This window comes from Talpa europaea, assembly GCF_964194135.1.
Source record: "Talpa europaea genome assembly, chromosome: 13".
In the NCBI taxonomy this organism is placed as follows: Eukaryota; Metazoa; Chordata; class Mammalia; order Eulipotyphla; family Talpidae; genus Talpa; species Talpa europaea.
The window spans coordinates 44,305,127-44,833,345 of NC_140080.1; the positions used below are offsets into that span (position 1 = coordinate 44,305,127).

A 528,219-nucleotide genomic window follows, 5' to 3' on the forward strand; every position below is an offset into this window, starting at 1 on the left:
TATGTCTCCTTTAAGAAGTGGGTGAATTTATGCGAGATAGTCTTGAAGTGAAAACAAGATAACAAGAAAACCTTCCATATTAAGGATATGGAGAAAAAAGAAAGGTATATGCTGACTGAAAATTATTTGACATAATGGGGTATGTATGATCAATAATATGCTTTATGTTATATTAATCATCTTATGAATATTCTCATGGAAAAATATGTACAACCATGTATCAAATAATATTTCACTTTTTCACTTTATCACATGCCAATATTAGAAATATATTTTTTAAATTTCATAATAAAATCAAATTAATTTTGCATAAGCAAATGAATCTTGCTTTTGATAGTGAAAACTGTAACAATGGAAATCTACTAATTATGTAACTGTGTAGATTATATCTCACTTCCATGAAGAGATAGATTATTTATCTTGCTAATTAATGTGTTTTCCAGAATCTCACACAATGCCTGATGCATAGGCAAATAGATACAGATGTAGAAAGATATAAATCTGTTTTCTCTCTAGCTAGCTAGCTAGCTTTCATGTATTGATTGATATGGTTCTATTATCTATGTTGTTTACGTTTAGGAAAAAGGAAGGAATGGACTAATTACATCTTGAGCCCAAATTGAACCAGAGACATGTAATCACCCTTCTAATTAGCAACAAAGACTTTTTTGAAAAATGTAAGACTTAAAATTATTGTTGATGGACTGGCCTTTAACAAACAGGAAAACTTTGAATGATAAAATATATTGAAAGCATATCCATTTATGTATAATATATTATCACTTATTCATCAAGTTGAAATAAATATTCTTGAAATAATCTTGAAATAAATGTTATTGAAATAATCATGTTCTATCCACATACACACTAACAAACATGTTAGAAATATTATTAGATATCAAATTTCTTGAAATAACAAGAGTGTCGGTCTTCTTTGTTTCTCATATTAGAATCAAAAACAAGAGGTAATGACCATAACTGTCATTCTTCTTAGCTATAGCTCACCATCAAGTTGTAAATTTTTAAAATATAAGTTTAGCATCAGCTTCAATACAAAACTGTTTTCTGCTTTTGACGATAAATCATTTCAGTGTATGACCTCAGTCTAAAATGCTGAAATTTGAAGTTATTAAAACAGTTATGATAAAATGTTCCACAAACAGAATATTATATATATATATATATATATGCACTGTGATCTTGTCCCTAAGAGTAGAAGTTTAAATTTTAAGAATGCTGTCAAATATTATTTCAAATAAAAATTAAAATTGAATTTAAAATATCCTCTGTTGCTTGATTGACTAGAATATCTATTGACAAATAGAAAACATTTCTATTGTCTTTAAAAAATATCAAAGTAATTGATTTAGTATCATCTTTTTGCCAGCGATCTCCAGCAAATTCCATTAAAAAATAAAAAAGAAAAAAGTGAATCACTGATGTTAGTGACAATTTGAAGGTCACAAAATCCCTGAAGGTCAATTTGTTGAACCACAGCTCAGTGATTTTGCTTTGTGAAGGGTGAACTGGGTGCTTTGCTGCAGTGTATTTCAATCAGGAGTTAACTTCTGAATAATCAAAAAATACTTCACAAACTTCTGAGTTCCACTTTCCTAATCTGAAGGTGTGATAGGGTGCAGCCAACCATGGTGATTCTACTTGGAACAAGTTATTATCAGATAGAAAACATGATGGTTGGCTGAAAGGTGTTAGAACTTTAAAAGCATCAAATGTTCTTCCAAATACAATATGCACTTTTCCATTTCTCTCTTTTTTCAAAATGTTTCATTTGTCCTCTACAATTGAGCCTTTTATGTCAATGGCAACTGAACAAATTAAAAAAAGTACAAATCTTCCCCCAATTTTCTGTCTTTTCTATAACATTAGCCATGTACTAGATTTTTTATTTCTTTGTTTTCCCTTATGGGTACTGTCTACAGATCTCCCTGACAGAGAATAAGCCTGATTGTCTGGCCTTTCTGCCTCAGAGAATCCAGAACCAGTTTATAGACTATGAATCTAATGCAGTCTGGCAAAGAAACAGGGTCACAAAATTAAAGATTTGTGAAAAAGAATTTGAACTTAATTCAGTTTTGCTGTTGCTTTCCTAAATTTGCATATTAAAAGAAGATCTGTTCTTTTGTTTTTCCTTAGAGACATTGAACTTTTTATTATCACCAACATTTGCAAAAATGAATTCATTGGGCCCATAGGTACTCCCAAGTCTTTTTAGTTTAGTCATAGAGTCAGATGGCATTTCTGCCATAAAACAGACATCCTGAATAAAGTTGACGAATATTCTTGGTATTAACATGCAAATGAAAAAAATCAAATATAACTCTCTGCTATGGTAATTCTTCCTAGACTGCTTTTTCTAAAAAGTATCTATGAAAGACCAAAGCACCCATAACTTAATGTGATTGCCAAGACCGGGAGGTTATAATATTCTATGCAAATACGCACACAGTACTGAACTTTAAAAGTCTCTTGTTCTTTTTGTAGACTATTGGAAATATTTGACGCTCAGGGAGTATTAAATAGATCAAGACTATAGATCAAGCAGGGATACCCTGAAGCAAGAAGAAATTAGACCATTGCTACAAAAGAGGTTACAAATCACAGTTAGGTGATTGATTAAATACTTGACGGAAAAAACTGAGAGTTGACTATAAACAAGACTTAGAGACATATTTTAAAACAGAAAATATCTCATAGAAAGGACTATACTTTCCATTCACTAGTGAATTCAGCTTGTTTTTAGAATCTAGGACTTTATTTGCTTGAGTACATTAAAAGACCATTGCAGGGGCCTCCCCTGGTGGCGTAGGCAGTTGAGCACCGCGCTGTGAAGCTGTCCGCAGGCACTGCAATGCCAGTTCAATCCTGGCTAGTCAGCGAGTGTCCCAAATGGTGCAGCAGACCTCTCCTGTTTTGCCCGCTGCTCCCCTCAGCAGTGTATTTCGTCAGTCTGCCTGCTATGTTCCCCGCTCTGTCTCTGGTGAATCCTCTCACGCTCCCACACATCTGGCCTGTACCCCGGTTCTTTTATAAATAAATACATTAATCTTAAAAAAAAAAAACTTAAAAAAAAAGACCATGGGAAAAAATTAAAGATATGAGGATAAAATGAAATCCACTAACAAATCCTTTAAAATTAATTTAGTATCGATTTTAAGCCCCTTATGTGTTTTCTCCCTTCACCTCAATGCCTTGTAGTTTTACGTACCTATTTTGATTCTTAAAGTAATATGAAATCTCTATGACACCAACTAAATTAGCTTCAAGTTTAGAGCACATAAATAGATAATATACCCTCTTATCTGGAAAAAATGATTTGCATTCATTTCTAAATTAGATGTACCCATTAGTCTCCAACATTACCAGTAGCTAAAATAACACAGAATAGAATAAAAGGAAGAAAATTAGGACTAGGAAGAAAAATGGAGGAGAAAGATGAAAAAAATAGAATTAGGGTTAAAGGAGAAGTGGCAAAGATGGAAACAACAAAAAATAATATGTCGAGTCAATATCTCTTTTTACAGTGAGTTTTATAAATATAAATTTTACTAAGGAGATACCAGTTAACAAATCATATTTTTAGGTATACAACATTATAATTCAACATTTGTGTATACTATGTAAAATCGTGAACAAAAGTCTAATTTCCATCCACCACCATGCACACCATTGAACTTTTTATACATTTCACACACTCCCTATTCCCCTCCCTTTAAATATATATAATAATGGTATATATGCACATATATACACACACTCAAACTTATTCATTATTCTTTCATTTTTGATAGATAAGATTATTCCCATATCATAGTTATTATAAATAGCACTGAACTGAAAATAAATGCTTTCTTAATCTTCAGAAAAATACCCCGAAGTGGAAAGGCTGGATTTTAATGTATTTATATTCTTTTTTTTAATTTTTCATTTTCTTTAACTGTTTTATATAACCACCAAAAGTGTATGATACAAAAAAGATACTAAGATTTCGACTTTCTTTTATGCTGCAAACATAAAACAACATTGGCCCTCACATAACATCATGAGAAATCTGTCCTTTTTTTGTAACTTTGTTGGACTTATGTTTTGCTTTCATTCTCAGTTTGTTATCTATAATTGATGATCAAACTGAAGTGCTTTCTTGGCAATAGCAGTTGAAAAAGTTTTTTTTTTAATTATTTTTCAATTTGAAATATATAGTGAAACGTATAGTTCCAATGCTATTTGTATTTTGTACACTGAATTTAAATAACCTGTTAATCCTTGACACAATCTTTATGGTCAGAGGCATGTGACACTCATGCTTACTCAAAAAGTGACCAATGGGTCAGTTTGATATGGAAAGACTTGCTAATCAAGAGGAGGAGATAGTTCTACAAAGGGAAGCCTTAGTGATGGTAGCAGAAACTAATATCGCTGAACAGCATAAAATATGAAAGATATCCACTAACTTATTTCACAGCAATTAACTAGTTGTAACTATTTACTAATTTATGTTTTCTCTTCATTGGTTTATTGATTTTGATAACATTTGGAGAATTTTGTACAGATGTAGATCCATATTTTATAGGGGATATATCTTAATATCAGTTTAATATTTCCTTATAATTTGTAAGTAAGCACCTTTGGTTCTCAAAAATGGCACCAGCATGATCAATTACAATTGGTCAGAAATTGACATAAAATGATAAGATTGATCTCCTTAGTGCAGCCTTTTCTTCCACTTTGTAGGACAAGAATATTGACCGTATATCTTTGTAATGAAGTAATTCATAACATCTTTGTTACACTTAACTAAGGAAAATATTGCACCAATTTTCACTTTTTCAAGTAGTTAATTAAAAGCTCTTTTCCCCTTAGTCTCAAATGGATGCTGGTAAGTTTTGTACTTATGGGAATTTTTGATAAATTAAAGATGTGTAAGTCTTGACTAATTCCATAAGAAAGCCCCAAGTAAATAATTTTACCATTAAAACATTTACTGCATGTCTTTTGTGGTCTTCTAAGCAAGTATGAAACTATTCTTCAGTTATTCAGTTATTCACAGAGAGTGAATACAGGATTATCCTTGATTTTAGCTTAAAGATAAACATGTTTATGCCTACAATTCACTGTATTCTAAGTAAATAATATTTATGTGCCCTTAAGGAATTTTCAAGGTTCAATTTGTAAATTCATTATAATAGCAGAGTGTAAAGAAATATGTCTGAAGATTCACTAGACTTGGTAAAATCTGATTCATTTATTTAACCACAACTTGTAGCATGATTAAACAAATAAGAGTAGTGAAGAAATCTTCATAGAAGGACTGATTGAACAGAGTTTTGTGTTCAAGAGTCATTTCCAAAGCCAATCCCCATCTAAAGATATTTCCACTCTTTGAATTACAATTTCACAATAGCTTAAGCCCCAACATTTTGGCTGCTGTATTTTTAAGATTTTTTTTTTATTTATTTATGATACAAGAGCTGGGGGGTAGGCCAGAGATGGGGGTTGAGAATCACAAAAGTGGAGAGCAGAACAGGCTGATCTAATGAAGTACACTCCTGAGGGGAGCAGAGGGTGAAACAGGAGAGGTCTGCTGTGCCATGTGGGTAGCTCCCTGGCCGGGGATGGAACTCATACTGCAGTAGCTGCTGATAGCTTCATAGTGCTGAGACTTAACCGCTTGTGCCCCCAGGGGAGGCCCTGGTTGTTGTATTCTTGTGAAGCAAGTTTCATGACTTACAACACATTGTATTAACCAGAAAGCAATGATTTTTAGGAGTTGGTGCTAAGAAATCAAGCAAGTATTTGCATTTGAGACTAAGTTGAGTGCTTGTGTTTTGTATTTGTGAATACAATGTAATATTGTGAGATGACTGTCAATCATCACAGCTATTCAAAGATGTGTTTGTCCTGAAACCAGAGAACTCCCGCCTTGGAGCCCCAGAGCACTGCTTTCTGGCAGTGTAAACAGCGACAGCTGTTGGGCATTTCACTGCTCACTACCACAGGCCCCACTGGGACTCATGCTGCTGGTAGTAATGGCTGATTGCAGTGGTTCCCCTAGGGCATTGTGCCCCTAGGGCTCTGGGGCCTCATGCAGCTCCAACACTGTGGCTCCCTCTAGCTGGAGGAAGTAGAAAGACCAGTAGATTTGGTGCCTGGTGGACCAATCAGGTGCAAATTACGAGCTGAATGGTAAACAGTCCAATCAGCCATAGGATTGAAACTGGTGGAATCAGACTGATAGGTGGGGGGACCCGGAAAGGAGTGTAGAAAGCAGGGCAGGAGCATCTTGTGATGACAGCTTACGAGACTTGCACTCTGGCACTCAGAGGTAAACACTCAGACTCCTGGACTATGGCTGCACTCCTGTACTGAGACTTCCTCAGACGGGATTCACTTGAACACACTTGGACTCACTTAGGATGTTCCGGACTGGACACTTATTTGTTTGGACTGGATGCTCTCAGACACATCCAGGAGCTGACTGCCAAAGAAGAGCAGCTATAAATCTTCGCAGAAAAGCTGAAGAGCTTTGCAGAGGCCTGGGGCTGGTGCATGCCTCCAGCCTTCCTCTGTCATTGCTTGAAAGGAGCCCTGGCTTGGGCTGGTCTCTCAAGGAGTTGTTTGTTGTTGGTGTGTGTAAGGGCAGGAATGACATGGAGCAGGTTTTCTATGATCCCATGCAGACCAGATAAAGGAGGAGTCAGAGTCCTCAGTGGCTTTTGCAGGTCTTTCATTGGGATTTACCTGGCATATGGCAGGCAGGGGTGCTGGGGGGCTGGGAGGCTGGCAGTCCTCCCAGCCCTCAGCAAATCCTCACTCTATCTGGGCTCTCTGTCATTCTCTGTGCTTCTTTTTTCTTCTCTCTGCTTCCGTTCGTTCTTGGCTTCTCTGCTTCTGCTGGTGTCCCCGTGATGCCATCCTTAAAAGCCCAGTCTTAGCCCAGGTGAATCCCATCTACCTATGCCCACACCCTATTCCAGGTGCCCGCCATCAGGCATGTATTCAGGACCACAGGGTTCCATCATCTCTCCTAATGGTGGGAGGGCAGAAAAGCCTGATACTTTTTACCTTACCCTACAGGGTGGGCCAACGATTTACAAAAAGCTGTAATGCTAGTGACCATTTGACCAGCACTACTGAACAGTGCTGCCCAGCACTGTTGATGGGTGACTGGCACTCTGTGCCTGGGTCACCTTTAGAAAGCTGTTAATTATCTGGCAGCATTGCCTCCAGTGCTGTCCACTTCTTTCTGGTCCAGCATCCAGTGCTATACATCCTGACCTTTGGGTTATTGCTATGGGCTACTATATGATCTCATTGGCCACATCTGTGAGCTTCTCCAGATTTGGTGAGTTGGATCCTGTCCCATGCCTTGCCAGCCATCTTGGATGTGTGACTTTTGTGTGTGACTTTTGGACACGTGGACACTATCTGGGGTGAGAAAGCTGGCCCTCTGTGGGCTTGAGAGCTCTTTGTTTCTCCTGTTTGTTAAATCAACCATATTCTTGTTTCTTGAGTCTTATGTTCTCAGGTGAAAACCCACAGATGGTGACCCATCCTCTGCCTGACCACTGTCCTTTTGAGTAGCTAGAGCCTTGTTTCAGTCCTAGATATATTTTCTGCTTTTTGTGGTAAACCACTTATTACTTAAATTTTAGTCAAGATGGTGGTGGAGTAGAACTAGTGTTATTTCAAGGCGGCAAAAAAAAAAAGGAAAAAATCAAGATCAGGGTCACCCTAGTGAATGAGAACTTTGAAGTTCACATTGTTCTACCTTTTAGAGCATGCATGCTATCAAATGCCTACCATTCTGTCTTTACAGGAAGTTGGGAGAAGTATTATACTTTCACCAGCATTCCATCCCACACTAGTGTCCTTGCTTATTCTTCAAAGCTAATGGGCTGTGTTTTCTGACATTGAGGCATCACTTTGCTCCCACTATCTTACTATCTTCTGTAATCTTTTTCCTGAAAGCTCAAGGAAAATCAGCTGTCTTGAATTACATCTTCAAGCCTATTATTAATGACTGGATGCCATCTGTTCCAAGTTTAAGAACCAAAATTTCCAAACTGCTAAACTTGCTTTCATATCTAGGTCTAGAAATGTTCCACCATTTGCCATCAATTGGTTATCAAAAAATCATGAGCAACCAAAATGACTTCCTTTTCCCCACATCTCAAGTGCAGAATGACTTCCACAGTCACAATTGAAATTAGTTAGGAAATACATGTAAGGTTTCCACATCTTTGTTGCATAAATCAAGGAATTGACGGTCATAAGACAATTTCAGGCAAGACTAAAAGGAAGTTTTAAGACATGGTAGGATATTCATATCATATTTAGAATATAAATTACCCTAATTGTTAAATGTAAATCATTGGATGGATCTAATTATGTGAAAGTATGTGATTTAATATGTTTATTATGCATGGAACTTAGAAAAAATGCTCAGTAAATAATAAATTTTCATTCATATTCATTATTAAATTGCTATATTATAAAATGGACCTAACAATTATTGGATTTACAGTTCTTTGTTTCATCTACATCTATCTTACCAAATTAAATAAAATGTTGAGATTATCCACTTAAATTTCAGTAACCTTAAAAAAATTAGCCCAATCACAAATAAAGCTAAGATAACTATTGTATTTTTAAAAGGCATATGAATCTTTAAAATTTGAAAAGGAGGATGAAATAATTTTAAGTACCTGAAATACAATGAATGATTCACAAAGTAAATGATCTGCTCTAATTACCTAAGTACACAAACAATTTGGATACCTGTTTTGCAACCACCCAGGCCAGGTAGTTTCATCATTGGTTTAGGCAGCTAAAAGAGAACCTTGGAGCCCTCAGCATCATCCCCACAGGTTTTCTAATAGTATGCAGGGGAAAGAAGCCAGCAGGAAGACAGCAGCTTGGGCTCCCCGATAATCTCTAAATGTTCTTTCCTCTTGCAGCCATTCTCCACCACTCTCCCCCGCATCTCTCTGCGTAACAGAGGTCAGGTCTTGGCCCTTAGATCCCTGACCTCCTAGGCACAGGTGTGTCCACTTATGCACACCCACATCACACTCCAGGTGTTCTCCATCAGACATTCGCACCCCAAGCTGAAGCTCCCAAGCACCTCCTGCATTCAAGGCTGCAAGTGAGAACCACAGAGACCAACAGCATAAAAGCCTGATCATCTTAATTTACCCTACAGTACTTAACCCTGTGTTATATTATTAACAATTCCAAATAATTTTGCCCATTAATTAAATCATCTTTAAGTATAAAGCATCTTAACTATGTGGAAAAAATATATATACTTCAGGCAATTTCATTGTTTCCTTGATATGTTCCCCATGATGAGAAAACAAATTCCAATTTGATAATCAAAATGACCTAGATTGAAGAAACTCTCTGTCATCTATTCCATCTGAAAATTCTCGTCTCCTTTGATTTAGATTCCAAGAACCATTTTCCTCACTGTAAGGTCAGGAATGGACCAGTGCAGGTTTTCTGATCCCATGCAGACTGGGTAAAGGAGGAGTCAGAGTCCTTAGTGGCTTTTTGCATGTCTTTTTATTGGGATTTACCTGGTACACAGCAGGTAAGGCTGGCAGTCCTCTCAGACCCCAGCAAGTCTTCATTCTATCTGGGCTCTCCCGCCTTCTCTCAGCTTCTGCTTCTCTTGCTTCTCTCTCAGCTTCTCTTTTGGCTTCTGCTCAGCTTCTACTGGCGTCCCCGTGACGCCGCCCTTAAAAGCACAGTCTTAGCTCAGCTGAATCCCATCTACCTAGGCCCACACCCTATTCCAGGTGCCCGCCATCAGGCATGCATTCAGGACCACAAGGATCCATTATCTCTCCTGATAGCGGGAAGGCAGAAAAGCCTGACATTTTTCCTTACCCTACACTCACTTTGGGACTTTTAAATGTCTTATATTAACCTTGCCCTGCTTGAAATAACATATACCTCAGTAGTAAAGGCAGGGTTGTTAGACATCTACTAGAATGGCCAAACTCTGAAACACAGACAATATCAAATGTGGGGAACAATTTGAAGCTATAAAATTCTCATTTATTCCAAGTAGTAATGTAAAATGTTACTTTGGGAGAAAGTTTTGTAGTGTTTTATAAAAACTAAACAGTCTTACCATATACTCCAACAATCATTTTCATGGGTATTTAAACATAGGTTTTTAAAATCATTTTCAGACAGAAATCTTACATGAAAGATTATAGAATTTTCACTTATAATGGGTAGAGAAGATTCCTTTATAAGGGTCAAAACTTTGAATCAACCAAGACACCCTTCAGTAGATTAATGGATACGTTATGATATATCAACAAAATGGAATATTATTCTGCTTTAAACACAATATGAGCTTTTTTAATATTTTATTTTATATGATTCTTACATCATTTTTCATTTTTGCACAATGTATGCATTTTAATTTTGGTTATTTTCCCCATACAATGGCACCCCCCTTATTTTGACCCTAAACCTTCCTCTCCCACCCCCCCATTGTAGTGTGTCTCTAGTTTATAGTTGCTTGTTGATTTTGATTTTTACTTTGTATTTTTAAAAAATTTTTATTTTTATATTCCCCATACAATTGCAACCCCCTTATTTTGACCCCAATCCCTCCCATCCCCGTCCCTCAACCCCCATAGAGTGTCTCTGGTTCATAGTTGTTTGTTGATTTTGATTTTCACTTTCTTATAGTTATTCATTTTCCTAGTACCTTATTTAAGTTTTCTAGATTCCTGCTATGAATGAGACCATCCGGTATTTTTCTTTTTCTTTCTGACTTATTTCTCTGAGCATGTTCCCTTCAGCTCCACCCATGTTTCTGCAAACTTCATGTGTTTATCTTTTTTGATTGTAGAGTAATATTTTGTTGTGTTTATGTACCATATCTTCTTGATCCAGTCATCTATTTTTGGGCATTTGGGTTGTTTCCAAAGCTTAGCTATTGTAAATAGTGCTGCTATAAACATAGGGGTGCGGGTGCCCTTAGGAATTACTGTTTCTGTGTCATTTGGGTAAATACCTTGTAGTAGAATTGCTAGATCATATGGAAGCTCTATTTTAGTAGGTTGAGGAATTTCCACACAGCTCACCATAGTGGTTGGACCAGTTTGCACTCCCACCAGCAGTGCAGGAGAGTTTCTTTTTCTCCACAACCTCGACAACATTTGTTGTTGCTAGTTTTTTTAATATGTGCCATTCTCACTGGTGTGAGATGGTATCTCATGGTAGTTTTGATTTGCATTTCCCTCATTACAAGTGATGTTGAATATTTTTTCATATGCCTGTTGGCCATTTGCATTTCCTCTTCAGAGAAGTTTCTTTTTAGCTCTTCTGCCCATTTTTTGACTGGATAATTTTCTTTGTTGTTGTTGAGTCTCAGCAGCTCTTTGCAGATTTTTGTGATCAGTCCTTTATCATTGGTGTTGTGTGCAAAAATGTTCTCCCAAGTTGGTGGGGTTTCTCTTTGTTTGGGTTATTGTCTCTTTTGCTGTGCAGAAGCTCTTTAACTTGATGTAGTCCCAGTTGTTTATCTTTGCCTTCACTGTCACTGCTTTGGGTGATGTGTCTGTAAAGATATCTTTGAGGTGCACGTCATGCAGTGTTTCACCTATATTTCCTTCTATATATTTTGTGGTTTCACGTCTTACATCTAGCTCTTTTTTTCTCTCTTTTTTTTAAGATTGATTGATTGATTGATTGATTGATTGGTACAAGCACTAGGTACAGTCAGAACCATGGGAGGGTGAGAGAACTCACCCAAGCCAGAGTGGGGAACAGAACAGGTAGACTGGTGAAGTACACTGCTGAGGGAAGCAGCAGTTTGTCAGGAGAGGTCTGCGCACCATGTGGGACCCTCACTGGTGGCCAGGAATGGAACTGGTGCTGCAGCTTCACAGCCCAGTGCTCAACTGCTGTGCCACCAAGGAGGCCCCTTATATCTAGGTCTTTAATGCATTTTGAGTTGGTTTTTGTGCATGGTGTGAGGTAGTAGTCAATTTCATTCTTTTGCATGTAGCGACCCAGTTTTCCCAGCACCATTTATTGAACAAACTTTCTTTGCTCCAGTGCATATTCTTTGCTCCTTTGTTAAAGATTAGTTGACCATAAATCTGTGGGCCTATTTCTGGATTTTCTATTGGGTTCCATTGGCCCATGTGTCCGTTCTTGTTCTAATACCATGCAGTTTTGATGGTTATGGCTTTGTAGTATAGTTTGAAGTCTGGGCATGTGATGCCTCCATTCCATATTTTTTTTTCCCCAGGAGATCTTTGGCTATTCAGGGTTTTGATAGCTCCATATGAATTTCATCAATATTTGTTCTATTTCTTTGAAGAATGTCATTGAAATTTTTATTGGAATAGCATTGAATCTGTATATTGCTTTTGGTAGGATGGCCATTTTGATAATGTTAATTCTTCCAATCCATGAGCAGGGGATGTCTTTCCGTTTCTTTGTGTCTTCTTCTATTTCTTTTAACAGTGTTTTATAGTTTTCTTTGTATAGCTCCTTTACTTCTTTTGTTAGGTTTATTCCCAAGTATTTTTTTTTTGTTTCAATAATAAAAGGGATATTTTTTATTTCTTCTTCTTCTTCAGATTTATTGTTTGTGTATAGGAAGGCTACTGATTTTTGCATGTTGATTTTGTATCCTGCCACTTTACTAAACTTACAAAGTAAACTTGATTACTTTGATTAGTTTTTCTGTGGAGTTTTTGGGGTTCTCTATGTATAGTATCATATCATCTGCGAATAGCGATAGTTTAACTTCTTCCTTCCCTATTTGGATTCCTATTATGTCTTTCTCTTGTCTTATTGCTCTGGCTAGGACTTCCAGTATTACATTGAAAAGTGGTGGGGAGAGTGGACATCCTTGTCTTGTTTGAGATCTTAATAGACATGCTTTCAGCTTTTCACCATTGAGAATTATACTGGCTATGGTATGTCATATATGTCCTTTATGATGTTGAGGTGTGTTCCTTGTATCCCAAGAATTTCAAGAGCCTTTATCATAAATGGGTGTTGTACTTTGTTGAAAGCTTTCTCAGCATCTATTGATATGATCATATAGTTTTTATATTTCTTTTTTTTTGATGCATTGGATAACATTGATTGATTTTTAGATGTTGAACCATCCTTGTGTCCCTGGAATAAATCCTACTTGGTCATGGTGAATTATCTTATGGATACATTGTTGGATCTGATAGCTAAAATCTTATTGAGGATTTTTACATCAGTGTTCATTAGCAAGATTGGCCTGTAGTTTTCTTTTTGTGTGTTGTCCTTTTTCGGTTTTGGTATTAGTGCAATATTGGCTTCATAGAACATGTTTGGTATTATCCCTTCCTTCTCAATTTTTTTAAAGAGTTTGTGAAGGGTAGGCACTAATTCATTTCTGAATATTTGGCAGAATTCATTTGTAAATCCATCAGGTCCTGGGCTTTTGTTTTTGGGGTGGTTTTTGATTACCATTTCAATTTCACTGCTAATTGGTCTGTTTAGGTTTTTTATTCCTTCAAAAAAGATATGAGTTTTATGGCATTGCTGGTGACAACAGGGTTTAAAGTTTCAGCTATCAAGCTATCACCAGCCACTACATCATGATTTCAATCCCTAGCCAGGGTGTTGACACATGTGGAGCAGCAGACATCTCCTGTCTCTCCCTCTGCTCCTCTCAGCAGAGTATATCAATATATCTGCCTGTTCTGCTATCTACCCTGTCTTTGTTGAATCCTCTCAACTGCAACCCCTGCACATCTCACTTACACCCCAGTTCTTGTATGCATGAATAAATAAAAATAAATCTTAAAATATTAAAGACATGGAGAAAAAAACATTGAGAAATTTGAAATGCATATTACTAGTGAAAGAAGCCAATCTGTAAGGTTACATACCATATTATTCCAACTATAAATGATAAAAAAGTTAAAACTATAGATGAGGTAATTAGGGGAAGAAGGAGGGATAAATAGGGAGGCACAGGTATTAGGGATATTGAAAATACTCTGTATGATATTATGAAACATAGAGAGGGAAACAAATCATTATAGATGTGTACAAACACATAGAAATTACAGCACAAAATAATTCTATGGTAAAATATGGATTTGGGGTAATTGTGATTACAAATATACCACTCTAGTGAGAAATGTTGGTAATAAAGGGGAGACCATTCATAGGTGGGTATATGGAAATATCTGTGTTTTTTTTTTTTCTGTCAATTTTTCTGTTAACCTAAAACTTCTCTAAAAAAATAAAGCCTTTAAAGAAACACAAGTTACTACAGAAGCAAACTGGAACATCATATATTGTTACATGTTGGAAAAGAAAATACATGCAGCTCAACCATAAGTTGATGATGTAGCTTTTTAAAACACCCAGTGAAAATTAAAGTAGAAAATTAAGCATAAAGAGGGCCTCCCCTGGTGGTGCAGCGGTTGAGCACCAGGCTGTGAAGCTGCCCGCATCCTCTGTAGTGCAGATCCCCAGCTGCCGGCAAGGGTCCCACATGGCAGGACAGACCTCTCCTGCAGTGCCTGCTGCTCTCCTTAGCAGTGTACTTCATCAGTCTGCCTGTTCTGTTCTCCGCTCTGGCTCTGGTGAATTCTCTCACCCTCCCGTGTTTCTGGATATACCCAGTGCTCGTATAAATAAATAAATCTTCAAAAAAAAAAAGAAAGAAAATTAAGCATAAAGAAAAAATATGAGAGGAATAAATCAATGAATTAAAAAAAATATACTGTCATTTATAGTTGGAATACTATGGTTTATAACCTTACAGATTTTTTTTCACTAATAATATGCATTTCAGTTTTCTCAATGTTTTTTTTTTCATGTCTTTAAAAATCAAATAGAGATAAATAAGATATGAAGTAGCACTGAAGAGTTATTTGACTCCAGTAGTAAAGGCAACATAGGGATAATAGGAATGAATAAAGTTAATTGAGGAAGAAGGAAATATAAAGCTTACTCAAAGAAGTAGTATCTGAAAACTTCCAAACTTGGAAAAGGAATGGAATTTACAAGTTAATGAAGTTAATAAAAATTCTGGTTATCTATAGCAATAAGACTTACACAAAATGTATATTAGTAAACTTGAGTTCCAAACAAAGAAGATGATTTGCATCTTTGCAAGGTCCACCAGCCAGAAGAATACCACAGGAGCATTTGGGTGAGCACCCCAGAAAGAGAGGCTAAACCTGCCACCCAGCTACAGATGGCCAGAGAGCTGGAAGACCATCCCAAGGAACATGGGGGTGAGATACCCAGATACCTGTGCCCCTGGCCACACTACACACAGCCCTGAACTGCATGCTGGGCAGAAGATAACAACAAGGAGTTACCAAAGTGATCCCCCCAAAATTCCTTAACCTACATACCCCAAATGTTAGAAACACCAACCAGTAAATACTCAAAATAGTGGGACAGAAAGACACACGCAACACAATCTCCAAATACAGCAGAGCATAACCAAAGCAAACAACAGGGAGAAAGAAAAATACAAATGGCCAAGCAAGTACTCACAGGAACAATACACCATAGAAAGAAAGCAAAAACCCAGAATCAAATGAGAAATACATGAAGGAGCTTTTCTTTCCTAAAGACACAACATTCAAAATTGCATGATTAGGAAAAAAATAAGAAAATACAAAGGAAATTCAGGAAAAAAGAGTTCAGAGATATGCAAGTAACCTCAAAAAAGAAAGTTAATGCTATTACAAACACAATCAAGAAAAAAATGAAAATTAAAACTTTAAATAAGAAAATAACTGAATTGCATGGTTAATGGAGATTAATGGAGGAGAAGAAAAATTCTGCAGAAAACCAAAGTAGTTAAATCATTACTCAAATAAGCATATGGCAATATATGTCAAGATTAAGAAACTGGAAAAAAAAATCCTGTCTCTCATCTCAAGGGACTTGTTCAAGAAGAAGAAAAACAAATTCAATAGCCTAGAGAAGAACGGAAATAATAATTATTATAACAGAAATAAATAAAACAAAATTCAAAAAGACAGTCCAAAAGAATTACTTGACACCACAAATAAAGGCAATATAAGAATCATAAGTAACACAGGAAGAGAAGAGAGAGAAAAGGGAAACGAAAAACTACTTAAAGAAATAATGAAATGAGAGCCTCCCCGGTGGTGCAGCGGTTGAGCGCTGGGTTGTGAAGCTGCCCGCAGCCTCTGCAGCGCCGGTTCGATCCCCGGCTGCTCCCCGGTCACTGGAGGAGGGTCCCACATGGCGCGCAGACCTCTCCTGCCGCCCGCTGCTCCCCTCAGCAGTGTACTTCGGTCCGGTCCTTCTGCCTGCTCTGCTCCCTGCTCTGGCTCTGGTGAATTCTCTCACCCTTCCGCGCTTCTGACTGTACCCAGCGCTTGTATAAATAAATAAATAAATAAATAAACTTAAAAAAAAAAAAAAGAAATAATGAAATGAAACTTCACAAACTTGAAGAAAGAAATGGACATACAAAAAATGAAACTTAAGGGACACCAAGTTACCTAAAGAGGAGACCCACAGCTAGACAAATAGCTGTAAAATTTCCAAAATTGTAAGCCCAAGACAACAGATAATAATGTGTTGATGAGGAGGAAAAATGATAACCTATAAATTAACCTAAATTAGGCTAACAGATTTCTCTGAAGAAACGAATGGAGGTATATATTAAAATTTCCAAGATCAATATTTCCAGCCAAGAATAATCTAACCTGCAAACTTCTCCCTCAGATGTGATAAATAAATGAAGGTATTCTCAAACAGAATCTTAGAAAGTTTGCCACAACTACTAAACAGTCCTGCAAAAAATACTAAAAGGAGTTCTATTATTTAAACCACAGGGAGGAATGCACATAAAGGACTGATCAAGAAATTAGATAGAATCAAAAACAAAGGGGGGAAATGATAGTAGCAGACATACAAACATCAAAAACTTTAAATGGCAATGGATTGAACTCACCAATAAAGACACACAGAAATAAAATTGAAAAAGACTGTCCAACAGATTAGTGGAAACAAAAGCTGGTTCATTGAAAAATAAACAATATAGACAAACCTCTAGTTAACTTCACTAAAACAAGTGGAGAAAATGCAAATAAATTGGATAAAAATGAAAAAAAATAACAGACACTGCAGAAGTTGAGTGTATAATAAGAAATTACTATGAACACTTATATAAAAAGGAATTCAACAACCTAGACGAGCTGAACAGGTTCTTAGAATTATACTGTCATCCAAGAATGAATAGGGAAGAAAGAGAAACCCTGAATATACTAATCACAATCTAGAAATTAAACTGTGATCAAAACTTTCCCAAAAACAAAAGTCCAGAACCAAATGGTTTAACATGCAATTTCTAACAATCTTTCAGAGATAAAATATTACCTATCCTGCTCAAACACTTTCAAAAAAGCCTAGAAAGCGTAGAAAGAATGAATGTTTTTTGGACATTCAAAAACATTTTATGAGGCATACGTCATGCTAATATAAAAAAAAAGACAACAAAATAAAGAAATTAAAAGCACAAACCAATCTCCCTGGTGAATAGAGATGCAAAAATCCTTAATAAACCTTTGCAACTGAATGCAAAAATGTATAAAAAATATTATACACCATGACCAAGTGGGATTTGTACCAGGAACACAAGCATGGTTCCGCACCCAAGAAATCAACAATGTAATTCATCACATCAACAAAAAGAATGCTGAGTAAGAATTTTATAAGATCAAATGTCAGATAAGTTCTATTTTATTATAATTTATGATGAAAATACTTTAAAACTAGGGTTAAATGAAATGTATCTAAACATAACAAAAGCCATCTATGACAAACCCGGCACTATTATCACTCTCAATGGTAAAAAACTAAAAGCCTTTCCACTAATACCTTTTGAAAGACAAGGATGTCCACTCTAATGACTACTATTCAACATAGAACAATTAGACATGAGAAAGCAATAAATGAATCCAAATTAAGAAAGAAGGAAAGTTATGATTACTTACAGATGATATTACACAATTCATCAAGAACACTAAAGACTTCATGGTAAAAATAATTAAATCATCTACCCAGTTCAGTAAAGAGGCAGGATACAAAATCAACACAGAAAAATCAGTTGCTTTATTATATAAAAACAATGAACTAGAAGAAGAAATTAAGAAAGTTATCCCACTTAACAATTGTGACAATAACAACAAAATGTACTTGTGGATAAACTGAACTAATGAGGTAATGACCCATATAAGGAAGACTATAAAATAGTGGTAAAAGAATTAGAATGCACAAAGAAAGGAAAATATATTCCTTGCTCATGGATAGGAAGAATCAACATTGCCAAAATGGCTGCCCTAACCAAAGCAATTTAGATTCAATAACAACCCAATAAAAATCCCAATGGAAATAGAGCAAAGATGGGCCTCCCTGCTAGGACAGGGATTAAAGTCTCAGTGCTATCAAGCTATCACCAGCCAATGCAGCATGAGTTCAATCCCTGGCTAGGGAGCTAACCCATATGGCACAGCATACCATTCCTGTCTCGCCTGCTGCTCCCTTCAGCAGTGTGTTTCAGTAGACCTGCATGTTCTGCTCCCGCTCTGTCTCTGGTGAATCCTCTCACCCCCCACTCCTATGGTCTACATCCCAGTTCTTGTATGCATAAATAAATGAAAATAAATCTTAAAGAAAAAATAAATAGAAAAAAAAGCAATTAGAGCAAAGATTACTGGAATTCACATGGAAACAAACAAACAAACAAACAAACAAACAAAAAATATATATATATATATATCAAATATCAATAGTGCCCTGACTAAAAAGGGGCAAAAATGGAGCTATTTCATTTCCATATTTCAAACTATACCATAAAGCCATAATAATGACAATAGCATGGTAATGAAACAAACACACACAGACCAATGGAATAGAATTTAGATCCCCAAAATGAAATCATACCTTTATGGATAACTTTAATAGAGGCATGTTTTATTTATTTATTTATTTGTTTGTTTGTTTATACATGCACTGGGTACAGTCAGAAGCGCGGGAGGGTGAGAGAATTCACGAGAACCAGAGCGGGGAGCAGAGCAGGCAGAAGGACCAAAGTACACTGCTGAGAGGAGCAGCGGGCGGCAGGAGAGGTCTGCGTGCTATGTGGGACCCTCCTCCGGTGGCCGGGGAGCAGCCGGGGATCGAACCGGCACGGCAGAGGCCCCAGGCAGCTTCGCAACCCAGCGCTCAACCACTGCGCCACCGGGGAAGCCCGACAAAGGAATTTTAACATAAATGTACTGTAACATTTCAATTAATGTTGTTGGTAAAATTTTGCTAAAACTTCAAAATAATGAAAATACATAAATATATCACACTATAAAATGCACAGAATAGCATTTATGGCCACTTCATGGCAAAAAACAAAGCAAAACAAAACAAACAAAACAAAAAACAGAAACATCTTTGCAGATTAGATTGATGTAATTCCATTGGTTTGCTTTCACAATTATTTTCCTTTTTGTTGCAATTGACCTCCAAAGACATGCTTGAAGCCAAAGAATAGATATACCATATGATCCAGAGATGCTGCTCCTTGGCATTTATACAACAAAAGATAAAAACACTAACTCAAAATATATATATGCACCTATGTACATTGCAGCATTACTTAGGATAACCAGGTCATGGGAACAATCTAATTGCCCAATGAGAGAGAGTGGATTAAGAAGATGTGGTGTATATATACACAATGGAATACTATTCACTTATGTTATCCCTGCCATTTGTAACATCACAGGTGGATTTGGAGGAGATTATGCTAAGTGTAATAAACAAGAGGAAAAAAAGAGATATCAGATAATTTCACTCATAAATGGTAAACAGAGAAACAAAGCAAAGGAACTAACAAAATTAAATCCAAACAAAGCCTAGAATTGAGGTATAATTGAGGCTAATAGAGGGAGAGAATTTGAGAAGGAGTAAGGTGGGGGGACATTAAATATGATAAAGATATATGGGTGCTCTAGAGTGGGTGGGATGTGGTGATGTACACCTGAGGTGTGTACATATACAGTACATATACAGTAGTGTAAACCAATGTTACCTCTAAAATAAGTCAGTGAATCAAGGCACACATATATAAATACATTCACATATATCTTGTAATAAATTTCACTGAAGTGAAAGATCTATAAACTGAAAACTGGAAGTTATTATTGGAAGAAATAGAAAGCAGAAAAAAATGGAAAGGTATTCTATGCTAACGGATTAGAAGAATTAGCTTTAATATGTTATTATTATTAAAAACTGTATAAAAGACTCAATACAGTTCCTACAAAAATGTTAATGGCATTCTTCACAGAAATAGGACCAAAAATGATATAATTTATTTGAAACAACAAAATAATAGGAAAAAAAAACTTCAGAAAAAGAACAAAAATGGGATCATCATGCTTACTGACTTCACACTGTAGCACAAAGAGAGAATAATCAAAACAGCAATGTATTAGAATGAAAAAAAAAAAACCACACAGATGAAAAGAAAAAAAAAAAAAATGAGAGCCCAGAAATAAACTCATACAAATAAGGGCAACTGATTTAAAACAAAGGAGAAAGGAATCAAAATGCAACAAGAAACATTTCTTCAATATAAAAATAGTGTTGGGCCTCCCCTGTTGACGCAGCGGTTGAGCGCTGGGTTGCGAGGCTGCCCGCAGCCTCTGCAGCACCAGTTCGATCCCTGGCCACTGGCGAGGGTCCCACGAAAATAAATAAATGAATGAATGAATGAATAAAAAAATAGTGTTGGGGAAACTGGCCAATCAATTAAAAATATTTAAACTAGACCAAAATCTAAAATTATACAAAAATACAAAAGTAAAACTTGAAATCATGAAACACATAAAAGAAAACATAGGTGATAAACTCCTCAACATCTGCATTAGAGAGATCTTGGGAACAAATTTCCAACAGCAAGAAAACACAACCAAAACTAAGTAAGTGGAATTATATCAAGCTGAAAATCATCTGTAAGTGACAGAAAATATTATCAAAGTGAGACAATGTCCAAAAGGTTTTGAATAAAATATTTACAAATCATCTGTCAGAATGAGGTTAATGCCCAAAATATATAAATAACTCATAAAATTTAAACACATAAATCAAACAACATGAATAAAAAATGAGCAAATGAACTGTACAGATATTTCAAACCATGAAATATGAAATAATAACTATCTTTCTCAATCTTCAAAAAAATAAAAAGGGGAAGTGATGTCTGAGGCCAACCTCATTGTGATACCAAAACATGACACTGATATCATAAAACAAAAGGAGACACCATATTTTTTAAGACGATACAAAAATCCTTAACAACATCATAGCATATTGAAACAAACAATACATTTTACCATAAGTGGATGTTGAAACTTATCAACTGCTATTTCTGCATTTATTGATGTAGTCATATGATTTTAATCTTTCTTTTTATTGACGTGATAAGTTACAATGAACCAAAAATCATTGCCATACAAAGTTTTGGCATTGTTAGAACAAAAGTGTGGACTTTGTTTGACTGCTGGGCACCTGGGAAAATATCAAACTGCCCTAGTGGCAATCACAACGTTCAGTTGGGAGTGACCAGTTCTTTGAATCCATCCATTTTGCTCCCAGTTAATGCAAAAAGCCATGAGGAGGGAAGGTAACCCATGATTTTTCTGGAGACTATTGTAACTGGATTCTAGTAGATCAGCCCCTGTCAGATTTGGAGTGTGAGCTATTTACAACATTTTCTTTTATTTTTATGTTAGCAATGCCATATAACAATAATAAAAAGTTATGTTTAGCATGTTTTTACTAATTTGTATTTTCTTAAATATCCAATTCTTCAGTAGATTACCATTTTTGAATCCCATTGGTACTCTTCTTTTGTAACTGGTCAAAACACAGACACCCTATGTTACACCACTGGTGACAAGGCAGCTATCGAGGATCAGAACTTCCTGTTACTGCACACTTTGTCTTTTCTCTTTCCATCCCAAGTGTTTATTGAGCCAGAACCCAAATATTATTTCTGACACGTCTGAACCGAAAGCACATACAGCACTTCAAATACCAAATAAATATGAGTATTTCACAGCAAGAATTCACTAATTCTATATGGGGGTTCTAATTCAATTCAGTTAGATTTTATGTGAGTTTAATACTAATGGCAATTAACATCATATACTTTGGTTTAAGATTTTAGTTGCATCAGACTCTGCCTACTTTAGATGCCAGTCCATGTCTCAGGGTATCAACAGTCTTTCTAACTGATAAGCTACAGTAAGCATTTACCCAAACACCTTCAGGTTTAATAATTCACTAAAACTACTCGAAGATAAGGAACACAATTTATTTTTTAAAAATAAAATGCATACATTTTAAATATCTTTTTTTAAGATTTATTTATTCATGCATATAAGTGCTAGGGTGTAGGCCAGAGGTGCGGAGGATGGGGAGGTGAGAGGATCCACCAGAGACAGAGTGGAGAACAGAACAGGCAGATTGACTGAAATACACTGCTGAGGGGAGAAGCAGACAAGACAGGAGAGGTCTGCCACACCATGTGGGTAGCTCCCTGGCTGTGCATCCGGGGATTGAATTCATGCTGCAGTGGCTGTGAATAGCTTCAGAGGTTGCATCTTAAACTCTTGTGCCACCAGGAGGGCCCTCATATTTTTTTTTTAATACAATGATTGATGAATTTGGCAGCATCATCCAGTCTAGCAGATAGAAAGGAAGTACAAATAGTTATACAAGGCAAGAGATTTTGTAGACAGAAAGCAGAAACAGGTATTTATACTAGAAAAAGTTAGTTATTGCAAGGTTACTTTCCTTCAAAACAATGGTGGTGTTTATAAGACAAATTATTTAGTGGCTACTCAAGATCAACTTGTTCACTTGTTTAAAATTTCATTTTTGGGAGAGTACAACTGTAAATTAAGTTCTAGTTTGATGGCATGGCCTTATCATAATTTACTCCATTTGGGGCCAGCTTACTTGTTTTTAAATACTATATTGGCTAATTATAAAGTATAAAACTCAAGAAAGACATACCTAGGGGAAGGTATGCGGTAAGGGTTTCTCTACCTTCTCTGGGTGCATTTCCTTCACCAGATAAAATGCTTCCAGATGCTCTTCAAACACTTTCACTTAGGGGTTCTATGGAGGTTAAATTATGTAGGCTTAAAACATTAAATAATTGCTCACTGACCACTGACCCAGTTTTGAGTTATATTCTCCTCCCTGAAGTTTGAGGAATGGGACCGAAAATTTTAACACTATAATTATACCTAGGTCTTTCTGGTCACCAGCCTCCACCCTAAAGAAATCTAGGTGCCCCAGGTCACCAGTCATCTCATCATAACATAAAAGATAGTCTATGAATCCAGAGATTCAAAGGTTTTAAGAAGTGTGTGCCAGAAACAAGGACAAAGAAAAAATCTTTATTTCTATTCTAGCACACAGAGGAATGCTATGAAATGCTTTACAGAAACAAGTCTTCTTAACTAAGTGCCAATTCTCAAAAACCAACTTCCAAATCATACCATGGGAAAAATATTCTGATACTCCAAAATGATTTAAAATATTTAATATATTATGAAAACATTAACATTTAACATATTATGAAAATATGAATGTTGTCTTGTTGCATCAGCGACACAGCATGGATAAAGAAATGAAACAGAAGTCATGGAGCAGGCTGTACAATGCAAGATGTATTGATCCTGGCATTTTTAATGATAGGGGAACAAAGAGAAAAGTGTTGGTCAAATTGGAAATATGATTTTGTTATTTAGGGTATTAGGGAGGGTGATCAGGTAAATTATAATCCTGACACCCACACACATGGTTTCAATTTTATTAACAAGGCATTCACTTATTAATCTCTGCGATGCAAAGTACATAAGTCAACAACCTCCCCCGGCCCCCACTGGTTGTTCCTGGTCATACCTCCTGATGTATACCCATTTCCCCAGGATGATTAAGTGTCCTGCTTTTGTTTAACTTGAAAGGGACTTGCAAGGCTGGTATGCTACATTTAGCAGACACACACTGTCCCCCAAAGAATCATGATGACGATGTCTATGATTTCACTGAAGATTTCTAGCCAAAAGTTTAAGAAAACAAGCATAAGTTCTACAAATCACTTATACAAAATAGAAGAGGGTATATTTACCAATTTCCTTTATGTAGTTAGCATTATCCTGTTTCCCAAACCAGGCAATGACAGGACCAAAAAAGGGAATATCAGATAAATACGTCTTGTTTATATAAACACAAATCTATTTTAACCAATTTTTTAAAGATTTATTTATTTATGCATACAAGAACTGGGGTACAGGCCTGAAGTGTGGGGGAGGGTGAGAGGATACACCAGAGACAGAGTGGGGAGTAGAACAGGTGGATTGACTGAAATACACTGCTGAGGGGAGCAGCCTGCCTCCTTGCATGCCAGCCATCCCGTTTGGTGTCCCTTTGTACCTGGTTCCCTGAGAGAATATTAAAGATCTTTAAAATTCCACCAAGGGCTCCAGAACTCTATCCTTCCGCCAGAATCAACAGTGAGCCTGTCCTGTGCGTGCTCGTACAGAATATCATTAGAACTCCTCTTTGAGAAAATTGCAAACATCTCATTCCACAGCTGGTGCTCTCAAAAACCACTAAGGTCCCCTTCGAAGTCTGGCTAATGTTTTCGATAATTGCCTGGCCTTAGATTATCTCAATGCAGAACAGGTGGGATCTGTGCTGTTATTAAGAAAAACTATTGTATCTTCACCAATTTCAGCTCACAAGGGGAGGAGGACATCCATTCCCTGTATAACAAGGCTTCCTGGCTGCACAGCCTTAAGGAAACACATGCCACACAACTCTGCGACTAGGTCAAGGGGCAGATCTCCTCTGCTACTCAGTACCTCCTGCTCTTGGGAAACTTGCTAGCAATTCTGCTCATTTTTAGCCATATGTAAGGGCAGAAAGAACCCAGGGCAGGATCTCTATGGCCCGAGCGGACAGGGTAAAGAGGAGAGAATCCTAGAGCCCTCAGTGGCTTTTCAGGATTTTATTGGGATTTACCAGGTACACAGCAGGTAGGGGTGCTGGGGGGCCGGGAGGCTGGCAGGCCTCCCAGCCCCCAGCAAGTCTTCACTCTTTCTGGGCTTTCCGGCATTCTCTTGCATCCTCTGTGCTTCTCTCGCAGTTCTGCTCTCTGGTCTCCCGTCCCTTCTGCTTCTGCTTCTCTGCTTCTGCTGGTTTCCCTGTGATGTCTCCCTTAAAAGCCCAGTCTTAGCCCATGTGAATCCCATCTACATGTGCTCACATCCTACTCCAGGTGCCTGCCATCAGGCGTGCATTCAGGACCACAGGGTTCCGACATCTATCCTAATGGCAGGAGGGCAGAAAAGCCTGCTACTTTTTACCTAACCCTACACCATACCTCTTAAATTTCATTGTCAGATTTTTTTCTTTCAGGTTGCAATTTGCCAAGCTCCAAATGGTAGCCCAGAGAGACCCAGCACAACCTTCTTTGGGGGCCTGTAGAGGCAGGAACAGGCACAGTGCAGGTTTTCTGATCCCATGCAAACCGGGTAAAGGAGGAGTCAGAATCCTCAGGGGTTTTGCAGGTTTTTTATTGGGGTTCACCAGGCATATGGCAGGCAGGGGTGCTGGCTGGGGGGCTGGAAGGCTGGCAGGCCTCCCAGCCCCCAGCAAGTCTTCACTCTATCTGGGCTCACCGGCCTTCTCTGCTTCTGCTTGGGGCTTCTTCTCTTTTGGCTTCTACTGCTGCTTCTTTTGGCTTCTACTGCTGCTGCTGGCGTCCCTGTGACGCCGCCCTTAAAAAGCACAGTCTTAGTTCAGCTGAATCCCATCTACCTATGCCCACAACCTACTCCAGGTGCCCGCCATCAGGCATGCATTCAGGACAAGGATCCATCATCTATCCTGATGGCAGAAGGGCAGAAAAGCCTGATACCTTTAACCTTACCCTACAGGGTCCCTTACATAGACCCCATTCTGGGTGTGACCCCTGACTGTGGCATCCATCACCCTGACACAGAAAGACAGTCAGATTTGGTCATCACCCCTTGTAGTGGCAGGACTGGACACAGTGCAGGTTTTCTAGGATCCCATGCAGACTGCATAAAGGAGGAGTTCTGGAACCCTCAGGGGTTTTGCAGGTCTTTTATTGGGGTTCACCAGGTATATGGCAGGTAGGGGTGCTGGGGGGCCAGATGGCTGGCAGGCCTCCCAGCCCCCAGCAAGTCTTCACTCTATCTGGGCTCTCCAGCGTTCTCTGCTTCTCTCTCGGCTTCTTCTGCTCTCCTCGGCTTCTTGGATTTTACAGGCGTCCCCGAGACGCCGCCCTTAAAAGCATAGTCTAAGCCCAGGTGAATCTCATCTAACTATGCCCACACCCTATTCCAGGTGCCCGCCATCAAGCATGCATTCAGGACAAGGATCCATCATCTATCCTGATGGCGGAAGGGCAGAAAAGCCTGACATTTTTTCCTTACTGTAGGGTAAAGAAAATATCAGGCTTTTCTGCCCTTCCGCCATCAGGATAGATGATGGATCCTTGTCCTGAATGCATGCCTGATGGCGGGCACCTGGAATAGGGTGTGGGCATAGGTAGATGGGATTCAGCTGAGCTAAGACTGTGCTTTTAAGGGCAGCGTCTCAGGGACGACAGCAGCAGCAGCAGTCGCAGCAGCAGCAGTAGAAGCCAAAGCTGAAAGAGAAGCCGAGAAGCAGCAGAACGAATTCCAGAGAGCTCAGATAGAATGAAGACTTGCTGGGGGCTGGGAGGCCTGCCAGCCTCCCAGCCCCCTAGCCAGCACCCATGCCTGCCATATGCCTGGTGAACCCCAAATAAAAAACCTGCAAAACTACTGAGGACTCTGACTCCTCCTTTACCCGGTCTGGATGGGATCAGAAAACCTGCACTGTGCCCTGTCCTGTCTTTACACTTACCCTACACCCCTTTTCCCTAATGTAGTAGTTAGTCACTACTCTCAAGAGGGGGCAAAGGAAATGGGTATAGGTAGTCACTTAGGAATGGAGTGCCCCTAGTTCTCTAAGCCCATTTAGCACCATGATTGAGACGTATTCAGTTGGAACCATGAGGGCATCATCCCTCACAGCCCCAGACACCCAAGGTCCATTTACAAGTCTGATTAGTGAGTTCAGAACACCAACACGATAACACAATGATATAGGATGATTTTGGGAGGGTAGGCTAGGCAACACAGACAAATTCAGTGAACCTTGGTAGCCTAGAAGAAGCCTCCTAACTCAGCAGCCTAGGAGAACTCCTCAAACTTGAGGCACCTAGGTAGCTTAAGAGACCCCCACAGGCCCAGTCAATCAGCAAGAGAAATAACATGGAGATACCCAATGGCTAAGCCTTCACCCTTTGCCCAGTATGCTCACATAAGCACCTGTTTCTTGCCACCTGAAGTGGCTGCCCACTTGGGACACCACTCTACTTGGAAAGCTTTTATTTTCTTCTTCCTACTTTTCAATAAATCCCTTGATTTTCTGTGGCTTTTGTCTTGATATTTATAATTCTTCCCTCACCCAAGACAAAAAACAAAATAGACCTCAGATTCCAGGCCTTCTCCCAAAACTGCAATTCATCACCACTGCTATTCAACATAGTATTGTTAGAGTAATTAGAGCAATTAGACAAGAGAAAGATGCAAAAGGGATCTGAATTGGGAAAGAACTAAAATTATCATTATTTGCAGATGGCGTGATAACATAGAGTGCCCTAAAGGCTCAGTGGAACAATAGAAACAATCAGCTTAGCACAGTGGCAAGGTATATCACTATAGGGTAAATGACTGTCAGGCTTTTCTGCCCTCCCGCCATTAGGATTAATGATGGATCTCTTCGTTCTGAATGCATGTCTGATGGCAGGCAGCTAGAGTTGAGTGTGGGTATATGTAGATGGGTACACCTGAGCTGAGAGACTGGGTTCATAAGGGCGTCATCATGGGATGCCAGAGGAACGGAACCACCAGAAGAAAAAACAAAGCAGAATGAGAACAATGAAAAGGAAATAGAAAAGAGAAAATAAGACCATGTTAAGAATGCCGGAGCCTGGAAAGAGTGAAGATTACCATGGGCTAGGAGGTCTGCCAGCCCCTCGGCCCCCTGCCTGCCATGTACCTGGTAAAATCCCAATAAAAGACTGAAAAACCCACCGAGGTCTCCAGGAATCCTTTACCTGTCCACATAGGAACTTAGAGAAGCTGCTCCATGCCTTCCTGCCGCTACAAAATCAATACACAAAAATCAATTAACTTCTTATATACTACCAATGAGATAAAAAGGAAGAAATTAAGAAAGTGATCCCATTTGCAAGTAAACACACAGAAAAATTAAATACTTAGGAGAAAAACATAATATGAAAATTAACATGACTATATATAACAGATATGAAATATTAATATGCATATAATTAATATGAAAAGTAATATGACTATACAGAAAATTATAGCACATTATACAAATAATAGAATAAAACAAATTAATGGAAATCTATTAACTGCTCATGGATTGAAGAATCTACATTTTCATATGGCCATCCTTGACAAAGCAATATGCAAATTAAATGCATCCCAATACAAATACCTTGGTTCCTCCCTGGTGGTGAAGAGGTTAAGTCTTGTTCTAGAAAGCTATTGCCAGTCACTGTGGCATGAATTCAATTCCTCACCTGGTAGCTAACCCACATGGTGTAGCAGATTTCTCCTGTTTCGCTCACTGTGCCCCTTAGCAGTGTGTTGTAGTAGATTTGCCTGTTCTGCTCCCCAGACTGTCTCCAGTGAATCCTCTCAACCCCTGTGTCTCTGGTCTAACCCAAGTTCTTGCATTCTCAAATAAATAAAATAACTTTTTAAAAAAAATACCTTGCATTGTTCAAATTACAGGAACAAATACTACTGCAATTCATATGGAATCACAAAGAAACCTGAATTGCCAAAGCTCTCCTGATTAAAAAAGGGAAGAATGTGGTACATATATACAACAGAATATTACTCAGCAATCAAAAAAGATAAACACATGCAATTTGCAGCAACATGGATGAAGCTGGAAGGGATCATGCTCAGCAAAACAAGTCAGAAAGAAAAAGAAAAATACCAGATGGTCTCACTCATAGCAGGAATTTAGAAAACCTAAATAAGGGACCAGGAAAAAGACTAATTAATACAAAGTAAAAATGAAAATCAACAAGCAACTATAAACTAGAAACACACTACGACAGGGGTGGGGAGGGGCGGGAGAGGAAAGATTAGGGTCAAAATAAGGGGGGGTGCAATTGTATGGGTAATATAAATAAATTGAAAATACATACATTGTGCAAAAATGAAAAATGATGTAAGAATTATATAAAATGAAATATTAAGGGCCTCCCCCGTGGCGCAGCGGTTGAGTGCTGGGTTGCGAAGCTCTCCGCGACCTCCACGGCGCTGGTTCAATCCCCGGCTGCTCCCCGGCCACCGGAGGAGGGTCCCACATGGCGCGCAGACCTCTCCTGCCTCCCGCTGCTCCCCTCAGCAGTGTGCTTCGGTCCTTCTGCCTGCTCTGCTCCCCGCTCTGGCTCTGGTGAATTCTCTCACCCTCCCGCACTTCTGACTGTACCCAGTGCATGTATAAACAAACAAACAAACAAATAAATAAATAAAATACGTGCCTCTTTAAAAAAAATAAAAAAATTTAAAAAAATGAAATATTAAAAAATAAAATATAAGCAAAAAAAAAAAATAAAGAAGGGAAGAATGGGCCTCCCTGGTAAAGAAACAACTTTTGAAGCTGTCTGTAGCCTCTGCAGCTGCAGCCTGCCAGGGAGCAAACCACATGGCATAGCAGACCTCTCCTGTCTCACCCACTGCTCTCCTCAGCAGTGTACTTCAGTCAATCTGCCTGTTCTGTCCCCCACTCTGTCTCTGGTGAATCCTCTCAACCTCCACACCTCTGGCCTGTACCCCAGCTCTTGCATGGATAAACAAATAAATCTTTAAAAAAATCTACTCAAAAATGGATAGAAGACTTGGATGTAATACCTGAAATCATTAAACATATAGAAGAAAACATTGGTAAAACACTCCATGTCATAAACCTCATGACATAAACCACATTTTTGAAGACTTATCTCCAGAAGCAAAGAGAATATAAACATCTGGGACTACATCAAACTAAAAAGTTTCTATACAATAAAAGAGACAGCAACCAAAACTAAAAGAGATGCTACTGATTGGGAGAGAATATTTGTACACCATATATCTGATAAGGCACTGAATGTCAAATATCTACTTATCAATAATAAAACAAACAATCCAATCAAAAATTGACAGAAGAGCAAAAAAGACACTTCTTCAAAGAAAAAATGCAATTGGCCAATAGGTATATGAAAAAAAGTTCAACATCACTTATTATCAGAGAAATGCAAATCAAAGCCACAATGAGATATCATCTCACACCAGTGAGAATAGCCCACAACAAAACACAATCAAAATAACTAGAAACAACAAATGCTCGTGAGGATGTGAAAAAAGAACCCTCTTACATTGCTGGTGGGACTGTGAACTGGTTAAGCCACTACTGAAACCTATATGGGCATTTCTCAAAACACTTAAATTGTATCTGTCATTTGACTCAGTGATTCCATTCTTAGGAATCTACTCATAGGAAACAAAACCAATAACTTGAAAGAAAACCTACCTTCCTGTATTTATTGAAGAAGCACTATTTACAATAGCTAATATATGAAAACAACTTAAAAAAAATATGTGATCAGATGAAGACAATCCAATAGTACACACAGTGGAATACTACTTAGCAGTCAAAAATTAAGCTCAAAATGGATGGAGGTGAAAGGAATTATGCTAACCTAAATAAATCAGAAGGAAAAAGATAAATATAAGAATGGTCTCACTCGGGCCTCCCCGGTGGCGCAGTGGTTGAGCTTTGGGCTGCAAAGATGCCCGCAGCCTCTGCAGCACCAGTTCAATCCCCGGCCCCTGGCGAGGGTCCCACAAGGCACGCAGACCTCTCCTGCTGCCCCCTGCCCCCCTCAGCAGTGTGCTTCGTTCATCTGCCTGTTCTGTTCCCTGCTCTGGTTCTGGCTCTGGTGAATTCTCTCACCCTCCCACACTTCTTACTGTACCCAGTGCTTGTATAAATAAATAAATATTAAAAAAAAAAATGGTCTCACTTATATGTGGATTTTACAGAAACCAAAAAAAAAAAAAAAAAGGTCAGGAAAAAAAGACAAAACCTGCAAACTGACCATGGATCTTGGGGCAAAAAGCAAGGGTGGTGGAGGAGTGGGGTCAAAATGGGGAAAAAAAAAAAAAAGCACAACAGATTGTGATCATGGATCATATGGGCTATGTTGTCAAGTGAACTACAGGAAATACACCTGAGAGAATAAATCAAATACTATCCAAAAATTAACAAATAATTTTTTTAAAATGAAGATAAATCACATTTGATATTATCGTTGCTGCTGAAAAAGTATTCACCAAGATCAAGTCACATTTATCATAAAAAATAATAATAATACTAATGATAGGGGCCTCCCCGGTGGCGCAGCGGTTAAGCGCTGGGCTGAAAAGCTGTCTGCAGCCCGTTTGATTCCTGGCTGGCCAGGGAGGTTCCCACATGGCACAACATACCTCTCCTGTCTCGCCTGCTGCTCCCCTCACCAGTGTACTTCGGTCCTTCTGCCTGCTCTGCTCCCTGCTCTGGCTCTGATGAATTCTCTCACCCTCCTGCTCTTCTGACTATACCCAGTGCTTGTATAAATAAATAAATCTTTAAAAAAAAAGTTGAAGTGGGGATAAATGGAACCTATGTAAAATTTATAAAAGCCATAGATGGCAAACACATCCCCAACATTATACTCAATGTGAAAAGCTGAAAGCATTCACACTAAGTTCAAGAACAAAACAATAAATTTCTCTACCACCACCAACATTGTTCAATATAGTATTGGAAGTTCAAGCTCAATAAATTTGGCAAAATAACAAAAGAAAAAGAACAACAACAACAACAACAAAAACAAACATAAAAGCTATCCATCTGGAATGAAGAAATTAAACTGTCTCTATTTTCAGATGTCATGTTAATATACTTAGTAAAAACGTAAGATGGCCCAAAAAAAAAGAAAAAAAAAACTAATAGAAATAGTAAACAAATACAGTAAAAGTTGGCAGGATACAAAATCAATATAAAAAATCAGTTACTTTTCTATGTGAAGACAATGCAGTGAAAGAAAGGAATGTAGACTACAATCCCATTTATAATCATGCCAAATAAAAAAGAAAATATATACCTGGGAGTACACCTTACAAGAGAGGTAAAGGATCTGTGTATTTAAAACTATAAAACTCTGTTAAAAGAAATGAAGCAGGGCCTCCCCTGGTGGCACAGCGGTTGAGCGCTGGGCTGCAAAGCTGCCTGCAGCCTCTGCAGCACCAGTTCGATCCCCAGCCACCGGCGAGGGTCCCACATGGCGCGACAGACCTCTCCTGCTGCGCCTGCTGCTCCCCTCAGCAGTGTACTTCGGTCCTTCTGCCTGTTCTGTTCCCTGCTCTGGCTCTGGTGAATCCTCTCACCCTCCCGCGCTTCTGACTGTACCCAGTGCTTGTATGAATAAATAAATAAATCTTTAAAAAATAAATAAATAAATGAAACAGAAAAAAAGATGTGTAAAGACATCCCGTGCTCATCTATTGGAATAATTTACATAATTAAGATGGCCATATTACTAAAAGAAATTTACAGATGCAATGCAATACCTCTCAAAATACCATTAACCTTTATAATGAAATAGAACAATTATAAAATTTATGTGAAATCACAAAAGGCCCTATATAGCTAAAGCAATACTGAGAGGAAAAAAAGAAAAATGGGTTTGTCACACTTCCTGACTTAGAACTATATTACACAACAGCAGTAATCAAAATTGTGTGGTACAGGTAATAAAACAGAATTACAGAGCAATGGAATAGAACAGAAAGAACAGAGATAAGCCAACACAAATATAAACAGATGATATTCATAAAGGAGCTCAGGTCATACAATGGATAAAGATAGCTTCTTTTGGGCATCCCTGGTCGCACAAGGCATTAAGCACAGCACTTATGAAGCAATTTGCAGCTTCTGCAGCATGGGATTGATCCCCAGCCAGCCAGGGAGCAACCCACATGGCACAGCAAACCTCTCTTGTCTAGTCTGCTGCTCCCCTCAGCAGTGTATTTCAGTCAGTCTGCCTGTTCTGTACCCCACTCTCTCTCTGGCCTGTACCCCAGCTCTTGTATGCATAAATAAATAAATCTTTTTTAAAAAGGAGAATTTCTTTAATAAATGGAGCTGAGAAACATGGATAGTCTCTTATAAAAGAAGTGAAACATGATCTATAATTAACTCCATACATAAAAATTAATTCAAAATGGATTAAAAATCTGGATATAAGGACCCAAACCATAAAATACCTGAAAGAAAACAAGGACCATACTAAAAGACATCTACCAGAATGACGTATTTTAGAACCAACCATAATGGCAAGGGAACCAAAGTTAATATAAACAAGTAGTACTACATCAAACTAAAATATAAATAAATAAACAAACAAACAAATAAATAAATAAATAAACAAATAGAAGTTGTACCACAAAAGAAATTATCACAAAAACAAAAAGGAAGCATATAGAATGTAAAAAAAGAAAAAATTGCACATCTTACATTGGAAAAGGTGCTAATCTCCAAAATTTACGAAGTTCCTATACAATCCAACAACAATCAACCCAATCAAAAAGTGAGCAAAAAACCTACATAGACTCTTTTCTAAATAAGACTTTCATGTCCTACAGACAAATGAAATTTTATTCACTATTACTTATAAGGGAAAGGCAAATCAAAACCATGATGACATGTCACCTCACCCTGTGAAAATGACCCATATAAAATGGAATGGAATAAATAAATGTTGACAAGGAACTCTCATTCACTTTTAGTGAGAATGCAAGTTGGAGTAGTCCTGTGGATGACTGTATGGGAATTTCTTAAGAAAATTAAAATGGAAAATCCATATGATCCAACAATAACTCTATTAGGTATTTATTCAAATAACATGAAAACTCTAATACAAAAAAAATGTAACTGCTTATATAGCAGTACTTACCACAATTGGCTAATCATAGGACCAACTTACATAGCCTTCAACAGATGAAGGGTAAAACATTGTGGAAGATATACTCTATAGAATGCTATACATCTATGAAGAAAGATGAAATAGTGGTATTTGGGACATCATGGCTGGATTATGTTAAGAGAAATTCCCTTAAGAGCTGGACCGTGACAAAGATGTCCATTCTCACCACTGCTTTTCAATATAATACTGGAAATCCTAACCAGAGCAATAAGAAAAGAGAAAGATATGCAAGGAAAACAAATAGGGAAATGAGAAGTAAAACGATCACTATTCATAGATGATAATATACATAGAGAACCCCAAAAACTCCAAAGAAAAACTAATGAAAAAGTCAACCAGTTTAGTAAAGTAGCAGGATACAAAATCAACACACAAAAATCAGTAGCTTTCCATTATGCAAACAATAAATCTGAAAAAGAAGAAATAAAGAAAATCATCCCTTTTATAATTGAAACAAAAAAAATCAAATACTTGCGAATAAACCTAACAAAAGAGGTAAAGGACCTATACAAAGAAAACTATGAAACATTGTAAAAAGAAATAAAGGAAAATACAAAGAAATGGAAAGATATCTCCTGCTTATGGATTGGATGAATTAACATTATCAAAATAGCAATCCTACCAAAGGCAATTTACAGATTCAATGCTATTCCAATAAATGAACTTTTTCAAAGAAATAGAACAATTATTGATGAAATTCATACGGAACTGCAAAAATCCTTGAATAGCCAAATCTCCCCTAAGACAGAAGGGAATGGAAGTATCACACTCCCAGACTTCAAACTACAAAGCCATAATATTCAAATACTGCATGGTACTAGAACAAAAACAGACACACAGACCAATGGAATTGAATAGAAAACCCAGAAATAGCTCACAGATTTGCAATGGAACAAAGTTTGTTCAATAAATGGTACTGGGAAAACTGGGTTGCTACAAACAAAAAAAAAAAAAAAAAAAGGAGGCTAGACTACAACTTCTCACCATGCACAAAAATCAGCTCAAAATGGATTAAAGAATTAGACATAAGACCTGAAATCTTCCAATATATACAAGAACAAAATAGGTGAAACATACATGACATACACATCAGTAACATATTTAATTGCACATCACCAAAAGCAAAGATATTAAGGGAAAGGATAAACATCTGGGACTACATCAAATTAAAGAGATTCTGTGCAGAAAAAGAGACATTAACCAAAACAAATATGCACCCCAAGGACTGGGAGAAAATTTATTCATACAATACTAAAGATAAGGGACTGATAACAAAGATCTACAAAGAACTGACTAAACTCAACAAAAGCAAAGTAAACAACTCAGTCAAAAATTGGGCAGAAGAGCTAAAAAGACACTTCTCCAAAGAGGAAATGCAAATGGCCAACAGGCATATAAAAAAATGTTCAACATCCCTCACAATCAGAGAAATGAAAATCAAAACCAAAACCACAATGAGATACCATCTCACACCAGTGAGAATGGCTCATATCAAAAACCTAGCAACAACAAATGGTGAGGATATGGAGAAAATGGAACTCTCCTACACTACTGGTGAGAATGCAAACTGGTCCATCCACTACGGAAAGCTGTCCTGCTTCAGCTTTTAAATGTTGGGTAAAATAGGAGTTGGAAAAATGAAGTTTTCTGACAGATAAGAATTCCAACCATGTAATTGAAACATTAAGTTAAGACTGGTGGAGGAAACACGGTTACTTTTGGAATGAGATCATATAAGGTAATGGGAAGGGTCTCAATCTGTTAGTACTGTTGGGAGAGTCTAGGCAGAACTTTCATATCTTAAGTTGTCAAAGGTGAGTAATTTAATGGTGTTTTCTTCTATGATAAAACTTCCCAAAAATATAAATTGGGAAAAACTGATAGTTTTTTGTTTGATTTAGCAGATGAAATTTTATGGAATCTCAGTAGAATAGCTCAGACATCTCCATAAAATTTTGCTTTCATCATGGGAAAAGATACTAATGAATTAGACATATTCAGTACTTATCTGATAAATTAGAATTTAATGAAAATAATTTTCTCTTAAGGGCCTCCCCTGGTGGCGCAGCGTTTGAGCGATGGACTGCAAAGGTGAGCGCAGACTCTGCAGCGCCGGTTCAATTCCTGGCCACCAGCGAGGGCCCCACATGGTGCGCAGACCTCTCCTGCCATCCGCTGCTCCCCTCAGCAGCGTATTTCGTCAATCTGCCTGTTCTGTTCCCCGCTCTGGCTCTGGTGAACACTCTCACCCTCCCACGCTTCTGACTATACCCAGTGCTTGTATAAATAAATAAATAAATAAATAAATAAATAAATCTTAAAAAAAAAATTCTCTTAAGAAAAATGTTTAACTTTATCATATATATAAATATAAATGCTGATGTTCTAAAATTATTACTTATTACATCTTAAACATATGATATATTATTGTAGAATACTGTTGGTCAGTTCTAGTTGTTGTTCTGAAACATTTTAAGGTTTATTGTTGAACAAATTTCCTTGCCAACTATGTTATTATCAGATCTATAATTTTGGTTATTTCAAAGTTTTAACATATGCAAAAAAAATTTGGGAGAAATTAACAGGAGCAAACTCAAAATTGAGAGTTCCTCAACACTAATTTGTGTTTCCTTGAATATAATTCTACCATATGTATATGGGAATATATACCCATATACCACACAGCATCTGTATATCTGTGTTCATCACCATAGAAAGGGTAACACAATTGAAAGTGGAGAAATTGATAAAATTTATAATAGTGAATATTGAAGTTATAGAGGTGTGATTTCAAAGCCAAACTCTCCCCCATTCTTTCCCCTGCCTTTTGGCTATATCGCTAAACCTTGGTTCCTGAGTCCCAGAAAAAGGAGAATCAACAATAGATATTTTTTAGTATGCACTGGTATTAATGTGAAACATTGTGAAAATATTTCATGTAAACTTTTACTTTACAATGATAGCTTATTTATAGATTTTAACTCATTTATATTCCAAAAGATCCCAAAATAACACTAAAAAGTGAATGTTTATGTAGACTTAAAAAAGATAATTGATCAAGTCTGTTCAGTTGCTCTGGGAATTGAACCCTGGCAAAATGGTCCTGGGGAATTACACCATGTACCTGTATATTTTACAGGCCTCTAGCAGATGTGCTTTTCAGATGAGGTCATGTTACCCATCTCTAGGGTTTTCAAATCAATGTTTGTTAATCATTTTGGAATCTGGTTCCTGGTCAGACTCTTCTGTGTGGCCATTCAGGCTGGCAAAAGACCATTACACAGGAAGGCCTTATAAGGAAAAGAAGTCATCTTCATGCAAATTTTGTTCAAAACCACTGCACTGCATTTTCTGATTGGACTTAAATTCACTCAGGTATATGGAGTGATATATTGTGTGCATCTACATTTTGACCAAGTGCCCTCATTATGAGTTCTCTTTAAATAATGTATTTAGGGCCTCCTTGGTGGTGCAAGGGGTTGAGACGCAACCTATGAAGCTATACGCAGTCACTGCAGCACGAGTTCTATCCCAGGCCAGGGAGCAACCCACATGGCGCAGCAGACCTCTCCTGTCTCGCCCACTGTTGCCCCAGGCAGTATTTCCCTCGATCTGCCTGTTCTGTTCCCCACTCTGTCTCTGGTGAATCCTCTCACCCTCCATACCTCTGGCCTTACCCCAGTTCTTGTATGAAGAGGGAAGGAAGGAAGGAAGGAAGGAAGGAAGGAAGGAAGGAAGGAAGGAAGGAAGGAAGGAAGGAAGGAAGGAAGGAAGGAAGGAAGGAAGGAAGGAAGGAAGGATTCAGCAAAGATCTTCCTTAGCAACTTTTGAAAGGCCTCTTTATGAGAGGAGGAGGAAGAAACATGTTGGTATTTGTCTCTACTCTTAGTACTCTGTGCACTCTGAACCTAGCCCTCCATTCTCTTTTCCCCAGAACACCACTCATAAAACTGCAAGAGCAATTTGGAGGGACTCTGAGAAGAGTGGTCTGTGTTGAGTCACATACCCCTCATTTGTGGTATGTGTTGATTCTTATGGCATTTGAGCAATAGGTTGTTTGATGAAGGAAAATGATATGGGATGTTGTGCTTTTTTCAGGTTAGTCTCTTTCTTGTATCATCACAGAAAGTGACTAAAGACTTGCTTGATACTTTCATTATTGGATTGTTGCTTTAATTAACTAAACAACAACTGCCAAGGCTGCTATCTGCCCAATTCAGTTGAACCCTTGCCAAGTTCTCTAAATTTTTCTCAGTTTAGCATGACAAATATATACAACCACATTATTCTTAAATTATGGATGATAAAAGGAATGTGAGTTTTACAGAAATATTTCTGAAATATTGCTTGCGCCTTTTTTTAAAATATTAAGATATAGTGTATTATTTTCTTGTATATATAACAGATATATTCTGATATATTTTGATATAAAATTTTTTTACCTTTATATTAATATTATACAGGGCAATGACTGAGCCCATCTCTTCTGCCCAGACCAAAGCAGACACACCAGCTGGAATAAATACTATTATCTCTGAGGGTCATGTCCCCATTCTAATATTTTAATTGGGTCCTACTCACCTGTGCTTTGCAGATTATCACCTGCTTGAGATTACCCTTGAGAAACTGTCAATGAACCATAAGGTCTATGTTCCCAAAGGCAATGATGGTAATGGGACAAATAGGTCAACATTTTTAGATAAAGCTGAACACGATTGCCCTATTTCCACAAACTTAGAATTATGCTTTATTCATCTGAAGCTTTCAAGTTATGCCTGGGTAAGAAAAGTTGATTAAACCATTTTAAGATCTTCATTTATGGAGATTACCAAAAGAAATCTTAAATTATGAATATATAATAATCAAGAGTAAGTATTATTTGGTTGCTTTTTTTTTTTTTAAGATTAATCTGTTTATACAAGCACTGGGGTACAGTCAGAAGTGCGGGAGGGTGAGAGAATTCACCAGAGTCAGAACGGGGAACAAAACAGGCAGAGACGAAATACACTGCTAAGGGGAGCAGCGGGCGGCAGGAGAGGTCTGCAAGCCAGATGGGACCCTCGCCCGGCAGCCAGGGAATGAACCAGCGCTGCAGAGGCTGCGGGCAGCTTCCCAACCCAGCGCTCAGCCGCTGCGCCACTGGGGAGGCCCCGGTTGCTATTTTTCTTAGCATATTTCCTTCTTCCTTCTATCAGATCCACAATCTCAATTTTCTATAATCTTTTACTTCGCTAAGGGATTTATTTTGTCTTAAAAATGCACATGTGCAACTGATTACAACAATCCTATTTTTTTTCCTCTTTGAAATAATACTTTGAAAAAGGTATAGGGCATGTACCTCAGGAAAGGCTTGGCTAATTCTTTTGAGAAAATATCAAGCACAGAGAATTCTTATCAAAATTTCCATAGTCGTTGCTTTAATTTCCATTGTTTCAACAGTTATATCAGAAAATGTGATGGAGTCCTGCTCAATTGCTAAAAATAAACTATAAAAAATAAAAATAAACTATAGCTGATAATTATTTCTTTATACTGTTACTCTATTCAATTTCCTTATTTTTCAAACATTTATTTAACATGTGCTTAGAGAATCCTCAGTTGTTTCAACATAATTTCCAAGGACACTAAGAGGGACATCAATTATAAGGTAAAAAAAAAATCATATAAAAATATCAAAATATATCTGTTATATATACAAGAAAATAATACACTATCTTAATTTAAAAAAAAAAAATCTTGCAAGCAATATTTCAGAAATGGTTCTGTAAAACTCACTTCCCTTTTATCACCCCTAATTTAAGAATGTTTCCATCATCATAGTATGCAAGAATGTTGTCCAGTGACATTCCTTTGAATCATTCCTGTTATTGTTCAAATTGTATATTTTTAAATGTAAATTTGTTTAGAATTCATTTCAAATAAGGTTTAAATATTGTCAAATATGTCAAATAAATTGAAAGGGTAGTTATAAAGCAGTAATCAAATTTCAAATTTTCTTAAATTTTCCATTTTGAATTGTTTCCAGGAAACTCAATTAAAATTCAAAATTCTTAAAGTGAATTAGTTAGGACTCAAACTACAAGTATTTAAAGGGCCTGTGTTACTGACTTTACTGATTTCTGCTTAATTAGATTTTTTTATATTCATGCCTGATAGGTAATGAATGATACAAGATTTGGAATCTAGTTTACAAATTCCATGCTCTCATATTCATGAAACCACATGTATTAATTAAATATAAAATACTGGTTGATAGGTCTTAGTATGTTGACCATTTTAGCAAGGTTGCATATAAAGTGTTATTGATTATATTTTGAAAGTATAAATAGAAAATAGTAAGATAGCAGACATAGTTGTAGATATTACTTCTCTGTGAACAATTACTATTCTTTAATGTTGTCTCTGTGAACAGTTACTGTTATGTAATGTAAATTCACTAAAAATCTGAGAATATTAAATACTCTCTACTTATCCCCAATAAAAAAGTGGTCATCTATTTTAAGTAATTGACTATTATCATTTATCTGTTTTTTCTATATTTCCAAATTTTCTTTATCTAGTTTTTTTCAAATAAATCTTTTTTTTTTTTTAAGATTTATTTATTTATTTATACAAGCACTGGGTACAGTCAGAAGCACGGGAGGGTAAGAGAATTCACCAGAGCCAAAGCAGGGAACAGAACAGGCAGACTGATGAAATACACTGCTGAGGGGAGCAGCGGGCATGGCAGGAGAGGTCTGTGCGCCATGTGGGACCCTCGCCGGTAGCAGTGGCGGGGGATTGAACTGGCACTGCACAGGCTGCGGGCAGCTTCTCAGCCCAGCGCTCAACTGCTGCGCCACCGGAGTAGGCCCTATGTAGTTTTTTTTATATATGTTTCTTAAATCATGGGTTCATAAAAGATTAAGTTGTCCCCAATGTTTATTAAAAAAAAAAAAAAGACAATAAAAACTGAGTGCTATTCCTGGCAGGTAGTTTCTCCATATCATGAATGATCAGTTTGCATATTACTGGAATCAGGAAATTCCCTGAAATAAAATGAATCTCTCATGTTCACCTTTTAGCCTTGACCACAGTCACCCTTGAATCTTTTAAAATTTTTGATGCAAAGTATTATACAATTCCTTATTTTAAATGACATCATATGAAAATCAAAAGCTTTCTCCATTTACCACTTAATCATTCAAAGAAGATTTTCTTTTTATACAATCCCTTGCTGTTTCTGGAATTTGGGAATATTCTTATTTATACTTACAACTATGTCTGCATCTTTTACAGCTATTTAGTCTTTGTTTTATTTTTAACACTCACACATTTTTTTCACTTGCAAATTTTCCCCTTAGAATTTGAATTCCTTACATTGCAGATGGTTTTGGTTTAGACTGCGCCTAAAATTTTTCAAAAATGTAGTATATCATTATTCTGTCGAAATCTTTCAGGTTCATAGAGAAAACTCATTTTGCTTATTGGCGTGATCTCAGGGCAATGTAACAATAAAATCTTTCATGTTTTTTCTTATTTCATTCTTAAACATGAATTCTGCTTAAGACCCTTTAATCTAAAGTGTAGTCAAACTTAATTTTGCCACAAACAAAAGTATGCATTAATTAATTTCAATCAACTCAAGCCACTAGGAGCTGGTTATATAAATAAAATTAGAAAATACATTTAGATTCAGAAATGGACTAGAAAAACCAGTGAGCCAAGCGGATTCCCTGTGGGAGCTTGTAATTATGTGGCAAGATACTACAGAGGGCAAACATTTGCAAAGGCAAAAGAAAGAACCCATTAAGATGTGCACAAGCTGTTATTGGTAAAAGCCATTTCAGAAGTGGTATAATATATAGTGCTAAAATCTGTAATAGGAATTACAGATAGCATTTTAAAATAAATGATCATGATTAAAGTGGAAATAAAGAAAAAGTGAAGCAAAATACCAATAAGGCCAAGACAAATCATATTATAGGCTTAAGAATATAGGGAAATTAGTAGAATGCTATGATTTAAGACACCAGTGAGGAGGGGAATTGACACCAATTGAAATTGAATGGAAGTAAGAACAAAGATATCATTTAGTCAAATACACTTAAGAAATTTGAATTGGTTTTTGCCTATGGAATGATGGAATGTAGAAATGATAGAATAAAACATAAAAGGGCATATTTCAAAAACAATCAAATTCTTAATAAGAATTATTAAGATTTTGAGACTTTTTTTAAGATTTATTTATTTATGCATACAAGAGCTAGAGTACAGGCCAGAGATGCGGGAAGTGAAAAGATTCACCAGAGACAGAGTGGGGAACAGAACAGGCAGACTGACTGAAATACACTGCTGAGGGGAGCAGCAGGAGAGACAGGAGAGATCTGCTGCACCATGTGGGTTGCTCCCTTACAGGCCAGGGATTGAACTAGTGCTGCAGAGGCTTTGATTGTTTCATAGTGCAGTTCTTAACCCCTTGTGCCACCAGGGAGGCCCTAAAATTTTGAGACTGTTAAAGAAAGTTACTTAAATAATGATGTGTACATGCAGCAAAACAGATTTTTTTTTAAGTTCATTGAGAAAAATATTGAAATTACTTGAGATACTTATTGAGTAAAAAATTCATAGAAAAATTATGAATATGCAAGTTGAATGAAACCAGAAAAAGCAGAGATTGTCCATAAATAAGGATTTTTCTCATGGAATCTGTAAAATGAAAACAGTGGAAAGATGATTCAGTCAAGAGTGAGAAAAACATGAAATAGAATTGATCCATGAAAGAGGTTTTAAATTTCTTATATTCTAACAGAAGATAAAGGAAAATATAATATTACATGAGGATAATCCAGCATCCCTGAAAGACATTGTAAATATCATGAAGCATCTGTGCAGAGAAGAATTCTAGAGGAATCAAAGGAGACCAGTATGAAAATTTAAATAAAACACAGTTCTTCTAATAAGTTAGTGTTAGGTTGAGACACAGATTTTATACTTAAATGTCTTTAAAAAGTAACAATTTACTTGATGTTTTTAAGGTCAATCTTCAATAGTTAATTGTTCATGTTAATATAGATATTTAAATACTTAAAAGTTGTTGATAACATTTTCCATATAGCAAATATGTCTATATTTTGCGTAAGTAAAAACATGACATGGTCATTTGAAAATGGTGGCATCTGTGATAATCAGATACAGAAGAGGAAATTAAGTAAAAGGATATTTGAAGAAAGGAAAGTAAAATGATAATGTTAGAGAGAAATAAGGCAAAAAATAAAAGAATTATGATTAGAATCTGAAACTTCCATATAATTTTTATGGATAGCAATATGTATGTGTTATCAGTATCAAAATTAATAGTAACTTTATTTTTTATATTTTCATTTTTTGAAATAATTTTGCTTTGAAGAAAAATTTTATGTTTTTAAGACATGAAAATTTTTATGTACATAGGGAGGTGATACATGCAGTCAAACTAATTAACATATTTATTTCTAACCTTATTTGGTGTATTATGCAAGCACCCAAAATATATTCTCTTAACAAATTCCGTGTACTAACTATAACATTAGTTATAATAATAATTCTGTACATTATAGTTACAAATTTATACATCCTACATAGCTTCAATTTTTTTTTTCCTTTAGCAATATCTTTCCACTTTTCTAACTAACTGCCCTTAGTAATGCTCACTCTACTCTTTGCATCTTCTACTCAGTATTTTTAGATTACACATACACATGAGTTCATGCAGTTTCTATTTTCTTTCTATCTGATTTTTTTCATCTAACATAATATGCTCCTTTCATCTAACATAATATCCTATATATATGTGTGTGTGTGTGTGTGTGTGATATCAAATTTTTATATATTCATCTATTAATGGATAATTGAGTGTTATTTCCAAATTGTGACTTCAATGTACATGAGAATGCATATAGTTCTTCAAAATGCTGATTTCATTTTTTTTGTATATATAGAGAACATGGATTGTGTAATCCAATTTGTTTAGCTTGTGAGAAATCTCTCTGTATTGTTTTCCATGTGTCTATAGCAATTTACATCCCTAACAATGCACCAAGTTTCCCTTTTCACTACATCATCAGCAGTAGTTGTTACCTTTAAGAAAAAAAAAAAAAGTAGTTGTCGCGAATTCTGAGATATGATATCTCATTGGGTGTTTATTTATATATCATTTTTGTCTATGTTGAAGACATTTTCATATGGCATTGGACCATTTGTAAATATTCTTTGTAATATTATCTATTCAGAGTCTTACTTGTTAATCAAATTGCTTCTTTTAAGATTTGTTTATTTATGCATAGAAGAACTGGAGTACAGGCCAGAGGTGTGGGGGATGAAAGGATTCACCAGAGACAGAGTGGGAAACAGAACAGGCAGACTGACTGAAACACACTCCAGAGGGGAGCAGCAGTAGAGTCAGGAGAGGTCTGCTGCAACATGTGGGTGGATCCCTGGCTGGGGATCTAACTGGTTGCAGAAAGCTTCATAGCTTGTCTTTTGGATATCTTCATGGCTTGGCTTTTAAACCCTTGCACCACCAGGGAGGAGCCTCAAATTGTTTATTTGTTACTTTGTTACTTCTTTGGAGTTATATGAATTCCTTATGTAATTTATTATTTCTTTGGTTTTCTATTTCTCTTTTTTTAAAAGATTTATTTATGTATACAAGAGCTGGGGCACAGGTCAGAGATGCAGAGGGTCAGAGGATCCACCAGAGACAGAGTGGGGAATAGAACAGGCAGACTGACTGAAATACACTGCTGAGGGGAGCAGCGGGCGAGACAGGTGAGGTCTGCCTCGCCATGTGGGTTTTTTCCTGGCCAGCTGGGATCTAACTCATGCTGCAGAGGCTGTGGATTGCTTCATAATGCAGTGCTTAACCCCTTGCGCCACCAGGGAGGCCCTCAAATATATTTCAATATGCATGAAAACATGTCATACAACTCCTGAGAAAACTGAACAACACTACATTTAGATGTCATTCTAATTAAGAAATATTAAGTATAGTATGTATATCCACTCTAAATTATATTATATGTAATTCTTACATATTACACACTGATATTTTTTAAAAAAATATAACTATATGTGTGTTTGTGTGTATATATATATATATATATATATATATATAGAGAGAGAGAGAGAGAGAGAGAGAGAGAATAGTAAGGATAGCATTAAATATGGGACTCCCTGGTGGTGCAAGGGGTTAAAACACAACCTATGAAGCTGTCTGCAGCCTCTGAAGCATGAATTCCATCCCAGACCAGGGAGCTACCCACATGGCACAGACCTCTACTACCTTGCCCACTGCTCCCCTCAGCAGTGAATTTAAGTCAGTCTGCCTGTTCTTTTTTTTTTTTTTTTTAATTTTTTTTAATTTTTTTTTATAGAGGCATGTTTTTATTTATTTATTTGTTTGTTTGTTTGTTTGTTTATACATGCACTGGGTACAGTCAGAAGCGCAGGAGGGTGAGAGAATTCACAAGAGCCAGAGCGGGGAGCAGAGCAGGCAGAAGGACCGAAGTACACTGCTGAGGGGAGCAGCGGGCGGCAGGAGAGGTCTGCGCGCCATGTGGGACCCTCCTCCAGTGGCCTGCGCGCCATGTGGGACCCTCCTCCAGTGGCCGGGGAGCAGCCGGGGATCGAACTGGTGCCGCAGAGGCCGCGGGCAGCTTCCCAACCCAGCACTCAACCGCTGTGCCACTGGGGAGGCCCCAGTCTGCCTGTTCTTATCATCATTCTGTCTCTGATGAACGCTCTCACCCCCTGCACCTCTGGCCTGTACCCCAGTTCTTGTATGCATAAATAAATAAATCTTTAAAAAAAGAATAGTAATAAATATCATAATAAATCCTGTGGACTTATTATGATATCATAATATATTGTATTATGATATCATAAATTTATGATGATAATTATCATAATAAATCCCATGGGCTTATGATATTGAGAAAAGTAAAAGCTTTGTGTATCCTAACCAGATAATGGAATAGGAGAACCACACCCTTAGCACATTACTATGTAACTACACAATAAAGGTAATAAGTTGAGAAGATGAAAATGGTTAAACTAATGGGAGTACACTTCATATTCAAAAAGACTAATACTATAAAATTTGAGGAAATATTTTCAAATAATATATTTAAGGTACTTTCATTAATTACTTTCATGAATCATGTCTTTCGTGGTTTATCCTTTTTGTTTTCCAGGTCAAACTCTATTTCCAGAAAATGATAAATTCCACCATGGTGACTGAATTTCTTCTTGTGGGCTTTACTGATAAATGGGAACTAAAGTGCCTGAACTCCATGTTATTCCTGCTGATGTACTTGGCCACCCTGATGGGGAATCTTCTCATCATAACTGCTACCACACTCGACCAGAATCTTCACACACCCATGTACTTCTTCCTCAGAAATATGTCCATCTTGGACATGTGTTACATTTCTGTCACTGTCCCGAATGCTTGTGTCAACTCTCTCACTGACAACAGAGTCATTTCTGTGGCTGGCTGTGCTACTCAGATCTTCATGGTCATTTATTGTGCATATGTGGAGCTTCTGTTCTTCACCATCATGGCCCATGACCGTTATGTGGCCATTTGCCAACCTCTCCACTACCCAGTCATAATGAGCCACCGATTCTGTGTCTGGACAACACTGGCCTCCCTGTTCAGTGGTCTCCTCTATGCAGGCGCACACACTGGCAACACATTTCGCCTCTCTTTTTGTCAGTCCAACGTGGTCCATCAGTTCTTCTGTGATGTTCCCCCAGTGCTTCAGCTCTCTTGCTCTGACACATCTAGCAATGAGCTCTTAATAATTGTCTCTGCTATGGGTGTTTGTGGTGGCTGTTTTATCTATATCACCATGTCATACGTTCGCATACTTTCCACTGTGAATAAGTTTTCAAGTAGAGAGCGAGGGAAGGCCTTTTCCACATGTGTCCCTCACATCCTTGTGGTGACTGTCTTCCTCACTTCTATCACTTATGTGTATCTAAGACCCTCGGAAAACACTGAGACAGTCCAGGACATGATTCTTTCTGTATTTTATACCATAGTTCCTCCATTCTTGAATCCTATCATTTACAGTCTTAGAAACAAACAGGTAAAGGAAGCTGTAAGGAAAACACTATTAAGAAAGTTCTACTCATGAAAATAATAAATATCTATTTCATGTTTTCCTAATTTTTCAAGATTTACCCCGAATGAGCCTATGTAAATTTTTATTGTTTGGGATTGAAACTTGTATGAAATTCTTTTAGATTTTAGAGATCAGACTGAACATTGACAATTATGATATTGCCTGAAATTTGTCTCAATGTATAAACACTTTGTTCTTTATTCTTTTCATTTATTGTGTACTAAATAAAATTAGCAACTTCTATTATAAATAGATACAATTCAAGAAATGTGGTATCAGTTTTCTTCATGATTCATAAAGAATTAACAATGCCACTAATGTTGCAAATAAATCCTTATAACTTAAAATAACAAGATAAATACCAGGCTGTATTTTTTAAATTAATGAAATACAAAATTTATCTATAAAGAATTATTTTAATTATATAAATTTATTTGTAGAAATTTAAAATAATTTCACTCAGATGATAGCTCATGACATATATTAAATTATATCTAACGCATATTTACAAAGAGAAAAAAATTGACAAAATGAGTCTAAAATTCTTTAATTTTATTCCCTTTATTTGCATGACTTAATTTTTTCATGCAATATGGGATTGAAAATGGCCAAAACCGGGGCCTTCCTGGTGGCGCAAGGGGTTAAGACACAACCTATGAAGCTATGCAGCCAGTGCAGCACGAGTTCAATCCCCAGCCCGCCAGGAAACAACCCACATGGCGCAGCAGACCTCTACTGACTCGCCCCCTGCTCTCCTCAGCAGTGTATTTCAGTCTGGCTGTTCTGCTGCCCACTCTGTCTCTGGTGAATCCTCTCACCCCCACACCTCTGGCCTGTACCCCAGTTCTTGTATGCATAAATAAATAAATCTTTAAAAAAAGAAAAAAAGAAAATGGCCAAAACTACCTTTATTTATTTTTTTTCTATTTTAGCAATAGGAAGAAATGATTTATTTTTAAGCAATAAGCCCTCTGAATTTTCAAAGTTCAATGTCCTTTTCTTTCCCCTCAGATAAGATGCTATTTATTTGTTTTTATGAATATAGAATTATGTATAACAGGGCCTCCCCTGGTGGCGTAGGCTGTTGAGCGCCACACTGTGAAGCTGTCCTCAGCCTCTGCAGCGCCGGTTTGATCCTGGCCTGCCGGCGAGGGTCCCACAAGGCAACGCAGACCTCTCCTGTTGTGCCCGCCGCTCTTCTCAGCTGTGTATTTCATCAGTCTGCCTGGTCTGTTCCACACTCTGTCTCTGGTGAATCTTCTCACCCTCCTGCACATCTAGTCTGTACCCTGGTTATTGTATAAATAAATAAAATCTGTAAAAAAAAAAAAAAGAATTATGTATAACAATTTTAAAATGATGGCTCCTAATTTTGGGCCTTATTATTAATTATTATTAACTCAAATTTATTTTGGTTCATTTTGCAACATGACATGAAGCTCTATCTGGTGGTGTTTCTAGTGTTTTCGTAAATATTTTTTTATGTTGGAAGGGCACTAACGTTTTGTGAAAACCTAATACATTTTGTTTTCCAAAGTATATAATCAGTCAACAGTATTTTTTAAGCAAATAATAAAAAAAAGAAACAGAATATTAGGTTTTCTGTTTTTGATTTTGCTTCTTAAATGTGGTAAATATTTTTAATCTAAATTTGCTATGTTAGACCTCCCGGGTGGTGCAGTGGGTTGTGTACAGCTCTGTAAATCTGTCAGCAGCCTCGGCAGTGCGAGTTCAAGTCCCTGCCAGCCAAGAGATACTCACATGGTGTGGCAGACTTCTCCTGTTTCCCCCGCTGATCACCTCAGCAGTGTTTTCATTTGTAGGCCTGTTCTGCTCCCCGCTTTGTCTCTGGTGAATTTTCTCACCCTCCTGTGTCTCTGGCTTATACCCAAGTTCTTGCATAAATAAATAAATCTTGGGCCTCCCTGGTGGCAAAGGGTAAAGCACTACACTATGAAGCAATCCATAGCCTTTGCAGCATGAGTTCGATCCCCAGTTGGCCAGAGAGAAACCTACATGACGAAGCAGACCTCTCCTGTCTCGCTTGCTTCTCCCCTCAGCAGTGTATTACAGTCAGTCTGCCTGTTCTGTTCCCCACTCTGTCTCTGGTAGATTATCTCACCCCCAAATCTCTGGCCTGTACCCCAGCTCTTGTATGCATAAATAAATAATTCTTAAATAAATAAATAAATCTTAAAAAAATAAATAAATTTGCCATCTTAACCTTTTTAATTATAAACTCAATAATCAAAATCAATTCCACACTGTTGCAAATTTCCAGAATTATATTCAGCTAATAAAACTGAAACTATCCCAAATTACCCTTACCCCCAATCACTGGCAACTGCTGGTATAGACTGTCACTCAATTTTTGTAAGACTCTTTAAAATAGTTTTAGGTATATAGAAAAACTGAGAGGAATATACATAGAGTACCCACATAAATCAAGCCTGATATAGGCTTAATTCCTATTATCAACACTCTTATCACAGTGGTACCATTGCTACAATTGATGTCATAAAATAATCACTCAAAGTGCACAGTTTATGCTATGTTTCACTCTCCTTGTTGCATACACAATTGGTCCAGACTAGTTACATGTATCAACCAGATCTGTTTGTAATGATATCTGGAGAAAGTTCAATGCCAAAAATCTACCTTGTGCGCCTATTCATCCCTGTCTCCACATTTCCCCTCAACTTCTGAAAATGCATTGCTGGCAGTGTCATTTTCAATTTAAAGTCATCAGTTAGGTCCATTATGAATGAAAAGATATAAAAACAGTTGCAACTACACCAAACTAAAAAGCTTATGTACATCTAAAGAGGCAGCAGTCAAAATGAACAGACACCCTTCTGAATGGGAGAAAGTATTTGCACACCATGCATCAGATAAGGGACTGATACAGAATATTTTCAAAGAGCTTACAGAATTTAAGAATAACAATGAAAAGACAAAGCTAACAGGTTATGTTCTTGGGGTACTCTTTCTTGCAGCCTCTGTTCTTTGGTTGAGGATAAACTCTGTGCCTTAAGTTTACATAAGAGGTCACAGACAAGGTTGAATATTGGCCATACTAACATGTATAGAAAGCTGTGTTGGAGGTTTACATCACAATTTAGATTCCAGAATTGTAGGAGTCTTTCTGTCATGGTTCTTCCCATACCCTGGTAACTGGTACAGACTTGTTACTGGCCCAAACTAATTTAGAATTAAAATTCAATAGGTTGCTCCAGTGTCCGTAACATTGATGAAACTGCCTCCCATGGTGAGAGTTATCTGGAGATCCATGGGGTTTTGTAAGCCTTTCAGATTGAGCATAGTTTCTGGTTGAAGGGAGGCTCTCTCTGCTTCATTTGAGGCCCCATTCTGGACTACCACGTGTCTCCCACCAGCTTCTTGACTAGACTCCTTGTACTTTGCTTGACTCCTTGCTTGACTTCTTGACTCCTTGTTTTTTGACTCCTTGTACTTTGCCTAAGTTTTATCTTGTGACTCTTGTATGAATATTTATTCTTATTTATTCTCATTTTTTCTCACTCCCTTTTCTCCTTTCTTGCTTCTGACCTGGTATATCTGTAATTACAATATTTCACTTGCTGCAATGAGCACACTTACTCCTCCTTAAATATTCGCATTTCCTACTCCCGCTCCATGTACCTTCTCTTTTCCTTCTAAATCTTATCCTTTCTTTTCTCTCCATAAATACTGTTGGTGGTATATGCATCCTTTATTTTCTTGCGATGTTAAATATAAAGTCAATAATTACCAATTGTGAAGGTCTCATGTCTGTGGTATCTTCTACCTTGGTTAATTTTTTCCTTATATCTAAGTGCTTTGCCCAATTAATATTATGTTAATTGTTCAAGCACTCTGGAATGTCTGGATTCATGTCTGTGTAAATTATGATAAGTTTGAATAAGCCTTTCAAGACTCAGACAGATCATCATAGTCTTTTGTTGAAACTCTAGCATCTTATCAGAACTATTTCGCTTAAGCGTTCCCTTTCTTAGTCCTGTTAAAAGTCCTTGTTTTACTGTTCTAGTCTTTTTGTCCCAACAGAGTTGGGGTGTCAATTTGGATCTACCATTGGGACAGCCCCTTCCAGTTCTCGGTTTCTGGATCCTCCTGGTAGATATGATAAGCCTCCACATTAATTTTTCCTAAAACATACTCTGCCTATCCAATATTAACATTGTATATACTATAGTATATAAATCCGCATATAGGTTGAAGGGAGGCAAAATTAGAAGTAATGAAATCATCTATCTTTTGAGAATATGCCATTATGGAGGGATTAAATTTTTCTATTTCCGAAGGTGAGCTGTGGATTATTGGGTATATGCCCATGAATGTTTTCCCTGTTCTTTCAATCAAATCTTTGGGGATTGACAGAGGGATATATCTTTTCCCTATCTTTCATATCTCCTTTTGCCAATTTGGGTGTCTTGTGTATTATTAGAAGGGGAAGTTATTCATTCCGATCCTGCAGTGAGAAATTTGGAGCATCTACAGACTCCCCAGCAGGGTCAGTGCACATTTGAATGATGTTACACACTGTGGTCATAAGTGTAAGAGGAAGGTTGTTGCCCAATTTTTGCCATCAAATGGGAATCTGACTCTTCCAAATCTAATTTTTTGAGGACCTACCTGATCTTAAAAGGAAAAAAAAAAAAAAACTGCTATTGCACAATTTCATGGTAGTTCAATGATACATCAACAGATCATTTTCCATCTGACTCATTTTGCAATCCTCATGAAGACCAAAAAAAAAAAAAAAGACACAATAGTGGCAACAGCAATAAAAAGAAGAAAGGTTGATAATAAAAAGGACAAAAAAAAAAGACTAAATCAAAGTTTGAACTGAGCTGATTAAAATGCACATTAAGAAAAATCTCATTGCAATTCACGTATGAGCATGTAGATATAAATAGCTATTGCATATTTCAAAGAACAATTTCCTAATGTTTGATGAGGGTCACTGCAGAGATACATGAACTGGTGATATGAATGCAGGATATGGCTACAGATATTATCATTAAATAATGTAACCCTCATAGAGTGTTGGTGGAATGTAGAAGGGTTCAATCCTATGGCAGTATGGTCGTTTTCCAAAATATTAACTATTCAATGCTTTGTATATGTAATTTTCTATTTTGATTCTTTATGGTCAGAAAATTTAGTTTGTATGACTTTGATCTTCATTAATTTATTGATATATGTGTCATGAAACAATATGTAGTCAATTCTGGAGTATGTCTCATATGACTTGAGAAAACATTCTCATTTTAGGGGGTTCAAGCCTTTTCTAGGTTTAGTAAAATGTCCTCTATTATTTCTCTAAATATGTTTTATGTTCATTTCTCTCCCTTCTCCCTCTGGTATTTTTTTTTAATTAAGTCAATGCATTTATTTTCCTATATCATTGTTTATTTTTGTACAGTATTTGATTTCTCCTCTCAGTTGTAGTCCCCATAGTTTTCCCAACACATCACACATGATCCATCATCATAGTCCCTTGTGCTCTTCCCTACCCCATTTTGCCCCATTTCCTTCCCTCTCTCCTGCTGTGTGACTCACATCTATGGTCAGCTTGCAAGTTTTGTCTTTTACTTGAACTTTTTGTTCAATTTCTCTATATTACACATGTATGTGAAACCATCTGATATGTATCTTTTTCCTTCTGAATTATTTCACTTAGCATGATACCTTCCAGCTGCATCCATGCACACACCACAACTTTTTGATCCATTTGCCTGTTTGGGGCATTTGGATTGTTTCCATATCTTGGTTTTTGCAAATAGAGATGTGATAAACACAAGAGTGCAATTTTCCTTTCAAATTAGTGTTTTTGTGTTCTTTGGGTAGATTACTAGGAGTAGAACCATTGAGTCATATGATAGATCCAATTTCACTATTCTGAGGAAACTCCCTACAACTTACCATAGTTTTACATTTACAGTTTACATTTCCACCAGCAGTGTGAGCTCATTTTTGTACACATCCTCTCCAGCATTTATTTCCTATTATTATTATTATTATTATTATTATATTATTATTTTAATGTGGCCCATCTTACTGGTGTCAGATGGTATCTCATTGTGGTTTTGATTTGCATTTCCCTGATAACTACTGATATTGAAGATTTTTTCATATGCTTATTGGCCATTGGAGAAGTTTGCATTTCTTCTTTTTACCTCTTGTGTTCATATTTTGACTGGGTTGTTTATTTTTTTGCAGTTGTGTAAGTCTTCATAGGTCTTTGAAATCTGTCCTTAATTAGTTGTACAGTATGCAAATATTTTCTCCCATTCAGTAGGATGTCTCTCCATTTTGGTTATTGTCACTTTTTTTGTATAGATGTTTTTTTTTTTTTTATTTTGATGTGTTCCAGCTACCTGTCATCTATTCTGTTCTCTTTACTTTTTGAGCTGATTCCTCAAAGTTGTTTCTAAGATTTATGTCATGGAGTGTTTTGATTATGTTCGGTTTTATATGTTTTCTGGTGTCAGGTCTTACATTCAAGTTTTTTATCCATTTTGAGTTGATTTTTGTGTACAGTGTGAGGCAGTAATCTAGTTTCCCATTATTCTTTTTAATATTTTTTATGATTTATTTTTGCATGTAAGAACTGGGGTGTAGGCCGGAGGTGTGGGAAGTGAGTGGATTCAGCAGAGACAATGTGGGGAGCAGGACAGGTGAATCTACTTAAATCCACTTAAAGGGAACAGTCAGTGAGACAGCTATGTGGGTCAGCTCCTTGGCCAGGAGTCGATCTTAGTTTGCAGTAGTGATAGCACTGAGACTTGACCCCTATGCCCCCTAGTGTCCCACTACTCTTATGTTTCCTTTCTGGAGTCATATAATTCTTAGTGTTTCTTGATTTTTTTCCCCTCCATCTCTCTCTTTCCTGTTCTATCCAGCCCTTGTTTATTCACTCATTCAAATTCAATTATCTGTTCTTTTTTCGGTTTATGTTATTTCCATAATTTTCATCTGAATTTTGCATGTCTCTCTTTCCCTTTGAATATCCCAAATTTCCATTGTTTTATTTTGAGCATCAATTTCATTGTTCTGTTTTTTAAATTTTATTTCTAAGAACATTCACTCATTTTTATTAGCAGTGTTCTTCAATTTCTTTGAATTTATTTATTATGACAATATTAATCTCTGCATTTGATGGGAAAAACAGATCTTCCATGGTTTTGTAGTGGAGTTTTAGAAAACTGTTCTCTCTGTGTGTTGTATGATTCTCCTGAGGGCTCATGTATCCAATGTCTAAGGGTTTTCTTTCTCCTCATCATTTTCTTTAGGACCCTGCTGCTGTAGATGGGGCTTTGCTGAGGGTGGCTCCTCTCCCCTAACATAGGAGAGCTTACCTATTGTGGAAGTGGCTTTGGGTAGTCACATAGCCTACAGTGTCACTCCCTCCTACCTCAGTGGTGATCAGGGTCTCACTAATCCAGATGGGTTGTGATGGGGTCTGGGTGGAAGGTAGCAAAGCTTTGGTAAGCTCTGAAGTCACATTTTATATCTCTACATCATAGGCAAAAGTATAAATCAAGGTTGCCCTGATTTAATAAAACCAGAGATCGATTATGTTCCTTAATTACATTAGTTCCTTCATTTAACAATTTATTTATTTATTTATTTATACAAGCACAGAGTACAGTCAGAAGCGCGGGAGGGTGAAAGAATTCACCAGAGGCAGAGCGGAGAGTAGAACAGGCAGACTGACGAAGTACAGTGCTGAGGGGAACAGGAGAGTTCTGCGCGCCATGTGGGACCCTCACCCAGTGGCCCGGGATCGAACCGGTGTTGAAGAATCTGCGGGCAGCTTCGCAATCCAGCGCTCAACCGTTGCGCCACCAGGGAGGCCCTAACAATATATTTTTTAAATATTTATTTATTTATTTATACAAGCACTGGGTACAGTCAGAAGCGTGGGAGGGTGAGAGAATAAACCAGAGCCAGAGCCAGGAACAGAACAGGCAGAGTGACAAAATACACTGTTGAGGGGAGCAGCAGGCGCGGCAGGAGAGGTTTGTGTGCCATGCAGGACCCTTGCTGGAGGCCGGGAATCAAACCAGCGCTGCAGAGGGTGCTGCAGGCAGCTTCATAGCCCAGCGCTCAGCTGTTGCACCACCAGGGGAGGCCCCATTTAACAATAATTTACAAACATGTGCAGGTAAAAATATTTCCATCTGTCAAACTTTTGTCAACACTTTTTTTTTTTTTTAAATAGGGCCCTATTCACTTATGGTCTGAAATTCATTAATTTCATGAAATTAACCTTAGAGAAGCAGCTCTCACTGGATAGTGAGGACTGAGTTCCCAGGGGCTTTGTGGTGATATCATGGGTGCTCATATTTTTAGATAAAATAGAACATGATTGACTTGTTTATATAATATAAAAATGATTCCTTGTTCTTCTGAAGATATTCTCAAAAACTTGTCTGAAGAGAAATTCTGTTCAAACCATTTTCAAAATTTGCTGTGCAGATACTAAAAAGAGAATCGTCATTCTGTCCAAGGTAAGAACATATTATACACTATGTGTACTTTGTGGTTAGAACATAACTGCAATGACCTGACATCTTTTTTCTGTGGGACAATTAATCATTTCGTTAAAAGAAATATTCAGCAAGCAAAGGAGTATTGGAAGAAAATAGTGAGCACAAAGAAACTTATCAAGTATTTTATAATTATAATTGCAAATGACACAGCAATGATATAATTGAGGATTGTATAGTCCTATCATTATAAAAAATTAAAAATGGTTGTTAATTGTTTCTATATTCTGTAACAAATTTTTCGATTTTTTTTCCTACTCAAATGACTTTTACTTACCTAAACTTGGAAAATGCATGCAATTGTATATAGAATAGCCAGATGACAAATGATATTAATAGTGGGCTATAAAATATAATATTAAAAATGAAATTAGATACATGCATATATACACACATATCTATTTAATACAGATGCATGTTAAATAAAATAATTTATATATTTTATGTATTCATTGCGCTATAATGAATTATCCAATATCAGCTAGTTGTCCTAATCATTAGTCTTTTGTCTTTTTCAATCATTTCTATATTTTTATGCTGACGGTGAATATGTGTGTGTACACTTGGTTCATGTATGTGAATATACACAAAATAGTTGGAACTATTTTTAATAACATTTTGAATTATGGGAAGTAATAAAATTTATTTCTCAAAATTCATTTCTCAAAAACCTATAAATAACTCTTTTAAAAAAAAAAAGACCAGGTGTAAGTTAGACTGTACTTATTTGTAATATATAAATAAAGGTGCTCTTTTACAAATTTACTATAAACCACTATTGCACATTTTCTTATTTAAAAAATTTCAAAAGTGCATTAAAAGTGTTACCATGCTACATTAACTAATTTTATTGTAGTTCACTAGCAGTCATTTTTCATATTTCTGACAGGAGAAATATACTAATTTCTTCTTATAAGTATCACTCTTAGCTTTCATGTATACTTAATCTTTGTTTTGTTTTCATGTCCTTCATATTGTCTTGAATAGAAGCATTTCAATAAGCATGTACTATAAATTACAACAAAGTTGGTTCTGGATATGAGCCACAATAAAATATTAATATCAAAATTTCCAAAATATGTAAATAATGTTTTTTTATTTTAATACTTTTATGCACTAAAACATTTTTTTTTTTTATTGATGGTCATGTCTGGAGTTCTAACTTTGAATTATATTGTCTACAGTATTTTTCATTATGTTTTACATTTGTCTTTGACTTGAAACTCCATAATCCAAAATTTCCCTTTAAGACTACTAACTGAAATGAAAAAAAAAAAAAAAACCTAAATATAATTTGTTAGAAACATAAAGACAAAAGCAAATAGTCATTAAATGTAATAATACAATTACAACATTAATTAATTCAAACTAATTAGAGAATAATGTACTTAATTATGTTGGAGAGAAATTTATAGATGACTTAGTGTAAAGTGCAATTGTCTGCATTGGTACTATGTTAGTTTCAAAGTTTTAAACACATGTCATATATTGCATTTAAGATTTTGGGGAAGGTTTAAAGTGTTGCAGATATTCCAACAGGGATTTTTTTGTATGATCTGTTTCTCCCTTAATTTATCATATTTAGTTGTTCTTATTTTTATGTTTTCTCTTCATTGGAATTAAGCCCCTAAAATAACCATAACATGATTTCCTACTCCCACAAATATCTCAATTTAATTTTGACTGGTTGTGAGTAATCAATATATTTTTGAAAGATTAAGATGTTACCCTATCATAGGGTTAGCATGAGTTTTTTTTTTTAATTTTAGACATACATATGACTATATATATATTTATGATTATGTGTGTGATTCTATAATACATATGATTATATAATGTATATAATGTAATGATGGTGTCATGTATGATACAATTATTTCTATGTAGGAGAATAAAGAATATGAATTCTGAATCTCTCTGGTAGCCTAGAGGTTAAGTCTCAGGTCTACCATAGCAATGGCTCACCATGATAGCCTGAGTTCCATCCCAAGAGAGAGCTAATACACATGGCACAGCAGACCTCTCCGGTGTTGTTTTCTGCTCCTCTTAGCAGTGTATTTCAGTAGATATGCCTACTCTGCTCCACCTGTGTCTCTGGTAAATCCTTTCACACTCCCACATCTCTGGCTTATACCCCAGTTTTTCTATGCAAAAACAGATAAATAAAATCTTTAAAAAATAGAATATGCGTTGTGAGCCAGCTTTATTAACAGATGTTTTATTAACTAACATGCACATAGTAATTTAACTGTAGGTAAAAGAAAAATAAATTATATGTGGTCTAAAATTAAATCCAAGGAGTTTACACTTATATGAGGGCAATAAACGCACAATTCATTTTAATGAAATGTAATATTTTGTATTTTATTTATTTTTTTAAAGATTTATTTATTTATTTGTTTGTTTGTTTGTTTGTTTATTTATACAAGCATTGGGTACAGTCAGAAGCACGGGAAGGTAAGAGAATTTACCAGAGCTAGAGCGGGGAGCAGAACAGGAAGACCGCTGAAGGGAGCAGCAGGCGGCACGAGAGGTCTGTGCACCATGTGGGCCCCTACCCCGAAGCCCGGGGATCGAACCGGCGCTGCAGAGGCTGTGGGCAGCTTCTCAGCCCAGCCTCCGGGGAGACGCAATATTTTGTATTTTAAACAAAAATACAATCAGAATGATATATTTGAAATTATCAAGAAGATTTCATAGCAAAACGTTTATAGTAACTGGTAAATCATAATGGAAGATGATATTATGCATAAAGATGAAAAAGGAAGCCCATTATCAAAAAAATACAATTTTTAGATTCAGTCTGAGAATGAGGAGTTTACTCAGTAAGAACCTCTAATTTGTATAGGGAAAGGGTGCAGAAAAAATAACACAGACTTTTCAAAAATCAATTGAATTTTGTATATTCATTGTGAAAAGTAAGGTACAAAAATTCCATTAATAGGTTGGGCTACTCACTAATGAAAAATTTGAAAAAACGTGAAATTCCAGGGCCTCCCCTGGTGGCACAGCGGTTGAGCGCTGGGCTGTGAAGTTGCCCACCGCAGCCTCTGCAGTGCCGGTTCCATCCCCAGCCACCAGCTAGGGTCCCACATGGCGCGCAGACCTTTCCTGCCATGCCTGTTGCTCCCTTCAGCAGTGTACTTCGGTCCTTCTGCCTGTTCTGCTCCCCGTTCTGGCTCTGGTGAATTCTCTTACCCTCCTGTGCTTCTGACTGTACCCAGTGCTTGTATAAATAAATAAATAAATCTTTAAAAAAAATGAAATTCCATAAACATTCTAAAAAATATGATTGGAAAGTAGCATTCTTGCAGAGATTTTGATAAAGGTGAGATGTAGAAGGCAAAAATGTTGGCAAGGAAATTATGTTGAAGAGGAAATATTTCAGACTTTTAAGTATTTAATTGACAAAATCTTTTTCAGATGTGTTACAATCAATAAGACCAAAATTTGTTATTAGGATTTACAGATAATACTTTTTAAATGAACGGGAATGAACATAGGGAAATAGTAAATAAGGAGAGATGTCAAAGGAATAAGAACATTTTAAAGACAGATGAATATTGAACATTATGCAAATAAAATCAATGAGTAAAAAACTATGGAAAAGTAGAAGATTAGAGAAAAATAAACAGTCTCATTAAAAAGCAGGAAGAGGCCTAGCAGGCTCCACAGACAGGACATCCCTGCCACTCACTGAAGACCCATCCATATTAGTCTTCCTGATAAAAGCACCATCTATTTGAAAAATAGAAGTGCTTCACTCTTAGTTTTAGAAAGCAAATAATAATGAGATGGAAAAAAAAAAAAGAAAACACAACAAAACAACACAACAAATGGCAACCTGAGTTTTCGGGGGGATAATACACCACAGTGAGAGAACAAATCTCCAGGACCAAATCACAACGACATAGAAGATCTGTTCTTCGTATCAAATACAGAGTAAAAATTTCCATCATAAGGACATACAAAGAAATTGGAGAAAATACAAAAAGCTAATCAAAGATATGTAAGAAATCTCAGAAAAACATTTAGGAAGATTCTTTTCCCTCCAAATTTATTGATATCTATAAAACAAACGTGTATGTATCTAAATACACATATGACACTTTGATGTTTAAAAACATTGTAAGGGCCTCCCCTGTGGCCTAGTTGGTTGAGCAAAGCACTGTGAATCTGTCTGCAGCCTCTGAAGCACTGGTTCGATTCCCAGCTGGCCAATAAGAAACCCACATGGTGTGGCAGACCTCTTCTGTCTCACGCACTGCTTACCTCAGCAGTATCTTCAGTCTATCTGCCTGTTCTGTTCCCCACTCTGTCTCTGGTGAATTCTCTCACTCTCCTGTGTCACTGACATGTACCCCAATTCTTGTATAAATAAACCTTTAAAAAATAAAAACAATGTCAAACCACACTACAATCAGTTTAATTAGTAGAAACATTGGCATGGAGGGAATTTTTGCAAAAATTGTAATAAATTGCTGGAAAATATAGCGGAAAAATTAAATAGAGCTGCCCCAGGGTCAGTGATTTCACACATAAGAATCATTAAATATGAGATTTGAGAAGATATTAGTCTTAGGTTGCCAAAAGCTTTTAATAAACATGTTTGAAATATGTTTAATTAATTTTGATACATTTTTACAGTAAACTGTTCATGGAAATAGTGGCTGAATATTATTATGGTATGGGTGTTTCTGTACATTAAAACATATCAAATACATTAGAATTTGCATTGCTATCATTAGATATGGTGATGTAATAAATGTGGCAACCATAATAGTCAACTACAGTGAATTTAAAAAACAGTTCCTGAGAAAGTAATTTGTTAGGAGGAAGAGGAGGGGGATTAACAAGTGGGTTATACATTTTGTAGAAAACATGCTTGTTGTTATTACTGGTGGCAAATTATGAGATATTGTAAAAATTAAACTGAGTTTAGATGGTAAGATAATTATTAAGAAAATGAATGCAAGCATAGAAACCAATACTTAGAAAATCATCCCCAGTCATTTTAGTACAATGATATAAGTATAACTCTATCACTCTAGGTTTTTCAGGAGTGTGTGGAAAATATGTATAAAATGTATCATAATGAAAATTAATTAAATTTCCTCATAAAATAACAAAAACATCTTCTCCATTAAACATTAAATCATCAGCACATTCACTTTTCAACTAACTGTAGGGAAAGTCAATTTTATTTCCCGAAATTATTGTTAGAATTATTATCTTAAAGCAAAATAAATAGCTTTGTATAAAAATATTATTTTAAGTAAGTATACACAATATATATCTACTGATACTATGCTTGGAGTGTATGGCAATGTTGTATGTTACAAATATGTGAGAGATCTTAATCACGGTTTCTTAACTTATTTTCAAAAAAGTATAACTAAGCAAGGTATAACCATTCATATTACCCACCGTATTTTGAAGATCACTGAGTTACACCTCTGTTGTATATCACATTTAGAACCAATAAGTTGTTCAATGCCTTTAAAAATTGAATTATATTTGAAATTTTATTTTATTGCAGAATTTTTTAATTTATTAACTAATTCAAAACAGTGCTTATGAAACTTTAATTTTCTTAGGTTGGATATTTTGAAATTCAGTAACATTTCTACACATATGCATTAAAAATGGTTTGAAGAACCTGTACTTTAGCACTGTTCCATATTATCAGGAGTAGTCAAGTAAGTCAAAAGACTAGTGAAAGTTTTGTAATCATAAAAAGCAATCCAGTCAAGTTGAAATGTGTAATTGAGTAATCATTTTCATGTTTTCTTTTTTATCCCTTTTGCTTTAACAGCCAAGCAGTATTTTAAGAAAATGACCAATTACACCATGGTGACTGAATTTCTCCTGGAAACCTTTGGTAATGAATGGGAGCTAAGGTTGCTGAACTCTGTGCTATTTCTACTGATGTACTTAATCACACTTTTAGGGAATATTCTCATCATTGCTGCCACCACACTGGACAAGAAACTTCACACACCCATGTACTTCTTCCTTAGAAATTTGTCCATGTTAGACATTTGCTATATATCTGTCACTGTCCCCAATGCCTGTGTCACCTCTCTCACTAACAACAGGGCCATTTCTGTGGCTGGGTGTGCAACTCAAATATTCTTGGTCATTTACTTTGCGATTATAGAGATTATGTTTCTCACCATCATGGCCCATGACCGCTATGTGGCCATCTGCCAGCCCCTTCACTATCCAGTTATCATGAACCACCAATTCTGTGTCCGGATGACACTTCTCTCCCTCTTCAGTGGGCTGGTGTATTCAGGTGTGCACACTGGCAACACGTTCCGACTCAACTTCTGCCAGTCCAATGTGGTCCATCAGTTCTTCTGCGATGTTCCCTCTCTACTACTGCTGTCATGCTCTGACACTTTCAGCAATGAGATTTTGATTCTTGTCTCTGCAATTGTGGTTTGTGGGGGCTGTTTTATCTTCATTGCTATATCATATAGTCACATATTTTCTACTGTGCTCAAGTTTTCAAGCAAAGAAAGAGGAAAAGCCTTTTCTACCTGTATTCCTCACATCCTTGTGGTTTCTGTTTTCCTCAGTTCAATATCTTATGTATACTTAAAGCCTTCTGTAACCTCTGAAGCAATTCAGGACATTATTCCTTCTGTACTTTATACCATAGTTCCTCCACTCTTGAATCCTATCATCTACAGTCTTAGAAACAAACAAGTAAAGGATGCTGTAAAGAAAGTGTTATTAAGAAAGATTTATTCAGGGAAATGGTAAAGATCCGTTTCAGGTTTATGCCAATTTCACTAAATGAAATTTAATTATATATATTAAACTCTGAATTTTGAATGTTAGCATACCTACGCTATTGTCACTTTATTAAGACCTGGGCAATGAATGTTGTAAAATAATTATTTTGTGTCTTATATTTTAGCTTTCAACTTATCCTCTATAAAGTGTTCATAGGAATAATTGTAACAGGTAACAATTGCATATTTTAATGAATATATATTTAGTCTTCACTTAACATTTTGGTAAGTTCCTGGAAGCTGTGACTTTAAGGAAAAGATAGTAATGAACCAATTTTAACATGCATGTATATTTATTTAAACTAAAGTTAAGTTTTTATGCCATATTCGTGGTCACAAAACCATCATCAAACTTGAAAATAAAGATACAAAATGTTTCTAATATCAAAAAACAGTTTGCATTCGTTCATTTATTCATTCATTTATGTTTTCATACATTTATTTTCCAGCCCACATAGAGCAGATGAAGGTCAGGCATTTCCAGAATCTCTCCAGACAGTTCAATGTATGGGGTGAGTGTATCTTGTTCAGAATCCCCTTCCATCACAGGGCTCAATCTTGCATGTGCACTCACCAGACTGGACCAACTTAGAAATGATAATTAACATGCACATCTTTGGTTTGGGAAGGAAACCAGGAGTACATAGAAAACCACACACAAACCTGGGGGCATTGTATAAACTCCACACAATGACCCGATGAGAAATGGGTTTTTGCGTCACTAGCATTTCACAAAATTACATTCAATAGAGGAACATTATTTGAAAATTGGCTATATATATGATTTAACATATTTTTGCTAATTTTTCATTAGATAGGTTTATAATTCGTGAAATATTTAGGATTACCAATATGAATACCTCATTTATCAAATCAGATATAAAGATAGTTTATAGGCTTTATTATCTTATCTTTGCTTATGAAATGTGAGGTAAATATGTTAATAATATGGCACCTAAATGAAATACATTATATTGAAATTAATTAAAATTATATTTATAAAAATGTAAAAAATAAGATATATACAAAATAAAATTAATTGTGTAATACATCTGTACAGTTAAAATTTGTATGTAAAATGATAAGTGAGCAAGTAGGGCTTATAGTCAACTTTTCCATAATAGAGCAATTTCCTCCTCTAATTTTTTTGGTATCCATACTATCATATATTTCTCTCATTTTTCATATGAATTTTGAAATATGCTCAATATCAAATTATTGTAGTAGAATTTGTATACAATAAAGTATACCAAAAAAAGTCATATTTCGGGAAACATTTTTTTTTTTAAATGCATCGTTAATAAAAATGTGGAGATGGCCTCCCCAGTGGCGCAGCCATTGAGCGCTGGGTTGCGAAGCTGCCCCCGGCCTCTGTGGTACCGGTTCAATCCCCGGCTGCTCCCCGGCCACCAGAGGAGGGTCCCACATGGCGCGCAGACCTCTCCTGCCGCCCGCTGCTCCCCTCAGCAGTGTACTTCGGTCCTTCTGCCTGCTCTGCTCCCCGCTCTGGCTCTGGTGAATTCTCTCACCCTCCCGTGCTTCTGACTATACCCAGTGCTTGTATAAATAAATAAATAAATAAATCTTAAAAAAATAATGTGGAGAAAGGTAAGCCTCACTATTTAGGAAAATGTAAAATGTTTATATTTGTGGCATCAATTAATTTATTTTCAAAATCTGCCAAAAAAGAAACAATTGTAAATAAATAAATAAGCAAATAAATAGGTAGAAAAAGAAAGAAAGAGAAGGAAGGAAGGAAGGAAGGAGGGAAGGAAGGCAGGAAGGAACGAAGGAAGGAAGGAAGGAAGGAAGGAAGGAAGGAACGAAGGAAGGAAGGAAGGAAGAAAGGAGAAAAGAAAGAAAGAAAAAATCTAGCTGATAGGGGAAATTCAGGGATGTTTGAATATTAAAATAGAGTTGTTATTGTTGTTTAGTTAATTTACCATCAGATCGGATGGAATGAGTCCAGAAGTTCAGTCAATGTATTTAAAACAATCCTCATTAGTTTATAGTCTTAGAACTTGCAAGACTTTTGTTCTGAAGTCATGGAAAATCCTTTGTTCTTTCTTTCAATTGTTAGAATATGTTGAAATGAGATATAATTTTCAGACTTAATGTTATTGAGGAAAATGCTATATTATGCAGTATTTTCCTTTGTAACTATTTCTTAAATTTCACTTTTCTGTAATTGATGCAGTGGGAATCAGGTTTCCATGTATATACCTTCACCTTAGTTTCTAGTAACACTCTCATGGAATTCAATTGTTTTGTTTTAAATTGTTCAATCATTTAAAAAATAAAGTTGGGCCTCCTCTGGTGACGCAGGCAGTTGAGCACAGCGCTGTGAAGCTGTCCGCAGCTTCTGCAGCACAGGTTCAATTGCGGCTGGCCAGGCAAGAATCCCACATGGGGCAGCAGACCTCTCCTGTCGCTCCCACTGCTACCCTCAGCAGTGTATTTCAGTCAGTCTAACTGTTCTGTTCCCCACTCTGTCTATGGTGAATCCTCTCAATGCTTCTGACCTGTATCCCAATTCTTGTATGTATGAATAAATAAATATTCAAAAAAATAAATAAAAATAAAGTTCTCTGTATTTTTTTTTTTAATTTTCAGTCCTTTACATAGCTGCGTAATGTTGGGGTTACATTTTTACTCCTCCATATGTGCAGATGCTTCACTCATCTTTCACCAAATTTCTCAGGTCGATTTCCCCAATCATCACAATGCCTTCTCCCCTTTCTTCCCCAATCCTCTTTTATTTCTCCCATTTCCTCTGGTACCCTATTTGTTTTTCACAATTATTTTTATTGTGTTTTGCCAGTTTTGTTTTGTTTTGTTTGTTTGCTATAGATATTCCACAGAAAAGTGAAAACATCCAATATCTATCTTTCAGTTTCTGACTTATTTCAGTTAGCATAAACACTTAAGGTTCATTAATTTGACACAAATGGCACTACTTCATCTTTTAAAAGAACTGAGTAGTATTCCATTGAAGATATATTCCACTTTTTTTTTTTTTTTTTTGTCCAGTTGTCTTTCATGGAGCATATAAATTGGTTCCATGACTTGGAATTTGTGGAAATGTTGCAATGAACATAGAAACACCTCAAATTTGTGCATAATTGTTCTCATATTCCTTATACAAATCCCTAGCAGAGATATCTCTGAGTAAAATGGGATTTCCATTTTAATTATTTTAAAAGCCTTTTCATACTGTTTTCCCTTGAGACTACTTCAGATTGTTTTATCACCAACAGTGGATGCCTGTCCTTTTTTACCCTACACTCTTGCCAATGTTTGATGTGAACATTCTTTTTGATATGGAATATCCTCAAGAGGGAGAAATGATATTTCATTGTGATTTTGATTTGCATGTTCCTTATAATGAGAGATGTTGACAATTACTCATGCACCTGCATAACATTTTTATGTCTTCCTTGTAGAAGAGTCTGTTCAGAACTTTTGCCTGTTGCAGTGTGGACAGCCAATGACATTCTTTACCATTAATGAAGACTCATAGTCTAAATGCATCTGCAGCAGGGGGAGGCTGGAGGGAGTGCCATGAGAGCAGGTCTTTCACTCTCCCAGCCCAAGCTTTTATTAAAGGTATGAACAAAGGAACAAGAAAATAGCACACAATTGTGTTTATGCTTTACAGATTAATAAGTTACTGCTGAAAACTAGTTTTTCTGGCTAGTAGGGAGAATGTACACAAACCAGTAAGACCTCAGAAAACAGGAACAATTCTGGGAAGAAGTTATGTTTGCAGAACTTCTAATGGCTAGGATCTCCATATGCAGAGTAAACAGGTACTCTCAGAAAATTTCAGATCCCACCACTTCCCCATTTTTTACTGGATTATCTGCTTTTTGTGTAATGTATTTTGGAAATTAGTGTCTTGTTAGATGTGTGATACACAAATATATTTTCCCAATCTGTAAGTGGTGTTTCTATTTTTATGATGGTTTCTTTTGAGGAACAAATATCATTAGTTTTATGCAGTTCCACTTGTTAGTGTTTGCATTTGTTTATGTTTTCCTTGGAGTTGTGTCACCAGATACATTTTTGTAGCTGATTCAGTAGTGTATCCCCTATACATTCCTTTATTATGTTTCAAGTCTTGTATCCATGTTTTTAATGTATTTTGAATTAATTTCTGTATATGATGATATATAAACATCTAGTTTAATTTTTTGCTTCTACTTTTTGGCATTGACTCTCCATATCTCCAAACACTACTTATTAAAGAGGCAATCTTTTTGTCATTGCAAGGTCATGACTACTTTTGAAAAGTTAACTATTCATATGATTATTTTGAACATTCTATTCTATTCTATTCTATTCTATTCTATTCTATTCTATTCTATTCTATTGATTAGTATTTCTGTTTTTGTTCCAATATCATATTGTTTTGATTACTGTTTCTAAGTATAGTTTGAAGGAAGGGAGTCTGAAACTTCCATTTTAATTCATTCCTCTGAGGATTTCTATGGCTATTCAGGATTTTTTGAAATTCCATACAGATTTTATAATTGTTTGTTTTATTTCTTTTTCTTCACTTAAAGTTAGTTTATGTTAAAATGAAGTACCTTTTTTCTTATATCACTGTTAATTTGGGGACAATATATTACTTATTTCTTCAGATGTTAGCACTGCAGTTGCCCCACCACCACAGCACCCATATTTCCTTGAAAAAAGTTATTGGGATTTTGATAGCTACTTCACTGAATATGTACTTTGATTTAGGTAGCAGGACCATTTTAGTGATATATATGCTACCAGTCTATGAGCATGGGATATCTTGCCATTTATTTGTGCCTGCTGTTCCTTTTAACAGAATCTCATAGTTTTCGATACATAGACCTTCTAATGTCATCATTAAGTTTATTCTCAGGCATCTCAGCCCTTTCAGTGTGATTGTAAATGAGATTTAAAAGACAAAGTCTTTCTAATTAATTGCTTGCATACAGAAATGGAACTGACTTCTCTTTATTGATTTTGTGCCTTTCAGTTTCTCTAACCTATTTACCAACTGACACAAAAAGAAATGTCCATTCTTTCTCAGGCACAGTAAGGGGATGTTTCTTAGGGAGTACAAAGGGCAGTCTGAATTCCACATTGGGATAGCCAGCACAAAGGGAGTTGGGTATAATTACATCTAGTGGGTTGTGCATTGAGGCCAGGCAGGCTGGGAACAGAGTGTCAGTCTTTCATTACTGCCGCCTGGCATGTTTGGGCTGGGTGAAGTACCTGGAGACTTCTCTAGTATTGGTTCCTGACTATCTTACTGGTATAAAGAAGATCAACACAACTGGCACTGTTACACCCTCACCTTCATCAACTGTGTTCTGACCCTGGGAGCTTGGGCACAACTAAATAAGAATGAGTTCATGGAAAGAGTTGTGGTCTTGAGGAGAAGGAAAGCATCCAAGTACATCACTCTGTACCTAGTGATGGACGAGTGATGCTTTTATGTCATTCATGGTCCTGACACATTGGCATCCTTCCTTAGGGGAGCACTCTGAGCTGAGTGTGCTGGGAGAGTGTGACAGACCAAGGCTTGGGTGTCACTCCCTTTCATCTGTGGAGGATTTTTACTATAGTTTTGCTATAAACTTATTTCAGCTTGCTACAGAATAAGGGTTTAAAAATTTAATGAAGGGAAAAATAAAGTTAAAGATAGGGCCTCCCTGGCGGCACAGGCAGTTGAGCACAGCGCTGAGAAGATGTCCGCAGCCTCTGTAGTGCCAGTTCAATCCCCGCTGGCCTCAGAGCAACCCACATGTTGAGGCATACCTCTCCTGTCTCACCCGCTGCTCCCCTCAGCAGTGTATTTCATCAGTCTGCCTGTTCTGTTCCCTGCTTTGTCTCTGGTGAATCCTCTCACCCTCCTGCACATCTGGCCTATACCCCAGTTTTAAAAAAATAATAATAAATTAATAAATGATTAAGGAGTTAAGGAAGATCATAAAAAAAAATGAGTTTGCTTACATTTAAAAATAGACTTCTTGGAGCCCAGGTGAGCACCCAATGATACAAAGCACTGATTAGCCTCAGTGGATCATATAAGAAGAGAATAAGGAGTGTCACCTACAGCAGCATTCTGACTAATCGTAACTTGAGGATTGTATCTAGAACTCTGGAAATATGTGCTCAGACAGGATTTCCTCCATTTACTAAAGCAAAAACCTTCAAACATTCCATTTTTTAACTCATTAATGTTCACTTGGTGGTTATTATAATTAACTAAATCAGCCTCAATCCTTTGCTCTCATTTTATTTTATTTTTTAAAGATTTATTTTATTTATCTATGTATACAAGAACTGAGATGTAGCCCAGAGGTGCCAGGAGGGGGAGGATTCACCGGAGATAGAGTGAAGAGCAGAACAGGTGGATCTAATGAAATACACTGCTGAGGGGAGCAGCAGATGAGACAGGAGGGGTTTGCTGCACCTTGTGAGTTAGCTCCCTGGTGGGGGATTGAACTGTGGCTGCAGTGGCTGCAGATAGATTAGTAATGCTGAACCTCAATTCCTTACACCACCAGGGAGGACTCTGTTCTCATCCCTGTCCTCATTTTAGTATAAATTATCAAGAAAGAAATGGTTATAAAAACACAGAAATAAAATGAGTACACATAATAAAACAAACTATGGCCTACAATAACTAACAAAAAAATTAAGAGAGCACCATAATTAAAAAATGCACATATACTTTATATCAGTAAAGATTTATTGACTGTATTTACCTGGAAAAGTCAATTTGTGAAAAATCAAAACTTGTCTATGTTCTGCATACACTAGATACCCCTGAGTCAAAATGATTCAGAAATTTATAAATAAATGATGGTGAAACAGCATTGATGGATCTACAATTATGTAGTCAGTGATATTTATCTGTATGTATCTACATGCTTACATATCTGTCTTTCCATTTGCCTTTAAATCTATGTATGTAAGTATATATGCATGCATGTATGTATTATTTATCTATCTTTCAATTCATTTGTTAATGTTAAAATATACATATTGGTATGAGATGAAACGTGATGTTCTGCTGATTTCTATTGAAACCAACAGGGGCTTTACTTTATTAAGACCTGTCTGTTTATTTGTACCGATGGAATCCAGAGCATATTGAATTATCTGTCACATGATTCTTTTTTATTTTTAAAGATTTATTTATTTATTTACACAAGCACTGGGTACAATCAGAAGCATGGGAGGGTGAGAGAATTCACCAGAGTGGGGAACAGAACAGGCAGACTGACGAAATACACTGCTGAGGGGAGCAGCGGGCATGGCAGGAGAGGTCTGCACGCCATGTGGGACCCTCGCCCAGCGGCTGGGGATCAAATCTGCACTGCAGAGGCTGTGGGCAGCTTCACAACCCAGAGCTCAACTGCTGTACCACCGGGGAGGCCCTGTCACATGATTCTTATCAAATGGAATTATAGTGTCATAGTAGACAGCATGAAGCATGAGGATGGATAACATTTTAGGAAGTGCTCTTGAGTTTAGGTGTCCTAAGATCAAAGTTACTTTAGGTCTGATGTGAGGTGATGTGCTACCATAGAGAGAAATATTTCACCTCAGAACTTCAGAACATACAGTATAAAGAGGACATGCCAGTGCATACTCTGGATTGTGAAGTTAAAATATTCACTGAACAACTAAGATTATCACAGTCACACCCCATATTCACAAAAAACCCTGAGTTGTTGTGGGTTTTTTTGTTGCTGTTTTGTGTTGTTTTGTTTTTAAAAACCAGAGGAGTGATGTGTTCAAGATATGGTTTCAATAATGCTAACTGGCTTTTAATATTGCCATAATCAAGTCTGCTGAGACATATGAGATATTGTCCCAGTTTCATATCTAGCAGTTTCAACAGTTTCAGCTTTAATATATAGTTTTTATTATTCTAATATTCAGCAGAATATAATAATGTTGTTATTTTCCCCATAATCTATATACATATGAATTATGTAAAGGAAATAAGGAGCTTGCACAAAAAATCTAAAATTATCCATTATATATCTAAATGTTTGATCATATTTTGTGCAGATCATAAATATATTGTTACTTTCTCTCAGTACACAATTAAAATGTTTCACTTACAATCTTATGGTATAATCAATGTTAGTTATAAAGCTGCCTTTTTTAACTGGAGTCCTCCTTCTGCCCAGTTTGTTTACATGTCTATTACATTCACTAGTAGGAGTTCACCTCAATTATTGCTATGTTTTGAATGTCACATGATAAAATTAATGTTTTATCTGACACAATTGTGTGGACTGCATATACCAGTTGAGTTTTTTTTAAATATAAAATCCATATCATGCTGATTACAGAGAAAAGTTATGCATCATTCAACTGAAAAGATGCACAATTTTATTTTTTGACATACTCTATGGAAAACATTACCAGAGTAGTGAGTATGATTTATAAGTTATTCTTGTCATCCAGACCAGCAATGTAATTACACTTCATGAGAAGGTAAGATTCCACGATGCAGGGTAGTATTAGCTTTGTATCATCAACTAGTAAAAACCTTCTAATTATAGACTCTCCATGCACACGTCATTTCCCCTGACACTATCTCCCCCTAGTCAAGATATCCTATTCACACTTTTGTGAACATTCCAGAAAAAAGACACTGTGCTTGTATTATCATACACTTTCTCATGAGATAAAGTTTATCCAAGCATCATGATTCTACCAAAAACACAAGAATCATAGAGTGTCTCAAACATTTTTTTTAGGAGATTCTTTTTTTTTTTTAAAGATTTATTTATTTATATAAGAACCGGTGTACAGGCCAGATGCACGGGAGGGTGAGAGGATTCACCAGAGACAGATTGGGGAACAGAACAGGCAGACTGACAAAATACACTGCTGAGGGGAGCAGTGGGCAAGACGGGAGAGGTCTGCTTCACCATGTTGGATTCTGGCTGGCTGGCCGGGATTGAACTCACACTACAGAGGTTGCAGACAGCTTCACAGCACTGTGCTCAACTGCTGTGCCACCAGGAAGGCCCGTCTCATAAACATTTAAGAAAAAAATAACTGCAGACCAGACCTGGATCCAGATGCTGCCAGATGATGGATACCCCACCCATCACCTGTCCTTGAGTGTGATTCTGTGAGTCCACACCCTGCCCTGACTCTGCCCCCTGCCCAGTTCCTGACACCACCAAATGCCCAGATCTGGGCCTTGACCTGCCTCAGGGTGAATTCTCAGCACTAAACTAAACCTCATGATTCCCCAGCTGCTGTGCCCACCACCGGTGAAGACCCAGAATGTAGCAGAGAAGGACCCTTTCTCACATAACAAAACCCCAACTACAGGGGAACAATTAAAAGCAAACCATGGGGAGAAATAAAAATACAAATGGCCAATCAAGTCTCCAGGGGATTCATTACTACAAATATCCAGAACCAAGTGAGAAAGACATGGAAGAGTTTTTCTTTTTTCTTTTCCTTCCTTCCCTCCTTCCTTCCTTCTTTCCTTCCTTCCTTCCTTCCTTCCTTCCTTCCTTCCTTCCTTCCTTCCTTCCTTCCTTCCTTCCTTCCTTCCTTCCTTCCTTCCTTCCTTCCTTCTTTCTTACCTTTCTCTCTCTCTCTCTCTCTTTCTCTCTTTCTTTCCTTATTTTTTAAATCATTGCTTATTTTTAAACAATATTTACTTCCCCCCACCAGGTATTGTCCCCATAGAATTCCCTTCCCCAAGGCACCCATGCCCCATCACCACAATCCCCTGTGTTCCTGCTTCCCTCCCTCCCTCTGATCCCTCTCCCTCCTCCTCCCCTGCAGGATGTCTCTGATGTATAATTGTCTGTTTTTGTTTTGTATTGTTATTTTTCAGAGTGATATCTTATTTGGTTCCCCTATATCCCTCCTATAGTGAAATCATCTGATATTTTTCTTTTTCTTTCTGACTTCTTTCACTGATCATATTTCCCTCTAGCTCCATCTATGTTGCTGCAAATGACATGAGTTTATCTTTTTTGATTGCTGAGTAATATTCAATTGTTTAAATATACCACATCTTCTTGATTCAGTCATCTATTCATGGGCATTTAAGTTATTTCCAGGTTTTATCTATTATAAATAGTGCTGCAATAAACATAGGGTTACAGGTGTTCTTTCTAATCAAAGTTTTTGTGTCCTTTGGGTATATTCCTAGGAGTGGTAGCTCCATATTTAGTAGGCTGAGGAACCTCCAGACACATTTCCAAAGTGGTCAGACCAGTTTGTACTCACAGCAGCAATGCAGAAGAGTTCCTTTTTCCCCACGTCTTCACCAACATTTGTTGTTGTTAATTTTTTTTGCTATGCACCATTCTTACTGGTGTAAAGTGGTATCTCAATTTTTTCATATGCCTGTTCGCCATTTGTATTTCCTCTTTGGATAAGTGACTTTTAAGTTCTTCTGCCCATTTCTTTACTGGATTGTTTACTTTGTTTTTGTTGAGTCATGTGAGTTCTTTCTATATTTTTGTGATCAGTCCCTTATCAGTTGTATGGAATGCAATATTTTGTTTCCCAATCAGTGGGGAGTCTCCTTGTTTTGTTTAATGTCTCTTGCTGTACAGAAACTTTTCAGTTTCATGTAATCCCAGCTTTTTTATTTTCCTTGACTTTCTTTGCTTTGGGTGATGAGTCATTAAAGATGTTACTGAGATGTACATCTTGTAGTGTTTTACCTATATTTTCTTCTATATATTTTAAGGTTTCATGTCTTAAGTCTAATTCCTTTATCCACTTTTAGTTGATTATTTTGCGTGTTGAGATGTAGTGGTCTAGTTTCATTTTTTGGATGTGATGGACCAGTTTTCCCAGCACCATTTATTGAACAAACTGTCCAATGCATACGACAAATTAGAAAACAGACAGTAGGGAGTAGAAGAACCACACGCAACCTAACAACGCCTAAGGAAAGAAGCACACCACAAAAAGAAAACCACCCTCCAGATTGCAACGACAGTAACTTGGAAGAACTTCTGAGCCTTCCAGAAAGAGAATTTAAAATTGCCCTGATTAAAAAAGTGACAGAAGTCATAAAGGAAAACAATGATCAGAAGAATGAAATTGAGTCCCTAAGGGGAAAACAATGGTCAGAAGAATGAAATTGAGTCCCTAAAGAGGGAAAACAATGGTCAGAAGAATGAAATTGAGTCCCTAAAGAGGGAAGTAAAAGAAATGCAAGAGATCAAAGAATTAATGGAGGAACTAAAGAACTCTGGGAAAAGCAATGAAAGCAGAATAGATGAAATGGAAGAACGAATAAGTACACTTGAAGACACAGAAATAAAAAGAACCAAAACAGAAAAGGAAAGAGAAGTACGAAGGAAAAAGAACGAAGAAAGACTTCGGGAACTATCTGACTCCATGAGGAAAGGAAATATAAGAGTTATAGGAATTCCAGAAGGAGAGGAGAGAGATGTAGGAACAGAGAAAATATTCCAGGAGATAATTGAAGAGAACTTCCCAAATGCGAAGAAGGAGCTGAAAATTGATACACAAGAAGCAAGAAAAACAACAAACTTCCACGACGAAAGGAAAAACACAGCAAGACACATAATAGTAAAGCTCCCAAGAATCCAGGACAAGGAAAAAATAATGAAGCTGACAAGAGGGAAGAAACAGATAACATTCAAAGGAAAACCAATCAGGCTGATATCAGACTTCTCTGAAGAAACACTACGGGCAAGGAGAGAGTGGAGGGACATAGTCAACAGACTCCAAGAAAACAGATGCCAACCAAGAATACTCTATCCCGCAAAGCTCTCCTTCCTCTATGAAGAAAGAATATGGACCTTCCCAGACAAAGAGAAACTCCGGAATTTCATTACGACTAAACCCCCACTCCAAAAAATACTACAAGGAATCCTAAAGCCAGAACTTCAGAGGGATGAATAACAACGAAAGAAGACCAAAAAAAAAAAAAAAGTTATTAAAAGAATAAATAAATAAAATCAAAGGAAAGACAAACACAATGGCAAATACAGATGCTAACATATCAATATTAACTCTAAATGTAAATGGACTAAACTCTTCAATAAAAAGACACAGAGTTGCAGCCTGGATTAAGAAACAAAACCCAACCTTTTGCTGTCTCCAGGAAACACATTTATCTACAAAAGATAAAATTAGGCTCAAAGTTAAAGGATGGAAAACAGTCCTACAAGCAAATGGACCAAAAAAAGAAAGCAGGAACAGCTATACTTATATCAGATAAAACAGACTTCAAACTCAAAAAAATAAAAAGAGACCCCAATGGTCACTACATTATGATCAAGGGGACAATACTTCAAGAAGAAATAACACTCATTAACATATACTCACCAAACGAAGGAGCACCAAAATATATCACACAACTGTTGTCCTCTCTGAAAACAGACATCAGAGAAAACACATACATAGTGGGAGACTTCAACACACCACTATCAACAATGGATAGATCAACAAGACAAAAAATAAGTAAAGAAACTAAAGCTCTAAATAAGGACCTAGAGCATTTGGGCTTAACAGACATCTATAGAACACTAAACCCAAAAAAAACGGAGTACACATTTTTCTCAAGCGCGCATGGATCATACCCCAGGATCGATCACATACTGGGGCACAAGACAAACATCAACAGATACACCAAGATTGAAATCATATCAACCATCTTTTCTGACCATGAAGGCATCAAACTAGAAATAAACCATAAAAAGATAGGCAAGGAACTATCCTACCTCATGGAGATTAAAAACCACACTACTGGAAGACCACTGGACTAACGAGGAGATCAAAGAAGAAATTAAAAAATTCTTTGAATTGAATGACAAGGAGGACACTAATATCCTAAATGTATGGGATATAGCAAAAGCAGTAATAAGAGGAAAATATATAGCAATAGAAGCTCACATCAAAAAACAAGAAAGAACTCAAAGAAACAACCTAATCTCGAAGCTCAGAGATCTAGAAAAAGAACAACAAAAAAACCCCAAAACCAGTAGAAGAAAAGAAATAATAAAAACCAAAGCAGAAACTGTCCATGTTTCATTGCATAGTCTGTGCTCCTCTGTCAAAGATTAGCTGTCCGTAAGGGTGGCTTTATTTCTGTGTTCTCTATTTGGTTTCATTTGGTTTCATTGTGTCTGTTTTTGTACAAATACCATACTGTTTTAATTATTGTGGCTTTGTGTATAGTATGAAGTTTGGGAGTGTGATACCTCCATTCTCCTTTGTTTTCATCAGAAGGGCTGTAGCTATTCACAGTTTTCTCTGGTTCCATATGAATTTCATCAGTATTTTTTTTTTTATTTCTTTGAAGAATGTCATTGAGATTTTTATTGGAATAGCATTGAATCTATAAATTGCTTTTGGTAGGATGGATGTTTTAATATTTTTAATACTACCATTCCATTGGCAGGGGATGTATTTCCATTTCTTTGTGTCTTCTTCTATTTCTTTTAACAGTGTTTTATAATTTTATTTGCATAATTCCTACACCTCTTTTGTTAGATTTATTTCCAAGTATTTAATTTTTTTTTTCAATTATAAAAGGGGTGGTTTTATTGATTTCTTCTTCTACAGATACATTGTTTGTGTATGGGAAGGCTACTGATTTTTGTTTGTTGATTTTGTATCCTGCTACTTCACTAAACTGGTTGATTATTTTGAGTAGATTCCCTGTGGAGTTTTTCAGGTTCTCTATATAATTGTATTGTCTGCAAATAGTGATAGTTTTACTTCTTCTTTGCCTATTTGGGTTCCTTGTATGTCTTCTTCTTGTCTTATTGCTCTGACTAGGACTTCCCGTACTTCATTGAAGAGCAGAGGTGAGAGAGGACATCCTTGTAATGTTCCTGATTTTAGGATTATAAATGAAGGAGAAGAAATCAAAAAAGACCCAGTAGTGATCAAAATTATATTCAGATATTACTATGAACACTTATATGCAAACAAATTTATCAATCTGGAAGAGATGATCAGATTTGTAGAACAATATAATGATTTAAAGCTAGATAAAGAAGAAACAGAACACCTAAATGAAACAATACAAGGAGGGAAACTGAAGTAATAATCAAAACACTCCCCAAAAACAAAAGCCCAGGCCCAGACAGCTTAATAAATGAATTTTACCAAATGTTAAGCAACAAGTAAGTGTCTATCCTACTCAAACTCTTTCAACAAATTGAAAAAAGAAGGAATACTACCAAATATGTTCTACAAAACCAACATTACACTAATACCAAAACCAAAGACAACACACAAAAAAAGAAAATTACAGGACAATCTCCCCAATGAACACACGATGCAAAAATCCTCAACAAAATCCTTGCCAACAGAATCCAATAATGCATCAAAGGACTAATACACCATGATTAATTGGGATTTATCCCAGGGGCACCGGGATGTTTCAACATATGAAAATTGATCATGCAATCCAACACATCAACAAAAAGAAAAGTAAAAATCATATGATCATATAAATAGATGCTGAGAAAGCATTTGACAAAGTTCAACATCCATTTATGATGAAGGCCCTTGAAATTGTCAGGATAGAAACAACATACCTCAACATGATAAAAGCCACATATGCCAAACCCACAGCCAATATTATTTTCAATCGCTAAAAGCTGAAGGCCTTTTCTTTAAGAGTTTTTCTTCTTATCAGATACAGGGTTCAAAATTAATGAGTAAGAAAATAGAAATGGAACTATATGAAAAAAACTCAGAAAAAAGTCTAGAGATATGCAAGAAAACATATAGCATATGAATGCTATAAGAAACATAATCAATGAACAGAAAACCAAAATCGGGGTCTCCCCTGGTGGCACAGCAGTTGAGCACTGGGCTGTGAGGCTGTCTGTGGCCTCTGCAGTGCCAGTTCCATCCCTGGCTGCCAGCGAGGGTCCCACATGGTGTGACAGACCTCTCTTGCCGTGCTCCCTTCTCCCCTCAGCAGTGCATTTCATCAGTCTGCCTGTTCTGTTCCCCACTCTGGCTATGGTGAATTCTCTTGCACACTTCTGACTGTATCCAGTGCTTGTATAAATAAATAAATAAACAAATAAATAAATAAATAAATAAATAAATAAATAAATCATTAAAAGAAAGAAAACCAAATTGAGCTCTAAATAAGAAATTAATAGAATGCAAAAATCAGAAATTTTATTGTAAGCAAGTGATGAAAAATTCTGGATAAAGACCAGGGGTAGAATTAATCAAATGGAAGAATTAAATGGTGAGCTCAATAAAGCAAATGGTGTTAGATATAAAATAGAAAAAAGAAAGAAATATACAAAGGGAAAAAATGAAGAAACACATTAAAATTATCTAATAACATAAGGAAAGAAAACAAACAAAAAAATCATAGATTTACAAGTAGGAAAAAAAAAAGAGAGAAAAGGGAACTGAAAACTATTTAAATAAATAATGGAAAGAGACTTCCCAAACTTGAATAGAGAAATGAACCAATATAGAACCTCCAAGACACCAAGTTCCCTCAACAAAAAGACATCTACAGCAAAATGTGGTAGTAAAGCTTCCAACCATCCAAAAAACAGATCAACAGGCATCCCTAGTGACCAAGGGATTAGGTCTCAGTGTTATCACTGTCACAGCCTGAGTTCCATCTGGCCAGGGAGGTAACTGACATGGTGCAGCAAACTTCTGTCTTTCCCAGTGCTCCCCACAGCAGTGTATTTCAGTAAATCCACCTGTTATATTCCCCACTCTGTATCTAATGAATCCTCTCACCCCCACCACCTCTGGCCTACACCCAGTTCTTCTACACAAAAAGAAACGAAAAGATTTTTTTTTTTTAAAGATTTATTTATTTATTTATACAAGCATTGGGTACAGTCAGAAGCGCGGGAGGGAGAGAGAATTCACCAGAGCCAGAGCAGGGAGCAGAACAGGCAGACTGACGAAGTACACTGCTGAGGGGAGCAGCAGATGGAAGGAGAGGTCTGCACGCCATGTGGGACCCTCCTCCGGTGGTCGGGGAGCAGCCAGGGAGCAGCCAGGGAGCAGCCAGGGATCGAACTGGCGCTGCAGAGGCCGCGGGCTGCTTCACAACCCAGCGCTCAACTGCTGCGCCACCGGGGAGGCCCACGAAAAGATTTTTTTAAAGGCACATATCACCAATAAAGGAATCCCATTTACACTAGAATCAAGTGTCTCTGAAGAAGCACTATAGTGAAGAAGAAAATGGGGTAATATATTCAAAAAACTTAAAGATTAAAAATTGCCAATCAAGAATAGGTATCCTGCTAAAAATGTATGCTTCAAATATAAGTAGGAATAAAGAACTTTTCAGATAAAAAGTATCTTAGGAGATTTTTCAACCACTAAACCTTCCAGTCCAAGAAATATTAAAAAGAGACTCAGTAATTAGAGTAAATGGGGAATAAATAATAAACAAGGAATTAAACAGAATCCCAATACTAAGAAAAACAAATCAGTGGTAAACTTTAATATATCAGTAATCACCCCAGAGCTGCCATACCTGACCATTCTGAATAGGTTTTGCTATCCAGCACATGAAGACAAAATACACTATAGTGTGTAACACCTTTAATGAGAAGGAAATTTAATGCAATTAGTGTGCAAGGAAGAAAGGGAGGAAGAATAAAATTTCCAAATCAAACACCCAAAGATACCCATCCCCTCGTGGGTAAATGTCCATCCAAACAGGATTGGCCCAAAGCAGGGTCACTGAGGCCTGAAAGCCTGCTGCAAGACTAAGGCACTTTCTGGTGGGGACACACAGGACAAAGGGCAGAAGGAGCCCAGCACATCTGGGGAAAAAGAAGCAAAATCAAGATAAATGCTGCCATTGTTTACCTCTCCACATTTCTGGTTCTCCTAACCACATCTGTGTCAACCAGTCCAGGACTAAGAAGCAAGCACAGTTCCTTCACAGATCTCTCTGCTCCAAGTGCCTCCTCCAGTCTCCTTCTGGCTCTGGAAGCTAGACTGCCTCTAGCTTCCCCAGTCTCCTCTCCAGCTTCCTCTATACCCTGCTCGCCTCCACTCTCCAGTGGGTGGGGCATGAAAACTGGAACTCCCCCTCCCCCTGGAGACCACCCTGTTACAAACTCAACCATGAAAACACACAGAGTTTTGAGTTATATGAGGAAATAGAATCCAACCTTTTTTTGTCAACAGGAACCACACCTAAGCTCAAAGGATAAACAAAATGAAAGTTAAGGGATAGAAACACTTCAACAGCTATGTGGTAACCAAAGGAATGCAGAGATAGCCATACTTTCCTTAGATAAAATAAATCTCTAAATTAAAAAGGTAACAATAAACAGAAATTATATAATTGTGGGATTCCCCAGTTCCTGTTGTTCTTGTGGATATTGTCTTGGTGCCCAGAATTCCTGCTTGTCAGCTAGATGTAGGGTGAGGCCAAGGGGCCCCTCACCAAGGGCAAAAATCCTGGTATGAGGATCATCCTGGAAAACCAGCATCTGCTGAAAACAGCAGGCAGATATTAGCTAGAGATAATATGTTGACCTGCAGGAACAATGGAGCCCCCCAAGCAATGCACTCTGGTCACTCTACCCTAGCTTGCATCCCCAATAAATCCTTTCCCCACCTATGTATACTCCCTACACATGTGTCCCACCTATGTACTTGTTGATAATAAATCTGAGACTTCCTTTGGGTTGGGGATGAACATTACTTCTGGTGTAGCCCCTGTAGGCTTCCCATTGCTTCACAGGGACTTTGAGTAATCTTTCCCTCATCTTGTGTTGTTTCCAATGCTGCTGCCCCATGAGATACCGTATAATGATTAAGGGAACAATACAATGGGAAGACATAGCACTCATAAACTTATACTCTTAGTAATAAATTTGGGTCTGTATAACAATTATCTTTTCCCTTAAGACTGCTTTTAAAATTTTCTCAAGTTGTTTTAAAATTTCTGCCTGATTTCCTCTTTTTTATCTAATTTCTATTAAGCAGAATGTTGTTTCCTTTTCATTTATTCATAGTTTCCCTGTGCTTTTACTCAAAGTTGTTTTATCATTTTTTTGGCATTATGGTCAGATAAAGTATTATGGATAATTTTACCTTAGTTTTTATTGACAATTGACTTATGCATCAAGATATGGGCTATTTTTTTAAAATGTCCCATGAGCTTTTTAAAAAAATGTTCATGTAGTGGATTTTTTGTTCGTTTGTTTGAGGGTTTTCTGTAGGTACCTATTAGGCCAATTTAGTCAAGCTCTTATTTAATGTAATTGTTTACTTATTTATGCTTTCTTTCTTGCTGATCTGTCCATAGTTGTAAATGGGGTTTAAAGTCCTCTAGTATTATTGCAATATTTTATATTCCTTATGTATCTGGTTGCTCTATCATTCAATGCATATTTGTATATGTGTTATTTCTTCTTGTATTAGACCCTTAAAATTATATATTTTAATATATAGTATAAGAATGATCCATCTCTGGGCTACTCTGGTAGCACAGGGTGTTAAGCACTGCACTATGAAGCAATCTGCAGCCTCTGTAGCACGAGTTCGTCCCCAGCTAGCCAGGGAGCAGTCCACATGGTGAAGCAGATCTCTCCATCTCATCACTGCTCCCCTCAGCAGCGTGTTTCAGTCAGTCTGCCTGTTCTGTCTCTGGTGAATCCTCTCACCCCCTGTGTCTCTGGCCTGTGTCCCAGCTCTTGTGTGCATAAGTGAGTGAATCTTTAAAAAAAAAATAAAAGAAAAAAGAATGATCTATCTCTTATCACTCTTATTACTTTGTAGTCTTTTTTATTACATATAGGCATAGATGATTCTTATTTTCTTTTGTTTGTTTGCCATTTACTTGTATAGCTATCTTCTAGCCTTTACTTCTAAGTTTATGTTTGTCTTGGTTGGTAAAGTGAGTTACTTCTAAAAAGCAGAAGATTGGAAATAAAAAAAAACTATCTCTATATCTTTATTTTTGGTTTTCACTTTATATAGATGCTTTAATTATTACATCTCAGTATTCATTATTCAAATATATTTTTATAAAGGAACACATTTTTCCCTTATGATTCAAGTCAAGCACTATATACCTTGGTCATTGAACTCTGATATCATTTTTTTAATATTTTATTTATATTTGTATAGAATAACTGTGGTATAGGCCAGAGGTAGAAGTGTGATACGATTCTTTGAAAACAGAGTGGGGAGCTGAGCAGGTGGAGTTACTGAAATACACTGCTAAGGAGAGTAGATGGCAAGACTGGAGAGGTCTTCTCCACCATGTGGGTTAGCTCTCTGGCTGGGGATGGAATTCAGCCATTGTGGTGGTAGCACTGAGACTTAAGCCCTAGACCACCATGGAGGCCCTGATATCATTTTCATTAAAACTGTTTATTGCTCTTTATATTTATATCTTTTGGCTCATTAGTTCAAACCATTTCATTGAAGGTGATTATTTGAGAAATAGGATCCTGTTACCTTTTTATTTTGGATTTTTTTTTTTATTTTTTTATTTTTCATGGATTTTTTTTGATGACTTCCTATTTTGTTTTGTTCTGTTTAAGTTCCTTTCACCCTGCTTTAAATTATTTCTACTGCCCTTCCTGGTGGTGAAAGGGGTTAAGCACCGCGCTATTAAATATTCTGCAGCTTTTGCAGCACAAGTTCCATCCCCGGCCAGCCAGGGAGAGAACACATGGTGTAGCAGACCTCTCCTGTCTCGCCCGCTGCTCCCCTCAGCAGTGTATTTCAGTTCATCTGCCTGTTCTTTCCCCATTCTGTCTCTGGTGGATCCTCTCACACCACCGCCACATCTCTGACCTGTACTCCAGTTCTTGTATGCATAAATAAATGAATCTTTAAAAAATAAAAATAGGGCCTCCCCTGGTGGCGCAGCGGTTGAGTGCTGGGCTGCAAAGCTGCCCTCAGCTTCTGCAGTGCTGGTTCAATCCCCAGCTGCCAGTGAGGGTCCCACATAGAGCGCGGACCTCTCCTGCCATGCCCGCTGCTCCCCTCACCAGTGTATTTCATCGGTCTGCCTGTTCTGTTCCCCGCTCTTGCTCTGGTGAGTTTTCTCACCCTCCCGCACTTCTGACTTTACCCAGTGCTTGTATAAATAAAATAAACAAATCTTTAAAAAATAAAAAAGTATTTTAAATTTTTAATTATTTTTAATTATTTTTATTATTTTTAATTTGATATTGTAACTGAGCTTATTAAGTTACTGTTGTGATCTACTGGTCATCATTTCTCTTTCTGGGCCACAGTGTTGGTTTTGCTCCTCCACATCCACATTAAGTCATGAAGGTGCTCGTTGCTCTATATCCATAGTTGTTTTGCTTATAATAATCCATTAGGATTTATTTCATGTGGTTTAGTGTTGATAGGTCTGTTACCTTTTGCTTTTCATCAGAGTTCCTCATTCCTTCTATCTTGAATACTAGGTCTGATGCATAAAGGATTCTTGGCTAGAAATCATATTTCTTTGAGTAAATTAAATATCTCATTCTGTTCTCTCCTTAATGTAATGCCTTTTTTAGATGAGAAAGGAAACATTTTGTTTTATTATGGAATAAACACTAAGATCAAATATGATGCACATTGTAGGCAATTTGCAAAGAAATCTCACCCATTTCATAGCATGTTTGTGGTGTCTCTACTGAAGAAGGTGCTGATAGTCTGATTTGTGTTTCCTTATAGGTTACCCTTTTCACTCTTGATATTTGTCTGACATTGATATTGCATTCAGCAACTTTGTTTTAAAGATTTATTTATTGGGCCCCCCTGGTAGCACAAGGGGTTAAGCACCGCACTATAAAGCAATCTGCAGCCTCTGCAGCACTAGTTCAATCCCTGGCCAGCCAGGGAGCAATCCACATGGCAAAGCAGACCTCTCCTATCTCACCCGCTGCTCCCCTCAGCAGTATGTTTCAGTCAGTCTGCCTGTTCTGTTCCCCACTCTACCTCTGGTGAATCCTTTCACCCCCTGCCCCTCACCCCCACCCCGCGTCTCTGGCCTGTACCCAGCACTTGTATGGATAAATAAGTAAATTTTTTAAAAAAATAAATATTTAGTTATTTATGCATACAAAAGCTGAGGAACAGGCCAGAGGTGTGGGAGGTGTGAGAGGATTCACCACAGACAGAGTGGGGAACAGAACAGGCAGATTGACTGAAGTACACTGCTGAGGAGAGCAGTGGGTGAGACAGGAGAGGTCTGCTGCACCATTTGGGTTCTCCCTGGCCAGCGGGGGATCAAACTCCTTCTGGGGAGACTGTGGACAACTTCATAGGTTGTGTGTTAACCTCTTGTGCCACCAGGGAGGCCAGCATTAGCAACTTTATTGTAATATGCTTGGTGTGAGTGTGTGCCTGTTGTTATTTTTATTTGGAAATCTTTGACCTTTTTGGGTTGAAATATCCAGTTTATTTCCAATATTGAGATGGTTTTCAGTGCTTATTTATTTAAATAAATTTACTATGCCCTTCTCTTCTCCTTCTGGAACCCCCATGATATAGGTATTATCCCTCTTTAAGTTGTCTCAGTGGACTCTTTCATTAATCAGGAGAGTAAACAAAATTAATGAGTTACCTAGTAGTCTCACTTCCCCCAGTAAATTGCCTTCCTCATTATCCTCTAGTTACCTTCTTATAAAAATTTTTCTCTTCACCATTGACTTCCTATTCTCTTGCAACTTCTTTATGCACTTATGTAGACTTTTTTTTTTTTGAGTTAAAACCATAAATCTCAAGTTGATTATGAAGATATATTGGTACTAGTTTTCAGGTGTTAGACAATTATACAAAACAAACATTGAATTAATAACTTACTAGGGGTCTCTGTGGTGGTACAAGTGGTTAAGCACAGCACGGTGAATCTATGCACCACCTCTGCATCAAGAGTTTGTCCACTGCTGGTCAGGGAGCTGACCCACATGGAATAGCAGACCTCTTCTATGTTGCCCGTTTTCCCCCTCAGCAGTATATTTCATTCTGCCTGTTTTGTCCCCCACTCCGTCTCTGGTGAATTCTCTCACCTCCTGCACCTCTGGTCTGTACCCCAGTTCTTGTATGTGTAAAAAAATAAATCTTTAGGGCCTCCCCTGTTGGTGCATGTGGTTGAGTGCAGGGCTGTGGAGTTGTCCGCAGGCTCTGCAGCGCAGGTTCAATCCTGGCCAGACAGCGAGAATCCCACAAGACAGGGCAGACCTCTCCCGTCTCGACCGCTGCTCCCCTCAGCAGTGCATTTCAGTCAGTCTGCCTGTTCTTTTCCCTGCTCTGTCTCTGGTGAATCCTCTCACCCTCCATGCATCTGGCCTATACCCCGGTTCTTGCATGCTTGAACAAATAAATCTATAAATAAATAAATAAACAAACAAACAAATAAATAAATAAATAAATCCTTAAAAATAAATAAATAAATAACTTACTAAGCATGTCACTTAACCCAAACAAGATTAAAACAATTCATAGACAAATTAGATAATTTTGAATACATATAATACATATGATCCAGGTTTACCTTAATTATATAAAGTTGTTTTTATGTTGGTAATATATTTAGATGTTAAATACTAGATAATAAAATCTGATCAGACAGACACCACCAGATTCCAAACAGAAGGGTCTCTGACACTGTCTTTAGATAAGCAATAGATTCTGTGTTAAGGAAAATAGTAACAAACACAAGATGGGGAATACAAGTTGAGAAGGTCTTTGAGCTTCCTTCCACTGAGGGGATCTTCAGAAACATGGAGAAGATGTTGATACATTAAAAAAAAAAAATGGAAATTAAACACACAATACTCAAAGATGCCGTGACAATTATGGCTCCAATCTCAGCAAGGAATTTCTTTGTAAAAGAGAGCTTGAGTGGGTCTCCCCGGTGGCTCAGAGGTTGAGCGCTGGGTTGCAAGGCTTCCTGCAGCCTCTGCAGCGCCGGTTCAATCCCCGGTCTCTGGCGAGGGTCCCACATGGCACGCAGACCTCTCCTGCCACCCGCTGCTCCCCTCAGCAGTGTACTTCGTCAGTCTGCCTGTTCTGCTCCCCGTCCTAGCTCTGGTGAATTCTCTCACCCTCCCGCACTTCTGACTGTTTCCAGTGCTTGTATAAATAAATAAATAAATAAATCTTTAAAGAAAAAAAAAAAGAAAAAGTGCTTGAGTAACGAGGGGGATCTATAGAACTAATGGACAAAATTTGACTTACAGAATGGTAATGAGAATGTCACAGATGTACTTGAGAACCAACCCCACTTGAGCCAAGTAGCAGCCATGTCTGCTCAGGTACCTTTTCATATAATGAGCTGATAATGTAGGGGGCAGCAAATAGTCACATATTAGTTACAGGACATCACTGGGAGCACAGCCAGTTTTGTACAAGCAAATAAAACCACAAAAAAGACTTGCACCACGCACCCACGAATGATATAGAACTATTTTTGGTTAAAGACTGTGTGATGGGCCTAGGCACTATGACAGAGATAAAGCAGATCTCTATTATTATACATATATTTTATATTAATTTATTTAAGATTTATTTATTTATGTATACTAGAATTGGGGTACGGCCAAAGGTGTGGGAGGTAAGAGAATTCACCAGAGACAGAGTGGGGAACAGAACAGGCAGATCAACTGAAACACTCTTCTGAGGGGAGCGGTGGGCAAGTCAGGGGAGGTCAGCTACACCATATGGGTAGCTCCCTGGCAGGGGATCGAACTCATGCTGCAGTGGCTGTGGGTGGCTTTGTAGGTTGTGTCTTAACCCATTGCACCACCAGAGAGGCCCTATTATACATGTCTTTTAAAGGCCAATCATTGGGCCAATATAATCAAAATACCATTTTTTACAAAACAATGAGCTAAATCTCAAATATATATCAATACGTAGGACAAATACATTCATCCATCTTGAGAAAACTGAACAACACTACATTTAGATGTTATTCAATTGAGGAAATATTAAATATAATATGTATATATATTTAAAGTGTATTATATATGATTAATACATATTACACACTAATTGATTATTAAAAAAAAAACTGTAACTACAGAAATGGACATGACATTTTTTGGTATACATTATTGTATAAGAATTCTACTACAATAATTTGATATTGAGCATGTTTCAAAATTCATATGGAAAATGAATCAATGTATACCAAAAATTTTAGAGGAGGAAATTGCTCTATTATGGAAAAGTTGACTGTAACCCCCATTTCCTTACTTATCATTTAATGCACAAATTTTAACCTTCCAGATGTATTGCACAAGTTTACTTTGTATATATCTTAGTTTATAAATTTTATAAATATAATTTTAATTAATTTCAATATAATGTATTTCATTTAGGTGCCATATTATTAACATATGTGCCTCACATTTCAGAAGCAAAGATCAAATAATAAAGCCTATAAACTATCTTTATATCTGATTTGTTAAATGAGGTATTCATATTGATAATTCTAAATATTTTTCAAATTATAAACCTCCTCTCAGAAATATGTCCATCTTGGACATGCTCTACATTTCTGTCACTGTCCTGAATGCTTGTGTCAACTCTCTCACTGACAACAATGCCATTTCTGTGGCTGGGAGCGCTACTCAGATCTTCATGGTCATTTATTGTGCATATGTGGAGCTTCTGTTCTTCACCATCATGGCCCATGACCATTATGTGGCCACTTGCCAACCTCTCCACTACCCAGTCATAATGAGCCACAGATTCTGTGTCTGGACAACACTGGCCTCCCTGTTCAGTGGTCTCCTCTATGCAGGCGCACACACTGGCAACACATTTCGCCTCTTTTTTTTTTTTATTTATTTATGATTTATTTGTTTGTTTTGTATTTTACAAGCACTGGGTACAGTCAGAAGCGTGGGAGGGTGAGAGAATTCACCAGAGCCAGAGCGGGGAGCAGAGCAGGCAGAAGGACCGAAGCACACTGCTGAGGGGAGCAGCGGGCGGCAGGAGATGTCTGCGCGCCATGTGGGACCCTCCTCTGGTGGCCGGGGAGCAGCCGGGGATCGAACCGGCACCGCAGAGGCCGCGGGCAGCTTCGCAACCCAGCGCTCAACCGCTGTGCCACCGGGGAGGCCCTATATAAATTTTATATGCAGAAATTTAAAATACGTTCAATCAGATGATAGTTTATGGTACATGATAAATTATAACTATCAAATATTTACATGAACTTCTGCCTGTTGTAGCTAGTATTTTCATAAATATTTTATTATGTTGGAAGGATAAGAACTTTTTGTAAGAACACAAAACATTTTGTTTTACAAGCTATATAATCATTCAGCTGTATTTTTAGCAAATATTAAAAAAGATACAATATTAATTTTTCTGTTTTTGTTTTTGCTTCTTAATTGCAAAATATTTGTCATCCTAATTTGCCATTTTAACCATTTTAATTATAAATTCACTAATTGAAATTAGATTCACACTGTTGCCCAATCAATTTCCAGAATTATATTCAGCTGTCAAAACTGGAGTTATCAACCATATACAAAATTTTGAAATTACCCCTGCTACCAACTATTAACTGCTAGTATAGATTTTTTTAAGACTTTTTAAAACAGTTTTAGGTGTATATCAAAACTGAGAGGAATATACCATAGAGTACCCACATAAATCAAGCCATTATAGGCTTAATATCTATTGTCAGCATCTCCATCACAATGGTACCACTGCTACAATGGATGAATCTCAGCAGTCATAACAACATCACTCAAAGTGCACAGTTTATGTCATGTACCACTCTCATTGTTACACATTCAATTGGTCTGGACTAATTTCATGTATCAATCATATCCTTTTGTACTGATATCTTGAGAATGTTCAACACCCAAAATCCACCTTGTGTGCTTATTCATCCCTATTCCCACATTTCCCCTCAACTCCTGAAAATACATTTCTTGCAATGTTATTTTCAATTAATTGTCATCAGTTAGGTCCATTATGAATGCAAGGAGAATAAAAACAGCTGGAAGTACACCAAACTTAAAAACTTATGTATAACAAAAGAGAAAGCAAGCAAATGAAAAGATACCCTACTGAATGGGAGAAAATATTTGCACACCATACATCAGATAAGGGACTGATACGAAATATCTGCAAGGAGCTTACAGAAATTAACAACAAATAGACAAAACAAACAGCTCATGTTCTTGGGTTATTCTTACATGCAGCTTCTGATTTTCGGGTGAGAATAAAATCTGTGTGTTATGGCACAAGCCATAACATGCCACTCATGCTGTCTGACAAGGTCCGGGCATGAGGAAAGTTTCTGGCAAGTCAGAAAACTCCACAGCTTGCTCCTGCTACTTTCTTTCATTTATTTGTGGCAATTATTGAAACCATGGAAATTTTCTATAAGCTTTAGAATAACACAATGAGTGTTGGCATTAATGCCAGTTTTAGTAACGCACACTTCAGTGGTTTGAGAAAAGTACCTTCCAACATGATTGATAGTGAAACGGTTTCCAATATTCCTCCACTTCCTCCAATTTGTAATTCAGTTACCGTGAGTAACACTGAGGTCTTTAATGAGCCACGCTTGATAGAACTGATGGAACTGAGCCTAGTAAAAGTTCCCACTAGAGAAGGTCCTAAGGTGTCCTGGGAGGCAAATTGGTCCGAGAGAAACACACCACATACTGTTCCCATGGCACTGGGACACTTTGGTTCTATATAAAAAATAGGAAGCTGCCCTCAATCTTATAATGCCCTTAATCTTTTAGCTTGCCAGCATAAATCACACTGTGCATAGCATCTGTTTCTATTTTCTGAATAACGTACATCACCTAGGAAAATATGCAACCAAGTTAATGTAACCAAGCAACCAAATTAATCTTAAACTTGGAAAATTAAGAAAGGGCTGGGAACTGATTGATGATCAAAAAATAAGTTCTGAAACAATGTAAAAGTGAAATCACATGATTGCATGCTGTAATCATCAAATAAAAAATTACTGATGTATAAATAAAGACCCGCTGAGACCCTCAGCAGGATATACTTGCACCCCTATCAAGTGTCTGTGTCTCTTCATTCCCTCATCCTCTCATCTCTCCACTTAGCTGACACCGTCTCGTCCTGCGGGAACACTGACACGACATTTTGCTAGAGCTGGCCTCCAGCAGTATTAAGTTAAATTAAGAGGTCACAGACAAGATGAATAATGGCTATCCTTCCATGTATAGGAAGCTATATTGGAGGTTTACATTAAAATTTGGATTCCAGAATTGTAGGAGTCTTTCTGTTATGGTTCTTCCCATAAACCTGGTGACTGGTACAGACCTCTTACTGGCCCAAATTAATTTAGAATTAAAACTCAGTAGGTTGTTCCAGTGTCCATAACAATGAAACTGCCTCCCATGGTGAGAGTTACCTGGAGATCAGAGGGTTTTTTTAAGCTTTGCAGATTAAGTAGAGATTCTGGGCTCTCTCTTTTTCGTTTGAGACCCTATTCTGGACTAGCAAGTGTCTCAGTATGTGTTTCTTCACTCCTTGTACTTTTCCTAAATCTCATCTTGTGACATTTGACTGAATCTTCATTCTTTTTTCTTTCCTCTCTTCTCAATTTTTTACTCCCTTTTCTCCTTTCTTGCTTCCAATCTCCTATAATTATGATATTTCACTCCCTTGCAATAAGCACAATAATCACTCTTACTCATCCTTAAATACTTGCATTTCCTCCTCCCCATCCATGTCCCTTCTTCTCTTTTCCTTCTAAATCTCACCCTTTCTTCTGTCTCATGAAAACTGTCGGTGGCATATATCTCCTTTATTCTCTTTCAATGTTAACTCTAAATCTATAATTACCAATTGGAAAGGACCTCATGTCTGTAGTACCTTCTACCTTGGTTAAATCTGTCCTTATATCCAAGTGCTTTGCCCAATTAATATAATGTTAATTGTTCAAGCACTTTCTGGAATGCCTGGATTAATGTCTGTGCAAGTGCGATAAGTTTGAATAATCTTTTCCAGAATTTCAGAAGGATCACTATCTCCTTTTGTTGAAACTCTAGCATCTTACCTTAACTATTTTGCTTAAGCATTCCCTTTTTTAGTCCTGTTAAAAAGTCCATATTTTAGTGTTATAGTCTTTTAATTCCAACAGAGTTGCGGTCTCAATTAGGATTTACCATTGGAACAGACCTTTCCAATTCTGGGTTTTCTGGATCCCCTGGTAGATTTGATGAACCTCCATATTACCTTTCCCTAAAGTCATACTCTGCCTATCCAATATTAACATTGTATATAACATAGTTTATTTATAAGTCCACACATAGGTCGAAGGGAGGCAAAATTAAAAGTAATGAAATAATCTATTCTCTGAGAATATGCCAGTATAGAGGGATGATTTTTTTTTTCTATTTCAGGAGGTCAGTGTTGGAAAATTGGGTATATGACCCTACATGTAGTTCCTGTTCATCAGTCCAACCATTGTGGATTGGCAGAGGGATATGTCTTACCACTATCTTTCACATCTATTTTCACCAATTTGGGTGTTCTGTGTGGTATTTGAAGGGGAAGTTGTCCATTCCTATCAGGCTGTGAGAACTGTGGAGCATGTGCAGACTCCCCAGCACCATCAGTACACATTTGAATGATGCTACCACTGTGGTCATCAGTGTAGCGGGAAGGTTATTAACCATCTTAGCACCATCAAATGAGAATCTGAGTCTTCTAAATCTAATTTGTTGAGGATCTGCCAGGTCAAAAAAAAAAAAAAAAAACCTTCCAATTGTATAATAGCGAGATAGTTCAATGATTCATCAATTGACCATTTTCCTTCTCACTCCTGTGCAGTCCATATGAATACCACAGCAATGTTACAATAAAAGAAACAAACATGCTTCCTAGAACTTGTTCTGGTCACTTAGAATTTGTCCAAGAGGACCCTTGGCCAGAATAGAATGTTCACTTCCTATGGAACCAAAAAATAAACAAAAAAAAAGCTTACATTAAATGCACACACGCACACATACAAACGCACACACGCACCAGAATCTCTCCATACACAAAAGTCCTAAGCCAAAAATTGAAAACTAGGCCTATGTGCATGGCCCCAGGACATTTCATAAGAACAAGGTTAGCTTCCATACACCAGACTTGATCTCATTTCAAAACAAAACTTTTTTTTTTTAAAGTCTTTTTTTTTTTAATATTTATCTATTTATTTATACAAGCACTGGGTACAGTCAGAAGCGCAGGAGAGTGAGAGAATTCACCAGAGCCAGAGAGGGGAATGGAACAAGCAGACTGACAAAATACACTGCTGAGGGGTGCAGCAGGCGCTGCAAGAGAGGTCTGCCAGTGACATGTGGAACCCTTGATGGTGGCCAGGGATCAAACCAGTGCTGCGGAGGCTGTGGGTAGCTTTGCAGCCCTGTGCTCAACAGCTGAGCCACTAGGGGAGGCCCAAAACATTTTGTAATAAAGCAGTAACCACAGCAGCAGTTCACTTATCTGTTCTTCTATTTGGTTTATGTTACTTCCATAGCTTTCATCTTAATTTTGCATGTCCTCTCTTTCCCTTTGAATATCCCAAATTTCCATTGTTTTATTTTGAGCTTCAATTTCAATGTTCTGTTGTTTTTAATTTATTTCTAAGAACATTCACTTGTTTTTATTAATTTTCTCAGTGTTCTTTGATTTCTTTGAATTCATTTATCATGGCAATATTAAACTATATTTGATAGGAAAACCAGGTTTTTCATGATTTTGTAGTGGAGTTTTAGAAAATTGTTCTCTCAGTGTGTTGTATGATTCTCCTGAGGACTCATGTACCCAATGTTTAAGGGTTTTCCTTCTCATTATTTGCTTTAGGACCCTGCTGCTGTAGATGGGGCTTTGCTGAGGGTGGCTCCTCTCCCCTAACATAGGAGAGCTTACCTATTGTGGAAGTGGCTTTGGGTAGTCACATGGCCTACAGTGTCACTCCCTCCTACCTCAGTGGTGATCAGGGTCTCACTAATCCAGATGGGTTGTGATGGGGTCTGGGTGGAAGGTAGCAAGGCTTTTACAGCTCTAGATTTCATTCTATGTCTCTACATCATATGCAAAAGTGTAAATCAAGATTACCCTGATTTAAAAAAAATGAAAGATCAATTATGTCCCTTAATTACATTAGTTCCTTAATTTAACAATACTTTACAAACATGCACAGGTAAAAATATTTCCGTCTGTCAAACTTTTGTCAACACACTTGTATTTTAATAGGGTCCTATTCACCTATGGTGTGAAAATCATTAATTTCCTGAAATTAACCTTGGGGAACCTGCTCTCAGTGGATAGTAAGGACTAGGTCCCCAGAGGCTTTGTGGTAATATCATGGGTGTTCACATTTTTAGTAAAAGATAACATGACTGACCTGTTTATATAACATAAAAATGATTCCTTGGTCTTCTGAAGATATTCTCAAAAATTTGCCTGCATAGAAATTCTGTTTAAACATTTTTTAAAACTTGCTTTGCAGATACTAACAAGAGAATCTGTGTTCTTCTCTCCAAGGTAAGAACCTATTATAAACTAATGTGTACTTTGTGGTTAGAACATAACTGCAATGACCAGACATCTTTTTCTGTGGGACAATTAATCATTTCATTAAAAGAAATGTTCAGTCAGGAAATGAGTATCTGAAAAAAAAGTCAACACAGAGAAATCTCATTGAATAGTTTATAATTGTAGCTATAATTTCAAATGCCACAACAGTGATATATTTGAGGATTGTGTAGTCCTGTCAATATACAAAAATTAAAATTGGTTTGTAATTGTTTCTTTATACTGTCACAAATTGTTCAATTTTTTTTTCTGTTCAAATGACTTTTACTTTCCTAAACTTGGAAAATGTACAAAATTACATACAGAACATCCAGAGAATACAAAGGGCATTAATATTGGGTTATAAAACATAATGTTAAAAAACAAAATTAGATACATGCATATATACATGTATCAATTTAATACAGATACATATTAAATAAAAATAATTTAATTTATTTTAGGTACTCATTGAACTATAATAAATTAACCAGTCTCAACTAGTTGTCCTAATAATTAGTCTTTTGTCTTTTTCAGTCATTTCTATAATTTTATGATAAAGGTAAATTTGTGTGTATGTACACTTGGGTCATATATGTAAGTATACACCAAACAGTTGTGAAGTATTTTTAATAACATTTTCAATTATGAGAGGTAATAAAATTTATTTCACCATTTCTCAAAAACCCATGAACAACCTTTTTTTTTTTTAAATAAGACCAGGTGTTAGTTAAAAAGCACTTATTTGTAATATATAAATAAAGGTGATCTTTTAAAAAGTTACTATAAAGCCCTATTTCACATTTTCTTATTTAAAAATATCCAAAAGAGCATTAAAAGTGTAACCATGCTACTTTAACACATTTTTTTGTATTTCACTAACAGAAAAATACACTTTAGGCAGTCCTATTTCATATTTATGACATGGAGAAATATACTAATTTCTTTCTATAACTATAACTCTTAACTTTCATTTATACTTAATCTTTGTTTTGTTTGTATGTCCTTTATATTGTTTTGAATAGAAGCATTTCAATAAACAATTATTGTAAATTATATCAAAGTTGGTTTTGGTTATGAGTCACAAAACAGTTATTAACATCATAGTCTTCAAAATATGTAAATAATATTGTTATTTTAATACATATATGCACAATCATTTTTTTTTTTTGCTGTTAATATCTGGAGTTCTAACTTTGAATTATATTGTCAATAGTAGTTTTCATTATGTTTTACATTTGACCTTGACTTTGAAGCTACGCTGTAAAGCTAACTAAAATATAAAAAAATCTATGTATAGTTTTGTAATAAACACAAAAATACAGAAACACAAACACCAACAAAAGTAAATAATCATTAAATGAAATAATGCAATAACCACATTTTCTTAATTCAAATTAATTAGAGGACAATGTACTTAATTATGTTGGAAAGAAATTTACAGAAGATGACTTAAAGTGCAATAGTCTGTATTGGTACTATATTAGTTTCAAAGTTTTCTTTTTTTTAACTTTTTCAGTTTTTTTTTAGATGTATTTATTTATATAAGAACTGGGGTAAAGGTCAGAGGTGTGGGAGGGTGAGAAAATTCACAAGAGGAGCAGGGAGCAGAACAGGCAGATGGACAGAAGACACTGTTGAGGGGAGCAGTGGGGGAAGCAGGAGAGGTCTGCAGTGCTGCACCACCGGGGAGGCCAGTTTCAAAGTTTTAAACACACATTATATATTACATTTAAGATTTTGTGGAAGGTTAAAAGTATTGCAGATTTCCGACAGTTATTTTTGTGTATGATCCATTTTTTTTCTCTGAATTTATCATACTTAATTGTTCTTAAATTTATATTTTTTCTTCACTGGAATCAAGCACTTACAATAACCATAACATGATTTCCTAGACTACTAAAATCTCAATTCAATCAAAATTTATTTTTTTGAAGGATTAAGACCTTACCCTATCAAGGTTTTAGCATGAGTTTTGTTATTTCAGACATACTTATGACTATGTATATACAATTATATGTGTGATTCTATAAAATACACATATGTGATTATGTAATGTACATAATGTAATGATAATGATGTCATTTATGATACAGTTATTTCTACATAAGAGAATAAAGAATATGCATTGTAGGCCTCCCTGCTGGCATAGGGGTTAAGTCTCAGGACTAACATAGTGATGGCCCACCTTGACAGCCTGAGTTTGATTCTGGAAGGGAGCTGACCCACATGGCGCAGCAGACCTCCCCTGTCTGGCTTGCTGCACCCCTTAACAGTATATTTCAGAAGATCTGCCTGTTCTTCTCCCCAATCTATCTCTGGTGAATCTTCTCATCCCCCCTAAACCTCTGACCTATACCCCAGTTCTTTTATAGAAAAATAAAAAAGATAACCTTTAAAAAAAGCAACTATAAACCAGAGACACACTGAGGTGGGGAATGAAGAGGGGAAAAAGGAATATGGTCAAAATAACGGGGGGGGGGGGTGCAATTGTATGGGGAATATAACCTAAATGAAAATGCATACATTGTGTAAAAGTGAAAAGTGATGTAAGAATTATATTAAATAAAATATTAATTTTAAAAAATAAAATAAAAGGAAAAAAAGAATATACATTGTGAACAAGCTTTATTAACATGATTTTATATTAACTAATATGCACATAGTAATTTACCAAAACTAAAAGAAAAAGTAAATAATATGTGGTCTAAAATCTAAGAAGTTTAAACATATATGAGATCTCTAAACACACAACAAATTAATTAAAAGCAATATTTTGTGTTTTAAAGAAAAATAAAATCAGAATGATATATTGGACATTATCAAGAAGATTTCAGAGTAAAACTTGTGCATTAATTGGTAGATCATAATGAAAAATGATATTATGCATAATGATGAAAAAGGAATCATATCATCAAAAAACAATTCTAGATTCATTGAGAATGAGGGGTGTATTCAGTGAAAACCTCTGGTTTGTATAGGAAAGGAATAGGAAAAGGGTGCAGAAAAAATAACACACAGACATTTTGAAAATAACTTGAATTTTGTACATTCATTGTGAAGAGTAAGATATAAATATCCCATTAATAGCATGGACTGCTTGGGCCTCCCTGGTGGCACAGGGGTTAAAGAAACAGTGCAGTACAGCTGTCCCCAGCCCCTGACTCATGAGTTAGATCTCAGGCCAGTGAGGTAACCTACATGGTGCAGGAGACTTCTAGTGTCTTGCCTGATGCTCCCCTCATCAGTGTATTTCAGTAGATCTACCTGTTTTGCTCCCCTTCTGTCTCTGGTAAATATTCTCACCTCCTCCAACTCTAGCCTACACCCTGGTTCTTGTATGCATAAATAAATAAATCATTTTTTTTGTGTTAGATAACTTTTTTAAAGATTTATTTATTTATACAAACACTATATACAATTATTTATTTTTTATATATATATTTTTTTCTTTTTAAGATTTAGTTATTTATTTATACAAGCACTGGGTACAGTCAGAAGCGTGGGAGGATGAGAGAATTCACCAGAGCCAGAGCGGGGAACAGAACAGGCAGAATGACTAAATACACTGCTTAGGAGAGCAGCGGGCAGCAGGAGAGGTCTGCGCAACATGTGTGACCCTCACCAGTGGCCATGGATTAAACCGGCGCTTCAGAGGCTGCGGGCAGCTTCGCAGCTCAGCCCTCAACCGCTGCGCCACCAGGGGAGGCCCAAGTACTGTATAAATTTAGATAGATTTATTTATTTATAAATAAATATTTATTTATAAATAAATAGATTTATTTATTTATACAAGTACAGTCAGAGGCACGCGAGGGTGAGAGAATTCACCAGAGCCAGAGCGGAGCGTAGAATAGGCAGAGTGATGAATTACACTGCTGAGAGGAGCAGTGGGCAGCAGGAGAGGTCTGCGCACCATGTGGGACCCTTGCCGGTGGCCGGGGATCAAACCGGTGCTGCAGAGGCTGCGGGCAGCTTCGCAACCCAGCACTCAACCGCTGCGCCACCAGGGAGGCCCTTGTGTTAGATAACTTTTATTTTATTATTTTTTAATTATTTATTTTTCAGCATTGTTCATTTTTTTAATATTTTATTTTATATAATTCTTACATCATTTTTCATTTTTGCACAATGTATGCATTTTCATTTTGGTTATATTCCCCATACAATTGCACCCCCTCTTATTTAGACCCTAATCCTTCCTCTCCGTCCCCCCACCGTAGTGTGTCTCTGGTTTATAGTTGCTTGTTGATTTTGATTTTTTCTGTATTATAGTTATTCTTTTTCCTGGTCCCTTATTTAGGTTTTCTAAATTTCTGCTATAAGTGAGACCATCTGGTATTTTTCCTTTTCTTTCTGGCTTATTTTGCTGAGCATGATCCCTTCTAACTCCATCCAAAATGAACAATGATCTTTTTTGGATTGCTGAGTAATATGCCATTGTGTATATGTACCACATATTCTTGATCCAGTCATCTATTTTTGGGCATTTGGGTTGTTTCGATAGCTTAGCTATTGTAAATAGTGCTGCTATAAACATAACAATCAAAAAAGATTATTCATTTTTAAACAATATTTGCTCCCCCACCCAGGTGTAGTCCACAATGTACTTGTGCACCATCACCACAGTCCCATGTGTTACTCCCTTCCTCCGTCTGATCCCTCTCCCTCCTCCTCCCCTGTAGGATGTCTCTTGTTTATAATTGTCTTTTTTTGTTTTGTTGTGTTTTGTGTTTCTATTATTTTTTTTTTACGCTGATGTCTTAGTTGGTTCCCCTGTATTCCTGTTATAAGTGAAACCATCCAATATTTTTCTTTTTCCTTCTGATTTATTTCACCAAAATAGTTGGTGATACTCACTGTAAGATCTCTGAGAACACATGAAATTCCATAAATATTCTAGAAAATATAAATAGAAAGTGCATTTTCCTGCAGAGGTTGCAGTAAAGGTGAGATACAGAATGCAAAAATGTTAACAAAGAAATTATGTTGAAGAGGAAATATTATTTCAGACTTTTAAGTATTTAATTGGCAAAATCTCTTTCAGGTATATTACAATCAATAATGGCAAAATTGTTATTAGGATTTATGGATAATACAGTTTTTAGATTTATTTATTTATGTATACAAGAACTAGGGTACAGGCCAGAAGTGTGGGGGGTGAGAGGATTCACCAGAAACAGAGTGGGGAACAAAACAGGCAGAGTGATTGAAATACACTGCTGAGGGGAGCATCGGGTGAGGCAGGAGAGGTCTGCTGCGCCATGTGGGTAGCTCCCTGGCCAGCCAGGGGATCAAACTCATGCTGCAGACACTGCAGAGAGCTTCATAGTGCTGCGCTCAACCCCTTGCACCTCCAAGGAGGTGGGATAATACATTTTTAAAATGAATGGGAATGAAAATAAAAATAATAAATAAGGAGAGGTGTCAATGGAATAAGAACATTTTAAAGACAGATGAATATTGAACATTATGCAAATAAAATCAATGAGTAAAACATTATGGAAAATGGTAGAATATTAGAGAAAAGTAAATACAGTGAATCCATTTAAGAAGACTGTTTTCCCTAGGAATTCATTAGTTTATATATGACAATGTGTATACATCTAAGTACACACATGATGCTTTGATATTTAAAAAACATTGTAAAATCACACTACAATCAGGTTAATAAATATAAACATAGTTACTGAGGGAATTTTTACAGAAATTGTAATAAATTTCCAGAAATGCAGTGAGATCATTAAATAAAGTTGCCACAGAGTCACTGATTTCAGAATCATTAAATATGAGGTTTGAGAAGATCTTAGGTTGAAAAAAGCTTTTAATAAACATGTTTGGAATACAAAAGCTCAATTACATTTTGATACATTTTTATAGTAAATAGTTCTGGAAAGAGTGCCTGAGTATTATTATGGTATTGATATTTCTATACATTAAAACTTATCAATAAATTATAATTGGCATTTCTACCATTAGATATAGTGATGCAATAAATGTAGCAACCATAATGGTCAAGAACTAATGGAGATAATTAAACTGCAGGGAATTAAAAAAAATAGTTCCTGAGAAGATTATTTGTTAGGAGGAAATGGAGGAGGACAACAAGTGCGTTTCGGTTTATATGCAAATCTTATAGGTTATTATTTCGGTGGTAGATTGTGAGATATTGTAAAAATTATGTTTAGATAGCATTTTAATTATTGAGAAAATTAATGCAAACATGGGAACCAATACTTAAAGATAAAAATAGAAAATGTTATCCTCTCTAATGAAATAAGTACAACTCTTTCACTCTAAGTTGTTCAGGAGTGTATAGAAAATATTTATAAAATGTGTCATACTGGAGATTCCCTGGTGGGGAAGGGGTTAAGCTCCACACTGTGAAGCTATCCGCAGCCACTGCAGCCCAAGTTTGAACCCTGGCTGGCCAGGAAGCTACTGGCATGGCACAGCAGAACTCTTCTCTCTTGCCCGCCGCTCCCCTTAGCTATGTATTTTAGTCAGTCACCCACTGCACTTCTAGCTTGTACCCCAGTTTATTATGTATAAATTAAAAAAAAACCTTCTTTAAAAAAATGTGTCATAAAAATTCATTAAATTTCCTCATAAAATAACATAAATATCTTTCCCAATAAACTTTAAATAAGGGTCTCCCTGATGGTGCAGGCAACATGAGCACAGCACTGTGAAGCTGTCCATAGCCTCTGCAGAGCTTCAATCCCTTCTGGCTGGGGAGATTCCCAGATGGCATAGCAGACCTCTCCTGCCTTGCCTGCTGCTCCCCTCAGCAGTGTACTTCGGTCAATCTGCCTGTTCTGTTCCCCATTCTGTCTCTGGTGAATCCTCTCACCCTCCCACACATATGGGCCTGTACCCCAGTTCTTGTATAAATAAATAAATTTTAAAAAATAAGCTTTAAATAATTAGAGCATTTACTTTTCAACTAGCTGCGGGGAAAGTCTATTTAAATTTCCTCCAACTCATTGCTTTAAGAAATTATTTTCTTAAAGTGAAATAAATAGCTTTGTATAAAAGATATGTTAAGTAAGTATGCACAATATAAATCTACTGATACTACACTTGGAATTCATCACAATGTTGAATGTTACAAATGTGTGGGAAATCTTAATCACTGTTTCTTCACTTATTTTCAAAAAAGTATACCTAAGCAAGTTATGATCCTTTATGATACCCACCATATGAAGATCACTGAGTAACACCTCTATTGTATATCACATCTAGCACAAATATGTTGTTCAATTCCTTTAAAAATTTGTCTTTGAGATTCTGTCCTCTTGCAGAAATTTAACATTTATTAACTAATTCAAAACAGTGTTTGTGAAAGTTTAAATTTCTTAGGCTGGATATTTTGAATTTCAGTAACATTTCTACACATATGCATGAAAAACGGTTTGAAAAACCTGGTCTTTAGCACTGTGCCATATTATCAGGAGTAGTCAAGTAAGTCAAAAGATTAGAGAAAGTTTTGTAGTCATCAAAACCAACAGTGTCAGGTTGAAGTGTGTAATTGTTTAATCATTTTTTGTTTTCTTTTTCATCCCTTTTGCTTTAACAGCCAAGCAGTATTTTAGGAAAATGACCAATTACACCATGGTGACTGAATTTCTCCTGGAAGGCTTTGGTAATGAATGGGAGCTAAGGTTGCTGAACTCTGTACTATTTCTACTGATGTACTTAATCACACTTTTAGGGAATCTTCTCATTATCACTGCCACCACACTGGACAAGAACCTTCACACACCCATGTACTTCTTCCTCAGAAATTTGTCCATGTTAGACATTTGCTATATATCTGTCACTGTCCCCAATGCCTGTGTCACCTCTCTCACTAACAACAGGGCCATTTCTGTGGCTGGGTGTGCAACTCAAATATTCTTGGTCATTTACTTTGCAATAGTAGAGATGATGTTTCTCACCATCATGGCCCATGACCGCTATGTGGCCATCTGCCAGCCCCTTCACTATCCAGTTATCATGAACCACCAATTCTGTGTCCGGATGACACTTCTCTCCCTCTTCAGTGGGCTGGTGTATTCAGGTGTGCACACTGGCAACACGTTCCGACTCAACTTCTGCCAGTCCAATGTGGTCCATCAGTTCTTTTGTGATGTTCCCTCTCTACTACTGCTGTCATGCTCTGACACCTTCAGCAATGAGATTTTGATTCTTGTCTCTGCAATTGTGGTTTGTGGGGGCTGTTTTATCTTCATTGCTATATCATATAGTCGCATATTTTCTACTGTGCTCAAGTTTTCAAGCAAAGAGAGAGGAAAGGCCTTTTCTACCTGTATTCCTCACATCCTTGTGGTTTCTGTTTTCCTCAGTTCAATATCTTATGTATGCTTAAAGCCTTCTGTAACCTCTGAAGCAATTCAGGACATTATTCCTTCTGTACTTTATACCATAGTTCCTCCACTCTTGAATCCTATCATCTACAGTCTTAGAAACAAACAAGTAAAGGATGCTGTAAAGAAAGTGTTATTAAGAAAGATTTATTCAGGGAAATGGTAAAGGTCCATTTCAGGTTTATCCCAATTTCACTGAATGAAATTTAATCTTATATAATAAACACTGAGTTTTCAATGTTAGCATGCCTATGCTATTGCCACTTTATTAAGACCTGGGTAATGAATGTTGTAAAATAATTATTTTGTGTTTTATATACTACCTTTCAATTTATCCTCTGTAAAGTATTCATGGGAATAAATGTAACAATTTAATATTTTAACAAATGTATATTTAGTCTTCACTTAACATTTTTGATAAGTTCTTGGAAGCTGTGACTTTAAGGAAAAAAATTGTACTGAACCAATTTTAACATACAGGCTAATTGATTTAAATTAGTTAAGTTCTTATGACATATTTGTGGTCATAAAACTATAATTAAACTTATAAATAAAGAAACAAAATGCTTCTAGCAGCAAAAACAATTTTCATTCATTCATTTATCCATTCATTTATGTTTTCATATATTTATTTTCCAGCCCATTAGGGCAGATGTGGGTCAGATGTTTCCAGAGTCTCCTGACATTTCAGTGTACATGGTGAGTGTGTCTTGGGCAAAATGCCTTTCCATCACAGGGCTCACTCTTCATGCACACTCACCATACTGAACTCATTTAGAAATGATAATTAACATACACAATTTTGGGATGTGGGAGGAAATCAGTAAATAGAATACCACACACTAACCGTTTGTGGGCATTGTACAAACTCTACAGAATGACAGAACCAGAAATGGGTTTTTGCCTCACTAGCGTTTTCACAAAATAACATTGAATAGAGAAACATTATTTGAAGATCTGCTATATATGATTTAACATATTTGCTGCTAATTTTTCATTAGATAGGTTTATAGTTCATTAACTATTTAGGATTATCAATATATATACTTCATTTAACAAATTAAATATCAATGTAACTTTTTATCTGATCTTTGCTTTTGAAATGTGAGGCAAATATGTTAATAATATGACACCTAAATTAATATGAAATTAAGTAAAACTTATATTTATGAAATATTATAAACTAAGTTATATACAAAATAAAACTGATTGTGCAATCCATCTGGCAAGGTTAAAAAAATGTGCATTAAATGACAAGTAAGGAAATGGTGGTTATAGCCAACTTTTCCATAATAGAGCAATTTCCTCCTTTAAAATGTTTGGTATAGGGCCTCCCCGGTGGCGCAGCGGTTGAGAGCTAGGTTGCGAAGCTGCCTGCGACACCGGTTCGATCCCCGGCTGCTCCCCGGCCACCAGAGGAGGGTCCCACATGGCATGCAGACCTCTCCTGCCGCCCGCTGCTCCCCTCAGCAGTGTACTTCGGTCCTTCTGCATGCTCTGCTCCCGGCTCTGGCTCTGGTGAATTCTCTCACCCTCCTGCACTTCTGACTGTACCCAGTGAATGCATAAACAAACAAACAAACAAACAAATAAATAAATAAATAAATAAATAAATAAATAAATAAGTAAACATGCCTCTATTAAAAAAAAAAAAGAAAAAAAAGAAAATGTTTGGTATACATACTGTCATTATTTGGTTCATTTTTTTCAGATCAATTTTGAAACAAGCTCAACATAAAATTATCTTGGAATTCTGATACAATAATGTGTACCAAAAAAGTGTCATGTTTCAGAAAACAATTTTGTTTTAAAATGCAGAGGTACTAAAAATGTGGAGAAAATTAAGCCTCATTATTTAGGAAAATAAAAAAGTTTATATTCATGGCATCAATTAATAAATTGTCAAAGTTTGCCAAAAGAGAAACAATTTTAAATAAATTAATTTTAAAAATATCTAGCTGATAGGGGAAATTCTGGGATGTTAGAATGCTAAAATAGAGTTTTTATTGTGATTGAGTTAATTTACTATCAGTTTGGAAGGAATGAGTCCAGAAGTTCATTCAATGTATTTAAAACAAGTCTTAATAATTTTAATCATTTAGAACTTACAAGGATTTTGTCCTGAAGTCATGCAAATCCATTGTCCTTTCTTTCAATTGTTACAATATATTGAATGAAATACAATTATCAACCTTAATATTATCTAGGTAAGTTCTACAAGATATTGTAGTTTCCTTTTCAACTATTTCTTAACTTTCACTTTTCTGAAATTGATGTGGTAGGAATCAGGTTTCTATGTCTATACCTCCACCATAATTTCCAGTAAAATTATCATGTAATTCAACTGTTTTATTTTTAAATCATTCAATCATTTTAAAAAATATTAAAGGTCTTTGTAGTACATTTTTTTAGACATTTCAGTCCTTTACATATTTATATATCTTTGGGGTTATATTTTTACTCCTCCATATGTGCAGATGCTTCACTCACCTTTCACCAAATTTCTCATGTCGATTTCCCCAATCCTCTTTTATTGGCCCTATTTCCCCAGGTAACAAGTGTGTTTTTCACAGATTAAGTTTTACAGTGCGTTGCCAGTTTTGTTTGTTTTGTTTGCTATAGATATTCCACAGAAAAGAGAAAACGGCCAATATCTATCTTTCACCTTTTGAATTATTTCGCTTAGCATAAACACCAAAGGTCCATTTGTTTTGTCCCAATGGCACTATCCCACCTTGTAAAATAACTGAGTGGTGTACCATGAGAATATTTTCCACATTTTTTTGTCCAGTTGTCTGTCATGGGGCATATAAATTGGTTCCATGATTTGGAATTTGTGGAAATGTTGCAATGAATATAGAAACACATCACTTTTGTCCATAATTGTTTTCATATTCTTTATATAAATACCTAGCAGAGATATCACTGATAAAATGGGATTTCCTTTTCAATTTTTTTTAGATTTATTTATACATACAAGAACTGGGGCATAGGCCAGAGGTGAAGGAGGGTGAGAGGATTCACCAGAGACAGACCGGGGAGCAGAACAGACAGACTGACTCAATTATACTGCTGAAGGGAGCAGCGGGTGAGACAGGAGAGGTATGCCATGCCATGTGGGTTTCTCCCTGGCTGGCAGGGTATCAAACTCGTGCTGCAGAGGCTTTGGATAGCTTCATAGGGCTGTGCTAACCCCTTGTGCCACCAGGGAGGCCCTCCATTTTATTTTTAAAAGCATTTTCATACTGTTTTCCATAGAGGCTACTCCAGAGTGTTTTACCAACAACAATGGATGCCTGTCCTTTTTTATACCACACTCTTGCCAAAGTTTGATTGCACATTCTTTTTGTTATAGAGCATCCTCAAAAGGGAGAAGTAATACTGATTATAATTTCTATTTCCACATTCCTTATAATGAGTGATGTTGACAATGTCTCATGTGCTGTCCCACCACCAAAGCACCTATATTTCCTTGAAAAAAGTTATTGGATTTTGACAGCTACTTCACTGTATCTATAATTTGATTTAGGTAATATGACCATTTTAGTGATATTTATTCTACCAATACATGAACATGGAATATATTTCCATTTTTGTGTGTCTTCTATTTCTTTTAACAGAATCTCATTGTTTTATATTTATAGACCTTCCAACTTCATTATTAAGTTCATTCTCAGTCATCTCAGCTCTTTCAGTGTTATTGTAAATGAAATTTAAACCACAAAGTCTTGGGCCTCCCTGGTGGTTCAAGAGATAAGCACAGCACTGTGAAGCTATCTGCAGCCTCTGCAGCATGAGTTTGATCCCCAGGCCTGCCAGGGAGCTACCCACATGGTGCAGCAGACTCTCCTGTCTTGCCCGCTGCTCTCCTCAGCAGTGTATTTCAGTCATCTGCCTATGCTGTTCCCCACTCTGTTTCTGGTGAATCCTCTCACCATGCTCCTCCACCCCGCAACTCTGGCCTATACCACAGTTCTTGTATGCATGAATAAATAAATCTTTAAAAATAAAATAAAACACAAAGTCTTTCTAATTAATTTCCTGCATATAGAAATGCAAATGATTTTTCTTTATTGATTTTGTGCCTAATCTATTTCTCTAACCTATTTACCAATTGGCATGAAGAGAAATGTTCATTCTTCCTTGGACACACTAAGGGGATGTTTCTTAGGGTGGACAAAGGGAGGTCTGAACTCCACATTAGGATAGCCAGCACAAAGGGAGTTGTTTATAATTACACTTTGCAGGGTGTTCATTGAGGCCAGGCAGGCTGGGAGCAGAGTGTCAGTCTTCCATTACTTCCACCTGGCATGTTTGGGCTGATGAACCTGTTGGGCAAGTAGTACCTGGAAGACTTCTCTAGCATTGGTTCCTGACAATCTCACAGGTATGAAAAAGACCAACACAACAGACCCTCACCTTCACCAATTGTGTTCTGACAATGGGAACTTGGGCACAACTAGACAAGAATGAGTTCATGGAAAGATTTGTGGTCTTGAGGAAAAGGAAGGCATCCAACCACATCACTCTGTACCTCGTGATGGAAGAGTGAGGCTTCTATGTCATCTATGGCCTTGACCCAGAAGCTTCCCTCCTTAGGGGAATACTCTGTGTTGAGTGTGTAGGTTAAGGGTGACAGGGACAGAGCTGGGGTGTGACTCACTTTCATTATGGAGGGGTTGGACTATGGTTTTCCTATAAACATATTTCAGTGCTACAGCATATGATTTAAAAGTTAATGAAAGTTGCCAAGTTTTCAAGACGTAATAGTAAATAAAATTAAAAAAAAATTGCACAGTTAAGGAAGATTATAAGAAAAAGAGTTCTGTTAACATTTAAAAATAGACTTCTTGGAGCCCAGGAGAGCTCCCAGTGGGACACAGCACTGATAAGCCTCAATGGGTAATAGAAGAAGAGAATAAGGTGCATCATTTATAGCAGCATTCTCACTAATCATAACTTGAGGATTGTAGCTAAAAATCTGGAAATGTTAATCAGGCAGGATTTCCTCCATTTGTTAAAACAAAAACCTTCAAACTTTCTATTCTATTTGTTTTTTTTTAAGTTTTATTTATTTATGTATACAAGAACTAGGGTGTCGGCCAGAGGTTTGAGGGGGTGAGAGGATTCACCAGAGACAGAGTGGGGAGCAGAACAGAGAGACTGACTGAAATACACTGCTGAGGGGAGCAGCGGGTGAGCCAGGAGAGGTCTAATGCGCCATGTGGGAAGCTCTCGGGCCAGGGTTCAAACTCAGGCCAGTGGTGGCAGAAGATAGTTTCATAGTGCTGAGACTTAACTGACTGCTCCTCCAGGGAGGCCCTATTCTCATTTTCATGCAATTATCAAGCAAGAGAATGTTATAAAAACACATACATAAAATAAGCACACATAATAAAAATAATGGCGTACATTAACAAAACAAAAAAAAAACAATTTAAGAGAGCACCATAGTTAAAAATAAAATACACATGTATTTTGTATCAGTAAAGATTCAAGGTCTGTATTTACCTAGAAAAGTCAATTTGTGAAAAATCAAAACTTGTCTAAATTTTGCATACAGTAGATACCCCTAAGTCAGAATGATTCAGAAATATATAAATAAATGAGGGGAAAACAACATTGATGAGTCCATGGTTATATAGTCAGTATGATTTATCTGTATGTATTTGCATGCTTGCATATCTGACTGTCCATTTCCCTATATGTACATGTATGCAAGTATGCATGCATACATGAATTATCTATCATCTAATCCATTTGTGTTTTTTTAAGATTTATTTATTTATGCATACAAGAACTGGGGTGTAAGCCAGACGTGTGGGGGTGAGAGGATTCACAAGAGAGAGTGGGGAACAGAACAGGCAGATCTAGAGATCTACTGAAATGCACTACTGAGGGGAGCAATGGGTGACACAAGAGAGGTCTGCTGCACCATGTGGGTTGTTTCCTGGCCAGCCCAGTATTAAACTCGTGCTGCAGTGCCTGGCGATTGCTTGATAGTGCTGTCTTTAACCCCTGTGCCACCAGGGAGGCCCCAATCCATTTGTTTGTGGTAAAATCTTCATATTTGTATAAGATGAAACTTCATGATTTGTTGGCTGATTGCTATGAAAACCAACAGGGACTCTCCTTTGTTAAGTTCTATTTATTTACTTGCTCTAATTATATTGATGGAGTCCAGAGCAAATTAATTATTTGTCATATGATTCTCATCAAAGTGCATTATAGTAAACATTATAGCAGGCATTATAGTAGACAGCATGAAGCATGAGGGATGGAAATCTAAACTTTTCAGGAAGCACCCTTGAGTTTATGTGTCCTGTAATCAAGATTCTTTTAGGTGATATGTTAGTGGGGAAAGGATGTCCTGAGCTAATTCCATACAGGCTTTGTGGATACCATCTCCAATCCATCAAGACACTGGGAACTACAAATCCCATGATCCCCAAAGGGAAGTTGCAAGGACTAAGAGCGGATTTAAGCAGCCATTTTCTCAGTTTGTAAATAAAAACCGGCCATGTTAGTGGGGTCTGGCACACTTGGCTCATGCTCTTGGCCAGGCAGCAGGTTTGGCCTTGGTTGTTGGTTGGTCACTTGGGATTCCTGGTCAGCAGAATGGGTAGGACACATGTAAGAATTTATCTCCCAATTTTCTCCCTGAATTGTATATTTCCACATTTCCCTTTACCTTGTAAAAAAAAAAAAAAAAAAAAAAAAAAACCTTTGTTAACCTTTTGTATGTGCCTGCAGTGCAAGTCCCCTTTAAGTGTGCAGGTGAGGACCCACAGTCACGCAATCTGGTATAAAGTGGGGTTGTCCTGTATCTATATGATAGCATGGAGAGAGATATTTTACCTCATAGTTTCAGGAAATACAGTGTAAGCAGGATATGCCATTGTGTGCTCTGGATTGTGAAGTTAAAATGCTGACTGGGGCTGGAGGCGGATCAACATGGCGGCGAGGAGACGCAGCGAGTAAGATCTCCCATTAAAAAAAAGTTAATAGGGACAAGAACAGACATACAGACCAATGGAATCGAATAGAAAATCCATAAATAAACCCACAGATTTATGGTCAACTAATCTTTGACAAAGGAGCAAAGACTATGCATTGGAGCAAAGAAAGTTTGTTCAATAAATGGTGCTGGGAAAACTGGGTCGCTACATGCAAAAGAATGAAGCTTGACCACTACCTCACACCATACACAAAAATCAACTCAAAATAGATTAAAGAACTAGACATAAGACCTGAAACCATAAAATATACAGAAGAAAATATAGGCGAAACACTACGTGATTTGCACATCAAAGACATCTTTACAGACACATCACCCAAAGCAGTGATAGTGAAGACAAAGATAAACAGCTGGGACTACATCAAATTAAAGAGCTTCTGCACAGCAAAAGAGACAATAACAAAAACAAAGAGAAACCCCACCAACTGGGAGAACATTTTTGCACCCAACACTAATGATAAAGGACTGATCACAAAAATCTGCAAAGAGCTGATGAGACTCAACAACAACAAAGAAAATAATCCAATCAAAAAATGGGCAGAAGAGCTAAAAAGAAACTTCTCTGAAGAGGAAATGCAAATGGCCAACAGGCATATGAAAAAATGTTCAACATCACTTGTCATCAGGGAAATGCAAATCAAAACTACCATGAGATACCATCTTACACCAGTGAGAATGGCACATATTAAAAAAACTAGCAACAACAAATGTTGGCGAGGGTGTGGAGAAAAAGGAACTCTTCTGCACTGTTGGTGGGAGTGTAAACTGGTCCAACCACTGTGGAAAGCTGTGTGGAGATTTCTGGACCTACTAAACATAGAGCTTCCATATGATCCAGCAATTCCACTCCTAGGTATTTACCCAAAGGACACAGAAACATCAATTCCAAAGAACACCTGCACCCCTATGTTTATAGCAGCACTGTTTACAATAGCTAAGCTTTGGAAACAACCCAAATGCCCAAAAATAGATGACTGGATCAAGAAGATATGGTACATATATACCATGGAATATTACTCAGCATTCAAAAAAGATAAACACATGCAATTTGCAGCAACATGGATGGCGCTGGAAGGGATCATGCTCAGCGAAATAAGCCAAAAAGAAAAAGAAAAATACCGGATGGTCTCACTCATAGCAGGAATCTAGAAAACTTAAATAAGGGACCAGGATAATGAATAACTATAAGAAAGTGAAAATCAAAATCAACAAAAAACTATGAACCAGAGACACTTTTAGGGGGGCGGGGGCGGGAGGGGAGGGATTGGGGTCAGAATGGGGGGGCTGCAATTGTATGGGGAATATAACAATAAAATTTATTATCTAAAAAAAAAAAAAGTTAATAGGGAGGAATAACGGCAGGTCCCAGTGAGAACTGGGATATGGAAGATAAACGGAAGACTCCAGCAAACTACCCAAAGAAGAAAGTTGCCATAAAAGAGGATAAGAAGGGAGGAATACTCAGAACCTTGCTACCCTCCCCCACCCACAAAGTCGGCACTCTCCGACCAACAGAAAGGAGGAAAAAAACAAACTAAAACGACCAACAAGAACAAACTACGCATCAAGCGGGACTGTGAGTGGAAAGGAACTGTTTCAGCCACCACATCCCGTGAACTGGAGCTGTGGAGAACGCTGCAGGATTTGCCGCAGAGGTGAGCGAATGGCTCCAGGCGCCATTAGAGAACAACAGAGACCCCCGGAGGAGACCTGCACACAGCCCCAGGCCGGCCGGTAAGCTTGCGCAGAAAAGTGGCGCGCTTGAAAAGCAAACGCAGATCGGGATCACGGCTGCCCAAGTCCCCGCACCTGCGACCTAGGCTTGCGGGGAGACGCGCAGGGACCCTCACAGAGGTGAAAGTCCCTCATAGGAACCAGGCACCCAGGCCCTGGAGCGGGGTGCAAATGATGCCATTTTTGCGGACACTGAACTGGGCTACAGCCCGCGTCCTGGACATGAGGGCTTTGGAACTGAGACCTGGGGCACGAAATTTGGGGCGTGGGTTCTCCACGACAGTGGGGCACAAGGCAGACACAGCACCGCAAAGCCGTTGAGGTTTACCCTACCATTCCCGCTCTGTTCCATGTCCCATGGGGTGAAAAAAACAGCTCCCCAAGGGCTCTAGGAGAGATCTCTGGCGCCACCTAGAGACTTGAAACCAGCAGAGGCCTGCTGGAGGAGCCAGTGGCAAGCTGGGAAGTTAGCCCACGCCAGGCTCCTTCCGACCAGTAGTCTGAGCCCACAGTGGGAGCGGGCACCCAAGGCCGGGGCAGACCGGGGCACAGAAGAGTGTGCCTAGGACCGGACACACAGGGATTGCGTCCCGCATCACCATTTTAGAACAGGGACATTTCTTCAGTAAAGACTGCCTGGTACTAGCAGAAAGCTCCCTCAGGAGCCAGAGGTGAGCGGCGGAAGTTCGCCCACACCAGGCCCCCTCTGGCCTGCAGTCCAAGCCCAGAGGGGTAGCGGGAACCCACCGCCTGGGCAGACCAAGCACACAGGGGAGTGTGTCCCCACATCGGCATTTTAGAACAGGGACCTTTCTTCAGTAAATACTTCTTGAAACTGACAGATGGCTCCCGGAGGAGCCAGAGGGGAGCAGAGAAGTTCACCCAAGATGCCGGCCAGTCCCAGCAACACAGTGTCCCAATGCATACAACAAATAAGAAAACAGACAGTAGGGAGTAGAAGAACCACACGCAACCTAACAACTCCTCAGGAAAAAAGCACACCACAAAAAGAAAACCACCCCCCAGATTGCAATGACAGTAACTTGGAAGAACTTCTGAGCCTTCCAGAAAGAGAATTTAAAATTACCATGATTAAAAAAAGAGTGACAGAACTCATAAAGGAAAACAATGATATGAGAAAAATAATCAACGATCAGAAGAATGAAATTGAGTCCTTAAAGGGGGAAGCAAAAGAAATGCAGGAGATCAAAGAATTAATGGAGGAACTAAAGAACTCTGGGAAAAGCAATGAAAGCAGAATAGATGAAATGGAAGAATGAATAAGTACTCTTGAAGACACAGAAATAAAAAGAACCAAAACAGGAAAGGAAAGAGAAGTACGAAGGAAAAAGACCAAAGAAAGACTTCAGGAACTGTCTGACTCCATGAGGAAAGGAAATAAAAGATTTATAAGGAATACCAGAAGGAGAGGAGAGAGATGTAGGAACAGAGAAAATATTCAAAGAGATAATTGAAGAGAACTTCCCAAATGTGAAGAAGGAGCTGAAAATTGATATACAAGAGCAAGAAGAACACCAAACTTCCACGACGAAAGGAAAAATACAGCAAGACATATAACAGTAAAGCTCCCAAGAATCCAGAACAAGGAAAAATAATGAAGCTGATAAGTGGGAAGAAACAGATAACATTCAAAGGAAAGACAATCAGGCTGACATCAGACTTCTCTGAAGAAACACTACAGGCAAGGAGAGAGTGGAGGGACATAGTCAACAGACTCTTAGACAACAAATCAACAACTCATCAACAAAAAGAAATATAAAAACCATATGATAATATCAACAGATGCTGAGAAAGCTTTCGACAAAGTGCAACACCCATTCATGATAAAAGCCCTTGAAATTCTTGGGATACAAGGAACATACCTCAACATCATAAAGGCCATATATGACAAACCAACAGCCAATATCATTCTCAATGGTGAAAAGCTGAAAGCAATTCCTTTAAAATCTGGAACAAGACATGGATGTCCACTCTCACCACTGCTTTTGAATATAATATTGGAAGTTCTAGCCAGAGCAATAAGACAAGAGAAAGACATACAACGAATCCAAATAGGAAAAGAAGAAGTCAAACTATCACTATTTGCAGATGATATGATAATATACATAGAGAACCCCAAAAACTCCACAGAAAAACTAATTCAACTCATCAATCAGTTCAGTAAAGTGGCAGGATACAAAATCAACACGCAAAAGTCAGTAGCCTTCCTATACACAAACAATAAATCTGAAGAAGAAGAAATCAAAAAAAAATCCCTTTTATTATCTAAACAAAAAAAATCAAATATTTGGGAATAAATCTAACAAAAGAGGTAAAGGACCTATACAAAGAAAACTATAAAACATTGTTAAAAGAAATAGAAGAAGACACAAAGAAATGGAAAGACATCCCCTGCTCATGGATTGGAAGAATAAACATTATTAAAATGGCCATCCTACCAAAAGCAATATACAGATTCAGTGCTATTCCAATCAAAATCTCAATGGCATTCTTCAAAGAAATAGAACAATTATTGATGAAATTCATATGGAATCACCAAAAACCCCGAATAGCCAAAGCTCTACTGAAAAAAAAAAGAAGGGAATGGAGGCATCAGACTCCCAGACTTCAAACTATACTACAAAGCCATAATCATCAAAACTGCATGGTATTGGAACAAGAACAGACATACAGACCAATGGAATCAAACTGAAAATCCAGAAATAAACCCACAGATTTATCGTCAACTAATCTTTGACAAAGGAGCAAAGACTATGCATTGGAGCAAAGAAAGTTTGTTCAATAAATGGTGCTGGGAAAACTGGGTCGCTACATGCAAAAGAATGAAGCTTGACCACTACCTCACACCATACACAAAAATCAACTTAAAATGGATTAAAGAACTAGACATAAGACCTGAAACCATAAAATACATAGAAGGAAATATAGGCGAATCACTACGTGATTTGCACATCAAAGACATCTTTACAGACACATCACCCAAAGCAGTGATAGTGAAGACAAAGATAAACAGCTGGGACTACATCAAATTAAAGAGCTTCTGCACAGCAAAAGAGACAATAACAAAAACAAAGAGAAACCCCACCAACTGGGAGAACATTTTTGCACCCAACACTAATGATAAAGGACTGATCACAAAAATCTGCAAAGAGCTGATGAGACTCAGCAACAACAAAGAAAATAATCCAGTCAAAAAATGGGCAGAAGAGCTAAAAAGAAACTTCTCTGAAGAGGAAATGCAAATGGCCAACAGACATATGAAAAAAATGTTCAACATCACTTGTAATCAGGGAAATGCAAATCAAAACTACCATGAGATACCATCTCACACCAGTGAGAATGGCACATATTAAAAAAACTAGCAACAACAAATGTTGGCGAGGGTGTGGAGAAAAAGGAACTCTTCTGCACTGTTGGTGGGAGTGCAAACTGGTCCAACCACTATGGAGAGCTGTGTGGAGATTTCTGGACCTACTAAACATAGAGCTTCCATATGATCCAGCAATTCCACTCCTAGGTATTTACCCAAAGGTCACAGAAACATCAATTCCAAAGAGCACCTGCACCCCTATGTTTATAGCAGCACTGTTTACAATAGCTAAGCTTTGGAAACAACCCAAATGCCCAAAAATAGATGACTGGATCAAGAAGATGCGGTACATATATACAATGGAATATTACTCAGCATTCAAAAAAGATAAACACATGCAATTTGCAGCAACATGGATGGCGCTGGAAGGGATCATGCTCAGCGAAATAAGCCAGAAAGAAAAAGAAAAATACCGGATGGTCTCACTCATAGCAGGAATCTAGAAAACTTAAATAAGGGACCAGTAAAATGAATATAAGAAAGTGAAAATCAAAATCAACAAAAAACTATGAACCAGAGACACTTTTTGGGGGGTGGGGGGCAGGAGCGGAAGGATTGGGGTCAGAATGGGGCGTTTGCAATTGTATGGGGGAATATAAAAATAAAATTTATTATTTAAAAAAAAAAAGATTGAGCACTCTTTACACAGACTCCCTTAAAAAAAATAAATAAATAAATAAAATAAATAAATGGTGTTGGGAAAACTGGGTCGCTACATGCAAAAGAATGAAGCTTGACTACTAACTCACACCATACACAAAAACCAACTCAAAATGGATGAAAGAACTAGACATAAGACCTGAAACCATAAAATACATAGAAGGAAATATAGGCAAAGCACTACATGATATGCACATCAAAGACGTTTTTACAGACACATCACCCAAAGCAGTGATAGTGAAGGCAAAGATAAACAGCTGGGACTACATCAAAATAAAGAGCTTCCGCACAGCAAAAGAGACAATAACCAAAACAAAGAGAAACCCCACCAGCTGGGAGAACATTTTTGCTCACAACACTAATGATAAAGGACTGATCACAAAAATCTACAAAGAGCTCATGAGACTCCACAAAAACAAAGAAAACAATCCAGTCAAAAAATGGCCACAAGAGCTAAAAAGAAACTTCTCCAAAGAGGAATTGCAAATTGCCAAAAGGCATATGAAAAAACATTCAACATCACTTGTTATCAGGGAAATGCAAATCAAAACTACCATGAGATACCATCTCACACCAGTGAGAATGGCATATGTTAAAAAAACTAGCAACAACAAATGTTGGCGAGGTTGTGGAGAAAAAGGAACTTTCCTGCACTGTTGGTGGGAGTGCAAACTGGTCCAACCACTATGGAGAGCTCTGTGTAGGTTTGTTGACCTACTAAACATGGAGCTTCCATGTGATCCAGCAATTCCACTCCTAGGTATTTACCCAAAGGACACAGAAACATCAATTCCAAAGAGCACCTGCACTCCTGTGTTTACAGTAGCACTATTTACAATAGCTAAGCTTTGGAAACAACCCAAATGCCCAAAAATAGAGACAGGATCAAGAAGATATGGTACATGTACACCATGTAATATTACTCAGCCTTCAAAAAATATAAACACATGCAATTTGCAGCAACATGGATGGAGCTGGAAGGGATCATGCTCAGCGAAATTAGCCAGAAAGAAAAATAAAAATACTGGATGGTCTCACTCATAGCAGGAATCTAGAAAACTTAAATAAGAGGCCAGGAAAAAGAATAACTATAAGAAAGAAAATATCAAAATCAACAAACAACTATGAACCAGAGACACTCTATGGGGTTTGGAGGGGAGGGAAAGGAGGGATTGTGGTCAAAATAAGGGGGTTGTAATTTTATGGGGGATATAAAAATAAAATTTTAATAAGAAAATGAAACAAAAAAAGAAGAAATAGTTACTGAATCTGCTGGATATCACTTCTACCTCACACTTTATGCAAAATTATTTTAAAATGTATTATCAAAGCAACAACAAAACAGTTAAATTTACATTATAATTATTAATTTTGGCATTGTTATTTTATAGTTTTTATAGGTATTTTACCTGGGAGTTCATTTTATATATAATTTGCCAATATTTTTTCCTCAAACCAAAAGAATTCTATCTATGTAATTTCTGGACAAAATAAATTATTTTTCCAATTAAAAAGAAGAAAATTGAGAAAGCAGAGAACAAAGGGTGATAAATCAACACTTGATTTCATGGTCTTTGGGTAACATGAGTTCTACCTGCCAAGTTTATCTTTTCATCCCAGTTTTAGTGTACAGGGGTGGATTACAATAATCACTGTTTCATGTTTACCAAATGTTCTGAGTATGTTCTTGGCCCATTCAATTATCCCCTCATCAGTTGGCATGCCCTTTTCGGAAGATCAAATTTATTTTACATTTGTTCAAAATATCTATAATGGGGGCCTCCCCTGGTGGTGCAGTGGTTGAGCACTGGGCTGCGAAGCTGCCTGCAGCCTCTGCAGCACCTGTTCGATCCCCGGCCACAGGTGAGGGTTCCACATGGCACGACAGACCTCTCCTGCCGCTCCTGCTGCTCCAGTCAGCAGTGTGTTTTATCAGTCTGCCTGTTCTGTTCCCCGTTCTGGCTCTGGTGAATTTTCTCACCCTCCCGCGCTTCTGACTGTACCCAGTGCTTATATAAATAAATAAATAAATCTTTAAAAAAATATATCTACAAGGTCAGTTTTCAAAGAAAACATTTGTTTTCTGATCCTTATATTACTTAACCTTATTTTACTCTATGGGTTGAACATATGGTATACTGGAGCATTTTCCGAGAGGAGGGGGAGTGAATTTGTGTCAACCTAGGCAAAGACCCACTTAAGCACCTATCACCATTTTCTCACAGTGGCAAAAGGTGTATCCAGGAAGTGGCCCTGATTAATGTATTAAATAATCTAATAGATAGGTAAATAAAAGGCAGGAAAGAAGAGCAATGAAAGTAGAAAAATAAAAATCTGAAAAAAAAAAAAACCTCCGAGAGATGAGAAACTGTGTAGCAGAGAGGCAGAAAATGGTTTTCATAGACTTATCAGTAGACTGTATCCGAATGAGAAAATAAGCTCTGTACTAGAGGATGTCTCAAGAAAATGCCCAAAATATGAAAAAACAAAGTGAGAAGACTGAGGGGAAGGAAGGGTCGCATATCCAAGCACTGTGAACAACTATATAAGATATAAAAAAGGCATAGCAGGAATATCAGAAGAAAAGAAGAATGAGACCAAAGAAATATTTGAAAAATATGGAATGAGAATTTGCATGTTTTTAAGTTAGACACCAAACTACAGATCCAGGAAGTTAAGGAAACACCAAGCAGTACAAATACCCCCAAACTATACCTAAGCCTATCATTTTCAATTTATACAAAAAGAAGTGCTGTATTTTGGAAGGCATTGGTTTCTAGAAGAATGTTTATTTTTAGTTCAAAGACAAAATATTAAACTCCAAGGGAAATGTTCACAGACATTTTTTTTAAGATATATTTTTATTTATTTGTGCACTGAAGAACTGGGGTTGAGACCAAAGGTGTTGGGGGTGAGGGGATTCACCAGAGACAGAATGGGGAAGAGAACAGGTGGATTTACTGAAATACACAGCTAAGGACAGCAATAGGAAAGACAGGAGTGGTCTGCTGTGCCATGTGTGTTAAGCTGCTTTGCCAAGGATCAAACTCAGGTCTCAACAGTCATAGCAAGAAAGAACTTTGACATCATAGATAATCAGAAATTTTCCTGTTGGGGTTTTTTAATCAGTAAGAATAAAAGGAACCCCTTGTCTAGATACCTTGATACTTTGAAACAGAGAAACACCTACGATTTCCAACCCTGAGGTTTCTAAACATAATAATCATTTCTAAAATGTTTGCTTTCAAAAAATGGATCTGCAACTGACTTTGAAGTTAAACCTGATGTTAACTCCTTTATAGGTTTGCTTGGTTTTGAGCATATTAAAAAATCATTTCATTTGCATTTCACCTAAATGCCACCATTCCCCATAGTCTTACAATAATTCTGTTTTCTTATTCTTTGGTGATATGGACACAGTCCCTTGTGTTGGTTACTCTCGTTTCAATGACTATCAAACATTCTGACTTTCTCAGAGTTCAAGGGTGTTTATGATTATTTGAGCTTAAATAGGATAGAAAATACATCTAAAAAGAATGTAATATTTACAGAATAATTTCATATTTTTGGAACAAGTAAGTTGTAAAAAATACAAAGTATACACTATATAGGAAAATAAATCAATCATTATACATGCATAAAACTCTTTTTTTAAAAAGATTTATTTATTTTTATACAAGAGCTGGGGTACAGGCCAGAGGCGCGGGAGAGTGAGAGGATTCACCAGAGACCGAGCAGGGAGCAGAACAGGCAGATGACAGAAATACACTGCTGAGGGGAGCAGCGAGCGGGACAGGAGAGGTCTGCGGCACCATGTGGGATTCCGCTGGCCGGCGGGAACGAATCTGCACTGCAGAGACTGCGGACAGCTTCACAGCAAGGCGCTCAACCCACTGGGCCACCAGGGAGGCCCACATGCATAAAACTCTTAAATTAGTAATTTATACTATAAAATTATGAAAACAAGTGATGTTTTTGAGAATTATTTGCACGGCATAATATCAAGAGAAGTTGAATATTAAGAAGCAAAAATATAAATATTAAATAAATAAAGCAACCAACCAAAAAGATGAGCAAATATCACAGAGCGAATTTATAGAAGAAATGAACTAAATGGTATAAATCAATAGATGATGATAGATAAGGAAGTTATTAAATTTCTAGGTACTATAACAATAACTTGTTTTACCTAAAAAGCAGACATATTTTCAAAATATCTTGAGTATATCAAATATTTATATAGAGATAAAAATGTACATTTTAGGGCCTCCCTGGTGGTACAGGGGTTAAAATCTCAGCTATCAAGCATAAATAAATAAATAAATAACTGAAAAAATGCACTTTTAGTCATTATTCTTCAGACTCAAAATCAATCTATCAAATATGAAGTACACATGAAACATCATATAAATTAAAAATGTTAAATGTTATCAACCAACTTCCTTTCTTTGTCCATAGGTGATACGAAGACTATTTATTAATATGATTTGCAATTTAAAAAGAATAAAGCCCTAGAGTATTAAAATGTTCACCCTATAACATGGCTAGTTCACACATAAATTATACATATAACATGACTAGATCACACATTAATTATGAGTGAAAGACTGAACTGGAGAAATGCATCTATAAAATAATTCTGCTTATGCAAGAATGAAAAACATAAGTAAAAGGAAATATATTGCTTCCACTTATACTTTTGTTTACCTAAGCCTCTGGCTTTGAGGAAATCTTATTTTACATACTTTCAAGTTTATTTTAAAGTAATATAGAACAAGTATGAATTACTTGCTTTCATAAAATTATAAATGTTTACCTTATTTAAATAGTAGAAAATTTATTGCTATTAAGTGAAGTAACTTCGAGTATATCTTAAGTGAACGATGTAGTTGTTATGTCAATTTTGTTGTTGTTGTTGTTGTTGTTGTTATATATGAAGACAGTCTTTCCCAGCATTTTCCAGAAGGCAGCTTTCATGTCCTTGTTCTTCAGACTATAAATGATAGGATTCAGTGTTGGTGGCACCACTGTATAAAAGACAGACACCATCAGATTCCAAATAGAAGGGGACTCTGACACTGGCTTTAGGTAAGCAATAGAGCCTGTATTAAGGAAAATTGTAACAACCACAAGATGAGGAATACAAGTTGAGAAGGCTTTTGACCTTCCTTCCACTGAGGGGATTCTCAGAACCGTAGAGAAGATGTGGATATAAGAAATCAGTATAGAAAAGAAACACACAATACCCAAAGATGTTGTGACAATTATGGCTCCAATCTCAGCAAGGTACTTCTCTGAGCAAGAGAGCTTGAGTAATGAGGGGATCTCACAGAAGAACTGATGGACAAAATTTGACTTACAAAATGGTAATGAGAATGTCACAGATGTATTTAAAAACCCAGAGGCAACCCCACTAAGCCATGAAGCAGCCACCATCTGCTCACAGGCACCTTTCCTCATGATGAGCTGATAATGTAGAGGGCGACAAATGGCCACATATCGGTCATAGGACATCACTGTGAGCAAGGCTAGTTCTGTACAAGCAAATAAAACCACAAAAAAGACTTGTGCCACACACCCCATGAATGATATAGAACTATTTTGGGTCAAAGACTGTATGATGGACTTGGGGACTGTGACAGATATAAAGCAGACATCCAACAATGACAGTGACCTCAGAAAGAAATGCATAGGACTGTGAAGGTGCTCATCCAAGGTGGTAAGAAGAACAATAAGAAGGTTGCCAACCAAAGCTGTCAGGTAGATGAGTAAAAACAGCACTGCATGAAGGACTTGCTGCTCCCAGATGTCTGTAAATCCCATGAGGATGAATTCAGTTATCGACAGGGTGAGATTGGCCATGATAACTCTTTCCCTGGGGGACTTGGCAAAAGAAACAATGTAAGATTCTTTATGTACAATGGCTGTTGCGTAACTCCATACTTGAAAAATTATGTTCAATGTCATGGAACAAAATTATTGCTTACATGCAAATTAATCACTATCCCTCTTAGTTTTCTGATATTTTGTTGGTTTTATGTCATAAAGGTTGTGAAACAAAATAGATGTATAATCTCTTTTTGTTTATTTTTCTTTATTGAGGCAACATTGTTTTGTGGTATAGTCTTTTGATTATATACAATATTTACAAAATGTAAGAGAGCCAATAGATTAATATTATCTGAACCACACATATAGAAAACAATGTTACTATTATTTTTATTGGGGCAGCATTGAATTAAAAATTTGTATATGATTTAAAGATACAGGTTCTCACCTCTTCAGTATATATTATCACAGCATATCTGTCACTAAAGCATAGACAATCCATTGGGCACTTTCATACATTGCTTTTCACCCATCTGCCCGCTCTGGAAGTGTTCACATCCTGCCTACTTCATCACTTATTCACTGCAGTAGTCTAATTAATAACCTATTATGACCATTTTCTTTCTCTGTAAAAAAGATGTAATTCTTATTTTTTCAGGAGAGTTTTGACTATTAAACATGTTATTACAATAAGATGCTTAAAAAGTAAAAATTATAAGTGGTTAAGTAGCATTTTAATAGACTTATGAAACATTAACATTTTGATTCTAAAATATTATGTAGCATTTTAATACAATTGTGAAAATAATAACATTTCACTGTTGATTAATATGAATAGATGTGCATAATTCATATAGTGAATTTAAAGGACTTATAATTTTTACAGTGATACCAAGAACTAGTCATTTCTACCCATGAAATAAAAATAGGGGGTTGAATTTTCCAGCATACAAAATTCTCTCTTGCATACATCTGGCTCTCCCATTCTAATATTTACAAGAATGATTAAGAAGAATCATAATGTAGTACCAATAAAAAAAAAAACAGTGTCTAAAGAGTCACATTATATCCAGAAGAGATACAAATTGTATATTGCCTATACCCATAGCTATTCAAAATTATGGTTGAATTAAATTATTTCTTCTCTACAGTAGCTCATGGGGTCTCATATTAGAAAATAACAAAATATGATTGAGATTACACATTTTTTTCATCATGCATAAACAAGATAAACATATAGAGATAGCAATTTAATTGTCATGTTCAATATTAGCAATGAATATAAAGGAAGTGATTCCTATTCTCACCATCATAATTCGTTATTGTGAAAATTAAAGAACTATGTATTAGTGAATTGAAACTGCAACAGCACAACTACAACAAAACCCCAATACAGAAGAAAAATTGAAAAGTACCATGTGCTGAGAAATTTTCCAAATTAGAAAAACTCATGGGAAAAATAAAGTCTTACCTCTTAAATACGATCCTCTCATTTAGCTCTGATTTTTTTTGTATTATGATTTTGACTTCTGGGTTGAACTTATTCTAACTGTTGTTGTTGTTAAGAAAGATTCATAAATATCAAGTCAAGGAAAGCCTGGAGCTATATGCAGAGTCATTGAGGCTTATAAATAGAGCTAAAGTTCTTCCTGAAAAGGAGATTGCAGTCCCTTCCTGAAGGTGTCCAAAGCATTGCTAGCATCAAGAAAGAATATCCACAATATCCATATATAATTTACAGTCTGAGAGTGAAGTATGTGATTTTTTATTATGGAATAACATCCAAGGTAGAATTTTAAGAATTAAAATTCTTCTCAAGAGACATGAAACCCAGTAGGCTGTCCTAACCCTAGGGGCTCATTTCAACTTTATCCCCTAGACACCAAGTCAACTTGAGCAGAATTTGAGGAGGCAAGGCCAAGATTATCTTAAATATATTGGTCCCTTTTGTAAAAATAGCTCATCAGCGATCACCTCCATTCTGGAATTATTCAGATAATGGAAGCAAGACAGAGGATTTATTTTTGCTTATTGAAATTAACATTTATTTTAGGTAATATTTGATTTTTTTGGTATTATTTTAATTACTGAAATTATTTCTCATATTTTGAAGACAGAATAAATCAAGTCCATGGAGTTGAAGAAGGCAATGATCAATTAGTCTATAATCATTCATAGCGTGGGACCTCCCTGATGCCATACAGGTTAAGTCTCAGTGTTCTCAGGCTATCACGATCGCAGCCTGACTTTCATCCTGGTCAGGGAGTTGAGCAACAAATGGCACAGCAGACCTCTCTCGTCTTGCCTGCTGCTCCCCTCAGCAGTGTATTTAAGTGTCTGCCTGTTCTTGTCCCCACTCTGTCTCTGATGAATCCTCTCACCTCCTTCCCCACACCTCTGGCCTATATTCCAGTTATTCTATGCAGAAATTTAAAAAAATAAAACTTAAAAAAAAATTAGTAGTCTGGAGTTTTCATCAATCACATATTGACAAAATATATTACCTAAATACTCTTCATTCATTTCTTTATTTGTATGGAAGTTACCTAAATATTAAATATATAATTTGGCATTATATACCAAAATATTTATTTATAAATATATAATGCGGGCCTCCCCGGTGACGCAGCGGTTGAGCGCTGGGTTGCGAAGCTGCCCACAGCCTCTGCGGCGCCGGTTCGATCCCTGGCTGCTCCCCGGCCACCCGAGGAGGGTCCCGCATGGTGCACAGACCTATCCTGCCACCCGCTGCTCCCCTCAGCAGTGTACTTCGGTCCTTCTGCCTGTTCTGCTACCCGCTCTGGCTCTGGTGAATTCTCTCACCCTCCCGCGCTTCTGACTGTACCCAGTGCATGTATAAACAAACAAACAAATAAATAAACAAATAAATAAAAATACATGCCTCTTTAAAAAGAAAAAAAAACTAAAAAAAAACAGTTATAAATATATAATGCCAAATTATAAAACAAACTACTAAGGGTTTAAACATAAAGATATTTCTATGAAGTAATAATTTTAGAAGTATTGCAAAAATAAAATCAACAGTTGGAGTAAAAAACAAAACCATTTACTCTATCCTTATATTTAGTCTTGGCACATGGAACAAGAACTACCCCTACTTCTTACATTGGAATAAATGTGTTCTGTGCATTTAATTTCATTTCCATGGGCATAATTCTCTAGGATTCTTGGTGGGGACCACTAAGTCATGAAGTGCTAGGACAAGAAGAATGTCGTGGTCATGACTGGAAGACAAGTCAACTTGGGCTGGAAGACTGGCCCATGTCCAGGCAACAATGCCCTTTGTGTCAGCAAAGCTAAGCTCAAGAAACAGGCAAGATTAGAAAGGGAGTAGAATATACCTGATAACGCAGAACATTGGTGGTGGATGTTTGCCTGGATAAGGCTAAATACTAATGGAATGATTCATTGCCAGTAACTAACAAGGAGGGAAGAGAAGCGGTTTGTGTCAATAAAAATGAGTTGCACCGGGCACTCAGGATACTTGAACTTGGACAACGAAGCCTTGCATCTCCTGGGTCCCGCTTTTCTTAAACTCTATTTTGTGTCTGTCAGTTCTTTATTTCTAAGTTCTTTCGGATCCATTTCCTCAACCCTGTTCGCAGGAGCTGATTTCCAGCAGATTCTCTTAATTATGAAAATGTTTTGTTTGATTGTTTACAACAATGACATTTCTGAGATTCATCAATTCTTTATTTTTAAGTTTTATTTTTATTTATTTATGCATGTAAGAACTGGGGTCTAAACCAGAGGTAGAGTTGGGGTGAGATGACTCACCAGTGACAGAATGGGAATAGAACAGGCAGATTTGCTGAAATTCACTGCTAAGGGGAGCAGCGGGTGAGACAGGAGAGGTCTGCTGTGCCATTTGTGGGTTTACTCCCTGTTTGGGGATTAAATTCATGCTGCAGAGGTAATAGTGCTGAGCCTTAACCTTTAGGCCACTAGGCAGACTCTAGAATTATCAATTCTTCAATATGTTTAAAAATAAACATATATTTTAATTTTATATTTTTTAAAGATATATTTATTTATGCATGAAAGAACTGGGGTACAGGCCAGAGGTGTGGGGGGTGAGAAGATTCACCAGAGACAGAGTGGGCAACAGAGCAGGCAGATTGACTGAAATACACTGCTGAGGGGAGCAGCTGGCAAGACAGGAGAGGTCTTCTGTGCCATATGGGTAGCTCCCTGACCATGGATCAAGCTTGTGCTGCAGTGGCTGTGGATTGCCCTGATAGTTTGCATCTTAACCTCTTGTGCCACCAGGGAGGCCTGATATTTTAATATGTAAGATTATTTTGATCAAGAGGAGTTTGAAATTTAAGTATTGTATATCACTTTCTTGAATTCCTTATCCCATCCCTTGATTAGACTGTAAGTCATGAATTGTGATCTGTTATCAGTGAATTTCTTTTTTATGTACACATATAAAATGTTTATGGCATTTTTCTTTGGAATTTATAGTTCTTCTCAAAATCATTTCTATCATAGCGCAATCTATAATTGTTGTCATTGGAATTTTTATTATTTGGTATTATGTGATTTGAATTATGTTTTCATCATAGGCACTGGTATTTATTATTATTATTATTATTAATCTCCCTCTTGAGAGTTATGGCAAGTTGGTGGCAGAGTGAAGACACTAGGCATGCTTCCACTAGGTACTCACAACTAACTGCTATAAAAAAGGGGGTCTCAATAACCAAAACAAAGGGAAACCCCACTGACTGGGAGAAAATTTTTGCACACAACACTAATGATAAAGGACTGATGACAAAAATCTACAAAGAGCTGATGAGACTCAACAAAAACAAAGAAAATTATCTAGTCGAAAAATGGGCTAAAAAGAAACTAAAAAGAGCTAAAAAGAAACTTCTCCAAAGAGGAAATGCAAATGGCCAACAAGCATATGAAAAAATATTCAACATCACTTGCAATCAGGGAAATGCAAATCAAAACTACAACGAAATACCATCTCACACCAGTGAGAATGGCACATCTTAAAAAAACTAGCAACAACAAATGTTGGTGAGGGTGTGGAGAAAAAGGAACTCTGCTGCACTGTTGGTGGGAGTGCAAACTGGTCCAACCACTATGGAGAGCTGTGTGGAGATTTCTGGACCTACTGAACATAGAGCTTCCTTATGATCCAGCAATTCCACTCCTAGGTATTTACCCAAAGGACACAAAAACAGTAATTCCAGAGAGCACCTGCACCCTTATGTTTATAGTAGCACTATTTACAATAGCTAAGCTTTGGAAACAACACAAATGCCCAAAAATGGATGACTGGATCAAGAAGATGTGGTACATATACACCATGGAATATCACTCAGCATTCAAAAAAGATAAACACATGCAATTTGCAGCAACATGAATGGAGCTGGAAGGGATTATACTCAGCGAAATAAGCCAGACAGAAAAAGAAAAAAAAAAAATGGATGGACTCACTCATAGCAGGAATCTTGAAAACCTAAATAAGAGACCAGGAAAAAGAATAGCTATAAGAAAGAAAAAATCAAAATCAACAAACAACTATGAACCAGAGACACACTATGGGGGGGGGGGCGGGGAAAGGAGGTATTGGGGTCAAAATAAGGGGGTTGAAATTGTATGGGGAATATAAAAATAAAATTTAAAAAAGGCAGTCTCTCTGATAGCACAAGGGGTTAAGACGAAACCCATGAAGCAATCCACAGCCTCTGCAGCATGTGTTCCATCCCCAGCCAGGGAGGTACCAACATGGTGCAGCAGACCTCTCCTGACATGCCCACTGTTCCCCTCAGCAGTGTATTTCAGTCAATCTGCCTGTTCTGTTCCCCATTCTGTCTCTGGTGAATCCTCTCACCCCCACAACTCTGACCTGTACCCCAATTCTTGAATGCATAAATAAATAAATCTTTAAAAATCAAAAAATTCTGTGACAACCACAACACACACTAGGATCATCAGTTCAGTAAAGAGAAAACTCTCAGTAAAAAGTTAACTTTAAGTTAACTTTATTTAGAGTGATAATGTGATAGCACAACCCACAGAAGAGAATAAAAATGGAGAGTGGCTTCTATATAGAGCCTCTTACAGACTCATGCACATGTTAGCATCAGGGCACCTGAGATCTGCAATGATTACATAAGGGGGTGAATGAACAAGCATGCAGGATGGAGGGTGTATTTTTGAAAGATTCAGAGTTTGGAGGCAGAACAAGGATTTGAGCTGAGGCTTTTAATATAGAAGAGTAGTAGACTGAATTGGGTAAGAGTACTTGGATTTCCTTATAGAAGAGTCTGCTACTACGCATAGGTTATTACACAAAATACCAGCCACCCCTCACTTAAGAAGTAAAACTAAAACAAAGAAACACTTATTATTTTTTTAATTTCTATATATACAAATTTTACACCATTATTCACTTTTGCATAATGTGCTTTCTCCTGTTAAATGTAGTCCCCATAAAATTCCTACCACCAAGTCAACCATGAACCATCACCATAGTCTCTTGTGCTCTTCCCAACCTTGCTTTAATCTGTATCCCCGTTCCCTGCTGAATGTCTTTAGATTTAGTTTTATAGTTGCCTGCTACTGTTACTTTTTTTTTCCCCAATCCCTTATTTGGTTCCCCACTATTCTTCCTCAAATGAGACCATCCTATATTTTCCATTTTCCTTCTGAATTATTTTCTTTTAAGATTCATTTGATTAATTTATGCATTCAAGAACTGGGGTCTAGGCCAGAGATTCAGGTGATGAGTACATTCACCAGAGACAGGGTAGGGAGCAGAACAGAAGGATCTACAGAAACACACTGCTGATGGGAGCACCAGGTGAGACAGTAGAGATCTGCAGTGCCATGTGGATTAGCCCCCAGGATGGGAATCTAACTTAAGCAGTAATAGCCAGTGAGAGCTTGATAGCACTGAGACTTTAACCCCTGTTACACCAGGGAGGCCCACCTTTTGACTTCTTTCACTGAGCATAATCCTTTCCAGCTTCATCCATGTTGATACAAATTACATGAGTTTATCATTTTTGATCAGCAAATAGTATTCCATTGTGCATATATATCACATCTTCTTGATATAGTCATCTGTTTTTGGGCACATATGTTGTTTCTCTATCTTAGTTATTGTAAATAGTGCTGCAATAAAGATGGGAGTGCAGATTTCCTTTTGAACTTTCTTTTTGTGTCATTTGGGTAGATCCCTAGGTGTGCAGTTGCTGGGTCATATAGTAGCTCCACTTTTAGTAATTTGAGGTACTGCCACATAATTTCCTTAGTGGTTTGAACAATTTGCATTTCTATCAGCAGTTTAAAAGAGTTCATTTTTCTCCACATCCTCACCAGCATTTTTTTGTAATATGTGGCATTCTCCCTGGTGTGAGGCGTTATTTCATTGTGGCTTTGATTTGCATTTCCCTGATTATAAGTGATGTTGAACATATTTTCATGCACCTGTTGACCATTTGCATTTCCTATTTGTAGAAATGTCTTTTTAGCTCTTCTGTCCAGGTTTTGACTGGATTGTTTGCTTTGTTTTTGGTGAGTCATGTGAGCTCATTACAGATCTTTGAAATCAGTCCTTTATCTGTTGAATGGAGTACAGATTTTCTCCCTCTCAGCAGAGTGTCTCTTTGTTTTGGTTATTGTCTTGTTTGCTTTTGGAACATTTTAGTTTCATGTAAACCCAACTGTTTATCTTTTCTCTCACTTTCTTTTCTTCAGGGGATGAATCTTTAAAGATGTTTCTGAGATGTATGTCCTGGAATGTTTTGCCTATGTTTTCCTGTATATATGTTATGGTTTTAGGTCTTATGCTCACATTTTGTTTGTTTGTTTGTTTGTTTGTTTGTTTTTTGCATGGTGTGAGGTAATAGTCTAGTTTCATTCTTTTGCTTGTGGTGGTCCAGTCTTCCTAGCACCACTTATTGAACAGACTAGCCTTGTTCCATTACATATTTTGTGTTCCTTTGTAATAAATTGGTTGTCCATATACGTGTAGTTTTGTTTCTGGGTTTTCCATTTGATTCCATTGGTCTCTGTCTCTGTTTTTGTTCCAATGCCATATTTTTAAAAAAATACTTATTATGGCTTTGTAGTATAACTTCAAGTCTGCAAGTGTGATACCTCCATTTTCCTTTTTAGTCAGGATATCTTTGACTATTCAAGGTAATTGTGTATGTGTGTGTGTGTAATTCTATATGAATTTCATCAATATTTTCTCTATTTCTTTGAAGAATGCCATTGGGATTTTTATTGGAATTGTGTTGAATTTGTAATTTTTTTTTTTTTTTAGTAGGATGGCCATTTTGATAATGTTAATTCTTCCAATCTATGAGCAGAGGATGCCTTTCCATTTCTTTGTGTTTTCTTTTATTTCTTTTAACAATGTTCAATAGTTTTATTTCCACAGGTCTTCACTTCCTTCATTAAGTTTATTACCAGGTGTTTTTTTTTGGGGGGAGGCAATTATAAATGGGATTTTTTTTTTTAATTTCTTTTTCAGACTGATTCTTTGCATGTAGGAAAGCTAGTGAATTTTGTGTGCTGATTTTTTTATTCTGCTACTTTACTAAACTGACTTATTACTCAAGCACTACCAATAACAGGAGCAAACATACCAAGATAATTCTGTGCTGGAAAAGAAGAGAGACAATCTCCTGTGCTCTGACCCCATAGCAACTACAATCCATTTCCAGTGCTCAATCTAGTACTAAAAAAATAGCATAGGATGGCAGTGGACACAAAGTATAAAGATTCTGAGACCAAGAAGCTGCAAAGAACAGGAGATGACTGTGGATCACCACCCTTAAATATGGGCGCCCACAGCACAGTAGGAATCACAAATCCCTAAGTTTATTGTAGCATTCTGTTGGTTCCCTGCTGCCCCAGTCCACTTTCATAAATATTACCCATCACCAGTACTATCCCTCAGATAATTTCAATAGTTGAAAAGACAACAGTCTGAAGACTTATCCCTATTAAAATGCATACAATATTAAAAATGTGTACACAGAAAGAACACATTACAAATGCTAAAGCATAAAATCCTTAAAGAAGTCCCAAATCAGTAGAATTGTGGTGTACAACAGAAGGGCAATTTAGGGCATCGTCTCTGGTAATTCTTATGGGAATATATAAAACAAAAACAGAATAAGTATAGGGGAACTATGAGACAGCTACAACTATAAGTAACAGAAATAAAACAATATAGCTCATAAAATATATAAATGAGGAGCTCAATGTCAGACAAAAAGAAACAATGTAGAGAAATAAAGAATAAAGAAACAATGAAAAGTAGTATAATAACCCTTCTGGATAATTTAAAGAGAGATACCACACATATCATAGGTGTCCCAGAGGAGAAGAGAACAAGAAAACCATCTCAATCTGGGGAATGAACAGGTACTGTGATTGAACAAGACTAAAGAGTTTCAAATTAAATAATATCAGACAGAAACAAATCAACATATATTATAACAAACTTGTTGAGAACAAATGGCAATCGCAGAACATTAAAAGTGTCAAGGATAGAGGATGATTTAATATATGATTTAATATATGTAAATCAATCAAGATAATACATTTTATCGGCAAAAGTTAAGGTAAAATCATATGATCAAAGCAATAGATGTAGAGAAAAAGTTGTTAAAATTCAGCAATCATTTATGATTAAAACCTATAAGGAAGATGGGAATAGTAGGAACCTAAATCAATATAATAAAGAACATATATCACAAGCCAACAGTCAATACTACATTCAGTGATGAAAAACTTAAAACTTTTCCCTAGGGGCCTCCCCTGGTGGCTCAGCGGTTCAGCATGGGCTGAGAAGCTGCCTGCAGCCTCTGCAGTGCCAGTTCCATCCCCGGCCACCGGCGAGGGTCCCCCAAGGCGCAACAGACCTTTCCTGTCTCTCACACTGCTCCCCTCAGCAGTGTATTTCATGGGTCTGACTGTTCTGCACCCCGCTCTGGATCTGACGAACTCACTCACTCTCCCGTGCTTCTGACTGTACCCAGTGCTTGTATAAATAAAGAAATAAATCTTAAAAAAAAAATTTCCCTTAGGATCTAGAATAAGACAAGGATGCCAATTGTCCCCACTTCTATTTAACTTAGTACTAGAACTTTTGGTCACAGCTATCAGAGAACACAGGTATTAAAGGGAATCTAAGTAAGTAAAGAAGATGTGAAATTATCATTATTCACAGATGATGTAATATTTACAGGAAATCCTGAAGACTTCACCTACAAGTTATTAGAAACAATAAATGGATATAGTAAAGTGGCAGCTTTCAACTTCATACAAAATCTCAAAACCTTTTTATATATAATCAGCAAGCAAGTATCCAAAAAAAGACATAATTACATATAAAAATGCTTCAAAAAATGTAGTACCTTAGAATCAATCTAGCAAAGGAGGCAAAATGCCTATATAATGAATATTAAAAGATGTTACCAAAAGATACAGATAGCAACATAAGGAGATGGAACATAAGGAGAAAGAAGGAAGTGGACAGGGTGAATCAAAATAGTCAAAATGACTATCCTGTCTAAAATGATAAACACATTTAATTTCCATCAAAATACCAACAATATTTTTCAAAGAAACTGCACAAAAATATTATTTTTTTGTGTAACCACAAGAAGTCTCAAACTAAAGAAACATTCTTGAGAAAAAAGGGACAAAAATGGAGGTATCTTATTACCTGATTTTAAACTTTACTCTAAAAGAGCAGTATTAAAATAATATGGCATTAACACAATATAGATGCATGGATCAATGGAACTGAATCAAAATCCTAGAAATAAATACACACATATACCAGAACCTAATCTATTGTAAAGCTATGACACAAAATGGGGGAAAAAAAAAAAAAAACATCTCTTTAACAAATGGAACTGGGAAAATTGGAAAGCCACCCATAAGACCTCCCTCTTTGGAAGCTGTTGCCACACCATACCTACCACCAAGACACCCACAGTCCACCACCATAGTCTATTGTGCTTCTTACCCATCTTGTTCTTGGTTGCCCCCCTACCCTCCAATACTATGGTAGCCTAAATTGCATAGTCAACTTTCCAATGCTAGTGTTTAGTTTGGTTTTATTTTACCCTTTGTTTGGTTTCTTTGTTTTTTCAATCCACGAAGGCCTCTTTATTTTGCTTTATTTCTTTTCATTGACATAACATAACATTATAACATTATATAACTTTTAATGTTCATCACTGAGAATCAACATGTGGTATACTATATGACATTCACTGCTAGAAAGTCCAAACCTCCTTTCAAATTGCCATTGTTCCCCAAAAACTCCACAGAAAAACTAATCAAAATAATTAACCAGTTTGGTAAACTAACAGAATGAAAAATCAACACACATAAACCAGAAGCTTTCCTATATGCAAACAATCAAGCTGAAGAAAAAGAAGTAAAAAAAAAAATACCCCTTTGGGGGCCTCCCTGGTAGCCCAAGGGGTTAAGACACAACCTATGAAGCTCACCGCAGCCACTAAAGCGCAAGTTCAATCCCTGGCCAAGGAGGTGACCCACATGGTGCAGCAGACCTCTCCTGACTCACTTGCTGCTCCCCTCAGCAGTGTATTTCAGTTGTTATGCCTGTTCTGTTCCCCACTCTGTCTCTGGTGAATCCTCTCACCCCCACAACTCTGGCCTGTACCCCAGTTCTTGTATGCATAAATAAATGAATATTAAAAAAAATATTCCTTTTATAATTGAACAGAAAAATAAATGAAATACTAGGAAATAAACCTAACGAAAGAGGTGAAGGACCTATACAAGGAAATTTTTTTTTAAATATTTATTTATTTATTTATAAAGGCACTGGTTATAGTCAGAAGCATGGGAGGGTGAATGAATTCACCAGAGCCAGAGCAGGGAACAGAACAGGGAGACTGACGAAATACACTGCTGAGGGGAGCAGCGGGCGAGACAGGAGAGGTCTGTCGCACCATGTGGGACCTTCACCAGTGGTTGGGGATCGAACTGGTGCTGCGGAGGATGTGGACAACTTCGCCGCCCAGCGCTCAACCACTGCACCATCAGGGGAGGCCCCACAAAGAAAATTTTAAAACACTGTTAAAAGAAATAGTAGAAGACACAAAGAAATGGAAAGACACTCCCTGCTCATGAATCGGAAGAATGAGCATTATCAAAATGGCCATCCTACCAAAAGCAATTTACAGATTCAATGTTATTCCAATAAAAATTTCAATGACATTCTTCAAAGAAATAGAACAAATATTGATGAAATTCATATGGAGACAAAAAAATCTCAAATAGCCAAAGCTCTCCTTATTGAAAAGAGGGTTTGGAGGTATTACAATCCTGGACTTCAAACTATACTTCAAAGATATAATAATTAAAACTGCATGGTACTATAACACAGACCACTGGAATCAAATAGAAAACCCAGAAATAAAACCACAGATTTATGGTCTGCTAATCTTTGACAAAAGAGCCAAAAATATGCAATGGAACAAAGACAGTTTGTTCAATAAATGGTGCTAGGAAAATTGGATGGCTACATGCAGAAGAATGAAACTATAGTACTACTTCACACCATGCACAAAAACCAACTCAAAATGGGTCAAAGAACTAGGCATAAGAACTACCTAAAAGAAAATATAGAAAAAAAAAAAAACACTATAGGATAAAATTCTCAGTAACATCTTTAAGGACACATCACCTAAACCAAAGAAAATGAGGAAAAGATAAACAGCTTGGGCTACATCAAATTAAAGAGCTTCTGTACAACAAAAGAGACATTAACCAAAACAAAGAGACACCCCACTGATTGGAAAAAAAATTTTGGTCCATTCAAATGATAAGGGACTAATCACAAAAATCTACAAAAAACTCACAAGACTCAACAAAAACAAACTAAACAATCCAGTCAAGAAATGGGCAAAAGAAGTTAAAACACATTTTTCCAAAGAGGAAATGCAAATGACCAACAGGCATATGAAAAAATGTTCAACATCCCTTATAATCAGGGAAATGTAAATCAAAACCACAATGAGATACGGCCTTACATCAGTAAGAATGGCACATATCAAAAAAACCACAACAACAAATGTTGACAAGGATGTGGTGGGAATGAAAACAATGTATTTTAATTAGGCCAATTTGTTAACAAAGTAATAATAGCAATTAATTTCCTAAATAATAGTTGATCTATTTTGAACACATTTAAATTAAAAGAAAATTGGAATTATCATATTCATTTTTTATGATCTTATAAGAACTTATGTGATCTTATATGATCTTATGCTCAGGAGCAAATTACTAAGCTGTGGGAGGGATCTAAATGCTTCATACAATTTAAGATTCTCTGGGTCATGTCATAGGCCCATGTAAATGTTATTGATATTACCTTTGGAGAACCAATACATAAAATAGAGGTATAGTTATATATATTAATGTTGTTATTTATAGAGATATGAATAATTTATACTAGGGGCAAACAGAAACACACTCAGCTACTTATATCTTGTGAGCAGACTAACATCCTGGTCTGGGCCATGCAGGACATAGCCCTTTACACCAGGCCTCCAACCACACATGGGAAATGCATCTCACTCTTTTCAGCCACAAGAATCTTTGGAGCAGACCTACGCACCATCTGGGGATGTACAGGGTCTTGTTGTACATCAGCAATCTTTCCCAGCGATACAGCCTCTCAAACCAGTACCCCTCACTAGCCTTTTAAGTCACAAGATCGAGGCCAAGAAATGCTTCAGAGGAGACCATAGCACCACCCCACATTCTACTATACCAGTAGGGGTACCCAATAAAGTAAATGTCCAGACAGTGGAAAAGAAGTACTGACACACAAAAGAAAAGCCCCAACTACAGCAGAACAAACCCAACACAAACAATGGAGAGAAAAATACAAATGTCCAAGCAGGTCTTCAGGGGAACAATATGCCACAGAGAAAATCAAAACCCTAGAGCCAAACAACAAAGACTTGGAAGAGCTTTTTAACCAATCAGTCATATAATTCTCCTGATTGAGATAGTTAAATATATGAAAAAAAACACAAAGAAAATTAAGAAAAAAAATGAATTCAAGAAACACAATAAAGATATTGAAGATCAAAGTTGAGGATTTTTTTTAAATATTTATTTATTTATACAAGCACTGGGAATAGTCAGAAGCACAGGAGGGTGAGAGAGGATTCACCAGAGCCAGAGCGGGGAGCAGAACAGACATACCTATGAAACACACTGCTGAGGGGAGCAGCGGGGGCAGCAGGAGAGGTCTGTGCACAATGTGGGACCCTTGCCGCTAGCCCAGTATCGAACAGGCGCTGCAGAGGCTGCGGGCATCCACTCAACCTCAACCGCTGCACCACCGGGGAGGCCCCAAAGTTGAAACTTTAAACAACAAAAAACAGAATAGCAGGAATAAGCAAATCATTCAGGAGAAAGCATGGCAGTAGAAAAAATAAAGTGGTAGAATGAATCAATGATTTCAAAGATGAAAAAGGGAAATAATTAAAATAGAAAAAAGAGAGGAAACCAGGGGAAAAGAATAAAGACTGAAAATTATCTGACACCACGAGGAAAGGAAATATAAGAATTATGGTAAACCCAAATGGACAAACAGAGAAAAGGGAACTGAGAATGTGTTTACAGAAACAGTGGAGGAGTCCTTCCCAAACTTGAAGAAGGAAATGAACAAAGAAATACAAAGGCCAAGAAGATCACCAAACTACCTAGATAAAAGGAAAACTACAGCAAGATACATAATAGTAAAATTTCGAAGTGTCCAAGGCAAAGGAAAAAAAAAAAAAACACTACAGTGAAGCTCATGAAGTGGAAGAAATAGATAATCTATGAAGGAAAACTTATTAGTCTTGCAGCAGATTTTTTTCAAGAAACATACAGACAAGAAGAGGAAGAAATGGCATATTTAAAACATTACAGGGAAAAAAAAATTGTCTGCCTAGAATACTCTGTCCTACAAGGTACTCCTTTATGTATGCAAGAATGATAGGGACCTTCTTAGACAATGAAAATCTTTGCATTTCCTTTGTATCCACTAAATTCCCATTGTAAGAAGTATTACAAGATATTTTAGAATCTAAACAAAGAGAGGAATGAGTACAGGACCTGTATAAATAATTAAATAGAATAACATAGCTGGGAAAAAAATGACATTGACAGATCTTTGCATGTTAATAATCAGTCCAAATTTCAAGGGGCCGAAGTTACCAAAAAGAAGACACCAAGCATCTGGTTGCATTAGGAAACAAAATCCAACAATCTGCTGCCTCAAGGAAACACATCTAAGTACCAAGGGAAGACATAGACTAAAGAATGGAAAACGATTCTTTTTTAAAAAATAATATTCATTTATTTATGCACACAAGAGCTGGGGTGTAGGCCAGAGGTGCAAGGTGGGGTGACAGGATTCACCAGAGACCAAATGTAGAGCAGAACAAGCAGATCTAATGAAATACACTGCTAAGGGGATCAGTGGGCCAGAAAGGAGATGTCTGCTGCACCATGTGTAGGTTAGCTTCCTGGTTGGAGATCAAATTCATGCTGCAAGTGCCTCCCCAGTGGCGCAGCTGTTGAGCATTGGCTGCAAAGTTGCCTGCAACCTCTGCAGCGCCTCTTTGATCCCCTGCCTCTGGGTGAGGGACCCAAATGGCGCAGACCTCTCCTGCCGCCCGCTGCTCCCCTCAGCAGTGTACTTTGTCAGTCTGCTTACTCTGCTCTCCCCTCTGGCTCTGGTGAATTCTATCACCCTCCCGTGCTTCTGACTGTACCCAGTGCTTGTATAAATAAATTAATTAATTAAAAACAAAACAAAACAAATTCATGCTGCAATGGCTGTGGATAGATTCATAGAGCTGAAACTTAACCCCTTGTGCCACCAGGGACGCCCAAGAATGGAAAATAATACTACAGTCAAGTGTCACCTAAAAGGAAGGCAAGGAAAGCCATGCTTATATCATACAAAATAGATTTCTACCTTATAAAGTTAAACAGAGACAGGGATGGACACCATAAAGTGATAAAGGCAACAATACAACAGGAAAACATAACACATATCAATATACACTCAAAAAACAAACAAGCTCCAAAATATATCAGACAACTATGATCAAATCTGAAAACAGACATAAGAAAAATATATATATGATTTCAACACTATACTCTCACCAATGGACAGATCAACAAGAGAGAAAAATAAATAAAAACATAATCATCATAAGTAAGGAGCTAGACTCCTTGGGTCTAATAGACATTTATAGAACACTATACTGTCAAAAAACTAAATACACATTTTTCTAAAGTGCAGATGGCTCATTCTCATGTGGTCCATTATGAACACATATTGAGTCACAAGGTAAATATTAACAAATTTATAAAATTGAAATCATACCAAATATCTTCACAAAAAGAAAGTAAGGAAAAGCTTTACTTTGTGGTAACTGAACAATATGCTATTGAACTACCACTAGGTTAATGAGGAAATTAAGAAGAAATAAAAAAAAAACAAACTAAGGACAAATGAGTATGAGGACACAACTTTTCAGAATGTATGGGACACAGCAAAAGCAGTTCAAAGAAGGAAGTATATAGCAATACTGGACCACATCAAGAAAGCAGAGAGTGCAAGCAAACTCTTATCTCAAGGAACTAGAAAAAAGGTGAACAAAAAACCCAAAAGCCAGCAAAAGGAAGGAAGTAATACAATTTAGAGAAATAATAAATGAAGCAGAAACCAAATACGCAGTTGGTAAAGCATTGAAACCAAAATATGGTTCTTTGAAAACCCAAACAAAATAGTCAAATGTTTAGCTAGACTAAGAAAACAGGGCAAAACTTGAAATAAATATCAAAAATGAAAGCGGATTTGCATTTCCCTGATTACAAGTGATGTTGAACATTTTTTCATATGCCTGTTGGCCATTTGCATTTCTTCTTCAGAGAAGTATCTTTTTAGCTCTTCTGCCCATTTTTTGACTGGATTACTTTCTTTGTTGTTGCTGAGTCTCATCAGCTCTTTGCAGATTTTTGTGATCAGTCCTTTATCATTAGTGTTGTGTGAAAAAATGTTCTCCCAGTTGGTACCATCTTACACGAGTGAGAATGGCACATATTAAAGAAACTAGCAACAACAAATGTTGGCGAGGGTGTGGAGAAAAAGGAACTCTTCTGCACTTTTGGTGGGAGTGCAAACTGGTCCAACCACTATGGAGAGCTTGTGTGGAGATTTCTGGACCTACTAAACATAGAGCTTCCATATGATCCAGCAATTCCACTCCTAGGTATTTACCCAAAGGACACAGAAACATCAATTCCAAAGAACACCTGCACCCCTATGTTTATAGCAGCACTGTTTACAATAGCTAAGCTTTGGAAACAACCCAAATGCCCAAAAATAGATGACTGGATCAAGAAGATGTGGTACATATACACCATGGAATATTACTCAGCATTCAAAAAAGATAAACACATGCAATTTGCAGCAACATGGATGGTGCTGGAAGGGATCATGCTCAGCGAAATAAGCCAAAAAGAAAAAGAAAAATACCGGATGATCTCACTCATAGCAGGAATCTAGAAAACTTAAACAAGGGACCAGGAAAATGAATAACTATAAGAAAGTGAAAATCAGAATCAACAAAAAACTATGAAACAGAGACACTTTTCGGGGGGGTGGGGGGCGAGAGGGGAGGGATTGGGATCAGAATGGGGGGGTTGCAATTGTATGGGGAATATAAAAATAAAATTTATTATTTAAAAAATAATAAAAAATAAAAAAAATCACAATGATGAAAGTTTAATGCATTCTTAATAAAGTGAAAACACACACATACAAAAAAAATGAAAGCGGAGGGCCTCCCTGTTGGCGCAAGGGGTTAAGATGCAACCTATGAAGCTGTCTGCAGACTGCAGCATGAATTTGATCCCCTGGCTGGAGGGAGAGCAGCCTACATGGTACAGTAGACCTCTCCTGACTCGCCCACTACTCCCCTCAGCAAGGTCTTAGGTCAATCTGCCTGTTCTGTTCCCCACTCTGTCTCTGGTGAATCCTCTCACCCTCATACCTCTGGCCTGTACCCCAGTTCTTGTATGCATAAAGAAATAAATCTTTAAAAAACTGAAAACAGAGAAGTAACAACAGTGCAGATATCTATAGGATAATAACACATTACTATAATCATTTATATGCAAACTAATTCAACAACCTAGGCAAAATGAACATTTGTTTTGGCTCATGCAATCATCTGAGACTGAATACAGAAGAAATAGAAAACCTGAACAAACTAAACACATGCAAGAATATTGAAACAGTAATCAAAACTTTCCAAAAAAATAAAATATCAGCATCAGATGACTTCATGATGAGTACTGCCAAACCTTGAAAGACAAGCTAATACCTTTCCTTCTCAGACCGTCAAAAAGTTGAGAAGGATGGAATTCTTCCAAAAACATTGTATGAGGACAGCTTTACACTAATACCAAAACCAAACAAAGACGACACAAAGAAACAGCAGATTAATATAATGAATACAGCTGTAAAAATCCCCAATAAAATATTAGCAAATCAAATCCAAAAATAGATTATAAAGATTACATACCATGACTAAGTGGGAATTTTACTAGGTATAAAGGATGGTTCAATGTCTAAAAATAAATCAATGCAATATACCATATCAACAACAACAACAAAAAAGCAAAACCATGTGACCATATCAGCAGATGCTGAGAAAGGATTTGATGAGATTCAGCATAAATTTTAATGAAACCCTTGAAATTGGGGATAAATGGAACTTTAAGAAAAGTAATATATGACAAACCCACAACCATAGTCTTTCTGGTTTGTGAAAAACTGAAAGTCTTTACAATCGGATTAGGTAAAAGACAAGGATGTACACACTTACTACTACTTAATGTAATATTAAAAAACCTAGATAGAGCAATAAGGCAAGAGAAGCAATTACAGGAATCCAAAGTGGGGAAGAAGATGTAAAACTATCATTATTTTCATATGATAAAATAGTATGCATAGAGAACTTCAATGCTCAATGGAAAAACTAACTGAAATAATAAATCAGTTCAGCAAAGTAAGAGGATACAAAATCAGCACACACAAAAATCAATTGTCTTCTTATGTACAAATAATAAACTAGAAGTAGAAAAAAATAATAAAACCATTCTATTTATAATCTCACCATAAAAAATTGAAGGACCTCCCTGGTGGCCTTGGGGTCACTGTCCCCGCTATGTCCTGAGCTCCATCCCCAACCAGGGAGCTGACCCACATGGCACAGCAGTCCTCTCCTGTCTCTCCTTGTGTTCCCTGAGCAGTGGATTTCTGTCAGTCTACCTGTTCTGCTCGAAACTCTGTCTCTGGTGAATCCTTTCACCCATCTCCTGCAACTCTGACCTACACCCCAGCTTTGTAAGCATAAATAAATAAAATAAATCTTTAAAAAATAAAATATAATAATGAAGGAGAAAAAAAAATCTCAGATGATTTCACTTATATGTGGAATGTAAAGAAATGAAGCTAAGGAACATTCTACAACAAACCAAAACACAACCTTGAAATCTGACTGCAGAACTGAGGTAGTCTGAGGGAAAGGCAAGAGTGGGAGCAAAGAGGGTCCCAATGGATTCTCCTGTAGAATAACTGAGGCATCGATTATGGGTGTGGTGTGATAAACATTTGAAGATGTGGGAACCTGCACATCTAAATATATGCAGTTTTATAAAACAGTGTTATCTTAAATTGTAATTTTAAAATAAATATTGGAATGATGTAGCAAAATGGCTACATAAAATCTAGTGAAAAAAACTCTCTGTTGGCTTATCAATTAAAAATTATTCAATTGAAGATTAAAGATCATATACATATACATTTTGATCAATTAATAATACTCACTAGAATTCTTGAAAAGTTATTGGAATAAATTTATTTTATGGAGAAATGTTGGGGAAAAACGGGAGAATTAGCTAACCATTGTTATGATTAATACATGGTAACTAACAAATATTATGCACGTAAGTTTCTGGGTAGGATGTGATAGCCTTTGACAGACAAATGAACCCATAGCAAAATAATAGGGAGACAGTAAATGTTTGTTAAATTTCATTCCATTTTAATTTTTAATTAAGGTAGTATCTGCCTATAACATGGTTAAATTTTGAGGTTACATTATTATAATTGAATATCTGAATATTGTATTTGTGTTCACCACCAAATCTAGTCTATATTAATATACATTGATACCATTTATTACCACCAAACATATTTTAAAGAAGTCAGAAAAACCCGGAAACAACCAAAACTAGATGCATTCAAAATATGATGAAGCGGGCTTCCCCAGTGGCGCAGCGGTTGAGCGCTGGGCTGCAAAGCTGCCCACAGCCTAGGCAGCGCCAGTTAGATCCCGGCTGCTCCCAGGCTACCGGAGGAGGGTCCCACATGGCGCACAGACCTCTCCTGCCACCCGCTGCTCCCCTCAGCAGTGTACTTTGGTCCTTCTGCCTGCTCTGCTCCCCTCTCTGGCTCTGGTGAATTCTCTCACCCTCCCGCACTTCTCACTGTACCCAGTGCATGTGCAAACAAACAAACAAACAAGCAAATAAATAAATGAAAATACATGCCTCTTAAAAAAAAAAAAAGAAAATTGATAATAAACATTTAAAATGTTCTCTAAATTACTAGCCATGTAGGAGATACAAATAAAATGTATCACCACAAACATTTGAATAGCTGTTAACAAAGATACAGACAATATCGAGTTTGATGAAAGTATGGAGAAGTTGGAACTTGTGCACTTTTGGTGGGTACGTAAAATAAATGGCACAGCTATTATCAAAGAGAGTAAAAAGGATTTCAAATAAAAAAAAAAAAGAAAAAAAGTAAAGAAATTGCAACTACGTAATTACAATCCTGCATTCTGCCACCAAATATATACCCTAAAGAATTTAAAACTTGGGCCTCCCTGGTGTCCTATTGGTAAAGTCTCAGTGCTGTCACTGATATGGCCTGAATTCCATACCTGGTCAGGGAGCTAACCCAGATATGGTACAACAGAACTCTCCTGTCTTGCCTACTGCTCCCCTCAGCAGTGTATTTCAGTAAATCTACCTTTCTGCTCCCCACTCTGTCTCTGATGAATCATCTCACCCCCTGTACCTCTGGCCTACACATCAGTTCTACACAAAATAAAATAAAATAAAAATAAATAAATGGAACTGTTAAACAAATTGTAAACTATTTGGACACTCATGTTAATAGCAGTATTTTTCACAGTAATTAAACCATGAGCATAACACATGTTCATGTATACATGAAGGAGAAACAGAACACTGTGTTACATACAGAGCAGTATTAGCCTCAAAATGAAGGGATATCTATAATATTCTATAACATGAATGAACTCTGATGACATTATACTATGTAGAATAAGCCAGTCAAAAAAATTGAAATCATATATGATTTCAAGGTCATAACTTATCAGAGTATTGAAAATCATAAGTCTAGAAAGCATAATGGTGATTGCCAGTGGGAGATGGAAAGGAATAATGATTGGTTATATTTTATTTTAATAAAAATGGGAAAATTTAAATGTAATATTGAAGTAGCATAGGCTATAATTGAATGCTGAAGGAAAAATAGAGACAGATATAAAATGAATAACACAAATTTAGTCTTGAACCACATTATTGATTAGTGGTATTGTCTTTGATATATTAATGGATCTCAGAGAATTGATGTTGATTTACTTGAAGATTGAATGCATGTACCTATATATTTATATCTATAACATAAATAACCACACATGCATAAATATGTATATCATGCATAAAATGTTTTGTAGTATGAGAAAACTATATGTAAACTAACATTTATTTCACATGAAATTTGAGATTATTTTAAACATTGGTTAAGATTTTGGAAAACACAAAGACATGATGAGAAAACCAGAATAGAAAAAATGATATATTTAGTAGTATTTTCATTACTTTTTTTTTCCCAACTTTAACTAATAGGGTTTATTTATTTATTTATTTTTTTAAATAATAAATTTTATTTTTATATTCCCCATACAATTGCAGCCCCCCTCATTCTGACCCCAATCCCTCCCCTCCCGCCCCCGCCCCCCTAAAAGTGTCTCTGGTTCATAGTTTTTTGTTGATTTTGATTTTCACTTTCTTATAGTTATTCATTTTCCTGGTCCCTTATTTAAGTTTTCTAGATTCCTGCTATGAGTGAGATCATCCGGTATTTTTCTTTTTCTTTCTGGCTTATTTAGCTGAGCATGATCCCTTCCAGCGCCATCCATGTTGCTGCAAATTGCATGTGTTTACCTTTTTGGAATGCTGAGTAATATTCCATGGTATATATGTACCACATCTTCTTGATCCAGTCATCTATTTTTGGGCATTTGGGTTGTTTCCAAAGCTTAGCTATTGTAAACAGTGCTGCTATAAACATAGGGGTGCAGGTGTTCTTTGGAATTGATGTTTCTGTGTCCTTTGGGTAAATACCTAGGAGTGGAATTGCTGGATCATATGGAAGCTCTATGTTTAGTAGGTCCAGAAATCTCCACACAGCTCTCCACAGTGGTTGGACCAGTTTGCACTGCCACCAACAGTGCAGGAGAGTTCCTTTTTCTCCACACCCTCGCCAACATTTGTTGTTGCTAGTTTTTTTAATATGTGCCATTCTCACTGGTGTAAGATGGTATCTCATGGTAGTTTTGATTTGCATTTCCCTGATGACAAGTGATGTTGAACATTTTTTCATATGCCTGTTGGCCATTTGCATTTTCTCTTCAGAGAAGTTTCTTTTTAGCTCTTCTGCCCATTTTTTCACTGGATTCTTTTCTTTGTTGTTGTTGAGTCTCATCAGCTCTTTGCAGATTTTTGTGATCAGTCCTTTATCATTAGTGTTGGGTGCAAAAATGTTCTCCCAGTTGGTGGGGTTTCTCTTTGTTTTTGTTATTGTCTCTTTTGCTGTGCAGAAGCTCTTTAATTTGATGTAGTCCCAGCTGTTTATCTTTGCCTTCACTATCACTGCTTTGGGTGATGTGTCTGTAAAGATGTCTTTGATGTGCAAATCACGTAGTGTTTCGCCTATATTTCCTTCTATATATTTTATGGTTTCAGGTCTTATGTCTAGTTCTTTAATCCATTTTGAGTTGATTTTTGTGTATGGTGTGAGGTAGTGGTCAAGCTTCATTCTTTTCCATGTAGCGACCCAGTTTTCCCAGCACCATTTATTGAACAAACTTTCTTTGCTCCAATGCATAGTCTTTACTCCTTTGTCAAAGATTAGTTGACCATAAATCTGTGGGTTTATTTCTGGATATTCTATTCCATCCCATTGGTCTGTATGTCTGTTCTTGTTCCAATACCATGCAGTTTTGATGATTATGGCTTTGTAGTATAGTTTGAAGTCTGTGAGTGTGATGCCTCCATTCCCTTCTTTTTTTTTCAGGAGAGCTTTGGCTATTCGGGGTTTTTTGTGATTCCATACAAAATCAACAAGCAAAAGTCAGTAGCCTTCCTATACACAAACAATAAATCTGAAGAAGAAGAAATCAAAAAAACCATCCCTTTTTTTATTGAAACAAAAAAAAATCAAATATTTGGGAATAAATCTAACAAAAGAGGTAAAGGACCTATACAAAGAAAACTATAAAACACTGTTAAAAGAAATAGAAGAAGACACAAAGAAATGGAAAGACATCCCCTGCTCATGGATTGGAAGAATAAACATTATTAAAATGGCCATCCTTCCAAAAGCAATATACAGATTCAATGCTATTCCAATCAAAATTTCAATGTCATTCTTCAAAGAAATAGAACAATTATTTTCATTACTTTTAACCTCACGATTCTGCAAAACCCAAGAGGATTTGTCAAAAGAAAACAAATCATTCCTCTAATGGTCATGGAAAATGGAGGGATGATGTCACTTTACCACTTTTTTTTTATACATTTAGCCTGGTCACATACCATTTGCCCAACTGAACGAAGCCTGCAGTATCATCTGATGGTAGCTTCACCAAATACGTAACAAGTGAACGAGAAATTATATCCTTGACATGTTCTCTTGCTGATCATTTCGCTATTTCTTGAAATTATTTCCTCAATTATTTGTTTATCATATGCTTTTGTGATAAAAGCTAAACACAGTTTTCTTTTTGAAATTCTTTTTTAAAAGTATTTATTTATTTATACAAAAACTGGGTTATAGGCCAGATATGTGGGAGGGGGCGAGGATTCACCAGAGACAGAGCAGAGAACAGGACAGGCAGACTGACTGAAATACACTGGTGAGGGGAGCAGGAGGAGAGACAGGAGAGGTCTGTCGCACCATGTGAGTATCTTGCCAGCCACGATTGAACCCACACTGCAGAGGCTGCTGACAGCTTCACAGAGCTGCACTCAACTGCCTGAGCCACCAGGGAGGCCCCTCTTTTTGAAATTCTTAATATGAAGCTTATTTAATCTAGTACATTAGAAAATATATTTGAAAAATTTATAGTTTTGATAGAGAAAATATGTAGTATAAATTATTGGAGGTTGTACTTGCTTTCTTTTTTTAATATTTTTTTTTAAGATTTATTTATTTATACAATCACTGGGTTCAGTCAGAAGTGCGGGAGGGTAAGAGGATTCACCAGAGCCAGAGCGGGGAGCAGAACAGGCAGAAGGACCGAAGTAAACTGCTGAGAGGAGCAGCACGCATGGCAGGAGAGGTCTGTGCGCCTTGTGGGACCTTCGGGCCAGGGATCGAACCTGCACTGCAGAAGCTGCGGGCAGCTTCGCAGCCCAGCACTCAACCGCTGTGCCACTATGGGAGGCCCTAATAAATTTTATTTTATATAATTCTTACATCATTTTTCATTTTTGCACAATTGACGCATTTTCATTTTGGTTATATTTCCATACAATTTCCATCCTCTCCTACCCCACCCAGCAGTGTGCCTCTGGTTTATAGTTGCTTGTTGATTTTGATTTTTTCTTTATGTGAAGCTGTCTGCAGCCTCTGCAGTGCTGTTTTGATCCCCTCTGGCCATGGAGATACCCGCATGGAGAGCAGACCTCTCCTGTCTCATCCTGCTGCTCCCCTCAGCAGTGTATTTCAGTCAGTCTGCTTGTTCTGTTTCCCTCTCTGTCTTTGGTGAATCCTCTCACCCTCCCACACATCTGGCCTGTACCTCCGTTCTTATGTAAATAAATAAATGTTGTGTAAATAAATAAATTTAAAAAAAATTAAAAATAAATAAATAAAGCACATGACAATAGTATGTATCATTTGTTAATTTGCTGGACCATAATAAAACACAAATTTTATGGTTACATTTATAACATCAAAGATATAGGAAAGAAAATAAAAATAAAATAAAACACAAACAACAAAAATATGGTGTGGAACCATATTCTCCCAAAGTATATTTAATTACATCTTACACCAACAAATGCATTTAAACAAACCTTTTTTTAATGATTTATTGATTTATCTTATAAGTTCTGGGGTGTGGGGGTTTGAGAAGATTCACAAGAGACAGAGTTGGGACCCTGACTGGTAGGTTGACTGAAATGCACTGCTGATGGGGTCAGTGGGTGAGACTAGAAAGGTCTGCTACACCGTGTGGGTTATCTCCCTGGCCAGGGATCAACTCATGCCTCAGTGGCTGTGAATAGCTTCATAGTGCCTAGAATCAATATCTTGTTCCACCAGGGAGGACCCCTATTAAAAAAAAAAAGGGGGAAGAAAAAACAACTCTTAAGGAAATTAATTTATGTTTACATAATGTTTTCAAATTACAATTTTCCATAATCTCCACTAACAAGAATAACAGCAATGATGCAGTTATGAAGATTCTTTGACAAATTTTATATATTATCTAATATTGAATTCCTAAACATAAGATCTGAGACATCAAGGAGGTAAGGGGGAAGAGGAAGCATTGGGGAAGCAGGTGAAGAACACAATGGTCTATGGTGGAGGATTATAGATGCTTTGTTGATGGGAGAGCTAGTGACCACACCTGAAGAGAGAAATCCTATGCCATCAAAATATTAACTAGGATGTAAAACAATGGTATTTAATTAAATAAACAAATAAACAGAAGAACAGACAAACAAATTCCTATACATAGAGAAAGTTACTGCTTGAAATTTCTTGTATCTAAAGTGAAGAAAAATGAAATAGAATAGGCACAGAGATTTAGGAGCACTTGCTTAAAGAACCCGATAAACAATCCACTTTCTGGTATATCTGTTTATTGGAGAGAGTGGGTGTTGATGTATCATACTACATATGTATTTTCTTTAATGTCTGTTTGCAGAATGTTAGGAATTGTCTAATGTATTTTTTTGCTTCCTCATTTGGTGAATTTATATTGATGATTGTTATGTCTGGTATATTGTTCCCTTGATCTTTATTAAGTGTCTATCATGTCTATTGTCAACTTTTTTAATTGGAAGTCTATTTCATCTGATGTATGTATGGCTGTCCCTGACTTCTTTTGCCGGTCATTTCCTTGTAGAATTGTTTTCCAATCCTTTATGTTAAATATGTTTAACTTTGGAAGTTAGGTGTGCTCCCTGGAAGCAGCAGAAGGTTGGATTCTATTTCCTAATCCACATGCTACTCTATGTCTTTTCATTGGTGAGTTTAATTCATTATTTAGGGTGATTATTGATAAATGGAAGTATTTTATTGCCACCATGTTCATCATTTTGTTATTCTATTTTATTCCTTATTCAATCTTTGTGTTCATTCCGCTCTACAATTAGATCCTGAGGCTCCTTGTAATATTTCTTGGCATGTGTGTTTAGTAGTGGCAAATTTCTGAATATTTTGTTTTTTTAGAAGGTCTTCATTTATCTCTCAGATAGGAAGAAGAACTTTACAGGATAAAGTACTCCTAGCTTGTAGTTTTTGTCTTGGAGATTTTTTAATGTCACTCCATTCTCTTCTTGCCCATAGTATTTTTTTTTTTAATTTTAACCATGTTTAGTTTGTGAGTGGCTCATTTACAATGAAAATTGAATTTTTGATTTCTCAAGATCACTTTGTTAAAGATGGGGAACATTCCAGTTAAGCTAGGTACATTGAAATTCCTACATTTCACAGAGCCTTATTTGCCAACAGAAGCAGCTCTTCTATTCCTACCTCAGAGTGTTGCCTTGTAGACCTGCTGATCCTTCTCAGGATCTACCCAGTCCCAAAATCTATTTGTTTCAATATCTATAACTAGACCCAGGTTCCAGCAGAACCCCCCAAAATGAGGTACAAAATATGGCTTGATGAGGTGTGATATTTGAGAGAAGTCTGATGTTAGCCTAACTGGTTTTCTTTATAGGTTATTTGTTTCTTCCCCTTGTCAGCTTCATCATATTTTTTTTTTCTTATTTGGACTCTTGGAAACTTTCTGTTTTATTGTACATTTCCTTTTATTAATGTAGTTTTCTGTCTGCTTAGCTTCCTGGTTGTGTATTTTAATGTGTTACTTCTAGTTTGGGAAATTTTCTATAATTATTTTCTGGGATCTCTTTCTCTTACTGGAATCCCTTGCTTCTTATATTTCTTTCTTTATGGTATCAGACAATTATTTTTGTTATATTTTAATTTTTCTTCATTTATTTATTTTTACAACAATGTTTATTTTTGTACAATATTTGCTTTCCCCACCCCCCTCAGGTGTAGTCCCCATAGAATTTCCTTCACCAATGAACCTGTGCACCATCACCTCAGTCCCATGTGCTCCTCCCTCCCTCCCTCTGATCTCTCTCTCTCCTCCTCCCGTGAAGGATGTCTCTGATTTATAATTATCTGTTTATGTGTTTCTTCATACTTTATCCTTTTTATCTCTGTCTTTTGTGCTTTCTTTTCATATCTTCATCTTTTAGATTACTGATTCATTTTATCATATTCTATTTTCATGGCTTTTACCAGAAAAGTTTACCAACTCCATGGAGCATTTTACATCCTGCAGTTACTTTATTTTCTTAAATTTTCATTCTCTATCTTCTGTTTATTATGTTTATCATAGTATCCTTTCCCTTTCCTACATTTTTTCAGATATCTCTGATCTGTTTTTTTTTCTTTTTTCTTTTTATTTTCACTTGTCTTTAAAATGGCAATTTTTAATTCTTCATCTGACAAGAAGAAAAATTCTTCTGTTTCAGTATTGTTGAATTCTGAAGATTGACTTGGTTTCTTTTGTTTATTGTTTTTCCTGAGGTCTTGTTTGACCATATGTTTTTTTTCTTTCTCTCCATTATTTGCTTTCAGGTTCTCTCTGCAATACATGGGGCTTTCTTTTGTGTATGGGTCTCCTTTTTCCTCTATTCTGGTGTTTACCTGGTTACTGTACTGAGTACAACAGCTGGGGCCTTTCCCAGTGCAGGTCTGGGTGAGCAGGCTGGATATCTGGTCTGTGGTGGCAACTGGGGCACATGGGTGGAAACTCCAAGGGTTTTCCCTTGATGAGCGTAATCCATGTGGCTTACGTTTAGATTTGTTTTGAAAGAAATAAATTATGACTTCAACCTTAAGTTATATTGAAACAAAACAAACCTAAATAAATAAATAAATAGACAGATAGATAGATAGACAGACAGATAGATAGATGAAGAGATTTACATTTTCTGATATTGGGAACACTGAACAGCACACTTTGAAGGAAGGAAATTGAGTGTTCAGTTTAATATACATCCATCTTAGATGTCAGCTTGTCAAGAGGCAATATTGGGAAAATTGAAGTCCAGGTAAGGGCAATGGAGAGAGATGAAACATCTATTTGGTGGTTTCAGTATGCACTTGGTTTTCACAGCCATGATACAGAATGAAGTCCCCATGGAATGAGAGTTTGAAGAGGAAAGATCTAAGCAAAGACATGTAGGCAAAGGGTAGAGGTCAAGGGGATGGAAGACTTTCCAGAAAGGGTACCAAAAGAACAACCTCTGGTGAAGAAGTAGTAGAAATTTAGTAGCATTCTAGAAATTGAATGACGTAGGGTGAAGTAATCCATGATGCACACTTCTGATTATTGATCAAGAAAGATAAAGACTGAAATGAATCAGTGGATTTGAAAATGTTAATGTTATGTTGGCTTACAGGGCATGTTTGCAGAGGAGCAGGGGGGCCATAATCTGATGGGAATAAATTCAAGATAAAACTGGGAGAGGAAATGGTCTCATTAAAAGTGTTTTTTTGGGATCAAGGACTATCAGTGATATTTCATGTCATCCCATGAACCCAGATACAGGTTCCAGAGAGAAATATGTTTCTGTTTTCACAAATTTACTTAAGGTCAATTCAGAGGAAATATTCTTGTGCTACAACAAATTGGATCCTAATTTTACTAACTAGTAGATTTCCTTATCCTGGAAACTTCTCCTCTGTTCCTTTTCATTACCACTCTCTCCCCCTCCTCTAATGACACTGTATTTGTTATGTGGCAAATAACCATTATGTCAGAAGACATAGTGAGAGGCAAGTAAGTACAAAGTGCTCAATTAACTCAAAAATTCAGTAATCAATTTTCAGCTTCTTCTCCCATTCATTACAATAATTGGATTTATGGGCTCCTTCTCTAGATGTTGTTGGTGTTATGGTTATTTTTATCAATGTTTTTCCTTCAAGGAAATAGTGATCAAGATATTTTTCCTTCTTTGCAGCATGGGGTTTTTCACTGGGTACCATTACAAAATGGGAAACAAAATATTAGCCTTTCATTTGAGACTTAGAGATAGAATATTCTTTCAAATTGACTAGAATATTGTTTTTTTTTAATATCTGGGGATCAGAACATATAAGCATTTAGTCTAAAGCAAAAGTCAAATTGTAAAAACTTGAACCACATGTCTTACCCCTTGGGCCACCTGTGATTGGTGCTATGCCAGGCTTTGTGCTGCCACCAGTGACAACATTCTGACTAGGTCTTGTTATGCTTTCTTGATGACAGACACTGGAAGAGCTGAGTGAAGTAAATACAGTGATGCCTTCCATCACACTGAAAAAGTTGCTGGTTAGAAGAAAATCATTTAAATAATTGGAATAATCACATTGAAACCATGTGGGTTGGAATGGCTAGATTATTGGGAAAGTATACCAGCTCCCTTGTAATTCAGTAGAACTATCAGTTTCAAAACAGGGGCATACTTTCTGAGACTCTCTGTTGGGATGGTTTAAGATCCTTTAATCTTGCTAGACTGGAAATGACCACATACTGGTTGATAGGAGGACTATTTGCACCACAGAATGAAGACATGTACAAAAAAACAATAAATCAGAAAAGGAGGAGTTGAATGACCTTGAAATTGGAAACATCAATTTCAACTCCAATTTTAAAGACAATGTCCATCATGCATGTGTTTGTAAGGCCCAATTTCCTCTTGTGTGAAATTTGAGTTAATGTAATTTTGTTCTCATAAGATTATATTTTATTTTTTTAAGTTTTTTTTTTTATTTATTCATGCATACAGGAACCAGGTACAGGCAGATGTGCAGGAGGGTGAGAGGATTCACCAGACAGAGTGGGGAACGGAACAGGCAGACTGACTGAAATACACTGCTGAGGGAAGCAGCGAGTGAGACAGGAGAGGCCTTCTGCACCACATGGTTATCTCCCCAGCTGGCGGGGATCGAACCCGTGCAGCAGAGGCTGCGGACAGCTTCACAGCACTGTGCTCAACCGCCTGCGCCACCAGGGAGGCCCTCCATAAGATTTTAAAGACTAACTATAATAAATGTAATATATGCTTGTCATGATTTTAGTTTAATTAAGTAAATGTAACTTTCATCTTAATATTTATACTGGTTCTCTTTACTTTTCTCCCAATTCTCTTTTCCTCTCTATTATTGATACACACATTAATTATTTCTTGTTAACTATTCTAAGGAATGAGGACTGATAATGAGTAAAATTAATAATCCAAATGCAGAAATTAAATATAAATTTTATTAAGATGATTAGAAAATAATGTATACTTTTAAAATGTAACAATCAAAATGACAATGATGTTTCATTGTTGTAATATTCCAAATTCAGAAATTAAATATAAATTTGGTTCTCGCCTCTTCAGATGTTTGTTCCCACACTATGCCAACCAACAAAGCAACCATAATCCTTGACCACAGTGCATTGTGACCCCTTCCACCCTTGCTATCCACCTCCTCATCAGTAGAGTAATTTCTGTGGTCATACAGTAAAATTAATTTTTATTTGTTTAGTTTTCTGTTTTTTTGTGTGTGTTTTCTTCCTCTATATTCCACATATGAGTGAAATTGTCTTGCATTTGTCTATCTTCTTTTTTTTTTTAAGATTTATTTATTTATTTATACAAGCACTGGGTACAGTCAGAAGTGTGGGAGGGTGAGAGAATTCACCAGAGCCAGAGCGGGGACCAGAACAGGCAGACTGATGAAATCCACTGCTGAGGGGAGCAGCAGGCACGGCAGGAGAGGTCCATAGCGCCATGAGGGACCCTCACCATGGATCAAACCGGTGCTGCAGTGGCTGTGGGCAGCTTCGCAACCCAGCGCTCAACCACTGAGCCATCAAGGGAGGCCCAGTCTATCTTCTTAATTACTTGGCTCTGCGTAATCTCCTTCAGTTACATCCATTTGTGTTGAATAGAAAAGGGTAATGTTTTATTATTGTTGGACAGTGTTCCATTGTGTACACATGGTTCTTAGTCCATTCATTGGACACTTGGGTGTTACATAGCTTGGCTATTACAAATAGTGCTTTCTTGAACATATACTCAATGAATATATCCACACAAATGAATGTTTTCTTTTTTTAAGATTTGTTTTATTTATTTATGCAAGACCTGGGGTATGGGCCAGAGGTGCAGGAGGTGAGAGGATTCACTAGAGAGAGAGTGAGGAGCTGAACAGGTGGATCTACTGAAATACACTGCTTAGGGGAGCAGTGGTCAAGAAAGGAGAGGTATGCTGTGCCATGTGGGTTAGCTCCCTGGCCAGGGATAGAACTTGTGCTGCAGTAGCTGCCAATATCTTCATAGTGCTGAGACTCGACACCGTGTGCCACAGGGAGGTCCTCAAATGAATGTTTCTGCATTCGTTGGATGGATTCTAAGGAGCCCTATTGCTGTATATGTGTTGGATTTTTTTTTTTAAGATTTATTTTTTTATTTATACAATAGCTGGGGTACAGTTCAGAGGTTCAGGAGGGTGAGAGGTTTCACCAGAGACAGAGTGGGGAGCAGAACAGGCATACAGACCGAAAACACTGCTGAGGGGAGCAGTGGGCACGACAGGAGAGGTCCTGTCGACATGAGGGAATCTCCCTAGCAGGCCAGGAATCGAACCTGTGCTGCAGAGAATGTGTACAGTTTAACAGCACAGTGCTCAGCCTGCTGCGCCACCAGGGAGGTCCTTGTGGTCCATCTATTTTTAACATGCTAAATAAACTCATCTATTTTCCATAGAGAATGCATCAGTCTGTGTTCCCAACAACAGTATATGAGAGACCCATTTTATCCACACCTTCATCAATATTTGTTGTTTCTGTTATTTTTTTGTTTGTTTGTTGTTGTTGTTGTTAATGTTCCATTGTCACAGAAATGTGGTGATACCATTGTGGTTTTGATTTGTGATTCCCTGCTGATAAGTGATGTTGGATATTTTCATTTGTGTCTGTTGGTCATCTGTGCACTTTCTTCTGAGAAATGTCAATTTAATTTGCTTTCTTTTATTAGATTTTTTGGTTTCTTATTGAGTTGCATAACTTCTTTGTAGACATAAATATCAGGCCCTTGTCAGGTGTATGATGTGCAAAAATATGAAAAATTTTCTCCCTCTCTGTACAGTGTCATTTAATTTTTTTTTCTGATAATATGTGTTTATATTTACATGGTATGTTTTATAGCAATGATGACATTGGTCATACACTTTAGAAACTGAGACGGACAAATAAAAATATATAGCACAATAGGAGGAAAAACAGTTGCAAAGACAACTGGACTGAATAAAACACCAGCTTGCACAGATATATAGGAAAAGAGGGAGAGTGAAGGGGTTGTGAGTAGAAATAACCTCACAAAAACAATGGCTATGCCCAAAACCCAGCATGCATGCAAAAACAAGGTCAAAACAGATTTTCACATCTTCACAAGGCTTTATATATATGTATCCTCTACTTAAGCTTTTTTTTGAACCCCTCCCTGTCACTGCAGGGAGCTATCTTATCTCTTGTATAAGCTTTCTAAACTCACTCCCCAGGGTCCATGTCCTTAATCTTCTTGGGCAGAAGATAAGAACCTGTCCTAGCTTCTGTGACTACACATTGGTGTGACATTATGGGGGCATCCTCTAGGATTGAACTCTCAAAAAGGTGAGTAAAACACTGACTGTGGCCTCTCTCTCCCAATGAGGTTGGCTAGTTCCTCCCAGCTGAGGAACTGCCAGTCCTTCTCTATTTCAAGTTCTTCTTTTGTGCTCTGTCTGGCTCTGGATGGTCTGCTTGATGACAGCCATGGGACACACTCTGCCGTGCTCATTTCTTTCTCTTCCCTCTCACCTGCCTTCCTGTTCTTTCCACTTTTTTTTCTTTGGTGGGGGGGCAGGCACTGGTGGGTCACTTAAAGGTGTTTAGTGTGACTCTGCTCTTAAATCTCGGATGACAGGCTTGGTATGCTGGCCTTGATTCACCACCCAATCTCCAGATTGGGAATGTGGGTCGAGGAAGGGTCACTTTCCTTTCAGCTCTTACTCTTTGTGAATCTCGCCATGTCTTCCATCTCCCCACTCATTACTTCTGACTTGGTGGAACGTTTCCCTTCTATGACTCTTTTATCTCCTCCCTCTTCTTCTCTGCCCCAGATCTAGTGTCTCCCTTGCAGACCTAATCTCTTCCCTCTTATCTCCCTTTGAAAAAGAAATTCCTCCTCCATTGCCTCCTTCTCCTCCCTTAGCAATTTCCATTTCTCTGTCCTACCTGCTTCTGGCTCTCATCAGCACTCCAGATAGACAAACTCACAATCTGTGACTGGTTACCCTGGGTAACCATTTATGTTTGTTCCCTTTATTTTGATTCTACCACCATCTGGGCCCACCTTCTGCATTGCCCTCCTCCATCAGGAACTATCAAACACCATAGTCTATTCATGGCCCAGGGTCTCCTTATGACTTTCATTAGGCACTTTTTTCTTTTGGACTTGCCTGGGGCAGGTCTGTCATCACTTTCACCTGCCTCCTAAGCTGTCATTTCCCTGGGTCTCATGCTGGCCCCAGAGTTGCATTAAGATCTCCTACACAACAACCAGTTTGGCTGTGAGCACGTAGGCTGCACTAGGGTGCAGCTTCCCCACTCTTGTTGAGGTAATTTTTCAGAGTCTCCAGTCCCAAATGTTTTTATTCGCTCAGTTTCAGATTCAGGCCCATCTTAACTGGGCTCAACACAAGGCCATTAAAACTCCTGAGACACCCAAGACACTACAGAAAAGAGGATGCAAGAATTTGCATAGATAAGGGTGATAATCCTAAGGATATCACTTTCCCAGAGTCAAGAGACTGGCTCACTGGTGATGCAAGACTGTAGGAATAAGAGGATGACTTGGGCCCAGCAACTAGAGTACAGAAAGTGACAGGCACAGCTTCTCTCTATGCTTTCATTTTGACTTAGATGGGAAACAAGCCATCTTCTGCCTACACTCCCTTGGAGTGTGTCTGAGGACAGTGGGGCTCATTTGATCTTCAGATGTTGTGCAAATAATGGCTTATTTTCTTTTGCACTAGTGCCTGTCCCCAGCACAAACTCAGTGATGGGGACACTTGGACCCCTGAGGGAAGAATTAATTGCAATAGCATTCTCCAGCTAGACCTATTTTGTAAGCAACAGGGAAAGTAGTCATAAATACAAGCCTTCTTGGGTCTGAGAGACAACCCAGAACTCTGTAAGAACTGCCAGCAGGGGTCTGTCTCCCTGGTGGCACAAGGGGTTAAGTGCAGTTCTGTGAAGCTGTCCTCAGCCTCTGCTGCAGGAGTTCAATCCCCTGGTCACCCAGGGAGCTACCCACATGGTGTTGCAGATCTCACCTGTCTTGCCCACTGTTCCCATCAGCAGTGTATTTCAGCTGATCCACCTGTTCTGCTCCTCACTCTGTCTCTGGTGAATCCTCTCACCGTCGCACTTCTGGCCTGTATACCAGTTCTTGTATGCATAAATAAATAAATCTTAAAAAAAAGAAAAGAGCTGCCAGTGGATTTGGCCCTTCGCAAAGTGGTCACTATTGAGGGGAGCCACCCCAATGTACCTTTAAATTCTCCCCAAGAGAGTGCTCCAAGCCCACCCTCAGCTTCAGTCCTACCCACAGGACCCCCTCTGTGCCTTCTTGCTGCTTTATGCTGGGCCCCCATGCAGTCTCACCCACCAGCCTTTTCTGCAGGAGCCAGTTTCACTTCATCCATTAAAATCTATTCCCCGAGAGTTCAAACCTATTAAAATTCAGGTTCCCTGTAAACTCCAAGGTGCACTTTTCAGCCCATGGAATGACTGCAGACTAATGATAAAATATGATTTTCCCCTGCTTCTTGCCAGTGGAAGGTCCTTAAGATCCTGCACCAAACCTTTCAGCTGGGCCAAGACAAAACCTTGCTTATGACCCACAAGTTATTTATGGCCAAAAATCTTCCAAAAATTGTAAGACAGGGACCTCCCCTTGTGGCACAGGTGGTTGAGTGCAGCACTGTGAAGCTGTCTGCAGCCTCCGCAGCACCGGTTAGATACCAACCAGACTGCAAGGGTCCCACATGGCACAGCAGACCTCTCCTGCCTTACCAGCTGCTCCCCTCAGCAGTGTATTTTGTCAGCCTGCCTTTTCTGTTTCCTACTCTGGCTCTGGTGAATCCTCTCACCCTCCCTCGCATCTGGCCTGTATCCTGATTCTTGTATAAATAAATAAATCTTTAAAAAAATTTGTAAGACAGATCTGTGACATCTGTGAGGTTTGTGCCTGGACTAATCCCAAATGACAGGAAGGCTCCCAGGGAAATGCAGGACAAGGAGAGGCCCTGGAGAGGACCGACACACTCATCTCCCTGAGACTCAGGGGACTCAATTCTTATTCTCTGGGTTGACACTTTTATACCATGGGTGAAGGCCTTGTCCTGTAGGACTCAAAAGGCTATGGAGATAGTTAAGACACTCCGTTGGGAAATCATACCTTGTTTTGGACTCCCCCTGAGTTTCCAACATGATAATGGGCCCTCATCCATAGCCAATATTGCCCAAGTGGTGTCAAAAACTCTGAACATAGACTTCCACCTTCATTGCGCCTGGAGACCCCAATCCTTCGTAATATGAAAAAGATTCATGGCCTTATCACGTGCCAACTACAGAAATTAGACACACCTCCTTTGGCCTGAGTTTCCTAGTGCACTGAACACCTTGAATTTAGCCCCATTGAACTGGGACTAAGCCCTTCTGACATCTTGTACTATTGGACAATTCGTTTCTCACCAATGACTTCCTCCTGAATGAGGAAATGGCTGCCCTGGCAAAGGGTGTGAATTCCCTGGTGTAGGGTAAATGATTTTCAGGCTTTTCTTCCCTCCTTCTATTAGCATTCCATGCCTGATGGCAGACACCTGCATTTTGTTACACTGTTATTTTTAGTTGTATTGGATACTTCTGATTTGGCCCATGGCTGCAGTATCGATATATGCCAAGATAAGCAGAGGCAGGAGAGAGAAAGGGAGAAAGAACACCAGAGATCCCAGAGCAAAGCCTGATGCCCCTACCTGTTGCTGCACTACATTTAACAGCTCAATAAAAGCCTGAGAAAGGCACCGAGGGCTCCAGGACACTCTTTTACCCATCTTGTCTGTTCGGATCCTAGAAAACCTGCTCTGTGCTCTTCATGCCAATAAAATTGGTGTAAGTCGACGGGATAATTCCATGTAGGTGGGTGTAGAGCCCTCTGAAGACCTCAGGAGGGACTGAGGAGTAGCAGACTGTGTTTGCCTGTGACAACGCTGGAGGCATCATGGCAGCACAGGTGGTGAGCAGAGTCCAGGAGCTGCAGGAAGGGCTAAAGACGCTGCAGGAGCACAGGAGGTGGACAAAGTCCAGGAGCTATGGAATAAGACCTCGAATGGAGGAGGAGACGGCGCACGAGAACCAGCCCATAAGCCCTGAGGCAGCAGAACCGTCAGGAAAGAAAGGACCATGATTCAGAGCTCACCAGTGTTGACACAAGGAACAATGTATGAACTTGGACTGACAATCCTGCCAGAAGGCGCGGGAACTTTGTCAGGTTAATGTTATGTTTTGGGGACCTGGGGGAGGATAGTATTGTTTGTACATTCCAGGAGATGGGAATCTGGTGGTGGCCAGTGGGTTTCAGTGGCCCAAAGCAGATTGTGTACTGCCCAACAATCCTAGGGCCACAGCCCAGAGAAGCAATGGCTAGAGTAAAGGAAAGGGCAGGCATGAGAAGAGCCCAAGAGGCTGAGGGAAGAGGAGATGTATCAAAAAGCCAACTTAGTAAGGCAAATGCTGGTGCGGAAATTGGGAAGCCCTAAGTGGCTGTTAAGTAGCCTAAGTATGTTGAAGATGGCCAGTTGAGTGTCTTAAAATCACCTGTGGGTGATGCACTGCTCATTGTTGAGTGAGGGTGAGGAGCTGAGGACCCCATCCTTGGGGGGCAGGGGCTTGTGGGGCACCCACAGCCGAAAAGAGACCCAAGAGAGGCCGCATGTGGAGCTTGTATCCACGGATCCCCAACCCACGTGCATGTGCAATGGGTTGGCCTGAGTGCAGGGGTCTGTGTGTCGCACTGGTGGCTATGAAAGCCAAGTGTTGGAGTGACCACAGACAGAAACCCTGAGGATTGGGCGATTACCCCCAAAGAGTACAGAATCGCCAATCCAAGAGTGAGTGCATGTGGTGTGTGGTTTGTGGCAGAGACACCACAGCTGGATGCCAGGAAGCCTCATGGCTCCTGAAGTGTAAAGGCAGATGCCTGAGTGGTGGATCATCTGCTGGTGCCAATAATCATCTCTTGCCACTAGGTTGGTGCCCTGCCTGAATTTACTTGTGTTCTTGTTGTACTTTGTTGTTATATTCAGCTGTATTCTACTTTCTTTTGTGGGTCAGGCCTGCAATGTTTGTATTTGCTAAGCGAAAATTATATGTAATTTCTATGTAGACTGCATAGCACAAAAACCAGAGGAGGTAGATTTGTAGGATAAATGATTTTCAGGCTATTCTGCCCTGGGCACCTGCATTTTGTTACATTGTTATTTTCAGTTGTGCTGTTTACTTCTGTGGCTATGGCTGCAGTATTGATGTATTCACTAAGAGAAGCAGAGGCAGGAGAGAGAAGGGGAGTGTAGGATAAGGAAGAAATATCGGGCTTTTCTGCCCTCCCACCATCAGGATAGATGATGGATCCTTGTCCTGAATGCATGCCTGATTGCAGGCACCTGGAATAGGGTGTGGGCAGATGTAGATGTGATTCACCTGGGCTAAGACTGGGCTTTTAAGGGCGGCGTCAAGAGGACGCCAGTAGAAGCCAAAAGAGAAGCTAAGAACAAAGAGAAGCCGAGAGCAGTGAAGCAGAGAGAATGCCAGAGAGTGAGGATTTGCTGGGGGCTGGGAGGACTGCCAGCCTCCTGGCCCCCCAGCACCCCCTGCCTGCCATATGCCTGGTAAATTTAAAAAAAAAAGACCTGCAAAAGCCATTGAACACTCTCACTCCTCCTTTACCCAGTCTGCTGGATCATAGAAAACCTGCACTGTGTCCATTCCTGACCCTACAGGGAGAAAGAATACCAGAGAGCTCAGAGCAAAGACTTGCCAGAGGCTTGGAGGCCTGCCGACCTCCTGGACCTCCAGCATCCCTCCCTGCCATGTACCTGGTTGCTGCACTACATGTAAAAGCTCAATAAAAGCCTGGAAAAGCCACCAAGGGCTCCAGAATCCTCCTTTACCCATCTGCTCAGGTCATAGGGAACCAGCTCTGTGCCTTCCTGGCACTATAGGGACCAAATTTTCAGGAAGGCAAGAGATTTATTGACAGGACAGGAAAGTTCTATGAGCAGAGAGGGGTCCCAAGCAGGTAGTCACTGCAGGGATGAGAAGCAGGTGTATATGGGTATAGTGGGCAGGGATTTGGGACTTAGTTGTTGGGTGTCTCTGAATCATGTCTCTCGCTGATTTGCTTGGCCCCGGGGTCTTCCACGCTACTGACGACCATTGAGTTGGGTCTCATACGCTTCCTAGATTCTCTGAGTTTACTGATGTTATCTGGCTTACCTTACCAAAACTAGCTTTGGCCCATTGTTTTAACATTGTATTATTATTTTGGTGACCTGGATCTTTACTGGGTTGGTGGGAGTGGGGGAGGGGGCCCTTCTGGTCTAGATTGTTCTCCACTCAGACTGATAAATTAACTTAGGGCACCTGGGCTTAGGGGTTGGCAGAAGGTGCCTCCCTGGTTCTAAATGAGTGTTTCTCAATCAGGCTGATAAGTGGACTTAGGAACTTGGGCAACTCTACTCCTAATTGACTGCTTAAATCCATTTTCCAACTTTCTATTTCAATTAAAGAATGTTAATAATGCAGGAGAGTCTAAGCAAAGGCCAGTCATCCATCAGAGGCAAAACTTCTTGCTGCTAGAATCTCAGGAACCTGGGATCTGACATGCAATGATAGAGCACACTCTCCACTCACCACATACAGCTTACACAGGGGTTGCAAGTTCATACAGATTCAGGTGTCCTGACAGTGATCCCTCCAATTTTCCTTGTGGTTAAACATAACCCTGCAGTATTCAAACTGAGAATACTACTTTCCTTACACCTCTGGGATTTTCCCCAGTGTGGCTGTGTCTGGGTCAAGCCACTCCCACGACCTCTACGGACCAGTAGAGGAGTAGTTGTAGTCCTACTAGGGACTTTGCCTATGGAAAAGTTTATGTAGGAATCTGCATCCACTGACATATCCAGGTATTTGCCCTTTTCCTACACACACTGGTAACCCTCATGGCCAGTGGGGCTGATGCATCTCCTCAGTGTTGTTGGGGAAGCTGCTGGCAGAGCCTTGTCATTGACTTTACAATAGTATAGTGACTGTAGAGGTGGACCAGTATATAAATCCTTCAATGTATGCAGGATATGAGAGAAAAGATTGCCTGTTGCTCATGCCTCTGAGAAGACTTAGAAGAACTGGCTAGCTGTTGTAAAACATCATCATTACCAAACTTTTATATGGATGATGGAAGGGGATATTGTGGAGACTTCTATAAGGTCTTCTATGCCACCCACAATCTCTTTCAAAGGCTCCAGCAGCAGCAGCAGCAGATTAGTCCTATTATCGACCTTTTGATGATGGAATGTTGGGTTGTCTTTGGTGTAGACTGTCTTTTATTTTTCCTTTCCCCTAACAGTTTTAGATTTATTTATTTGTTTGTTTGTTTGTTTGTTTATTTATTTATTGGCTCATGAGTCTGTTGGTGGTGGCAATTTTATGGGGACAACACCTGAGAGGAGAAACCAAGCATTGTATAAAAAATAACAACAATGTACTATTAATATTAATAATAATAATAATACCATTTTTCTTATATAGCATTCCAATACCATCAGTTTGTCTTTCCATCATTTGGTATTGATGAGAAAGTCACATTTCCTATTGCATGTGGGGTGCATGAACTTACAGATCTCCATGCAGCTGAACCCACCCCTATCTTGTAGGAACCATCTTCCACTGGGGTTACCTCTGATCATAACCACAGATTCAACATGTACAATATAGCTGGCATTATCAGGGTATCTTTATTCAGTCATTTTCTTGTTAGCTTATAGACTGGGCCCAAGGCTGGCAGCTTTGCTCCCTTCATCTTCCTGTCACTAACCCCACTCCTTCACAGATCAGGAGAGTGCCTGATTTTCTGGGGTTGGGGGAGGGCCTAGAGGGAAAGGTGAGTGCCATAGAGGGCAAAGGGGAAGCAGGGCAACTGGAATGATATTTGGGGCAAATACAAGCTGCTAGAGTATTGTACACCATAGTGCTTAAGGGCTAGGAGGGCAGGGGACTCCAGAGATTTCTGGCAGGCAGTCGGTCATTTGGGCAGGGGATCACTTCATGTCATTTTAATGATATATATATTTCTGTGCAAAAACTTCTTAGTTTGATGTTGAACACATTTCTTTGCTTTGATTTATTCTTGCCCTTGTAGTTGCACCCCTGAAAACATCACTGAATCCAATGTCATGGAATGTTTTGCCTGTGTATTCTTCTATGGATTTTATGGCTTCAGGTCTTACATCCAAATTTTTATTCAATTTAAAATCAATATTTGTATCTGTAGCTAAATAATGATCATGTTTTATGCTCCCTCCCCTTGTAGTTGTCCGGTTTTCCCAATATCATTTATTGAAGAGGATTTCATTCCTTTCTGGTGTGGTCTTGGCTTCTTTGTTTTTTGTTTTTTTTTTTTTTTTTTTTTAAAGGTAGTAGCTTGACTACATACTATTAGTTTATTTTTTTAAGATTTATTTTATTTATACAATAGCTGGGTACAGGCCAGAGGCACAGGAGGGTGAGAGGATTCACCAGAGACAGAGTGGGGAGCAGAACAGGCATACAGACTGAAAGAACTGCTGAGGGGAAGTAGGGGGCGAGACAGGAGAGGTCTGCTGCGCCACGTGATTATCTCCCTGGTTGGCCAGGAATCGAACCCATGCTGTAGAGGCTTTGGACAGCTTTACAGTGCTGTGCTCAACCTGCTTTGCCACTGGGGAGGTCCAGTCTTGGCTTCTTTGTCATAGATGAACTGTCCAAATATATGAGTGTGTGGGGTATGTTGAAATTTTTCATTTTAGTTCATTATTCTGTATTTCTTTTATTTCTAATGACAATTAAATATGCGGGTTTAGCACCGTGCTGTGAAGCTGTCCATAGCCTCTGCAGCACGGGTTTGATTTCTGACCGGCCGGGGAGAAACCCAAATGGCGTGGCAGACCTCTCCTGTCTCGCCTGTTGCTCCCCTCAGTGGTATCTTCGGTCAGTCTGCCTTTTCTGCTCCCCACTCTATCTCTGGTGGGTTCTCTCACTCTCCCACGCCTCTGGTCTGTACCCCAGTTCTTGTATAAATAAATAAATCTTTTAAAAATATATGAAAATAATTGAATTGCAATTTGTAAAATATCAATAAAAGACTAAAAATTCTAAAACTATGGAAGCAGACCCAATCATCTGGAATATTGACTCAATGATTTTTTAAAAACGTATGCATACAAGAGCTGGGGCATAGGACAGAGGTATGGAGGGGAGAGGATTCACCAGAGGCAGATTGGGGAGCAGAACAGGCAGATCTACTAAAATACACTGCTGAGGGGAGTAGTGGGTAAGACAGGAGAGGTCTGCTGCACCATGTGGGTGGGTCCTCTGACTGGCCAGAGAATAAAACTCATGCTGCATTGGTTGGCAATATCATGATAGTGCTGTCTTACCCCCTGCGCCACCAGGGAGGCCCCTGAATCAGTGATTTTGATTTTTTTTTTTTTTGGTTGGACCCTCACCAGTGGCCAGGGATCAAACTGGCGCTGCAGAGGCTGCCGGCAGCTTCACAACCTAGCGCTCAACTGCTGCGCCACCAGGGGAGGCCCTTTTCTTTTTTTTTTTTATTTTTTTTTTATTTTTTTGAATGAATCAGTGATTTTGAAGGTGATAATGCACAAACAATTTAGGGGGAGAAGAAAGAAATACAAAGGGAAAAATGAGCACTTCAAGAATTATCCAAATTTTTAAGGAAAGACATTATAATAATAATGGGTATAACAGAAAAGGAAGAGAGAGAAAGGATCTGAGAATGTATGTAAAGAAAAAACAGAGTATAATGTCCCAAATCTGGGATAGGAACTAAATATACAAGTGCATAAAGCTAGGAGACACACTGTATTTAAATTTCTAAGAATTGACTTTTTCCTCCTGGCTGCCTGAAGATCCACCGCCATCATGAATGACAGTGACTATCCGGACTAGGAAATACATGACCAACCGACTGCTTCAGTGAAAACAAATGGTCATTGATGCCCTTCACCCCGGAAAGGCAACAGTACCTAAGACAGAAATTCAGGAAAAACTAGCGAAAATGTACAAGACCACCCCTGATGTCATCTTTGTATTTGGATTCAGAACCCATTTTGGAGGTGGCAAAACAACTGGCTTTGGCATGATTTATGCAAAGAAAGATGAACCCAAACACAGACTTGCAAGACATGGCCTTTATGAGAAGAAAAAGACCTCAAGAAAACAGCGAAAGGAACGCAAGAACAGAATGAAGAAAGTCAGGGGGACTGCAAAGGCCAATGTTGGCGCTGGCAAAAAGTGAGCTGGAGATTGGACAACAGAAGGAGTAAAGATTCTGCAGTGACATTATCTGTATCTGTGGTGATTGTGCAGATTTTTCATGAGAGGATTAATAAAACCTTTTATGTGTCTGGCTGTTTGGAAAAAAAAATTCTAAGAATTGAAATTCTTAGACAAAGGAAGAATATTGAAGCTGATGAGGGAGAACTAGCAACAACCTATAAAGGAAATCCAATCAAACTTATATTTGAGTTCTCTGAAGAAACACTAATGGCAGGGGCAAAAAATGGATTGACAAGATCAAAATACTTAAAGATAAAAAATGCCAGTCAAAATTATTCTATCCTAAAACAGTGTCTTTCAGATATGAGGTAGAAATAAAGACCTTCTCATCAAACAGGAGTTTTCAATCACCAAAGCCCTCCTCCCATAAATGCTGAAAGAAGCTCTATCAAAACTGCAGTGCAGATGATCCAAAAAAAAAATTAAAAAGAAGGAAATATGCTCAGTAAAATAAGCCAGAAGGAAAAAGAAAAATAGTGATGGTTTAGGGGTACCAAATAAGACATCAGTGTAAAAAAGATAACACAACAAAGCAAAAACAGACAATTATAAATCAAAGACATACTGCAGGGAAGGAGGAAGGAAGGGATCTGAAGACAGGAGGGAGGAGCACAGGGGACTGAGGTGATGGTGCATGGGCACATTGGTGAAGGAAACTCTATGGGGACTACACCTGATGGGATGGAGAGAAGCAAATATTGTTTAGAAATGAACAATGATGTAAAAAATTTAAAAAATAATAAGAAAGAAAAAAAAGAATTGAAAAGAAACACAAAATTAAGGACAAATGTCAGTAGCTAACCTTCATAAATCAACACTCACTGTAAATATAGACTGAATTCATCAATTGAAAGTTCCAGCATAGGGCCTCCCTTCTGGCACAGGGGTTAAAGTCAGTGCTATCAAACTATCCCCTGCCACTAAGACATGTGTTCGATCCCTGGTGGGCCATGGAGCTGACACACATGGCCCAGCAGACCTCTCCTGTCTCATCTGCTGCTCCTCTCAGCAATGTATTTCTGTAGAACTGCCTGTTCTGCTCCCACTCTGTCTCTGGTGAATCCTCTCACCCCTTCTTTACACCTCTGACCTTGTATGCACCCCAGTTCTTGTATGCATAAATAAATAAAAGTAAATCTTAAAATAATAAAAGTTCCACTGTATTTGGTTGGATGATAAAACAATCTAAGTTTCTTCTGTCTCCATGAAATGCCCCAGAGCTATAGACATATACATAGTCTCACAATAAAGCATTGGAAAATTATCCTAAAAGCAAATGAAATCCAAAGGAAAGAAAATACACTCATATGTATATCAGATAAAATGGATTTCTAGCTAATAAAGATAACAAGAGACAGGGATGGACACTATGTAATAATTAAGGGAGCAATGCATCAAGAAGACATAACATCAATATGTATGCACCAAGTGAAGATCAAAACTTATAGGGGATTACTAGCAAATCTGAAAATAGACACTGGGAAAAACATAGATGACAGGGGACTTTAATACCCTGCTTTAAACAATGGTTCAACCAGACAGAAAATAATTAAGTACAATAAACTTGTATAATACACTTAAACAATTAATTAGATCCCACAGTCTTAACAGATATTTATAGGACACAGTATCTCAAAAAGCTGAATACACATTCTTCTAAGTGCACATGGGGCATTCTCAGGATGGAACACATATTGAATCAAAGGAAAAGTATCAACAAATTCATGAAGTTTGAATTCATACCAAATATTTTCTCTGACTATAAAATAATTAAACTAGAAATCAGCCACAGAAAGAAAGCAGGGGAAACATCTTATATGTGGCTACTGAACAAAATATTACTGTATGACTATCGGGTCACATATAGACAGCTACTCATACCTTATAATAAAGCAACAGACTGTTAAATGAACAAATAAAAAGCAACATAAAATTCCCAATCAATAAGGCAATTGAAATGGACGATTCGGAAAAGAGAAAAATACCAATACAACAAGATGCTAAACATCAGTACAAAAAGCAGTGTATTAAATTTAGTGATCTTAAGTACAATTTATAAGAGGTTTAAATGTGTATATTCATGTTTATGTTTAATTTTATTTTTTAAAAATATGTATTTATTTATTTATGCATATAAGAGCTGGGGTACAGGCCAGAGATGTGGGGGGGGGGTGGTGAGAGGATTCACCAGAGACACAATGGGGAACAGAATAGGCAGATTGACTGAAATACACTGCTGAGGGGAGCAGCGGGGGAGTCAGGAGAGGTCTGCTGCTTCCATGTGGGTTTCTCCCTGGCTGGAGATTGAACTCGTGGCACAGTGGCTGCTGATAGCTTCATAGGTTGAATCTTAACACCTTGCACCATCAGGGAGGCCACTTATCTTGTTATTTTAATTTGATAAGTATTTATTTGCAGCATTCATGACATTGTAAATATTTTGTGAATCATGAACAAAACTGACACATTTCTTGAATTATATGTAGTTATAATAGAAATTGCTAATTTCATTTTGCACACAATAAATGAAAAAAAAAAATCTAAAGAACAAAGTGTTTATTAATGAAACTGATTATATAGGAAAATCATAATTTTCAGTGTTAAGTCTGATCTCTAAAACCTAAATAGATTTCATTCAAGTGTCAATACCAATCCATAAAAATTTGCATAGACTCATTGAGGGTAAATCCGAACAAATCAGGATAAACATGAAATTGATATTTATTATTTTCATGAGTAAAACTTTCTTTTTTTTCTTTTTCTTTTTTTAAAGTTTTCTTTTTTTATTTTTTTTAATTTATACAAGCACTGGGGTACAGGCCAGAGGTGCAGGAGGGTGAGAGAATTCACCAGAGACAGAGAGCAGGGAGCAGAACAGGCAGAAGGACCAAAGTTCACGAGGCAGGAGATGTCTGCCCGTCATGTGGGAATCTCCCTGGCTGACCGTGAATCGAACCGGTGCTGCAGAGGCTGCGGACAGCTTCACAGCACTGTGCTCAACTGGCTGCGCCACCGGAAAGGCCCAGTAAAACTTTCTTAATAGCTTTCTCCCCAACCCAACAACATAATATGTTCTTGGTGACTCTTTTGGGTATTATGGTCACTTGTCAACTTTTGAACATTTTAATATTTACCCCAGTATACTTATCTTTGTGATACAATTATTATTGCTGGACTACCAATAAAATGTTATAATGTATTATAGATATTGGGTTGTTTTTATGTCTTTGCATGACATTTCACATTAGTTTCCACATTTCTCTCAGAGGACTAGCTGCTGGAGAAAATTTATGATGAAATCCTCAGGAAATCGGTGGCTGGTATTTTGGAGACCAGTGCTGAAAACACTTTTCTCAAAGCCCATGTGATTTTAGGGATGGATCTCTTCCACCCCATGAATACACTACTCATTAGTTGTGACAAATCTGTATCATTAAGATCTGATGAGATCTGCAGGGACGAGGCTTGTTCTTTCAAAAAGCAAGTCACTTGATACCTTTTTCAGGAAACTGTTTAAACTCTGTCTCTTCTCAGTCTGGTGTCACCTGTCACATTGGGGAACCCAAACTCAGAACATACAGAGGAAATTCAGCAAGTTTTAATGGTTTAGATTTTTCCCCTAACCTTTTTAGTTTTCCATATTTAAAGTTGTATATACTTCTGCAGATTTATATTGCAAAACAGCTCTTAATGACTTACTGCATGTCTCTTTTCATGCTAATTCCATCATGAGTTGCTAAGACTCTATCTTTAAGTTCAAGTCCAAATTAAAAATATCTGTGTGCTGGTTCTTCTGGCTGTGAAGTGACCTGGGTATATGGATGGTCAGATCTTGAAAGCTTTTCAATTGTGGATAGACTTCATTGTGAATCACTTTGTAAGTTTTTCTCTCTCAACATAAACTGGTGGAGAAATTAAATGCACTAAATGTAATCATATTCTCTTTAGTAATAGAGCACCTTTTACTTCCTGAAAATTCTCTGTTCATTCTCCATTTTTTTAAGTTTCATTAAGTTCCTGTAGTTTATTGATGAGTTTAGTTTTACTAAATATTGTATGACCATCTCCACATTTGAACAAGACACTTTAAGTGACTATCTGGAGAGGATTCAACTCTAAGTAAGTGACAAATTAGCTCTTATTTAATTGGAACAGAGTTTTGGATAGAATTATACATTCAGATGACTACTGTATCAATGATGTGCCTTCCATTCCTTTATGCATACTGAGATTAGTGTACACTGCTGCTCTCAATATGTAACGTTCAGATTGTTGCATGAGGAAATATATGAGGAATATGAGATACTGATGTTAACAAGGTAAGCTATTGGGAAAACAAATCAGTCATTTTAAGATTTTTAGAAAAGTAAACGTCTGGAGTTCATAGTTTGAGGTTTTGTCTAAAAAGTATAAAACCCTTGATTAAACTATTCAGTGAATCATCTTAGAACTCCATGATACTTCAATCAGCTCTGCATGTTTCTTTCTAAATACTCATAATGAAAATCCAGTACTTTTGAAATTATGCAGGGAACACACAGGAAAAATAAATTTCTGATATCTCATCAGACATCAGAATGGTTCATCCTAATGACACTTAAGATAGTTGGTAGATAAGACAATGGCTGTGTTCCCATAGCATTTCCCAGTAGTGTCTAGAAAATAATACACTCTCTATATGATTCTCCATAAATTATCTAAACAAGAGTTACACAGGTTAAATATAAAGAAATAGAGGCAGGGTTGTCTGCAACTCCTGGGCTGAAAATTCAGGGTGCGATATCAAATGGAGAAATAACTTCCCCGTGGTGCCTCTTCATTTACATTAAAGAGCCACTTCCCTACTTCACTATTTCTTCAAATCACCTAGAATATTTATTGCAAATCTCAAGTAAGCTTGCTACTGAATAAAACAGTACAGATAGTCTTCTACAAAATATTTGCTTATATCCTGTTATATAATTTTAGCAAAACACTACTGTTCTTTTGTTATCCTGTTTTTAAATAATCTCAACATACAGACACTATATGAAAAACTTGTAGTTAGTCTTAGCTTATAGAGTGAGAACATGAATCAGGCTTCCTCATTTCTAGACTGTGTCCCTACTCCCTCACACTGGTGTGATTTTCTTTATATTCTTGCCTTCTTTTACACATAAGAACACTGAGGTTTGGTGACGTAGAGATGCCTCCTTGGGGATACATATATTTACTCCTCGAGGTCCTCTGTCTTGAAGCCCAGGACAGTCACTACTGCAAATAATTTGCATATCATTTTTTCATAATGACTTTGAAAGACATGCAGCCCTCTAGATTCTTCAGATATGTTCACCCAGTGGTTCACAAAGAACATTTTAATGCCCACCATACCATATATACAATGAAATCCCTTAACAATCAGCCACCTCTCTGGTGTTGCAAGGAGTTAAGACACAGTGCTATGAAGCTTTCCACAGCCACTGCAGCATGAGTTGGATCCCTGGCCCGGGAGGTGACTCACATGGCACGGCAGACCTCTCCTGTCTTGCAAGCTGCTCCCCTGAAATATTTTACTGTATTTCAGTAAACCTGCCTTTTCTATTCCCCACTCCATCTCTGGTGATCCTCTGAAGCCCCCACCCCACATCTCTGACCTGCACCCCAGCTCTTCTATGCATAAATAAATAAATATTAAAAAAAAGAAATCCCATCAGAATCAGTGGGTTTCTCCAGGTGTGGAACTTATCTATGCGTGTGATCTCTTCAGGAGTTTTGGTGGAAGTTTATGCAGTTGACAAAGAAATAAAGCACTGAGTCACTGCCCAGAGTGATGTCCCAAACTGTGTGGACAATTGATGAAGTTGTGTGACTACATTAACATTTTCTTATGAGTCATGATTCTTATTTCAATTTAATTTTATTCTTGATGATCCAAATTTTTGAAATGCTCAGCAGAATTTAAGTGAACAGAAATGATTTAGGCATATGTGTGAACTTTTGTACCCATATTCAAAATTAAACAATTATGGATTTACCTAGCTTGAGAACATTTTATGGAAGTTATAATGTGTATGTAATGAGCTAATGCTGTGTTGTGTCTGAGATATATATATATATATATATATATATATAAAAAATATATATAAGCAAATTAAATTTCTGGAAATTTCTTCCTATAGTAATCTGTTGAAATTGAGATACTGCATTTTAAAATAAACATAGACAAAGTGTTATCTGGGACTTGAGCATGTGCTGGCAAGCAATTTATGAATGAATATTAAAATTTGGAAGCATAGCCTGACACAGAAAAAAGTAAAAAAAAAAATAGTAATATTCACAGTAATAAAAGTTGAATTTTTATAAAGAAAGAAACTACTATGGGCATTTTGGTGGTAGGAAACTATGGTGACCACACCTGAGGTGAGAAAATTCATATCGTGAAAAATAAAACAAAGATGTAAATTAATGGTATATAATTAATAACAGTAAAGAAAGAGAGAGAGCAAGAGAATGAAAGAAAGAAAAAAAAATAAAGAAGCATGAAAGAAAGAAACATAGAAGAAACTACCTTTGAGGGGATCTTTAGGGAAAATATCAATAGGAAGTTTAAGTGGAGGCTTTAAATCCAAATAGGCACAGAGCTTACTAGCAGTGGGAATATTATATTAAAAGAACATGGAACATGCACTTTCATTTGGCAGAAAGTTCACCAGTGAATGGTCACATACAAGTAAGTAGATGAGAGTTTTAATTTACTACTTCGGGGTTTCATTGTTAATTGATTTACAGGACAGGCTTTTGATCATCACGGTCGTGATTTGAGGGATAGACTGTCGATCATTACAGTTCTGGACAGAAACCATATGTTAAATTCAAATTAGGTGGGAAAAGATAATTTGTGATCATCTGTACTAAGCCAAATGTGTACCCAAGAAAATTAGGAAAGTATATTTATTCATAAATGCCAGGATGGAATAAACATGAGACTTTTTCTTAGTGCATGTTATAGTATTATAAAAACAATTTAAGTAAAGCCTTAAATAAAATTTCACCCAATAAATCCATGCCATTTTTACCCAGTATTTTGTTGTTGTTGTTTTGATAGGTCAAGCACGTATATGCTTCTCAATCCATTGTTATTAAGCTTAAATATGATGCAAATTTTTTTCTGAGAATTTATATTAAAGACCATTTCTTTCAAGTCAAGAGATCTAAGAAAGGTTAGAGATACAGGCTATAACTGTTGAATTACCACCACCAGGAGTGTCAGAGTCTACAACCCTGAAGATCAAGAAGTATGTACAATTCAAATTCATAGATTGGATATGTCGATTGCTTAATGAGAGATTGTCCATTTTTGCACATTTACAAATAATTTTGAAATAAAGAGCTAACATACATGTAAATAACATTGGTATTTTTCTTTGTCTCTTCACCTTTAACCATGAACTTCTTTTTTTAATCTATTGATGTATGTTAACTTATATTGGTGTTTTCATTTTGGAAGTATAGAATTTCCCCCTTCAGTTATTTTACTATAGCACTCCCACTACCCACAGTCTGCCACTAACTTGTGTTAAAGAGAAATCTTGAAGGTCATATTGTCTGAATTTCATGTAAATGGAAACTTTGGGGAGAGAATCCTGGGTCCCAGAATCAATTTATGCCATGGCCAAAAGAACTCAGTTTATTGGATTCTCAATTTAACTACATCGTTTCAGGAGCAAATTCCTGTATAAAGATACAGTATTATTCCAGGCATTTTCTGATTATTGCCATTTGTACCAAAGCACAAGAAAAACAATATAATCTGTGTCAGGCAAATTTTCAGCAAGTATAACCTCATTGTGTTCTCCAATAATGAAATAATAGATGATTAATTTGACCAGATGAAGTGTGCTTGCTAAAATAGTTGATCTTTTATATGCAAAAAGGAGGCTAAGCTGATTTAACTGTTGAAATGGAGATACCTTTAGATTTTGCCTGTTATTGCTAGGAGCATAGGGTCTGGTAAAAAATTAAAAAAAAATTAAAATTAAAATAAAATAAAATAAAATAAAAAGATAGCAGAATATGCCTGACTTAGCAATGAACGTGAATGGAGAGCAAAGAAAGATATCTGCCTTTGTAAAGCAATGCACAATGTTCCCTCTGTTACTGTAGATTTAGGGTTTGCTAAAAGACCCAGTCTATGGGAGGTGTGAAAGCAATATGAAATGCTTAGTATTTAGGCTATTCCATAAGCTAAACAGTATTCTGCCTTCATTTATGCAGTTTAATGAGCTCCATTATTGTAAATAAAATAGAGAAAGAAAAGTGAGGCAAATTACAAATTATGATGAAAAAGGATGTTGATGTCAAGCAAATTTATAAAACCTGTCATCAAAGGTACTGAAATTTGCTCAAAAAAGATAAACATGAAATGCAGTTCACCTTCTCAAACATCATCAATCCAGATTATCATGATTTATGCGATGTCCTCTCAATTAAGAGTATTTTTTAACTTTCATTAGTGCCTATATATCATTATAATTTTAAGATTCACATTGCTAACACATTGTATTTCATAACTATGACAGTTATAGTATTGACTGTAGGTGTGAACACAGAATTAGTGAGAATGCCTGGCCCAAATATCTCTGCCATTAACAGTTCATGTGACCATGGGGGCATTATTTTCACTGCTGATTGCTGAAAGTGGGTTTTATTGTGCTTCCCTTCTTAGGTCTATTGCAAAACCCAATGAGTCAATATAAATGTAAACACAAAGCGCTTGGTACAAGTACACTTTTCAAAATGTCATTGTCATTCTTAATAGTATTGTTTCCTATGGAATTGATTCAAATTCTCATGATTTTAGAATGTTTCTAGGAACATAGACTGGTTTAATCAATTCAAATTCCAAGCACATAGGTAAAAATATATCTCACTTTGTCATGTTTAATTTTTAAAAACATTAAAAACCATCCATAATTGTCAAAATGTTTGCTAGATATATATTTGAAATAAACACCTAAATTTACATGAAACATGGTCAATTTGTTTTTTTCTTAATTACTAATCACTATGAAAAATTTTCAGTTTCCCAAAGTAATAGGTGAATTATATATCCTTGGGCTATTTCCTCTGATTTATAATTGCTCATGCTACGTGGTAATGTTTAATCAGAATTCTAATGTGAATTTGTTATCATCATAAAATTGAAATATAGCCCTTAAAATAAACAAAAATTATTATAGGATACTGTATGTCTTTTATATTGGATGACATTTTATGTCTGAATTTGCAAAAGTAGTTCCCATTGCCCACTCTATTTTCTCCCATGAAAGAACTGACAGCAAGAAAACAATCATAATATAGATAATGACTCACTGCATACATAGTAGATAATCCATATTTGCATCTAAAAGGCATATATATACTAGCTACAACCACTATAACATGTTTTGAAAATTGTGATTATGCCAATTACAATAAAGTTAAATTTAATAATGATACTAATTTAAACACATCTAAGGTAGTTTGTTCAAACACATACACGCACATACACACACACAAGACAAGGGTATGTCTGACTGCTACATAGCATCCTTAGATGTTATGGACATCACTAGATTATAATAGCATGAGCTGAATGTCACCTTATCTAATGTATTTAAAGAAAATTTGATGTAAAATGATCTGTTTTAATTCGAAACATTTTAGAACAGATTGGTTGTTTAGATATCAGTGCCGATGAACCTAAAAAATAATTTTTAAAGTTTTCTTCCAACCTTTAGAAGTTCACTGCTTAATGATTAACCCATTATGTTAAGTTAAATTTCACGCAAATTCCATCATTTAATTTGGATGATTCTAGGTCACACCACCACCACCTGGAACCAATGGAAAGCTACAATACCTCCTCCACAGACTTCACCTTCAGAGGGCTATTCATCAACAAGGACATCTCAGGTTTTCTTTTTGCCATCATTTCTATCATCTTTTTCACATCAGTAATGGCCAACAGGATCATGATTTTCCTAATCTGCACTGACTCACGCCTCCACACCCCCATGTACTTCCTCATCAGTCACCTCTCCTTCATTGACATGACGTACATCTCCACTATTGTGCCCAAGATACTGATCAATTACCTGCTGGATCAAAGAATCATCTCATTTGTGGGGTGCACAGTTCAGCATTTCCTCTACCTCACCCTAGTGGGAGCTGAGTTTTTCCTGCTGGGGCTCATGGCCTATGACCCCTATGTGGCCATCTGTAACCCTCTTAGATACCCTGTCCTCATGAGCCATCGGGTCTGTTGGATGATCATAGTAGGTTCCTGGTTTGGGGGCTCTTCAGATGGCTTCCTCCTAAGCCCCATTACCATGAGCTTCCCCTTTTGAAAGTTCGGGGAGATTAACCATCCTCTTGCAAGTTCAGGGATATTAACCATTTCTTCTGTGAGGCACCAGCTCTCCTGAAATTGTTATGTGCTGACAGCACTCTATGAAACAGTGATGTATGGGAGCTGTGTTTTGATGCTGTTGATACCTTTCTCTGTGGTGATTGTCTCCTATGCCCGAATTCTGACCACAGTCCATCATATGAGCTCAGTGGAGGGGAGGAAGAAGGCATTTGTCACCTGCTCATCTCACATGATGGTGGTGACCCTCTTCTACGGGGTTGCTATATATACCTACATGCTGCCACATTCTTATCACAGTCCAGGGAAAGACAAAGTATTTTCTGTATTCTATACCTTCCTCACTCCCATGTTGAACTCACTAATCTACAGCTTAAGGAACAAGGATGTGACTGGAGCTCTGAAGAGAGCAATGAGCAAGTTCAAAAGTAGACATAGAGTTAGAGGGGATATCTTTTGACAATTTTTTATATGTTTTTTTTTTGTTTGCTATACATGATTGGTGAGTGGGAGCCTCAATGGTCAGTGTGGCTATATTCTCAATGAAGAATGAAACTGGGGCATGGGTTCAACTGTGGAAAAAATCAAGTTAAAAGGAAAAAAAAAGTTTTACCTATATATCACATATGCATTTTATGGTTTCAGGTCTTTTGTCTAGTTATTTAATCCATTTTGAGTTGATTTTTGTGCATGGTGTGAGGTAGTAGTCAAGCTTCATTCTTTTGCATGTAGCAGCCCAGTTTTCCCAGCACCATTTATTGAACAAACTTTCTTTGCTCCAGTGCATATTCTTGGCTCCTTTGTCAAAGATGAATGACTAAACCTGTGGGTTTATTTCTGGATTTTCTAGTTGGTTCCATTGGTCCCTGCGTCTGTTCTTGTTTCGATACCATGAAGTTTTGATTATTATGGCTTTGTAGTATAGTTTGAAGTCTGGGCATGTGATACCTCCATTCTTTTCTTTTTTTTCAGGAGTTTTGCTTAATCAGGCTTTTTGGTAGCTCCATATGAATTTCATCAATATTTGTTCTTTTTCTTTGAAGAACGTCATTGAAATTTTTATTGGAATAGCAGTGAATCTGTATATTGCTTTTGGTAGGATGGCCATTTTAATAATGTTTATTCTTCCAATCCATGAGCAGGGGATGTCTTTCCATTTCTTTGTGTCTTCTTCTATTTCTTGTAACAGGGTTTTATAGTTTTCTTTATATAGGACCATTACCTCTTTTGTTAGTTATTCCCAAGTATTTGATTTTTTTTTTGTTTCAGTGATAAAGGGGATGGTTTCCTTGATTCCTTCTTCTTCAGATTTATTTATTTGTTTATTTATAGAAAGGCTACTGATTTTTGTGTGCTGACTGTATCCTGCTACTTTACTAAACTGATTAGTTTGATTAGATTTTCTGTGGAGTTTCAGGAATTCTCTATGTATATTATATCATCTGTGAATAGTGATAGTTTAACTTCTTCCTTCCTATTTGGATCCTTGTATGTCTTTCTCTTGTCTTACTCTTCTGGCCAGGACTTCCAGTGTTATATTGAAAAGTAGTGGTGAGGACCTCCCCTGGTGGTGCAGTGGTTGAGCGCTGGGTTGCGAAGCTGCCCACAGCCGGTGCAGCGGTGGTTCCACCCCGGCCACTGGCGAGGGTCCCACATGGTGCGAAGACCTCTCCTGCCATGCCCTTTGCTCCCCTCAGCAGTGTTTCCTCGGTCTGCCTGCTCTCTTTCCCACTCTGTCTCTCTTCCCCACTCTGTCTCTGGCGAATTCTCTCACCCTCCTGCAGTTCTGACTGTACCCAGTGCTTGTATAAATAAATAAATAAATCTTTAAAAAAAAAAAAAAGAAAGAAAAGCAGTGGTGAGAGTGGACATCCTTGTCTTGTTCCAGATCTTAATGGAAATGGAAATGATTTTGACTTTTCACCATTGAGAATGATACTGGCTATAGGCTTGCCACATAGGGCCTTTATGATACTACATGATGTACACCTCAGTAACATCTTAAAAGACTCTTCACCCAAAGCAGTGATAGTGAAGGCAAAGATGAACAGCTGGGACTACATCAAATTTAAAGAGCTTCTTTACAGCAAAAGAGACAATAACAAAAACAAAAAGACAGCCCATTGTTTGGGAGGAAATTTCGGCACATGACACTGATGATAAAGGACTGATGACAAAAAATCTACAAAAAGCTGTTGAGACTCATCAAAATCAAAGTAAATATTCCACTCAAAAATGGGCAGAAGAGCTAAAAAGAAACTTCTCCAAAGAGGAAAGGCTAATGACCAACAGGTATATGATAAAATGTTCAACATCATATGTAATCAGGGAAATGCAAATCAAAACTATAATTAGATACCATCTTACACCAGTGAGAATGGCACATATTAAAAAAAAAAATAGCAACAACAAATTTTGGTGAGAATGTTGAGAAAAAAGAACTCTCCTGCACTGCTGGTGGGAGTGCAAACTGGTACAACTACTATGAAAAGCTGTGTGGAGATTGCACAACCTGCTATATGGAGCTTCCATATAATCCAGAAATTCCACTCCTAGGTATTTACCCAAAGGACACAGAAAAATTAATTCAAAAGAACACCTGCAGCCCTATGTTTATAGTCCACTATTTACAATTGCTCAGCTATGGAAACAACCCAGATGCCCAAAAATAGATGACTGGATCAAAAGATGTGGTACATGGCCTCCCTGGTGGCACAGTAGTAGAGCGCTGGGCTGCAAAGCTGCACACAGCCTCTGCAGCGCTGGTTCAATCCCCAGCCGCTGGCAAGGGTGACACATGGCGTGCAGACCTCTCCTGCCATGCCTGCTGCTCCCCTCAGCAGTGTACTTCATCAGTCTGCCTGTTCTGCTCCCCGCTCTGGCTCTGGTGAATTTTCTCACCCTCCTGTGCTTCTGAGCTTAACCAGTGCTTGTATAAATAAATAAATATTAAAAAAGATGTGGTATATATACACATTGGAATATTACTCAGCAATCAAAAAAGGATAAACTCATGCTATTTGCAGCAACAAGAATGGAACTGGAAGGGATCATACTCAGCAAAATAATCCACACAGAAAAAGAAAAATACTGGATGGTCTCATAGCATGAATTTAGAAAACCTAAATAGGAGACCAAGGAAAAGACTAATTATACAAAAGTAAAAATAAAAATCAACAAGCAACTGTAAACCAGACATACACCACTATGCGGGGGGGGGGGAATGGGAGAAGGGATTAGGATCAAAATAAGGGGGCAGGAATTGTATGGGGAATATAACCAATATGAATATGCATACAGTGTGCAAAAATGAAAAATGATATAAAATATGTAAAAATTAAAAAATAAATGCTATAAAAAGTAAAAAATATATATATATAAAACAAAAATAAATAAAAGCCAGTTATCGTGTTTGTAACCATAGCTTAAACACATCATTCTTCTGGTTCTTAAAATGTAAAACAAAATGAAACAAGAAAGAATAAAAAACACAACAACTCGGGAATTTGTGTGGATGTGTTGATGTGACTATGGTAATCTTAATTTGAACTTCACAATCCAGAGTACACATAGGCAAGTCCTCATATAGTATATTCTGAAAGACTGTCATTAAAATGGCAAGAAATAATACAGTCATGATGAAAGAATGAATTAATGAATGAGGAAATTTTATAAAAGTTACAGTATTCTAGAAATCATATTTCTTGAATTCCTACAATCTGAAACACCAATTCAAACTGATACTCCACAGTTAGAAATAATGAGAAATCCCACTAAATGGGAGAAAATTTTGCATACAACATTAACGATAAAGGACTGATCTCAAAAATCTACAAAGAGCTGATGAGACTCAACAAAAAACAAAGAAAATAATCCAGTCAAAAAATGGGCAGAAGAGTTAAAAAGAAACTTCTCTGATGAAGAAATGCAAATGGCCAACATGCATATGAAAAAATGTTCAATATCACTTGTAATCAGGGAAATACAAATCAAAACTACAATGAGATACCATTTCACACTAGTGAGAATGGCACATATTATAAAAACTAGCAACAACAAATGTTGGCCAGGTTGTGGAGAAAAAGGAACTCTCCTGCACTACTGGTGGGAGTGCAAGCAGTTCCAACCAGTTTGGAGAGCTGTGTGGAGATTTCTTGAACTATTAAACATAGAGCTTCCATATGATCCAGCAATTCCACTCCTAGGTATTTACCCAAATGACTCAGAAACAGTAATTCCAAAGGGCACCTGCACTCCTATGTTTATAGCAGCACTATTTACAATAGCTAAGCTATGGAAGCAACCCAAATGCCCAAAAATGGATGACTGGATCAAGAAGATGTGGTACATATACACAATGGAATATTACTCAGCAATCAAAAAAGATAAACACATGCGGTTTGCAGCAACATGGATGGAGCTAGAAGGGATCATGCTCAGCGAAATAAGTCAGACAGAAAAAGAAAACTACCGGATGGTCTCACTCATAGCAGGAATTTAGAAAACCTAAATAAGAGACCAGGAAAAAGACTAATCAATACAAAGTAAAAATTAAAATCAACAAGCAACTATAAACCAGAGACAGTCTATGGGGGGGGGGAGGTGGGGGCCGGGAAAGGAAGGACTAGAGTCAAAATAAGGGGGGAAGTGCAATTGTATGGGGAATAAACCAAAATGAAAATGCATACATTGTGCAAAGATGAAAAAAGATGTAAGAATTATATAAAATGAAATATTTAAATTAAAAAAAGAAATAATGATACATACTTTATTATTTGTTATGAAGATATGAGGATGCTGAACCTTGAGAAGACATAACTTTTCAAGTTTTAGACTTGTTGACCAATATTTTTTTTATGATCATGACTAACTTAATGAAAGCAATGCTTTTGATACTTCAGTAATCTCTTTATACAATCAAAAGGGATATAAATGGATCAGTAATCATGGATCAGTAGGATTCATGGATATGAATTATGAGCTAACCCCTATTTTATAACTGTTGTGTGCTTAAGCTATATTACTTTAAGCTATATTACTTGGTGATATCTTTGAAATATTATTTTGGAATCCTCAAAATTCATAGTACTGTATGTTTTTCCAACATCTTAGTAACCCTTTCAGGTAAACAGAGTTACCTTGTTGTCTTCCTGGACAATGAACTTTGATTTCATACATCCATTTTAAATGATTTGCCATTTGACTTAAATCTTGCATGTCTACATAAAATTGAAAGTACCTAGTGGTTGTAATGACTTGCAATGACTTTTAGAGTAGACTATGTCCAGTGACTCTTCCTAATTCCTGAAAACTGGAATACATATACTCATATTATAATATTCCTAAAAGGCTGGATCAAAGTATTATACCAAAAACCAAAAAATATATTTTTCTTATTCTTAGGTGGTGCACTAGAGTTATACAATGGTATTGTGAATCTCAAAAGTATTCATAGGATTCAGGACAGGCCACTCTATATATGCCACTTTTGCATATTGATTATTTTGAATGAATGCTGCTTAAATATATTAAAGATATTTAAGCCAACACAAAATATTGCTTTGACAATCACTCTTTGTCCCCCAGAAAGTAGGCAATGAATCTCCCATATTTACTGTGGCTGAGGCCAGAGAAACATCACCAAAGAGTGCATTTTGGACTTAAAAATCTATATAAACAAGCCGTGGTTCTTCCTAATAATTTTTTACATAGCTCCAAGTTCTCTGTTTTGTAAGTTCTTCACTAATTTATTGTTTATTTGTCTAAAATGTTTAAAACTTCCTTCAGTCACTTCTTCAGGGTCTCATATATTTGAAACAAACTGTAAGTAAAAAATTAAATTTGTTTTTCTCCCTTAATATGTCTCCTGTCAATTTAATTATTAGGCCAGTCAAAATAACCTAGAAACATTGAGGACTTTTTCCCATCCCCTACAGTACTATCTTCTCTCTTCCACTCACCAGCATAATTCATGGCATTTAAAATTACATGAAATTTGTTTTGCCTCCAAAATGTAAAACTGTAGTGCAAGAACATTTGATTCATGTTTCTGGAGACCATTGAGCATTTATTTTGAACACATATAAGCAGGATGAGAAAGAGAAATGTAAGAAAGGAAATAAGAGATTAAAGAAGTGTGACCCAAATGAAATATTTTATTTCCTTTTTTAATCTTTTTTCATTTTATATATTTTTACATGATTTTTCATTTTTGCACAATGCATCTTGGTTATATTCCCCATACAATTCCCAAACACAATGCTTTGATCCTACTCCCTCCATCCCACACCCCGCCCCCATTAGTGTGTCTCTGATTTATAGTTGCTTGTTGATTTTGACTGTTACTTTATTATAATTAGTCTTTTTCCTGGTCCCTTATTTAGGTTTTCTAAATTCCTGCTATGAGTGAGACTATCTGGTATTTTTCTTTTTCTGTCTGGTTTATTTCACTGAACATGATCCCTTCAAGCTCCATTCATATTGCTGCAAATTGCATGAGTTTATCTTTTTGTATTGCTAAGTATTATTCCATTGTGTATATGTACCACATCTTCTTGATCCAGTCATCTATTTTTTGGGCAGCTGGGTTGTTTCCATAGCTTAGCTATTGTAAATAGTGGGCTATAAACATAGGCGTGAAGGTGCCCTTTTGAAATGATATTTCTGTGTCCTTTGGGTAAATATCTAGGAGTGGAATTGCTGGATCATATGGAAGCTCCATCTATAGTAGGTTGAGCAATCTCCACACAGCTTTCCACAGTGGTTGGACCAGTTTGCACTCCAACCAGCAGTGCAGTAGAGTTCCTTTTTCTAAACATCCTTGCCAACATTTCTTGTGGCTAGTTTAATATGTGTCATTCTTACTGGTGTAAGATGGTATCTCATTGCAGTTTTGATTTGCATTTTCCTGATTACAAGTGATGCTGAACTTTTTTTTTTTTCATATGCCTGTTGGCCATTCGAATTTCTTCTTTGGAGAAGTTTCTATTTAGCTCTTCTGCCCATTTTTTGGGTGGATTATTTACTTTGTTTTTTGTTGAATCTCAGCAGCTCTTTGTAGATTTTTGTCATCAGTCATTTATCATTAGGGTTATGTGCAATAATTTTCTCCCAAATGGTGGGGTGTCTCTTTGTTTTTGCTATTATCTCTTTTGCTGTACAGAAGTTCTTTAATTTGATGTAGTCCCAGCTGTTTATCTTTGCCTTCATTATCACTGCTTTGAGTGATGAATCTTTAAAGATGTTGCTGAAGTGGCTACATTCTTTTGCATGTAGCAACCCAGTTTTCTCAGCACCATTTATTGAACAAACTTTCTTTGCTCCATTGCATATCCTTTGCTCCTTTGTCAAATGATAGTGACTGTAAATCTGTGGGTTTATTTCTGGATTTTCTCTTCAGTTCCATTGGTCTGCGTGTCTGTTCTTGTTCCAATGCCACACAGTTTTGATTGTTATGGTTTTGCAGTATAGTTTGAAATCTGGGAGAGTGATGCTTCCATTCCCTTTTTTTTTTTTTTTTCAGGAGCACTTTGGCTATTGGGGGTTTTCGGTGGCTCCATATGAATTTCATCAATATTTGTTCTATTTCTTTGAAGTATGTCATTGAAATTTTTATTTCAATAGCATTGAATCTGTAAATTGCTTTTGGTAGGATGGCAATTTTGATAATGTTAATTCTTCCATTCCATGAGCAGGGGATGTCTTTCCATTTCTTTGTGTCTTCTTCTATGTGTGTGTGTGTGTGTGTATCTGTGTGTGGGGGGTGGGGAGACCCTCGCTGGTGGCCAGGGAACAAACCGGTGCTGCAAAGGCTGCAGGCAACCTCTCAGCCCAGTGCTCAACCTCTCTGCCACCAGGGGAGGTCCCTTCTTCTGTTTCTTTTAACAGTATTTTATAGTTTTCTTTGTATAGGTCCTTTACCTCTTTTTTTGGGTTTATTCCCAAGTATTTGATTTTTTTTTGTTTCAATAATAAAAGGGATGGTTTTCTTGATTTCTTCTTCTTCAGATTTTATTGTTTGTGTATAGGAAGGCTACTGATTTTTGTCTGTTGAGTTTGTACCCTGCTACTTTACTAAACTGATTGATTAGTTTAATTAGTTTTTCTGTGGAGTTTTGGGGGTTCTCTATGTATATTATCATATCATCTGCGAATAGTGATAGTTTAAATTCTCCTTTCCCTATTTGGATTCCTTGTGTGTCTTTCTCTTGGCTTATTGCTCTGGCTAGGACTTCCAGTATTATATTGAAAAGCAGTGGTGAGAGTGGACATCCTTGTCTTGTTCCAGATCTTAATGGGAACGCTTTCAGATTTTCACCATTGAGAATAATATTGGCTATGGGCTTGTCACATATGGCCTTTATGATGTTGAGGTATGTTCCTTGTGTCCCAAGGATTTCAAGGGCCTTTAACATAAGTGGGTGTTTTACTTTGTCAAAAGCTTTCTCAGCATCTATTGATATTATCATATAGCTTTTATATTTCTTTTTGTTGATGTGTTGGATTACATTGATTGGTTTTCAGGTTGAACCATCCTTGTGTCCCTGGAATAAATCCTACTTGGTTGTGGTGAATTACCTTATGGATACATTGTTGGATTCTGTTAGCTAAAATTTTCTTGAGTATATTTTGTATCAATGTTAATTAGAGAGATTGGCCGGTAGTTTTCTTTTTTGTGTGTTGTCCTTTTTTGGATTTGGTTTTAGGGTAATGTTGGCCTCATAGAATGTGTTTGGTATTATCCCTTCCTTCTCACGTTTTTTTTTTTTTTTTAAGATTTATTTATGTATTTATTTATTTATACAAGCATTGGGTACAGTCAGAAGCATGGGAGGATGAGAGAATTCATCAGAGCCAGAGCGGAGAGCAGAACAGACAGACCAAGGAAGTACACTGCTGAGGGGAGCAGCGGGCAGCAGGAGAGGCTTATGCGCCATGTGGGACCCTCACCTGGTGGCCAGGGATTGAACTGGCATTGCAGAGGCTGCAGGCGTCTTCGCAACCCAGCGCTCAACCACTGTGCCACTGGGGAGGCCCTCCTTCTCAATTTTTTGAAAGAGTTTATAAAGGATAAGCACTAATTTGTTTCTGAATGTTTGGTGGAATCCATTTTTAAATTCATCTGGTCCTGGGCTTTTGTTTTTGGGGAGGATTTTGATTACCATTTCAATTTCACTGCTTATAATTAGTCTGATAATGTGTTCTATGTCTTCTTTATCTAGATTTGTGTGATTGTAGAGTTGTAGGAATTTGTCCATCTCTTCTAGATTGTTGAGCTTGTTTGCATATAAATGTTCATAGTACTTTCTGATTATTCTTTTGATTTCTGCTGTGTCTGTTGTGATCTCTCCTCTTTCATCTGTGATCCTGTTTATTTGTGCTTTCTCCCATTTTTCCTTTGTGAGCCTGTCTAGGGGTTTGTCTGTTTTATTTATTTTTTTTAAGAACTAACTTTTGGTTTCATTGATATTTTGGATTTTTTTTTTTTAGTTTCTATTTCATTTATTTCTGCTTTGATTTATATTATTTCTTTTCTTCTACTGGTTTTAGGTTTTTTGTTGTTCTTTTTCTAGTTCTTTGAGATGTGTGATTAGGTTATTTCTTTGGGTTATTTCTTGTTTCTTGATGTGAGCCTGTATTGCTATATATTTTCCTCTTATGACTGCTTTCTGTGTCCTATATGTTTAGGAAATTGGTGTCCTCCTTGTCATTCAACTCAAAGTATTTTTTAATTTCTTCTTTGATCTCCTCATTTGTCCAGTGGTCTTCCAGTAGTGTGGATTTCAATGTCCATGAGGTAGGAGGGTTCCTGGCCTTCTTTTTATGGTTTATTTCTAGTTTGATACCTTCATGATCAGAGAAGATGGTTCATATGATTTGTATTGGTGTATCTGTTGATTTGTCTTGTGTCCCAGTATGTAATGGATCCTGGAGAATGATCCATGTGTGATTGAGAAAATGTGCACTCAGATTTTTATGGGTTTAGTGTTCTATAGATGTCTCTTAAGCCCATGAGCTTTAGTGTTCTTACTTATTTTTTGTCTCGTTGATCTATCCATTGTTGATAGTGGTGTGTGGAAGTCTCCTACTACATATGTGTTTTCTCTGATGTCTGTTTTCAGAGATGATAATAGTTGTTGACATATTTTGGTGCTCCTTCATTTGGTGAGTATATGTTAATGAGTGTTATTTCTTCTTGAAGTATTGTCCCCTTGATCATAATATAGTGACTGTCTGGGTCTCTTTTTTACCTTTTTGAGTTTGAAATCTGTTTTATCTGATATAAGTATAGCTGTTCTTGCCTTCTTTTTTGGTCCATTTGTTTGAAGGATTGTTTTCCATCCTTTCACTTTCAGTGTATTTTTATCATTTGTAGTTAAATGTGTTTTGTTTCTTCATCCAGCCTGTGGCTCTGTGTCTTTTTGTTGAGGAGTTTAGTCTATTTACATTTAGAGTTAATACTGATATTAACTAATACCTGTATTTGCCATTTTGTCTTTTATCTGGTTTTATTTATTTATTTATTATGTGTTTTTTTTTTTTTTTTGTCTTGTTTCATTCTTATTCATCCCTCTGTTGGCTCTGGCTTTAGGACTCTTTGTAGTATTTTTTGGAGTGGGGGTTTAGTTGTGATGAAATTCTGGAGTTTCTCTTTGTCTGGGAAGGTCCTTATTCTTTCTTCATAGAGGAAGGGAAGCTTTGTGGGATAGAGTATTCTAGGTTGGGATTTGTTATCTTGGAGTTTGTTGACTATGTCCCTCCACTCTCTCCTTGTCCTTAGTGTTTCTTCACAGAAGTCTGATGTCAGCCTGATTGGTTTTCCTTTGTATCTTATCTGTTTCTTCTCTCTTGTCAGCTTCATTGGGTTTTCCTTGTCTTGGATTCTTGCGAACTTTACTATTATGTGTCTTGCTGTATTTTTCCTTTCATCATGGAAGTTTGGTGTTCTTGGTTCTTGTATGTCTATTTTCAGCTACTTCTTCATGTTTGGGAAATTCTCTTCAATTATTTCCTTGAATATGTTCTCTGTTCCTATGTTTCTCTCCTCTCCTTCTGGGATTCCTATAACTCTTGTATTTCCTTTCCTCATGGAGTCAGATAGTTCCCAAAGTCTTTCTTCATTCTTTTTCCTTTGTGCTTCTCTTTCCTTTTCTGTTTTGGTTCTTTGTATTTCTGTGTCTTCAAGAGTACTTATTCCTTATTCTATTTCATCTATTCTGCTTTCATTGCTTTTCCCAGAGTTCTTTAGCTCCTCCATTAAGCTTTTGATCTCCTGCATTTCTTTCACTTCCCTCTTTAGGGACTCAATTTCATTCTTCTGATTGTTGATTATTTTTCCATTATCATTGTTTTCCTTTATGAATTCTTTCAGTTTTTTAATCATGGAAATTTAAATTATCTATCTGGAAGGCTCAGAAGTTCTTCCAAGTCACTGTGGTTGCATTCTGGTGGGTGATTTTCTTTTTGTGGTGTCTCTTTTCCTTGAGGACTTGCTTGGTTGGTTGTAGTTTTTCTTCTCCCTGTTGCTTGTTTTCTAATTTGTCCTATCATTGTGACACTGTCACTAGTACTGGCTGGAAATTTTTTGGTGTGTTCTTTCTGGGATGTCAGAAACTGGTGGTCCAATTGAGTCAAAAACTGTTATGCCAGAAGTCCAATAGGGTAGTGGTACTATGAATATGTTAGTGGTCGCTGTCACAAATATCCAGAACCAAGTGAGATATACATGGAACACTTTTTTTTTTTATAGAGGCATGTTTTATTTATTTATTTATTTGTTTGTTTGTTTGTTTATACATGCACTGGGTACAGTCAGAAGCACAGGAGGGTGAGAGAGTTCACCAGAGCCAGAGTGGGGAGCAGAGCAGGCAGAAGGACCGAAGTACACTGCTGAGGGGAGCAGCGGGCGCACCATGTGGGACCCTCCTCGGGTGGCCGGGGAGCAGCCGGGGATGGAACCGGCACCGCAAAGGCCACGGGCAGCTTCGCAACCCAGCGCTCAACTGCTGCGCCACCGGGGAGGCCCATGGAATACTTTTTTTCTACCTATCAGATACAGGGTTCAAAATTCAGAGTAAGAAAATAAAAGAAATGGAACTATATAAATAAATCTCAGAAAGAAGTTTAGGGATATGCAGGAAAAAACATAGCAAAAGAATGCTGTAAGAAACACAATCAATGAACAGAAAACCAAAACTGAAGTTCTAAATAAGAAATTAATAAAATGCAAAAATCAGAAATTTCATTGGAAGAGATGAAAAATTCTGGAAAAAGACAAGGAGATAGAATTAATCAAATGGAAGAATTAAATGTTGAGCTCAAACAGGCAAATTGGTAAGAGATAACATAGAATAAGAAAGAAATATATAAAGGGAAAAAATGAAGAAACACATTAAAATTATCTGATAACACAAGGTAAGGAAACAAAAGAATCATAGACTTCCAAGTAGGAGAAAAGAGAGAAGAAAGGAACTGAAAAACTATTTAAATAAATAACGGAAGAAAACTTCCCAAATTTGAAAAGAGAAAAGTACATACAAATACAGAACCCCCAAACCACCCAAATCCCTCAACAAAAAGCTACAGCAAAACATAGTATTAAAGCATCTAAGTATCCAAAAAACATCACCAAGCATACCTAGTAGCCAAAGGGTTACATCTCAGTGCTATCATGCCATGGCCTGAGTTCCACCAGCCAGGGAAGTAACAAACATGGTGCAGCAAACCTCTCTTCTATCTCCTGATGCTCCCGATAGCAGTGTATTTCAGTCAAGCTACCTATTCTGTTTCCCACTCTGTCTCTGGTGAATCCTCTTACTCCCCCCTACTTCTGTCCTATAGTTCAGTTCTTCTACACAAAAAGAAAAGAAAAAAAGAAAAATATAAAAGGACATAGATCACCAGTAAAGGAATCCCAATTACACTAGCATCAAACTTCTCTGAAGAAATACTATAGTGAAGAAGATAATGGAGTAACATAATTTAAAAAATAGAAGATTAAAAATTACCAACCAAGAATAGGCATCCTTCAAATTTATCCTTCAAGTATGAGTGGAAATAAAGACCTTTTCAGACAAATAGGATTTTAGGGGATTTTTCAAACACTAAAACTTCCCTTCAAAAAATATTAAAAAGAACCTTAGTAATTAAAGCAAAAAGGGAATGAAGAAAAAAAAAAAAAGCTAAACAAGGTGATTATTGAATAGAATCCCAGTACTAAGAACAACATATCAGTAGTGAAATTTAGTATATCAATAACCACCCCAGAGCCGCCAAACATGACCATACGGAATAAGTTTTACTATCAGGCATGTGAAGACAAAACACACTTTAGTGTGTAATACCTTTAATGGGAAGGAAATTTAATACAATTAGTATGCAACAAAGAAAAGGAGAATAATGAAATTTCCAAATCAAACACCCAAAGTTAACCATGCCCTCATGGGTAAATGTCCAGCCAAACAGGGTTGGCCCAAAGCAGGGCCACTGAGGTCTGAAAGCCTGCCTCAAGTCTAAGGCACCATCTGGTGGGGATACATTGGAAAGCTGCAGAAGAGGCCCAGCACATCTGGGACAAAAGGAGCAAAATCAAGACAAATGCTGTCATTGTTAACTTCCCACAGTCCTCTAACCCACATTTGTTTCAACCAGTTCAGGATTAAAAAGGAAGCACTGTCTCTTCCCATGTCTCTCTGCTCCATGTTCCACCTCCAGTATCCTTCTGGCTCTCCACCCTTCTCTCTTCCTTCCCCAGTCTCCTCTCCAGCTTCCTCTCAGCCTTACTCACCTCCACCCTCCAGTGGGTGGGGCATGAAAACTGGAACCTCCCCTTTCCTTGGGGACCACCCTGTTACAAACGCAACATTGAAAACACACAGAGTTTTGAGTTGTATCAGGAAAACAGAATCCAAACTTTGTTGTTACCAGGAAACACACCTAAGCTCCAAAGATAAACACAAACTGAAAGTAAAGGAATGGAAACTCTTCAACAGCTATGTGGTAACCAAAGGCATGCAGGGATAGATAAAATAAATGTCCGACTTAAGAAGGTAACAAGAAACTGAAATGATAACAAGAAACTGAATTTATATAATTGTGGGATCCCTAGCCCCTATTGTTGTTGTGGATATTGTCTTGGTGCCCAGAGTTCCAGCTTGTCAGGTAGATAGATGTAGGGTGAGGCCAGGGGACCCCTCACCAAGGGAAAAAGCCCTGGTTTGAGGATCATCCTGGAAAACCAGTATCTGCTGAAAATAGCAGGCAGATATTAGATAGAGATAATATGTTTTGACCTGCAGGAACAATAGAGCCCTCCAGGTAATAGTCTCTGGTCACTCTACCCAAGCTTACATCCCCAGTAAATCCTTTCCATTCTCTGTGTATTTGTCCCACCTTTGTACTTGATGCTAATAAATATGAGACTACCTTTGGGTTGGGGATGCACATTACTTCTGATGTAGCCCCTGTAGGCTTCTCATTGCTTTACAAGAACTTTGAGTAACCTTTGCCTCATCTTGTGTTGCTTCCAATGCTGCTGCCCCATGAGACAGCATATAATGATTAAGGGAACGATACAATGGGAAGACATAGCACTCATAAACTTATACTCTTATTACTTTGGGTTTGTATAACAATTATCTTTTCCCTTAAGACTGCTTTTAAATTTTTCTCAAGTTGTTTTAAAATTTCTGCCTGATTTCCTTTTTTATCTAATTGCTATTTAGCAGAATGTTGTTTTCTTCTCATGTACACATAGTTTCCCTGTGTTTTCACTCAAAGTTGATTTATCATTTTTTGGCATGATGGTCAGATAAAGTACTAAGTATAATTTTTTTTTAAATTTTTTTAATAGAGACATGTTTTTATTTATTTATTTGTCTGTTTGTTTGTTTGTTTTGTTTATACAAGCACTGGGTACAGTCAGAAGCGCGGGAGGGTGAGAGAATTCACCAGAGCCAGAGCAGGGAGCAGAGCAGGTAGAAGGACCGAAGTACACTGCTGAGGGGAGCAGCGGGCGGCAAGAGAGGTCTGCGCGCCATGTGGGACCCTCCTCCGGTGGCCGGGGAGCAGCCGGGAATCAAACCGGCACCACAGAGGCCGCGGGCAGCTTTGCAACCCAGTGCTCAACCGCTGCGCCACCGGGGAGGCCCCACTAAGTATAATTTTAACATTAGTTTTCATTCACAATTGACTTGTGTAACAAGTTATGGGCTATACTTGAAAATGTCCCATGAACATTTTAAAAATGTTTATGTAGTGCAGTTTGTTTGTTTGTTTTAGGGGTGAAGTTTTCTGCATATGTCTATTATGCCAATTTGATCAAGCTCTTATTTAATGTTATTGTTTAGTTATTTATGCTTTGTCATGCTGATCTTTCCATAGTTGCAAATGGGGTTTAAAGTGCCCTAGTATTATTGCAATATTACATATTTTCTATGTATCTGGGTGCTCTATCATTCAATGCATATTTATTTATAAGTATTGTTTATTATTGTATTAGAGTCTTAAAGATTATATAATATAATATATAGTATAAGAATTATCTATCTCTTAGTATTCTGTTTTATTAGATATAAGGATATATAATTATGATTTTCTTTGTCATTTATTTGTATAGCTGTCTTCTGGTCTTTAATTGTAAGTCTGTGCTTATCTTGATTGGTAGGGTGAGTTTCTTCTAAAAAGCAGAAGGTTGTAAATCAAAAAGAAATCTCTACATCTTTTTTTTTATTTTATTATTTTTAAAGATTTATTTATTTATGCATACAAGAGCTGGGGTACAGGCCAGAGGTGTTGTGGGTGAGAGGATTCACCAGAGATAGAGTTGGAAACAGAACAGGCAGATCAATGGAAATACCTTACTGAGGGGAGCAGCCTGAGAGCCAGGAGAGATCTGCCGCACCATATGGGTTGCTCCCTTCCCGGCTGGGGGATCGAACTCGCACTGCAGTGGCTGCAGATAGCATCATAGGTTGCATCTTAACCCCTTGTGCCATAGGGAGGCCCCTGATTTTCATTTTAAATAGATGTTTTAATTATTATATCTCAGTATTCATTATTCAAAAATATTTTCATAATGTAACACATTTTTCCTTTATGATTCAAGTCAAGGAATATATATCTTGGTCGTTGAACTTTGATATCATTTTTTTTAAATATTTTATTTATATTTGTGTAGAAGAACTGGGATGTAGGCCAGAGGTGGGAGGGTGAGTGGATTCCCCCAAGACTGAGAGGAGAGCTGAACAGGCAGATTGACTGAAATACACTGCTAAGGGGAGCAGTGGGCGAGACAGGAAAGTTCTGCTGCGCCATATGGGTTTGCTCCCCAGCCAGGGATGGAACTCAGGCCATTGCGGTGATAGCACTGAGACTTAACTCCACCACCACCAGGGAGGCCTTGTTATCATTTTCATTAAATTTTTGTATTTCTCTTTATTTTGACATCTTTTAACTCATTAGTTCAGACCATTTCGTTGAAGGTGATTATTATTATTATTTTTTTAAAGATTTATTTATTTATTTATTTATTCATACAAGCACTGGGTACAGTCAGAAGCGCTGGAGGGTGAGAGAATTCACCAGAGCCAGAGCGGGGAGCAGAGCAGGCAGAAGGACCGAAGTACACTGCTGAGGGGAGGAGTGGGCGGCAGGAGAGGTCTGCACGTCATGTGGGACCCTCCTCCGGTGGCCGGGTAACAGCCGGGGATCGAACCGGCGCTGCAGAGGCTGCGGGCAGCTTCGCAACCCAGCACTCAACCGCTGCGCCACTGGGGAGGCCCTGAAGGTGATTATTGAGAAATAGGTGCTTGTTATCTTTTTGTTTTTGATTATTTTATTTTATTTTTCATGTTTGTGTGATGACTTCCTATATTAGTAGATATAATAAATCCCATGGGCTGGATATTATTGACAAAAGTAAAAGCATTGTGTGTAATAATCAGATAAAAGAATTGGAGAACTGCACCCGTAGCACTTTAGTATGTACTCAGTTAAGGAACTAAGTTGAGAAGATGAAAATGGTCAAAATAATGGGAGTACCCTTCATATTCAAAAAAGATTAATACTACACAATTTGAGGAAATATTTTCAATAATATATTTAAGGTCCTTTCCTTAATTACTTTCATGAATCATGTCTTTTATGGTTTGTCCTTTTTATTTTCCAGGTCAAACTCTATTTCCAGAAAATGACAAATTCCACCATGGTGACTGAATTTATTCCTGTGTGCTTTACTGATAAATAGGAGGTGAGGTGCCTGAACTCCATGTTATTCCTTCTAATGTACTTGGCCACCCTCATGGGGAATCTTCTCATGATAACTGCTACCACACTCGACCAGAATCTCCATACAACCATGTATTTCTTCCTAAATATGTTCATCTTGGACATGTGCTACATTTCTGTCACTGTACAGAATGCTTGTCTCAACTCTCTCACTGACAACAGAGTCATTTCTGTGGCTGGCTGTGCTGTGGACTTCTAGTGAGTCCGAACCTGGGACACGACGGGGAGGGAAATCAGACATGGGGGACTGTCATGTCCAGCATGCAGTAAATCTTTATTGTCTTAGTGCTCATTATATACTATTTTAATTGCAGCAGGTGTAACATCAAAGCATACCATATAATGATAACACGTATGAATGATTAGTCTACTTTCTTACTATTATCTATTTACTTCAGACAGTAGGGTACCAGGTGGTTAGTTCTCACACACATAATCTTATCGCCCCCTAGCCAGAGCCTGGGAAATTCGCTCATTATTTTTGTTATTCTCAAACTGTGGAGATGTACACCGGTCACTTACAGGCTCTCAACACCATGTCCTGTCACCCAGAGGTTTTCCTCCGAGATGCATGTGTTTTCACATGCCTTAAAGACTTGGGTCAAGGCCCTTTTGCTCACTACGTGGGGTGGCCACCTCCAACACTATGTAACTCAGATCTTCATGGTCATTTATTGTGCATATGTGGAACTTCTGTTTCTCACCATCATGGCCCATGACCGTTATGTGGCCATTTGCTAACCTCTTCACTGCCCAGTCATCTGCAAACTCCCCAGCAGGATAATGCACTTTTGAATGATGCTACCACTGTGGTCATCAGTTTAACAGGAAGGTTGTTACCCATCTTTGCACCATCAAATGGGAATCTGAGTCTTCCAAATCTAATTTGTTGAGAATCTACCGGGTTAAAAAAAGTCTTCCAATTATATAATAGCATGATAGTTCAATGATTCACCAATTGACCATTTTCCCTTTGACTCCTGTGCAGTCCATATGAAGACTACAGCAGTGTTACAATAAAAGAAACAAACATATGTTTCCTAGAACTTGTTCTAATCAGTTAGCATTTGTACAAGAGGGCTCTTGGCCAGAATAGTGTTCGCTTCCTATGGAACCAAAAAACAAACATTGTATAAAATGCACACACACACAAACACACACACATGCACACTCCAGAATCTCCCCATTTACAAGAGTCCTAAGCCAAATATTGGAAGCTAGCTTTATGTGCATAGACTCAGGACATCCCATAAGAACAAGGTTAGCTTCCATACAACAGACTTGATCTCATTACCCAAAGCAAAAGTTATTTAAAAAGCAGCAACAGCAGCAGCAAAAAAAGAAGAGAGGAGGAGGTGGAGGAGGGGCAGAGGCAGGGGGAGAGGAAGGGACAACAGCAGCAGCAACAACAATAAAAACAAGAAAGGATAGCAATAAAAAGGACAAATATCAAGAAATGACTGATGCTGAAATCAAAATGCATGTTGAGAAAAGTCTCATTGTTTTCAAATATGAATATGACAGATATAAATAGCTATTGCATATTCCAAAGAGCAAATTTCCTAATCTTTGATGAGGGTCACTGCAGAGATACATAATCTGGGTGATATGAATGCAGGATATGGCTACAGATATTATCATAAAATAATGTAACCCTCATAAAGTGTTGGTGGAATGTAGGAGGAATCCTTATGAAAGATAGTTTGGTTGTTTTCCAAAATATTAAATATTCACTGCTTTATATGTCTAGTTTTCTATTTTGAAATTTTACAGTCAGAAAATTTACTTGATATGACTTTGATCTTCATTAATTTGTTGATATATGTGTCATGAAACAATATGTAGTCAATTCTGGAGTATGTCTCATGTGCACTTGAGAAAACATATATTCTCATTTTAGGGGATTCAAGCCCTTTCTAGGTTTGATAAATTGTCTTCTATTATTTATTTATATCACACATGATCCATCATCATAGTCCCTTGTGCTCTTCCCTACCCCATTTTGACCCATTTCCTCCCCTCTCCTGCTGTGTGACTTGGATATATGAGCTTGCAAGTTTTGTCTTTTACTTGATCTTTTGTTCAGTTTCTCTATATTACACATATAGGTGAAAACATCCCATATTTATCTCTTTCCTTCTGAATTATTTCACTTAGCATGATCCCTTCCAGCTCCATCCATCTTGCCACAAAAGGCATGAGTTTAACTTTTTTGATCACCGAATAATATTCCATTATACATACACATAACAACTTTTTGATCCATTTGCCTGTTTGGGAGCATCTGGGTTTTTTCCATATCTTGGTTATTGTAAATAGTGCTGCCATAAACACAGAAGAGCAGGTTTCCTTTCAAATTAGTATTTTTTGGGTAGATTCCTAGGAATATAATTGTTTAGTCATATGTTAGATCCATTTTCACTATTCTGCAGAAATCCACACAACTTTCCATAGTATTACATTTAAATTTTACATTCCCTAGGCCTCCCTGGAGGTGCAAGGATCTAAGATGCAACCCATGGGGCTATCCACAGCCACTGCAGTATGGGTTCCCTGGCCAGGGACATACACACATGGCACAGCAGACCTCTGCTGACTCACCCGCTGCTCCCCTCAGCAGTACATTTCAGTCAATCTGCCTATTCTGTTCCCCACTCATTCAAGTTCACTTATTTGTTCTTCCTGTTCTGGTGAGTCCTCCACACACCTCCCCCATCCAGGCCTCTGGCCTATACCCCAGTTCTTGTATGCATAAATAACTCTTTAAAAAATAAATTTTACGTTCCCACCAGCAGTGTAAGTGAGCTAATTTTTGTCTACATACCCTCCAGCATTTGTTTCTTTACAATTATTTTTATTTTAATGTGGGTCATTCTTACTGGTGTCAGATGGTATCTCATTGTGGTTTTGATTTGTATTTCCCTTATAACTACTGATGTTGAACTTTTTTTTTTTTTCTTATGTCTGTTGACCATTTGCATTTCTTCTTTGGAGAAGTTTGCATTTCTTGTTAGCTCTTCTGTTCATGTTTTGACTTTGATAGTTCACAGGTAAACATGTGGTTGTTTGCTCACTTTTGTTCAGTTGTGTAGTTTTTTGTATGTCTTTGATGTCAGTCCCTAATTAGTTGTACTGTATGCAAATATTTTATTCCATTCAGTAGGATGTCTCTTCATTTTGGTTACTGTCTCCTGTAGGGACCCCGACTTGAATATCCGGGTTCTTGCCTGAAGCAGATACTGAATGCTAGCCCGAGGTAAGTTTCAAGTTTCCTATTATGACGATTAAACCCTGCCCCCTGCTTGCTTGTTGTGGCTCATTTGTATTGGTGGTCTCTCCTTGTTCGAGATAACGAGAGACCTCCTCTTCTGAACCTATATAACACTGTACACATCCTGAATAAAGGAGACTAGCAACAATCCTGGCTTTGTCTCCACTCCTTGCGTTCCCCTGTCCTACCTAGCCCCTGCTTCCTCCCCCGGGTACTGTGTTGATTTGCCCAGAAGGTCCCAAAAGTCTCCTTTTCTGTATAGAAGCTTTTTATTTTGATGTGTTCCAGCTGTCTATCATCTATTCTGTTTTGTTTACTTTTCAAGCTGATTTCTCAAAGTTGTTCTTAAGGTTTATGTCATGAAGTGTTTTGACTATGTTCTGTTTTATGTTTTATGTTGTCAACGCATACATTCAATTTTTTTTAATCCATTTTGGGTTGATTTTTGTGTATAGTGTGAGGTAGTCTAGTCCCAATACTCTTTTTTAAAATTTTTTTAAAGATTTATTTTTATACAAAAACTGGGCTGAAGGCCAGAAGTTTGGGGGGTGAAAGGATTCACCAGAGAGAGGGTGGGGTGCAGGACAGGTGGATCTACTGAAATCCACTGCTAAGGGGAGCAGTGGGTGAGAAAGGAGAGGTCTGCTGTGTCTTGTGTGTTAGCTTCCTGGCCAGGAAATAAACTCATGTTGCAGTAGTGATAGCACTGAGACTCAATGCCTATGCCAGCAGTGAGCCCCCTAGTTTCCCATAACTCTTATGTTCCCATTACTGTTATGGAGTCATATAATTTTCTGTGTTTCTTCATTTTTTCCCTTCATTCTCTCTTTCCTGTTCTATCCAGACCTTGTTTATTCACTCATTCGAGTTTACTTATTTTTTCTTCCATTTGATTTATTTTACTTCCATAGCTTTCATCTGAATTTTGCATGTCCTCTCTATACTTTTAAATAAACCAAATTTCCATGTTTTATTTTGAGGTTCAAATTCAATGTTCTGTTTTTTTTTAATTTTATTTCTAAGAACATTCACTTGTTTTTATGAGTTTTCTCATTGTTCCTAAACTTTTTTGAATTTATTTATCGTGGTGATTTTTTTTAAAGATTTATTTATTTATTTATTTATTTATTTATTTATTTATTTATTTATTTATATAAGAACCAGGGTATAGGTCAGATGTGCAGGAGGGTGAGATGTTTCACCAGAGACAGAGCGGGTGGCAGAACAGGCAGACAGACAAAATACACCACTGAGGGGAGCAGCAGGCGAGACAGGAGAGGTCTGCCGCACCATGTGGGATTCTCACTGACCGCTGGGATCGAACCAACACTGCAGAGGCCATGGACAGCTTCACAGCGCTGCACTCAATCGCCTGCGCCACCAGGGGTGGCCCATATGGTGGTGATTTTAAACACTGTGTTTGATAGGAAAAACATATCTTCCACGGTTTTGTAATAGAGTTTTAGAAAAATCTCTCTATGTGTTGTATGATTCTCCTAAAGACTCATATATACAATATTTAAGGGTTTTTCCTTCTCCTCATTATTTGCTTTAGGACCCTGCTGCTGTGGATGGGGATTTGCTGAGTGTAGCTCCTCTCCCTTAACATAGGAAGGCTTACCTATTGGGGAAGTGGCTTTACATAGTCACATGGCCTGCAGGGACTCGCCCTACTCCCTCAGTGGTGCTCATGGTCTCACTAGTCCTGCTGAGTTGCTGATGAGGTCTGGGGGGAGATAGCAAAGCTTTGATCAGCTCTGGTGTCTCATTTTATATTTCTACATCATATGCAAACGTGTTATTCAAGGTTACCCTGATTTAAAACAATGAGAGATCAATTATGTTCCTTAATTACATTAATTACTTAATTTACCAATAATTTACAAACATGCACAGGTAAAAATATTTCCATTTGTCAAACTTTGGCCGACACTCTTGTATTTTAATAGGGTCCTATGGTCTGAAAATCATTAATTTCCTGAAATTAACCTTGGGGTATCTGCTCTCACTGGATAGTAAGGATTGGGTCCCCAGGGGCTTTGTGGTGATATCACAGGTGCTTGCATTTTTAGAACATGACTGACCTGTTTATATAACATAAAAATGATTCCTTGTTCTTCTGAAGATATTCTCAAAAAGTTGTTGGTATAGTAATTCTGTTTAAACCATTTTCACACAAGGGACCATGGTGATAATTCACAGATAAATGTGTGGTGGGAATATTATAGGGATTATAACAAAGATGAAATCCATACATTGTATGAAAATGAAAAATGATGTAAAAATATATAAAATAATTAAAAATAAATAAATATAATAAAATATTACTAAATAAAAAAATTAAACCATTTTCAAATCTTGCTTTGGAGATAATAACAAGAGAATCTTTGTTCTTCTCTCCAAAATAAAAACAAGTAATACACTAATGTATACTTTGTGGTTAGAACATAACTGCAATGACCAGACATCTTTTTTTGTGGGACAATTAATCATTTCATTAAAACAAATGTTCAGGGCCTCCCCTGTGGTGCAGCGGTTGAGCGCTGGGTTGCGAAGCTGCCCGCAGCCTCTGCAGCACCGGTTTGATCCCTGGCTGCTCCCAGGCCACCAGAGGAGGGTCCCACATGGTGCGCAGACCTCTCCTGCCACCCGCTGTGCCCTTCAGCAGTGTACTTCATCAGTCTGCCTTTTCTGCTCCCCACTCTGGCTCTGGTGAATTCTCTCACCCTCCCCCACTTCTGACTTATCTCACCCTCCCTCACTTCCCCCAGTGCTTGTATGAATAAATAATCTTTAAAAAAAAAAAGTTCAGCCAGCAGATGAGTATCTGAAGAAAATAGTGAGCACAGAGAAATCTTATCAATTATTTTATAATTGTAGCTATAATTTCTAGTGCCACAACAGTGATATTATTGAGGATTGTGTAGTTTTGTCAATACACAAAAATTTAAAATTGTTGATAATTGTTTCTATATTCTGTCACACATTTTTCAATTTTTTTTTCTATTCAAATGACTCTTACTTACCTAAACATGGAAAATGCTTGCAATTTCATACAGAACATCCAGAGAAGACAAAGGACATTAATACCAGACAATAAAACATAATATTAAAAAAATTAGATACATACATATACATACTATTTAATATGTAACTATTTAATACAAATGCATAGTAAATAAAATAATTTAATATTTTTAGGTATTCATTGAACTGCAATGAATTAACAAATCTCAATTAGTTGTCCTACTTATTAGTCTTTTGTCTTTTTCAATCATTTCTATAATTTATGCTAAAGGTGAATTTGTGTGTATACTCTTGTGACCATATATGTAAATATACACAAAAGAGTTGTGAACTATACTTTTAAGATTTATTTATTTTATACAAACAACAACTGGGGTACAGGACAGAGTGTGGGAGGTAAGAGGATTCACCAGAGACAGAGTAGGGAGCAGAGCACGTGAACTGACTGAAATATACTGCTGAGGGGAGAGGTGGGTGAGTCAGGAGATGTCTGCTGCACCATGTGGGTCACCTGCATGTCGGGGACGAAGTCATGCTGCGGTGGCTGCAGGCAGCTTCATAGTGCTGCATCTTAACCCTTTGTGCCACCAGAGAGACCCCAGTTGTGAAATATTTTTAATAACACTTTGAATTGTATTAGGTAATAAAATTCATTTCATCATTTCTCAAAAACCTATAAACAATTTTTTTTTTTTAAATAAGACCAGGGGTCTCTCTGGTGGTGCAAGGGGTTAAGTCTCAGTGCTATGAAGCACAATTAATCTGCCCACAGCCACTGCAGCATGACTTAGATCCCTGGCCAGGGAGTTGACCAAAATGGTGCAGCAGCCCTCTCCTGTCTCTCCTGCTGCTCCCCTCAGCAGTGCATTTCAGTCAATTCACCTGTTCTGTTCCTCACTCTGTCTCTGGCGAATCCTCTCAACTCCCCACCCCTGCACCTCTGGCCTGTACCCCAGTTCTTGCATACATAAATAAATGAATCTATAAAAATAAAATAAAACAAAATAAGACTGGGGTAAGTTAGAAAGTGCTTATTTGTAATATATAAATAAAGATGATCTTTTAAAAAGTTACTATAAACCACTATTGTACATTTTCTTATTTAAAAAATCCAAAAGAGCATTGAAAGTGTAACCATGCTATGTTAACCAACTTATTTGATTTCACTAGCAGAAAATTACACTTTGAGCAGTCCTTTTTCATATTTCTGACATGAAGAAATATACTTATTTATTCTTAATAAGTATCACTCTTAGCTTTCATGAATACTTAATCTTTGTTTTGTTTGTAAGTCCTTTATATAATCTTGAATAGAAACATTTCAATAAGCATTGACTATAAATTCAAACAAAGATGATTTTTATTATGAATTACAAGAAATTATTAACATCAAAATCTACAAACTATGTTAATATTTTTGTATTTTAATATATTTATGCACTAAAGCAATTATTTTTTTATTTCTAGTAATGACTGGAGTTCTAACTTTGTATCATATTGTCAATAGTACTTTTTATTATGTTTTGCAGTTGACTTTGGCTTGAAGCTGCATAATACAAAATTTCCCTTTAAGACCATTAACTGAGGACCTCCCCAGTGGCACAGCAGTTTGAGCGCTGGGCTGCGAAGCTGCCTGCAGCCTCTGCAGCACCAGTTCGATCCCAGACTGCCAGCAAGGGTCCCACATGGCACAACAGACCTCTCCTGCTGTGCCCATTACTCCCCTCAGCAGTGTATTTCATCAGTCTGCCTGTTCTGTTTCTCGCTCTGTCTCTGGTGAATTCTCTCACCCTCCTGTGCTTCTGACTACCCAGTGCTTGTATAAACAAATAAATAAATCTTAAAAAAAAAAAAGACCATTAACTGAAATGAAAAAAAAAAACTAAATAATATTTTGTAATAAACAGAAACATAAAAACAAAAATAAACAGTCATTAAATGTGATAATACAATTATCACATTTAATTAATTCAAACTAATTAGAGATAATGTACTTAATTATGTTGGAGAGAAATTGATAGATGACTTGGTGTAAAGTGCAATTGTCTGCATTAGTACTATGTTAGTTTCAAAGTTCTAAACACATATCATATATTATATTCAACATTTTGGGGAAGGTTAAAAGTATTGCAGATTTTCCAACAGTGATTGTTTTATATGATCCATTTTTTTCCTTAATTTATCATATATACTTGTTCTTATTTTTATATTTATTCTTCACTGGAATCAAGCTCCTAAAATAACCATAACATGATTTCCTACTTCTATAAATATCCCATTAAATTTTGACTGGCTGTGTGTAATCAATATTTTTTGAAGGATTAAGACCTTACCCTATCATAATGTTACTATATATGTGATTCTATAATATACACACATGTGATTATATATTGTTCATAATGTAATGATAATGATGTCATTTATGATACAATTATTTCTTTTATTTTCCTTTTTTTGTAAAGATTTATTTATTTTTATTTATATAAGCACTGGGTACAGTCAGAAGCGTGGGAGGGTGAGAGAATTCACCAGAGCCAGAGCAGGGAGCAGAGCAGGCAGAAGGACCGAAGGACACTGCTGAGGGGAGCAGCGGGCGGCAGCAGGAGAGGTCTGCGTACCATGTGGTACCCTCCTCGGTGGCCGGGGAGCAGACAGGGATGGAAAACGGTGCCGCAGAGGCTGCGGGCAGCTTCGCAACCCAGCGCTCAACCGCTGGGCCACCGGGGAGGTCCTATGATACAATCATTTCTATGTAAGAGAATAAAGAATATGCATTGTGGACCTCTCTTGTGCCTTAGGGGTTAAGTGCTGGGCTACCATAGCAATGATCCACCATGATAGCCTGAGTTCCATCAAAGAAGAGAGCTAAACCACATGGCACAGCGGCTAACACACATGTCTCATTTTATCCTCCCTTTAGTAGTGTATTTCAGTAGATCTGCCTAATTTGCTTCCCACTCTGTCTCTGGTGAATCTTCTCACCCCCATACCTCTGGTCTACATACCAGTTCTTTTATGCAAAAATAAATACATAAAATCTTTACAAAAATAGAATATGCATTGTGAACCAGCTTTATTAACATGATTTTTTATTAACTAACATGCATATAGTAATTTACCTGTAGCTAAAAGAAAAATATATGTTTTCTAAAATTAAACCCAAGGAATTTACACTTATATGAGAGCAATAAAACACACAACAAATTATTTTAATTAAATGTAATATTTTGTATTTTAAACAAAAATAAAATCAGAATGATATATTTGACATTATCAAGAAGATTTCAGGACCTCGCTGGTGGTGCAGGCAGTTGAGTGCAGCACTGCAAAGCTATCCACAATCTGCAGTGCCCGTTCCATCCCCACCCACTACAGAACAACCCACATGGTGCAGCAGACCTCTTCTGTCTCACCCACTGCTCCCCTCAGCAGTGTATTTCAGTCAGTCTGACTGTTCTGTTCCCTGCTCTGTCTCTGGTGAATCCTCTCATCCTCCCGTACATCTGGCCTGTACCCTGATTCTTGTATAAAAATAAATAAATCTTTATTAAAAAAAAGATTTCAGGGCAAAACATGTATATTAACTGGTAGATTATAACAGAAGATGATATTATGCATAAAGATGAAAAAGGAACCCCGTTATCAAAAAAAGTAAAATTTCCAGATTCATTCTGATAATGAGGAATTCACCCACTAAGCACTTCTGGTTTCTATATGGATGGAATAGGAAAAGGGTGCAGAAAAAATAACACATAGACATTTCAAAAAATCACATAGATATTTTAAAAAATCACTTGAATATTGTACATTCATTGTGAAAAATACGATATAAAAATTCCATTAATCGATTGGAATACTCACTAATAAATCTTTGAAAACACATGCAACTCCATACATAGTATAGAAAATATAATTAGAAGGTGGCTTTCATGCAGAGATTGTGGTAAAGGTGAGATACAGAAGGCAAAAATGTTGATGAGGAAATTATGTTGAGAGGAAATACCATTTCGGACTTTAAGAATTTCATTGGCAAAATCTTTTTCAGATGTGTTACAATAAATAATGCCAAAATTTGTTTTTAGGATTTATAGATAATACATTTTTAAATGAACGGGAATGAAAAATATGAGAAATAGTAAATAAGGAAAGCTGTCAAAGGAATAAGAACATTTGAAAGACAGATGAATATTGAACATTATGCAACTAAAATCAATGACTAAAACATTATGGAAAACGGTAGAATATTAGAGAAAAATAAATACACTGACTCAATTGAGGAAGATTTCTTCCCTCCAAATTTATTGATTTATATATAACAAATGTGTATACATCTAAGCGCACATATGACCTTTGATGTTTCAAAACATTGGAAAATCTGGACTCCCTGGTGGTGAAGGCAGTTGAGCACAGGGCTGTGGAGCTGTCCCCAGCCTCTGCAGTGTGGGTTTGATTCCAGCTGGCCAGGGAGCTATCCACATGGTGCTGCAGACCTCTCCTGTCTCTCCTGCTGCTCCCTCAGCTATGTATTTGTCATTCTGCCTGTTCTGTTCCCCACTCTGTCTCTGGTGAATCCTCTCACCCTCCTGAACATCTAGCTTGTACCCCTGTTCTTGTATGCATGAATGGATAAATCTTTAAAAAATATTGTAAAATAATATTACAATCAGATTAATAAATACAAACATAGTCATTGAGGGATTTTTTACAGAAATTGTAATCAATTGCTGGAAATGTAGTGAAATCGCTAAATAGGGGTGCCCCAGAGTCAGTGATTTCAAACATAAGAATCATTAAATATGAGGTGTGAGAATACATTAGTCTTAGGTTGCAAAAAGCTTTTAATAAACATGTTTCAAATACAAAAGTTTAATAAATTTTTGAAACTTTTTATAGGAAATTGTTAATGGAACAATGTTCATGGAATATTATTATGGTATGGGTAATTCTATACATTAAAACATATCAATACATTAGAGTTGGCATTGCTTCCTTTAGGTATGGTGATGCAATAAATGTGGCAACCACAGTAGTCAAGAACTAAGGGAGGTAAGGGGCCTCCCTGGTGGCACAGCGGTTGAGCGCTGGGTTGTGAAGCTGCCCGCGGCCTCTGAGGAGCTGGTTCGATCCCCAGCTGCTCCCCGGCCACCGGAGGAAGGTCCCATATGGCGCACAGACCTCTCCTGCCGCCCGCTGCTCCCCTCAGCAGTGTACTTCGGTCCTTCTGCCTGCTCTGCTCCCCGCTCTGGTTCTGGTGAATTCTCTCACCCTCCGGTGCTTCTGACTGTACCCAGCACATGTATAAACAAAACAAACAAACAAATAAATAAATAAATAAAACATGTGTCTATAAAAAAAATTAAAAAAAAAAGAACTAAGGGAGGTAATTGCACTACAGAGAATTTAAAAAAAAAAAGCAGTATCTGAGAAGATAATTTGTTAGGAAGAAGTAGAGGGTGGCAACAAATTGGTTATGTTTTATATGCAAAACTTGTAGTTACTATTATCAGTGGCAAACTGTGAAATATTTAAAAATGAAACTAAGTTTAGATAGTCAAGTAATGTTTAGGAAAATGAATACAAACGTGGGAAGCAATACTCACAGAAAAAATAGAAAATGGTCTCCACTCCAATGAAATAAGGGCAACTCTATCATTTTAGTTGTTCAGAAATGTATAGAAAATATAAAATGTATCATAATGAAAATTCATTAAATTTCCTCATAAAATAATATAAATATCCATTAAACTTTAAATAACTAGAGCATTTATTTTTAAACTATCAGTAGGGAAAGTCAATTTAAATTTCCACCAACTCATTGCTTCAAGAAATTATTTTCTTAAAGTGAAATAAATAGCTTTATATAAAATTTTATTTTAAGAAAGTATGTGCAATATAAATCTACTGATATTACACTTAGAATTCATCACAATGTTGAATGTTACAAATGTGGGGGGAAACTTAATCACTGTTTCTTCACTTATTTTTAAAAAAGTATAGCTAAGCAAGTTATGACCCTTTATGTTACCCACCATATTTAAAAGATCACTGAGTTACACCTCAATTGTATACCACATCTAGCACAAATATGTTGTTCAATTCCTTTAAAAACTTCATTGTCTTTGAAATTTTGTTCTTTTGTAGAAATTTTACATTTATTAACTAATTCCAAGCAGTATTTGTGAAACTTTAAATTTCTTAGGCTGGATAATTTGAATTTCAGTAACATTTCTACACATATGCATGAAAATGGTTTGGAGAACCTGGTCCTTAGCACTGTGCATTATTATCAGGAGTAGTCAAGTAAGTCAAAAGATTAATGAAAGTTTTGTAATTATCAAAAGCAACGGTGTCAAGTTCAAGTGTGTAATTGTTTAATCGTTTTTTATCTTTTCTTTTTCATCCCTTTTGTTTTAACAGCCAAGCAGTATTTTAGGAAAATGACCAATTACACCATGGTGACTGAATTTCTCCTGGAAGGCTTTGGTAATGAATGGGAGCTAAGGTTGCTGAACTCTGTGTTATTTCTACTGATGTACTTGATCACATTTTTAGGGAATCTTCTCATCATTGCTGCCACCACAATGGACAAGAACCTTCACACACCCATGTACTTCTTCCTCAGAAATTTGTGCATGTTAGACATTTGCTATATATCTGTCACTGTCCCCAGTGTCACCTCTCTCATCAACAATGGCAATTTCTGTGGCTGGGTGTGCAACTCAAATATTCTTGGTCATTTACTTTTCTGCCCTCCTCTGCCATAAAGCTGGCATACTCTGACCAACAAAAAAGGAGAAAAAATCAAGTGTGACAGTGAGGGAAAGGAACTATTGCAGGCACTGCGCACCCCATGAACAGGAACTGTGGAGAACCATGCAGGAATTGCCACGGAGGTGAGCAAAAGGCTCCGGACACCATTAGAGGAAGATAAGGACTCACAGAGAGACCTACAAATAGGCAAAGGCCTGCTGATAAGTTTGTGCAGAAAAGTGTGCATGCACGCATGTGCGCACACACACTCAAAAATCATAGGAGGATTGTGGCTGCCCAGGTCCCCGTGCCCTAGACCTAGGTTTGTGGGGAGAAGCACAGGAATCGATACTGAGGTGAATGACCCTCACAGAGTAATCAAAAACCAGGTACCAGGGCAAGGGAGCAGGGTGCAAAAGGCGCCATTTCTGTGAATACTGATCTGGGCTACCGCTAGCATCCTAGATCTAAGGGTTTCAGAACTGAGAACCAGGGAACAAAATTCAGGGCCTGGAATCCCCACGACAGCCGGGCAGAGGGCAGAAACAGCACCCAGAGGCCGTTGAGTCACTCCATGCCACCCCCACTCTGTTCCCCAGCGACCCATGGGAAAAAAACACAGTACAGGAAGGATACTAGGAAAGATCTCTGGTGCCACCTAGTGACCAGAACAAAAATCACCAACTTCCTGGTAGTTAGAAGCCAGGGATCCCAAAACCACCCTCAGACACTGAGAAAGTGTGAGCCCCGCAAATGGGGGGAAGAAGAGAAACAAGCCATGGAGCAAAACCACATTCTGGAACTGAGATCCAGGCACAAGATCTGGGGTGTGGAACTCGCCCATAACAGTGGGCATTGCACAGGGTGACAGCCAGCATTTTGGATCTGATAGCCTTGGAAATGAGACCTAGAGAAAATAATTCAGGGTGTGGGATCCATACAACTGTGGGCACAGCACCAGATGAACCAGATATTAGAAAGTATATTAAGAAAGTATGTGCAATATAAATCTACTGATATTACACTTAGAATTCATCACAATGTTGAGTGTTACAAATGTGTGGGGAATCTTAATCACTGTTTGATTGAACATGGGGCAGACACAGCACCCACCTTAAACAATAGCCCTGTGTGGAGGTGCTCTTCTTTCCCTCTCCATTTCTCAGAAAACCACTGGGAAAAAGCACAGGTCAGCATGTACAGGTCTCTGGCACCACCTAGTGAACAGAAAAAAAAAAATCACAGACTAGCTGATTCCCTGCTGAAACTGAGTAAATACAGAGGGAGGGAACTGTAAGAGAGAGTGCCAAGCAACACAGCAACAACACCCTGGTGGAGTTTTGGCATAGAGTGATGGACACCATCTGGTAAACAGTTTCCGACACAACTGAAGGATCACCTCACAGTGATGTCTGCACAACGTCCCAACACATAGGACTAATTAGAAAGCAAACATCAGGGAGAAGGAAAAATATAAATAACCAAGCAATCTTGAAGGAGGAGGACAAACCACAAAAAGAAACACAGTCACTGAAGCTCAACAATGACATGGAAGAACTTCTAGGCCTGTCAAATAGAGAATTAATGATCATGATTAAAAAGCAGAAAGAAAATGAAAAGGAAAAAAAAAACATTTGAGATAAATAATCACTCAACTGAAAAAAGAAATTGAGACCTCAAGAAAGAAAATAAAAAAAAATGCAGGAGATAAAATGATTACTAGAGGAGATAAAGAACTCTGGGAAAAGCAATGAAATAGAATTGGTGAAATGGAAGAATGGATCAGTACTCTAGAAGATACAGAAATAAAAAAAAAAAAAACAAGAGAGAAGTACAAAGGAAGAGGGATGAAGACATTCTTCAACAAGTATCAGACTCCATAAAGAGAAGTGTTATAGGCATTCCAGAAGGTGCAGAGAAATACACAGGAACTGAGAAATTATTCAAGGAGATAATTGAAGAATATTTCCCAAGCATGAAAAAGGAGACACATACAAACATACAAGAAGTGAGAAATACACCCAATTATCACAGTGAAAAGAAAACTACTGCAAGACACCTAATAGTAAAGCTTACAAGAGGAAAAAAGACAAGGAAAAAATAATGAAACTGGCAAAGGGGAAGAAACAGATAACTTATAAGGGAAAACCAACCAGGTTAACTTCAGACTTTTCCAAAGAAAAACTATGGGCAAGAAGAGAATGGAGTAACATATTCAACAAACTTCAAGATAGCAAATACCAACCAAGAATACTTTACCCTGCAAAGCTCTCCTTCCTCTATGAAGAAAAAATATGGACCTTCTCAGTAAAACAGAAATTCCAGAAATTCATTACAACTAAACCCTCACTCCAAAAAATTCTACAAGAAGTTCTAAAGCCAAAACCAACAGAGGAGAGAAAAAGAACAGAATAAAGCAAGGAATAAAATAGCAAGGAAGACAAACAACATGGCAAATACAGATGCCAACATGTCAATATTGACTCTATATGTGAATATATTAAACTCATCAATAAAAAGACACAGAGTAGAAGGCTGGATCAAAAGACAATCTCTGACCTTCTGATGTCTCCAGGAAATACATTTAACCACAAAAGAGAAACATAGACTGAAAGTAAAAAGTTGGAAAACAATACTACAAGCACATGGACCAAAAAAGAAGGCAGGAACAGCCATACTTATATCAGATGAAATAGACTTCAAATTAAAAAAGGTAAAAAGGGACAAAGACAGATACTGCATTATGATTAAGGGGACAATACACCAGTAAGAAATAACACTCACCAATATATACTATATACTCACCAAATGAAGGATCACCAAAATAGAATATATATATATATTGGTGAGAGCGGGGTGTTGAAGTCTCCCACTATATATATATAGTGCCTATCCTACACAAACTCAAAAAACGAAAAAAGAAGGAATACTACCATACATGTTCTATGAAGCCAACAAAACACTAATACCAAAACCAAACAGACAGCACAAAAAAAGATAATTACAGGTCAATCTCCCTAATGAACACTGATGCAAAAATACTCAACAAAATCCTTGCCAACAGAATCGAAAAATGCATCACAGGGATAATACACCACGATCAAGTGGGATTCATGCCAGGGGCACAAGGATGGTTCAACATAAGAAAATCCATCAGGGTAATCCAACACATCAACAAAAAGAAAAATAAAAAAACATGATCATATCACTAGATGCTGAAAAAGCTTTCAACAAAGGCCAACATCCATTTATGATGAAGGCCCTTGAAATTCTCAGGATAAAAGGAACATAACATGATAAAAGCCAATTATGACAAACCCACTGCCAATATTATTTTCAATGGCGAAAAGCTGAAGGCCTTTCCTTTAAGATCAGAAACAAGACAAGGATGTCCTCTCTCACCATTGCACTTCAGTATAATACTGGAGTATTATAAGACAAGAGAAAGACATACAAGGAATCCAATTAGGGAAAGAAGAATTAAAACTATCACTGTTTGCAGATGATATGATAATATACATAGAGGACCCTAAAAGCTCCACGGAAAAACCACTCAAAATAATCAGTTTAGTAAAGTAGCAGGATACAAAATCAACACACGAAAGTCAGTAGCCTTCCTATACACGAACAATCAATCTGAAGAAGGAGAAATCAAGAAAACCATCCATTTTATGATTGAAACAAAAAAAATATCAAATACTTGGGAATAAACCTAACAAAAGAGGTGAAAGACATATACAAAGAAAATTATAAAAGACTGTTTAAAGAAATAGAAGGGCCCCCCTAGTGGCACTAGGTGTTAAGTATTGCACTATGAAGCAATCCACAGCCTCTGCAGCATGCGTTCAGTCCCAGGCCAGCCTGGGAGCAACCCACATGGCGCAGCAGATCTCTCCTGACTTGCCCACTGCTCCCCTCAGCAGTGTATTTCAGTCAATCTGTATGTTCTGTTTCCCAATCTGTCTCTGGTGAATCCTCTCAACCTCTCATCTCTGGTCTGTACCCCACCTCTTATATGCATAAATAAATAAATCTTAAAAAAAAAGAAATAGAAGAACAAAGAAATGGAAAGACATTCCCTGCTCATGAATTGGAAGAATTGACATTATTAAAATGGTTATCCTACCAAAAGCAATATACAGATTCAACACTATTCCAATAAAAATCTCAATGACATTCTTCAAAGAAATAGAACAAAGACTGGGCCTCTCCAGTGGTGCATCGGTTGAGCACTGGGTTGCGAAGCTGCCCGCAGCGTCTGCAGTGCTGGTTCGATCCTCGGCTGCTGGGTGAGGGTCCCACATGGCGCTCACAACTCTGCTGCTGCCCGCTGCTCCCCTCATCAGTACACTTCATCGGTCTGCCTGCTCTGCTCTCCACTCTGACTCCGGTGAATTCTCTCACCCTCCTGCACTTCTGACTGTACCCAGTGTTTGTATAAATAAATAAATAAATAAATAAATAAATAAATAAATCTTTACAAAAAAAGAAATAGAACAAAGACTAATGGAATTCATAAAGACCCACAAAAAATCACAAATAGACAAAGCCTTACTGATGAAAACAAAAGAGAAAGGCAGTATCACACTTCCAACCTTCAAGCTATACTACAATGTCATAATAATTAAAACAGTTTGGTATTGAACAAAAAACAGACACACAGACCAATGGAATCGAATAGAGAGCCCAGAAATAAAGCCACACTTATATGAACAACTGATCTTTGACAAAGGAGCAAAGAATATGCAATGGAACACGGACAGTTTATTCAATAAATGGTGCTAGGGAAACTGGACCACCATATTCAAAAAAAATGAAATACATCTCAAAAACATATTTAAAGACTCATCATCCAAAGCAAATTAATCAAGGAAAAGATAAACACTTGGGATTACATTAAACTGAAAAGCTCTGTACAACACAGAGACATTAACCAAAACAAAGAGACACCCCACTGATTGGGAAAAAATCTCTGTCCCCCATTCAACTGATGAGGGGCTGATCACAAAGATATACGAAAAACTCACATGACTTGACAAAAACAAAGTAAACAATCCACTCAACAGATGGGCAGAAGAACTTAAAAGACATTTCTCCAAAGTGGAAATGCAAATGGACAACAGGCATATGAAAAAATATTCAACCAGTCCCTTGTCATCAGGAATCACAAAACCACATTGAGATACTGCCTTACACCAGTAAGAATGACACATATCAAAAAAAAACAAAAAACAAAAAACAAAAAAACCTAGCAACAACAAATGTTGGCAAGGATATGGTGAAAAAGAAACTCTCTGGCATTGCTGATGAGAGTGCAAACTGGTCCAACCACTATGGAAAGCTGTCTGGAGTTTCCTCAGTCTACTGAAAATGGAGCTACCATATGACCTGGCAATTCCACTCCCACGGATTTTCCTAAAGGACACAAACACATTGATTCAAAGGAACACCTGGGCCTCCCAGGTGGTGCAGCAGGTTGAGCACAGCCGTGTGAAGCTGCCCACAGCCTCTGCAGCATGGATTCAATTCCTGGCCAGCCAGCGAGATACCCACATGGCACGGCAGACCTCTCCTGTCTTACCCACTGCTCCCCTAAGCAGTGCATTTCAGTCAGTCTGCCTGTTCTGTTCCCCACTCTGTCTCTGGTGAATCCTCTCACCCTCCTGCACCTCTGGCCTATAACCCAGCTCTTGTATAAATAAAATAAAATCTTAAAAAAAAAATGACTACCTGTACCCCTATGTTTATTGCAGCACTATTTACAATAGGTAAAACCTGGAAACAACCCAAATGCCCAAAAATAGATGACTGGATCAAGAAGATATGATATACATACATGATGGAATATTATACAGCAATAAAAAGATAAACTCATGCCATTCAAAGCAACATGGATGGAGCTAGAAGGAATTATGCTCAGAAGGAAAAAGAAAAATATTGCACGGTTTCACTTATAGCAGGAATACAGGGGAAACAAATAAGACATCAGTGTAAAAAAGTAATAACAGTACAAAGCACAACAAAGCAAAACAGACAATAATAAATCAGAGACATCCTGCAGGGGAGGAGGAGGGAGAGCGATCAGAGGGAGGAAATGAGGAGCACAGAGGACTGAGGTGATGGTACACGGGTGCATTGGTGAAGGAAACTCTATGGGGAATACAGCTGAAGGGGTGGGTTGAAGCAAATATTGTTTAAAAATTAACAATGATGTAAAAAATAAAAAAAAAAAATTATAAAAAGATTTAAAAAAATGGCCTCCCCGGTGGCCAGGGAGCAACCCAAACAGAGAAGCAGACCTCTCCTGCTGGCCTGCTGCTCCCCTCAGCAGTGTATCTCAATCAGTCTGCCTGTTCTGTTCCTTGCTCTATCTCTGGTGAATCCTCTCACACGCACACCCCACCCCATGCATCTCTGGCCTGTACACCAGCTCTTGTATGCGTAGATTAATAAATCTTTTGAAAAAAGAAAAAATAGAAAATCCACACAACAAAGAAATTAAAAAAATAATAAAAAAATGTGGACACAGAGATTAAAAAAAATGCCATTGTTCCCCAGTTTACACCCACACTTTTTCCTCCATTTCCTGGGAATGCATTTTATTAATAAAAGAAAAATCATGAAATCACAAAATTAACAGTAAATTAATATCAAATTTTACATACAGAGAGATTATCTAAGTTTTGCATGCATCTTACAAACATTTGCAATCATTTATCTCTTTATTAGCAATGATGTATTTTTATTAGGCCAATTTGTTAACAAAATATTAACAATGATTAATTTCCTAAATAATAAAGTTGATCTATTTAAAACACATTAAAACAATTAAAAGAAAACTAGAATGATCATATTCATTTTTTTACAGTCTTATAAAAATCATGCTCAAGAGCAAGGTACCAGGCTGTGGGATCTAAATGATTCAAACAATTTAAGATTCTCTGGGTCATGTCATAGACCCATGTAAATGTTACTGATATTACTTTTGGAGAACCAATATAAAACAGAAGTATAGTTATATCTATTAATGCTGTTGTTTATAGATATATCAATGATTTAAACTAGCGGCAAACAGAAATAGACTCAGCCAAGTATTATTCCATTGTGTTTATGTACCACATCTTCTTGATCCATTCATCTACTTTTGGGCTTTTGGGTTGTTTCCAAAGCTTAGCTATTGTAAATAGTGCTGCTATAAACATAGGGGTGCAGGTGCCCTTTTGAATTAATGATTCTGTGCAATTTGCAGTAACATGGATGGAGCTGGAAGGGATCATGCTCAGCAAAATAAACCAGAAAGAAAAAGAAAAATACTGGATGATCTCACTCATACCAGAAATTTAGAAAACCTAAATAAGGGACCAAGAGAGAGACTAATTATAATAAAGTAAATATCAAAATCAACAGGAAGCTATAAACCAGAGACTCATTTATGGGGGTGGGGGGGATGGGAGGAGGGGAGGAGGGATTAAGGTCAAAACAAGGAGGGTGGGAATTGTATAGGGAATATAACCAAGATGAATATGCATAAATTGTGCAAAAATGAAAAAGGATATAAAAAGTATATTAAAAAAATATACCTACATCTTGTGAGCAAACACACACCCTGGTCTGGGCCATGGAGGACCCTTACTCCAGGCCTCCAACCACACATGCAAAATGCATCCACTCTGTTCAGCCACAAGAATCTTTGGAGCATACCTGTGCAGCATCTTGGGATGTGCACTACACCAGCTCTATATCAGCAATCTTTAACAATCACTCAGTAAGCACCATAAGCACCTGTGACCATACGTTTAGCCACCCAAACTTTGTCTTCTTATGTACAAATAATAAACTAGAAGTAGAAGAAATTAATAAAGCCACTCTATTTACAATCTCATCATAAAAAATTAAAGGAACTCCCTGGTGGCCTTGGGGTCACTGTCACCACTATGTCCTGAGCTCCATCCTCAGCCAAGTTGCTGACCCACATGACACAGCAGTCTTCTCCTGTCTCACCCAGAGTTCCCTCAGCAGTGTATTTTGGTTGATCCTCCTGTTCTGCTCCCACTCTGTCTTTGGTGAATCCTCTCACCCCCATCCCACACAACTCTAAAGGAGAAAAATAAATCTCAGATAATTTCACTTATATGTGGAATGTAGAGAAATGAAGCTAAGGAACATTCAACAATAAGCCAAAACACAAACTTGAAATTTGACTACAGAACTGAGGTAGTCTGAGGGAAAGGCGAGAGCGGGAGCAAAGAGCGGAGGGTCCCAATGGATTCTCATGGAGAATAACCAAGGTGTAGATGATGGGTGTGGTGTGATAAACATTTAAAGATGTGGGAACCAGTACATCTAAATCACATGCAGTTTTTTTAAAACAGTGTTATCTTAAATTGCAATTTTAAAATAAATAAAAGTATGATGTAACCAAAAATAAATAAATAAAAACTAGTAACTAAAACTTTCTATTGGCTTATTGAAGATTAAAGACCCTGTATATGGTGGCACAAGCTGTTGAGTGCTGTGCTGTGAAGCTGTCCGCAGCCTCTGCAGCACCTGTTCGATCCCGGCCGGCCAGCAAGGATCCCACATGGCATGCAGATGAGAAATTATGTTCTTGACATGGTCTCTTACTGACCATTTCATTAATTCTTGAAATTATTTCCTCAATTATTTATCATCTACTTTTGTGATAAAAGCTAAATGCAGTTTTCTTTTTGAAATTCTTACTATAACCCTTATTTAATCTAGTACATAAGAAAATACATTTTCAATTTATAATTTTGTTAGAAAAAATATGTAATATACATTATTGGAGGATGTGCTTGCTTTCTTAAGACTGAAATGTTACAGAAGAAGAGTGATTTTAACATGAAGGGGATTATTTCTGTGACTTAGAACACTGAAATAAATGTCTTAACCATATGCATGTTCATATGTTGAAACCAGTAGGTGACCAAACATCCAAATTGCAAACTTTGGGTGGCACACTTTGCCCAAATGATCTGTGGCAAAGTTACAGGTTGCGTGTCTCACACCTGATTGATAAAATCCTCTCTCAATGTAATTTATTATATTAGGTATTCTCCACAAAAAACTTGATTTTTAAAATCTGTAAATGGATAAAATAAATACCTCATAGACTCCTGGGGATGATTATTTGTGGTGCAGCATTAAACACTTGTTGGAAAACTTCAATTACAGATTCATTGTTATTCTGCCACCAACTCTACCAGTGTTTTCCCAAGGTAAGCATGCACTTAGCTGTTCACATTAATCTCAAACAGTTAAATAAGGAACATATAGAATAAACAGTTGCCTGACAGAACCTATACCATCCCTTGTCTGTGTGATGTTAAGTGTGGCTTCATCATAGTCATCTCTATTTATCAAAGTATATTATGGTTTCTCAGATCCAGTGAGAAACCCCTCCTCTCCCTCCATTCACCCAGCAAACAGCTACATGGTTTTCAATAATACTGATTCCTGCACTCCCTGTTCTTTGTTTCACTTTGAACCCAAACATAGTCTAGGCTAGCAGATGTGTTGAATATATAAATAAAGACACCAAAATCATTCATTGTGTTCTCTACTGTTTCAGAAAACCAGAACATGAGTCAATCACAAGTTGAATATCATAATTAGGCGTCTGAATTATTACATTGTAGAATCCATTTCAAATGTGGAAATTCTTCCTAAACTATCTATGAATCACAACCACTTCTAAAATGTTCCCATAAAGAGGAGCCAATATTTCTCCTTTTGGTGAGAACTGTGAAATTTAGCATTTAACTCATCAAAAATTGAAAAACTTCATTCTTTTGCACTTAGCAACTCAGTTTTCCCAGCACCATTTATAGAACAAACTTTCTTTGCTCCATTGCATATTCTTTTCTCCTTTGTCAAATATTAGTCGACTGTAAATCTGTGGGTTTATTATGGATTTTCTGTTTGGTTCCATTGGTCTGTATGTCTGTTTTTGTTCCAATACCATGCAGTTTTGATTATTATGGTTTTGCAGTATAGATTGAAATCTGGGAGTGTGATGCCTCCATTCCCTTCTCTTTTATGTCAGTAGAGCTTTGGCAATTCAGGGGCACAAAAACCAACTCAAAATGTATTAAAGAACTAAACATAAGAACTGAAACCACAAAATATATAGAAGGTAACATAGGTGAAATACTACATGACAGGCACGTCAAAAACCTCTTTACAGACACATCAACCAAAGCAGTGATAATGAAGGCAAAGATAAACAGCTGGGACTACATCAAATTAAAGAGCTTCTGCACAGCAAAAGAAACAATAATCTGAAAACAAAGAGAAACCCCACCGACTGGGAGAAAATTTTTGCACAAAAAAAAAAAGGGCAGAAGAGCTAAAAAGAAACTTCTCCAAAGAGGAAATGCAAATGGCCAACAGTCATATGAAAATATGTTTAACATCACTTGTAATCAGGGAAATGCAAATCAAAACTACAATGAGATACCATCTTACACCAGTGAGAATGGCACATATTAAAAAAACTAGCAACAACAAATGTTGGCGAGGATGTTGAGAAAAACAAACTCTCCTACATTGCTGGTGAGAGTGAAAATTGGTCCAACCACTATGGAAAGTTGTGTGGAGATTGCTCAACCTGCTATAGATGGAGCTTACATATGATCCAGCGATTCTACTCCTAGGCATTTACCCAAAGGACACAGAAACATTAATTCAAAAGGGCACCTGCACCCCTGTGTTTATAGCAGCAGTATTTACAAGAGCTAAGTTATGGAAACAACCCAAATGCCCAAAAAAAGATGACTGGATCAAGAAGATGTGGTATATATACACAATGGACTATTACTCATCAATCAAAAAAGACAAACTCATGCAAATTTGCAGCAAATGTGGATGGAGCCGGAAAGGATCATGCTCAGTGAAATAAGCCAGAAAGAAAAAGAAAAATACCAGATGATCTCACTCATAGCAGGAACTTAGAAAACCTAATTAAGGGACCAGGAAAAAGACTAATTATAACCAAGAAGAAATCAAAATCAACATGCAACTATAAACCAGAGACACACTATGGTGGGAGGGAGTGGAGAGGGTCAGAAAGGTGGGATTCAGGTCAAAATAAGGGGGGTGTAATTTTATGGGGATTATAACCAAAAATGAAAATGCATACATTGTGCAAAAATGAAAAATGATGTAAGGATTATATAAAATAAAATATATTAAATACAAAATTGAAAAACTGCAATGATTTAATCTTTGTAAGAGAAAATGTAGAGAAAGTTATTTTCATTTCTTAAGAAATGTCAGATGTAAGTTATTTCTACTGATCTTTTTTTTAAGATTTATTTATTTATTTATTTATTTATACAAGCACTGGGTATAGTCAGAAGTGCGGGAGGGTGAGAGAATTCACCAGAGTCAGAGTGGGTTGCAGAACAGGCAGACTGATGAAGCACACTGCTGAGGGGAGCAGCGGGCATGGCAGGAGAGGTCTGCATGACATGTGGGACCCTCCCTGGTGGCTGGGGATCGAAATAATGCTGCAGAGGCTGCGGGCAGCTTCACAGCCCAGTGCTCAACTGCTGTGCCACCGGGGAGGCCCTCTACTGATCTTTCTTATTTCTATTGGAATTGTATTAAATTTCTACCTTTAACATATTTATGTGATACATGTATATATGATATATGCACACATATATATTTGTATGCATATAGATATATATCATATATACATGTATCACATAAATATGTTTATATATATGTATGTATGTATGTGTGTGTATATATATGTAGATATATAAAGTTTCTCCCTGAGTAGATGACTGTAACTCCTTAAGTATAATCAAGTCTACTATGACTTTGATTTTTTTCAGTGTCTAACACAGATGCAGGCTACAACCACCATAGAGGAGTCAGGAGAGAATTGGAGTGAGAGATATCTCAGTGCGGTTTCGTTGTGTTTTCTGCACCTGATTTTCATGAAAGATTAATTGCTATGTGCATTTAAACTGATAGCATTCGGAGAAATAATTAGTATTGCCTGAAAACTATCAGTGACCATATAAATCCAAGTTTCACCCTGATATTTAGATTGATAAGATAATTCATATGAACAAGATGAACAAGATGAGATCGTCTGCCTGAAACATGGTTAAATGTTAAATAAGAAATATGTATATTGTTATTTATATATCCATGTATATATTTACTTAAACTATATATTTATATAAAATAAGTAAGTATACACCTATATATACATATGTAAATGCAGCAAACTATTGGGGAAATTAGAAATGATCATGTTCAAATACCAATATGTTTAAGTATTCAAATAAATACCAAAACTGGAAAATTAAAGTAATATATCTCATATCATAAGACAATTATAGTACATGCCATATCTTACATACATTCTGCACAAAAATTCAGGTAGATATTAACTCTTTAATTTAATGGGATATGTATTTATTTTCTGTAACTGAGAAGGTTCTAAGCATTTTCAACATTTTTCCCTAAATAAACTTCACTATACCTGACAGAAAGAATTATTTTTATCCTCTTTTTAAGAAGACCAGATAATAAATCTTGGACAGTGAGTTTTTTCCACGTCTGCAGTCAGTTGAGATTTGGGCTCCTTACCATATGCCCCTCAGGTCTCAACAGGAATAATCACAATGTGAGGAACCTGGCAAACTATTGGGAGTGTGTGACTTAAGCACACCACAATAGAGCCTCACATACCAGTTATGAAAGCTATGATTTAAATATTCGTGTAGATTTTTTCCCAATTGTATATCAGTTGCTTTCTAAATCCTTCTTACATTGATACACACTCAAGATTTTTATAAGATTCCAGTTGGGGGAGAACATTTTTGCACCCAACACTAATGATAAAGGACTGATCACAAAAATCTGCAAAGAGCTGATGAGACTAAACAACAACAAAGAAAAGAATCCAGTCAAAAAATGGGCAGAAGAGCTAAAAAGAAACTTCTCTGAAGAGAAAATGCAAATGGCCAACAGGCATATGAAAAAATGTTCAACATCACTTGTCATCAGGGAAATGCAAATCAAAACTACCATGAGATACCATCTTACACCAGTGAGAATGGCACATATTAAAAAAACTAGCAACAACAAATGTTGGCGAGGGTGTGGAGAAAAAGGAACTCTCCTGCACTGTTGGTGGCAGTGCAAACTGGTCCAACCACTGTGGAGAGCTGTGTGGAGATTTCTGGACCTACTAAACATAGAGCTTCCATATGATCCAGCAATTCCACTCCTAGGTATTTACCCAAAGGACACAGAAACATCAATTCCAAAGAACACCTGCACCCCTATGTTTATAGCAGCACTGTTTACAATAGCTAAGCTTTGGAAACAACCCAAATGCCCAAAAATAGATGACTGGATCAAGAAGATGTGGTACATATATACCATGGAATATTACTCAGCATTCCAAAAAGATAAACACATGCAATTTGCAGCAACATGGATGGCGCTGGAAGGGATCATGCTCAGCGAAATAAGCCAGAAAGAAAAAGAAAAATACCAGATGGTCTCACTCATAGCAGGAATCTAGAAAACGTAAATAAGGGACCAGGAAAATGAATAACTATAAGAAAGTGAAAATCAAAATCAACAAAAAACTATGAACCAGAGACACTTTTAGGGGGGCGGGGGCGGGAGGGGAGGGATTGGGGTCAGAATGGGGGGGCTGCAATTGTATGGGGAATATAAAAATAAAATTTATTATTTAAAAAAAAAAAACAAATAGAATGGAGGAGTAACTGATTGGGGGGTAGGGGAGTTAATTGACAGCACAGAGTTCGAATTCCTGACTTCCCTTAACCTAAGATGTGACTTGGGTGAGTTTGTTGACCACAGAGTTTCAATTTTTTCCTCTCTAAATTGATCATCTTTACAGTGAGACTTCAGTGAGACTTAGCTCTAATGTGAAATAATGCCTAGCACAAATTAAGTGTCTTCAATTTAAAAATAAATGACTGGTTTCATTGTTTGATAACATTGTATGGATTTTACAAATCCATTATAATAAATTCATTATTTAATAATAATGGTAATATTACAATAATAATAATAATGCAATATTATAGTGTGACAGTGTTTGTGGTGGGGGTGAGGGGAAGGACAGTATTCTCATCTTTAGATTCTTTAGCTTTTAAAATCGCACAGGAAATTTTGGAAATCTATTAGCAAGTACGGAAAAGGAAAGAAATTAGGTCCATTCTCATAATATCCTTGAGAAATGTGCATCACCATAAGACATGTACTGATTATAAAGCATGTGTGATGAGATGAGATTGCATTTTGATTTAAAATTCTATTTATTCTCGACCCCAGGTGACCTTGGCACAATCATTTAACCTCAGCTTTCTCATCTAGAAGGTGGGAACAATAACAACTGTCATATTCAAAGTTTATGAGACTCAAATGTCATAATGGATCTTTTGTGTCCACAGAGTTGGCTTGGAATCTTGGCTTCGTCACTTATTAACTTGTGTGGCCTTGAGGTTTATTCTCAACTTCTACTTCAATGAAAAAGTATATAAAACATGCAGCCATGTGTTAGGCACACAAGTGCTCAGTAAATGATAGCTGTTGTATGATGTGACATGGCTCTGAAAAATATAAGGTAGATGACTTCATGAAGATTATTATTATAAGTCATGATAAACGTGCTGTTTTTTATATACATTGAAGTGTTGCTTCACAGTTGCTGGCAGCAAGGCATAAACTTTGATTTTCCATCCCCTTCTCTTGCACGTACTACTGCAAGTAACAATTGGAAAGGGGGCAGAAAGAGATTGAGGGGTACAATGTCTGGCGATGATATAATTAGCCCATCCCTTCATCATTGGGGCAAGGAGGCTATACCTCTTACACTGACCATCACTTCTGATTTTCAATTTTTTTTAATTTTTAAAGATTTATTGTATTTATGCATACAAGAACTGGGGTACAGGCCAGAGGTGCAGAGGGTGATAAAAGGATTCACAAGAAACGGAGTGGGAAACACAACAGGTGGATCTACTGAAATACACTGCTGAGGCAGGAGAGTTCTCCTGAGCAAAAAAAAAAAAAAAAAAAAAAAAAGATTCCAGTTGAGTTCTCAAAATAAGAGGTTAGTTAAATTTGTATTTGTAGAACAAAAACTTTGGAAATTAAATTTTCATTTCTTTTTTCATTATTTTTTGTGTTTCTTAAGTAAGCACTCTGCAAATACATATTTTCAATATATATGTTGATGGATGATATATTTTATTAAGTTTTCTCATGACCTTAGCTTGGCAATATCAGTATGTTACACACTATTTTGACACAGTTGTGGTATATTCAACCTGGTAAATTTTAAATTAGAAGTGGTTGATACTCTCAGTGTCCCCATGGATATGGAATGTCTCCTGATTAGTACAATCAGTTTGGTAAATTCAAAAACTACGTACATACATATTCACATGCAGCTCAGTGAACATTCATTCATTCATTTCAGGGGGAAGCATGCCCTGAATGACAATTATCCCCAAAGTTCTCCTTGTAAATCTAGATGAAACATCATGGAAAACATGAATTCGGGGGCCAACAACACTGGACAGTCTGATTTCATCCTGGCGGGACTCTTCAGTCAATTCAAACACCCAGCTCTCCTTTGTTTGATCATTTTTGTGATTTTCCTGGTGGCTTTGTGTGGAAACACCATCCTGATCCTACTGATATACCCTGATGTCCGCTCCACACCGCCATGTACATTTTCATCAGCCAGTTATCTCTCATGGACATGACATACATTTCTATCACTGTGTCCAAGATGCTCATTGACCAGATCATGGGTGTGAATAAGATCTCTGTCCCTGAATGTGGGATACAGATGTTCCTCTATGTGACATTAGCAGGTTCAGAATTCTTCCTTCTAGCCACCATGGCTTATGACCTCTATGTAGCCATCTGTCACCCCCTTCGCTACCCTGTCCTCATGAACCATAGGGTGTGTCTCCTCCTAGCATCTGGCTGCTGGATTCTGGGCTCAAGGGATGACTTTTTGTTCACACCCATCACCATCACCTTCCCCTTCTGTCTATTCCATTAAATTCATCATTTATTTTGTGAAGTCCCTGCTGTACTGAAGCTCTCCTGCTCAGAACCTCCCTCTATGAAATTTCATGTACCTGTGCTGTGTCCTCATACGCCTCATACCTGTGATGGTCATTTAAAGCTCCTATTACAGCCCAGCGCTCAACCACTGAACCACCGGGGAGGCAACAATATCATATTAGAATTTCAATTCCTGAAGTTGATAGCTGCACCCAGACTCTGTAGAAGAAGATCCATTAGGAAATTCATAATGAGAACACTTAGGGGAAAAGGTCATGAGATGCTATGAAACTGATTTAAGAGAGAGAGAGAATGACTCCAGGAACATGATTCAATAGTTGGTGTGTGCTGTCTTACTCTTGCTAATGTTATGTAAGTGTAAATTATTTCACATATACAGAAAAAGCATCAGCTTTCCCCCATGTTTGAATTAGAGATTTTATTGTATTTTATAGCACTGTAAGCGACATCTTAAAAAAAAAAAATGCTGATTTCAATGTGGTTGTGAATACTGAAATGATCCCATTATCTGCCTACATTTACTTGGGGCTACATTGCTCTACATAACCAACACTGAAGATCAGTGGAGGATAATATTCTGCGCTGTGATATTAATAGGGTACAGAATTTTATAAGGAATTTTAGAAAATATAAACTCAGAATGGACGGTAGATTTAGAGAAGACACCTTGCATATTGACATCTGACTTGAGTTTTGAAGAATGTAATTAGACAAAAGAGGCAGTAAATCAATTATTAAATATTTAATAGATTACATAAACTTATGTTATATTCTAGCCAAAAAATTATAGCTAAATAAAATTAAACTATGGATGATATACAGTTGTCATTCCCAAGGAATTCGAGTTTGTGTTTTACTTGTATATACAATTAGATGCTACAAAAGATACAGAATGGATATAGCTTGATACTCATGTACAAAGATAAGGTACAGAGATAAGGGCATGACAATTCATCAGATGTATTTATCTCATGTGTGTTTTATCAAAAATAAGGTCTAAGAGGAGACTTAGAGCTCTGTGTTAAAAGGTGACTAGGAGTTATTTTCAAATGAGTATAAGAGGTTGGGGCTAAAGTGACAAGATGCCATGGAAAGTGCATAGTATAATCAAAAGCCAGGTGATTGATCAAGTAGGACAGTTGTATTTTCCAATCACTCTTCTTTCCTGCCATGTCTTGTCTTATTGTGACCCAGAGTTTTATAAACTGACTGAAATGATAAGATATTTCAGAATTGTTATATTGGTAATAACCATGGGGGAAGTACACAACTGGAGACAGTGAGATCAGGTGGGCAAGGATGCTGAGCTGAACAATATTAAATTAAATGGAATGGACCATGTTTTAACACCAGAGGGGACTGAGGTGGAGTAAGAGGTAGGTATTTTGAATAAGTGAGGGCTTGTTAAGCCTGTTTCCTAAAATCACAGAAACAGTTGCAGATCTAACATTTTCTAATAGACTGTGACCAACTTGGAAAGACTCATTTTCCTTCTTGACATTATGAGCTCATGGTTGTAAAACAAGGCTCATGTAGTATTTTGGTAAACTATGTTTGCATTACATAAAACATAATGAATAATATATGTTCTGTATACATTTAAAGCAAATGACAGTAGTGCATATCATTTGTTAATTTGCTGGACCATAATACAACATGAATTTTAAGGTTATGTTGTAACACCCAAAATATAGGAAAAAAATATAAAAATAAAATAAAACAGGAAAAATGAAAATATGGTGTAGGACTATATTCTCCCAAAGTATTTTTTAAAGCATTTTTTTTCTTTTATTTATTTATTTATTTATTTATTTATTTATTTATTTGTTTGTTTATTTATTTATTTATTTATTTATTTATTTATTTATTTATTTATTTATTTATACAAGCACTGAGTACAGTCAGAAGCACAGAAGGGTGAGAGAATTCATGAGAGCCAGAGCGGGGAACAGAACAGGCAGACCGATTAAGTATACTGCTGAGGGGAGCAGCGGGCGGCAGGAGAGGTCTGTGCACCATGTGGGACCCTTGCCTTGCAGCCCGGGATCGAAATGGCACTGCAGAGGCTGCGGGCAGCTTTGCAACCCAGTGCTCAACAGCTGCACCACCAGTGAGGCCCTTCCCAAAGTATTTTTAATCAATGTATTTAAACAAACTTTTTTTAACATTTATTTATTTATACATGTAAGAGATGGGGTATAGGCCAGAGGTGTGGAGCAGTCGAGTGGATTCACCAGACAGAGTAAGGAACAGATCAGGTGGACTGGCTGAAATACACTGCTGAGGGTGTCAGTGGGTGAGACAGGAGAGGTCTGCTGAACCATGTGGGTTAGCTCCTTGGCCAGGGATCAAAGTCGTGATGCAGTGGCTGCGAATAACTTCACAGTGCCAAGACTCAAACACTTCTTCTACCAGGGAGGTTCCATATTTAAACAAACTTTTAAGAAAATTAATTTATTTTTACATAATGTGTTGAAATTATAATTTTCTATTACCTCCACTAATAAGAATTAACAGTGATGATGCAGTTGTGAAGATTACTTGCCAATTCCATATATTATCTAATATTGAATTCCTAAACAGGGCCTCCCTGGTGACATAGCGGGTTGAGCACTGCAATATGAAGCTGTCCGCAGCCTCTGCAGGGCAAGTTCAATTCCCTGCAAGCCAGGGAGAAACACACACTGTGTGGCAGACCTCTCCTGTCTCTCCTGTTTCTCCCCTCAGCAGTGTCTTCGGTCCATCTGCCTGTTCTGCTCCCCGCTCTCTCTGGTGAAATTCTCTCACCCTCCCATGCCTCTGACTTGTACCCCAGTTCTTGCAAAAAATAATAAAATCTTTAAAAAAATTCCTAAACATAAGGTCTGAGACATCAAGGAAGTAAGGGGGAAGGGGAGGAATGCTAGGGAAGGAGTAGGAATGAGGTGAAGAAAATAATGGTCTATGGTGGATTATGGATCTTTGGTGATGGGAAAGTTACAGTGACCACACCTGAAGAGGAAAATCCTATACCATCAAAATATTAACTAGGATGTAAAACAATGGTATTTAATTAAATAAACAAAGAAATAGAACAGACAAACAAAAAATACCTATACATAGAGAAACAGTTACTGCTTGAAATTTCTTGTATCTAAAGTGGAAAAAAAAGAAACGGAATAGCTGCCGACAATTAGGAGCACTTGCTTAAAGTATCAGACAAACAATACTCTTTCAGGTATATCTGTTCATTGGAGAGAGTAGGTGTTGATGTCTCATACCACATATGTATTTTCTCTAATGTCTGTTTACAGAGAGGATAGGAATTGTCTTATGTATTTTGTTGCTTCCTCATTTGATGAATGCATTTTGATGAGTGTTATGTCTGGTGTATTGTTCCCTTGATCTTTATAAAGTGTCTATCCATGTCTTCTGTCACCTTTTTTAACTGGAAGTCTGACTTCTTTTGGCAGTCATTTCCTTGTAGAATTGTTTTTCAATCCTTTATGTTAAATATGTTTATATTTGGAAGTTAGATGTGTTCCCCAGAAGCAGCAGAAATTGGATTCTATTTCCTAATCCACATGCTACTCTATGTATTTTCATTGGTAAGTTTAGTTCATTAATTACTTAGGGTGATTATTGATAAGTGGAAGTATTTTATTGCCATCATGTTCATCTTTTTGTAGTTCCATTTAATTCCTAATTCAGTCTTTGAATTCCCCTCTTGGTTTAGAGCCTGAGGCTCCTTGTGATATTTCTTGGAGTGTGTGTTTAGTAGTGGCAAATTTCTGAATATTTTTTTTTGAGGAGGTCCTCATTTTTCTGTCAGATAGGAAGGAAAACCTTGCAGGATAAACTAATCTTGGTGCACAGTTTTTGTCTTAGGTCTTAGAGTTTTTTTTTCTTTTTTTTTTTTTTTTTTAAATTGTCATGCCATTCTCTTCTCGCCCATAGTATTTCTTCAGAGAAGTCTGATGTTATCCTGCATTTCCTTATAGGTTATCTGTTTTTTTTTTCGTTGTCAGCTTCATCATTGTATTTTCTTTTTTGGACTCTTGGAAACTTTCCATTTTACTGTAGAGTTCCTTTAATTAAGGCAGATTTCTGTCTGTTTAGTTTCCTGATTGTGTATTTTAATGTGTTTCTTCTAGTGTCAGAAATTTTCTTCAATTATTTTCTTGAATAGCTTTTCAGCTCCCTTCTCTCTCTCTTCTCCTTCTGGGATCCCTTGATTCTTATATTTCCTTTCTCCATTGTATCAGATAGTTCCTAACATGTTTCTTCATTCTTTTTCCTTTTTATCTCTGTCTTTCATGCTTTTTTTTTCATATCTTCATCTTTGATATTACTGATTCATTTTATCATATTCTATTCCTGTGGCTTTTACCAAAAAAGTTTACCAACACCATGGAGCTTTTTGCATCCTGCAGTTCCTTTATTTTCTTATTTAAAGTTTCATCTCTATCTTCTGTTTGTTGGTTATGTTTATCAGCATTCTTTCCCTTTCCTATATTTTTTCAGATATCTCTGATCTGTTTTTCTTTCTTTCTTTTTTTTCTTTTTTTTTTTTTGATTTTCCTTATTATGGCAATTCTGGGTTCTTCATCTGACATTAAAAAAAAATTCTTCTGTTTCAGTGTTGTTGGTTCTGAAGATTGACTTTCTTCTTTGGTGTACTGTTTTTCTTGGTGTACTGTTTTTCCTTATTTGACCATTTGTATTTTTCTCTCTCCACTGTTTGCTTTCAGGTTTTATCTGCAATATATGAGGCTATGGACTACAGTAGCTTCGGCCTTTCCCAGTGCAGGTCTGGGTGAGCATTCTGGATATCTGGTCTGTGGGGGCAATTGGGGCCAGAGGGTGGAAGCTTCGGGGGGCTTTTATACAGATGAGGGTAATACATGTGGCTTACCCTATATTTGTTTTGAGATTAAAAAAAAAAAGTATGACTTCAACCTTGAGTTATCTCAAACAAAACAAACAAAAAGAAAAAAAAAAGATAGAAGGAAAGAAAGAAAGAAAGGAAAGAAGGAAGAAAGAAAGGAAAGAAAGAAGGAAGGAAGGAAAGAAGGAAGGAAGGAAGGAAGGAAGGAAGGAAGGAAGGAAGGAAGGAAGGAAGGAAGGAAGGAAGGAAGGAAGAAAGGAAGGAAGAGAGAGAGAGAGGAAGAGAAAGAGAGAGAGAAAGCAAGCAATTTACATTTTCTGAAATTGAAAAGCCTGGGAAATTGAGTCCACAGTTTAAAATATATAAATCTGAGGTGTCAATTTGTCATGAGGCAATATTGGGAAAATTCAAGTCCAGAGTAAGGGCAATGGAGAGAGATGAAGCATCTGTTTGGTTGTTTCAGTATGCACTTGGCATTCACAGCCATGATACAGAATGAAGTCCCCATGGAATGAGAGTTTGAAGAGGAAAGATCTAAGCAAAGACATGTAGGCAAAGGGTAGAGGTCAAGGGGATGGAAGACTTTCCAGAAAGTTTACCAAAAGAATAACCTCTGGTGAAGAAGTAGTAGAAATATAGTAGTATTCTGGAAATTGAATGATGTAGGGTGAAGTAATCCATGATACACACTTCTGATTATTGATCAAGAAAGAGAAAGACTGAACGTTAATCATTGGATTTGAAAATGCTAATGTCATGTTGGCTTACAGGGTATGTTTGCGGAGGAGCAAGGGGGGCATAGTCTGATGGGAATATATTCAAGATAAAACTGGGAGAGGAAATGGTCTCATTAAAAGTGTTTTTTCGGGATCAAGGACTATCAGTGATATTTCATGTCATCCCATAAACCCAGAGAGAAATGTGTTTCTGTTTTCACAAATTTACTTAAGGCCTGTGGAAGGTCAATTCAGAGGAAAGATTCTGATGGTTCAACAAATTAGATCCTAATTTTACTAATGAGTTGATTTCCTTATCCTGGAAATTTCTCCTCTGTTCCTTTCCATTGCCACTCTCTCCCCTCTCCTCTAGTGACAAACTCATTGCCTCCCCCAAATTTCTGGAATACATCCACATCTTACTTTCTGGACCTCTATTGCACCCTGTCATGACCATCACTCTTCATCCATTCACACATATACTTGTCACAGATGCTAACTATTCCGCATTGTCAGCTTTGCATCCCTCCCTAGAGAGCTCTTTATTCTCAGTGTTTTCTTAGCCAAATCCTCTTCTAAAGTCTCCCTTTCCAGGCTGCTCAACCAATTTGTTGTACATCTTCTGACTTGCTAGCAAGACATTGGAAGGCAGAGATGGTGTGGGTCATTTTCCTTCACTTTGACTCCAGCTTTTGCTGGTTTGTCAACTTCAGTGTTTATTTAATGAATGAAGGAACTGCTTTCTGGAGCAAATTGTTTCTCTTAAACAGTACAACTCACTGCTACTATGAGTGTTGTTATGTTAAATTTGTGTCAGTCTTGCTACCCTGAGAATAGTCAGAGAGATGAGAGCATTGAAGAATAGCTCTTTAACATCATTTTGTTGATGATGGAGACCTTGAAGCCAAGATTCCAGGCTCTGTATCCACTCACTGGCTTAGGTCAAGACATACCTTCTGTTTCCATGTATATTTCCAGTGGCCATTTGTGATTCTGAACTGTGGAAACACCCTCAGTTGCTTCATAGATGACTCTCTCCTGTCCAGATTTTATCCTATGCAGCCAAGTCCCCTGTTAACATAAGTTGGTTTTCTGTAGAACAACAACTCTCAGCTAAGTAGCCTGGACAGGGTACTTGCTATTCTGGGGTTTCATTATTTTCCCAGTCATCATTGTTCCTGCTGAGAAGTTCCCTCCAGATTTTTTCTGACTGATGCACCTGGAAAGAACCCTGAGATCTGTGATCAGTGCAAGGCACTGAGTATCCAAAGCTTTCATACAGGGCAAATTCATGTGTTGGTCTCCTATGTTCCTCCTGCAGCACTAGATGAGAAGAGGTCTCACTCCTGCCTAGACTGGAAAAGGTATTTTTAAATGCCTTAATTGTTCTCCTCATTAACCCAATAGTTATTCAGCAGCATGCTGCTCAATCTCCACATGAGGTTTATTTTTTTCCTGTTGTTGTTGATTTCTAGTTTAATGCCAGTAGGCTCAAAGATCCTTGATATTATTTCAGTCTTCATTATTTTACTCACACTTATTTTGTGATCCAACTTGTGTCTATCCTGGAAAATTTACCATGTCTATTCAGTTATTTGGAGGGTGCATCTTTCCAGTAATGCCATGTGATCTTATTTCTTACTTAGATTATTGTTTCATTGTTGATTTTATGACCACTTGATCTTTCCATTGATGTGAGTTATTGAAGTGTTCTACTTCTATTTTGTTGCTGTAAATATCTGCTTCATTTTTGTTAATAGTTTTATTTTAGTGCTCCACTTTTATCTATAGATTATATACAAAAGAGATTATTCCAGGATATAATGTTATTTGCTGGCAGCAGTAACATAGTCAAAATATTCCATTATAAAAACTGCCAGCAAATAACATTATATCCTGCTGCCTGGTGGGAATACCTTTATAAGTTACCAGATTTTTCCTCTTAGCCCTATTCAGTTTACTTTCTTTATCTAGAACTATTTCTTTTTCCACTACTATTTGTCATGGTGAAGGTTTCCTTACATTTAGGTATCCAGGTGTTCTTTTAACTCCATGGACTGGTATATTTGCTGTTCACACCCCTCCCCTTCTGGGATAACCTTTTTTCTTATGTGGCTTTCTTTTTTTACAAAAAATATTTATTTTATTTATTTATGCATTCAATTACTGGGGTGTAAGCCAGTGGTACAGGGGTGAGAGGATTCACCAGAGGCAGAGTGAAGAACAGAACAGGAAGATTTACTGAAATACACTGTTGAGGAGAACATCAGGAGAGCACTGTTGGGCCATATGTGGGTTAGTTCCCTGGCTAGGGATGGAACTCAGGTCTCTGCTGTGATTGCATTGAGGCTTAACCTCTACACCACCAGGGAGACCCTTTGTGGCTTTCTTAATTTTGTTGGATTGTTCTCAAATTGTTTCTTCTTTTTTTTTTTTAAATTTCAGTTCTTTTTTTTCTTTCCTTTGGGTCTTTAGTATATTACCACCTTCCAGGTCACTTATTTTATCACCCAATCAATCTCTCAGAGTTTTCTTTCAAGTTTTTTATCTCATTCATTGAACATTCATTGAACTCTATATCAATTGAATTTACTTTTTATTGAAAGTTTAAATATCTACCAGCATTTTTATTTCTGGTTTCACTAATTTACTTTTCTGAATTCTGTTGTATCTCTTTGATTATCTTTCTCAGTTCTCTTGTATTTATTTGACTTGCCTTCTGAATTTTCTTGTGTTATACTTTGATTTACCATTAAGAGTTTTCTTCTATCTCTTTGAATATTTTTCTGACAACAGTTTTGTATTTTTATATGGGAAAGTGTTTGGAAGGGTCCAGGTGTGGTGTGGATGAGTTGAGGTAGAGCTAGATTGTATCTGTGGCACTTGCAATATCCCTCCTCTTTGGGGTTTGGGATGCAAGACTTGCAAAGAAACAGTGAAAGTTAGAATGCCTCCTCTGCTATAATCTTTATAAGGGACTCAGCCTGTGTGGAATATCCCACGTCCTCCACAATACTTACCCCTCTTTCAAGGATTTGTGCTTCCATACAAACTCCACTCCCCTGTTTCCAGAATCCCTGACTGAGCCACCAGTGTCACCCTACTCCAGATCACAGCTTCCTCTCCCCACCCACCTCCCATTCAAAGAAGTGTGAATGTCCTCAGTGTCAACCATGTTTAGGTCTGCAGTGGTTTCTACTGTCCAAGAGATAATCAATCCCATTCCTATTTGCAGGACTTTATCTTCAGTGTCTGCTTTGCTTTGCTTCTCTAATACCTCACTAATGGGTCCAGACCCTGCAGTTGCCTCTGCCGGAAACTGTCATATCTATGCCTTTTGATGAGGCCTGATCCACTGCTTGCCAGGGCTTCCCACACCTTTGCTGTTTTATAGGTCCTGTGCTCACTGGGGTCTGTCATACCCTACCACAGCAGGGCAATTTACACTTATATATTGTTTTTTGGGTAGACTGCTATGCCACCTGTGGATCATTTCACCTACATAGATATTGGCTTGGTCTATTCCACAGCTCACTGTGCCCACCCCTCTGGATATTGCTTCTAGCATGTGTTATAATTGTTTTTACTTCAGAATGTATTGGCTTTGTTCTGGTGCAATCTAGCTGTGACTATGTGCAAAGATGAGCCTGACTTCTTCATGCTGCCACCAACTTGCCATTTTCTGTCTTGTAATTTTGAAGACTGTCCCTCAGCAGTAGTTTCTCTAATTGTTCCCTCATGACTTAAAATAAGACTATATTTTTTTAAAGATTTATTTATTTATTTATACAGAACTGGGGTACAGGCTAGATATGCGGGAGGGTGAGAGGATTCACCAGAGACAGAGCAGGGAACAGAACAGGCAGACTGACGAAATACACTGCTGAGGGGAGCAGCGGGTATGACAGGAGAGATCTGCAATGCCATGTGGGACCCTCGCCAGTGGTCCAGGATTGAACCGGTACTGCAGAGGTCGGGGAAAGCTTCACAGCACCCCACCCCAAGACTATAAATTTTTACAAGGAAAATAAAACATCTAACTGATGGTGTTTTTGTTCTTTTGTTTGTTTGTTTTGGAACAGGAAGAACAAGATGTTAAAGATGTTAAATTGTTCCATTTTGTTGATCCAAGTCTTGATCACTTGCTTAGGTGTGATCTTTCCAGTTTCTTGCTCTACAGGTGGTATAGCTGTATTTGTATGTATGTATGTATGTATGTATGTATGTATGTATCTATGTATCTACGCATCTATGTATCTATCTATCTATCTATCTATCTATCTGAAAGGAACATTCCTCTGCTTGCTTTTATGAACTAGGTCTAGTTTGCTTCCAATGTTTCAGATCAGTAACCTCAATTTTCCAAATCAAATTATGATGTTTATTATATGATATTTAGATGACACGTACCATTTTCTAAGGTCAAAGGAAATTTATCTCAGAACTCATAGCTTGATGTCTGCAGAGAAAAATTGAACATACTAGAAAATGCCAATTGTCTGGTTATATACATGGAGTATAGCATCATGAAGGAAACTTATTGCACTTCTTATCAATATCTACCTTGACTATAGTTCTGTATTCTAAGTACTCAAATATACACACACAACAAAACAAATGAGTGAAAATTTAGATTGTAGTGAGGAAATGATGATAGTGGTGGAGATGATATAAGTCATTTTTTACATATATATGACATATACACACATTTATATCTATAAAACAATATACACATGCATCATACATATCAAAAGAGATAATTTACATAAAGGTATGAAATAGACACATTTCCATAAGTGATATGAAACTTGTCTTTGATGTTATTTGGCAACATAGATTTTTGTGTTTTGATATAGAAATCCCATCTGTTTGAAAACTCTCCCTAATAAGTAGAGTTGCATGCACATTTATCTGTATATATCTACTACATTGCTACTCCTAATAGCAAAATATGGATTCAACTAGGGAATTAGTTGCACTTGTTTCTGCTTGTAATTATTTACCATGTGATTATTAAAATCACATTGCGGGACTGTGAAGTTTGTTTTGATATATAATGAAGTAAATATACTAAATAGTATAATCTAACTCCCTTTAACTCATAAGCATATTGTCTAAATGTAACATGGTTATTTAATGGGTGAAATGACATGTGGAATTGATATTTTAATTTCCTTTTACTGATCGTTACTTTTTTTTTTTTAAAGATTTTATTTATTTATTTATACAAACATTGGGCACAGTCATAAGTGAGGGAGGGTGAGAGAACTCACCAGAAACAGAGCAGGGAACAGAAAAGGCAGACCAATGAAATACACTGCTGTGGGGAGCAGCGGGTGCAGCAGGAGAGGTCTGCGCACCATGTAGGACCCTTGCCAGGGGCCAGGGGTCAAACCAGAGCTTCAGACGCTGTGGGCAGCCCAACCTCTGTGCCACCAGGGGAGGCCCTGATCACTACTTTTACTCTTTCAGGTAGTCACAAGAAATTTTCATTACAGATTTCAAAGTCTGATGTCTCCACCCACCCAAAAATTTTAAGTGTATGAAGCTTTTTTATTAACTGACACATGTTTTGCTTTCTGTATTAATGAAATATTTTCATTAGTTTTAAAGATTTATTTTTATTTATTTATGCATACAAGAACTGGGGTGTAGGCCAGAGTTATGGGGGTGAGAGAATTCACCAGAGAAAGAGTGGGGAACAAAACAAGAGAATCTACACTGCTGAAGGGAGCATCAGGTGAGAAAGAAGAGGTCTGCTGCACCATGTGTGTTAGCTCCTGGGGATCAAACTCTTGCTGCAGTGGATGTTTGATAAAGCCGAGAGGCCCTGAAGTATTTTTCAAATGAATTGATCCCTTAAAAAATAAGACAAAACTTGTTTTTCCAATCAAAACTGTTCTGCTCTTTGTGAATCATTAACTTCCAAGCTCAAGCTAGGATAAAACACTTTCATCAGAGTAATTTCTGGCCATGCATTCAAAGAAGGTTTGATAATCATTTCATAAACTGGATCTTTACACTAATTATAGTGTGAGCAATTTCATCAAAAACTTTCCTGATATATATTTTAATAATTTGTTTACAAAATATGAATGATTTCATTCATATAAGAAATAAAACAAAGGGCCAGACAAAACCAAACCAAAAAAAAAAAAAAAAAAAACAAACCTCAGAATGTGAAATCAAAAATGTCAGAGACTGGGCCTCTCTGGTGGCCTAGAGGTTAAGTCACAGCACCTCAATGGCCCTCCGGAGTTGTCTGAGTTGGCTCCCCAGCCAGGGTTTTCAGCCATATGGTGAAGCAGATCACTCCTATTTTGCCCGCTGCTTCCCCTAGCAGTGTATTTCAGGAAATTTGCCTATTCTGCTCCCCACTCTCTCTGGAAAATCCTCTCATCACCTGCACCTGGTCTATACCCCTGTTCTTTTTTGTAAAAATAAAAAAATCTTAAAAAAAAAATGAAATGGAAGGGGAAGATGGAGACCAAACTGGGGTGTCCAGGGAAATGTGATGGAAGATAATGGATGCCTTGGCAGTGGGTGTAGTGTAGTGAAGAGTTGTAAATCTATGTACCAATGTTGACTCAATAAAAAAAAAATCACCATGGGCAGACCAGGCACACAGGGAGTGCGTCCCACATCACTACTTTAGAACAGGGACATTTCTTCAGTAAAGACTGCTTGAAACCGGCAGAAGGCTCCTGGAGGAGCCAGAGTTGAGCTGGGAAGTTTGCCCATGCCAGGCCCTTCTGGCCTGCAGTCCAAGCCCAGAGGGGGAGCGGGAACCCACCGCTGGGGCAGACCAACACGCAGAGGAGTGAGAAATCTCATCGCCTTTTTAGAACAGGGACCTTTCTTCAGTAAAGCCTGCTTGAAACTGGCAGATGGTTCCTGGAAGAGCCAGAGGTGAGCTGGGAAGTTGGCCCAAGATGCCTGCCAGTACCAGCAACACAGTATCCCAACGTATATGGCAAATTAGATAACAGACTGTAGGGAGTAGAAAAACCACACGCAACACAGCAACTCCTCAGGAATAAAGCACTCCAAAAAAAGAAAATACCCCCCAGACTACAACAACAGTAACTTGAAAGACCTTCTGAGCCTTCCAGAAAGAGAATTTAAAATTGCCATGATTAAAAACTAACAGAAGTCATAAAGGAAAACAATGATAAGGGAAAAATAATCAACGACCAGAATAATGAAATTGAGACCCTAAAGAGGGAAGTAAAAGAAATGCAGGAGATCAAAGAATTAATGGAGGCACTAAAGAACTCTGGGAAAAGCAATGAAAGCAGAATGATGAAATGGAAGAACGAATAAGTACTCTTGAAGACACAGAAAAAAAGAACTAAAACAGAAAAGGAAAGAGAAGTACGAAGGAAAAAGACTGAAGAAAGACTTCGGGTACTATCTGACTCCATGAGGAAAGGAAATATAAGAGTTATAGGAATCCCAGATGGAGAGAAGAGAGATGTAGGAACAGAGAAAATATTCCAGGAGATAATTGAAGAGAACTTCCCAAATGTGAAGAAGGAGCTGAAAATTGATATACAAGAAGCAAGAAGAACACCAAACTTCCACGACAAAAGGAAAAATACAGCAAGACACATAATAGTAAAGCCCCCAAGAATGCAGGACAAGGAAGAAATAATGAAGCTGACAAGAGAGGAGAAACAGATAACATTCAAAGGAAAACCAATCAGACTGACATCAGACTTCTCCGAAGAAACACTACAGGAAGGAGAGAGTGGAAGGACATAGTCAACAGACTTCAAGAAAAGAGATGCCAACCAAGAGTACTCTATCCTTCAAAGTTCTCCTTCCTCTATGAAGAAAGAATAAGGACCTTTCCAGAGAAATAGAAATTCTGAAATTTCATTATGACTAAACCCACTCTAAAAAATACTACAAAGAGTCCCAAAGCCAGAATTCAGAGGGACGGATAACAATGAAAGAAGTAAAAAAAAAAAAAGTTATTAAAAGAATAAATAAAATCAAAGGAAAGACAAACACAATGGTAAATACAGATGTTAACATATCAATATTAACTCAAAATGTAAATGGAATAAACTCTTCAATAAAAAGACACAGAGTTGCAGGCTGGATTAAGAAACAAAATCCAACCTTTTGCGGTCTCCAGGAAACACATTTAGCTACAAAAGATAAATATAGACTCAAAGTTAAAGGATGGAAAACAATCCTACAAGCAAATGGACCAAAAAAGAAAGCAGGAACAGCTAAACTTATTTCATATAAAACAGATTTCACACTCAAAAATATAAAAAGAGACCGCAACGGTCACTACATTATGATCAAGGAGACAATACTTCAAGAAAAAATTACACTCATTAACATATATTCACCAAACGCAGGAGCACAAAATATATCAGACAACTATTGTCAACTCTGAAAACAGACATCAGAGAAAACACATACAGAGTGGGAGACTTCAACACACCACTATCAACAATGGAGAGATCAATGAGACAAAAAATAAGTAAAGACACTAAAGCTCTAAATAAGGATCTAGAGCGCTTGGGCTTAACAGACATCTAAAGAACACTAAACCCAAAAAAATCTGACTACACATTTTTCTCAAGCACACACAGATCATTCTCCAGCATCAATCACATACTGAGACACAAGAAAAACATCAACAGATACACCAAGATTGAAATCATACCAACCATCTTTTCTGACCATGAAGGCATCAAACTAGAAATTAACCATGAAAAGAAGGCAAGCAACTCTCCTACCTTATGAAGATTGAAAACCACACTTCTGGAAGACCACTGGACTAACGAGGAGATCAAAGAAGAAATTAAAAAAAAATCTTTGAATTGAATTACAAGAGGACACAAATTTCCTAAATGTATGGGATGCAGCAAAAGCAGTAATAAGAGGAAAATATATAGCAATAGAGGCTCACATCAAGAAATAAGAAAGAACTCAAAGAAACAACCTAATTTCAAAGCTCAAAGATCTAGAAAAAGAACAACAAAAAAAACCCAATACCAGTAGAAAAAAAGAAAAAAAAAACAAAGCAGAAATAAATGAAATAGAAACTAATAAAGCAATCCAAAAGATCAATGAAACCAAGAGTTGGTTCTTCGAAAAAATAAATAAAATAGACAAACCCCTAGCCAGGCTCACAAAGGAAAAAAGGGAGAAAGCACAAATAAACAGGGTCATAAATGAAAGAGGAGAAATCACAATGGACACAGCAGAAATCAAAGAATAATCAGTAACTACTATGAACAGTTATATGGAAACCAGTTCAACAATCTAGAGGAGATGGATAAAATCCTACAACTCTACAATCACCCAAAGCTAGATAAAGAAGAAATAGAACACCTAAACATACCAATTACAAGCAGCGAAATTGAAATGGTAATCAAAAACCTCCCCAAAAACAAAAGCCCAGGACCTGATGGATTTACAAATGAATTCTACCAAACATTCAGAGATGAATTAGTGCCTATCCTTCACAAATTCTCTCAAAAAATTGAGAAGGAAGGGATAATACCAAACACATTCTATGAAGCCAACATTACACTAATACCAAAACTGAACAAGGACAACACGCAAAAAAACAAAACTAAAGGCCAATCTCCCTAATGAACACAGATGCAAAAATCCTCAATAAAATTTTAGCTATCAGAATCCAACAATGTATCCATAAGATAATTCACCACGACCAAGTAGGATTCATTCCAGGGACACAAGGATAGTTCAATATCCGAAAAGCAATCAACGTTATCCAGCACATCAATAAAAAGAAATATAAAAACCATATGATCATATCAATAGATGCTGAGAAAGCTTTCGACAAAGTGCAACACCCATTCATGATAAAAGCCCTTGAAATTCTTGGGATACAAGGAACATACCTCAACATCATAAAGGCCATCTATGACAAGCTAACAGCCAGTATCATTCTCAATGGTGAAAAGCTGAAAGCAATTCCATTAAGATCTGGAACAAGACAAGGATGTCCACTCTCACCACTGCTTTTCAATATAATACTGGAAGTCCTAGCCAGAGCAATAAGACAAGAGAAAGACATCCAAGGAATCCAAATAGGAAAAGAAGAAGTCAAACTATCACTATTTGCAGATGATATCATAATATACATAGAGAACCCCAAAAACTCCACAGAAAAACTAATTCAACTCATCAATCAGTTCAGTAAAGTGGCAGGATACAAAATCAACACACAAAAGTCAGTAGCCTTCCTATACACAAACAATAAATCTGAAGAAGAAGAAATAAAAAAAAAATCCCTTTTATTATCAAAACAAAAAAAAATCTAATAATTGGGAATAAATATAACAAAAGAGGTAAATGACCTATACAAACAAAAATATAAAACACTGTTAAAAGAAATAGAAGAAGACATAAAGAAATGTAAAAACATCCCCTGCTCATGGATTGGAAAAATAAACATTATTAAAATGGCCTTCCTTCCAAAAGCAATACACAGATTCAATGCTGTTCCAATAAAAATTTCAATGTCATTCTTCAAAGAAATACAACAATTATTGATGAAATTCATATGGAATCACCCAAAACCCTGAATAGCCAAAGCTCTCCTGAAAAAAAGGAAGGGAATGGAGGCATCACACACCCAGACTTCAAACTATACTACAAAGCCATAATAATCAAAACTGTATGGTAATGGAACAAGAACAGACACACAGACCAATGGAATCGAATAGAAAATCCAGAAATAAACCCACAGATTTATGGTCAACTAATCTTTGACAAAGGAGCAAAGAATAAGCATTGGAGCAAAGAAAGTTTGTTCAATAAATGGTGCTGGGAAAACTGGGTCACTACATGCAAAAGAATGAAGCTTGACCACTAGCTCACACCATACACAAAAATCAAATCAAAATGGATTAAAGAACTAGACATAAGACCTGAAACCATAAAATACAAAGAAGGAAATATAGGTTAAACACTATGTGATATGAATATCAAAGACATTTTACAGACACATCACCCAAAGCAGTGATAGTGAAGGCAGAGATAAACAGCTGGGACTACATCAAATTAAAGAGCTTCTGCACAGCAAAAGAGACAATAACAAAAACAAAGAGAAACCCCACCTACTGGGAGAACATTTTTGCACACAACACTAATGATAAAGGACTGATCACAAAAATCTACAAAGAGCTGATGAGACTCAACAAAAATAAAGAAAATAATCCAGTCAAAAAATGGGCAGAAGAGCTAAAAAGAAACTTTTCCAAAGAGGAAATCCAAATGGCCAACAAGTATATGAAAAAATGCTCAACATCACTTGTAATCAGGGAAATGCAAATCAAAACTACCCTGAGACACCATCTTACACCAGTGAGAATGGCACATATTAAAAAAACTAGCAACAACAAATGTTGGCCAGGTTGTAGAGAAAAAGGATCTCTCCTGCACTGTTGGTGGGAGTGTCAACTGGTCCAACCACTATGGAGACCTGTGTGGAGATTTCTGGACCTACTAAACATAGAGCTTCCATATGATCCAGCAATTCCACTCCTAGGTATTTACCCAAAGGACACAGAAACATCAACTCCAAAGTGCACCCGCACCCCTGTGTTTATAGCAGCACTATTTACAATAGCTAATTTTGGAAACAGCCCAAATGCCCAAAAATAGATGACTGGATCAAGAAGATGTGGTACATATACACCATGGAATATTACTCAGCATTCAAAAAAGATAAACACATGCAATTTGCAGCAACATGGATGGCACTGGAAGGGATCATGCTCAGCGAAATAAGCCAGAAAGAAAAAGAAAAATACCAGATGGTCTCACTCATAGCAGGAATCTAGAAAACTTAAATAAGGGACCAGGAAAAAGAATAACTATAAGAAAGTAAAAATCAAAATCAACAAAATCAACAAACAACTATGAACCAGAGACATTTTTTGGGGAGTGGACGGCGGGGAGGGGAGGGATTGGGGTCAAAATAAGGGGGTCGCAATTGTATGGGGAATATAAAAATAAAAAAAAATCACCATGTAGTCTCTATAACTGTGTGTTATCAATTTTATACCATTTTTGGTGGAAAAACTATCAAATTTAATTTATTTTACAAGTTAATGATAATATAATGTCAAATATTTTTCAAATGTTTCTTAGCCATTTAGATTTCTTGTTTATGAAAGTATTATTTATCCTTTCTATTTATAACCTAATTCAAAATTGCATATATCCATCTTTTCTTAGTGATTTATAGTAACTATATATGGATAACCTGTCTAGAATAAATGGCCTATGTTAGCCTAATGAGTTCGCTTTTTTATTTTTAAAAATCAATTGAATGTTAGTTTCTGGAAATGGAATTAAATTCCTCAAAACACACCCAAAAAGTTATTTCACACTCTGAGTGAAGAAGAGCACACCTGCAAATGTTTGATTTCATTAACTTGAGTAGTTAACTGAGTTGAAACCAGGGATATTGTCGGGTTAGTATCTGAGACATATTTAAAATAGAACTACACCTCGTGACTCAGCTCCTATGACCTCATTGTGGTGTGCTATTTTTACCATACTGACAGAAAAAAAGTTTTGTATGTATTAGGTGCAAGATTTTTTGCTATGACTATAAGAACATTAAAGACCTTATTGGAAATTTCTCCACACGGTAACATATCAAAATATGTAAAGAGTCACTAGATAGACCGGGAGAAATAGATAAAGATGAAATGAGTCTAACAAACTCATTTTGCATTTGGGAAATGCAAAATGGGAGGAAAAGTATGCAAAGTGAGCTGAAAGAACTGACAGATTGGGGCCTCCCTGGTGGTGCAGCGGTTGAGCGCTGGGTTGCGAAGCTACCCGCAGCCTCTGCAGCGCCAGTTAAATCCCCGGCCAAGGGTCCCACATGGTGTGCAGACCTCTCTTGCCACGCCTGCTGTTCCCCTCAGCAGTGTACTTCGTCAGTCTGTTCTGCTCCCTGCTCTGGCTCTGGTGAATTCTCTCATCCTCCAGCGCTTCTGACTGTACCCCAGTGCTTGTATAAACAAATAAATAAATCTTAAAAAAAATCTATTAAAGCACTCTGATGTATTTATTCACTGGCATTTTGTATGTGATATACATTAATATTGGATTTAATAAACGATCAAAAGTGACCAAGCCAACCCTATCATGATATGGATGTGACTTCTTTAAAATAAACAACAAAAATATACATTACACAAGACTATAATAAAGTATTGTGAAGTTTACTGCTTTTATTGATGATTGCACAAGTTGTTTTGTGTAATTTAGTGAATGCTGCCTATTGAGAAGTTTCTTCGTGAAAGAGAAAACCGAAAATATTAGAACTCATGATTGTTGTTGGAGAAATTAAATGTACACATGAAAAATCGCTCTTTCTTTTCCTTGGTGTTATTACTAATTTGCTCTCTAGGGTAATGCAAGACATAAGGTGTCTGATGATGAAACATTCAGAACACAGATGTTCTCAAGCTGTTAATTAAAAATAACTGAAGAGAAATCAGTCTAATCACTTCAGTTTTAGAGTATATTCTTAGCTTGTCATTAGGCAGTTTGTGTAAAGATTTCAGTATCAACCCAAACAAGTTTAATCAATATCTTCCATGAATTCTTACACTATCCATAAAGTCTCAGGATGGTTATGATGTAATTCTCTAGGTTATTTAAACTCTCCCCACTCTGGTCCCCCTGTGCTGTGTGCCCCCAAGTGTTTGTGGCACAGAGTGTGAAATCCATGACTCTAGTTAAGTGGTCATCTTGAAATACTCCTAAATAATATTCTTTTTTTTTTTATTGTGTGCCTTTCAATCCAGATCTTCTTTCATCAATTCAAGGAAGGAAAGAAGCCAAATACATTACATTTGATTAAGAAAGACAGGAAAATCAAGGAGGGTCTATCTTATCTCTTTACTTGCTAATGTTTTATCTCCTACAAAGTTCTTCATAACCAATTTTGATATAACTGATATTCCTCATTCTAAATGTATTATACCTATAAGTGAACACCTGTCATCAGTTTCTTCTGCCTCCACTTTCAGGGTAAGAAAGCCATTTAAATTTATTGGATGATGTATATGGTCTTGGGAAGAAGGGATAAGAAAGATTATTAATTTGAGATAATTCATATATTTTGTGCAAATCTATCTGCCACAAATTTGCTATCTTAAAAGTTTAAAGTGCAGGAACATAGTGATGAGAAAATAATTGAGTTGAATAGGAAAGGAAAATAGAAGTATTGGTGGAAATGTGAGAAATTAGGATGCATTAACTTAGAGAAGATCAGAAATGTATGAAGAAAAACCCAGGAGTTCAGAGGCAAATCATTTTGACTGAATTGAATAAAGTCAAAACAATGAACAAAAACTTAATTGTCGAACCTAAATATACAGGCTACTATTTGAGATATTACTAGTATCGTTGTATTTTCTTATTACACTGAAAGATTAAATTTTCAGGTAAAAATATAATATTTCCAGTTAAGTGGGGTTAGTAGCTGGGCATAAATAATTATAAAAATTCTTGAGGAAGACCTCAAATTTTCTGTTGCTTCAATTCTAAAATATCTGCTCACTTACTTAAACATCAATTTCTTGCACAAGTGCTTATATGGAGGCTAACAGGTAAATGATCCTGCCAGCATTGTGATGCAGCTGGTCATTTTTCCATGAATGATTTTATTTCTTATATTTTATGAACAATTTTGGACACATAAGAAACATCATCTGGAAGATGAGCACACTCTTCATGGGTGGTTGTGGATGTTGGTTGGTCAGATATTCAGTGGTTACAGTGTAAGCATAATGACCATGTTTGAAGTAGGAAAATATTCAGTTTAGGAATCATTAAATTCTAGGAGTAAGCTATTGATATGTAGATCACCTAGTATATGCACACCTGTATTAAAGGTTGTGAAAATAAAGATTATTTAGAGATACCCTCAAATAGCTCACATTGTAGTTGGGAAATCAGAAATAAACATAAATGAAAAGAGCAGGCAGACTTCCATGAGTGTGGAAACGTGCTGAAGATGTGTCACAGAGGCAAAGGGAACAGTGTCTCCTCTGATCAGAATATCACAGAGAGATTGACAGTATCTTTATGGAACTCTGGCCATCAAAGTCTAGTCTCTTTATTTGGAAAAGCAAATAAACCAGTTAGTAGAATGCTCATTCAATTCAGTACAGATTTTCCTTTAGCCTAACAGTGATCTCAGTGTCATTTGTTTCTATCTCATTGTAAAACTTGCTAAACCTACTCCAGATGATTAGAATTTTCTAATACACAATATATTTCTGTAGAAGAGGAGTAATTTGTATTTTACTCAAAAATACATTACATAATTATGATCAATGGATTGAAGGTAAGTTGCATAATGTTTAATTTAGTTAATGTGATACTATTGATTATTTAGTTTATTTCCAATTTGTTTTCACTATAAAATGCAATGGTTATGGTTCATTTATTGTACTTGCATATACTCACATCTGCATATTATTTATTTGCTTAGAATAAATTCAAATAACTAGCTAAATTGTAGGTGTTTATAAAATATGTTTCATCAATATTGTCAAACTCTTCCAGTAATTTGCACTCACACTAGCAATGCATGACAGTGCATAATGAGCTCATGTCCTCACATTGAATAATCTTTTATTATCATCCTTTAAATTTCTCCTTTCTGTTTACAAAAAACTCTATTAAATTAAATTCAAACACTTAGAAGTGCAATAATTTATTTAAGATTTTTAGTCACTTGGGCTAAAGATTGTGAGTTTAAAAGGAAAATTTATTTTTTTTATTTTATGTAATTTTTTTTAAGATTTATTTATTTATACAAGACTGGGAGTACAGACCAGATGTGCGGGAGGTGAGAGGATTCACCAGAGACAGAGCAGGGAACAGAACAGGCAGAGCAACGAAACACACTCCTGAGGGGAGCAGCGGGAGAGACAGGAGAGTGCTGCCTCGCCATATGGGATTCTAGCCAGCCGGTCGGGATAGAACCCACGCTGTAGAGGCTTCAGAGAGCTTCACAGTTCGGCGCTCAACCACCTGCACCACCAGGGAAGCCCGGGAAAACTCTCATTCTTTATCTCTAAATTGCAATTGTTTTCTTTGTAGGGGTTGAAAAGTTTCACTGCTATTCATGTTAGGTTGTCACCTGGGGCTCTAACAAAAGGAAAACATTTTATTAACATATGCAATGTACATACAACATACAACATAAGGAGACACTGCAACGTAAAAGTGACTCGAAATAGCATCTTAGAACTACAGCTTGCTTAGCATCTTCAGTGCAGAATGATAGGTTTGTAAAGAAATGACAAGAAAAAGGAAAATGCTCTTAGACTCCAAGAGCAACAAGTTGGAAAATTAAATATATGAGGGAATGAACTGATGGTGTATATTCTCTGATCTTGTTTCTGGCCTGATAAGAATCTATCTCCAGGTAAAACAGAATTTATTTTATGCCGTGGGCAATAAAGGGAGGTCTTTTTCTGAGTTTGCTGTTCTTTAATTGCCTCAGTTCAAAAATAACTTATGTCAAAGAAGACAGCTTAGGATGACATATTCTTTGTTCTTCACCTCCATATACATATGTGAAATTTGTCTTTCTGTTTATTTGAACTCTTATCTTATTGCTGCCTACACTTATGTGCTATGATTTTTATGGGTATTCTTGGGAGAAGAATGAGAGGGAGACTGTTTATTATTAAACAACTTTTACTACCCAGTTCCTTAGCCTCTGTAATTTACATTAGTTCCACAGGAAGTACTATCAAATGTTAAAATTTTCCCACTCTGAAAAATTAATACATACTCATTCTTTCAGATCAAATTAAAAAAAAAAAAACAGGTTTCTCTAGAAAACTTCCTATTGGAATTTCATTCAGAATTCCATTTTAACAGTTTTGTGCTTTTCTCCAAATTTGGTACATTACCCCCTATTTGATCATGTGCATTGATGTTATATACATATTTGATACATTGGTTGATATTATTTGGGCATCATGAACAAATAAGTCTGATGACCACCAGAGGGGGTTCCTGTAGGAAATATATGTAGCTGAGAATGGAGAAGAGACTAAGCTTATGCTTCAGGAAAGGGGCACTCCTGAGTCAAGTTATTTTCTGGGAGAGAAGTGACAGGAATTTACTAAAAAGCAGAAGCCTGAATGTCCAGGCCACCTGAAAACCAATTTAGAACTTTTATCTTTAACTAACAAACAATACAGAGCCTCAAAAAGTTTGTGAAGAAGGAAAGCTGGTTTATATGAACAGGTTTGCAGGTGTGTTGTTTAATGAGCTGTTGGATTTAATCACAATCTCAAATACTAATAGTAATATAAAAGTTTTAATCTACAATTATGAGTTAGATTGGTTGATAATTATGAAGGTTGTGTTTTGGAAGTTATACAGGATTATAAAATAAATTAGGATTAATTTTATATCTTTCTCCACATTACAAACACTTTGAAATTATCTGTTCTTACATTTTCCTATAATGCTTTCTTTACTAGGAATTTTGGAGGAACATAGATCTATTAAAATCTTTTAATTTTTCAAATTCTGGGTTATGGTTAAGTGTAATTTTAGTGGTTTAATTATGTATTTTATAACAGATAAAGCTGTAAATGTACACATAGTTATCTCTACTGAAGTTTCCAACTATATTAATGTAATAGTCAATACCAAAAATATTTTGCTACTCTTCTCATACATGTATTTAGATAAATTTTCTTATTCTTAATGATGTTTTATCCTCCCCCACCCTCAGCTGTCATTGCAAGAATCAGAAGTTGGTCTATTTTTTTTTTTGTTTCAATTTCAAAGACTCAACTTTTTATATATCCAGTATACTTATTTTAGAATCCATAAACACTAGCTTAATTTTGTATAATCTCTTGCATTTATTTATAATTACTATTGTTCTAAGTTTAAGTAGTCACAACACATTTTTCATTTAAAATACATTATTGAGTATTGAGTACTAACAAATTTTGTCTGTGTACCTCTTTGGCTATATCCAATAGATTTCATTTCCACTCGATTTAATTAGAAATATGAGTTTCTCAGTCTTCAAAAACCAAAACAAAATACTAATAATAGCAATTGTCTTCTGAGAAAAAAGTAGAAGTTACAATTTCCATAAATGAACCTTGATTGAGTCCTAGATCCAAAAAAAACCAAAACCAAATTTTGGAAAAAAAAAAAAAAAGAAAGAAATGTGAGTTTCCTATTGGCCTGAATAATGTTTAGGCATATGTTTATGTATTTCAATTTTTTTGAATTAGAATAAAACTGTTATTATTTTAGAATTTTAGTATATAAATTCCATTTGCCCATATTTCATTTATGAATCTTCTTTTTTAATATATTTTAAAAGATTTATTTTTTTTTTATACAGGAACTGGGGTATAGGCCAGATATGTGGGAGGGTGAGAGGATTCACCAGAGACAGAGCGAGGAACAGAACAGGCAGACTGAAGAAATGCATTGCTGAGGGGAGCAGCAGGCGAGACAGGAGAGGTCTGCTGCACCATGTGGGATTCTCGCCAGCCAGCCAGGATCAAACCTGCACTACAGATGCTGCGAACAGCTTCACAGTGCGGCGTTCAACTGCCTACACCACCAGGGAGGCCCAGATTTATTTATTTTTATACAAGAGCTGGGGTACAGGCCAGAGGCACTGGAGGGTGAGAGGACACACCATGGAAAGATTGGAGAGCAGAGTAGGCAGACGACCGAAATACACAGCTGCAGGTAGCAGCGGGCGCTAGAGGAAGGTCTGCCACACCATGTGGGCCTCTTCCTGGCTGGCCGGAATCCAACCCACACTGCAAAGCCTGCAGACAGCTTCACAATGCTGTGCTCAACCTGCTACACCACAGGGAAGGCCCTCATTTCTGAATTTTCTTTAATGGCGTTTTATGTTTTAAGTCCCTCACTCTATTTTTTTTATTTTGCATCTTTGCATTTTTTAAGCATTTCTTTCCCTTTTCCACTGCTTTCTCAGAGAATAAATGTATACGTTAAAAGAGGTGTTATACCCCCATGATGTTGTAATAACATAACTGTTTTCTATATAAATGTATTATATTTTGTAAGATCCTACCTGTTATATTTGTAGGTTTTTTTTTTATTATTTTTCATTGTCTCCCAACACACAGATGTGTCTCATTTTAATACTGTTATTGATTTTGCTAGTGCTTTTCAGGATTGCTCTTATCTTTATCATTCTCTTTTCATTTTAGTCATGAGAGAAAAACTTATCTAGAGCAAGCATTGAGAAAAAAAAAATCAAACTTTGTTTTTAAAGATTTCTTTCTTTCTTTTGAAAGATTTATTTATTTATGCATACAGGAGCTGGGATACAGGCCTTAGGTGTGGGGTTGAGAGGATTCACCAGAGACAGTGGGGAACAGAACAGGCAAATCGAACAAGGTACACTGCTGAGGGGAGCAGCAGGTGAGACAGGAGAGGTCTGCTGCGCCATGTGGGTAGCTCCCTGACCAGCTGGGAATTGAATTCATCGAACTCATGCTTCAGAGGCTGCAGACAGCTTTACAGGCTGTGTCTTAACCCCTTGTGTCACCAGGGAGGCTCCCAAAGATTTTTTTATTCTGGCATACAAAAACTGGGGGTAAGCCAGAGGGGTGGGGGTGGATGATTCAGAGACAGATTGGAGAGCAGAATAAGCAGATGTACTGAAATATACTACTGAGGGGAGCAGTGGGCTAGACAGGAGAGGTCTGCTGAACCATGTGGATTAGCTCCGTGAGAGGTTGAGGACTGAATTCATGATGTAGCAGCTGGCAAGAACTTGATAGTGCTGTCTTTAAACCCTGCACCACCAGGGAGATCCCTGTCAAACTTTTGATAATTGTTTTCTTTTGATAATTGAATCATTGTATCAATGATTCTTTTCATTAGACTATATACTCCCAGAGAGGGAACATCTTGATCAATCTTCAGCTATTAGACTAATGTATCACAATATATAATTGAATAAATGAGTAAAGGATTTAATGTAAGTTATGTTCTGGTACTTTCTAACTTTCCATTGTATGCAAATGGAATCTGTTTATTATGTAAATTTCATTTTCATATCTTATATATCTTTGTTATTAAGAATTATCTTGAATTATATATAGTTTTTCGATCATATTTATATGATATTATTTATTTATTTATTTATTTATTTTAAATAATAAATTTTATTTTTATATTCCCCATACAATAGCAACCCCCCCATTCTGACCCCAATCCCTCCCTTCCCGCCCCTCACCCCCCAAAAAGTGTCTCTGGTTCATAGTTTTTTGTTGATTTTGATTTTCACTTTCTTATAGTTATTCATTTTCCTGATCCCTTATTTAAGTTTTCTAGATTCCTGCTATGAGTGAGACCATCCGGTATTTTTCTTTTTCTTTTTGGCTTATTTCGCTGAGCATGATCCCTTCCAGTGCCATCCATGTTGCTGAAAACTGCATGTGTTTATCTTTTTTGAATGCTGAGTAATATTCCATGGTGTATATGTACCACATGTTCTTTATCCAGTCATCTATCTTTGAGCATTTGGGCTGTTTCCAAAGCTTAGCTATTGTAAATAGTGCTGCTATAAACATAGGGGTGCAGGTGTTCTTTGGAATGGATGTTTCTGTGTCCTTTGGGTAAAGACTTAGGAGTGGAATTGCTGGATCATATGGAAGCTCTATGTTTAGAAGGTCCAGAAATCTCCACACAGGTCTCCAAGGTGGCTGGACCAGTTTGCACTCCCACCAACAGTGCAGAAGTGTTCCTTTTTCTCTACAACCTCGCCAACATTTGTTGTTGCTCGTTTTTTTAGTATGTGCCATTCTCACTGGTGTAAGATGGTGTCTCAGGGTAGTTTTGATTTGCATTTCCCTGATTACAAGTATTACAAGAAGTATTCTGAACATACTTCTACTTTTTTCTCAGAAGACAATTTATATAGGAAATACTTTTTGCTTATTTATGTTCATGTTCTTAAATTTAAAATTATAAACTAAAAATTAAATGCTTTTTTTACTTTCCACAAAAAGTATGTTCAGAATATAATTTAAGGAAGTATTATAAATGGGGCAAAAAGAATAGATTTATCATGGAAATTTTAAATAAAAATCTTTATGTTCTCAATATATGCAGGTAGTTTTGAAAGGATGTTTTTTAGCAAAATATACTAAAATTCTAAAATAATAACAGTTTTATTCTCATTCAAAAAAATTGAAATACATAAACATATGCCTAAACATTATTCAGGCCAATAGGAAACTCACATTTCTTTCTTTTTTTTTTTTTTTCCAAAATTTGGTTTTGGTTTTTTTTGGATCAAGGACTCAATCAAAGTGCCATTCTCACTGGTGTAAGATGGTATCTCATGGTAGTTTTGATTTGCATTTCCCTGATTACAAGTGATGATGAACATTTTTTCATATGCCTGATGGCCATTTGCATTTCCTCTTCAGAGAAGTTTCTTTTTAGATCTTCTGCCCATTTTTGATGGGATTATTTTCTTTGTTGTTGTTGAGTCTCATCAGCTCTTTGCAGATTTTTGTGATCAGTCCTTTATCACTAGTGTTGTGTGCAAAAATGTTCTCCCAGTTGGTGGGGTTTCTCTTTGTTTTTGTTATTGTCTCTTTTGCTGTACAGAAGCTCTTTAATTTGATGTAGTCCCAACTGTTTATCTTTGCCTTCACTATCACTGCTTTGGGTGATGTGTCTGTAAAGATGTCTTTGATGTGCAAATCACGTAGTGTTTTGCCTATATTTCCTTCTATATATTTTATGGCTTCAGGTCTTATGTCTAGTTTTTTAATCCATTTTGAGTTGATTTTTGTGTATGGCGTGAGGTAGTAGTCAAGCTTCATTCTTTTGCATGTAGCGACCCAGTTTTCCCAGCACCATTTATTGAACAAACTTTCTTTGCTCCAATACATAGTCTTTGCTCCTTTGTCAAAGATTAGTTGACCATAAATCTGTGGGTTTATTTCTGGATTTTCAGTTCAATTCCATTGGTCTGTATGTCTGTTCTTGTTCCAATACCATGCAGTTTTGTTGATTATGGCTTTGTAGTAGAGTTTGAAGTCTGGGTGTGTGATGCCTCCATTCCCTTCTTTTTTTTTCAGGAGAGCTTTGGCTATTCAGGGTTTTGGGTGATTCCATATGAATTTCATCAATAATTGTTGTATTTATTGAAGAATGACATTGAAATTTTGATTGGAATAGCATTGAATCTGTATATTGCTTTTGGCAGGATGGCCATGTTAATAATGTTTATTCTTCCAATCCATGAGCAGGGGATAACTTTCCATTTCTTTGTGTCTTCTTCTATTTCTTTTAACAGTGTTTTATAGTTTTCTTTGTATTGGTCCTTTACCTCTTTTGTTAGATTTATTACCAATTATTAGATTTTTTTTGTTTCAATAATAAAAGGGATGTTTTTTTTGATTTCTTCTTCTTCAGATTTATTGTTTGTGTATAGGAAGGCTACTGACTTTTGCGTGTTGATTTTGTATCCTGCCACTTTACTGAACTGATTGATGAGTTGAATTAGTTTTTCTGTGGAGTTTTTGGGGTTCTCTATGTATATTATCATATCATCTGCAAATAGTGGTAGTTTGACTTCTTCTTTTCCTATTTGGATTCCTTGTATGTCTTTCTCTTGTCTTATTGCTCTGGCTAGGACTTCCAATATTATATTGAAAAGCAGTGGTGAGAGTGGACATCCTTCTCTTGTTCCAGATCTTAATGGAATTGCTTTCATCTTTTCACCATTGAGAATGATACTGGCTGTTGGCTTGTCATAGATGGCCTTTATGATGTTGAGGTATGTTCCTTGTATCCCAAGAATTTCAAGGGCTTTTATCATGAATGGGTGTTGCACTTTGTCGAAACCTTTCTCAGCATCTATTGATATTATCATATGGTTTTTATATTTCTTTTTGTTGATGCGTTGGATAACGTTGATTGATTTTCGGATGTTAAACCATCCTTGTGCCCCTGGAATGAATCCAACTTGGTCGTGGTGAATTATCTTATGGATACATTGTTGGATTCTGATAGCTAAAATTTTATTGAGGATTTTTGCATCAGTGTTCATTAGGGAGATTGGCCTGTAGTTTTCCTTTTTTGTGTTGTCCTTGTTTGGTTTTGGTATTAGTGTAATGTTGGCTTCATAGAACGTGTTTGGTATTGTCCCTTCCTTCTCAATTTTTTGAAAGAGTTTGTGAAGGATAGGCACTTATTCATCTCTGAATGTTTGGTAGAATTCATTTGTAAATCCATCAGGTCCTGGGCTTTTGTTTCTGGGGAGGTTTTTGATTACTATTTCAATTTCGCTATTTGTAATTGGTCTGTTTAGGTGTTCTATTTCTTCTTTATCTAGCTTTGGGTGATTGTAGAGTTGTAGAAATTTGTCCATCTCCTCTAGATTGTTGAACTAGTTTCCATACAACTGTTCATAGTAGTTACTGATTGTTCTTTTGATTTCTGCTGTGTCTGTTGTGATTTCTCCTCTTTCATTTGTGATCCTGTTTATTTGTGCTTTCTCCCTTTTTTCCTTTGTGAGCCTGGCTAGGGGTTTGTCTATTTTATTTATTTTTTCAAAGAACCAGCTCTTGGTTTCATTGATCTTTTGGATTGTTTTTTTAGTTTCAATTTCATTTATTTCTGCTTTGGTTTTTATTATTTCTTTTCTTCTACTGGTTTTGGGGTTTTTTTGTTGTTCTTTTTCTAGATCTCTGAGCTTCGAGATTAGGTTGTTTCTTTGAGTTCTTTCTTGTTTTTTGATGTGAGCTTCTATTGCTATATATTTTCCTCTTATTACTGCTTTTGCTGCATCCCATACATTTAGGATATTGGTGTCCTTCTTGTCATTCAGTTCAAAGAATTTTTTTAATTTCTTCTTTGATCTCCTCATTAGTCCAGTGGTCTTCCAGTAGTGTGGTTTTTAATCTTCATGAGGTAGGAAAGTTCCTTGCCTTCTTTTTATGGTTTATTTCTAGTTTGATGCCTTCATGGTCAGAAAAGATGGTTGATATGATTTCAATCTTGGTGTATCTGTTAATGTTTGTCTTGTGCCCCCGTATGTGATCGATCCTGGAGAATGATCCGTGTAAGATTGAGAAAAATGTGTACTGCGTTTTCTTGGGGTTTAGTGTTCTATAGATGTCTGTTAAGCCCAAATGCTCTAGGTCCTTATTTAGAGCTTTAGTTTCTTTGCTTATTTTTTGTCATGTTGATCTATCCATTGTTGATAGTGGTGTGTTGAAGTCTCCCACTACGTATGTGTTTTCTCTGATGTCTGTTTTCAGAGAGGACAACAGTTCTCTGATATATTTTGGTGCTCCTTCGTTTGGTCAGTATATGTTAATGAGTGTTATTTCTTCTTGAAGTATTGTCCCATTGATCATAATGTAGTGACCATTGGGGTCTCTTTTTATTTTTTTGAGTTTGAAGTCTGTATTATCTGATATAAGTATAGCTGTTCCTGCTCTCTTTTTTGGTCCATTTGCTTGTAGGATTGTTTTCCACCCTTTAACTTTGAGCCTATTTTTATCTTTTGTAGCTAAATGTGTTTCCTGGAGAGAGCAAAAGGTTGGGTTTTGTTTCTTAATCCAGGCTGCAACTCTGTGTCTTTTTATTGAAGAGTTTAGTCCATTTACATTTAGAGTTAATATTGATATGTTAGCATTTGTATTTGCCATTGTGTTTGTCTTTCCTTTGATTTTATTTATTTATTCTTTTAATAACTTTTTTTTTGGCCTTCTTTCGTTGTTATTCGTCCTTCTGAGGTTCTGGCTTTAGGATTCCTTGTAGTATTTTTTGGAGTGGGGGTTTAGTCATAATGGAATTCCAGAGTTTCTCTTTGTCTGGGAAGGTCCTTATTCTTTCTTCATAGAGGAAGGAGAGCTTTGCGGGATAGAGTATTCTTGGTTGGCATCTGTTTTCTTGGAGTCTGTTGACTATGTCCCTCCACTCTCTCCTTGTCCGTAGTATTTCTTCAGAGAAGTCTGATGTCAGCCTGATTGGTTTTCCTTTGAATGTTATCTGTTTCTTCCCTCTTGTCAGCTTCATTATTTTTTCCTTGTCCTGGATTCTTGCGAGCTTTACTATTATGTGTCTTGCTGTATTTTTCCTTTCGTCGTGGAAGTTTGGTGTTTCTTGCTTCTTGTATATCAATTTTCAGCTCCTTCTTCGCGTTTGGGAAGTTCTCTTCAATTATCTCCTGGAATATTTTCTCTGTTCCTACATCTCTCTCCTCTCCTTCTGGAATTCCTATATCTCTTATATTTCCTTTCCTCATAGAGTCTGATAGTTCCCAAAGTCTTTCTTCGTTCTTTTTCCTTCGTACTTCTCTTTCCTTTTCTGTTTTGGTTCTTTTTATTTCTGTGTCTTCAAGAGTACTTACTCGTTCTTCCATTTCATCTATTCTGCTTTCATTGCTTTTCCCAGAGTTCTTTAGTTCCTCCATTAATTCTTTGATCTCCTGCGTTTATTTTGCTTCCCTCTTTAGGGACTCAATTTCCTTCTCCTGATCATTGTTTTCCTTTATGAGTTCTGTCATTTTTTTTAATGACGGCAATTTTAAATTCTCTTTCTGGAAGGCTCAGAAGTTCTTCCAAGTTACTGTCGTTGCAATCTGGGGGGTGGTTTTCTTTTTGTGGTGTGCTTTTTTCCTGAGGAGTTGTTAGGTTGCGTGTGGTTCTTCTACTCCCTACTGTCTATTTTCTAGTTTGTCGTATGCATTGGGTCACTGTGTTTCTCAGACTGGCCAGCATCTTGGGTGAACTTCTCCGCTCCCCTCTGGCTCCTCCAGGAGCCATCTCTGGTTTCTGAGTGAGCTTTCTGCTGTTTTTAGGAAGTCTTTACTGAAGAAATGTCCCTGTTCTAAAATGGCAACGTGGGACTCAGTCCCTGAGCATCCGGTCTCAGGCACACTCTTCTGCGCGCCCAGTCTGCCCCGGCCGTGGGTGCCTGTTCCCTCTGTGGGCTCAGACTGCTGGTCAGAAGGGGCCTGGCGTGGGCTTACTTCCCAGTTGGCCACTGTCTCCTCCAGGAGACTTCTGCCCTTTTCAAGCAGTCTTAAGAAATTTCCTGTTCTATGGGGTGTTAGTAACTTTTTTTTTCTGGTCACTAGGTGGCGCCAGAGATCTCTCCTATTGTCCTTGGGGGGCTGTTTTTCACCCCCCCCACCCTGTGGGACAGGGGACAGATCGGGAATGGTAGGGTAAACCTCAATGGCTTTGGGGTGCTGTGTCTGCCTTGTGCCCCACCGTCGTGGAGAACCCACGCCCCGAACTTCGTGCCCCGGGTCTCAGTTCCAAAGCCCTCAGTTCCAGGACGCAGGCTGTAGCCCAGTTCAGTGGCGTGGGAATGGCGCCTTTTGCACCCGCTCCCGTGCCTGGGCGCCTGGTTCCTGCTTACTCAGTGAGGGACTTTTCACCTCAGTGAGGACCTCCGCGCGTCTCCCCGCAAGCCTAGGTCGCAGGCGCGGGGACCTGGGCAGCCGCGATCCCGATCCGCGTTTGCTTTTCAAGCCTGCCAAGTGCTGCTTTTCCGCACAAGCTTACCGGCCTGTCTGGGGCTGTGTGCAGGTCTTGAGTCTGTTGTTCTCTAATGGCGCCGGAGCCATTCGCTCACCGCAGCGGCGAATCCTGCAGGGTTCTCCACAGCTCCCGTTCATGGGGTTTGGTGGCTGCAATAGTTCCTTTCCACTCACCGTCCTGCTTGCTGCGTAGTTTGTTCTTGTTGGTCGTTTTAGTTTGTTGTTTTCCTCCTCTCTGCTGGTCAGAGAGTCCATATTTATATGATTTTAAAAGTATGTCCATTTAAACTTAATTCAGTGTTCATTATCCCTTATAGTATATAATTTTTCTGTATATTTAGTCTCAAATTTCTTTCAGCTACACAAATCTTGGAACACATCTTAGTGTTTATTACTCATAATGTATCTCAGAATGACTTCCTTTTTGACTGACATGTTACTAACAATTCAAATGAAAATAATAACATTGGCAATTATTTTTACTAAACAGTACATTCTAGGTATTGATCTAAAAACCAACGTGTTCTAACTGGTGTTGTCCTTGCAACTTATATAATTTTGGTTGTTAGAGAACAGATGGGAAATCTGAGCAAAAGGAAGGAAAGTAGATTGGATATATTCATACATTTGGGTGGCATAGAAAAGATATTCTGGTTCTTTAATCCTTGCTTTTATTTACAACATTATGCCTCCTGTTTAGACATTTCTTCACTTTTATTGGATTTCATCTATATCAAAAAGATCTCTGTGACCAGTCTGAATTTTATTCCATTGTAGATGACTTTTCTTTTTTCTTTTATATTTTTGATTGCTTCTAGATTATTTTTTCCTTCACATTTTCCTTCCACTTTCTCTTTCTGTTTTCCACATCATATTGATTTTTCTTCAAATAATTTGCCAGGGTATTATTAGAGTATGTATCATTTTAATTAAAAAATCTAATTATAGTTCTTTTTTGTTTCTTTCTCAAATGTGTTCTTCTCTTTGATTTATTTTTAATAATTATCTTCCATTTGTGGGATCACCATTTCAAAAGCCACTGCTTACTTATAGTTTTCTTTGAGGATGTTATAACTTCATATTTATCACTTTCTTTGTTATCTCTGTCCTTCTACAGACCTTGAGAGTTGCTCAAGATCTACTCACCACATTTGCATTACCGTCTCATATGATCAGCACAGTTCTTGATTCAGCTTTTCCTGAATTGGCAAATAAGATCATACAGTTTCTTCAATTTTTGTTTAAAGATTAGAAAATGTTAAAAAGTGAAAATTTGAATGTGTCCATTTCTAACTTAGTCCTATCTCAGGTCTCCAATTCATTGTGCTCACATCTTTAATTATAGATCACAGAACTGACAAGATAATTCTTCCTAATCCAAAAATGTTGTTTTTAGACTAGGAAGCTGTCAATTTCTATGCTTAAAGTCACATTGGTTATTTTTCTACTATATAGTAGCTCAGGGCATGCAAGGTTAATATTATGTCCCAACAATTCAAAAACATATAATTAGACTTTGAATAATGGTAAAATTACTGGGGAATTTTGTGAAGCATCTTCTTATTTTCATTTGCATACTTCCTATGCTTTCATTTGCATACTCCCTCTTTCTGAGACTTTGCAGAATTTTCTCTTTTCCTCTAACCTACATTTTTCTCAGTCACTTAAGTCAGGACTTAAGACTGACAAAGTCAGAATGCTCTTGAGAATGTAATTGGGTAGGACACATATTAAATCAGATGGGATCCTAGGACAAGAGATGCAGCCCATACCGCTCCATGCTAACCTGGATGGTGGTTGGCCAAACTTCCATGTATATATAATGAACATGTTTAAATGTGAAACTGTTACAACTGTATCTCAATTCTACTGATAATATTTAGAAAATAATGACTTCTTTACCTTGATTCACATGCCTTAAAATCTGACCTCTGACACTTCAGAGCCCTCACCAATCTCTATGCTTTGTCTGAATGTTCTGAGCATAGACTGCATTTTGCTTTAGAGATCTTAAAATTGCTATTCATTCTGCGAAATCTTCACATGGATGCTTTTTTCCATAGATCATCATTACTTTTATCCTCATAGCTCTTACTATCATCCAGAACCACCAACATCATTTATTTACCCCTTTCCTGTCCATAACTAGACCCATAGGTCACATGAGCCATTTCCTCATTTGTTTACAACCACATCCCCAGAGCTTAGAACACCGGTTGTTTTCCATTTAAAAAAGGGTGGCGCATGAATGACTGAGCTATCAGCAAATGAAGAAGGAATTAATAAGGATAATCAATGATGACATGAATAATGATTTGGTGATCCATTTCATTTCATTCTATTGTCGTTTTCAATTGTATCTACAGTTTAATGGTTATTTCTAGATGAATTTTAAAATTGTTGCAAAAATTTCCAATTCAATAAATATCTTATACATTTCAAATAAGCAGTCCAATCTCCAAATTAAGAATTCTTTTAGAGGCTCAGATGTTCTACAATAATAAGTAATCTCCTAATCTCCTTTAAAGCATGCATTGATTGCCAAAGTTCATGCATCTTCACGCCATGAAACTAAACTTTGGAACCACTCCTTAATGAGAATGTATAGCCAAGAAAAAAGTGGCAAAATCTCCCACCCTTACATATACATCTCTTGCATATGCATATGCATCTCTTGTCCTTACCCTTACAAATTTTTGTTATTAGTTATAAATATAATTTCAATTTAACAATACTTCTGCATATATTTTAAATGAATATATTATATTATTATTGTTATTATAATTATTATTATTATATTACAGTTTTCATTAACCCCTACCTCTTTTTATATACTTCCAGGTCCAACTCAACACCATGGATGTAGATAATAAGACCATTTCCAGTGATTTCACCCTCACAGGGCTCTTCACTCACAATAAAGTCTCAAGCTTTCTTTTCTCCATCATTTGTGCCATATTTTTCATGGCCATGATAGTTAATGGAGTCATGATCTTCCTGATCCACATAGACCCTCACCTCCACACCCCCATGTATTTCCTTCTCAGTCACCTTTCCTTCATCGACATGATGTACATCTCCACCATTGTGCCTAAGATGCTGATCGATTATCTTGTCGGCAAGGGAACCATTTCATTTGCTGCTTGTACAACCCAGTACTTTCTTTATATGGGCTTTGTGGGGGCTGAGTTTTTCCTCTTAGGACTCATGGCCTATGATCGCTATGTGGCCGTCTGCAATCCTCTCCGCTATCCAATCCTCATGAACCAACGGGTCTGTTGGATGATCTTGGCCAGCTCTTGGTTTGGAGGTGCTTTAGATAGCTTTCTACTTACCCCAATTACCATGAGTCTCCCATTCTGTGCTTCCCACAAGATTAATCACTTCTTCTGTGAGGCACCCACTATGTTGAGGCTGGCCTGTGGAGACAAAGCTGCCTATGAAATGGTGATGTATGTGTGCTGTGTCATGATGCTGTTGATCCCCTTCTCTGTAGTGATCGCTTCCTACACCCGGATTCTTGTCACAGTACACCAGATGAAGTCAGCAGAAGGGAAGAAAAAAGCCTTTACTACCTGCTCATCACACATGATGGTTGTGACATTGTTCTATGGGGCTGCCCTGTATACATATATGCTTCCTCAATCCTACCACACGCCAATAAAGGACAAGGTCTTTTCTGCCTTTTATACCATCCTCACCCCCTTGTTAAACCCTCTTATCTACAGCCTGAGAAACAGAGATGTGGCAGGGGCCTTAAAGAAGGTTTTGACACGATGTCCAGGGCCCTCTTGTGTGACACGGGATGAATTCTGACTGTCAAAATCTCTACAGATGTTTAGAGGTATATAAATGTTGATACTTGGGTTTATTCCTTGGATAAAATGGATAATGCTTGGAACAACTTCCAACACCAATTATGCTGAAAGGTGCATCAGCAGTACTTTTGTCAAAAATGTGAGACCCTTGTAATATAATAATCATTCATGAATGATGCCAGAATACCATAACTACCACTGGTGTTTATTCCTTCTTTGTGTCCACGCACTCCAATTCTTCTCTTATGAGGACTTCTCTGTTATGCAATTCATGTATGTATATGTTCACAAGTGTCTGATTTTATTACATACACTACTCAAACTCTCATAAATGAGTTAGAGATGTTGAGTGCATTATATAAAGGAGCCATCAGTGGCATTTACATGAAGAGTAAGTGTGTGGTCGCTTGAAGATTTGAACAATACCATAGTGTCTTGAAAAAGACCAACATTTAGATTATCTCTATTTTGAGTAGCAACTGAAAACACCCCACCTTTATCTGAATTTGGAGCTGAGAAAAATTGTTAGGGGGAAAAGGACGTCCTAAAGCTAATTCCTTACAGGCTTTGTGGACTCCACCCCCCACTCCAGACCAAAGCCAAAAGACACTGGGAACTCCAAATCCCATCACCACCAAAGGGAAGGTGGCTAGGACCTGAGGGTGGGGTTAAGTAGCCAGGTTTGGTAAAACCGGACACATGGGCTTTGGAGAAGATCCCCCATTTTGGCTCTCCGCCAGCTCTCAGTTCCGCCAGCTCTGAGAGTTCCTTTGGGTTTCCAGGTCGGCGGATCGGGTAGGACGCATTAAAGACTTTATTTCCCTATTTTCTCCCTGAGTTGTACATTTCCTTAATTCCCTTTCCCTTTTAAGTACACCTTTTATTAACCTTTTGCGTGTGCCTGTAGTGGAGTATTAATAAGTCCCTTTCAAGTGCGCGGGTGAGGACCCACAGCCAGGCAACCCGTTTTATATCGGGGTTGCTCCGTAACAATGTGAGTTATATATTTTGCAAAATTGGAAAAACTAATCCTGTATTAGACAAGTATTTTATGACTCTGTATTTGTTATGTGGCAAATAATATTAGAAGACATAGTGAGAGGCAGGTAAATAAAAAGTGGTTGATTAACTCACAAATTCAGTAATCACTTTTCAGTTTCTTCTCCAATTCATTACAATTATTGGACTTCTGGAATACTTCTTTAGATGTTATTGGTGGTATGGTTATTTCTATCAATGTTTTTCTTTCAAAGAAATAATGATCAAGACATTTTTCCTTCTCTGCAACACTGGGTTTTTCATTGGATACCATTACAAAATGGGAATATTAGCTTTTTTTTCAGACTTAGAGACAGAAAATATAATTTTTTTTTTAAATCTGGGGATAGGAAGATATAAATGTTTAACCTAAAGCAAAAGCATAATTGTAAAATCTTGGACCATATGCCAGACTCTTTGGGCCACCAATGATTGGTGCTATGCCAAGCTTTGTGTTGCCACCAGTGACACCATTCTGACTAGGTCTTGTTATGCTTTCTTGATGACAAACAATGGAAGAGCTGAGTGAAGTAAACACAGCCATGCCTTTCATCACACTGAAAAAGTTGGTGGTTGATGAAAATTATTTAAGTAATTGGAATAATCGCATTGCAACCTTGTGGGTTGGAATGGCTAGATTAATGGAAAAGTGAACCTACTTCCTTCGGTAGAGCTATAGGTTTCAAACAGGGGCATACTTTCTGAGACTCTCTATTGGGAGGGCTTAATCTATTTTAATATTGCTAGACTGGGAATCACCACATGCTGGTTGATAGGAGGGACTGTTTCAACCACACAAGGCAGACATGTACCAAAAAAAACTTAATAAATCAGAAGAGGAGGAGATGAATAACATTGAAACTGGGAACATCAATTTCAACTCCAATTTTAAAGACAATGTCCCTCATGCATGTGTTTGTGAGGCTTCATTTCCTCTAGTGTGAAATTTGAGTTAATGTAATTTTTTCATAAGATTTTAAAAACTATAAAGGTAATATATGCTAGTCATGATGTTATTATAATTAAATATATGTAACCCTCCTCTTAATAATATGCTGTTTTTCTTTAAATTTTCTACCAATTCTCTTTTCTTCTCTATTACTCATACACACATTAATAGTTTTTTGTTAACTCTGCTAAGGAATGAGGACTGATAATGAGTAAAATTAACAGTCCAAATACCAGAAATTAAATATGAATTTTATTAGGATGATTAGAAAATAATGTATACTTACTAAAACAACTATGATATATCATTGTTGTAATATTCCAAATACAGAAATTAAATATAAATTTGGTTCTCACCTCTTCAGAGGTATGTTACCACACAATGCCCACCACCAAAGCAACCACAATCCTTGACCATAATATATTATGACCTCTTCCACCTTTGCTAAACACATCCATATCAGATTGATTTCTGTGGTCATACAGTAAATTTAATTTTTGATTGTTTAGTTATGTCTGTTTAGTTATGCTGAGATGAGCAGCAGGTGAGACAGGTGAGGTTTCGCTTGTGCCTGTTGGTCATCTGTGCACTTTCTTCAGAGATATGTCAATTTAATTTACCTTTTTTTATTAGATTATTTGGTTTCTTATTGAGTTGTATGAGTTCTTTGTAGATCATGAATAGCAGCCCCTTGTCAGGTGCATGACGTGCAAATACGTGAAAAATTTTGTCTCCCTCTTTTTCATTTCTGATAAGACATTTATATTTACACGTTACATTTATAACAATGACAACATTGGTCAGACACATTAGAAACTGAGAGGGACAAATAAAAATATATAGCACAATAGGAGGAAAAATTACAAAGATAACTGGACAGAAAACACCAGCTTGCACAGATATATATGAAAAGAGGGAGAGTGAGGGGGTTGTGAGCAGAAATAACCTCACAAAAACAATTGCTAAGCCCAAAAAACAACATACATGCAAAAACAATGTCAAAGCAGATTTTCACATCTTCACAAGACTTTATATATATAAATACTCCTAGAATCAAAACTTTTACTGGCTCCCTCCCTGTTGCTGCAGGGAGCTAGCTTATCTCTTGCATATCTTGCATAAACTTTCTAAACTCAGTCCCCAGGGTCCATCACCTTTTTTTTTTTTTTTTTGTAATTTAGTTTGTATAATTTATGTAATTTGTAAATTTGATCTACCATTTATGTAAATAAATGTAAATACATAACTATAAAATTTCAGGAATTCAGCTTTATACCTAGACATATGCACATTTGCACATGAACAGCCCCAGCTCCAGCCCGAGCGCCACAACCACATCAGTTCATGCCTTCTACCCTTCTCCCCTCTCCTAGCCCCCCCCTCTGGCAACCACCATAGTTTTCACAGTCTACGTTAATTTTTGTTTCTTTTGCTCATTTATTTTCTTGGTTTCTTTACATTCCGAAAATGAGTGAAACTATTCAGTAGTTGTCTTTTTTGACTTGTTTCCCTTAGCATAGTCACTTCAAGTTCCATTCACATGTCTCAAAAGGCAATGATTCATAATTTATAATAGCTGATTAGTTTTCGTTTTTTTTTGTTGTTGATATATATATATTTTTAAATATTATATTTTATTTTTATATTCCCCATACAATTGCAATCCCCCCAATCTGACACCAATCCCTCCCCTCCCACCCCCCACCCCCCAAAAAGTGTCTCTATTTCATAGTTTTTTGTTGATTTTGATTTTCACATTCTTATAGTTATTCATTTTCCTGGTCCCTTATTTAAGTTTTCTAGATTCTTGCTATGAGTGAGAACATCCGGTATTTTTCTTTTTCTTTTTGGCTTATTTCGCTGAGCATGATCCCTTCCACCGCCATCCATGTTGCTGCAAACTGCATGTGTTTATCTTTTTTGAATGCTGAGTAATATTCCATAGTGTATATGTACCACATCTTCTTGATCCAGTCATCTATTTTTGGGCATTTGGGCTGTTTCCAAAGCTTAGCTATTGTAAATAGTGCTGCTGTAAACATAGGGGTGCAGGTGTTCTTTGGAATGGATGTTTCTGTGTCCTTTGGGTAAATACCTAGGAGTGGAATTGCTGGATCATATGGAAGCTCTATGTTTAGGAGGTCCAGAAATCTCCACACAGGTCTCCAAGGTTGCTGGACCAGTTTGCACTCCCACCAACAGTGCAGAAGAGTTCCTTTTTCTCCACAACCTCGCCAACATTTGTTGTTGCTAGTTTTTTTAATATGTGCCATTCTCACTGGTGTAAGATGGTATCTCATGGTAGTTTTGATTTGCATTTCCCTGATTACAAGTGATGTTGAACATTTTTTCATATGCCTGTTGGCCATTTGCATTTTCTCTTCAGAGAAGTTTCTTTTTAGCTCTTCTGCCCATTTATTGACTGGATTATTTTCTTTGTTGTTGTTGAGTCTCATCAGCTCTTTGCAGATTTTTGTGATCAGTCCTTTATCATTAGTGTTGTGTGCAAAAATGTTCTCCCAGTTGGTGGGGTTTCTCTTTGTTTTGGTTATTGTCTCTTTTGCTGTGCAGAAGCTCTTTAATTTGATGTAGTCCCAGCTGTTTATCTTTACCTTCACTATCACTGCTTTGGGTGATGTGTCTGTAAAGATGTCTTTGATGTGCAAATCACGTAGCATTTCGCCTATATTTCCTTCTATGTATTTTATGGTTTCAGGTCTTATGTCTAGTTCTTTAATCCATTTTGAGTTGATTTTTGTGTATGGTGTGAGGTAGTGGTCAAGCTTCATTCTTTTGCATGTAGCGACCCAGTTTTCCCAGCACCATTTATTGAACAGACTTTCTTTGCTCCATGCATAGTCTTTGCTCCTTTGTCAAAGATTAGTTGACCATAAATATGTGGTTTTATTTCTGGATTTTCTATTCGATTCCATCTCCTTAATCTTCTTGGACAGAGGATAAGAACTTGGCCCTGAGAATCTGTGACTCCACATTACCATGACATTTTGGGAGGCTCCTCTCAGATTGACTCTTGAAAAGGTGAGTGTAGGGTAAATAATTGATGGCATTTCTTCCCTCCTGCCATTAGATTTGATGATGGATCCCTGTAGTCCTGAATGCATGACTGATGGCGGGCACCTAGAGTAGGGTGGGATTCACCTGGGCTGAGACAGGGCTTATAAGGGCAGTGTCACGGAGCAGAACCAGAAGGAGAATAAGCAAGAGAGATTAATGGAACCAGCAGAGAAACAGAGAACACGAGAGAATGTCAGAGAGCACAGGAAGAGTGAATACTCGCTGGGGTCTGGGAGGCCTGCCAGCCTCCCGACCCCCGGCACCCCTGTCTGCTCTATACCCAGTGAAATCCCAATAAAAGCCTGAAAAAGCCACCGAGGGCTCTAGGACTCTCCTTTACCTGTCTGCTCTAGTCATAGAAAACTTGCTCTGGGCCATCCAGCCACTACAGTGAGTAAAACACTGACTGTCGCCTCTCTCTCCCAGTGAGGTTGGCTAGTTTCTCCCAGCTGAGGAAGTGCCAGCCCTTCTCTGTTTCAAGTTCCTCTTCTGTGCTCTGTCTGGCTCTGGATGGTCTGCATGATGACAGCCATGGGACACACTCTGCCATGCTCATTTCTTTCTCTCTCCCTCTCACCTGCCCTCCTGTCCTTTTCACATTTTTTTCAGGCACTTGTGGGTCTTTTAAAGGTGTTTAGTGTGACTCTGCTCTTAAATCTCGGGTGACAGACTTGGTGTGCTGGCCTTGATTCACCACCCAATCTCCAGATTGGGAATGTGGGTCAAGGAAGGGTCACTTTCCTTTCAGCTCTTACGCTTTGTGAATCTCGCCATGTCTTCCATCTCCCCACTCATTACTTCTGACCTGGTGGAACGTTTCCCTTCTATGACTCTTTTATCTCCTCCTCCTCCTGCTTCTCTGCCCTAGATCTAGTGCCTCCCTTGCAGACTTAATCTCTTCCCTCTTATCTCCCTTTGAAAAAGAATTCCTGGGCCTTCCTGGTGTTGCAAGGGTTGAGATGCAACCTATGAAGCTATCTGCAACCACTGCAGCACAAGTTTGATCCCTGGCCAGGGAGCTACCCACAGGGTGCAGCAGACCTCTCCTGGCTTACCCATTGCTCCCCTCAGTAGTGTAATTCAGTCAGTCTGCCTGTTCTGTTCCCTGCTCTGTATATGGTGAATCCTCTCACCCCCACACCTCTGGCCTGTACCCCAGTTCTTGTATACATAAATAAATAAATCTGAAAAAAGAAAAAAAGAAAAAGAATTCCTCCTACTCCTTGCAACTTCCATTTCTCTGTCCTACCTACTTCTGGCTCTCATCAGCACTCCAGATAGACAAACCCATACTCTGTGCCTGGATACCCCAATCCTCTGTAATGTGACAAAGATTAATGTTCTTTTCTAGTGTCGACTACTGAAATTAGACACACCTCCTTTGTCATGACCTTCCTATTGTACTGTACACCTTAGAATTAGTTGTAGTGAACTGGGACTAAGCCCTTCTGAAATCTTGCTCTGTTGGACTTTACTCACCAATGACTTCCTTCTAATGAGGAAATGGCTTCCCTGGTAAAGGGTGTCATTTCCCTGGCAAAATTCCAGGAAGCTTTACTGACATTAGACATGGTCCCCCATGAATCAGGGGAGTCCCTTTTCCAGCCAGGGGATCTGGTGCTGGTGAAGACCTCCCCCTCTTTAACCGCTTCCTTAGTGTGTGTGTTTGTGTGTGTATATTTGTGTCATGCATGTGTAAAGTTCTTGCAATTTGATTTCCCAAAATGTTAATGTTTTACAATAGGATCTTCTGGGAGAACACTAATTTGTTTTTTGAAAAGATTTGTTGGTTTGAAAAATTATGAGTAAAATTTCTTACTTCAGTAGTATTTTCTTCTAATATTGTTAAATTCTTAGATATGCCTCTTAAAACCTTTTAAGAAGTTGTACTTTAGGAGTAACTGGAGAAACTTTAAATCCCTTTTCTAGTCCTGGTTCAAGAAGATACAATGCAGTTTAAGGAATTTTCCTGATTCTCCCAAGTTAATCTGAAGCCTAGAGGCTAAATTCTCATTTTCTGGTGAATATTCTGGATCAGTGAATAACTGACAAGTAGGGGGGCAGAAAATTATGATGGGTTCAAAATAGAAACTGCAGCTTACATGAGAAATTTGGTTTTATAAAATTTAAAGTGATCCTGTTTTGTGATAGAAGTGAAACAGCTCACCTTTTAGACATAATAATTAGCAGCAGGTTAAAATACTTCTGATAGGGTTTCATCATTCTGATATCACATGTCTGCAGGAACTCATTTTTCATTAGCAACAGGCAACCTGAACCCAAGGGAAAGAAAGTCTTCCACATACTTGGCAAAACCAACTGTAAAACCCATTAACAATCAGAAGTTCCAATGCTGGCACCTTAGAACTGGAGAGGTGGGGAGGAAAGACTGGAAATCAACTACATGTGTAAGAAAGTGAACTTGAGTATGAATCAGGGTTTTTGGGAGCAGGCTCAGAGTCCCAGGACCCCAGGTAAACTCTTTCTCAGTTCTTGCCTTCAGTGAGGAAAGAATTCAACTTTGAGACCAAAGTTTCAGAAAAGCAAGAGATTTATTGACAGGGCAGGAGAGTTCTCTGATCAGAGAGGAGTTCCAAGTGGGTAGCCACTGCAGGGATGAGAAGCAGGTGTATATAGGTATAGTGGGCAAGGAGTAGGGGCTTGATTGTTGGGTGTCTCTGAGTCATGCCTCTTGCTGATTTGCTGGGCCCACAGGGTCTTCCGGGCTACTGAGGTCCATTGAGCTTGTGGGGTTTCATAGGCTACCTAGGTTCTCTGAGTTTGCCCATGTTACCTGGCTTACCTTACCAAAACTAGCTTTGACTCATTGTTTTAACATTGTGTTATTGTTTTGGTGATCTGGATATTCCACCCTTTACTGGGTTGGTGGGGGTTGGGGGGTACCCTCCTGGTCTGGGATTGTTCTCCTCTCAGATTGATAAATTAACCTAGGGTACCTGGGCTTAGGGTTTGGTGGAAGTTTCCATCCTGGTTCTAAAGGTGTGCTTCTCAATCATCTTGATAAGTGGATTTGGGAATGTGGGCTACTCTACTCCTGACTGACTGCCTATACCCATTTTCTAGCATCCTCCTTCAATTACAGAATGTTAATAATGCAGGTGAGTTTAAGAAAAAGAAAATTTTCTTGTTGCTAGAATCTCAGGTGCATGGGTCTGTATAGTGTCCCTGGGATCTGATATACAATTATAGAGCACACTCTCCACTCACCACATACAGCTCACTCAGGGGTTGCAAGTTCACATGGGGTCCGGTGTGTCCTGATGGTGGTCCCTCTGATTTTCCTTGTACTTGAACATGACTCTGCAGTTTTCTCACTGGGAGCACTGCTGTACCTCCACCTCTGGGGCTTGCCCCAGTGTGACTCTGTATGGATCAGGCCATTCCCACAAATTCCCTTGCCCAAACCAAAGTCTGAGGAGTCCGGACAGGAGTATGGATAACTCCATCAGACAGGAGTAGTTGTATTCCTGCTGGGGACCATACTTATGGAAAAGTATATGTTGGAATCTGCATCCACTGACATGTCCAGGTATCTGCCTTTCTACACATGCTGGTAACCCTTATAGCCAGTTGTCTAAATCTCTGTGGGGCTGATGCATACAATCTCCTCAGTGTCATTGGGGAAGCTGCTGGTAGAGCATTGTCATTGTTATTTCAATGGTATACTGATTGTAGAGGTAGCCCAGGGTATATATAAATCCTCCAGAGCTTGCAGGATATGAGAGAAAAGATTGCCTGAGTAGGTTGTTCATGCCTCTGAGAAGATTTAGAAGAAGTGGCTAGCTGTTGTAAAACATCATCATAACCAAGCTTCATTACAGATGATGGAAGGGGATATTGTAGAGCCTTCTATATGGTCTTCCATGCCACCCTCAATTCCCTTTCAAATGCTCCAGCAACAGCAGGGCTTTGGAAAATCAGTCCAAACTTACTATTATCAACCTTTCAATGATGAAATGTTGGGTTGTCTTTGGTGTAGACTGTCTTTGCCCCCCACCAACAGTTATTTATTTATTTATTTATTTGTTTATTTATTTTTTTTATAGAATATGCTCTTTTTTTTTTATAGAGGCATGCTTTATTTATTTGTTTTGCTGGTTTTGTTTGTTTATACATGCACTGGGTACAGTCAGAAGTGCGGGAGGGTGAGAGAATTCACCAGAGCCAGAGCGGGGTGCAGAGCAGGCAGAAGGACCGAGGTACACTGCTGAGGGGAGCAGCGGGCGGCAGGAGAGGTCTGCACGCCATGTGGGACCCACCTCCGGTGGCCGGGGAGCAGCCGGGGATCGAACCGGCGCCGCAGAGGCCGCGCGCAGTTTCGCAACCCAGCGCTCAACCGCTGCGCCACCGGGGAGGCCCCTATTTGTTTATTTATTCAATTATTTTTTGGCTTATGAGTGTTGGTGGTGGTAATTTTATGGGGACAGTACCTGAGAAGACAAATCAAACATTGTATAAAAATGAACAAGATGTAAAATTAGTAATAACAATAGTAACAGCATTTTTTTCTTATATAGCACTCCAATACCACCAGTATATCTTTCTGTCATTTGGCATCAATGAAAAAGTCACTTTACCGATTGCCTGTGGGGTGCATGACCTTACAGATCTCCATGCAGCTGAGCACATGACTATCCTGTGGGAACCATCTTCCAATGGAGTTACTTCTGATCATAACCACAGATTCGACATGTACAGTATAACTGGCATTATCAGGGTATGTTTATTCAGTTATTGTCTTGTTCACTTATGCATCGGTCTCAAAATTGGCAGCATTGCTCCCTTCATCTTCCTGTCTTCTAACCTCGCTGCTTCACAACTCAGGAGAGTGCTTGATTTTCTGGGGGTAGAGGAGTGACTAGAGGTAAAGGTGAGTGCCATAGAGGGCAAAGGGGAAGCAGGGCAAATGGAATCATATTTGGGGCAAATGCAAGCTGCTGGAGGATTGGACTCCACAGTGCTTAAGGGCATGGAGAGTAGGGGGCTCCAGAGAGTTCTAGTGGGCAGGAGATCATTTGGGCAGGGGATCATTTCATTTCATTTTAATTATGTGTATATATATATATATATAATTAAATATATATATATTATATATATATATATTTCTTGTGCATAAACTTAGTTTAATGTTGAACACATTTCTTTACTTTGATTTATTCCTGTTCTTGTAGTTGCACCCCTGAAGACATCACTGAATCCAGCGTCATGGAATGTTTTGCCTGTGTTTTCTTCTATGGAATTTATGGCTTCAGGTCTTATATCCAAATTTTTATTCAATTTAGAATTGTTTTTGTGTCTGTAGTTAAATAATGATCTTGTTTTATGTTATTTTTGTTTTATTTGTAGTTGTTCAGTTTTCCCAAAATCATTTATTGAAGAGGCTTGCTTTCCTTTCTTGTGTGGTCTTGGCCTCTTTGTAATAGATGAACTGTCCAAATGTGTGTGTGTTGTGGGGTGGGGTGGTGGGTGTAGCAATTTTTCATTTTAGTTCATTGCTCTGTATTTCTGTTTTTGTCTTAATGAAAATTTAATATTAAAATAATGAAGTTACAATATGTAAAACATCAATAAAAAAGACAAAATTCTGGCAAAAACTATGGAAATAGAATTGGTCATCTGGAATATTGAATCAGTGATTTTGAAGGTGAAAATGTGCGAAGAATTCAGGAGAAGAAGAAAAAGAACTACAAAGTGAAAAAAATGATCACTTCAAGAATTATCCAAATTTGTAAGGAAAGGCATTATAAGAATAATTGGTATCCTGGGCCTCCCCTTGTGGTGTAGCAGTTGAGCACTAGGCTGCGAAGCTGCCTGCAGCCTCTGCAGCGCCACTTCGATCCCCGGTCGCCGGTGAGGGTCCCACATGGCACAGCAGACCTCTCCTGTCTCGCCTGCTGCTCCCCTCAGCAGTGTATTTCGTCAGTCTGCCTGTTCTTTTCCCCGTTCTGGCTCTGGTGAATTCTCTCACCCTCCCACGCTTCTGACAGTACCCACTGCTTGTATAAATAAATAAATAAATCTTAAAAAAATATATTCTCTTTCAGATATGAGATAGAAATAAAGAAATTCTCAACAAACAGGAGTTTCAAACACCAGAACCCTCCTCCAAAAATGCTGACAGGTGGACCTCCCTGGTGGCACAGGAGTTAAAGACACTGCTATCAAGCAATTGGCAGCCACTGCAGCACATGTTCAATCTCAGGCCAGCCAGGAATCTACACACATGGCACAACAGACCTCTCCTGTCTTGCCCGCTACTCCTCTCAGCAGTGGATTTCAGTAGATCTGCCTGTTCTTTATCCCACTCTATCTGGTGAACTTTCTCACACCCACACTTCTGGCCGTACCCCAGTTCTTGAGTGCATAAATAAAATGAGTCTTAAAAAAAAATGCTGAAAGGAGCTCTATCCAAACTGTGGTGCAGGGCCTCCCCAGAGGCGCAGAGGTTGAGCACTGGGCTGCGAAGCTGCCCACAGTGTCTGCAGCACTGTTTCAAACCCCAGCCACCGGTGAGGGTCCCACATGGCCTGCAGACCTCTCCTGCTGCGCCCACTACTCCCCTCAGCAATGTATTTCCTCAGTCTGCCTGGTCTGCTCTGGTGAATTCTCTCACCCTCCCACAATTCTGACTGTACCCAGTGCTGAAAGAAAGAAAAGAAAGAAAGAAAGAAAGAAAGAAAGAAAGAAAGAAAGAAAGAAAGAAAGAAAGAAAGAAAGAAAGAAAGAAAGAAAGAAAGAAAGAAAGAAAGAAAGAAAGAAAGAAAGAAAGAGAGAGAGAGAGAGAGAGAGAGAGAGAGAGAGAGAGAGAGAGAGAGAGAGAGAGAGAGAGAGAGAGAGAGAAAGAAAGAAAGAAAGAAAGAAAGAGAGAAAGAAAGAAAGAAAGAAATCTTCAAACTGTGGTGCAGATGATCCAAAAAGAATTGAAAAGAAATAGAAACTAAAATTAAGGATAAATGTCAGTAACAAAACTTCATATATCAATACTCACTGTAAATGTAAATAGACTGAATCCATCATTAAAAGTTCCAGCACAGGCCCTCCGTGCTGGCACAGGGGTTAAAGACTCAGCGCTATCAAACTATCCCCAGCCACTGAGGCATGAGTTCAATCCCAGGCCAGGAAGCTGAGCTACTTGGTCCAGCAGACCTATTCTGTCTCACCTACTGTTCCCCTCAGCAGTGTATTTCAGTAGATCCGCCTGTTCTGCTCCCCACTCTGTCTCTGGTGAATCCTCTCACCCCTCACCCTGTACCTCTGGCCTATACCCCGTTTTTGTACACATAAAATAAATAAAAATAAATCTTAAACAATTAAAACTTCTAGTGTATCTGGTTGGATGATAAACAATCTCAGTTTCTTCTGTCTCAATGAAATACACCAGTGCTAAAGACATATACATAGTCTCACAGTAAAATATTGGAAAATTATCCTAAAAGCAAATGAGACCCAAAGGAAAGCAGAGATAGTCATATGGATATCAGATAAAAAAGATTTCCAGCTAATAAAGATAACAAGAGATAGGGATTGATACTATATAATAATTAAAGTATCAAAACATCAAGAAGATATAACGTCAATATGTATGCACCAAGTGAAGATCAAAACATATAGGTGATTATTAAGAAATCTGAAACAGACACTTGGGAAAACACATAGATGACAGAGAACTTTAATACTCTGCTTCAAGTCAGAAGCGCAGGAGGGTGAGAGAATTCACCAGAGCCAGAGCAGGGAGCAGAACAGGCAGAGTGACGAAGTACACTGCTGAGGGGAGCAACAGGCGAGGCAGGAGAGGTCTGCGCGCCATGTGGGACCCTCGCCAGGCAGCAGGGAATCGAACCAGCGCTGCAGAGCTTCACAACCCAGCACTCAACCGCTGCACCACAGGGGAGGCCCTGAATACACATTCTTCTAGGGACACGTGGGGCATATGGAACACATTGAGTCACAGGACAAGTATCAACAAATTCATGAAGATTGAACTCATACCAAGTATCTTCTCTGACCATAAAATAATTAAACTAGCAATCAGCCACAAAAATAAAGGAGGGGAAACATCTAATATGTGGCTACTGAACAACATACTACTGTATGACTCTTGGGTCACACATAAACAGATACTCATAACTAATAATTCTAACAGTGTGTTAAATTGCAACAAACAAGCAAAATAAGCAACATAAAATTCCAAATCAATAAGGCAATTGAAATGCACAAGTTGGAAAAGAGAAAAATACCAGAGAAAAATACCAACACAGCAAGATACTAAACTTCAGTAGAAGAAAACAATGTTTTAAATTTAGTGATTTTTTAAAGATTTATTTTATTTTTGTATAAAAGAACTGTGGTGTAGGCCAGAGGTATAGGGGGTCAGAGGATTCAGAGACAGAGTGGGGAGCAGAACATGCAGACTGACTGAAATACACTGCTGAGGGGAGCAGTGTGTGGCAAGACAGGCAAGCTTTGCTGGGCCATGTGGGTTTCTCCCTGGCCAACCAGGGATTGATTTCACGCTGCAGAGGCAATGTCGTGCTTAACCCCTTGCACCACCAGGGAGGCCCTAAATTTAGTGATCCTAAGTACAATTCATGAGGTTTAAATGTATGTATTCATGTTTATCTATTTATATTTTAAACAGAACAATTAGATCAATGAAGTGGGAAATATCATAGAGTAAGAAAATACACTGATAATACAACTTAAACATGAAATCAACATTGTAGAAATATTTACAGTAATTCACTAATTAGTTCTGATTGAAGAGAAAATTATTAAAGAATGCTCCAAGAGTTACACTCAACATTAAGTATACCAATATCTTTGTATAGATGGTCATTATCACATGATGACTTAAAGCCATATTTAAAATATCATGTACCGATGATCCACTTTATAAAGTTGAGCATATACATATAGTAGAATACTCTGAACAGTGACTATTACCTTACATTTGGACAGTTAGTTCACATCACGGACACCTCTTATCATGACATAACTTGTGAGCAATAAAAATTGTCAAATTGTTTGTAAATACACACACACAGTGCACTTGTAATATTGTAAAGATAATGGGGTAATGTAGGGAGAGAGGAAATTTCCCCCTGCCCTCTATGTCATGGTGTCATGCTGATTAAGACATTAACTTATTATCAGATTGCTTTGCAGGAGAGAGTAAAAAAAAAAAAAATCATTATATATTTAAAGAGACTCCACATGGATGTAAATTCCAAAGTAAATGGGATAAAATGAGGGTGTATATCCCAAGTTAAGGAGTGGGGTAAGGACTTGGGGCTTTAAGAAGGGGGGCTGACATGAGCTAAGTGTGACTCACTTGACCAAACAACAACAAAACAACAACAAAAAAAAAACAAAACACATGCTCTATAATAACAAGTTTGTCTTGCCATGTAGATAGGTTTCTCTAAGAGAAAGTTTATGACAAATAAAATTCCTAATTCTGGGTATTACCCCCAACTTTCATTCCTCTAGGTAGCTAAGGAAATGATAAATTTTTCTGATGAGGAGGCTGGTGTGTCTTTGTTGCCTTCAAGTTGAAATAATCCAAGTGACAAGTCTTGGGAAGATCTTTCCTTTAATTATCATCTATTTTGTTGGTTTCAACCAGGTTTCCCCAAATGACATGTTGATTATTTGGAATTAAAAGAAATTGATTGACCTCCCTGGTGGCGCAGCGGTTGAGCGCTGAGCTGCAAAGCTGCCCGCAGCCTCTGCAGCGCCAGTTCGATCCCCGGCCACCGGCGAGGGTCCCACATGGCACACAGACCTCTCCTGGTGTGCCTGCTGCTCCCCTCAGCAGTGTACTTCATCAGTCTGCCTGTTCTGTTCCCTGCTGTAGCTCTGGTGAATTCTCTCACCCTCCTGTGATTCTGACTGTACCCAGAGCTTGTATAAATAAATAAATAAATCTTAAAAAATAAATAAATGAAAGTCAATGGTTTAAGGTTTAAAAAAAAAAAAGAAATTGATAAAGAAGACCTAAAAATATGTGAGGATTTTTTGCCGTCATTATCTATCTTTCTAAAAACAGGAAATAAATAGACTGTGTTGGTCGTGGAGGTTGATCACCCAAGACTAAGGCAAAGGAAGTTTCTTTTCTATGCCTATGTCAGTAAACCCTGAAAAATTCCTTTTTCTTAAAATTTCAAAAGTCTTCCCCCTCTAAATGTATTGCACACTTTCTACAACTATCTTGAGTGACCCAAAGAAAGTTTCCATTATTCTGTGTAGTGGGCCTGGTCTCTTTGGCAATAATTAGTTTTCCATTCCTCTTGCTAATCTTGTATCAATTTGTTTTCCAGCCATACAGATCTAGAAAGCTAGAAGAAGATTAGCTTTCTCCCCAACCCAACAACATACTCTGCTTTTGGTGACTCTTTTTGGGTTTTATGGTCACTTGTCACATTTTGAACTTTTTAATATTTACCCCATGATGCTTATCTTTTTGATGCAATAATTATTTCTAGACTACCAATAAAATGTTAAAATATATTACAGAAATTTTGGTATTTTTATGTCTTTACATGACTTTACATATTAGTTTACATATTTTTCTCAGAGGAATAGCTGCTGGAGAAAATTTATGATGAAATCCTCAGGAAATAAGAGGCTAGTGTTTTGGAGTCCGGTGCTGAAATACTTTTCTCAAAGCCCATGTGATTTTAGGGATGGATCTCTTCCACCCTATGAATACACTACTCATTAGCTGTGACAAATCTATATCATTAAAATCTGATGAGATCCGCAGGGAAGAGGCTTGTTCTTTCACAAAGCAAATCACTTCATATCTTTCTCAGGAAACTATTTAAACTTCTGTCTCTTCTCAATCTGGTGCTACCTGTCACATCGGGGAACCCAATTCAGAACATACCGAGGAAATTCAGAAAGTTTTAATGGTTTGGATTTTTCTCCTCACCTTTTTACTTTTCCATACTTAAAGTTGTATATCCTTCTGTAGATTTATATTGCAAAACATGCAGCTTAATGACTTGTGGCATGCATCTTTTTGTGCTAATTCCATCATGAGTTCCTAAGCCTCTATCAGTAAGTTCAAGTTTATAAGTCTAAATTAAAAATATACGTGTGCTGTGTTTCAGGCTATGAAGTGACCTGGACACATGGACGGTCAGAACTTGAAAGCTTTTCAATTGTGGATAGACTTGACTGTCAATCACTGTACAAGTTTTTCTCTCTCAACATAAACTGGAAGAGAAATTAAATCCACTAAATTTAATCATATTCTCTTTTAATAACAGAGAACCATTTACTTCCTGAAAATTCTCTGTTCATCCTCCATTTTTAAGTTTCATTAAGCTCCTGTAGTTTACTGATGAGTTTTGTTTTACTAAATATTATATGACCATCTCCACCTTTGAACAAGACACTTTAAGTGACTATCTGGAGAGGATTCAACACTAAGTAAGTGACAAAATAGATCTTATTCAATTGGAAGAGTTTAGGATAGAATTGTACGTTTAGATGAGTTTCTATATCAATCATGTGCCTTCCATTCCTTTATGAATACTGAGATTAGTGTAAAATGTTATTAATATGTGATGTTTAGATAGCTTCCATGAGGAAATATATGAGGAATGTGAGATAATGAAGTTAATAAGGTAAGCTATAGGAAAAATAAATCAGTCATTTTAAGACTTTTAGAAAAGTAAATGTCTGGAGTTCATAGTTTGAGGTTTTGTCTAAAAAGTGTAAACTGCTTGATTAAACTATTCAGTGAATTATCTTAGAACTCCTTGATACTTGCATCAGCTCTGCATGTTCCTCTCTAACTAGTCATAATGAAAATCCAGTTCTTTTGAAATTGTTCAGGGCGCTCAAAGGAGAAATAAATTTTTGATATTTCATCAGACCTAAGAATGCCTCATCCTAATGACACTTAAAATATTTGGTGAATAAGAAAATGACTGAGTTTCCATAGCATTTCCCAGTAGTGTCTAGAAAAGAATAAACTCTCTTTATAAGATTCTCCATAAATGATCTAAACAAGAGTTATACAGGTGGAATATAAAGAAAGAGAGGCAGAGCTGTATGAAACTCCTGGGCTGAAAATTCCTGGTGCAATTTCAAACAGAGAAATAACTTCCCCATCACATCTCTTCAATTACATTAAGGAGCCACTTCCCTAATTCACTATTTCTTCAAATTACCTAGAATATTTATTACAAATCTCAAATAATCTTGCTACTGAATAAAACAGTTCAGACAGTCTTCTACAAAATATTTGTTTATATTCTGCTTTTTTGTTATCCTGCTTTTACTGCTCTTTTGTTCCCCATGTTTTTAAATAATCTGAATATACAGAGGGGCTAAATGAAAAACTTGCACTTAGTTCTAGCTTAAAAGGAAGAGAACATGACCCAAGCTTCCTAAATGTGTCCCTTATCTCTCATACCGGTGTGATTGTCTTTATATTCTTGCCTTCTTTCACACATAAGAACACTGAGATTTGGTGAAGTAGAGGTGCTGCCTTGGGGATACATAGATATACTCCTCAAGACCCTCTATCTTGAAGCCCAGGACAGGCACTACTGCAAATAATTTGCATATCAGTTTTTCATAATGACTTTAAAAGACATGCAGCCCTCTAGATTCTTCAGATCTGCTCTCCCAGTGGTTCACAAGGAACTTTTTAATGCCCACCATACCACACATAGAATGAAAACCCACCAGAATCTTGGGTTTCTCCAGTTATGAAATGTATCCAGGTGTGTGATCTCTTCAGGAGTTCTAGTGGAAGGTAATACAGTTGACAAAGAAATGTAGCACTGAGTGACTGCCCAGAGTGATGCCTCAAACTGTATGGACAATTGATGAAATTGTGTGAATATATTAGCATTTTATTATGATTGCATGATTCTTATTTCAATTTAATTTTAATCTTGATGATCCATATTTTTTAAATGCTCTGTAGAATTTAGGAAAACAGAAAGGATCTAGACCTATATGTGAACATTTGTATCCATATTCAAAATTAAACACTTATGGATTTACCTAGCTTGAGAACCTTTCACAGAAGTTATAATGCATATGTAATGAGCTAATGTTGTGTTGGGGTTGATATATTAAAAATAATGTAAATTATATTTCCAGTTTATTCCAATCTGGAAAATTCTTCCTAATCTGTTGAAATTTAGATACTGCATTTAAAAATAATAATAGGTAAAGTAATATCTGGAACTTGAGCATGTGATGGCAAGAAATTTATAGATGAGTGCATATTATAATTTGAAAGCATAGCCTGACACAGAAAAGGTAAAAAAAATAGCATATTCACATTAATAAAAGTTGAATTTTTATAAAGAAAGAAACTACTGTGGGCACTTTGGTGGTGGGAAAACTACGGTGATCACACCTGAAGTTAGAAATCTCATATTGTGAAAAATCAAACAAGTATGTAAATTAATTGTATATAATTAATAAAAGGAAAGAAAGGGAAAAAGAAAGGGGAGAGAGAGAGAAGGAAGGAAGGAAGGAAGGAAGGAAGGAAGGAAGGAAGGAAGGAAGGAAGGAAGGAAGGAAGGAAGGAAGGAAGGAGGAAGGAAGGAAGGAAGGAAGGAAGGAACTGCCTTTGAGTGAGTGGATCTTTAGGGAAAATATCAACGGGAAGTTTAAGAGAGGCTTTACGTCCAAATGGGCACAGAGCTTCCTAGCAGGTGGGAATATTATATTAAAAGAACATGGAACATGCACTTCCATTTGGCAGAAAGTTCACCAGTGAATAGTCATATACAAGTAGGTGAGGGTTGCAATTTACTACTTAAAGGTTCATATCAATTGATTTAAAGGATAGGCTTTTGATCACCACAGCCTTAGTTACTAATCACTGAAGGATAGGCTGTTGATCATTATAGTTTTGGGTAGATCATATGTTAAATTCAAATTAGATGGGAAAAGGTAATTTGTAATAATCTCTACTAAGCCAAGTATGTGCCCCCCAAAATAGGAAAGTACAATTATTTATAAATGCCAGGGTGGAATAAACATAAGACCTTCTTTTAGTGCATGCTATAATATAATAAAAACAATTAAGTAAAGCCTTAATGACAATTTTACCCAATAAATCCATGCCATTTTTTTCCCAGAAATTTTTTTGTTTTGATAGGTCAAGCAATCCATTTTTATCAGGCTTAAATGTGATGCACATATGTTTCTGAGAATTTATACTAAAGACCATTTCTTCTAAGTCAAGAGATCCATGAAGGGTTGGAGATACAGGTTATAACTGTTGGATTACTGCCACCAGGAGTGCCAGAGTCTATAGCCCTGAAGTGCAAGAGGTATGTACAATTCACATCCAAATATTGGATATGTAGATTGCTTAATGAGAGATTGTGTGTTCTTGCATATTTACCAACAATTTTGAAAGCTAACTTATGTGTAAATAACATTGGTATTTATCTTTACTTCTTCACCTTTAACCATGGACTGCTTTTTTTAATCTAATGATGTAATGTTGACTTACATTGTGTTTGTATTTTAGAAGTGTAGGGTTCCCCACTTCAGGTGTTTTACCATAAAATGCCCACCACCCACAGTCCACCACTTATTTGTTTCATAGAGCAACCTTGAAGGTCATATTGTCTGAATTTCATGTAAATGGAAACTAAGACTCAAAGTTTGGGGAGAGAATCCTGGGTCACACAATCAATTTATGCCATGGCCAGAAGAACTCAATTTATTGGATTTTCAATTTAACTACTCCACTTCCAGAGAAAATTCCTATATAAAGTTCAAGTATTATTCCAGGCATTTTCTGATTATTGTCATTTGTACCAAAGCACAATGAAAACAATGTAATCTGTGTCAGGCAAAATTTCAACAAGTATAACCTCATTGTGTTCTCCTATAGTGAAATAATAGATAATTAATTTAACCAAATGAAGTGTGCTCTTTGATCTTGTATATGCAAAAAAGAGGCTAAGTTCAGCTAATTGTGAAATAGAGATACCTTTAGATTTTGTCTATTTTTTCTAGGTGTATAGAGTCTTGCAGAAAAAGTAAAGTAAACTAAGATAGCAGAATATGCCTGACTTAGGAATGAATGTGAATGGAGAGTAAAGAAAGCTATCTGCCTTTGTAAAGCAGTGAACAATGTTCCCTCTGTTACTATAGACTTAGGTCTTGCTTAATGTTAGACCCAATATATGGGAGATGTGAAAGCAGTTGAAATGCTTAATATTTAGGTTACTCCATAAGCTGGACAGTATTCTTTCATTTATGTAATTTAATGTGCTCCATTACTGTAAATAAAATAGAGAAAGAAAAATTAGGCAAATTACAAATTATGATGAAAAAGGATGTGATGTCAGGCAAACTTATAAATCTGTCATCAAAGGTACTGAAATTTGCTTGAATGAGATAAACAGCCTAAGAAGCTATCCAGAGCCACTGCAGCACAAGTTCTATCCCCCACCAGGGAGCTACCCACATGGCACAGAAGACCTCCCCTGACTTGCCTGTTGCTCCCCTCAGCAGTGTATTTCAGTCAGTTTTCCTGTTCTGTTCCCCTCTCTGTCTCTGGTGAATCCTCTCACCCCCCGCACCTCTGGACTGTACCTCAGTTCTTGTATGAATAAATATTTTTTAAAAATTTTAATTTATTTATACAAGAACCGGGGTACAGGCCAGATCTGCGGGATGGTGAGAGGATTCACCAGAGACAGAGTGGGGAATAGAACAGGAAGACTGACAAAATACACTGCTGAGGGGAGCAGCAGGTGAGACAGGAGAGGTCTGCCGCACCATGTGGGCATCTATCTCCCAGCAGGTGGGGATAGAACCAGCGCTGCAGAGGCTGCAGATAGCTTCACAGTGCGGTGCTCAACTGCCTGCACCACCAGGGAGGCCCTGAATAAGTAAATCTTAAAAAAAAAAAAAAAAAGATAAACATGAAAAGCAGTTCACCTTCTCAAAAATCATCAATCTAAATTATGATTTATGTTGTGTCTTCTCAAGACTATTTTTTACACTTTCATTAGTGTTTATATATCATGAAAAGTTTCAGATTCATATTGCTAACACATTTTATTTAGTGACTATGACAAAGTTATATTATTGACTATAGGTGTGAACACAGTATTCTGAGATTGTCTGGTCCAAATACCTCTGCCATTAACAGTTCATGTGACCATGGGGGCATTATTTTCACTGCTGATTGCTGAAAGGGGTTTTTATTGTGCCTCCCTTCTTAGGTGTATCACAAAACCCAATGAGTCAATAAAAATGTAAATACAAAGCATTTGGTACAAGTTACTTTTCAAAATGTCATTATCATTTTTTATAGTATTTTTTTCCTTTGAAATTGATTCAATTTCTCTTAATTTTAGGATGCTTTTAGGAATATGGACTGGTTATTCAATTTAATTCCCAAACACATGGCTAATAATATCTCACTTTTTCATGTTTTATTTTTAACTACATTAAAAACCATCATAATTGCCAAAATGTATTCTATAAAATCACCTAAAATTACATGAAAAATGGTCATTTTCGTTTTTCCTTAATTACTAATCACTATGAAAAATTTTCAGTTTCACAAAATAATAGGTGACTTATAGGCCCAATGCATGTCCTTGTGCTATTTCTTCTGATTTCTTATTGCTAATGCTAAGTGTTGATGTTTAGTTATATTTCTAATGTGAATTTATTATCATCATAAACTGAAATATATCCCTTAAAATAAACAAAAATAATTACATGACACTGAATGTCTTCCATAGTTGATGGCATTCTATGTCTGAATTTGCAAAAGTAATTTCCATTGCCCACTCTATTTTCTCCCATACAGTTTTGCCTGCAACATGAAAGAGATGACACCAAAAAAGCAATCATAATGTAGATAGTGACCCACTACATAAATAGTAGATCATCAATATTTGCAACTACAGGGCATATATAGACTAGCTATAGCCATATGACATATTTTGAAAATTGTTGTGATGCCAATTATAATAAAGTTAAAGTTAATGATACTAATTTAAACACATCTAAGGTAGTTTGTTCAAACATGCACACACACACACACACACACAAGACCAGGGTATTTTTGACTGCTACATAGCATCCTTAGGTATTATGGGCATCACTAGAGTATAATAGCATGAGCAGAATGTCACCTTATCTAATATATTTAAAGAAAATTTGATTTAAAATGATCTGTTTTTTTTTTTTTAAGATTTATTTATTTATTTATACATTTATACAAGCACTGGGTACAGTCAGAAGCGCGGGAGGGTGAGAGAATTCACCAGAGCCGGAGAGGGGAACAGAACAGGCAGAGTGACGAAGTACACTGCTGAGGGGAGCAGCGGGCGGCAGGAGAGGTCTGCGCGCCATGTGGGACCCTCGCCCGGTGGCCGGGAATGGAACCGGTGCTGCAGAGCCTTGCAGGCAGCCTCGCAACCCAGCGCTCAACCACTGCGCCACGGGGGAGGCCCTAAAATGATCTGTTTTACTTTAAAACATTCTAGAATGCATTAGAATGGATGTTTTCTTTAACCTTTTAGAAGTTCACTGCTTAGTGATTAACCCATATGTTATGTCAAATTTCATGCAAATTCTATCATTTAATTTGGATGATTTTAGGTCACAACAGCACCACCCTCGAACCAATGGAAAGCAACAATACATCCTCCACAGACTTCACCTTCAGAGGGCTATTCATCAACAAGGACATCTCAGGTCTTCTTTTTGCCCTCATTTCTATCATCTTTTTTACAGCACTAATGGCTAACGGTATCATGATTTTCCTAATCCGCACTGACTCACGCCTCCACACCCCAATGTACTTCCTCCTCAGTCACCTCTCTTTCATTGACATGATGTACATCTCCACTATTGTGCCCAAGATGCTGATTGATTATCTGCTGGATCAAAGAACCATCTCATTTGTGGGATGCACAGCTCAGCATTTCCTCTACCTCACCCTAGTGGGAGCTGAGTTTTTCCTGCTGGGGCTCATGGCCTATGACCGCTATGTGGCCATCTGTAATCCTCTTAGATACCCTGTCCTCATGAGCCGTCGGGTCTGTTGGATGATCATAGTAGGCTCCTGGTTTGGGGGCTCTTTGGATGGCTTCCTCCTAACCCCCATCACCATGAGCTTCCCCTTTTGCAAGTCCAGGGAGATTAACCATTTCTTCTGCGAGGCACCAGCTGTCCTGAAGTTGGCATGTGCTGACATAGCACTCTATGAAACAGTGATGTATGTGTGCTGTGTTTTGATGCTCTTGATACCTTTCTCTGTGGTGATTGCCTCCTATGCCCGAATTCTGACCACAGTCCATCGTATGAGCTCAGTGGAGGGGAGGAAGAAGGCATTTGCCACCTGCTCATCTCACATGACGGTGGTGACCCTGTTCTACGGGGCTGCCATGTATACCTACATGCTGCCACATTCTTATCACAATCCAGAGCAAGACAAAGTCTTTTCTGTATTCTACACCATCCTCACTCCCATGCTGAACCCACTAATCTACAGCATGAGGAACAAGGATGTGACTGGAGCTCTGAAGAGAGCACTGGGCAGGTTAAAAAGTACATAGAGAGTGAGAGGCGATGACTTTTGATAATTATTTTTTGTTTATGTTTATTGTTTGCCCTACATGATTGTTGAGTGGATGCCTCAGTGGTCAGTGTGGCTATATTCTCAATGAAGAATGAAACTGGGCAGTGGAGTTCAACTTGGAGAAAAAATCAAGTTAAAAGAAAAAAACGTGTCCTTTTGTTCAACCTTCTTTTATCTCTTATTTCCCCTCTTATATTTCTTTGTCATCCTGTTTATATGTGTTCAAAATCAGTGCTCAGTGGTGTCCAGAAACACAAACTAAATGTTCTTGCTCTACAGGTTTACTTATTGGAAGCAAAACAAATTTAATATAATTTTAAGTGGCATGAAGTATGTTTAATGAGTGGAGGCGGGAAGATAGTACTGTAGAGGAAGGTAAAAAGTCCCCAACCTTTCTAGGTTATTTTGACTGGCCAAATAATTAAATTGGCAGAAGACATATAGGAGAAAAACAATTTTTTTAACATACAGTTGGTCTCAAATATGTGATACCCTAAAGAAGTGACTAAAAGAAGTTTTAAACATTTTAGACAAAGAAGCAATAAATGAGTGAAGAATTTATAAAACAGAGAAACTTGGAGCAAATCATTAATTATTAAGAAGAACCAAGGCTTGTTTATACAGATTTCTAAGTCCTAAATCCCCACTTTGGTGATAAGTATGTTTCTCTGTCCTCTGGCACAGTATATTTGGGAGATTCATTGCCTACTTTCTGGGGGGACAAAAGGTGATAGTCACAGCAACATTTTTGTGTTGTATCAAATATCTTTAATATACTTAAGTGTCTTAATTCAAAGTAATCAATATGTAAAAGTGGCATATTTTAATGTAGCCTGTCCTGGATCCTATCAGTGTTTTTGAGATTTACAATACCATGGTAAAACTCTAGCTCACCATCGAAGAATAAGAGAAATATCATATTTTCTGCTTTTTAATATAATACTTTGATCCAGCTTTTTAAGAATATGATAATGTGAATATATGTATTCTAGTTTTTCAGCAGTTAGGTAGAGTCACTGAACATAGTCTACTCCAAAAGTCATTGTAAGTCACTACAAGCACTAGGTACTTTCAATTTTATGTAGCAATACAAGATTTAAGTCAAACAGCAAATCAATTGAAATAGATGTATGAAAACAAAGTTCATTGTCCAGGAAGACAACATAGTAGCACTGTATACCTGAAAGAGTTACTAAGATGTTGGAGAAACTTACACAATTATGAATTTTGAGGATTCTAAAATAATGCTTCAAAGATGTCACCAAGTCCTGCATATTAAGCACACAACAGCTGTAAAATAGGGCTTAGCTCATAATACATATCCATGATTCCTACTGGTCCAGGAATCATGATTTATATCCCATTTGATTATATAAAGAGTTACTGATGGTTCAAAGGGATGACTTTCATTAAGTTAGTCATGATCATAATCGTAAATATATTGGTCAACCTGTCTAAAACTTAGTAATTTATGTCTTTTCAATGTTCAGCATTCTCATATCCTCATAACAAATAAAATATTTCTATCATTATTTCTAACTGTAGAGTAGCAGCTTGAATTAATGTTTTAGATTGCAGGATTTCCAAAGATGTGATTTCTAGAATACTGTATCTTTAGAAAAGTTTCCTCATTCATTGATTCATTGTTTCATCATGACTGTACTATTTCTTGCCATTTTAACGACAATCTTTCTAGCAGGTATTTCACTATGTTGTACACCTTAAATTAAGGCAATGCTATATGTCAATTGTATTTCAGCAAAACTGGGAATACATAATACAAAATATGGCACAATAGGCTAGATCAATGAAGGGACACTCAAGTTATGGTATTCAAGGGAGAATTTCTTGGGAGGCTATCTTTAAGCGGGAAAGGAGACATGTGTATGAAAATCCAGGTATCCCGCCTTCCAGATTAGAAGAATATCAGGAATATATATACTTAAAAATAGAAATTATGTTCAGAAGACTGAAGAGTGAGTTGAAATCAGCGATGGGAGACATGGTCAAGTACCAGATCAAGAGAGCAAGTGGACTCCATGTGCCTTAGGATAGAATAGGAAATTTATTTACATTGCAATGAAAAGTCATTGATGTATTTGAAACAAAGAAAAGCCAGATAATGACCAACATGCTGAGATTATTATTCTGGCTGCCTTAGAAAGAATGGTTTGTTAGGAAAATCATTAAGCTAGGGAGACCCTTTTGGAGACTTCATGTGTTTGGAGAAGATTTCTTGCTAGTGTGGGTTAGAGTTTTAGTAATGAAGATAAGAAGTACTATAATAGAGTATATATTTTGAAGGAAGGCATGGGTAGTGAACATTAGGTAATGAGTAGACTATGGTGTGTGAGACAAACATGAAAATCAAGACGATTCCCCAGGTGTTGAGTCTGAACAATTTAGTAGATGGTGGATTTTTTTATTGAAATAGAATGAAGCAGTATTTGTTTATAGAATTAAGAGGTTTTTTTTTTTGAGCAAGTTAAATTTGAAGTGTCTGCTGAATATCTAAGAGAAAAACTTCAGATTAGAAGGTGGCTATTTTAGTCTGGATATAATTTGAGCTGTTAGATGTGAAGACAGACCTTAGTAGTCATTGATAGGCAATTACATGTAAAGATGTGGTGAAGCTCTGCAAGCTAGGTGGAAGAGAGCAATACAGAATGCCACTGGAAGGTCTAATTTTCTCGTGAACATCTTTTCAAATATCGCATTTTCATTATTTTTGCTGCCTAGTGTCTTACTTTTTTACTACAGATACCTGATTATTTCTTGATTATTTTCACATAATCCTAACAGATGGATTTCTCTAGCTGTCCAGACAATTTTCACTTCTATCTCATTCACTGGAAACACAGAACAAAGGTCATGTAGTGTGCAGTCTATTCAGAATGCTATTTTCTTAGAGACTCTCACTTTTGGCTTTTTGAGGTCAGCAGCATTCCAGAGGACTGTGATATCCAGCTAAACTGTGAACACACACAGATTGTTTGCATGTTTTGGCCAGAGTAGACCAGATACTCCTGGCTACCAATTTGCCAATGAGTTTTTCTTTTTTAAATATTCATCATTTTATTACTTATGCATACACCCATAAACAACATAGGTCATTTTTGCAGATTTTGAACTTCAAAAATGCTGTTACACTGAATTTATTGTTTTGATATTTGCTTCTTTGGCCAATTATTTTACTTGTGATATTCATAATTGTTTTTCTTTTTGGTACAGAAGTAGTTTTCTCATTTTTGATTAGCAGGGGGTATTTTACCAAAAGAATATATCCTAGATGTTACATATATCCATTCTAAAGTTTATAGGTATAGGTTTTGTTTCTAGATTTGGGTAATTGGAAACATTTATATCTCTATCTATCTATCTATCTATCTATCTATCTATCTATCTATCTATCTATCTATCTATCTGTCTATCTATCTATCTATCTTCCTATCTGTATTTGGGGTATACCTAAAGTTGGAATTTATGGGAATTAAAGTACATACTTAAAATCTGCTAGAATCTAGGTTTTTAAATGATTATAGAGATTTATAGTCTTTCCAGAAGTGCAGTTCTTCATTTGGTCAAAATTTGGCATAGAATGATTTATTAGCAAATCTGTTGAGTATGTAAGTCTTCCCAATATAGTTTTATACATCTTTATATCTTATTTCTAGTGGTTTAAACATTTAAATATTTAAACATTTAAATACTTATATATTTCTAGTTGTAAACATCCCTATTTTTTGTTGTCTTCTCATACTTCTCAGCCCCCGATTCAATTTGTTCCAGGTACCCAAAATTAAGAGTATGCCACTAGAAATATACCCAAACCTACTTTTTATTGGTTGGGTCTATTAAAATTATTATTTTTAAATGCCTATTCAAGTATTTTTTATATTTCCTATTAAATTTCTGGCTTTACCGAGATGAATGGTTTTAATAAATGTGCTGAATTTTTTTTTATTATGTGATATATATCAAAATAAGCATGTGACTTATCCTTATACTTATTTGATTGTATTTCAATTGTCAACAGTTTCGTTATGTCACTGCTTTTTTTGCATCTTGCTTAAGTAATTCTTCAATGTCCTAAAGTCATGAAGATACTCCGCTATCTTACCTTATAAAAGTGTCAAAGCTTCTGGGCCTCCCCGGTGGCGCAGCAGTTGATCAATGGGCTGCGAAGCTGCCCACAGCCTCTGCAGCACCGGTTCAATCCCCGGCCACCAGCGAGGGTCCCACATGGTGCACAGACCTCTCCTGCCGCCCGCTGCTCCCCTCAGCAGTGTACTTTCGTCCTTCTGCCTGTTACGCTCCCCGCTCTGGCTCTGGTGAATTCTCTCACCCTCCCGCGCTTCTGACTGTACCCAGTGCTTGCATAAATAAATAAATCTTTAAAAAAAAAATAGTGCCAAAGCTTCTGTGTTTACATATTCTTATCATTAGATGTATGGTATACAGAAGGCAAATTTTCAATGTTGTTTATGAAAAAGAAAATTTCCCATTAAAAAAATTATTGGTAAGTTTCCCCTTTGCTTTGTGGTGACTTGGCTGTCCCTTTACAATCACAATGTTCAAAATATTTTTTCTAGTCTTGATGTCCCTGATTCCTAACCTCACATTCTCTCTCATGAACTCTCTATTCAATATTGAACATATTATTTCAGTGATGTCCACATGCATAAATCCAATAATTCTCAGTCTTCATTATATTTGATCATCAACTGAGAATGTTGTGTTTACTTGTCTTTGTTTGAAGTGTGCTATATTATGGCATTTTTTTTCCCTATCACACTATTTGGTTTTCCTTCTAAAATTTCTACTTTTTTTTTTGCTTGTTTCATTTCTCCAGGCTCATTTATTAATATGGGAGTTCCCCTGACTTACTTACCAGCCACCTCCTAGCTTTTTCCATACCTCAGTCCTCAGTAAGCTGATCTAATGCTAAATGTTTTATCTCTACAGTATCAGTATAGTGATGACACCAGTTGAGACCTCTTTTCTGAACTCCCATACAACTGATATCTATTCTTCCCACTTGGATGTCTAATTGACTTTTCAAATATGACTCTCACCAATTGAATAGATGTAGATATTCCTAGGCCTGCTTCCCTCTTCTTCTCCAATTGCCCTGTTATTTTTCTTTAACACCTATACCCAGTCAGTGAGCAAATACTGTTGACTCTATCTCCAGTCTCAAGTCTCTGCTATAGTTGTCATTTCATTAGAAGTGGCTTCTAAAATACTTATGGTAAGTTGTAAACATCCCTACTTTTTGATGTCTTCTCATAGTTCTCAACCCCTGATTCAATTTGCTCCAGGTACCCAGAATATTCTGTCCTTCCATAAACAAGACTGTTCCACTGGATTTTTTCTTTGTTAGAAATCTCTTCTCTTGGGTATCTTCATATCTAAATTATTTATCTTATTAAGATTTTCCTGGATGTTATCTACTTAAAGTGATCTACAAGGTCAATGATAATTTGAAAAGCAACAAGAAATACCTCACCTCAGGAATATCTTTTCTTTTTATTCTATTTTTTTTTCTTTTTTTTGTGACAACTTATTATATCATGTAATTATTTTGCATATTCTTAATTTTAATGTCTGTCTTCTTGTCAAAATGGGAATTTCAAAAGAAAGTAGACTTTATGTATTTTGAATACTAATATTTCAGTGATATCCAGAACTAACTACTCACAGTGGCAACTCAGTAAATATTTATCAGATGTACTGATGTACTCATTAGGATGGGTAACATAAAAAAATACAGAATTAAAAAAAAAAGGAATGTGAAGGGTTTGTAGAAGTTGGAACCATTGTGCATTACTAGTAAAAATATAAAGTGTTATAATGGAAAATGGTTTGGTAATTCTTCAAAATGTTGAACATAGAAGTCTACTTCTGAATATTATACAGGAAAAACAAAATTTAAGACAGAGATAAAACCAATTATTTTACACCAGTAGTCCTAGCAGCAATAGCTAAAAGGTGAACAATCCCAAAATCTATAAGCAGCTTAATAGATATAAGCTATTTAAACATGGTATAAACAATGTGATATTCAACCTTAAAAAGGAATGTAATCCTGATTGATGTAATACCATGGTTGAACAATGATTGATGTAATACCATGGTTGAGCATTATGTTAAGTGAAATTAATATAAGAACGAATGTCACTAATTCCACCCATGTGAGTTACCTAAAATAAGCAAATTTATAAAGACAGAAACATAGAACAGAAGTTACTGGGAACTGAATCAGGGGAATGATGAGATATGTATGTGTATGTGTGTGTGTGTGTGCATGCATGCACATAATACTCATTTGAGATGATGAAAAAGTTCTGTAACTAGACTGTTATGATGAATGCATGACATTGTGAAATTACGTTAACACTTCTTAATTGTACATAACATAAAAAGGTTAATTATTCCTATATATAACCAATGAGCCAGAAGAGGAAGAAATTAGGAAAATTATCCTATTTACCATCAGCCCAACAGAATAAATACCTAGGAGTAAACTTAACAAAGGAGGTGAAAGACCAACACATAGAAAACTAGAAGACATTACTAAAAATATAGAAAAACAAAAAGAAATGGAAATATAGTTTCTGCTCATGGATTGGGAAAATCAACATTGTCAAACTAGCCATTCCACCCAAAGCATGTACAGATTCAATGCAATCCTAATAAAAATTGCAATGACATTCTTCGAAGAGTTGGAATATGGAACCATGGAAGACCCTGAATAGTCACAACTGTCCTGACAAAAAGGAAGAAGAAGAATGACAGGATCATATTTTCAGACTTCAAACTACACTAGAAAGCCATAAAAATTTAAACAACATGGTATTAGAACATAAACAGATAAATAGACAAATGAAATAGAATTGGGAGCTCAGAAATAAATCAACAAATCTATGGATGGTTAATTTATGATAAGGGAGATAAGACTATACACTGGAACAAGAAAAACTTCTTCAATGAAAGATGTTGGGACAACTGTACTGCTGCATGCAAATGAATGAAATTAGACCACTATTTCACATCATATTCAAAAATTAACTCAAAAAGGCTTTCCCTGGTGGTCTAGTGGTTAGGATTCGGCGCTCTCAAAATGGATAAAAGACTTGGATATAACACCTGATAATCCTAAAATACATAAAAGAAAACATAGGCAAAACACTTAATGACATGGGCTTCAGAAATGTCTTGTAGATTCATTTCTAGTAGAGGAGAAACAAAGACAGACTATAAATTGTCGGGGACCAGTCTCTGGCAAAATGTCGTGTCAGGGATTCCTGAAAGGATGAGATGGTGTCGGCGAAAACGAAAGGACTGAGGGGAAGGGGATGAGGTAGAATGAGGAGACACTGACACTTGGTGAGTTGCTAGTATCTTCTGCTGAGAGGCTCAGCAGAAACAATCAGTGCATCTCTATTTCCATGGGCTTTTGGCCACTACGTGCTCTCAGTAAGAAGGCAACCTTCAAGGTTAATAAAAAAACTAAGCCTTACGCTAGAACTCATTGTTTCAGCTAAACAATAACCTAAGACAGTAGATAGCCGCCAGTCTGTCCCTATCAACAAAAGCCCAAGCAAGAAAAGACTCCTCTTATTCGCATGGCCTTCAGCTGGGGACCAGCTGCTACTCAGCTATCAGAACTTTTTCTACCTAGAAACTCCTTAACTCAAATAGCTTCATTTAAAATTTTCCCAAGAAACTTCAAAAGAAGGCAAAAGAAGGACCTACTATAATTATTGTATTGTAATGCTTGTCAGGCATGTTCAACAAACCATCTCCCATTGTCAAGTGGGCCAAACAGCACAACAACTAATTTCTAAACAGATAATTTTCTGTGCCATTTACTTACAGTATGCTGATACATATAATTTATTGCCTAATATACTTTCTGATAAAATTTTCTCTCTCTATGACCAAGAACAAAAAGCAAAGGGATGCCAGATCTTTAGCCCCACGGTGTGAGGCCTTTTCTCTTAGCTGCTTGTCAGTATCCTATCTGGCTGGGGCAAGAATGCCCCCCTGCAGCAATAAATTATTGGTAGTATATCAAAGAAAATAGTTTCTACACAGTGAAAGAATTAATAATTAAAACAAAGAGATCCTACTGAATGTGACACATTTTTCCCTCCATATTCACACCAAATATCTATAAACAACTCATACAGGTCAACAAAAATAAAACAAATAACCCCATTAAAAAATGGGCAGAAGAGCTAAATAGACACTTAGAAAGCCTATTCTATCAAAACACTAACAAGTTTATAAACCACAAGTAGTTCAAATTAAAATATCTATTAATTTAAAATGGTTAAATGATAAATTGTATATTCTGTATGTTGTAGAATTAATAACAGAAAAATAAGATGCTAATCAAGTGGGTTTTTTTAATAAAATAACACACAAAAATTTTTAAATATGCATTTTATTTATTTATGCATACAAGAACTGGGGTGTAGGTCAGAATTGAGGGAGAGGGTGGATGAGAGGATTCACTAGAGACAGGATGGGGAGCAGAACATTCAGCTGAAATACACTGCTGAGGGGAGGAGTAGGAGAGACAGGAGAGGTCTTCTATGCCATGTGGGTCAGCTCCCTGGAGGGGATAGATGTCGTGCTGCAGTGGCTGCCAACAGCTAGATAGCATTGATACTTAACCCCTGAGCAACCAGTGAGGCCCCAATATAAAAATTATTAAAAATCCATATAAGGTATTCTGCAATTGAGAAAAGAATAATACAATAATTTTACATCATTTTGTAAGTGGAATAGTAGTGTTTTAGTAAAAAAAAAATGAATTGCTTCTTGGAACTTTTCAAATCTAATTAAAGTAGAGAAGTAATTAATTGATTCATATGACTGAGCAATTCATATCTTATATGCTAATACAAATTTATATATAGGTGTATATAGACCTTTTTCTTAAAATATTGTGCATATATATTATTTAATACTAATTATTGATATTTTAGTAGATAGTATAAAAATCATTAGGTTTTCAAATCCAAAATAATTTAAGAAAAGTTATTGCCCAAGAGAACTTGAAATGTCCCAATGTTTTATAATATATATTCATATGTATGGACTACAACATAGATATCACTGCAAATTCTCATGGTCTCACCTATTTCTCCTGCTTCAATCTTCAATAGCTTTATTCTAAAATATCAGCTTCATGCTAGTAAGTCAGATGAGGCCTCATCTTCATCAGGTCTCTCTTCATTCCCTTTTGCATCAAAGGACCAAGAGGGAAGGTTTTCTGATTTTTGTGTGGTCTCAATCTGAGACAGAATCATTAAAAAATATGGAAAGGAAGTGAGTGAATGGATGCAATTCCCTTTCTTCCTACTGAAAGATGGTGCTTACATTTTATCTGATCTGACTTCTCCATTATTCCTTGGAGGAAGCTTCCAGATACCTTGGTAGTAGCCATCACAGCACATCACAGGGGCACAGGCTGTCTTCTTCCATGGCTGCTCTCCTCTGTCCTTGGAAAACACTTGGCTCCTTGGAAAACACTTCTCGAGAAAATACATGGAAATTGGTATTTTTTGCTAATATCCATATTCTGGGAATTCATGGTAAGGTAGTACCTATATAAAATCAAATTGATAGCTTTATTTTAAATTGTATCCCAAGCCAAAGAAAGTAGAAGACATAGACACTTCACTAAAGTATCAATTAAAATTACTTGGTATCCCCGGTGGCGCAGCGGTTGAGCGCTGGGTTGCGAGGCTGCCCGCGGCCTCTGCGGTGCCAGTTCGATCCCGGCTGCTCCCCGGCCACCGGAGGAGGGTCCCACATGGCGTGCAGACCTCTCCTGCCGCCCGCTGCTCCCCTCAGCAGTGTAGTTCGGTCCTTCTGCCTGCTCTGCTCCCCGCTCTGGCTCTGGTGAATTCTCTCACCCTCCCGCGCTTCTGACTGTACCCAGTGCATGTATAAACAAAACAAACAAACAAACAAACCAGCAAACAAATAAATAAAGCATGCCTCTAAAAAAAAAAAAAAAAAAAAAAAATTACTTGGTGGCCTCCCCTGCTGGTGCAGGTGATTGAGCACAGCGCTGTGAAGCTGTCAGCAGTCTCTGCAGCGCCGGATCGATCCTGGCCAGAGGGCGAGGGTCCCACATGGCGAGGCAGATCTCTCCTCTCTCGCCTGCTGCTCCCCTCAGCAGTGTGTTTCCATCAGTCTGCATGTTCTGTTCCCCGCTCTGTCTCTGGTGAATCCTCTCATCCTCCCACGTGTCTGGCCTGTACCCGGGTTCTTGCATAATAAATAAAAATCTTTAAAAAAATAAAAAATAAAATTACTTGGACAACTATTAAAGAAAAATTGAATTAGCTTATCATTTCTTTATAGAAAATGATATTGTAAAAAGTGCAAATATAGTCCAAGGTCATTGGAAAAATTGTTAAAGTGGCATGGCAAGCAGTTAAGTGATAATAAAATTATGGTAGTGTCTTCCTGGATTTCACTAAGGCATTTGTTTTGTGAACACATCATAAATGTTATGGAAAATCGGGCCTCCCTGGTGGCGCAGCGGTTGAGCGCTGGGTTGCGAAGCTGCCCGCGGCCTCTGCAGCGCCGGTTCGATCCCCGGCTGCTCCCCGGTCACCGGAGGAGGGTCCCACATGGCGCGCAGACCTCTCCTGCCGCCCGCTGCTCCCCTCAGCAGTGTACTTCGGTCCTTCTGCCTGCTCTGCTCCCCGCTCTGGCTCTGGTGAATTCTCTCACCCTCCCGCGCTTCTGACTGTACCCAGTGCATGTATAAACAAAACAAACAAACAACCCAGCAAACAAATAAATAAAGCATGCCTCTATAAAAAAAAAAAAAAAAATGTTATGGAAAATCATCTCTTCAGTAAAGTAGTAATTGTGACAAGTTTTCAGGTCTCAGCAAACCCACTTTGGACCACTCCTGTTTCCATGAGGGGATGGGTAACTTTCAGTGTTTCTTTGGGAAGCTATATCCTTTCATATCTCTCTGTGCATACTAATTTTATTAAAGATTTTACACACAAAAAAGTATGCTTTGTCCCTGGGTCAGATGGTAGAATCTCTTTAAAAGATGCAAGTTTGGGGACCCAGGGTACTCCCTCAGTTTTTATACTAACAGTGCCTCTCAGTTTTTACACTAATAGTATCACTGCATAATTCAAATTAATTTCCAGGACCTATACATCCTGCTTCTCAAAATATTCCCCATACAATTGTATCCCCCTTATTTTGACTCCAATCCCTCCCCTCCCCACCCCCCACCCTCCATATAGTGTCTCTGGTTCAAAGTTGTTTGTTGATTTTGATTTTCACTTTCTTATAGTTATTCATTTTCCTTGTCCCTTATTTAAGTTTTCTAGATTCCTGCTATGAACGAGACCATCCGGTATTTTTCTTTTCCTTTCTGGCTTATTTCGCTGAGCATGATCCCTTCCAGCGCCATCCATGTTGCTGCAAATTGCATGTTTATCTTTTTTGAATGCTGAGTAATAGTCAATGGTGTATATGCACCACATCTTCTTGATCCAGTCATCTATTTTTGGGCATTTGGGATGTTTTGTTTGTGTTGCATTTCATGTGCTATTTTTGATATATTGTTAAGATTGACAACTTGAGGTTGGCTAAACATTCTTGCACTTTGAGATACTGTTACTGTTCTGTTTCAGGGGTAGGGAATTCGATTTCCAGGTTCTTGTCACTTTCCCCTTCATGTTTTCCCAGTCTTGAAACCTGGGTTTAGGTGCTGCTGCTTCCAGATTTTGTGTTCTGTGTTGTTATAAGAAGGGGAAGCTTTAATGTGCACTGAGGTAAAAGCAATTGTTAAGTAAATCTTGGAGGCCAATAGCTAGAAATTTGGTGGTTATAGGTTGTAATTCTTCCTCTAAGACTAAGTTGATACTTTTTAATGCACATTGGATCTTTTTCTTTTGTTGAATTTTATGCTTGGAGTGAACTTTTGTATCTTTGGGTAAGTTATAAAGAATGCTTTTTGGTTGGTTAATATTGTTTTGGACAATTTCTAACTTGCTTTTTTGTACCTATGAAAAATTCCAGAAAGCTCTCATTGTTATATGGAACAAAGGAAACATGGACACCAGGGCTAACAAGAAGCAGGTTTAATGCACCAGTGCTGACTCAGCCAATTTATATCCCAAGGCTGAGCCCCATCTGTAGGAAGTCAGGAGCTTATATACACCTTCAGTTTCTACAAGTTCCGGGTGGGTTTCTATTGGATGCTATACATGGTCAGATAGGATGTGGCTACATACCAAGAGGTGAGTCGTATAGTTGCATACCAAGGATGAATAAAGGGTCAGTAAAGGGTCAGTGGTCAAGGACCCCCACAGATCCATCCTGCCTCATGGCGGTATATGGTCTAAGATTCATATCAGGGACTAAGTTGCATGCCAGGAACTGAGCAAAATGTTGTTACTAAGGTCCGCAGTTCACCGTGCTTCATCACATCTAAATTTAAAATTTTCAGAGAAGATTTAATTAAGGGGAAAAAAATAAGATGGCAAAGGAATATAATGCATTTCCTTTTGAGACAGCCTAGTGAAATAAATTTCAAGGTAGGAAGATGAGTTGCCCCAAGTCCTTTCTGAACAGGTGAACTAAATCATGGAATATAGCACCTTGTCCAAACAATTTTGTCCATCACATAGATCACAAGGTACCATGCTAGACAAAAAGTGTCAGCCCCTGAGTAATCTTTCTCACAATTTCCTGGAGGGAGAAGGTCAAGATTCTGCTTGTGCAGTTGAAATGTAACCTGTCTGCACAAGACTGGGCATAACCCAACCCAAATCAAACTATGCTGCTGCTTTTCTACTCCTGCTTAGTGGATCTACCCCTTATTTTTTTTTAAAGATTGTTTTTTATACAATAGCTGGGGTACAGTGAGAGGTGTGGGAGGGTGAGAGGATCACCAGAGACAGTGTGGGGAACAGAACAGGCAGACAGACCAAAAACACTGCTGAGGGGAGCAGTAGGCATGATGGGAGTGGTCTGTCTTGTCATGTGGGAATCTCCCTGGCCGGGGCCGGGAATCAAACCTGTGCTGCAGAGGCTGCAGACAGCTTCACAGTGCTGTGCCCAACCTGCTGCACTACCGGGAGACAACAGATCTAGCCTTTATTTATTTATTTATTTGTTTGTTTGTTTGTTTGTTTGTTTAATTTTATATATTTCTTACATAATTTCATTTTTGCACAATGTATGCATTTTCATCTTGGTTATATTCCCCATACAATTCCCACTCCCTTTATTTTGAACCTACTCCATCCCCCTCCCCACTGTAGTGTGTCTTTAGTTTATAGTTGCTTGTTGACTTTGATTTTTACTTTATTATAATTAGTCTTTTTCCTGGCCCCTTATTTAGGTTTTCTGAATTCCTGCTATGAGGAGCTGGAAGGGATCATGCTCAGCGAAACAAGCCAGAAAGAAAAAGAAAAATACCAGATGGTCTCACACCTAGTGGATCTGGCCTTTAAATATCTCATCCTGGTCCTCCCTGGTGGTGCAAGGAGTTAAGTCTCAGCACTATGTAGCTATCAGCAGCCACAGCAGCAGGATTTGGATCCCTAGCCAGGGAGTGATGCACATGGCCCAGCAGACCTCTCCTGACTCACCCACTGCTCCACTCAGCAGCGTATTTCAGTCAATCTACCTGTCCTGTTCCCCACTCTGTCTCTGGTGAATTCCCCCGCACCCACACTTCTGGACTACACCCCAGCTCTTGTATGAATAAATAAAGAAAATAAATCTTTAAAAATAAATAAATATCTCATCCTACTGTGCCTAGCACTCTGGTGAATTCTTTCCCCTGGAGAACAAAGGCATATTCTTCCGTGTCAGTGTCTATAATATCTTGGCTAGTATAGGGTAAATGATTGTCAGGCTTTTCTGCCATCCTGCCATTAGGATTGATGATGGATCTCTGGGGTTCTGAATGCATGCCTGATGACAGACACCTGGATTTTGTTACATTGTTATATTCAGTTGTATTGTTTACTTTTGTGGGCCACAGCTGGAGTATTTATATTCACCAAGAAAAGCACAGGTTAGGAGATAATGTGAGAGAGCCAGATAAAGAGTGAAGATCTGGAGGGGGCTGGGAGGCCTGCCTCCTCCTGTCTGCCCACCCACCCTCACCTTCACACCTCCACCCCACCCCACCCCCTCCCCCTGCCTGCCATGTGCCTGGTTGCTGCACTAGAGGTAAAAGCTCAATAAAAGCCTGAAAAAGCCACCTAGGGCTCCAGGACTCTCCTTTACCCATCTGCTCAGATCATAGAAAACCAGCTCTGTTCCTTCCTGGCACTAGCTAGTTTTTTGTTTGTTTGATTGTTTGTTTTTTTGTTTAAGAATAAAGTACATAAATCACTTAAAATCATGTCTCAGCTAAGCTAATGGCCCTGCTTTTGCAAATTCTCATCAGTTAATTGGTTCATTAATATTAAAGATGCCTTTAAACACATAGTGGCCAAGTGGGAACTCTAAAGCTTCCAAACTTTAGGTACCAAGTTCAAAACCTCAGGCCTAAAGAAAAAATAAATAGCCTAAGAAAGTTAGCGTCTATCTCTGTTATGCAATTTTCTGTTCCCACCTTCTTTACAATCAAAGTGCTATTCTTTAAACTGCAAGCTTAGGAGTCACTTCTCATCTGAATAAAAGAAAAGAGAAGGAATAAGTAAAGTTAAATCAATGCAAATTCTGTGCCATAGGGTTAAGGAAAAATGTCAGGCTTTTCTGCCCTCCCGCCATCAGCATAGATGATGGATCCTTGTGGTCCTGAATGCATGCCTGATGGCAGGCACTTGGACTAGGGTGTGGGCATAGGTAGATGGGATTCACCTGGGCTAAGACTGGGCTTTTTCAGGGCAGCGTCACAGGGACGCCAGTAGAAACCAAAAGAGAAACCAAGAAAGAAGTAGCAGAAGCCGAGAGAGAAGCAGAGAACGCCGGAGAGCCCAGATAGAGTGAAGACTTGCTGGGGGCTGAGAGGCCTGCCAGCCTCCCGGCCCCCAGTACCCCTGCCTGTTGTGTTCCTGGTAAACCCCAATAAAAGCCTGCAAAAAGCCACTGAGGACTCTGACTCCTCCTTTACCCGGTCTGCTGGATCATAGAAAACCTGCTCATTGGTCATTCCTGCCCCTACATGTGCCTTCAAAAATATTGAAGTAGTCCAAATGATATTTCTTTAAAATAAGAGACTATGGTTGAAATTTCAGATAAAAAGTAAGAGATCTTTATATGTATAGGAATGTTTATGTGTGTCCCTGGGTAAATGGTAAATGTTTTTTCAGGCTTTCCTGCCCTCCCACCATTAGGATTGCCCTGCCTGATGGGATAACAACCTGCATTGTTGTTACATTGTTGCAAGCTGTCTTGTTTACTTCTGTGGGCCCTGGGAGGAGTATTGAGATAGTCACCAAGAGAAGGAGAAGGAGAGAAAGAGGCAGGAGAAGCCCAGAGTGAAGACTTGCCTGGGGCCAACAAGGACTCCGGCCTCCTGGCCCCCTGGCACCCCTGCCTGCTGTGTACCTGGTTGCTGCAATTCATGTAAAGCTCAATAAAAGCCTGAGAAAGACACCGAGGGTTCCAGGACTCCTCTTTTACCAGGTCTGCTCAGATCCTAAAACCTGCCCTGTGACCATCCTGCCCGACAGTCCCCTCCATGCTTTATTTTACCTCTGGATGGAAATATTAGGATTAATTCATATATAATTGACTACAGAAGGTATTTATATGAATTACCCCTAAACTCAGAAAAATATTAGAAGCCATCTTAAAATTTAAATGTTTAATTTGAAATACATATGTCTTTAAAATTATAGTGGGCATAATACTTTTCTTCTACCTGTGTTTGTTAATAAGAATCAGCTCATTTTATCTAACAAGAAAAACACATCTGTGGTCTCATGAGGACTTGCCACTAGTTTCAAGAAATAACAGACCCAAGATTGAAATAATATGTGTTAAGTCCAATTCACTCAGGAATGTTAGCATGTTGATTACTGATTAGATAATTTTGCTTAAGGAAATAAATTATTATAAATGGTATAAAACTTTCTGCAGAGCAGCTTTTAGTGAGTGGGACAATGCTGCCAAAGAAAGGATTGTTTAAAAGCAAAATGATCTTACTGGTTTAATTCCAGATTTATTGGATTGGGGATTCTACCCCTGGGATGCATTATAACTACCATGTCAGGGATTTGAAATCCTGATGGAAGTTAGATATAGGTAGTTTTGTTTTTGAATCTGAATATTTTAACACTACTCAAGTAATTTTACGAATCTCTACTGTAAAATTTAGATTTTTTTCTAAATTCTTAACCCTGTGATAGCCATAGAAAAGGGAGGTTCCATGTTCCCTGCCTACCGAGGGAAGGGTACAGCTGAACAGGAAGGAATAGCTAGAAACAACTGGGGAAGGACTTGGGGAAAAAGAAATAAAAAGACTAAGAGAAGGCCTGGAGGAGATATGTGAAGCAGAGAGATATGTAAAGAAGAAGGCACACTTGCATCTTGGGCTTGGGCTTGTACTTGTACATGGGATAGTCTCCATGGGGAGGCTGACAATGGCAGCCTTTATCTTTATTGTGGTTTTGCTCTTTTCCTTCAGACCTGTCTCCCACCTTCTGCTCCTTTCTTATGGGTCCCCACAAGAAAGTGCCTTAGACTCGTGAGCAGGCTTTGGGCCTCAATGGGCCTGCTTTGGGCCAACATCATTTGGCTGAGCATTTACCCATAAAGGGATGGGTAATTTTGGGTGTTTAATAGGGAAGCTATTTAACTATATCCTTTCTCTTCTCTCTATTGAGCAATAATTATAATAAAGTTCTTTTCTATTGACGGTCTTACATACTGAGAGCATGTTTTATCTTTATGTTGTACCTGGAAGAACCCATTAAGAGTAGGCAGTTTTGAGGGTACCATAGTACTCCTCATTCCAATCACTTTCAAGATTAATAATAGAAATTCCTTGAATATCAAGGCCATTCTCTGAAATATTATTTATTGAACTTTTAGGTTTACTTTTGACTTTTTATCACAGACTAAAATGATGTTGTGTCTACAAATAATGTGTCTATGTTACCTTGAAAATTAGCACATAGAAATGCTGATGTGATATATTTCACAAAGGCTTAGAATTCATAAGTTAAGTTTTAAGGGTGACTACTTCTGATTAACATATGAAATTAAAGTTAATGAACACAGGTAAACTACTTTTGCAAGAAATACATTGTTGAAAGAAATATGTCAAGTTAAAATAGATTGATTTATCAGGATAAAATGTAAAAGAATATTATATGTTTTCAAACTGGATAAATAAAATTAATTGCTATAATTATTTAAGTTTTAACATCACTAGTATACTAAACCAAACCTTAATTTATTTAATATACTAAAAGGGCAGAAAGTATTCTTAAATTGTGGTTAGCTCTAATAACAGATTATAAAGTGTTTATATAAACTATAATTCTAGTGCCCTTTCACCCTCAGGTTTCATTAACTGAGAAAATATCTAGTTCTTTCAGCATTGCATTGAGCTGTTCTTAAAATTATTTGTCACTCTAGATCATTAAGTATTACTTTATAGAAATCTATGTAAGTGTCCTATGTCTTTTAATACCTATGATAAAATTTCCGTGAAAATCAAAATTCTAAAGTAATAAAGTTTTTAGCTAAATAGAAAAGAAAAATAAAGATAGGGTTATTGACAGGACTCCTAAGTCACTACATAAGAATTAATCTTTCCTTATTGGAAAGAGAAATGTGAATTTAGACCAATTCAGCTATATTGAAACTTCATGGGAAGCATTGTCACTTAAGGGAAAATATTTAAACTTCTTAGCATGTACATGGATATTAATATGTATTCTAATAATTAAATGAAAATTCTTAAAAGTTTGATATGTCCTGGTATAATGTTATTACTGGTCAATTCTGGTTATTATTTTAATATACTGCAAGTTACAAAATTGACCACATTTCCTTGTTGGCAGTGTTAGGAAATTTTTAACTATGGCCATTTAAAAATATTGTTCTATTTGTAAACGTCACTTATAATAATGTTTTATATTCCTAGAAATTTCCAGGAAAAGGATTTTGATGAATACATGAAACTGATGAATACATGAAACAGGATAAAAAAGAATTATGGAATAAAACCAGACCCACAATAGTTGCTAAGAAGAAAATTAGCTTATTATATGGGACTGAATAAACTACATTGGACTAATAAATTTTAATGATTTTTGTTTGAAATTTGATAAACACTTTTATGTTTTGCTTTTTCCAAATTTAATAAAATAATTTTACCTTTTTAAATCTGTGGTCTGCTCTGGATCTTGAATTTTTCTACTATCTATGACTTTTCAAACAAACAATTTGGGCCTCCCTGGAGGCACAAGGGGTAAGACAGTGCTATCAAGCTATTGCCAGCCACTGCAGCACCAGTTTAATCCCCATCAGGCCAGGGAGCAACCCATATGGCACAGCAGTCCTCTCTTGTCTTGCCTGCCACCCCCCTCAGCAGTGTATTTAACTAGATCTGCCTGTTCTGCTCTGCACTCTCTCTGGTGAATCCTCTTACCCTCCACACCTCTGACCTGTACCCCAGTTCTTGTATGCATAAAAAAATCAGTCATTAAAAAAAAAAAAAAAGAAAACTCTGCAATTTTCTGAACCAAGTTAGCTGGAAATAAGAGAACTTGATGCCAACTTCAGCAAGATCAATACAATGGCTCTGCATTTGCATGACTGCAAGCTTTTTTGTAAATAGCTTCTAAATACAGAAGAAACCTGCAAGAATACCTGGCTGCCCTCAGGAGTCCTAACTGGACATGCTACAAGCTTCAACCTTTTTTATTTGTTTTGTTTCTATAGAAATGTCTCTTATAATTGTTATATTCAAATGCAAGACTGCTGCCAGGAAAGAGCACAAAGGTTTAATTGGACTCTGAATAATCAAACACAGTTATAATGGGTGAAATAGCTATGACATACTGAGAAATTGGATTAAAACCTCCCAATAAAATTGTTTCCATGTTTACCAAAGGGTCCAAGGAGAAACTACATCGTTTTTGAACTATGAACTCATTGAAATCCTCCATGGCATACAGAAACTTTCCAAAACTTTCAATCTCACTTAACAAAGGAAGAGATTAAATAATCCAACTAGTCAAGGAATACTGTATACTTAGTGCTGGACTTTTTGTTCAATTAGTTGTCTTTTTATCTGCCTGTTTTCCTCTCAAACTATAGGAAAAGTGATAACTTAATTTATTATCGTGCTATTGTCAATGCATGACTGTGTGGCACTACCATGAGTTTCGGATCCCCAAACTTGCACTTTCTAAAGGGATCCATCCATCCACATGCACAAAGGCAAAGGAGACTCAGCATGAAAGATCTTTAATACAGCTAGTGTACATACAGAGAGAATAGGAAAGTTTATTCTGAATAAAACATGCAAAATTGGCCTCCCAATTGGCACAGCGTTTTGAGCACAGTGCTGTGAAGTTGTCCACAGCCTCTGCAGCGCGGGTTCGATTCCCAGCCTGTCAGGGAGATTCCCACATGGCACGGCAGACCTCTCCTGTCTCGCCCGCTGCTTCCCTTCAGCAGTGTTTTCGGTCATTCTGCCTCTTCTGCTCTCCACTCTGTCTCTGGTGAATTTTCTCACCCTCCTGTTCCTCTGGCCTGTACCCCAGTTCTTGTATAAATAAATAAATAAATAAATAAATAACTCATCCCCTTGTGGTTAAATGCCTAGCCAGAGATGGTTGGCCCAAAGCAGGGCAGCTGAGGCCCGAAGCTTTCCTTAAGTCTAAGGCACCTTCTGTTGGTGATCCATTAGAAAGGGGAAAAAAAGGGGCCAGGAAAGTCTATAGGCAAAAGAGCAAAATAATACTCAAGTCAAGATAAAAGTTGCCATTATCAGCCTCCCCACAGGTCTTTCATCTATGTCTCTGTCTCTTTCAAGTGTCTCCTTCCATGTCCCCCAAGTCCCTGATACAAGTCCAAGGCTGAGAAGCAAGTCCAGCTTCTTCATGTTTCTCTGCTCCACATGCTTCCTCTAAATCTCCTTCTTGATCTCTTTCTTCCTTTTCTCAGTCTTTTCTAGCTGCCACTCACTACTCAGGTGCATCCTTCCTAGGATGGGGCAGGGAAACTGAAACCTCCCCCTTCCCTGGGGATTACCTGTTATACTATTGATGTCTATTTTCCCAATACATAAATGGTACAAGTGATGCCATGCTGGCCTTAAAATAACATACCTGCTGTATAATAATCCAACACAAGGGATTACTACCATATAGAATGACAGACACAATGTCAGTTAAACCTTGCATTTTCCATATTCAGTGCTAGGTTCTTAGGGGGACACCAAAGGGCTGAAGGTTTGGATCATAAAGTTTAAGAAGGTATATGTGCCACTCTAGGTGAAAGATGGGAGAGGTAAGTTACCCTGACTTCACATGAGAGGTATAAGATTGGTCACAAATGCAATGAACAAAGGTTGATTTTATGACCTAGAGGAAGTAGACTGTGAACATACTATATATGTTCTGGGAATCTCTTCTTTTGAGCAGCAGACAAGAAAGCAAAACCATCTGCATAGACTTGAAGTCTATGATGCAGCTATCAAAAAACTTGGTACCTGCAATAAACCAACCTTTCAAGCTTTTCAATACTCACTAATGAGAGAGAAGCTGGGTATAGAAGATTTAAAAAATTAATATCCAAACTTTGGATCTCCATGGTGCATTCATTAGAATCAAGGAGGTGGTTAAACCCTAATGTTTGCATTTTACTGCTCATAGATTGACTCAACATACATTTTGGTCAGAATAACAGAAACACAAGACTCTCAATCCTTAACCCACCTCCCTCCACCTCAAGAATTATTATATTAAATGTCAATGAATCATTGTTATTATCTATATAAACTAAGCTCAATGATTATCAGAATACCTCTCCCAGAGTAAAATCCATTTGACTCCCTCCCAGGCCCAAGTACTTATGATGGGGCTTAGACATTGGGGTTTATTGCGTATGGTTCTTGGATCCCTTTGAGAAAGATTTCAACAGAGTTTCCCTTTCAGTGACACATGAAAAGTTTGTTAAGGAAAAGGCATTTGCATAAACACAAACAAAGGCTGCATTTTAAAAGCTTATTACAAAAAAGAGACAACTGCATAGATATAATCATGGGTCTTGGGGGTGATAACTGCATTTTCCAGAGCAAGAGACATGCTTATATAGTGTCCTCTTGGGGGCAGATTCATTCTTTTGCGGAATTATATCTCAAGTTAGCTTGATTTTCTGTAAACAGATAATCCTTTTAAAAAAAAAGAGTTATTTATTTATGCATACACTAATGGGGGTGTATGCCAGAGGTGTGGGGAGTGAGAGGATTCACCAGAGAGAGTGGGGAGCAGTACAGACTGATTGACTGAAATACACTGCTGAGGGGAGCAGCAGGGGAGGTAGAAGAAGTCTGCAGCTCCATGTAGGTTGCTACCTGGTTGACTGGGGATCTGCTGGGGATCAAACTCATGCTGCAGTGGATGTGGATAGCTTGATAGTGCTGTTTTTAACCCCTGTGCTACCAGGGAGCCCAAACAGATAATCTGTTTAAACCCTACTTCATATCCCTGAACAATTCCATAGCAGGTTTAACAACTGGTTAATCATCCCCCGCATCCCCATAGCTGGTTTTCATCCTGTGAAACCTTCCATCTAAAATTTCTACCCAAAGCTTTCATCATTTTGATTACCAATTAAATACTTTGTATAACTACCATTCAATTTTTAATCCCAGTTAATAGTGTTTCTATTTTCATTTAAAGTGAATATATTTGTATCTAGCTTTGTAATTATAAATTTGTAACTGTATTCCTAAGGAAGTTCTCTACAAATTACACAAACTTTAAGGTCAGAAAAGCTGAAATGGAATTTTTATTTATGCATGCAAAAGGAAAGATAAATGTGAATTTCATTATAAATATACAAATGATGATGCTGAGGTTGATATCAGCACAATAGAGCCCCAGGATCTAGGATTTTATTTTCTAATTGCAAAGTGTGGTCACTTGGAAAAAAAGAGGGAAAGAGAGGAAAGGGCAGCTAATTATTTAACTCAAAGTTCTCATTTTCTTACTGCTTTTAGTTGTTTAATGTTATATATTGAATACTGAAGTGAATACATCAGTGCACCTAAAATACAGTATTTTATCAAGACAATACTTTATTATGCTGGCTAGGTTTTTCTTTAAACCTTGAAGAGGGGGATGCATAGGATTGGACATATTATAAGGAAAAGAAAATTCTATAATGAAGTCTTACAAAAAGTAAAACACAATAAAAGCAATTTATGTGTTGGTGTCTCCAAACTTGATTTATCTGAGGGCAGCTTAATTATTCAATTCTTGGTAAATTGAAAGGTTTCCTTTTTGTGAATTTAAAAAAAGAAGGTGAAAATGTTTATCACATTCACATAAATAGTCTAGTTGTAGGTTAGGGACAGAGTTCTCCAGGGACTGATATTCTGGCATCAATTATTTTTCTGAATGGGAGTCTGGATTACCCTGATGATGTAAGATCTCTTATTTAAGTTGCTTGGTCTCTGTGTATTTAGGAGCCTACATAATGTAACAGGTACCAGCTTCCTTGCACCATCTTTATTGGGCACTTAGCACCCAGGCTTGTCCATTTTAGGCCCCAATTTATTTGTCTGCTTTAAAACATTGAACACAGTTTAGGGGCTATCAAGATGTAGTCCCATGATCCAGCCACTGCACTATTCGTTCTTTGAATCCATAAATACTCCCTACATTCACCTTCTGCCTTGTCTTCCTTTCTCTTCTTTCTCTGCTTGCTTTCCCATAGAAATTAAGGTCTCAGTTTGAAAGGTTCGATTCAAACCTCCTAGTTACCTACCTAGGGAACAAGAGATGTTGAGCAATTCAATTCACTAGCACTAGAAGATTTTCCTCTGGACAATAGAAACGTGACCATCAGCTCAGACTAACAGTTTTGGGTGTGATTTCCATGAGGTAAGTAACTTTGAGGATTATTTGCCAGTAAACCATGGGATATTTGAAAATCTGATTCTCGTCTTATTTATTGGGTAGTTAATTCAAACTAGGGGCATATTAGTGAGTATAGAGGTAAATATAATTCAGTATCATAATTTCAGTTATAAATCAGCATTACTTATGTGAATTTTGTAAGCTTCAATATCATTTCTCCTCTCTATTGACTATCAGAATGCAGGTGATTTTTCTGCTCAGGAAAAGTATGTACAGGTTCATTTCAATATAAATGTTCAACAAAATTCTCATTGTTGAAAAATGTCTTCACTTGTTTAATTTTGAAATAATTATCAACATAGTTTGTAGTATTCCAAGTCCTCAGGTAATTCATGAATTTCTTTAAAGATAGTTTAGTTGGAAAATCCTATCCTAGTCTAAGAAATGGTTAAACTGCACTTTTTAAGATATTACTGGAGGCAGAAAGGACAGGAATTATGTGTGGCCTTGCAGACATTTACGAGTTCAAAAATAATGAAAATTGCATACAGAAACAGATTTCTGATTTCAAATAGTATTTGCTGTCAAACTATTATATACCTAATGCTAAGAGGTATAGGTTTTAAGGGTAGGGATGGGCTAGAGAATATCTAAGTCTAGCTTTGCCGTGAAGGTGATCACACTATAGTCTGATTTCAGAATAAAGGATAGTCTTTGATTTCCTACCTGTCTAAAAATTCCCCAAAATATATTACTTTAGAGAAAGATTATTAGAGTTGAGGCTTTAATTGAAAAAAAAAAAAAAAACCGTGGAATAGGAAACACTTATACATGCAACATGGGTGAAAATTGATTCCAGCTATGATGATTTGCACCCCATATCAGCAGAGAAATTAGGGAGGGCCTCAGAGAGGTTATTTCTATATGTCATTCATATTTGACCACCTTAGTTTATTTGAATAATTAGAAATTAATGTGATCTGGAAGGACAAATTTATTTTATGCTTCAAAAGGTCAAAAAAAAACAATGTAAAATGAACTCCAGAGTATTGCATACTGTAAACAAACAGTATGAGTGTCAATTAATTGAGAAATTTTACTTCATTCAACCAGGTTGCGATTTAGTGTAGATACTGCACATGGAAAAGAATTTAATACCAGTATATATAATTTATGTACATAGTCATACATACAATTTCTGTGTATATGTATATAATTTGCACGTATATGTGTACACCACCTTGAAAATTACTAAAATAAAAAATTATGCATACACATAAATAGTTATTATGTGAGGACTTGGAGTAATTCAGTTGATTCCTTTCTATATTTTTATTTTTCAGATATTCTTTAATGTTGCTTTGCAGCTTTGTTATTTTATCAATGCAGAGCCTAAGTCAACACTAACAGTGGAAAGATATTCTTAAAATTTGAGGAATTATGGCTCTTCTAAATTCCCCTCTCCCTTTGTTCAATGCTAGGGAGATCTCTAGGGCCTCATTAGTGTGTTTCAGTATCAGAAACACTCATGGTCAGGACTGCGGTTATCTATGTTCCAAAAGGGAGATTTTTAGGTCCACTTGTCTCTCTTGGGCCTTACCATTCCTCCAGGACCAATAGCAATCAATGTGCTTGGTCTCTATTAACTATATACATCCTCTGAATTTATAGTAAATTAGTGAGTCAAGTCCTCCAAGGAGCTTATTCTTATTAAACTTCTGATGGACAGGGTTTGATGGGCATTTTTCTCTCTCTTGATCATGTGGATTTCTTGCTGAATGCTGGCTTCTAATTTCCCCAGTGGTTTAATACAATGGGACAGAAAAAGGCAAAAAGGGAACCAGGAAACACATCCAGAAAACACCTGGTAAAAACTGTGATGTGAAGCTAGTAATAATTCAAGAATGTAAAGCAAAAAGTCTGTTAAGATACACTGTGGGTATCATGAGAAAAACCATGACTGAGAACTTATAACTGGCATGCCATAATGTTGGCAAAGATGAAAGTGTCCCTGGTATGAATTTCTCAAGAACCAGCCAATGGCTTTCAGCTTTCATCACTTCCACTGTCCTTTCCTCACAATGTATTTTTACTTTCATGTTCTGGGACTAGGGGAGAAGTCGAAATCCAGAGTTCTTAACCAAAAACAACTCTTCCCTTTTCTCCCTTACTTTTTAAAGAAAAGAATATTTATTCTTATATCATTGTTCATTTTTGTACAATATTTCATTTCTTCCTTCAGGTGTAGTCGCCATAGTTCTTCCATCACCATAGCACCCTTGAGCCATAGTACAAAGATTATTCTTAAAGTGCATCTCTGACCACACATATTATAAAGGTTCTCAATTTACTTCAGTTCTAGATTGCTTGAAGGTAAACAAAATGCATTATACATTCTTTGATGTCTTTTAAAGACTTAAACTGGATTCACACAGTGTACCTGAGGAAAAAAAAATAAGATATTTATTTATTTATTTATTTATACAAGCACTGGGTACAGTCAGAAGCGCAGGAGGGTGAGAGAATTCACCAGAGCCAGAGCGGGGAACAGAACAGGCAGACCGACGAAGTACACTGCTGAGGGGAACAGCAGGCGGCAGGAGAGGTCTGTGTGCTATGTGGGACCCTCGCCCGATGGCCGGGGATCCAACCCACGCTGCAGAGGCTGCAGGCAGCTTCACAGCCCAGCGCTCAACCGCTGTGCCACAGGGGAGGTCCCTGAGAAAATATTTATTGAATAAAGAGATTAATGCCTTCTTCAGCTATTGGAAAGCACCATAGAGCAATTACATTATCACTTTTCTGAGTCATGAGACCATGAGGAACTTTCTTAACCTCTTTAAATCTTTTTTTTTTTATTTTTTTTCAATATTGGAGGCTTTCTATAGTATTTTACTGTATTATTGAGGAATACAAATTAAACAACATTTATGAATCACTAAGCACCAAGGACATTATTAATGAGTTTTACTATTACTTGCAGGTGAGTATATATAAAGACAACATCTGTACCTTTACTTATTTGCTATTGCACTTGAATATTTTCTCAGTTATTTCTAGTTTTTCCTCCAGATAATGTTTATTGAGATAAATTAGGTTTAATCTCTCAAATATTTCTAACTTGGATTATATACAAATCTGGGGAGCTTGGTTGCATGGGGCTATATCAGGCCATTGTTTTCTGGGAAAGGGGAGCTCCTAGACAATGCACTCCAGTAGCAATCTGATCAGAGTCACAGAGGTAATTTTAAATTTTCTAGTAGCCACAGACATTAAAATAATGTAAAAGAAGTCCAGGTAAAACTAATTTGAATCCATTTTAACCAAATATATCCAAAATATCAATAGCAATATAAAAATGTCAATGATATATATTGAATATCTTTTTCATATTAAATATTTGGTTCTTAATGCACTTTGTGCTTTCAGCCCATATCCTGTTCAGAAAATCATGTTTCAGGTCCTCAACAGCCTCATGTGACTTGTGGCTACCATACTGGACAGTGGAAGTCTATATAATGCTGATAGAAACTGTCCAACTAACCCACCAGTTCATAAATATGGTAAAACACAATTTAACTGATAGGTGCACATGAATACTTAAGCTTCAGGTTTAAGCAGAAGGGGATATTTTCTAGTATCATTTAAGTAGTTGTTTTTCTTTCCTTTCCTAATAATAATTCATTGGCTAGTTTTTGCTCCAATTTCACTAATCAGATTACTGAGTTACATATTATTAATCAGTGGTTTTCTTCTGAAAGGAGGGATTTAAACACCACTTAACCCTTAAACATTTTTTTTTCCTGTGACTGTATCATTCTATCAATTCTTTGATTGGTTTTTAGATCTCAGAGCTCTTTTTCTTTCAACATAGAATCATTATTTTAAAATGTCCAACACCCAAAACATTAAAATTGTATAATGCACAAATGTATCAAGAATAGTATAATTAACTAAAGTCAATCAAACTTACTATTTTTTCATAGGTAAAATATTTGTTCTTGATTAGTGATTTTTAAATTGAATTCTAATTGTGAGACTTAGAATCTCACAAGGAGTTAAATATGTGGAAAGGATTTCCTCTCTTCCTTACCCATTACTCTATCCCTATTCATTCAATCAGATAATTCAATTTTTATCTATTTAATTGTATTATTCTCAATATAAGATTGTGACTGACAGATATATATTTCTCTCTATATACATTATATGTAGTGTATGTGTAAATATGTATATACATACATGGGTGTATGCATGTATACATATGGTTATATATACATGCATATACACATACATGTATGCATACATATACATATATATACATATATACATACATATACATATGTACACTTACATATATACACAAATACATACAGACACATGCTGGAATTCTTCCTCTAATACAGGATTCTTAGCACTGTCTGCAGAATAAGAAAGGAATATACATGGAGCAGAGAAAGAGAAAAAACATAAAATTGTTACATTGTGATATCTGAGAGCAAAGGTAATTGTCAGGAAATTAAGCATATCCTCTTGAATGTTTGATGATATGGTTTGATATAGGATAATCTTGCAAAGGTGGTCTTCCAAAAAATTACAAGTTCCAAACTTCATGAAGGGAGTCATACTTAGGACCCAAGATTAAAGCCTAATTTCTCAAAGCAGCCTTGTTAGTTGGAATTAATTCCAGGAAGTATTAGAAAAATGGGGAAATTATAAAATGAGATGATTAATTTGTTTTCATCTACCCATGTCTATATCATAGAGATTTAAGCAAGCCAACTATTTATCTTTTGTTTAAAGTATTATATCCTTTTTTTTTTTTTTGTAACCTACAGAACTATGGAGTGGGGCAATTATTCCATGTATGACGACTTTGTCCTCTTGGGCTTATTCAGCAACAGCCATTTCCCCTGGCTTCTCTTTGTCCTTATTCTCTTTGTCTTTGTCATCTCCATAGCCAGCAACACCATAATGATCATTCTCATCCATATAGACTCCCGCCTCCACACCCCCATGTACTTTCTGCTTAGCCAGCTCTCCCTCATGGACATACTCTACATTTCTACCATTGTACCTAAGATGTTGGTTGACCAGATGGTTGGGCAGAGATATATTTCTTTTGCAGGCTGCACAACCCAGCACTTCCTCTACTTGACCTTGGCAGGGGCTGAGTTTTTCCTGCTGGGACTCATGTCCTATGACCGTTATGTTGCCATCTGCAATCCTCTACACTACCCTATCCTCATGAGCCGTAAGGTCTGCTTGTTCATTGTGGGAGCAGCCTGGGTGGGAGGGTCTATAGATGGCTTCCTGCTCACCCCAGTCACCATGCAGTTTCCGTTCTGTGCCTCTCGGGAAATAAACCACTTCTTCTGTGAAGTTCCTGCCCTGCTGAAGCTCTCCTGTACTGACACATCAGTCTATGAGACGGCCATGTATGTATGCTGCATCATGATGCTCCTCATACCTTTTTCTGTTATCTCAGCCTCTTACACAAAGATTCTTATCACTGTCTATAGAATGAGTGAGGCAGAGGGGAGGCGCAAGGCGGTGGCCACCTGCTCCTCACATATGGTGGTTGTCAGTCTTTTCTATGGGGCTGCCATGTACACTTACGTGCTGCCTCATTCTTACCATACCCCTGAGAAAGATAAGGCTGTGTCTGCCTTCTACACTATCCTCACTCCCTTGCTCAACCCACTCATCTACAGCCTCAGGAACAAGGATGTCTCAGGGGCCCTGCAAAAGGCTCTGGGAAGATGCTTGTCTTCAGGAAGAGTAACCAGCTTCTAAAGAAACTGTTTGCTGATAGAGGTTTGAAGAAAAGGGTATTGAACATTTTCATCACCTTTGGATTTAAATATTTTCTTCATGGAATCTTAACAAGTCACAAAATATACGACATTCATGAAATATCATGAAATTTGAAAATCTCACTATAGGATTTTGAAATCTGATCATATTTGGAAAGGTATGAGCGTTCTGAACAATGGGTTGCTTGGGATAGCATGGGGATAAAGTTGAGGTTTCAGTAGTCACCTCACTGCTTTCTACAAAGTACACATTCAACGGGACACCATGCTGTTGTCTGTTTCCTGAGAGGTTATTCATGACAAAGGAAATGCTCACTTACTCCACCTCTGACTTCTCATCATCTGTCTTTATATATTCTACAAATTGACCTCTTCAATGAAATCAACCTATCAAATACTATTTCAATTTTATTTCAAATGATTTTTAAATATCTAATTTGTTTTTCTACAAATGATGATTTTTTTCTCTCATTCCATTCTTTAAATTCAATCAAAACAGTATGATTAATCTTCTTACTTGAATATTATTATGACTTGGAAACACAATATTGCACATCAACTTGGCAACCAGCTTCTTTACAATTTCCCTTACTGTTTAGAAAAATCCATCCCAGTACAATGAACTCAGTGCTTGAAAAATAATATTATTCTTTTAGAAATTAATATGCATTACTCACTTCTACTTTTATAAAATTTTAACTTATTTATTAATTTCAATAATTGCGTATTAACCAATATTCTTCTGAATTAGAATATTTTGTTTTTACTTTTTTTATGCTTTTCCCCATTTTATTAAAACATTGTATTGTAAGTCTGCAGAATTTCCATCTTTCTACTTTTGTATCTTGGAATTCACTTGCATTATATTTCATCATTTCAGAAATAAATACACTGCATTACAAATAGCAAATGTAATTATATATAAGCTCATTTTTTTTAATCTTTATGTATTGGAGTGATTTAAATGTACATAGACAAGTAAGTTTGGAGTTGACATATGTTTTTAGAAAATCCACTGTTTCTATGGAAAAGAAAAGGAGAAATATCTTATTATAGAGCTTCAAAGGCACCTTATTTTTCTATCTTGTATTTCCAAAGAGGACAGATTTATAAAAGATAACATGTTTCATATCCCTAAAAATAGGGAATTGTTCTAGTTTTTCTCAATAACATCCAGATTGGAACCAGAAATTGGTGTAAACTTTTAGACTCCACTACCATCTCCTAATATATTCAAATTCTTCAACCAAGTCCTCCATTATTTTTTTACTTTATTTTATAAATCTGTGTTATGGAGGGAATGACTGAGATTAGGATTTTAAGTTCTGGCCATTTTTTGTGATTTAGGAATAGTGAATAAACCTTACAAATGCATTCTGAATAGGAAAGACATAATGGGGTGAAGGAAAATTCAATTCTCATGGAGAATCTGACATTATAATTGTCATTAATTTCAAATTATAGATAAGCTTACTATGTCAGGTTGAACAAAATAATTTGATTTCATGAACTCTCATTTCTTAATGTATTAAAATAGGATAGTCTACCCTATGTGTTACCTCAGAAGGATAATTTTGAGAGATTACTGATGCAAAACAATTAAGCTTTAGAAGGTGCTATACGCCATGAGGTATTATTTGAACTAACTTATCACTGTAGATAAGGTCAGTGAAACCTGTGTCTTTCGCCCACTTCCATTCTAGGAGAGAGATTAATGTCTTGACACTGTACAAAGTGGATTTTTTTCTTTCTTAGATAATGCTACAAAGGTCATCAATGCCTTCTAGCTCCAAGATAAGATATTTAATAAAACACACAGAACATAATTCAATGAGTGGATTACCCTGATAGACCATCACACATCCTTGTAATACCATAATAATCATTGGCCCTAGCATATCATGGAGAACTGGATATCATAATTTCACTTCATAAAACTTCCACCTAACTTTAGAATTAAAAGAAAAGAGGCAAAAACACCTTAATGCAAATAAAGATTCTTTGGAAAGAAACTACTCAACCAAATGTGAAGGGCTTCTGCCTCTCCACCAGTGAGTCAAAGGGGCCACATGACTTCATGCATATTTCTTAAGCATTTTCTTCTTAGCTTCATCAGAAAAAAAATAACATCGACTGAATAAATAAAGTAAATGTGGTATGTTCTGTAACGCATTTCTTTTCATCATCAACCACTTTTCTCACCTCTAGTGTAGTATTAACAACCTAGGGTACATTTGTCATTCGTGGACTCTCTTTTCCCAATTCAAGCCCTTTTTTCCCTTGCTCTTATATTATTTCCCTTATGTTTCTCTTCCCCGGTTTACCTCTTCTTCCCAAGATCACAATTTGCAAGAAGAATAGCTCCTCTCTCCCAATTTTCTTCTCTTGCTACAACATTATAAATAAACCCTATTGTTGTTGCACTCTGAGTTGAGTCATTTAAGTTTTAATCACATGGGTGAGGACATAGAAATTGTGACATTTGCTAGGTTTGCCCAGGTTCAATAGAGTTTTGGTTAATGTAGATAGAGTTATAATCAAAATGATTCAACACAAATCTGTTTGTCTTTGTCAGATTAAATTAATGGTAGCCAGAAGATTTACATATGAAAAACATAGGCAAATGTTGATATTTTCCTTTAATAATGTACTCAATGGGTCTCCTTGGTTCTGATGTATCAGAATAAATATTTTAGTCCAAAAATGGAAATCCCACAGTATTAAAAACATATACTTCTTAATGAGTCAGAATAGTGTAGTGAACTTTATTCCCAATTCAAACCGATGTTTGCATGCTCTATGTCTTGGATGACTGATCCTTCATGTGTGCTCTGAGTAAGTTCTGTCATCTGGTTAGAACTGATCTTGGGCTTTTTACATCAACACTTTTTGGCATAGAAGTTAGATGTCATCTTTAGTGATTCAAAGTCTTTGTTTAGGGATATTGCAGTATATATCTCCAATAATATTATAAAGGGCCTGAACATATCTTTTTTTACTTATTTTTTAGTAATAAACATATTCTAAAAGTCCACATTGGTAATAGTTACAGGATTGTTGCAAATGATGTAAATGTAGTAAAGCAAAAACAATTCAAACCATTTATTGAACAAACTGTCCCTGTTCCATTGCATATCAGTTGCACCCTTGTTAAAGATCAGTTGTGCATAAATGTGTGGGTTTATTTCTGGGTTTTCTATTGGATTCAATTTGGTCTGTGTGTGTGTGTGTGTGTGTGTTTTGTTCCAGTACCATACAGATTTAATTATTATGATTTTGTAGTATAGTTTGAAGTCTGGGGGTGTGGTACCTCCATTCTCCTTCTTTTTGGTCAGGAGAAATTTGGCTATTCGAGGTTCATTGTGGTTCCATATGAATTGCATCAATATTTGTTCTTTTGAAGGATGTAATTAATTTTTTTATTGGATAAAGGACTTGGACATCAGACCTGAAACCATAAAATATATAGAAGAAAATATAGGCAAAAACACTACAGGACACACATCTTAGTAACCCTTTTTTTTTAAAGATTTATTTATTTATTTGTTTGTTTGTTTGTTTGTTTGTTTGTTTGTTTATACAAGCACTGGGTATAGTCAGAAGCGCAGAGGGTGAGAGAATTCATCAGAGCCAGAGCGGGGAGAAAAGCAGGCAGAAGGACCGAAGTACACTGCTGAGGGTAGCAGCGGGCGGCAGGAGAGGTCTGCGCGCCATGTGGGACCCTCCTTCAGTGGCTGGGGAGCAGTCAGGGATTGAACTGGTGCTGCAGAGGCTGTGGGCAGCTTCGCAACCACTGCTCAACTGCTGGGCCACAGGGGAGACCCCATCTTAGTAACATCTTTAAAGACACATTCCCCAAAGCAAAGAAAGTGAAGGAGAAGACTAATGGCTGGAATTACATAAAATTAAAAAAAAAAAACAAAAACACTTCTGTACACCAAAAAAGACATTAACCAAAACAAAGAGACCCCTTACTGATTGTGAAAAAAAATTTCATGCAATATTACTGATAAGGGACTAATCACAAAGATCTACAAAGAACTAATGAGACTCAACAAAAGCAAATTAAATAATCCAGTCAAAAAGTGGGCAGAAGAGCTAAAAAGTCAATTCTCCAAAGAGGAAATGCAAATGGTCAACAGTTATATAAAAAAATGTTCAACATCACTTGTAAGCAGGGAAATGCAAATCAAAACCACAATGAGATACCACCAACAGCAAATGTTGGTGAGGATGTGGAGAAAAAGGAACTCTTCTACACTGCTAGTGGGAACGCAAACTGGTCCAACCACTATGGAAAATTGTGCAGAAGTTCCTCAAACTACTAAAAATAGATCTTCTATATGACCCAGGAATTCCACTCTTACGTATCTACCCAAAGGACACCAAAATATCAATTCAAAAGGATAACTGCGCCCCTATGTTTATTACAGCACTATTTATGATAGCTAAGATATGGAAACAATAAAATGTCTAAAAAATAGATGACTGGATCAAGACGATGTGATATATATATACACAACAGAATACTATTCAGCAATCAAAAAAGAAAAACTAATGCCATCTGCAGCAATATAGATGGAGCTAGAAGGGATTATGCTCAGTGAAATAAGCGAAAAGGAAGAAGAAAAATATCAGATGGTTTCACATATAGGAGGAACATAGGGGAAACAAACAAGGGACATGAGAAATATATAGTAAATTAAAAAAAATTAACAGGCAATTTAATCAGAGGCACTCTGCAGGGAAAAGAGAGAAAGAGGGATCAAAACAGGGGAGGGAATGTGTTCTTACACAAGGGACTATGGTGATGGTGCACAGGTGAATTGATGATGAGAGTTTTGCAGATACTATACCTAAAAGCATGCATTGCACAAAAAGTAAGAATGATGGAAAATGTATATAAAATTAAATTATAAAAAATTCAAATCAAAAACAAGGAAAAATATTTAAATTCCACATCATAGAACAATGAAGTTTGAAGTAACTTTAAAATTTATTGTGCCAAAATTTATATTTTTAAAGATTTATTTATTTTTGCATACAGGCCAGAGGGGCGGGGGGTGAAAGGATCCACCAGAGACAGCATGGGTAGCTGAAAAGGCAGATTGACTGAAATACACTGCTGAGGGGAACAGCAGGCAAGATGGGAGAGGTCTGCTGCACCATGTGGGTTGCTCCCTGGTCAGCCTGGGAATTGAACTAGTGTTGCAGTGACTGGCAATAGCTTGATAGTCTGTATTTAACCCCTGTGCCACCAGGGAGGCCTGCTGTGCCAAAATTTATTATTGAATAGATGGAAAACAACCTCTGATAATGAAATCCCCTGCCTCAGGATGTACAGGAAGTATCAGAAATTTAGCTGCAGCTCTTGTATTTTTAGCTCAAGCTCAGGAATCTATTTCCTGCAAGCATCTAAATTTAATGATTCTTCAAAGGAAATGGTTGAATTTTATGATTTCTAAATTATTGTTTAGACTGTTCTATCATCTGTGAGTTTTTATCCTTAATTCTCTGAGTAGTACCATGTTTTATTTTTCAATGTCATATATCCTCCCAGTGAAATTATGATATCTGGCTTCCAACAACATGAGTAGAAAGTTAAAAACTTGGGCCTCCCTCGTGGCACAAGGGATTAAGACACAACCTCTGAAGCTGTCCACAGCCGTTGCAGCACCAGTTCTATCCCCAGCTGGCCAGGGAGAAACCCACAGGGCGCAGCAGATCTCTCCTGTCTCGCCTGGTGCTCCCCTCAGCAGTGTATTTCAGTCAATCTGCCTGTTCTTTTCCCCACTCTGTCTCTGGTGGATCCGTTCACCACCTGCATCTCTAGCCTGTCCCCCAGCTCTTGTATGCACAAGTAAATAAATCTTAAAAAAAAAGTTAGTTAAAAACTTCAGAAATTTGTACAGAACATCCTAAAATATGTTATTTTAGGTCTTCATATGATTAATCACAGAGTTTTCTCCTGGTGAGGAGATAAAGGTCTGGTCCACAGGGCTGATACTCTGAAACTCATTGGTGCCTGACAGGCTGGGTTCCCCCCAGTGGGGTGTGGTACCTGTTGTTGCCCAGCTAGGGCCAAGGCAATGACTGCCACCCCAGCCACTACTTTTGCAGCCCCTCCAAGGTACCTGGGCTGGGGTGCTGTCTGCCCATTAGAAACACTCCAAGGGAATGGCAGACTTCTCCCTGGGCAATCCATCTCTATGCTGTGGGACAAAAGTTGACACTTACCTGATTCCCCCTAAAGACTTTGATCAATTACTTCTAGGAGGACTTGAGGTGAGATTTCCAATCCTCAGTGTCCAGTACTGATTTTTGCCCTACTTGACAATACTCCATTAAAGAAAATTCACTTTGAGGAAATTGAGCATGACTTGGAGTGGCTTACATAGGGTTGTGTATGCCTGACCCCAGGTCTGCAGACTGGGAATTCTACTTCCCGGGCCTCACTTGCCTTCACCTCCCCCTCCCCTTCCCTGCAGCAAATCACCAACCTTATAGAAAGCCCTCCATGAGAATGTCCTGGGAATTTGTCTGTGAAGGTCTGTATCTTTCTCTGAACATATATCACTTTTGTATAGTTATTTTTAGGGAAAGAGGTAATCCAAACCTTTCTAATCCACCATAGTATGGTGAGTCTTCAGAGATTATGTATTTGATTATCATGGAACAAAAAATCCAGGAGTATTTATAGTGTTGCAAGCTGACAATTTTACAGATATGTACCTCTACAGTAATTCTGAAATTGGAAGAGATTTCAAAATACTCTACAAAATAATAATAATATTTTATTATACAAAATATAAAGTATATTATAATTATAATTGAAAATAAAAATAGAAAACATACCTCTTACTATTCCTAGTCATATCCAAAGGATGCACATTTATATTCCTCAAGGAATTGTTCATTCTACTGTGCTTTTCTTTCTCAAAAATTGAAAATGTATTTCACATCTAGAATTAATTTAGAGACATTGTAAAAATGAAATATTAAAGAATGAAAAAATTGCAATGAATTTCTAATATAACATTTTGATAGGTTGTGAATACCACCATGCCAGATAAACTATGTTAATATTTTGACTGAATAATAATTTGAGAAACTCAATCACCATGGAATGATATGAGGCATATAAAGTCATAGAATTTCATCCTACTTTCTGGTATATTCTGAAAGACTGCCAGGATGGTGAACCCAAGTTCTGCTTATGAAACCAAGCTCATATTCACAATGGTCCACTTTGGAGATTTATCATTTCACACTATTCTGTGAGAAAAAAATAGACCCTAATGTGACCCATGGTTAAAATATGAACTTAATCAGCATATCTGACAATAGTCCAGGGGACACTAAAATTGAAATAAGTAGCACTACTATTTGATACTACCTTGTGAATCTTTGATGTTCCAACCATTCACAAAGCTATTCAACAATAACAGCAGCCAAAATGCATGTGTACCCTTTCATTTGATTTTGACAATGACATCAATACAATGGCAGAGAACAGTTTAAATTTAATCAGCCCCTGGGCCTCCCTGGTGGCACAGGAGTTTGAGGTCAGAGCTGTGAGGCCTTTGTGGCATGAGTTCGATCCTGGCAGGCCAGGCAGATACCCACATGGCATGGCAGACCTCTCCTGTCTCACCTGCTGCTCCCTTCAGCATTGTATTTTTGTATATCTGCCTGCTCTGCTCCCTACTCTCTCTGGTCAATCTCTTCACCCCACCACCCACTGTGACTCCGGCCTGTCTTAAAAAAAAATAATGGCTCCATGAATATTGTTTGCACTATGGAGGGTAAGGCACAATTACTAATCTCAAGAAGTATTCAGTCTAAAATAGTAATATAGGACCTCCCTGGTGCACAAGAGGTTAAGTCTCAATAGTATGAAGCTATCAGCAGCCATTGCAACAGGAGTTGAATCATTGGCCAGGGAGCTAACCCACATGGCAAGAAGACCTCTCCTGTCTCGCCTTCTGCTCCCCTCAGTGTAGTTCAGTCAATCTGCCTGATTTGCTCTCTACTGTGTCTGGTGAGTCTCTCATTCCTCCACCATACCTCTGGCCTACACCCCATCTTTAAAATAAAATAAAATGGTAATATAAAAAGTATGTAGAGGATGTTTCAGAATAAAAATAAAGAAAACTGTGTCAATTATTAATTTATACCTCACATCCATCCTATATATATATATAATATATATAATATATATTAATCTGTCATCTTTCAGTATAGTAGGATTTAGTTTATAGATTGATGTATTTCTCCATTTCACATAGAACATAATATCAAAACCAGGGTAAAAGTTGAATGTCATGAATCCATGACTTGAAAATTGGAACTGAGCTGCTATTGACACAGGGTTACAGATGTCTTTTTATATGAGAGTTTTCATATTATTTGGTTAATAACAGAGGTTATTATTTAGTTAATATCAGAGGTATTGCTAGATCATATGGGATTTCCATTTTATTTTCTTTAGAAATATTCATATTATTTTCCATTAAGACTGCACCAACTTGTATCTTCACCAACAGTGGGTGAGCATTCCATTTTTCTCTAGGTCCTCACAAACATTAGTTTTTTTTTTTTTCCATTTTTGGGGGGGGGTTTCCTCATATTATTTGGTAAACCTGGAACCGTTTCTTTTTTTTTTTCTAATAATGTATTATTATTTTACATTTTATTTGTTTTTTCACAACATAGGATTATTCCTCTCAATCATTTCCATTCTTTTTGATATGGGCCATTCTCAAAGAGTGAAATGTTTTATCATTGAAGTTTAGATTGACATTTCACTTATAAATAATGTTCAACAATTTTTCATGTATATGTAGGGCATCTGCATGTCTTCTTAACAAAATGTATATTTAGATATTTTAGATATTTTTCCCAGTGTTTTATGTGGTTGTCATTGTTGTTGAATTGTACAAGTACTTTATATTTAATTTAACACCTTTTCTGGTGTGTGCATTCAAATATATTCTCCTGTCTGTAGGTTGCCTTTTTGTTCTTGTGATGTTTTCTTTTCTGGTACAAAATCTTTTTAGATGTACATAGCCCTACTTGTTTATTTTGCCTTTGTTTTCTTGCTTATTTGGTTTAAAATTAAAGGAACTCGGGGTGATTATGCTAAGTGAAATAAGTCAGAAAGTGAAAAACATATATTGGATGATGTCACTTGTCTCTGGAATATAAATAACAAAACATATGATAACAAAATACAGCAAAAAACATGGCGGCGAGGAGACGCTGCGAGTAAGATCTCTCATTAAAAAAAGTTAATAGGGAGGAAAAGTGGCAGGTCCCAGTGAGAACTGGGACACGGAAGATAAACGGGTGACTCCAGCAAACTTCCCGAAGAAGAAAGTGGCCATAAAAGAGGACTAGAAGGGAGGGAAGCACAGAACTCTGCTCCCCTCCCCCGCCCACAGAGGCGGCACTCTCCGACCAGCAGAGAGGAGGAAAACAACAAACCAAAACGGCCAACAAGAACAAACGACGCAGCAAGAGGGACTGTGAGTGGAAAGGAACTATTGCAGCCACCACACCCCGTGAGCGGGAGCTGAGGCGAACCCTGCAGGATTCGCCGCGGCGGTGAGCGAACGGCTCCGGGCGCCATTAGAGAAGAACAACGACCCCTGGAGACACGCACACAGCCCTGGATGCCGTTAAGCTTGCGCGGAAAAGCGGCGCGCTGGGCGCGCTTGAAAAGCAAATGCAGACCTGGATCGCGGCTGCCCATGTACCCGCGCCTGTGACCTAGGCTTGCGGGGAGATGCGCGGAGGTCCTCACTGAGGTGAAGGTCCCTCCCTGAGTGAGCAGGAACCAGGCGCCCAGGCACGGGAGCGGTGCAAAAGGCGCCATTCCCGCGCCACTGAACTGGGCTACAGCCCGCGTCCTGGAACTGAGGGCTTTGAACTGAGACCCGGGGCACGAAAATTCGGGGTGTGGGTTCTCCACGACGGTGGGGCACAAGGCAGACACAGCACCCCAAAGCTGTTGAGGTGTACCCTACCATTCCCGCTCTGTTCCCTGTCCCACGGGGTGGGGGGAGGCGAAAAACAGCCCCCCAAGGACAATAGGAGAGATCTCTGGCGCCACCTAGCGACCAGGGAAAAAAAAGTCACTAACACCCCATAGAACAGGAAATTTCTTAAGACTGCTTGAAAAGGACAGAAGGCTTCTGGAGGACCCAGTGGCCAGCCAGGAAGTTAGCCCACGCCAGGCCCCTTCCGACCAGCAGTCTGAGCCCACAGAGGGAGCAGGCACCCACGTCCGGGGCAGACCAGGTGCTCAGAAGAGTGTGCCTGAAACCGGAGGCGCAGGGACTGCATCCCGCTTCGCAATTTTAGAACAGGGACATTTCTTCAGTAAAAACTGCCTAAAACCAGCAGAAAACTCCCCCAGAAGACAGAGATGGCTCCTGGAAGAGCCAGAGGGGAGCGGAGAAGTTCACCCAAGATGCCAGTCAGTCCGAGCAACACAGTGTGCCAACGCATACGACAAATTAGAAAACAGACAGTAGGGAGTAGAAGAACCACACACAACCTAACAACTCCTCAGGAAAGAAGCACACCACAAAAAGAAAACCACTCCCCAGATTGCAACGACAGCAACTTGGAAGAACTTCTGAGCCTTCCAGAAAGAGAATTTAAAATTGCCATGATTAAAAAAGTGATAGATCAGAAGAAGGAAATTGAGTCCCTAAAGAGGGAAGTAAAAGAAATGCAGGAGATCAAAGAATTAATGGAGGAACTAAAGAACTCTGGGAAAAGCAATGAAAGCAGAATAGGTGAAATGGAAGAGCAAATAAGTACTCTTGAAGACACAGAAATAAAAAAGAACCAAAACAGAAAAGGAAAGAGAAGTATGAAGGAAAAAGAATGAAGAAAGACTTCGGGAACAATCTGACTCCATGAGGAAAGGAAATATAAGAGTTATAGGAATTCCAGAAGGAGAGGAGAGAGATGTAGGAACAGAGAAAATATTCATGGATATAATTGAAGAGAACTTCCCAAATGCGAAGAAGGAGCTGAAAATTGATATACAAGAAGCAAGAAGAACACCAAACTTCCACGACGAAAGGAAAAACACAGCAAGACACATAATAGTAAAGCTCCCAAGAATCCAGGACAAGGAAAAAATAATGAAGCTGACAAGAGGGAAGAAACAGATAACATTCAAAGGAAAACCAATCAGGATGACATCAGACTTCTCTGAAGAAACACTACGGGCAAGGAGAGAGTGGAGGGACATAGTCAACAGACTCCAAGAAAACAGATGCCAACCAAGAATACTCTATCCCGCAAAGCTCTCTTTCCTCCATGAAGAAAGAATATGGACCTTCCCAGACAAAGAGAAATTCCGGAATTTCATTACGACTAAACCCCCACTCCAAAAAATACTACAAGGAATCCTAAAGCCAGAACCTCAGAGGGACGAATAACAACGGAAGAAGACCAAAAAAAAAAAAGTTATTAAAAGAATAAATAAATAAAATCAAAGGAAAGACAAACATAACGGCAAATACAGATGCTAACATATCAATATTAACTCTAAATGTAAATGGACTAAACTCTTCAATAAAAAGACACAGAGTTGCAGCCTGGATTAAGAAACAAAACCCAACCTTTTGCTGTCTCCAGGAAACACATTTAGCTACAAAAGATAAAAATAGGCTCAAAGTCAAAGGATGGAAAACTATCCTACAAGCAAATGGGCCAAAAAAGAAAGCAGGAACAGCGATACTTATATCAGATAAAACAGACTTCAAACTCAAAAAAATAAAAAGAGACCCCAATGGTCACTACATTATGATCAAGGGGACAATACTTCAAGAAGAAATAACACTCATTAACATATACTCACCAAACGAGAGAGCACCAAAATATATCAGACAACTGTTGTCCTCTCTGAAAACAGACATCAGAGAAAACACATACGTAGTGGGAGACTTCAACACACCACTATCAACAATGGATATATCAACAAGACAAAAAATAAGTAAAGAAACTAAAGCTCTAAATAAGGACCTAGAGCATTTGGGCTTAACAGACATCTATAGAACACTAAACCCAAAAAAAACGGAGTACACATTTTTCTCAAGCGCACACGGTTCATTCTCCAGGATCGATCACATACTGGGGCACAAGACAAACATCAACAGATACACCAAGATTGAAATCATACCAACCATCTTTTCTGACCACGAAGGCATCAAACTAGAAATAAATCATAAAAAGAAGGCAAGGAACTATCCTACCTCATGGAGATTAAAAGCCACACTACTGGAAGACCACTGGACTAATGAGGAGATCAAAGAAGAAATTAAAAAATTCTTTGAATTGAATGACAAGGAGGACACCAATATCCTAAATGTATGGGATGCAGCAAAAGCAGTAATAAGAGGAAAATATATAGCAATAGAAGCTCACATCAAAAAACAAGAAAGAACTCAAAGAAACAACCTAATCTCGAAGCTCAAAGATCTAGAAAAAGAACAACAAAAAAACCCCAAAACCAGTAGAATAAAAGAAATAATAAAAACCAAAGCAGAAATAAATGAAATTGAAACTAAAAAAACAATCCAAAAGATCAATGAAACCAAGAACTGGTTCTTTGAAAAAATAAATAAAATAGACAAACCCCTAGCTAGGCTCACAAATGAAAAATGGGAGAAAGCACAAATACACAGGATCATAAACAAAAGAGGAGAAATCACAACGGACACAGCAGAAATCAAAAGAATAATCAGTAAGTACTATGAACAGTTATATGGAAACAAGTTCAACAATCTAGAGGAGATGGACAAATTCCTACAACTCTACAATCACCCAAAGCTAGATAAAGAAGAAATAGAACACCTAAACAGACCAATTACAAGCAGCGAAATTGAAATGGTAATCAAAAACCTCCCCAAAAACAAAAGCCCAGGACCTGATGGATTTACAAAAGAATTCTACCAAACATTCAGAGACGAATTAGTGCCTATCCTTCACAAACTCTTCCAAAAAATTGACAAGGAAGGGACAATACCAAACATGTTCTATGAAGCCAATATTACACTAATACCAAAACCGAATAAGGACAACACAAAAAAGGAAAACTATAGGCCGTCTTCCTAATGAACACTGATGCAAAAATCCTCAATAAAATTTTAGCTATCAGAATCCAACAATGTATCCGTAAGATAATTCACCACGACCAAGTTGGATTCATTCCAGGGGCACAAGGATGGTTTAACATCCGAAAATCAATCAACGTTATCCAACACATCAACAAAAAGAAATATAAAAACCATATGATAATATCAATAGATGCTAAGAAAGCTTTCGACAAAGTGCAACACCCATTCATGATGAAAGCCCTTGAAATTCTTGGGATACAAGGAACATACCTCAACATCATAAAGGCCATCTATGACAAGCCAACAGCCAGTATCATTCTCAATGGTGAAAAGCTGAAAGCCATTCCATTAAGATCTGGAACAAGACAAGGATGTCCACTCTCACCACTGCTTTTCAATATAACACTGGAAGTCCTAGCCAGAGCAATAAGACAAGAGAAAGACATACAAGGAATCCAAATAGGAAAAGAAGAAGTCAAACTATCACTATTTGCAGATGATATGATAATATACATAGAGAACCCCAAAATCTCCACAGAAAAACTAATTCAACTCATCAATCAATTCAGTAAAGTGGCAGGATACAAAATCAACACGCAAAAGTCAGTAGCCTTCCTATACACAAACAATAAATCTGAAGAAGAAGAAATCAAAAAAACCATCCCTTTTATTATCGAAACAAAAAAAATCAAATATTTGGGAATAAATCTTACAAAAGAGGTAAAGGACCTATACAAAGAAAACTATAAAACATTGTTAAAAGAAATAGAAGAAGACACAAAGAAATGGAAAGACATCCCCTGCTCATGGATTGGAAGAATAAACATTATTAAAATGGCCATCCTACCAAAAGCAATATACAGATTCAATGCTATTCCAATCAAAATCTCAATGGCATTCTTCAAAGAAATAGAACAATTATTGATGAAATTCATATGGAATCACCAAAAACCCCGAATAGCCAAAGCTCTACTGAAAAAAAAAGAAGGAAATGGAGGCATCACACTCCCAGACTTCAAACTATACTACAAAGCCATAATCATCAAAACTGCATGGTATTGGAACAAGAACAGACATACAGACCAATTTAATCGAACTGAAAATCCAGAAATAAACCCACAGATTTATGGTCAACTAATCTTTGACAAAGGAGCAAAGACTATGCATTGGAGCAAAGAAAGTTTGTTCAATAAATGGTGCTGGGAAAACTGGGTCGCTACATGCAAAATAATGAAGCTTGACCACTACCTCACACCATACACAAAAATCAACTCAAAATGGATTAAAGAACTAGACATAAGACCTGAAACCATAAAATACATAGAAGGAAATATAGGCGAAACACTACGTGATTTGCACATCAAAGACATCTTTACAGACACATCACCCAAAGCAGTGATAGTGAAGACAAAGATAAACAGCTGGGACTACATCAAATTAAAGAGCTTCTGCACAGCAAAAGAGACTATAACAAAAACAAAGAGAAACCCCACCAACTGGGAGAACATTTTTGCACCCAACACTAATGATAAAGGACTGATCACAAAAATCTGCAAAGAGCTGATGAGACTCAACAACAACAAAGAAAATAATCCAGTCAAAAAATGGGCAGAAGAGCTAAAAAGAAACTTCTCTGAAGAGGAAATGAAAATGGCCAACAGACATATGAAAAAATGTTCAACATCACTTGTAATCAGGGAAATGCAAATCAAAACTACCATGAGATACCATCTCACACCAGTGAGAATGGCACATATTAAAAAAACTAGCAACAACAAATGTTGGCGAGGGTGTGGAGAAAAAGGAACTCTTCTGCACTGTTGGTGGGAGTGCAAACTGGTCCAACCACTATGGAGAGCTGTGTGGAGATTTCTGGACCTACTAAACATAGAGCTTCCATATGATCCAGCAATTCCACTCCTAGGTATTTACCCAAAGGACACAGAAACATCAATTCCAAAGAGCACCTGCACCCCTATGTTTATAGCAGCACTGTTTACAATAGCTAAGCTTTGGAAACAACCCAAATGCCCAAAAATAGATGACTGGATCAAGAAGATGTGGTACATATATACCATGGAATATTACTCAGCATTCAAAAAAGATAAACACATGCAATTTGCAGCAACATGGATGGCTCTGGAAGGGATCATGCTCAGCGAAATAAGCCAAAAAGAAAAAGAAAAATACCGGGTGGTCTCACTCATAGCAGGAATCTAGAAAACTTAAATAAGGGACCAGGAAAATGAATATAAGAAAGTGAAAATCAAAATCAACAAAAACTATGAACCAGAGACACTTTTTTGGGGGGTGGGGGGCGGGAGGGGAAGGATTGGGGTCAGAATGGGGCGTTTGCAATTGTATGGGGGAATATAAAAATAAAATTTATTATTAAAAAAAAAAAACAGCAAAAACAATTCTTCGACTTAATGAAAATTTTACTGATTACCAGAGGGAATAGGGAGAGGGAGGAAGGCTTTGGGAAAGTCGGGGAACAGGGCACTGACATGGAAGATTTGGTGGTGGGTCAGTGAAGAAATGTAAATAATCATAAATTTATATAGACATGTGAATAGCTGTCAAATTTAATCTAAAACTATGAAATTAAAAGTACACATTCCTTAATCCCCTGGAGTGTTTGACATACTATTCATGGTGGAACCTCTAAATATTTGATTATTAATTAACCTACCAAAGTTTGCTTTTGAAACCCTAGGACCTACCATATAACATGGGCATGGAAATCAATCTCCAGAACACCCCTGACTTTACCCTCTTTCATCATATCTTCCACCACCCTCTCCCTGGGTTTATCTTTGCTGTGGTCTACTCCTTTTTTTTTTTTTTTTTGGTGGGACCCTCGCTGGTGGCGGGGAATCGATTGAATTGGCGCTGCAGAGGCTACAGGCAGCCTTGCAACCCAGCGCTCAATCGTTGCACCACCAGGGGAGGCCCTGGTCTACTCCATTTTTTTGGTGACTGTACTTGCCAACATTGTCATGATTCTGCTCATCTGCATGGACTTTCTCCTTTATAAACCCATGTATTTCAATCATAACAGTATATCTATCTGTGTCACCATCCCAAAGATGCTGAAATATATTCTTCTGTCTAAGGAAAATACATTTTCCCAGACTATCACTGAAGATCGTCTTCTACCTGACTCTGGTTGTAGGAGAATTTTTCCTGCTGGGCTCATGGCCTGTTACTGGTATGTGGGTACAGGACTGAAGGTATACAAACCTTCAGTATTATGTTCTCATAAACCACAAGACTTGCTTGTTCCTTTGGGTGGGCTCCTGATTTGGTGCCTGTGTGGATGTGTTCATGTTTACCCCTTCACTATGAGATCCCCTCACTGTAAGTTCCAAGACAACAGTCACATTTTCTGTGAGATTCTAGTGGTGCTAAAATTGTCCTGTGTTGATATGGTGCTCCATGAGACCCTGTTTTATGGCTGTTGTTTGTTGACTCTTCTCATTCCCATTTGTGTCATCGGTCTCCTACACATGTATCCTGCTCACTGTCCATCAATTGAACTCTACCAAGGACTGACACAAAAATTGTGCTCCTTGTTGCTCCTTTTGGTGAGCATTTTCTATAGGACAGCCTTCTATATGGATGTGCTACCCCTTTTATACCATACACCAGTGGAAAACAATGTTGTATCTACTTTCTTTTTTTTTTTTTAAGATTTATTTATTTATTTATACAAGCACTGGGTATAGTCAGAAGCACGGTGAGAGAATTCACCAGAGCCAGAGTGGGGAACAGAACAGGCAGAAGGACCAAAGTACACTGCTGAGGGGAGCAGCTGGCTGCAGGAGAGGTCTGCGCACCATGTGGGACCTTCACCCAGTGGCAGGGGATCCAACCGGTGCTGCATAGGCTGCGGGCAGCTTCACAGACCAGAGCTCAACTGCTGCACCACTGGGGAGGCCCTGTTGTATCTACTTTCAACAACATTGTTACACCCATGCACAACCCACTTATCTACAGCTTGAGGAATGAAGATGTGGTAGAAATTGGGCCACGCTTGTGGTGTAATGAGTTAAGTCTCAGCACTGTAAAGCTATTGGCAGCCACTGCAATATGAGTTCGATCCTGCATCAGGGAGCTAACCCACATGGCGTAGCAGACCTCTCCTGTCTTGCCTGCTGCTCCCCTCAGCAGTGTATTTAGGTCAATCTGCCTGTTCTGCTCCCCAGTCTGTCCCTGGTGAATCCTGTGGTGAATCCTCTCACAACCCCACCCCCTGTAACTCTGGCCTGCACCCCAGCTCTTGTATGCATAAATAAATAAAATAAATCTTTAAATAAAATAAATTAAAGATGTGGCAGTAGCTCCAAGGAAAGAGACACAACTCCTTCCAGGTTACCGGAGCAGGGATGTGTCCAGCCTTTCTTCTAGAGGGGCTAGATACAAACATTGCTGGCACTGTGTCCAATGACTCACAGTAATTTTAGAACATATGTTATTTGTTCTGAAAAATATTCAGTCATTTTAATAGTCCTGAATTAAAAACAAGCAGAATCATTTCTTTTAAGCTTCATTTAAGAAATATAGCTGCAGGTGATTGGCATCTGGACATTAGCAAAGAATTTTGTCAGTATCAAACAAAACTTTTTATAGAATGTGCTCTCTTCGAGTAGCACTACAAATCACCCTAGGCAGACCATGTATCCCTTTGTAGAGTGCTGACTTCACATTTTTACATGCTATATGTATTTGTGTGTCTTTTGTGTCTGCATTGCTGACCAACTTTTGAACAAAAACTGGAATGTACAACCACCATATCCTTGATTATATAATGTATGTATTCTTGGATGAAAGCTCTGTTTTCTAACCACTGAAATTAAACTGTGGATAGTCATCATGCCTGGATATACAAAGAGTCTAATAAATGCCTCAAAATCAATAAATATTTAATAACTGATAAAAAATTGATTTGTAGTATTAATCTAGTAACATTGCCATAAACCTAAGAAATTTCCACCCATGCTTTCATATTTTTATAAACACAGATAGAATTATTTGTTTGATTTCTCTCTCTTCTAGTGCATTTTGCTTATAGAAAGAAAAGAGATTTTTTTTAATATTGCTTTCTATCATGACATTTCATTTCATTGATTTTTTTTTGTTTCCAGTAAATTTTTAATGGCGTCTTCAGTGTTTTTCTATGTGTATTATCTTGCCATCTACAAATAATGAGGGTTGTAGTTCTTCTTTATAATTTGGATTAATTTATAATATTCTTTTATCTAATTGTTCTAATTAGGATTTCCAATATTATGTTGAACAATGATGGTGAGAGTAGAGATTTTTGTCTTGTAACTGACCATAGTAAAAAATACTTAATTTTTTTTCATCTTTGAATATGATATTAGCTGTGTTTGTCAAATGTGGCCTTTATTATGTCAGCCTACCAAATGGGAGAATATACATTTGACAAAGGGCTGTAATTCAAGATATACAAAACACTCAATAACTCAACAATGACAGCAAAACCCAACAAATAACCCAATAGAAAATGAACATAAAAGCTAAAAAGACACTTCTCAAAGAAGACATATAGATGGCCAAATAGCACATGAAAACATGCTCATTTATCACTAAGCATCAGGGAAATGTAAACTGCAATGACAATCAGATACCATCTTGCACCTGTTAAAATGGTCCACATCAAAACTTCCAGTATCAACAAGTGTTGGTGAGGAAGTAGACAAAAAGGAACCCAAGAAACCCTTCCACTCTGTGGAAATGAAGACCAACCCAATCCCTAAGGGAAAAAAAGTATGGAGGTTTCTCAAAATGTTAAAAATAGGTCAATCATATGATTTAAAAACCCACTCCTAGGTTTCTACCAGAAGAATTAAAACAAACCAAAATTAAATAAAATGAACAAACATGAATTTGAAGGGAGACATGATTTCACTCATGTATAATAAATGTAAAGAAAGAAAGCAAAGGAACAGATTAAACCAAAGCAAACCTTATAAATCTGACTACAGACTGAAATTACCAGAGATTATGTGAGTAGCAAATTACAGAAACAACACATTGGACTCTGGTGAAGAACTGTGGGTGCCCTGGTGGTGGATATATTGTTGCAACATGCATATGGAGAGGTTTGAATCTATACTTCTGAATCATATATGGTGCTATATAGCAACATTACCAAATAATACAATTTATAAAAATAAAGAGTATTAAAGGAATTATACAAATTTAAATAAATACAAAAATAAAATTAAAATGTCCAATATCGGACCTCCCTGGCTGCACAAGGTGTTGAGACACAACCTATGAAGCTATCCGCAGTCTCTGCAGTGCAGGTTTGATCCCCTAGCCAGCCAGGGAGCAACCCACATGGCACAGCAGACCTCTCCTGACTCACCCGCTGCTCCCCTCAGCAGTGTACTTTGGTCAATCTGCCTTTTCTGTTCCCCATTCCGTCTCTGGTGAATTCTCTCACTCCCCACACCTCTGGCCTGTACCCCAGCTCTTGTATGCATAAATAAATAAATCTTTAAAAAAATGTCCAATTTCAAAAAGGGACATAGCATCCTGCTACTGTAAAAAAAAATATAACATCTGGGACTTCACTCCAGTTATCATACCATATTCCTATAAATCATAAATTGTGCTAAGCATATTTTCCACTTTATTAAAAACATGACCTATTAAATAGGGAATTAAAATTATAAATTATGAAAATTTAAAATTGCATAAAATACCAAAAAATATGCTTATAAATGTCAGGTACTATTTTACATTGTTGGGCAAAGGTGAAGGGAAAATGATTCCCATTTTTCAAGGCATAATCAACTGCATCTCTTGTTTTGCTTCTGATCTTTATAAAGTCCTATCTAGTATATGGAGAAAGAATAAACCTTACAGGTGATGGAAAAGGTGATGTTGAGAGCATATTATGCTTCTTCTGAGCCTCTGAGAATCAAGCTTTCCTGATTTTCAAAATTTTATTGTGCATGTTTGACAAACTTTGTTATTAACTGATTGTAGTGTAAATGATTGTCAGGCTTTTCTGCCCTCCAGCCACTAGGATTGATGATGGATCCTTGCAGTCCTGAATGCATGCCAGATGACAGGCACCTGGATTTTGTTACATTGTCATATTCAGTTGTATCTTTTACTTTTGTGGGCCATGGCTGCAGTATTTTATATTTTCCAAGGGAAACTTGAAGAGAGACCTGAGAACCCAGTGAAGAGTGAAGATTCACCAGAGGCTGGGTGGCCTACAGCCACCTGGCCTGCCGGCACCCCTGCCTGTCATGTACCTGGTTACCACATTACCTGTAAAAGCTCAATAAAAGTCTGAAAAAGTCACCGAGGGCTCCAGGACTCTCCTTTACTCATCTGCTCAGACCATAGAGAACCAGTTCTGTGCCTTCCTGGCAATACACTGATAAAAAAAGACGAAAACTTTATGGGTTGCATGGGTGTGTTCACATTGTGATGTGGCACAAATTGCATTGCCATTTTTTTAATCCTGATAGTGACCTGGGAGGAAAAATCCTCTGGGAAGAACAAGTTCATAAATCCATGCTTTTTTTCTGTTGAACACCAGCTTGGCTGGACTAACAAGACCTGATGACCTTTGAGGAGTAATAGGAGTGATCTTTGAGGAGTAATAGGAGTCCTGTGGTGTCTTTCTAGAGGTGAGGAATATGGATATGAAATTTACAGAATTCTTGCTTCTATATATTTATTTTATTTATACAATAAATAAAATTGTGTACTTCCATGTATTTGTATGTAAATACTGTGATAATAGAGAATATAGTCTACATATGAAATGCTTTCTTAAATATTTTATTGAATACTAAGGAGGCTTACAGACATGAATGAGTGATTGAAAAACTGAAAATATTTAGATGATTATTTAATGTGAGAAGAGAATGAAGAGCTCCCATTCTTACAAAACAATAGTGCATTCTTTCAAGTTAGACAACTCTCATTGGACAAATTGATCTCCTGCTAACAGATGTGATAACATCGTGTGTCAAATGGAGAAACTTATTTTAAGAAAGAAAGAGCGATATAATTTTGACTCTAATGAGGTCTGCTTGCAAATTGACAACAGGTATATTAATTGCATGTTTTAAAATGGAAATACATATGTAGGTAGTATCTGGTAATATAGAGAATTAAGAATTGGGAAAAATCAGGTGAATTCTATTCCAAGATACAGAAACAGATGTGGGCCTGATTCTGGTATAAAATTATGTCAGTTCAGACCTCCTTCAAGAGTTAAACACTAAGATGGGGAGAATTATAATGCGCATTGTTGAATTTTGAATAAGAGGCTTATTTTTTTACTTAAAAATAAATTTTTATACCATAATCTATAATTGCTGGAGGACAGAAAATATAGTCAAATAACTTGAAATTCTACCATCAGTTAAAAACATCAGTTAAGGGGCCTCCCCGGTGGCGCAGCGGTTGAGCACTGGGTTGCGAAACTGCGCGCGGCCTCTGCGGCGCCGGTTCGATCCCCGGCTACTCCCGGGCCACTGGAGGAGGGTCCCACATGGTGCGCAGACCTCTCCTGCCGCCCGCTGCTCCCCTCAGCAGTGTACTTCGGTCCTTCTGCCTGCTCTGCTCCTCGCTCTGGCTCTGGTGAATTCTCTCACCCTCCCGCGCTTCTGACTGTACCCAGTGCTTGTATAAACAAAACAAACAAACAAACCAGCAAACAAATAAATAAAGCATGCCTCTAAAAAAAAAAAAAAAAAAAACTTAAAAAAAAAAACATCAGTTAAAACTTTGATTTACTTTATAATTATACACACATACATGCATATGCATATATATGCATATAACATTTATGTGACTGCACACATGAAAATCTATATACACATATATTGAAAATATATATATATATATATATATTCAGGAGTTTACAATCTTGATTGACTAGGATATTGTAAACAAAGCCCATGTTTTTTACTTAGGAACATAATAAGTTTGAATGCCAGGATAATTACTGTAGAATCACCTTATATCCCAATGACCATTTGGAATTCTGTAACTATAACTCATAACAAAACCAATATTACTTTATATATGTCCAATACCAGATATAAAAGTTACCTCTACTTTCTTACTATTATAAACACTATTAAAATAAACATTTTGTAAAACAATGTCTACTTGTCTTCTGATTTACATATGTATTTACCCAGTAGATAGAGAACATTTGAGTTTCTAGAATTAATTCATTTCATTTTGTTATAATATAACTTTTTTGACAACATTTGATCAGAAATCAAATTTGTCATGAGAGTGATTTTGACCTTGAAGCCATTTGACATTTCTTAGCTGGTTGTAAATTCAATGATACATGAAATGCTATTGCAGATATATGGGTTAGTTGACCTAGATGGAGACTATGGGACGAAAGTCTAAGTCCTGTGCCTGGACCCAGCTCTGTCAGTTGCCTTCCGGGTGCCTGTTTTTTCCAATTGCAAAATGGCCATAGGTATAATAATTGACCCCATAAGTGTACATGTGGATTGATACCTGGTACACACTCAACACTGAGGGTCTGAGAGGGCAATCTCATTTTAGTAGCTTGTCTCAACTTTGTTTATGTTTAAAATTTAAAAAGGTTATTCATTAATCTTGGTGTGCTGATTTCCTGTAACTATTCTATCAAATTATCACAAATTCAGTGGCTTAAAATGAAAATGTACTGCCTTACAGTTCTTATGGTCAGAAGTCTGAAATTGGTCCTGCTGTTCTAAATAGATGTTTAGAGAATCAGTTTCTGAGCATTTTTAAATTTCTAGTGATCACTCACACTCATGGCCTCATGGCCCCCTCCATCTTCAATACTTCATTTGAATCACTGTGACCCTTGTTTCAGATGTTGCTTCTCCACAGCCTACTGCCTCCTGTCTGTGTCTTCTAAAGGCTCTTATAATTACGTTGTCACCAATAGGAATTTCCAGGAAAATCTCTTCCTCTCACCATTCCTAACTTAACAACAAAGCATCTTTCACCTAGCAAGGATAATATTCATATGTTCTGAAGATTAGCAAAAATCTTAAGGATCTTTGTGAAGTTAAGGGATATTTTCCACTTACCACAAGTGGTTTTATATAACACGGAATAAAATCTATGATAACTTAATTAGATTTAATATTATACCAAATTAATTATAGCATTTTTAAGACACATTTTTTCTAATAAGACATAGACTACTAAGAAAAATAATACATAATAAATTTCTGTTCTTTAACACCCACAGTCTAATCTCATGAGGCATTTAACACCTGAAGCTATAGTTATCTTTCACACAGCAGTTGATACTAACTGAATGAAAATCTATTACAGCAAGGGCAGATACAGAAGAGAAAGTGGTAAGTCTCCCTTTTTTGCTTAAATTATGATGGCATGTAACTTTGTCCAAAATAGTTTATTGATTTTAAATCAGAATGATTTTCTCAAATTCACATATATGAACTCTCAGTGTTTTAATGTAAATTTGCATTGCTGCTTGACATTTGAAGTTCATGATGTGTTTCATCCCTAGAATCAAGATTGTTATGTGTTCACTCCATTTTATAGAGAATTTAATCTGTATTGACGATAAATACAAGTAAAAGTGATTTTTTTAATTCCCCTTGAACACATTTTATAGAACATGCATAGATGTATTTTAAAGCAATTTTATGAGAAGTATATCATCATATAAAGTTAAAAGCAAATGGAGTAAAACTGATTAGTGTTTCTATATTTTGTATTGTTTACTATTAATTCATTTAAAATTCTAACTATGTTTACTGTTGCCAGACATTCTTTCATACATTCCTTTACAAATGAAACAAATATCCTTGCCCTTATTGAGTTAAACATTTTTTTTTATTTTCTGTTTTTTTTTAATTTTACTTTTGCATAGAAGAACTGGGGGTTAGGTCAGAGGTACAGGGGACAAGAATATTCACAAGTGGGGAGCATAATAGGTGAGTTTACTGAAATACACTGCTAAGGGGAGCAGTGACTGAGACAGAAGAGGTCTGCTGCACTATATGTGGGTTAGCTCCCTGGCCGAGGGTCGAACTCAGGCCATAAATGTGATAGTGCTGAGACTTATCCCCTAGGACACCAGAGAGGCCCCAATAACAGAACTTAGTATATCAATTTCATAGCCTGCAACTTTACTATATTCATTTATACTTTTTTTTTTGTAAGTGCTCCAAGACATTTATTGAAAACAATGTGTTATAAATCAAGTTGTCTATATATGCATTTCTTAACCCCATTATATTTGTTGCCTTGTTAGCTGTCTGATACCATATAGGATATTTACACTTGAAGGGAGGAGAGAAAGTTTTCTGGCTGTTCTCAATGTTCTATAATTTACTTAGCCCTTTTAAACTTTGATACATAAAAAATGTTTTTTCATTCTCTGATGAAATTCTCAACATTATATTTTGCCTCTCTGAAAATAACAAGTAAAATTGTGAATCTATTTCTTGTTCTTTTTTTTTTTTGCTTATAATTTTATTTTTATTTTTTTAATTAATAAATTTTATTTTTATTTTCCCCATACAATTGCAATCCCCCCATTCTGACACCAATTCCTCCCCTCCCGCCCCCCACCCCCCACCCCCCAAAAAGTGTCTCTGGTTCATAGTTTTTGTTGATTTTGATTTTCACTTTCTTATAGTTATTCATTTTCCTGGTCCCTTATTTAAGTTTTCTAGATTCCTGCTATGAGTGAGACCATCTGGTATTTTTCTTTTTCTTTTTGGCTTATTTCACTGAGCATGATCCCTTCCAGCGCCATCCATGTTGCTGCAAATTGCATGTGTTTATCTTTTTAGAATGCTGAGTAATATTCCATGGTATATATGTACCACATGTTCTTGATTCAGTCATCTATTTTTGGGCATTTGGGCTGTTTCCAAAGCTTAGCTATTGTAAATAGTGCTGCTATAAACATAGGGGTGCAGGTGTTCTTTGGAATTGATGTTTCTGTGTTCTTTGGGTAAATACCTAGGAGTGGAATTGCTGGATCATATGGAAGCTCTATGTTTAGTAGGTCCAGAAATCTCCACACAGCTCTCCATAGTGGTTGGACCAGTTTGCACTCCCACCAACAGTGCAGAAGAGTTCCTTTTTCTCCACACCCTCGCCAACATTTGTTGTTGCTAGTTTTTTTAATATGTGCCATTCTCACTGGTGTAAGATGGTATCTCATGGTAGTTTTGATTTGCATTTCCCTGATTGCAAGTGATGTTGAACATTTTTTCATATACCTGTTGACCATTCACATTTCCTCTTCAGAGAAGTTTCTTTTTAGCTCCTCTGTCCATTTTTTGACTGGATTATTTTCTTTGTTGTTGTTGAGTCTCATCAGCTCTTTGCAGATTTTTGTGATCAGTCCTTTATCATTAGTGTTGTGTGCAAAAATGTTCTCCCAGTTGGTGGGGTTTCTCTTTGTTTTTGTTATTGTCTCTTTTGCTGTGCAGAAGCTCTTTAATTTGATGTAGTCCCAGCTGTTGATCTTTGCCTTCACTATCACTGCTTTGGGTGATGTGTCTGTAAAGATGTCTTTGATGTGCAAATCACGTAGTGTTTCGCCTATATTTCCTTCTATGTATTTTATGGTTTCAGGTCTTATGTCTAGTTCTTTAATCCATTTTGAGTTGATTTTTGTATATGGTGTGAGGTAGTGGTCAAGCTTCATTCTTTTGCATGTAGCGACCCAGTTTTCCCAGCACCATTTATTGAACAAACTTTCTTTGCTCCAATGCATAGTCTTTGCTCCTTTGTCAAATATTAGTTGACCATAAATCTGTGGGTTTATTTCTGGATTTTCTATTTGATTCCATTGGTCTGTATGTCTGTTCTTGTTCCAATACCATGCAGTTTTGATGATTATGGCTTTGTAGTAGAGTTTGAAGTCTGGGAGTGTGATGCCTCCATTCCCTTCTTTTTTTTTTTTCAGGAGAGCTTTGTCTATTCGGGGTTTTTTGTGATTCCATATGAATTTCATCAATAATTGTTCTATTTCTTTGAAGAATGACATTGAAATTTTGATTGGAATAGCATTGAATCTGTATATTGCTTTTGGTAGGATGGCCATTTTAATAATGCTTATTCTCCCAATCCATGAGCAGGGGATGTTTTTCCATTTCTTTGTGTCTTCTTCTATTTCTTTTAACAGTGTTTGATAGTTTTCTTTGTATAGGTCCTTTACCTCTTTTTTTATTTTTGTCATTTATACTTTCTAACAGTATTTTGATGGAGTCTCTAGGGCTTCTATACATTTCTACATGTAGAAACTGTTTTACTTCTTTCTTTTATTTCTTTTTCTTGCCTAGTAACTCTTTTAAGGGCTTCCAATATAATGTTAAATAATAGCGATGAGAATGGGCATCCTTGTTCTGGCCCTGATCATCGTGGAAAAAACCTTCATTTTTTTCACACTGAGAATGAGAGTAGTTATGGGCTTGGGCTTTGAGTTAAACATTTTAACAGCAAAGGTGAAAAAGAAAATATAATGAACATTTGTCAAATATTGTTAAGAAAAATAAAAAAATAAATCCAAATAAAAAAATAAAAAAATAAATCCATATGAAGCACAATAGCAGTGTTATGAGCAGAGAGTGACCTCACACAATGCAGGTTTTTCAAGATCACATTTACTTCTGCTGGGACCAGACTAAATATATACAAGAAAGAGAACTGGGAGATGCTGAAAAAGCTACAAGAATAAACTAGGTGAAATCAGACAAACATGGAATTCATGAAAAAAAATGAAGATTTCTTAAACTTTTGTGATATTAAATATATTGCATTATATTATATTGTATTCATTATATTATATTATATTTTATATTGTTCTTTGTTCCTAGTCTTGCCACAGAGCTTCTATAGCCTTGGAATTTTGTAAATAATTGTAACTATGCAGTGGTTTTGTTATTCATAGTAAACTCCTCCAAGGATAACTGAGTTTAGGAAAAGCCTTTATGCATGGGTGCCTTGGGTTGCAGGGAACTAATCATAAAATTATAAGTTTGGATTTCATAACTCCCACAGTTCTAAGGAGAGGAGGCATGTGATTTAATTAATGATTAATTAATTAATGGCATGTGATTTAATTAATGATTCCCAAATCATGAAACCTCCATAAAAATCCAAAAGGATTTGGTTCAGAGTGTTTCTGGTTTAGTTAATACTGAACCTATATGGAAGGTTGTCATCCAGAGAGGGCAAGGAAGTCCCAGACTCCTTCCTCACCCCATGCACTTCTTCCAGGCAGTTTTCCCTGAGTTGTATCCTTTTGCAGTACATTGTCAATCTAGTAAGTGTTTGTTTTTTTTGTTTGTTTTGTTTTGTTTTGTTTTTCCTGAGCACTATGAAACACTGTAGAAATTTAATTGAACCTAGGGAGGCAGTCATGGGAAATAATGATTTATAATCAGTGGTTAAGAAGTATAAGTAATGACTATACTTGCAAGTGGCATCTGAAAGAGGTGCCTGTCTTATAGAACTGAGTCCATAATTTAGGGACTATGAAGATTTCCAGGTAGATATAATGCAAATTTAATTAAAGTGTAGGATGCCCATATGGTATCTGTAGAGTTGAAGTACTGCTTTATGTATAGGAGAAACTCCTACACATTTGGTGATCAACAAAGTCAAAATTAAAGTATTGAGAGCAGAGAAAACATACAAAGACATTTTTTTTTCTAGATCTATAGTTGTTGATGTATGACATGCCTCAGTCTTTTTGTTTTTTTTCCCTATCATTTTAGCATGGAAATAGTCATCCTGACCTCTGAGGTGTCATCTACATAGTGAGATTCCCACATATTAAAGTTCCCGTCATTTTACTTTTTGGTTCTGTGGTGTCCTGCTCTCCAGTTCCTGTCATAGGCAATGACAATGAAAAATAAGACTTTATCTTCTGACTTTATCCTCCTGGGCCTTCTGGTGAACAATCAGGCCGCAGGGATTGTCTTCACAGTTATCCTTGCTATTTTTGTAGTGGCTGTAACTGCAAATGTGGTCATGATAGTCTTGATCCACGTGGATTCCCGCCTCCACACACCCATGTACTTTCTGCTCAGTCAGCTGTCTATCATGGACACTATTTTCATTTGTACCACTGTCCCAAAGCTGCTGGCTGACATGTTTTATAAAGAGAAGACCATTTCTTTTGTGGCCTGTGGAATCCAGATCTTCCTCTACTTGATCATGATGGGCTCAGAACTCTTGCTCTTGGGCCTGATGGCCTATGACCGCTACGTGGCTGTTTGTAACCCTCTTAGGTATGCAGTTCTGATGAACCGAAAGATGTGTGTTCTGCTGGCTGCTGGTGCCTGGGTTGTTGGGTTCATAGATGGTTTTCTTCTCACTCCCATCACCATGAATTTCCCCTTCTGTGGCTCCCGCAGTATCAACCATTTCTTCTGTGAGATTCCTGCTGTTCTCAGATTGGCCTGTTCTGACACATCCTTGTATGAAACGCTGATGTATATCTGCTGTGTACTCATGCTGCTTATCCCTATCTCTATCATCTCAACCTCCTACACCCTCATCTTGTTAACAGTCCACCACATGCGCTCGGCTGAAGGCCGCAAAAAGGCATTTACCACTTGTTCTTCCCACTTAACTGTAGTTAGCATTTTCTTCGGGGCTTCCTTCTATAATTATGTGCTGCCCCAGTCATTCCACACTGCAGAGAAGGACAAGATAGTATCTGCCTTCTATACCATTGTCACACCCATGCTCAATCCTCTCATTTACAGTCTCAGAAACAAGGATGTCTTGGGTGCATTTAAAAAGTTATTTGCAAGATGCTCATCTGCTCAGAAAGTAGCAACTAGTGATGCTTAGACATTCAATAGTCTGAGAATGGGTTTTCTTCTGTGTTTACTGTTTTACAAGAAACTATTTTTCAGCTATTGAAGATTACATACAATTCAAAATTAAGAGGATTTGCTTTTGTGGTTTCTTGTTCCTAGGGAGAGGAAACCAAATATGTTTTATTATTTTTATGGTAACTTTCAGACAAACTATCAAAAATAATATATTACTAAGTAGGCTAAACTATTAATTAAATTCCCTGTTTTTGTTTTAGTTTTTATTTTTTTGTTTTTAATCTCTTGGTGGCAGAATAGCAGATATTAGATTTTATAGCAACATTTACCAAGTCCCCATCACACTTTTACTAGAACAATAAAACACACAACCACCTTCTGAAGCTACCAAATTTGGGTGCCAAATGTCCTGTCATGATTTTTGTATATATGAATGAAAATAACACTAATTGAAAAGTGACAAAGGAATCACACAATTTAAATCATGTATTTTATTGAATTCATATCAATGAACTAGGAACACTATAATCCTCCTCATATCACTTGAGTAAATAGTCGCTTACCTTAACTAAAGTGGCCACAAGTTATGCATTTTCAACCACAAACACTTACTCAAAGGAAGTAGACTCTAGGATTTAACATCAGCAAGCTCTATTGTGCCTCTTTCCATGTTATTTTAACAGAACCATTTTAAGCAGGGTAATGTTTATGGGAAGAAAAGTTACATTGTTTCAATCTGTGATTCAAGAATATAACATGGACAGATTTGTAGTTTGCTCTAGTTTTGTTTTTTTGTTTTTTTTTTTTTAGTGAGATGGAAATTTCCTAGAAAATTATCTATAGAGGTATAACTTGATGAGATGTACATATCTAAAAGTATTAATTTATCAATATGTGCACAGTAGAATGGGGGAACTATGTGCTGGATGCAGAAAGATAATTTAGGAGACACCAAATTAGAGAAAAAGGTAAATTGAGTAGGGTAATTGCAAAACAGGACTTAGCACATAGAAATGATGTCTATTGGAAAAGAATGAACAAAGAAAGATAATTTAATAATCTGGGCTTAAGCAAAAGGAAAATGGGATTTTTATTACTGAGATTTTGAAAATCTCAAGAGTAGCAGGATGAATCCAGTATCCAGTTGTCAAACAAATTTGAAATTCCTATTAGATATCTGAAGCCTGTTAGATATTAGCTTAGGGTTCTAAATGAACGCTGAAATTTGGTACTGTTTATAGTAGAATGGTTATTTAGAGACATTCTAAATAGTTATTTAGAATGGTTATTTAGAGTATTAGTTGGCATTACACTTAGGTAAGAAAGAAGTTTAAGACAGAAACTGAGAAAACTGAGTTCAGCTGGGAAGCAAGTGGACAAGAGATGATTTATGGGTTAAAGTGCAACGTCTTAGACACAGGTAAAAAATCTATTCAGGACCTCTCCCTGGTGGCCCAGACAGCTGAGCACAGCGCTATGAAGCTGTCTGCAGCCTCTGCAGCATGGGTTTGATCCAGGCTGGCCAGAGAGATACCCATATGGCACGGCAGACCTCTCCTTTCTTGCCCGCTGCTCCCCTCAGCAGTGTGTTTCAGTCAGTCTGCCTGCTCCATTCCCTGCTCTGTCTCTGGTGAATCCTCTCACTCTCCCGCACATCCGGCCTGTACACAGGTTCTTGCATGCATGAATAAATAATTCTTAAAAAAAAAATTCTGGTTAAAGATGTATAATGTAATCAGTTGCTACAGGTACACATTCTGCTTGGATTACAATGAAAGTTAGAGTTTACCATTGTATTTGACAACATGGTGATCACTTAATTTCAAAGCAGTTGTAGGCTGAGAGGATTAAGGGCAAAATGGTGAGATAGTAAGTGGACAATTGAATAGAGTATAAACATAGTTTATTTTTATCTGTCTATCTACTAATTATCCATCCATCTAGCTTAAAAAATAAATGGAACAACTAGAATGCATGTGATATCTATTTGTTTTGTCATTGTGAGAAATTATATGTAGTTTAAGAAAATTATTCTATTCAAAGATTAAATTGATAATGTATTAAAAGTGTCAGCAACTTCTTCAAAAGGATGACCTTTGAAAGTGTCAAAGAACAGTTTAAAGGTGGAGAAGGTGATCTTTTTTATGAGCATGGCCATTCCACTGATGTTGTAAGAGGTAAGGCAGCTATGTGATACAAATAAATTCTCTTCTGATAACTTCTATTTCTCCATGCAATTAGAATGAAAGGGGGTTGTTTGAAAAATTGGAGATGTGAATAGAAGCATATTGGAGAGCAGACAAGAAATTTAACAAGATGTATATATTAGCATTATAGAGTACTCTTAGCAACCCTATGGGGATAATTTATGATTTTAACAGAGCATACTTGTCAAATCATCCAATTAATTCACTGTTATTATGTCTGGCAAATAGTAAGTACTCAAAGTGTTATGGATAAATAATTAACATAACAATGATAAGAATAATTGCAACAGCAGCTGCTATCAATATTTCTGCAGATTTATGTGACTAAAAATATGGTATTAATGTATACTTTTCCAATACCTAGAATTTACAGCAAATAACAACTATTAATAGTTTTTGTTTCAATGAAGTGGTCCTTTTTGCAATTAAAGGCTGTCTAACAATCTTCTTAAGGCAAGATTATCATATAACATGGCGTGATTTTTAGTATAAGGTATACTACAACCCTTTTAAAATAACAAAAACAAAAATCAAAACAAAACAAAAAAAACAGCCCAAGATTATCAAAAATAATTTCCCTTACAGGGCCTCCCCAGTAGCGCAGTGGTTGAACGCTGGGTTGCGAAGCTGCCCACAGCCTCTGCAGCACCGGTTCGATCCCTGGCCACTGGGCGAGGGTCCCATATGGCACGCAGACCTCTCCTGCCATGCCCGCTGCTCCCCTAAGCAGTGTATTTTGTCAGTCTGCCTGTTCTGTTCCCCACTCTGGCTCTGGTGAATTCTCTCACGCTCCCACGCTTCTAACTGTACCCAGTGCTTGTATAAATAAACAAATAAACAAATAAATAAATAAATAAATAAATCTTTAAAAAAATAATAATAATTTCCCTTAAAATATCAAATCTTTAACCTGTTGCTTGTGATGAAATTTCTGGCTAAAAGTTGGATTCATACTAGTTTGAAATAACTCTATACCAATCCCTAGATTGAGTTCAGTGAATATCCTTTATATTCTGATAGATTTTAATAAAATATTGAAATTTCTATCTTGGTGTCTGCCCAATAAGTGATTAATTTACTGCCTAACTTAATTGTGGTTTATGTTCTTTGCCTTATTTACACATAAATATTTTTGACAACTTTAATCTTCATCTACTAATATCAGATGAAAATCAGACTGACCATAAGAATGTAGTATTATAGTCAAACGCAGCATTTTTCTGCATTAAAAGAAAGATTCTTGGACCTCCCTGGTGGTGCAAGGGGTTAAGCACAGGACTATGAAGCTATCCACAGTCTCTGCAGCACAAGTTGGATCCCTGGCTGGCCAGAGAGCTATCCACATGGCTCTGTAGACCTTTCCTGTCCACTGCTCTCCTCAGCAGTGTATTTCGTCAGTCCGCCTGTTCTGTTCCCACTCTGTCTCTGGTGAATCCTCTCACTTCCTGCACCTCTGGCCTATATAACAGTTCCTGTATGCATAAATAAATAAATCTTTTAAAAAAATTCTGAACTGTGTGTCTTTGAGCATGGTAGTTAGTTCTCTGCCTCACAGTTTCTGTTTTGTTAAAACAATCAAAAATCAATAAAAGAGAAAGACTTCTTAAAATAGATTTTCTGAGCCTGTGATTAGCCCTCCCTGGTGGCCTAGAGGTTAAGCCTAAGTGCTATCAAAGCTACAGCCTGAGTTTGATCCCCAACCAGGGAGCTAACCTACATATGGCTCAGCAGACCTCTCCTGTTTTGCTTGTTGCTCGCCTTAGCAGCTTATTTCAGTAAATTCACCTGTTCTATGCTCTTAACTTTGGTCTTCACCCCAGTTCTTTTCTTCTACACACAAAATTAATAAAGTAGGGCCTCCGGGCCTCCCTGGTGGCGCAGCAGTTGAGCCCTGGGTTGCGAAGCTGCCTGCAGCCTCTGCAGCGCTGGTTCCATCCCCGGCCACCAAGGGAGGGTCCCACAAGATGCTCAGACCTCTCCTGCCACCCGCTGCTCCCCTCAGCAGTGTACTTCATCCATCTACCTATTCTGCTTCCTGCTCTGGCTCTGGTGAATTCTCTCACCCGCCTGCACTTCTGACTGTACCCAGTGCTTGTATAAATAAATAAATAAATCTTTAAAAGTAAATAAATAAAGTTGGGCCTCCTTGTTAGCGCAAGGGGTTAAAATGCAACTTATGAAGCTATCTGTAGCCACTGCAGCATGAGTTTTATCCCTGGACAGGAAGGTACCCTGGCTCAGCGGACCTCTCCTGACTCATCAGCTGCTCCTCTCAGCAGTGAATTTCAGTCAATCTGCCTGTTTTGTTCCCCATTCTGTCTTTGGTGAATCCTCTCACCCCCCCTCCCACCTCTGGCCTATACCCTGGTTCTTGTATGCATAAATAAATAAATCTTTAAAAAATAATAATAAAGTGAATAAAAAGGAAAAGAGATAGTTCTGTCTTTAGTATCTGATCACATAACATTCTTCTACGCATTGCAAGGCACAGATTTCACCAAGTATCAATTAAGTAGAGTATACATCTGGTACTGTATGCATAACCATTTGTGATTGCATAGAGTCTTTTATATTCCTCTCCTTTATATTATGGCTTGCTAATATAACTCCACAAACAGGATAAGATCTGAGTATTTTTTTTTTATTTAAATGGTGAAAATTTGCAACTCTATCTAGAACTTCAGTAGGAGAAAAGGCCAACATTTAATAGTATATGTAAGGAGAAATTACATGACTATAAATTCTATACAACAATGTACTAGACCAGTATATTTATCTTATGTTCAGAGATAAGGCACAACAAGAAGAAATAGATGAAGACTTCACATAATGGACAAGAAGGGGGTCAACCCCATGAGCAATTCTGACAAAAGGGGCAACTATGGGGTTGGCCTGCAAAATATTCACTGGTGCTGGCAAGTTTCTGTGTTAGAGTAACTTCTAAAGTCTTCATAAAGAATGAGGATATTACTTCTAGGGGAAAAAAATTACATTACTTGGAGATTTTCTGCAGTATAGCCTTGTATATAACCCAGGAAAATGCAGTGTTCTGCCTATTTTTAACACACAGGACAACATTTTCACCTATTGCTTATACTTGGCTAAGACACAGTCTGCAGTCTTTGAGTCTCCATAGGGATCTTCCAGGGCCCCAGTAACTTACCAGAAGAGGCAGAGTGATATTTTCCTACATATGGATGCCATACCTTCTCCAGACATTTCCAGTGTTAGTCCTCCTGGTACTTATATCACAGAAAGGATGATAGTTCAAGTTCATGTGGACACTGACACAGCAACAATTAGATTTAAAAGTTAACATGGTCAGGGCTGAGTACACTGGCTTTGTGGAAATTTAGTGTGAACCTGATTTGTTGAAAAACAGAGTTTTAATAAGGATAAAATATACATTGAAAATTGTTTCATGTTGAAACCTAGAAAGAGGCAAAACAAAGACCTATTGCATTCCAGATAACTTTTTTTTTCCGCCAAGCAATTCTATAATACTTTAATATACTGAAATAATTTAGAAAATAATCTCCAATGACCACAGTGGAATTAACAATCACAAAGTTCCCATCTAATTAGAAATTAGGAAACACATCTTCATATAGCCAATAGAACAAAGAAGCAAATATAACATGAATGATAAAATATTTTTCACAAAAATGAAAAACTACATAAAAATCTGGTAAAAGTATCTATTTTCAGAAAAATTTTAGAAAAGACCATCAAATTAAAATCTAAAAAAGAAGAAATAAAACTGACAAAATATAAACCACACGCTAGAGGTTCAACAAAACCACAATTATTAAATCTTAGAAATATGAATAAATAATAAGAGAAAATACAAATTACCAATATCAGATATTAAAAAAAGTCATTGGAGATACAGAACTAACTTTTTAATATAATGGGAAAATTTTACTTAGTGGAAAGGAACATGCCCTCTTTTTATTTTATTTTTTTTCATTTCTCTGGAAATATTGGATTTATCCTTGCAAATGTCTCAAGAAACTTTTTGCCCTATATGATTTTATGATATAGCTATAATCTAGAGTATTTTTCAAAGTCATTTCCAGTGAATTTCTCTGTATAAAAAATATTACAGTAAATAATTTCTGAAAGTGGCAACAAAGTTTAAAATACACCATCATTAAAGATTTATTGTAATGCAATTAACAAGGAAATTTGTTCAATTGTGTGCCATGTAACATTTTAGAATAACCAGAACTGACCAATAATATTATTTCCTCCATGGGACAGGAAAAAAGACAACTCAAAGCCCAAGTAAAGAGAGAGAAAAAGAGGGAGAGACCTAGAGAGGCTTACACTTCAGGGAGTGCAACCTCATTCCAAGGGCAGTCTTACATTCATTGAGAATCAAGTTCAGGGAAGGTGGGCAAGTGAGTGGAGGAATGTACATGGTGGGGATGTGTATTGGGAGGGAGCATAATAAGGTCTGTATGTGGTGGGATGTGTATTGGGGATGCATGACAAAAACTAGGAGGGAGTAAATAGGGGCTGTTACCTTAAGGGCTCCATGGTTCCTGCTGATCAAAATATCCTATCTCTAGTTCCTGTTTATACTTAACTTTCTGTCAAGGTGGTCTAGTTGATTATGCTAATCTGGCCATAATGTCTGCCTGCTGTTTTCAGCAGATAATGGTTTTCCAGTATGTTACTCATACCAAGAATTTTATTCTGGTGAGAGGCCCCCTGCCTGACTCTACCTTTTAGCAGGAATTCTGGGCACCAAGACAATATCCTCAAGAATATCCCCAAGAATAAGTGGCACTGGAAAATACACAGTTGTATCAGAAAACATCAGTCTTTTTCTTTTATTTTTTTAAATGTTTTTAAAGATTTATTTATTTATTTATGCAAGCACTGGGTACAGTCAGAAGTGTGGGAGGGTGAGAGAATTCACCAGAGCCAGAGAGGGGAGCAGAGCAGGCAAAAGGACCAAAGTACACTGCTGAGGGGAGCAGCGGGCGGCAGGAGAGGTCTGCACACCATGTGGGACCCTCCTCTGGTGGCCGGGGAGCAGCAGGGGATCAAACTGGCGCTGCAGAGGCTGTGGTCAGCTTCGCAACCCAGCGTTCAACCGCTGCGCCACCAGGGAGGCCCTAAATTAATAAATCTTTAAAAAAAAAAAAAGACTGCACCTCCCCGGTGGCTTGTATGAATAAATAAATAAATAGTTAGATAAATAAGTGAATAAATAAATCTTTAAAAAAATTATTTATTTATGCATACTAGAACTGGGGTACAGGCCAGAGGTACAGGGGGTGAGAGGATTCACCAGAGACAGAGCGGGGAACAAATCACACCGAATGACTGAAATGCACCCGAGGGGAGCAATAGGTGAGTAAGGAGAGGTCTGCTGCACCATGTGGGTAGCTCCCTGGCCGGGGATCAATCTTGTGCTGCAATGGCTGTGGATAGCTTCATCGGTTGCATCTTAACCCCTTGCACCACCAGGGAGACCCAGAAAACATCAGTCTTTTAAGGTGCTTTATATAAGCTTCATAGTCTCATATATGTTAAACAGTTTAAACATTATTCCTTATGTGACAGTGTTTCCCATAAAGTTTTAATTTACCTAAATACATCTAATTTAATTACCATTTTTATTTCCACAAGGAAAGAGAATTAGGAACTCTTTAATATGTCCTATATTTATTTTACTTTGAATAAAGTAAAGATTACTTTAGAATTTTTAACATGGAGAAATTCTGTCACAGGTATTAAAAGATGCAAAATTCTTTCATAAAAGTACACTATTGATTGTAAAACTTATATTTTGAAAAAATTCTTTAAAAATCCATTTGATTGGCAGAAGAACTAAAAAGAAACTTCTCCAAAGAGGAAATGCAAATGGCCAACAGACAGATGAAAAAGTGTTCAAAATCACTTGTAATCAGGGAAATGAAAACTATAATGAGATACCATCTTACACCAGTGAGAATAGCACATATTAAAAATACTAGCAACAACAAATGTTGGCAAGGTTGTGAAGAAAAAGGAACTCTCCTGCATTGTTGGTGGGAGTGCAAACTGGTCCAACCACTATGGAGAGCTGGTTGGAGATTTCTTGACCTACTAAAGATAGAGATTCCATAAGATCCAGCAATTCCAGTCCTAGGTATTTACCCAAATGACACAGAAACATTAATTCCAAAGGGCACTTGCATCCCTATGTTTATAGCAGCACTATTTACAACAGCTAAGATTTAGAAACAACCCAAATGCCCAAAAATAGATGACTGGATCAAGAAGATATGGTACATATACACAATGGAATATTAGTCAGCAATCAAAAAAGATAAACACATGCAGTTTGCGGCAACATGGATGGAGCTAGAAGGGATTATGCTCAGCAAAACAAGTCAGAAAGAAAAAGAAAAATACCGGATGGTCTCACTCATAGCAGGAATTTAGAAAACCTAAATAAGGGACCAGGAAAAAAGACTAATTAATACAAAGTAAAAATCAAAATCAACAAACAACTATAAACCAGAGACACACCACAGAGTGGGGAAAAGGGAGAGGAAGGACTAGGGTCAAAATAAGGGACGGTTCAATTGTATGGGGAATATAACCAAAAAGATAATGCATACATTGTGCAAAAATGAAAAATGATGTAAGAACTATATAAAGTAAAATATTAATTAAAATTAAAAATAAAAATTAATTTGAAATTAAGCTTATTGGGATGCAGACACACACATGAATTAAAAGCACAAATACATACACATACATATGCACATACACAGACAATAATGACTGAATGCTCATTTTTGCCCAATAATATTCCTCAAAAAATAAAGAGGTAATAAAATGAGTCATCCTATTGAAATAAATAAATTTGAGAATATATCAGTCATGAGATTTGGCAATTATCTTTATAAAATTTTGTGAATAAAATTCTGTGATTGCTTGCTATTCAAAGTATAAACATATCTATATTAGCATATATTACATAAAATAGAAAGACATTTCATATGTTTGTAAAATGTTACATAAAATCCATCTATTTAATAGCAATGATTGATATATAGATTAAATTAGATGATATGAAACCACTTTTAGAGGTTATGTATGTTATGGTCATCTCTACTCATATTTATGTTAGCTGATAAATATATACCCTTTTAAATATATATTTCTATTCTATCCCAGGACTAAATAAAACACATCTTAATTGAAATCCATAAAATGAAGAGAAATGCAGTGCTAAATGGCAGTGAAATAAATTCTAAGTGGGTTCTATGACAATAAAACATGCCAAATTTGGACAAAATTTAAACATCATTCACACTTTAAAGGCTAGTACCTCAGAATCATAAAGTTAGTAACAATGATAACCACAAAGGAAACATCTGCATATATTGCAACACAATATCACAAAGTAATAATGGGGAAATTTGAATGACAAATGGAGAAGGAAAACAGCAGTCAGAAAGACTAGAAGAAACAAAATCACACAATATTTTAAGTTCATATTCTAATTAAACCATTGATGTACCATCGTGACTTGTAGAAATAACAACGGAAGCCATGATATGAACATAGGGAAATATTTTATTGGGTGTTGTGTTTGTCTTCCTCATTTTATTGACAAATTAAAACAAAGAATTGAGTCATTAAAAAAAAAAAATACTGGTGAGCCTCCCGGTTGGCACAGTGGGTAGAGCACAGCAATGTGGAGCTGTCCGCAGCCTCTGTATTGTCGGTTTGATTCCCGGCCCGCCAGGAAGAATCCCACACTGCAGGGCAGACCTGTCTCGCCTGCTGCTTCCTTTAGCAGTGCTTTCAGTCCATCTGCTTGTTCTGCTCCCCGCGAATCTGGCCTATACCCCAGCTCTTGTATAAATAATAAATAAATAAATCTTTAAAAAAAAAATCCTTGCCAAAAGAAACCAACAATGCATCAAAAAGATAACACATCACAACCATTTGGGATTTATTCCAGGGGCATAAAGATGGTTCAACATCCTCAAAATTCTCTGGATAGAAGGAACATAACTTCACATGATAAAAGCATACATGACAACCCACAGACAATATTATTCTCAATGGTTAAAAACTGAATGTCTTTCCATTAAGATCACAAACACAAGGATGACCACTGTTACCACTGCTTTTCAATATAATACTGGAAGTCCTGACTCGATCAATAAAACAAGAGAGAAACATATTATGAATTCAAATAGGGAAAGAAGATGTACAACTATCACTGTTGGCAGGCAATAAAATAATATACAAAATCAAAACACAAAAATCAGTAGCCTTCCTATATACAAACAATAAATCTGAAGGAGAAATCAAGAAAATGACCCCTTTCATAACTGAAACAAAAATATCAAATACTTGGGAATAAACCTATCAAAAGAGGTGAAGGACCTATACAAAGAAAATTATAAAACATAGTTAAAAGAAATAGAAGATAGGGGCCTCCCCGGTGGCGCAGCAGTTGAGCGCTGGGTTGCGAAACTGCGCGCGGCCTCTGCGGCGCCGGTTCGATCCCCGGCTGCTCCCCGGCCACCAGAGGAGGGTCCCACATGGCGTGCAGACCTCTCCTGCCGCCCGCTGCTCCCCTCAGCAGTGTACTTCGGTCCTTCTGCCTGCTCTGCTCCCCGCTCTGGCTCTGGTGAATTCTCTCACCCTCCCGCGCTTCTGACTGTACCCAGTGCATGTATAAACAAAACAAACAAACAAACCAGCAAACAAATTAATAAAGCATGCCTCTATAAAAAAAAAAAAATTTAAAAAAAAATTAAAAAAGAAATAGAAGATAAAAAGAAATGGAAAGACATCCCCTGCTCATCGATTGGAAGAATTAACATTATCAAAATGGCCATCCTACCTAAAGCAAGTTACAGATTCAATGCTATTCCAGTAAGAACTTCTGTGACATTCTTCAAAGAAATAGAACAAATATTGATGAAATTCATATGGAACCACAAAAATCACGAATATCCAAAGCTCTTCTGACCAAAAAGGAGAATGGAGGTATCACACATCCCAGACTTAAAACTATACTACAGTCATAATAATGAAAACTAGATGTACTGGAACAAAAAACAGACACCCAGACCAATGGAATTGAATAGAAAACCCAGAAATAAACCCATATAGTTATAGACAAATAATCTTTGACAAAGTGCAAGGAATATGCAATGGTACAAGGACAGTTTGTTCAGCAAATGGTGCTGGGAAAACTAGATGACTACATGCAAAAAAAAAAAAAAATGAAGCTAGACTACTACTTCACACAGTGCACAAAAACCAACTCAAACTGGATAAAAGACTTGGACATAAAACCTGAAAAATATATAGAAGAAAATACAAGCAAAACACTACATGGATTACATCTCAGTAACAAATTTAAAGACACTTCCCCCAAAGGAAAAAAGTGAAGGAAAAGATGAATTGGGACTACATCAAATTAAAAATCTTCTGAACAGCAAAAGAGGCATTAACCAAAACAAAGAGACAACCCAGTGATTGGGAAAAATGTTTTGCATACAATGCTACTGATAAGGGACTGATCACAAAGATCTACATAGAGCTAATGAGATTCAACAAAAAATAAGTAAACAATCCAGTCGAAAAAAATGGGCAGAGGACCTTCACTGGTGTGGCAGGCTGTTGAGTGCAAACCGCTATGAAGTTGTCTGCAGCCTCTGTAGCACAGGTTTGATCCAGGCAAGGGAGATACCCAATGGAGCAACAGAACTCTCTTGCCTTGCCCACTGCTCCCCTCAGCAGTGTATTTCAGTCAGTCTGCCTGTTCTGTTTCCTACTCTGTCTCTGGTGAATCCTCTCACCCTCCCACACATCTGATCTATACCCCGATTCTTGTATGCATGAAAAAATAAATCTTAAAAAAAAAATTCTATCTTTAAAAAAATGGGCAGAATTGCAAAAAAGACACATCTCCAAGAGGAAATGCAAATGGCCAACAGGTATAAGGAAAAATGTTCAACATCACTTATAATCAAGGAAATGCAAATCAAAACCACAATGCGATACCACATTAAACCAGCAAGGATGGCACATATTAAAGAAACAGGTAACAACAAATGTTGGCAAGGATGTGGAGAAAAAGGAACCCTTCTACACTGCTGGTGGGAATGCAAACTGGTCCAACCACTATGGAAAGCTGTGTGGCAGTTCCTCAAACTACTAATACAGAGCTTCCATGTGACTGGAAAGCACACAAATACATTAATTCAAAAGAATACCTGCACCTCTATGTTTATTGTAGCACTATTTATAATAGAAAGATATGAAAACAACACAAATGCCCAAAAATAGGTGACTGGATCAAGAATTTGAAGTATATATACTCAATGTAATCCTATTCAGCAATCAAAAATGTTAAACCCATGCATTCAGAACCAGGAAAAAAAAATTATAATAAATTTGAAAAACAAAACTAATAGACAACTAGGGGGAGGGAGAGGGATCAAAACATAGGAGGGAAGAACACTAGGGACTAAGGCGACTGTGCATGGGTGAATTGTTGTGGTAATTTTATGGGGCTACACCTGAGAGAAGAAAGTATGCATTGTACAAAAAGGAAGAATGATGTAAAATATATATATGAATATATATACACATATATTTAAAAAATGAAAAATACATTTCCAATCTTGAAGCATCTTAGAAGCATGATAGTAAATAAATAAATAAACAAATATTAAGGAAGAAGACAATAACAATGATTTTCTAAAGTAATAAAGCATTTTTTATATTATTCAGATGCCACCATGTCAGAGAAACTGTTAATATTTTTACTGAATGATAATTTAGGAGAAGCTCAGGTCACCGTGGCATGATATGAGCCATATAAACTCATAGAATTTCATACCACTTCCTGGTGTTAGTCTGAAAGACTGGCAGGATGGCAAGCCCAAGTTCATTTTATCATAAAAATTTCATGTTCATCGTGGTCCTTATTGGAGACTGATCACTTCAAATTATCCTGTGAGAACAAATAGACCCTAATGTGAGCCATTCTCAAATAGGACGTTTTCAGCACATTTGACAATAGTTGAGTGGACACTGAAATTCAAATTAGTAGCATATACTTGTCAATTTTTTTTAATATTTATTTATTTATACAAGCACTGGGGTACAGACCAGAGGCATGGAGGGTGAGAGAATTCACCAGAGACAGAGCAGGGAGCAGAAAAGGCAGAAGGACCGAAGTACACTTCTGAGGGGAGCAGCGAGCGAGACAGGAGAGTTCCGCTGTGCCATGTGCGAATCTCCCTGGCCGGCCAGGAATAGAACCAGCACTACAGAGGCTGAGGACAGCTTCACAGCGCTGTGCTAAACCCGCTCTGCACCAGGGAGGCCCAACCTTGTCAATTGTTGATGTTCCTACCATTCACAAGGCTATTCAACAATAACAGCAGCCAAAGTGTATGTCTACCATTTTACATGATCTTCACAATGACATAAATCTAATGGCAGAGAACAATTTAAATCCAAGCAACCCATACTCATTGATTGCCCAACAATATGGAGGGAAAGACACAATTACTAATCTCAGGAAATATTTAATCAAAAATGGCACTATAAAAACATATGTAGGAAATGGTTCTGAATAGAAATAAGGCAAACTCAGTAAGTGGAGCTGATGAACTCTTGCATTTACAGCTCACATCCATCCTGCAGATATATAAACCTGTGATAATCTTTCAATACTATAAGTTTAATTTATAGGTTAATGTATCTGTCCAATATCACATAGACCATATATCACATCCAGAATTAAAAATTATTTTGAATCCATGACTTTAAAATTGTGGACTATGCTGCTATGAATATAGAGGTGCATGCCTTTTGATATGAGAGTTTACATATTATTTAGATTAATAACAGAGGTATTGGTAGATCACATGGGATTCCATTTTTATTTTCTTAAGAAATACATTGTTTTCCATTGAGAGCATCAATTTGTATTCTCACGGCAGTATATGATATAAAACATGATGTTCAGAGCATATTATTGCTTATTCCAAGACACAGATGGGAGTCTCAGATTCAAGCTTTCTGATTTTTGTCTTTGATTGTGTATGTGTGCCAAACTTTGCTGTTAATTGATAGAAAAGACAAAAATACTTTATTGGTTACATGGATGTGTTCACATTATGATAATTGTGATGTGGCACAAATTGCACTGCCAATTTGTTAATCCTGAGAGTGACCTGGGAGGAAAAACCCTCTGGGAATAACAAGCTCATAAAATCCATGCTTTTTTTCTGTTGGACACCAGCTGGGCTGGTCTAAGAAGACCTGATGATCTGTGTTGAGGAGCAATAGGACCCCTGTGGTGTCTTTCTGCAGGTGAGGAATATGGGCATGAAATTAACAGAATCCTTCCTTCCCCATATTTGTTTTATTTATAAAACAAATACAAATGTGTTCTTTTGAATTGTAAAGATTGTGATATGACATACTGTCTAAAATATTTTATTAAATACTCAGGAAGTTTACAGCCATGAATTAGTGATGGAAAACTGAAAATATTTAAATGATTAGTGTGAGAAGAGAATGAAGCGCTCTCATGCTTAGAAAACAATAGTGCATCCTTTCAAGTTAGACAACACACACTGGACAAAGTGGTCTCCTGCTAACTGATCCAATAACATTGTGAAAGAAAAGTTTTGATACTTCAGCTACTGAGTCTATAAGGAGGGTATTTACGTGATGCAAAACAGTTATAATCATGGAGTTGCATTACATGAATGGCTATTTTGCTAAAATAAATTGTTGATTCATAATATATAATTAGTTCAAATCAGAATCAATTTTGAATTTATTTTTCAGTTAGAATTTTTTTGCAGGTAGATCTTGTTACCGGTAGACTTACCATGCCCTTGCCAACTATATAGCACAAATCCCAGTGAGAGTTTCTTTCAAAATCTTAGAGACTCAAGTTTTAGCATTTCTGTTTTCTACTGCATCACCATGGTTTGCACAATTAGATAGTAATATAAAGAGGATAAATACATGTAACATGAACTCTAAGTTCTCCCACATCACTTCCTTTAATTTTCTCTGATTTTACTTTAAGCGTCTGTTATGTAGTCTCTTATTACAAAGACAAGGACAGAAAATTCATTTTTAGTGCCCTGAAACATTCCAGAACCAAGAAATTTTTCCTGATATAAAATATGTGCTCAAAACATATTAGTCAATGAATGAACAAATGTCATTTCTTTTTAGTAGGATTACTACTCAAAAATAAAATTTTAATGTTTTTGTAATTTTCCCCTGTTCCTTTTAATTCCAAATTTGTGAGTGAGTTATAGGGAAAACTCAGGTGAAAAAAAAAATAGGGGTGACTTTATACACTAACAGTTTACATGTCAAGAATACCTTACTCAAATTCTTTCCAACTTGACCAATTCTGGTGTTATTTCCATTTTAATGTTTTAAACTAGTGGTTCCTCCAAGGCAACATCATTGAGTTTGGCTAGATTTAACAGAAATATTCATTCTTCTTGGTGCTAACAACAGGTAAGTCACAGGCAAGCATTTGCTCATATGTGGAGATGGAAAGATACATTAAATACTTAGATGAGATAAAATTAGATTTAGAGTTACCTATATCAGTTGACATTATCAAATTTATTCTCTCCATCAATTTCCACTAAACCCAAAATATTTAGAAAGATGAAATCAGGACACTTGTTTGAATGTAGTTAAATCCATGTTCCTGGAAGTGCAGAGTAGATGAGGCTGCTTTAGAGGCAGTAGTTTACATGTCTTTTTGGGTGATCTATGGAAATTTTTTTTTCCTTTTCTTTTTGATTGATCAGATTTATTTAAGTGACTACACAATTACTCAGGCATATATATATATATATATATATATATATATACACATATATATATAGTATTTAGAAATATTGTCATGGTAAAATGACAGATTTGTTTCACTTTTAAGAAACAACATAACAGGGCCTCCCCTGGTGGCACAGCACATCAGTTGATTGGTTGGCTGAGAGGCTGTTTGCATCTTCTATAGCACCGGTTCGTTCCCTGGCCACCAGCGAGGGTCCCACATAAAATTAAAGAAAGAAAAAAAAAAAGAAAAAGAATAAAAAGAAACAACATAAAAAAGAAAAATCCCAACATGTAAATTAACAAAGGCTCAAACCCATTCTACTAAATTCTAAGTCCCCAGTCCCTAGTTATTCAAGTATACAAGGTATATATTTTTTTTTTAAGTTTTTAGATTTAAGTGTTAAATGTGGATTCTTCTTTCATGAACGTGGCATAATTTTGATTCAAATCAGGGCTTGTTGCAAATGATTACCCTTTCTAACTTGAGTCCTTATATGAATAAAATTAAAATATATGCTGAGTTTGAATTATGTGTTTTCAATCTTAAGAGAGAACTAGCCCAATGCTATTTTAAAATGGCAATTTAGGGCCTCCCCAGTGGCAGAGCTGTTGAGCACTGGGTTGTGAAACTGCCTGCATCCTCTGCAGTGCCTGTTCCATCCCCTGACTCTGCCAGGTGAGGTTCCCACATGGTGCACAGACGTCTTCTTCCGCCCACTGCTCCCCTCAGCAGTGTACTTCATCAGTCTGCCTGCTCTGCTCTCCCCTCTTGCTCTGATGAATTTTCTCACCCTCCCGCGCTTCTGACTGTACTCACTGCTTGTATAATTAATAAATAAATCTTTAAAAAAATAAAATGACAATTTATATTTTTAGTAATCTCAGAGTTGTCCTTTATAACAAATCTTATGATAATTTGATTTTATTATTTAGCCATTAAATATTGGGGAAATTAAACTAAAGGGACTAAAACAAGTTTATGTGTGCTGGAAATTGTCAAAGTCAGATATTAAAACTATTTTCTTACACTCTAGCCTGTTCTCTTTCTACAAATCCCAAAAGCAAAAAGTGATTTATATTGAGAGAGAGGAGAACCTAAAAATGATAGCCAAGATTTCAGTAACATTATTGGATGCCAGGTACTAATATCTATATAAACAGGATTCTCCCAATGACACTCTGAAGTGAAGGACAGCTCTGATGCCCCTTTGGCTTGCAGTGAACTTGACCATTGATTTGCAAAGTGTCATGTGGTTAATGAGTGTCAGACACCAGACTTCACTTGTGTGATTCTGTGGAAAGGTCCAGATTCTGTGTAAAGATAAGTGCCAAGTGAGGAAGAGTAAAGTGACATTGGAGCTGAAATAAATAGAGACTGGGAATTCACATAATCAAACTGCAGTGGTTTATGCCAGTGTGTCTGTCTTATCACTTCTGGGCATATTTCTGTATGTATTGTTCCTTTCTTTGTCAAAGAATGATTTTCATAACTTATTTACGATGTTAAAAATTAATTTATTTGAATTGTGTGATATAGGTATGTTAGTGAGTCCCTTAGAATCTAACTTACAGTGACTAAATTGCATGTTTTAGATCAAGAGCACTTGTTTTAGTGACATCAGGTCATAGAGAGACTTAAGAGTTGGGGAGAATTAGCAAAATTCTATTCTAGGATGCAGAAACAGACGTGTATCTGATTCTGGTATAAAATTATTCCAGCTCAGACCTTCTTCAAGATTTAAAGACTAAAATGTTGAAAATTATAATATATATATATATATATATTGCTCAGTTTTGAACAAAAATTTTGTATTGAACTTCACAGTATTATTATACTACAATCTGTAATTGTTGGAAGACAGAAAAATATAGTGAAGTAGCTTGAAACACCACCATCACTGAAAAAAATCACAAGTTAAATTTGATTTACTTTGTAATCACATTCACATACATACATATGCATATAAATATGTACACCATTTAGATGAATGCAGACATGTGAAATTTATATATTTATGAAAAGTATACACAATCAGGAGTTTATAATCTCCCACAATTAGGAGAGTGTAAACAAAACCCAATATTTTACTTAAGAATGTAATGAGGTTGTCGCATTGTGATAGATATTTGATTCAACTTGTATTTCAATGACTACTTGGAATTCTATAAATAATTCCAATTGTAAAACCTACATCACTTTCTACATATCCGGTAGCAGATGTTAAAGTTGCCTCTGCTTCCTTACCTTACTATGGTAAACAATATCAAAATTAATATTTTGTGCAAAGTAGTCTACTTCTTTTGATTTACAAATAAGATTGCCCAGGAGTTAAACGACAATTGAGTTTCTGGAATTAATTCACTTCCTTTTGTTGTAACTTTGTTGACAACTTTAGATCAAAAACTAAAATTTTTATTGAATGTGATTGTGACCTTTCAGCGATTTGGTATTTCTTAGCTAGTTTGTAAAGTCAATAAGGCTTGAAATGTTATTACAGAAATAGGGGTTAGTTGACTGTAGTAGAGACTATGGAACAAGAATCCAAGTCTCGAGTCTGGACCCACCTCTGCCAGTTACCCTTGCAGTGCCTCTTTTTCCAATTGTAAAATGGCCATAAGTATTATTGACCATATAATGTACTTGTCGATTGATCCCTGGTACACATTCAACAATGCATGGGCAGGGGATAATCTCCTATTAGTAGCATGTCTCAACTTTATTTATGTTTTAAAGTTAATAAGATTATTTGTTAATCTTGTGTGCTGATTTCCTGTAACTATTCTATCAAATTATCACAAATTCAGTGGCTTAAACTGTTACAGTTTAAGCCTTACAGTTCTTATCATCGGAAATCTGAAATTGGTACTGCTGCTCTAAATGGATGTTTACAGAATCAGTTTCTTAGCATTTTGAATTTCTAGGGATCACTCACACTCATGGCCTCATGGCCCCCTCCATCTTCAATACTTCATTTGAATCACTGTGACCTTTGTTTCTGATGTTGCTTCTCCACTGCCTACAGCCTCCCTCTCTCCTGTCTCTATCTTCTACGCTTGATCTTAGCCAAAAGGCGGAGAAGTGATCTCCTGTCTCTATTTTCTAATGACTCTTGTAATTATGTTGTTAGCAACAGGAATTTCTTCTCTTCTCACCATTCCTAACTTAATAACAAAGCATCTTTCATCCAGTAAGGACTATGTTCATATGTTCTGAAGATTAGCAAAAATCTTAAGGGATTTTTCTAGAAGTTGAGGGACATTATTCCAGTTTTCACAAGTAGTTTTATTCAATACATAAATAAATCTACCATAATTTTACTACATTTAATATTATACCAAATTAATAGTAACATTTTAAGATACATTTTTTCTTATTTTAAGGTTTATTTTTATTTATTTGTGCATATGAGAACTGGAGTGTATGCCAGAGTTGGGGGGGCAGAGGGAGGTGATAAGAGCTTTCACCAGAGACAGAGTGGGGAGCAGAACAGGCAGATCTACTTAAATACACTGCTAAGAGGAGCAGTGGGCAAGACAGGAGAGGTCTTTTGCACCATGTGTGTTAGCTCCCTGGCCAGGGATAGAACTCATGTTTCAGTACTTGCAATAGCTTGATAGTGCTGAGACTTTACCCCTTGCACCAGTGGGAAGGTTCCAAGACACATTTTTTTTTTTTTAATGAGAGATTGACTACTAAGAAAAACAATGCATAATGATTTTCTGTCATTTTGTATTTTTAATGAAAGTTGGGCTCAAAACTCCACAGTCCAATCTCTATATACATTTAATATCTGAAGCTACAGTTATCTTCAAACTGTAATTGGGACTAACTGAGTGAAGACCTTTTGCAGTAAGGAGCAGATTCAGAAGAGAGAAAGTGGTGAGTCCTTTTTTTTATTCATTTATTTTTTTTTAATTTAAATTGTGCTGACATCTATCTTTGCCCAAATAGTTTACTGATTTTAAGTCACAGTAAACGACTGTCTCAAATTCATAAATAAGAAATCCCAATGCTGTAACGTAAATTTGTACTATTATTTCATATTGGAAATGTATGATACATTTTGTTGCTAAAATCAGCTTTCTATTAGAAAATATGTTTGTGTTTTGATTTGAGAAAATATAATTTGTATTGAAGATAAACAGAAGAAGTAATTTAGTTTTTATTTCCCTTTAGCAAATGTTATGAAAAATGTGTGGATGTGTTTTAAAGCAATTCTGCTAGAAGTCTATCATCTGAAAAATGAAAACAAGCAAACAAAAACCCAAGAGCATTTTTTATATTTTGAATTGCTTAATATTGATTCCCTTAAAAGTCCAAATGCTCACCATTGCCAGACTTTCTTTCATATCCTTATATACATTTTTTTATAAACAGTCAAAAATCCTTGCTCATATTTACCGCACTTTCTAAAACGGGTAGAGTACAAAATGTAAAGAATATTTGTGAAATGTCGAGAAATACGAAAAAAATAAAACCTTCAAGTGTTATCATAGTAGTACCCTCTGAGAATGTGGGTTTTGAGCAAAGTCTGGAAGAGCACAGAGAATGATGTGGCTCAGCTGTGGAGCCCAGGTCTGGGTTGCAGTAGAGGCAAAGTACTTGGGCTGGAGGCTCACTCAGTATAATGGTGCAAGATCTGTAGGAATGCCCAGGCAGCTGCAGCATCAGGGCAAACATTCAGGAGCAGGTAGTCATCTTCTGATGACTTCAGAAGATAAAAACATTAAATATGATGAGTCTTGAAGTTGAATATGAAGTGTCATAGTGTTTTAAACACACAGTGAGAGTAGGTTTCCCAAGATCACATTTACTTCTTTCTGCTGAGGTCAGGCTAAATGTATGTATACAAGAAAGAGAACGGGAGATGCTTATAAATATACTGAAATAAACAATGTGAAATCAGACAACTTAAACAAGTAATTCATGAAATAATATCTAAACCTTTTGTGATATCACAAAGATACATACATACACACAAACACACTCATAACATAGTTGAATATTGTCCTCATTTCTGACACAAAGCTACTCAACCCTTGATTTCCTAAAGAAAAGAACACTGTGGATGTCTTGTTAGTCATAATAAGCTTGTCAAAGGATACCTGAATTTACATTAATGAGAAGTCTTAGGGAAAGTCGTTTTACATAGAGGTTCAGGTGCCAGTGACTAGTCATACAATTAGAAATTTGGCATTTTTGCACTCACACTGCCCACAATTCTATATCGAGGAAGTGTGCAAGAGATTTAATTAATCATCAATATCATATGGTTTAATCAATTATTCCCAAATTATGAAGCTTCCGTAAATACAAAAGGATTTGGTTTAGACAGTTTCTAGGTTGGTTAATACGTGAAAGTACTTGAAGGGTGACTTATCCAGAGAGGGCAAAATGCCCCTGGAGTTCCCCATGTACTGTGCCCTAGGCACCCTAGGCACAACTTTCAATGGGTTGATCCTGCTTTAAATCCTTTTATAATACATTATCAGTCTAGTAAGTAAAATATTTTTCTGAGTATTATGTAATACTTTAGAAAATAAATTGAACCCAGGAAAGTGGTCATGAGAACAACTGACTTATAATCTGTGCTTAAGGAGCACAAGTAACACCTGTACTTGCAAGTAGCATCTGAAGGAAGGTCTAGTCTTATAGAAGCGAGCCCTTTACCTATTGTATATGAAGCTATATCCAGGTAGATATAATGAGAAATGAAGTATAAGATGCCCATTTGGTTTCTGGAGAGTTGAAGAATTTCCTTATGTGTAGGAGAAACTTCGATACTTTGGATACCAAATATGGGACCAAGAGTGTCAAAAGTATTGAGCGGAGAGGAGACATACAGTGACATTTTGTTTTTTTTTTTCTGTACACACTTCCTTTCCTGTCATTCACTTTGTCTTTTAATAATAAAGATTATCAATGAATCAAGCACCACTTTCCACAACCACAGTATTTATTGGGCAATATTGTAAGTGACATAAACACAGAGTGAAAATGATATATATTTAACACTCTAATCAATGTTTATCTTAACAAATAACAAATTTATGATGCAATTAGCATAACATATTTCAGCATCAACACAGACACTATATAAAAATAAGTTTGAGTTGTTGTGTTTTATTTATTACATTTTGTATGTGTGGGACCCTCGCTGGAGGCCGGGGAATGAACCGGTGCTGCTGCAGGCAACCTCGCAGCCCAGCGCTCAACCTCTGCGCCACCAGAGGCGGCCCTGAGTTGTTGTGTTTTAACAAGGAGAAGTATATCTAGACTGTTTGATATCTCCTAGTCTATTTTTTTCTAGCATTTTACCTTGCAAAAAGTCATCCTGACCTCTGAGGTGACTTCTCTATTGTGAGATTCTCACAAATTAAAGTTTTCCTCCTTTTACTTCCTTGTCTTTGTGGCTTCCTGCTCCCCAGGTCCTGACATAAGCAATGTCAATGAGGAGTAAGAATTCATCTTCTGACTTTATCCTCCTGGGGCTTCTGGTGAGCAATGAAGCCACAGGGATTGTCTTCACAGTCATCTTGGCTATTTTTGTAGTGGCTGTAACTGCAAATGTGGTCATGATATTTTTGATCCAGGTGGATTCCCGCCTTCACACACCCATGTACTTTCTGCTCAGTCAGCTGTCTATCATGGACACCCTTTTCATTTGTACCACTGTCCCAAAGCTGCTGATTGACATGGTTTCTAAAGAGAAGACCATTTCTTTTGTGGCTTGTGGCATCCAGATCTTCCTCTACTTGACCATGATTGGCTCAGAGTTCTTCCTCCTGGGCCTAATGGCCTATGACCGCTACGTGGCTGTTTGTAACCCTCTTAGGTACCCAGTCCTGATGAACCGAAAGATGTGTGCTCTGCTGGCTGCTGGTGCCTGGTTTGGTGGTTCCCTGGATGGTTTTCTCCTCACTCCCATCACCATGAATTTCCCCTTCTGTGGCTCCCGCAGTATCAACCATTTCTTCTGTGAGATTCCTGCTGTTCTCAGATTGGCCTGTTCTGACACATCCTTGTATGAAACGCTGATGTATATCTGCTGTGTACTCATGCTGCTTATCCCTATCTCTATCATCTCAACCTCCTACACCCTCATCTTGTTAACAGTCCACCGCATGCGTTCTGCTGAAGGCCGCAAAAAGGCATTTACCACTTGTTCTTCCCACTTAACTGTAGTTAGCATTTTCTTCGGGGCTTCCTTCTACAATTACGCACTGCCCCAGTCATTCCACACTGCAGAGAAGGACAAGGTAGTATCTGCCTTCTATACCATTGTCACACCCATGCTTAATCCTCTCATCTATAGTCTGAGAAACAAGGATGTCTTGGGTGCATTTATAAAGGTATTTGCAAGATGCTCATCTGCTCAGAAAGTTGCAACTAGTGGTGCTTAGACATTCAATAGTCTGAGAATGGGTTTTCTTCTGTGTTTACTGTTTTACAAGAAACTATTTTTCAGCTATTGAAGATTACATACAATACAAAATTAAGAGGATTTGCTTTTGTGGTTTCTTGTTCCTAGGGAGAGGAACCCAAATATGTTTTATTATTTTTATGGTAACTTTCAGGCAAACTATCAAAAATAATATATTTATAAGTAGGCTAAACTATTAATTAAATTCCCTGTTTTTGTTTCTGTTTTTATTTTTTTGTTTTTATTTTGTTTTTATTTTTTTTAACTTTTTTTTTTTAATATAGGCATGTTTATTTATTTATTTATTTGTTTGTTTATACATGCACTGGGTACAGTCAGAAGCGCGGGAGGGTGAGAGAACTCACCAGAGCCAGAGCGGGGAGCAGAGCAGGCAGAAGGACTGAGGTACACTGCTGAGGGGAGCAGCGGGCGGCAGGAGAGGTCTGCGCGCCATGTGGGATCCTCCTCCGGTGGCCGGGGAGCAGCTGCGGATCGAAGCAGCGCCGCAGAGGCCGCGGGCAGCTTCGCAACCCAGCGCTCAACCGCTGCGCCACCGGGGAGGCCCTAATTTTTTGTTTTTAATCTCTTGGTGGCAGAATAGCAGATATTAGATTTTATAGCAACATTTACCAGGTTCCCATCACACTTTTACTAGAACAATAAAACACACAACCACCCTCTGAAGTTACCAAATTTGGGTGCCAAATATCCTGTCATGATTTTTGTGTATATGAATGAAAATAACACTAATTGAAAAGTGACAAAGAAATCACATAATTTAAATCATCTATTTTATTTAATTCATGTCAGTGAACTAGGAACACTATAATCCTCCATATATCACTTGAGTAAATAGTCGCTTACCTTAACTAAATTGACCACAAGTTACACATTTTCAAGCACAAATACTTAACTCAAAAGAAGTAGACTCTAGGATTTAACATCAGCAAAAAGTATACATGCTCAGGAGTTTGTAGTCTTGCATGTTTCAGAAATTATAAACAAGACCCATTCTTTCTTCTTAGGCATATAATGAGGGTGACATGCCATGATAATAATATTTCTTTTTTTAAAGATTTATATATTTATGCATACAAGAATTGGGGTACAGGCCAGAGGTGTGGGGGTGACAATATTCACCAGAAAGAGAGTGGGGAACAGAACAGGCAGACTGACTGAAATACACTGCTGAAGAGAGCAGCAGGTGAGTCAGGAGAGGTCTGCTGTGCCATGTGGGTAGCTCCCTGAATGGGGGATCAAACTCATGCTGCAGTGGCTGCAAATAGCTTCATAGGTTGCCTCTTAACCCCTTGTGCCACCAGGGAGGCCCTGATGTATATATGGTTACCCAGTACACAAAAAAAAAAATACAGTTTCTACAATTAATTCAATTCATTTTATTACAATATAATTTATTGACAACTTTTCATCAGAAATTCAAATTTTTCTTGGGTGTGATTTTGACCTTGCAGCCATTTCACATTTCTTAGCTGGTTGTAAATTTAATTGAGGCCTGAAAACTCATTGAACAATTAAGGGTTAGTTGAAAGTGGTAGAGATTATGGCAAATAAAGTCTAAGTCCTTGCCTGGAGCTAGCTTTTCCAATTGCCCTATCTGTGCCTGCATACAAGAATTGGGGTACAGGCCAGAGGTGTGGGGGGCGAGAGGATTCACCAGAGACAGGTTGGGAAACAGGACAGGCAGATTGACTGAAATACACTACTGAGGGGAGCAGCGGTGTAAAATTATCATAAATATAATGATTCACCCTATAAGTGTACATGTGTATTGATCCCTGGTACACTCTCAGTTCTGATGGGCAGAGGGTAATTTCACATTGGTGGTATGCCTCAACTTTGTTTATGTTTCAAAGTTAATAAGATTATTTATTAATGTGGTGAGTTGATTTCCTGTGTCTGTTTTATCAATTTTCCACAAATTCAGTGGCTTAAAATGATATAAATATACTGTCTTACAGTACTGTCTTATAGCCAGAAGACCAAAATTGGTCCTCTGTTCTAAAATTGGTGTTGAAGAATCAGTTTCTTAGCATTTTTAAGGTTCTAGGGATCACTCACAATCCTTGCTTCATGGCCCCCTCCATCTTCAATGTTGCAGTTGAACCACTGTGACCTGTTTCTAATGTTGCTTCTCCACTGACTACTGCCTCCCTCTTTCCTGTCTACATCTTCTAAAGGTTCTTATAATTATGTTGGTACCAACAGGAATTTCCAGGATAATCTCTTCATCTCAACGTTCCTGCAAAGCAGCTTCAAGTGGTGAGAACTATATTCATAAGTTCTGAAGATTGGCAAAAATCCTAAGGGATCTTTGTCCCTCAAAAATCCTAATGAGGGGCATCATTCCACTTACCACAAATAGTCTTATTCAACACTGAAATAACCTATTATAATTTTATTAAATTTTATACTATATCAAATATCAGTAGCATTTTAAGATACATTTTTTTTTTCCTGAGAGACACTACTAAGAAAAATAATATAAAATGATTTTCTGTCATTTTGTATATTTAACACAAGGTGGGTTCAAACTATATTGTTAACATCCACAGTCCAATATATGATTCATTTAACATCTGAAGCTACAGTTTAATCTTTCAAATAGTAATTGGAACTAACTGAATGAAGACCTATTATATACAGCACAGGTAGATTCAGAAGAGGGAAAATGGTGAGTTCCCCCCCACACCTTTTTTTTTTTCTTTAAATTGCACTGACATCTAACTTTGTGCAACATATTTTGTTGATTCTAAGTTTTAGTGAGTGATTGTGTCAAATGCATAAATATGAAATCTCAATGCTTTCATGTAAATTTGTATTACTGTTTGATATTAGAAACTTATAATGCATATGCTTCCTTGAATCAAGTTTCTTAGTAGAAAACATGTATTCATTTTATTGATGATATACACAAAAGATAGTGATTTGTTTTTTTTTTTTAATTTCCCATTAGTAAATTGTATAGAACATGCATAGATGTGTTTTAAAGCAATTCTACTAGAACTGTACCATCTTAAAAAGTGAAAATAAAGAAACAAACTAAAACCAATTAGCATTTTTATATTCTGAATTGTTTACTATTCATTCATTTATAAATACAACAGATGCTCAACATTTCCAGACATTCTGTTATATACTTATATACATTTTCTTATAAACAAAATCAAAAGAAAAAATTGTTGCTCCTATTGAATTTACTTTCTCACACTAGGGGTAACATGCTAAATATAATGAATATTTTAAAAATCATATTAAGGAATACAAAAATAAAGCCATCAAGTGCTACCGATATAGTTCCTTCTGAGATTGTGGGTTTTGGGCAAAGTCTGGAAGTGCACAAAGGGATGATGAGGCTCAGTTGTGGAGCCCAGGACTGGATTGCAGTAGAGGCAAAGTGCCTGGGCTGGAGGCTAACTCCATGTGAGAATGTGGGAATGCCTGGGGAGATGCAGCATCAGGACATACTGGAGCCAGCAGCAGGTGCCATCAAAGATGAAAGCATTGCACAGCATGAGGAATGATGAATTGGAATACTAAGTGCCATAGCAGTGTTATGAACAGAAAATGACCTCATTCAATGTAAGTTTTTCAAAATCATACTTACTTGTGCTGAGACCAGACTAAATATACAGAAGAAAGAGAACAGGAAGATGGCAAGAAAGCTACTGAAATAAATTATGTGAAATAAGAGAAATTAAGCATGTAATTCATGAAACAATGGCAATTTCTTAATCTTTTGTTAAATTATATATGGGTGTATATACACACACGCATATATATATATATATATATATATGGAAGAAATGGAGAGAAATTTTCATATCAACATAGACGCTATATAAAAAGGCATTTTTGTTGCTGTTTTTTAACAAAAAAGAGGAGATCTAGAGGGTTTGGTATATGATGTGTCTCTTAGTCTCTGTCTTTTTCTAGCATTTACCTTGGAAAAGTTCATCCTGACCTCTAAGTTGTCATCTCCACTGTGAGAGACTGCCTTCACACACCCATGTACTTTCTGCTCAGTCAGCTGTCTATCATGGACAACCTTTTCATTTGTACCACTGTCCCAAAGTTGCTGGTTGACATGATTTCTAAAGAGAAGACCATTTCTTTTGTGGCCTATGGAGTCCAGATCTTCTTCTACTTAAACATGATTGGCTCAGAACTCTTCCTCTTGGGCTTGATGGCCTATGACCATTACATGGCTGTGTGTAACCCTCTTAGGTACCCAGTCCTGATGAAATGAAAGGTGTGTGTTCTGCTGGCTGCTGGTGTCTGGTTGGTGGTTCCCTGGATGGTTTTCTGCTCACTCCCATCACCATGAATTTCCCTTCTGTGGCTCCCGCAGTATCAACCATTTCTTCTGTGAGATTCCTGCTGTTCTCAGATTGGCCTGTTCTGACACATCCTTGTATGAAACGCTGATGTATATCTGCTGTGTACTCATGCTGCTTATCCCTATCTCTATCATCTCAACCTTCTACACCCTCATCTTGTTAACAGTCCACCGCATGCGTTCTGCTGAAGGTCGCAAAAAGGCATTTACTACGTGTTCTTTCCCTTGACTGTAGTTAGTATTTCTTTGGGGCTTCCTTCTACAATTACGCACTGCCCCAGTCATTCCACACTGCAGAGAAGGAAAAGGTAGTATCTTCCTTCTATACCATTGTCACACCCATGCTCAATCCTCTCACCTACAGTCTCAGAAATAAGGATGTCTTGGGGGCATTTAAAAAGATATAACAAGGTGTTCATCTACTCAGAAAGGAATAATAATTAGTGGTGCTTAAATAGTCAATAGTCTATGAATAGGTCTTCCTAAAAATATTCTCTGTGGTTCCTGTTTTACAAAAGACTGATCTGTTATCAAAGATTACTTATAATTTACAATTAAGAGAAATTTTCTTTTTTTAAACATTATTCTTTTTTTTAAGATTTATATATTTATACAAGAACCAGTTACAGGCCAGATGTGCAGGAGGGTGAGAGGATTCACCAGAGACAGAGCAGGGAACAGAACAGGCAGATGGATGAAATACACTGCTGGGGGGAGCAGCGGGCAAGAAATGAGAGGTCTGCTGCACAATGTGGGCATCTCCGCAGCTGGCAGGGATCAAAACAGCACTGCAGAGGCTGTAGACAGCTTCGCAGTGCTGTGCTCAACCACCTGTGCCACCAGGGAGGCCCTAAGGGAAATTTTCTTGTCTGTTTTTTTATTCCCAGTCAGAGTATATCAAATGTGTTTTATTATTTTTATTGGGACTTTTAGGCAAATTCTCAAAAGCAATATATTATTAAGTACACTAAAATTTTTCATCAAATACTGTTTCTTCTCTGGGGGTGAGGCAAAGCAGATTTTATAATAGCACTTACCTGATTTTCTTCCAGATTCCCTACATACTTAACTAATTGTTAAATAAATCACACAACAACCTTCAAAAGCTACCAGATTGGGATGCCAATAATCCTGTGATAATTTTCGTATCAGTACAGAAGAATAATACCAATTCACAAGTGACAAAGAAGTAAATCACACAATTTAAATCATGTCTTTTATTATTGGTTTTATCTCAGTGAACTAAAAACACTATAATCACTTTCATACCACTTATGTTGAAAATAATAGTGATCAAACATGAAGCTACGGTAAATACTGGCTCATCATAACTAAATACCTACTCAAAGGAAATAGGCTCTAGTATTTGACATCAACCTCTTTCCATGTTACTTAGACAGCAGAATTATAAGCAGCAGAAAGTCTATGGGAAGAAAATTTATATCGTCCCACTTTGTGATTCTGAAATATTGTCCAACTTTGTGATTACTGAAATACATTGAGAAAAGGAGCAGTGATAAAGGGAAATAAATTACTGAAATACATTGATAAAGGGAAACAGAAGAGGACTGTTGTGGGTTAATTCTCTGGCAAGAGATCAAACTCTGGCAGTAGTAGAGAAAGTTCTGAGACCTAATCCCAGTCCATCACTGAGGCCAGAACTTTTTGTTTTATTTCTTTTTGTTCAACCTATATTGAAGCAATGTTGGTTTACATCATTGCATGTATTTTGGAAGTTGAGGATCTTTGGTTTTGTGATTTGGGTATCTTGACATGGCAAGACATTACCCTCAAACATCACTATGTGTTCTTGGTGCATCCCTTCAAACAGCATGGATGCTTGAGGGAAGAAAACCAACAACAAAATTATGAACAGAAGAATGACATTACAGTTTCCTTTGATAGCTACTGATTTAATTTTTCTTTGTGTCATCAGATATGCTGCTATTCATTTAGCAAATATTGGGTTGATATCGACATCATCTTTATCAGAGGTGGTATTTTTTGTTAAAGTGTAGACATGACCTCAATCACAACTCTATCAATTATATCCACCACTTACAGTTATTATCCTGTTTGTATCTCTGTGTCTTCATTTCCATATTCATTTTAACTGAATATGAATAGATTATTTTCTAGCACATATTTCTTGTTTTAGTTATTTGGCACTTAGTTATTTAGTAGTTCATCATGAAGAGAGGGGGCTTATTATACATGCTTGTTCCTTTCTTCTTGAAGGTAGTCTTAGAGACAGGAACTCTAAAAATAGTTCATATAAATCATAGTTTAATGATAAATTAGTAAATTACAAGGTAAATCATTATTTAACTTCTGTTCCCAGTAACTTCTTTGCTTTAGCCAATTGCCCTAAGAGTCCAGTGACTACCAAGTGGAACTACTGCTAGCTCAAAGTGAGGCTATTCAGACCCAGTTGGTGGCACATGCCTTTGAGAAGAACCCTAAACTTACTCTGACTTAGTCCTTATTATAATACTAAGATCTCCACCTCTAGATGGAATTCATCCTCCATTTCCTGAATATGTGACATATGAATAGGCATATTTTCCTACAGCAACTGTGCAAGGCAACTGTTCAAAACCACTTCCCTCCCCCACCATGTCAATAATATCATCCATTATGTTAGGATTCTGTGGCCTGTATAAGGGAGAGGGGGTTGCTCCTCAGGGAAACACTGGCCATTGAGGCATTCTGTCACTATCACTTCAAAAAATCTCAACTTCAAAATCAACTTCCTTGATAGAGTCCTCATTTGTTTTTAAAAAAGTTATTTAGTTATTTATGCATTGAAGAACTGGGGTACAGTACAGAGGTGTAAGTACAGGGTGTCTCTATCACCAGAGACAGACTGGGGAACAGAACAGGCAGGTAGACTGAAATACACTGCTGAGGGGAGCAGTGGGCAAGTCAGGAGGGTGTGCTGCTCCATGTGGGTAGCTCCCTGGCTAGGGATCGAACTGGCGCTTCAGTGGTTGTGGATTGCTTCATAGGCTGTGTCCTAATCACTTGAGCCACCAGGGAGGCCTGGGTAGAGTCCTCATTTAATGCTTAAGTGACAGGACCCAAACTCACTATCATTGATTGATGATAACATCAATTATCAATACTATTGACCCCAGAGCCCAGGGTATATTTTGGATCTAGCGGTTAGTCTTAAAATTCTGATAGCCGACAACCTAAGATTCAGATAATTATGGGATATGGAAAGTATATCATTCTGGGGGCTGGACTCTTCATAAAGACATCTGACTTTATATGATTTAATGTCTTTAGATTGGAGAAGGATTAGTTTAGAATACTGATAGTCTTAGTGGTTTTCATTTATTCTCTATTTTTTCATTATCTATAGATTTATTTATTTTATTTTTATTTATTTTTTTCAGACACCTTTATAGTTCCCATGGCTCCCCCATCACCATATCTACCATAACACTGTGAAACATCACCATATCCCCTTGTCTTCTTCTCTTCCCTGTTTTGACACCCTCCCTACCCTTTCCTTGCTGTGTGTCTCAGCCTTATGTTCAGCTTCTTAGCTTTGTCTTTTTCTTGATCTTTTCTTGGTTTATCTATCTTCCTCCTATAAGGATACCATCCAGTTTTTATCTTTCTACTTCTGACTCATTTCAGCTAACACAGTACTTTCTAACCCATCTGTGTTCCCACAAATGGCATGGATTTGTCTTTTTGATTTCTTAGTAAATCAAAAAGATTTACTAAGATTTATGTAAATATGCACATGCACAAGCTATTCCATAACTCTGCATGTTTGTTTTTGTTCTAGCATCCTGCTGTTTTAATTATTACAGCTTTATAATATAGATAAAACATTTCTGGAACTGAGTAAAGAAAGGGAGACAGATCTGCAAACAAAGGTGAGCAAACAAAGGGTCTGTGCAAGGCTGTTGGAGGCCAGTGACCCCATAACTCCATTTTGGAACTGAGTAGAAGAGATGGAGGGCCCACCATCAAGGTGAATTGTAGATCCCAAGAAACTGCAGGCCCACTCATTGGTCTGTTGGAAGCCAGCAGCCCCATAATCCCCTTTTGGAACTTAGTAAAGACAGAGGGTGGACCCTGTAAGTAAAGGTTAAGATGAGCAAGTAAGGGGAGTAACCAGCAGTATAAAGAGACTCGATCTTCAGGGATAGTGTCCATCAACCCATTCACAGCATCACAACACCTGTAGTCTCTAGCATAACAGTGTCAGACATGGTGTGGCCACCAGTTCTGGATGTCCTAGTAGGAGCACCCAAAATAGATGCCTGCCAGTACCAGTGGCACAGTGGTCCAATGCATAGAATAAATTAGAAAACAAGCAACAGGGAAAGGAAAATTACAAATAACCAAGCCAGCACTCCGGGGTGAGACACACTACAAAAAGAAAAGCAGACCCCAGAACTCAAAAATAATGACAAGGAAGAACTTTTCTGTCTGCCAGATAGAGATTTAGAAATGCCATGATTATATAACATAAAGAAGAAAAGGAAAAGAATCATATGAGAAATATAATTAATAAATTGAAGAATGAAATTCAGTCTTTAAAGAAGAAAATGATGGAAACACAGGATATTAAGAGTAATGGAGAAAATAAAGAACTCTGGAAAAGTAACAAAAACAGAATGATGAAATGGAAGAACAAATCAGTAACCCTCAAAGATAAAAATATAAAAAGAATCCAAAAAAAAAAAAAAAGAGTTGTACAATGAAAAAAGAAAAAAATGAAGGAGGGCCTCCCATTTGAAACCCACATGGTGAGGCAGACCCCTTCTGTCTTGCCTGCTGCTCCCCTCAGCAGTGTATTTCAGTCAGTCTTCCTGTTCTTTTCCCCACTCTGTCTCTGGTGATTCCTCTCAACCCCTGCATCTCTGGCCTGTACCCCAGCTCTTGTATGCATAAATAAATAAATTTTTAAAAAAATGAAGGGACACTTTGAGAAATTTCTGACATCTTGAGCAAAGGAAATAAAAGAGTTATAGGAATCCTAGAAGGTGAGGAGAGAGACAAAGGAATTGATAAACTAGTCAACGAGATAATCAAAGAGAACTTCCCAAGCATGAAAGAGATGAAAATAGACATATAGGAAGTCAGAATAATACCAATTTACCAAAATTAAAGGAAAACTACAGCAAGACACATAGTAGTGGAGCTTCCAATAGTCCAAGACACGGAAAAAATAATGGAGATAATGAGGGGAAAGAAACCGATAACTTATAAAGGAAAATCAATCAGTCTGACATCAGACTGATCCAAAGAAACACTACAGGGAAAAAGAGAATGGATTGACATGTTCAACAAACTCCGAGTCAACATATGCCAACCAAGATTACTTTAGCACACAAAACTTAATTTCCTTTATGAGGGAAAATCGAGGACCTTCTTAGATAAAGAGAATCTCCAGAAATTCATAACTACTAAACTCCCACTTCAACAAATATTGCATGAAGACCAAAAGCCAAGATCAACAGAGGAATGAATAAGGAAAAAATAATATGTTATGGAAGAAAACCACAAAAAGACAAACAGAATGGCAAATAAAGACACCGACATACCAATATTAACCCTAAATATAAATGGACTAAACTCACCAATAAAATGACAGAGAGTAGGAGACTGGGTCAATAAAAATAATCCAATCTTTTGCTGTTTCCAGGAAAATATAATTTTCCTGGAAAATTATAAAATTACAAAATATAAACAAACACTGAAAGTAAAATGTTGGAAAGCAATCCATAAACAAATGGACCATCAAACAAGGGAGGAACAGCTATACTTATATCAGATGAAATAGACTTCAAACCAAAAATGGTAAAAAAAAAAAAAAGACATAGATGGACACTACATTATGATTAAGGGGACAATACATCAGGAAGGTATCACATTCATCAACACATACTCACCAAATGAAGGTGCACCAAAATATGTCAGATAATTATTATCAGCTCTGAAAATGGACATTAGAGAAACAAATATAGTGGGAGACTTCAACATCAATGGACACACCTATAGGACACTACATCCAAAAAGGGGGTAGAAACAGACAACCAATAAGGGAAAACCAATCAGGCTGACATCAGACTTCTCAACAGAAACAGTACAAGCAAGAGGAGAATGGAGTGACATATTTAACAAACTCCAGGACAACAAATGCCAACCAAGAATACTTTAACCTACAAAGATCTCCTTTCTCTATGAAGAAAAAAATAAAGACCTTCTCAGACAAACAGAAACTCCAGAAATCCATCACTACTAAACCCCCACTTTAAAAATTACTGCAAGAGGGACTCCCCAGGTGGTGCAGTGGTTGAGCGATGGGCTGCGAGGCTGCCCACAGCCTCTGCAGCACTGGTTCGATCCCCATCCACCAGCGAGGGTCCCACATGGTGCGACAGACCTCTCTTGCCACGCCGGCTGCTTCCCTCAGCAGTGTACTTCGGTCCTTCTACCTGTTCCGCTCCCCACTCTGGCTCTGGTGAATTCCCTTGCCCTCCTGCACTTCTGACTGTACCCAGTGCTTGTATAAATAAATAAATAAATCTTTAAAAAAAATTGTTAAAAAAAAAATACTGCAAGAAGTCCTAAACCCCAAACCAACAGAGGAATTAATAAGAAGAACAGAATAAGGCAAGGAATAACAGCACAAAAACACAAATAAAATGACAAATAAGGACATCAGTGTATCAATATTAAATCTAAATATAAATGGACTAAACTCTTCAATAAAAAGACACAGAATAGCTGGCTGGATTAAAAAACAAAATCCAACCTTCTGTTGTCTCCAAGAAACACATGTAACTACAAAAGATAAACATAGACTGGAAGTAAAAGGTTGGAAAACAATCCTACAAGCAAATGGACTAAAATAGAAGGCAGGAACAGCTGTATTTATATCAGATGACTTCAAATTTAAAAAGGTAAAAAGAGACACAGACAGACACTGCATTGTGATAAGGGGACAAGGTATCAGGAAGATATAACATTCATTAACATATACTCACCAAATGAAAGAGCAGCAAGATATTTAAGACAATTATTATCAGATCTGAAAACAGACATTAGAGAAAACACACATATAGTAGGAGACTTCAACACCCCACTTTACCACTGGACAGATCAATGACACAAAAATAAACAAAGAAACTAGAGCACTATATAAGGGCTTAGATCTTGTGGGCTTAACAGTCATCTATAGGACTGCACCCAAAAAAATCAAAGTACACATTTTTCTCAAGTGCACATGGATCATTCTCCAGAATCTGCCACACACTGGGGTATAAGACAAACATCCACAGATATGTTAAGATCAAAATCATTCTATTTTCTCTGATCATAAAGGTATCAAACTAGAAATAAATCATGACAAGAGAGCAAGGAACACTACCAATTCATGGAGATTGAAATCCACACTATTGGAAGACCATCAGATTAATGAGATCAAAGAAGAAATTGAAAAAAAATGCTTGAGTTGAACAAGGAGGAAACCACTTTCTAGGAAAATAGTAGTAAGAGGAAAGTATATAGCAATACAGGTTCACATAAAGCAATAAGGAAGAACTCAAAGAAACAACCTAATCTCCCATCTCAAAGAAATAGAAAAAGAACAACAACAAAAAAAACCAAAAACCAGTAGTAGAAAGGAAATAATAAAATCAAGGCAGAAATAAACAAAAGAGAAATTTAAAAAAATCTAATAGAACAATGAGAACAAAAATTGGTTCTTCAGGGCCTACCTGGTGGTGCAGCGGTTGAGGGCTGGGTTGCAAAGCTGCCCAAAGCCTCTGCAGTGCTGGTTAGATCCCCGGCTGTTCCCCGGCCACCGGAGGAGGGTCCCACATGGCGCACAGACCTCTCCTGCCACTCGATGCTCCCCTCAGCAGTGTACTTCGGTCCTTCTGCATGCTCTGCTCCCCGCTCTGACTCTGGTGAATGCTCTCACCCTCCCTTGCTTCTGACTGTACCCAGTGCTTGTATAAATAAATAAATAAATCTTAAAAAAAAATTAGTTCTTCAAAAAATATAAACAAAACAGACAAACCTCTAGCCAGGAACATGAAGAAAAAATGGGAGAAAACACAAATAAATAGCATCATAAACAAAACAGGAGAAATTACAACAGACACAATAGAAATCAAAGGAATAATCAGAGATTATTATGAATATTTATATTCAAACAAATTCAACAATCTAGAAGAGAAGGATAAATTTCTAGAATGATATACTTATCCAAAGCTAGATAAGAAGAAATAGAGCACCTAAACAGACCAATTACAAGCAGTGAAATTGAATCAGTAATCAAAACTGTGCCCCCCCAAAATACCCAGGACCAGATAGCTTCACAAATGAATTCTATTAATTGTCCAGAAAATGAACTATTGCCTATCCTACACAAAAATTTGAGAAAGAAGGAATATTACCAAATATATTTTATGAAATTATTTATGAACCAAAAATTACACTAGTACCAAAACCAAACAAAGAAAACACAATAAAAGAAAACTACAAGCCAATGTCCCTATTGAACACTAATGCAAAATCCTCAAAAAAATCCTTGCCAAAAGAAACCAATAATGCATCAAAAAGATAATACATCACATCCACGTGGGCTTTATTCCAGGGGCACAAAGATGGTTCAACATCTGAAAATCAATTAATGTAATCCAGCACATCAACAAAAAGAAAAATAAAAACCATATGACCATAATAATAGATGCTGAGAAAACACTTGGGAAAGTTCAACATCTGTTTATTATGAAGGCCTCAAAATTCTCTGGATAAAAGGAACATACCTTCATGATAAAAGCATATATGACAAACCCACAGACAATATTATTCTCAATGGTGAAAAACTGAAAGTCATTCTGTTAGGATCAAAAAAACAAGGATGTCCTCTCTTACCACTGCTTTTCAATATAATATTGTAAGTACTGATTAGATCAATAAAACAAGAGAGAAGCATATTAGGATTCAAATAGGGAAAGAAGATGTACAACTATCACTGTTGGCAGGCAATATCATAATATGCAAAATCAAAACACAAAAATCAGTAGCCTTCCTATATACAATCAATCTGAAGAAGAAATCAAGAAAATGATCCCTTTTATAACTGAAACAAAAATATCAAATACTTGGGAATAAACCTATCAAAAGAGGTGAAGGACCTATACAAAGAAAATTATAAAACATAGTTAAAAGAAATAGAAGATACAAAGAAATGGAAAGACAACCCCTGCTCATCGATTGGAAGAATTAACATTAACAAAACAGCCATCCTACCTAAAGCAAGTTACAGATTCAGTGCTATTCCAGTAAGAATTTCTGTGACATTCTTCAAAGAAATAGAACAAATATTGATGAAACTCATATGAAACCACAAAAATCTCGAATACCTAAAGCTCTAAAAAGGAGAATGGAGGTATCACACATCCCAGACTTCAAACTATACTACAGTCATAATAATGAAAACTGGATGGTACTGGAACAAAAAAGAGACACCCAGACCAATGGAATTGAATAGAAAACCCAGAAATAAACCCATATAGTTATGGACAAATAATATTTGACAAAGGTACAAGGAATATGCAATGGTACAAGGACAGTTTGTTCAGCAAATGGTGCTGGGAAAACAGGATGACTACATGCAGAAAAAAAAAATGAAGCTAGACTGCTACTTCACACAGTGCACAAACCAACTCAAACTGGATAAAAGACTTGGACATAAAACCTGAAAAATATATAGAAGAAAATACAAGCAACACACTACATGGATTACATCTCAGTAACAAATTTAAAGACACTTCCCCCAATGGAAAAAAAGTGAAGGAAAAGATGAATTGGGACTACATCAAATTAAAAATCTTCTGAACAGCAAAAGAGGCATTAACCAAAACAAAGAGACACCCCAGTGATTGAGAAAAATGTTTTGCATACAATGCTACTGATAAGGGACAGATCACAAAGATCTACACAGAGCTGATGAGATTCAACAAAAAATAAGTAAACAATCCAGTCAAAGAAAAAAAAATGGGCAGAGGACCTCCACTGGTGTGGCAGGCTGTTGAGTACAAACCGTTGTGAAGCTGTCTGCCGCCACTGTACCACAGGTTTGATCCTGGCCAGCCAGGGAGATGCCCAATGGAGCAGCATAACTCTCCTGTCTCGCCCACTGCTCCTCTCAGCAGTGTATTTCAGTCAGTCTGCCAGTTCTGTTCCCTGCGCTGTCTCTGGTGAATCCTCTCACCTTCCCGAACATCTGATCTATACACCAGTTCTTGTATGCATGAAAAAATAAATCTTAAAAAAAATAATTCTATCTTAAAAAAAATGGGCAGAATTGCAAAAAAGACACCTCTCCAAGAGGAAATGCAAATGGCCAACAGGTATATGGAAAAATGTTCAACATCACTTATAATCAAGGAAACGCAATCAAAACCACAATGTGATACCATATTAAACCAGCAAGGATGACACATATTAAAGAAACAGGTAACAACAAGTGTTGGCAAGGATGTGGAGATAAAGGAACCCTTCTACACTGCTGGTGGGAATGCAAACTGGTCCAACTGCTTTGGAAAGCAGTGTGGCAGTTCCTCAAACTACTAATACAGAGCTTCCATGTGACTCGAAAGCACACAAATACATTAATTCCAAAGAATACCTGCACCTCTACGTTTATTGTAGCACTATTTATAATAGGAAAGATATGAAAACAACACAAATGCCCAAAAATAGGAGACTGGATCAAGAATTTGAGGTATATATACCCAATGAAATCCTATTCAACAATCAAAAATGTTAAACCCATGCCAATCTCAGAAACATGGATGGAGCTAAAAGGAATTAGGCTGAGTGAAATAAGCCAGAAAGATCATCATCAGAAAAACATCATCATCAAAAAAGATCATCAAAAGAAAAACATCAGATGGTTTAACTTATAGGTGGAGTGTAACCAAATAAAGAACCAGGAAAAAAAATTACAATAAATTTGAAAAACAAAATTAATAGACAACTAGGGGGAGGGAGAGGGATCAAAACAGAGGAGGGAAGAACACTAGGGACTAAGGTGACTGTGCATGGGTGAATTGTTGTAGTAATTTTATGGGGCTACACCTGAGAGAAGAAAGTATGCATTGTACAAAAAGGAAGAATGATGTAAAATATATATATGAATATATATACACATATTTCACATATATTTAAAAAATGAAAAATACATTTCCCATCTTGAAGCATCTTAGAAGCATGATAATAAATAAATAAATAAACAAATATTAAGGAAGAAGACAATAACAATGATTTTCTAAAGTAATAAAGCATTTTTATATTATTCAAATGCCACCATGTCAGAGAAACTGTTAATATTTTTACTGAATGATAATTTAAGAGAAGCTCAGGTCACCATGGCATGATATGAGCCATATAAACTCATAGAATTTCATACCACTTCCTGGTGTTAGTCTGAAAGACTGGCAGGATGGTAAGCCCAAGTTCATTTTATCATAAAAATTTCATGTTCATCGTGGTCCTTATTGGAGACTGATCACTTCAAATTATCCTGTGAGAACAAATAGACCCTAATGTGAGCCATTCTCAAATAGGACGTTTTCAGCACATTTGACAATAGTTGAGTGGACACTGAAATTCAAATTAGTAGCATATACTTGTCAATTTTTTTTAATATTTATTTATTTATACAAGCACTGGGGTACAGACCAGAGGCATGGAGGGTGAGAGAATTCACCAGAGACAGAGCAGGGAGCAGAAAAGGCAGAAGGACCGAAGTACACTTCTGAGGGGAGCAGCGAGCGAGACAGGAGAGTTCCGCTGTGCCATGTGCGAATCTCCCTGGCCGGCCAGGAATAGAACCAGCACTACAGAGGCTGAGGACAGCTTCACAGCGCTGTGCTAAACCCGCTCTGCACCAGGGAGGCCCAACCTTGTCAATTGTTGATGTTCCTACCATTCACAAGGCTATTCAACAATAACAGCAGCCAAAGTGTATGTCTACCATTTTACATGATCTTCACAATGACATAAATCTAATGGCAGAGAACAATTTAAATCCAAGCAACCCATACTCATTGATTGCCCAACAATATGGAGGGAAAGACACAATTACTAATCTCAGGAAATATTTAATCAAAAATGGCACTATAAAAACATATGTAGGAAATGGTTCTGAATAGAAATAAGGCAAACTCAGTAAGTGGAGCTGATGAACTCTTGCATTTACAGCTCACATCCATCCTGCAGATATATAAACCTGTGATAATCTTTCAATACTATAAGTTTAATTTATAGGTTAATGTATCTGTCCAATATCACATAGACCATATATCACATCCAGAATTAAAAATTATTTTGAATCCATGACTTTAAAATTGTGGACTATGCTGCTATGAATATAGAGGTGCATGCCTTTTGATATGAGAGTTTACATATTATTTAGATTAATAACAGAGGTATTGGTAGATCACATGGGATTCCATTTTTATTTTCTTAAGAAATACATTGTTTTCCATTGAGAGCATCAATTTGTATTCTCACGGCAGTATATGATATAAAACATGATGTTCAGAGCATATTATTGCTTATTCCAAGACACAGATGGGAGTCTCAGATTCAAGCTTTCTGATTTTTGTCTTTGATTGTGTATGTGTGCCAAACTTTGCTGTTAATTGATAGAAAAGACAAAAATACTTTATTGGTTACATGGATGTGTTCACATTATGATAATTGTGATGTGGCACAAATTGCACTGCCAATTTGTTAATCCTGAGAGTGACCTGGGAGGAAAAACCCTCTGGGAATAACAAGCTCATAAAATCCATGCTTTTTTTCTGTTGGACACCAGCTGGGCTGGTCTAAGAAGACCTGATGATCTGTGTTGAGGAGCAATAGGACCCCTGTGGTGTCTTTCTGCAGGTGAGGAATATGGGCATGAAATTAACAGAATCCTTCCTTCCCCATATTTGTTTTATTTATAAAACAAATACAAATGTGTTCTTTTGAATTGTAAAGATTGTGATATGACATACTGTCTAAAATATTTTATTAAATACTCAGGAAGTTTACACCCATGAATTAGTGATGGAAAACTGAAAATATTTAAATGATTAGTGTGAGAAGAGAATGAAGCGCTCTCATGCTTAGAAAACAATAGTGCATCCTTTCAAGTTAGACAACACACACTGGACAAAGTGGTCTCCTGCTAACTGATCCAATAACATTGTGAAAGAAAAGTTTTGATACTTCAGCTACTGAGTCTATAAGGAGGGTATTTACGTGATGCAAAACAGTTATAATCATGGAGTTGCATTACATGAATGGCTATTTTGCTAAAATAAATTGTTGATTCATAATATATAATTAGTTCAAATCAGAATCAATTTTGAATTTATTTTTCAGTTAGAATTTTTTTGCAGGTAGATCTTGTTACCGGTAGACTTACCATGCCCTTGCCAACTATATAGCACAAATCCCAGTGAGAGTTTCTTTCAAAATCTTAGAGACTCAAGTTTTAGCATTTCTGTTTTCTACTGCATCACCATGGTTTGCACAATTAGATAGTAATATAAAGAGGATAAATACATGTAACATGAACTCTAAGTTCTCCCACATCACTTCCTTTAATTTTCTCTGATTTTACTTTAAGCGTCTGTTATGTAGTCTCTTATTACAAAGACAAGGACAGAAAATTCATTTTTAGTGCCCTGAAACATTCCAGAACCAAGAAATTTTTCCTGATATAAAATATGTGCTCAAAACATATTAGTCAATGAATGAACAAATGTCATTTCTTTTTAGTAGGATTACTACTCAAAAATAAAATTTTAATGTTTTTGTAATTTTCCCCTGTTCCTTTTAATTCCAAATTTGTGAGTGAGTTATAGGGAAAACTCAGGTGAAAAAAAAAATAGGGGTGACTTTATACACTAACAGTTTACATGTCAAGAATACCTTACTCAAATTCTTTCCAACTTGACCAATTCTGGTGTTATTTCCATTTTAATGTTTTAAACTAGTGGTTCCTCCAAGGCAACATCATTGAGTTTGGCTAGATTTAACAGAAATATTCATTCTTCTTGGTGCTAACAACAGGTAAGTCACAGGCAAGCATTTGCTCATATGTGGAGATGGAAAGATACATTAAATACTTAGATGAGATAAAATTAGATTTAGAGTTACCTATATCAGTTGACATTATCAAATTTATTCTCTCCATCAATTTCCACTAAACCCAAAATATTTAGAAAGATGAAATCAGGACACTTGTTTGAATGTAGTTAAATCCATGTTCCTGGAAGTGCAGAGTAGATGAGGCTGCTTTAGAGGCAGTAGTTTACATGTCTTTTTGGGTGATCTATGGAAATTTTTTTTTCCTTTTCTTTTTGATTGATCAGATTTATTTAAGTGACTACACAATTACTCAGGCATATATATATATATATATATATATATATATATATACACATATATATATAGTATTTAGAAATATTGTCATGGTAAAATGACAGATTTGTTTCACTTTTAAGAAACAACATAACAGGGCCTCCCCTGGTGGCACAGCACATCAGTTGATTGGTTGGCTGAGAGGCTGTTTGCATCCTCTATAGCACCGGTTCGTTCCCTGGCCACCAGCTAGGGTCCCACATAAAATTAAAGAAAGAAAAAAAAAAAGAAAAAGAATAAAAAGAAACAACATAAAAAAGAAAAATCCCAACATGTAAATTAACAAAGGCTCAAACCCATTCTACTAAATTCTAAGTCCCCAGTCCCTAGTTATTCAAGTATACAAGGTATATATTTTTTTTTTAAGTTTTTAGATTTAAGTGTTAAATGTGGATTCTTCTTTCATGAACGTGGCATAATTTTGATTCAAATCAGGGCTTGTTGCAAATGATTACCCTTTCTAACTTGAGTCCTTATATGAATAAAATTAAAATATATGCTGAGTTTGAATTATGTGTTTTCAATCTTAAGAGAGAACTAGCCCAATGCTATTTTAAAATGGCAATTTAGGGCCTCCCCAGTGGCAGAGCTGTTGAGCACTGGGTTGTGAAACTGCCTGCATCCTCTGCAGTGCCTGTTCCATCCCCTGACTCTGCCAGGTGAGGTTCCCACATGGTGCACAGACGTCTTCTTCCGCCCACTGCTCCCCTCAGCAGTGTACTTCATCAGTCTGCCTGCTCTGCTCTCCCCTCTTGCTCTGATGAATTTTCTCACCCTCCCGCGCTTCTGACTGTACTCACTGCTTGTATAATTAATAAATAAATCTTTAAAAAAATAAAATGACAATTTATATTTTTAGTAATCTCAGAGTTGTCCTTTATAACAAATCTTATGATAATTTGATTTTATTATTTAGCCATTAAATATTGGGGAAATTAAACTAAAGGGACTAAAACAAGTTTATGTGTGCTGGAAATTGTCAAAGTCAGATATTAAAACTATTTTCTTACACTCTAGCCTGTTCTCTTTCTACAAATCCCAAAAGCAAAAAGTGATTTATATTGAGAGAGAGGAGAACCTAAAAATGATAGCCAAGATTTCAGTAACATTATTGGATGCCAGGTACTAATATCTATATAAACAGGATTCTCCCAATGACACTCTGAAGTGAAGGACAGCTCTGATGCCCCTTTGGCTTGCAGTGAACTTGACCATTGATTTGCAAAGTGTCATGTGGTTAATGAGTGTCAGACACCAGACTTCACTTGTGTGATTCTGTGGAAAGGTCCAGATTCTGTGTAAAGATAAGTGCCAAGTGAGGAAGAGTAAAGTGACATTGGAGCTGAAATAAATAGAGACTGGGAATTCACATAATCAAACTGCAGTGGTTTATGCCAGTGTGTCTGTCTTATCACTTCTGGGCATATTTCTGTATGTATTGTTCCTTTCTTTGTCAAAGAATGATTTTCATAACTTATTTACGATGTTAAAAATTAATTTATTTGAATTGTGTGATATAGGTATGTTAGTGAGTCCCTTAGAATCTAACTTACAGTGACTAAATTGCATGTTTTAGATCAAGAGCACTTGTTTTAGTGACATCAGGTCATAGAGAGACTTAAGAGTTGGGGAGAATTAGCAAAATTCTATTCTAGGATGCAGAAACAGACGTGTATCTGATTCTGGTATAAAATTATTCCAGCTCAGACCTTCTTCAAGATTTAAAGACTAAAATGTTGAAAATTATAATATATATATATATATATATTGCTCAGTTTTGAACAAAAATTTTGTATTGAACTTCACAGTATTATTATACTACAATCTGTAATTGTTGGAAGACAGAAAAATATAGTGAAGTAGCTTGAAACACCACCATCACTGAAAAAATCACAAGTTAAATTTGATTTACTTTGTAATCACATTCACATACATACATATGCATATAAATATGTACACCATTTAGATGAATGCAGACATGTGAAATTTATATATTTATGAAAAGTATACACAGTCAGGAGTTTATAATCTCCCACAATTAGGAGAGTGTAAACAAAACCCAATATTTTACTTAAGAATGTAATGAGGTTGTCGCATTGTGATAGATATTAAATTCAACTTGTATTTCAATGACTACTTGGAATTCTATAAATAATTCCAATAGTAAAACCTAAATCACTTTCTACATATCCAGTAGCAGATGTTAAAGTTGCCTCTGCTTCCTTACCTTACTATGGTAAACAATATCAAAATTAATATTTTGTGCAAAGTAGTCTACTTCTTTTGTTTTACAAATAAGATTGCCCAGGAGTTAAACGACAATTGAGTTTCTGGAATTAATTCACTTCCTTTTGTTGTAACTTTGTTGACAACTTTAGATCAAAAACTAAAATTTTTATTGAATGTGATTGTGACCTTTCAGCGATTTGGTATTTCTTAGCTAGTTTGTAAAGTCAATAAGGCTTGAAATGTTATTACAGAAATAGGGGTTAGTTGACTGTAGTAGAGACTATGGAACAAGAATCCAAGTCTCGAGTCTGGACCCACCTCTGCCAGTTTCCCTTGCAGTGTCTCATTTTCCAATTGTAAAATGGCCATAAGTATAATTGACCATATAATGTACTTGTCGATTGATCCCTGGTACACACTCAACAATGTATGGGCAGAGGATAATCTCCTATTAGTAGCATGTCTCAACTTTGTTTATGTTTTAAAGTTAATAAGATTATTTGTTAATCTTGGTGTGCTGATTTCCTGTAACTATTCTATCAAATTATCACAAATTCAGTGGCTTAAACTGTAAATGTACTGCCTTACAGTTCTTATCATCAGAAATCTGAAATTGGTACTGCTGCTCTAAATGGATGTTTACAGAATCAGTTTCTTAGCATTTTGAATTTCTAGGGATCACTCACACTCATGGCCTCATGGCCCCCTCCATCTTCAATACTTCATTTGAATCACTGTGACCTTTGTTTCTGATGTTGCTTCTCCACTGCCTACAGCCTCCCTCTCTCCTGTCTCTATCTTCTACGCTTGATCTTAGCCAAAAGGCCGAGAAGTGATCTCCTGTCTCTACTTTCTAAAGACTCTTGTAATTATGTTGTTAACAATAGGAATTTATCCTCTTCTCACCATTCCTAACTTAATAACAAAGCATCTTTCATCCAGTAAGGACTATGTTTATATGTTCTGAAGATTAGCAAAAATCTTAAGGGATTTTTGTAGAAGTAGAGGGACATTATTCCAGTTTTCACAAGTAGTTTTATTCAATACATAAATAAATCTACCATAATTTTACTAGATTTAATATTATACCAAATTAATAGTAACATTTTTAAGATACATTTTTTCTTATTTTAAGGTTTATTTTTATTTATTTGTGCATATGAGCACTGGAGTGTATGCCAGATTTGGGGGGGGCAGAGGGAGGTGATAAGAGCTTTCACCGGAGACAGAGTAGGGGGCAGAACAGGCAGATCTACTTAAATACACTGCTAAGGGGAGCAGCGGGCAAGACAGGAGAGGTCTGCTGCACCATGTGTGTTAGCTCCCTGGCCAGAGATAGAACTCATGTTGCAGTACTTGCAATAGCTTGATAGTGCTGAGACTTTACCCCTTGCACCAGTGGGAAGGTTCCAAGACACATTTTTTTTTTTTTTAATGAGAGATTGACTACTAAGAAAAACAATGCTTAATGATTTTCTGTCATTTTGTATTTTTAATGAAAGTTGGGCTCAAACCTCCACAGTCCAATCTCTATATACATTTAATATCTGAAGCTACAGTTATCTTCCAACTGTGATTGGGACTAACTGAGTGAAGACCTATTTGCAGTAAGGAGCAGATTCAGAAGAGGGAAAGTGGTGAGTCCCTTTTTTTTATTCATTTTTTTTTCTTTAAATTGTGCTGACATCTATCTTTGCCCAAATAGTTTACTGATTTTAAGTCACAGTAAATGATTGTCTCAACTTCATAGATATGAAATCCCAATGCTTTAATGTAAATTTGTACTGTTATTTCATATTGGAAATGTATGATACATTTTGTTGCTAAAATCAGCTTTCTATTACAAAATATGTTTGTATTTTGATTTGAGAAAATATAATTTGTATTGAAGATAAACAGAAGAAGTAATTTAGTTTTTATTTCCCTTTAGCAAATGTTTTGAAAAATGTGTGGATGTGTTTTAAAGCAATTCTGCTAGAAGTCTATCATCTGAAAAATGAAAACAAGCAAACAAAAACCCAAGAGCATTTTTTATATTTTGAATTGTTTAATATTGATTCCCTTAAAAGTCCAAATGCTCACCATTGCCAGCATTCTTTCATATCCTTATATACATTTTTTTTTATAAACAGTCAAAAATCCTTGCTCATATTTACCGCACTTTCTAAAACGGGTAGAGTACAAAATGTAAAGAATATTTGTGAAATGTTGAGAAATACGAAAAAAATAAAACCTTCAAGTGTTATCATAGTAGTACCCTCTGAGAATGTGGGTTTTGAGCAAAGTCTGGAAGAGCACAGAGAATGATGTGGCTCAGCTGTGGAGCCCAGGTCTGGGTTGCAGTAGAGGCAAAGTACTTGGGCTGGAGGCTCACTCAGTATAATGGTGCAAGATCTGTAGGAATGCCCAGGCAGCTGCAGCATCAGGGCAAACATTCAGGAGCAGGTAGTCATCTTCTGATGACTTCAGAAGATAAAAACATTAAATATGATGAGTCTTGAAGTTGAATATGAAGTGTCATAGTGTTTTAAACACACAGTGAGAGTAGGTTTCCCAAGACCACATTTACTTCTTTCTGCTGAGGTCAGGCTAAATGTATATATATGAGAAAGAGAACGGGAGATGCTTATAAATATACTGAAATAAACAATGTGAAATCAGACAACTTAAACAAGTAATTCATGAAATAATATCTAAACATTTGTGATATCACAAAGATACATACATACACACAAACATACTCATAACATAGTTGAACATTGTTCTCATTTCTGACACAAAGCTACTCAACCCTTGATTTCCTAAAGAAAAGAACACTGTGGATGTCTTGTTAGTCATAATAAGCTTGTCAAAGGATACCTGAATTTACATTAATGAGAAGACTTAGGGAAAGTCGTTTTACATAGAGGTTCAGGTGCCAGTGACTAGTCATACAATTAGAAATTTGGCATTTTTGCACTCACACTGCCCACAATTCTATATTGAGGAAGTGTGCAAGAGATTTAATTAATCATCAATGGCATATGGTTTAATCAATTATTCCTAAATTATGAAGCTTCCGTAAATACAAAAGGATTTGGTTTAAACAGTTTCTAGGTTGGTTAATACGTGAAAGTACTTGAAGGGTGACTTAACCAGAGAGGGCAAAATGCCCCTGGAGTTCCCCATGTACTGTGCCCTAGGCACCCTAGGCACAACTTTCAACGGGTTGATCCTGCTTTAAATCCTTTTATAATACATTATCAGTCTAGTAAGTAAAATATTTTTCTGAGTATTATGTAACACTTTAGAAAATAAATTGAACCCAGGAAAGTGGTCATGAGAACAACTGACTTATAATCTGTGCTTAAGGAGCACAAGTAACAACTGTACTTGCAAGTAGCATCTGAAGGAAAGTCCAGTCTTATAGAAGCGAGCCCTTTACCTATTGTATATGAAGCTATATACAGGTAGATATAATGAGAAATGAAGTATAAGATGCCCATTTGGTGTCTGGAGAGTTGAAGAATTTCCTTATGTGTAGGAGAAACTTCGATACTTTGGATACCAAATATGGGACCAAGAGTGTCAAAAGTATTGAGCGGAGAGGAGACATACAGTGACATATTGTTGTTTTTTTTTCTGTACACACTTCCTTTCCTATCATTCACTTTGTCTTTTAATAATAAAGATTATCAATGAATCAAGCACCACTTTCCACAACCACAGTATTTATTGGGCAATATTGTAAGTGACATAAACACAGAGTGAAAATGATATATATTTAACACTCTAATCAATGTTTATCTTAACAAATACCAAATATGATGCAATTAGCATAACATATTTCAGCATCAACACAGATACTATATAAAAATAGGTTTGAGTTGTTGTGTTTTATTTATTATATTTTGTGTGTGTGGGACCCTCGCTTACGGCCGGGGAATGAACTGGAGCTGCTGCAGGCAACCTTGCAGCCCAGCGCTCAACTTCTGCCCCACCAGAGGAGGCCCTGAGTTGTGTTTTAACAAGGAGAAGTCTATCTAGACTGTTTGATATCTCCTAGTCTATTTTTTTTGTAGCATTTTACCTTGCAAAACGTCATCCTGACCTCTGAGGTGACATCTCTATTGTGAGATTCTCACAAATTAAAGTTTTCCTCCTTTTACTTCTTTGTCTTTGTGGCTTCCTGCTCCCCAGGTCCTGACATAAGCAATGTCAATGAGGAATAAGAATTCATCTTCTGACTTTATCCTCCTGGGGCTTCTGGTGAGCAATGAAGCCACAGGGATTGTCTTCACAGTCATCTTGGCTATTTTTGTAGTGGCTGTAACTGCAAATGTGGTCATGATATTTTTGATCCAGGTGGATTCCCGCCTTCACACACCCATGTACTTTCTGCTCAGTCAGCTGTCTATCATGGACACCCTTTTCATTTGTACCACTGTCCCAAAGCTGCTGATTGACATGGTTTCTAAAGAGAAGACCATTTCTTTTGTGGCTTGTGGCATCCAGATCTTCCTCTACTTGACCATGATTGGCTCAGAGTTCTTCCTCCTGGGCCTAATGGCCTATGACCGCTACGTGGCTGTTTGTAACCCTCTTAGGTACCCAGTCCTGATGAACCGAAAGATGTGTGCTCTGCTGGCTGCTGGTGCCTGGTTTGGTGGTTCCCTGGATGGTTTTCTCCTCACTCCCATCACCATGAATTTCCCCTTCTGTGGCTCCCACAGTATCAACCATTTCTTCTGTGAGATTCCTGCTGTTCTCAGATTGTCCTGTTCTGACACATCCTTGTATGAAACGCTGATGTATATCTGCTGTGTATTCATGCTACTTATCCCTATCTCTATCATCTCAACCTCCTACACCCTCATCTTGTTAACAGTCCACCGCATGCGTTCTGCTGAAGGCCGCAAAAAGGCATTTACCACTTGTTCTTCCCACTTGACTGTAGTTAGCATTTTCTATGGGGCTGCCTTCTACACGTATGTGCTGCCTCAGTCATTCCACACCCCAGAGAAAGACAAGGTAGTATCTGCCTTTTATACCATTGTCACACCCATGCTTAATCCTCTCATCTACAGTCTCAGAAACAAGGATGTCTTGGGGGCTTTTAAAAAGATATTTTCACGTTGTTCATCTGCTCAGAAAGTAGCAACAAGTGTTGATTAGATATTCAATATTCTGATAATAGGTCTTCCTAAAGATATCATCTGTTTCCTGTTTCAGAAGAGTCCATTTGTTCAGTTGTCAAAGATTATTTACAATTCACAATTAAGAAGGTTTATCTTGTCTGGTTTATTGATCTCAGTGGGATGAAACCAAATTGTTTTGTTGTTTTTATGGAGACTTTCAGGCAAATTATTAAAAATAATATACTACTCAGTAAGTTAAAGAATTCATAAAATCCTAGTTATTGCATCTAGGGGGAAAAGAACAGGTATCAGATTTTATAGCAACACTTTCCAGATCCCCTTAACTCTTAACTAAGTTAAATAAATCACACAACAATATTGTAATGCTACCAAATTTGGGTGCCAAAAGTTATGTTATTATTTTTGTATCGATAAATAAAATCAATACCCATTCACAAATGACAAAGAGAAATCACAGATTTTAAATCATGTCTTTTATTATTGGACTTATCTCAGTGAACTAGAAATTCTAAAATCATCTCATATCATGTTGCTGAAATTAATAATGGTCAAACATGAGACAACAGTAAATAGTGGCTGAAATTATAAAGTGACAATGAGTTATGCATTTTCAAGCACTAAACATCAATTCAAAGTAAAAATACTCTATTATTTAACATCAATGCACTTCACTGTAACTTTTTCCACATTATTCTAACAGCAGAATTGTAACCAGGGTAAAGTCTATGGGAAGAAAATTTACATTTTCTCATTCTATGATTGAACAATAGGACTTCAATATGTTTTTTTTTTTTCCCCTGAGTGAGATGCAAATTTCCTAGAGACTTTTCCATAGAACTATAAATTGATGATATGTACATTTTTAAAAGGAGAAATTTATGGAGATAGAATGTGGGAACTATGTTGAATGCGGAAAGACAATTTAGGAGACAGCAAATGATAGAAAAGGTAAAGTGAGTAGGTTAGTTACAAAACAAGATTTAGCACATATATATGATATATACTAGGAAACAAACTCTCTAAGGAAATATACTTCAATAATGTTTGAACTCAAGCAAAAATAAATGGGATTTTGATTACTGAGATTTTTGTAAATCACAAGAGAGGTAGGATTAATGCAGGATGAATCAAGTGTACATTTGTCAAACAATTTTGAAATGTTTATTTGATATTGAAGCGTCTTAGATATCAGATTAGAGTTCTAAATGAAGAAGAGTGTTATTTGGGGCCTCCTTGGTGGCACATGCAGTTAAGTCTCAGCACTATGAAGCTATCCACAGCCACTGCAGCACAAGTTCAATCCCAGTCAAGGGAGCTGACCCACATGGCGCAGCAGACATCTCCTGTCTTGCCCTCTGCTCCCTTCAGCAATGTATTTCAGTAGATCTACCTGTTCTACTCCCCACTCTGCTCCGCAATCTCTGGTGAATCCTCTCTCCCTGCCCCCTACACCTCTGGGCTACACACTGACTCTTGTATACATAAATAAATAAAATAAATTTTTAAAAAGAATGTTATTTGGTAATCTTTAGAGTAAAATGATTATTTAAAGACAGAGTATTAGTAGGCATCACACTTACATAAGACTGAAGTTTGAAACTAGATGGAGAAAATGATTTCAGTTGGGAAGCAAGTTAACAAGAGATTGGAGATTGATGGTATGAAATGTTCAAAGATGAATAATCAACTGCAGCAGGTATAGTGTCTCATGGATTCAACTAAACTAAGAGTTTACCATTGCACTTAACAACATGGAAATCACTTGTGAACTTATTTTCAAAGGAGTTGTGTTTTGAGAGGATTAAGGGCAAAATAGAGTTAAGGGAGTGGATAATTGAGTAGAGTATAAATACAGTTTGTTTTTATCAATTATCTATCTGTCATCCTCTATTTAAATAAGAAATGGAATGGTAGCTAGAAGGGAAGGTGATATCTATTTATTATGTTATTGTGAGACATCATACATAATTTAAGGAAATTATTCTTTTCAAATAGTAAATTGATGATGGGTAAAAAACATCAGAACCTTCCATAAAAGGATGATCTTTGAAAGAGTCAGAGAGCATAGACAGCGGTTTAGAAATGGAAATATTGACCTTTCCTATGAGCATGACCGTTCCATTGACTATAGTAAGAGGCAAGACAGAGCTATGTGATACAAATAAATTATCTTCCAATAATTTCTGTTTTCACAGTGCACTTAGAATAAAAGGGGATTGTTTAAAAAAAATGAGAAGAGACGAGAAGTATCTTATAAAGTAGGCAGGGAATGAACAAGGTGTAGATATTAGCATTGTAGAGTATTCTAACTAACTGCATATGGATTAATTTATAACTTTCTCGTAAACATATTTGTCAGATCACCAATAAGTTTATTTAGCATTTCATCTAGCAAATAGGTAGCACTAAAGTGTTACATATAATTAATTAATATAACAATGATAATAATGACAATAGTAACTGCTATTACTATTTCTGCAAACTTATGTGAGTGAACATGGGGTAGTCATGTATGCTTTTCCTATACCTAGAATTGACAGCGTAGAAATGCTGCTCATTGTTTTGGTTTCAATGAATTTGTCCCTTTTTGCAATTAAATCCTGTCTAACCAACATTCTTCCCCAAGTGAGGCTTATCATATAACATGGTGTGACTTGTATCACAAGGTAACATCCAATCCGTTAACATACTGTAGGGTAAATGATTTTCAGGCTTTTCTGCCCTCACACCATTAGGATTGCATGCCTGATGATGGGCACCTGTTATATTCAGTTGTATTGTTTACTTCTGTGGACCATGGGTGCAGTATATATTTTTTATTTTTAAATATTTACTTATTTATGCATACAAGAACTGGGGTGCAGGCCAGTGGTGTTAGGGGTGAGAGGATTCACCAGAGACAGGGTAGGGAACAGAACAGGCAGATGGATGGAAATACATTGCTGACGGGAGCAGTGGGCGAGTCAGGAGAGATGTGCTGTGCCATGTGGGTTGCTCCCTGGACAAGGATTGAACTTGTGTTGCAATGGCTGAGGATACCTTCATAGATTGTGTCTTAATGCCTTGCACCTGGCTTCAGTATTTATATTCACCAAGAGAAGCAGAAGAAGAGAAAGAGAGCACCAAGGTAGAGAGAATGCCAGAGAGCCCGGTAAAGAGTGAAGATTCGCCGGGGCTAGGGTCCTACCGGCTTCCTGCACCCCCCCACCCCAGGCACCCCTGCCTAGTATGTACCTGTTGGCTGCAATATATGTAAAAGCTCTATAAATGCCTGAAAAAGCCACTAAGGGTTTCAGGACTCTCCTTTACCCATTTTCTCCAATCATAGAAAACCTGCTTTGTGCCTTCTGGCACTGCACATACTTAGCCCACCCTAAGATTCTCAAAAACAATTTCCCTTAACACAATGAACCTTTATAGTGGTGCTTGTGATGGCATCTCTGTTTAAAATTTGGATTCAGTATCTGCCATTCTCACTGGTGTAAGATGGTATCTCATTGTAGTTTTGATTTGCATTTCCCTGATGACAAGTGATGTTGATCATTTTTTCATATGCTTGTCGGTCATCTGCATTTCTTCTTTGGAAAAGTTTATTTTTAGCTCTTCTACCCATTTTTTGACTGGGTTGTCTACTTTGTTTTGGTTGAGTCTCATCAGCTCTCTGTAGATTTTTGTGATCAGTCCTTTATCATTAGTGTTGTGTGCAATTTTTTCTCCCAAACCGTGGGGTGTCTCTTTGTTTTGGTTACTGTCTCTTTTTCTGTACAGAAGCTCTTTAATTTGATGTAATCCTAGCTGTTTATCTTTGCCTTCACTGTCACTGCTTTGGGTGATGTGTCTTTAAAGATGTTACTGAGGTGCATGTCATGGTATGTTTCGCCTATATTTCCTTCTATATATTTTATGGCTAGCAACAACAAATGTTGGTGAGGATGTTGAGAAAAAGGAACTCTCCTGCACTGCTGGTGGGGGTACTAACTGGTCCAACCACTATGGAGAGCTGTGTGGAGATTCCTCAGTCTGCTAAAGATGGAGCTTCCATATGATCCAGCAATTCCACTCCTAGGTGTTTACCCAAAGGACACAGAAACATTAATTCAGAAGGACACCTGCACCCCTATGTTTATAGCAGCTCTATTTACAATAGCTAAGCTATGGAAACAACCCAAATGCCCAAAAATAGATGACTGGATCAAGAAGATGTGGCACATATACACATTGGAATATTACTCAGCAATTAAAAAAGATAAATCCATGCAATTTGCAGCAACATGGATGGAGCTGGAAGGGATCATGCTCAGCAAAATAAGCCAGAAAGAAAAAGAAAAATACCAGATGGTCTCATTCATAGCAGGGATTTAGAAACCTAAATAAAGGACCAGGAAAAAGAGTTATTATAATAAAGTAAAAATCAAAATCAACAAGCAACTATAAAACAGAGACACACTATGGGGGTGGGGAGAGGGGAGAATGGAGTAGCATCAAAACAAGGGTGGTGGGAATTGTATGGGGAATATAACCAAGATGAAAATGCATACATTGTGCAAAAATGAAAAATGATATAAAAATATATGTAAAATAGAATAAAAAAATGATAAGTTCTTAAACTTCAAAAAAAAGTTTGGATTCATACTTACTGTGAAATATTATCTCTATTAACAATCCCTAAATTGAATTCAGTGCACATCCTTTGTATTCTGATAAATTTTACAAAAATGTTCAGACTTGTGTCTTGGTGTCTGCTCAATAAGTGATAATTAATCACTTGATCTAATTGCTTTTTACGTTCTTTTTCTTAATGTTTAAATTTTTTAACTATTTCAATATTTTTAAATTTTTTTATTTTTATTTTTAAACAATATTTGCTTCCCCCCACCAGCTCAGATTGAGTCCCCATAGAATTTCCTTCCCCAAGGCACCCATGCACCATCACCACAGTCCCCTATTCTTCTCCCTCCCTCCTTCTGATCCCTCTCCCTCCTCCTTCCCTGCAGATGTCTCTGATTTATAATTGTCTGTTTTTGCTTTGTTCTGTTTTGTACTGTTATTATTTTTTTTGCACTGTTTTCTTATTTGGTTCCCCTATATTCCTGTTATAAGTGAAGCCATCTGATATTTTACTTTTTCCTTCTGGCTTATTTCACTGAACATAATTCCTTCTAGCTCCATTCACATTGCTGCGAATGGCATGAGTTTATCTTTTTTTTGCTGCATAATATTCCATTGTGTATATACACCACATCTTCTTGATCCACTCATCTATTTTTGGGCATTTGGGCTGTTTCCAGGTTTTACCTATTTAAATAGTGCTGCAATAAACATAGGTGTACAGGTGCTCTTTTGATTCACTGTTTTGGTGTCCTTTGGGTAGATCCCTAGGAGTGGAATTACTGGGTCATAAGGTAGTTCCCTTTTTAGTAGACTGAGGAACCTACAAAAAGCTTTCCATAGTGGTTGTACCAGTTTGTACTCCCACCAGCAATGTAGGAGAATTCCTTTTTCACCACAGCCTCACCAACATTTGTGGTTGCCTTTTTTTTTTTTTTTTTTGATATGTGCTATTCTTACTGGTGTAAGGTGGTCTCTCAGTGTGGTTTTGATTTGCATTTCCCTGATTATAAAGGCCGTTGAACATTTTTTCATATGTCTGTTGGCCATTTGCATTTCCTCTTTGGAGAAATGTCTTTTGAGTTCTTCTGCCCATTTCTTGACTGGATTGTTTATTTTGTTTTAGTTGAGCTGTGTGAGTTCTTTGTATATCTTTGTGATCAGTCCCTTATCAGTTGAATGGAGTGCAAAGATTTTTTCCCAATCAGTGGGGTGTCTCTCTGTTTTGATTAATGTCTCTTTTACTGTGTAGAAGCTTTTCAGTTTGATGTAATCCCAGGTGTTTATCTTTGTCTTCACTATCACTGCTTTGGGTGATGAATCTTTAAAGATGTTTCTGAGATGTATGACTTTTAGTATTTTACCTATATTTTCTTCTATATATTTTATGGTTTTAGGTCTTATGTCCAGGTCTTTCATCCATTTTGAGTTGATTTTTGTGGACGGTGAGAAGTAGTGGTCTAGTTTCATTTTCTTGCATGTGGAGGTCCAGTTTTCCCAGCACCATTTATTGAACAAACTGCCCGTGTTCCATTACATATTCTTTGCCTCTTTGTCAAAGATTAGTTGTTTATATAAGAGTGGCTTTATTTCTGGGCTCTCTATTCGGTTCCATTGGTCTGTGTGTCAATTTTTGTTCCAATACCAAATTGTTTTAATTATTATGGTTTTGTAGTATAGCTTGAAGTTTGGAAGTGTGATACCTCCTTTCTCCTTTGTATTCATCAGTAGGGCTTTGGCTATTTGTGGGTTATTTTGGGGTTCCATATGAATTTCATCCGTATTTGTTCTATTTCTTTGAAGAATGTCATTGAGATTTTTTTAAAGATTTATTTTTATTTTTACACGAACTGGGGTACAGGCCAGATGCATGGGAGGGTGAGAGGATTTACCAGAGACAGAGTAGGGAACAGAACAGACAGACTGATGAAATACACTGATGAGGGGAGCAGTGGGCGAGACAGGAGAGGTCTGCTCACCGTGTGGGTTGCTCTGAGGCCAGCAGGGATCGAACCAGCACTGCAGAGGCTGCAGACAGCTTCACAGTTCTGCGCTTAATCACCTGCACCAGGGAGGCCCCTGTCATTGAGATTTTTATTGGAATAGCATTGAATCTGTATTGCTTTAGGGAGAATGGCCATCTTAATAAAGTTAATTCTTTCAATCCATGAGCAGGGGATGTCTTTCCATTTCTTTGTGTCTTCTTCTATTTATTTTAACAGTGTTTTATAATTTTATTTGTATAGGTCTTTCACCTCTTTTGTTAAGTTTATTCCCAAGTATTTGATTTTTTTCTATTATAAAAGGGATGGTTTTCTTGATTACTTCTTCAGATTGATTTTTTTTGTGCATAGGAAGGCTACTGATTTTTAAGTGTTGATTTTGTATCCTGTTATTTTACTAAACTGGTTGATTATTTTGAGTAGTTTCCCTGTGGAGTTTTTAGGGTTCTCTATATATATTATCATATTGTCTGCAAATAATGATAGTTTTACTTCTTCTTTCCCTATTTGGATTCCTTGTATGTCTTTCTCTTGTCTTTTTGCCCTGGCTAGGACCTCCAGTATTATATTGAAGAGCAGTAGTGAAAGAGGACATCCTTATCTTGTTTCTGATCTTCAAGGAAATGCCTTCAGCTTTTCACCATCGAGAATAATATTGGCAGTGGGTTTGTCATATATGGCCTTTATCATGTTAAGTTATATTCCTTCTATCCCGAGAATTTCAAGGGCCTTCATCATAAATGGATGTTGGACTTTGTCGAATGTTTTCTCAGCATCTATTGATATTATCATATGGTTTTTATTTTTCTTTTTGTTGATGTGTTGGATTACACTGATCGATTTCCATATGATGAACCATCCTTGTGCCCCTGGGATGAATCCCACTTGATCATGGTGTCCTATCCCTTTGGTGGATTGTTGGATTCTTTTGGCAAGGATTTTGTTGAGGATTTTTCATCAGTGTTAATTAGGGAGTTTGGCCTGGAATTTTCTTTTTTCATGCTGTCTTTGTTTGGTTTTGGTGTTAGTGTAATGTTGGCTTCGTAGAACGTATATGGCAGTATTCCTTCTTTTTCAATGTTTTGAAAGAGTTTGTTTAGCATAGGCACTAATTCACTGCTGAACATTTGGTAGAATTCATTTGTGAAGCCACCTGGACCTAGGCTTTTGTTTTTGGGGAGTGCTTTTATTACTGCCTCAATTTTGCTGCTTGTAATTGGTCTGTTTAGTTGTTCTATTTCTTCTTTGTCCAGCTTTGGATGATTACATCATTCTAGGAATTTGTCCATCTCTTCTAGGTTGTTGAATTTGTTTGCATATAAGTGTTCATAGTAACCTCTGATTATTCTTTTGATTTCTGCTGAGTCTGTTGTGATTTCTCCTCTTTCATTTATAATCCTATTTATGTGTGTTTTCTCCTGTTTTTTCTTTGTGAGCCTGGCTAGAGGCTTGTCTATTTTGTTTATTTTTTCAAACAACCAACCTTTTGTTTCACTGATCTCTTGGATTTTTTTTTTGATTTCCATTTTGCTTATTTCTGCTTTGATTTTTATCATTTCCTTTCTTCTACTGTCTTTAGGGTTTTTTGGTTGTTCTTTTTCTACCTCTTTTATGAGAGATTAGGTTTTTTCTTTGATTTCTTTCTTCTTTCTCGAAATATTGCTATATATTTTCCTCTTATTACTGCCTTTGCTGAATCCCATACATTCTGGAAAGTGGTATCCTCCTTTGTTGTTAAACTCAAAGTATTTTTTAATTTCTTCTTTGATTTCCTCATTAGTCCAGTGGTCGTCCAGTAGTGTGGATTTCAATCTCCATGAAGTGGGATGGTTCCTTGATTTCTTTTTATGATTAATTTCTCATTTGATGCATTTATGATCAGAACAGATAGTTGGAATGCTTTTGATCTTCATGTATCAGTTGATGTTTGTCTTGTGGCCCAGTATGTGATTGATTCTGGAGAATGATCCATGCACACTTGAGAAAAATGTGTACTCGGATTTTTTTGGGTTCAGTATCCTATAGATGTCTGTTAATTCCATGAGTTCTATGTGTTTATTTAGGGGTCTAGTGTCTTTGTTTATTTTTTGTCTCGTTGATCTGTCCATTGGTGAGAGTGGGGTGTTGAAGCCTCCCACTATGTATTTATTTTCTTTAATGTCTGTTTTCAGAACTGATAATAATCGTCTAATATATTTTGGTGTCCCTTCATTTGGTGAGTATATGTTGATAAGTGTTATATATTCCTGATGTATTGTCCCCTTGATCATAATGTAGTGTCCGTCTATGTCTCTTTTTACCTTTTTTAATTTGAAGTCTGTTTCATCTGATATAAGTATGGCTGTTCCTGCCTTCTTTTTTTTGGTCCATTTGTTTGTAGGATTGTTTTCCAACCTTTGCTTTCAGTCTATGTTTATCTTTTGTGGTTAAAGGTGTTTCCTGGAGACAGCAGAATGTTGGATTTTGTTTTTTACTTTTTTTAACTTTTATGGCTTTTATCTTTTTTTTTTTAGGTTTATTTATTTATTTATACAAGCACTGCGTACAGTCAGAAGCACGGGAGGGTGAGAGAATTTCCCAGAGCCAGAGCAGGGAGCAGAACAGGCAGAAGGACCGAAGTAAACTGCTGAGAGGAGCAGCGGGCGGCAGGAGAGGTCTGTGTGCCATGCGGGACCCTCCTCCAGTGGCTGGGGAGCAGCCAGGGATTATACCGGAGACGCAGAGGCTGCAGGCAGCTTCACAACCCAGCGCCCAACCGCTGCACCACTGGGGAGGCCCTGGATTTTGTTTTTCAATCCAGCCTGCTACTCTGTATCTTTTTATTGATGAGTTTAATCCATTTACATTTAGAGTTAATATTGATATGATGGCATCTATATTTGCCATTTTTTTGCCTTTTTTTTTGTGATTTTATTCCTTGCTTTATTATGTTCTTTTTGTTTATTCCTCTGTTGGTTTTGGCTTTAGGGCTTCTTGTAGAAATTTTTGGAGTGGGGTTTAGGTGTAATGAATTTCTGGAGTTTCTGTTTGTTTGAGAAGGTCCATATTTTTTCTTTGTAGAGGAAGGAGAGCTTTGCAGGGTAAAGTATTCTTGGTTGTCATTTGCTGTGTTGAAATTTGCTGAATATATTACTCCATTCTCTTCTTGCCAGTAATATTTCTTCAGAGAAGTCTGAAGTTAACCTGATTGGTTTTCCCTTATAAGTTATCTGTTTCTTCCCCCTTGCCAGTTTCATTAGTTTTTCCCTTGTCTTGAACTCTTGCATGCTTTACTTTTATGTGTCTTGTTGTAGTTTTCTTTACATTGTGGTAATTGGGATTTCTTCTCACTTCTTGTATGTCTATAAGTGTCTCCTTTTTCATGCTTGGGAAGTTTCTTCAATTATCTCCTTGAATAATTTCTCAGTTCCTTTGTCTCTCTTGTCATCTTTTGGAATGCCTTTAACTCTTACATTTCCTCTCTTCATGGAGTCTGATAATTGTCTAAGAGTATCCTCATACTTCTTCATTTGCACTTCTATCTCCTTTTCTCTTTTGGCTCTTTTTATTTCAGTATCTTCAATAGCACTGATCTGGTCTTCCATTTTATTGATTCTGTTTTCATTGCTTTCCCCAGATTTCTTTATCTCCTCTAGCAATCTCCTGTGTTTCCTTTCTTTCCTTTCTTGAGGTCTCAATTTCATTCTTCAGTTCAGTGATTATTTGTCTCAAATCATTTTTTTCTGTTTTGTTTTCTTTCTGCTTTTTAATCATGATGTCATTAATTCTCTATCTGATAGGCTGAGAAGTTCTTCCATGTCATTGTTGAGCTCTGGTGAGCTTTTTGTGGTATATCTTTTTGTGGTGTACCCTTCTCCTGTGGGTTTGCTTGGTTATTATATTATATATAAGATATTATATATCTTTTCCATGTTGTTTGCTTTCTAATTAGTTCTATGCATTGGAACGTTGTGCCACTGGTGTTGGCGGGCATCTCTTTGGAGTGCTCCTTTAGGGGTGTCGGAAACTGTTTACCAGACTCAGACCAGCACTAGTAGACCAAATCTTCACCAGGATGTTGATGCTGTGTTGCTGGTCATTAACCCTTACAATTCCCTCCCTCTGTATTTACTCAGTTCCAACAGGGAATCAGCTAGTTGGTGATTTTGTTCTGATAATGAAGTGGTGCCAGGCACCCGTACTTTTTCCCAATGGTTCTCTGAGAAATGGGGGGGGGGGTGGAGGAGAGCACCTCAACACAGGGGCTCTTATTCAAGCTGGGTGTTGTGTCTGCCCCATGTATGCCCGGTGCTGTGCCCACAGCTGTATGGATCTCGCACCCTGAATTTTGCTCTCTAGGTCTCAGTTCCAGTGCTATTTGATCCAAAAATGTCTGTCACCCAGTGCAGTGCCTGCTGCTATGGCATGTCCCATGCCCTGGATCCTGTACCTGGTTCTCAATTCCAGAATGGGGACTTGCTCCATGCCTTATTTCCCTTCTTACCACCATTTGCATGGCTTACCCTCTCTCAGAGACTGAGGGTCTTTTTGAGATCCCTGGTTTCCAACTATCAGGATGTTTGTGATTTTGTTCTGGTCACTAGGTGGCACCAGAGATTTTTTTCCTAGTTTCCTTCCAGAACTGTTTTTTTTTTTTTTCCCCATGGGTCTGGGGAACAAAGAGGGGGTGGCGAGGAGCACCTCAATGGTGTGGGGATGCTGTGTTTGCCCTGTGTCTTGCCATCGTGGGGATCCCACACCCCAAATTGTGTGCCCTGGGTCTCAGTTCCAAAGCCCTCAGATACAGGATGTGAGCTGTAGCCCAGTTCAGTGTCTGCAGAAATGACGCCTTTTGCACCTGGCTCCCATGTCAGGGCACCTGGTTTCTGATTACTCAGTGAGGGACATCCATGTCAGTAAGAGCTCCCGCACATCTCCCCACAAACCTAGGTTGTAGGCTTGGGTACCTGGGCAGCCTTGATCTCTGTTTGCTTTTCGAGCACATGCTGCTCTTCCACACAAGCTTACCAGCTGGCCTTGGGCTATTTGTAGGTCTCTCCACAGAGTCCTTGTTTTTCTCTAATGGTGCCTGGAGCTATTTGCTCACCTCTGTGGCTATTCCTGCATCGTTCTCCACAGTTCCTGTTTGCGGGGTGTGGTGCCTGAAATAGTTCCTTTTTATTCAGTAACCCACTTGATCTGTAGTTTTTTCTTGGTTTTTTGCTTTCATATTTCCCTCCTTTCTGTTGGTCAGAGAGTGACAACTCTGTGGGTGGTGGAGGTTAGAAGGGTTCTGAGCTTTCCTCTCTTCTCCTCCTCTTTTATGGCAACTTTCCTCTTCAGGCAGTTTGCCAGAGTCGCCCTATTCATTTTCCATGTCCCAGTTCTTGCAGGGACATGCCTCTTTTCCTGCCTATTAACTTTTTTTTTTTTTTAATGGGAGGACTTACTCACAGCGTTTCCCTGCCACTGTGTTGATTCTTCTCTCAGTGCAGTATTTTTGTCCTTATTCCAACTATTTCAATCTTTATCTACAGATTCCAAATTAGACTGAATTTAAGACCATAGGATTATAGTTAAAGCATCTTTATCTTTGATTTTAGAAAAAAATCTGCACTGTATCCTTAGGCATGGTAGTTAGCCTCTCTGCCTAACAATTTCTTTTTTCTTTTTTAAGTTTTTCAAATATCCAGAAAGGGGTGAAACTTCTTGTAACAGATTTTCTGAGACTGATTAATGCTTCTTTAAGTAAAGAAAGTTCTGCTTTATCATCTGTGCATTTTAAAGACACAGATTTCAATAAGTGTAAGATAAACTATTGTCAGGCTTTCTGTCCTCCAGCCATTAGGGTTGATGATGGATCCCTGCAGTCCTGAATGTATGCCTGATGGTCAGCACCTGGATTTTGTAACATCACTATATTCAGCTGCATTGTTTACTTTTGTGGGCCCTGGCTGCAGTATTTATATTCGCCAAGGGAAAGTTGTAGAAGGCCAGAGGGCCCAGTAAAGAGTGAAAATTTGCAGGGGACTGGGAGGCCTGCCAGTCTTCTGGCCCCCCAGCACCCTTGTCTGCTGTGTACCTGCTTGCCGCACTGCATGTAAAAGATCGATAAAAACCTGAAAAATTCACTGAGGGCTCCAGGACTCTCCTTTACCCATCTGCCTGGATCATAGTGAACCAACTCTGTGCCTTCCTGGCGCTACAGTTATTCAATTAAATAAAAATATACATCAGGTGCTATATTCAGAACCATTTGTGATTACATCTGAGCCTTATATATATCCCCCTTTATATTGTGGCTTGCTAATCTGAATTCACATGGAAGATAAGGTCTAATTTTTTTAAAAAGGGGGAGTAATTTTTTAAAAAGAGGGAAATTTTTCAAATTCTATGTAGAACTCCAGTAAGTGTTAGAATGGGATAGCCCTCTATTAGGGAACAGTGTGACATTTTCCACACTACCAGGGTTCTATTAAGTCTGGGCAAATGAACATATCAACATCAAACAGTTTGGCTGCATATTCTAAAGTACAATGTGGTAGACCAGTATATTTATCTTGTGTTCAGGGGCATGGCACATCAAGGAGAAAAAGAGGTGAAGAGTTCACATGAAGTCTTCATGTGAAGGAAAAGGTCACATTATCCTTACCTCATAGTAAAGTTGAGAATCTTATTTTTTAAAGATTATTTTATTTATGTATACAAAAACTGGGGTACAGGCCGGAAGCATGTAAGGGGGTGACAGAATTCACCAGAGACAGAGTAGACAGCAAAAAAAGAATATTATAAGGCACTAGTTGGGGGCATGGTATGAAAATATATATTCACAGAGATTTACACCTATAACCCCAAAACATACAATGATGTAGACAAACTTTCTCAGTAAACATAATTAAGAAATAAATAAAACTAAGCATGTGACCTAAAAAAAGTAAAAAAATAAAATTTAGTTTCATATAATTCCACTAATGGTAGTAAAAAATTGTAAAAAATAAATCTTTTTTTTAAAGATTTTTTTATGCATACAAGATCTGGGGTGTAGGCAAGAGGTGTGGGGGTGAGAGGATTCACCAGAGATAGAGTGGGCAGCAAAACAGGCAGATTGAATGAAATACACTGCTGAGGGGAGTAGCGGGTCAGTCAGGAGAGATCTGCTACACCAGGTGGGTCACCTCCCTGGCCTGGGATCTAACTCCTGCTGCAGTGTCTGCAGATAGCTTCATAGTGCTGCAACTTAACCCCTTGTGCCACCAGGGAAGCCTGAAGATGAGATTCTTAAAAAGAAAGGACACGTTAACTTCTAAACACACAACTGAATGAGCTCTCCCCTGAACTACTTGTATGCCATAAAAGGGAGAATAATGAATGATTCTCCAATTAGGAAAAGGGCAGAATCTTAGGATGTGATTCTCTTCATTAATGAGGGAAAAGTGAAGCAGTAAGTAATTGAGGACAGATATCCCCCCTTAGTCTCAAGGGATTTAATTGATCTCAGCTCAAAATCATGCCAAAATGGGGTATCTTCCCCTCTGCACAGAAAGGAAGGAACAGAGGTTAGGATGAGAATGAACAATAACAAAAAAAAATCTGAACACATATCTCTGTGCTCTATTAAGCCAGTTTGCTTTTCCTCAGAAGTCAGAACTTGTGATTGGATGAGCTTTATTTGTTGGTTGAAAAATATTAATCTCATCTTTATTAAATGCAAATTTGAAACTGTCCTTTAGATTGACAGCATTTTTCTTAATAAATGCACAAGCAGGTAATTCTAAATTTATGATACAATCATTTATAGTCTGAGCCATGAGTCAGTCAGACCCAAGTGGCAGTTGAAAAATCCTAGGTTGTATGAGGTTGACCTGCAAAATATTTAGTGATTTTGCAAGCTTCTATAGTAGCATAACTTATAAAGTCCTCATGCAATGTGAAGATGATATTTTTAGGCAAAAAATAAATAAAAAACTCAGAGAGGTTTGTTTTTCAGTATAGACTATATAAAACACAGGGTATTTCAATGGTGTGCCATTTTTGTTTTAACACACAGGGCAACATTTTTGCCTGTTGCCTGTACTTGCTTAATAATGACTCCTTGGGGGTCTCCCTGGTGGTGCAAAGGGTTAAGACTCAGCACTGTGAAGCTATCAGCAGGCACTATATTACAAGTCAGATCCCCAACCATGGAGCTGACCCACATGGTGCAGCAGACCTCTCCTGTCTCGCTGGCTGCTCCACTCAGCTGTATGTATCAGTCAATCTGCCTGTTTTGTTTCCCATTGTCTCTCCTGTGAATTATCTCACCCTTGCACCTTTCACTTGTAGCCCAGTTCTTGTATGCATAATTAAATAAATCTTAAAAAAAAGAAATTGTCCTTGGGTCTACAAGTAACTCACCACAAGAGGCAGAGTTATATTTTTCTAACTGTGGATAAAATAACTTGTTCAGGCATTTCTAATGTTAACCACCAGTTACTTGTATCAGCAGATATGAAGACTTGTTCAGGTTTATGTAGACGTTGACACACAACAATAAGGTTTTGGTCAGGTTTTGTTACACTTGCTAAATGGGTGTTTAATCTGAAACTGAGGTGTTGGAAAAGAGAGGGTTAATGAGAATAAGATGTTGATTGACAAGGAGTTCATGATGAAACTTAAAGGCAAAATGCAATTCCTATCAAGGTTCCAGTGGCATTCCTCAAATAAATAAAACAGGGCCTCCCTAGTGACGCAAGGGGTTAAGACGCAACCTATGAAGTTATCCGAAGCAACTGCAGCACGAGTTCGATCCCTGGCTGGCCAGGGAGAAACCCATATGGCACAGCAGACCTCTCCTGACTGGCCCACTGCTCCCCTCAGCAGTGTATTTCATTCAATCTGCCTGTTCTGCTGCCCACTCTGTCTCTGGTGAATCCTCTCACCCCCTATATACCTCTGGCCTGTACCCCAGTTCCCGTATACATAAATAAATAAATATTTAAATAAATAAATAAAAATAAATAAAACAATACTTAATTCAAAAGGAACCACACAGATGCTGAATAGCCAAAAAAAATAATGCTGAAAAAAAAATTAAAGGAGACTGATGGTATCACAATCAAATAGATCAAAACATTTTGAAGTTACAGTAATCAAAAGAGTATAATACTTTAAAAAAAGGTAGAAAAAATGGAATAGAATTGAGAGAGCAGAAGTAAGCCTACACATACATGCACAGGTAATCTACCACAAAAATTCAATATACAGTGGTGCCTCGGGCCTCCCCGGTTGTGCAGCGGTTGAACGCTGGGCTGCAAAGCTGCCTACAGCCTCTGCAGCGCTGGTTACATCCCTGGCCGCTAGGCAAGGGTCCCACATGGTGCCCAGACCTCTCCTGCCACCCGCTGCTCCCCTTAGCAGTGTACTTCGTCAGTCTGCCTGCTCTGCTCCCCGCTCTGACTCTAGTGAATTCTCTCACCCTCCCGTGCTTCTAACTGTACCCAGTGCTTGTATAGAATGAATAGATAAATCTTAAATACACACACACACACACACACACACAGTGGAGTCTCTTCAAAATATGGTATTGGCAAAACTGGAGATGCATGCAAAGGAACAAAAATAGAGCACTGTCTCATACCTTACACAAAAATTAACTCAAAATGTACTAAATACAGAATATATGACCTGAATCTATAACGTATAATTAAGAAATAAATAGGTAAAATATTTCCCGACATTTTCTTCAGAAACAATTTTGGCAATTCTCCAATGACAAGAAAAACAAAAGCAAACACAAACAAAAATGGTAATACATCAAAATAATGTTTCCTCACGGCAAAATAAATTATCAATAAGACAAGAAGATAGCCTAGTGAATGTAGGGAATATTTATACATAACACATCTGACAAACTGCTATTATCCAAGGTATATAAGGAACTCATAATGACGTAACAAAATGAAAACAATGAACTCAATTAAAAAACATAGACAGAAGAGACAGGTGGTCAATAGTCACGTGAAAAAAATGCTATCATCTCAGAAATGCAAATCAAAACCACAAAGATGAACTCTTGCCACTTGTAATCACATGTCTGAAACTGGAGAGGAAAGTACTAACCAGAATAAATCAGAAGGAAAAAGACACATATAGGGTGGTCTCATTATATGAGATATAGAGAAACATAATTGAGGATCTGTCAAAACCAAAACAATAATAAACTACACCTTACTGAAAAACTGAGGCAACCAGAAAGAGGGGTGGGAGGTTGGCAGGGTGGGTTGGGGTAGGGGGCCCAAAAGAAGATGGTGGAATATTAGTAGGGCACTAGTTGGGGGCATGGTATGAAAATATACATTCACAGAGGTTTACACCTATAACCCCAAACCATACAATGATGTAGACAAACTTTCTCAGTAAACAAAATTAAGAAATAAATAAAACTAAGTATGTGACTCAGAAAAAAAAAAACGTAAAAAAATAAAGTTTGGTTTGATATAATTCCACTAATGGTAGTAAAAAAATGTGAAAAAAAATCTTTGTTTTAAATATTTGTTTATGCATGCAAGATCTGGGGTGTAGGCAAGAAGTGTGGGGGGGTGAGAGGATTCACCAGAGACAGGTGGGCAGCAGAACAGGCAGATTGAATGAAAGACACTGCTGAGGGCAGCAGCAAGCAAGACAGGAAAGGTCTGCTGCACCATGTAGGTCATTTCCAGGGATCAAATTCCTGCTGTGGTGGCTGTCAATAACTTCATGGTGCTGCGACTTAACCCTTACACCACCAGGGAAGCCCTGAAAAAAATTCTTATAATGATCCTTGATCCCATTTAGTTTGAAAATATGTGGTATTTCATTTACACTGCTTTAGTATTTCTCTCACTCCTTTTCTAGTAAAACCATCTGCTTTATCTTAAGACCAGATTTATTTTTCATCTAAAAACAGTTTTTTTAATAGATATTAATTAATAAAATCAACTTACCTTTAAAACATTTAGTTTCCAAATTGCAAGAAATTAAAAAGCTGCCACAGCAGCATCCTTAATAGTTTATTTTTAAGGTGACAAAAAACACATTTTATTTAAAATTGTTTAGGTATGCAAATTGGTATCACCATATAAAACAAAATTCTTAAAGTCAGACAACACCCAAGAAGCTAGTTACAGTAATATTTTCTCCTATAAAAATAGAGATAAAAGTAAAATGTGTCTTACTGTTTGGCTTCTTTTAGATTTCTGCATTGGAAGTTATCAGGAATTTGACATGGTGTTCTCCAGCATGTTCCAAAGTCCTAGCTGTCAGCATGCTCCAAAGAGTCCTAGCTCTCATCTACAGCCATCCCAGAGAAAATTAAAATCATTCAGCTGTCTGATAGTTCTCTTGACTGGTAGACTGATAGTTCTCTTAACAAATTTCTGGAGTACAGGGGAAATTTTCTCTACCCTTTGGGTTCTTTGAAGGTTGGACAAAAGAACAAATGAACATCAGAACTATTAGTAGGAGAAAATGACAAAATTTAGTAATATACAAAAAAATAATTTACATGGTTATTAATTTGAAAGTATAACAGAATTGACTGGGGATATAGAGTCTGCTTTTACAGACCGGGGAAATCAAGGAGAAAGGTCACAGGAATTCACATGCTGGATAAGAAGGAGGTTATCTTACTTCACCTTTTCTCTGTGGAGTAAAGATCAGATTCCTAGATACAGAGAACACACTCACTGATAAACCTGCAAATGAGAATGTCTTATATTCTAGATTATAAAAAGGGAAGCAGTAGTTGCTTTTCCAATTAGGAAAAAGGCAGAGGCTTAGAGCAAGGTGTTTTTTCTTCATTGGGGAAGGATGAAGGACTTAGGAGTAGAATCACCTTCTCCTACATGCCAGAGTGGAGCATCTTGACAAGACTCTTTCCTTCCTTCTTTCTTTCCTTCCTTCCTTCCTTCCTTCCTTCCTTCCTTCCTTCCTTCCTTCCTTCCTTCCTTCCTTCCTTCCTTCCTTCCATCCTTCCTCTTTCTCTCTCTTTTTTCTTCACTCTTGCTGTCTCTCTTCTCTCTCTCTCTCTCTCTTCCTTTTCTTTCTTCATTTTTATTGAGGTAATGCTGGTTTACATCATTGTTTGTATTTGGGAAGTTGAGACTCTGGTGGTGTGATTTGGGTATTTTCACATGCCGTCATGAATAAGACCCCTTGTGGTTAATTAACAGCATGACATTATCCTCAAACAGCACTTTATATTTTTGGTGCATTTCTTAAAATTGTGGATGTTTAAGGGAATAAAACAAAAAAAATATAATAGAAATATGAACAACATGATGTTATCATGGATGCCTTTGAATGACACCGATTTAATTTTTCTATGTGTCAGCAGATATTTTCTTCATTGAGCATATATTGGATTGACATCATCATCTTTTTTTTTTAAAGATTTATTTACTTATTTATAGAAGCACTGGGTACAGTCAGAAGCACGGGAGGGTGAGAAAACTCACCAGAGACAGAGCGGAGAACAGAACAGGCAGACTGATGAAATACACTGCTGAGGGGAGCAGCGGGGTGCAGCAGGAGAAGTCTGCATGCCATGTGGGACCCTCGCCTGAGGCCAGGGATAGAACCAGCTCTGCAGATGCTGTGGGCAGCTTTGCAGCCCAGCGCTCAACCACTGCGCCACCAGGGAGTCCCTAAAAGGCAAATTATTCTTAATTTCTGTCCCTAGTAACTTCTTTGTTTTAGTCAATGGCCTTAACAGTCAGTGACTAAAAAGTAGAACCATTGCTGGCCAAAGGTAAGCTGGACCAAGACCCAGCTGGTGGCACATGCATCTCCAGAAGAACCCTGAATGTACTCTAACCTTATCCTTATTATAATACTAAGAGCTCCACTTAAGGTTGGATTTTTATCCTCCATTTTCTGAATATGTGACTTATGAAGAAGCATGTTTTCCTAGTGCAACTGTGAATGGTTGTTCCAAAACCTACTTCCTTCCCTACATGTACAATAACATCATCCATATAATGGAGAGGGGGTTTTTCCTAAGGGGCACACTGATCCTTCAGGTCTTCATGGAGAATTCTGTCACAATCACTTCAATGAGTCTCGACTTCAAAATCAACTGCCTTTGTTAGAGTGCTTATTTAATTGTTGAGTGAAGATTCCAGAACACACTCCCACTGGCTGATAACATTTCTGGTACTCAATGTGGGGCCTTATAGAGTATTCAAGGTACCAGGGACCACCAAATTGACAAGAACATTCCATCACCCCAAGTGTGAGTAGCAGCTTTGTTAAAATTAATCCTTCTCCTTTCCCCTTCCTCTCTCCCACCCTCCCACCTTCCACCCCCCCATTCAATTCATTCAATTCCTCTCTCTCTTGCCCACCTCTAACCACTCTAGTATAGTTGGTACTTGGACATGTTTCACTGGGACTGATCCTTACTTACAGCAACCACACAGTTAATAGCCAAATTGGGTGAATCCTCCTGGAGACTCTTCCAGGCCCAAAGGGAAAAAGTATGCAGGGTGTACATCTGGTTATTGTGAGCTACATCATTATGAGCAGCCTGCCAACTGCACTGACTGAGTCTCATTTTTCTTTTGTTCACCATCTCCCTTTTTATTTGGGAGGAATTCTATTGCCTTTATCCTTGTTGCATAGTTTCCTGGGAATACCACATACTTTCCCAGAGTCACTTCCTATGTGAAGACACAATTCTGAGGGAAAACCAGACCCCACCCTAGCTCAGTGGCAGGAGCAGGCAGCAGCAGTGGAGGTCTCTCACCTTGCTTTTTCACCACAGGCTGACTCTGGCTCTGGTTCGGGCTCTTTGGAGTCAAACAGCCTTTATTTTATACTTGATGTGGGGTCATAGAATGGACTGATCAGGTGTGAGCTATAAGCTGATCATTGCTAAATGGTCCACATCCATACAATGGAAAATGATACAATCAGAATTTTATTTTTTTATTTTTTTTAAATAATAAATTTTATTTTTATATTCCCCCATACAATTGCAAACGCCCCATTCTGACCCCAATCCTTCCCCTCCTGCCCCCCACCCCCCAAAAAGTGTCTCTGGTTCATAGTTTTCTGTTGATTTTGATTTTCACTTTCTTATATTCATTTTCGTGGTCCCTTATTTAAGTTTTCTAGATTCCTGCTATGAGTGAGACCATCCGGTATTTTTCTTTTTCTTTTTGGCTTATTTCGCTGAGCATGATCCCTTCCAGCGCCATCCATGTTGCTGCAAATTGCATGTGTTTATCTTTTTTGAATGCTGAGTAATATTCCATGGTATATATGTACCACATCTTCTTGATCCAGTCATCTATTTTTGGGCATTTGGGCTGTTTCCAAAGCTTAGCTATTGTAAATAGTGCTGCTATAAACATAGGGGTGCAGGTGTTCTTTGGAATGGATGTTTCTGTGTCCTTTGGGTAAATACCTAGGAGTGGAATTGCTGGATCATATGGAAGCTCTATGTTTATTAGGTCCAGAAATCTCCACACAGCTCTCCATAGTGGTTGGACCAGTTTGCACTCCCACCAACAGTGCAGAAGAGTTCCTTTTTCTCCACACCCTCGCCAACATTTGTTGTTGCTAGTTTTTTTAATATGTGCCATTCTCACTGGTGTGAGATGGTATCTCATGGTAGTTTTGATTTGCATTTCCCTGATTACAAGTGATGTTGAACATTTTTTCATATGTCTGTTGGCCATTTGCATTTCCTCTTCAGAGAAGTTTCTTTTTAGCTCTTCTGCCCATTTTTTGACTGGATTATTTTCTTTGTTGTTGTTGAGTCTCATCAGCTCTTTGCAGATTTTTGTGATCAGTCCTTTATCATTAGTGTTGGGTGCAAAAATGTTCTCCCAGTTGGTGGGGTTTCTCTTTGTTTTTGTTATTGTCTCTTTTGCTGTACAGAAGCTCTTTAATTTGATGTAGTCCCAGCTGTTTATCTTTGCCTTCACTATCACTGCTTTGGGTGATGTGTCTGTAAAGATGTCTTTGATGTGCAAATCCCGTAGTGTTTCGCCTATATTTCCTTCTATGTATTTTTGATGAGGCACTCTGAAGGAGGATTTAAGGCAGAGCCAAAAGGAATTGAGTGGACTCTGTTTCTGACCTGCATCCAATGTGGGACTATAGAGATGGTCTTCATTGCTGTGGATCATTCCTTAAGCATTTGAATAGAGGTCATAGAAAAGTGCAACATAAGGTCATCAACTATGACCAGGTTAGAGAATTAACTCAAAGGATGAAAACCTTGCTATTTTTTTAAATTTTATATATTTTTACATATTTTTTTTCATTTTTGCACAATGTATGCATTTTTATCTTGGGTATAGTCCCCACACAATTCCCACCACTCATGCAATTTGTAGCAACATGGATGGAGCTGGAAGGGATCATGGTCTTACCCATAACAGGAATTTAGAAAACTTAAATAAGGGACCAGGAAGAAGACTAATTATAATAAAGTAAAAATCAAAATCAACAAGCAATTATAAACCAGAGACACACTACAGGGGGGGAGGAGGGAGTAGGATCAAAACCTTGCTATGTTTTTTAAGTGGCTCATGGAGGTTTTATTGCCGGTTCACTAATCTAAACCCAGAATCAAATGAGGGACAGACTGCTGGCTAGCTATTTCATCATTCACTTCTGATATTCACCTTAAACTCCACATATTGGCAATGAGACCCCAGGGTTTCCTTTCAGTACTGGTAAATGAGATCTTTAAATTTTTTAATAGCTGAGATTAGGCCAAGCTCAGCTGGAAGAGATGACTGACTGAGGAGAAGGTATATTTGACGGCCTCCAACATGGGAACCCATACTAACAAACCACCAGAATGATGGGGAAAGTTGTCTTGGCACAACCAGTGTACCTTTTGTAAAAGGGAAAAATACTGATTGGAAAGTGTATTGCCCACCTGGACCCAAAGGATGTGGGGAGGGACAGCCCCTCAAAGACTAGAACTTGCAACCCCAAATGAGGAAGCTTTTGCCTCAAGGGGCCAAGACAAAACATTGGATCCTGGAAAATGACAAATATGTGGTTGGCTAATCCTTAGGTAACTCTTCAATTAGTGGGTAAGGCCCTTAATTTTCAGTTAGATATGGGGGCCACTTTCTCAGTTGTAATTAGACCCGTCAGTCCATTTCCCAATGCTGAATGTTGTATTGTGGGTGTTGATGGAAAATATGAATTAAAAAAGTGTAAACTTCTGTTTGCAAAGTTGGAAATCTCTTGTTATTTCATTCTTTTATTTTTATTCAGGAGTACTACTCATCCCTCTGGGAAGAAACATGCTTTCTTAATGTTTCCAAGAAAACTGTAGACAGTAAACCATGCTTCATTAAAACTCTTTTTAAGGGCCTCCCCTGGTGGTGCAGCGGTTAAGTGCTGGGCTGTGAAGCTGCCCACAGCCTCTGCAGTGCCGGTTGGATCCCCAGCCACTGACAGAGTCCCACATGGTGCACAGACCTCTCCTGCCACACCCGCTGCTCCCCTCAGCAGTGTACTTTGTCAGTCTGCCTGTTCTGCTCCACGCTCTGGCTCTGGTGAATTCTCTCACCCTCCCGCGCTTCTGACTGTACCCAGTGCTTGTATAAATAAATAAATCTTTTAAAAAATAAAAAATAAAATGATATATTTCACCTTGTATTATTTTTTTTTCCTTAAAAGTCATGGAGATAAGTGCCCTTTTATGGAACAAAATTGTTTTGCATAGTCTTTTTCTCAAAAGCTATATTTACAAATAAAATAAGTAGAACACAAAACAACAACAACAAAAACCAAACAATAAATACTAGAGAAGCTTTAGAAAAGAAGGACCACTTTGCTCTATTGGTAGGAATATATACTGTTCCAGGCCCTAGGAAGTCATGGAGTTTTCTTAATATCAAAATTTTATACCGTATGATCCAGTTTTCCCACTTCTAGGCACCTAGACATAAAATAATTAAAAAAAACTATTAATTCAAATGAGTATATACTCTATTATGTTCATTGCAGCACTATTTACAATAGTTTAGTTATGCAAGAATTCCAAGTGTCCAAGGACAGATGAAGTTAAGAAGGACAGATTGTTTAAGAAGATGTAGTATAAAACCACCATGAAATATTGCTCAGCTATTTAAATATATATAAACTCTTCTTTTTTTGTGACAAAATGGATGGAACTGAAAGTGATTATACTAAGTGAAAGGAGCCAAAAGGAGAAAGACAAATACTGGATGACTTCACTTATACATGGACAGACTTCACAAATGGAGAGAATAAACCCTGGAAATATCACTGTAGAATTAAGGTTGTGAGAAGGAGAGGGTAGATGATGAGAAATAAAGAGGAGATGGATCCAGTGAACTATGGTGTAGGTTAATGGGTACTTTGGTGAACATGGTATTGTAAGATAAATTTAAAGAGATGTAAGCCAGTATTTCATATACAATGTGTAATATTGTAATCTAAGAAGAAATAATACCATAAAAATAGAAAGGCATTAATAGATTTGGAAATCAACAAGAATTGCCAAACATAAAATAAAATCATTATTAAAAAATATAACTGAGGCCATTTTGTGAGGTATCCCAAGGGGCGGCACATTCCCCACAAAGGAGAAATAAGGCTAAAGAAGAAAATGAGATCAATACTGAGGGGCCTATAAAAGTTCTACTCCAAGGGAAGAGAATAGTTCCTCATGACACATTTCATTACATTGATCAATGTCCTTACTTAAAAACTTATTTGAAGCAAGAGGTGGAGCAACATGGTGGTGAGGAGACACTGCGAGTAAGATCTCCCATTAAAAAAAAGTTAATAGGGAGGAAAAGCGGCAGGTCCCAGTGAGAACTGGGACATGGAAGATAAACAGATGACTCCAGCAAACTATCCGAAGAAGAAAGTTGCCATAAAAGAGGACTAGAAGGGAGGAAAGCGCAGAACCCTGCTACCCTCCCCCACCCACAGAGTTGGCACTCTCCGACCAACAGAAAGGAGGAAAAAAAAAACAAACTAAAATGACCAAAAAGAACAAACTACGCATCAAGCAGGACTGGGAGTGGAAAGGAACTATTTCAGCCACTGCACCCCGTGAACGGGAGCTGTGGAGAATCCTGCAGGATTCACCACTGCGGTGAGCGAATGGCCCCCGGCGCAATTAGAGAACAACAGAGACCCCCGGAGATCTTTACACAGCCCTGGGCCAGCTGGTAAGCTTGTGAGGAAAAGCAGCCCACTTGAAAAGCAAACGCAGATCACGGCTGCCCAGGTTCCCATGCCTGCAACCTAGGCTTGTGGGGAGATGCGCGGGGGACCTTACTGAGGTGAAAGTCCCTCACTGAGTAATCAGAAACTAGGCGCCCGGACACGGGAGTGGGGTGCAAAAGGTGCCACTGAACTGTGCTACAGCCCGCATCCTGGAACTGAGGGCTTTGAAACTGAGACCCGGGGCACAAAATTTGGGGTGTGGGTCCTCCACGTCGGTGGGGCACAAGGCAGACATAGCACCCCAAAGCCGTTGAGGTTTTCCCTACCATTCCCACTCTGTTCCCTGTCCCACGGGGTGAAAAAAAAACAGCTCCCCAAGAACAATAGGAAAGATATCTGGTGCCATCTAGCTTGAAACCGGCAGAAGGCTCCTGGAGGAGCCCGTGGCCAGCTGGGAAGTTAGCCCTCCCCAGGCCCCTTCAGACCAGCAGTCTGAGCCCACAGGGGGAGCAGGCACCCACGGCTGGGGCAGACGGGGCACAAGAAGAGTGTGCCTGAGACTGGACACGCAGTGAGTGCATCCCGCATCGCCATTTTAGGACAGGGACATTTCTTCAGTAAAGTCTGCCTGCAGAAAGCTCCCTCAGGAGCCAGAGGTGAGCAGGGAAGCTCACCCACGCCAGGCCCCTTCTGGCCTGCAATCCAAACCCAGAGGGGGAGCGGGAACCCACTTCCTGGCCAGACCAAGCACACTGGAGAGTGTGTCCACACATCGGCATTTTAGAACAGGGACCTTTCTTTAGTAAAGACTGCTTGAAACAGACAGATGGCTCCTGGAGAAGCCAGAGGGGAGCAGAGAAGCTCACCCAAGATGCCAGCCAGTCCCAGCAACACAATGTCCCAATACATATGACAAATTAGAAAACAGACAGTAGGGAGTAGAAGAACCACACACAACCTAACAACTCCTCAGGAAAAAAACACACCACAAAAAGAAAAACACCCCCCAGATTGCAACGGCAGTAACTTGGAAGAACTTCTGAGCCTTCCAGAAAGAGAATTTAAAATTGCCGTGATTAAAAAAAATGACAAAACTCATAAAGGAAAACAACGATCAGAAGAAGGAAATTGAGTCCCTAAAGAAGGAAAACAATGGTCAGAAGAATGAAATTGAGTCCCTAAAGAGGGAAGCAAATGAAACACAGGAGATCAAAGAATTAATGGAGGAACTAAAGAACTCTGGGAAAAGCAATGAAAGCAGAACAGATGAAATGGAAGAACGAATAAGTACTGTTGAAGACACAGAAATAAAAAGAACCAAAACAGAAAAGAAAGAGAAGTACGAAGGAAAAAGACCGAAGAAAGACTTCAGGAACTATTTGACTCCATGAGGAAAGGAAATATAAAAGTTATAGGAATCCCAGAAGGAGAGGAGAGAGATGTAGGAACAGAGAAAATATTCAAAGAGATAATTGAAGAGAACGTCCCAAATGTGAAGAAGAAGCTGAAAACTGATATACAAGAAGCAAGAAGAACACCAAACATCCATGAAGAAAGGAAAAATACAGCAAGACACATAATAGTAAAGCTCCCAAGAATCCAGGACAAGGAAAAAATAATGAAGCTGACAAGAGGGAAGAAACAGATAACGTTCAAAGGAAAACCGATCAGGCTGACATCAGACTTCTCTGAAGAAACACTACGGGCGAGGAGAGAGTGGAGGGACATAGTCAACAGACTCCAAGAAAACAGACGCTAACCAAGAATACTCTATCCCACGAAGCTCTCCTTCCTCTAAGAAGAAAGAATAAGGACCTTCCCAGACAAACAGAAACTCTGGAATTTCATTACGACTAAACCCCCACTCCACAGAATACTACAAGGAGTCCTAAAGCCAGAAACTCAGAGGGACAAATAACAACGAAATAAGGCCAAAAGAAAAAAAGTTATTAAAAGAATAAATAAATAAAATCAAAGGAAAGACAAACACAATGGCAAATACAGATGCTAACATATCAATATTAACTCTAAATGTAAATGGACTAAACTCTTCAATAAAAAGACACAGAGTTGCAGCCTGGATTAAGAAACAAAACCCAACATTTTGCTGTCTCCAGGAAACACATTAAGCTACAAAATATAAAAATAGACTCAAAGTTAAAGAATGAAAAACAATCCTACAAGCAAATGGACCAAAAGAGAAAGCAGGAACAGCTATACTTATATCAGATAAAACAGATTTCAAACTCAAAAAAATAAAAAGAGACCCCAACGGTCACTATATTATGATCTAGGGGACAACACTTCAAGAAGAAATAACAATCATTAACATACACTCACCAAACAAAGGAGAACCAAAATATAGCAGACAGCTATTATCATCTTTGAAAACAGACATCAGAGAAAACACATACGTAGTGGGAGACTTCAACACACCACTATCAACAATGGATAGATCAACAAGACAAAAAATAAGCAAAGAAACTAAAGCTCTAAATAAGGACCTAGAGCGCTTGGGCTTAACAGATATCTAGAGAACACTAAACCCCAAAAAAACGGAGTACATATTTTTCTCAATCGCACACGGATCATTCTCCAGGATCGATCACATACGGGGGCACAAGACAAACATTAATAGATACACCAAGATTGAAATCATACCAACCATCTTTTCTGACCATGAGGACATCAAACTAGAAATAAACCATAAAAAGAAGACAAGGAACTTTCCTACCTCATGGAGATTAAAAACCACACTACTGGAAGACCACTGGACTAATGAGGATATCAAAGAAGAAATTAAAAAATTCCTTGAATTGAATGACAAGAAGGACACCAATATCCTAAATGTATGGGATGCAGCAAAAGCAGTAATAAGAGGAAAATATATAGCAATAGAAGCTCACATCAAGAAACAAGAAAGAACTCAAAGAAACATCCTAATCTCAAAGCTCAAGGATCTAGAAAAGGAATAACAAACAAACAAACAAACAAAAAAAAAACCACAGAACCAGTAGAAGAAAAGAAATAATAAAAACAAAGCAGAAATAAATGGAATTGAAACTAAAAAAACAATCCAAAAGATCAATGAAACCAAGAGCTGGTTCTTCAAAATAATCAATAAAATAGACAAACCCCTGGCCAGGCTCACAAAGGAAAAAAGGGAGAAAGCACAAATAAACAGGATCATTAATGAAAGAGGAGAAATCACAATGGACACAGCCGAAATCAAAAGAATAATCAGTAACTACTATGAACAGTTATATGGAAAAAAGTTCAACAATCTAGAGGAGATGGACAAATTCCTACAACTCTACAATCACCCAAAGCTAGATAAAGAAGAAATAGAACACCTAAACAGACCAATTACAAGCAGCGGAATTGAAATGGTAATTAAAAACCTCCCCAAAACAAAAGCCCAGGACCTGATGGATTTACAAATGAATTCTACCAAACATTCAGAGAAGAATTAGTGCCTATCCTCCACAACCTCTTCCAAAAAATTGAGAAGGAAGGGACAATACCAAACACGTTCTATGAAGCCAACATTACACTAATACCAAAACTGAACAAGGACAACACAGAAAAGGAAAACTACAGGCCAATCTCCCTAATGAACACTGATGCAAAAATCCTCAATAAAATTTTAGCTATCAGAATCCAACAATATATCCATAAGATAATTCACCACAACCACGTAGGATTAATTCCAGGGGCACAAGGATGGTTCAACATCTGAAAATCAATCAACGTTATCCAACACATCAACAAAAAGAAATATAAAAACCATATGATAATATCAATAGATGCTGAAAAAGCTTTTGACAAAGTGCAACACCCATTCATGATGAAAGCCCTTGAAATTCTTGGGATACAAGGAACATACCTCAACATCATAAAGGCCATCTATGACAAGCCAACAGCCAGTATCATTCTCAATGTTGAAAAGCTGAAAGCAATTCCATTAAGATCTGGAACAAGACAAGGATGTCTACTCTCACCACTGCTTTTCAATATAATACTGGAATTCCTAGCCAGAGCAATAAGACAAGAGAAAGACATACAAGGAATCCAAATAGGAAAAGAAGAAGTCAAACTATCACTATTTGCAGATGATATGATAATATACATAGAGAACCCCAAAAACTCCACAGAAAAACTGATTCAACTCATCAATCAGTTCAGTAAAGTGGCAGGATACAAAATCAACACACAAAAGTCAGTAGACTTCCTATACACAAACAATAAATCTGAAGAAGAAGAAATAAAAAAAAAACATCCCTTTTATTATCGAAACAAAAAAAAATCAAATATTTGGGAATAAATCTAACAAAAGAGGTAAAGGACCTATACAAAGAAACCTATAAAACACTGTTAAGAGAAATAGAAGGAGACACAAAGAAATGAAAAGACATCCCCTACTCATGGATTGGAAGAATAAACATTATTAAAATGGCCATCCTACCAAAAGCAATCTACAGATTCAATGCTATTGCAATCAAAATTTTAATGTCATTCTTCAAAGAAATAGAACAATTATTGATGAAATTCATATGGAATCACCAAAATCCCAAATAGCCAAAGCTCTACTGAAAAAAAAAAAAAAGAAGGGAATGGAGGCATCACACTCCCAGACTTCAAACTATACTACAAAGCTATAATCATCAAAACTGCATGGTATTGGAAGAAGAACAGACATACAGACCAATCGAATCAAATAGAAAACCCAGAAATAAACCCACAGATTTATGGTCAACTAATCTTTGACAAAGGAGCAAAGACTATGCATTGGAGCAAAGAAAGTTTGTTCAATAAATGGGGCTGGGAAAACTGGGTCGCTCCATGCAAAAGAATGAAGCTTGACCACTACCTCACACCATACACAAAAATCAACTCAAAATGGATTAAAGAACTAGACATAAGACCTGAAACCATAAAATACAAAGAAGGAAATATAGGCAAAACACTACGTGATATTCACATCAAAGACATCTTTACAGACACATCACCCAAAGCACTGATAGTGAAGCAAAGAAAAACAGCTGGGACTACATCAAATTAAAGAACTTCTGTACAGCTAAAGAGACAATAACAAAAACAAAGAGAAACCCACCGACTAGGAGAATATTTTTGCACACAACACTAATGATAAAGGACTGATCACAAAAATCTGTAAAGAGCTGATGAGACTCAACGACAACAAAGAAAATAATCCAGTCAAAAAATGGTCAGAAGAGCTAAAAAGAAACTTCTCTGAAGAGGAAATGCAAATGGCCAACATGCATATGAAAAAATGTTCAACATCACTTGTAATCAGGGAAATGCAAATCAAAACTACCATGAGATACCATCTTACACCAGTGAGAATGGCACATATTAAAAAAAAACTAGCAACAACAAATGTTGGCGAGGGTGTGGAGAAAAAGGAACTCTCCTGCACTGTTGGTGGGAGTGCAAACTGGTCCAACCACTATGGAGAGCTGTGTGGAGATTTCTGGACCTTCTAAACATAGAGCTTCCATATGATCCAGCAATTCCACTCCTAGGTATTTACCCAAAGGACACAGAAACATCCATTCCAAAGAACACCTGCACCCCTATGTTTATAGCAGCACTATTTACAATAGCTAAGCTTTGGAAACAGCCCAAATGCCCAAAAATAGATGACTGGATCAAGAAGATGTGGTACATATATACCATGGAATATTACTCAGCATTCAAAAAAGATAAACACATGCAATTTGCAGCAACATGGATGGCACTGGAAGGGATCATGCTCAGTGAAATAAGCCAGAAAGAAAAAGAAAAATACCGGATGGTCTCACTCATAGCAGGAATCTAGAGAACTTAAATAAGGGAACAGGAAAATGAATAACTATATGAAAGTGAAAATCAAAATCAACAAAAAACTATGAACCAGAGACACTTTTTGGGGGGTGGGGGGGCGGGAGGGGAGGGATTGGGGTCAGAATGGGGGGGTTGCAATTGTATGGGGAATGTAAAAATAAAATTTATTATTTGAAAAATATATATAACTGAAGGGAAAAACTAAAGTATATACTCATATATATGTTTCAAAATGTGATTGCTGTGTGTGTGTGTGTGTGTGTGTGTGTGGGTGGGTGTGTGTCTGTTCTAAAGAAATATGGTATGCAAGTATTATTTGAAGATTGCTTGGAAGTCTGGGTAAAAAATCTCAAACACCTACACAGAAGCAAATGTCTGAATTTTGAACTCGGAAATTTCAGTAATGATATTATATGACAGAAAAAATGATATTTGAAACTTATCAGTGTATCTTTTAGATAGTAAAGGCCTTTTTCACGGTTTAAATAAATGGAAAATGAATTTCATATATGTCATGCCTTTGGAAATAGAGTACAGATATGAACTTCATAATAAAACAATTTGCAAAAAAAAAACCTAACCCACTAAGAATGGAAAACAATGTTAACAATATGAGAGTTAGAATTGTTTCTTAATAATACACTAAACTTTCTCACTATGTATGACAAAATAATAAATGCATCATTAAAAAATTAGTAAGGTCAAAAATCAACACAATATGGAAATAACATATAAAGAAAGATCCACACATTGGTGAGATGGACATAAAAGTATAAATAATTACCCTCCAATCAATTTGTACAAGTCTTTCTTGTCCTTTCTATATTTACAAACAACAATAATTTCCTCTGTTGCCTTAACAACACTGCACTGACAAAGAAATGGCAGTTGTGAAGAAAGCTTTACAATGCAGGATACTGCTGAAAGAGCAAGATCCTGACCTTTTCATCAACAGAATAATCATACAACATCAATTTTATGGGGTAGGAAGAAAAAGAGAAAAATCGTGGGTGAAACTGCTTATGCCATCTAGGGCTTCAGGAGGTGAATCTGTGGACCCGGTATTTTTTATCTGTTTGATGACCGGTGTTGTAATTGAAACCATACCATAGATGCTCACCCATGGCTCTAATCTAATCAACAAGGCATTCCAATGATCAGTCTCTGGAATGCTTGGTCATCAGTCAATGGCCCCATGGACATTCCCAGTCATACCTTGTGATGTACACTCATTGTCCCAGGATGATTGAGCCTCCTGCTTTTGTTTTATTTGAAAGTAGCCTTGGAGGGTCTGGTGTACTACATTCTTTCAGGGTTGTTCTGAACTTGTATTAGAGGGCAGAACAGCACATAATCAAAATGATGGCCGAACAGATCATTTGAGTCCAGCAGACTTACCTTCCTTGGCAGAGTAACTCAGTTATAATTTAAAGATGATGAGGGCCCCCCCCTGGTGGCACAGTGGTTGAGTGCTGGGCTGCAAAGTTGCCCGCAGCCTCTGCAGCGCCAGTTTGATCCCCAGCCGCCAGCAAGGGTCCCACAGGGCACACAGACCTCCTTGCCACGCCCGCTACTCCCCTCAGCACTGTATTTCATCAGTCTGCCTGCTCTGGCTCTGGTGAATTCTCTCACTCTCCCATGCATCTGACTGAACCCAGTGCTTGTATAAATAAATAAATAAATCTTTAAAAAAAAATAAATAAGTGCCTCCCCTGGTGACAAGCTGTTGAGCGCTGGGCTGCAAAGCTGCCACAGCCTCTGCAGCACCGGTTCGATACCCGGCCACAGGTGAGGGTCCCACATGGCATGCAGACCTCTCCTGTCACGCCCACTGCTCCCCTTAGCAGTGTGCTTCGGTACTTTTGCCTGTTCTGCTCCCTGCTCTGGTGCTCGTGAATCTTCTCACCCTCCTGCGCTTCTGACTGTACCCAGTGCTTGTATAAATAAATAAATAAATAAATCTTTAAAAAAAGTTAAGATGATGAAAATAATTTTGAGTATTTTAGTAAAATATTTATGTATAATGATATCATATGTGTTTTTAATATGGATAATAAAGTTAAAAGCAATAAACTTGGTGCAATGTGGGGAGGGTGGTAAAATATATGCATTTTACTTCTTTTTCATTACAGGAGAGCAAATATGCTGTGTTGATATTTAAGTAAAAATTTACATTTGTTATTTGAGCTATAACAAAATGAAACGAACTATTTTCTATGAGTTCTCAAACACATAAACACATCATACATAATTAGCTATATAGGAAGGTATAACAGAAAAAGGAGATCCTGTATCTCTAAATTACAAACATTGTAAACCAATGTTATCACAATTAAAAAAATGATTATAAAAACAAGGCTGAAATTCATATTGAATAAAAAAACAACCCAAATAGCAAAAATAATCTTAAGAAAAGAAAAGGCCATAATAATATTTAACTAATTATGGCAGCCTGGTATTGATGCAAAAATAGAAAGAAAAAAAAAAGACACACAGATCAATACAATACAACTAAGATCCTATAGTGCCAGGAAGGGCACAGAGCAGGATGTCTATGATTAGAGTAGACCGGTAAAGGAGAGTCCTGGAGCCCTTGGTGGCTTTCTCAGACTTTTGTTGTGTTTTTACATGTAGGGCAGCAACCAGGTACACTGCAGGCAGGGGTGCTGGGTGACCATGACGCCGTCAGGCCTCCAAGCCCCCAGCAAGTTTTCACTCTGAGCTTCTCTGCCATTCTTTCTCCCCTTCTCTCTCTCTCCTGCCTCTTTCTCCTACCTCTACTTCTCTTGGGGAATATCTCAATACTGCACCCATGGCCCACAGAAGTAAACAACACAACTTATAACAATGTAACAAATGCAGGTGCCCACCATCAGACATGCAATACAAATGGTGGGAGGGCAGAAAAGTCTGAGAATCATTTACCCTACAGATCCCAAATACAAACCCACACCTATCTGGACAGTTAATATATGACAAAATACACAAAAATTTCCACTGGAACAAGGAAAACCTCTTCATAAATGGTGTTGAGAAAAAGGACAGCGGTATGTATGCCAAATAATGAAACTAGATCACTCTCTCACAAAATAAACAAAAAAATCATTTCAAAATGTTAAAAGTCTTGGATGTAAGAACTGAAACCATAAAATACACAGAAGAAAATGTAGGCAAACATTTCATGGCTTCAATGAGGTCTTTAGGAATTAATTCCTACCAGCACACAAAAGAAAACATACACAACTGGGACTACATCAAACCAAAGAGCTTCCACATAGTGAAAGAAATAGTAATTAAAGAAAAAAATACACCCTACTGAATGGGGGAAAATATTTTCATCATAATCCCCAATGGTGCTGATATCCAAGATCTAAAATGATCTCTTACAGCTCAACAACAACAGCAAAAAAAAAAAATCAAAAAAAAAAAAATCTAATTCAAAGTTGGCTAGAAGAGCTAAATAGGCACTTTTAAAATGAAGAAAATTAGGGCCTCCCCTGGTGTCACAGCGGTTGAGCGCCACCAGCAAGGGTCGCACATGGCATGCCGACCTCTCCTGCCACACCCACTGCTCCCCTCAGCAGTGTACTTCGTTGGTCTGCCTGTTCTGTTCCCTGCTCTGGCTTTGGTGAATTCTCTCACCCTCCCACACTTCTTTTTTTTTTTTTAAGATTTATTTATTTATTTATTTATACAAGCACTGGGTACAGTCAGAAGCGCGGGAGGGTGAGAGAATTCACCAGAGCCAGAGCGGGAAGCAGAGCAGGCAGAAGGACCGAAGTACACTGCTGAGGGGAGCAGCGGGTGGCAGGAGAGGTCTGCGCGCCATGTGGGACCCTCCTCCATTGGCTGGGGATCAAACCGGCAACTGGGGATCAAACCCGGGATCGTCCAGCAACCCAGCGCTCAACTGTTGCAACCGGGGAGGCCCCGCACTTCTGACTGTACCCAGTGCTAGTATAAATAAATAAATAAACAACTCTTTCAAAAAAATGAGGAAAATTAGATGACCGACTTTTAAAATTATCAAAATTAGATGACCACAATAAAAAAAAACAAAAGTTCATCAGGACCTCAGGACCTCTCCTGGTGGCACAGCGGTAGAGCGCTGGGCTGCGAAGCTGCCCTCTGCAGCGCTGGTTAGATTCCCAGCCGCAGGCGAGGGTCCCACATGGCGCGCAGACCTCTTTTGCCGCACCTGCTGCTCCCCTCAGCATTGTATTTCATCAGTCTGCCTGTTCTCTTCCCTGCTCTGGCTCTGGTGAATTCTCTCACTCTCCCACCCTTCTGACTATACCCAGTGCTTGTATAAATAAATAAATCTTTAAAAAAAGCAAAAAATGTTCATCATTACTTATCCTTGGAAAAATGTAAATCATGGCCACAATGAAAACACATCTCAGACCTCTGAGAATGGCCCATATTGAAAAGACCAGAAAAAATAAGTGTTTGTGAGGATATGAATAAAAGGGGACCCCCTTCCATTGCTGGGGAGAAAACATCCTGGTCCCGCCCCTATAGAATTGTCTCATTAAGGGCCTCTCCTGGTGGTGCAGGCGGTTGAGCACAGTGTTGTGAATCTGTCCGCACCCTCTGCAGCGCCGGTTGGATCCCAACCAACCAGCGAGGGTTCCAAATGTTGCAGCAGACCTCTCCTGTTGTGCCTGCTGCTCCCCTCAGCAATGTATATTGTCAGTCTGCCTGTTATGTTTCCCGCTCTGTCTCTGGTGAATCCTCTCACCCTCCCGTGAATCTGGCCTGTACCCCGGTTCTTGTATGCATGGATAATGAGTCTTAAAAAAAAAAAAGAAGGGTCTCATTAAAAATAGAAGTACCATAAAATCGAGAATTGCAATCCTAGGCATCTACCCAAATCAGTAAAAAAAAAAAAAAAATACAATGAATCGAAAGGAAATTTGCACTCCCATGTTTACTGCAGTGCTAGTTACAATAGGTAAATTATGAAAACAAACTAAGTGTCCCAAAACATATAAGTGTATCAAAAAGATGTGTTAAATATGCACACATTGGACTATTAGTCATCAAAAAATAGAAATTGATATAACTTACATCAATATGGACCGAACTGGAAGGGATAATGATGAGTGAAGTAACTTAGGGGAAAGATAAACATGAAGCAGTGCCACTAATTTGTGGATTATAGACTAAACAAACTGAGAGTCAGATAAAGACAAGCTTAAGAACTAACTCTTGGAAGCTAACAACAGAACTCAAGTATTGAGAATGGGGAGGGAGTGGGGAGGGAGTAGGAAGGGTTGAAAGCATAAAAGGAAAGCAGCTCAATGAGCTATGGTGGTGAACTATGGGTGATTTGGTGGTGCATGCACTGTGGTGTTAATATCTGATAGGGGTATACAAATGTTATCTCAATTAGAAATAAATAAAGGGAATTTAGCAAATATAAAAAGAAACTCAGCATTTTTTGATATGCAAAATCTAAATTTCTGGGGGCCTCCCTGGTGGCACAAGGAGTTTAGCATCGCACTATGAAGCAAGCTGCAGCCTCTGCAGCATGAGTTCGATCCCCGGCCAGCCAGGGGGCAACCCACATGGGTTGCCTCTCATGGGTGAAGCAGACCTCTCCTATCTCGCCCACTGATCCCCTCAGCAGTGTATTTCAGTCTGCCTGTTCTGTTTCCCACTCTGTCTCTGGTGAATCATCTCACTCCCTGCACGTCTGGCATGTACCCCAGCTATTGTATGCATAAATAAATAAATATTTTTTAAAAAATCTGAATTTCTGTTATAATAACAAATGCATCTCTAATGGATATTGTAATAGGTTTGATTGCCATTTCCACCTCCATCAAGTGTCTTTTTTCACTTTTATTGCTAGGAAGCAAAAATATAAGTATACCGACTCCATAATATCTAAGATTTCAATTGTGCTTAGATCCTACTAATGTGATGCATTTGACATTGGATGGTGAAAATGAAGTAGAAGAGACAGTTTCTTGGATTTATTTTTCTAGTCGTGTGGGACTTTTGCTTTTCCTACAATAACATTTTATTGCCCTTAGAATTGAAAGGAACAGCAGAACCATTACAACAAGAACACAAAAGTGGGTCTCCCCAGTGGTGCAGCCATTGAGCACCGGCTTGTGAAGCTGCCCACAGCCTCTGCAGTGCCGGTTCGATCCCTCACAGACCTCTCCTGCTGCGCCTGCTGCTCCCCTCAGCAGTGTATTTCGCCAGTCTGCTTGTTCTGCTCCCTGCTCTGGCTCTGGTGAATTCTCTCACCCTCCCACGCTTCTGACTGTACCCCTTGTATAAATAAATATTTTTAAAAAAATTTAAAAAAATATGCAAAAGTGACAAAGATGATTAAAAGTCATATTAGATTGTTTTAAGCTATCAATTATTTTAATAAAATCTTCATTGGTACTTGAGATGTCCATCTTGCTTCTCTTATGGCCATTGTGTGAAAATGCTTCATTTTCAAAGGTGCAGATTTTGTAGATACCTATTCTTGAATATTTTTATATGTGTGGCAGGACTCTCTTTTCATTTTGTTTCATAATTTGTTGGTTTTTATTTTGTTTTGTTTTTGTTTGTTTTACCTAAACAGATGATGCTGATTTGCATTAATTATTAGACACTTCACTTCAGTTGCAGTTATTTTGACAGATTTTTTTCTGTTATATATGCTTTATAGATTTATTGTTTACTCATCTTAAAAATTCTAAGTAGTATTTTTTTATTCATTGAGGTAATGTTGGTTTACATTTGTTTATATTTGGGGGCATATAGGACTCCCCTTTCCTCACTTCAGGCATTATATAGAAATAATTTATATCTTTAGTAATCATTTTTTATTAAGTCTCATTGATTTACAATACTGTACATAATTTAGGGTAATTGGTTCAGTCCACCTCAAAATGTTCATCACCACACAACACCTACCATATACCATTGGGTAACTCCTCACTTTATACTTCCACTTCCCTCCCCTTCTAGTAATCTCAATTCTGCAGTCATATTTCTAGGTTTTGTTTTGTTTCTTCCTTGGTTTTGTTTCTCTATATTCCACATATAAGTCAAACAATATGGTATTTCTTTTAGTCCTTCTGACTTATTTCACTTAGCATAGTACCTTTGACTTGTCCATTCATGTTATACAAAAAGGCAAGAAGTAATTTTTTATAGCTGAGTAGTATCCCTTCATGGATATACACTCATAATCTTAATCTATGTTCTGCCATTGGATACTTAGGTTATTGTCTGTTGTAAATAATGTTACAATGCCCACAAGAATGTATACATTCTGTGAAAATAGAGATTTTTATATTATTTGGGAAGATTCCAAGCAATGGGCTTGATAGATCATATGGTATATCTAATTTAAACATTTTGAGAAACTCTATAATGTTTTCCATGGAGCCCAGGCCAGTCTAAATCCCTACCAACATGTATGAGGGTTCCTATTTCTCCACAACCTGTCCAGCATTTGTGTTTCTGCTTTAATTTTTTATATGTGTCCCTTTCACTGGAGTGGGGTGGAATCTCATTGTGCTTTTATTTGCATTTTCATGACTAAAAGTGACAGACTTTTTTTTTTTCATGTCCCTGTTGGTCATTTATTTGTCTTCCTTGAAGAAATATCTAATTCTTCTTCCCATTTTTTGATTGGGTTATTTTCTTTTTAATGAGTTGCATGAAAATTTTGTAGATCTTGGATATTAGTCTCTTGTGATGTATATGTGTGAATATCTTCTTATATTCATTATGATGCCTTTGTTTTAATGATATTTTCTTTCTCTGTGCACAAGCTTTCTAGCTTCATGCAGTCCGTTTATTTATTTTTGCTTTTGTTTTCAATGTCACTGGAGTCCAATCATCAAATATTTCCCTGAAATCACTGTCATAGAGTATTTTACTAATGCTTATTCTATATAAGTGTGCTTTCCAGTCTAGCACCACATATTCAATCCATTTTGAGTTAATCTTTGTGTATGGTGTGCAAGAATTGTCTATTTTCGTTTTTCTACTTGTGGCTATCTAGTTTTCTTTACACCATTTGTTGAAGAGAAGCTTTCTTTTCTTCATTGTATACTCTTTGTTCCTTTGTCATAGATCAATTGCTTGTATTAATGTGGTTTATTTCTATACTCTTAATTACTCTTAATTATATTCTATTGGTTTGTTTGTTTATTTTAATCTAATATCATGCTATTCTGATTACTCTGGCCTTGTAATCCAGTTTGAAGTCTTGAAGCATGATACTATAACTGCTGTTTTTTTTTTTTTTTTTCTGTCAAGTTTGCTTTGACTATTCAGGGTCTTTTATTGATTCCATATAAATTTTAGTAATTTTACTCTATTTGAAGAATCCCTTTAAATTTAGAATTTGTACATTGCTTTAGGTAAGATCATAATTTTTGTGGTAAGATTCCCTTATTCTATGAACATGGGATGTATTTCCACTTCCTTGTACCTTTTCCTATTTCTTTAAAAATATCTTATAGTTTTCACTGAATTAGAATTTCACGTCTTTTGTTAAATTTATTTCTATATATCTAATATTTAGTGCTATTGTAAATTGATTACTTCTTGATTCCTTTTTTCTAGTTACTTATTTATATATAGAAATGCAATGGAATTTTATATATTAATTTTATATTGCCAATCTATTACATTGATTAATGATTTTTGGTACATTTTAGAGGAGACTTTATGGTTTTCCTGGTATATTAACATGTCATTTGCAAAAAAAAAGATATATTTGCAACTTCTTTTCCAACTTGGATCTCTTTTATGTCTTGCTCTTGCCTAATTGTTCTAGTTAGGGCTTACAACACTATGTTTAACAGTAGTGGTGAGAGTGAGCATCCTTATGGTGTACCTGATCTTAGAGGAAAGTCTTTCAGTTTCTCACCACTGAATATGTTGCTCTTTGTGAATTTGACCTCTGTAACGTCTATTATGCTAAAGCAACTTCCATCTATCACAATTTTTTTATGAAGATTTATATAGGGTCTCCCCAGTGGCGCAGCGGTTGAGCGCTGGGTTGCTAAACTGCCTGCAGCCTCCGCGGCGCTGGTTCGATCCCCAGCTGTTCCCCGGCCAAAGGAGGAGGGTCCCACATGGCGCGTAGACCTCTCCTGCCGCCCACTGCTCACCTCAGCAGTGTACTTCGGTCCTTCTGCCTGCTCGGCTCCCTGCTCTGGCTCTGCTGAATTCTCTCACCCTCCCGCACTTCTGACTGTACCCAGTGCATGTATAAACAAAACAAACAAACAAACAAATAAATAAATAAATAAAACATGACTCTATTAAAAAAATAAGATTTTTATTTATTTATTTATTTATTTATTTATTTATTTATTTATTTATTTAAACAATAGCTGGGGTACAGGCCAGAGGCTCGGGAGGGTGAGAGGATTTGCCAGAAACAGAGTGGAGAGCAGAACAGGCAGACAGACCGAAAGCACTGCTGAGGGGAGCAGAGAGCATGACAGGAGTGGTCTGCCACACCATGTGGGAATCTCCCTGGCCATCCGGGAATTGAACCCATGCTATAGAGGCTGTGGACAGCTTCACAGCATTATGCTCAACCCTCTGTGCCACTGGGGAGGCCCATCATCTATCACACTTTTAATGACAGTGGTATCTTCAATGGTTGCTGAATCTTGTCAAATGCCTTCTCTGCAGCTATTAATGTGATTTTTGATTTTTCTTTTGATGATATGGTGAATTACTTTGATTGATTTGTACAGGTTGAGCCATCTTTGCATCACTGGTGTATGTCCTAGTTAGCCACAATATATGATCCATTTAATACATTGTTGCATTTTTATTGCTAAGATTTTATTGAGGAATTTTGCATCTGGTTCATCAGAGTTACATGTCTGTAGTTTTTTTCTCCATTCTTTCTTTTGTGATGTCCTTGTTGTCTTTTATCAGAGTAATGTGAAGTTCATAAGATGTGTTTGGAGCATTCATTCTTCCTCAATTTTATGGAAGAGTTTGAGAAAGATAGATACTAGTTCATCTTTGATGTTTAGGTAGAACACTAGTAAAACACTCTGGTCCTGGGCTTTACTTCTTGAGAAACTTTTGATCACCATTTCAATTTTCTTGCCTGTAATTGTTCTGTTCAGGTCTTATATTCATTCTGATTTCGTCTTGGAATATTGTATACTTTTAATAATTTGTATTTCCTCTATATTTTCCAATAGTCTCCTTTGATCCTCTGCATCTGAGGTGTCTCTTGTAACTTCTCCTATATTTCTGATTGCATTCATTTGAATTTTCTCCCTCTTACTAGAGTCTAGCTATAGTTTCATATATTTTGTTATTTTTTTCTAAGAACCAGATTTTGGTTGAATTGATATTTTCAATTGCATTTATTACTTCACTTATTTATTCTATTTAATGTATTTCAACTTTATTTTTTTAATTTTTTAAAGATTTATTTATACATACAAGAGCTAGGATGCAGGCAAGAGATGCAGGATGTGAGCTGATTCACCAGAGACAGAGTGGGGAGCAGAACAGGCAGATCTGCTGAGATACACTGCTGAGGGGAGCAGTGGGTGAGTCAGGAGAGGTCTGCTGCACCATGTGGGTCACCTCTCTGGCCATGGATGGAAGCTGTGCTGCAGTGGCTGCAGACAGCTTCGTAGTGCTGCATCTTAACCCCTTGTGCCATCAGGGAGGCCCCTATTTCAACTTTAATCTTTATTATTTATTACTCCACTGGCATTTGTTTTCATTTGTCCTCTTTTAATGTTGTTCCTTATGATGTAATGTTAAATTGTTAATTTGAGTTCTTTCTCATTTCTTGATGTTGCTGTATTGCTGTGTCATTCCCTCTTATTACTGTATTTCCTGCATTACATAGTTTATGTTTTGACTTAATGAAATCAAATTCACTAATGCTAAAAAGCAGGGAAACAAATAGATTAAAACATAGTAGCCATCAAAAAAAGTACAATAAAAACAATGTTATAAAAAGAAACCAAAAACTGCAAAAAAGATGGTGTGAAATCAGAAAAAAATATTCTTCTGTATATAATGGAACATAACCAGAATATTTTCCCTGCAAGCTATAGGAAAAAAAAAAAGGTTTTTTTAATATTATGGATAGTGAGAATGTATTTGTAATGATAATTCTACTAGGTTATTATAGAATGGACCAGGAACACCTTCATGGGTCCTGGTTATGATATACTGAAATTCTTTGATTGGAGTAGTCAATATTTTCCCCAACACTCAATTGTATATATACACACAGAGAACAAGACAAAAGCAATTGAGACTTCTCTCATACCTTAGCAAAATTTAAATGGAATCAAATTTAAATGCAGCCTCCTCTACTTCAAGAAATTTTGTCCCAGCTCCAAATCTGGATTGTTTGACACAGTCTACTATGAGAATATTCAAAATGGGTCTTCCTAAACAACAAAACCATTTTTAGTGACAGTTGTTCTGAATAGCTATGTCTGAATGGGACTGATAACAAATCTAATTCTGGAAGAATTTGAAACCTTTCCTTGTATATCCTCCTTATGTGCTTGTGATGGCTTCTCTGTTTTTGGTAGCCCATGTTGCTATCTTAATGTAAATGACTGTTTCACACACATCATTTCTGCAGTCATTAAAAGATTCTCCAATAAGGCATGGCAGTTTTCTAAAAGTGTACAAGGTCACTACATCTCTGTTATTTGTTCAATATAATTAGTCTTCATCCCCCTCATTTGTTTGTCACATCTTTCCACAAAGACTCAATACAATCTTTAAAGTGTGATTAGTCACTATTAAGCATTAAATTGCTGGACAACTGGGTATGTCTTTAAAAAGCCTAGAAGTCTTCATTTGTATCAAACTTATAGATCAATGAAAGGTTTCTTTGCTAACTTCTGTTTTTAATTTTTTTTAAATGTGGTCATGTGTTCTGTAAAGGATGTTTTTTATAGCTTTATGGATTGTCAACTCCTGATAAAATTCTATATTCATTTTTTCTTTAGGTGGGGTATTTGCAGTAGTTACTAACCCAGGACACCAAATATGAGATCTATGGAAGAGATGAAAAATATGCTGGAAAGCTACAAAAGTAGAGTAGACCAGCTGGAAGAACAAATCAGTGTACTTGAAGATGGTCATGAGCAAACAACCAAGGTATAAAAAGAAAGATAGAAACAAAAAATAGAAAAAAAAAATAGAAGAATACAAAAAACATTATACAACAGGAAATATAGTAGTGAAAATTCCAACACATCAGGACAAAGAAGAATATTGAAGTTTGCAAAGGGAAAGCCCCAGATGAGCTTTAAAGGTACCTGAATCAGGCTAACATCAGATTTCCTTGGGTGTTTCTTCATTTGGTGATTATACTCTTCATTTGGTGGCTGTACACAAAAAGAGAAAAGTTCCTGAGATATTTCATAAAATTTCTTCCTTTCATCATAAGAAAGACATTAGATGAATTTGACATATTTGATATTCATCAGGTAAATTGGAACTCAATTGGAAACATTGTCACTTGCAAAATGTTTAACCTTGGCATATATGTGAGTATTAATATTGTTGTTCTATAACTTATGTTTTAGATTTAGAAAGGAGAAAATGGAATAATGTGTTACAAATACTCAAATTAAATACTGTTAGACAATTCTCTATTCTACATGGCTAGCCTTCAGATATGCAGAAGAAATGAAGATCATCTCACACAAATAGAAACTGAAGGGTTTGGAAACAAAAGACCACCCCCTCCAATAAATATTTCAGGGAAATCTTGCATCTGAACTGAAGAGAGGAATATACACTTAGATCTGAAAAAAGAAATGATTGAACAACAAAAAATTAAAGACAAATTGACAAAGACTTTCATAACCAATTATCACTCTAAATGTAAATGAACTGAACTTAACAATTAAAGGACACCAAGTATCAGGTAGATTTAAGAAACAGAGTCCAATATCCTGCTGTCTCTAGGAAATACAACTGAGCTCCAAAAACATATATAGACTAAAAAAAAAAATAGAGTTGTTAAACAACTCTGTAAACAAATGACACACAAAGGAAAGCAGAGACAGACTTACTAATATCAGAAAAAAAAACAGATTTTCAGTTGAAAAATGCAACAAGAAACAAAAGATGCCATCAGATGAAAAATTCATCAATAGTACATAATTCTCATCAATGAATGATAACCAAATGAAGAAACACCAAAATATATTATGCAATTACTCTCAACATAGAAAACAGACATCAGTAAACAACTATATAGTTTAACTATGTCTGTGGATAATAAAAGAAACCTTAAAATTATATTTTCTAAACCAATAGATCAAGACAAAGAAACAATATTGAAACTGGAAAGTGGGAAGAAGAATATACCTATAAAGGAATGTAGATCCAGTTAACATCAAATGTCTCAGAGGAAACACTGCAAAGGAGGGAGTGAAATATATGATTTAAAATATCTTGACTATAAAAGCTGCCAACCAAAAAAAGTTCAATATAAGGGGATAGAAAACAATCTTAAAAATGAAAGGAACTCAAAAGGAGGCAGATGTATTTATATTTACATCAGACAAGATAGATTTCCAGTTTAAAACAGTAACAAGAGACAGGGATGAAAACTGCATAATGATTAAGGGAAAATACTTCAGGAAGATATAAGACTAATCAAAATACACTCACCAATAAAGGAATACCAAAATACATAACACAATTACTATCAACTCAGCAAACAAACAGCAAAAACACATTTGTAGTAGATCTCAACACCCCATTCTTATCGATGGACAAATCAATGAGACAAAAATTAGTGGAAATGTAATAGATTTAAAAAAAGAATTAGACCATATGCACCTAGAGACAACTGTAGGACACTGCATCCCCCAACAAAGATAGTATAATATTTTTCAAGGGCATATGGGACATCCTCCAGGATAGACCACACATTTGGTCACAAGGCGAATATAAACAAATTCATGAAGAGTGAACACATACCAAGTATATTTTTGGACCATAAATGAAGCAAAGTAGAAATCAACAACATAAGAAAGCAAGTAAAATCTCTAATACTTGTATACTGAATAACACATTATGGGAAGAGCACTGGGTCAACAAGCCAATCACAGAGATAATAAAAATAATACTTTAAGACCAATGACAATGGTTAATGTTCAAAACATCCATAATAGCAATGCAAGCCTACAGCAAGAAACAACAGAGTCCGAATAAACATGAATAAACAGCCTTGTCTCTCATCTCAAATAATCAGAAAAAGAAGAACACACACACACACACAAAAAAAAAAAAATCCAAAAGCCAGTAAGGGAAGGAAACAATAAAATTTAGGGAACAGAAAAATAAAATATAAATCAAAAAACACAGTCAAAATTATCAATGATCCAAAGAGGATCCTTCGAAAAAAATAGAGTAGACAAGGGCCTCCCCGGTCTCTGCAGCGCCGGTTCGATCCCCGGCTGCTCCCCGACCACCAGCGGAGGGTCCCACATGGTGCACAGACCTCTCCTGCCTCCCGCTGCTCCCCTCAGCAGTGTGCTTCGATCCTTCTGCCTGCTCTGCTCCCTGCTCTGGCTCTGGTGAATTCTCTCACCCTCCCGTGCTTCTGACTGTACCCAGTGCTTGTATAAATAAATAAATAATTCTTAAAAAAAATAAAAATAAAGTAGACAAACTTCTAGCTAGTCTCACTGAGCAAAAAAAAAAAAAAAAAAAAAAAAGGAGAGAAAATGCAAAAAGAAATATGTGGTGAAAACAAAAGAGGATAAGGTCCAGCAGGCACTAGCAGACATTCAGATAAGAGATTACTAAGAAAATTTATATGAAAGCAAGTTTGACAACCTAGATGAGATGGACAGATTCTTAAAATTTTACAATTATTCATGACTGAGTAGGGAAGAAATATAAACCTGAACAAAACAATCACCAGCAAGAAAATTGAAAGAGTACTCACCCAAAACAAGTGCTACATTACAGAGTGGGGAAAATATTTGCAAATCATACATCTTACAAGGGAGTGATATCAAAGATTTACAAAGAGCTCAAAGAACTCAACAAAAAGATAGCAAATAAACCAATCAAAAAATGAGCAGAAGTGCTAAATAGGTACTTTTCCAAAGAAACATACTGATGACCAATAGGCATATGAAAATATGTTCATTATCACTTATCAGGGACATGTAAATGAAAACCAAAATGAGAGTCTCCCTGATGGCACAGTTAAACGCAGCACTGTGAAGCTGTCCACATCTTCTGCAGCGCAGGTTCGATACCAGCTGCCTCACCTGCTGCTCCCCTCAGCAGTGTATTTCAGTCAGTCTACCTATTCTGTTCTCCACTCTGTCTCTGGTGAATCCTCTCACCCTCCCGCACATCTGGCCTGTACCCCAGTTCTTGTTTGCGTGAATAAATAAATCTTTTTAAAAATGAGCTACCACCTCACACCAGTGAGAATGACCCATTTAAAAAAAAAATGCAGGCAAGGGTGTGGTGGAGAAAAAGAACACTTTTACACTGTTGGTAGGTACGTAGACTGATCAAGGTTCTGTGGAAAGTACAACAGTAATGTAGATGTTCTTTAAATGATCATGTAACCAGCAATTCCACCACCAGGTGTCTACACACAAAAACCACAAAAACACTAATTCCAAAGGAAACCTGCACTCCTACGCTTATTGCAGCACTGTTTACAATAGCCAAAATATGGAAACAATTAAGTATCCCAAAACAGATGAGTGACTCAAGAACATATGGTCTACATACACAACAGAATACTAGTCAGCAACCAACCGAGATAAATTCATGCCAATTGTGGCATCATGGATGGAACTGGAGGGGATTGTGCTAATAAGCTAAAAGAAGAAAGATCAATATCAGATGGTTACACTTATATGTGGATTATAAGAAATCAAACAAAGGCTCAAACAAAGACAAACCTTAAAACCAAACCTTGAAATCTGATTTTAAATCTAGGCATCCAAGAGGGGAGGAAGAGGAAGGAGATTGTTGACTATGGAGGTGGGGGGTGGGAAAGCACAGTCCTCTATGGTTCAAGACTATGGTGTTCTGATGATGGGAGTGCTGTGACCACCCTGAGGGGAGAAATCCTATACTGTTCAAAATAAATTAAGGATCTAAAACAATGATACTTAATTTTAAATATATATTCAAATTACTTCATAATTAATAGTAGTCAATTTATTATATTTTTATTAATTAATTATAATAAATGGCCTGCTATTAAATGTGAAGTAATTTGAAGATGTTCTTATATCTTCAGGTGGCATATTGTGTAGGCATAATGATTATTCAGACAATTATTATTCTCAGAGTTAACTTATATTTTTGGGTTCAAAGATGCTTTTACAAAATTTTTAAAAAAAAGTGTTTTTTTTTTTTTTTTTACATTTTGCTCTTGAACTTTTCCTCAGTCTCTTAATTAAAATCTATGTAGCTCTCACCCTTATCATTTTTTGTAGGCTCAGTTCAATTATCATGCACTAAATACTTTGTCTCAGTAGGTGTTATTCATTTTGACCTGGAGAATATTTGCATCCACCTGAGACCATTATTCCCCCAAGATCCATTCTAGGAGTCAATCCACTCAGGACTGCATGGACCCAGTCTCTGTGGACATCTAAAGGAAAATATCCTCTCCTTACTACAGTGAATACTACCTTTTCTCTATTACTTGGTTTTCATAATAAATAAGGCATTTTTCTAGTATTAAACAAGAAGATTGTTTTTTCATCATTATTGCAGAAAATGCATACATATTGAATGACTGAATGTTCTTTCATCAAGGTATTCTTTTTGTACTTCTCAGATTTTTATATTTACTAAGAATATTTATAAGTTTCCTCTCTTGTCATGAGATTTCTATAATGACTATTTTAACCTCTTTGTGAGAAAAGCATCAAGATAGGTATATGATTAAATATATTTGATTATTTCCTTAATTATTGTGCTTTTTTTCAATGACCCAACAAGATAATTTAGCTCAAAGAGTTTAACATTTTTCTTTTAACCAGTACTGAAGATATTGAACTTTAACTTGGGGCTGAATTGAAAGCAATTTATGATGCTGGATGTTGATTTTGCTCTCTGCCATTGATCTCTGTTCTCTGATATAATGGGAAAAAGGGGGACTTTTTTAGGAGTAAGACTCCTAAAGATGTCCTGATGTGTGTATGGAGATTTCATGTAGATTCAATTTAAATGCTCTGTAAGCTCATATGTAGGACGGTGAAAGACAGCTCATTTTCTGTCATTATAAAGTTGAGTAAATTGAAACTCAAGTTAATTTGTAGCTTTTTCAAATTTAAAGCAATATGACTATGTTAGAATATTACAAGAATCTCCCAGAATCTCATATTCATAAAACCATATATATACTTAGTTTTATTCACTTTATTAACTTGTTTTCCTAATCTTTTGAGTGAAATGTTGAGACATATGAAGGAAGTGGATCTGGACTTAGGATGCTCTTATGTAGTAAAAGAACAGATGTGTGTCCTATATAGCCAGAAGGAAGAAAATTCCAGATGAGTGGGCAAGTTGCGGGGTTTTGTTCTGTCTCTACCACATACCAAGAACTCTCTGGCTGTTTTCTCTTCTCAGAGGTCATTCTAATTCTGAATCAAGTGTGGAGAGGTAGAAAGTCCTGAAATTGCTGGATAGGTAGGGTAGAGTTTTTCCACAAAATCAGTGCATGCATGCTACTTTGAAATTTGTCAATGTTGTAGACCACAGAGAACTGAAATGAGAACCCATGCTTGTGTACCCTCATGCCACCTGGAGAATACCTCCCCAACTTGAGCATTCTCCTGTCAACAGAGAGAAATATCATTGAGGTACATTTATTTAAGCTACAGGGACATGATTATAATTTTTTTTTGTAGTTTGTTGATATCAAAAGAATTCCAAAAGAAGTCTTCATATTAAGTGTAGATTTAAAATACATATATTAATAAAATATTCATTAATACACATATTAATATATTTTAATATATAATATAATGCCCATGTTAATATATTTATTAATACACATATTAATATGATATTTATATTATAAATACTATAAATTGGCAGGCTTAATGTAAAAAAACAATATTGTCAAAATCACATTAAATTTAATGATTATGATGTGTGTAGATGTGCAAAAGGAATCGTGTCTCTTTAATGTAACTTTGAAGAATTTATGAAATAAATGCATCAAACAATTTACCAAAGATTTTAAATAATACTTATTTATGTATTTATACAAAACCAGGGTACAGACCAGATGTGGTGGAAGGTGAGAGGATTCACCAGAGACAGAGTGGGGAACAGAACAGGGAGACTAACGAAATACACTGCTGAAGGGAGCAGCGGGCGCAACAGGAGAGGTCCGCTGGCCATGTGGGTAGCTCTCTGGCCAGCTAGTGATCAAACTCATGCTGCAGAGCCTGTGGATAGCTTCACAGTGCTGTGCTTAACCCCTTGCACCACCAGGGAAGTCCAGTAGTTTGACAATTTAACATGAGTTGTTATGACAATAAACACAGAATGTCTTTCTATTTGTTCGTGTCTCTGTTCAATTTTCAGCAAAGTTTGTGGTTTTCATTGTATAAATCTTTCACTTCCTTGTTTTTCCTTATATTTCAAATGTTGTACTGTTTTCTAAGGACATTATGAATGGGATTGTCTACTTCTTTTCTAGATGTTTCATCTAGAAATTTTTTGATTAATTGCCATAATTAATGTATGCCAGTTTTTTGTAGCCTCAACTTTACTGAAATTATTTCTAAGAGTTTTTTGACTGATTCCTTGGGTTTTCCTATTTATAAAGCAATATTATAAGTAAATAAGGGTAATTTTACTTCCTCTTTTCCAATGTTTGTCTCTTTTATTTCTTTGTCATTCTTACTTGTTCTAGCTCGGACTTCCAGTACTATATGATTAAGAGTGGTGGGAGTGAGTATACTTGTCTTGTTCCTGACCTATGGAAAACTGTTTCAGCTTATCTCCATTTAGAATAATGTTTGCTGTAGTTTTTCCATATGTGGAATTTATTAGGTTGACAGATGTTTCTGTTACATCCAGTCTAATAAGTTAATAAATGTTATTCTGCATCTATTGAGATAGTCACATAATTTTCTTCATTGCATTATTGTGATAGATTACATTTATTAATGTGTAAATGTTAAACCATTCTTTTAACCCCAGATAAATCTCACTTGTCATGGTGTATAATTATTTCATTCTGTTATTATGTTATTGAATTATTGAATACAGATTGTTATATTTTGTAGAATATTGGTCTATAGTTTTCTTTACACAGGTTTTCTTTATCTTGTTTTGGTATCAAAGTATTGCTGGACTTGTAGGATGAGTTTTTAAGTGTTCACTCCTTGATATATTTGAAGTTTCTGAGGAGGATTGCTGCTAATTATTTTTATAAATATTTGATTCATCATTTGATGATAAACTTCTGATGTCAAAAATCTTGGGGATAGAAGAAAAATAATGCTCTAAAATCCAAGAAAGATGTTAACAGCATCAGAATGATAAAACACCATTCCCGCAATACTCATAATGTGTATTCATATATATACATATATATACATATATGTAATCAGAGTTGTAAATTAATTTGTTGAAGTAAATTAATGATTTTTCTATACTACTTATAAGGTATAGAATAGTATACTGCTATATTTTTCTGGTGAATAGATTTTTTTGTTGTTGTTTTGGAAACTCTAAAATTGTTTGAACTCCATTTTGCAGAGTACTGAATACTAATTAAGATATTAATTAAAAATTTGAAAATTACTCACTCAAAATTGAAGTTGGCAGTTATCTTATAGAATTTATCCATGTCAAAAACCTAGCTACCACCACCCTACTTAAGTAGTATAGAAGACATATAATTTACTCTTTTCATTAATTAAATACAGTTCTTAAAAGTCTTTAAAAAATAATTATTATTTTTATCTTCTCATTCATGCTTATAATCATTGCATTTTCCCCCCTTAACAATCAGGATACAGAATTTCCTGTCTAATGGACAATCTCACAGAAGTGACAGAATTCCTGCTAATGGGATTTTCTGACAACTTGGAATTGCAGATACTACAAGGTGGACTATTTCTTTTGATTTATTTTGCAGCACTGGTAGGAAATCTTATCATTGTGATTATCATTACTTTTGATCAGTACCTTCACACTCCCATGTACTTTTTTCTGAAGAACCTCTCCTTTTTGGATTTGTGCTATATCTCAGTAACTGTGCCTAAGTCAATTCACAACTCCCTGACTCATAGAAGCTCTATATCTTATCTTGGTTGTGTGGCTCAAGTTTATTTTTTCTTTGCATTTGCATCTGGTGAGCTGGCCCTTCTCACTGTCATGTCCTATGATCGCTATGTTGCCATTTGCTACCCCCTCCAATATGAAACGATTATGACATCAGGGAAATGTCACCAAATGGCAGTCATGGCCTGGCTAAGTTGCTTTTCTTATGCAGTGGTACACACAGGCAACATATTTTTGGAGCCCATTTCAAGATCCAACCTGATCAACCAGTTCTTCTGTGACATACCTCACGTGTTGGCCCTGGTTTCCTGTAAGGTATTTTTAATTGAATTTGTGACCCTGACTCTGAGTTCTTGCTTGGTTTTAGGGTGTTTTATTCTTATGGTCACTTCCTATATCCATATCTTCTCAACAGTGTTCAGAATACCTTCAGTTGAGAGTCGAGCGAAAGCCTTCTCTACTTGTACCCCACAACTGATTGTCATCATTCTCTTCCTCACAACAGGGCTCTTTGCTGCTTTAGGACCAATTGCTAAAACTTCTTCTGTCCAAGATTTGGTGATTGCTATGGCTTACACAGTTTTGCCTCCCTTCCTAAATCCCATCATATATTGTCTTAGAAACAAGGAGATCAAGACAGCTATCTGGAGGTTATTTCGGAAGAGGGTTTATCCTCTATCAAAATAAAACATAATGTCTTTGATGGTGGAATATATCTAGAAAAGATCATAATTCCTTTATAACAAAATTGATATTGAATGGCAGAAAAATATCTTTCCAGCCTTATATTTAGAATAAAATGCAACTGTTTCTTAAAGAACAAAATATGTATAAAATATTTTGAAGTTGTGTAATTGCAACATGCTGTGATGGCACATTGCTTCTTCTTTTATATATCTTCCAAACATATACATGTCTTATATCTAACCTGTATCTATATACTCAACTAATCATGCATTTGATGGAGGAGGGCAAGCATACAGAAAAACACACACACATAACATTTATTTTTATGACCTTATCTATCCAATCAGCAGCAGAGAAGCTAAAATAAGTTAGGTAGTTAGCTAGAACAAGAGTAAACATAGTGATTGTTGTTTTTTACATTATATTTTGTAAATATATTTTCTTTCATTTTTAGTTAATTATATATTTCTGTCAGAGAATTAATAGAAGATTCAGCAACACCCTTTTCAGGCATCAATTTTAATGCAATCCTGAAACAAAAAATTCAATTGCATGCTTCAAATAAATGGATCAAACATTCTCAAATTAATATGGACCCACAAAAGACCCCGAATAGCAAAAGGTATCCTAATAAAAAAGGGAAAGGTAGTTTTACACTTTCAGACTTCAAATTATAGAACAAAGTCATAATAATTAAAACAAAATGATATGGGAACAAAAAAGAGAGACAAATGGAATTGAGAATCTAGAAATAAATTTAAATATATACAAATGTATGTGTATATATATATATATATATATATCTCCACCTAATCTATGACAAAGGAACAAAGAATATGCAATAAGTCATAGAAGCTTCTGTTGCATGCAGAAAGAAATTGAAACTAGGCCACTAGCACATACCATAAACACACACAAACACACATGAAAATGGATAAAAGACTTATTTAAGACCTTCAGCCATAAAATACATAGAAGAAAACATTGGCAAAGCACTCACTCCATTACATAAATTTCAGAGTTAACTTAACAAATTCATACGTAGAAGCAAGGAAAACAAAAGAGAATATAAACAACTGGGACATCAAACTAAATAGCTTCTGTACAGTGAAGAAGGCCATAACTAACACAAAGAGACATCCTATGGCATGGGATAAAATATTTGCTTTTTATATCTAACAAGGGACTTATATAACAAAGATCTATAAAAATCTAGTACAAATCAACAAAAAGAAAAGTAACCCAATCAAAAAGTAAAGGAACTAAATAAGCACTCCTCCAAAGAAGGAATACAGATGACCAATAGGCTCATGAAAATATGTTCATCATACCACTTATCATCAAGGGGATACAAATCTAAACCATGAGATTCTACCTAATACCAGTTAAAACAGGTCATATTGAAAAGAGAAAAAAGAAACAATAGAAATTGCTGGCAAAACTATGGAGAAAAAGAGCTCACTTATACTGCTGGTGGGAATGTAGACTGGTCCAGCCCCCAAGGAAAGTAATGTGTAGGTTCTTCAGTAGACTAAAATGGATCTACCAAACCTCCTCGATGTCTAACCAAATAAATACAAACATGTCAAAAGGTTCAAAGAAAACCTGCAACCTTATTTCAGAAGGCACTATTTAAAATAACCAAGATATGGAAACAGATGTCCAAAACAAATTAGTGAATCAAGAAGATGTGGCAAATATACACAATGGAATACTAATCAGAAATCAATAAATGTAAATTAATGCCATTTACAGAGACAAGGATGCATATGGAAGAGATAATATTAAGTAAAATAAATCAGAAGGAGAAATAAATACTGGATTGTATCACTAAGGTATGGGAATACAGAAGAACCAATCTAAGAACCAGAGAAAGGCAAACTTAAAAGCTAACCCTTGAAAATTATAGCACTGAATAATCCAAAGATGGGATGGATTTAGGGAGGAATAGGAACAAAGATGAAAAGAAGCACAATGGACTGTGGTGGTGGACTATATGTGATTTGGTGACCGGTACATTATGATGGTGATATTTGTGAACTTACCAAAAAATAAATTATTTGAAAAGAATTGATATTAAGAAATGTTTATTGAACAAAGAAAACAATCCAAGTTTCTCTACTTAAATTTTGTAATTATTATTACAATTATAAAAACAAAAACAAGAAAGTGTACAAAACTTGTTTTACATAAACAGTAGTATAAATACTTTTACCTCTATATTCAAAGTAACTTACTCCTCACAATATCACTATGGTATTGGCTCTATTCCATCCTGGTTTCACAGATAAGAAAACAGATAGATCTCAAGAACAAAGCCTATACCACATTGCTGAAATTTTCATAACCAAGAATTGGTTCGAATAGTTTGACAGAAATAGAAATTGTAATGTATTCCACAAGACTGTATAATATTAATATTTGTAATGAATACAAATAATGTTCTCATGTTATTTATAATTCCAGTGAACATTCACTTTTCTTTCATGTTTTCTTAGATTTTGCATTATTGTTGCTAATATATTTAGAATTATTATTCCTATTATATGCACAATTGCATCAGAAGTTGACATTTTTGGCACCATTCTTACCTGTTATTTCAGATTAATAGTGTGACATAAATTATATACCAATTCTATTCTTCAAAAAATTTTAAATAATTATTTTGTTTCTTCAACTAACAAATTTAAAAAACACTAGGTCCTGGAGGTCTGGATGTAATTTTAAAGAAATTTCCCATTTCCTTTTATGATATTTGGTTTATTCATTTTAAATAAAGTTTTGCATTTTGAAAGTTTCATTTCCATAAAAAGTGTTCTATTTAGGATTTTTAAATGTGTTACTATCTCAATTTACAGCCATTAATTCACTACTAATTCTTTAAATTTTATGTTCTTAATAAGGCACTGATTGTATTTTTTAGAAGTCTTGTTCTTTTATTTTATCTTTGTTATGATAGAATTTCAAAAATATTCTTTCAGAGGGAATGGTAAGACAGGCTAGGAGAATCCTAGAACAGACATTTCTTCCACAGGTGCAGTAAAGAATGCCTATATTAGAGCAAATGCTTTAGAAAAAGAATTGAGAATTCAAGGGTCAGCATCTCCACAAGGAAATGGGATAGGATGTATTAGCACACATAGGAAAGCCTGAGACACTGAACACCAGGAATTATATTGTGGATCATATCATAAGACTGGAAAGAACATTAGGGGCATGGAACCTTGTCCTTGGGATTTAAACACTGACTTCTTTGTGGATGTCTCACCAGAGAGGTGAGTGCCCTTATTCAGAAATGGAAAAAAAATTTCCTCTGGAGAACAGGTTGATGAAGGGTATATATAACCAAGTGACCTGCATTTATTAAAACAGAAATCTGTGGAGGATGAAAGGGATATAGTCTTTCCCTTAACTGGGAAGATACTTTCTCTTGTTTCCTCTTTGTTTGAATGATAATGGCATTAGGCAGATGACAAAGTGATTACAATAAGATAAGGGAAAATGGTCAGAGGGAAAAGTAACACAATATTTTTTTGCCAAGACTTTATGAAGCTTATAGTCAACCTGCAAATCTAGAAACATATACCAGCCCATAGTAATTGATGGTGTTTACACACCTGGGGAACATGCTGTGGATCTTCCTGGAAGAAGCATGTAGTCACAAACCCTCCTGAGGTTTCCCATGGCCAGTGCCTACATCCCTAGTGTAGTGCCAGGAAGACACAAAGCTGGTTCACTATGATCCATGCAGATGGGTAAAGGAGAGTCCTGGAGCCCTCAGTGGCTTTTTCAGGCTTTAATTGAGGTTTTACATGTAATGTGGCAGCAAGGTACAAGACAGTACTGGGAGGCCAGGAGGCTGGCAGGACTCCCAGCCCCCTGCAAATTTTCTCTCTTTACTGGGTTCTCTGGCCTCCTACAAGTTTCCCTTGGCCAATATAAATAATGCAGCCATGGCCTACAAAAGTGAATAATACAACTGAAACAATGTAAAAAAAATCCAGGTGCAGGCCATCAGGCATGTATTCAGGACTACAGGTATCCATCATCAATCCTAATGGTGGGAGGGCAGAAAAGCCTCACAATCATTTACCCTACACATGGTAAGACATCAATCAGTCTATGTTCTGTGGACTCCCAGGACTCTGTTGCCCATGGTAACCACTGAGGATACATTTCATACACAAATCTCTGTGGAAGCTGTATAGATATGATGATTGCCTTGTTTTAGGCCAACCCCTGTGTCTTCAGCAGGTACAAGATCAAGTCTCTGGCCTATGGAAGCTAGGAAAGGTCAAAAATCTAAAATCACATAAAAACCAAAGATATAAATTATTAAAAATAATAGAGAAATGTACAATCACAAAATAGATGACAAGAAATAAACACAACACACAGCAAGTGTATACAGTGTAGTAAGTGTATACAGCATATCATATAACCTCAAAGGTATACAGTATAACAAGGAGAGAAACTCCCCAGAGTCCATTCACAAAAAATATGCAATAGTTTATCTTCCTATCAGATAATTCCTATCCGATTCCAGATAGCCGTATTAAGAAAAGCAAAGAGAGTGATGAAAATTAGAGTTCATCAGAGAGATACAAGAAAACTCAGAAAAACAAATTAATAACCTGAGTGATAAAACTAATTAGCAGAAAATAGAAATTTAAGGTTTATATAAGAAAATAAGAGATTCAGATGGAACACACTCAATAGATGAAATTTTTAAAAAGTTCTTCAAAAAACTATAATTGAATTTGCCATGCAATCTAGCAATTCCATTGTAGGTATCTATCCAAAGAACACAAAAACACTAATTGTAAAGAAAACCTGAACTCGTATGGTTATTGCAGCCTTATTCACATTAGCCAAGATAAGGAAGCAAACTAAATTAAAAAATAAATAAATAAATAGCAATAAGTGGATCAATAAGGTGTGTATATATACACAATGGAATAGTACGCAGCAATAAAAATGATAAACTCATGCCATTTGTTGCAACATGGATGGAGATAGAAATGATTGCCATAAGCAAAATAAGAAGAGAAAAATAAGTACCACGTGGTTTCATTTTTATGTGGAATATAGAGAAACCAAACAAAAGGTCAGAAAAAAAGACAAAATAAAATCAATTCTTGAAAGCTGACCATAGATCTGAGTCTCCCAAAAATGGAAGAGGAAGGAGGTGAAGTTTGTGAATTCCCAGGAGGTAGAGCACAATGGAGTATGCTGGAAAGAGTATGGGTGATTTGGTAGCAGGAAGATGTGGTGACAACATCTACAGGAGGAATCTTATATTCAAAACATGATTGTTAATGTGTCAAAATATCAACAAAATTAATACAATGGTACTTCTTTAATAAAAAAAATAAATTAATTGAAAAAAAAATTTGGAGAAAGCAATGGAAGCATAATAGACCAAATAAAATATCAAATGAGTGTACTCAAAGTCAACAAAGGAAGAAGATCTGGTGGGAAAAGAAAGAGAAATATGATGAAGTAAAAAATGAACACTTTGAGAACTAGTCAAAACCATTAGGAATGACATTAAAATGACGGTTTTCCAAGAATGGGAACAGAGAGTTAATTCAGTGAAATGATAGAGGAAAATTTCCCAAGCTTAAGTAAAGAACATGAGACTTACACCAAAACACATATTAGTGAAACTACCAAGATTTCAAGATAAAGAAAGAATTTCAAAGATGACTAAGTGTCATCAGTACACCAATTAGGCTTACATGATACTTCTCTGGAACAACCAGAAAAGCAAGGAAAGAGTAAAATGGACACTCAAAATAGATGAAGATAAGAAAAACACCAAAAATGCCAACCAAAAATGCTATATCCTATAGCATTCCCTTTCACATATTAGGGAGACATAAATTTCCAGAGAGAGAGAGAAAGAGAGAGAGAGAAGCTGAAGGGGTTTGCCAACACTAGATCTGTCAATAAGAAATGTTGTAAGGAACTCACCTATCTAAATTGAAGAAAGGGAATCCATTAAAATTGAATATGGAATTAGAGCCAGAAAGTTAAAGACAAAATCACAGTAGAAAATCCTTTCATACCAATAATCACCCTAAATATAAATTGACTGTGAGCACAGAGTGGCTGGTTAGATGAGAAAACTAAACATAAATTTCCACTGTTTTCAAGAGAATCATCTAAGCCCCAAGGAAAACATAGGCTCAAGGTACATAACTGGAAAACAATCCTACATACAAATAAGACTTTAAAAAAGGCAGGGACAGACATATTTATATCAGATAACATATGTTTTCCTCTAAAAGTGGTATCAAAATGGGCCTCCTTTGGTGGCTCAGGCAGTTGAGCACAGCACTGTGAAGCTCTCCACAGCCTCTGCAGTACCAGGTGGATCCCGGCCCACTGGCAAGGGTCCCACATGGAGTGGCAGACCTCTCCCATTTCGCCCACTACTCCTCTCAACAGTGCATTTTATCAGTCTGCCTGTTCTGTTCCCTACTCTGTCTCTGGTGAATCTTCTCACCTTCCCACGCATTTGGCCTGTATCCTGGTTCTTGTATAAATAAATAAATAAATCTTAAAAAAAGGTGGTATCAAAAGACAGAGATGGACACTATGTAATGATTAAGTATTAATGTTAGGAACAAATAACACTCATCAAGATATATGCACCTATCAAAGGAGCATAAAATATATAAGGCAACTATTAACAAATACAAAAACAAATTAGTAAAAACAGAAATGTAGTAAGGAAGAGTTCAACACCCCATTTTCTTCAATGGATAGACCAAACAGACAATAAATCAATATGGAAACCAACTATCTTAAATTAAGTTTTAGAGCAGGTAGGATTAACATGTATTTATAAGGTAAAAGAACCCTTCAAAATCCTAAAGACACATTTTTCTGAGGTTCACATGTGTTCCTTTGAAACACCCTGACTTCATGGTCTAGATTCTTGGAGCAATAATATAGGAAAATTGGTTGCATCTATGGATCATGGTGTATGATCATTTTAATGTATTATTGAATTATATTTTCAATGATTTCTTGAGGTTTTTACATCTTTGTTCACAAAGGACATTGACCTACAGTTGTTTTTGGCAAAGTTTTTATCTGGTTTTGAAATCAGGCTAATATTGCTATCTTAAAATGTGTTAGGGGGTGTTCCCTCTTTTTTGATATTTTGGAAGAGTTTGGGAGATATTGATTTTTTTTTAATTCAGTAATATAACCATCTGGTACAGGGTTTTTGTTCTTAGGGATATTTTTAATTGTTGCTTTGATTTCTGTACTTATGATTGGTCAGTTCAAGCTATTTATTTCTTCCTCATTAAATCTTGGAAAGTTGTTTTTAACCATTTTAAACAATTTATGCATTTCTTATAAATTGCCCAATTTATTGGTTTAGAATGTCTTAGTAGTCTTGTTTTTTAATTCTCTATTATCTGTTTTTTTTAAGATTTATTTTATTTATTTACACATATGGCATAAATAAGAGCTGAGCTGAGGTCAGAGGTGTGGGGGGTAAGAGAATTCACCAGAGACAGAGTGGGTAGTAGAACACACAGATTAATTGCAATATACTCCTGAGGGAGACAACAGGCAAGACAGGAGAGGTCTGTTGCATCATGTGTGTTAGCTCCCTGGCCTGGGATGGAATGTGTGCTGCTGTGCTGCTGATAGCTTGCTAGTGCTGAGACTTAGTGATGTGCCACCAAGGAGACTGTGTAGTGTCTGTTTTAAGTATGTGCTTTTATTTCTGATTCTCTCTCTCTCTCTCTCTCTATATATATATATATATATGCATACCTGGAGGTTTATAGCATAGCATACATGGAGGTTTATATTGTTATTTTTTTCAAAAACCAGCTCCTGGTTTTATTGGTATTTTGTATCATCCTTTTTTTTAACTTTTTTTTTTAAAGATTTATTTTATTTACGTAAGAGCCAGGGTACAGGCCAGATGCACGGGAAGATGAGCGGATTCACCAGAGACAGAGTGGGGAACAGAATAGGCAGACTGACGAAATACACCGCTGAGGGGAGCAGCAGGCGAGACAGGAGAAGTGGGTTGCTCGCTATGTGGGTTGCTCTGAGGCCATTGGGGATGGAACCGCCACTGCAGAGGCTACGGACAGCTTCATAGCACTGCGTTCAACCGCTTGCACCACCAGGGAGCCCTTGTATCATCCTTTTGTTTCCTGTTTCATTTATTATTTTTGCTCTAATTTTTATTAAGTTCTTCATTCTACTAATTTTTCATTGTGTTAGTTTTTTATGAAGTTCCTACAGATGTAAAGTTACGAAGTATCGCAAACCTGGGGGAGAGGTTGATCCAGCTGGTAGGTCCTCACTTGCAAATTTAAGAACATAGAACATGACACTGAGAAGAAACGACAATAACAATAAAAAGATTAATTTGCAGGCCTCCCTGGTAGCCTAGGGTTTAAGTCTCAGCGCTATCACTGCTAAGGCCTGAGTTCCATCCCTGGCCAGCAAGCTAACCCATATAAGGCACAGCAGACTTCTCCTGTCTCTTGCTACCCTTAGCAGTATGTTTCTTTGGTTTTTTGCATGTCTGCAAAGACACAGAACTTTATCTCTGCTTTTTTTAATGAAGACATAACTTTTTTTTTTTAATGTAAATTTCAAGGTTAGAGTCTGTGTACCATTATCTATGGAAAGGCAGTTTAATTCACATTGAAATAACCAGTTTAGGGCCTCCCCAGTGGTGCAGCAGGTTGAGTGCCACACTCTGAAGCTGTCTGCAGCCTCTGCAGGGCGGGTTCAATCCCAGCCAGCAAGAATCCCACATGGTGCCACAGACCTCACCTCGCCCGCTGCTCCCCTCAGCAGTGTATTTCTATTGTCTGCCTATTCTGCTGCCTTCTCTGCCTCTGGTGAATCCTCTCACCCTCCTGCGTCTCTGCCCCATACCCCAGCTCTTGTATAAAAATAAATAAATCTTAGAAAAAAAGAAATAACTAGTTTGTTTGTTCACATGCACCCACACATATAGCTTAAAAAATAAGAAAAAAATAGAAATGTTTGCAAAGAGGGGAAAGGAAAGCACATCAAACAAATAGTCAAAGCCAAAATCAAGCTTATTTCATGCAATCAAAATCAAATTCCCAAGGTATGGAGTGATGAAAGTAAGTTGCCTGCAAGTTTTAAGAAAATGTGAGTAGGTAGCAAACCATCACAAGGAACAGGCCATTTCTCTGACATTAGGGCTTGAGCACCACTACTCTGCCAGGTTATCAGGAGCTAGATATCTAATCAGCAGATCTGAAAGGATCAAATGAAACACTTTAGTAACAAGTGCTAGGATATGTAAATTAGTTATTCCTTGTCCACCATTTGTAGGAAAGTACACATAGGTCCTGCCCTTATGAAAAACTGTATGGGGGGTTCTCAAAATATTAGCAATGGATCTACCTTAGGACTTAGCTTTCTCCTAGACGTCTACCCTACGAATGTAAGAACATGAATTAGAAGTGATATGTGCACACCTATGTTCATTGCAGGACTATTAAAATACCCAATTTAAGTTAAAAACCTGATTGCCCAAGCACAGATGAGTGACTTAAGAAGATATGATATATATATACACAATGGAATACTACACAGTGATAAAAGAGAGATGAAATCTCGACATTTGTGACATCATAGATACACTGAAAGGGGGTACATTAAGTGAAATGTCAGACAAAGAAAGTCAAATACCGGATTATTTCACTCATATGTGTAATGTAGAGAAACCAAATAAAGGAACAGAAACTCAAACCCAGAATAAAACCTACATATATGACTATAGAATTAAAGCTACTAGAAGGAAAGGGTGAGGGAAGGGGAGCTTATAGAAGAAGTGAGGCAATGGACTACGGTGGAAGATTATGATTGAGTTGGTGGTGGACATGGTTTATGACACACATCTAAAGGGGTATGAATCTATGACCCCTCAATTTTTTACAGTGTTATAAATCATTATTACCTGAATAAACATAATGCAATTTAAAAAATAAGTAATAGCAGACCCTCTAAGAGCTCTGTGTACATCCATTTTCATAGTATCATTAGTCACAGTGTTACAGAGTAGCTCCAATATAAAACAGGTTACCTGACTGTGGGTCCTCACCCACATGCTTAAAAAAGACTTATTAATACTCTACTGCAGGCACACAAAAAAGTTAATAACAGGTTTATTTACAAGGGAAGGGGAAATGAGGAAATAGACAACTCGGGGAGAAAAGAGGGAAATAAAATCTTAAATGCATTCTACCCTTTCCACTTCACTGGAATCCCAATGGCACTCTGAGAGCTGGCCATGAGCCACGAGCCATGAAGCCAAGAGGAGAGAGACCCCAAGGCCCACGTGTCTGGTTTTTATACCAAACCTGGCTGCTTAACTCCACCTTCAGGTCCCAGCAACCTTCCCTTTGATGGTGATGGTGTTTGTCTTTCCCAGTGTCTTGATGGGTTTGGTCTGGAGTGGGGGTGGAGTCCACATAGCCTGTATGGAATTAGCTCAGGACATCCTTTCCCCCTAACAATAGTAGTTACATTTGAAGCAATCCAATGATTATTTGGTCTTTTTTAATAAAATAAGTTTAATGCAAAATTTAAGATATACACTTATCATCATAGTAGATTTCTTTCTTTTCAGAAAAAGCAACATTTTAATAGTGAAAAAGTCATTAATTTTCATTAATAGTTTAATTTTTCTCTTTTATTTTTAATTTCTTTTCTTTCTTTTTAAAATTAAGTACCTTTTTGGGCCTCCCTGGTGGTGCAAGGGGTTAAGACACAACCTATGAAGCTATCTGCAGCCACTGAAGCACAAGTTTTATCCCTAGTCAGGGAGCTGCCCACATGGTGCAGCAGAATTCTCCTGACTTGCCCACTGCTGCCCTTAGCAATGCATTTCAGTCAATCCGCCTTTTCTGCTTCCCACTCTGTCTCTGGTGAATCCTCTCACCCCTCACACCTCTGGCCTGTACCCCAGTTCTGGTAGGCATAAATAAATAAATCTTTAAAATTAGGGTAACAAAATGAACATGGCAGCAAGGATGCTGCGAGTATGTCCTCCCATTAAAAAAAAAAGTTAATAGGGAGGTAAAGTGGCAGGTCCCTGTGAAAACCAGGACAGGGAAGATAAACTAGCAATTCTGGCAAACTGCCTGAAAAGGAAAGTTGTCATAAAAGAGGACAAAAAGAGAGGAAATCTCAAAATGTTGTTGCTACTCTCCCCCACCCACAAAGCCTGTACATTCCGACCAACAGAAATAAAAAAACAACAGCAACAAAAACAATGAGCACAGACTACAGATCAAATGGAATTGTGAGTGGAAAGGAACTATTGCAGGCACCGCTCCCCAAGAACAGGAACTGTGGAGAACCATATGGGAATTACCATGGAGGTGATCAAATACCTCCAGGCACCATTAGAGGAAGATAAGGACTCCACAGAGACACCTACAAAAAGCCTGAGGCCAGCGGGTAAGCTTGTGCTGAAAAGCTTGCACTTGCTCAAAAAGCATATGTGGATCACAGCTGCCCAGGTCCCAGTGCCCTCGACCTAAGTTTGTGGGGAGACAAGTGGAAACTGTCACTGAGGTGAATGACCCTCACTGAGTAATGAGATGAGACAAATAATCAATGAACTGAAGAACAAAAAAAAAAAAAAAAAATTGAGACATTAAGAAAGGAAATAAAAGAAAAGGAAGAGACTAAAATATTACCAGAGGAGACAGAGGGCTCTTCGAAAAGTGTTGAAAACAAGACCGAGGAAATGGAAGAACGGTCAGTACTCTGGAAGATACAGAAATAGAAAGAACCAAAGGAGAAAAAGAGAGAAGTGCAAAGGAAGAAGAATGATAATACCCTTACACAATTATCAGACTCCATGAAGAGAGGAAATATAAGAGTTATAGGCATTCCAGAAGGTGAGGATAGAGACAAAGGAACTGAGAAATTATTCAAGGAGATAATTGAAGGAAACTTCCCAAGTATGAAAAAGGAGATGAATATAGACATACGAGATGCAAGAAGAACACCCAATTACCACAATGAAAAGAAAACTACAGCAAGACACATAATAGTAAAGCTTGCAAGAGTTCAAGACAAGGGAAAAAAATGAACTGGCAAGGTCTAAAAACAGATAACTTATAAGGGAAAATCAATCATATTAACTTCAGACTTCTCCGAAGAAACACTATGGGCAAGAAGAGAATGGAGTAACACATTCAACAAACTTCAAGACAGCAAATGCCAACCAAGAATGCTTTACCCTGCAAAGCTCTCCTTCCTCTTTGAAGAAAAATATGGGCCTTCTCTGACTAACAGAAACTCCAGAAATTCATTACAATGAAAACCACACTCCAAAAAATCCTACAAGAAATCCTAAAGCCAAAAACAACAGTGGAATGATCAAGAAGAGCAGAATAAATAAAGGAATAAAATCACAAAAAAAGAAAAACAAAATGGCAAATCCAGATGCCAAGATATCAATTTTAACTCTAAATGTAAATGGATTAAACTCTTCAATAAAAAGACATAGAGTAGCATGCTGGATTAAAAAGCAAAATCCATCCTTCTGCTGTCTCCAGGAAACACATTAACCACAAAAGATAAACACAGACTGAAATCATAAAGACATCACACTAGAAATAAATAATGAAAAGAAAACAACCAACCCTCCCACTTCATGGAGATTTATCTCCACACTACTGGAAGAACACTGGACTAATGAGGATATCAAAGAAGAAATTTAAAAATACTCTGTGTTGAACGAGAAGGAGGACACCACTTTCCAGAATGTATGGGATGCAGCAAGAGCAGTAATAAGAGGAAAATATATAGCAATATAGGCTCACATCAAGAAACAAGAAAGAACTCAAAGAAATAACGTAATCACACATCTCACAGAGCTAGAAGAACAACAACAGAAGGGAAATAATAAAAATCAAAGCAGAAATAAATGAAATAGAAATCTGGCTTGTTCCCTGTTCTTGTATAAATAAATAAATCTTTAAAAAAAACTACCACTATTTGCAGACAGTGTGATAATATACATCCAGAACCCTAAAAACTCCAAAGGAAAACTACTTAAAATAGTCAACAAGTTCGGTAAAGTAGCAGTATACAAAATCAACACATAAAAAATCAGTAGCCTTCCTATACACAAATAATCAATCTGAAGAAGAAGAAATCAAGAAAGCCATTCCTTTTATAATAGAAACAAAATAAAAAATTAAATACTTGGGAATAAGCCTAACAAAAGAGGTGAAAGACCTATACAAAGAAAATTATAAAACACTGTTAAAAGAAGTAGAAGACACAAAGAAATGGAAAGACATCCCCTCCTCATGGATTGGTAAAATTAACATTATTAAAATGGCCATCCTACCTAAAGAAATATACAGATTCTGGGCCTCCCCGGTGGCGCAGCGGTTGAGGGCTGGGTTGCGAAGCTGCCCGCGGCCTCTGTGGCGCCGGTTCAATCCCCGGCTGCTCCCTGGACACCGGAGGAGGATCCCACATGGTGCGCAGACCTCTCCTGCCACCCGCTGCTCCCCTCAGCAGTGTACTTCAGTCCTTCTGCCTGCTCTGCTCCCCACTCTGGCTCTGGTGAATTCTCTCACCCTCCCGCGCTTCTGACTGTACCCAGTGCATGTATAAACAAAACAAACAAACAAATATAATAAATAAATAAATAAATAAAAAACATGCCTCTATAAAAAAAAAAGAAATATACAGATTCAATGCTATTTCAGTAAAAATCTCAATGATGTTCTTAAAAAAATAGAACAAATACTGATGAAATTCATATGGAACTACAAAAAAACATGAATAGGCAAATCCCTACTGATGAAAACAAAGGAGAAAGGAGGTATCACACTTCCAAACTTCAAGCTATTCTATAAAGCCATGATAATTAAAACAGTTTGGTATTGGAACAAAAACAGACATACAGACCAATGGAATGGAATAGAGAGTCAAGAAATAAAACCGCACTTTTATGGACAACTGATCTTTGACAAAGGAGCAATGGAACACAGACAGTTTGTTCAATAAATGCAATAAATGGTGCTGGGAAAACTGGAACACCATGTGCAAAAAAATGAAACTAGACCACTGTGTCTCACCATGCACAAAAATCAACTCAAAATGGGTAAAAGAACTGGACATACGACATGAAACCATCAAATATATAGAAGAAAATATAGGTAAAACAAGATATACATCGCAATAACATCTTGAAAGACTCATCACCCAAAGCAAAGAAAGTCAAGGAAAAAATAAATACCTGGGATTGTATCAAACTGAAAAGCTTCTGCACAGCAAAAGAGACATTAACCAAAACAGAGCGACTTACCACTGATTGGGAAAAAATCTTTGCACTCCAGTCAACTGATAAAGGACTGATCACAAAGATATACAAGGAATTCACACGACTCCACAAAAGCAAAATAAACAATCCAGTCAAGAAATGGGAAGAAAAACTTAATAGACATTTTCCAAAGAGGAAATGTAAATGGCCAACAGGTATATGAAAAAATGTTCAACATCCCTTATAATCAGGGAAATGTAAATTAAAAACACATTAAGATACTACCTTACACCAGTAAGAATGGCACATATCCAAAAAAGAAAGAAGAAGAAGAAGGAGGAGGAGGAGGGGGAGGGGGAGGGGGAGGGGGAGGGGGAGGGGGAGGGGGAGGGGAGGAGGAGGAGAAGAAGAAGGAAGAAGCAACAACAAATGTTGGCGAGGATGTGCTGAAAAAGGAACTCTCCTACATTGCTGGTGGGAGTGAAAACTGGTCCAACCACTATGGAGAGCTGTGTGGAGGTTCCTTAGTCTAATAAAAGGAAGCTACTGTATGACCTGGCAATTCCACTAAGAGATCTACCCAAAGGACACAAAAACATTGATTCAAAAGACCACCTGTACCCCTATGTTTATTGCAGCGCTATTTACAATAGGTAAAAACCTGGAAACAAACCAAATGCCCAAAAATAGATGACTGGATCAAGAAGATGTGGCATATATACACAATGGAATATTATTCAGCAATCAAAATAGATAAACTCATGCCATTTGCATCAATGTGGATGGAACTAGAAGGAATTATGCTCAATGAAATAAGCCAGAAGGAAAAAAGGAAAATATCAGATGGTTTCACTTATAGGAGGAATATAGGGGAACCAAATAAGACATCAGTGTAAAAAAAAACAGTAAGAGTACAAAACATAACAAAGCAAAAATGGACAATTATAAATCAGAGACATCCTGCATGGGAGGAGGCGTGAGAGGGAGGAGCACAGGGGACTGAGGTGATGGTGCACGGGTGCCTTGGGGATGGAAAATCTATGGGGACTACATCTGGGGGGGGGGGAGCAAATATCGTTTAAAAATGAACAATGATGTAAAAAACAAAAATATTAAAAAATAAACAAAATAAAATGAAAAATAAAATAAATAAAATGGTAAAAAAATAAAAATTAAATAAAAGATATTTACTTACTTATGTACTTGTTATTTTTTCGACAGTGTAAGATTTCTTCCCTCATGTGTGGTCACCATAGTTTTCTAACCAGCAAAGGACCCATAGCCCTCCCCCATAGTCCATTGCACTTTTTCCTTCCTCCCCCCACCCCAGGTTTTCATCTTCCCTCCTCACTCCTCATCTCCTACCCTCCTGGATGCCTTCGATCTATGGTCAGCTCTTGAGGTTTATTTTTGACCCTGTGTTTGATTTTTCTATATTCCACATACAAGTGAAACCATCTGGCATTTATCTTTCTCCCTCTGACTTATTTTGCTTAGCATAGCCCCGCCTAGCTCCATTCATAAATGGCTGTTTATATTTTTGATCATTTATTTATACCACATCACTTTAATACATACAACTCAGCAATTCTACACCTAGGTAACTACCTAAAATAACACAAAACACTAATTCAGAAGGAGATCTGAACTCCTCTATTTTTACAGCTCTGTTTACAGGCAGACAGACCAAAGACACTGCTGAGGGGAGCCGCCGGCAAGGCAGGAGAGGTCTGCCGTGCCATGTGGGTATCTCCCTGCCTGGCCAGGAATCGCACCTGTGCTGCAGAGGCTGTTTACCACTTCACAGCGCTGCACTCAACCCACTGCGCCACCAGGAAGGCCTCTATTTTTTTTTTTATCTACATGAAAATTCTATAACATAGATGACCCTGGAAGACATAATGCTAAATGAAATAAGCTATTAAAAAAAGACAGAAAGTGTATGATTTCACTTATATGAGGTATTTACAATAGTCAAAATCATGAAGACAGAATTGTAATGGTGGCTTCCCATGCTTTGGGGGAAGGGAGAATGGAGAGTTACTGTTTGATTGTTATATAGTATCAACTTTCCAAGATAAAAATAGTTATAGGGGTGAATGGTAGTGACGATTGCACAACAATATGAATGTATCTGCTATAACTGAATTGAGACCTTAAAAATAGTTAAGGAGGTAGACTTCATGTTATATGTATTTTACCACAATAAAAAGAAAGTAAAAATAAGTTTGAGGGTTAAGACACAGCACTATGAAGCTATCCACAGCCACTGCAGCATGAGTTCGATCCCTGGCCAGGGAGGTGACCCACATGGCGCAACAGAGCTCTCTTGACTTACCCACTGCTCCCCTTAACAGTGTATTTCAGTCAAACTGCCTATTCTATTCCCCACTCTGTTTCTGGTGAATCCTCTTAGCCCCATACCTCTGGCCTATACCCCAGCTGTGGCATGCATACATAAATAAATCTTTATAAAAAATAAGTTTGAATAATTATGTTTGCATGCACTTATTAATAATATACTATTAAAATATATAGAATATGTAAGTGATATAACATTATTTTTTTTCCTTTGAAAATCCAAAATCACAATGGATTTATGGTGGTGGACTATGGGTAAGATTTTGGTGATAGATGCACAGTGGTGGCTATACTTGGAGCATCCTAATATTAACTTAATTAAAAATATTCAATAGCTAATAATAAAAACTAAAATTTTGAAATCATACCTGGAAGTGCATTAAAATCAGATATAGAAAACCTGATTTTTAAAAAAAATCAATAAAAGTAAAATATTAGAACAGTACTAATTCTTCCTAATTATTACACATAAAACAACACTCCTCTGATGCAAAAACTATTTCATATACTATATGAAGTATATACTATAGCAGGCCAATAGTGTGAAAAAATCAATATAACTATAATGATTTTAAATTTTAAAGAGTGTGTTGTCTGATCATTGGTGAATTTAACTGTCAAATCATTATGGAAAATTAAGTAACTTTTGAGAACTGGGGGAAATTCACTTTCCTGACACGATCCCAATGATGTACTAATAATGTGGCTATGAAAAGTAAGCAACAGATTTTTTTAAAGATTTATTTACTTAAACAAGAGCTGGAGTACAGGTCAGAGATGCAGGAGGGCGAGAGAATTCACCAGAGACAGAGCAGGGAGCAGAACAGTCAGATGGACCAAAAACACTGCTCAGTGGAACAGCGGGTGAGACAGCATGTGGGTATTTCCCTGGCTGGCTGGGAATCAAACCCATGCTACAGAGGCTGCTGGCAGCTTCACAGCGCTGCACTCATTCCGCTGCGCCACCGGGGAGGCCCAGCAACAGATATTAAGCACTTTTTTGATGCACTACATGCTAATAACTAATCTGAGTTCTTCACATATTTTATTGTGTCAAAATTGCTAGTGATCCACAGGGTGGCCACCCCTGTTAACTTATTAACAGGTAAAGGGACTGAAGCACAAGAATGAGGTGACACAGCTGGCACTAGGCTAATAAAGAACATCAAATATTTTTGTTGCTATTTTGGACAATATCAGAGGGGTGTTTTGTTTATTAGGCAAATCCTGTGGATTTAGCCCTGATTGGTGAAATCATCTCCATTATTAAGAAGGGATCTCTGAAGAATAAGAAGCAAGTTTTCCTGATAATCTTTCTATATCATTTAATTCCATATAAATGTTATATTCACCATTTTCTCAGTTTCAATATTCACCATTTTCTCAGTTTCAAGTATAATATATTTATATATATTTTTGATGTACAGTAGTTGTGTTCATTTGCATGTTCCTGTTTTCTCACTTTCTATAGCCAATTATCTCCTGAATTGCTCTCAGGATACATGTGGTCATTGGATGCTAATCTGTGATCCCAGGGGTTTCCTGTAATTTCATTGACATGCCTACATTTCTTAAGTTAAACATGAAGTTTCTTTTTTTTTTTCTTTTTCTTTTTTTGGTTATAAAATGGAAGGATTACTATCAGGAACTCAATCATCTCAAGGAAATGTATCCTCATCTTGCTTTTGCCTGAACCTTTATTGGAACCTTATCAGAAATCCTGCCTTGCCTAAACTCTCTAAGAAAATACACCACCAACTTGTGAGTCTATTGTTATTGATCTATTTTCTCTTTATTGACCTACCTTCAAAAAGTACCCCTCCCCATTTTCTTCTTCCTCTTTATTTGTTTTTGAGAGGCTATCAATGAGATTAGAATGGGAAATTAAGATAGAATAGCTATTCACATATAAGACCCATTTGAATAAGAAAAACTAAGCCCCACTTTCAGTATTTTTAGTGGAATGTTTTAGCTGTTCACAGATGTGTGCAGCATGTGGCCGTAGGCACTGGACTGAGTTGACTCAGCAACACAGGCAGAGAGTGATGTATCTCTTCATACTACCACTGCATGCAGGTATTTAAATTCATACTTACAAATATAACTCAGTTAGCCTGAGTTATAACTAAAATTATATTAATAAGAATCTGTGTGTTCATGCTATTCATTTAACAATTTAAATGATTATTTTCTATTATATGCTCTTTGTTAAAAAACAATGCTATATATCCAGATGGCAAAAATTGTGTAAGAGAATCCTTATAATAAAAATTACAAGTAAAATATATTTGCAATCCCTTATATGTCAAGTGTAATTCCTGGATTTTGTTGTAGAGTATTATAAGCAGTTAATTTATTTTTATCTTGAATCAGTTTTTTTTTTTTTTTTAAGATTTATTTATTTATTTATTTATACAAGCACTGGGTACAGTCAGAAGCACGGGAGGGTGGGAGAATTCACCAGAGCCAGAGTGGGGAACAGAACAGGCAGACTGACGAAATACACTGCTGAAGGGAGCAACGGGCGGCAGGAGAGTTCTGCACGCCATGTGGGACCCTTGCTGGTGGCCGGGGATCGAACCGGCACTGCAGAGGCTACAGGCAGCTTCACAGCCCAGCGTTCAACTGCTGCGTCACCAGGGGAGGCCCTTGAATCAGTTTTCATTGATGATTCCCACCACTTCCAGAATAATGTCTGAATATAACTAATGCATATTTTTTTTAAATTTTGGGTAAACTATATATAAATTTAAAATTTGGGTGTATGACTCAATAAACAAGAGGATAAACTACTCACAAATAAAATATGCATTTCCAATTCCTCATGAAAAATGCATCATTCAAGTCTTTGAAGAAAAGTGGAAAATCATTTATTTTTATGATTTGAGTGACAAGAACATACATATACTGTTGTAGTTACTCAAGTAAAACTTTATTATTCAGTATATTTCCCTGGCACCAGTCAGGCTTCAGGTAAAGATAATAGTGTCAGCTGTCACTCTCTATTCAAATAAATTAAGAATATTTTATATTGGCTTATTCCATTCAAGAGAAAATTTCAGGACCAAATACAGATTTGGACTTGTACTTTTTTACTTGTTTGTTTTAAAGCAACGGTATTATAGGATTAAGGTGCAAAAGAATTAAGTGCAGGAGGGACTAAATGTAATGTTTTCACTGATTTGTAGTTCTTGTTTGCATTTCTTCAACATGGTTATTTTGCATACCTCTTTTACTTGAAATATTTTACAAATGTTGAATTTATGAGGTGAATATCACTTGGCATTTTAATAGGCAAGGAATCTGAGTTTCACAGATGCTTCACAGCCTCTACATAGCAAGTATACAGGAGTCAGATGGTTGGATACATCCTCCCCTGAAGTCTGTGAAGTTTCAATTTTGCTATGCTGCCAAATATAAATCCAGTCTAGAATGAGGAAATTATTGGTGATGGAGAAATAAACAAAGGGTTTTAATTCTGTGTTTGAACTGTGGATATCTATATTTATGTACTATAGGACATCATCAAATATCAAGTTTTGTGAGGAAAAGTTTACTTTTAAGACTTCAAAGTTCAAAATGAAAATGAAATAATGAATTAGAAATTTTAAAGAAACTATTCTTAACTACATTGATTGTGAGATTCTATCAACAAAATATCAATAAACATGTTGATTGAAAATAAAAAAAACAACCAAAACCAATCAATCAGTAAAACATTTTGAAGCATTCTGAAATAAATAGCTTCAACCAGGAGCAAGTGAAAAAAGCTTTCATCGTGTGAGCAGGAGGTCAATCGGAGAGTAACACCTCCCCTGTTTTCTTGCTGTGAGGTTCTCCAGGAGCAAAGAAATAGAATGTTATGTGTGTGAGCTTGGCAACTGTTCCATTATCATAGAATAGCTGAGAATTAAATATAACAAATCTGGGAAATATGCAGTTTAAACGAGCCCAGTAGAAATGGGCTGCATTTTAGAGCTTATTCAGCCAGGAATAGATTAAAAAACTGATTTTTTTTTTTTTATCAAGGTAACATTTGGTTTACAATACTGGATAGCTCGGAACTATAGAAGCATACCTATTCTACTTTTTAAATTTTTATTTTATTCATTTACGCATGTAAGAGCTGGGGTGGAGGCCAGAGTGTGGGGGGTGAGAGAATTCACCAGACAGAGTGGCAAGCAGAACAGAACAGGCAGATTGACTGAAATATACTACTGAGGGAGACAGCAGGCCGGATAGGAGAGGTCTCCTGTGCCATGGGGGTCACATTCCTGGCTGGGGATCGAACTCGTGCTGCAGTGGCTGCTGATAAAGAAGCACCCTTTTTGTAGATGTACATTAATGCACCACAACCACAACAAGACACCCATAGTCCTCAGCCATAGTCCTTAGGGCCCCCTCCACACTTTGCTCTCCACCTGCCCCCTCCCCATCTTGCAGTCTTAATTTTACAGTCATGGTTCAATTTGTTATTATGGAAGTTCTTCATGCAAGCTTTGAAAAAATGCATATTTATCTTCACAGTTTACATGGACAATTATAAAAAGGGAAATTAATAGGGAATTGGTATAGGTACAATATTTCTTTACTACTAACCAATAAACAGAATTTCATGGAAATAGCAAATGTGAAGGAATCAAACTCTTTTTCAGTTGATTCAAGTTCACATTGGGGGGGGAACAATGTTTTACACAAGACAGAAGACTAGACAGATTAACATTTTCAACTTGAAAATGTTGTTAGTGATTTTTTTAATTATTATTTATTTTTATATGTTGTAAGGAAAGATGTTTGCACACATTATTCCTTTTCAACAAAACCATTAATATTCATTGTTATTAAATTTAAAAGTGCATGAATATTTTCTTTTCAAGATTTTTTTTTTATTTTGCGTACAAGATCTGGGGTGCAGGTCAGTGGTATGGGGGGTGAGATGAGAGGATTCACCACAGACAGTGTGGGGAGCAGAACAGTCAGATCCACTGAAACACACTGCTGAGGGGAGCACTGGGTGAGGCAGGAGAGTTCTGCTGTGCCATGTGGGTTTGCTTCCTGGTTGGATGGAACTCAGGCTGCAGCTGTAGTAGTGTGATAGCATTGAGACTCAACCCCTAGGCCACCAGGAGGGCCCAAATCACATTTTCAATAAAATCATCATGTCTAGCAATATTTGTCCCCTAAATATGGAACTTCATATTTATTGTAAGGAAATGTTTACAATTAGAAAATCCAGTGCCTCCCTAGTGGCTTAAGGGTTATGTCCTAAAGGTTATCACCTTTATGTCCTAAATTCAATGCCAGGCCAGGGAGCAAATCACATGGTGCAGCAGACCACTCCTGTCTCTCCTGCTATTCCTCTTATAGTGTATTTTAGAAATCTGCCTGTTCTACTCCCTTCTCTGTCTCATGTGAATCCTCTCAACCCCACACCTCTGGCATATACTCCAGTTCTTCTACACAAAAAATAAAAAATGCAATTAGAAAATCCAAAGATGGAAATAAATTATACACTATAAGTTCACACTTACCCAGGTAACTCCTCAAAAGCAATGCATTTTTTTAAAGGATTTATTTATTTATTTGTACAAGCACTGGGTACAGTCAGAAGCACGGGAGGGTGAGAGAATTCATCAGAGCCAGAGCTGGGAGCAGAATAAGCAGACTGATGAAATACACTGCTGAGGGGAGCAGTGGCATAGCAGGCGAGGTCTGCATGCCATGTGGGACCCTTGCGGAGGCCGGGTATCAAACTGGGGGCCCAGAAGTGCATTTTAAAATGTTTGCAATATCTAATGAGGTGATCTTTAAATCCATATATCTATATCCATTAAAATCATGAGGAAGGGCCCCCCCTGGTGGCAGAGCGGTTGAGTGCTGGGCTGCGAGGCTGCCCGCAGCCTCTGCAGTGCCAGTTAGTTCCCCGGCCGCCGTTGAGGGTCCCACAAAGATTAAGACATAAATTTGAGTTCCATCAAATTTTAAAAAGATGATATTCTTTTTAAAAAAATGGAATTTGTAAATAAAGTAATGAAATTCAGAAATTTATATGTTTTATGTGAGATTACTACAGGCAGTATTATTTAAAAAAAAAATATCAACTGAGATTATTTTAGAAACTTGCCAGAATTATGACATTTGTTTTTTTTTTGCCAGGAGAATATGTTATTTTTAAAATGGGAGAATACATGGAGACATTAGCAGAGGCTTAAATTATTACTTAATAAAGAAAAGCATGCTTTGTTTTCTGTTAAAGAACAATCTACAATCTCTAATCAATTATGTTTTTTCATTAACTAAAGATAAGTGTGAAAATTTATAAAAATGTTTCTAATAAGTCAAGATGTATAGAAATTATGTATATTAACTCAGTCTTCCAGAAAAATCTTTGATCTTCATTATTGTCATTTATGTAAACAACATCCAAATGTCTTATTACAGCCACGACCTCTAACTGGGAAATAAATTTTCCAAGCAGCAAAACTGAGATATATAAAAGTATACATACATATAAATTCTAAATAGAATAAAATTGGAAATGTGAGTTGATAAACATATTTAAGTTAATTTGTTCCCTTTTATTGATTTTCGTCTTTTTAGGAGTTATTTATGTCCAAGGAAAATCACCTAAGAATCTCCAACTCTACTATTGTGACTGAATTCCTGCTTATGAGATTTTCTGATGTATGGGAGTTTCGAGTCTTGCACACTGTGCTATTCTTACTGATGTACTTGGCAACCCTAATGGGAAACCTTCTCATTGTCACTGTGACCATATTTGATCAAAATCTTCACACACCCATGTATTTCTTCCTTAGGAATTTATCTATTCTAGACATGTGCTACATTTCTGTCACTGTACCCAAAGCATGCCTCATCTTCCTGCTGGACAACACATCAATCTCCATAGTTGGATGTGCACTTCAGGTTTTCCTGGTGCTCTTACTTGCTTTTGCAGAGCTTCTGTTTCTCACCATCATGGCCCATGACCGTTATGTGGCCATCTGCAAGCCCCTGCACTACCCAGTGATCATGAACCCTCAAGTCTGTGGTCACATGACACTGGCCTCTATACTTGCTGGTGTGGTCTACTCAGGATTGCACACAGGCAACACATTCCGTCTGTCCTTCTGTCAGTCCAACTTGATACACCAGTTTTTCTGTGACGTTCCCTCTCTGCTGAAGCTCTCCTGTTCTGACACCTTCAGCAATGAAATTGCAATTTTTATTCCTGCCTTGTTGCTTTCTGGTGGCTGCTTTGCCTTCATTACCACATCTTACATTCGCATATTTTCTACTGTGCTAAAGTGTCCAACCAGAAGAGAACGAGGAAAGGCTTTTTCCACGTGTGTCCCTCACATCCTCGTGTTAACAATCTTTGTCAGCTCAGCTGCTGCTGTGTATTTGAAACCCACATCCTACTCATCTGCCTATCAGGACATGATCACTTCTGTATTCTATAGTATTGTCCCTCCTTTCTTAAACCCTATTATCTATAGTCTTCGAAACCATCAGATAAAAGAGGCCATAATGAAAATTACGACAATGGTTTTTAAAGAAGTTACATGATAATTTTTCAAGACATTTACACTTTAATGAGATGAGTTTAAAAATGATTCAAAATTGGGGAATATAACCAAAATGAAAATGCATACATTGTGCAAAAATGAAAAAAATATGTAAGAATTATATAAAATAAAATATTTAAAAAATAAATAAAAATGATTCAAAATTAATATTCTTGGGCCTCCCCGGTGGCGCAGCGGTTGAGCGCTGGGTTGTGAAGCTGCCCGCAGCCTCTGCAGTGTGGGTTCGATCCCCGCTGGTCCCCGGCCACCGGAGGAGGGTCCCACATGGCGCACAGACCTCTCCTGCCGCCCGCTGCTCCCCTCAGCAGTGTACTTCGGTCCTTCTGCCTGTCTGCTCCTCGCTCTGGCTCTGGTGAATTCTCTCACCCTCCCGCGCTTCTGACTATACCCAGTGCTTGTATGCTTGTATGTATAAATACAGTGCTTGTATGTATAAATACATAACAAATAAATCTTTGAAAAAAAAACAAAATTAATATTCTTACTCATTTCCAAAATTGGAAGACTTGTAACTTACTTCTAAGAACAATCCCTGCAACATGTAAATACATAGAAAAATTTGGGGTTTTTCCTCTTTAAAATTTATATTTCCTTACACCTGAAATATCACTGCTAAAGTCTCTATGTTTATTAAACATATCTGTTTGCAATTACTTTCCATTACAACTAGTAAGTCTTCAAACAAAAAAAAAAGTATGCACTAACTTTGATGTCTCTTTACAAATGTGAGATAATCTCGTATTAGCTCTATATTTAAAATGTTCCTTATAAAATGTTATAATAGCACTTAAAAACTGGCCTTAAAATAACACTAGGTGTTATTTTGAATTAAAAACAAATCAGTTCATAGGTGGAACACAGAGCATTTAGAGTAGTGAAAATATTCTCTATGACACAGCACAGTTTAATACATGACAATTTGTCAAAATACTGAGTGAATCCTAATGAAAACTATGCAATTGTCTTAATAATAATTCCTCACTATTGGCTTCTTAATTCTAAAAAAGTATACTACACTTTCACAAAACACTAGTAATAAGAAAACTATGGCAACAGTTTATGTAAATATAATAATTTTAAAAACAAAATCAAGTTAAAAAATTGGGGGACAAGCAATCTTCAAAATGTTGGCTGGTTGATAAATCAATTATAACTTATTATTTATTTTTAAAATATGGAAGAACACATTTCATTTTAATCAGAAGAAATTTTACTCAAAATTTCAATAATCACAAAGTGTAAATAGCTGGTATATTTATAAATTTTAGAATTATTAATTGTCAGATATTAAACTGTGCACATTCACAAAAACAAAGCATTTTTATTTTATTTTATGGTATTTCTAAAGCAAACTTTCAATATATTTAAAAATCACTAAGAAGAAATATGCATATTTTCCAATTAAGCTTATTGAAATAAAGTTTGGTTTGCATAATTATATCTGGTTTTTGGGTTGTAGGTTCAAACCTCTACAAATGTATGTTCTTACATATCCACCACGAGAGCCCAAATAATACTCCACCGTGTTCCATTAGTGCCTCTTCTTGTCCAATTCAGTCCTATCACTGTTTCCTCTGGTTGCCTCAGTTTTGCAATTAGATGTCAAGGGTTTATTATTGGCTTGGTTTTGTCTAATCCTTCATTCTGTTTGTATGTAAGTATAAGTGAGATCATTCTGTATTTATCTTTCTCTTTCTGACTTAATTCAATAAGTTTTATTGTTCTCCAGTTCATCTTTTTTTATAGTTGAATATAGGAGTGCATTGTGTATGGATGCACACACACTCATGATTTATCACTAAGACACATTTTATTTTTCCTATTTTTCTCCATAATGATTTAAGATCATTAATCACATATTGACACTTTATACTCATTAAATACAACTCATAATGATCATTTCCTCTATTTTGGTCTCAATTAATTTTCTTTCCTTGATATGACAACAAGTCTGTATATAATGCAATCAGTCTTTCACTAAGACAATCAAAAACAATGTCATGTTTGTACTTACTCTACTTTGGGTGACACCTAGCTCTATTTGGTGGCAGAAACTGAAAATACGTTAGTAATTTCCTGTGTGATTGGAATGAAATTATAAGTAGATTTGTAGAGTGCACCCACCACAAAACAAAAGAGGGCAGGAATGTTAAACAGCCACTGTGTAAAAACTGGTATAGAGGAATCCTTTCTGCACTAAAATAGTGTGTGTGTCCATTCTGTCAGAGCTATCTATTCCATACTGATTTTTTTTTAAATGTATTTATTGGGCCTCCCCTAGTGGCACAGGCAGTTGAGGGCAGCTCTGTAAAGCTGTCTGCAGCCTCTGCAGTGCTGGTGCAATCCTGGCTGGTGGGCGGGGTCACATATGGTGCCCCAGACCTCTCCTGGCTCACCCACTGTTCCCCTCAGCAGTGTATTTCATCAGTCTGCCTGTTCTGTTTCCCACTCTGTCTCTGGTAAATCTTCTCACCCCCCACACCTCGGGCCTGTACCCTGGTTCTTGTATAAATAAATAAATCTTTAAAAATAAATAAGTAAATAAAAATTTAAAAGTTGAAGATTTTTTTTTTTAGTAAATTTATGCTTCTCTCTAGGAAAATCATTAATAATGACAAGGATCCATTTTGGAAAACCAATTTCTCCCACCCATAAAATATATACTTGATGTCTTCATTCAAGAAAAAATATATAGGTTATTGATTTAACAAAGAATATTTTAACTACTGATTTGTAATTTAAGACACTTTTTAATTCAAAATCTTCACTCATACTATATAAAAAATGTATAATGGGAAACACTTACATGTTATAGGTTAGAATAATTAGTAAGATAAATAATATTTTAATGAATTTCACTTGCATCATTTTAACTGCAAGTTTTATATAATATATTCTGAATAGGTTAGAATGCAGAAAAATATACCAGTTACATGTTTGAGAGACAGGAAACATAGCAAAGATGAGTCATGCACTTTTAGCTACATGGAATAAATATTTTGATATTATTTTTAATAGATGTTCTTGTTGCTAAGGAAGGTATTGTAATCGGTGGCTGAAGCCAAAGTCTGTTAAGGTGGAGGTTGCTAGTGGGGATTGCTAGTGAGGGAAAATACCAAAAAGTATCACATTTTGAGGGGAGCAACTGATATGAAATATAAGGGACTGGAGAAACAGCAGCAGATTAGTCAGTGTTCTCTTTTTTTTTTAAAGATTTATTTATTTATTTATAGAAGCATTGGGTACAGTCAGAAGCATGGGGGGGTGAGAGAATTCACCAGAGACAGAGCGGGGAGCAGAACAGGCAGACTGATGAAATACACTGCTGAGGGGAGCAGCAGGCACGGCAGGAGAGGTCTGTGCACCATGTGGGACCCTCGCCGGCGGCCGGGGATCAAACCGGTGCTGCAGAGACTGCAGGCAGCTTCGCAGCACAGTGCTCAACCACTGCACCACTGGGGAGGCCCTATTCAGTGTTCTGGATTCAACATTTGAACATTCAGCATTTGGGATTCAGCATTTTCAGGGTCAGCAATTTTGTCTCCCACTGTGAATCTTCCAGAAGGCTGTTGTGGGCCTTTGAACATGGAGAGGTCTTCATCAGTCAACCTCAAAAAGTCAAAGTTCAGAGGCTGTGCAACATTCGGAGCCCAGTGAGTAAAACTGTTCCCCATTGTGCTACTGTAACAGCCTGGCAGAGAAGGCAAAGACCTAAAGCAAAAGCCAGGCACCTTGCTGAGCTGCTGAGTGTGGCCATTTATGCAATTGTTCAGCTACTGCAACTACTGCTTAGAGTGTTGCTTGTCTGGTGTGGTGGTGGGATATATTGGCAGCTCTGGGAGCATTTCCTGTTGTGTTTTCTGTTGTGTTCGTGAGTTGGAACCAGGCCTATAGTCTTTCTGCCATGTCCACAGTGTCAGGAAAACACCCTCTTGGGCACATGGCCTATTGTTAGGGAAAGGAGCTCTGCATCTGCAGTGGCAGGAAGACACCATGTTAGATATATTTGTTTAGGATTTAAAAACATCGGGCATGGCTTCAGGTGAGATAAACGCACATTTTTGGCCTCAGTAACTCTTTGTTTTTCCTTGGTTTGTTAAGTAAATCCTATTGTTGTTCTCTGAGCCTGAGTAGTCTTGAAATTGTGCATGAAGGTGAAGAACTCAGACAGTGACTGGTAAACATTTTGGGCTGTGTCCTAAGCCAGTTTTAGTGCCCTTTGCTGCCCTGTATTAGTATCTTCAATGGCTTTGCATTCTTTGAAATTAAATGAGTTATGAATATGGTAATGACCTGATAACACAATCATTTCTATTTTGATGTCACTGATATTTTATTATAAAATATCTCAACATAAGCTATAACCCACAAAAATAATCAGATCAAGAAGGGCTCCTATCAATCAAGCTAATTAATAATATTTAATTTGTTGCTAATTTTAAACATGAAATATATTCTTATTTTTCTGTATTTACAAAAACTTTCAATTTCTCAATCTCTAAGAGGGCCTTATTTCTCCCTCATATCTGAATGAAAACCTTGCAAGATAGAGTACTCTTGGCTGGCTCTTTTTATCTTTATGAATTTGCAACATGTATTCCATTCTTAGTGTAGATTTTGTTTTGGTCTTTTAGCTCACTTTATTTGTAATTCAGCCCTCTTTTAGATTCAGGAATATTTACTTTATTGTTTATTTGAATACATTTTCTATCTCTTTCTCTCCACCCCCCTTTCCAGTATACCCATTATTCTTTTGTTGTATTTCTTTATTGAATTTTTAGAATTGTAAAATTCTCATTGTGTTTATTCATTTTATTTACTTCATTTCTCCCTTTTTCCATATTTTTGTTCATTTTCATCTTCAAGTTCACTGATTTCTGCTTCCATTTGGTTTATTCTATTTATAATTGGTTTATTCTATTCTCCTGAAATTTTTTATTTCCTCTATTTCCCTTTTTATATCCTAAATCTCCATTGTTTTCTTATTTGGAACTTGAATTTCTAACTTATGTTCATAGATTTTATTTCTAAGGAAACTGATTTGTTTTGTTTTTTTGTGAGCTATCTTAGTTTTTATTTTTTTTTAATTTATTTGAATTTATTATAATGGAAATTTTAAGCTCTTTATCTAATCAGAAGAGCATATTTTCCATATATTTAGAGTTGGAGTCTGGATATTTGTTCTCTATATATCTTGTGTTATTCTTCTTAGGACTCAGGCAGATGTATCTTGTGTTTTCCTTTTCTCCCCTTATTTTCTGTGGTGCTGTGCTGCTGTAAGTGGTACTTCTGTAAGGCATGGATCCTCCTCCTATACTCAACAGGAACTTTGGTGGACAAAAATGGCAGCTAGTAGAATCTTATGGGAGGTCATGGGGCCTAGATTGGTTGTGTACCCTCCACCAGCAATGGTCTATAGCCTTTACCAGACAGGGAAACTGGCTAGGCAGGCACATCAGTCACCTGGAAGGCTTTCATGAACTATCAGGCCTGTCTCAGCTCTGATACCTAACCTAGCATTTCTTTTTATGCATTTTTATTTTTTTAATTGATACAACATTGGTTTACACATGACTTGCCAGTATAGAATCACACTTGTTATGTGTATTTTATTACACCACACCCATCAAAAAGACAACAAAACAATCTAAGTTCCTTTAATTGTATACCGTACATATATATAATAAACATTTCACTTTGAGGGGACTAAATTGAAATGGTGATATATTATAATACAAAAAATTATTCAGTAAGTTTGAATACTCAGGTCTCAATACAGTGATAAAGTATTTAGAAGATAAAAACAGTATATTTTATAGATCCCTAGAGACATTGAAACACCTAAGAAGAATCATCATATTTTTTTTAAATAAAACATTCCTAAAATTACTTTCTTTATAGTTTTCTTTATCTGTTTGTTTCTAAGACTATAGATGATAGGATTTAAGAATGGAGGAACTATGGTATAAAATACAGAAAGAATCATATCCATAATAGTTTCTGAAGTAACTGAAGGCCTTAAGTACACATAGGAACCAGACCCAAGGAAGACAGAGACCACAAGAATGTGAGGGACACAAGTAAAAAAGGCCTTTCTTTGTTCTTTAGTTGTAAATTTCAGCATAGTAGAAAATATATGAACATATGACATGACAATGAATGTAAAACAGCCACCACCAACCACCACAGCAAAGATTAGAATTACGATCTCATTGTTAAAAGTGTCAGAACAGGATAACCTCAGCAGAGAAGGGATGTCACAGAAGAACTGGTGGACCAAGTTGGATTGACAGAAAGGCAGTCGGAATGTGTTGCCAGTTTGCACACCTTCATAGATGAGACCACTGAACAGGGAAGCCAGTGTCATCCGGACACAGAATTGGTAGTTCATGATGAATGGGTAGTGGAGAGGCTGGCAGATGGCCACATAGCGGTCATGGGCCATAATGGTGAGGAATAGCAGCTCTGTAGAAGCAAACCAAAGCACAAGGAAGATTTGCATTGCACATCCAGCCACTGAAATGGCCCAGTTATTAGTGAAAGAGTTTACACAAGCATTGGGAACAGTGACAGATATATAGCACATATCTAAGATGGATAGGTTCCTGAGGAAGAAGTACATTGGTGTGTGAAGGTTTTGGTCAAGCGTGGTGGCAGTGATAATCAGCATATTTCCTAACAAATGGCCAAGTACATCAGTAAGAATAAGAAGGCATAAAGTATCCTTAAGTCTAAGACATCAGCAAAACCCATGAGGAGAAAATCAGTCACCATGGTGGAATTGATCATTTCTTAAAGTGCCAGTGGAACTGAAAAGCAAAAGTAATAAATCATTAAATACAGAAAAGGAAAACATGGATAGTAACATTACCTTAAGTAATTTATTTCAAATTGTTTGCTTCACTTTTATATACTGAATTCTGTAAGTTAAAAAGTTCAACTATTGGCCTTTAAAACCACTTAGTCATTGCCATGTCAAAATAGAAAAAGGAGCAAAAGAATGATATTGGAGATTCAAATCCTATTGTTTGAATATCACTAACAGAAACACTATTCATCTCAATAATCCCCAATTCATATGGTTTATTGTGGTTTTTTTAAGACTTATTTGTTTATTTATTTATACAAGTACTGGCTACAGTCAGAAGCCCAGGAGGGTGAGAGAATTCACCAGAGCCAGAGCGGGGAGCAGAGCAGACAGAAGGACTGAAGTACACTGCTGAGGGGAGCAGCGGGAGGCAGGAGAGGTCTGCGCACCTTGTGGGACCCTCACCTGATGGCAGGGGATCAAACCTGCACTGCAGAGGCTGCGGATAGCTTCGCAAATCAGCACTCAACCACTGCGCCACCGGGGAAGCCCTGGTTTATTGTTTTAATGAAGATAGACTTAGCTGACTTATGTAACATTTTTTGAATAGAGATAATTTATCAAAAGAATTGTTTAGTTTTACTAAAAGTTGGACTACTGATTTGGTCTGGATATTGATACACAGGGGAAGTTTATCTCACTATTCTTTGGTTTCTGGATCAGTCCATGATTGTTTTATAATGTCTTCTTAATATAATGCAGATATTGGTTAAAACTTTCCACATTGTTATTAAAATGGCAATGCCTGAACCACTGTAGTCCCCATTTGGCTGCCTCAATGCCCTGATTGGGTTATTCTGTGGGGTTCCTGATTTTGTGACAGATAATCTTAAAGATTCTACAATTAACTATACTAAGATGGTGATATAGGTGTTTCTATGTTTGGATACCAAGATGAACATCTAACATTGATCAGAGGCACTCTAGAAAATGTGTTTACAGTTTGAAGTGAAACTGAAGTACCCACTGCACTTCAGAGACCACTATGGATTGCATCATGAGATACATAGGGGACGCAAAGGTGATTCATGTTTATTAAACAGAAGGTTGGTAGAGAGAAAAGCCTGGAGACTGAAGTATGTGGAAGTAGACACAAACAGAAGAGATGCCAACTCAGCCAGGGGATGTAGGGAGGGGAGACCAGAAACAGTATAGAGAAAACATGCTTGATTGAGAAGAAATTCATAAAAAGGATCTGGAATGTGCCACATAGGACAGGTCTCCAGTAAGGAAAATAACAGAGCAAGTGCTATAATGTACACTACCTCTCCCTCCACTTTGAGACTAGAAATGACCTTGTGAAACACACATTGCAGACCATAGTCTCAATCTGGGACCCAAGAAAGATGAGGTATCTGTGGTGCCATAAACACAAGCCAAACATATCAAGCGCATTCCCTAGAGTGATTGGTCCCCTCCAGAATCCTACCCAACTCTGCTGACTCAGAAACTGCAAAAAACAAGTCTGAGTACCTACAGAAACCAACAAAGAACATAAAAGAAGAAAAATCAAACCACAGAACCATCTAGGAGAAAAGTAAAAGTAGATCAACTCCTTAAATTGATGCTAAAATATTTTAACAGGGAAATTCAAAGCAGCAAAAGGTGGAAGGGGGAGGTAAATAGCATATGGCAGCTTTTAATCCCAAGGGACTATGACATAACAGAGAGATAGCTCTGGAATCCAGTTATAAAATCCAATTTTCTTTTTTTGAATTACTCTTTTTGTGATAAGTTTATTTTTTTAAGATTTATTTATTTATACAAGAACTGGGCACAGGCCAGAGGCACGGGAGGGTGAGAGAATTCACCAGAGACAGAGCGGGCAGCAGAACAGGCAGGTGGACCAAAAGCACTGCTGAGAGGTGCAGCGGGCTAGACAGGAGAGGTCTATTGCACCATGTGGGAATCTCCCTGACAGGCAGGGATAAAACCCACGAGACAGAGGCTGCGGACAGCTTCACAGTACAGCGCTCAACTCACTGTGCCACCAGAGGAGGCCCCTAAAATCCAATTTTCTATATCAAAGATTATACCTCCCTATCCGATAGAGAATTCAAAATCTCTATAGTAAATTCAAATATATAACAAAATGCAGAAAGGCAAGACAGAATACTATAAGAGGACTACGAAAGGATAAGCAAAGAGATAAAACAAAGCTCTGAAACAAATATACATGAGCTCAGAAATAAATTCAGCCATTAAAAGGTAGAAATTGAAGTTTTAAAAAGGAAAATAACAAAAATTTAGGATATAGAGAACTCAGTAAATGGCATCAATAATTCTATGGAGAAAAGGAGAGGGGCGGAGCAACATGGCAGCGAGGAGACGCTGCGAGTAAGATCTCCCATTAAAAAAAGTTAATAGGGAGGAAAAGCGGCAGGTCCCAGTGAGAACTGGGACACGGAAGATAAACGGGTGACTCCAGCAAACTACCCGAAGAAGAAAGTGGCCATAAAAGAGGACCAGAAGGGAGGGAAGCGCAGAACCCTGCTCCCCTCCCCCGCCCACAGAGGCGGCACTCTCCGACCGGCAGAGAGGAGGGAAACAACAAACCAAAACGGCCACCAAGAAAAACGGACGCAGCAAGTGGGACTGTGAGTGGAAAGGAACTATTGCAGCCACCACACCCCTTGAACGGGAGCTGAGGCGAACCCTGCAGGATTCGCCGCGGCGGTGAGCGAACAGCTCCGGGCGCCATTAGAGAAGAACAAAGACCCCGGGAGACGCGCACAAAGCCCGGGCTGCCTGTAAGCTTGCGCAGATAGCAGCACGCTCAGCGCGCTTGAAAAGCAAGTGCAGACCAGGATCGCGGCAGCCCAGGTCCCCGCGCCTGCGACCTAGGCTTGGGAGACGACCTAGGCTTGCAGGGAGACTCACGGAGGTCCTCACTGAGGTGAAGGTCCCTCCCTGAGTAAGCAGGAACCAGGCGCCCAGGCACAGGAGCGGTGCAAAAGGCGCCATTCCCGCGCCACTGAACTGGGCTACAGCCCGCGTCCTGGAACTGAGGGCTTTGGAACTGAGACCCGGGGCACGAAATTAGGGGCGTGGGTTCCCCACGACGGTGGGGCACAAGGCAGACACAGCACCCCAAAGCCATTGAGGTGTACCCTACCATCCCCGCTTTGCTCCCTGTCCCACGGGGTGGAAAATCAGCTCCCCAAGGGCTCTAGGAGAGATCTTTGGCGCCACCTAGCGACTTGTAGCCAGCACAGGCTCCTGAAGGAGCTAGTGGCCAGCTGGGGAGTTAGCCCACACCCGGCCCCTTCCGAACAAGAAGTCTGAGCCCACAGGGAGAGCAAGCACCCACAGCCAGGGCAGACCAGGCACGCAGAATAGTGTGCCTGACACCGGACACGCAGGGAGTATGTCCCACATCACCATTTTAGAACAGGGACATTTCTTCAGTAAAGACTACCTGCAGAAGGCTTCCTCAGGAGCCAGAGGTGAGCGGGGGAAGTTCGCCCACGCCAGACCCCCTCTGGCCTGTAGTCCAAGCCCAGAGGGGGAGCAGGAACCCACCGCCGGGGCAGACCAGGCGCACAGGGGAGTGTGTCCCCACATCGACATTTTAGGACAGGGACCTTTCTCCAATAAAGACTGCTTGAAACTGACAGATGACTCCTGGAGGAACCAGATGGGAGAAGAGAAGCCCACCCAAGATGCCGGCCAGTCCCAACAACACAGTGTCCCAACGCATACGGCAAATTAGAAAACAGACAGTAGGGAGGAGAAGAACCACACGCAACCTAGCAACTCTCCAGAGAAAAAGCACACCACAAAAAGAAAACCAGCCCCCAGATTGCAACGACAGTAACTTGGAAGAACTTCTGAGCCTTCCAGAACGAGAATTTAAAATTGCCGTGATTAAAAAACTGACAGAAGTCATAAAGGAAAACAATGATAAGGGAAAAATAATCAACGATCAGAAGAATGAAATTGAGTCCCTAAAGAGGGAAGTAAAAGAAATGCAGGAGATCAAAGAATTAGTGGAAGAACTAAAGAATTCTGGGAAAAGCAATGAAAGCAGAATTGATGAAATGGAAGAACGAATAAGTGCTCTTGAAGACACAGAAATAAAAAGAACCAAAACAGAAAAGGAAAGAGAAATACGAAGGAAAAAGAATGAAGAAAGACTTTGGGAACTATCTGACTCCATGAGGAAAGGAAATATAAGAGTTATAGGAATACCAGAAGGAGAGGAGAGAGAAGTAGGAACAGAGAAAATATTCAAAGAGATAATTGAAGAGAACTTCCCAAATGTGAAGAAGGAGCTGAAAATTGATATACAAGAAGCAAGAAGAACACCAAACTTCCACGACGAAAGAAAAAATACAGCAAGACACATAATAGTAAAGCTCCCAAGAATCCAGGACAAGGAAAAAATAATGAAGCTGGCAAGAGGGAAGAAACAGATAACATTCAAAGGAAAGCCAATCAGGCTGACATCAGACTTCTCCGAAGAAACACTACGGGCAAGGAGAGAGTGGAGGGACATAGTCAACAGACTCCAAGAAAACAGATGCCAACCAAGAATACTCTATCCCGGGCCTCCCCGGTGGCGCAGCGGTAGAGCGCTGGGTTGCGAAACTGCCCGCCGCCTCTGTGGCGCCGGTTTGATCCCCGGCTGCTCCCCCGCCACCGGAGGAGGGTCCCACATGGCGTGCAGACCTCTCCTGCCGCCCGCTTCGGTCCTTCTGCCTGCTCTGCTCCCCGCTCTGGCTCTGGTGAATTCTCTCACCCTCCGGCGCTTCTGACTGTACCCAGTGCATGTATAAACAAAACAAACAAATAAATAAATAAATAAATAAAAAACTGTTCACCCTCACTAATACTCAGCAAAATGTAAATGCCATCAAAAAAGTTTAAAAAAAAAAAAAAATAAAAAAAAAAAAAAAAAAAAAAAAAAAAAAAAAAAAGAATACTCTATCCCGCAAAGCTCTCCTTCCTCTTTGAAGAAAGAATATGGACTTTCCCAGACAAACAGAAACTCCGGAATTTCATTGCAACTAAACCCCCACTCCAAAAAATACTACAAGGAGTCCTAAAGCCAGAACCTCAGAGGGACGAATAACAACAAAAGAAGGCCAAAAAAAAGTTATTAAAAGAATAAATAAATAAAATCAAAGGAAAGACAAACACAATGGCAAATACAGATGTTAACATATCAATATTAACTCTAAATGTAAATGGACTAAACTCTTCAATAAAAGACACAGAGTGGCAGCCTTGGATTAAGAAACAAAACCCAACCTTTTGCTGTCTCCAGGAAACACATTTAGCTACAAAAGATAAAAATAGGCTCAAAGTTAAAGGATGGAAAACAATCCTACAAGCAAATGGAACAAAAAAGAAAGCAGGAACAGCTATACTTATATCAGATAAAACAGATTTCAAACTCAAAAAGATAAAAAGAGACCCCAATGGTCACTACATTATGATCAAGGGGACAATACTTCAAGAAGAAATAACACTCATTAACATATACTCACCAAATGAAGGAGCACCAAAATATATCAGACAACTGTTGTCCTCTCTGAAAACAGACATCAGAGAAAACACATACGTAGTGGGAGACTTCAACACACCACTATCAACAATGGATAGATCAACAAGACAAAAAATAAGTAAAGAAACAAAAGCTCTAAATAAGGACCTAGAGCAATTGGGCTTAACAGACATCTATAGAACACTAAACCCCAAAAAAACGGAGTACACATTTTTCTCAAGCGCACACGGATCATTCTCCAGGATCGATCACATACTGGGGCACAAGACAAACATCAACAGATACACCAAGATTGAAATCATATCAACCATCTTTTCTGACCATGAAGGCATCACACTAGAAATAAACCATAAAAAGAAGGCAAGGAACTTTCCTACCTCATGGAGATTAAAAACCACACTACTGGAAGACCACTGGACTAATGAGGAGATCAAAGAAGAAATTAAAAAATTTCTTGAATTGAACGACAAGGAGGACACAAATATCCTAAATGTATGGGATGCAGCAAAAGCAGTAATAAGAGGAAAATATATAGCAATAGAAGCTCACATCAAGAAACAAGAAAGAACTCAAAGAAACAACCTAATCTCGAAGCTCAAAGATCTAGAAAAAGAACAACAAAAAAACCCCAAAACCAGTAGAAGAAAAGAAATAATAAAAACCAAAGCAGAAATAAATGAAATTGAAACGAAAAAAAACAATCCAAAAGATCAATGAAACCAAGAGCTGGTTCTTTGAAAAAATCAATAAAATAGACAAACCCCTAGCCAGGCTCACAAAGGAAAAAAGGGAGAAAGCACAAATAAACAGGATCATCAATGAAAGAGGAGAAATCACAACGGACACAGCAGAAATCAAAAGAATAATCAGTAACTACTATGAACAGTTATATGGAAACAAGTTTAATAATCTAGAGGAGATGGACAAATTCCTACAACTCTACAAACACCCAAAGCTAGATAAAGAAGAAATAGAACACCTAAACAGACCAATTACAATTAGCGAAATTGAAATGGTAATCGAAAACCTCCCCAAAAACAAAAGCCCAGGACCTGATGGATTTACAAATGAATTCTACCAAACATTCAGAGACGAATTAGTGCCTATCCTTCACAAACTCTTCCAAAAAATTGAGAAGGAAGGGACAATACCAAACACGTTCTATGAAGCCAACATTACACTAATACCAAAACCGAACAAGGACAACACAAAAAAGGAAAACTACAGGCCAATCTGCCTAATGAACACTGATGCAAAAATCCTCAATAAAATTTTAGCCATCAGAATCCAACAATGTATCCATAAGATAATTCACCACGACCAAGTAGGATTCATTCCAGGGGCACAAGGATGGTTTAACATCCGAAAATCAATCAACGTTATCCAACACATCAACAAAAAGAAATATAAAAACCATATGATAATATCAATAGATGCTGAGAAAGCTTTCGACAAAGTGCAACACCCATTCATGATAAAAGCCCTTGAAATTCTTGGGATACAAGGAACATACCTCAACATCATAAAGGCCATCTATGACAAGCCAACAGCCAGTATCATTCTCAATGGTGAAAAGCTGAAAGCAATTCCATTAAGATCTGGAACAAGACAAGGATGTCCACTCTCACCACTGCTTTTCAATATAATACTGGAAGTCCTAGCCAGGGCAATAAGACAAGAAAAAGACATCCAAGGAATCCAAATAGGAAAAGAAGAAGTTAAACTATCACTATTCACAGATGATATGATATTATACATAGAGAACCCCAAAAACTCCACAGAAAAGCTAATTCAACTCATCAATCAGTTCAGTAAAGTGGCAGGATACAAAATCAACATGCAAAAGTCAGTAGCCTTCCTATACACAAACAATAAATCTGAAGAAGAAGAAATCAAAAAACCCATCCCTTTTGTTATTGAAACAAAAAAAATCAAATATTTGGGAATAAATCTAACAAAAGAGGTAAAGGACCTATACAAAGAAAACTATAAAACACTGTTAAAAGAAATAGAAGAAGACACAAAGAAATGGAGAGACATCCCCTGCTCGTGGATTGGAAGAATTAACATTATTAAAATGGCCATCCTTCCAAAAGCAATATACAGATTCAATGCTATTCCAATCAAAATTTCAATGTCATTCTTCAAAGAAATAGAACAATTATTGTGAAATTCATATGGAATCACAAAAAACCCCGAATAGCCAAAGCTCTCCTGAAAAAAAAAGAAGGGAATGGAGGCATTACACTCCCAGACTTCAAACTCTACTACAAAGCCATAATCATCAAAACTGCATGGTATTGGAACAAGAACAGACATACAGACCAATGGAATCGAATAGAAAATCCAGAAATAAACCCACAGATTTATGGTCAACTAATCTTTGACAAAGGAGCAAAGACTATGCATTGGAGCAAAGAAAGTTTGTTCAATAAATGGTGCTGGGAAAACTGGGTCGCTACATGCAAAAGAATGAAGCTTGACCACTACCTCACACCATACACAAAAATCAACTCAAAATGGATTAAAGAACTAGACATAAGACCTGAAACCATAAAATATATAGAAGGAAATATAGGCGAAACACTACGTGATCTGCACATCAAAGACATCTTTACAGACACATCACCCAAAGCAGTGATAGTGAAGGCAAAGATAAACAGCTGGGACTACATCAAATTAAAGAGCTTCTGCACAGCAAAAGAGACTATAACAAAAACAAAGAGAAACCCCACCAACTGGGAGAACATTTTTGCACCCAACACTAATGATAAAGGACTGATCACAAAAATCTGCAAAGAGCTGATGAGACTCAACAACAACAAAGAAAATAATCCAGTCAAAAAATGGGCAGAAGAGGTAAAAAGAAACTTCTCTGAAGAGGAAATGCAAATGGCCAACAGGCATATGAAAAAATGTTCAACATCACTTGCCATCAGGGAAATGCAAATCAAAACTACCATGAGATACCATCTTACACCAGTGAGAATGGCACATATTAAAAAAACTAGCAACAACAAATGCTGGCGAGGGTGTGGAGAAAAAGGAACTCTTCTGCACTGTTGGTGGGAGTGCAAACTGGTTCAACCACTGTGGAGAGCTGTGTGGAGATTTCTGGACCTACTAAACATAGAGCTTCCATATGATCCAGCAATTCCACTCCTAGGTATTTACCCAAAGGACACAGAAACATCAATTCCAAAGAACACCTGCACCCCTATGTTTATAGCAGCACTGTTTACAATAGCTAAGCTTTGGAAACAACCCAAATGCCCAAAAATAGATGACTGGATCAAGAAGATGTGGTACATATATACCATGGAATATTACTCAGCATTCAAAAAAGATAAACACATGCAATTTGCAGCAACATGGATGGCGCTGGAAGGGATTATGCTCAGCGAAATAAGCCAAAAAGAAAAAGAAAAATACCAGATGGTCTCACTCATAGCAGGAATCTAGAAAACTTAAATAAGGGACCAGGAAAATGAGTAACTATAAGAAAGTGAAAATCAAAATCAACAAAAAACTATGAACCAGAGACACTTTTAGGGGGGCGGGGGCGGGAGGGGAGGGATTGGGGTCAGAATGGGGGGGCTGCAATTGTATGGGGAATATAACAATAAAATTTATAAAAAAAAATTAAAAAAAATAATAATTCTATGGAAAGTGATGTGTGCAGAAAAAAGAACAAATGGAATATTGAAACAGTGATATCAAAACTTACACATTTGACTCAAGTGGAAGAAGAGAGAAAGATGTAAAAAAAAAAAAAGTAAAGCACTACAGGAAAATAATCCAAATTAATTAGGACAAACAACATAAATATTATGAGTATGCCAGAAGAGGAAGTCAGAGAAGGGGTCAGAGATTTTATTCAAAAAATTAGTAGAGTAAATCATCCCAAACTCAAAGAAAGAACATCCAAATACAATGAGGACTACCACAAATACATAGTAGCGAAACTATCAAAAGATCAAGACACATTACGTGCATATGTGTATATGTGTGTGTATGTGTGTGTACAAAACAGAAAAAGATCTACATATAGAAGGCAGCATAGTTAAAAATAGCAGATAACTAGTTAACTAGTAAAGATGCAGTCATTGGGTTATCATCAAATTTCTATGAAGATACTCTAAAGTCCAGGAAAGAATGTAATGACTTAGTCAAACTCAAAGATAAAAACTACCAGAAAATTAATATTACATCTTGCAAGACTTAATATCAGATATGAGGCAGAAATAAAAGCCTTGCTACACAAACAAATGATTTTGTCAAATCTAGATCCCCCCTACAAGAAATGTTGGGAACTCTTCCATGAAATTTAAGAAAAGAGCCTTCACAATAAATTGAATAAAAACAAACAAACAAACAAAAAAAAATAGAAACAAACCTAAGGACAAAATGGCCATAGCAAATTCCCACATATTAATGACCACCTAAATATAAATAGACTGCAGTCACCAATCAAAGGGCACAGAGTAACTAGGTAAAAAGGAACTAAAAAAAAAAGTCCAACTTTCTATCATTTCCAAAACACCCATCTGAGCTCAAAGATGAAAATGCTGGAAAACCAACTTGTAATCAAATAGTTTCATAAAATGACAAGGACAACATAGAGCAGATAAAACAGACCTTTAGCTAAAGGAGGTAAAATTACGGAGATTGATATTATGTAATGATTAAGGATCAATACATCAGTGAAATAAAACATTCATTGATATATATGCACCAAATGGAGAATCATCAAAATATGTAAGACAACTAATAACAAATGTTAAAGTAATCATTGAGAGCAACACAGTACTGTAGGAGAATTCACCACCTCACTAACATTAAATGGAGAGCTCAACCATAGACATAACCAGCAACAGAAGGAAAACAGCAGCCAGGAATTAGACCAGATGAAATGAATGTAATCAATTAAATTAAATTTATTACATTAAATAACTTTTGTTAAATAAATTAATATTTTTGTTGAATTAAAATAATATAATTAATAAATTAATAAATAAAATAAACTTAGTTATTCAACTTAATATTTGGTCATTGTGTCTTTCCCAAAAGCAAGTACACACTTTTTTTCAAGTGCACACAGAAATTCTCAAGGATCAACTACATGTTGGGTCAAAAACAAGAGTCAGGGCTCCCCTGGTGGCACAGGCAGTTGAGTGCTATACTGTGAAGATGTCCACAGCCTCTGCAGCAGCGCGGGTTCAATTCCTGCTGCCCGGCAAGAATCCCACATGGCAAAGCAGACCTCTCCTGTCTCGCCCGCTGCTCCCCTCAGCAGTGTATTTCAGTCAATCTGCCTGTTCTGTTCCCCACTCTGTCTGTGGTGAATCCTCTTACCCTACCGCACATCTGGCCTGTACCCTGGTTCTTATATAAAAATAAATAAATATTAAAAAAGTGTCAATAAATTTATAAAGATTGTTATAGTAGCAAGCATTTTCTCTGATCACAGTGATGTGAAACAAGAATTCAGCCACAAAAGAGTGTAGTAAAAATCTCAAATACATGGAGGTTAATGTAAATGGTAATGAATAACTAATGGGTTAATGATAAAATCAAAAGATAAATTAAATGCCTGGATATAAACAAATTGAAGACTTATGGGAGGCAGCAAATTAAGTGGATATTAATGTATGCTTACATCAATAAATGAGAAAAAACTCAAACAATCTAACCATAAATCTGAAAGAACTGGAAAAGGAGAATAAATGAAAACAAATCTTTAAAAGAAAGGAAATAATAAAAATTGGTGCCAAAATAAAAGACAAGTCAAAAGACACAATAAATATCCATAAAAGCAAAAAATGATTTTTCTCAAAAGGAAAATTGCATTCCTATGTTCACTGCAGCACTATTTACAATAGCCAAAATATGAAAACAGCCTAAATATCAAAACACAGATGATTGATTAATAAGATGTCACACACACAAACACAAACACACATAAAGGAATTATACTCAGCTATCAAGAAGGATAAACTCTTGCCACTCATGGTAATGTGAATGGAGCAGGAAGGGATAATGTTAAATAAACTCAGTTCGAAGTAGAAAGACAAATACCGAATAGTGTTACTTATATGTGGAATATAGAAATATAAAGCAAAGTTTCAGATAAAACCAAACCAAGAAACTAAACTTTGAAAACTGACTGTGGAAAGGGGAGGGCAAGAGGGATAGGGGAAAGGTTGGGATAAGAACAAAGAAGGGAGGGAACACAGGGTCAGTTGTGGTGTTCTCTGATGATGGGCACACTGTGGAAAGATTGCCTGAATAGGGGAACCTACAGTATTAATTGAAACAATGATGCAAACCAATATTAACTTAATAAAAATAGTAAGAACATAATTCCAAACTTCTATCTCCTCCACAAAACATATATCATATCAAAAAAGTGACAAAATGGGGAAAAAGTAATTAATGAGTTCACAGAGTTCAGTAGAAAAGTTAAAAAATGGAGTAACAATTTACTATTTATGTTAAGATTTCACAAGCAAGGGGTCTCCTCGGTGGCTGAGGGATGTCTCAGGATGACCACCATGAAGGTCTGAGTTCAATTCTCAGCCAGGGAGCTAACCCACATGGTGCAGCAGACCTCTCCTGTTTTGCCCACTGCTCTCCTTACTGTATTTCAGTAGATCTGCTCCCCACTCTGTCTCCTATCTCTGGTGAATCTTCACACACACACACACACACACACACATACACCTCTGGCCTGTACCCCAGTTGTTCTATGCAAAAATAAATTAATAAAATCTTTCAAAAAATATTTCACAAGATAAATATTCCCCATGTTTCCCATGAAACTGACAGTTGTATATGAAATGAAGTGCCATAAAATTAAAGGTGACAGACACTAAAAAAAATCTGTTTTTGGAAAAGATAGGAAAAAAAAAAAAAACTGTAGCCCACTCACTAAGAAAATATTGGCAAAACCTCAAATAAATAGAATCAGAAACAAAATAAATAGAATGAATCAAAGATAAGTGCAACAGACAACTAAGAAATAGAGAATGACAACTAGCAATAGTTATATACCAGTAAATTGAATCACTTTGAAAGAAGGAACAAGTATATATGTATGTGTATATGTATGTGTGTGTGTGTATATATATATTATATATATATATATATATATATATATATATATATATATATCTCCAAACAGACCAATTTTCAAGCATGGTAATTTAATCAATAAGCAAAAGTCTTTCACAAAAAGAGTCCAGAACCAGATTGGTTCACCAATAAGTTCTAACAAAACTTTATAGGAGAACTAATAATTACCCTTCTTATAATCTACCAAAATAAAAAAAAAAAGAATGAAATCTTCCAAACACATTTTATGAGGTCAACACTTCTTGTATATCAAAAGCATGAAAGGGTAACACACACAAATAAATGGAAAAGTATATGATGAACATCATATTCAAGTAGGACTTATTCCAGAGATGTAAGGAGAATGCAACATATACATATAAATCAATGAAATTTACCACATTAACAAAAATAAAGACAAAAATATGATCATAGTATTTGAAAGATTCAATATTTATGACAAAAAATAAAATGGGGAACAAATCTAAACATTGAAAAGATTATATATAATGAACACTTTACCAAAGTCATATTTAATGGTGAAAATACAAAAGGCTTTCTTCTAACATTAGGTAAAAGACAAAGATGTCCATTCTTATCACTACCATAATATTGGGAGAAATTCAACATAATATTGGGAGAAATTTGTAGATCTATTAGACAAGAGAAAGGAACAACAACAAAAAATTACAAACTGAAAAAGAAGTATAAATATCACTATTAATTACCCTATTTTATACATAAAATATCCTAAGTTAACCACTGGTAAATTACTAGAAAATACCTCAGTACAGTGAAGTGGTAGGCTACAACATTAATACACAATAATCTGTCACATTTCTACTTAGAAAACAAAGAGGAAAAAGTCACCAAAAAATCTAATTTTCATCACATAAATAGTAATTAAATATCTAGAAATAAATTTAACAAAGGAGGTAGAAGACCTGTATGATAAAAAAGGCTTTCTTTAAAGAAATAGAAGACACAAGAAATTGGAAATAATTCCCTACTTATGTATTTGAAGAATAAAACATTGTTAAAATGAACATATTACACAGAGAAATATACCAATTTAATGAAATCTCTATTAAGATTCCATGGTGTTCTTCAAAGAAACAGAGAAAATCTTAACATTGATATGGTACTATGAAAGTCTCTGAATTGACAAAGGAATCCTGTATTAAAAAATAGTAATAACACATTAAAAAAAAAGTTAATAGGGAGGAAAAGCGGCGGGTCCCGGTGAGAACTGGGACATGGAAGATAAAGGGACGACTCCAGCAAACTACCAGAAGAAGAGGTAGTTCTTTAAAGAAGTAGCCATTAAAGAGGATTAGAAGGGAGGAAAGCTCAAAACCCTGCTACCCTCCCCCAACCACAAAGTCGGCACTCTCCGACCAACAGGAAGGAGGAAAAAAAACAAAAAAACTAAAACAACCAACAAGAACAAACTAAGCATCAAGCAGGACTGTGAGTGGGTTTGGTATAGGAACATACATGTGAAAAGATATGAACCTATGCCTCTATATATAATGCTGTAGACAAATATCACCTCAATAAAAATAATGCAATTTCAAAATTATAAGATTGTTTAAAACATAATTCTATTGAAGATAAAGTATATAACCCATGGAATGCTGCAAAAGCAGTATTACTAGGGAAGTATGATAGCCATACAGGTCTACCTCATCTAATAAAAATGTAAAAAGCAAAAAAATACTAAGTTCACACTGAGAGAGAAAAGAAAAAGAACCTAATAATCAGTAGACAATAATAACAAGTTTTAGAGCAGAAATTAATGAAATAGATATCAAAAATACAATATTAAACATTAAGAAAATCAAGGACTTGTTCTTTGAAAAGGATTATAAAATAGACACACCTTTAATTAGATTCATCAAGAGAGAAAATATAAATAAGTAAAATCAGATGTGAAAGAAAAGTTGCAAAAGAATCTACAGAAATTCAAAGTTTCATAAGAGATTATAATTAATTATATAACAACAAATTGGACAAGCTAGAGAAACACAACAAATTACTAGAAATATTCAACACTCCAAGAGTGAATCAAGAAGAAATGGAAAATCTGTGACCCATCATTAGTAAAAAATATTAAAACATTTAATAAAGAGGCTCCACTAAAGCCCAAACCCAGAGCGAGGTAGCACATTATTGAGTTCTCCTAAACTTTCCAAGAAGAATTAATCTATATCCTACTCAAACTCCTCCATAAAATTTAAGAGGAGGGAAAGCTTTCAAATACATTTTATAACCAACATAATCCTTTTTTGAAAATCAGATAAGAACATCACAGGAAAAAGAAAACTTCAGGCCAATGCCTTTTATGAACATAATTTAAAATTCTCAAATAAATTCTAGAAAATCCAAACTAGTGATACCTCAAAAGAATCATGCATCTTGATAAAGTGGTGTTTATGCCTGGGATGCATGGATCAAGATGTGGAAATCAGTAAATGTGATACCCCACTTCAACCAAAGGAAGGACAGGAAACATATGACCTTAATAGATGCAGAAAAATAAATTGACAGGATTCAACATCTTTTTATGTTAAACCCTCAACAAAATGGGTGTAGAAGAAATGTACCTCAACTTAATAAAGGCCATATGTAACAAACACATAGTTTGGGTCTCTCTGAGTCTCTCCCACCTGCCTGTGTGCACAGGCCCCTGTTTCAGCATTAAAGGACTGAAAAATCCACTGAAGGCTCCAAATTCTTTTTTCATCTGTGCGAACTGACGATGAGCCTACCTGGCCTGGGATGACTGCACAAGTCGTATAGAATGCAGGACAGTTCAATGCAGATTGGAGACCTGGGGAGAGGGAGAGGTTGTGGGATGGCCAGCCACAAGTAACTGGTGGCCAGCTTCCTCACCCATTGGGCAGCTCCCTGTGAATACCAAGGTAGATGGATCTCCATGGCGGTTGGAATGGGCCTTGTACAGAATACAAGGGGACTTGGACAGGCATAGTTCCTATGAGATGGCGGGGGTTGTGGGCTGGGTGTATCTATGCTATGCAGAGGAAGTAAAGGCCCGGAATTGGCAGAGGGAGACGCAGGCCCTGCAAAAATGTATGAAGTGGCTGGAGGAGGAGATCAAAGGAAACCTGCTTCTCCAGAGTCACCAAACTTCCCTCCAGAGAGGATGAGAGGATGGCCCCAAGCTCCAGGCTCACCAGGTGGTGACAAAGAAGATGAAGCACCAGCATCCCACTGTCCCAGGGGTTCAGGCTGTTGGGCTGCCACACATGATGGGGTTCACATATATCACCATACACTCAAGTGAAACTGATGGAATTGGGTAAGCAGTTCCGTCAGAAGCCAGGAGAACCCCTGGCAGCCTGCCTGCTTCGTTTGTGGGAACTGGAGGTGGAGAAACTGGCTTCAGTGACCCTGAAGCCATCATTGAGACAGAGGCAGCAGAATAGCCGGCAGTATGGCCAGGGTGATCACTCTGTTGGATAGGTAAACGGCTGCTGTGTGAACAGTATGGGCTGATGCAGGAGATGTGGCAGACACTGAGTAGATGGCAAACATACACTGAGCTTGTGCAGGTACTTCGTTAACTGGAGATGTGGCATGCCATGTTTAATGTAAACACTTGTGCCCTGATAGTGAGCATTTTACTGTGGGAATGAGGGATTTGGTACTGCAGAATGCCCCCTCATCTTCATTTGGGTCCCTCATGGCAATTCTAGCACCCTATTTGGGACACTGAATACATGATGTCACCCTATCCAGCTTGGGTGAAGCTGAGAGTTGGCACTCAAAAGCGAATGCAGGTAGCTGTTAAATTACCAAAAAGAATGCTAAGAAGGGCAAGTTAGCCTCTGAAGGTCACCCATGCCCAAATGGGAGTTGTCTACTGAGGGCAGGTGTAGGTCACACCGAATCAGAAGCACAATGTACACTTGTACAATGTACAATCAGCCCAATGTACACTTGCTAGAGTTATGGAGACAATTGCGAGAGGACCAGCAGTTCACTCCCATGAGAAAACAGGCTGCTCTGAAGGGAAAAGCTGGGGACTCCAGGCCCCAGGCACATGCCTGGCACCATTTGCTGGAACATTTGCTGCCAACCCTGGCCCAGAGGGAGGCCCTGTTCACTTTTGAATAAGATGAGGGCCAAGGGACCCGTCCACAGGGACAGGCGGGAACCAGAGGCCACAAGTGGGGCCTGCTGTACGCTGATCCACATAGAAAGTGCAAAGGGTTTTGGCCTTAGTAGATACGATGGCAGAGTGTACCCTGTTATATGGGAACCCAGAGAAGTTTCAGGGGTCTGCTTATTACAATGACAGCTATGGAGGCTAGAATGTCAAGGTGATGGCAGTGAGACAACCCCTAAGGATTGGGTGATCACCCCAAAAGTATATACAGTGTATGTGTCACCAACCCCAGAGTGCATCCTGGGGTGAATGTACTATGTGGCTTTTGGCTGCAGACCACAGCCAGAGTATTTTGCCTTAGCAAAATTGGTGGTGAAGCACTAAAGGCCTACAAAATCCACCAGAGTCTCCAAATTCTTTTTCTATCTGTGAGAACTGACAATGAACTTATGTGGCCTGGGATGGTTGCACAACACTTCTGAATTTAACAGCATTGAAACAAATAATTTGGCTGTAACAGAAATGCTAGAATAGGCAGGCACTAGGCAAAATCCTGATTTTCATTTATTAAAAATGCCCATATGCTATGGTTGCCCAAATAGAAGGCTGATCTGAAAGAACAGAAGTAGTACATTGAAAAAGATGTTACACAGTATTACAATATTTTGCTTTGTTTATATATTTATATATCCCTTATAGAATATCAATTTTTATATAATTTTTTTATATTCCCCATACAATTGCAACCCTCTTATTTTGACCCCGATAATTTTTAATGTTATTTTGGTTTACTATCAATGTCTTTGTTATTCTCCTCTATAACATGTATGTATAGTTCTGTGAATTTAAAAAAATATGGTAAATAAGAATTTCCAATCAACAGAGATAACATGAAGACATGAATCCACCACAATCCTTGATATTTCTTGTCTGACAATAAATTATGGGAACAATAATAAAATAATCAGTTAATTGTCTTCACTTGTTATATTTTTTAGAAATTACTAATTATTCAATGAATTATCATATGCCTTTAATGAATATATTGTTTTACAGAAAGAAAATAATTTTGATAATATCCATTGTCTCAATTCCAAACCAATCATTATTTATATATAAAAATAAAGACCCAAATTAAACAGATGTTTAAAAGAAAATTAGAGTATGAAGAAAAGAAAGAAATAATCACAGAGTACTCACAGTTGAGTATTTTGATTTTTATCCTGGAAAGGAGAAAAAAATGTGCATCTTCTTAACTTTACCACATCATGTTCTTAAATATGATTCAATTAAATTTTACTATGCAAACAGAACTTGGAAACATCTTCATATGAAAAAAAAAACACTATCCTTATGTTATATAAATTGATTAATAATATTCTGCTTTATTTTAAAATGTGAGCTTGTTGCAAGCAACCACAAAGCCCCTGGGAACATAATTCTTACCATCCATTAGCAGTCAGTGACCCAAGGGTGAGTTCAGGCAGGAAATAATTGCAACATGGATAAATAGGACCCAATTAAAATACAAAATTAACACAAGTGCAGAATATTCAAAATTGGTGTTTTCTGGAAAAAAATATAAATGATTGTTAAGTTGAATAATGAAATTTGGGAACATAAATTTAAGTGTGTCATGCATGCTGTTTTAAAGGATCTCAGAAAATAATATCTTATATTGAAAAGAGCCTAGAGAGGAGAAAGCATACATTTTACAAAAGGGAAGAGTGATGTAAAATATATATTAAAATAAAAAATAAAGAATGAAAGAAAAGAGCTTAGTAATCATATGTCTGACCTTACTATAATATCCAATAGCCCTCTCAGCCTCAAGATATTTTGCCTATGGAAGAAAGTTATTTATGACTTTCACATTTATATTTGAAAGAAATAGGAATGACAATTTTCACTCTAAATATTCAAAATTGTACAAAATATTGCCTGAAGAAAAGAGGTTTAGAATAATCATTACTAAGTATAGGCTTGCATTCCTTAGATATTATACTATAATTCTTTGGGAATATTCTGCATGGTTCAAATCCCCAAAATGTGAGATTTTAGCAATTTTTAAATCTCTTTTAGACTCTACTTCTACTCATTAATTTTTAAGCTATGAGTAATAAATGAACAAAGAAATCTGAAAAAATGAGGATTAAAATATAAAGCAATCATTAAATGTGAAATATTTCATAAAGTCTACATTTTAAAAACCGTAAACACATAAGAAGAGACGATAATTTCATCCATATCTTATGATACCTGGAAATTTGAGTCATAATGAAGTCAATGAACTAGAGAAAAAGATTAAAGAGGGAGGAAAGAGCTATCAATAGGTCTTTCTACCCAACTTATACCTCTCTGTATCCAAAATTCAATTTCCTGTATTCTCTACCAGATATGATTTTTATATTTTATTTAATATTTAAAGGAACTATAACAATTTTAGCCAAAACAAAAATGACAGAATTATCAATAGAATTAGATAATGAACAAGATATTGAACTTTAATATGCTGACATAGTATCAATTTGGCTAAATAGGTAAGCCATTCAAAAGCTTATAACAATAGTTAAAATAATTGAGAAAAACTAAATCCAACAATTAGGAAACAGAAAATGTGAAATATTTTTAAATATTTTCCTTATTTGAAAAATATGTATTTTTTACTTTATATCAATTTTTCTTCATCTTTGTGTACATATATACATGTGTGTGTGTTTTTACATTTCCACCATTTTTCCTTAAGCTAACCACTGTGTTACTTGAGTCTTTTGGGTGGTATTATTATATTTGCCTACATGATCTAGCTGATGCTAACATCAATGTTTGTTTGTTTTTGGTCTTTATCAGAAATTTGACATGGTTTAATGTAAATTTTATTTTGTCCAATTTTACTGGTTTGCCAATCACTTACACATCTATATATTTTTGGTATACAACTTCACACTTTCTAATGTGCACGTGTTCACTCACCTTCCATCAAAACCCCAGTGTCAATACCTAATCAATCCCATGCTCTCTCCTCTCCTTCCTCCACTGTTGTCCTTTCTGGAAATCATTACATTTCATAGACTAAGAATCGTTTTTTGTATGTTTTCAAGTTTGTTTTCTTTGGTTATTTCTATTCTGCAAATGAGTAAAACAATTGGTAACTGTCTTTCACTTTCTCATTAACTTTGCTTAGCATAATCACACGAGTCTATCCATTGTGTCCCAAAAAGTACTTCACTGTTCTTCTTTAGTAACTGAGTAGTATCCCTTTGAGCATATACTACAAAACTTCTCTATCAGGCATCTGCTGATGGGCATTTAAGTGGATTTCATGATATGCTATTGGAATAGTGCTACTATCAATGTAGCAGTACAGCAATCTTTTCATATCAGTGTCTTTATATTCTTTAGGTAGATACCTAAAGATGGCATTATTGAATCATATGGAGTTTACATTTTTATGTATTTATTCATTGGGATCTCCATCCCATTTTCCAGAGGCTGCATCAAGGGGCATTCCCACAACAATGGACAAGTGTTCCTTTTTCTCCATCCAAATCCTCTCTCAAATTAGTTGTTTCCACTCTTTTTGATACTGGCCATTCTCACAGCACTGAGGTGATATCTCACTGTGGTTTTTATTTACATTTTCTTTATACTCAATGATTCTGAGTATTGCTTCATGTCTGTAAACTGTTTTAGACTGTTTGTGTCCTTTGGAGAAGTGTCTATTTAGATCACTTGCTCTATTGTTTTTTTGAGTTGAACTCATACAACTCAAGAACTCTTTATACATTTATGAAATCAATCCTCTGTTTGATATGATATGTGCAAATATCTTCTCCCACTCCATAGACTTTAGACTTTCCTTCCTCCACTGTATGATCATGGCTCCTTTGCCAAATATTGCCTTTCAATTTTGTGGGGTTTATTTCCAGGCTTTCTATTCTATTCCACTACTCTGTTTCTGTTTTTATTACATTTGCATGCAATTGCATTACTATTATTGTGCATTTCATGATAACCGCATTTCTTTTCTTATGCTATTTTTGTGGTTCCATATATATTTTACACTTGTTTATTCTATTTATAATTCTATTATTCTATGGTTATTTTAAAAATGCTTCTTTTTTCCAATCCATGAACATAGGATATATTTCTATTTATGTGCGTTTACTTTTATGCCCTTGACAATGTCTTAGAGTTTTCATTGTATATACCATTCAATTCTGTGTTCAGGTAGCTCATATGTTTTGGTGTGATTATAAATGAGATTGTTTTCTTCACTTATCTTTCTTTTCATTTTTTACATATAGAAATGCAACTTTTGTATCTTGTCAATTTACTATATGCATTCATTTCTAGAATTTTTTGTAGAGTCTTTTTGGATTTTTCTATACATATTGTTTTGTCATTTGCAAATGATAGTTCCTCTTCTTTCACAGTTGAATTAATTTTATGTCTTTTTCTTGATTAATTGTTCTGGCTAGAGCTTCTGATACTATACTGAGTGATAGTGACAACAGAGGACATTCTTTTCTTGGTCCTCTCCTTAGAAAAATTGTTTTCTGTTTCACACCATGATATTTATTATTTTGAGAGATAAGTTCCTTTTATTCCCACTTAATTGAGAGTTGTTTTTAATCATATGTAGTGTTTGAATATTGAATATTTTGGGGGCATCCATTAAAAATGATTATGTGATTTTATCTTTCTTTTTGCTGATATGGTGAATGGCATTGACTGATTTGCATATGTTGAACCACATTTGCATCCCTGAATAAGTCCCACTTGGTCATGGTGAATGATTCTCAGAATATATTGCTAGATTTGATTTGCCAAATTATTGCCCATAATTTTTGCAACTGTGTTTATCAGAAAGAAACTCCATAGGATTATTTATATAATCAATTGTTTTCCTTTTTTTTACTATTCTTGCCTAATTTCGATCAAAGTAATTTTGACCTCATAAAATATGTGTGGGACTACTTTCCTGGCTTCAACTTTTTTATTATTTATTTGTATTTATTCTACATCATTGTCAATTTTTTTTACAATATATGCTTTCTCTTTTCAGATGAAGCCCCCATAAAATGCACATGACCAATTCACCCATGCAACATCACCATAATCCCTCATGCTCTTCCCTCCCCTGTTTTGACCCCTCTGGCTGCCCCTCCCCTGCAGAATGTTCCAGATTTATAGTTGCCTGTTAATTTTGTTATGTATTTATTTATTTATTATTGTTTTTTCCTGATCCTTATGTTCCTATATTCCTGTATTCTTCCTATAAGTTAAACCATCCAATATTTTTATTTTTTCCTTCTGGCTTATTTCACTGAGCATAATCCCTTCTGCTTCCATCCATGTTGCTGTGAATGGCTTTAGTTTATCCATTTTGTTTAACCTTTCAAAGAAGCATTTCTTGGTTTCATTAGTCTTCTGAACTGCCCCTTTTGTTTCTATTTCATTTCTTTGTTCTACTTTTTATTATGTCCATCCTATTGATTTTCATTTGTTCATTTTCCCCTCAGTTCTTTCAGATTTAAAGGTAGATTGTTTATTTAGGAATTTCTCATTTCATGACATGGGCTTGTGTTGCTATGTGCCTCTTTGTAAAATCATTTTTAGTGTATTCCATAGATATAGTACATTGTCTCTTCATTTTCATTGATTTGCAGATTAGATTTTATTTCTCCTTTGATTTCATTTTTGGACCCAGGTGTTATTCACAGACATTTTGTTTAGTCTGCACATTTTGCTTAGCACTTTCCAGACTTCTTTTGCAGTTGATCTAGCTTTCACCACTATGATCAGAGAATATTCTTGATATAATTTAACTTCGTATAATTTTGAAACACATTTTGTGCTTGCACATAATGATCTACCCTTGATAATATTTCATGTGCAATTGGTAATAATGTATGTTCAATATTTTAGGGGCAGGGGGAGAGGAAAGTCTCTGTAAATGTCCATTGAAGAGTGACCTGAAATTTGTTAACATTAATTTTTGATGTCAATGTTTTTTGAGGTATGCTAATAGTTTTCTTATATATTTAGGTGTCCCTGTATTGGATTGTAAGTATTGATAACAATTATATCTTCTTAATCATTTTCCCTTGATCATTATACTCCTGTATTTGTCACTGGTCAGAAAGCAGGGCCTGGTGTCATTCAGCCTCCTACCCCAAAGCCTTCAGACAGCAGCTGTTATCAGCAAGCCTTCTGTAACCAGGACATATGCCTCACATGCAGTTGGGGCACCCCTCATGTAACTGTAACCACATACTTGGCTTTGTGCTGGCTTTGTCCAAAAATCACATAAAAGCTGACAGGGCTGGAGTGTTGGGGGACACTGCCACCATTGTTACCACCACCACTGGTACACCTTGGCTCCTGTTGCATGAATAAAGTATATCATCTCTGGCCATTGTTCTTCTCCGATCTGCCTGAATCCAAAGTGAACCTGCCTGGTCTTAACCCCTTTCAGGACAAACTGATAATTTTTTTTCAACTAAAATCCAGTATATGAGATATGAGAATAGCAACTATCACTTTTTCTTCTGTTGGGGGCTAAAATAGTTTTGATCGAGTCTTTCACTTTAAACCTGATGTGAGTCTCTTGTATGCAAAGTATAGTCAAGTCATATATTTTTAATACAATTTGTCATTTTATTGTTTTTTTTTAAATTGATGAATTGACACCATTCAAAGTTAAAGTGATTATTGATACAGGAAACTTATTTATTGGAATATCTATCTTTTATTTTTGATTGTTCTATCTCAGTTTCTTTTTCCATGTGTCTCTTAATATTCATTTGGGTGGTTGTGCCTAGAGTTTCACTCAGTTTCTTCATTTCTTTTTTAAGTCATTCTAGATTTTTTCTTTGTGTTTACCATAAGGGGATGATGATCTTTTGACTATACAGATTCTGTGTTTTTCTGTCTCTTCTTTAGTAATTTTGTTATTGTCTCATATTAATCTTTTTATACTTCTGAATTCTGCATTACTATTTATGACTTGCTCAAGATTATCTGATTATTGTTTGGTTTATCATTTTTCTTTTTTGTTTCTTTTTAAAATATTTATGTATTTATACATAACAAGAACTGGGGTATAGGCCAGAGGAGTGATGGGGTGAGAGGATTTACCAGAGACAGAGAGGGGAACAGAACAGGCAGATTAAGTGAAATACACTGCTGAGGGTAGCTGTGGGCAAGTCAGGTGAGGTCTGCTGCACCATGTGGGCAGTTCCCTGGCCAGGGATCAAACTTGTTCTGCAGTGGCTGCAGACAGCTTAATAGGTTGCATCTTAACCCCTTGGCCACCAGGGAGGCCCTCTTTTTTCTTTTCATGTCGAATTGCTCCTATCAATACTTGTCTGTAAGGCAGGTTTTGTAGTGGTAAACTCCACTAGCTTTTGTTTATCTGGGAAAGCCTTTATTTCTGAACCATATTGGTTAAAAATTTTTGTCTTTAATAACTGTAAATATTTCATCTACTGTTCTAGAATTGAGAGTGTCTTCTGAAAAATCTGTTGAAAGTCTCGTTGAGTTGTTTGTATGTTAATTTTTCCCATAACACCCTTTAATATAGTTCTTTATTTCTAATTTTTGTATATTTAACAATGGTTTGTGTTGGTGAAAGTCATTTTTCATTTAGATAATCAAATGTTCTTTTGGCTTCCTGGACATCCATGGTTAATTCTTTCCTCAGTTTTGGGAAGTTTTCAATGATTTTTTTCTTTGAATGTGTTACTGTTCCCTTCTATTTCTATTCACCTCCTGGGACACCATTTTATTTATGTTTCCTCTTAAAATATAGTCTGATATTTCTTATAGATTCTTCTCATTTTTTTCCTAAATGCTATTTCTCTCTCTTCTTCTGTATCTTCAAACTACAGGCTCTTATCTTCTGTCACCTGAAGACTGTTCAATATGTTTTCCATATTTGTCTTCATTTTATTTAGTTTCTTGTGTGTGATTTTATTAATAGCTTTTATCAATGCCTTTCTGTGTTTGAATGGCTAAGCTCTCATATTTTTTTCATTGCCATTCCAATTTTTTTGTCTTTTTGTTTTTTAAATTCTATTCCCTTGATATAGGTCTCTTTTTTACTTTCATCTTGCTTTCAAATGTCCCTTTCTTCCCAGGCATGTGATTTTTTTCCTATCTTCTTATCTTTTCCCCAGGAGTGGCACTGGATTTATTTTTACCTCCTTTGCTTCACTTGGTGGTAGGTGAGGGACTAGCAAGTTCAAGGACTCAGTCTCAGTTTTGGTGGAGATGTTTACACTCTATTTTCTGCTCTTTATCCAGTGGTAGCTCTGTTCACTGCTTGACAAGGCCCAACTTCTTGGGTCCATCTCCTTGTCACTCCTTTCCATGTCTTAAGCAAGTATGTATACTATATTTACTAGACAAATATTTTAAAGCATTTACTCAAATATATTTAAAATGTTAAATGGAACCTTAGAAAATGGGCTAAAAGATATCAGGAGGATGATGTCTCAACAACTAGTGAGTAGCAATAAAGAAAAATATATATCAAAAGGAAGAAAATAGAACTTGAATGTATAATACGTATAGAAAAAATGAGCAGGTTTCAATAACAGATTTAAGAAAATCTTCACAAAGCAAACTTGAATGAATCAGTAAACATTAAGATAAACCAAAAAAAAAAATATCTGCTCTGAGGAAAAGAAAAAAAAATGAATGAAGAACCTAGGAAACTTGTGGGTTATCATAAATATACCAATACATGCACAGAATGAATCTAGAAGAGAGAAGAGGTGGCAGAAAAAAACTTCAGTGAACAATGGCAATTTTTTTTAATTAAGGGCATGATTTTATATATTCAATAAGCTCAATGAATTTCTCAAACATGACAAACTCAAACAGAACCACACAAAGACATGTTATCAGTCTTTTAAAGAAGAAAGACAAAGGGAGAATCATGGAAACAGCAAGAGAGAAGAGACTTATAACCAACAAAAAACGTTCAGTAAGATTACAATTTATTTTATATTCATGTGCCCTGGAGTACAGACTATTTGGGATGACCGTTTCTAATTTCTAAAAGTAAAAATGCAAACAAAATTCTATATCCAGTTAAACTATCCTTTAAATGAAGCATAAAAAGGGGGGCTTCCTGGTGGTGCAAGGGGTTAAGACACAACCTATGAAGCTAACTGCAGCCACTGCAGCACGAGTTTGATCCCCAGTCAGGGAGCAACCCGCATGGTACAGCAGACCTCTCCTGACTAGCCCACTGCTCCCCTCAGCAGTGTGTTTTGGTCAGTCTGCCTGTTCTGTTCCCCACTCTGTCTCTGGAGGATCCTCTCAACACCTGCATCTCTGCACTGTACCCCCTGTTCTTGTATGCATAAATAAATACATCTTTAAAAAACATAAATGAAGCATATTTTAAGGCACTCATAGATGAACAAAAGATTTGGAAGTCTACTTCTTGCAAATCTTCAATATAATATGTTAAAAGAACTTCAGTTAGTTGAAAATGAAAGAACAACAGACAGTAACTTGAAGTCAACTGAAGACAAAGAACTCTGGCAAAATAAAATGGCAATAAAAAGTGAATAACAAATAAAAATTGGAGATAAAATAAATAAAAAATAAGAGAATAATAGAGCAATTAACTAAAGCAAAAGTTTGGTAAAGCATTGTCAAAAATAGGCAATATTCTCTGGTAGTCAAAACTTTGTAGAAAATATTGGTTATGGAATTGCAAGTTCTACTTATTTTGTAATAGGATCTCAATTTTAAAGAAAGATTTAAGCAGTTTGTGTTTTCATAGAACAAATTAAATGTCTCAATTTTTTTATGGCACAGCGTGATCTAATGAAATGTCTCCTAATATCTCAATTTCACAAAATAGTGTTTAATTCTCCATAAAAAAATCCACAAAATTAGCAAAAGTTTGAGTTTACTGAAAAAGAAAATTGACTCAAACTAATAAAATGAAAGATTAAAGTGAGGACATTGTTAATCCTAAAGAAATAAATGATTATAAATAAGAGTATGTTAACAAGTTAGATAACCAAGATCAAAGAATTGATACATATAACCTATTTCTGTACTAGAAATGAAGAATCTTATTATACATATAAAAAGTTAAATAATGTTATTAATTAGTGGTTAAAACTTCTCAAAAAAGAAAAGTTCAAGACAAGATTGTCTCAAATGTAAATCAGCCAAGCACTTAAAGAATTAATGTTAATGTTTTTCAAGCTCTTAGAAAAAATAAAAAAGAAATAAACATGTCTTTATTATTTATATCAAGTCAGCATTACTCAAGTACCAAAACCAGAATAGAAAATAACATGTAAACTACAGATGTTTAATAAGAATACACATAAAAATTCATCACCGAAGTACTAGCAAACAAAATTCAACACCGTATTAAAGGATCCTACACTATTACCAAATAGACTTTATCATTTGGATGCAAGAATGACTCAACATATGCAATTCAATTGTTGAGATATGCCACACTAACAAATGAGTTAACACATGTATCTCAATCTCAATGGATGTTTAAAAAAAATTTTAAAAATACTCTCAGCATTTCTATTCAACCTAAAACTGAAAGTCTTAATAAGAACAATAATGCAAGAAAAAGAGACATTTAAATCATATGAGAAATGTAAAATTTCCTGTGGCCAGAAAACATGATGTTATATGCAGAAAACCTTAAGACCACAACAAAATTTACAATAAAAAATTTCAACAAATTACATAATGTAAAATCATTGTATTTTTAGTGAACTATTAAACTACAAAACACTGCTTTTATAAATTAAAACAGAAACAAATAAATGGAAATGTATTTCATGTCTATATATATATGCATATATGTATATCATATCAATCAATAACAAAAATAAATACACATAGATACAGTAAAAAGATAAATGATAATTTAGTAAAAATCATCAAAGTAAATGGACATCTCTCCAAAGGGAAATGGAAATCAAAATTACAGTATCACTTCATAATATTTTGGAGGTTATAATGAAAACAGGACAGTGTTGACAGGATGTGGAGAAAAAGAAACACTGTGAACTATTGCTGTGAATGTAAAATGCTCCAGTTATTTGGAAAACGGAATTACCATTTGATTTAACAGTCTCACTTCTGGATACATATTAAAGTAACTGATATCTGAATTGCAAAGAAATATTTGTCCCCCACATTCACTGAAGCATTTTTGGTCATAACCAAGATATTAGGAAGAAAACTAAGCATCGATAGACAATTGAATGGATAGAGAAAATGTGGCAAATACATGTAATGATATATTTTTCAACCTTATAAAAGAAGAAATTATAGTCATTTTACAGTTATAAAACTGAAGGACATTACACTAAGTGAAATAAGCCAGACATAGAAGGAAACATAATACATGATATCACTTATATGATGAATCTAAAATCATCAAATGCATAGTAGCAGAGCAGAGACATTATTTCTACTGAAACAACTGGACTGTAGAAAGAAGAAAACTGAAAAGAAAAGAAAGCACTCTATTAATAAAAGTTTGCACTCTATTAATTAAAGTTTGGGTTACATAAGATTAAAGCACTCTATCAATCAAAGAAAGAAAGCACTCTTTTAATCAAATCTATTATTTAATCTATGATTTAATCTAATCTATTATTTATCTATTATTTAATCTATTATTAAAGAAAGCACTCTATTTATCAGTTTGGGTTACATAAGATTAATCAGATATGTTTTAGATACAGCATAAAGGCACAGTTAACACAGTTCTTATGCTTAAAACAAATTTACTAACAGGATATATATTATGTTCTCCTATCAAAAAATAATAAATAATGATTATAATAATAAGGAAAGTAAGGGTGGAATGAAATCTTAGAAGTGATGACCTAATAGTATACATTTATCTCCCAGACTCATCAGTATTATACAATAAATATACACATATATTTATATAAATATATAAATATATATAAAGTATATATATAAAGTATATATATTAAGTATATATATTAAAGAATATATTAGGTAAAGTATGTATAAGTGTATATATTAAGTATATATAAATAAATATTTATACAAATTTATAAATGTATAAATATCTATATATTTCACATTTTGAAAATTAATAAATTTGTTTAAATTTATTAGAAATTATGCTAAGTGGGCCTCCCTGGTGGCGCAACGTTTGAGTGCCGGGTTGCGAAGTTGCCCACCGCCTCTGCGGCACCAGTTCAATCTCGGCTGCTCCCTGGCCAGTGGAGGAGGGTCCCACATGGCGCACAGACCTCTCCTGCCGCCTGCTGCTCCCCTCAGCAGTGTACTTTGGTCCTTCTGCCTGTTCTGCTCCCCGCTCTGGCTCTGGTGAATTCTCTCACCCTCCCGCACTTCTGACTGTACCCAGTACAGTATAAACACACAAACAAATAAACAAACAAACAAATAAATAAATAAATAATACATGCCTCTTTAAAACATAAATAAATAAATAAATAAATAAATAAATAAAAATTTAAAAAAATAAAGAAATTATGCTAAGTGGTCCTATGCACAGAGAGAAAAATCCCTCTGATAGTGACTCTGATATTTTAAAATAATCTCATTTATTTTATAAACATTATCAAATTAAATACCCACAACATACCTATATATTAAATATATTTCTTCCCCTTATATTTGAAGAAACTGATGCACAGATAAAGTACTTTTCATCTTGTAATTTGGGTCTAATGGAAGCAAATGATGTCATAAAATTACCTGTCAACAGTCATAAAAGCAAATATTTTTAAATTTAACTGCATTGATTTAGGGGGAAAGAGATTTCCTTGAAATAACTAAAAAGTCACAAAACAGATAGGAAGAGACACAAAACTCATAAAAATGACATGCCTCTGTGGAGAAACCTGCTGCACGCTGACTTCTTGAGGAAAGGTATTGGCAGTATTGTCCATTCCCACTAGGTGGCAACATTAACATAGCCTCACCTTCCACTCAGACTTATCCTTAGTTCAGAGATGGTTCCTGTTCCATCTGACTGAGATCTGGAACCTGCTCTAACTTGGTGCTGCAGGATGGGTGATTAAAGAAGGAGACAAACACCTTATTCTGCGTGGATGCTTCAGTGCCTGCATTGGCCACAGAGCTCAAATGTGTTTTCTTTAGGACCTGTTTTGTTTACAAGGGTATTTGTGCTCTGGAGTGTAACCCTAACTACATGCTTTCAGTTCATTTGTTTTAAACCTGTGAGTACTTCCTTAAAAATTACATGAACGATTCATTGCCAGCAATGGACATCGCTATTTACTGCATAAGAGAGTGCATTAGCATTAAAGTTACTGGTAACCACGGAACTATTTTTTAATGAATTTTAAATCTGCATTAATTTAGTTATTGGTAACTTGTGTTTCCCAGAATATGAACATTTACTTTAAAACCATCTAAAACAACAAAAGTAAAGTTTGTAACTTTAATCTTATCTTTGCCAGAGATTTTACTGGAATACTTTTTCATAATTAAATGTTTTATTGGGCCAGTATTACTCTAAGTGATGTACTTTTTGAATTTGTTATATTTTGAATTTCTATAAAATCATTTATTCCATTTCATTTTTGTTGCATATTGGCATGGTGAAATCTCTTTTAACCAAAATCCATTGGCATCAATAACAACATCAATAACATTGAAATATTTTCAATGTTTTGGTTATTCAATCACATCTCCCATAGTCACCAACATCATAGGCCCAAGATCTCACTACTAATTACTACAGAAAACTATTACAAAAATTCTTTAGACTTGCACAATGGATACAACTCTCATTTCAGCATCTCATTATCCACCAATCATCAACCAATTTTTCCAGTCAGATAGAGAGATTTTAGGTTTCTATAAATTAATTTATATAGAATTTAAGTTTGGATTTTGTATTAGACTACAACTTCCCACTCAAATTGCAATTTACTGCATAAGACAGTACATTTAATGCTAGAATCTATAAAAAACACTAAAATTTTAGTGAACTATGCAAAATAAGTTTATTTTATACTAGGCTAAGTCCATCATCGAAGTTCTTAGTTGAATAGCTCTGCCAGGTGACTACTTCCCTCTGTGGGTGTCCTTTTCAGGATCCTCTGTATTCCTGAAGGAAACTAATAGAGAAAGATCGGAGGCTCATGCACTACTTCTAAAGCACTTCAGCACAGAAGTAACATAACCTCATATTTAACGCGTGAAAGCTAATAATATATCCCCCCTCACAGTTACAAGAGAGATTAGAAAGTATAAGATTCACTTCCTAATAACTCCACATATTCTCCAGAATTATTCAGATGCATTCAACTTTTTAAATCTTGCAATTCCATTATTTTCTTGTTTAAAGTTTTGTTTTTGATGTTCTTTTTATTAATTGTATTTCTCACAGCATCCATTTACTTTTCTGAGTTCTCATATATATCTGATCTGTTTTTCTAAGTTTTCATCTTATTGATCAATTCTTTGGTTTTCTTAACTATGAGCCCTGAACTCTTTATTCAATAGGAAGAGAAAATCTCCCCCCATGTCTTGGCTTCTGGTGACTTGTTTTCTTTCCTTGGTGCATAGTTCCCCTGAGAAATTACTTGATCATTTGTATCTTTCTATCTCCTCATTGTTTGCTTTGGGTTTGCTCTGCTGTGGTTGGAGTTTCTGTTGGGCATGGTCTTCTTTCACTATTCAGGATATTTACCAGGTGGTGGGTATGACCACATGGGGACTCACTTCAAGCAGATCCAAATGTGTGTCATGGCAGCTAGGGTTGCTGGGTTGGAGGGCAGGACCTCAGTGGGCTACCCTGGAGCAGGTCTGGGTGAGTGGAGTGGTTGTGAGTCCAGCTTGACTCATTAGGTTTGTGGATGTGACCTCTTTGGGCTCTCCCATAGTAGATCCAAGTAAACAGCAGGGTTGAGGGGCCAGTTGAAGGGGAAAAATGATTTGAAAACATCTGCATATACTTTGAAAAACAAGTAAATATAGCTTAAAAAATGAACAATGATGTAAAAAATAAAAAATTTTAAAAATTTTAAAAAAAGAGAGCCAACTTAAAAAAAGAAAGAAACAACTTATTTCGCTGAGCATGTCTTTTCTTTCTTTTTTTTAAGTTGATTATCTTTTTTTTTTCATTTTTTAACCTAAATAAGGGACCAGGATAAAGACTAATTGTCATAAAGAAAATGTCAAAATCAGCAAGCAACTATAGACCAGAGACACACTACAGTGGAGGGTGGGGAGAGGAGAAGAGGGATTAGGGTCAGAAAAAGGGGGTGGGAATTGTATGGGGAATATAACTAAAATGAAAATGCATATATTATGCAAAAATAAAAAAAATGATGTAAGAATTATATAAAATAAAATAATTGATTTAAAAAGAAAGAAAGAAAAGAAAAACAAGTACATAGGGCCTTCCTGGTGTCACAAAAAGTTAAGATGCAACTTATGAATCTATCGGCAGCCACTGCAGCCCCAGGTCGATCCCCAGCCAGGGAGGTACCCACATGGTGCAGCAGACCTCTCCTGTCTTGCCTGCTGCTCCCCTCAGCAGTGTACTTCAGTCAATCTGCCTGTTCTGTTCCCCACTCTTGTATCTAGTGAATCTTCTCAAATCCCACATCCCTGGCCTGTATCCCAGTTCTTGTATGCATAAATAAGTAAATCTTTAAGAAAAAGAGAAAAAACAAATACATGACAGGACTGGGAATGCATTCAGAAAATACCTGAAAGTGTTCTAATCTCCCACTTCAATAGGATTGAGCAGAGCAGGAAGTTAAGCTTAATCAGAATTACATACTATCGGGCCTCCCCAATGGCAAAGCTGGTTGAGCGCAGCGCTGTGAGGCTGTCCACAGCCTCTGCAGCACAGGTTCCATTCCCAGCCCTCCAGGGAGATTCCCACATGGCATGGTAGACCTCTCCTGTCATGCCCACTGCTCTCCTCAGCAATGTATTTTGGTCCGTCTGCCTGTTCTGCTCCCCACTCTGTCTCTGGTGAATCCTCTTATCCTCCCGTGCCTCTGGCCTGTACCCCAGCTATTGTATAAATAAAAAATAAATCTTAAAAAAAAAAGAATTACATACTATCTGACTGACTGTGGAAAGCATGTCCCAATATTTGTTCACCCATAGAGACTTAAGTGGTCAAACACAACAATGGGTTGAAAATAATTGTTTTATAGAATCTCTATGAATTGTAGGTAAATGCAAAAAGACAACTAAGAAAATCAGGAAAATAAAATGTGAATAAATTTAAAATATTTACAAAGATACTTAAACCATAAATAACAATCAAACAAGTTATCTAGAATTGAAGAACACAATGTTGAACAACAACAAAAAAAGAATTTCAACCTCTGACTTAACTGAATAGAAAAAAATATTGAATCTCTGCATTCAAATACAAATCATTTGAAATTATCCAATTAGAGCAACAAAAATAATGTAGAAGAGTGAAGGAAGTCTTTAGGGATTATTGTTTACTATCAAAGGAATCAATATACACAATATGGGATTCTCAGAAGATGATGAAGAAAAGAGGCAGAAAATTTAAGGAAATAATGGAGGGTGACACTATCAAGGTAGCAAAATAGGTTGTTCCAAACTTCAGTCCCACTTACAAAAAAAGCAACTGGAAGATATCCATAAACTACATGTCTTTGTGAAAAATCACAAACATGGGGGAGAGAAAAGTCTTATGAACACTGTTGTACCACAAAGCTTAACAAAATTGTAGTAGAAAGTTACAACAAGCAGTTCCCTTTGACTGAATTTCTTCTCCCCAAGACCAGCACAATGTTGCTCCACGGCAGTGCCCCTTCATCTATAGGTACTCTAGTGGAAAATGGAGCCTCCACTGTGTACATATACATCCTCCAGAATTCTAGTTTATTTTATGGAACAACACTAGATATTTCCTCAGGGAGATCACTGTGGTAATAAATGAGAAACAGTGTATGAATCAGAGAAATAAGCATCCAGATCATGCTTGACCAAGTTCTTGCTGAGGTTACAGTGTCTGAGTGGAGAACCCAACAAGCAACAGTACTCATAAACAAAGCTAAGTACATGGCTCAAAAACATCATCTCTAAGACATATGATAATAAAATTACAGGAAAGCAAAAACTTAGAGAAAATTTTAAAAGGATCCAGAAAGGAGTCCTGAAAGATAGCAGCAGAGTGAAGACAGCAGGCTCTCCTCCTCCATGCACTCACAACTATATTGAAACAAAGTAAAAAAACCCTAGGTTACAAAAAATACATATGAAAACTACAGACATTAAGAGCATTGGTTCTGTGGAATTGTTAGGGGGAAAGGATGTCCTGAGCTAATTCCATACAGGCTTTATGGATTCCACCCCCATTCCAAACCAAAGCCATCAGGGCATTGGGAAAGACAAATCCCATCACCACCAAAGGGAAGTTTGCTGGAAACTGACGGTGGAGTTAAGCAGCAGCCAGGTTTGATATAAAAGCAGACACATGGCCCTTGGGGGGGGGGGGGGTTCCCTTTTTGGCTCTCCGCCAGCTTGCGGCTCTCAGCCAGCTCTCAGAGTGCCTTTGGGTTTCCAGGTTGGCGGATCGGGTAGGATGCATTTAAGATTTTATTTCCCTATTTTCTCCCTGAGTTGTACATTTCCTCATTTCCCCTTCCCTTGTAAATAAAACTTTTATTAACCTTTTGTGTGTGCATGCAGTGGAATATTAATAAGCCCCTTTTAAGCAGCCAGGCAACCCCTTTTATATTGGGGCTGCTCTGTAACAGAATGTGGAAAGAAATACTTTAAGTGAACTATGTTTACATTGATACTGGGTCCACACAACCTTGATACAAAGGGGTGGTTGCTGTGTGAAGCATTCTGCCTTTGTTGGCACAGCAGCACATGCCAACATCAGGAATTTGTGAGACCAGACACTGTACTGGATCAAGGAGTGCAGAGTTGACATTGAAAACAGAGTTTTCACAATTGTAGAATCAACTAACATTATCTCATTAACAGGAGTCTAGAAGAGGGTTACTGGCTTGATCATGAGTTTTTCAGTATAGCACAGATGGTGCTGGAACCAGAGAGAAGAAACAGGTCAGATAACCTTGTTTCACAAAGAATAGGTTACTAATCAAAGCCAAATTGGGGTATTCAAAATATCTACACTTTCCACCACAGGGCTAAGTCCAAGACAATAAACGAACTTTTGAATAAACCTGTTTGCAACAGTAGCAAACACCTCAGGTTAAGGCTCTCTGATATAAAAGAAAAGAGAACTTCTAGCCTGTGACCCCCCACATAATTACTATCCATGCCCAAGCGTGGATCTGTTACAGAGCAGCCCCGATATAAAACGGGTTGCCTGGCTGTGGGTCCCCACCCGCGCGCTTAAAAGGGACTTATTAATACTCCACTGCATGCACACACAAAAGGTTAATAAAAGGTTTATTTACAAGGGAAGGGGAAATGAGGAAATGTACAGCTCAGGGAGAAAATAGGGAAATAAAATCTTAAATGCGTCCTACCGATCTGCCAACCTGGAAACCCAATGAGCTGGCTGAGAGGCACGAGCTGGCGGAGAGCCAAAAGGGAACCCCCCAAGGCCCACGTGTCTGCTTTTATACCAAACCTGGCTGCTTAACTGCACCCTCAGTTTCCAGCAAACTTCTCTTTGGTGGTGATGGGATTTGTCTTTCCCAATGTCCTGATGGCTTTGGTCTGGAGTGGGGGTGGAGTCCACAAAGCCTGTATGGATTTAGCTCAGGACATCCTTTACACCTAACAGATCCAATGCTCAAAAATAGCCCAGAGGTGGAAAGAGAGACTGAGACTAAGAACCTGGTCTACAAGAGGAAATTACTGTGGATCCCCACCATTTAACTCTGGTACTCACAGCACGATAAGAAGTTTGAATCCCTGATGCTCATCAGAGGTGATCATTTGGCATCTTACTGCCCTGGTCTTTTTCTAACCACTTTCACTTGCTGGTACCAGTTATCCTATTACTTCAATGGGTGCAGAGGCTAAAGTCTGACAGTCTAAATTTATTACAACCCATAAAAAAACAAAAATGAGAAAGACTAGCATACCATATTTGCTAGAGCAAAAAAAAGAAAAGGGAAAAAGAAAAACAATCAAACACTGAAAGCAGTATCAATCTAGGTTTTTTTTTTTTTTTATGTTCAGAACATACTTGATGTTCCAGGTGAAGTTATAATAATGCTTATGTAAATATTTAAAAAATGAAGGACATAAAACAGGAACAAAATAATGGCAAAAGATGAGGCAGTTACAATTAGAAATAACAGTGCTAAGAAAAACTGAGACAACATTTTTAAAAATAAAATTTAGGGCCTCAGCAGCAGAAAAATATACACAATAGAGAGAATTAATAAGTTGAAAACACAATGTTGGAGAAAAATCAAATAGAACAACACAGAGGAAAAAATAATAAAAAGTGAAAATTGCACAAAAGTCTTTGGGATAACTAAAAGAGAAAAAGGAAGGAAGGAAGGAAGGAAGGAAGGAAGGAAGGAAGGAAGGAAGGAAGGAAGGAAGGAAGGAAGGAAGGAAGGAAGGAAGGAAGGAAGGAAGGAAGGAAGGAAGGAAGGAAGGAAGGAAGGAAGGAAGGAAGGAAGGAAGGAAGGAAGGAAAATATCCGAAGCATGGAGGTACAAGAACAGAAATAGAAAGGCATAGAAATTTTCGTAACTTAATTTCTCAAAAACATTTCAATCTAAGAAACAGACTACATGTCATTATATCAAGAGACCAAAAGATTTCCAAACAAACAAAAAATTACAGACAGGCACTCACCAAGACAAATTATAATAAAGCTGTTAAGAGCCTATGGCAAGGAGAGCATACTGAAAGAGTAAGAAGAATTTTAAAAAAGGATTTCTTATACGGGAACACCAATCGCACTGTCAATGAAGTTTTTAATGTAAACATTACAAGCACAAAATGATTGGTAGGAAATATTTAACACACTTAAAGTCAAAGATTTCCCCACTAGAATCCTTTACCCTACAAAAGTAGCATTCAAGACAGAGGGAAGAGCAAGGAACTTCACAGAAAAGCAAAAACTAAAAAAAAAATATATATATATATAAACAACAAATAACACACAAAAGAAGTCTTAAAGGGGTTATTATAAAGCAACAGAAGAATGAATACAGAGGTAACCAACACCTAAATCACAAAGCCTGTAGGAAAAGAGTAACTCATTCAATGTGCTACATCAAAATGAGTCAGAGGCAATACAGCCACACAACTAGCTCATCATATACTAAATTCAGAAAAATCTTCATACAAAAATTAATAGAATTAAAATATAAGACAATTGAAATGGAAACTAAACAAAACATAAAAGGAAGTTCTCAAAAAATAAATAAATAACAGATAAGATGATGACTATGTCTAAAAAATCACCTTATGTGTAAATAGCTTCAATTCACCAAAAAATGTAGAGTAGCTTAATGGATTTTAAAACATAGTTCAACCTTGTGTTGTTTACAAGAAAACAATCATACTAACAAAGACAAGCAAAGACTTAGAATAAAAGGCTGAAAGAGACAATCATAAAAAATAAAGGGCAATTTAAAAAAAAAATCAGGAACATTTATAGTCTATCAAATAAAATAGATTTTTAATGAAAAAACTAAAAGGTAATAAGAGAAATACATGCTGTTTTGATTAAAGGACTAACACAACAAGAAGAAATAACACTCATATAGCAGCAAATTATGGAACACTGAGATATTAAACATGTAATAACAGAAATAATGATAATGCCATAATCTTAGGTAATTTTAATACCCCACTTACAACTATGGAGAGACCATGAAGGTAAAGAATAAAAAAAATAATAACCTAAATTAGGATCTTGACCAAATAGATTTTTTTAAAGATTTATTTATTTTTTGCATACAAGAATTGGGGTACAGACCAGAGGTGTGGGGGTGAGAGGATTCACCAGAGGCAGAGTGGCAGATTGACTGAAATACACTGCTGAGGGGAGCAGCAGGCAAGACAAGAGAGGTTTGCTGCATCATGTGGGTATCTCCCTGGCAGGCTGGGAATCGAACTCATGCTACAGTCCTAGCCCAGAGGGGGAGCAGGAACCCAATGCCAGCGCAGACCAGGCGCGCAGGGAGTGCATCCCACATCGCCATTTTAGAACGGGGACATTTCTTCAGTAAGGACAGCATGAAAACAGAAGAAGTCTCCCTGAGGAGCCAGAGGTGAGCATGGAAGTTCACCCATGCCAGGCCCCTTCAGGCCTACAGTCTAAGCCCAGAGGGAGAGCGGGAAACCAACTCCGGGGCAGACAAGGCGCGCAGGGAATGCATCCCGCATCGCCATATTAGAACAGGGACATTTCTTTAGTAAAGACTGCCTGAAACCAGCAGAAGGCTCCCAGAGGAGACAGATGTTAGCTGGGAAGTTCGCCATGCCAGGCCCCTTCTGCCCTGAAGTCCCAACCCAGAGGTGGTGCGGGAACCCACCGCCTGGGCAGACCAGATGCACAGGGGAGCAAGTCCCCACATCGGCATTTTAGAATAGGGAACTTTCTTCAGTAAAGTCTGCTTGAAACTGGCAGATTGCTCCCGGAGGAACCAGAGGGGAGAAGAGAAGTTCACCCAAGATGGCAGCCAGTCCCAGCAACACAGTGTCCCAATGCATATGAAAATTACAAAACAGACAGTAGGGAGTAGAAGAACCACATGCAACCTAGCAACTCCTCAGGAAAAAAGCACACCACAAAAAGAAAACCACCCCCCAAATTGCAAAGACAATAACTTGGAAGAAATTCTGAGCCTTCCAGAAATAGAATTTAAAATTGCCATGATTAAAAAAACTGACAGAAGTCATAAAGTAAAACAATGATAGGGAAAAATAATGAATGATCATAATGAAATTGAGTCCCTAAAGAGGGTAGTAAAATAAATGCAGGAAATCAAAGACTTAATGGAGGCCCTAAAGAACTCTGGGAAAAGCAATGAAAGCATAATAGATGAAATGGAAGAACGAATAAGTAATCTTGAAGACACAGAAATAAAAAGAACCAAAACAGAAAAGGAAAGAGAAGTACGAAGGAAAAAGAACGAAGAAAGACTTCAGGAACTATCTGACTCCATGAGGAAAGGAAATATAAGAGTTATAGGAATCCCAGAAGGAGAGGAGAGAGATGTAGGAACAGAGAAAATATTCAAGGATATAATTGAAGAGAACTTCCCAAATGTGAAGAAGGAGCTGAAAATCGATATTCAAGAAGCAAGAAGAACACCAAACTTCCACGATGAAAGGAAAAATACAGCAAGACACATAATAGTAAAGTTCCCAAGAATCCAGGACAAGGAAAAAATAATGAAGCTGACAATGGGGAAGAAACAGATAACATTCAAAGGAAATCCAATCAGGCTGACATCAGACTTCTCTGAAGAAACTCCATGGGCAAGGAGAGAGTGGAGGGATAGTCAACAGAATCCAAGAAAACAGATGCGAACCAAGAATACTCTGTCCCACAAAGCTCTCCTTCCTCTATGAAGAAAGAATAAGGACCTTCCCAGACAAACAGAAACTCTGGAATTTCTATACAACTAATCCCCCACTCCAAAAAATACTATAAGGAGTCCTAAAGCCAGAACCTCAGAGGGATGATACCAATGAAAGGTGTCCAAAAAAAAAAAAAAGTTATTAAAAGAATAAATAAATAAAATCAAAGGAAAGACAAACACAATGGCAAATACAGATGCTAACATATCAATATTAACTCTAAATGTAAATGGACTAAACTCTTCAATAAAAAGACACAGAGTTGCAGGCTGGATGAAGAAACAAAACCCAACCTTTGGCTGTCTCCAGGAAACACGTATAGCTACAAAAGATAAAAAAAAAAACTCAAAGTTAAAGGATGGAAAAAAATCCTACAAGCAAATGGACCAAAAAAGGCACAGGAATAGCTATACTTATATCAGATAAAACAGATTTCAAACTCAAAAAGATAAAAAGAGACCCCAACGGTCACTACATTATGATCACGGGGACAATACTTCAAGAAGAAATAACACTCATTAACATATGTTCACCAAACTAAGGAGCACCAAAATCTATCAGACAACTATTGTCATCTCTGAAAACAGACATCAGAGAAAACACATATGTAGTGGGAGACTTTAACACACCACTATCAACAATGGATAGATCAACGATACAAAAAATAGGTAAAGACACTAAAGCTCTAAATAAGAATCTAGAGCATTTGGTCTTAACAGACATCTATAGAACACTAAACCCAAAAAAAAAACGGAGTACACATTTTCCTCAGGCACACAAGGATCATTCTCCAGGATCGATCACTTACATGGACACAAGACAAACATCAACATATTCACCAAGATAGAAATCAGACCAACCATCTTCTCTGACCATGAAGTCATTAAACTAGAAATAAACCATAAAAAGAAGGCAAGGAACTCTCCTACCTCATGGAGATTCAAAACCACACTACTGGAAGACAACTGGACTAATGGGGAGAGCAAAGAAGAAATTAAAAAATTCTTTGAATTGAATGACAAGGAGGACACCAATTTCCTAAATGTATGGGATGCAGCAAAAGCAGTAATAAGAGTAAAATATAGAGCAATAGAGGCTCACATCAAGAATCAATAAAGAACTCAAAGAAACAACCTAATCTTGAAGCTCAAAGATCTAGAAAAAGAGCAACAAAAAAACCCCAAAACCAGTAGAAGAAAAGAAATAATATAAACAAAGGCAGAAATAAATGAAATTGAAACTAAAAAATCAATCCAAAAGGTCAATGAAACGAAGAGCTTGTTCTTCGAAAAAATCAATAAAATAGACAAACCCCTAGTGGGGCTCACAAAGAAAAAAGGGAGAAAGCACAAATAAACAGGATCATAAATGAAAGAGGAGAAATCACAACGGACACAGCAGAAATCAAAAGAAAAATCAGAAACTATTATGAACAGTTATATGGAAACAATCTAAAGAAGATGGACAAGATCAAACAATCTAGAGAAGATGGACAAGTTCCTACAACTCTACAATCACCCAAACCTAGATAAAGAAGAAAAAGAACACCTAAACAGACCAATTACAAGCAGCGGAATTGAAATGATAATCAAAAACCTCCCTAAAAACAAGCCCAGGACCTGATGGATTTACAAATGAATTCTACCAAACATTCAGAGACGAATTAGTGCCTATTCTTCACAAACTCTTCCAAAAATTGAGAAGGAAGGGACAATACCAAACACATCTATGAAGCCAAATTTACACTAATACCCAAACCGAACAATGGTAACACAAAAAAGAAAAACTACAGGCCAATCTCCCTAATGAACACTGATGCAAAAATCCTCAATAAAATTTTAGCTATCAGAATCCAACAATGTATCCATAAGATAATTCACTACGACCAAGTAGGATTCATTCCAGGGACACAAGGATGGTTCTACATCCGAAAATCAATCAACATTAGCCAACACATCAACAAAAAAAAATATAAAAACCATATGATAATATCAATCGTTGCTGAGAAAGCTTTCAACAAAGTGCAACACCCATTCATGATGAAAGCCCTTGAAATTCTTGGGATGCAAGGAACATACCTCAACATAATAAAGGCCATATATGACAAGCCAACAGCCAGTATCATTCTCAATGGTGAAAAGCTGAGAGCATTTCCATTAAGTTCTGGAACAAGACAAGGATGTCCACTCTCACCACTGCTTTCAATACAATACTATAAGTCCTAGCCAGAGCAATAAGACAAGAGAAAGAATCCAAAGGAATCCAAATAGGAAAAGAAGAAGTCAAACTACAACTATTTGCAGATGATATGATAATATACATAGAGAACCCCAAAAACTCCACAGAAAAACTACTTCCACTCATCAATCAGTTCAGTAAAGTGGCAGGATACTAAATAAACACGTAAAAGTCAGTAGCTTTACTATACACAAACAATAAATCTGAAGAAGAAGAAATAAAAAAAAAATCCCTTTTAATATCGAAACAAAAAAAAATACTTGGGAATAAATCTAACAAAAGAGATAAAGGACCTATACAAAGAAAACTTAAAACACTGTTAAAAGAAATAGAAGGAGACACAAGGAAAAGGAAAGACATCCCCTGCTCATGGATTGGAAGAAGAAACATTATTAAAATGGCCATCCTACCAAAAGCAATATACAGATTCAATAGTATTCCAATAAAAATTTCAATGACATTCTTCAAAGAAATAGAACAATTATTGATGAAATTCATATGGAATCACCCAAAACTCCAAATAGCCAAAGCACTCCTGAAAAAAAAAAAAAAAAAAAAAAAAACAAGGGAATGGAGGCATCACACTCTCAGACTACAAACTATACTACAATGCCATAATCATCAAAACTGCATGGTATTGGAACAAGAACAGACACACAGACCAATGGAATCAAATAGAAAATCCAGAAATAAACCGACAGATTTATGGTCAACTAATCTTTGACAAAGGAGCAAAGACTATGCATTGGAGCAAAGAAAGTTTGTTCAATAAATGGTGCTGGGAAAACTGGGTCGTTACATGCAAAAGAATGAACCTTGACCACTACCTCATACTATACACAAAAATCAACTCAAAATGGATTAAAGAACTAGACATAAGATCTGAAACCATCAAATACATAGAAGGAAATATAGGCGAAAAACTACGTGATATGCTCATCAAAGACATCTTTACAGACACATCACCCAAAGCAGTGATAGTGAAGGCAAAAATCAACACCTGGGACTACATGAAATTAAAGAGCTTCTGCACAGCAAAAGAGACAATAACCAAAACAAAGAGAAACCCTACCAACTGGGAGAACATTTTTGCACACAACACTAATGATAAAGGACTGATCACAAAAATCTGCAAAGAGCTGATGAGACTCAACAACAACAAAGAAAATAATCCTGTCAAAAATGGGCAGAAGAGCTAAAAAGAAACTTCTCTGAAGAGGAAATGCAAATGGCCAACAGGCATATGAAAAAATGTTCAACATCACTTCTAATCAGGGAAATGCAATTAAAAACTACCATTAGATACCATCTTACACCAGTGAGAATGGCACATATTAAAAAAACTAGCAACAACAAATGTTGGTGAGGTTGTGGAGAAAAAGGAACTCTCCTACACTGTTGGTGGGAGTGCAAACTGGTCCAACCACTATGGAGAGCTGTGTGGAGATTTCTTGACCTACTAAATATAGAGCTTCCTTATGATTCAGCAATTCCACTCCTAGGTATTTACCCAAATGACACAGAAACATCAACTCCAAAGAGCACCTGCACCCCTATGTTTATAACAGCACTGTTTACAATAGCTATGCTTTGGAATCAACCCAAATGCCCAATAATAGATGACTGGGTCAAGAAGATGTGGTACATATACCCCCATGGAATATTACTCAGTATTCAAAAAAGATAAACACATGCAATTTGCTGCAACATGGGTGGCGCTGGAAGGGATCATGCTCAATGAAATAAGACAAAGAAAAAGAAAAATACCAGATTTTCTCACTCTTCGCAGGAATCTAGAAAACTTAAATAAGGGACCAGGAAAATGAATAACTATAAGAAAGTGAAAATCAAAATCAACAAAAAGATATGAATCAGAGACACTCTATGGGGGGTCGGGGGCATGGAGGGGAGGGATTGGGGTGAAAATAAGGGGGTTGCAATAGTATGGGGGATATAAAAATACAATTTATTAATAAAAATAGAGTAAGTGGTATGTCCAGGCTGTGGAATTCTATTTAAACCGACAGAAAAATGAAATGTGGCAATTTTCAGCAAAATGAGGCATTTTGAAAGACTTATCTTAGTGAAGCAAGTCAAAATGATAAAAACAAATACTGAGCACTTATTTAGCATAAATTTGATAAAAGTAAATACAATATTATATGCTACTAATAAAGAGTAGTATCTGAGGTTAACAGGGAGGGGGAGGAAAATGAGACAATGTGGTAAAAAGGATGGTGGTGGGAAGATTATTAAAATCATGGAAAACTATAAATAATAAAATGATTCATTGAGAAAGCAGCATTAGCTCTTCAGTTAAATCCCTCTGTTTTTGAAACACATATAGAAATACACATCAAACATTTGCTTAAGACTCTCTTTTGAATTGGATATTTTGTTAATTATTGAAAATTATAAAAGATAAAAATATTTCCTTCATTAAACCATTTAAGTATATCATAATGAAATATATACAAAAAATATTACTAAACTGATGTAAAATTTAATTTTAGAGCCTCCTTGCTGGCCTAGGGGTTAAGTGATTGCTGTCACCATGAAGGCCTGAATTCCATCACTGGCCTGGAAGCAAACCCACATGTGGTCAGCTGACCTCTCCTATCTCACCCTCTTCTCCCCTTAGCAGTATATTTCAGTAAATCAGCCTGTTCTGCTCCCATTCTCTCTGGTGAATCCTCTCACCCCACCACCACTGCACCTCCTAACACCCCAGCTCTTGCATGCATAAATAAATTCTTTTATAAATAACCTAAAATAGACACAAAAATGATAGGGAAGATAATCAGTGTACAGATTATCATCAAATCTCATTCTTCTCCACGCAGAAAAAATTCTTCATAATAGATTATGTGACAGGTCTCCAACCAAGACTTGACAAATGTAAATTGTTTTGAAATAATAATAATCATATTTTCTGAGCACAAATGTATGAAACTAGAAATCAGCAACAAAATGAAACCTGGAAAATTGACTAATAGATGGGGATAAAACAACACATTGCTGAACAACCAATGGATCAAAGAGGAAATCAAAAGTAAAATAATTTATATATTGCAAAATAAAAATATAAATACAACATAAAAATTTTTAGATAGAGCAAACACAATTCTGAATGGGGATTTTAACGTGATAAATCTCTACATAAGAAAAAGAAAAATGTAAAAAAAAAATCTAACCTTACGACTCAAGAACCTAGTAAAAGAAAAAGAAAATGTATCCAAAATCACAAGTGTGAAAGAGATTAAAAAAAAAAAAATCAGAGCAGAAATATGTAAAACAGGGCCTCCCCTATGGCAAAGTGGGTTGAGTGCAGCAGTGTTAAGCTGTCCACAGCCTCTGTGGCGTTGGTTCGATTCCCAGCCAGCCAAGGAGATACCCACATGGTGCAGCAGACCTCTCCTGTCTCACCCACTGCTCCCTTCAGCAGTGTCTTCAGTCCCTCCTCCTGTTCTGCTCTCCACTCTGTGTCTGATGAATTATTTCACCCTCCAGGGCCTCTGGCCTATACCCAGTTCTTGTATAAATAAACAAATCTTAAAAAAAAAGAAAATAAATATGTAAAACAGAGATTTAAAAAAAATGAATGGAATAAAGGAGATAGTACAACTTAAATCACAGAAATACAAAGGATCATAAGAAATGGCTAAGAACAACTGCATGCAGCAAATTGGTTAACTTAGAAGAAATGGATATATTCTTAGAAAATACACAACTTAGCAAAAATGAATCTGAGGAAACAGAAACCTTGAAAAAAAAAAAAAAAAGCCTCTCCTAACCAAGAAAAGGACAAGTGCACATAGCTTCACAGGAAAATAGTGCCAAAAACTTAACAATGAATTAAAATCAATCCCACTTAATTTATTCCCACCACCAATCAAAAAACAGGAGAGGAGTAAACACTCTGAAATTTATTTGAAAAGCCAACCTAACCTTGAAACAAGAGCCAGGAAAGAACAACAACGATTAATAATTTAAAAATACCCATGCCAATTAATATCCCTGATGATTATTCATGTAATAATATTTTTTTAAATTTACAAAAAATCAAACACAAATGTATTAAGAGGGAATTATGTACGCAAATATAGCAAATACACTCAATAGTGAAATACTGAAAGTGTTTCTTAGGTTTGGATGCCCTCCCCCAAACGGATGAGATTGTTTTCTTTCTTGTTTCAAGAAAATGAGACCCACTCACCATTCTTTTTTAACATAGAACTGGAAAGTTCTATCCAAAACATAAGAGAAAAGTATAAAGGAGAGAGAGAGAAAGAACATACAAATCAGAAAGAAAATAATGCAATTGTCTCTGCATATAACATGACACTTTATAGAAAATCCCAAAATATCAACCAGAGATATGAAGGACTATAAATGAATAAATTAAAATACAAAACACAGCATTGGTTGCATTTCTATACACTTACAATAGAATATCTGAAAAATAAAAAAATCCTGTTTAAATATATAATGACTTTAACCACAAAGTCAAAGATTAATAAACAGAAGTGTGGATCCAGCCTAGATACATCATGGTGACTACAGTTAACAAAATTCAACAGTTCTTCAATAGTCTATTTATACAATAAGGTTGCTAAAAGAGAAGTTCTTAAATACTATAACCTTCGAAAAGGTAATTCTATGAGGTTATGGATTTAACTTACCACATTGTAGTAATAAACTCACAATACGAGTGGTTGTCAAGATATCAAACTACGCATTTTATTTTTTTAATAATAAATTTTATTTTTATATCCCCCATACAATTGCAGCCCCCCCATTCTGACCCCAATCCCTCCCCTCCCGCCCCCGCCCCCCTAAAAGTGTCTCTGGTTCATAGTTTTTTGTTGATTTTGATTTTCACTTTCTTATAGTTATTCATTTTCCTGGTCCCTTATTTAAGTTTTCTAGATTCCTGCTAAGAGTGAGAAAATCTGGTATTTTTCTTTTTCTTTCTGTCTTATTTCATTGAGCATGATCCCTTCCAGCGGCATCTATGTTGCTGCAAATTGCATGTGTTTATCTTTTTTGAATGCTGAGTAATATCCATGTTGTATGTGTACCACATCTTCTTGATCCAGTATTCTATTTTTGGGCATTTGGGTTGTTTCCAAAGCTTAGCTATTGTAAACAGTGCTGCTATAAACAAGGGGTGCAGGTGCTCTTTGGAATTGATGTTTCTGTGTCCTAGGAGTGGAATTGCTGGATCATATGGAAGCTCTATGTTTAGCAGGTCCAGAAATATCCACACAGCTCTCCAAGGTGGCAGGGCCAGTTTGCACTCCCACCAACAGTGCAGGAGAGATCCTTTTTCTCCACAACCTCACCAACATTTGTTGTTGCTAGTTTTTTTAATATGTGCCATTCTCACTGGTGTAAGATGGTATCTCATGGTAGTTTTTAATTGCATTTCCCTGATTAGAAGTGATGTTGAACATTTTTTTCATATGCCTGTTGGCCATTTGCATTTCCTCTTCAGAGAAGTTTCTTTTTAGCTCTTCTTCCCATTTTTGACAGGATTATTTTCTTTGGTGTTGTTGATTCTCATCAGCTCTTGGCATATTTTTGTGATCAGTCCTTTATCATTAGTGTTGTGTGCAAAAATGTTCTCCCAGTCGGTGGGGTTTCTCTATGTTTTTGTTATTGTCTCTTTTGTTGTGCAGAAGCTCTTTAATTTGATATAGTCCCAGCTGTTTATCTTTGCCTTCACTATCACTGCTTTGAGTGATGTGTCTGTAAAGATGTCTTTGATGTGCATATCACGTAGTGTTTCACCTATATTTCCTTCTATGTATTTGATGGTTTCAGGTCTTATGTCTAGTTCTTTAATCCATTTTGAGTTGATTTTTGTGTATGGTGTGAGGTAGTGGTCAAGGTTCATTCTTTTGCATGTAGCGACCCAGTTTTCCCAGCACATTTATTGAACACACTTTCTTTGCTCCAATGCATAGTCTTTGCTCCTTTGTCAAGAATTAGTTGACCATAAATCTGTGGGTTTATTTCTGGATTTTCTATTTGATTCCATGGGTCTGTGTGTCTGTACTTGTTCCAATACCATGCAGTTTTGATGATCATGGCTTTGTAGTATAGTTTGAAGTCTGGGAGTGTGATGCCTCCATTCCCTTCTTTTTTTTTTTTTTTTTCAGGAGAGCTTTGGCTATTTGGGGTTTTTGGTGATCCCATATGAATTTCATCAATAATTATTCTATTTCTTTGAAAAATGATATTAAATATATTTTTTTTAATTTTATTTTTTATATTCCCCAAACAATTGCAACACCTTTATTTTGACCCCAATCCCTCATAAAGTGTCTCTGGTTCATAGTTGTTTGTTGATTATGATTTTCACTTTCTTATAGATATTCATTTTCCTGGTCCCTTATTTAAGTTTTCTAGATTCCTGCTATGAGTGACACCATCCGATACTTTTCTTTCCCTTTCTGGCTTATTTCGCTGAGCATGTTCCCTTCCAGCACCATCCATGTTGCTGCAAATTGCATGTGTTTATCTTTTTTGAATGCTGAGTAATATTCCATGGGGTATATGTACCACATCTTCTTGACCCAGTCATCTATTATTGGGCATTTGGGTTGATTCCAAAGCATAGCTATTGTAAACAGTGCTGTTATAAACATAGGGGTGCAGGTGCTCTTTGGAGTTGATGTTTCTGTGTCATTTGGGTAAATACCTAGGAGTGGAATTGCTGAATCATAAGGAAGCTCTATGTTTAGTAGGTCCAGAAATCTCCACACAGCTCTCCATAGAGGTTGGACCAGTTTGCACTCCCACCAACAGTGCAGGAGAGTTCCTTTTTCTCCACAACCTCACCAACATTTGTTGTTGCTAGTTTTTTTAATATGTGCCATTCTCATTGGTGTAAGATGGTCTCTAATGTTAGTTTTTAATTGCATTTCCTTGATTAGAAGTGATGTTGAACATTTTTTCATATGCCTGTTGGCCATTGCATTTCCTCTTCAGAGAAGTTTCTTTTTAGCTCTTCTGCCCATTTTTGACAGGATTATTTTCTTTGGTGGTGTTGAGTCTCATCAGCTCTTGGCATATTTTTGTGATCAGTCCTTTGTCATTAGTGTTGTGTGCAAAAATGTTCTCCCAGTTGGTGGGGTTTCTCTTAGTTTATGTTATTGTCTATTTTGCTGTGCAGAAGCTCTTTAATTTGATGTAGTCCCTGCAGTTTATCTTTGCCTTCACTATCACTGCTTTGAGTGATGTGTCTGTAAAGATGTCTTTGATGAGCATATCCCGTAGAGTTTCGCCTATATTTCCTTCTATGTATTTTATGATTTCAGGTCTTATGTCTATTTATTTAATCCATTTTGAGTTGGTTTTTGTGCATGGTGTTAGGTAGCAGTCAAGCTTCATTCTTTTGCATGCATCGACCCAGTTTTCCCAGCACCATTTATTGAACAAACTTTCTTTGCTCCAATGCATAGTCTTTGCTCCTTTGTCAAGTGTTAGTTGACCATAAATCTGTATGTTTATTTCTGGATTTTCTATTTGATTCCATTGGTCTGTGTGTCTGTTATTGTTCCAATACCATGCAGTTTTGATGATTATGGCTTTGTAGTATAGTTTGAAGTCTGAGCATGTGATGCCTCCATTCCCTTCTTTTTTTTTTTTTTTTCAGGAGAGCTTTGGCTATTTGGGGTTTTTGGTGATTCCATATGAATTTCATCAATAATTGTTCTATTTCTTTGAAGAATGACATTGAAATTTTTATTGGAATAGCATTGAATCGGTATATTGCTTTTGGTAGAATGGCCATTTTAATAATGTTTATTCTTCCAATCCATGAGCAGGGGATGACTTTCCATTTCTTTGTGTCTCCTTCTATTTCTTTTAACAGTGTTTTATAGTTTTCTTTGCAAAGGTCCTTTACCTCTTTTGTTAGATTTATTCCCAAGTATTTAATTTTTTTTGTTTTGATAATATAGGGGATGGTTTTTTTCATTTCTTCTTCTTCAGATTTATTGTTTGTGTATAGGAAGGCTACTGACTTTTGCGTGTTGATTTTGTATCCTGCCACTTTACTGAACTGATTGATGAGTGGAAGTAGTTTTTCTGTGGAGTTTTTGGGGTTCTCTATGTATATTATCATATCATCTGCAAATAGTGTTAGTTTGACTTCTTCTTTTCCTATTTGGATTCCTTGTATGTCTTTCTCTTGTCTTATTGCTCTGGCTAGGACTTTTGGTATTATATTGAAAAGCAGTGGTGAGAGTGGAAATCCTTGTCTTGTTCCAGATCTTAATGGAAATGCTTTCAACTAGTTTGATACCTTTATGGTCTGAGAAGACACTAGTTATGATTTCAGTCTTTGTTAATTTTAATTTGTTGTTACTTATTTTGTATCTATTCAGGGGAAGATCCCTTGTGTATTTGAGAAAAAAGCGTATTCTTAGTTTTGAGGTTGCAGTGCCTTGTGAATATGTATGAGGAACATAAGTTTGAATCCCCTATTTAAGGCTATTGTATCACTTTATGTTTTATATCTAGTTGATCTGTCTGTTGGTGAGAGTTAGATGTTGATGTCTGCTACCCAATCTTTCTTTTTTCCAATGTTTGTTTTTGGAGTTGATAGTTATTGCCAAATGTATTTTGGAGCTTCTTCATTTTTCGCACATATTGGTGAGTGTTATGTCTTCTTGATGTATCATTCTCTTAATTATTATATAGTGGTCCTCCCTGACTTTTTTGTCTTTTTTAACTGGAAATCTATTTTGTCTGATATAACTATGGATGTCCATGCTTGTTTTTTTTTTTTTTTTGAGTCCCATTCCTTTTTAGGATTGTTATCCAACCCTTTTCTTTGAGGCTATGTTTGTCTTTACAGTTTAGGTTTTATCTTGGAGACAGCAGCAGATTGAATTTAGTATCCTGATCCAACTAGATATTTTTTCTTTTAATTGGTGAGTTCAGTCAATTTATGTTTAAAGTGAATATTGATCTGTGATAGCTTATTTCTGTCCCTTTTCGCTTGATTTTTTGTGGGTCAATGTATTTTCTTTTTATTTTAAGATTTATTTATTTATTTATTTATACAAGCACTGGGTACAGTCAGAAGTGCGGGAGGGTGGGAGAATTCACCAGAGCCAGAGTGGGGAGCAGAGCAGGCAGAAGGTCCGAAGTACACTGCTGAGGGGAGCAGCTGGCAGCAGGAGAGGTCTGAGTGCCATGTGGGACCCTCCTCCGGTGGCCGGGGAGCAGCCGGGGATTGAACCGGCGCTGCAGAGGCCACGAGCAGTTTCGCAACCCAGCGCTCAACCGCTGCACCACCGGGGATGCCCAATGTATTTTCTTATTTAGTTCATTTTGTATGCTCATCTCCTCAGTTTTGATTTGTAAGCTCCTTTCATTATTTCATGATGTGTGAGTTCATTGTTTGCAAATGGCTTGAGTTTCCCTATGTCTGAAAATGCCTTTATTCCTCTCTCATATCTGAAGGAGGGTCTTCAAGGATAGAGTATTATTGGCTGGCAGTTTTTTCTCTTTAAATATTTAGAATATGCTATTCCATTCCTCTCTCACTTGTAATGTTTCTTCAGAAAAGCTGATGTTATCCTGATGGGGGTACCTTTTATTTTATCTGCTTCTTTCTTTTTGCCACCTTCAATATTTTTCTGCTTTCTGAATTCTTGGAAGTTTCACCATTATTTTACTTGTCTCCAGTCTCTCTTTATGTTTTGTCAGCTTCCTGGATCTGTATGTTTATTCTATTCTCTAGATTTTGGAAGTTTTCCTCCATTGTTTCTTACAAGCATTTTCTATCCCTGTCTCTCTTCCTCTGATATTCTCATAATTTTTATGTTACCTTCTTTCAAAATGTCAGATAATTCTGAGCATTTCTTCAATTTTCCAGTTCATTTTTATCTTTCCTTCTTTACCTGGGTTCTTTTTACATTTGCATCATCGATTATAGTGATTCATCTTCCACTTGTTTTATTCTACTTCCATGGATTTCTCCTGATTTTTTTTTAAAGATTTATTTATTTATACAATCACTGGGTACAGTCAGAAGCACGGGAGGGTGAGAGAATTTACCAGAGCCAGAGCGGGGAGCAGACCAGGCAGAAGGACCGAAGTACACTGCTGAGAGGAGCAGCAGGCGGCAGGAGAGTTCTGCACACCATGTGCACCCTCCTCTGGTGGTCGGGGAGCAGTTGAGCAGCCAGGGATCTAACTGGCGCTCCAGAGGCTGCGGGCAGCTTCGCAACCCAGTGCTGAACCGCTGCGTCTTCCTGAATTTTTCATCTCCTGTATTTCTCTTTTTTAAATCCTTTGACTCCATTTTTGTCTTTTTTAGAGCTTTGTTTTCTATCTTCATTTCAGTAATTTTATTTCCAAGGACATCCTCTTTTTCCCTGAAATTTCTTGACATTATTCCATTTCTTTGATTTTCTTTATCATTGCATTTCTAAACTCTGTATCTGATAGGAAGAACACATTTCTCATGTCTTTGAAGGTGGGCTTTCTCTGGATATTTGTTCTCTTTGTGTGCTTTATTTCCTTGAGGACTTATTTGCTGTTTTCGGGCTCTTCCTTCTTATCCTTTATTAGTTTTTGAATCCAGCTGTTGTATGTGGGGTTTCTTCTGGGCATATTTCTTCTTACCTCAGTGATCAGCTGCTTCATTTGTCTACACAAACACTCATAAGAAGTTGCAAAGCCTTGGCTACTCTGACACATTTCTTGGCATGGGTCCAGGTCTCACCACTCTGGGTAGGTTCTGGCAGGGCCTCACAGGAGGTCACATAGGCCTCTGGCTACTTTGGCACCATCCCTGGTATAGAACCATTGACAATAGAGTATTCTTTGCTGGCAGTTTTTAATTTTAAATATTTTAATCATATCATTCCATTCTGTCTATAGCTCTAGGGTTTCTTTAGAGAAGTCAACTATAAACCTTATAATTGTCATGAGTCACCCTCACGATCTTCTATATCATTTATCCTGAACTATTTCTAGTTCATCACTAAATGCCTTGGTGTAGCTTTTGTTGCATCTTGGTAACCAGCTGTTATTTTAGCTTCATAAATTTGCAAACTTAACTCTTTCCTTAGGTGAGAGGAGAGCTCTTGAACCTTATATTCTTGAATAAGCTCTCTGTTCTCTCTCTCTCTCTCTTCCTCTTCTGAGATTCCCACCATTCTGTTGATTTTCTTAATGGCGTTGGATATTTCTTAAAATGCTCCTTCAATTTTTTACATTGTATTTCTCTCTCTTCTTCCACCTGTGTCCTTAATGCACTAATTTGTTTGAGTTCAGGGATATGTCCTCCATTTGATATATTCTACTCCCTTAGCTTTTTCTGAAACTCTTGATCTTATATACTGAGCTTTTTACCTCCTAAATTTGCTATTGTCTTATTTAAATATTCAATTTATACTTTCCATTACTGACCTTATTTCTGAACTCATTGATTTGTTTTGATGATTTTTTTTTGTATGTGTGTCTATCTACATGATTTTCTTTTCTGAGTTTTCATGTACTCTTTGTTTTATGGTATTGAGTTATCTTGTATTTCTTTGGCTTGCTATTCTGAGTTGCCCTCTATCTCTGAGTTTTTTAATTATTATTTTCATTATGAAGTTCTGAACTCTATAGCTGATAGGGAGCTATAGCCATCTGATTCTTTATATTTGGATTCTGGAAATTTGTTCTCACTTTGAGATTTCGTATTCTCTTGACTTCTGCATTCATGTGATCTGTTCTTTAGTTGTTAATATACATTGTGGGGGTGGAACTCAGAAGGTTCCAGATGTATTTATAGTGGAGTTGGACTGTGACTAGCCCTTGTTTGTACCACCCCTGATATACCTCCTCTTTAGGATTTGGGAATAGAGACTTGGCAATCCTTGTGCTCTCAGTACGCCTCACAAGCTGAGCACCAATCTTAAGATGTGAGAAGAGGGACTGCAAATCAGAATGCCTGTTCTACTATTATCTCTATTGTGCACCAGCCTGTGTGAAACATCTATCTTCTCCACCAGGATTTCACCTCTTTCAAGCTCTATGTCTCTACACAACCTCTGACTACCCCTTTACATTCTCTGGCTGAGTCAACAGACTTACCACTGGTGTATTCCACTCCAACCCACAGCCTCCTTGTTCCTCACTTAACCCACCACCTAGTCTGCTCTGGTTCCTGCTATCAAAAAATAATCAATTTCACTATGCATAGGACTGATTCTCAGCGAAATGTTCCTCTGTCTCATTTTTCCAAAAGTTTTAACCAGCTGAGAGATGAGCTCATATATCTGATGACTGGGATTTACAGCTGGCAAACGTCAACTGACTGGTGTAGCAGATGACTGATGATCAATAGCAGTCAGGCTACCACAATTAGTTGCTGGTTTCCTAGGCTATGTGGCTGTCAGCTGGTGTCTCATTTCATGTGTCTGGTAGCCAGAAGTTTGCTTGTCCCCTCTCCTTGTCTGGATGTTGCTACAGGGAGCACTGTATTATTGTGCCTCACTATTAGTATTTATTGGCCTTACTCTGTTAAATCTAGCTAAGAGTACAAGGAAGAAGAAAACATGCATCTTCACTCTGACACCCTCTTGCCTCCTACCTTTTCAGTTTTTTTTTTTTTGGCATCTTTTTTTATGTTTTGTTTAAATTCCATTTATATTGTTTTATATGTTATATTTATAAATTTTTATTTGAAGGTTCTTCTACAGTTAATATATAATTAATTAATTTTAGGGGTCCCTAGTTGATACGATCGCAAACTCATTCTGTTGGACCACATTTTTCTCTCCTCCACCTTTCTGTATAATTTAGGTGACTGGGGCCTCCCTGGTGGTGGAAGGGGTTAAGCATAGCACTATGAAGCTCTCCACAGCCGTACAGCATGAGTTCAATTTATGGCAGGCCAGGGAGCTACCTATGTGGCTCAGCAGACCTCTCCTGCCTCACCCACTGTTCACCTCAGCAGTGCATTTCAGTCAGTCCACCTGTTCTGTTTCCCACTTTGTCTCTTGTGAATCCTCTCACCCCCCCCCACTTCTGGTTTGTACTCCAGTTCTTGTATGCATTAATAAATGAATCTTTAGAAAATATTTAGGTGATGCTTTCCTCTCTCCCCTCGGTGTAGTCCATATAGAATTTCCTTCACCAAAGCACCCATGCTCCATCACCACAGTCCCCTGTGCACCTCCCTTCTTCCCTCTGATCCCTCTCCCTCCTCCTTCCCTGCAGGATGTCTCTGATGTTTAATGGTCTGGTTTTTTTGTTGTTGTTGTGTTTTGTATTGTTATTATTTTTTTACACTGATGTCTTATTTGTTTTCCCTATATTCCTCCTATAAGTGAAACCATTCTTTTTTTTGAGTACTTTAAATATCTTTTGACATTTATTTCTTGCCTCTAAAGATTCCACTCAAAAGTCTGTGAGCAATCTTATATGTGTCCCCATTTAGGCTACTTTTTAATTTTTTTTAAATTTTATATATTTTTTGCATTATTTTTCATCCTTGCACAATGTATGCATCTTCATCCTGGCTATATTCTCCATTTAATTCCCACTCCCCTTATCCTGACCCCAATCCTTCCTCCCCTCCCACACTCCTAGGGAGTATCTGGTTTATAGTTGCTTGTTCATTTTGTTTTTACTTTATTATAATTAGTCTTTTTCCTGGTCCCTTATTTAGGTTTTCTAAATTCCTGCTATGCGTTTAGGCTACTTTTAATTCATTAAGTCTAGAACATTGAGTTGTTGAAAAATATTTTAAAATATTGTATCAACAACTTCATAATTCTAAAATATATTTATTTGTATTTTTATACGAATCTTCTTTTGAGTTGAGATAGAGTTAAAAAGTCATCTTTGAGTTCTTTCTTGTTTCTTGATGTGAGTTTCTATTGCTATATATTTTCCTCTTATTACTGCTTTTGCTGCATCCCATACATTTAGGATATTGGTATCCTCCATGTCATTCAATTCAAAGAATTTTTTTAATTTCTTCTTTGATCTCCTCATTAGTCCAGTGGTTTTCCAGTAGTGTGGTTTTTAATCTCCATGAGGTAGGAAAGTTCCTAAGCTTTGGTCTCAGCCCAAATGCCCAAAAATAGATGATTGGATCAAGAAGATGTGGTACATATATACCATGGAATATTACTCAGCATTCAAAAAAGATAAACACATGCAATTTTCAGCAACATGGATGGCACTGGAAGGGAACATGCTCAGCAAAATAAGCCAGAAAGAAAAAGAAAAGTATCGGATGGTCTCACTCATAGCAGGAATCTAGAAAACTTAAATAAGGGACCAGGAAAATGAATATAAGAAAGTGAAAATCAAAATCAACAAAAAACTATGAACCAGAGACACTTTTTGGGGGGTGGGGGGCGGGAGGGGAGGGATTGGGGTCAGAATGGGGGGGTTGCAATTGTATGGGGAATATAAAAATAAAATGTATTATTTAAAAAAAAATAAAAAAACAGCCATATTTGGTATATAACAGAAAAAAAAAAATGTCATCTTTGGGGCCTCCCCTGGTGGCGCAGCAGTTGAGCGGTGGGCTGCGAAGCTGCCCACACAGCCTCTGCAGTGCTGGTTTGTTCCCCGGTCACCGGCAAGGACATGGCGCAACAGATCTCTCCTGCTGTGCCAGCTGCTCCCCTCAGCAGTGTATTTCATCAGTCTGCCTGTCCTGTTCCCTGCTCTGGCTCTGGTGAATTCTCTCACCCTCCCACACTTCTGACTATACCCAGTGCTTGTATAAATAAATAAATAAATCTTAAAACAAAAAAAGTCATCTTTGGAAGAATATTGTGGAATCATCACATATTGTTGGGTTTTGTATGAATCTGTTCCCCATGTATAGTGTGCTGTAAATGAAACTTTCAAATAAGTGTGTCTTTATTGTCCAGCAAAATGAAGAGTGATATACAATCCTTACTTATTTTTAGTATTAAAATGAATGCACATCTTATTAATTTTGTATGAGTGCAACAACTATGTTGAAAATTGGTTTTCAAAATTGCTTCCCAAAATACTGAAGATCTTTATTGTACAGTGATGTATAAATTGAATGTGTCAAGATGAATAGTAAATCTATTTTGTTCAAACCACATGATAATTCACAAGTTGACATGACAAATTAGAAATTGGTACACATGCACCTGAATTGGTGGTTTTATATAACAGATAGAGTAAATAAAGATAGAAAGAGCCCATTTATCCCAAATACTACTGTCTCACCTTTCTTGATTTTAAGAGTATTGAAGTCCATTCTACTAAGATCAACACAAGTCAATTCTCCATTCTCAATCATGTTGTCCCTTACCTCTAATTTTTTACTTCTTTAACCACTTAAAACATATTTGATCTTTCTAAATTGCCCCAAATTAACTTCCCTACTCCTTAAAAAATAGATACAGAAAGGCAAAATTTAAAGTTACGTGTTGATTGGATTCACATATTATCATTGTACCATTCATCTCTCCTGTTTGATCAACAATCTGACTTTGTTCAGGTTTTTATTTTTTTAAGATTTATTTATGCATACAAGAACTGGGGTACAGGTCAGAGGTATTGGGGGTGAGAGGATTCATCAGAGACAGAGTGGAGAACAGAACTGGCAGATTGACTGAAATACACTGCTGAGGGGAGAAGAGGACAAGGCAGGAGAGATCTGCTGTGCCACGATTTTTCCATTAAATCTTGTCCCCAATCAAGTCACCCCATTTCCAAACTCCTATATTTACCTGGAGGTAACACCTAGTGCACATTCAACCCAAAGTTCTAGGATATTTTCTCAGCCACTTATCTGATTGAATTCTGATATCACAGATAGAACTAATGTATACCTTGTCTGCATGAGCATGAAAACAATTTATGTAATTTATTGCACTTATTTTCATAAGTGTACCTATAACTTAAAATTCTTTGGCAGCAATAGCCATGCATTATTTATATTTAATCTCATTTATATATTAATTATTATATTAAATATAACACAAAAATATTGAATA

The 528,219-nt window shown here is 37.0% G+C and overlaps 13 protein-coding genes and 4 pseudogenes across 17 annotated transcripts; 15 read left to right on the top strand and 2 right to left on the bottom strand.

The window, feature by feature from the left end:
- Window positions 1-46,521: 46,521 nt before the first annotated feature.
- Window positions 46,522-47,448, top strand: LOC311183407 (olfactory receptor 14C36-like; the record flags this gene model as incomplete). Its single annotated transcript, XM_084252759.1, has 1 exon — window positions 46,522-47,448. One exon carries the CDS (start codon window positions 46,522-46,524, stop codon window positions 47,446-47,448), a length of 927 nt encoding a protein of 308 aa, XP_084108885.1.
- Window positions 47,449-61,844: 14,396 nt separating this feature from the next.
- On the top strand, window positions 61,845-62,780 carry LOC311183309 (olfactory receptor 14C36-like; the record flags this gene model as incomplete). The annotated part of the gene is made up of 1 exon (XM_084252661.1): window positions 61,845-62,780. The coding sequence occupies one exon, from the start codon at window positions 61,845-61,847 to the stop codon at window positions 62,778-62,780; it is 936 nt and encodes a 311-aa protein (XP_084108787.1).
- A 38,159-nt stretch (window positions 62,781-100,939) lies between these two features.
- LOC311183310 (olfactory receptor 14C36-like) lies at window positions 100,940-101,875 on the top strand (the record flags this gene model as incomplete). The annotated part of the gene is made up of 1 exon (XM_084252662.1): window positions 100,940-101,875. One exon carries the CDS (start codon window positions 100,940-100,942, stop codon window positions 101,873-101,875), a length of 936 nt encoding a protein of 311 aa, XP_084108788.1.
- Window positions 101,876-119,384: 17,509 nt separating this feature from the next.
- LOC311183311 (olfactory receptor 14A16-like) lies at window positions 119,385-120,374 on the bottom strand (the record flags this gene model as incomplete). The annotated part of the gene is made up of 1 exon (XM_084252663.1): window positions 119,385-120,374. The coding sequence occupies one exon, from the start codon at window positions 120,372-120,374 to the stop codon at window positions 119,385-119,387; it is 990 nt and encodes a 329-aa protein (XP_084108789.1).
- A 43,017-nt stretch (window positions 120,375-163,391) lies between these two features.
- LOC311183411 (small ribosomal subunit protein eS24-like) lies at window positions 163,392-163,863 on the top strand (annotated as a pseudogene). The gene has a single exon. The product of its transcript is annotated as a small ribosomal subunit protein eS24-like (transcript).
- A 9,795-nt stretch (window positions 163,864-173,658) lies between these two features.
- Window positions 173,659-174,966, top strand: LOC311183393 (olfactory receptor 2T1-like; annotated as a pseudogene). Its single transcript has one exon. The product of its transcript is annotated as an olfactory receptor 2T1-like (transcript).
- A 29,237-nt stretch (window positions 174,967-204,203) lies between these two features.
- Window positions 204,204-464,408, top strand: LOC311183408 (olfactory receptor 14C36-like; the record flags this gene model as incomplete). Its single annotated transcript, XM_084252760.1, is given in 3 exon segments — window positions 204,204-204,457; window positions 204,459-204,498; window positions 463,113-464,408. Coding segments are annotated over 3 exon segments (927 nt in total). The 3' UTR covers window positions 463,746-464,408.
- Window positions 220,095-220,909, top strand: LOC311182834 (olfactory receptor 2T29-like; annotated as a pseudogene). The gene has a single exon. The product of its transcript is annotated as an olfactory receptor 2T29-like (transcript).
- On the top strand, window positions 255,662-256,621 carry OR2T6 (olfactory receptor family 2 subfamily T member 6; the record flags this gene model as incomplete). The annotated part of the gene is made up of 1 exon (XM_084251965.1): window positions 255,662-256,621. One exon carries the CDS (start codon window positions 255,662-255,664, stop codon window positions 256,619-256,621), a length of 960 nt encoding a protein of 319 aa, XP_084108091.1.
- On the top strand, window positions 279,352-280,284 carry LOC311183405 (olfactory receptor 2T1; the record flags this gene model as incomplete). Its single annotated transcript, XM_084252757.1, has 1 exon — window positions 279,352-280,284. The coding sequence occupies one exon, from the start codon at window positions 279,352-279,354 to the stop codon at window positions 280,282-280,284; it is 933 nt and encodes a 310-aa protein (XP_084108883.1).
- LOC311183397 (olfactory receptor 2T27) lies at window positions 308,060-309,172 on the top strand (the record flags this gene model as incomplete). The annotated part of the gene is made up of 1 exon (XM_084252749.1): window positions 308,060-309,172. The coding sequence occupies exon 1, from the start codon at window positions 308,219-308,221 to the stop codon at window positions 309,170-309,172; it is 954 nt and encodes a 317-aa protein (XP_084108875.1). The 5' UTR covers window positions 308,060-308,218.
- On the top strand, window positions 337,196-338,207 carry LOC311183396 (olfactory receptor 2T11-like; the record flags this gene model as incomplete). Its single annotated transcript, XM_084252748.1, has 1 exon — window positions 337,196-338,207. The coding sequence occupies exon 1, from the start codon at window positions 337,248-337,250 to the stop codon at window positions 338,205-338,207; it is 960 nt and encodes a 319-aa protein (XP_084108874.1). The 5' UTR covers window positions 337,196-337,247.
- On the top strand, window positions 360,712-361,813 carry LOC311182836 (olfactory receptor 2T11-like; the record flags this gene model as incomplete). Its single annotated transcript, XM_084251966.1, has 1 exon — window positions 360,712-361,813. The coding sequence occupies one exon, from the start codon at window positions 360,712-360,714 to the stop codon at window positions 361,669-361,671; it is 960 nt and encodes a 319-aa protein (XP_084108092.1). The 3' UTR covers window positions 361,672-361,813.
- LOC311182837 (olfactory receptor 2T11-like) lies at window positions 365,060-366,502 on the top strand (annotated as a pseudogene). Its single transcript has 2 exons — window positions 365,060-365,192; window positions 365,681-366,502. The product of its transcript is annotated as an olfactory receptor 2T11-like (transcript).
- Window positions 386,938-387,897, top strand: LOC311182838 (olfactory receptor 2T11; the record flags this gene model as incomplete). Its single annotated transcript, XM_084251967.1, has 1 exon — window positions 386,938-387,897. The coding sequence occupies one exon, from the start codon at window positions 386,938-386,940 to the stop codon at window positions 387,895-387,897; it is 960 nt and encodes a 319-aa protein (XP_084108093.1).
- OR14I1 (olfactory receptor family 14 subfamily I member 1) lies at window positions 438,505-439,492 on the top strand (the record flags this gene model as incomplete). The annotated part of the gene is made up of 1 exon (XM_084252754.1): window positions 438,505-439,492. Exon 1 carries the CDS (start codon window positions 438,554-438,556, stop codon window positions 439,490-439,492), a length of 939 nt encoding a protein of 312 aa, XP_084108880.1. The 5' UTR covers window positions 438,505-438,553.
- A 5,211-nt stretch (window positions 464,409-469,619) lies between the features above and the next one.
- On the bottom strand, window positions 469,620-470,554 carry LOC311183312 (olfactory receptor 14C36-like; the record flags this gene model as incomplete). Its single annotated transcript, XM_084252664.1, is given in 2 exon segments — window positions 469,620-470,446; window positions 470,449-470,554. Coding segments are annotated over 2 exon segments (933 nt in total).
- Between the last annotated feature and the right edge of the window lie 57,665 nt (window positions 470,555-528,219).